This window comes from Lissotriton vulgaris, chromosome 10 (genome assembly GCF_964263255.1).
Source record: "Lissotriton vulgaris chromosome 10, aLisVul1.2, whole genome shotgun sequence".
Taxonomy (NCBI): Eukaryota; Metazoa; Chordata; class Amphibia; order Caudata; family Salamandridae; genus Lissotriton; species Lissotriton vulgaris.
Window position 1 is genome coordinate 1,156,505,814 of NC_141698.1, and position 576,716 is coordinate 1,157,082,529.

At 49.1% G+C, this 576,716-nt stretch overlaps 1 protein-coding gene across 1 annotated transcript; it reads right to left on the reverse strand.

Moving 5' to 3' along the window:
• Positions 1 to 50,824: 50,824 nt before the first annotated feature.
• LOC147689506 (fatty acyl-CoA hydrolase precursor, medium chain-like) lies at positions 50,825 to 383,386 on the reverse strand. The gene is made up of 13 exons (XM_086942263.1): positions 383,272 to 383,386; positions 374,558 to 374,762; positions 356,214 to 356,352; positions 314,659 to 314,792; positions 277,212 to 277,365; positions 176,926 to 177,030; positions 146,056 to 146,160; positions 123,541 to 123,681; positions 121,745 to 121,825; positions 64,878 to 65,025; positions 60,311 to 60,460; positions 55,920 to 55,992; positions 50,825 to 51,059 (listed from the first exon to the last, which is right to left on the reverse strand). Exons 1-13 carry the CDS (start codon positions 383,345 to 383,347, stop codon positions 50,882 to 50,884), a joined length of 1,689 nt encoding a protein of 562 aa, XP_086798389.1. The 5' UTR covers positions 383,348 to 383,386; the 3' UTR covers positions 50,825 to 50,881.
• Between the last annotated feature and the right edge of the window lie 193,330 nt (positions 383,387 to 576,716).

Consider the following 576,716-nt stretch of genomic DNA (forward strand, 5'->3'; position numbering starts at 1 on the left):
GAGGGACCGAGAGGACAGTGGGCGGGGGGGGGGGCAGAGGGTAAGAAAGGACGGGGGGCCAAGGAGGGTCAAGGGGGGTCAGAGGGTCAGAGAGGACAGGGGGCGGGGGGGGCAAGGGTAAGAGAGGACAGTGGGCCAGGGGGCGGCAGAGTGTCAGAGCGGACCGGGGGCCAAGGGGGGCCAAAGGGACCGAGAGGACAGGGGGCCAAGGGGGGCATCTATGTAATTCCAGTTGAATCCCATGTTAAATGTGAAGGACAACTAACATGGGTTCAATTGGAATTCCGTGAAGCATATTATCAAGCCTATTGTCGCCGTTTTAGCTGCAGTTTTCTGCCGCTAAAAGGGCGATAATTGTATTGCCTGTCTTGATAATATGCCCCTCAGTACCGGCACTTTTCCTAAAACGAAGAGAGTACCGGTGCTCACGGGGCCTGACCTCAGCCCAGGCAGCGCTTCCGTCCTCCGTGCACTGACACCTCTGTAGCGCCTTTAACAAGCGCTGCGCGGAACTATTCATGGGAGCTCTGGTCACCAGGAACCAGCGGGAGCTGCTTTGAAAGTTTGGAAGTCATCAGAGGGGGGGGGGGGGTCTGCAGAGTGGTCATCGGATCCATTGTCCTTTCACAGTGGGGCTGGAGGGGGCTGTACCATCAATGGGGGGGGCGGCGGGACGCACTGTCAGGGTTGAATATTCAGTGGACAGAACAAAAGAGCGGTTACTAACGCTTTCACCATCGGCACGCGCCTGAATTGCCTGCTGCTGCTTTCGGTGCTTTTCTGTTGTTGAAAATGTTACTTATCACTAACCAGCAGCGTTTCATTTAAAAGTGGGTTTATGGCTGTGGGAGTAATGTCCACTGAGTGTTGTCGAACAGTGGCCAGCCGGCTCCTGTCCCCAGGGCAGGCCAGCCGGCTCCTGTCCCCAGGGGACAGGAGCCGGCTGGCCTGCCCATCGGGGCCTCGGACCCCTCCCGGGTACAGACCTCACTGGCCTGCCAGTCTCGGCCTCGGACCCCTCCCGGTACAGACCTCACTGGCCTGCCCGTCTCGGCCTCGGACCCCTCCCGGTACAGACCTCACTGGCCTGCCCGTCGGGGCCTCGGACCCCTCCCGGGTACAGACCTCACTGGCCTGCCAGTCTCGGCCTCGGACCCCTCCTGGGTACAGACCTCACTGGCCTGCCCGTCGGGGCCTCGGACCCCTCCCGGTACAGACCTCACTGGCCTGCCCGTCGGGGCCTCGGACCCCTCCCGGGTACAGACCTCACTGGCCTGCCCGGGTACAGACCTCGCTGGCCTGCCCGTCTCGGCCTCGGACCCATTCCGGTACAGACCTCACTGGCCTGCCCGTCGGGGCCTCGGACCCTTCCCGGGTACAGACCTCTCTGGCCTGCCCGTCGGGGCATCGGACCCCTCCCGGGTACAGACCTCTCTGGCGTGCCCGTCAGGGCCTCGGACCCCTCCCGGGTACAGACCTCACTGGCCTGCCCGGGTACAGACCTCGCTGGCCTGCCCGTCGGGGCCTCGGACCCCTCCCGGGTACAGACCTCTCTGGCGTGCCAGTCGGGGCCTCGGACCCCTCCCGGGTACAGACCTCACTGGCCTGCCCGTCTCGGCCTCGGACCCCTCCAGTGTACAGACCTCGTTGGCCTGCCCGTCTCGGCCTCGGACCCCTCCCGGGTACAGACCTCACTGGCCTGCCTGTCGGGGCCTCGGACCCCTCCAGGGTACAGACCTCACTGGCCTGCCGTCTCGGCCTCGGACCCCTCCAGGGTACAGACCTCTCTGGCGTGCCCGTCGGGGCCTCGGACCCCTCCAGGGTACAGACCTCACTGGCCTGCCCGTCTCGGCCTCGGACCCCTCCAGTGTACAGACCTCGCTGGCCTGCCCGTCTCGGCCTCGGACCCCTCCCGGGTAGAGACCTCACTACCCTGCCCGTCAGGGCCTCGGACCCCTCCCGGATACAGACCTCTCTGGCGTGCCCGTCAGGGCCTTGGACCCCTTCAGGGTACAGACCTCACTAACCTGCCCATCGGGGCCTCGGACCCCTCCCGGGTACAGACCTCACTGGCCTGCCCGGGTACAGACCTCGCTGGCCTGCCCGTCTCGGCCTCGGACCCCTCCCGGTACAGACCTCACTGGCCTGCCCGTCGGGGCCTCGGACCCCTCCCGGGTACAGACCTCTCTGGCCTGCCCGTTCGGCCTCGGACCCCTCCCGGGTACAGACCTCACTGGCCTGCCGTCTCGGCCTCGGACCCCTCCAGGGTACAGACCTCTCTGGCGGGCCTGTCGCGGCCTCGGACCCCTCCAGGGTACAGACCTCACTGGCCTGCCCGTCGGGGCCTCGGACCCCTCCCGGGTACAGGCCTCTCTGGCGTGCCCGTCGGGGCCTCGGACCCCTCCAGGGTACAGACCTCACTGGCCTTCCCGTCTCGGCCTCGGACCCCTCCAGTGTACAGACCTCGCTGGCCTGCCCATCTCGGCCTCGGACCCCTCCCGGGTACAGACCTCTCTGGCGTGCCCGCCAGGGCCTCGGACCCCTCCAGGGTACAGACCTCACTGGCCTGCCCGTCGGGGCCTCGGACCCCTCCCGGGTACAGACCTCACTGGCCTGCCCGGGTACAGACCTCGCTGGCCTGCCCGTCTCGGCCTCGGACCCCTCCCGGGTACAGACCTCACTGGCCTGCCCGTCGGGGCCTCGGACCCCTCCCGGTACAGACCTCACTGGGCTGCCCGTCGGGGCCTCTGACCCCTCCCGGGTACAGACCTCTCTGGCCTGCCCTTTGGGGCCTCGGACCCCTCCCGGGTACAGACCTCACTGGCCTGCCCGTTCGGCCTCGGACCCCTCCCGGGTACAGACTTCACTGGCCTGCCGTCTCGGCCTCGGACCCCTCCAGGGTACAGACCTCTCTGGCGTGCCTGTCGAGGCCACGGACCCCTCCAGGGTACAGACCTCACTGACCTGCCCGTCAGGGCCTCAGACCCCTCCCGGGTACAGACATCTCTGGCGTGCCCGTCGGGGCCTCAGACCCCTCCAGGGTACAGACCTCACTGGCCTGCCCGTCTCGGCCTCGGACCCCTCCAGTGTACAGACCTCGCTGGCCTGCCCGTCTCGGCCTCGGACCCCTCCCGGGTACAGACCTCTCTGGCGTGCCCGTCAGGGCCTCGGACCCCTCCAGGGTACAGACCTCACTGGCCTGCCCGTCCGGGCCTCGGACGCCTCCCGGGTACAGACCTCACTGGCCTGCCCGGGTACAGACCTTGCTGGCCTGCCCGTCTCGGCCTCGGACCCGTCCCGAGTACAGACCTCACTGGCCTGCCCGTCGGGGCCTCGGACCCCTCCCGGTACAGACCTCACTGGCCTGCCCGTCTCGGCCTCGGACCCCTACCGGGTACAGACCTCACTGGCCTGCCCGTCTCGGCCTCGGACCACTCCAGGGTACAGACCTCACTGGCTTGCCCGTCTCGGCCTCGGACCCCTCCCGGGTACAGACCTCTCTGGCCTGCCCGTCTCGGCCTTGGACCCCTCCCGGGTACAGACCTCACTGGCCTGCCTGTCGGGGCCTCGGCCCCCTCCCGGGTACAGACCTCACTGGCCTCCCCGTCTCGGCCTCGGACCCCTCCAGTGTACAGACCTTGCTGGCCTGCCCGTCTCGGCCTCGGACCCCTCCCGGGTACAGACCTCTCTGGCGTGCCAGTCGGGGCCTCGGACCCCTCCCGGTACAGACCTCACTGGCCTGCCCGTCTCGGCCTCGGACCCCTCCCGGTACAGACCTCACTGGCCTGCCAGTCGGGGCCTCGGACCCCTCCCGGGTACAGACCTCTCTGGCCTGCCCGTCGGAGCCTCAGACCCCTCCAGGGTACAGACCTCACTGGCCTGCCCGTCAGGGCCTCGGACCCCTCCCGGGTACAGACCTCTCTAGCGTGCCCGTCGGGGCCTCGGACCCCTCCCGGGTACATACCTCACTGGCCTGCCCGTCTCGGCCTCGGACCCCTCCAGTGTACAGACCTCGCTGGCCTGCCCGGGTACAGACCTCTCTGGCGTGCCCGGGTACAGACCTCTCTGGGGTGCCCGTCGGGTCCTCGGACCCCTCCCGGGTAGAGACCTCACTGGCCTGCCCAGGTACAGACCTCGCTGGCCTGTACGTCAGGGCCTCGGACCCCTCCCGGGTACAGACCTCTCTGGCGTGCCCGTCGGGGCCTCAGACCCCTCCCGGGTACAGACCTCACTGGCCTGCCCGTCTCGGCCTCGGACCCCTCCATTGTACAGACCTCGCTGGCCTGCCCGTCTCGGCCTCGGACCCCTCCCGGGTACAGACCTCCCTGGCCTGCCCGTCGGGGCCTCGGACTCCTCCAGGGTACAGACCTCACTGGCCTGCCGTCTCGGCCTCGGACCCCTCCAGGGTACAGACCTCTCTGGGTTGCCCGTCGGGGCCTCGGACCCCTCCAGTGTACAGACCTCACTGGCCTGCCGTCTCGGCCTCGGACCCCTCCCGGGTACAGACCTCACTAGCCTGCCCGTCGGGGCCTCGGACCCCTCCCGGGTACAGACCTGTCTGGCGTGCCCGTCAGGGCCTCGGACCCCTCCAGGGTACAGACCTCACTGGCCTGCCCGTCGGGGCCTCGGACCCCTCCTGGGTACAGACCTCACTGGCCTGCCCGGGTACAGACCTCGCTGGCCTGCCTGTCTCGGCCTCGGACCCCTCCCGGTACAGACCTCACTGGCCTGCCCGTCGGGGCCTCGGACCCCTCCCGGGTACAGACCTCTCTGGCCTGCCCGTCGGGGCATCGGACCCCTCCCGGGTACAGACCTCTCTGGCGTGCCCGTCAGGGCCTCGGACCCCTCCAGGGTACAGACCTCACTGGCCTGCCCGTCGGGGCCTCAGACCCCTCCCGGGTACAGACCTCACTGGCCTGCCTGGGTACAGACCTCGCTGGCCTGCCCATCGGGGCCTCGGACCCCTCCCGGGTACAGACCTCTCTGGCGTGCCCGTCGGGGCCTCGGACCCCTCCCCGGTACAGACCTCACTGGCCTGCCCGCCTCGGCCTCGGACCCCTCCAGTGTACGGACCTCGCTGGCCTGCCCGTCTCGGCCTCGGACCCCTCCCGGGTACAGACCTCACTGGCCTGCCTGTCGGGGCCTCGGACCCCTCCAGGGTACAGACCTCACTGGCCTGCCGTCTCGGCCTCGGACCCCTCCAGGGTACAGACCTCTCTGGCGTGCCCGTCGGGGCCTCGGACCCCTCCCGGGTAGAGACCTCACTGGTCTGCCCAGGTACAGACCTCGCTGGCCCGTACGTCAGGGCCTCGGACCCCTCCCGGGTACAGACCTCTCTGGCGTGCCCGTCGGGGCCTCAGACCCCTCCCGGGTACAGACCTCACTGGCCTGCCCGTCTCGGCCTCGGACCCCTCCATTGTAAAGACCTCGCTGGCCTGCCCGTCTCGGCCTCGGACCCCTCCCGGGTACAGACCTCCCTGGCCTGCCCGTCGGGGCCTCGGACTCCTCCAGGGTACAGACCTCACTGGCCTGCCGTCTCGGCCTCGGACCCCTCCAGGGTACAGACCACTCTGGGTTGCCCGTCGGGGCCTCGGACCCCTCCAGGGTACAGACCTCACTGGCCTGCCGTCTCGGCCTCGGACCCCTCCCGGGTACAGACCTCACTAGCCTGCCCGTTGGGGCCTCGGACCCCTCCCGGGTACAGACCTGTCTGGCGTGCCCGTCAGGGCCTCGGACCCCTCCAGGGTACAGACCTCACTGGCCTGCCCGTCGGGGCCTCAGACCCCTCCTGGGTACAGACCTCACTGGCCTGCCCGGGTACAGACCTCGCTGGCCTGCCCATCTCGGCCTCGGACCCCTCCCGGTACAGACCTCACTGGCCTGCCCGTCGGGGCCTCGGACCCCTCCCGGGTACAGACCTCTCTGGCCTGCCCGTCGGGGCATCGGACCCCTCCCGGGTACAGACCTCTCTGGCGTGCCCGTCAGGGCCTCGGACCCCTCCAGGGTACAGACCTCACTGGCCTGCCCGTCTGGGCCTCAGACCCCTCCCGGGTACAGACCTCACTGGCCTGCCTGGGTACAGACCTCGCTGGCCTGCCCGTCGGGGCCTCGGACCCCTCCCGGGTACAGACCTCTCTGGCGTGCCCGTCGGGGCCTCGGACCCCTCCCCGGTACCGACCTCACTGGCCTGCCCGCCTCGGCATCGGACCCCTCCAGTGTACAGACCTCGCTGGCCTGCCCGTCTCGGCCTCGGACCCCTCCCGGGTACAGACCTCACTGGCCTGCCTGTCGGGGCCTCGGACCCCTCCAGGGTACAGACCTCACTGGCCTGCAGTCTCGGCCTCGGACCCCTCCAGGGTACAGACCTCTCTGGCGTGCCCGTCGGGGCCTCGGACCCCTCCAGGGTACTGACCTCACTGGCCTGCCCGTCTCGGCCTCGGACCCCTCCAGTGTACAGACCTCGCTGGCCTGCCCGTCTCGGCCTCGGACCCCTCCCGGGTACAGACCTCACTAGCCTGCCCGTCAGGGTCTCAGACCCCTCCCGGGTACAGATCTCTCTGGCGTGTCCGTCAGGGCCTCGGACCCCTCCAGGGTACAGACCCCACTGGCCTGCCCATTGGGGCCTCGGACCCCTCCCGGGTACAGACCTCACTGGCCTGCCCGGGTACAGACCTCGCTGGCCTGCCCGTCTCGGCCTCGGACCCCTCCCGGTACAGACCTCACTGGCCTGCCCGTTGGGGCCTCGGACCCCTCCCGGGTACAGACCTCTCTGGCCTGCCCTTTGGGGCATCGGACCCCTCCCGGGTACAGACCTCACTGGCCTGCCTGTTCGGCCTCGGACCCCTCCCGGGTACAGGCCTCACTGGCCTGCCGTCTCGGCCTCGGACCCCTCCAGGGTACAGACCTCTCTGGCGGGCCTGTCGCGGCCTCGGACCCCTCCAGGGTACAGACCTCACTGGCCTGCCCGTCGGGGCCTCGGACCCCTCCCGGGTACAGACCTCTCTGGCGTGCCCGTCGGGGCCTCGGACCCCTCCAGGGTACAGACCTCACTGGCCTGCCCGTCTCGGCCTCGGACCCCTCCAGTGTACAGACCTCGCTGGCCTGCCCATCTCGGCCTCGGACCCCTCCCGGGTACAGACCTCTCTGGCGTGCCCGTCAGGGCCTCGGACCCCTCCAGGGTACAGACCTCACTGGCCTGCCCGTCGGGGCCTCGGACCCCTCCTGGGTCCAGACCTCACTGGCCTGCCCGGGTACAGACCTCGCTGGCCTGCCCGTCTCGGCCTTGGACCCCTCCCGGGTACAGACCTCACTGGCCTGCCCGTCGGGGCCTCCGACCCCTCCCGGGTACAGACCTCACTGGCCTGCCCGTTCGGCCTCGGACCCCTCCCGGGTACAGACTTCACTGGCCTGCCGTCTCGGCCTCGGACCCCTCCAGGGTACAGACCTCTCTGGCGTGCCTGTCGGGGCCACGGACCCCTCCAGGGTACAGACCTCACTGGCCTGCCCGTCGGGGCCTCAGACCCCTCCCGGGTACAGACCTCTCTGGCGTGCCCGTCGGGACCTCAGACCCCTCCAGGGTACAGACCTCACTGGCCTGCCCATCTCGGCCTCGGACCCCTCCAGTGTACAGACGTCGCTGGCCTGCCTGTCTCGGCCTCGGACCCCTCCCGGGTACAGACCTCTCTGGCGTGCCCGTCAGCGCCTCGGACCCCTCCAGGGTACAGACCTCACTGGCCTGCCCGTCGGGGCCTCGGACCCCTCCCGGGTACAGACCTCACTGGCCTGCCCGGGTACAGACCTCGCTGGCCTGCCCGTCTCGGCCTCGGACCCGTCCCGGGTACAGACCTCACTGGCCTGCCCGTTGGGGCCTCGGACCCCTCCGGGTACAGACCTCACTGGCCTGCCCGTCGGGGCCTCGGACCCCTACCGGGTACAGACCTCACTGGCCTGCCCGTCTCGGCCTCGGACCACTCCAGGGTACAGACCTCACTGGCCTGCCCGTCTCGGCCTCGGACCCCTCCCGGGTACAGACCTCACTGGCCTGCCCGTCTCGGCCTCGGACCCCTCCCGGGTACAGACCTCACTGGCCTGCCTGTCGGGGCCTCGGCCCCCTCCCGGGTACAGACCTCACTGGCCTGCCCGTCTCGGCCTCGGACCCCTCCAGTGTACAGACCTCACTGGCCTGCCCGTCGGGGCCTCGGATCCCTCCCGGGTACAGATCTCACTGGCCTGCCCAGGGTGTATGATCCAGCGGTGGGCACCGTTCTTCAGCTCTTAAGTGCTTCACTGGCCACCATTACAACCTGATCTATATTTCCACAGCTTCTCTTCATTCTAAAACTCTATTGCGTTGTGACATGTATTCTTTCTGTAAAGTATAATAATGCCTCCTAGGAGTAACAGCAACTCCTTCCACAATGAGAACACTCACGTAGAGGTACGGCGAGGCACAGCTTTTGAAATTATGAAACGTTGGGGCATATTTACAAGGGCTTTAACGAAACTTTTTTGGCTTAAAAAGCCAAAAAAGCAGAGATAAAACTATCACTCTATTTACAAGAGGGTGCTAGCATGCACAATCGCATGTTAGCACCCTTTTTCCCAACGCCTCCCTTTGCATCTCCAATGAGATGCAAAGTGGGCGTCACTGGACATACTTCGGATGGACAACCTTGCAAATATCGCTGATGTTCACATCGCAATATTAACAAGGCTGCCCCAGCATTTTAGCAGACGTTTGTTAACGTCTGCTAAAATGCAGGCTTACCTATCCCCAACATTGAGGTGGATTATGTTGATACAACCCTGTGCGTCGTATCAGCAAGGTTATCGCCCTTTTGCGAACATGGCTGGAAAACCAGCGATGTTCCCTGCGAAAGGCAATGACCTCACTATCTCTGGAATTTTTAACGCCCTGGAGTAACGCATTGTTAATAACACGCTACCAGAGTGATACATTCCAGAGATATCCTGCGATAATATAATTATCGCTGGCCGTTGATAATATGCCCTGTGTTTCTTTATATCGGATAAGTGCCACGTGTTTGTGTACGTGGTTTAGAAAACAAGTAGATGCCGGAGGAAGGCTCTGAACTCTGGCTGCGGTTTCAGGGTGAGTCGCAGGAATGAACGCAGCTCGCTCGGAAGAACGCACTCTCCGGATACCCTGCAATTTTACTAACTTTTTTTAAAAACAAATGTTCATGAAATGCTGGATTTCACTGTTGCACAAATAAAACACACACTCCACAAATAGACACGCACCGTAGGCAAACACAGTAGTGACGCACACAACACAGTAACGGATACATGCACACAAACCATAATGCACAGACACGGATGAGTACATACTGCACAGATGTACATGCACCAAAGACTCATGCCCAAGCACGCACACGCAAACACTTGCGAAAACCACAAGCACGGACACACAGCACACACCTTCCATCAGTAGACACACACACACAACATGCACGCGTACAATTAAACATATACCAAACGCATACGAACTCACAAAAGAAACTACGGTGCATCCACTGGTCACCTTACAGTATCTTGCTGCGCCTTTCTTCACAGCATAACATATGATGAAGTCACATTTCCTTTATGGTTATCTTGATAAATAACTACCACCTATAGTGTGTGCTGCACAAACTGAGCAAAAGACACACAATTGATGGACGGAAGGCAGAACAAATCAAAACATTTCTGTTTTTGTTGCATAAAGCCTTGTGTTACCTGCAGGTCAAAAGTTAAGATCCTTGTAATATAGCTCAGTGAGTTATGACCCTGCAGCAACGACCTGCCTGCAAACAAGAAGGCACATATTTAGAACCTCGCTGTTATTTCCTCAATCTTTTCTTATTTTAGGGATGCTTGTGAGAAGTTGGCCTGATATGTGATGTTTCCAATTCTGGAACCACCTTGTATCAGTCCAAACAATCCCTTATGGTGTCTGGTTTTAAGTCAACCTTGTTAGACAAGCTATCCTAGAAGGCTTAACTTAAGAGGTCGTGTTAAGCGAGCTGTTTTACCAATCACAATCCTGTAATATCAAATGAAAGGACACCCCACAAGTATATATTATAAAAATATATGTGTTTATTTCTAAATTAATCCCCAGTACTCTTTATGAGCAAAGGGGCACAAGCGTTAAATCAAAAGCACGGTATAACATACAAAGTTGCACAGTTATGGATGAGGGCGGGTGGCCACTCAAACCATATATTAAAAAAGTGGTATTAGGGATACCAATCGAACAGTGGTTAGGCCTAGGGCCTAGGGAATCGCTGGGAGCAGTCGGGACTAGCAATGCTGAAGTCGGGAAAAGCCCGCGGGATTCGGGTGCAGCACGTAAAGTGCGGCTTGCACCAATGCAATGTCAATGGTGCGTAAAAGTTACACAAAGTAAGTTTAAAGATACTTCCGCTGAACCTAGAGGAACAAAACTTAAGACACAGACCCTAGAGATGTGTACCAGTGTGAGAACACCGGCGTTGCAATGTTACCTCACCTACAGGAAGCGGGTGCACAGGGTCGAAGTGGCGTCAGGTTTTGACACGCAGGCTCTTGGTGCTTGGAGCTGAAGATGCTGCAGGTGATGGGAAGCAGAAGTGTCCGGTGTGATCCAAGGGCGGATCGAAGTCGAGATGTATCTGAAAGCAGAGGGGACAGAGTCTGGGTCACTCAGCAGTGACCAGGGTGGAACCAGGACGGAACCAGGCAATGTCGGGCGCAATCAGATGGTTGTCGAGGAGCTTCTCTCCGCTGTCACGTGGGCTCTGGGGTATTTGCGATGTCCAGGAGCAGGTCACGATCTGTCCCACGCAGGCTCTCGCCGTCAGTGCTGTCGGCTTCAAGATTGGAGCAAACAGCACTTGGCAAAAGCAATCCACGCGGAACCGGGATTTCGCTTCTCACTCAGACCAGGAGGGTCAGAGCAAGGGCTCCTTTTCACAGGAGCTGGTGAAAATCTGGAACAACCAGAAAAGCAAGTTGGTTTAAGCTTTTTGTTGGCACAGGGGCCACAAGCCAGCTGGCAAGTGACTGGGCCAACGCGTCAAGCCAACACAAGCAGAAGGGCCCCACGCAGCACTCGTAGAGTGTGGAGGGGGTAGCTTCGGTGCAAGAGCAGCTCAGGGTTGGGGCTTCTCAAATCCAGTGTACCGCTTCGAGGGTCACTCGTGGGCTGCACGGTCAGCGTCTTGTGGCCTATTCAAGATGGCGTGCCCCATGCTTCTGGTCGCCTCCACTGGTCTCAGCTCTGCAGGGACTGTGGATCAGGCTGGGGGAAGGCAGGCAAGCTTGATCTTGTTGATCTCTGTCGCTCGAGTTCCGGCAGGAACTGCAACAAAGCAAGGGTGGAGGGCTGGTTGGTGCCTGTTTGCACAGGGTGGTCACTCCTTGGCCGCAAGGGAGATTCTTCAGTCTTCTACGTTGAGTAGGATGTCGAAGGGTCCAGAGTTTCGTTTCTTATGTTTCTTCAGGATAATCTGAGTTGCATTGGCAACTCTTATTCGAATCTGGTGGGCTGGATTACCTGCTAGGTCCCCTCCTATGGGTGGGACCCAGGAAGGGGGTGGTTACACCCCTTTCCTTTGATCCAGGCCGCGCTGGGACTGGGGCTGGTGTGCCCCAGAACCGGTTTGGCCGGATTATGCAAGGGGCAGACTTGTGCTCCCCAGGCAGTGTCTGGTTTCTTTGAAACCTCCCTGCTACAATCCACTATCTCCTGTCTGGGGTGGTGTAACACCACCCTGCGACAGGAAACCCTTTGTCCAGGCCACGATCTGCTGAGTTTCGGTCAGCAGCAGGAGGCCAGACCCGTGTCTGTGGCAGAGGCATCCATTTTGTGGATCTGAGGCTCTTTTAAAATCAACTGCGTTTCAGCAAAGTAACATGTCTTCTCCCTCTAGAGGGGTGGAATGCTACCCCCGTCGCCAGAACTGGCAAGGGGGTAGTATTCCAATTCGTATGACACCTTACACGACATGTTTTGATAAAGCCAAACCAAAGTTGCTATATAACCGCGAGGATTATAAGGCACTTAATAGTATATGGTATGGCATTATCCCGGATCAGCTTAGGGAATTGTTCCCGACAGCTGCAAACAGGCTCAGCTCATGCCAGAGCTCCATCTCACATTAAACCACGCACTCTGCCTCCAGGATTGATAAGGCCTTCCATAGGAGTGACTCACAGGTTTATATGTGTCCAGATAGGTTTAGATATAGGCATACTATATCTAAGCAAGGGGTGATTACACCACCTTGCCCCAGCTGAGTGATCAGCCAGTTGTGTCAATTTTGGATAGCCAGCCAGGGGTGGCAAAAGATATGCTGCAGCCCCTGGTAGGCCTTGGGTGGCACCTATGCCCTGGGCACCTATAGTGCACTATACAGGGGCTGATAAGGTGACCCAAGCCAATTTAGTTATGCACCTAGGGTACATGGAATCCATTTTACAGAGAGAGCAGATAGCCTGGGGCCCTGATTAGCAGGAAACCAGGCCAACTAAGTCGAAAACCAGCTAAACACAGGCAAAAAATCTGGGGTAACCATAGTCAGGTAGCCACCTTCCTACAATGCTAAAAAAACGCTTCTATTGGTAGTAATAAACACTAATCAATAAGTGCCATATATATAGTTATTAGTGAGATAACTAATGGACAGATACACAACAATGAATGCAGATTTTGTGCATACAACCTTGGCAAAGTCAAAAAGCCAGCCCCGCCCCATGTCCCACCTTAACACCTCCCTAAACTCCGCCCACTGCTCCTTTTGGTGAATACCTGCACTTATTTTTTCCATTTAAAGCACTGGGCAGAGGGTCCGACCTGTGCCCTGCCCCAACCCTCAGATATGGCCCCAACTCTCAGATAGGGCCACACTGCACCCTCCCATGAGGGCAGAGGGTCAGAGAGGACAGGGGGCCAAGGGTGGGGGGGGGGCAGAGTGTCCAAGAGGACAGGGGGCCAAGGGTGGGAGGGCAGTGTCCGAGAGGGCAGTGGGCCAAGGGTGGGGGGCAAAATGGTCCGAGAGGACAGGGGGGCAGAGTGTCTGAGAGGACAGGGGGCAGAGGGTCCAAGGGGGGGCAGAGTGTCTGACCTGGGCCCAGCCCCAACTCTCAGGGATGGCCACACTGCACCCTCCCTTGAGGGCAGAGGGTCCTGGAGAACAGGGGGCAGGGGGGGGGGGGGGAAGAGGGTAAGAGAAGACAGGGGACCAGGGGGGCAGAAGGTCAGAGAGGACAGGGGGCAAAGGGGCGCCAGGGGGGCAGAGGGTCAGAGAGGACAGGGAGCCAAGGGGGGCCATGGGGGCAGAGGGTCCTAGAGGACATGGGGCAGGGGGGGCAGAGGGTAAGAGGGGACAGTGGGCCAGGGGGGCAGAAGGTCCGAGAGGACAGGGGGCAAGGGGGGCAGAGGGCCTCACCTGGACCCAGCCCCCACCCTCAGAGACGGGCCCCACCCGCAGAGATGACCCCCTGCACCCTCAACGGGAAGACAGAGGGACCGACACAGAGAGACCCCACTCACTCAGAGGGTAATGGACGAAGGGGGCCCTGCGTGTGCCCAGCTCTCCACCCACAGAGATGGCCGCACTGCACCCTCATCGCAAGGACAGAAGGTCCAACCAGTGCCCAGAGAGCTACCTCTTCAGAGCCCTCATCCACCTCACCAGAGCCTTCTCCTACCTCCTAGAGCCCTCTCCTACCTCCTAGAGCCCTCTCATACCTCACCAGAGCCCTCTCCTACCTCCCCAGAGCCCTCTCCTACCTCACCAGTGCCCTTTCTTACCTCACCAGAGCCCTCTCCTACCTCACCAGAGCCCTCTCCCACCTCCTAGAGCCCTCTCCTACCTCACCAGAGCCCTCTCCTACCTCCTAGAGCCCTCTCCTATCTCACCAGAGCCCTCTCCTACCTCACCAGAGCCCTCTCCTACCCCCTAGAGAGCTCTCCTACCTCCTAGAGAGCTCTCCTACCTCCCAGAGCCCTCTCATACCTCCTAGAGCCCTCTCATACCTCCTAGAGCCCTCTTCTAACTCACCAGAGCCCTCTCCTACCCCCTAGAGAGCTCTCCTACCTCCTAGAGAGCTCTCCTACCTCCCAGAGCCCTCTCATACCTCCCAGAGCCCTCTCATACCTCCTAGAGCCCTCTCATACCTCCTAGAGCCCTCTTCTAACTCACCAGAGCCCTCTCCTACCTCCTAGAGAGCTCTCCTACCTCCTAGAGCCCTCCCCTATCTCACCAGATCCCTCTCCTACCTCCTAGAGCCCTCTCCTACCTCACCAGAGCCCTCTCCTACCTCCCCAGAGCCCTCTCCTACCTCCTAGAGCCCTCTCCTACCTCCTAGAGCCCTCTCCTACCTCACCAGAGCCCTCTCCTACCTCCCCAGAGCCCTCCCCTACCTCCTCAGAGCCCTCTCCTACCTCCCCAGAGCCCTCTCCTACCTCCTGGAGCCCTCTCCTACCTTTTAGAGTCCTCTCCTACCTCACCAGAGCCCTCCCATACCTCCTCAGAGCCCTCTCCTACCTCACCAGAGCCCTCTACTACCTCACCAGAGCCCTCTCCTACCTCCTCTGAGCCCTCTCCTACCTCACCAGAGCCCTCTCCTACCTCCCCAGAGCCCTCTCCTACCTCCTAGAGCCCTCTCCTACCTTTTAGAGTCCTCTCCTACCTCCCCATAGCCCTCTCCTACCTCCCCGGAGCCCTCATCCACCTCACCATAGCCCTCTCCTACCTCACCAGAGCTCTCTCCTACCTCACCAGAGCCCTCTCCTACCTCCCCGGAGCCTCTCCTACCTTTTAGAGCCCTCTCCTACCTCAACAGAGCCCTCTCCTACCTCACCAGAGTCCTCTCCTACCTCACCAGAGCCCTCTCATACCTCCCCAGAGCCCTCTCCTACCTCCCAGAGCCCTCTCCTGCCTCCTAGAGCCCTCTCCTACCTTTTAGAGTCCTCTCCTACCTCACCAGAGCGCCCTCTCTTACCTCATCAGAGCCCTCTCCTACCTGACCAGAGCCCTCTCTTACCTCACCAGAGCCCTCTCCTACCTCACCAGAGCCCTCTCCTACCTCACCAGAGCCCTCTCCTACCTCTTCGGAGCCCTCTCCTACCTCACCAGAGCCCTCTCCTACCTCACTAGAGCCCTCCCCTACCTCCTAGAGCCCTCTCCTACCTCCCAGAACCCTCTCCTACCTCACCAGAGCCCTCAGCCACCTCACCAGAGCCCTCTCCTACCTCACCAGAGCCCTCATCCACCTCACCAGAGCCCTCTCCTACCTCCTAGAGCCCTCTCCTACCTCACCAGAGCCCTCATCCACCTCACCAGATCCCTCTCCTACCTCCCCAGAGCCCTCATCCACCTCACCAGAGCCCTCTCCTACCTCCTCAGAGCCCTCATCCACCTCGCCAGATCCTTCTCCTACCTCCTCAGAGTCCTCTCCTAACTCACCAGAGCCCTCTCCTACCTCACCAGAGCCCTCTCCTACTTCACCAGAGCCCTCTCCTACCTCACCAGAGCCCTCTTCTACCTCACCAGAGCCCTCTCCTACCTCACCAGAGCCCTCTCCTACCTCACTAGAGCCCTCTCCTACCTCTTCGGAGCCCTCTCCTACCTCCCCGGAGCCCTCTTTTCCCTCCTAGAGCCCTCTCCTACCTCCTAGAGCCCTCTCCAACCTCACCAGAGCCATCTCCTACCTCCTAGAGCCCTCTCCTACCCCCTAGAGCCCTCTCCTACCTCCCGTAACCCTCTCCTACCTCACCAGAGCCCTCAGCCACCTCACCAGAGCCCTCTCCTACCTCACCAGAGCCCTCATCCACCTCACCAGAGCCCTCTCCTACCTCCTAGAGCCCTCTCCTACCTCACCAGAGCCCTCATCCACCTCACCAGATCCCTCTCCTACCTCCCCAGAGCCCTCATCCACCTCACCAGATCCCTCTCCTACCTCCCCGGAGCCCTCTTTTCCCTCCTAGAGCCCTCTCCTACCTCCTAGTGCCCTCTCCAACCTCACCAGAGCCATCTCCTACCTCCTAGAGCCCTCTCCTACCCCCTAGAGCCCTCTCCTACTTCCCAGAACCCTCTCCTACCTCACCAGAGCCCTCATCCACCTCACCAGAGCCCTCTCCTACCTCCTAGAGCCCTCTCCTACCTCACCAGAGCCCTCATCCACCTCACCAGATCCCTCTCCTACCTCTCCTACCTCCCCAGAGCCCTCATCCACCTCACCAGATCCCTCTCCTACCTCCTCAGAGCCCTCTCCTAACTCACCAGAGCCCTCCCCTACCTCACCAGAACCCTCATCTACCTCATCAGAAACCTCTTCCACCTCACTAGAGCCCTTGTCTACCTCCCCAGAGCCTTCATCTACCTCACCAGAAACCTCTTCCACCTCACTAGAGCCCTCGTCTACCTCAACAGAGCCATCTCCTACCTCACCAGAGCCCTCTTCCACCTCACTAGATCCCTCTTCCACCTCACCAGGCCCTCATCTACCTTTCTAGAGCCCTCTTCCACCTCACTAGATCCCTCTTCCACCTCATCAGGCCCTCATCTACCTTTCTAGAACCCTCTTCTTCCTCCTTGGGGTCACACAGCGCTCCATTGAAGACCTACGCAAGAGCTGGACTGACGTGCGCTCAAGGGAAAAATAGAAGGTGGGAAGGAGGCTTGCGGATGCCAAGAAGACCGGTGAGGACCATCAACACAGCCTGCATCCATCCTCCTTGAGGACTTGGTGGAGTCAACCCTACAGCCCAAATCCATCAGTGGTGTAGCAGCCACAGCCAACACCAGCCAAAGTAGGATGCCTGCTAAAATCCACCTGCCCCTTGACTCACTAAAAACCCCACTTAGAAAAAACAAAATCAAAAAAGTTAAATTCCCACTCCAGTCCACATTTTGTTTACCACCCAGCAATGTATCATGGGAGATGCATAAGATAGGAAAATAATGTATCTAAGGAACATAGCCGCAGTTGAGACCTGCAAGTAAATAAGCAATTAAAACACACCAGTTTGGTATACCAATACAAGTACATTTCATTTTCTTATGACATAAAGCAGGACGCACAATAAGCAGTTTTGTTATATTTACAGACGAACCTGCGCCACTGGGTGGAGACACACCAAGAGATGTGCCAGAGGAGACCCATGAACAGGCAGGGGAAGAAGACACAGGTACCACCAACACCTGCACCAATGCCAAATTGCAGAGGCGGGCAACTCTACAAGAGAACTATTTAAAATCATTCAGACCTTCACTAATCCTGTAGTGTGTGAGAGCTCAGATACTTTCACTCAAGCTCTATGTAATGAAATATCTCAGTTCTTCGAGGATAAAATAGAAGGGATATATAAGAAAATTAGTGCAGTCTCAGGTCCCTTGGATACTGAGGCCCCTGAAATCTCCCCTATGGTGACCTCTGGGAAAACCCTTCATGTAATCCCAGAAATAACCATTAAAGATCTGACTGCACTTATCAACCAAATGAGGACCGGCTCTCCTACTGATCTGATACCCGCCAAACTAATCTCCCCTCTGAACGAGATATTAGGACCCTCTATTCAGAAATTGCTGAACCTCTCCTTTGCCGAGGGACAACTCCCACAATCCTGGAAGGAAGCGGTAGTGAACCCTATATGCAAAAATTCCACCCTGCCCTGGTCAGAACTCTCTAACCTCCGCCCAATTTCTCTCCTCCCTTTCATCAGCAAACTGGCAGAGAAACATGTTAACACCATCCTCTACAGCTTTATTGAGGCGACAGAGGGCCTGGACCAATCTCAATCTGGGTTCAGGCCCAACCACAGCACTGAATCGGCCCTCCTTTCTGTGACAGATAAGATCAAAATGTCGCAGGATAGAGGTGGCTCCATGATTCTGGTGCTGTTGGACCTGTCCACAGCCTTTGATACTGTGTCCCATAACATCCTTCTCAGCCGTTTGCAGGGAGTAGGAATTGGAGGCTTAGCGTTATCATGGTTGGAGAGCTTCCTCTCCGGGAGATCACAATCTATCAGCTTGGGCCCCTTTCGTTCCATCTCAAGGGTGCTCACGAAAGGGGTGCCACAGGGCTCATGCCTTAGCCCTACACTGTTCAATGTATATGTGGCCCCCCTTGCTGAAATTGTGCGGAAATATGGGTTCATACCGGTTTCCTACGCTGATGACACCCAGTGTAGGAGAGTAGGGTCTGCAATCCTATGATCACCCAGACTTTTTGCTTTTGTTTCACTGGTTTACGACTTTCTCGGGCTGTGGGCCTGCCAATCAGACCCACAGCCTAGCTGTTCTCTCACTAAATTGATGTGTGTACCTTAGGTGCACTACCCAATTGGAACTGGGCCACCCTGTCAGACCCTGTAACTCAGGGCATCGGTGTACCCAGGGCCTACTAGGCTGAAGCATGTATTATGCCACCCCTGGATGGCCATCTAAATCTGACACAACTGGCTGCACAACAGCTGGGGCAACGTGGCGTACTCGCTCGTTGCTTTAGGTATAGTATTCCTATATCTAACCTTAAAATGGACACCCAAGTTCCTATCAGTCACTCCTATGGCAGGCCTTGACAATCCTGAAGGCAGAGTGCGTGGAACCGTGTGAATTGGGCTCTGGCACGAGCTGAGCACGGTTGCAGCTTGCGGAACCAAGACCCAATGGCTGTTCCATGATAACGCGTACCATATCGGTAACTTCGGTATAGCGTTATCAAGACATGTCGAGTAAGGTGTCATACGAATCGGGATGCTGCCCCCTCACCAATTCTGGCGACGAGGTTAGCATTCCGCCCTTCTAGAGGGACACGACATGTACGTAACTGTGAACCCCGGTTAAAGTTAACTGAAGCCTCAGCTCCACAAAATGGACGCTGCCACCACTGACACAAGTCTGACCTCCTGCTGCTGGGAGTCCTTCCAGCGAGGAGAGCTTGGACAAAGGGTTTCCTGTCCGGGGCGGTGTTCGCACCATCCCAGACAGGGTTTTGTGTATCCTGGGTAGGCAGGGCTTTACAGGAAGGTGACTGCGGAGTGGCACCCCGGTGCTCACAACGCATCTGCCAGCTAGAACCAGTTCCAGGGGCGCGCAGCCCCTGACCTGGGGAAAGTCCGGCAGAAAAGCGGGGCGTAACTACCCCCCTTCCTGGTCCCACCCCTAGGGCAGGACCTAGTCACGTACCCACCCCTTTCTTTAGGATAAAGGCCGGAGCGGGGACCCTTCCAAATTAGATCATCTTTGAATCAAGAACTACTTTCTACGAAAGGACATTCGAGACTCTTCTCAAGATGTCTCCCTTGTGGCTAAGGAGTAGTCACCCTGCATCCGCAGGCACCATCTAAGAACTCTGCGGTTTGCTGCAAGTCCTTCCTCAGGAATCCGACGACCCAGCTCGACGAGAACCGGCTTCCCCTGCACGCTTTCTTAATCAGCACGACCACCGAAGGTATCCTCTGGTGAGTGCTCTCGGGTCCGAGAAGCCCCGACCCTGAGCAGCTCCAGCACCGAAGTGCAGCCTCCCAGCATCTCCACGATCTGCGTGGGGCCCTTCTGCTTCGCTGTTCAGCCCGTTGTCCGATCACTAGCCGCTGGCTTGTGACCCTTTGACGACGAACGACAACCAACGTTGCTCTTCTGGTTGCTCCAGACTAGCCTTTTGCTCCTTTTTACGAGAGGAGCACCCCGGACCCTCCTGGTCCACTCAAGACGCCATTTTAGGCCCACCACGTGGCCCTGAAATCTGCCAAGGCTTGTTGCCCCAATCCTGGGCCCAGCGACGCCGACAGTATCAACCTTCGTGGGACAGCTCGCACCTCCATCCTGGTCGCCGACAACGCCTCCTGGTCCATGAGACTGCAGAGCCTAGCGTCGCCCACTCACCTAGTCGAGGTGACGTCCATCCGGTGCCCTCCTGGTACACTCTGACTACTGGCTAGTAGTACGAACTTGGTCCCCTCTGCTTTCAGGTATCATCGATCTCTGATCCAGGCTTGGATCCCTACGAACTATTCTTCACTGGTCGCCGGCCAGCAACTCCTTCCTTCCGGCTCCTGGCTCGTCAGCGAAGACCCCCGACGCCTGTAAGACTTGTGCAGCCGCAGCCCTTGTGGCTAGGTAACTCCTGCATTTCGGTGCCCGCATAGCCTCCTTACTTAAGGGTCCCGAGTCCCTCGCTTCCGACTTGCCTTATCGGGTCCGCCCGAGACCACTAAACTTTCCGTGCCCTCGGGCACTTGTATTGATTGTGCACTTGAAGTATTTTCCTAAGAGTTTTGTTCTGTGCTTAGTACCCTGTCCTCATAAAGAGTCCAGGGCTGTTGTGATTCTAATAAATACACTGTTTATTTTCATAACACTTGTGTGCTGTCCTTTCACTTGGTGTTCAAGGGGTATGTGATGCTATAACAGCTGGCTTAACATGCCCTCTAGAGTTTAGCCCGAAGACTGCTCGTATCCACGCTACTAGGATAGCTGGTCTAAGGTTGACTTACAACCAATCACCATAAGGGTCGTTTGGACCGATGCATAGTGGTCGCTAGAATAGTGAACACTGCATATCGGGCCAACTTCTCACATTGGTGAGCAGCGGTTGGGATTTTGAGCTTGCTGTTGTTTTACCACGCGTATCCTAAGAATATCTTGTGAAAGATCGCATAAGTACTCCAGGTACATATAACTTAGCTTAGAATACTCTGAGTTCTACTGAACCAGCTGTTGTAGCTCCTCAAGGCTTAGCACACCTTGGCTACAACTCTTAGCAAGGGATCAGTAGGTAAACATATAGTGTAGGTAGGTGCATCACTTACACCACACTAGAAGCAGGATGTCCGACAAAGGAGGAAACTCTGAGTCTCCCCTTGTGTCAGTCGACCTTCCACAGGTCACGTCCAGATATGCTGCACTTAGCTTCCAAGAGATGCTACAGCTCTGTACATCTCGGAAGTTAAAACAGGGTTCAAACCCTACAACTCCATTTCTGATTGGTCTCTTGGAGACTTATGATGCTAGGAGGGCGGGTAACACCGACCCTTCTCATCCAGAAGAGAGTATGCCTCCCCTCGAGGGAACCTGAGGTGACCCTGACCTTATCCATCTCTCCGCAGAAGGTGAAGAGGAGGACGAGGAGCCAGAGACATCTGGGGACGAGGCAGACAAAGGTCCAGAAGTAGTTAGTCAGCTAACTAAGGCCAACTTAAGCCGGCACGAGAATGGTACTAGGAGACCCCTGGGGCCCCTCTCAGGCCAGCTTAACATTGGGAGTGGACGAGTTAGGTCTCTATCGAGAGGCTGTAACAGATCCATTCAAACCAATGGCTCTCGAGGCTCTGCTCGAAGAGGGATGACATCCCCTCAGAGGAGAGTGTACCAAGCGAAGGAGCGGGAAGTCAATCTGCGGATCGAAAGGGAAGAACTTGCCCTAGCCAAAGAAAGACTCGCCTTTGCTCGAGACCAAGAATAGAGTGGGACAATTCCCACTGGAGGCAGCATTCCCCCACGGGAACACAGGAGTTTAGACACTAAGACCTGAATAAGATAGTGCCCCCCTTTAAGCAAGGGGACGACATCCACAAATGGATTACTGCTTTGGAGCGGGCCTGCACTGTCCAGTGCGTCTCCCAGAGTCAGTGGGCAGCTATCTTGTGGCTCTCCTTTGAGGGTAAAGGTAGAGACAAGCTCCTCACTACTAGAGACGAGGATGCTAACAATTACCAGATCCTGAAGAACACACTGATTGATGGGTTCGGCCTAACCACTGAGCAGTACAGGTTGCTGTTCAGGGATACCCAGAAAACTCAGTCTCAGGACTGGTCTGATTTTGTTGATTGTGCCACTAAGGCTTTGGAGGGCTGGTTGCTGGGCAGTAAGGTTACTGATTACACAGGATTGTATAATTTGATCATGCGAGAACAGATTTTAAACAATTGTCAGAACCAGTTGTTGCATCAGCACCTTGTCGACTCGGATCTGACCTCTCCCCAAGAATTGGGAAAGAAGGCAGACAGATGGGTCAGAACAAGGGTTAAGCAAAACCAGGGCCAGAACCAGGGTGGTCAGAAGAAAGCAGACCAGAAGGGTAAAGATTCGAAAGGGGAACAAAATGACCAGAAGTCTTCGACAGGTCCCCAACAACCCAAAGAGGGGGGGGGTCAGGCTTCCCAGAAAAAGAAGAATCAAGAAGGCCAATCAAAAAGGTGGTGCCAATACTGTAAAAGTAAAACTCACTGGTTTAGTGAGTGCACCAAGAAAGGAGGGCAGACTCCTGCTACTGCAGCCCCTAAGGCACCTGTGCCCCCTAGTACAGCCAGCAGTAGTAGTGCGCCTCCCAAGGGACTAGTTGGGTTAACCTTGGGTTCTGAGGGGTGTGACAACTTAGTTGGTACGCTCACTCAGGCTGTCCTTGTCTGTACAGGGGATGTGGATATATCCCCTGACGTCAGCCCCAATACTTTGGGCAAATACCGATAGACGCCTTTAATTAATGGAAGAATGGCTCAGGCCTATAGGGACACTGGTGCCAGCGTCACCATTGTGACGCCTAACTTTGTGGACCCTGGACAGATCATGCCAGGTACAGATTTCCTGGTGACCAATGCCAGCAACGTCACTACCAGTCATAGTATGGTGATTGTTGCTTTCTCCTGGGGAGGGGTAAATGGCCAGAAAAAGGTTGTTGTTAGTTCAGACCTCCCAGTGGATTGGTTGTTGGGCAATGATTTGGAGTCATCACAATGGTCAGAAGTGGAGCACCGGACTCACATGGAGATGTTAGGCTTGCCAGCACATGTGCTTGCTGTGACTAGGTCACAGGTCAGACGATGCCCCACTGAACAGGTGCTGGATCCTGGAACAACGGACCACACACCTCCCAAGAAGAAGAGCAGTCGGGTTAAGGCAGCGCCTTCCCCCTTGCCCCAGGTCGAGGATCAAGTCTCAGAGGAGGCTGACCTCCAGGAATTGTGGGAAACTGAACCTAAAGAACTCGAACTTGATCAAGTTGAGTTTCTGGGCTCAGGGGACCCACACGAGAAGACCTGGGGAAGGACCAGTTAGACTGCCCTTCCCTTGAACCCCTCAGACAGCAGGCTGCTGCTGAGGCTGCTGGGAACGCCACAGGTACCCACAAGGTATACTGGGAAGATGGACTCCTGTATACTGAGGCAAGAGACCCCAAGCCTGGCATGACCAGGAGGCTGGTTATCCCCTTGTCTCAGCGTGGTTTCCTCCTTACCTTGGCCCACGAGATTCCCTTAGCAGGACACTTAGGCCAGACGAAGACGTGGGACAGGCTTGTCTCGCACTTTCACTGGCCTCACATGAACGAAGATACCAAGGAGTTTTGTCGCTCCTGTGTCACTTGCCAAGCCAGTGGTAAGTCAGGTGGCACGACAAAGGCCCCCCTTATACCAATGCCTGTGGTGGGGGTGCCCTTTGAACGTGTGGGGATTGACATTGTCGGTCCAATGGAACCCCCAACAGCATCAGGGCACAAGTTTATACTGGTGGTAGTGGATCATGCCACCAGGTATCCTGAAGCTATTCCCCTTAGGACCACTACAGCCCCTGTGCTGGCAAGAGCCCTAGTGGGAGTATTCTCCAGAGTGGGCTTCCCTAAGGAGGTTGTCTCTGACAGAGGTGCAAACTTCATGTCGAGCTACTTAACTGCTATGTGGAAGGAATGTGGTGTCAACTACAAGTTCACTACACCCGATCATCCACAATGCAATGGGCTTGTTGAGCGGTTCAACAGGACCCTGAAAGGGATGATTCATGGACTACCTGAAAAGCTCCGGCGTAGATGGGACGTCCTGATTCCCTGCCTTTTGTTCGCTTATAGAGAAGTCCCACAGAAGGGGGTTGGCTACAGCCCTTTTGAACTTTTGTACGGGCATCCTGTAAGAGGACCCCTGTGTTTGGTGAAGGAAGGATGGGAGAGACCTCTCAAAAAGTCTGCAACCAGCATAGTGGACTATGTCCTGGGTCTCCGCTCGCGGATGGCTGAGTACATGGAAAAGGCGTCTGAAAACCTTAAGGCCAGCCAAGAACTCCAAAAAGCTTGGCATGACCAAAAGGCTGTCTTGACTGTTTACCAGCCCGGGCAGAAGGTGTGGGTGTTGGAGCTGGTGGCCCCAGCAACACTCAAGGACAAATGGTCCGGGCCCTACACCATCCTGGAGAAAAAGGGAGAGGTCACCTACCTGGTAGACCTTGGAACTCCCCGGAGCCCCCACAGGGTGCTCCATGTCAACAGGCTCAAAGCATATGTCGACAGGAAGGACATGAGATTGCTCATGGCCATAGATGAGGGACAGGAGGAGGAGAGTGACCCTCTCCCAGACCTGCTCGCTCAGAATCCTGACGATGGATCGGTAGACGGTGTTGTCTTTTGTGGCAGCCTCTCCAAACATCAACAGGAGGATTGTAAACAGGTTCTTCAATCCTTCCGGCATATGTTCTCTCTAACACCCAGTCAGACCAATTGGTGTACCCATGAGGTTGACACTGGTGACAGCTTGCCCGTCAAGAGTAAAATTTACAGGCAGCCCGATCACGTTAGAGACTGCATCAAAACTGAAGTGCAGAAAATGTTGGAGCTGGGAGTCATTGAACCCTCGGATAGCCCCTGGGCTAGTCCCGTATTTCTAGTGCCGAAACCTCACACCCCGGCCGGTAAGAAAGAGATGAGGTTCTGCGTAGACTACAGGGGTCTCAATGCAGTCACTAAGACTGATGCCCACCCAATACCAAGGGCAGACAAGCTTATCGATAGATTGGCTTCGGCCAACTACTTAAGTACGTTTGACCTGACAGCTGGGTATTGGCAAATCAGGTTAGCTGAGGACGCCAAGCCTAAGACAGCATTTTCTACCCCTGGTGGGCATTATCAGTTCGTGGTGATGCCCTTTGGTTTGAAAAATGCACCTGCCACCTTCCAACGGTTGGTGAATCACGTTCTCACTGGGCTGGACGACTTCTGTGCGGCGTATCTTGACGATATTGCTGTCTTTAGCTCCACCTGGGAGGATCACCTGGTCCACCTGCGGAAAGTGTTAGAGGCTCTGCAAGCAGCAGGTCTCACTATCAAGGCTACCAAGTGCCAGATAGGGCAGACACAGGTTGTATACTTGGGCCACCTTGTCGGTGGAGGCCAAGTTCAACCACTGGAGAGCAAAATACAGTCAATCAGGGACTGGGCTCCTCCAACCACCCAGACTCATGTTCGAGCTTTCTTGGGCCTGACTGGTTACTACCGGAAGTTCGTCAGAAATTACGGATCGATTGTGACTCCGCTTAATGAACTGACGAGTAAGAAAATGCCAAAAAAGGTTCAGTGGACAGCGAGCTGTCAAAAAGCATTCGATGACCTAAAACAGGCCATGTGCACGGCGCCTATCCTCAAGAGTCCAGACTACTCCAAACCATTCATTGTCCATACAGATGCTTCTGAGTTGGGTGTGGGAGCTGTTCTATCTCAAATGACATCACTGATGACATCACTGATGACATCTCATTTGACATTACTGATCACATCACTGATGATATCATTCATGTGATAATACGATGAACCTCTTCAGACTCTAATATAACCTTAGATACAATCAGTGTAAACAGACACTCACAGACTGTCACTCATCCATGGAGTTACTCACACACCTAGTCAGTCATGCAAATAATAAATCACACCTCCATTTCCTCAACTATACAGTTATACAAACTTTACTTATTCAAACATATACTAACACATATTTACTCTCTTATACAATCCCTGATACAAGTTCACAATGATCCATACAGCCACTCACACATTCACTGGCTCTTATGCACAGTTATTTATATATGTCAACTCTCACATGTACTGTGTTTTACATATGTACTTACTTTGACATGTAGCACTGAGATATCCATTCACTCACCAATACACTCATGCACACAGTCAACCGCCCATACAGCTGTTTCCACATGCACTTTTGAAACCATACATCTAGTGAATCAACTGCTCACACATCTATGCACAGAGTCATACACCTCCCAGCCACCCACACACACACACACACTCAGTCTCCCATACAAATACTTGGGCAACCAATCAATTACCCATATAGTTACTCATATAGCTACTTATCAACACATGCAACAGTTTACAGAACAACAGACATAATGATGCACAAATTAAGACAGTTTAGTCACTAACCCATGCACTCAGTGAGACACATTTAATCACTCACTCATACAGTCAGTCATGCACCTACTAAATCCTTCATCCAGACACTTATACATCCACTCATTCTTCAATATGTAAGACATATTTTAACTTTACAGAAACATACAGTCACTGGATGTTGTCATCAGTGATGTCATCAGTGATGTCATTTGAGATGTCATCAGTGATGTCATCAGTGATGTCACTGACCATGTCATGAATGATGTAATATGTGACATCATCAGCAGTGGATTGCGGGTGCGCGATATATAGTTAGTGCAACTAACTATATATGGAATTTCAATGGTTTTGTGTGAGTAAAATAAGGTTTTGTAAATGCGAATTCCTAACTATATATGGTCTATAACCTATGGTTTTTTCAGTGAATTTTCAAGGTTTTGTAAATGCTAATTCCTAACTATATATGGTCTATAACCTATGGTTTTTTCAGTGAATTTTCAAGGTTTTGTAAATGCTAATTCCTAACTATATATGGTCTATAGCCTATGGTTTTTTCAGTAAATATATATATATACATACATATATAAACATATATCATCTGTATATCTATATAAATACAAACATAAATGCATGCATACATATACTTATATGCATACAGATGCATGTTATTTACATGAAAGTTGAAAAAACACTAATAACAGCAAAGCTAAAAAGCCACCTCATTACAAACAGAATGGCTTTAACTTACACGAGGGCGAGATCTATTGCATTTTCAATGCTTGTTTACTTTGGTTCCATCAAGAAGGCATTCAGATGTGTCACACATTTGCCATAAATTCTGAATGTTAGCACTCTAGTTGCACATTAGATCACTGTAGTAAAGCTACTGCTCACCAGGGACGTCTGCTGCTGGTATTCAAAGTGCATGTTTCAGTCTGCATGTCAGAATTTTTTTAATGAAATAGAAGAGGATTTGAGAAGTCACTCAAAATGATCCCTAATTTTTCTTTCTGAAGCACTAATCATACTTTCTATGGCAAAATTAACCCCCTCATGTTGTTCCTTTTTAAATTGAGTGTTTTCAGACTTACCACTTCATTCCAATCAAGATGGCTTCTGGTGTGCCATACTTTTATCATAAGTAAGACTGTTAGCGCTCTAGTTGTTCTTTAGAACACTCTGGGACATTCTGTCATTGGGCTATACTTGGGGTACATCTGGGTGATATTTGGGCTACATTTAGGCTCTTTTGTCTCTGGTGGCCATCTTGGGAGACTGTATGTCAGAATTTTTTTATGAAATTGAAGAGGGTTTGAGAAGTCACTCAAAATGTGCCCTAATTTTTCTTTCTGCGGCACTAATCATAATTCATATGGCAAAATATACCCCCTCATTTTGTTCCTTTTTAAATTAAATGTTTTAAGAGTTACCACTTTATTCCAATCAAGATGGCTTCAGGTGTGCCATACCTTTGTAATAAGTAGGACTGTTAGCGCTCTAGTTGTTCTTTAGAACACTCTGGGACATTTTGTCATTGGGCTATACTTGGGCTACATCTGGGTGATATTTGGGCTACATTTGGGCTCTTTTGTCTCTGGTGGCCATTTTGGGAGACTGCATGTCAGAATTTTTTAATGAAATAGAAGAGGATTTGAAAAGTCACTCAAAATGTGCCCTAATTTTTCTTTCTGCAGCACTAATAATACCTTCTATTGCATAATATACCCCCTCATTTTGTTCCTTTTTAAATTAAATGTTTTAAGAGTTACCACTTTATTCCCATCACGATGGCTCCAGGTGTGCTATACCTTTGTAATAAGTAGGACTGTTAGCGCTCTAGTTGTTCTTTAGAACACTCTGGGACATTCTGTCATTGGGCTATACTTGGGCTACATCTGGGTGATATTTGGGCTACATTTGGGCTCTTTTGTCTCTGGTGGCCATTTTGGGAGACTGCATGTCAGAATGTTTTAATGAAATAGAAAAGGATTTGAGAAGGCACTCAAAATGTGCCCTCATTTTTCATTCTGCAGCACTAATCATACTTTCTATGGCAAAATATACCCCCTCATGTTGTTTCTTTTTAAATTAAATGTTTTAAGAGTTACCACTTTATTCCAATCAAGATGGCTTCAGGTGTGCCATACCTTTGTAATAAGTAGGACTGTTAGCGCTCTATTTGTTCTTTAGAACACTCTGGGACATTCTGGCATTGGGCTATACTTGGGCTACATCTGGGTGATATTTGGGCTACATTTGGGCTTTTTTGTCTCTGGTGGCCATTTTGGGAGACTGCATGTCAGAATGTTTTAATGAAATAGAAAAGGATTTGAGAAGTCACTCAAAATGTGCCCTAATTTTTCATTCTGCAGCACTAATCATACTTTCTATGGCAAAATATATCCCCTCATGTTGTTTCTTTTTAAATTAAATGTTTTAAGAGTTACCACTTTATTCCAATCAAGATGGCTTCAGGTGTGCCATACCTTTTTAATAAGTAGGACTGTTAGCGCTCTAGTTGTTCTTTAGAACACTCTAGGAGGCTGCAGTAGAACACAAAGGAATCAACTGACAGTCTCTGTCCTTGTTGGATGTACATGTTTTACTGAGAATGTCAGACTTCATTTTCACATGACTGAGAAAGATAATGTGAATTTACAGAAAATATGCTTTCAGTTTAGCTTATAGATCCCCTTCCAAACCACTGTGGGAAAATCATGAGATATTAGTTTTCTTTCAAACAATATTCATGATATCACAGCAGAAGGTTTTTTCACATGGTAAAATCACCTTAGAACCCACCACAATTCCTAAAACGAGTATGGTACCATCAACAAATGATTTATAATCTAACTAAAGTCCTAAAACCCTCTATTAACTACAATGCTTTTTAATGAGGTGCTATCATGTATATTGGTCCCAAGATGGCTGCCAACACTTCTTGGATGAAGTGCTGACAGCCAATCAGATCAGATGTGTGGTTAGGCTCCGCCCAGATATATATCTTTTTTTGAACCTAAATTACTCAAAATCCACTGGAGCACATATATTGAGACCTAGCAAAGGCACATCGGGCTAACAGTCCCTACAATTTTGCCAAGTTTCGTGCAAATCCATTCAGCCGTTCGAGCTAAAAGTGAGGCCAACCGCCCTATGGAAATTAACATGGGAAAAATGCGTTTTGGAACCCCCATTTTTTCTCGGCCCCCCCTTGATGAAACCCCCCCAAATTGTCAGGGGCTGCTCAGAAACAAAATGTTCCATTTTCCTGAAAATTTCAGCCAATTCCGTCCACAAACGCCAAAGTTATTAGACATAGAATTTTCAAAAATCCCATAGAGAAAAAATCCTAACTATATATACCCCTATTCCCCTTAGGACCACTACAGCCCCTGTGCTGGCAAGAGCCCTAGTGGGAGTATTCTCCAGAGTGGGCTTCCCTAAGGAGGTTGTCTCTGACAGAGGTGCAAACTTCATGTCGAGCTACTTAACTGCTATGTGGAAGGAATGTGGTGTCAACTACAAGTTCACTACACCCGATCATCCACAATGCAATGGGCTTGTTGAGCGGTTCAACAGGACCCTGAAAGGGATGATTCATGGACTACCTGAAAAGCTCCGGCGTAGATGGGACGTCCTGATTCCCTGCCTTTTGTTCGCTTATAGAGAAGTCCCACAGAAGGGGGTTGGCTACAGCCCTTTTGAACTTTTGTACGGGCATCCTGTAAGAGGACCCCTGTGTTTGGTGAAGGAAGGATGGGAGAGACCTCTCAAAAAGTCTGCAACCAGCATAGTGGACTATGTCCTGGGTCTCCGCTCGCGGATGGCTGAGTACATGGAAAAGGCGTCTGAAAACCTTAAGGCCAGCCAAGAACTCCAAAAAGCTTGGCATGACCAAAAGGCTGTCTTGACTGTTTACCAGCCCGGGCAGAAGGTGTGGGTGTTGGAGCTGGTGGCCCCAGCAACACTCAAGGACAAATGGTCCGGGCCCTACACCATCCTGGAGAAAAAGGGAGAGGTCACCTACCTGGTAGACCTTGGAACTCCCCGGAGCCCCCACAGGGTGCTCCATGTCAACAGGCTCAAAGCATATGTCGACAGGAAGGACATGAGATTGCTCATGGCCATAGATGAGGGACAGGAGGAGGAGAGTGACCCTCTCCCAGACCTGCTCGCTCAGAATCCTGACGATGGATCGGTAGACGGTGTTGTCTTTTGTGGCAGCCTCTCCAAACATCAACAGGAGGATTGTAAACAGGTTCTTCAATCCTTCCGGCATATGTTCTCTCTAACACCCAGTCAGACCAATTGGTGTACCCATGAGGTTGACACTGGTGACAGCTTGCCCGTCAAGAGTAAAATTTACAGGCAGCCCGATCACGTTAGAGACTGCATCAAAACTGAAGTGCAGAAAATGTTGGAGCTGGGAGTCATTGAACCCTCGGATAGCCCCTGGGCTAGTCCCGTATTTCTAGTGCCGAAACCTCACACCCCGGCCGGTAAGAAAGAGATGAGGTTCTGCGTAGACTACAGGGGTCTCAATGCAGTCACTAAGACTGATGCCCACCCAATACCAAGGGCAGACAAGCTTATCGATAGATTGGCTTCGGCCAACTACTTAAGTACGTTTGACCTGACAGCTGGGTATTGGCAAATCAGGTTAGCTGAGGACGCCAAGCCTAAGACAGCATTTTCTACCCCTGGTGGGCATTATCAGTTCGTGGTGATGCCCTTTGGTTTGAAAAATGCACCTGCCACCTTCCAACGGTTGGTGAATCACGTTCTCACTGGGCTGGACGACTTCTGTGCGGCGTATCTTGACGATATTGCTGTCTTTAGCTCCACCTGGGAGGATCACCTGGTCCACCTGCGGAAAGTGTTAGAGGCTCTGCAAGCAGCAGGTCTCACTATCAAGGCTACCAAGTGCCAGATAGGGCAGACACAGGTTGTATACTTGGGCCACCTTGTCGGTGGAGGCCAAGTTCAACCACTGGAGAGCAAAATACAGTCAATCAGGGACTGGGCTCCTCCAACCACCCAGACTCATGTTCGAGCTTTCTTGGGCCTGACTGGTTACTACCGGAAGTTCGTCAGAAATTACGGATCGATTGTGACTCCGCTTAATGAACTGACGAGTAAGAAAATGCCAAAAAAGGTTCAGTGGACAGCGAGCTGTCAAAAAGCATTCGATGACCTAAAACAGGCCATGTGCACGGCGCCTATCCTCAAGAGTCCAGACTACTCCAAACCATTCATTGTCCAAACAGATGCTTCTGAGTTGGGTGTGGGAGCTGTTCTATCTCAAATGACATCACTGATGACATCACTGATGACATCTCATTTGACATTACTGATCACATCACTGATGATATCATTCATGTGATAATACGATGAACCTCTTCAGACTCTAATATAACCTTAGATACAATCAGTGTAAACAGACACTCACAGACTGTCACTCATCCATGGAGTTACTCACACACCTAGTCAGTCATGCAAATAATAAATCACACCTCCATTTCCTCAACTATACAGTTATACAAACTTTACTTATTCAAACATATACTAACACATATTTACTCTCTTATACAATCCCTGATACAAGTTCACAATGATCCATACAGCCACTCACACATTCACTGGCTCTTATGCACAGTTATTTATATATGTCAACTCTCACATGTACTGTGTTTTACATATGTACTTACTTTGACATGTAGCACTGAGATATCCATTCACTCACCAATACACTCATGCACACAGTCAACCGCCCATACAGCTGTTTCCACATGCACTTTTGAAACCATACATCTAGTGAATCAACTGCTCACACATCTATGCACAGAGTCATACACCTCCCAGCCACCCACACACACACACACACTCAGTCTCCCATACAAATACTTGGGCAACCAATCAATTACCCATATAGTTACTCATATAGCTACTTATCAACACATGCAACAGTTTACAGAACAACAGACATAATGATGCACAAATTAAGACAGTTTAGTCACTAACCCATGCACTCAGTGAGACACATTTAATCACTCACTCATACAGTCAGTCATGCACCTACTAAATCCTTCATCCAGACACTTATACATCCACTCATTCTTCAATATGTAAGACATATTTTAACTTTACAGAAACATACAGTCACTGGATGTTGTCATCAGTGATGTCATCAGTGATGTCATTTGAGATGTCATCAGTGATGTCATCAGTGATGTCACTGACCATGTCATGAATGATGTAATATGTGACATCATCAGCAGTGGATTGCGGGTGCGCGATATATAGTTAGTGCAACTAACTATATATGGAATTTCAATGGTTTTGTGTGAGTAAAATAAGGTTTTGTAAATGCGAATTCCTAACTATATATGGTCTATAACCTATGGTTTTTTCAGTGAATTTTCAAGGTTTTGTAAATGCTAATTCCTAACTATATATGGTCTATAACCTATGGTTTTTTCAGTGAATTTTCAAGGTTTTGTAAATGCTAATTCCTAACTATATATGGTCTATAGCCTATGGTTTTTTCAGTAAAAATATAAAGTGCGCTACTAGCGGTGAGGGTCTCAAGAAGCTGGGGGGGTGCAGCTCCGGATCAGTCGAAGAGCCAGGTCTTGATCTTGAGGCTCTTCCTGAAGGTGTGCAGGGTAGCGGAGCATCTTATGTTGACTGGGAGCTCGTTCCAGGTCTTTGCTGCAACGTAGGAGAAGGCTCTTCCGCTTTCTCTGGTTCGGCGGATGCGTGGGGTCTCTGCCAATGCCAGGTCGGCAAAGCGGAGGTTCCTTTTGGGTACATGGAAGGAGACATTTTTGTTGAGGTATTTGGGTCCGGTGTTGTGGAGGGATTTGTAGGCATGGGTGAGTAGCTTGAAGGTTACTCTCTTCTCGATGGGGAGCCAGTGGAGGTCTCGTAGTTGCTGAGTCATGTGCTCATGTCGTGGGGTTCCGAGGACGTGTCTGCATAAGGTGTTCTGGATGGTTTGTAGCTTGTGAAGCAGTGTTTTGTTGATTCCGGCATAGAGGGCGTTGCCGTTGTCTGGTCTGCTGGTCCTGAGTGTGTGCGAGACCGCCTTTCTGCATTCGGGGATCCACTTGAAGGTCATGCGAAGGATGCAGATGGAGTTGAAGCAGGTGGAGGTGATGGCGTTAATCTGGCGAGTCATGGTGAGGGAGGAGTTTAGAATGATGCTGAGGTTCTGTGCGTGGTCTGTCGGGGTGGGTGGGTTTCCGATGGCAGGGGGCCACCAGGAGCTGTCCCACGCAGAGGGGGAGGGTCTGAAGACATGGTCTTCTGTCTTCTCCAAGTTCAGTTTTAGGCGGCTGTCGCTCATCCAGGCTGTGACGTCTTTCATTCCTTCTTGAAAGCTGAGTCTGGTGTCTTCGGGGTTCTTCGTGAGGCAGAGGATGAGATGGGTATCATTGGTGTAAGATACTATGCTGAGCCCATGCTTTCTGACGATGGTGGCGAGGGAAGCCATGTAGATGTTGAAGAGTGTAGGGCTGAGCGAGGATCCTTGGGGTGCTCTGCAGTTGATCTCTGTAGGTTCGGAGAGGAAGGGAGGGAGTCTGATCCTTTGGGTTCTGACAGAGAAAAAGCAGAGGATCCAGTTGAGGGCGATTCCTCGTATACCGGAGTCGTGGAGTCTGGCTGCGAGAGTGCAGTGTCAGACGGTGTCGAAGGCTGCGGAGAGGTCTGGTGGGATGAGGGCTGCAGTGTGGCCCTGGTCAAGTAGCATGCGGATGTCGTCGGTGGCGGCGAGGAGGGCGGTCTCGGTGCTGTGGTTGCAGCGAAATCCGGATTGGCAGGAGTCGAGAATGGAGTTTTCTTCGATGAAGGTGGGCAGCTGGGCGGTAATGAATCTCTTGGTGACTTTGGAAGGAGAAAGATGGATGTTAGAATTTGGGGTCTCTAGTAGGCAGAGGTAGGTACCTTTGTCCAAATAGGGACCCTTGTTTCTAGTCAGGGTAAGGGGCTACACTTCTAATATAACCCCTGTTCACCCCCTTGGTAGCTTGGGATGAGCAGACAGAATATGAGATGTTATTTTGCATGCCATTTCTTCGCATGCTATATCTACGCGGTTATTACTTAGCAATAACTGTTACTACGCAATTTTTCACTTCGCATACCATTATATTGAAAGTGTTAAACTATGTGAAGTATAAACTTGCCTAGTAATAATAATGGTATGCAGAATAACGTCATAGTTTTAATATTTTTTTAAAAAACATAACACTATAGAAAATACACTACTCTACACATCTAAAACACTAAAACACTATCATAACACTAAAACACTACACTACCCTACACTACTGAAACACCACTACACTACCCTAAATCACTGCCCCTGCACTAACATACACATTTCCCTACTCCGCTCCCTACACTAATTTACTACGCACCACAACCCCCGACACTCCACTAAACACTAAAACAGTAAACTACACTACACTAACACTACAACACTACCCTAAACCCTAAAACAATACCCCCAGCAAGACCTTGCCACTTTCCCCAGTCATGTCCCTACTCCCAAATACTACCCTGCACAACCCCGACACTACCCTAAACCCTAATACCCTACACTAACCCCACAACACTACCCTAAACCCTAAAACCCAACACTACACTAACCCCACAACACTACCCTAAACCTCTACACCCAGCACGACCCTGCCCCTAGCCCCAGTCCAGTCCCTACTCCCAAACACTACCCTGCACAACCCCTGACACTACCCTTTACCCTAAAACACTCCCCTACACTACACTAACCCCACAACACTATCTTAAACCCTAAAACACTACCCCCAGCACAACACTAGCCCCAGTCCTGTCCCTACTCCTAAACACTACCCTGCCCAACACCCGACACCACTCTACACTACACTAACACAAGTAACCAACCATTAAAGACCCTACACAGCCCCTGCATGACCCTACACAGCCCGTACACGACCTTACACAGCCCCACTTTCCTCTTTCCACGCGTGGTCCCAATCTTCTCCCCCTTTCGGCTTCCTCCGTCGTGAGCAGGCAGGATATAAAGCTGATAGGGGCGGGTTGGAGGGCAGGCACAGAAAGTGGCACCAGGAAAAGCAGCCGCAGACCCCTAAGATCCAAAACTTGAGCAAATGGCCACCGTGATGACCTCCAAGAGCGGGGTCCACCCCCTACGCATGCGGCGTTACTACGCATGCAATGTAACAGCACGCATACTAAAGGCAATGCGTTGTTACATCGCATGTGCTTGAGAAGTAACTGCATGCATACAAACAGACGCGCACTAAGGGCTGTTCACCGAGCAGACAGGCTTATCTCAGAGACAGTGTGTAAAGCAATTGGGAACACATACAGTAATGCAGTGAAAACACTACAAATGGACACCACACCAATTTAGAAAAATAAGTAATCTTTACTGGACTTAACACAAGACCAAACGACAAAATCCACAATACTGTACTAAAAAAAGACTTTAAAATGGTAGAAAATAGCTTAGTTCAATGTAGGTGGTAAATTCGATATTTTACTCCCAAAGTACCTTAGATGCATCAGGCACTAAAACAAAAGGGTTGCAGGGAAGTTGATGCGCCCTTCCTTGCACTCAGGGGAGTGGATGCGTCGGTTCCTTACTGCTGAGCAGGGGAGCTGTTGCGTTGCTTCCTTACTGTGCGGGGAGTTAATGCGTCGTTTCTTACTGTGGCCCGGGGACGATGCAACAAGATGGCGCCTCGATGCGATGCAACAATCCGGTGTGATGCGACAAAATGGCGCCTTTGATGTTATGCAACAATGTTGGATGCGATGTATGCACCCCTGATGGCCGTGCGGTGAACTCGGTAACTTCTGAGCCGTGACAGGCTCTGCAACATGCTTCTCCGGTGATGCGATGGCGACCTCTGCGGCAACGACACGCTTCTCCGGTGATGCGACCCACTTTGTCGAGGATGCAACAGCAAACAGCCGCGGCGGCGGCACGCTTCTTTGGGGATGCAACGGCAACTGCTGCAGTGGCAAAATGCTTCTCCTAGTTGCGTCGTGCTTCCAGCTCCCAGCGACAGGCAGTTTTCTCAGAGGGTCCAAACAACAGTAGGCGCCTCTCTGCAGGTAAAATCCCCAGCAAGGGAATTCAGGGGAGCTGGTGGTGAAGCCTTGTATCCCTGAGACTTCAGGCAGGAGGCAAGCAATCTTCAAGCCCTTGGAGATTCTTCCTCAAGATTATAAGATTATGAAAAGTTCTCAAAAGTCCTTCTCCCACTTTCCAAGGCAAAGAAAGTAACCTCTGCAGGCCAACCCCAGAAATATCAAAACAGTCTCCTCCTTCAGCTTCCTTGGTTCTTCTCCTTGCCAAAGGTTTGCCTTGATTCCCAGAAGTGATCCAAAGTTCTGGGGTCTGGGCCCCAATATTTATACTAGAAAACCCTTTGTTCTCTGAAGGCAGAGGGTGCCTGTGCCCAGCCAAAGCCATTTCTGTGCAGCTTCCTGGCAGGAGGTGGAGACAGCATTGTTGAAGGCAGACCTGGCCCAGGTAGCCGAAAGGGAATCTCCGCCCCCTACTCTCTATTCTATGAGGGCTCAGGGCAGTGAAAGGGAATCTCCGCCCCCTACTCTCTATTCAACGCAGGTCCTATTCAGCCCAGCCCTGACCCATCAGACTGCTGAAGCCAAGGCATTCTCCAGCCCCCATCACTCACAAACCAGACATGGAATACAGAAACCTAGCAGAGGCATGCTGGATGGTTAGGCAAGAAAACACCTACTTTCTAAAAGTGTTATTTTCAAACACAGAATGTAAAAACCACCTTCACTAAAAGATGTTTTTTAACATTCAGAGTTCATGCATACTAAACTCAAAATTCTTACTTGTTCCCTGACTCAGTTAGGATGATAAGGTATTGATCCGGGGCCAGAACTGGGAGCCGAAGTAGGCTGCCACTGACTCACTGGCTGCCCGTTGAAGTTCCAATGAGAAACTTCGAAAGTACCTTTGGACCTTAATGGAAATAGATTAATACATCATTTTCCCACACTACCTTGAAAATAAATCCATTTTCTATGGTCATTTCACTTAGAGACACCCACTGTCTCACCACACCTTTCACCCTGGTCCTGAAGAAAGCCCACACAACCTACATAGGCATAACAGGGGCTAAAACATGTTGACCATTTTTTAAGGACTATTACAGTGCGGGAGACCCATAAACAAACCACAGAACGCACTACATCAAATGTTTTTTAACTAATATCTCGAATCCAGATCCATTAAACCAATTACTGGCTGTACAAGTATTTTTAAACCATTCAAGACCCCTATATCACTGATCACTACTGCACTGACCAGGGGCATACCTCCAGGTGGAGGCAGCACGACCACTAACCCCATGATGATGCTGTCACGTGATTAAGAGGGCGGAGAATCAAGATATACCAACATATTCCATCTTTTACACGTGAATGAGGGTTTTTTATTGGGACACAGAACACTATGAATTTCTAACCCGGGTTATGCAGGGTGTTAGAATTGGGGTTCTCTGGTTGGTGCAAGTATTCTCTTGTGACAAGCAGGGACCCTCTCCTCTAAGTCAGGGCGATGGATGACCCCTTAGAATTACCCTTGCTCACCCTCTAGGTGCGTGGCTTGAGCAGCCAAGGCTAACCTCCAGAGTACATGTAGTTAAACATTTGCCATATCACACGTAATGAATACCAACCCACCACACAATGACACCAGACTGTATTTTGTGTAAAAATATATCTCTTTATATATATAACTTCTCAAGCAGGCTTTATCAACACAGTCTTTAGAAAATGGTTCCAGTTACTTTTTGTATGCCAGGGTTCGTATTTGTCTTTGTTTAGTACTTGGAAGGGGTTAAAGGTTCTCTAGAATAGCTTCCGAGTACTGCAGGTAGTGTCACGGTTCAGAAAGTGTTAACCAGGTTATCAAAAGTGGGTCTTCCATGCCGTAGACAAGGTCCCAGGGTTATGGCGCTGTGAGCAAAGGTTTTTAGCGCGTCATAGCACTCTTGTACGTCTCTTGTACGCCTCGTACCAGAGATCCCAGCCGGGCCTCGCCAAACCTCACGCGCCCCGCGTAGCAAGCGTACGGCACGTTCCGAGGCAGCAAGGAGGACGGGGCGTACAGGGGCTGTACGACTCGTACAGGGAGGGAGAGACCAGTCGGACGAGTCTCCCCTGTACAGTGCGCACAACAGGGCAAAGTGAATACCGGGGGTGCGCGCCTCACGGACACCGCAGTCCGGAGCGCGTCGCACAGGCTAACTCTGGGCACAGTACCTTCTAGTTTCTTGAGAGGGGGGTCTGGGGCGGACAGTGCCGGGGTCGACTCAAGGTCCCACGTCGCGGTGTCTTCCTCTGCTGATGCGAGCTACGGCTCGGCTCGGGATGGCGGCTTTGCGGTGCGGGCCGGGTCTTTCCGGCGAGGTGCTCCGGTGCTGAAAAGAGGGGGCGGGGCCCTGGGGAGCAGTGCGAGGGGGCGAACAAAGCCTCTCTGAGTACAGCGCCTACTCCTCCTTTCCACACGCCGCGGCTGTTGACAAACGGCGGCGGCTGCAGACTTCAGGGCAGCTTTTACCTCGGAGCAGACGGGCACACGGCAAGGTCCGTTCTTGCGGTGCAGTCCGCAGTTAGTCAGGCGACAGTCACGGTGCTGGGGCCAGCGAGGCTGGTCTTTGCGATGTCAGCTGGGGCCTGCCAGGTAGCAGATGCGTTGCTCGACAGGACGGGGGTGCCCAGGGCCTTTCAGAGGGCAGAGCAATTTCTTCACGGTGCGCTCAGCTTTTCCTTGGTAGGGCTGCAGGGAAGGGGCCACACTCACAGCTGCTTCTCTTTCCAGGGGGGGTGATAGCGCCCACTGTTCCTGGGGCGCAGTTCAGGGGGCAAGTTCACCAGCAAGCCCTTGGAGATTGTCAAAAGCACAAGTAGATTCAAAAAGTCTCTCCGTCTTTTTCTTCCTCTCTCCTTCTTGCAGCAAGGCACCCACCACAGGCCAGTCTCTCAGGCTAGAGACAGTAGTCCTCCATGCAGCTTCCCAGGTCCTTCTCTTCAGGCAGAGTTTCTTCTTGGCACAAACAGGATCTGATTTTTTAGGAGCAGGGCTCCTACTTTTATACCAAGTTTCTTTTGTTCTTTCAGGCCAGGGGGGCCTTTGCATAGCTCACTTCAGCTCTGAAGCACTTTATTTTGCCAAAACAGGTTTCTGCTTTCAGTGTGTGGGGCAGGGCAGAAGACGCTCCGCAGGAGGTGGAGCCAGCATTGTGAGGCCAAGTACAGTCAGGAGCACCTTGTTGACAAGTCTTCCCTCTTCCTGGTCCAGGTGTCGGCCAGAGTCATCAGTCGCTCCCCAGGGGGCGGAGCCAGCATTGTGGTGGCAGAGCACAGCCCTATTCAGAGTCAAGGGGCACTCCCTCCACCCATCCTGGTGTAATCCCTCTATTCACCACCTGTCATCCCCAGCCCTGTCACTCACAGAACCCAGACAGCAGATACACATGAGAGCAGAGGCGGGCTGAAATGGTTAGGAAAGCAAATGCTAACTTTCTAAAAGTAGCATTTGCAAACACAGGATATTAAAATACACTTTACTAAAAGAAGTATTTTATTATTCTGAGTTCAGGCATACTAAACTTGACTTTCTACCATGTTCCCTGAGCCTGCTGGGATTATAGAGTGTAATAATTCCAGCAGCCCATTCTGGCCTATGAGAACAGGTAGCCTTACAATAGTGAAAAACGAAATTGGCTGTAAGTCACTATTAGGACATGCCACACACATCAGGGCTTGTCCTACCTTAAGCTTACAATGCACCCTTCCCTTGGGCCTACCATAGGGGTGACTAATATGAAGTAAAGGGAAGGTTTGGAGGCTGGCAAGTGTGTGCACTTGCCCAGCCAGCATGACAGTACCAGACTGCACGCAGGTTCTGCAGTGGCAGACCCTAGACACATTTTAAAAGACTGCTTCTGTGGGTGGCACAACCAGCGCTGCAGGCCCACTAGCAGTATTTGTATTTACAAGCCCTGGCACTCCTGGTGCACTTTACTGGGGACTGACAGGTACACTTTATATTGGGAGCACTTGCACTGCGGCACGGATTGGCCGTGGCGCAGTGCCCTGAGCAGCTAACACCAGCAAAACATCTGAGGCACATCAGCAAAAAGTAGAAGGGAGACTCACGCCCAGGTGCCAGATCTAACACAGGGCAAGTGATCCATTCCCCACTTGATAATTTGATTTTCATGTCCTAGCCAAAACAAAAGGTATACAAGTCCCCTGCACTCCCGGCTCCCTAATTCAGTAAAATGTTTAAACTGGAAACGTAGCACTTTGAAATGTGTTCTACCGCTGGTCTGTCGAAAGCAGCTGATAACTAAAGCAGACAAAGACAGAAACGCCTTGTTAAAAATTAATATAGACAATTCATATAAAGGGGCATATTATCAAGAACAGCGTTAACATTATAGCAGCTTCAGTGGCAGAAAACTGCCGCTAAAGCGGCGATAATGGGCTTGATATTATGCCCTTGTGAATTACCATAGAAGTCCATGTTCTGGAGTGAACCTGGGCTTCTATGGAATTCACATGGGTATATTATCAAGCCCATTATCGCCCTTTTAGCAGCAGTTTTTTTCCGCTAAAGCAGCAGTACTTTTAACCCCGTTCTTGATAATATGCCCCAAAGTTCTTCTTAAGAATAATGTCTGGCCCTTTGCAAAATGTTAAACGTGAACAGACGGCTGGTGTTTTGCTCGTCGGAAGAATCCTACTGACAATAAAATAAATGGAGGAGCCATGAGCAGGACAAGACTTGCACCCCGACTTTACAGCAGCCCCTCACTCTGCCAAACTCTGAACGAGGTCCTTAGTCAGTTTATATTTCTGATAATCTGCTTGGAAGCGGCAGGAAGTGACAGGCAGGATGCAACAGGCAGGAAGTGACAGGCAGGATGCAACAGGCATGATGTGACAGGCAGGAAGTTACAGGCAGCATGCAACAGGCAGAAATTGACAGGCAGGAAGTTACAGGCAGGATGTGACAGGCAGGACGTGACAGGAAGGATACGACAGGCAGGAAGTGACGGGCAATAAGTGACAGGCAGGAAGTGACAGGCAGGATGCAACAGGCAGGAAGTGACAGGCAGGATGCAACAGGCAGGAAGTCACAGGCAGAAAGTTACAGGCAGGATGTGACAGGCAGGACGTGACAGGAAGGATACGGCAGGCAGGAAGTGACGGGCAATAAGTGACAGGCAAGATGCGACAGGTAGGAAGTGACAAAAGCAGATTCATGCATTTTTAAAATAAGAACTCACACTAAAATATTTGTAGAGTGATCAAATCCACCATTTGGCCACTATTTTTTCAAACTACTTTGTAGAGACAATCAGTCACATTCACTCCTGGGAAGCACTGGTTTGTGGAGCACTTCAACATTATTATCCTGAGTAAAGGGGCCTGTTTGGTGCCATTATAAATACACACAATGGGTCAAATGGTGCATGTAAATGGATTTTCATGGTTTAAATAACACAGAACTCCTTATGTGAAAGGAAGGCACATGGGCAGGCAGGTTCTTGCCTACCTCAGTGTAACTTCATTGACGCCGTTATTTAGACCCAGACAGATTCAGAGCTCAGAGGCGACCACACAGCAATGCTCGCCTTGGTTCGGCTGTTAGCTGCAGACTGTGGGAGGAAACAGAACTGGAGACACTGGGGCAGAGTTACAAGTCCCCTACGCCACCAGTACGTCACTTTTCGTGACGTCCTAGTGGCGCATTTACTGCTTCATATTTACAAGGACAGGAATAGCCAACCTGCGTGGCTTTTACTGTACTTTTAAATATGGCCCCTTTGCACGCAGCACTTTGCGTATAAGGGGCGTTCCATGGGTATTGCTGTGGGTGTTACGAAGCAGAATGGTATGCATTTCCTAGTGAACACTAACGGTTGACGTGTTGTTAGTGTGTAGTGGGTGACACACTAAGAGCAGGAGGAAATGCCCTCCTTTCGGACAGGAGACCCTCACACAGCCCCCCACTCTGGGGTGTCTTGCTTCATCATCGGGTCTGCTCCTTATTGGGTCGGCCCTGCAATACCCGATCGATGCCCTTAACGGGCCTTTTGCCGGAGATCTTTATTTCCTTTAAACGTAAGATGGCGTGCATGTGAGGGCCCTAGTGAGTGTAGATGTAGTGAGTGTAGAAGTGAGATTAAAACAGAAGGAAGTGGTCCACCAAAAACTACTCTAATGATCGTGGCCACTCTCCTGATTAAAAACGTGAAAAAGTTGCCCACCCCTGTTATAAGGTCACGGGACTGTGCGCATTAGGGGTCAACATGTTTCTTGCCAATTACTTTAATTAGAAGGCAATTCTTCAGGACCAAATTAAGATCAATGCACACTTTTTGGTAGTGGTACACAATTTAACTAATAAAGTGACCACCCATACAGCACCCTAAAAAGTGGTACCTGCAGATCTATGACATCAACCTGTGGAAAAATATACGCGTAGAAGTATATCAGGACATTGTATGAACCTATTATACTTATTATAGTGTTGTAATTAAAAGTGTGATTAAAAAGGCATGCATCATACACAGTGGTAGTGACCGTGCACAAAGCGATCTGGAGTAGCAAGAGAGAACTAAAAATTATTCTTATTTTTTTAAAATCTTTTTATTTTTTCAAAGTACAAACAAGACATCAAGGAGGGCCATCACAAAACACACTGTCAGACTGTACACCTTGAGAGAGAAACACGACGGTATTCCGAGAAGATAACAACGCTCCCGAATCCTATTCCAACCCTTTCTCCACTATGTCCCACTCCCTCACTCAGTGCCGCATAGCTCCAGCCCCCCAATCTGTGCTCCATGTGTTGCCTCCCTCAAAGTCTATTAACTCCCACTCCCCCCCCACCCCTGCCGCCGGTGCCATCATGTGACTAGAGAGTGTGAGCAATGTACTATCCTAACGTATGTTCGATACACTATCCATCCCATCTGTTATACTACGAGTCGCTGTGATCCCCCGGAAGTCGAGGACCCACCCCCACGCTCGTCACCCTAGGGTTAGAGGAAGCCGCCTGCGCCTGCGCCTGCGCCTGCGCTTGCTCCCCCTCCACCGAGGAACCCGACTCCGACTCCACATCCGCATCAAGCTGCCTAAGTTCTATCACCAGTGCCTCCCATGCCGCGCCGCCTCCAGCGCCCTATCGCCATGGGACCTTTGGGCTTGTTGCAGGCGAACCGAGCTCTCTATGCCCGCCCACACGAGGAACGCTGCTTTCCACCTAACATAGCTAGGGCCGATCACCGCTTTCCAGTGTGATGTAATTTCCCTTTTAGCCAGGATGAGACCCAAGTCCATAAACATGCTTGTTATTTTAGTCTTATTGGAGTGCGGGAACCAGTGCAGCAGGCATGCACCTTATCCATATCGACCTGTCGCGCAGTCACTCTGCAGAGGGCCGAGGCTACTTCCTCCCAATACGTCCCCAACTGGGGGAAATCCCACAGCATATGGCTCAGATCAGCACGCTGCAACCGGCATCGCGGGCAGACCGCTGTATCCACCCGGAAGTACTGGTTAATTTTAGCTGGCGTGAGGTATGCTGGAACCTAGTATTTCTTGTGCCCTTCCATGCTCTCTTAAGTATCTGCGACCAGGTCGCGTCCGGGATAGTCCTGCTCAAGTCTGCCTCCCAGCGCCCTCGCAGTTTTTGTAACGGGTTACGCTCCTCTCCAAGCATGTGTTTGTATAGGCAGGTGACTGACTTGTACGTACCCGCCGCCATCACGACGTACTGACATGCCCTGCTTAATGGTGGTTCCGAGAGGCCAGCGCCCGAGTGCCTCTGTATGGCTGTAAGCAATGCCGCATGCAGCAGAAAATGGCCGCGTGGGAGACCAAAGGTCTCCTGCAGCATGCCATACGGTAAAAGAGCACCATCCGCATACAAGTCGCCCACAATCTGTAGCCCCAGTTCCTCCCATTCTGCCAGACCCGAACAATCGCCACCGTGAGGCAGTGTCGTGCACATTCCCAGTGGTATTTCGGGTGCGTATGGGCGCTGTTCCCCAATCCTAGAGTGTAAACGTTGCCAACAATACCTCAGGGTGCCCTCAACTAACGACAAATCTGCGGTCCTTAGTCTTTGCTGTAGGTTCACAAAGGATAGAACATGTCGTTGTACCTCTGGAACCGTTCCCCTCTCCGGCCCTCAGAACTCCAGCGCCACCGCCTGAGTGAGAACCTGGAGTTGTGCAGCCAGATAGTATAATTCAAAATCAGGGGCGGAGAGACCCCCCTCAGTTCTAGGTCTCATTAATGTATCTAGTGCTACTCTGCGTCGGCCCGCACCCCAAATGAAGCTGCTCACTGCAGATCGCAGCTGCCGGAAGAATGCAGCTGGTATACGTACGGTCAGGGTCTGGAAATAGTACTACAGACGAGGAAGCGCCGTCTTCTTGAAGAGCGCGACTCGGCCCGCCACCGACAGCGGCAGCGTCCCCCAAAATCGCATGCTACTCCTCAAGCCCCTCATCGCTCGCTCAATATTACCCTCCACAAGATCTTCCTGAGCATGATATATCTGCGTCCCTAGGTAGTGAAGGCATCTCGGCTCCCACATCAGCCCAGGGGGTAAAAGCGGCTGAGCGCACGCGCTCGACACTGGGAACACACAAGTCTTTGTCCCGTTAACCCGTAGGCCTGAGATGTTCCCAAAGCGGTCTAGTAGATCACGCGCCCCCTCCAGTGCCTCTCCCGCGTCTGCCAAGAACATGAGGAGGTCGTCCGCATAAAGCGAAATGTAATGCACCTGACCCCGGAGCTGCAAACCCCTGTACGCCTCCCCTCTCCGAGCGCGAGCCGCCAATGGTTCAATCGCTAGGGCAAACAGCAGCAGGGACAGAGGACAGCCCTGCCTAGTGCCCCTCCTCACCGGGTAGGATGAAGAAACCGCCCTACCCACACAAACCCTAGCAGTCGCCGACGAATATAAAATTTCAGTCCACCGAACATATCCGGCGCCAAGCCCAAACAACGACAAAACTGAATAAAGATAGGGCCATTCAAGGCTATCAAACGCCTCAGCAATGTCCACTGATAGGACCAGTTCCTGCCCTTCTCCACCAAGGCCGCCATCTAACAGTCCCAGCAACCGACGGACGCTACCGGCGGTGTTACGCGTCTGTATACATCCAGCTTGATCCGAATGTATCAGTCGTGTCATAAAGGGGAGAAACCTAGCAGCCAGCACTCGGCTCAATATCTTATAATCGGTCGTGAGCATGGACAGGGGTCTATAAGCATCCGGGTCAATCGGTGGATTTCCTGGCTTAAGGAGTGGAACAATGATGGCTTCCCTAGTAGAAGCCGATAGTATCCCCGTCCGTCCAGCCTCTTGGTACATCACCAACAATCTGGGAGCAAAGAGGTCAATATATTGCAAGTAGAATTCAATAGGCAAGCCATCGCTACCCGGTGTTTTATTACGTGCCAACTGCTTGATAGCACAACGAATCTCAGCCAGTGTGATATCCTGACCTATCGCCTCTGCCTCGTCACCCTCAAGGACGGGTAGCTCCAATCCCTCTAAAAACACTTGAGCGTCACCCTCACCAGCCCGCAAGTGGCTCGTATAGAGATCCGCATAGAAGGATCGAAAATGGTCTTTGATGCGATGTTGCTCATACTCCAGCCGTCCCGTTACGGAAGTTAGCGCCAAAATGGGCTGCATCTCGGAATGGGGTCTGCTAACCAGGCTAGCAACGTGCCTACCTTGTCCCGTTCCGCATGCGCACAAGTCAAGTAACCTTTGTGATCGAAGCACTGCAAGCGCTCCACCCCGGCAGCCACCTCCTCCTTCCGAGACAGTACCAACGCTTGTGTCCTCGAGCCCTCCGAGTGGGACCGCTCAGCATCTCGTAAAGCATGTTCACTCGCGTCCACCTCTTGTAGCAGTAGCTTCCTAACTCCCACCCATTTGGCAATACATAACCCACGGACCACCACCTTGAAAGCGTCCCATTCAAGGGCCGCAGTCGTAGCAGTGCCCGCGTTCTTCTCAAAATAGTGTTTTACCCCATCCCTCAACTCCGTTCGAAAGACCTAGTCCTCCATCATCTCGGGTCGCAACCTCCAGTTCGGGATCGCATGGCGTGCCACCATCCAACAGAAGGACGCTAATAGCGGATTGTGATCTGATATGGTAAGTGTCAAATATTCACTGCTAGCCACCAGTGGCGACAAGGTGGAGCTACACAAGATGGTGTCCAGCTGGACGTGAAGGTCGTGTACCGACGAATAATAGGAATAATCCTTATCACCTGGGTGTTGCACTCTCCAAATATCGAGGAGCCCCGAATTGTCTTGCCAGCGAGCTCGAACCCCTGCCAGTTTATTAATCGGTGCCGTGGGTAACGGTGGGTGGGACCTATCCATGGATACGTCAACTACTGAGTTAAAGTTTCCCCCCAGCAAAACTGGAGTTGTGAAATAATCTGCAAGGACAGAAGACAGAGCCCCGAAGAAGGACGCCTGGTCTACATTAGGAGCATAAATACTACAGAGGGTCACCTCACGCCCATAAAGGCGGCCACGAACCGCAACATAGCGGCCCTCAGGGTCCACCAGTTGGTCCAGCATCTGGAAAGGAACCTCAGCTCTGATCCAAATCAGGACCCCTCGCGCAAACGCTGAATAAGTGGTATAATATAATTGGCCGCGCCAGCCCCTCCGACCTAGTCAGGTGCGTCTCTTGCAAAAGAGCTATCTGCGCGCCCCTGCGAACCAAATAAGAGTGTACTCTATATCTACGTTGCATGGACTGCAATCCCCTAACATTCCAGGTTATACATTTGACATCACGGGACAGCCCAATTCCAACGATACAATAGTCATCCACAGCAGCCCTTCCCTTCTGGCCGTCGGGCGGCAACATCCTCATATGTGTACTCAACACTCAACAGCAGTATTTCGTCAGATACCCTCACCGGCAGGCAAGTCCCCGTAAATGAACCAAACCCATCTCCCAACTCCCTCATCCCTCTCAACACATCACCCACCCCCCCCCAACAACAGGCACTAACATAGTGAATCCCATCCAAACTACCCCAACGACCTGCCCCATACAAATTAAGGCAAATTAACTAGTACCATCCGGTGGGGGTTGGATAGAGCCTAATGGACGACCTGCTGTAAAATCTATAACACGATCAGTGCTCGCCCCACAATCCCCTCTGATACCATTCCTCCCAGGTCCTCCCCAGGGCCCCCACACCCAATACCATCACCCCAGTCCTAGACACTCTGTGTCAGACTCCCGACACCCCTCCTCTACTAGCAGTCCAGTGGCATCCCCACACAGAAAATAAAAGTCTCAACACAGTGTCCTAACCCACTCCAGGCTCCCGTTCTTCCACCACATCACTACCACCCCCATCCACTGAACAAACATTGCCGCTCTCCATTACAGGGCAAAGGCCCCAGTCCCACAGCCAGCACAGAGTCTACTCATCCAGCAGTCCATCCGCCGTCCCAGGAGTGACTGTTGGTAGTTGCTGACCACACTACAAAGAAGACTCTGCCTCTGACTGGCCCTTATCACTTCCAAGATCCGAAGCCTCCGGCGTAGTCCTCAGCAGTTCACCAGAGATCGCCGACACCGCGTCTAAGGCTCCTTTGTGCTCTATAGCCGTTTGAGAGACCGATGGTTTCCGCAGGCCCCGCCTGCGGCGCCGCAGGCTCTGTGACCTGCCAGGCTGAGCGTCAGCAGTCAGCTCCTGCGCCTCCACCCCCGGCCATCCTTTCCCGCTCTGTATGACTCCAGCCAATCCCACGCATCCTACGGCGTGTCATGAAAGTGGGTCTTTCCATCAAGTGCAATGTGCAACCTGGCCGGGAAGAACAGAGAGTATTGAGCCCCCTCAGCCTGTAATTCCTTCTTCACAGCTTCAAAGGACATGCGACATCGCTGCGTGTCAAACAAATAGTCTGAAAATATAGTAACACTACTGTTTTCCACCTGATAAGGGCCGTCACTACGGGCCCTCCAGAGAAGCAGGTCGCGATCGCGAAAGTGCAGCAGCCACTACCGACCGTGGCGGGCGACCCTGCAACGGTGGTTTCGCCGGTACTCGGTGTCCCCGCTCCAAAGTGTAGAAAGTCGATTGCCCTTCGGGGGCCACAACAGCTTGCGGCCAAGTTTCTAAGAAGCTCACCATATCTGATCCCTCAATTTTCTCCGGTAGGCCCACCACGCGGATGTTGTTGCGTCTGTTCCTGCCTTCCGCATCCTCGGCCCTCCGTTCAAGCACCGTAATCCTATCCAGGACACTCGCCATTAATGCTGTTAGTGTGGTCTGTGCTGGGCCTAATTCTTGAAGTGTGGATTCAGTCTGCTTCACCCGGTCCACTAGTTTTGAGTGGTCTTCCCGCAGCAGGCCCAGTCCTGTGGTAACCTGCGCAATGTCCTGCTGAAGAGCAACTCGAGTGTCCGTTATGGCAGCCAATATTTTATCCAATATTTTATCCAATATTTTATCCAACTGGAGCTGTATTCCAGGTTCTTGTGGGATTCCCTGTTCACCTCTATTCTCCTGGGGTGGGGACTCAGCCCCCGATGGCTGAGGGTCTTCCTCCTTTCGACCACGAGGCTTGCCCATTGTTGCGGCCGTGAAATTCCTGCAACCCTGTACTGCAGTGCCATCTGCACTCCCCGCTCAAGTTGGCAGCGTCGCGCTCCCCTCTTCTCTCAGTGATTTCAAAGGGTTCCGCTCACCAATATCTCACTGTTCAAGGTAGCCCCCTGATCCAATGAGCCATCCAGACAGCGCCATTCGCGTTCGCGCCGCTTTCCCAAGCAGGAGGGCCAGTCTACTCGACTCTTCTTTGCTCGAGGCCAGAGCCACCCTGATACACCATGGGCTTGTGGGCGGGGGGGGGGCAGGCCAAGGTATCCCTCATGTCACCGCGCTGATGCGCTCCTTCTGCGATGCTCAGTCCAACCTGCAGCCCTAGTTCAGCTTCCGTAGGGACTCCCTGTCGACGTTCACACGCCCAGCGCCATTCCGCAAAGCCACCTCATAGCGTGCGAGGTCCAGCACCGAGTCGCAAGGCCACCTCTCACAGCCTTCCTTCACCCCTCAGTGTAGAGGAGGACTTTACCAGTCCATTCACCGCTGTCAGGTTGGCGCAGGTCCAGCACCGTATGCCGCCGCCTCCATCCGCCCACACTCTGGTCCCTGAGTGCTTCCTTCAGTGGGCACTGCCCCAGCTCTCGACGCTCAGTTGCGGGTGAGGGGGGAGGTTCCCCCCGCGAAGGAGATGCCCCGCTCCTCTACAAGCTCCCGTCCGCCGCCGGGTCACCAGAGGTATTGCCCCCCTCAGGGACCAGTCACCACAAGCGTGCTTCCAGTATAGGCGAGGGGGGAGCCGCTGATCAAAGGCAGGCTGGGCGCGCCTCGCTCTCAAGGCTGGCAGCATCCTGAGGTCTCCGATGCCTCAGCAGGCCAGACCACCGGCGCAGTCCGTCACGCGCCCTGCAGCCTCAGCTCCGCTGTCCCCGCTCACCTCCGCTCGGGGCTTAACGCCTCCCAGTCACTCCGCCGCTGTCCCGGTCTTCATTCTCGGGGTCCGTGCCCCACGCCACAGAGCCTTTTCAGCTGCAGCACGCCTCGGTCCTCAGCGCCAGCTCCAGCCCGAAAAGACGGCAGAGAGCGGCGCCATCTTGGGTCACTCGGCAGCCAGTCCCCTCTCTTCTTCCCAGGGCGAGGGCGACCGATCCACGCCTAGATTCGGGCGATTCTCAACGCCCCTCACCTCTTGACCGCCCGCCACTCCATAGATCACATCTAGGGGCCCGGGAGGTGCCGAAAACAGGATAAGCTCAGGGGATCGGGCGCGGTGCTCCGTGCTCACGCAGCCTGTACCATCGGCTCTTAAGCCACGCCCTCCAGAAAATTAAAAATGATGGTGACAAAGGAGCAACTAGTGCAGAGTACGAATGCTCCTAATGTCAAGAGAACTCACCCTGTATGGGTCAGGGAGGTGTTAGATCGGTGGCCGGCAGGTGTTCCCACGTAACACCCATGGTCCAAGACACATTTCCAGATTTATGAGGAATAATGCGTCTGAATGCTATGCCTTCCTAGTGGTGGCAAAGGGAGGTGCAACAAGGAGAAATGTTTTTATTTCCCCCTGATTTTTCCTCTTTCAATGCGTGCTGCATTCTACAGCATGCATTGAAAGAGGAAAATGCAAGTAGTGATTGTTTTTGTGCAGGAAGGTGCCCCTTCCTGAACAAAAACAATCTCCCCACGACGCAGGCATCCTTGCACCATGGTGCAAGGGTGCCTGCGCCGGCGCATAGCAGCTGTTTGTGCGCGAGCGCAGGGGAGAGCACCGAGAAGCGACATATCATTGTAAACATGTTGCATTCCTGAGCTTTGGAAGTGAATCAGTACGGCGCAGCCAAAGGGCTTGCGGAATGCACTGAGTCACTTTCTTATAAGTTTTCCCCACTGTGTCTATGCGACTCTTTACTCTCAGTTGTGCTCAATGGTCACACGATGAATAAGTGACTTTTGTAATCATACAAACTTAGTAACAACTCAGAAAAGATGCTTCATTTAATTTTAATGGGAGATTCTGAACATGATTTTCTCACACCTTCGCATTAAGCGCCTTTGCGCTGTTTCTGGGCTTCTGCCTTCATTTTTGGGAGGGTCTGTGTCCAGAAGTCCACCCTGCGCTCCTTCAGCTTTGTGCCCACCTCGGACTCCAGGTCTAGCACCAGGTATCTCTCATCGCCATCATAGAGCGGCCACTCGTGGAGACCATCGCCATTGGGGCTCCTGGAATGAAAGAGAGGTTCCTGCTGTTACTGAGGTGAAAACCCCCCCAAAGAACAACCCCCAAAGAACAACTGAAAGGAAAGAGAGGTGCCTGCTGTCACTGAGGTGAAACAACCCCCAAAGAGCTCCAGGAAGGAAATAGAGGTGCCTGCTGTCACTGAGGTGAAACAACCCCCAAAGAACAACCCCCAAAGAGCAACCCCCAAAGAGCTCCGGGAAGGAAAGAGAGGTGCCTGCTGTCACTGAGGTGAAACGACCTCTATCGAACAACCCCCAAAGAGTAACTGGAAGGTAAGAGAGGTGCCTGCTGTCACTGAGGTGAAACAACCCCCAAAGAGCTCCGGGAAGGAAAGAGAGGTTCCTGCTGTTACTGAGGTGAAAACCCCCCCAAAGAACAACCCCCAAAGTACAACTGGAAGGAAAGAGAGGTGCCTGCTGTCACTGAGGTGAAACAACCCCCAAAGAACAACCCCCAAAGAGCAACCCCCAAAGAGCTCCGGGAAGGAAAGAGAGGTGCCTGCTGTCACTGAGGTGAAACAACCTCCATCGAACAACCCCCAAAGAGTAACTGGAAGGGAAGAGAGGTGCCTGCTGTCACTGAGGTGAAACAACCCCCAAAGAGCTCCGGGAAGGAAAGAGAGGTTCCTGCTGTTACTGAGGTGAAAACCCCCCCAAAGAACAACCCCCAAAGTACAACTGGAAGGAAAGAGAGGTGCCTGCTGTCACTGAGGTGAAACAACCCCCAAAGAACAACCCCCAAAGAGCAACCCCAAAGAGCTCTGGGAAGGAAAGAGAAGTGCCTGCTGTCACTGAGGTGAAACAACCCCCAACGAACAACCCCCAAAGAGTAACTGGAAGGGAAGAGATCTCTGACCGACCCCTGCCCTCACCACGTCTTCAACAAGGCGGGCGCTGTCATCGCGCCCCACCTGCGGGACATCATCAACACCTCCTTCGACACCGCTATCTTCCCGGAGAGCTGGAAGCACGCCGAACTCAGCGCCCTACTAAAGAAGCCATCAGCCGACTCCACGGACCTCAAGAACTACCGCCCCATCTCGCTGCTCCCGTTTCCTGCAAAAGTCATCGAGAAGACATTCAACAAGCAGCTGGCTGCCTTCCTCGAGACAAACGGATCCCTCGACCCCTCGCAGTCTGGCTTCCGGGCAAACCACAGCACCGAGACCGCCATGATCGCTGCCACCGATGACATCCGTGCCCTGCTCGACAACGGAGAAACAGCGGCCCTCATCCTCCTAGACCTCTCTGCGGCCTTCGACACTGTCTGCCACTGTACCCTAGTACAGCGCCTCAGCAACGTCGGAGTCCAGGAGAAGGCACTGGAGTGGATCATCTCCTTCCTCGCGGGGAGAACACAGAGAGTCCGCCTCCCTCCGTTCAGATCGGAAGCCACCGAAGTCATCTGCGGCGTCCCTCAAGGCTCCTCGCTCAGTCCAACCCTCTTCAACGTCTACATGGGCCCCCTCGCAGACATCGCACGCCAGCACAACCTCAACATCATCTCCTACGCCGACGACACCCAGCTGATCCTCTCCCTCACCAACGACCCCGCCACCACCAGAGACAACCTACACGAAGGGATGAAAGAGGTAGCCGAATGGATGAAGAGCAGCCGCCTGAAACTGAACTCGGACAAGACGTAAGTCCTCATCCTGGGATCCACACCCTCCGCCTGGGACGACTCCTGGTGGCCCCCCGCCCTGGGCAGCGCACCCCAACCTACAGACCACGCACGCAACCTGGGCTTCATCCTGGACTCCTCCCTCTCCATGACCAGACAAGTCAACGCTGTCTCCTCGTCGTGCTTCAACATCCTGCGCATGCTACGTAAGATCTTCCGGTGGATCCCCACCGAGACCAGGAAGACGGTCACCCAGGACCTCGTCACCAGCCGTCTGGACTACAGCAACTCCCTCTACGCCGGAACCACCGCCAAGCTCCAGAAGAGACTTCAGCGGATCCAGAACGCCTCAGCACGTCTCATCCTGGACATCCCCCGGCGCAGCCACATCTCCGGACACCTGAGAGACCTGCAGTGGCTCCCGGTCAACAAGAGAATCACCTTCCGACTCCTCACCCACGCACACAAAGCCCTACACAACCAAGGCCCGGGATACCTCAACAGCCGCCTCAACTTCTACGCTCCCAAACGCCAGCTTCGATCGACCGGCCACGCCCTCGCCACCGTCCCCCGCATCCGAAGAGCCACCACAGGAGGACGGTCCTTCTCCTACCTCGCCGCCAAGACATGGAACTCCCTCCCGATCCACCTCCGCCGGACCCAGGACCACCTCGCCTTCAGGAAGCAATTCAAGACCTGGCTGTTCGAGCAGTAGCGGACCCCCCCTCCCTGGCGCCTTGAGACCCTTTGGGTGTGTAGTGCGCTATATAAATGCTGTGATTGATTGATTGATTGATTGATTGATTGAAGAGAGGTGCCTGCTGTCTCTGAGGTGAAACAACCCCCAAAGAGCAAGTTGAAGGGAAGAGAGGTGCCTGCTGTCTCTGAGGTAAAAACAACCCCCAATGAACAACCCCCAAAGAGCTCCGGGAAGGAAAGAGAGGTGCCTGCTGCCACTGAGGTGAAACAACCCCCAACGAACAACCCCCAAAGAGCTCCTGGAAGGAAAGAAAGGTGCTTGCTGTCACTGAGGTGAAAAAAACCCCAAAGGGCTCCTGGGAGGGAAGAGAGGTGCCTGCTGTCACTGAGGGGAAACAACCCCCAAAGGGCTCCTGGGAGGGAAGAGAGGTGCCTGCTGTCACTGAGGGGAAACAACCCCCAAAGAGCTCCTGGAAGGAAAGAGAGGTGCCTGCTGTCACTGAGGGGAAACAACCCCCAAGGAGCTCCTGGAAGGAAAGAGACGTGCCTGCTGTCACTGAGGTAAAACAACCCCCAAAGAACAACCCCCAAAGAGCAACTGGAAGGGAAGAGAGGTGTCTGCTGTCACTGAGGTGTAAAAACCCCCAAAGAGCTCCTGGAAGGGAAGAGAGGTGCCTGCTATCACAGATGTGTAAAAACCCCCAAAGAGCTCCTGGAAGTAAAGAGAGGTGCCTGCTGTCACTGAGGGGTAACAACCCCGAAAGAGCTCCTGGAAGGGAAGAGAGGTGCCTGCTATCACAGATGTGTAAAAACCACCAAAGAGCTCCTGGAAGGAAAGAGAGGTGCCTGCTGTCACTGAGGGGTAACAACCCCCAAAGAGCTCCTGGGAGGAAAGAGAGGTGCCTGCTGTCACTGAGGGGTAACAACCCCCAAAGAGCTCCTGGGAGGGAAGAGAGGTGCCTGCTGCCACTGAGGTGAAACAACCCCCAAAGAGCCCCTGGAAGGAAAGAGAGGTGCCTGCTGTCACTGAGGTGTGACAACCCCCAAAGAGCTCCCGGAAGGTAAGAGAGGTGCCTGCTGTCACTGAGGTGTGACAACCCCCAAAGAGCTCCTGGAAGGAAAGAGAGGTGCCTGCTGTCACTGAGGTGTGACTACCCCCAAAGAGCTCCAGGAAGGTAAGAGAGGTGCCTGCTGTCACTGAGGTGTGACAACCCCCAAAGAGCTCCAGGAAGGTAAGAGAGGTGCCTGCTGTCACTGAGGTGAAACAACCCCCAAAGAGCTCCTGGAAGGAAAGAGAGGTGCCTGCTATCACTGAGGTGTAACAATCCCCAAAGAGCTCCTGGAAGGAAATAGAGCTGCCTGCTGTCACTGAGGTGTGACAACCCCAAAAGAGCTCCTGGAAGGAAAGAGAGGTGCCTGCTGTCACTGAGGTGAAACAATCCCCAAAGAACAACCCCCAGAGAGCTTTTGGAAAAAAAGAGAGGTGTCTGCTGTCACTGAGGTGAAACAACCCCCAAAGAACAACACCCAAAGAGCTTCTGGAAGGAAAGAGAGGTGCCTGCTGTCACTGAGGTAAAACAACCCCCAAAGAGCTCCTGGAAGGAAAGAGAGGTGCCTGCTATCACTGAGGTGTAACAATCCCCAAAGAGCTCCTGGAAGGAAATAGAGCTGCCTGCTGTCACTAAGGTGTGACAACCCCCAAAGAGCTCCTGGAAGGAAAGAGCTGCCTGCTGTCACTGAGGTATAACAAACCCAAAGAACAACCCCCAGAGAGCTTTTGGAAAAAAAGAGAGGTGTCTGCTGTCACTGAGGTGAAACAACCCCCAAAGAACAACCCCCAAAGAGCTTCTGGAAGGGAAGAGAGGTGCCTGCTGTCACTGAGGTAAAACAACCAACAAAGAACAACCCCCAAAGAGCTTCTGGAAGGAAAGAGAGGTGCCTGCTGTCACTGAGGTAAAACAACCAACAAAGAACAACCCCCAAAGAGCTCCTGGAAGGAAAGAGAGGTGCCTGCTGTCACTGAGGTGAAACAACCAACAAAGAACAACCCCCAGAGAGCTCTTGGAAGGAAAGAGAGGTGCCTGCTGTCACTGAGGTGAAACAACCAACAACGAACAGCGACCAAAGAGCTCCTGGAAGGAAAGAGAGGTGCCTGCTGTCACTGAGGTGAAACAACCAACAAAGAACAACCCCCAGAGAGCTCTTGGAAGGAAAGAGAGGTGCCTGCTGTCACTGAGGTGAAACAACCTCCAAAGAGCTCCTGGTAGGAAAGAGAGGTGCCTGCTGTCACTGAGGTAAAACAACCAACAAAGAACAACCCCCAAAGAGCTTCTGGAAGGAAAGAGAGGTGCTTGCTGTCACTGAGGCGAAACAACTAACAAAGAACAGCGACCAAAGAGCTCCTGGAAGGAAAGAGATGTGCCTGCTGTCACTGAGGTGAAACAACCCCCAAAGTGCCCAGAGACCCAAAGAGAGGGTTGATTTATGGGTGTCCCTCGTTTACTGTGGTTAACCCTTACCCGCTGCGGGCGAAGTTCGCCCACTGCCTCATCATGGTCTTGCTAAGAGTTTCCTCCTCTTCTGTGAAATTAACTAAAAGAAGACACAATAATGAAAATGTTAATTGTCTCACAGATTCCGAGTGTTTGTTCTTTTTATGGAATGGCTGTCAAGCTTTGTGTCAGTTTGTAGTTTTAGGACAGAGGTGGGAGGTGGACATCATGTGTGCATCCCTGTTTCAGAGGACTGAGAGCTGCCCTAAGCCAGGGGTTAATTTGAGAGTGCAGGGCCCTTGTCCCGAGACGTCACCTTGCACCGCCCATTGCCCCTGACAGTGCCGCCAATGACAGAACCAGCACGACTAACCATCCCCCTCCCACAAGTGTGACGATTCAAACTTTTAATATACATTACAAATGGCATACCTTCAGTCTAAGCTGCTCTTATAGCTTTGGGTGGCAAGTGTGTTATTTTGAATGTATATTGAATTTTTAAACACCTGTGGTTGTGATCATCATCAAGTTAGGCACATAGCACCATCATGTGGCAGGATTTCAAAAGCGCTGGTGTTGACAAGAAAATGCAGGTGCCGAGCTATTGAAACCGCCTGCTCAAATTAAGCACTGCCTCAGTCCCCCCTGAGTATATCTGAGTCTGAGCAGACAGGAGCGGGTATTCTTGGATAAAGGCATCTGCCTCACCATCAGGGACTCTTCAGGCCAAAGATGTCTCTTCATCCCATCAGTAATGTAATATTAACTCTCAACACAACAGACACTCACAGAAAACAGCATAGGAATACAACATGGGACAATACATAACTTGTATAATCCAGGGAGAGGTGTTTAGTCCAGGGGACTTGAATATTTGATTGTGTGAAATATATGGCACCCTCGGACAGAATGATATGAGCTCAGATGGCAATTCAGACCATCACGAGAAACCTACATGATGCCAGCGGCACTGCCCCTCTCACCTCCTGAGGTCACACCATCCTGCATCTGGCCCAGAGAGGGTCAGAAGCCTGTCCCTGCAGTTACCAGAGAACAGTTCCCACAGGAGTGCCCCCCCCCCCACCCCCGAGAGGTTTCTTTACTTTTTTCGTGTCACAAGCCCTCTCAAAGGCTGTGAACCATTTGGTGATGTCATCACCTTCCTCAAATTTAGGGACAATCCCTTTGGGGATTTTAGGACCATAAGACCGCTCTTTATCCTTATTATTGGTATTACTGCCACCATTGATGGGTGCTAACCCCATCTCCTTCCTTTCTTTCTCTAGAGCCAAGGGTCTGGACTCTAGTTCTAATCTCCTGGCCAGCTTTGCTAAAATGCTGTCCTCTTCACTGGGGAGTTCTCCAATGTTTTCTCTGGGACCTCGTCCACCTGTGTGGTCTCTAGGTCCCCAGAGATTGATTCTTGGAGTTAAGGGTATGGAGTCCCTTTCCTCCCTAGGGATTGTTGGAGGGGGGCATTATCCCCCACATCCTCCTCCTTTTCCCCTTCTGACTGGTCATCACCCTGTTCAGAGGGGTGGCCTTTTGCATACTCAGCCAGGAGCTCATGGAGCCCTTGTTTGGTTGAATGCTGGCCCATTTGGATATTTTTAAAGGCTACAAAAGGACCTCAATTCCTTGAAAGTCAAGTGTACGTAAGGTGTGAGGTTGAGCTCCTCAACCGGGTCCTGCATGTTGTTACCTTCACTAGTAGCTGGGTTCTTGTGAGACATTCTAACCAGACAGTTCTAACCCTCTGCCCTGACTACAGTGACTTGTATTTCTCTAATATTCTAAGGGGACCTAAGCAAGGCCCTGACAAGACTGTTAGTATTTTGGAAAAACCAATTTAGGAAAATCAGAATTCTAAATACAATTTATGAGCTCTGTCGTGTGACCAGATGGTAACCAAGTAGTCCAACAAATGCAAGTTTGTATCCCACCGCTAATCCACCAATGTACGAACGTGGCTCTGTATATACTGCACCAAAGTAAGGTTCAGTGTGCACAGAGTACACAGTCCCCAGAGGTTTGGCAGAGGTTAGTGTTAGATATGACCTTACTCTCTGAAGTGGTCGCTTGGTCGAGCAGTAAGGCTGTACCAGAGGACAGTGTAACGCATTTGTTGTACACACTCAGTCAGCACAAGGTTTCACACACTCAAGAACTGAACTCTAGGCCAATTGTTTTGTATATAAAAATATATTGTTGTTTTATTTTAGAACCAACAAGTAGGTATAAAAATACTCTCTCAGATGGAGTTACTACAGATGAATACTTTTAATTAGCAATAGAATTTTTAATGCAATAGATACAGTTGTTGCAATATGCAACACAATCTTAACACAATAATAACATTGAGCTCAAGGGGAATTTAAAGTAAATGCAATATCAATTACTTTGCGTATGTTTTTCTTACTCAGGGCTGGATCCTGGATTCAGCCCTGGTGCATCTCCTGTAAACAGTGGAAAGAAATCGTTTTTGTTAAACAGGCGATTTTTAAGGAATATTTGTAAGTTTCAAATTATCGACACTTAGAAGAATTTCTGGCAAAAACCTGGCAATGTTATCCTATGGAGGAAAATCAAGTTATCAGAAAATCAAAGTTGTATTACTTTTTAGGGTCAGTGCTGGGCACAAAGATCCAGCACTGGGATCTCTCCTGGTAACATGTGAGTAATTTTCTTTTAGTTTATCAGATGATTTTTAGGCAATATTTCAAACTTTCAAAACTCGACACTTTGAAGAATTTCCAAGTGAAAACCAGTCAATGTGACCCTAGGCAGAAAATGCAAGTTATCGAATTTCGAGTAAGTATTTGACTGGCTGAGTTAAGGTTCTGGGGTAAGACTCTGAGGTCTCCCAGGGTCAGGTAGGTACTGTAGTTACACCCTCAGCGGCACAGAGGCAGCCGGGTGCAGAGTGAGTAGGCCCAATGTTAGCCCATGGAGGGCAGGGGGCCTTTGGTTGGTGGCTGCTAGCAGGCAGGCCCCGCGGCTGTGGGAGCTGAGCTCCTGCTCACTTACACAGGGCAAGTGGGGAAGTAGAATAGAACAGATGCTGCACTTCCAGTGGCTCTCAGACGGCTGGTGCAGGGTGCTTTTGGACCATGGGGCGCCCAATGTATTTCAACGGGAAAGCTACAAGAAGAAGAAAGGCTGCAAGCTCGGGGACGAAGAATCTTCAGGTGCGACCACCACTTCGAGGGGTAAGTTGGGATCTTGGAGGATAGGTAGGCACCCCAGAGGAGGGCACAGGGGGCCACAGGGCGCCGGGTGCAGGGGTGGCTTTTGGTGTCGGGAAATCTTACCTTCAGCTGGTCGCAGTTGGAGGCGTCCCTGGTTGTGAGGCTGCAGGCGTCATCAGGAGCATTGAGGAGGGTTCTTGGATGCTGGATTCATGGTCACAGTCACCGGGAGGACCTCCTTGTGGTCTTTATTCACTCAGGCACGGGCCGGGCTCAGCGGGTGCAGAGTGTGCTGGATTCGCGGTTCAAGATTTCACTGCGCCTATTCAAGGACGCCACTACGTCAAAACCCTATGCCTGCTTGGAGCAGGCATAAGGAGTCACGCAGTGTATTAGGAATAGGCCTCCCATACATTGCTGGAGTTGCGTCGTGCTTGCGACACAACTCCAGCAATGCGTGACTTTTCCACCAACAGATGCGTCAACATTTCTGACACAAATGTCAATCCTTGCGCCATGGTGGCACCAGGGTTTCGCACGCAGGTGCAGGAAACCTGACGCATCTACACAGATGATGTAGCCGTATGGCTAAAACGGTCGACTTCGAAGCTGGGGAACCGGGCTTGAGTCTCAGCAGGAACGCTCAACATCCTGTAATTCTGGTCAAACCACGTAATCTCCCCGCGCCTAACAAAACAAAGAACAATGCAGCACACATTAAAACAGCAAAAATGAGAAGAAATGAAGCATTTCCCCTAGTTGTGCCAGGGTAAGACCCGGTTTCCCTGGTCTTAATTCTGGCGCTGCCTTCTATTTACGCCTCCCTTGTAAATAGAGGCAGTGTCAGACTCAATGGGGGTTGCGGTGGAACGCCCACGCAACACCCGTTGCCCACCATTTTCTCGCTAACCATAGCGTGAAAGGGGGTCTTATATACAAGGCGGTGTTAGGCCACATTAACTGGATTAACACTGCCTTGTAAATAAGAGGAAGCCTCTATCGCCACCACAACTTCACTAAAAGTGACGTTCCCGTGGCGATAGCAGCTTATAAATATGCCCGATGTGTGGCCATTCCGCTCATGTTATGATCTCTTCAAAGAGAATGCAATGCCAGTGCCGCGACACCCATGATTTTGGTGAAATGATCCCATACCTCAGTCACCAATATGTTTCTGGCTGTGTGATCCTAATGTCAGAATGCCTGTGATAGAGCACTTTACATCCTTACTCTGAATAGGGGAAGGGCCATCCAGGAAGGCGGTGCCAAAGACAAAGAAAACGTCATCCGCATGATCAGCCTTCACGTAGGACGGTCTGGAGCCTTGAAGAAAGCTGGACGGGTGCCGAAATTCATACAGGTACGTTGGGATGTTCGCATCTGTGGGGAGAAAGGCCGTCAGCACGTCATATCTTCCAAATAAATACTACATATTTATTATTTTATTGTGAAATATGTTTTTAAATTTTTTAATTCAGAATGTATTAATGTAACTTTTTTTGCTATTAAATATAATTAAATTAAGTGTAATTAATTCTATACATCACTTTTATTCATTTTTAATGCAGAATACAAAGATTATTATAAGGGAGAATTTATTTTTTGATTTAAATTTCAGAAAATATTTTTTAACTAATATACTTACATTAATTGAATATGTAATTCAAAATTAAGTTAATAGTGATGTAGCATTTTTTGGTTTGTTCTTTAATTAGATAAAAATAAAAATATTTAGCAATTTATTTGAGTTAAATAAACGTATTAACTTTTCCTATACTTTATCATAGGGAGCCCCCCACCGTTGGGCAGAGAGCCCTGAACCGTGTATACGCTGCTGCTCTTGACCATGGGGTGCTGTGATATGTTAGTCTGTGGCTTGGCTAGGTCATGTGACAGGGTGTTGGGGTGTTTATGCGAGTGAGTGCTATAATAGTTCATGGTCTATTGTGTTACTATTGTGTTAACCTATAACAGGGTATGTTCTGGTAGGGTGTCTTATGTGGTGTTGGTCATTATGCTATGGTGTGTTGCTTACAGTTGTGTCACGCTATGCTATGTTATATCTGGAAGTGCGATATGGTGCGGCATGCTGGGCTATCCTGGTATGGCAGCATGTTTTATGTTCTCATGATGTGGTATGCTTAGTTATGGTGTGTTATGTTGTCTTGCCGAATGCTGTGTAGTTTTAAGTCAGTGTGTGTTATGTTGTATCATACAGTGATAGGCTGTAAGATTTCATGATATTTGTGCTATGTTGTGCTATACTGTGCTGTGTTATGGTGTGCTACGTTTTTTTCTGCTTTGCTGGTTTAGTTTATGGTGTGTTATGTGTGTATGTGCATGTCATGCCATTTTTAAGTTAGGGTGTGTTATGTTCTATCATACAGTGCTAGGCTGTCATATTTTATGCTTAATGATATGTGGTGTCATGCTGTGCTTTGTTGTGCTGTGCTGTGTTATGTTATGGTGTGATGCCTTGTGCTGTGCTGCGATAGGGTATGATATGTTGAATCAGGCTTGCTTTCCTGTGTCATGTTAGAGTGCATTGTGTCAGGCAAGCAGCTCCCCACACACATCTGCTCATGCCTGCAGCCTGACATAAAGACTGCCTGATGTGCACTGACCTGAACCTATAGGAACCCTTATGGGACAATCAAAATGTCTTAACGGACAGCCCATCATGAGACAGCCAAACATGACTGCCACAAGAAAGCCAGTGGCTGCAAAAGGCTGACCCATACCCACCCTATATACTTATTCTTATTGGATGTTGCTGCTGACATGAAGTCACACAGTGCCCTGAAGCTGTCTCCAGGCAGACCTTACAAGACCCAGCATTTGAGTTCCTGACAGCCAGAACAACTGAAGCTCGCCTCTCTCTCCTCGTGCATGGACCACTTTGAAGATCACTGCCTCAGTTCCTGGCACAAACAATGCTTCGAAGCTCACCTTTTCACTCCCTGACTCTCGGAACAAGTGAGCTCACCTCTTTGGTTTCTGGCTCATGGGGCATTCGAAGCTTACATTTTCAGCCTCTGGTGCGCACAACAATTTGAAGCTCGCCTCTTCAGCCCCTGATGAGTACAAAACCTTAAAGCTCCCTTCCTCAGCCTCTGATTCATACAACACTTTGAAGCTCACCTCTTCAGCCCCTGATGATTACAACTCTTTGAAGCACACCTCTTTAGCCCCTGGTGCATACAACACTTTGAAGCTCACCTCTTCAGCCCCTGATGCACACAACACTTTGAAGCACACCTCTTCAGCGCCTGGTGCATACAACACTTTGAAGCTCACCTCTTCCGCCCTTGGTTTCTTACAGCACTTTGAAGCTCACCTCTTCAGCCCCTGGTGCCTACAACACTTTGAAGCACACCTATTCAGCCCCTGGTGCATACAACACTTTGAAGCTCACCTCTTCTGCCCCTGATGATTACAACACTTTGAAGCACACCTCTTTAGCCCCTGATGATTACAACACTTTGAAGCTCACCTCTTTAGCCCCTGATGATTACAACACTTTGAAGCACACCTCTTCAGTGCCTGGTGCACACAACACTTTGAAGCTCACCTCTTTAGCCCCTGATGATTACAACACTTTGAAGCACACCTCTTTAGCCCCTGTTGCACACAACACTTTGAAGCACACCTCTTCAGCGCCTGGTGCCTACAACACTTTGAAGCTCACCTCTTTAGCCCCTGATGCACACAACTCTTTGAAGCACACCTCTTCAGCCCCTGATGATTACAACACTTTGACGTTTACCTCTTTAGCCCCTGGTGCCTACAACACTTTGAAGCACACCTCTTCAGCGCCTGATGATTACAACACTTTGAAGCACACCTCTTCAGTGCCTGGTGCACACAACACTTTGAAGCTCACCTCTTTAGCCCCTGATGATTACAACACTTTGAAGCACACCTCTTTAGCCCCTGGTGCATACAACACTTTGAAGCTCAGCTCTTCAGCCCCTGATGCACACAACACTTTGAAGCACACCTCTTCAGCGCCTGGTGCACACAACACTTTGAAGCTCACCTCTTCCGCCCTTGGTTTCTTACAGCACTTTGAAGCTCACCTCTTCAGCCCCTGGTGCCTACAACACTTTGAAGCACACCTATTCAGCCCCTGGTGCATACAACACTTTGAAGCTCACCTCTTCAGCGCCTGGTGCCTACAACACTTTGAAGCTCACCTCTTTAGCCCCTGTTGCACACAACACTTTGAAGCACACCTCTTCAGCGCCTGGTGCCTACAACACTTTGAAGCTCACCTCTTTAGCCCCTGATGCACACAACTCTTTGAAGCACACCTCTTCAGCCCCTGATGATTACAACACTTTGACGTTTACCTCTTTAGCCCCTGATGCACACAACACTTTGAAGCACACCTCTTCAGCGCCTGGTGCACACAACACTTTGAAGCTCACCTCTTCCGCCCTTGGTTTCTTACAGCACTTTGAAGCTCACCTCTTCAGCCCCTGGTGCCTACAACACTTTGAAGCACACCTATTCAGCCCCTGGTGCATACAACACTTTGACGTTTACCTCTTCAGCGCCTGGTGCATACAACACTTTGAAGCTCACCTCTTTAGCCCCTGTTGCACACAACACTTTCAAGCACACCTCTTCAGCGCCTGGTGCCTACAACACTTTGAAGCTCACCTCTTTAGCCCCTGATGCACACAACTCTTTGAAGCACACCTCTTCAGCCCCTGATGATTACAACACTTTGACGTTTACCTCTTTAGCCCCTGATGATTACAACACTTTGAAGCACACCTCTTCAGCGCCTGGTGCATACAACACTTTGAAGCTCACCTCTTTAGCCCCTGGTGCATACAACACTTTGAAGCTCAGCTCTTCAGCCCCTGATGCACACAACACTTTGAAGCACACCTCTTCAGCGCCTGGTGCACACAACACTTTGAAGCTCACCTCTTCCGCCCTTGGTTTCTTACAGCACTTTGAAGCTCACCTCTTCAACCCCTGGTGCCTACAACACTTTGAAGCACACCTATTCAGCCCCTGGTGCATACAACACTTTGAAGCTCACCTCTTCTGCCCCTGATGATTACAACACTTTGACCTTTACCTCTTTAGCCCCTGATGATTCAACACTTTGAAGCTCACCTCTTTAGCCCCTGGTGCACACAACACTTTGAAGCACACCTCTTCAGTGCCTGGTGCACACAACACTTTGAAGCACACCTCTTCAGCCCCTGGTGCACACAACACCTTGAAGCTCACCTCTTTAGCGCCTGATGCACACAACACTTTGAAGCACACCTCTTCAGTGCCTGGTGCACACAACACTTTGAAGCACACCTCTTCAGCCCCTGGTGCACACAACACCTTGAAGCTCACCTCTTTAGCCCCTGATGCACACAACACTTTGAAGCACACCTCTTCAGTGCCTGGTGCACACAACACTTTGAAGCACACCTCTTCAGCCCCTGGTGCACACAACACCTTGAAGCTCACCTCTTTAGCCCCTGATGCACACAACACTTTGAAGCACACCTCTTCAGCCCCTGGTGCACACAACACCTTGAAGCTCACCTCTTTAGCCCCTGATGCACACAACACTTTGAAGCACACCTCTTCAGCCCCTGATGATTACAACACTTTGACGTTTACCTCTTCAGCCCCTGGTGCCTACAACACTTTGAAGCTCACCTCTTTAGCCCCTGGTGCGTAGAAACATTTAAAGTTCCACTTTTGTTTGTTTTGTGGCTCATAGAACATATTGAGAGTATTACCGATGCTCCCGGTTCTCTGAACGCTCAAGACTCACCTCGGTTGTACCTTGCTCTTTCCACAGTAGGAACAACAAACATGAAATCCCCAACCATCTGCAGGAAGCTGTCCCTGCGTTCTGAAGAGTTCCTCGCATCGTCCAGATACTCCTTTTTGAGCAGGTGGAATAAGCCAGGTCCAGCTCCCTGATGGAGAAGCAAAGGATGCATCAAAGAACCGAAGCCATATCAGCTGCGCTAATTCACTGCCAGATAAACTCCCTTTCGGCAGCCTTTCTGGTTCCTGATCCGTTGGCCACGGAAAATTCACTCATGCTTTATAGATAGGATTGGAGCCCACTCTTCTCAGGAGAGCTCATTCATGTTATTGGTGGAGACGGCTAATAGGACTTCAAGGGGCATATTTACAAGCCCCTATCGTCACCTCAAGGTTGCTTTCAGTGACGTTGTGGTGGCGATAGAGGCTTTGCCTTACATTACAAGGCGGCGTTAAGCCACTTAATATGGCTTGACGCCCCCTTCCGAAGAAGGCACCCTTTCACTCTTTACCTAGTGTGAAAGGGGAGGGCAGTGGGTGTTGTGGTGGGCGTTCAACCACAACAACCATTGACTTTGACGCTGCCCCCTAATTACAAGGGTGCCATAAATAGGAGGCAGTGCCAAGCTTAAGACCATGAAAAACCTGGTCTTAGCATGGCACAACGAGGAGAAATGCTCCATTTATCCTCAAATCAAATCAAAGTCTCTTTATTCGATTCAAAGAATCATTAAAGCATTTCATAAAATCTTTAAAAACATTTCACTGAAAATCCCATCAGGTACAAACATTAGGTACATGTTCACTAAGGAATAAGGTGCAACATATTGTACAAATTTAGATATCCATTTAATCATAGTACTAAAAGGCATTGGTCAGCTTAAAATATTGTAAGTATAAAGTGAAAATGCATACTCAGTTAATCCATGCCGACAATAAAATAAAACATTAAGTATCAATGAAATACATTTTGCTAGTTTGCCTTTATGAGAACTAAACTGGGCCAAGCAATTCATAATATATATATATGAAGTCAAATAATCAGGCATGAATCTAATATATTTACATTAAAAATCCTGCCTTCTCTTTTTCCTTATATTTCTAGAAGCCCAAAAAAATCTACAAACGCCGAATACAAAGAGTTGTGAGCTATCTGATCTTAGTAATCTCAGCATCTCTATGAAATTCCTGATGGTCAAACTTCCACATAGCGGCTTCATCCATTTTCTTCTGGGCATTGCATATGCAGTGCAAAAAAATAAAACGCGCAATGTCTTCGTTTGCACCTGATGGACATAAGGTACACTTAGGGTCCCTTGCCTTAGTCTGCCACATGGGCCCTTCAGCTGGAAAGGCCTCTACCTGGAGTATCTCACATCCTCATTTCAGATAGAGAGTCTTTGATAGTTGAGGTTCAATTTCGTCCAAACATGGCGCGAAGCTCGTGGTCATTTTAAAAGACAAAAATTGTGCAGTGAGTCTCCCTGATGCACAGCTTAAACTGACTTTGTGCAAGATAAAATTCCAATAAATGTGCTTGATCTCGCTCTTTGATTATGGCGTCAGCAGGCTGGGGATGACCCAAAACATACTCAGATCTAAGTCAAGGAGCCATTTTTGGATGAGGTGACATGAACATCCCTTCCAGGAGCTCACTCAAGTTCTGCCTATATGTTTCTAATTCTGCAGTAGTCCAAATTCTAACCCAACAAGACAGCGATATCCATGCGGCTAAATGTTCCAGTCTTTTTATACCAATATCGTAGGTTAGCGGGATCACTAGCGTACATGGGGGTAGGGACGTGAACATTCTCAGAATGTACGCCAGGGTCATTTTAGTTTTATTCAGCGGCCAACCTTCTGAACCTTGACTTGCATGGAAGAGACGCAGCTTGCACTGATCATCTGTAATCCTCTCTTTCTTGCCCTTTGACCCTCGCTGCTTCGTTTATCCTAATTGCGGAGCATTTATTACATTGTGGTGCTCACCACTGTATAGTTATAGTGAAGACTAGTTACCAAAGGAAATTGATTATTTGTTTTGCTAATAACTTTGGTGATGTTTGACCAAACTCTATGAAACTTTCCCCCAAAAAAGTTCAACCACCTCAGCTTGAGTGATCCTTCAAGTGGGAGCTGAGACAAAAGAGGGGTCCCAAAACACAACTTTCCCATGCAATTTCCAAAGAGATTTTTGAACAGCGCTACAGTCAAAATAGATGAAAGGAATTACACCAAATGTGGGACAAAGCTAGACCTGTTCCTAGAAAGAGTGTTTTTGTGGTTTGGTGTAAATCCGTTCAATAGTTTTTGAGAAACTAAAGTCATTGAGACGAAATTCAAATATTCAAGCCTGCTGATTGGCTGAGGGGTCTTTTTCAGAGTGAGCGCTCTGATAGGCTGTCCTCAATATGAAATTAAATGTTAGGGTGTCCATTCCAGGACTTAGGACTTGGTGCCGGTAGGAAGCTGGCTTAGTAGTATAGGGTGCACACTTATTTAAGTGATGCAACCCGCACTGATACCCTTGTGGTGATTTTAGTAGTCTTAGACAGCCATATAAACTCTGTGAGTGGTAGATGTGGAGAGTAGACTTCAGGCTTAGCCCAGAAGGAGTGAAAAACAGCGTGCTTTACCAGAACTAATCATGTACTGTAGGTTAAACAACAAAGAATAGGTATATGTATTATACACACTTATTAACACATTGGCATATCTCCTACCCGAAGATATCAACACAATACATACAATATATCAAATGTTAACAGGTAAGTAAGCACAAATACACAGTGGTCTCCAGGGGAGACAAAACCATATACAAAGGAAGTAGAATGCGAACTGCGACCAAAGTCGGGACTTGGGCCAGAAGACTTCGAAGAGTTAGGGACACAAGGAACCACCCATGGTAGGCATACAGGAACCTCACGGAGGCCGTATGCAGAGCGGAAACACAGCAGAGTACTCAATGCAAGTCAATAGGAAAGCTGAGATTGCAGTTTTCAAGAAGAAGGGCCTTTCCCAGTGGACCCTGAAGAAACCCTGTGGAAGACAGAAGGTTGGAGAGTCACCAAACCTGTGGGTACCCCACAAACCAGGACACCTACACCAGGGAAGCCGGGTGCATAGGTGCAAAGTGAGATCGGAAACAGCCGTAGACCACAATGGAGGACTTCAGGAAAGATGCAGTTGGCAAAGAAGGTAGAAGAGTCCGGTGGAATCCATGGGTGGTTTCTTGAAGAGGAGAACCTGCAAGAAGAGGGGACAGAGTCCACACCACTCAAAGGTGACCAAGAGGCAGGGAAGACCAGTGACCACCGATGACGGAAGATGCAGGAGTGATGACGGTGACCTTGTGGCTGCAGCAGGCAACGCTGTGGAAGACCGGGAGCCATTCACGAGCTGTACCACATCGAAAGACGAGAACCATGAGGTCAGTGTCCGGCAGGAGCACCAACAAGCCTTGGCAGCAACAACAGACATGGTAAATGAAAAAGGTGCAATATTGGGACCAGCAAAAATCCTAGGGAGTCACCAATTGCAGGAGAGCCAGAGCAGGCCCCGATCAAGCAGAGGAGCCGACTGAAGCAAAAAAAGACCCTCAAGAGGACCCACAGGCGAAAGGCACAGGAGTTACAAGAGGACCTCGAGCAGTTCACCAATGATGCAGGCCCACTGTGCAGAGGATGCGGTGAGGATGACAATCTTGGCGGAAAGAGATGCTGGAGCTTCTTGTAGCCCGGAAATCTCTGGAGAACAGAGACAACAAGCCTTGACAATGGCAAGTCGGTGCCGTGCACAGGGATTCTATTCCTGTGGTTCTGACGAGGGATGCTGTCCTCAAACTTGCTGAGAGGACAGGTCAAATCCTGAGGGAGTTGCAGAACTGACACCTGTGTTGCTGAGCCTTTTGGAGTCTGTTGGAGCTAAGTCCAAGGTGCCCAGGCAGTCGAAGTTTAAGTGGTTTCAGGTCTGAATCCTGTTTGCTGATGAATCTGAAAAGCCACCTACAGGAAAGACCTTCAGTACTCTAGGTAAAGGACTGGAACATTTACAGGTTCCCTCCCAGAGGAGGAGCTGGACAGAGGGGAGAATACTCCCATGTCCTTTGTCCAGTTTTGCACCAGAGCGGGAGCCAAGGGCTCCCTCAACTGGCCCAAACTGGAGTATGCAAAGCAGGCTGGGGGTGCTGGAAAGTGCCCCCATGTTACATGTTAAATGTTAAATGTTACAGGATTTCTAAAGCGCATGGCTGCCCGTGAGCGTCCCAGGGCTGAATAAGTACAGGCGGAGTCGTAAGGGGAGGCTCACGGGAACAGCCAGGTTTTCAGAGATTTTCGGAAGGCCAGAAGATTAGGCTGTGCACGAATGTCAGGAGGGATGGAGTTCCATAGTTTGGAAGCGTTGTAGGAGAAACGCCGGCCTCCTGATCGCGCTCTCTTGATCTTGGGTGGCAGAGTTAGATGGGCGTTAGAAGATCGAAGGGGTCGGGAGGTGGTGTAAGGAGTCACCAGGTCTCTGAAGATGGGAGGGGCTTTCCCGTTGAGGATTTTGTGCGTTAGATAGAGCGCCTTAAATTGCACTCTTTCCACCACGGGCAGCCAGTGAAGCGCTTTTATGGCTGGCTTGGTCGAGCACCGGCTCTTGGTGTTGGCCAGGTTCCGTGCGGCCGCGTTCTGCACCACCTGAAGTTTGGTAGTAACTTTCCGCGGGGCACCCAGAAACAGTGCGTTGCCATAATCCAGACATGACAGGATGAGGCCTTGGATGAGGAGTTTTCTTGATGGAAAAGGGAGCAGTGGTAGAATTTTCCGGGCGGATCGCAGAAGCCCATAGCAGACCCCGGCCGTTTTCCTAGCTTGGGTGTGCATGGTGAGATTTTGGTCTAGCCATAGTCCGAGGCTTTTGATCTCGGTTTTAGGGGTTGGGGGCTTGCCCATGCATGGGGGCCATTGAGATTCTGGACGGAAATGAGCCTGATTCCCCATTACCAGTATCTCCGTCTTGTCGCTGTTGAGCTTCAAGTGAGAACTGTCCATCCAGCTGACTATGTCTCTCAGACAGGAATAAAGATTGGTGGTAGGGTTTTCCTGCTGAGAGAGGGCGACAACCAGCTGGGTGTCGTCAGCATACATTAGGAGTTGAATCCCATGGGGGGTGACTATTTTTTCCAGCGGGGAGATATATACGTTGAAGAGCGTGGGGCTCAAGGAGGAGCCCTGTGGGACTCCGCAACGTAAAGAGGTCTTTTTGGATGTGTAGCTACCCTCGATCACCTGGAATGAACGGTCATGGAGAAAGGATTTCATCCAGGTCAGGGCAACATCTGTAATCCCAAGATCACTAAGTCGCTGGACCAGGATTTGGTGGTTGACCGTGTCGAAGGCCGCGCTCAGATCGAGGAGGATCACTGCCACTGATCCTCCTGCATCCATGATCTTCCTGGCCCCCTCGACCACCGTCACCATTGCTGTTTCCGTGCCCTGGCCGGGGCGAAAACCTGTCTGTGATGGTTTGAGTAGTTCATTCGATTTGAGGCAGTGTGATAGCTGGGCATTTATAAATTTTTCTGTCATTTTACTGATGCAGGGGAGGAGCGATATAGGCCTGAAGTTGGCTAAGTTGAGGGGGTCTAGATTAGGTTTTTTTAGTAAGGCTCTAACCTTCGCCTTTTTCCAACTGGGGGGCACCACTCCGTATGATAGAGAGGCATTAATCAAGTGTACCATAAGTGCGAGGATGGTGGATGTTACCTGCTTTAGGATTTTAACTGGGGCAGGGTCAGAAGGTGAGCCACTTTTAGGAGATTGGAAAATAGGGGCCAAGGTTTCCTTGCTTATGGGAGTGAAAGTCTCAAGTCTCGTGTTGAGGTTCTGGGCCTGTATTAGGGAGGTAAGTGGTGGGTCCAAAGGGATTTGCGGGAGTTGCTGCAGGATATTTTGGATTTTTTGATCGAAGTACGTGGCCAACTTATCACAGTGGTTGTCTGCGAGGACAGACGGGCAAGTGGGCTCTGGGGTTTTCAAGAGTAGTTTTACAATACGGAAGGTCTCCCTCGACGTGCACGATGCAGCATTAATTTTCTCTTGAAAAAAGGATGTTTGGGCATTTTTCAAGGCTTTTTTATAATTGAGGATGGCCAGCCTGTATTCCTTCTTGCTATTAGGGTCGAAGTCTTTCCGCCAAGTTCTTTCAGCCCTTTTGCATAGCTTCTTCAGAAGGCGGGTTTCCTGGGTGAACCATGGGGAGGAGGTTTTTTTGCGGGATGTCCGATATGGTTTGTTAGGGAGGATGGTATTGAGGGAGTTTTCGATCCAAAATGAGAACTCCGCGTCCGCTGTTACGGGGTTGGTGGCATGACTGGGCTTGGAGAGGTCCAGGATCTGTTCCCATTTTTTGGGGTCTAATTTTGCCCAAGGACGAGCCGGTCTACCGGGAGGTTGTATGGGAGGAGCGTTGGTCGGAATCTCCCAACTGAAGGAGATGAGCATGTGGTCTGACCAGGTCAGATGGATCGGGGCGTTGGTTTTCAGGGTATCGATGTTACAAAAAATGGGGTCAAGTAAGTGCCCATGACTGTGCGTGGGTTGGTCGTTCTGAAGATGGAGATGATGGGTGGCAAGGTCTAAGAGCAGCTCTGATGCGGTGTTGTCCTCCCTATTATCGAAGTGGATATTAAGATCCCCTAGGATTAGTAGGCTAGACAAGGTGCTTGTCATGGCTGTGGAGAATTCCACGAGGGAGCTGCAGAATTGACCCAAGGCTCCTGGAGGGCGATAGATGAGGGCTCCTGAAAGTGATTTACAGGGGGACAGTTGAATGCTAAAATGTAAATTTTTACAGTTCAGTAAAGGGCTGTCCTGGAATCTGCATGGGAGTTGTTCCTGGTGGATAATCGCAATCCCTCCTCTCTTTCCCTTCGCTCGATCCAAGTGTTGTATGAGGTAACCCTGCGGTAGCGCCTGAACCACATCGTAGTCTGAGTCTGGGGTGAGCCATGTCTCAGTGAGAAATAGGATCTGAAGTTGCTCTTCTTCTAGAAGCATAAGGATTTCATGACTATGTTTGGGCAGGGATCTGCAATTTAACAGGGCCATCTTAATGATGGTCCGGGGTGCTTGATTTTTCATCACTGGGGTGAGTTTGAATGAGCAGTGCGGGCAGTGGGTAAAAGAGCTCTCACCGTTAAAAGTAGTCGTGCAGGGAGGCTGGAGGGGCTGATCCAGTTGAAGCAGGGAGTCTCTGGAGTATGATATCGTAGGTTGGGTGGAAGAATCCAGGGTGACTGGCCCTAGGCCCGTCCTGGCGCGGACGGGCGCAGACGGGCTTGCCTTAGGCGCGCCTTTGGCGCGCTGACGGCGCGCCCGCTGCGCTCGTCCGCTGCCCTTCCTCCAAAGGCACATATTTAGCGTTGAAGGAGGGGTTAAAGGGGGGGTGTGGCCTCAAAGGGGGCGTGGCCTCGGTGCACGCCGGCAATGGCGTCAGCAAGTGGTTGTTGTTCGGGTCCGCGACAGCACTAAGATCCGCTTCGCGTAGACCGGGAATTGTTTTCAATGCCAGGAATGTTGCCAAGGTAAGAAAGGTTTTAAAAATACAAATGAAACAGAAGTGACACTCAAATTTTAAAAAAGACGTGTGACGCTCCCGGCTTCCGCCTCAGGAGTACTGATTCTGCTGAAGCGCTCGTTCTCTGCGCTTTTTAAGCTGGGCGGGTGGGCGTGGCCTCAAAGGGGGCGTGGCCTCGGTGCACGCCGGCAATGGCGTCAACAAGTGGTTGTTGTTCGGGTCCGCGACAGCGTTAAGATCCGCTGCGCGGGGACCAGGAATTGTTTTCAATGCCAGGAATGTTGCCAAGGTAAGAAAGGTTGCACAGCCCAGCCCTGACATTCTGGACATTGGGCCTATGAGCCCCTGTGAGGCCAAGTTGGCCGGGGGTCAGTTATGTGATTTTTTGGCGCAAATGTGATTACTTGCCTAATGTGTTTCATGCATAATATGCAATGCTTTTTGCCTAAACCTGTGTGTTTTTATGCTTAGGAGGTTGTTTCACCTAGTATAGTTATGCTAGTGAGTTCCTGGTGCCCTGCGTGATATATGCCTAAGTACATAGCCAGGCTCTCGCAACTACATTCATGTATGTTCCAACAAGGTACAATGACCAAAGTCTAAAGGAAGCGCAGAAGCAGGTTCTTTGATGTAGGTCCTCTTGTCACAGCAAGATGTTTATTTTCTCCAGACTTGAAATAATACAAACGCCGACACGTGTTTCGTCGTGTGCGGTTGAGTCACACGACTCATCAGGGCTTCCACTCCGATACCAATATGTGGATGGAGTAAGTCTGGACCTCTGAAAGCTCTGTGTCGAGCAATGGGTTTACTAGGAGATTATGCAACAGTAGATGCTGTGTGGCATAATATTCGGTTGCAGTATAAGGATAATAGTTGTCTTATCCTATTGGTAATTTTCTATGTGGAAATAGCACTATGTCTGCTATTTGTTTTGTGGTAAAACGGAAAGCCGGGAGGGGATTCTTAATGGCGCCAAAACAAGGAAGGAAACGGGTGCGTGTCCTCCGCAGTGGTTAGCCACTGCAGGCAATCCCTCCTCTGTAGTTTCCCGGCGGTCGTCTCTCGTGTACGGACCAATATATGCCTAAGGTAGTTAGGATTGCGTAGTGTGTACCTACCTTTTACCAGTGGTTACTGGTTGTGTTCTACATTTGCTATTTGGTGCTACAATGATTTTATGTTCTAAATGTTATTCCTACAAAGTGCTAGTTCTACCAAGTGCTTATTCCTGACAGTGGTCCAGGTGGTCCTGTCCTGTGTATATAATCCCCTGTAAATTCCGCCCGTGCCAGTGGCGCAGTGTAAATGGTGTGTTTATTATCTAATGTGTTTGGTATAATACAAAGGCTATTTTTATATATAACCTTGTGTGGAGTGTCCTTTGTGGTGGGCCTTGGGTGTTGTTGCTAGGTGCACGCGCAAACGCTTTACAAATTGCCTCCGGGATCAGCCTTACTGCTCGTGTCACGTTGCCAATGGGGTGAGCAGGCGTTATCTTTGGAGTGTTACTTCCTTGCCCTAACTAGAGTGGTGGTTTCTGCCTGGCTCTGGCACAAGCCTTAGCCAACCAGAAATCCCATTTCTTTCAATGGGAGACCCCTGGAGTACCTATGTCAAGGGTAACTTAGTCCCATATAATTGCGACTTGGCAGGGTACACCAGTAGCCAATTGGGATGGTGCCAAGGTACTTAACACAGTCCAAGTTAGGGAGAGAGCTCAGTGACTGGGGTCCTGATTAGCAGGATCCCAGTCAGAATAGTCATAAAACAGAGTAACATCAGCAAAAAGTGGGGGTAACCATGAAAGCAGATCCTACACAACCCCCCTCCCCAAACAAAGGAGACGGGACTAACCTTGTCCAGTTGAGTCTTCAGCGGCCTATTTACACGCACCTTCTGCCACTGGTGCATCAATTTTTGTGACACACTGCGGCGCAATCTCCTGACCCATATTTACAAGGACATGTAAAGCCACCCTGCGGGGCTTTTCCAGACCTTGTAAGTATGGCCCCTTCTCATGCAGCACTTTGCGTGAAAGGGCATGACATGGTATTGCTGTGGGTATTCACATGCAACACCTATGTATTCTGCTGCATTTCCAGATTTACGAGAATTCCTAAACCTGGAAATGCGTCAGAATGCTATGCTACTCCAGGGGTGGCATAGGGAAGCACAACGAGGAGCCATGTTTACATTCCTCCTCGTTTCTTCCTCTTTTTAGGGGTGCTGAATTCTGCAACACACATAGGAAGAGGAAATCACCTTATTTTGTATTGTTTTTGTGCAGGAAGATCTGCTTGCAACACAGGCGCCCTTGCACCAGGGACCCCAGGGTGCCTGTGTGGTGCTTGCACCCTTGCACCATGGACCCCAGGGTGCCTGTGTGGTGCTTGCACCCTTGCACCAGGGACCCCAGGGTGCCTGTGTGGTGCTTGCACCCTTGCACCATGGACCCCAGGGTGCCTGTGTGGTGCTTGCACCCTTGCACCATGGACCCCAGGGTGCCTGTGTGGTGCTTGCACCCTTGCACCATGGACCCCAGGGTGCCTGTGTGGTGCTTGCACCCTTGCACCATGGACCCCAGGGTGCCTGTGTGGTGCTTGCACCCTTGCACCATGGACCCCAGGGTGCCTGTGTGGTGCTTGCACCCTTGCACCATGGACCCCAGGGTGCCTGTGTGGTGCTTGCACCCTTGCACCATGGACCCCAGGGTGCCTGTGTGGTGCTTGCACCCTTGCACCATGGACCCCAGGGTGCCTGTGTGGTGCTTGCACCCTTGCACCATGGACCCCAGGGTGCCTGTGTGGTGCTTGGCAGCCGATTCTGTGCCAGACGGTACACAGTCAAAATATCGAGTTGTAAATATCGACCTACCAAAATATTGTGTTTGAAATTTCGAAGGTGTAGAATATCGATGTCAAGAATATCGTTGGACAGAATATCGACCCTAAGGTAAGTAATATCGAAATTCTTCATATCGATGTAAGTAATATCGAACTTAGTAATATCGATAGCATATATATCGATGTCAATAATTTCGATGACACTAATATTGATATTTGTATATTTTTTTTATTATTATGTATGTGTTATATGTTTTACTTAAGTATTTAAAATAAATATTATTATATGTGTATTAATTTAATATATTAAAAAATTTATTTATAAGCAAATTATATGTTTTAGTACCGGAGCGGGTTGCGGGTTTATAGGGGAATAGGGTGGGAAGTAATTTAATTATGTTTAATTAATTATTAATTAGTAGTTATTATAAAGTAATTTTAAATAATTGGTAAATAAATTTAATTACTTGGTAATTTATTTTAATTCATTGATTAATTGATATATATGTTCTGTAGCGGGTTGTGGGTTTATAGGGGAATAGGGTGGGAAGTAATTTAATTATGTTTAATTAATTATTAATTAGTAGGAATTATACATTATTTGTAATTATTTGGTAATTATTTTTAAATAATTGGTAATTAATTTTAATTAATTGGTAATTCATTTTAATTAATTTGTAAATATTTTAAATTAATTAATAAATAGATAAATGTGTTCTGTTGCGGGTAGTGGGTTTATAGGGGAATATGGTGGGAAGTAATTTAAATGTAATTAAGTAATAATGTTTTTAAAGTAATTGTTTTGTTAATAATATAATTGATAATAAATTATTAGTTGGTAATAAAATATAAAATGGTATTTTTAAATATTTATTTTTGGTTAAATGTATTTTGATAATCATGTTTTTAATAATTATGTATAGGTATTGTGTATGGTTTATATTTATTTAATAGTTTATATTTTTATTACTAAAAAAAGCTTTTATTTAGAAGTATGTTATTTTAACCCCTACACTATCCAGCACTTTCCATACTGTTGCAGTCTCTAGAGTTGGATTAGTAATTGTTACCCCTACGTTATCCAACACTTTCCCTACTGTTGCACTCTCTAGAGTGGGAATAGTAATTTTTACCCCTACGCTATCCAACGCTTTCCCGGCTGTTGCACTCTGTGTAGTGGGAATAGTAATTTTTACTCCTACGCTATCCAACGCTTTCCCTACTGTTGCACTCTCTGGAGTGGGAATAGTAATTTTAACCCTTACGCTATCCAACGCTTTCCCTACTGTTGCACTCTCTGGAGTGGGAATAGTAATTTTTACTCCTACGCTATCCAACGCTTTCCCTACTGTTGCACTCTCTGGAGTGGGAATAGTAGTTTTTACCCCTACGCTATCCAACGCTTTCCCTACTGTTGCACTCTGTGGAGTTGGAATAGTAATTTTTACCCCTATGTTTTCCAATGCTTTCCCTACTGTTGCACTCTGTGGAGTCGGAATAGTAATTTTTACCCCTACGCTATCCAACGCTTTCCCTACTGTTGCACTCTCTGGAGTGGGAATAGTAATTTTTACTCCTACGCTATCCAACGCTTTCTCTACTGTTGCACTCTCTGGAGTGGGAATAGTAATTTTAACTCCTACGCTATCCAACGCTTTCCCTACTGTTGCACTCTCTGGAGTCAGAATAGTAATTTTTATTCCAACGCTATCCAACACTTTCCCTACTGTTGCACTCTCTGGAGTGGGAATAGTAATTTTTATTCCAACGCTATCCAACACTTTCCCTACTGTTGCACTCTCTGGAGTGGGAATAGTAATTTTTACCCCTACGCTATCCAACGCTTGCCCTATTGTTGCACTCTCTGGAGTGGGAATAGTAATTTTTACCCTCCCGTTATCCAACGCTTTCCCTACTGTTGCACTCTCTGGAGTGGGAATAGTAATTATTACCCTTACGCTATCCAACGTTTTAAATAATTAATGTTAAAATATTATAAGTATATTTAATTATTTATATTTTTTACATTTTATGTTATTGTTTTATATTTGTAAATGAATTATTAAATTAGAATATATTTTAATAATTTATAAAATAGTAAAATAATTATTACTACTTATTGTTCAGTACATATATATTATATATTTACTGTATATATTTAATTAAAGTATTATTATTATATATGTATTATTTATTAATTTTCAACATTATTAGATACTTTTAACTATGTACATTTTATTTATTAGTGTTATTTACTTTATTTTACATTTATATTTAAAAAAAACAATATTTTTAACATCGATATTTTTAACATCTATATTTTTTTTTCGATATTTTTGTACTTACCATGCTGTAGATAGGATGTCGATATTCTTGTCCTCGATATTTTCGACTCGATATTCCTGTAGATCGATATTTTGTAGGTCGATATTTTGTCAGTGATCCGTGCCAGACTAGGGGAACGTACAGTGATGCATTATATTGTTGCAAATATGATGTATCCCTGCATTTTAAAAGTGCCGCAGTGTGGCACAGCCAAAGGGCTTGCAGTGCTGTGTTGTGTCTCTTTCTTGTAAATAAGCCCCCATTTTCTAAGTGGAAATCTTTGGAGAGTCCATCTGCATTGGCATGGTTACTCCCAGGTCTATGTTCCACTGTATAGTCATTCCCCTGTAGGGAAATGGACCACCACAAAAGTTTGGGATTTTCACTCTTGATCAGTTTAACCCATAAGAGGGGCTTATGGTCTGTCTGAACAGTGAAGTGAGTGCCAAACAAGTATGGCCTCAACTACTTCAAAGCCCAAACCACAGCAAAGGCCTCCCTCTCAATGGCTGACCAATGTTTCTCTCTAGGGGTCAGCCTTCTGCTTATAAAAGCTACTGCTTTGTCCTGGCCCTCTGCACTGAGATATGATAGCACAGCTCCGGCCCTATCTAAGAAGCATCTGTCTGGACAAATAAGGTTTTGGAGTAATCAGGACTCTGCAAGATGGCAGCAGAGCACATGGCCAACTTCAGGTCATCAAATGCCTTTTGACAGCTGACTGTCCACTGAACTTTCTTAGGCATTCTCTTGGAAGTTAAGTCATTCAGGGGTGTCACTATGGATCCATACCCCTTGACAAACCTCCTGTAGTACCCAGTCAGGCCCACGAAAGCCCTGACCTCAGTCTGGGTAGTAGGAACAACCCAGTCCATTATGGTCTGGATTTTGCTCTCCAGTGTTTGAACTTGGTCTACATCTACAAGGTGACAAAAGTATGCAAGTTTACTCTGCCCTATCTGGAACTTTGTGGCCTTGATAGTGAGGCCTTGCTTTTGCAGGGCCCCCTGAACATTTCTGAGGTCGAAAAAAGTGATCCTCCCAGGTAGAGCTAAAGATAGCAATATCATCTAGATAAGCTGCACTATAGGCTTCCGGACCCGTGAGAACCGTCCTTATTCACCAACCTCTGAAACGTGGCAGGTACATTCTTCAAGCCAAAAGGCATACCAATTAATTGATAATGCCCACTAGGGGTTGAACATGCTGTATTTAGCTCAGAGAGTCTGACTTGCCAGTAGCCAGTGCTCAGAAACTTGGCTGAGGCCAATGTATCTATAAGCTCATCTGCTCTTGGGATTGGATGGGCATCAGTCCTATTGACCGCATTGAGGCCTCTGTCATCTACAAAAAACCTAATTTCTCTCTTACCATCTTGGATGCGAGGTTTTGGCACAAGGACCACTGGGCTAGCCCAAGAGCTATTTGAAGGCTCATTGACTGCCAACTTTAGAACCTTTTGGACCTCAGTCCTGATGCAATCTCTGACATGGTCAGCAGACTGTCCGTAAATGTTACTCTTCACAGGCAGAGTGTCGCCTGAGTCCACTTCATGGGTACACCTGGTGGGTTGACTAGGAGCCATTGAAAACAAATGGATTTACTGATAGAGGACATTCCTGCAATCAGCTTGATGCTGGTCAATAAAGCTGCCTGCCAAGGCGGCACCAGCAACTGACCCATCAACAGGATTCTTAGAGAGGAGATCAGGGAGAGGGCCACTCTTTTCCTCCATGTGCAAGCTCATATCAGCTCTGTCAATAAAAGGTTTTAGGTGGTTGACATGAAGTACATGTGGGGACTTCTGAAGTACCTAGGCCAGCCAAATAGGTGACCGCACATTTCTTCTCAAGGATGGTGTGGAGGCCATTCATTTGTCCTGGAGAGCTCCTGGGGCCACAGGCTCCAACACCCACACTTTATATCCTGGCTGGTAAACAATCAGTACAGCCTTTTGGTAATACCAAGCTTTCTGATGCTCTTGGCTGGCCTAAAGGTTTTTGTTGGCCTGCTTTGTGTACTCAGCCATACGCGAACGTAGGCCAAGGGCACAGTCCACAATATCTTGTTTAGGGAGTTTGAGACGCTACTCCCATCCCTCCTTTGGATGCCCAAACAGAAGTTCAAATGGGCTGTAGCCATCCCCCTTCTGAGGAATAGCTCTGTAGGCAAAGAGAAGGCAGGATAGTAAGACATCCCATTTTCGCGGAGCTTTTCTGGGAGTCCCATGATCATACCCTTGAGGATCTTGTTGAACCTTTCAATATGCTCATTGCACTGTGGATGGTAGGGTGTGGTAAACTTGTAGTTTACTCTACACTCTTTCCACATGGCAGTGATGTAACTAGACATAACGTTTATACCTCTGTCTGTCAAGACCTCCTTAGGAACCCCTACTCTGGAAAAGTCTCCTAGAAGGGCCATAGCCACTACAAGAGCTGCAGTGGCCATAAGGGGAATAGCCTCTGGATACCTATTGGCATGGTCCACCGCCACTAGGAGATAAATGTGTTCAGATGCTGCTGGAGGGTTTAAGAGACCAACAATGTCTATACCTACTGTCTCAAAGGGAACCCCAGGATGTGGCAGGTTACACAGGAGCAACAAAACTCCTTGGTGTCTTCAGACATGTGAGGCCAGTGAAAGTGAGGGACAAGCCTGTCCCAAGACTTGCTTTGCCCTAAGTGTCATGCAAAAGGAATATCATGTGCTAGAGAGTGAAAAAAAACCCTGAACATCTGATGTATTACCAACCTCCAGGTGGCACCTGGCTTAGGATCTCTACACTCAGAGAATAGAAGCCCATCTTCCCTATAGATTCTGTGGGACCCACTGACATTCCCTGCTTCTTCAACAGGAGCTTGCTGTTGGAGCTGTTCAAGAGAGGGGCAGAATTGCGGCTCCAAAGTCATGTCTGCCCTGGAAGGGTCCCTTGCCCCCAAGAACTCTGCTTTTTAAGCCCAAGTTCCTCTGAGACAGTTCCTTCACAGGGGCTAGGATCAACCCCCTCAGGAGACCGATCTTTACTAGGAGTCTTGGAGGATTATAATTCCTCGCGCTTCCTGCTCCATCTCTTAGGGGCTAGCTGGTACATTCTTTCAGGATCCAGTGCTCCATCAGTGCTTAGCTGTTTGGCCTGATCCCTGGTGACAGCAATGCACTGGGATAGAGTCCCATCATGTGTCCTGAACTCCACTTCAGACCAGGCTAAAGTTTCTAAATCATTGCCGAACAGACAATCTACAGGTAGGTCTGGAGAAACCACAACTCTTTTTGTGCCAGTTACCCCTCCCCAGCTGAGATTCACAACTGCCAAGGGATAATGAGTTCTGACATTTCTGGCGTTGGTCACTTGGTAAAACCGACGAAGTATTATTTGTAAGGGGATACAAGTTTCTCTGTCACCATTGTGACACTGGTCCCTGTTTCCCTGTAAGTCATAGCTTCTTCACCATTGATCAAAGGTTGTTGTCTGCATTTGCCCAAGTTAGTGGAAAGTACAAATAAAGTGGCAGGATCCATGCCACTGTCATTGACAAGTAAAGCCTGAGTGGGTGTCCTGACTAGGCCAGAACCCACTTCAGAACCCAAGGTTAACCTAACAAATCCCTTGGGGGCTGTACTACCACGTGTACTGGTGCTAGGGGGTTAGTTGTCTTAGGAGCAGAGGTAGTTGCTTCCTTGGTGTTGGTTTCGGGACAGATAGTGTCCCTTGGCTTAAGGCCTTTCTCCGTACACAGCTATCATCAAGGTTTCTTTCCAGAGGAAGTGGAGGATTGGGACCTGACCCCACAGGAAGGTTTTTAAGGAACTTGTTTAGACTTTATTGTCTTCACCCTTCTCCCCGCCCTTCTCTTGGGCTTTAGAAGAATCTGGCTTCTTCTGGTCACAACCACCACCATAAACTTTTTGCTTAACTCTGGTGTGGACCCATTTGTCTGCCTTCTTTCTCAACTCTCGGGGAGAGGTCAGATCAGAGTCCACCAGGTACTGGCGTAGCTGCTGATTTTGACAATTATCAAGGATGTGCTCCCTCATCAACAAATTGTACAATCCCTCATAGTCATGCACATTACTTCCATGAAGCCAGCCTTCCAGAGCCTTAATAGCATTGGCTATAAAATCAACCCAGTCTTGGGTGTGTGCCTTCTGTGTGTCCCTAAACCTAAACCTGCATTGCTCAGTGGTTAAACCAAACATCCATGAGGGCACTTTTCAAGACTGAGTAATTATCTGCATCCTCTCTCTAAAAGTGATGAGGGTGTCTCTACCTTTGTTAGCAAAGGAGAGTGAGAGGATAGCTGCCCACTGCCCCCGAGGGACCCTCTGACTTTACAGGCCCTCCCCAAAGCAGTGATCCATTTATGGATGCCATCCCCCTCCTGGTAAGGAGGGACTATTCTTCCCAGGTTCCTAGTATCAAAGGACGATTCCCTGCCTCTAGGTACACTATTGCTGCCACCATGGGGCTCTAGTCTCAAATTATGCCTATCTCTCTGAACTTCTAAGGTCAACTGCTCGTGCTCGAGCTTAGCTCTCTCAAGTTTGAGCAGGGGGTGCTCCCTCTTTAAGTAGTCCTCCCTTGTGCTAGAGATGGAGGTCACTATGGAATTGTTAGAAGCATTGGAATTGACAGAGGAGGAGGATCTCGACCACCCCTGGGCTCTTTTCACCCTCCCAGGAGGAATAAAGGGGGACCTACCGCAATGGAGACCCTCTGTACCATCACTACTATTCCCTGGGGGATCAGAGTTCACCAGTGTGGAGTCATCCGACTCGTCCTGGTCATGCTCAGAATTAAGATCACTAGATGGAACCCCTCCTGACCTCTCTCCTGGAGCATCTGCACCCACTTTGTCCTGTCCTTCTGACCTATCAGGATCCTGCAAAAGCAACTCCAAGAGCTGCTTAGTGTTAGGGTTGCTGCCTATCTTTCATTTTCTAGAGGCACACAGGGTCCTTAGTTCCTGAAACTTAAGACCACTGAATCTAGAGTATTGGGAACCATTGGAATCCACCACTAAAGACTATGCATGAACACATTTTCCCATAGACACAGAATGGGGAAAACCCTTTGATGCATCTGGCCCATAGTGAGTAGGTGTAGTGTGGTGTTGTACCTACATACCCTAGGGAAAACTAAACTTCAAAAGATTGGAGAAAGGGTAGTGCTAGGCCCATACCAACCAATTTAAAAGTTTACTAGAACTTACTGTTACAAAAATATGTTATATGTGCCGAATGCCAGTGATGGTTTTTGCTTTAATCCACACCTAGATTAGCCGGTAAAACATTGCAGGAATCAATCCCAGCCGCTGCACACCAGTGTGGGAGGCCGGCTTAGTATATGGCGCACACTTATTTACGTGAATCACCCTGCACTACTCTGGACAACCCTTATGGTGATTTAAGAGGTCTTAGACAACCATAGAAAGCTCTCTAAGTGGTAGCCGTGGAGAGCAGCCTCCAGACTAAGACCAGAAGGAGTGTTAAGCAGCTTGTTTTACCAGAACTAATCATTTAGTGTAGTTATAAAAATAAAGCTATTTATTATACACTCTCACTAACACATTTGTATATATCGTACCTGAAGATATCAACACAATACATACAAATATCTCAAATGTACACGGGTAAGTAATCACAACTACACAGTGATCTCCAGGTGGAGACCAAACCATATACTAAAGAAGTTGAATGCAAACTGTGACCAAAGTCGGGACATGGACCCGCAGACTCAGAAGAGAGACACAAGGAGCCACCTTTGATAAGTACCCAGGAACCCCATGGAGGCCGTGTGCAGAGTGGAACCATAGCCGAGTACTCAATGCAAGTCAATGGGAAAGCTGCGGATGCAGTTTCAAGAAGAAGGACCAATCCTAGTGGACCCTGAAGAGACCCTGTGAAAGAAAGAAGGTTGGAGAGTCACCCTACCCATGGATAACCTAGGAACCAGGACACCTACACCAGGGAAGGCAGGTGCCAACCTGTGAAGTGACGTCAGAAACTGCTGTAGACCACAATGGAGGACTTCAGGAAAGATGCCGCTGGCAAAGAAGGTGAAGAGTCCGGTGGAATCCAAGGGTGGATTCTTGAAGAGGAGAACCTGCAAGAAGAGGGGACAGAGTCCACACCACTCAGAGGGGACCAAGACTACACCACTCAGAGGGGACCGAGACTACACCACTCAGAGGGAACCAAGAGGCACGGAAGACCAGTGACCACCGATGAATGAAGATGCAGGAGTGATGACGGTGACCTTGCGGCTGCAGCTGTGAGAACCAGATGACGCTGTGGAAGACCAGGAGCCGTTCACAAGCTGTCCCACATTGAAAGTCGAGAAACAGGGGGTCAGTGTCTGGCGGGAGCACCAACAAACCTTGGCAGCAGCAACTGACGTGGTCAGCGACAAGAGTGCAATGTTGGGACCAGTAAGATCCTAGGGACTCGCCATTTGCAGGAGAGTCAGAGAAGGCCCCAAGCAAGCAGGGGAGCCCACTGAAGCCAAAGAAGACCCTCAAGAGTCCCCACAGGCCGACGCCACAGAAATCGCAAGAGGGGACAGGTCAGGCCTTGAGAAAGTTGCAGAACAACAATCTGTGTTGCTGAGCCTTTCGGAGTCCGTAGGACGTCAGGAGCAGAAGACCCTTCAGCTTCGTTGCGGTGCCGGCAGATGCAGGGGAGTGACTCCTTCACTCCAAGGGAGATTCCTTCAGATGTCCTTGATGTTCACAGGCCTGGAGAGGAACCTGGATGAAGTACAGGCACAGACGAAGAAGAAGACTTGTAGAACAGCGAGACCAGGAGAAGCAGGAGTCTTCCATGGTGAAGTCTCAGTTCCAGGCGAAGTCCAAGGTGCCCAGACGGTTGAACTTTAAGTGGTTTTGGGTTTAAATATTCTCCCATGGTGAATCTAAAGAGCCACCAACAGGTAAGCCCTCAAGTACCCCGAAGGAAAGGGTTGGAAGGATTCAGGGTTCCCTCCCAGAGGAGGAGCTGGACAGTGGGGAGGATACTCCCATGTCCTTTGTCTAGTTTTGCACCAGTTTGGGAGCCAAAGTCTCCCTGAAAGGGCCCAAATCTGAGTATGCACGAAGGGCACCAAATGTGCCCCTCAAAGCAGGCTGGTGGTGCTGGCAAGAGCCCCCACCCCGGCACAATACTCTAAGTCCTGTCTGCGAGGTGGTCGCACCTCCCTGTGACAGGAAACCTAATGCTCTTCCTTCCCCTGCTCAAGCTCAGCTCAGCAGGAATGCAGAATCGTGTCTGTGGTCTGTGGCAGCGCTAGCGTGCTGGCAGACCCTGGAAGGCTGTTACCAGGAGCACGGGGAGCTTCCCGGAGGAACCCCCAATGCATGGAATGAAGGAAAAGGCATTTCTAGGGCGCATGGCTACCCGGAGGCATCCCAGCAACATCGGTAACGGTGATTCCAACATGTTTGATACCAAACATGCCCAGGTTCGGCACATCCATTATATAGTTATCCATCGCGTAATGAGGTGTGGCCAATATAAGTAGAACCAGCATTGGCACAGCCAATAGGTCTCGCCTTTGGGGCCTCATCTGTATTTAGCCGGGCAGCACGTTATCCTGGCTGCTCCAACATCTCCTGTTCTTTACCATGGGAGTTGAGGCATTAATAGGCACATTATAGCGCTGCATTGAGAAGTATTTATTGAAAGTGTTATTTCTGTAAACCTGGCAGTCTGAACTTGTGATTTATTGATTGAATGATGCTTGTGATTTTTGTATCGTTATTTTTGGAACACCTTCCTCAAAGTTTATAAATTGATCCAGTGAATACTGCAGGTTAAAGCATCAACTTGAAGCCAGACAGTTGGTGGGGGGGGGGGCTGGTTCTACTTGTGATAATGCATGACACATTGTTTTAAGAGAAGAAAGGCACTACCCAGTCCTGATAAATAAACATGAAAACCTGGCAGTAGCAGGATACACATTATAAGAATAATTCACTGTGACCCTCTGATGTCTAAAGCACACTCTCCTACGACTCAACGCAGAATCCTCGAGAGAGGCCTGCCGCTCCTGTATCAATCCATCTAAAGAAAGAGGAACCCTTCACACTGGGTGGGTTACAGTAGCGGGGGGTTCCCCTGGTCCGTCATGCGGCATCGCTTTCTGAGCAATTTCTCAAGAAGCATTTTGTGTAACTCCAGTAAATGATCAAGTTTGAGACTGGCCATCAAACTGCACAAATATTCAGCCCTACACAATGCCCTGTACGTGGAACCCATTTCAAGGTGTTTCAATGGCTTATAAGGGTAGTATATAAATACAATAATAAAACGCCACGTTCCAAGTGGCACAGGCTATTTTGGTCTGTGTAGTTGCAAAGGTGCAGGAAGTCAGCCCATGGTGTGAAAGAGGCCAGCCCCTTCCCTGCCTTTTCTTTTTTGTTATTTTATATACAGCAAGCTCAAACCGGAGGTCTGTGAGCGCTTTACCGGGAGACCAGGTATATTACGCAAGGCCCCATTCCTTTTCAGGCTCGTGAGATTAAGAGATTTGCCCAGAATCACAGGATGTTGAACCGAAGCCAAGCCTCAAACCCGGCTTCAAAGGATGCAGCTCTGATGACGCCCTCGCTCCAAAGCTGCACCCGAGAGATTGTGCATTGTTACCGATAGAAGGAGCATTGTGTATAATCTAAAATATACAAGTCTTTCTTATGTAAAGCTCCCATTGCAAAAGCGGTGCCTGGACTGTGCCCTCAAACTTTGGTGAGTGGGTAGAGGCTGTGAGAGAGACTTTGGCAGCAGAGGGCTGTAAGTAAGCATGCATAGTGCATATATATTTATTTAAAAGAAAAGGTGTTGGATTGCGCCAGACAAAACAAGCATTGGAAATGCAATCGGTCTCGCATTTGTTAGAGTTGGAGCTATTGGCATTGTAAATGGCAATGCTTTTGGTGTGTTATGGAGTGTATGTATGTGGTGTGTTGTGGAAGTATGTAGGTTGGATTGGATTAGTTAGTTGTTCAATTGAGTGGCGTGGAATTGTGTGGTGTGGAGTGGATTTGTGAATTGGAGTTATGTTGCATGATGTGCTGTGGAATTATGTGGATAGTAATTATGTGGTATTGAGTGAACTGGAATGATGTGGAGTGGGATTGTGTTGTTTTGGTGTGTAATTATGTGGAATAGTATTTTGTGTTGTGGAGTGGTATGTAGTGGAGGTTAATGATGTTGTTTGCTGTTGAGGGCTGCCTTCCATAGCACACAAAAGCAGACACTTGGTAGATGGTGGGAGTGAAGGGTGGGACTTCAATCTTTATTCACAAGAGTGAGGAGGTCTTTTAGGTGAGCTCAGCCTTTTGTTTCTTTTCCTGATCACTATCTGGGTCACTGTTGGCATCCAAGTGTGGTCAGTTCACACCTCTCTGGGCCTCTGTTATGGGAACTCCAGGCTGGAGACTGTCCTGCTGAGAGGGTCACTCTGTCGCTCTGCGCAGAGGCCGAGTCTGCAGAACAGCCTGGGGGGCAACTGAAAATAGAACAAAGCGGCACTAAAGACCACACCGCTGGTAAAGCCCCATCCTTTTCGTCATAAACATGAGCCCTTGTAATGCTCCTGTGGGGCCTCGGTATGGCTTGAAAGCAAGAACTCTTTTGCAACGCAACCTCGCCTATTTGCTGTTTACAGATGAACCAACACTGAGGTGCGGGCGCCTGCTGCTGTGCGGTTCACCTTCAAAAACGAGAAGCAGGAGGGAACAGCCAAGACTTTCTCAACAAATGAATGTCACTTAAAAGTCCATGGGCCATATTATCAAGAAAGGGCGATACATTATCGCCGCTTTTAAAGCGGCGATAATGGGCTTGATAATAGGCCCTTGTGAATTCCCATAGAAGCCCAGGTTAATACCAGATCTGGGCTTCTATGGGAATTCACAAAGGAAAGCCCATCTGCGCCCATCCATGACCCGACTGCGACCAGCACTAGGAACCCTGGATCTCTGCACCACCAACGCTATGACCCAGCGGCACTCCACGCTCTCAACCCAGGCCGCAACAACAACTGCAAGCCTGCATCACCAGCCGACACCCAGGGACCCTTCAGCTGTCACCGCTGCCGGCACACCTAGTGGAGAAGTATGGCTCACAGGTTAGAAGCGGCAGACCCTGAAGCAGAGGTCGGCCCGGGACCAGGGTTCAATTCCCGACGCGGCAGGGTCTTGGGTCAATGTCCGCGGACTCGATAATTCTCCCCTAGGTGCCTACGCTAACCATGGGTCCCACTCTGCAACTCTGGGCAATAGCTTGCTTAATCTCCACAACGGCCCCAGCAATGCCGGGGATGCCTGGCTTCACCTTGGGTGCCCTCTCAGAGGGAAAGCCAGGACCGGTTCCCCAGCGGTATACAGCGCCAGGACGCCACGTAACGGGGTAACAGTGCGCTTTACAAGTATGCATACATTACATTACATTACCTGCAGCACCAACAAGACCACGGACCCAGCGCAACCCACCCGCAAGATCACAACCGAACCCAAGACCCTGCAGTGCATCCTCCTCAATGTCCGATCCTTCCACAAACACGCCACCGGAGTATGGGACCTCCTTGACAGCACCATCCCGGACATAGCATTCGTTACCAAAACCTGGACCAACACCACCTCGAGACCAGACATCGCCATCGCCATTCCCCAAGAATACAAGATCTCCAGGAAGGACCGCCCCACCCACCCGGGTGGGGGAATCGCCATTGTCCACAAATCCATCCTCCCCCTGAGCACACTCCCCGACAAGCCCACAGACCTGATGGGACACCTTCACTTCAAGATACAGGCCAGCTCTACCTCCACGCTCCGAGGAACCCTCATCTACCGACCCCCTGTACCCCACGGACCCTTCGCTAACTCCATAATGGACATCATCTCACTGCAGGCCATCGCGTCCACCAACTACACCCTACTGGGAGACCTCAACTTTCACCTCGACAACCAACTGGACCCCAGCACCTCATTCCTCATGGACAACCTCCACAACATTGGACTCTGCCAAATCGTGACAGAACCCACGCACTCAGCAGAACACACCCTCGACCCCCTCTTCACAACAGGAAACTCCTTCACCTTCAGCCACACCACCGAACTCCCATGGACTGACCATCGATTAGTCCACTTCACCTTCAGAACACCCACCATCCACAGACACCAGCACCTGCTCGCACGAAGAAACTGGACCAGAATCACCGATGACCAGCTAACCTCATCACTCAGCAACTCCACCCCAATCATTGCATAAAATGACGACCCCAACACCGAAGCCCGAACCCTGCACAGATGAATCGCCGACAGCACCAACACCATAGCCCCCTCAAGAAAAACAACAACATCCATGCCAAGAAAGCTAGATGGTTCACCACAGAATTTCGTGAGTCCAGACGCACTTGCAACCACCTCAAAAAGGCCTGGAGGAACACCACATCTACAGAAGCCCATAACAACTTCAGAGCCGCCACCAACGCCCACCACCAACTCATCAGAAAAATTAGGAAAAAAGAGAGTGAAGACAGAATCTCCACTCATGCACACAACAGCAAAGAACTATTCAACATCATCAAGGAGTTCGCCAACCCACCAGCGAGTCCACCGACATCCCTCCCTCACAAGACCTCGGCGACAAACTAAGCATCTTTTTCCACTACAAAATCAAGAGCATCTACGACAACTTCAACGAAGACAACCAGCACACTGAACCCTCACCAACCACCGACACTCTGAAGCCAGCGATCATCTGGACAGCCCTTACCAACGAAGACACACTGAAGACAATGAAGTCAATCCACTCAGGGGCCCCCACGGACCCCTGCCCCCACCACATCTTCAACAGAGCCGCCAACACCATCGCACCCATGCTCCGCCAAACCATCAACCGCTCCCTGGCAACCGCCTCGTTCCCCGATGACTGGAAACACGCCGAGGTCAACCCCCTCCTAAAGAAACCCTCAGCGTACCCCACCGACCTCAAAAACTACAGACCCATCTTCCTGCTTCCGTTCCCAGCGAAAGTCATTGAGAAAGCCATCAACAGCCAACTCACCACGTTTATCAAAGAGCAAAACATTCTCGACTCCTCCCAATCCGGCTTCAGAAAAAAACACAGTACGGAAACCGCCCTCCTCGCCTCAACAGACGACATCCGTACCTTACTGGACAAAGGAGAAACAGCAGCCCTCATCCTCCTTGACCTCTCAGCGGTGTTTGACGTAGTCTCCCACCGCACCCTAATACGCAGACTTCACGACGCAGGGATCCAAGACAAGGCCCTCGACTTCAATTCAATTCAATTAATTTATATAGCGCGCTACATACCCAGAGGGTCTCAAGGCGCTTGGAGAAGTGTGGGGAATTACTTGTCGAATATCCACGTTTTAAGTTGCTTTCTGAATGCTAGGTGGTTCTGAGTGAGGCGAATGTGGATGGGGAGTGAGTTCCAGGTCTTAGCCGCCAGGTAGGAGAAGGATCTTCCTCCCATGGTGGTTTTGTTGATGCGAGGTACAGCAGCAAGGGCTTGGTTGGAGGAGCGTAGCTGGCGGGGGGGGGGGTGTAGAATGAAAGTCGTGTGTTGAGGTATTCGGGTCCAAGTTCGTAAAGTGCTTTGTGTGTGTGGGTTAGGAGGCGGAATGTTATCCTCTTATTGACGGGGAGCCAGTGGAGGTTTTTCAGGTGACCAGAGATGTGGTCGTTACGCGGGATGTCTAGTATGAGTCTGGCTGATGCGTTCTGGATGCGTTGGAGTTTTTTCTGAAGTTTTGCGGTGGTACCGGCGTATAGGGTGTCTCCGTAGTCCAGGCGGCTTGTAATCAGTGCGTGGGTGACCGTTTTTCTAGTTTCGGTAGGGATCCAGGGAAAAGTTTTTTTGAGCATGCGAAGAATGTTGAAGCACGATGATGAAACGGCGTTGACTTGTCTGGTCATCGAGAGTGAGTAGTCCAGGATGACCCCCAGGTTCCATGCTTGGTCTGTCGGGGTGGGTGCTTTTCCAAGGGACTCTGGCCACCAAGAGTCGTCCCAGGCAGAGGGGGAGGTACCTAAGATAAGGACTTCTGTTTTGTCGGAATTCAGTTTCAGACGGCAGTGCTTCATCGACTAGGTGCTAGGTTGTCGGCGCTGTTGGTTAGCCATTGAGTGAGGTTAATGGCTGCTTGGTTGGGGTTCGAAGAGTGGGCAGGGGGGTTTTGAAGAAGCGATGAGGAGATCTGGTCGATGGTGATTTTGTTCCAGTTTCTTCGCAGAGTAGGTTGAGGATGGTTGTGGGTTGTGGTCTTTTTGTAGATAAAGTGAACGCAGCTGTGGTCCGTCCAGTGAAGAGCTGTGGTGTGACTGAAGGAGATATGTTTGCTGGAGGTGAAGATAGGGTCGAGTGTGTGACCTGCGTAGTGAGTGGGGGTATTGACAAGTTGTTTGAGTCCGAGGTTGGCGAGATTGTCCAGAAGGGTGGTGGTGTTGCAGTCGTTGTTTTTTTCCAGGTGAAAATTGAGGTCTCCCAATAGAATGTAGTCCTCGTAGGGGAGGGCGTGTGGGGTGATAAAGTCAGTGATGTCTTCACTGAATTGTGCACGGGGTCCTGGTGGCCTGTAGAGGAGGGTGCCTCTGAGTGTGGTCTTGGGGTCGGTGTGGATCTGGAAGTGAAGGTGTTCGGCGCTAGCGAGGTTGACGTCTGAGCTGGTTGAGATGCGGATGGAGTTCTTATGGACGATAGCGATGCCTCCTCCTGTTTGCTTGGTGCGGTCTTTTCGGATGATCTTGTAGCCTTCCGGGATGGCAATGGTGATGTCTGGGGCTGAGGAGGCGTTCATCCATGTTTCAGTCAGGAAGGCGACGTCCGTAGAGATGGTGTCTAGTAGATTCCAGAGGTCGATGGCGTGTCTGTGGACCGAGCGGGTGTTGAGTAGGATGCATTTTAGGTGGTTGGTGTCAGGTCTCTGTTTGGTGTTAGTGGATGAGGAGTTGGTCTTGGTGCCGTCAAACTTGCAGGAGTTGCATGTGAAGGGTCCATGGGTGTGTCCAGGGGCGGCTTGGGCGCAGGTGGGAAGTCGACCGGGGTTAAGGGCTAAGAGGATGGAGGCGGTGTACTCAACATTGTTTCATACGCAGACGACACCCAACTCATCCTCTCCCTATCCAACAAACCCAACACCGGCAAACACAACATTCGAGAATGCATGGAAGCTGTTGCTAAATGGATAAAAAACAGCTGCCTACAACTAAACACCAACAAAACAGAAGTACTCATCATGGGCCCAAACCCAGATGCCTGTAATGACATCTGGTGGTCCCCGCCCTCGGAAGCCCGCCCACCCACACGGACCATGCACGCAACCTGGGAATCATCCTGGACTCAGAGCTCAAAATGGACCGCCAGATCAACTCTGCCTCGTTCCACTGCTTCCACACCCTCTACCTCTTACGTAACACCTTCAAATGGATCCCCCTTTAACACAGAAAGACAGTCACTCACGCCCTGGTCTCCAGCAGGCTCGACTACGGCAACGCACCCTATGCCGAAATAAACAAAAACCTCACCGCAAGCTACAGAACATCCAAAACGCTGCTGCAAGACTGGCACTCAACCAGCAAAGACACTGCCACATCTCCCAGCACTTTCACACACTACACTGGCTCCCCATCGAAGCTAGAGTCACCTTCAATATGCTAACTCACGCTCAAAAGGCCCTCCACGACACCGGACCAGCATACCTGAACAGCCGACTCAAATACCACGCACACCAAAGGACCCTACGATCAGCCCAGCTCTCTTTACACTGTGGTACCCCGCACCAGAAAGACCAGATCGGGAGGCCGCTCCTTCTCCTTCCGCGCGGCCAGAGCCTGGAATGCCCTTCCGCTCCACCTCAGACAGACAACATCGCTCCCCATCTTCACAAGAAACCTCAAAACCTGGCTCTTCGACAGACCCCCTCCTTGATGGAATGGAACAAGCGACCGCCCCCGCACCCCAGCTCCTCAAGCCCCCTATGGGTGAGTAGTCGCGCTTCACAAACACCTGATTGATTGATTGATAGTTTGTGCATTTTGACAGAGGTTTTGAAATCAGTGACATCTTGCATCCAAATTCATATCCTACTACCTGTTCTAAAAAAACATTCTTGCTACTAGTTGCGCAGTTTCAAAGCGCTGTGGGCGCTTCTAATTATTATTTATAGCCATGTTTATGCCGGGAATCCTTGCTCCGCTTGATGTAAATAATTAATTTACTCTCTTAATTTCTATGCAGGTAAGTACTTAATCAATAATAACTCAATCGAAATGAAGGAAAACAGAGTCCGTGGTGTAAGAGTTTCTAAGGGTTTTATTCCTCATAAAGGAATCAGGATATCATGTTCTGACCACCACACAGGATGTCAGAAGGGATAGATGAGCGCGCCGTCGTTTATTGACAATACATAGCTTATATACTTGATTTACATCATAATGTTCAATGTAAGAGGCGTAACAGCTGAGAGAAGACAAGATAACAGTATACACGTGGTGCTAGTACATCATCAAGAGGCGTAAACTAGGCGTGTGTGCTAGAAACGTCACTGATAGGTGACGCAAGTGGGTGGCACCAAGGGGTGGTGCTAACAGAATGTTGCAATGTCAGCGGAAATCGGAAGCTTGGATGCGCGCGCAGCTGCATGACGTGTGATAGACGGGGTGCAGGGGACTTGACATTTACACTGGCGGAAAGAGACAGAAGTCTGGCATGTCAGATCAACTTGTGCTTCTATCATATCCGATATCTGATGTTTAGGAACTAAGCTATCTGGGCAGAAAGGTCTCTAGAGCAGAAGCTATTCTATACTTGCTGTGAGTGCGTGTATAAGCGCCTGAGTGTCTGTATGAGAAGCGTGGGGGCATGGGGCCTTCCATGGAAGCATGGCAACAGAGGCTATGAATTACTTGCATAAAGACAGGTCGGCCCTTTAGCCCTGTAGCTGAGGAAGGATGTTTACTGAAGCTAGCAGGCCGGAATGTATCTTCGGGGAGGAAAACAGATAACTCGAAGGTTATAGTCAATCTTGGCAGGCAGCAGGCTGAGCTGAGCACGGAGGGCCGCGCTAGAAGTAAGTCAGAGTTCACGGGTACGGGGGCTGCTTGGGCAGAGGCCCTCGCAGTCAGAAGCCAGAAAAGAGGCTCGGTGGCAGAGATTCAGGGCCTACTTTCAGCCAGGCTGAAAAACGTAGGAGTACACTTCAAAAAGACGTTGGCATAGCATACTTAGGAACGGACCATCAAATCCATTCATGGTGGGTCTGAAAGAGGACAAGTTAACGTTGGACGCAAATGTATTTGCGTCTTCATAGCTGGTACAGGAGGGAAGTTACATGCACTTTTAACTCGTACATGGAGTCGGTGGGGTACTCGCTAGGGAACACAACATGACCATAAAATTTATATTACCTCATTCCCTCCTTGTTCCCTACGGACCCTTCATGATATATCGATCCTCATAAATCGATCAGTTTGTTCTTGTAACATTATATGTTCGTCTTTCTTTCTTTGACTGTTTGAGAGGCAACTGGAATGCTCAATGCAGGATGTGGCACACAGTCCACATATCGCTGGCCCACACTGCAGGCACAGGCAACAACTGAATACTATAACAAGGCCAATGCCTAGGAACGATAAGATCTTCCATCCCCAAGCTGTCAACGTAGTCCAGAACCAACCGGACCAAGTCCAGGTGCCTGGATTCTGATGTATCTGATTTGCAATTTTATGTAAACGGGTGATAGCTTGATAGACAGATGGTGCGTTTTGTGGAATGAAAACACAGCAACTTGACCCGATGACCTTACAAGCTCCACCTCTATCTGCCAAGATGACGTCAATCACAAGACGATTTTGAAGGACAACAGTCCGTATAGCAGACTGCTCCTCTGTTAAGTTACCTAGAGCGGAGGCAGTTTCGTTCACTACTGCTTCGAGTGTTCTCGTTAATCTGCGTATTAATTTACTGTTTTGGACAGGTCCTAGGAAGAAAAAGAATCCTTTATTGAAATCAGTGTACTGTTCCCATGCCGTTTCTGTGTAGTCGACAAGGGGAATATCTCTTTTGGGTCTATTCGGTGCTAGATTCGTATTTCTATGGTAATCAGGAGGAGCTAGGAAAACAGGTGGCAGAAGGAAGGCAATGTAACAGGTACCATCCCAATCTGGAGGCAAACGTATGTATGCGGTATGACCACAAACAAAGTAGGAATGACTGATAGCTTTAAAGGACGATTTACCATGGTCACTGAACTCGACCACAGTAGTGCATTTACTATGACCTACGTGTACTGAACCTTTCTTGCTAACACATAATTCACCTGTGACTGGTAGTACTAACATATGGGGCAGAACTGGAGCAGTTTCAGATTCAACAGTGAGGATCATAAGGCTAATTGTGTAATTACCTAATCCATATACTTCATTTTCTAGATCAGTTCCTATTCGAGTGGGAAGTCCTTCTTGATCAGGATAACAGACGTTGAGCAGGACTAAGTTCAAGTTTCCCCAAACCCAGCCCCCATCGAAAACAGCAATATCAGGATCTAAAGAATTAATTATTTTAAACCATGCTCCACAGGAGCCATTGTGAGTGAATGGGTACGGAAAGAGAGGCAGAGCTCCCTTGTAATTCTGGTAGGGAGGGAGTCGGCCACATATCCAACAGTCTGTAGCATTATTTGTCTGATGGGAATGGTGTAACATACTAATGAATGTATTGTTGCGCAGCGCAAGTCTGTAAGAGAGTTCATGTGCAGGAAGTTCACTAAAAGTGTGTTCAGCAGAGACATTGTAAGCAGATTGTTCACGCCTGAAAATAGGCCAGTACATAGGAAGCAGAATGCTGGCAATAATAATTAGAATACTCAGAATAAACATGATTATTAGTGTCACTATGCAGTGACTACGAAGTGATTTGCAATATGTTCTTCTCTTTTCCTCTCTCTCTCCAACTCGATCTAGGGGATACATGTCAGAAACTATTTAACCGATTCACCTAAGGGAGGACTTAAACAATTAAACTGTCTGACTTGCTAGATCGAAGCTTCATTCGGTAAAGTTCTTGAGGAGTCTTTTCTCTTTTAGGCACAGTAACGTCTTGTGCTTCAACGCAGTCTTTGGTGGGGGTGGACGAGTCAGAGTCCTGTTTCAGTCCGTTTTTTAGTTCATTGCATAGTTTGATGTGACTCGTGTGGACCCACCCCTTTCTCCCCTCGATTTTCACGGCGGTCCTAGTGGTAAGCAGAACGGTCTTTGGAGACTTCCAGCGGGGCTCCAGCGGACTTTTCCGGTCGAAATTCCGGACGACTACCAGGTCACCTGGGCGGACCTCATGCGCCTTTACATCGGTGTTGTCAGGGAAGGCTGCGGCAACCTGTGAACGACATGATTGGAGTGCAGACATCAAGGAGGCAAGGTAATCTGTCAACATGTTACAATCAATATCAGTGATCTTTTTCGGAACGGGCGTCCCCCACATATTCGGCGGTCTGCCAAAGACCACTTCGTACGGGGATAGCCCTGATCTCGAGTGGGCGACCATCCTCATGTAGAATAGTGCCACGGGCAGGGCGACTATCCAGTCGACCCCTTTTTCCTGACAGATCTTGGCAAGACGGATTTTTAGTGTCTGATTATGCCTTTCTACAAGGCCAGCTGCTTCGGGATGTCGGACACAGTGGAACCTCCACTGATATCCTAGCAAGAGGGAAACTTGTCTCATCAGCTCGGACGAGAACGGCTGTCCGTTGTCTGAATACACGACACGGGGCAAACCGTACCGTGGGAAGAATTCACGAACCAACTGTCTGGCAGTGGTCGGAGCAGTGTAGTCTGGGACTGGGTATGCTTCGGTCCAGCGGGACAGAGCACAAACAATTACAAGGACATACTTAAATCCTCTACAGCTATTCATCTGGATATAATCCATCTGGAGGACTTCAAAAGGGTGATCGGGAGGATGAAATCCACCTTGCTCAACAGGGACGCTTTTACCTGGATTGAACTGACAACAGATCATGCAAGTACGCACTTTCTGTTTTGCTGCTGCTCGTAAGTGTTTGTTGTACCAGAGATTCTGTAAACTGTCTAACATGGCTTTCTCTCCAAGATGGGCAGGACTATGTGCTGTATTTATCATGACTTGAACCATTGAGTCGGGGAGAAACCATATAGATTTTCCCTTCGTCACCCAACCTTGATCTGTCTGAATCCCTCCTAGTTCAGTCCATTTCTTTATCTCCTCTGGAGTAGCATGTGTCTGGATATCAATTACATCTAGGGCGGGATCTCTAACTGCCATACACTGGGTCTGGACTATTGTCTTTGTCACATCAGTAGTCTGGGTGTAAGTCAATGCTGTATGTTTTGCTGTCTGGTCTGCCAGGTCGTTACCCTGGGAAACAGAATCTGTGACTTTAGTATGTGCCTTACACTTCATGACTGATATGCCCGAGGGCAAATGTATTGCTTCTAACAGTGCTTGAATAAGGGGGCCATGTTGTATCTTGGCCCCATGGGAAGTCAGAAAACCTCGTTCTTGCCAGAGGACTCCGAAGTCGTGTACAACTCCGAAGGCATAGCGGGAATCTGTGTATATGTTAACATTTCTGTTCTTGGCTAGGATACAAGCTCGAGTCAGAGCGATGAGCTCTGCTGCTTGAGCAGACAGGGTGTCAATACGATGTGTTTCTTTAATTTCAGTTTCAGTGGTCACGGCGTACGCGGCCACTAATTCTCCTGTACTTGTTCTCATGCATGAACCGTCCACATAAAGTGTCAGGTCTGGATTTGTCAATGGGACATCTGTTAAGTCTCGTCTAGGCTTAGTTACTGCATTAATTATTTCTATACAATCATGCGGAGCTGGATCTGTCATAACTGTAGGTAACAGTGTTGCTGGGTTCAGGATGCTGCAACGTCTGATTTCTATGTGTGGCTGGAATAGTGTTAATTCATAACCTGTCAGTCGTGCTATAGTTAAGTGTTGAGTCTGGGTTCTGTTTAACAAAACCTCTACAGAATGTGGTACTTGAACTGTTAACTGATGACCTAAAACAATTGAATCACTTTGTCTTATTGCTAACGCTGTTGCTGCTACTGACTTTAAGCACGCAGGGAGTGCTTGAGCTACTGAATCCAATGTACTAGAAAAATAAGCACAAGGCTTATGTGAACCTGCTTGGTCTTGAGTGAGGACAGACAACGCTGTGCCATCACGTTCTGTAACAAAAAGTGTAAACGGTTTGCTGTAACATGGTGTCGCTAAAACTGGTGCTTGGCATAAAACTTTCTTTAATTCTTCAAAAGCTTGTGTGTGTTCCTGAGTCCAAGGGAGGACAGTCGAAGTCGCTGCCTCCTGTGTCGTTAACTGGATGAGTGGTTTAGCTAGAAATGCATACTGGGGAATCCATTGTCTGCAGTACGAGGTGAGGCCTATGAAGGCCCGCACTTCCTTTTGTGTCTTGGGTTGCGGCATGTTCACAATTAACTGAATGCGATCGGGAGTGAGCTGTCTCCCCACTTTGGACAGCAAGTGACCCAAGTACACAACTTGCTGAACACAGAATTGTAGCTTCGAAGGAGACACCTTGTGTCCCTTGTCGGCCAGGAAATGTAAAACTGTCAGTGATGCTTTTTCACATTCGGGCTCACTTCGTGCGGTGATCAGCAGATCATCGACGTATTGTAGTAAAGCGGTGTTAACTGGCATTTGAATACAATCTAGTTGTCTTTTCAGTGCTTGACTATAGATGCTGGGGCTTTCTGTGAATCCTTGAGGTGCGCGCGAAAATTTGAAACTGCGTCCATTTAAACAGAATCCGAAGAGATATTGGCTCTCTGGATCAATAGGCACGCTGAAGAAGGCGTTCTTGAGATCAATTACAGTAAAGAACGTTGCTTCTGAATCAATAGCAGTCAAGAGAGATGATATATCGGGGACCACAGGATACTGTGGGATAATGCATTTATTCAATTCTCGAAGATCAATCACCAGCCGATATACTGGCGGTGCATTGGGATCAGTACGTTTAAGAATCGGAATGATGGGTGAGTTACAGATATTGGAGTCGGTCTCGACGACCACTCCTTGGGCAATGAGCTCTTCAATGATTTTCAGTAAAGCCGCTGCAGCATCGGGTGGTAACTTGTATTGTCTGATTCTGGGTAATACAACACCTGCCTTGAGGGTAACGCGGTATGGTGTAATGTGCATACATCCTACATCAGTTGGGCCTTTTGCCCACAAGTAATCAGGTACATTTTTCAATCTGACGTCAAACTCACGAAGGACGTAATGACCCTTGAAATCCCGCAGAAAGAGTCTAACTCCCTCCGGGGAGCAGCATATTATAGCCCCTAGAGCCTTCAGTGTTTTAATTCCTAACAGATTTTCCGGACATGATTTTGTTAGTAACAGGTCTGTAACGCGTGATAATGGACCCACAGCCAGGGGAACTGGTTCTGATACTTCATTTACAATAGGTTGTCCTGAAAAACCAAGGGAAACATTTTGTGAGCCTGAGAGGGGTGCCCCTGGAACTTCGTCATGACTTATTGTAGTGCGACTTGCCCCTGTGTCAATTAAAAACTTTCTATCTTTCCCCAATACTTGACTGTGTACATAAGGACCTTCTTGATCTACAGGAATCTCGATAAGAGGCAAGCCACCTTCCCTCTCTAGGCTGTTTCATGTATATCGGGAATATTCGGGGTAAGCAGACTGGGCATACTGGTACATCTGTTGTGAGACTTGCTGAGTTGCAGCAAGGGGCTGTGGCTGTGGTACTGCTACGGTCTGTGCTGTCTGTGCGGATGCATGCATGGGCTGTGTATTCTGTGTAGACTGATGCTGGTTATGGTCTTGTCTAGGCGGATGCGGTCTCTCTTTAGTTTTACCTGTCGCTATGTTATGTTTCAGAACTGCACATTCGTGTACGTAGTGACCTGGCTGCTTGCAATAATTGCATGTCCCTTTAACAGGAGCTGCAGCGTGACTTGTCTGGGTCGTACCTTTCCTGTGACTGTCGGATGGGACCGTCTGGGCTACTAACATTTTCATTTTCGTGTCTTTCATGCGCTTCTGTTCCTGATCTTGTTCTTCCCTAATTCTATTCTGGTGATATTGTAACATTTGTAACATCTGGGATGGCGTATTTGCTTGCCATGTACTCTCGACTTTATACACTCTATTTTTAACTAACGGTAGGGAATTCTCGACTAACTTTGATACAAAAAGATGTGGGTACGACTCGCTACTTGGCTGGAGGCCACTATTGATAATAAAACATTTCTCGAATCTTGAATAAAAGTCGCTAGTATCTTCATCATGTTTCTGTTTACAGGACGAGATTGCATCCCAATCCTCCTTTCTAGTTGTCAATAATCTGGGCAGGACCTGTACTATTAAACCTGGTAATGCTTTAGTTTTGTCCCCAAGGCCTAACCCTGGAACCCGTTTCTTTTCTTCATCCTCTATTTCTGCCCAGGCAATCTTTGCGTCTCCCACCTCCCAGTCCTTTTCCTTTAATTTCTCGAATATACCCGTAGGCAATAATACTTTCAACATTTTCATGATATCATCATATGTGTAGTCCCCCATCAGTAACATGTCTTTGAGCTCTCTATGAAAACCTGCAGGGTCTTTATCATGGCACGGTACTAATTTCTTCATTTCTAACAGTTCTAATTTAGTTAGAGGCGTGTGTACATACACGCGTTTCAAAATTTTATCCTCACCCATAACAGGGTGCACTTCTCGCAAGGGGTTCTGACTTTCAATACCACCCCCGCACTGCATATGGTACATTTTCCTTTCTGGAGGTGGGGCGGGAACATATTCAGGACTTACAAAGGTGTCATATCTGCGTCGTTGTTCTAGAATTATTTGAACTAATTTAGTGCTTAGGCCTCTCCATCTATCCATCAGTAGTGCTTCTAGTGTCTCATGTAAGGGACCTGGATCGGAATAATGTTTTCTGTACTTAATGAGAAGGTGCTGAATCATATATATACCTGCTAATTTCTGTTCGTCGGGGGAGAGGTTCAGAAATGTCTGTGCTACGGTGTCATCATTATATATGTCTGCATTTTCGGCCCATGATACCGCTGATCGGGCTAATTCTTGTTCATCCATAGAATTGAGTACATGGTACCCAACTCGATCTCGAAGCCGTTTATCAGTTTCCTGGAACTGATGTTCAGCAGAATTCGGATTCGTTAAGGCAGAGAAGAAAACTCTCTTGCTTTCTGGACGGATACCCTTCCTAAGATAAGTTCCCTTACCTACATATGCTATAGTGCTTGTAGTCGGTTCTAGTTCTTCAGATTCTTCTTCCTCCTCGGAGGGAGCCTTTTCTTTCTCTTTCTCGTGTACTGCTATCACTGCTTTCTTAATCTTTTTATACATGGCCTCTATGCAATTTTGTCTGTCATGTTTTCCATCGGCTATATTTTGACCCCACTTGTTCAATGCATCCAATTCACTCTGCTCTGTTCCGGGCCTGTCTCGTTCTCTTATTAGACAATTTATGAAAAATCGTAGTATCAGTGCTTGCATGGTAACTTTCTGTTTCTCCAGGGCATCCTTAATACTGTCGGGGTCCTTTCCCGTTTGAACGAACTCATATATTCTATCTAGGTGCTCCTTCATTCCTGCATAACATAACAAACTATCAGTAGCAGATCTTAACCGTAAAGACGCTAATATCATTAAGTCGTCCTGTCCAGGTTCTGGATCATATCTACAAACTGACATATTTTCTTTTAGTGCATCAAGACGGGATAAGTTAGAAGAACGGGGGGATCTGTGCGTAAAAGGACTCTGCATACCTCTGAGATTTAATCTGTGAGTCGGTGGCGGGGTCTGGAGACCCGCGGTCGCACCTCCTGAAGCGGAAACTTGGGCATTATCTCTGTGTGTAGTCAGTATCTGAATTTGTCTTTTAGTAGGATCTGATTGAAGTGGTTTCGGCAGATCAGTTTTAGGTGAGGGAAGTGGCGGAGCTGGCGGAGCGGGACTAGTCTTTTTCGGTGTCGGCTGAGAGTGATCTTGGGGGGCAGTACCACCCCCGGCCCTGTCAGTAGGCAGGGCACGAACAGGCAGATTGGTGTAAGCTGGCGCTACATCTTCGAGATATGAATTTAGGAATATGTCTTTAGTAGTCTTATGCATTACTTTAGTTGGAACTAATGGTGACGGCAAATTTTTCGGTATTTCTGAAATGGCGTCAGGGGTACCATCGGCCAAAAGATACATGTTGTTCACTTTGCCATTTAGGATACGATCTATTTGTTCTACTTTTACTCGAATTCCCTCAGTAACTAATTCGTTTTCTTGGGCCTTTTCTGATTCTTTAAGCCTGTCTTCTCTACGGAGTGCTCTATCAGCACGCTTACGTGATTCCTTACGCCAAAATTCTATGGCGTCTTTCTGAGATTGTCTAGCTTTCTTTTTCCGTAATATTTCTTCTACCTTTATGATGCACTCGGCATCCCATGTTCCGTTAACTGGCCATCGGTATCTTTCCTCTAGGTGCTTGGTATAATCTGTCCATAACTCTAGATACAAGATGGCGTCTATGCCATGCTTATTATACATGAAATTACCTGGAGTGTCCCTAGGGGGGATTGGAATCTCTTCCTCTAACATCCCTTTCCTAGTTCCTATCTGCTTTAATTTGTTAAAAAACGGCATTGTGCCTACTTGATACTGAAATGCTTGATCCTTAATACTTAATTTCGCCTGTAACTATTTAAACAAAAAAACACAATAATACACAAGAACAATCACATTCATACCACGACATTAATCACATGAAACATTTAAAGACATAGCTAACTTCCCCCTACTCTGAATGTACCGCTCAACGATACAGATACACTGCTGTAACAGTGCAGAAATTCGGAATACTTTATATACTGCTAAACAGTACAGATACACTGCCTAAAAACAGTGCAGACCGGACTTGCGTACCCAAACCCGTCTAGATACGACCCAGCAATGGTACTCACCGGGAAGCACGGAAAACAGAAGGCCTCGGAAAACTCGACTGGACTCGACTCGGAACTTCGGAAAACTTCGGAAAACTTCGGAAAACTTCGGAAAACTTCGGAAAACTGGTGGGCCTCTTCACACCTCGGACCTTGCTTCCTTCGGCTGGGCTCTGGTCGGGATCCTCCGCACTCCTCACCGCCTCGTCTGGGCACTGATCGCAGTCTTCGTCACCTCCGTGTGTCAGAGGGGGATGCAGGAAATCCTGCCAGTACACGTGTTGTCCGTCTAACTGATGGCAGGGGACACGGACTGCAACGCACCTTCCGGCGCGTGAGGTGGGGGAGGGGTCCCTGTTCGGGCGCCAAAATGATGTAAATAATTAATTTACTCTCTTAATTTCTATGCAGGTAAGTACTTAATCAATAATAACTCAATCGAAATGAAGGAAAACAGAGTCCGTGGTGTAAGAGTTTCTAAGGGTTTTATTCCTCATAAAGGAATCAGGATATCATGTTCTGACCACCACACAGGATGTCAGAAGGGATAGATGAGCGCGCCGTCGTTTATTGACAATACATAGCTTATATACTTGATTTACATCATAATGTTCAATGTAAGAGGCGTAACAGCTGAGAGAAGACAAGATAACAGTATACACGTGGTGCTAGTACATCATCAAGAGGCGTAAACTAGGCGTGTGTGCTAGAAACGTCACTGATAGGTGACGCAAGTGGGTGGCACCAAGGGGTGGTGCTAACAGAATGTTGCAATGTCAGCGGAAATCGGAAGCTTGGATGCGCGCGCAGCTGCATGACGTGTGATAGACGGGGTGCAGGGGACTTGACATTTACACTGGCGGAAAGAGACAGAAGTCTGGCATGTCAGATCAACTTGTGCTTCTATCATATCCGATATCTGATGTTTAGGAACTAAGCTATCTGGGCAGAAAGGTCTCTAGAGCAGAAGCTATTCTATACTTGCTGTGAGTGCGTGTATAAGCGCCTGAGTGTCTGTATGAGAAGCGTGGGGGCATGGGGCCTTCCATGGAAGCATGGCAACAGAGGCTATGAATTACTTGCATAAAGACAGGTCGGCCCTTTAGCCCTGTAGCTGAGGAAGGATGTTTACTGAAGCTAGCAGGCCGGAATGTATCTTCGGGGAGGAAAACAGATAACTCGAAGGTTATAGTCAATCTTGGCAGGCAGCAGGCTGAGCTGAGCACGGAGGGCCGCGCTAGAAGTAAGTCAGAGTTCACGGGTACGGGGGCTGCTTGGGCAGAGGCCCTCGCAGTCAGAAGCCAGAAAAGAGGCTCGGTGGCAGAGATTCAGGGCCTACTTTCAGCCAGGCTGAAAAACGTAGGAGTACACTTCAAAAAGACGTTGGCATAGCATACTTAGGAACGGACCATCAAATCCATTCATGGTGGGTCTGAAAGAGGACAAGTTAACGTTGGACGCAAATGTATTTGCGTCTTCATAGCTGGTACAGGAGGGAAGTTACATGCACTTTTAACTCGTACATGGAGTCGGTGGGGTACTCGCTAGGGAACACAACATGACCATAAAATTTATATTACCTCACGCTGCTTGGGCATGTTCTGTGATTCCATACATCACTTCCCTTATCTGCCTGCAGGCATTGAAACTGGAGCGCCTGAAGTTTCTAGACTCTTCTGATCGCTGGGAGGAGGAATGCTGCCCTGCTGTCAGCCCAGAATGTTGGCATTCCTCTTTTATGGGTGCCAATTTGGGGGGCTCCAGAAGCGGCCGCGTAATGACACACGTAACCTGGTGGGAGGGGTGAGGGACGGGAGCACCAGGCAGATGGAGGAGTGGGAGGGGTTGCAATGCCGCCGGTTACCTACGGCGCTGGTTCTGGAGCTGAATTAATCGGGACACATTCATTTGGCAGGTATGGGGTCGGCCATAGTGCCTGATGTGGGAGGTATGGGGTCGGCCATAGTACCTGATGTGGGAGTTATGGTTTTGCATGGCTGTTGTTCAAGTTAAAGATTGTGCAGCTAAACATAACTGCTAAATTTCAACGATTATTATGTTTCATTTTGTAACCACATGGTCACTTTACAAGAATGTCCTGACCAATGCTGACCATAGCTAAATTTATGTAAATAAAAATGTAACTGTTGGTCTGTTCAAAATCTCAAATCTCCGATAGTGCTTCACTAATTGCTTTGAAATTTTGACACAATGTTGCATTCGAATACGCAAGTGTTTTTATATACACAATGTTGGATTCCAATATGCGTGTCGAATACGCGTGTGTTTTTAATCGAAAGCACAAACAGACACATAAAAATGTCAATGTGCATTTGATAAAAATCTTAAATCTACGAACGTTCTTCACTGATTGATTTGAAATGTTGACACAACGTCGAATTCAAATAAGCGCATGTTTATCTATATACAATGTTGGATTCGGATACCCTCGTGTCAAATATGCGTGTGTTTTTAATCTAAAGGACGAACAGACCCTATTAATTGGGTTGCTGCGCAACAAATAAAACGGACGCATACAGACAATAGTCTACATATATTAGGATAGTTGGTGTCAGGAGGGCAGACCGGGAAGTGGGTGGAGGGAGGGGGAGGAGTTGTTTCACTTGGCAACATTAAGAAAGGACGCATAGAGACAATAGTCTACATATATTAGGATGGACAGTTGGTGTCAGAAAGTCAGACCGGAAAGTGGGTGGAGGGAGGGGGAGGAGTTGGTTCACTTTGCAACGTTAGCGTGTGTTCATATATATACACAACCTTGGTTTCGAAAAAGGGCGTGTCCAATACGCGTGTGTTTCTAATTGAATGGCCGAACAGACCCTATCGTGGTTGCTGCGCAAAAAAAACAAGGGACGCATACAGACAATAGTCTACATAAATTAGGATGTACAGTTGTTATCAGGATGGCAGACTAGGAAGTGGGTGGAGAGAGGGGGGAAGAGTATGTTCAGTTTGCAACATTAAGAAAGGATGCATAGAGACAATAGTCTAAATAGATTAGGATGGACAGTTGGTGTCAGGATGGCAGACCGGGAAGTGGGTGGAGGGAGGGGGAAGGAGTTGCTTCACTTTGCAATATTAGCGCTTCAGACCGGGAAGTGGATCGAGGGAGGGGGGAGGAGTTGGTTCACTAGACAACATTAAGAAAGGACGCATAGAGACAATAGTCTACATATATTAGGATGGACAGTTGGTTTCAGGATGGCAGACCAGGAAGTGGTTGGAGGGAAGGGGGAAGAGTTGGTTCACTTTGCAACCCGAACAGACCCTATTGATTTGGTTGCTACGCAACAAATACAAGGGTCGCATATAGACAATAGTCTACATATATTAGGATGGAAAAAAACATGCTGTATACCCACAAGCATTGTGAAATTAAACATATTAGAAACGTGCACTTACTCTTTTCTTTCTCTTCTATTTAACCAGACTGAGCCAGAGCAACGCATGGCCGGGTACAGCTAGTATATATATATATATATATGTATTTCCAACTGGTGGTTGCAAGTAGGTGGTTATAATTAGGACCTAGTTTCTTTAGGAAAAGTGTTTTTACATAGCTATATCTTTTGTTGCCGTTCGACAATCTTCACAAAATTTTCCCCCAAAAAGTGCTCTAGTGATGATGAAAAATGGGGTTGAAAAAAGGGTGTATTTGCAATGTAAATTCCCAAAGGAACCTGAAAACACGACTACAGCTCAAGCCAATGAACGGAACTACACTAAATTTGGCAGAAAAGTAGATGTTCTTTCGCAGATTGGGATTTTTTGTTATTTGATGCAAATCCGTTCAGTAGTTCTTGTGAAAATTAGGTTGTAAGTTCTAGTGATATCTCTGGTCGCGTACATTTCACAGGGATTTTGCAATTAATCATGAATGTGCGCACCAACAGGAATGCTCTGATTAACTGGAAGCAACCTGAACAGGAAGTTGCAGCCGCCATTTTATTGACCTGGAAAGGTTCACAGGACTGAGCATTTCTGTGAAATCTAACATAAGGGGTCAGATTGGAGGAACTCTGACCCCATGAATGAGAAATGGGGGTGGTAGTGACACAAATTATGTGTTCAACATATATTTTTTTAATCCCACAAAATATTCACGATTAAAAGGCGACCGTCAGTTCAGCCCCATATGTACCGTCAAGGGGTAGTCGGGACTATTGTGTCGAGATTGCGAATTTTGGTGAAAATATAAAAACAAAAACTATGGGGCATATATTACCAAGCAATAGCGATAATTATCGCTATTGCTTGGTTAGAGACAAAAATTTACCGCTGAGCTGCGGCGATTTTTATCACAGATAAACCTTGGTATTACCAAGGTTTATCGCAAATGCGATAAAAATCGGCCGTAATGCATGAATATCGCTGAAAAATCCACGATATTCATGCATTACCGAGCTAATGCTCTTAGCCATGTTATCCACCTCCCATTGGATAACATGGCTAAGAACTGCTCAGGGCAGTTGTTAGCTTTTGGAGATATTCACGCTTAGCGCAAATATCTCCAAAAGTTGGTATTATGAGATAGCGATGTTAGCGACTGTTTCCAGTCGCTAACATCTTGGCACGCCCACTTTGCATGTCATTAGTGATAAATTTCACTGACATGCAAAGTGGGGCTCAAGATGATCGCTATCTCCTATTAGCTGTCGGTAACTGGTGAAGCGACAGGTAGGTAATAGGGAGATCATTTTATCTCCGCTTTCTTGGCTTTTAAAGCCAAAAAAGCGGAGATAAACCCTCTTGATAATATGCCCCTATATCTATATACACACACTCGCTGGTCACTGACTCATGTACCTACTCACATATCCACTCAGACACTCATACACCCACTCACATACCCATTCAGAGGCTCATGTACCCACTCAGAGGTGCACTCAGAGACTCATGCACCCACTCATTTGCATACTTAAAGACTTACACACCAAGTCACATACCCACTCAGATACTCACACACTGACTCACAGACCCACTGAGAGACGTATGCTTCCACTCACACACCCACTGATAGATTGATGCACCCACTCACAGACCCAGAGTCATGCACCCATTTACAGAAACAGCCACTAATTTACTCATACACGCACCGACCCATACAAAAACTCACACACCCACTATTTCATGTATACAGTCTCTCATATACCCAGTCACTCTTCTATACTCCACTTGCACACCCACTCACTCACCCATGCAGACATTCTCAGCGAGTTACCTTGGTACATATGTTTAATACTCAGTAACTTTTATAAAACACTCATAATCACTGGATGATGTCATCAGTAATGTCATTTGAGATGTCATCAAGGATGTCACTGACAGTGTCATGAGTGGTTATAGTTAGGTCAGCTAACTAGAACTGCTGAATTTCTCTGGTTTTGTACGAGTGAAATGTCCAACTTACTATAACGTCCCTGAAACCTGTGGTTTTTTTCAGTGAATTTCTAAGGTTTTAAAAAAGATAATTTCTAACTATGCCTACAGAGGTAGGACATGTGCAGAAAGAGGAAGAAACGTTCAGAAAGAAGCAAGAGATAGGTAGAAAGAAACAACAGAGGAGCAGAAAGAGGCCTTGTTACTAAGTCCTCCTGTGGCCCCAACTTTTTGCTGACGGGTACTGGTGGTAACTGATTCTAACTAACTAGACCCAGAGCCAGTGCTATACTAAAAGGCACTTAGAATACAGTGAAAACACCTACATACACTGGAGAACACTATGCATTGGGGTACCCCTGGGATTGGCATGACCTCCTCTGCAAGGCCCTAGTACATACTAGGGCAGGGGGATTAAAACTACCTCTAAGTCAGAGGTGCAGAAAGATGCTTCTTTAAGTACTAGTCACGGTTGCAGAGTGGTGGAGAAAGGGTGCTGCACTGCCGACCAGCACTCAAGAATTAGGCTGCATAGGACTTACAGGAGGTACCATGTGTACATGAAATAGTGAGTGTCTGATGACATCTCAAATAACATCCCCGGGTCTCCCTAGGTAGGAAGGCTGGCGGTATCATTTGATGTCTGTGTGACTATAACCAGCCAACCCCCCCCCCACAATTTTCATGGGGCGAGACAGAAGTTGGTCTCTAATTTTTTACCTTTCACAGAAGGCTGAAAGGTTGTCGTACCGTACTCGTTGATTTCTTTTCTCCTCGGGGGATATACTATTCATTCGTTTATTGTAGTATAGTATTAGCCATAAGCAAAGGCGGTCAAAGATGATCCTCTCCCTGACCAACGACCCCGCCGCCGCCAGAGCCAACCTGCACGAAGGGATGAAAGAGGTAGCCGAGTGGATGACGACGAGCCGCCTGAAACTGAACTCAGACAAGACGGAGGTCCTCATCCTGGGCTCCTCGCCCTCCGCCTGGGACGACTCCTGGTGGCCCCCCGCCCTGGGCACCGCACCCAAACCGACGAACCACACACGCAACCTGGGCTTCATCCTGGACTCCTCCCTCTCCATGACCAGGCAACTCAACGCCGTCTCCTCGTCGTGCTTCAACATCCTGCGCATGCTTCGGAAGATCTTCTGGTGGATCCCCACGGAGACCAGGAAGACCGTCACCCAGGCCCTCGTCACCAGCCGACTGGACTACGGCAACGCCCTCTAAGCCGGAACCACCGCCAAGCTCCAGAAGAGACTCCAGCGGATCCAGAACGCCTCAGCCAGACTCATCCTCGACATCTCACGGAACAGCCACATCTCCGGACACCTGAGAGACCTGCACTGGCTCCCCGTCAACAAAAGAATCACCTTCCGTCTCCTCACCCACGCACACAAAGCCCTTCACGATCAAGGCCCGAGCTACCTTAACAACCGAATCAACTTCTACGCTCCCAAACGGTACCTCCGATCTGCCTGCCACGCCCTCGCCGCCGTCCCACGCATCCGTAGAGCCACAACAGGAGGAAGGTCCTTCACCTACCGGGCCGCCAAGACCTGGAACTCCCTCCCGGCCGACCTGCGCCTGACCCAAGACCACCTCTCCTTCAGGAAGAAGCTCAAGACCTGGCTGTTCGAGCAGTAACGGCACCCCCCCCCCCCCCCCCCTAAGCGCCTTGAGACCCTACGGGTAGGTAGTGCGCTCTATAAATGTCTTTGATTGATTGATTGAAGATGATGATTACTAAAAAGAGAAATAAATGTTGGAAATTCTATTGTGAAGTTGGTAACATTTGATTTCATTGATTACATTAATACCTGAACCCTAGGGTCTTGGACTGAGCACCTTGCAGGAGTGGACATATTTTATACATCCCATTTCTTAGATTTCACCCGGAGAGGAGCAGGTCAGGTCTCAAGGTAGCACACAACTTGAATATGCAGCTTAATTTATTAAAACAGAGTGCCAGGTGTGCGGCTATTACTACTTTATAGAAGCTCAGATTGGCTGCCATCATTACGATTTGTTTTGTGCTGGCAGCCAATACAGGACTCAGACGCTTGGTCCTCTGTTCTGCAATTATTACATATGTTGTATGAGTGGTTATGTTAGGGATACCCTGTCCCCCAGCCCTTGTCTCTGTCGGTGTCCCAGAGGCAAAAAAAGGCCCCGGGCATCCCATCCCCTGGGGCCTGGTAGTTTCATTTAGCTGGGGAACCTCATCACTCCCCTCCCCGAGCCGATCGCAGCCTTGGGGACCCCATATTCCGGGCTACTCTACATTAATTAAGGAAGGGGTTCCCGCGGTCTCTATTAAATCTGAGATACCATCGTCCCATGAATAAACAAGACCAGAACCGAAGGAAGGTCCTTCTTCTACCTCCCTACCAGGACATGGAACCCCCGACCGTTCCACCTCAGGCAACCCCTGCGCTGACCCAATTCAGGAAGGACCGCAAGACCTGACTCTTCGACTGAACATCCACGCTCAGATGGATCAGCAGCTCCTCCCCCTCAGCTCCTTGAGACCCACCCAGGTGAGTAGCACAGGTGAGTAGCCGCATTATGCATACTCCTGATGGATTGATATTGGGCCGCGTGTCCCCCCTCTTTAAAACTCCAAGGGTTGGGGTCCCAGAGGCCTCTGTGGCTTGGGGGGAGTAGGGCTGTGTGCCTCCCTCCTCTTTCCATGCATCTTTGGCTCTGGGAGGGGGGCTGCGCACTCCCCTCCCTTTGATAAAGAAACAAGGAGATGGAGGGAGCTCAGGCAGGGGACTGCACCAATGGGTCATATGCAGGGCATGACCCTGCAGCCTATCCCACGCCGCACATGGCTGAAGGCACTGTGCGAAGCTCAGTTGGCTGTCTTAAGGGAGATTGGCTGCAGTCCCTGACCAATAGGGGCAGTGTGTAGCAGGGTCAGTCCTATAGAGGGGGTTGGCTGCAGGGCCTGACCTGCGCCCATGACCTGTGGCCGATGGGTGTCTGCAGCGTGGAGTTGGCTGCTTGTGGCGAGTTGGCCACAGTCAAGGTCAAAAGAACTTTATTCGAATGTTCATAGTAACATCCATAAAAGCACATTTCAATTACATTTAGTACATATATAACTAAAGATCACATGAAGTAAAGTAAAAATATACAGGCAGAATACGCAATTAAAAAACATCTACATATAAATAGTGGGACTAATATAAAAGAAAGACTCTCGACAAAAGCACAAATTATCCCTCCATGCTTTTCCTGAATTTGATTGCAAGTTTTAAAAAATTACATACAAACAAAGTGCAGTCACTACTTAGTAGTTGGAGATAATAAAGTGCTGGTCGTATTTGTGCAAAATTCAGCTGTTTGAGTATAGGTTTTAGGTATAATTTCCTAGGTACCAAATAAAAAGGGCAGATGAATAAAAAGTGTGCCAAATCTTGCGGAGAATTATCGTCGCAGCCGCAAGATGGCAACACTTGGCCTCGATGGGCCCCCCTCGGTACTGCCAATAAAAGGTGAAATAAGTCTCAGTTGGCTGTCTTAAGGGAGATTGGCTGCAGTCCCTGACCAATAGGGGCAGTGTGTAGCAGGGTCAGTCCTATAGAGAGGGTTGGCTACAGGGCCTGACCTGCGCCCATGACCTGTGGCCGATGGGTGTGTGCAGCGTGGAGTTGGCTGCTTGTGGGGAGTTGGCCACAGGGCATGGCCGCTGGCCAGGTCTTGTGGACAACTCTGCGGCACACATAGCCAAAGACCATGCCTGGTGAAGGGCTGGCTACTAGTGTGGGGGGGGATTGACTTTATGCATGGTGATAAAATATTCGTTTATGTAAAAAAAAACTAGAAATCCACTAAAAACATTTCAATGACATCGTAACATTTTAAAGTAAAAAACACTGAAATTCACCAGTTATATTTTTTTCTAGAAACTATGGGCCAGATGTACGACCCTTTTTTGCGGCCGCAAACAGGAGATCCTCCCATTTGGGGACGCAATAAAGGGTAATGGCAGGTGCAAATGCTATTTTGCGAGTCACTGACTCGCCAAATAGCATTTGTGACCTTGGCTATTAGGAAGGGGCGTCCCTTTCAAATAGTGAGCCACCATGCCATGAACTATTGTTTTGTGGCCGCAAAACACTCGCAGTTTACCACCTACTTCAAGTAGGTGGTAAATCTCTCGCAAACGGGGAACCCTTCCCCTTTGTGAGTATGAGAGAAAATATTTTTTAAGAGCAAGCAGTGGTCCCAGGGACCACTGCCTTCCTTAAAAAAATGAAACTGAAAAGTTTCCTTTTTCTTCTTAAAATGCATCCTGTTTTCCTTCATGCACACAGACATGGTGATCTGCTGTGCCCAGCAGGCCACCATCCCTGTGAGTGCTGGCCATTCCCAACGAGGTTGCAAATTGCGACTGCCTCTTGAATATTAACGAGGCATGCCATTTGCGACCCCATTGGGAATCCAATGGGAATCGCAAACAGTGTCTGAGACACCGTCGTAAAATTCACATTTGCGAGTTGAAATTTGCGAGTATTAATCTGATGCAATTTGCAACTCTCAAATGTGAATGTTTGGACATCTGGCCCTATTACTCTATAGCTCGTGCCCTCTCCATGCACAGCCAATTAAATCATACATTACATCACTCATGAAATGATTGATAATATCACTGCAACATGCGCAATGACATCGGTGAAAACTGTGCATGGCAGGCACGCGAGTACATGTATGTGTTCTGACCTACGGGTACACGTGGAGGCCTGTAACAGTCTTGCTATGGCTGCTGCATTCGTGGGTCATGTTTTGTTAGTTTATTTGTTGATCACAGAACTGCACAATGTCTTGGTACAGTAGAGACAGAACTCAAAAAGACTCAAATAAAGGAATCAATAGGGAGAGTGTTGGAAATAAACCTTCTCAGTACATGTCCCATAAAGGAAGCGAGGGGCAGTGTGTTCCAGACACAAAAGGTGAGGGGGTGGCGGGTGAAAAACAATGGATTGGAATGCTTCCAATTGTGAATGCCAGTGGTTTAGGTTATTTCAAGCATCCCTCCCGTCAACCTTTGTGTGTTTGATGTAACAGCCTCAGTGGCCAAGGGCAGCCTAGATATGGGTCCCTCGCCCACTGTGCCACTGGACCCCAGCTATACCTCCCTCATGAGGCCTAACCCGGCTGGCACCGGTCTTCGGTTGCTCTGGCCGCTTCTGAGGGAGCCTCGTCTGGTATTTTGGGATGGACTGTCCGCACGAGGGGAAAGGTCGGTCCTGATTTGCATAAGGCGTCCTTTGTCTGCAGTGGCATGGTGGGTGGAAAACGATGGGTTGGAATGCTACGTAGAGCAATAACCAGTGATTGGACTGGTTGCAAGCCGTCCTCCCACCACCTTCTGTGGGTTTGAACACAGGACACCCTGACAGTGGCACAGGCAGGCCTGAGAGCAAGTCCATTAAATCACCTTCCAAACAGCCTTGATCACCGAAGGAGCCTGCTATGAAGATGGACATCTCAAAAGGTATCCTGTCTTTATCTTCATGAGCATCATTCTGTGCTAGAAATGGTACCAAGACACAAAGAATCGCAATCACACCCCTATGCTTCCTTGTTCATCCACCAACTGTACAAACACGATGCGGCCACACCTGCTTCAGGGCTGAAGGGGCCACACCCGCTGTTTGTGAGGCCACCGCTGGCTCCCTGCACCTGTCTGTTTGAGCTCTTGTCTGAGTGTGTTGTCATGCACTTGTCATGTTATGGGCACCCTTAGCTTGACAGGAAGGGACCACCTTTACATACAACTCTCTCACTGAAGCCCCTTGGCGGGGGGTGCCACAGTGGCGAGTCCTTGGAAAACTAGCAGGTAAGAGTGTGGTAAGTGTGCGTGGGCACACCCATCTGACTTAGGGCCATATTATCAAGAAAAGGCGATACATTATCGCCGCTGTTATCGGCAGGAAACTGTGGGTAAAGCGGCGATAATGGGCTTGCTAATATGCCCTTGTGAATTACCATAGAAGCCCATGTTAACACCAGAACCTGGGCTTCTATGGAAATTCCCAAGGGCATATTATCAAGCACATTATTGCCGCTTTAGCTGCAGTTTCCTGCCGATAAAAGCGGAGATAATGTATCGCCCTTTCTTGATAATATGGGCCTAAGATATCACAGATGTGTGTAGATCTGGGACAGCCTGCTCTCTGCAGAGTGTCCTGCTGCTAAAGTGTGTTGCAGAAAGGTACAGGTTGGATAGAGCCCCCAGCCTTAGGAGTTTGTTGGTATTTCTACCTGGACTACCCCATGGGATGAAGAAGGAAGACCCTTGTTGACATGAGCTTGACCTTCTAGCACTAGGCACAGATATGTCAACCACCCTCTCAGATCCAAGGCTCTACACTTATTTCAATCCGGCTCTCAAAGCAGAGGTGGCCATTTATAAACTGGACCAACACGTATAGGGTTTTCACCAAGTGATTAATATAAATAAATCAGAGATACTAAACCTCAATTCCGAAAGCAGACTCAAGACCTGCACCTTGGTTATATGGGCTTCAAAACATATCACCCACTTAGGGGTCAAATTAACAGCGCTCATACCAGATGTCTATGAAAGTAGGGTTCTCCCCTTTTTAGCAGATGTCAGGGGAGACCTACAGAAGTAGATGAAACTATTGGATAGAGAGAAACAATCAGCTCACAATGAATATTTTATCATGACTTCTGCATATGCACAAGCGCTCGTATCGGGGCAGGGGGACGGGGACGAGGAGACAAATAGAAAAAGAATAAAACAAAACTTAACGTCTGCCCTGCTGCCCTCCAGTATTACGACGGGCTCTTGTGCTCCTCTTCACTGCAGGCGGGCACAGTCTCCTAGCCTACCCTGCAGCCAATCCTGGAGCTGCTTTCATGAAAGAGCAGCTTCAGGATTGGCCTGAGCACCGAGGATTTGCGCTCCAGGACAGACCTGGAGTCAGTGCTTGCGCTCTCCCCAGCTCAGCGATGCAGCTGGGTTGGAGAGACTTCAGTGCCCAAGTGGTTCAGCCGGCCTGGGACAGCCAGCCAAACCCGCATGTCCAGTGAAGGCAGTGTCCAGCACCCCCCACCCAGTCTGTCACCGCCCCGCCCCACACCCAAGCCTGAGCACAGCAAAAAATAAAACAATAATAACATGGATTTTAAACCAGCTTTATTATCGGTTTATTTTTTACATTTTTTAAAGTGCTGCGGGGGGGCTGACACTCTTCCGTCCTGATGGAGGAGTCGCCACTGTCTCGATGTTCCAGACCCGTCCATTGATATATTAAATCCCTCTCTGGCCACCTGAAAGGTCTCTCCCTGAAATGCGTCTCTAGCGGGGGAAGCCAAGCGTGGCCTACAGAGTCCCATGCACACCAAGGGCCCTATTTATGAGAGCCCGGCGTCACTTTTGCACTAAGTAATGTGGCACTTGCGAGATGCAGATCTCTCATAAAGATTTATGATGCCACGCAAAGCCGACCAACGTGGCTTCGTGTGCCCTCATAGATATGGAGCAAGGGAGCGCAGCACAGATCGCTGCATTGCCTTGCTCTGTGTGAAAGAGGCGCTACATGGGCGTTGCGGTGGGGGTTTGCACGCAACACCAAGGGAATTTGACACTACCCTAGTGCCCCTTCCTGCTCAAAACAAAATCCCCCCAGCAACAGAGGCCCCCTTGCACCATGTTGCAATCCGCGCTAGGATGGCAAAACAGCCCCTGCGACCAAAATCCCATAAAGAAGCCCCCGAGGGGGAAGGAAGGACCAGCCTTTTCAGACATCTACTGCTACCATGATGCTTACAGCGCTGCATCCGAGCAGTCGGGACACACAGAGTCCAAGGAGGCCGGGGTCCGTATGGATAGGACCGGCGGTACGGGATCCAAGAGGATGAGTCCTCCTATGAGTGCTTCTTTCACAGCCTGGGATCCCCCTCTCCACACAGACCCACGTGTCAACCCCCTTCACACACGGACTCGCAATGGGATCTTTTGAGGTATGGAACAGGGAGCCCGGAGACCACAGATGTGTGTGGGAAGTGAAGGTAAAGCATTCACTGAAGGTAAAAGAGATTTCAAACTTGGTAAAGCGGAAAGAGTATGATACGCACAGCGGCCCCATCGGCCAAGGCACCCGTTAATGACAGAAGCGGCTACCAGAGGCTTAACCCCAGTAGAACACTTTCAATCAATCAATCAATCTGAACATTTGTAAAGGGCACTACACATTTGTGAGGGTCTCAAGGCGCTGGGGGTGAGGGGTGCTGCTAGTGCTCGATTAGCCAGGTCTTGAGTAGCCTCCTGAAGGTTAGTAGGTCTTCAGTCTGCCGTAGGAGGATGGGGAGGGTGTTCCAGGTCTTGGCGGCGAGGTGGGAGAAAGATATGCGGCCGGTGGTTGCTCTTCAGATGCGGGGGACGGTGGAGAGGGCAAGGTCGGCGGAGCTGGCGGTTCAGGGTGTAGAAGGTGAGTCGTCTGTTGAGGTATGCAGGTCCGGTTTTTGAGAGTGCCTTGTGAGCATGGGTGAGGAGCTTGAAGGTGATTCTCTTGTTAACTGGAAGCCAGTGCAGGTCTCTGGGTGGGGTGTGATGTGGCGGTGGTGAGGGATGTCGAGGATCAGGCGTGCCGAGGCGTTCTGTATGCGTTGAAGTCGTTTCAGAAGTTAGGCTGAGGCTCCTGCATAGAGGGCGTTTCCGTAGTCCAGCTTGTTGCTGACGAGGATCTGGGTGACCGTTCTTGTTCCGGTGGGAATCCACCTGTAGATTTTGCGGAGCATGCGGAGGGTGTTGAAGCAGGATGAGATGGGGTTGACGTGCTTGGTCATGCAGAGTGATGAGTCGAGGATGAATCCCAGGTTGCATGCATGTTCTGTGGGTGTCGGTGCTTCTCCCAGTACAGTCGGCCACCAGGGGTCGTTCAGGCTGAGGGGGTGGAGCCGAGGATGAGGACCTCCATCTTGTCCAAGTTCACCTTCAGACGGCTGTTCTTCATCCACTCGGCGATGGACTTCATTCCTTCGTAGAGGTTGGTTTTGGTGGTCCTTGGTGAGAGAGAGGATCAGCTGGGTGTCGTCAGCGTAAGAGATGATGTTGAGGTTGTGCAGTCAGGTGACATGGGCGAGTGGTGCCATGTGGATGTTGAAGAGTGTTGGACTGAGGGATTATTCTTGGGGTACGCCACAGATGATCTCGGAGGCTGCAGACTGGAAAGGGAGAGACGGAAGCTCTGGGTTCTGCCAGAGATGAAGGAGGTGGTCGGTTCCAGAACCTTGTCTCGGATCACTGCGTTGTGGAGTCGTGTGCTTAGGGTCAAAGAAGGCTGATAGGTCCAGGAGGATGAGGGCTGAGGTTTTGCTGTTGTCCAGCAGGGCCCAGATGTCATCGGTGGCGGCGATGAGGGTGGTTTCAGTACTGTGGTTGCTGCGGAAACTGGACTGGGGTGGGTCCAGGATGTTGTTCTCTTCGAGGTAGCAGGTCAGTTGTCCATTGTCGGTATTCTTGATGACCTTCGCTGGGAATAGGAGCAGGGCGATGGGACGGAACTTCTTGAGGTCCTTTGGATCTCGGCCTGCTTTTAGCTTTCCGGGAAGGCTGCTGTCTCGAAGGAGTTGTTGGTGGCCTTGCGGAGGTGGGGTGCGATGGTATCGCTAGCATTGTTGAAGATGTGGTGTGGGCATGGGTCTGACAGAGAGCCGGAGTGGATGGTGTTCATGATTTTGATAGTGTCATCGTCATTTATGTTGGTCCAGGTGAGCAGGAGATCGATCCGGGTGGTGACAGTGGGGTCTGAGGTGTCAGTGGCTGTCAGGGCGGCCCGGTTGCTGAAGCTGTCGTGGATGTCTGCGATCTTGCGATGGAAGAAGGTGGTGAGGGAGTCGCACAGGGCTTGCGACAGCGGGATGTCGTTGGTGTTGGAGCTAGGGTTGGAGAGTTCCTTCACGGTGTTGAAGAGCTCTTTGCTGTTGTGCGCTTGTTGTCGAGGCGGTTCTTGAAGGAGGCCCTTTTGGTGGATCTGGTGAGGTGATGGTGTCTGCGGATGGCGTTCTTGTGTGCTGCGTAGCTGTCCGGTGTCTGTTCGCGGTGCCATTTCTTCTCTAGTTTTCGACAGGTTTGCTTGGAGGCCCGGAGGTCCGCGATGAACCAGCTGGCTTTCTTGTTAGTGTGTCTGTTGGAGGGTTTCTTGATCGGGGTGAGAGTGTTGGCGCAGTTGTCGATACATCGCCTGAGGTTGCGGGCGGTGGTGTTGGAGTCGTGGGGTTGGCGGGTGGGCTTCCGGCGAGGGTGGTGTTTAGTGGTGTTTGCTCCAGCAGCCGTGATGCATCTGTAGGGTGCGGTGGTGCGTGGTGGGTTTCCGGAAGGTGAAGTGGATGCAGCGATGGTCGGTCAAGTGGAGTTTGGTGGTGTGGTTGAAGGAGACGTGGGTGCTTCCGGTGAAGATGGGGTCAAGTGAGTTGCGGGCTGAGTGGGTGGGTGTTGTGACAAGCTGTCTGAGTCCGAGGTTGGGGAGATTGTCAATCAGGGTGGTAGAGTTGGTGTCGTTGTTGTTCTCGAGGTGGAAGTTCAGGTCTCCGAGGAGGATGTAGTCTGTGGAGACAAGGGCGTGCGTGCTGACGAAGTCGGCGATGGAGTCGCTGAACTGAGGCTGGGGTCCGGAGGGTCTGTAGACGAGAGTTCCTCTGAGGGTAGTGTTAGGGTCAGTCTGGATCTGGAAGTGCAGGTGGTCGGCGGTGTTAAGGGTGTCGTCGTGCTGGTTGAGACCCTGAGGGTCTTTGCAGACTAACAACTGGCACAAGGAGGTCACAAGGAGGTCATGTCCACACTGTGTTGAATACATATCAATAAAACCTCGCAAGACTCACCCTGATATGGAGAAGGGGAGAAGGGGAGGTCACTTGTCAAATAAGCCCGCTCAGAGCGCCAATTAATACAGCACAGGGAGAGCTTTAAAGAAATATTCTTATAGTATCCTGGGCAGGAGCACCCATGACAAGCTACGCTATGAGTGGTCTATGCACCCTCCCAAACTGTGGACATTTATCGCTGTCAGCCCTTCATGCTGGAGGACGAGGGATCTACCACATGCATGGTGGCACTGCCCCAGCAGGAGGACCCTTGGGAACAAAACATTTTCTACCTCTATTTGGGATAAGGACGCAAGACCTGGAGTATCAATCAAGAGGTGACAAATGGACAGCCTGCACTGCTTGGAAACCACAGAAAGGGCTATTGTGGCCCCTGGGAGAAAAACGATGCCCCAGATACCATTCAATAGCACTCCTGCCGGCAGCAGATCCGGTGATGGAAATAGTGACACTAAACTAGAAATGGCCAGAGACTTCACAGCCCTCTGGGAACCCCCGATGGACCCTCCCTTAGAAGGGGACTCCCTAAAGCCTACCTGCCACGACTGAGGCCCTGCAGCTGCTGCGAACTAGAAGTCCCATGTCACTGTTGGTGCTGAGAAAGAGAGGCTGCATGTCTATTCGGGCTGGACTGTTCCCATGAGGCACAGCGTCAAGGCTGATTTGCATATGGCCATGTCTGAACTGGGGTGGTGTGGAGTGTAAAAAAACTATGGATTTAGGCGCAGATCTCGGTAAATGTATGACATTGTTCTGCATTCTGTCCATCAATTGTTGTTTTTGCATTTGTCACCCCGAGTGGGCTGGGTATGCTCAGACGTGAGTCCCAGGCTCTCCACACCACTGGAGTCAAGCTATCCTGGCTGAAGACGGCTGCTCTTTGAAAAGAAGGGGACCCCTATCTATAAAAGAAGGATACACTTGCTATACATAGGGAAACTAAACTATTTGGTAAAGGTCTATAGTCAAGTGACAACATAAATATAATGAGCTACAAATAATATAATAACCAACATATAGTAATAGATGAACTCACCACTCACAAGATGATAGATGTTCTATTTGTATAAGTTTATTTTATCCTAAGAATTAATGTTTTCATTTTTTTGATTTTTTTGGAATATATTCATTTTAAACAGATATATATTTTACATCAAATTCTTAATAATGTATAAATATTAAAATCCATTGAAAGACAAACATAACAAAACACGTGATAATGCAATATGGCGAGATAGGTCACAACGCGCGTTTCGGCTGGCTAGCCTTCTTCAGGTGGCCATATATTGCACTAATTACAGTTGCAGGAAAAACTAAACGTCCTTTATGGGCTTGATTGTAAGATAGATATCTTAGGGGATATGATTCCGTCCACACGATAAGAAATGACTGATTAACGTTATATAATCCTTTGAAGGTATTTCTTCTTCATGTATAGAATTGATACTGATGCGTTTTTCGCTTGAAACGACGACTACAAGAATCAAATTACTGCATGAGACTTCTGACCCTCGGAAGCAAGCCTTATGAGCCTATCAGGCATTTATCCACAGAAGGATCCAAACGCTCTGGATACCTTTGCTGCATAGCTGGCCCTGCTCTCTATGACCCTTTTTTTGAAAAGCCAACCAAGCGAATAAGCTATAAAACAGAACCTATATAAAGTCTGTTATTCAGTATCAATTCTATACATGAAGAAGGATCAAAGGATTATATAACGTTAATCAGTCATTTATTATCGTGTGGACGGAATCATATCCCCTAAGATATCCATCTTACAATCAAGCCCATAAAGGACGTTTAGTTTTTCCTGCAACTGTAATTAGTGCAATATATGGCCACCTGAAGAAGGCTAGCCAGCCGAAACGCGCGTTGTGACCTATCTCGCCATATTGCATTATCACGTGTTTTGTTATGTTTGTCTTTCAATGGATTTTAATATTTATACATTATTAAGAATTTGATGTAAAATATATATCTGTTTAAAATGAATATATTCCAAAAAAATCAAAAAAATCAGAAAAATGAAAACATTAATTCTTAGGATAAAATAAACTTATACAAATAGAACATCTATCATCTTGTGAGTGGTGAGTTCATCTATTACTATATGTTGGTTATTATATTATTTGTAGCTCACTATATTTATGTTGTCACTTGACTATAGACCTTTACCAAATAGTGAAGACGGCTGCTCTCCACACCACTGGAGTCAAGCTATCCTGGCTGAAGATGGCTGATAGCCAGAAACCGGGCCTAGGATGCTTGATTCCAGTCCAGGAAAGACATGGCTTGGCAGTTCGGGCTGGACTGTTCCCATGAGGCACAGGGTCAAGGCTGATTTGCATATGGCCATGTCTGAACTGGGGTGGTGTGCCGTGCAAAAAAACAATGGATTTAGGCCCAGATCTCTGTACTGGGGTGAATGTTTGACATTGTTCTGCATTCGGTCCATCAACTGTTGTTTTTGCATTTGTCTATTAGTGGGAGCATTGGCTATCCTGGACTCGGCTTAAAGAATTGCTGGACCCCAAACTACGACCTGGATGTTCATGATGTAATTTCCTTATCCCTCATTAAAATGCATCTCGTTGTTTCCCTGATGGGTGGGACTCAGTTGGCAGGTTTGGCGTTTTTCAATGCTTATACCAAGAGACGCTGATGTTTCTCGGCATGCCACTATTGTTTATAAAAACAGCAAAGCAACTCACGGTGAAATGAATGCTTGATGGCTTAATGGTGTACGTGGTCTATAAAAACTACTATGAAAGGGACACAAACTTTGAGAACATAGAATTCGTAGACCATTGCAGGGATATTGATCTCCAAAGGATGGAAGCGCTTACCAGCAATCCACCGAATGCCTCCATTACCACGTCCACGTTTTCCTTATCCAACCCATTCTGTAAATCTGTCAGATTCATTGACTGCAGGATAAAAAGATGCACACAGTCAAATCTAGTATTGGTTCAGAAGGAAGCAATCTCAGCTTTCCTTGCAATTAAACTTTTGGATCTCAGGAAATGAAACATGCAAATCATACATTGTGGGAGTTGGATCTCATGAGATGAAACATGCAATGCATACCGTGTGGAGGGATGGATCTCATGAGATGAAACATGCAATGCATACCGTGTGGGGGTTTGATCTCATGAAATGAAACATGCAATGCATACCATGTAGAGGGTTGGATCTCATGAGCTGAAACATGCAATGCATACCGTGTATGGATTTAGAACTTAAGAGCTGAAACATACAATGCATACCGTGTGGAGGGATGGATCTCATGAGATGAAACATGCAATGCATACTTTGTGGGGCCTTGAATCTCCGGATATGAACATGCAATGCATACCATGTAGAGGGATGAATCTTTTTATGAGATGAAACATGCAATGCATACATTATGGAGGCTTTGATCTCATGAGCTGAAACATACAATGCATACCGTGTGGAGGGATGGTTCTCATGAGATGAAACATGCAATGCATACTTTGTGGGGGGTTAAATCTCCGGATATGAAACATGCAATGCATACCATGTAGAGGGTTGGATCTCATGAGCTGAAACATGCAATGCATACCTTGTAGGGATTTAGAACTTACAAGATGAAACATGCAATGCATACTGTGTGGGGACTTGGATCTCATGAGCTGAAACATGCAATGCATACCGTGTGGAGGGATGGATCTCATGAGCTGAAACATGCAATGCATACCGTGTCGGGATTTTGACCTCATGAGATGAAACATGCAATGCCTACCATGTGGAGGATTGGATCTCAGGAGATGAAACATGCAATGCATACCGTGTAGGGATTTAGAACTTACGAGCTGAAACATACAATGCATACCGTGTGGAGGGATGGATCTCATGAGATGAAACATGCAATGCATACTTTGTGGGGCCTTGAATCTCCGGATATGAACATGCAATGCATACCATGTAGAGGGATGAATCTTTTTATGAGATGAAACATGCAATGCATACATAATGGAGGCTTTGATCTCATGAGCTGAAACATACAATGCATACCGTGTGGAGGGATGGATCTCATGAGATGAAACATGCAATGCATACTTTGTGGGGGGTTGAATCTCTGAATATGAAACATGCAATGCATACCGTGTGGGGGTTTGATCTCATGAAATGAAACATGCAATGCATACCATGTAGAGATTTAGAACTTACGAGATGAAACATGCAATGCATACTGTGTGGGGACTTGGACCTCATGAGATAAAACATGCAATGCACACCGTGTACAGATTTGAAACTTATGAGCTGAAACATGCAATGCATACCATGTGGAGGGTTGGATCTCATGAGCTGAAACATGCAATGCATACCGTGTGGAGGGATGGATCTCATGAGCTGAAACATGCAATGCATACCGTGTGGAGGGATGGATTTCATGAGCTGAAACATGCAATGCATACCGTGTCGGGATTTGGACCTCATGAGATGAAACATGCAATGCCTACCATGTGGAGGATTGGATCTCAGGAGATGAAACATGCAATGCAAACCGTGTGAAGAAGGAAGGAAACTCATGAGCCGGACCCTGGAAGCCTTCGCAAGGATGGGGGGTATAGTAATAGATTCTATTGCTTATTGCAGACAAGGCACGAGAAGGTCTTACTCTCGGTAGAATCCACCCAAACTCATTGTTGTTGCATCCAAGCAGATGTGGGAGCGGATTGATTTTCTTCGCTTTCAGGAGCTCCTCAGGGCTCCCTTTAAGGAAGTAGCCATCTACAACTGGTGGAACAAATGTTATCCTCTGTGGGGAGAGAGAACCAGGTGTCAGTATTTCTGAGCATTGTACCCAATGCAACACATCATCTCCTCGGTCATCAATTCTGGGACTGAGGTAAAGTCACAGGAAAAGGCTCACCCATGCAAAGCCCCTGCTCACGGACGGCTCTGATGTCGCCACCGTCTAGGAGTGAGGCTCTACATGAAGTTCCTGCAGGCCTTGGACCCCAGTCATGTGGCCCAAACCAAGCAAGTTACACAACTGTGCTTCAGCACGTGGAAGCGCTTCACCAACCAGAGACTCCTGGAATGCTCTACGGATAGGTGATCAGCACTATAGGTTGGGGGGTGGAGACCCTAGAGGCAGAAATCCACTGAGTGTCAACAAGAGGTTTGACAGTTTGGACAGCAGTGGGCTGACGTGTAGAGCTGGGACAGACTGAGGGAACATATCTAGGGGTTGATGCAAGGGATGACCCAAGGGTTTTAAAGCATTTTTGCAAAGCCATGTGAGCGATGCCGGCCACACTGATTTATCACTGGTGTGAAAGCAAAAGAGTATCCATTATTCTCCCCAGTATGGTAGGAAAGTTGGACTACATTTACCTTGTTAGGGGCTCTGCCATTGGTCAGTCATATATGCTTTACAAGGAGGACACCTGTAACTGGTCACCACTGCTTCACTTTCAGAACCTCTGTAGCTGGTTCCATAAAGTAATCATCAGGCTTCAGTTGCTAGTTATATATTTCATCATCAAGACCTCAGTCATTGCTTCTGCATTTCAATATTAGGACGTCAGCTATTGGTTAAAATGTTTTATCATCAGGGCCTCTAGTGACCCCCGCCATTGGCTAATCATTTCACTGTCAGGATGTCAGTCTGCATTTCTATTGGCTCGACTGTCGACACTCTGCCGTTGGCTACACATGTTTAATTCATAGGCACCCACACATTGGTTACAAATGGCATTGTTAGAGCCTCAGCCATTGGTTACTCATGTTTCATTCTTAGGAACCCACATATTGGTTACAAATGGCACTCTTAGAGCCTCAGCCATTGGTTACTCATGTTTCATTCTTAGGAACCCACACATTGGTTACAAATGGCACTGTTAGAGCCTAAGCCATTGGTTACTCATGTTTCATTCTTAGGAACCCATACATTGGTTACAAATGGCACTGTTAGAGCCTCAGCCATTGGTTACTCGAGTTTCATTCTTAGGAACTGTTAGGACACGGATTTAGTGTCATAGAGACTAGCCCTGATATGCTAAAATAGCTTCTCCTCTCTTTCATTGGTATCTGTAATTTGGAGATACTCCCTTGTGTCCTTTGGTTATCTTTTCCAAGTAGTCATTGTGCGACGCCCCTGGGACGCTTTAATACCCGCCTCCACCACTGCGTCTTTGCTTGGTTTACTGATCCCGTGGAAAAGTCCACGCCTCTATTCCTGATTTCCTCGCCCACTGTCCTGATACGTTTCCTGTTCCTGTGTTTTGGCGTGTGTTTGAAGCGCTGCCGAGTCCGAAACCTTTACTACGGACTTATCCCTTATTCGTACCGCGTTCTCAATTTGGTACGTGCTCTCAGAAAGTCTCATTCTTGCTTACTTTGGAGCAACGCGCAGCCTTTTCGGCTTTTTTGCTTGACATTACCGCTGGGCGGTCTCATCCTTTTTCTTTTTCGCTGTATGTTGAGAGCCATTGGTTGTTGCCTTTTTTTGCCCTGAGGAGTGCGTGTTTGTTCTGCTTGAACCATGAAGCCGGACAACACATCTCCGCGGTTCCGCTATTTCCCCCTTAGCCGGACTGAACTCTCCTTGCCCCTTTATGCCCTGAGGAGTGCGTGTCTGTTCCGCTTGAACCCCCTAGGCCGGACAACACGTCTTCTCCATTTCGTTCTCTTGGTCTCTCAGCCAGACAGTCCTCTGTGCTTTGATTACTTTTGGGGTCACTAGATCCTTCCCTGTAGCCTGCCATTCTATAAGGCTCTTTGTTATTTTTTAATTGTTTCCCTTTGTCTTCATGCCCACGATTCATTTTCCACCCTTCTCCTTTGGAGTGAACTCGTTCTTGCTGTTATCATCCCTGGCCTTCACTTATGAATGTTAACCCCTAAGCGTTGGGGGTGCTGCAGGAGGAAGTTCAATATTGGAGGCCTGCATGAGGATTGCTGAGGTGAGTGAGACTCTATTTTGACTATCAGTGTGCTAAGTCTCTATAGTGAAAGTATTACATGTATGGTACATTTTTCCCTACATTACAAGACCCTCCTGACCTGTTCATTCCAGAAAACATCTTTGCTACATCATTGAACTCTGGGACCTACTCGACACTGCGTCACCGGACATCGCCTTCCTTACAGAAACATGGATGAACACATCATCAGCACCCGACATCGCCATAGCCATACCGGACGCTTACAAGATCATCCGAAAAGACCGCACCGTCCAAACAGGAGGAGGCATAGCCATCATCCATAGGAACACCATCAAAATCACGACCAGCTCCGACGACAATCTTGCAACCGCCGAACATCTCCACTTCCAGATCCACACCGACCCTAGGACCACACTTAGAGGCACCCTCATCTACAGGCCTCCAGGAACCCGCACTCAATTCAGCGATGACATCACTGACTCCGTCAGCCCACATGCCCTCCCCTCCGAGAACTACATTCTATTAGGAGACCACAACTTCCACCTTGAAAACAAACACAACAGCAACACCAACTCCCTTCTGGACAACCTGGCCAATCTCGGACTCAAACAACTTGTGGACACCCCCACCCATGTAGCCGGGCACACGCTTGACCCTACCTTCACCACCAGCAAGCACATTTCCTTTGACTGCACCACAGCTCTCCATTGGACGGACCACAGCTGTGTTCACTTCAGCTACAAAACCACCTTGACCCACAACCGCCCACAACCTATTCCTCGAAGAAACTGGAACAAAATCACCTCCGACCAACTCCTCACATCACTCAACCAAAACCCTCCCACCCTCTCATTGGACCCAAACCAAGCGGCCACCAACCTCAAGCAATGGATCACCCACAGTGCTGATGAATTAGCACCCCTGAAAAAGCACCAGATCAATTCAGGCAGCAAAAAGGCCCCCTGGTTCAATGATGACCTTAAAAAATCCAAGAAGCTATGCCGCACCCTAGAGAAAACATGGAGAAAAAACCCAACCACCGACAACATGGCCACCCTCAAGGAGGCCACCCGCAAACACCACCAACTGATTCGATCCACCAAGAAATCAGCTTTCAAGGATCGTCTCGACAACAACGCCCACAACAGCAAGGAACTTTTCAACATCGTCAAAGAATTCACCAACCCCGCTGCAGCATCTAACGACATCACTCCCTCCCAAGACCTCTGCGATGCGTTATCCTCCTTCTTCTACAACAAAATTGCCGACATTCACAACAGCTTCGAGAACACTCCCTGTGAACAACCCTCCCCACCCCCCTCAGATCCTACACCGCCAACTAACAACCTCAGCGCCTGGAACCCAATCACCACCGAAGACACCATTCGCCTAATGAACTCAATCCACTCTGGCTCGCCAACCGACCCCTGCCCCCACCACATCTTCAACAAAGCTGACTCCATCATCGCACCCCATCTCCGTGATATCATCAACTGCTCATTCAACTCTGCCATCTTCCCAGAAAGCTGGAAACACGCCGAACTCAGCGCCCTCTTGAAGAAACCCACAGCAGACCCCTCTGAACTTAAAAACTACCGATCCATATCCCTCCTCCCCTTCCCCGCCAAAGTCATTGAGAAAGCCGTCAACAGCCAGCTCGCCGCCTTCCTTGAATCCAAAAACTCCCTCGACCCCACACAGTCCGGCTTCTGAGCCAAACACAGCACCGAAACCGCCCTCATCGCAGCTACAGACGACATCCGAACGCTACTGGACAACGGAGAAACAGTGGCCCTCATCCTTCTCGACCTCTCCGCCGCCTTCGACACAGTCTGCCACAGCACCCTTATACAACCCCTCAGCAACATCGGCATACAAGGAAAAGCCTTGGACTGGATCATCTCATTCCTCGGTGGGAGAACTCAAAGAGTCCGACTTCCCCCATTCAACTCAGAGGCCACTGAAGTCATCTGTGGTGTACCACAAGGATCATCACTCAGTCCCACCCTGTTCAACGTTTACATGAGTCCACTCGCCTCCATCGCACGTCAACACAACCTTAACATCATCTCTTACGCCGACGACACCCAGTTAATCCTTTCCCTCACCAAAGACCCTAACACCGCCAAAACCAATCTTCACGAAGGCATGAAAGAAGTAGCCGAATGGATGAAACATAGCCGCCTAACACTCAACTCAGACAAAATGGAGGTGCTCATCCTAGGATCCTCCCCCTCTGCCTGGGACGACTCTTGGTGGCCTTCCACTCTGGGCACAGCACCCACACCCACAAACCACGCACGCAACCTGGGCTTCATCCTAGACTCCTCTCTCTCGATGTCCAGACAAGTCAACGCAGTCTCATCCTCCTGCTTCAACGTACTTCGTATTCTCAAAAAGATCTTCCGCTGGATCCCCCTCTAAACAAGAAAGACTGTCAACCACGCACTGGTCACGAGTCGACTGGATTATGGCAACACACTATACACCGGAATCACAGCAAAATTACAGAAAAAACTCCAACGCATCCAAAACGCATCAGCAAGACTCATATTGGACATCCCTCGCCAAGATCACATCACCGGACACCTAAAAGACCTTCACTGGCTTCCCGTCAACAAGAGAATTACATTCCGTCTTCTCACCCACGCACACAAGGCACTCTACAAACTAGGACCCGAATGCCTCAACACTCGACTGTCCTTCTACACACCCACCCGCCAACTTAGATCGTCCAATCAAGCCCTCGCCGCAGTCCCGCGCATCCGAAAATCCACCATGGGTGGCAGATCCTTCTCCTTCCTGGCGGCCAAGACCTGGAACTCACTCCCCACTCACCTCCGCCTTAAAGAACTTAAAACCTGGCTATTCGACAAAAATTTAACCCCCCTTCCCCAAGCGCCTTGAGACCCTCTGGGTGAGTAGTGCGCTATATAAATCCCTGAACTTGAACTTGAACTTTTCTTTGATTTTCCCCACACGTTTGGGGAATAATTACTTGTGAGCACTTCTTAGTGTTGGTTCTCCAAGTGCTATTTTCTAGAAGGGTGTGGATTATTCATCTTCGCTCCAGAGGAACCTTATGATCCATGACAGGAACCCACACATTTGTTACAAATGGCACTGTTAGAGCCTCAGCCATTGGTTACTCATGTTTCATTGTTATAACCTTACACTTAAAATACACAGATTTCATCTTCAGTGCGGCCAATAGGACACCGCGGAAGACTGATTCGGTCCCAATCCAAACCACCCAATTTCTCTCATATTCAGTTTGCTTCAAATTCTGCTGGAGGTCCAGGTGTAGAGGTCTGTGATAGTTGCAGCTGCTGCAAGCGTACGTGAACCGCAGTGCATGGTCAGAGCACTTCCTGCTACTCGCTGGGCTGGCTGCTGCTGCCGCAAATGTCTGTGAACCGCAGTGCATGGTCAGAGCGCTTCCTGCAACTCACTGTGCTGGCTGCAGCAGCTGCAAGTGTCCATGAACAGCAGTGCATGGTCAGAGCACTTCCTGCTACTCGCTGCGCTGGCTGCTGCTGCCGCAAATGTCTGCGTACCGCAGTGCATGGTCAGAGCGCTTCCTGCTACTCGCTGCGCTGGCTGCTGCTGCCGCAAATGTCTGTGAACCGCAGTGCATGGTCAGAGCGCTTCCTGCTACTCGCTGCGCTGGCTGCTGCTGCCGCAAATGTCTGTGAACCGCAGTGCATGGTCAGAGCGCTTCCTGCAACTCACTGTGCTGGCTGCAGCAGCTGCAAGTGTCCATGAACCGCAGTGCATGGTCAGAGCACTTCCTGCTACTCGCTGCGCTGGCTGCTGCTGCCGCAAATGTCTGCGTACCGCAGTGCATGGTCAGAGCGCTTCCTGCTACTCGCTGCGCTGGCTGCTGCTGCCGCAAATGTCTGTGAACCGCAGTGCATGGTCAGAGCGCTTCCTGCTACTCGCTGCGCTGGCTGCTGCTGCCGCAAATGTCTGTGAACCGCAGTGCATGGTCAGTGCGCTTCCTGCAACTCACTGTGCTGGCTGCAGCAGCTGCAAGTGTCCATGAACCGCAGTGCATGGTCAGAGCACTTCCTGCTACTCGCTGCGCTGGCTGCTGCTGCCGCAAATGTCTGAGTACCGCAGTGCATGGTCAGAGCGCTTCCTGCTACTCGCTGCGCTGGCTGCTGCTGCCGCAAATGTCTGTGAACCACAGTGCATGGTCAGAGCGCTTCCTGCTACTCGCTGCGCTGGCTGCTGCTGCCGCAAATGTCTGTGAACCGCAGTGCATGGTCAGAGCGCTTCCTGCAACTCACTGTGCTGGCTGCTGCTGCCGCAAATGTCTGCGTACCGCAGTGCATGGTCAGAGCACTTCCTGCTACTCGCTGGGCTGGCTGCAGCAGCTGCAAGTGTCTGCGTACCGCAGTGCATGGTCAGAGCGCTTCCTGCTACTCGCTGTGCTGGCTGCTGCTGCCGCAAATGTCTGTGAACCGCAGTGCATGGTCAGAGCGCTTCCTGCAACTCACTGTGCTGGCTGCAGCAGCTGCAATTGTCCGTGAACCGCAGTGCATGGTCAGAGCACTTCCAGCTACTCGCTGGGCTGGCTGCAGCTGCTGCAAGTGTCTGCGTACCGCAGTGCATGGTCAGGGAGCTTCCTGCAACTCGCTGCGCTGGCTGCTGCACCGCAAATGTCTGTGAACAGCAGTGCATATCTCACCGCCTCCTACTACTCTGTGTGCTGGCAGCTGCAAGTGTACGTGAACCGCAGTGCATGGTCAAGGAGATTCCTGCTACTCGCTGCGCTGGCTGCTGATGCAAGTGTCTTGTTAGACCTGGCACCTTGGCGTGAGTCTCCCTTCCACCTTTTGCTGATGTGCCTCATGTGTTTTGCTGGTGTTAGCTTCTCAGAGCACTGTGCCACTGCCAATCAGTGCCACAGTGCAATTGCTCCCTATGAAAAGTGTATATGTAATTGATTTCCATGAATGGCTCATTTGGTTTACTGTCAGTCCCCCTTAAAGTGCACCAGGAGTGCCAGGGCTTGTAAATACAAATGCTGCTAGTGGGCCTGCAGCGCTGGTTGCGCCACCCACAGAAGCGGCCTAGTAAAATGTGTCTAGGTCTGCCATTGCAAAACCTGCGTGCAGTCTGGTACTGTCATGCTGACTGCGCACGTGCACCCACTTGCCAGTCCCTAAACCTTCCCTTAACTTCATATTAGGCGCCCCTATGCTAGGCCCAAGGGCAGGGTGCATTGTAAGCATAAGGTAGGACAAGCCCTGATGTGTGTGGCATGTCCTAATGGTGAATTACAGCCATTTTCGTTTTTCACTATTGTAAGGCTACCTGTTCTCATAGGCCAGAATGGGCTAATGGAATTATTACACTCTATAATCCCAGCAAGCTCAGGGAACATGGTAGAAGGTCAAGTTTAGTATGCCTGAACTCAGAATAATAAAATACTTCTTTTAGTAAAGTTTATTTTAATATCCTGTGTTTGCAAATTTAGAATGTTAGCATTTGCTTGCCTGACCATTTCAGCCCGCCTCTGCTAGGATGTGTATCTGCTCTCTGGTTTGTGTGAGTGACAGGGCTGGGGAATTCCAGGAGACAGGCTGGGCTGCCAGGTGGTGAATAGAGGGATTGCCCCCAGGATAGGTGGGAGGATTGCCCCTTGACTCTGAATAGGGCTGTGCTCTGCCACCACAATGCTGGCTCCACTTCCTGCAGAGCGTCTGATGTCTCTTCCCTGCACCCTGAAAGAAGAAGGCAGCTTCCTGTCAAAAAAGTGCTCCAAAACTGGGTTGAACCAGGCTCAGGCCCCCTGGCCTGCAAAGACAAAAGAAACTGTGCATAAAAGTAGGAGCCCTGCTCCTAAACATCAGATCCTGTTTGTGCCAAGAAGAAACTCTGCCCGAAGAGAAGGACCTTGGAAAGCTGCTTGGAGGACTACTGTCTCTAGCCTGAGAGACTGGCCTGTGGTGGGTGCCTTGCTGCAAGAAGGAGAGGAGAAAAGACTGAGAAAGACTTTATTTATTTCAACTTGTGCAATCTCTGAAGCAGAGCTCCAAGGGCTTGCGTGGGAGCCTGCCGGCTGAACTGCGCCCCAGGAACATTGGACGCTGCCCCCCTCCTGAAGGAAAAGCTGTGGACTGTGCTGTCTGACCCTGCTTTGCTGCCCGAGGAAAGCTGAGTGTGCTGTGCCCCGTCATCGTGCTCTCTGAAGAGCCTGTGCAACCTCCTGTCCGGCCAAGCACTGTGACTTTTGCCCGCCGAACCACAGCTCGCAAAGTAAAGGTCAGCTCCGCCTGACCCGAGCGACGTGAACTGTGGCCCTTCGAGCCGTAGCTCGCAACGCAAAGCCAAGGACCCGTCCGGTCCAAGCACCACGACCCTGTGGCCCCCGAGCCGTAGCTCGCAACGTAAAGACTGACTTCTTGCCAAGGTTCGCTCTCCCCGTGTGGCCCTGCTGATCATGCCCCGCTGCTGTGATTGAGCAGCTGCGGCGCGTAGTGCAGCTGGTGACCGTCCCGTACTTGGGATCGCACCGCACCCTGCCTCACCGTCCACCACTTCCCCCCTTCAGAACCGGAGCGGACTCTGCATCAGCGAGCCTGAGCCCCACAACACATCGCTGCCCAACGTACCGGAGCTACTGCCGAGCCCTAGCGCCACAACAAGGAAGGCACCGTGACGTAGGACGCCTGGCCCCGACATCGTCCGCCCGGAAACTCTCAAAGGTACTGTGACGCCTTGTGCTGTATGCCGCGCCCCGGACTGCAGTGTCCGCGAGGCGCGTACAAGTTAGTAATCCCTTTTCCATCGAAGCGATGTACGCGTCACACGGGAGTACAATGACTCGTACCCCAGTGTGAAACGGCAGCGCTGTACATCTCGCACCAGAAACAACGACACAGGGTCGTGACTCCTAACCAGTAAGGCTGAGCCCAAGATTACTAAACAACAAAACAACTGCCAATACCAGAAACCACTTGATTATTATAGAAATAACCTATATGAAAAAAACATACAGGTCCGTTTTTTGATTTGCGTCACCAGTTTATTTTTTTATTTGAACACTAGTGGGAAAAAATCTTTTTTTGTTTTCATGAATAAACAACCTAAAAACAGTGTATATACAAAAGACAAATGTACTAGAATATTTACAAATGAATCATGATATACAATACAATTTACAAAGATTCCAACACATTCAAACTTGCACACTGGCCAAACCATTCATCCATCTACACTCATCCAACACAACAGTGTAAATCCTAAAGGTCTAATGTCAAAAAGAAAATATGTATATTGATTTCTTTATATGTACATATATACAGTTTCACATTCCAACATATTAACCTAGATGTAATATATACACTTGGACCCTTTTTGAATGGACCTATTTAAAGATATTATTTCACTTTTTGACAAAAAGAACCAGACAACCGTTCGACGCGTTTCGAACTCTCCAATTCGGAGTTCTCCTCAGAACCAACAATCTACAATGACAAACAAACATTTATTAGGACTATTACACTCAAGAATCCATTCTCAGTAAAACAGTTGCAGCTCCCATGACTGCCTCTCACCATACCTTAATGCAGTGAATAAAGCACTCCAATTGTAGATGGCATACAGACGATAGACAGCTGTAAGTAGGAAGACATAACATACATTTATGTACCACACTGCCTCAAGGTGCCATTCCATATGTTCAGACTAGGGTCTTTACAGGGAAGTCAAAACGGGCTTACCTTGGTCAAGAAATCTTATAACATTGTCTGTGGGGAGAAGAAATATATATGAAGCTTTTGTCCTTACTCCCTCCATAAAAACAAAGTGTATTTACCTCGCCAGGACGCTCACCGTTTGTTAAGAGTGTTCAATATCACTCGTTCTTCGACGTTCGTCAGAATTAATCACCGAGCCTTAAAAAAAACGAATAGGGGATTGCGAATTACTAGTATTGCCGGCAGGTTGAAAATGCTTTTACTTATAAACAACAGCGTGTTCGCTTACCGATAGTGGCCGTTCCCGCATCTGAAATGAGCTTGCTTTTTATGCGGAAGCCTGGTTGAACAACCAATGCTGTTATTGGACCCGCTCGCGGTCACGTGATCGCATGCTCCGTGATGTTTGAAAAGAGGTTTAAAGCAATACCGTAAATAAATTGGAGGAGTCAACTAAAACTTTATCGATCATGTACCAGTAGTCACAGGCACTCTCCAACAGTCCGCAGTAATCTTTTGTGAATGAAACTTCACGTGATCGCAAGATCCAGGAGACTAAGGGCGGCATTTAATTATTTATATTTACAGGATTTCTGGCTAAATGCCAATACGGGACCCAAAGATCTTAGAAGCAAAGGGTTTCTGATAGTAATCTGCCATTATCACACATTAGTCAAAAGCAGAAATACTGCCTGACCATTGCGCAATTCTATATACGGACAGGCCAGCTAACTTTATCATCTTCAAATTGTGAACCTGTTGCCACATGATTAAGTCTGGTATGCGTCCAATATTAACCAGTACTGAAACCTGCATGCTACAGCTTCAACTCAAAAAGTGGCACCTAACTACTGGCGTCAAAATCTATAGAAGTGCAAAGGTTTTATATATCCACCCTCATGATTTCCGAGATTTCGTTGAGTCCCGTAGTTGCAGTGTTAAATTTCATGATTAACATTGCTTCATGTTGGTTCAATCTTTCTTCTGTATTGCCTCCACGAGTGTCACTCTCAATTTTCGATATTATGGTCCACCTCAGGTCTTCCTCCTTATGTTGGTGAGTAATCCAGTGATGCACCAAAGGTGCATTAGGTGTCTCCTTTCTGAGTCTGGATTTGTGTTGCGTGATCCGATGCCGGATCTCCTGGGTCGTTTTCCCTATATACAATTTAGGGCAAGGACACATGACCCCATAGACCACGTTTTTGGTGAGGCAATTGGTGAATGTATTGTGCTTCCAGTATATACCATTGAACGTAAACACTGATCCTTCCTCGGTTTGTGAACAACATAAGCAGTTCCCACATTTATGATGCCCCTGAATTGGAGGAAGCCCCAACATCCCTCTAAGTGATGCTTTTTCTGCTTGGGGCAAAGATGCCCTGACGATATGTTGTCCAATGCTTTTTTCTTTTTTAAAAGCGAAAAGTGGGATTTCATTAAGCTCACTATTTAGATCCTTCACCAAATGCCAGTTTTGGGTCAATAGATTTGCATGGGGACTGAAAGTTGTAACACAGACAATTCTTTTCTGTTCTGAATGTATCCTCTTCTGGAGCAAGGTCTTCCGTGGGATCCACCACACACGTTTTAACGTACGCTTTAGCAGTATTTTTGGGTAACCTCTGGTTGATAATTTCTGTACAAGTTCAGTTGCATGATGGAAGTATTCCTCCCTATTGGAACAATTTCTCCTAATGCGTAGAAACTGCCCAAACGGGAGGTTATCTTTCAGGCTTCTGGGATGGTGGCTAGTATAGTGTAAAGCCTTATTCCGATCTGTGGATTTCCTGAATAATGTTGTTCCCAATGTGCCTTCAGATGCATATACTTTTATGTCCAGAAATGTAATGGTCTTATTAGATGAACAGTGACTGAATTTTATATCCTCTGTCCTGTTATTGATCCAGATCATGAATTCCTCCAGTTTATCTTGCGCACCTGACCAGATGATAAAAACATCATCGATGAATCGAAGGTATTTTGTGATATGCTCAGAATATGGATTGTCATTGTAGATGAATTTCTTTTCGTACAGGCCCATGAAGAATATCGCTAATTCTGGCGCAAAAGGGCAGCCCATGGCCACCCCATTGGTCTGAAAATAAAAATCCTTGTCAAACAGAAAATAGTTTCTCTGTAAAGCAAATTTGGCAAGCTGTATAGTAAAGGAAGTGGGAACTTGTGTTGGTTGCTCTCTTTAATCAAGGAAATAGGTAAGGGTCTCCAAAGCTTGGTCTTGGGGTATTTGAGTATATATACAGAAGTTACATCCATTGTCACCAAAAGCTGTGTTGATTCCTCAAATGGGACTGATGTTATCTGGTTTAGAAAATCTGTAGTGTCCCTAAGATGTGCCGGGACATTTGCCACCAATGGTTTCAGAAAGAAATCAATGTATTTTGAGACTGGCTCAAACAGGGATGCACACCCCGATATTATTGGGCGGCCTGGTGGGTTTGCTTTGTAGTCCTTTGTCCTGACTAGAGGAGAGGGTCCCTGCTTGTCACAAGTGTATACCTGTGATAACCAGAGACCCCCAATTCTAACATTGGTGGCAGCGAAAGGATCACGAATTTGCATTTGTAGTACATATACAGTGATTGTTAACCATTGCACAGTGATTACAGTCCAGTAACTTAGCCACAAACTGTTTTTAATTTTTGCTGTGCTGGAAGAGATCCCTTGTGTTTGAAGTAATGCCTGGCTCAAACAGCATAGAAAAAGCAGCATCTGAAACCTCTGAAGTGGTAGAGGTAGAATGGGATGAGTCAAAACTGGACAGTTACAAGAAATCTGAATTGAAGGGCTTCTGCAGGAAGTTCAAAGTTCCACATGTGGGATGCAGAACCAAGCCGGATCTCTACAAGGCGCTGAAAGCCTGGCTTGAATCAAGGAATGCTCCTGAGTATCTTGTGATAGCTGAACCAGCAGAGAGGGTCCATAGCTTTGGCAGAGGCCTGTCACCAGAGGAGCTGGCAGATAGACAGACAACCCGAGATCATGAAATGAAGTTGGCAGAGCTGAAATTAAATGACCAATTGGAGCTAGAGAGCAAGAAGATGGCTCTAGAAGAAAGAAAAATTCAAATGGAGCATGAGATGAAAATGAGGGAGCTGGAGCTGAAAGCCAAAAAATTGGACAACCCTCCCTCTGGTGGCAGCACAACGCCGGTGCAGGTAGAGTCAAGGGTGTGCATGCCAAAGAATGTAGTAAAAGATTATTTTAAGAATGATGACATAGGGCAGGGGTTTAAGGCCTATGAGGTAGCCATGTCCTCCCACCGGGTCCCTGAGAGAGATTGGGGAGCGGGGCTGTGGGGGCGGTTCCTTAGCGAGGGGCGGGACACACTCTTAGATTTGCACTCTGAAATCCATAACTCATCCCCACATGAAGGAAGCTTTGATGGCCAGGTATGGGTTAACTCCTGAATTGTATAGGCAGAGGTTCAGGGGGTGTACAAAGATTCCTGGGGGTACCTATGTGGAGTATGTAACCTTTTTCTGCAGAGCACTGGATGGTTGGGTGAAGAGTAGCAAAGTGAATGATTTCCAAGGTCTCTTTGATTTAATTGCATGGGAGGACTTGTCCAGTAATTGATTTCCTGAGCTACGCCAGCACCTGATTGATAGCAAGCTGACTAACCCTAGGAAGCTTGCTGAGGAGGCGGACCGCTGGCTCAGCACCAGGGTCCACAAGGGTCCAATGGGAGACTCCGCTAAGGGTGCCCAGGGTCCCCAGCAGAAGAGTGGGGGGACAAGGGTAAACAGAAGGGGTTCCAGAAAATGCACCAAAGTAATCCCCAAGGAAACCAAGGGAAAGGTTCTCAGCCTCCCCCACCCCCAAAGCAGACCGGGGCCCCGACAGGTAACCCTGTTCCAAAGGGGCCCCCAAAATGTTACAAGTGTGGTGAAATGGGTCATTTTGCCAGTGATCCCAAGTGTCGCCAGAATGTGAAACCAGCACCCACTGATTCTCCGCCCCGGCAGATGGCTAGTTTAGCCTTTGGGGAGGAGGTAGAAGTCCAAGGTGGGTGAGACCCCGTTCAGATGACCCTAGTCTCACTAGGAGACAGTGAGATGGTCCCTGAGAACTACTTGCCCTCCAACACTAAGAAATATGGGCAAGTATTGACCGTCAATTGGAAGAAGGTAAAGGCTCTTAGAGACACAGGCGCCAGTATAACTGCAGTCCGGCAGCACCTTGTGTCTTAAGAGCAGGTTGTACCCCATGCCTATTGCTGTGTTGTCAATGCTGACAACACAGAGAGTTGTTGTCCAATGGCTCAGGTTCCCTTTGAGTGGGGGGTCTCTGGTACTCTGCAGGTTGCTGTGAGAACTTCCATGCCTGTAGACTGTTTGCTAGGGAATGACTTGGAGAGCTCCCCTTGGGAAAAGGTGGAGAAGGCAACTCACCTGCGGATGGTGGGTCTGCCTGACTGGGCGTGCGTGACCACCCGGTCGATGGCAGCCAGTAGGCGTGCTCAAGAGATCCTGGGGCCTGAGGGAGAGACCCAGGAACCGGCCTTAGAGGGAGGGCGCAGGGGGCACGGGAAACCGGCCCCTGAAGTTCCCACGGCCCAGGAGGAAGCAGACCTTGAGGGGGATGCCCTGGAGCCTACCGGGGAATAGATAGCCGAACTGGGGGACCTGCCTGAGCTGACCCATTGGCAGCAGGAAGGAGGCCCCTCCAGGGAGGAATTCTCCAGGGAGCAGAGAGAATGCCCCTCTCTTGTGGGTATGCGGCAGCAGGCTGCAGACCAGGCCAATAGTGATCAGTCCGGTACACATTCCATTTACTGGAAGAATGACATCCTGTATTCAGAGCCTAAGGTTGCTGAACCTGGGTCAGCCCGTGCGCTGGTGGTACCCCGGAAGTTCAGAGCCTTCCTACTGGGGCTGGCTCACGATGTGCCCTTAGCAGGACATTTGGGGCAGGACAAGACCTTTCAAAGGCTTGCCGCCCACTTTTATTGGCCCCAAATGCGTAGGAGCTCAGATGCTCATTGTAGGTCCTGCCAGACTTGCCAGGCAATTGGGAAGAGTGGGAGGAAGCAGAAGGCTCCTCTCCAGCCCTTCCCTGTCATCAGTACCCCATTCCAGCGAGTGGGAATTGGCATTGTGGGGCCACTGGACCCCAGGACAGTCATGGGCAACAGGTTCATCCTGGTCCTGGTGGATCATGCCACCCGGTACCCTGAAGCCATCCCTCTGAGGATAGTGATGGCCCCCGTGGTGGGACGGGCACTGATGGGAATTTTCTCCAGAGTGGGATTCCCTCTAGAGGTGGTGTCTGACAGGGGCACCAATTTCATATCTAAATATATGAAATCCCTTTGGCAAGAGTGTGGTGTAACCTATAAGTTCACCACGCCTTACCACCCCCAAGGAAATGGGTAGGTTGAGAGATTCAACCAAACCCTAAAAGGCATGATTATGGGTCTTGAGGAACCCATGAGGCGTAAGTGGGACATCCTCTTACCAAGCCTTCTCTTTGCATACCGTGAGGTGCCACAGAAATCTCTAGGGTTCAGCCCCTTTGAGCTTCTGTATGGCCACCCAGTCAGAAGACCTCTAAGTCTGGTCAAGGAAGGCTGGGAGCAATCTCCCAGGAAACCTCCCCAGAATGTATACAGTTACATGCTGGCCTTCAGGAACCAGACTAGTCATTTCAGAGCACTTGCTGAGGCAAATCTGGAAGCCAGCCAGGAAGAGATGAAGCAGTGGTATGACCAGAATGCCACTCTGGTTGAGCTTCAGCCTGGTCAGAAGGTGTGGGTCTTAGCCCCAGTGGAGCCTTGTGCACTTCAGGACAAGTGGAAAGGCCTCTTTGCGATTGTGGAGTGCAAGAGTCCTGTCTCCCAGGAACCCCTTGAGGGTCCTGCATGTCAATCACCTGAAGCCCCACTTGGAGAGGTCAGAAGGGGCCATGCTCTTGGCACAGATGATGGGGTGGAGGAGGAGTCTGAGCCTCTTCCTGACCTCTTGGTAGCCTCAGAGCGAGATGGGTCAGTGGATGGAGTTAACCTCTCACCCACCCTGACCCCAGAGCAACAAGATGACTGCCGCCAACTACTGGGGCAGATTCCTGATCTGTTCTCCCTGGTTCCTGGTGTCACAGATTGTTGCGTCCATGATGTGGACACAGGAGACAGCTTGCCCTTAAAGCACAAAGCTTACAGAGTGACAGACTGACAGGGTCAGAGCCTGCATCATGGAGGAGGTCTCTAAGATGCTTGCTCTTGGGGTGGTTGAGTCCTCCAGCAGTCCTTGGGCCAGCCCAGTGGTCTTGGTCCCAAAGACTGCAGCGCCAGGAGCCATACCTGAAGTCCGGTTCTGTGTGGACTACAGAGGACTCAAATCAGTCACCAAGACGGACGCGCACCCCATCCCCAGAGCTGATGAGCTCATAGATCGGTTAGGGGCTGCCCGGTACCTCAGCACGTTTGATTTGACGTCTGGGTACTGGCAGATCGCCTTGACCGATGGGGCCAAAGAGAGGTCAGCATTCTCCACACCAGATGGGCATTTCCAGTTCCGGGTTATGCCCTTTGGGATGAAGAATGCCCCTGCCACTTTCCAGAGGTTGGTCAACCAGATGTTGGCTGGGCTGGTTGAGTTCAGCACCGCCTACCTGGATGACATTGCAGTGTTCAGTGGTACCTGGAAAGAACACCTGCGCCACCTATGGGAAGTGTTGTTGGCACTGCGCAAGGCAGGCCTCACGATCAAGGCAAGCAAGTGTCAGATCGGGCAGGGTTCCGTGGTCTACTTGGGACACCAAGTGGGGAGCGGCCAGGTGGCTCCTCTCCAACCCAAGATTGAAACCATCCTGGCTTGGGAACCCCCAGACAGTGGTGAGGGCCTGTTTAGGACTCACAGGGTACTACAGGAGGTTTTTCAAGGGGTATGGCAGCATCGTTGCCCCCTTGACAGAGCTGACTTCTAAGAAGCAGCCCTGGAAAGTGATCTGGACAGACACCTGTCAGAAAGCTTTTGACACCCTGAAGACTGCCATGTGCACGGCGCCCGTGCTCCAGGCTCCTGACTTCTCCAAAGAATTCCTAGTGCAGACGCTTCAGAGCATGGTGTAGGGGCTGTTCTCTCACAGATGACTGAGGAGGGCTTGGACCAACCTGTAGCCTTCATCAGTAGGAGGTTACTTCCACGGGAATGTAGGTGGAGTGCAATTGAGCGAGAAGCATTTGCTATGGTCTGGGCATTGAAGAAGCTAAGATCCTACTTGTTTGGGTATCACTTCCGGGTTCAGACAGACCATAGGTCCCTCAGATGGTTGATGCAAATGAAGGGTGAGAACCAAAAACTGCTGCGGTGGTCCATCTCCCTACAGGGTATGGACTTCAGGGTGGAGCATCGTCCCGGCACAGATCCCGCCAATGCTGACGGTCTGTCCAGATTTTTCCGCTTTAGTGATGAGGAACTCCCTGGGGTAGGGTAGTTCTCCCCACATTTCAGCTGGAGGGGACACGTGTTAGACCTGGCACCTTGGCGTGAGTCTCCCTTCCACTTTTTTCTGATGTGCCTCATGTGTTTTGCTGGTGTTAGCTGCTCAGAGCACTGTGCCACTGCCAATCAGTGCCACAGTGCAAGTGCTCCCTATGAAAAGTGTATACCTTGATTGGTTTCCATGATTGGCTTATTTGGTTTACTGTCAGTCCCCAGTAAAGTGCACCAGGAGTGCCATGGCTTGTAAATCCAAATTCTGCTAGTGGGCCTGCAGCGCGGGTTGTGCCATCCACAGAAGCGGCCTAGTAAAATGTGTCTAGGGTCTGCCATTGCAGAACCTGCGTGCAGTCTGGTACTGTCATGCTGACTGCGCAAGTACACCTACTTGCCAGTCCCTAAACCTTTCCTTAACTTCATATTAGGCGCCCCTATGGTAGGCCCAAGGGCAGGGTGCATTGTAAGCATAAGGTAGGACAAGCCCAGATGTGTGTGCCATGTCCTAATGGTGAATTACAGCCATTTTCGTTTTTCACTATTGTAAGGCTACCTGTTTTCATAGGCCAGAATGGGCTGCTGGAATTATTACACTCTATAATCCCAGCAAGCTCAGGGAACATGGTAGAAGGTCAAGTTTAGTATGCCTGAACTCAGAATAATAAAATACTTCTTTTAGTAAAGTTTATTTTAATATCCTGTGTTTGCAAATTTAGAATGTTAGCATTTGCTTGCCTGACCATTTCAGCCCACCTCTGCTAGGATGTGTATCTGCTCTCTGGTTTGCGTGAGTGACAGGGCTGGGGAATTCCAGGAGACAGGCTGGGCTGCCAGGTGGTGAATAGAGGGATTGCCCCCAGGATGGGTGGGAGGAGTGCCCCTGGACTCTGAATAGGGCTGTGCTCTGCCACCACAATGCTGGCTCCACTTCCAGCAGAACGTCTGATGTCTCTGCCCTGCACCCTGAAAGAAGAAGGAAGCTTCCTATCAACAAAGTGCTCCAAAACTGGGTTGAACCAGGCTCAGGCCCCCTGGCCTGCAAAGACAAAATAAACTGTGTATAAAAGTAGGAGCCCTGCTCCTAAACATCAGATCCTGTTTGTGCCAAGAAGAAACTCTGCCCGAAGAGAAGGGCTTGGGAAAGCTGCATGGAGGACTACTGTCTCTAGCCTGAGAGACTGGCCTGTGGTGGGTGCCTTGCAGCAAGAAGGAGAGAGGAAGAAAAGACTGAGAAAGACTTTATTTATTTCAACTTGTGCAATCTTTGAAGCAGATCTCCAAGGGCTTGCGTGTGAGCCTGCCGGCTGAACTGCGCCCCAGGAACATTGGGCGCTACCCCCCCTCCTGAAGGAAAAGCTGTGGACTGTGCTGTCTGACCCTGCTTCGCTGCCCGAGGAAAGCTGAGTGTGCTTTGCCCCATCATCGCGCTCTCTGAAGAGCCTGTGCAACCTCCTGTCCGGCCAAGCACTGTGACTTTTGCCCGCCGAACCACAGCTCGCAAAGTAAAGGTCAGCCCCGCCTGAGCCGAGCGTTGTGAACTGTGGCCCTTCGAGCTGTAGCTCGCAACGCACAGCCAAGGACACGTCCCGTCCGAGCACCGCGACCCTGTGGCCCCCGAGCCGTAGCTCACAACGTAAAGACTGACTTCTTGCCAAGGTTCGCTCTCCCCGTGTGGCACTGCTGATCGTGCCCCGCTGCTGTGATTGAGCAGCTGCGGCGCGTAGTGTGGCTGGTGACCGTCCCGTACTTGGGATCGCACCGCACCCTGCCTCACCGTCCGCCACTTCCCTTCTTCAGAACCGGAGCGGACTCTGCATCAGCGAGCCTGCGCCCCAAAACACATCGCTGCCCAACGTACCGGAGCTACTGCCGAGCCCTAGCGCCACAACAAGGAAGGCACCGTGACGTAGGACGCCTGGCCCCGGCATTGTCCGCCCGGAAACTCTCAAAGGTACTGTGACGCCTTGTGCTGTATGCCGCGCCCCAGACTGCAGTGTCCGCGAGGCGCGTACAAGTTAGTAAACCCTTTTTCATCGAAGCGCTGTACGCGTCACACAGGAGTACAACGACTCATACCCCAGTGTGAAACGGCAGCGCTGTACGTCTCGCACCAAGCATCGCGCCTCTGTAGCGAGTGTCCGCGAGGCGCGTGAGACTCGATGAGGCTTCCTTATTCGACCCACATGAAGCACACAGGAGGGCTGCGACACGCACAACCTTTACAAAGAGACATTTCTAAAGAACTGAAAGCTGCATATAGTATTGTGGAACCTCGTTTAAAGCTACTGGAACCGTCTGTGAACCTCAGTGCATGGTCAGACCACTTCCTCCTTTTGGTTGTGCGAGCTGCAGCTGCTGCAAGTGTCTGTGAACCGCAGTGCATGTCTCACCGCCTCCTGCTACTCGCTGTGCTGGCTGCAGTTGCTGCAAGTGTCTGTGGGCCGCATTGCATGTCTAGCCGCCTCCTGCTACTCGCTGTGCTGGCTGCAGCTGCTGCAAGTGTCTGTGGGCTGCAGTGCATGTCTCGCCGCCTCCTGCTACTCGCTGCGCTGGCTGCAGCTGCTGCAAGTGTCTGTGGGCTGCAGTGCATGTCTCGCCGCCTCCTGCTACTCGCTGTGCTGGCTGCAGCTGCTGCAAGTGTCTGTGAACTGCAGTACATGTCTCGCCGCCTCCTGCTACTCGCTGGGCTGGCTGCTGCAAGTGTCTGTGAACTGCAGTACATGTCTCGCCGCCTCCTTCTACTCGCTGGGCTGGCTGTTGCAAGTGTCTGTGAACTGCAGTACATGTCTTGCCGCCTCCTGCTACTCGCTGCGCTGGCTGCAGCTGCTGCAGGTGTCTGTGAACTGCAGTACATGTCTCGCCGCCTCCTGCTTCTCGCTGGGCTGGCTGCTGCAAGTGTCTGTGAACTGCAGTACATGTCTCGCCGCCTCCTGCTACTCGCTGCGCTGGCGGCTTTCAGATGTAGTTTCATTTTGTTTCTTAAGGAACCGGAATGAACCATGTGTCTCCACAGTCAGCCTATGAATGTAACCTTCAAAGACTCACTGCTGAGATCTGCACCCACAAGCCTTTTCAATGCTGCCAAGCAGCCCAGGGCATGTATGCCACCTGCAGGCAGCGGTTGGTGTTTCAGCCAATAGCACTTGACATCAGTCCTAGCATGAGTAGTTCTCTCAGCGGGACGGACAAACTGACTGAAGTGACTCTTATGCCTGTCAGACGGGCAGGCTTAACATTAATGCGGCGCCTTTCGCTACTACTCACTTCAGTAGAGTAAATAGGGTGAAGCGTTGCATCTTGGGGGCTTGGCGTGTTGGTATTCAGTACACAAGGGTGAAGCGTTGCATCATGGGTGCTTGGCGTGTTTATATTAGGTAAACATGGGTGAAGTGTTTCATCATGGGGGCTTGATGTGTTCTTATTAAGTACACAAGGGTGAAGCGTTGCATCATGTATACTTGGCATGTTCATATTAAGTACACATGGGTGAAGCGTTGCATCATGGGTGCTTGGCGTGTTCTTATTAAGTACACAAGGGTGAAGCTTTGCATCTTGGGTGCTTGGCGTGTTGTTATTCATTACACAAGGGTGAAGCTTTGCATCATGGGTGCTTGGCGTGTTAGTATTAAGTACACAAGGGTGAAGCTTTGCATCATGGGTGCTTGGCGTGTTGTTATTAATTACACACGGGTGAAGCGTTGCATCATGGGTGCTTGGCGTGTTTTTATTAGGTAAACATGGGTGAAGTGTTTCATCATGGGGGCTTGATGTGTTGTTATTAAGTACATATGGGTGCTCGTTGCATCATGGGTGCTTGGCGTGTTCATATTAAGTACACATGGGTGAAACGTTGCATCATGGGTGCTTGGCGTGTTCTTATTAAGTACACGAGGGTGAAGCGTTGCATCATGGGTGCTTGGAGTGTTGTTATTAAGTACATATGGGTGCACGTTGCATCATGTGTGCTTGGCATGTTCATATTAAGTACACAAGGGTGAAGCATTGCATCATGCGTGCTTGGCATGTTCATATTAAGTACAGAGAAGTGGAGGAGAAGTGTGGCTTACTGGTTAGAGCAGACAGACCCTGAAGCAGAGGTCAGACCCGGGACCAGGGTTCAATTCCCGACGCGGCAGGGTCTTGAGCTCAAATGTCCACGGACTCGATAATTCTCGCTTCGGTGCCTGACCTAATCATGGGTTCACACTCTGCAACTCTGGGCATTAAGCTTGCTTAATCTCCACAACGGACCCCCGTGGCGGGATGCCTGGCTCTCACCTTGGGGATGCCCTGTAGGGGCTATCTCACAGGGAAAAGCCAGGACGGGTTCCCAAGGCAAGCGCTTAGAGACCCCTGGGTGATAAGCGCTATATAAATCCAATATACAATACAATACAATACAATACAATACAAGGGTGAAGCGTTGCATCATGGGTGCTTGGCATGTTCATATTAAGTACACAAGCGTTGCATCATGGGTGCTTGACATCTTCTTATTAAGTACGTAGCCAATAAATATTTAGAAGACAGAATGATCCCAGTCTCCTTTCTCACTGACATGTCTAACATCTTTCTGCAGTTTTTCTCTCCTCGAGGCTTTAACTTGACTATGGTTTTGTTTCTGACTCACATCCACAACTCCCAGCACTTTCCAAAGTTTCCAAATCCTCCAATAAAACTTGTAATTTGGCAAGAGGTTCTGACAGATTCAAGCAGCAACAAAGGTTCACACTGCCAGTCAGATTCCCCAAATCTCTCTCAGATGCATGTGAACACTGGCTGATCCATTTTTCAAATACTTGCCCAGGCTGAGCCATCGGTTACACCTCTTTCACTGCCAGGATCTCTGATCCAGCTCAAACAACAATGCACAGCACAATACAACACAACACAATACAAAACAACACAACACAGCACAATACAACACAACACAATACAAAACAACACAACACAGCAAAATACAACACAGCACAATACAAAACAACAAAACACAGCAAAATACAACACAACACAATACAAAACAACACAACACAGCACAGGACAATACAACACAACATAGCACAACACATACCTCTCGTGTCTGAAGGTCCAGAAAATGCGCCTCAGGTTTCTCCCTTAAACACGCCACGATGGAGGCAGAGTCTGTGCCGTAACAGCCAGATTTATTTGCAATCATCTGTTGACATGCGACAAAAGGAGAACAAATGTAAATTCTGAGGATGTTTAATCTACCCAAAACACCTCTCCTGGGCAGAGCGTTGACAACGCTCACAATTTACATGACCACCACTTTCTAGGGTTACGCGTGACATTGTTGAGCATCTGCCAAATGGCACAACTAGCCCCCCACTGTCTGTGTAACTCAGCAGCTTGCAGGAAGACCGTCTATTTATATAAAATGCTGTCCGTTACCCCTAGACTACATCCAATCAGAGCACATCCCTTTGCAGCCCCAAACCTCATCCAATCAGAGCACATCCCTCTGCAGCTCGAAGCCTACATCCAATCAGAGCACATCCCTCTGCAGCCCCAAACCTCATCCAATCAGGGCACATCCCTCGGCAGCTCGAAGCCTACATCCAATCAGAGCACATCCCTCTGCAGCCCCAGACCTCATCCAATCAGAGCACATCCCTCTGCAGCCCCAAACCTCATCCAATCAGAGCACATCCCTCTGCAGCTCGAAGCCTACATCCAATCAGAGCACATCCCTTTGCAGTTCCAAGCCTGCATCCAATCAGAGCACATCCCTTTGCAGTTCCAAGCCTACATCCAATCAGATCACATTCCTCTGCAGACCCAAGCCTGCATCCAAAGAGCACATCCCTCTGCAGCCCCAAGCCTCATCCAATGAGAGCACATCCCTCTGCAGCCCCAAGCCTCATCCAATCAGAGCACATCCGCCTGCAGCCGAAGCCTACATCCAATCTGAGCACATCCCTCTGCAGGCCCAAGCCTCATCCAATCAGAGCACATCCGTCTGCAGCCGAAGCCTACATCCAATGAGAGCACATCCCTCTTGCAACCCCAAACCTCATTCAATCAGAGCACATACCTCTGCAGCTCGAAGCCTACATCCAATCAGAGCACATCCCTTTGCAGTTCCAAGCCTACACCCAATCAGAGCACATTCCTCTGCAGACCCAAGCCTCATCCAATCAGAGCACATCCCTGTGCAGCTCGAAGCCTACATCCAATCAGAGCACATCCCTCTGCAGCCCCAAGCCTCATCCAATCAGAGCACATCCCTTTGCAGTTCCAATCCTACATCCAATCAGATCACATTCCTCTGCAGACCCAAGCCTGCATCCAAAGAGCACATCCCTCTGCAGCCCCAAGCCTCATCCAATGAGAGCACATCCCTCTGCAGCCCCAAGCCTCATCCAATCAGAGCACATCCGTCTGCAGCCGAAGCCTACATCCAATGAGAGCACATCCCTCTGCAAGCCCAAACCTCATTCAATCAGAGCACATACCTCTGCAGCTCGAAGCCTACATCCAATCAGAGCACATCCCTTTGCAGTTCCAAGCCTACACCCAATCAGAGCACATTCCTCTGCAGACCCAAGCCTCATCCAATCAAAGCACATCCCTGTGCAGCTCGAAGCCTACATCCAATCAGAGCACATCCCTCTGCAGCCCCAAGCATCATCCAATCAGAGCACATCCCTGTGCAGCTCGAAGCCTACATCCAATCAGAGCACATCCCTCTGCAGCCCCAAGCCTCATCCAATCAGAGCACATCCCTCTGCAGCCCCAAGCCTACATCCAATCAGAGCACATCCCTGTGCAGCTCGAAGCCTACATCCAATCAGAGCACATCCCTCTGCAGCCCCAAGCCTCATCCAATCAGAGCACATCCCTGTGCAGCTCGAAGCCTACATCCAATCAGAGCACATCCCTCTGCAGCCCCAAGCCTCATCCAATCAGAGCACATCCCTCTGCAGCCCCAAGCCTACATCCAATCAGAGCACATCCCTCTGCAGCCCCAAGCCTCATCCAATCAGAGCACATCCCTCTGCAGCCCCAAGCCTCATCCAATCAGAGCACATCCCTGTGCAGCTCGAAGCCTACATCCAATCAGAGCACATCCCTCTGCAGCCCCAAGCCTCATCCAATCAGAGCACATCCCTCTGCAGCCCCAAGCCTCATCCAATCGGAGCACATCCCTCTGCAGCCCCAAGCCTACATTCAATCAGAGCAGATCCCTCTGCAGGTCCAAGCCTCATCCAATCAGAGCACATCCCTGTGCCGCTCGAAGCCTACATCCAATCAGGGCACATCCCCCTGCAGCCCCAAGCCTCATCCAATCAGAGCACATCCCTCTGCAGCCCCAAGCCTACATTCAATCAGAGCACATCCCTGTGCAGCTCGAAGCCTACATCCAATCAGAGCACATCCCTCTGCAGCCCCAAGCCTCATCCAATCAGAGCACATCCCTGTGCAGCTCGAAGCATACATCCAATCAGAGCACATCCCTCTGCAGCCCCAAGCCTCATCCAATCAGAGCACATCCCTCTGCAGCCCCAAGCCTACATCCAATCAGAGCACATCCCTGTGCAGCTCGAAGCCTACATCCAATCAGAGCACATCCCTCTGCAGCCCCAAGCCTCATCCAATCAGAGCACATCCCTCTGCAGCCCCAAGCCTCATCCAATCAGAGCACATCCCTGTGCAGCTCGAACCCTACATCCAATCAGAGCACATCCCTCTGCAGCCCCAAGCCTCATCCAATCAGAGCACATCCCTCTGCAGCCCCAAGCCTACATCCAATCAGAGCACATCCCTGTGCAGCTCGAAGCATACATTCAATCAGAGCAGATCCCTCTGCAGGTCCAAGCCTCATCCAATCAGAGCACATCCCTGTGCCGCTCGAAGCCTACATCCAATCAGAGCAGATCCCTCTGCAGGCCCAAGCCTCATCCAAGTGTCAGCAACCATTCTTGCCCTTGAGCTCGAGTTACCACCACTCATGATCCCACCCTCCCAAGCAGCCTTGGCTTTCTCCAAACCCTGAGTGTAGGAAGCTGGCTCCCGATATAGTATCCCGAAAGAGGTATGCTGTGAAGAGTCCATGTATCCCTTACAAGTGGACCGGAGGTTGCTTTAACAATCCCAAGGTGCTCTTTTTGGGGTACTGTGGTGGGGCAGCCTTAGGCGTATCACAGGGGAGTGTTAGACATTTGTTGCACACACTCAAGAGGGAGGTCCACACCCATTTAGAAATTATTTCTTTAGAGGCAATTGTATTTAGTTTATGCAGCAAGCACCATCCAAACATTTCAATTGATAGTAGCTGGGAGGCTCTCCCTTGAACGCTGTTGCTGTTGGACAACTTCGCACCACTTTGTTTCTAGGGCTGACTTACCGGGTGAAGCCTGGGCCAAGGGTGGGCCCGTCTGAGCCAGTCCGAGACTGATCGAGGCTGGGCTGGGCCACCCCCCTGAAAAATCGTGCTACGTGAGTTGCCAGGTTGAATGACTGGACATTGGAAATATTTGTTGAATTTGGGAGAGTGTTTGGGGGTTTCAAAGAGTGAAGTTTTGGGATTATAGTATTTGAAGTATTGGAGGGAGCCTGTCTGCTCCACCCAATTGAACCAGCCATTATACAAGTATGGGGGAGAGCACCCCTCCACCCATAAGGTCAAATACTAAACAGAGGGCCTCAGAGCGAACCCCCATTGTGAAACCCACAGCTATCGATAAAATGTTACGCCAGGTAATTGGGGCTGTTTCCGGCGAGATTGAGCGTACCGAGAGACGTCTCTCACGAACACCAACGATCCCAAGAATACACCAACCTTGGAAACAGCAGTTCAAGATTCTTCCCAAATAGTAAATCTCTCAATTACTCCTGACTTAATGTTTGTCCAAGAAAATGTAATTCCCGAAAATTTAAGCAAAACTGACTTGGGGGTTGGGGGGGGCAAATAGGAAAGGCGGCCAGCGGAAACAAAAAGCTCAGAAGGGGGGAAGCAAGCAAAGCAAACACCGAGGGTAGCACCACAACAACAGACAGACGGCCATGGGGCTGGTGTAAAGAGTACAGAGCCAATGGAGCCTCCGTTATGAGCGTCAAATGTGGCTAAAGAGCTCAAATTCCACTTTGAAATGCTTATAAAATCTGAGCTAGAAGCTGTAACGAGTCATATAGAGAAGCTGACCACCTTGGTAGACACCCAGGGGAGCAAAATAGACACAGTTCGGAATATTTTTGAAACTAACACATTTTTGGATCAAACCTCCATTCATCAACGCAAACATGTGGTCCCATCTATCTCTACTGTCCTACCCACACCAAACCCACCAATTGGGCCTATCCCCCCCACTTAACAAGCTGTAGATCCAGTTGTTTTCCAACATGGGGCAACACAAGCTGGGGATATCGCCCATGGCTCTAGGAACTCGTTAACAACCTTAGGCCCTCTAGTGGAACAAAATCTATCTAGCAATCATAAAGGACATAATGGGAATACTCGCCAATCTAACTCAAGGGCAACAAACCCGTCCCCGCCATGTATCGACCCACCTCCAGCTTCCACTCCTTATGTTGTTATTTTAGCTGGAATGCCAGAGTTGGAATCAGGTAGCGGGGAGTCTTATCCTGAGTTGAAAAACAAAATTATCTTCTGGCTAAACAAATATAGACCTCTTCCACCCTTAATACAGAGGGAAATCTTATTCGCTCGGAGGGTTAGTTGGTTGGGATAGAGGCGGAAAGAAATTCCGGGGGATTGCGTTTTGATTAATTTCAAGGACACCAGGGTGGTCCAGTAAATCTCAAATGGGGATTGACCAGGGAGAACAGTGGTATCCAGACACTCCCTTTAGGGTACTTCTGCCCACCCGGTCCCTTGTTAGAAAAGATGGGAAGCGTATATAGAAAGTGGGAAAGGAGAGCCCAGACCGTACATTTGCTAAACATGGGTCGGGAACCCTAGATCTAGTCGATTGACTGGATCCTATAGTTAAACAAATAGAAGGTACGCCTATTCAGCCAGTCGAGTATCAACACTGTGAAAGATCTGAGTCTGTGGGTCACCCTCTTAGAAAAACTCGTGAGGTCATAGTGGCACCCGGCAGATCTGGTGCCCCTATTAACACACTAGGGGAGTCCCATGCGTTGGGAGGGGATCACCCGTCAAGTGTCTCATCAGGAGGTGGGACCCCTGCATATACAGATTGGCACTGCAAAACACCCGTAGAACACTAAGGGGCAGATTTACAAGCCCTTTGCGCCTCTTTTACGCTGCCATTGCGTCACGCAGCGGCCGCGCAAAAGATGCGCCATGGTGCGGGTATTTACAACATGAAGCATCTCCCAGATGCGTCACGTTGTAAAGCCCTGTGCCATAAGGAGGCGTTCCTGTGCAGAGGGGGAGGGGTGAGGGGGGGGGGGGGGGTGCGTTCCTCCCAAAAGTGGCTGAGTGAAATCTACAAGATTTCACTCAGTCACTTTTGGGCCCATGCTGCGTCAAAACCCTGCGCCTGCTTGAAGCAGGCGTAAGGATTGACGCATCATTGTGGAGATAGGGCCCCCAGAGCATTGCTGGAGCTGCGTCGTGCTTGCGACGTAACACCAACAATGCGCCGCTTTTACGCCACAGATGCGTGACGCATCTGTGCCATTTTTGCCCCATGGTCCGCTGCATTGTAAATGCGGCACATCCAGGGTGGCGGAGCTGCGGCGCACAATTACTGGCGCATCCCTGCCAATATGCAGGGATGCGCCAGTAATTGTAAATCTGCCCCTAAGATTTTATCCTGGAACATAGCAGGTCTCATCTCTAAAATGGACCTCCCTGATTGGGGGGAATATATTGACACACATGAGCTGTGTCTTTTTCAGGAAACATGGCCTACTTTACCACTGTATAAAGTAGGATATATTGCATACACTATTCCAGCCCTCCAGGGTCCTAGGGGGAGACCCTCAGGGGTCTCTGTATTTGGGTTGCTGCTGTACATTTGAGTTATACTATCAAGTTGATAGATACTGATTCCCTGGACATTTTGTGTATCCTCCTCTCCTTTGATGACACACTTAAGTTGGCTGTCATTAATATTTATTCTCGTCCAGTGAGGGTGAGGAAAACCTCACAGACCCTAGACTGTTTGGCTTCCTTCCTCTCAACTCTACCCGAGTCTGTACATGTAATCATTGGAGAGGATTTCAATTGTCATTTTGAACCTCTTCATGGCATAAGTACCACCATTACCAGTGAGGAAGATTCTGTCTGGGCTATTCCGGAATGTAATATCTACCCCTCGTTCTCCAAATGAACTCTCTCACTCTCACCCATTCCCTTAGGGCATGCAATGGGCGATTTCCTGCTGACAGTCCTGGAAACCCTACTTCTAATAAATTGGGACAGGCTTCTACAATTGACTGCATCTTGGTAGATGTCGAGATCTGCTTTAGAATTAAGGACTTTATGGTCCAATCTAGATGTGAGAGTGACCTCAATCCTGTGGTGTTACAGATAGCCTATTCCCAACTTAATGATGGACGGGGTCCGCCTTCTCAATCTGTCCCAGACTTAATTGCAATAGAAGGAGGTAGAAGAGTGCGCTGGGAAACCTTTGTTGCATCCACTGAAAAAATGGTCTCCCGGTATACACAAACCATTCCCTTGTTAGAGACTGCTTCGGGTGCGTCTGACAACAATCAAGGCGATTCATTTTTGTTGTTGCTAAGTAGGAATCATCAGAATATGTTCATAAAGCTGGTGGAGTTTTTTTTATAATAGTGAAAACAACAACCACTCTGACCCTAAACCTAAAGATCCCTGGTACACTAAAGCGTGTAGGTAAGCCAAACACGCATTGTTACTCTTGATTAAGAAGAAGGTCATCACATCTATTAAAGTAACCCGGCTACACTATAAAAATACCCTGGCTGAAGCTCAAGCAGCCTGGGAGACTGAAGAATGGGGAGAAATCAAGAAAGCTTTAGATACCAGAGACATGAGAGGGGTTTGGGCCCAGTCAAGACTGGTAACTCCGAAGGCAGCTCCGCTATTGACCAAACCTGGGGGAAGAAGCTTGGAGATCCCATTTTAAAGTTTCATATTCAAGGCCTCTAGATGAAGTTGTAGCATATAGGGCAACAGATATGGATGAAATCGCTTTAAATAAGGGTTCACCAGCCTGCACACTGGCAGAAGTTACTCTGGCGTTGGGCAAATTTCTACCTAACAAGGCACCAGGGCTGGATAGAATACCTGGTGACCTGTTTATAAATGAACAAGTAGTGTGGGCACCCAATTTTCAGACTTTATTTAATGCCATCCTTCAAGGTATGGCGCTTCCTCTAACCTGGGCTGGTGTGGTAATTATTCCAATTTAAAAAAAAGACTCACCGCATGACCCGACAAATTATTGGCCAATAAGCCTTATTGATGTTACCCAAAAGATATTTGCCCATGTCCTCTTGGGTCGATTGCAATCATGGATGGACGAGATGAATGTTTTAACTCCCTTACAAGCAGGATTTAGGTTCAAAACCTCGACCATCTATCAGATTTTTAGATTGCAATTGATCCACTGGAAAACTGTAATTTATGAGGGTGGTAGCCTTTATCTAGCCTTTATGGATCTTTAGTCCGCATTTGATATGGTGCAGCGCGATCAGCTATGGGGTTTATTTTACGATACAGGAGCCCCAGTCTACCTCTGTCAGCTGCTGAAGCGCCTACACGAAGGCACCTATCCGAGGGTAAGATATTGCAAGAAAGGAGAACTGACAGCTCCCTTCCCTGTGGAGAAAGGGGTGAGGCAGGGATGCGTTCTAGCGGCAACCCTCTTTTCCCTTTTTCTAAATGGTTTAATTGAAACGCTCCTGTCAGTGAAGGACATAGGCTCACCAAGGTTAGCGAACCGCAAAATACCAGCATTAATGTTTGCGGATGACACGCTGCTCCTGTCTAAATCACCAATGGGTATGCAGCGTGTACTGGAAGAGTTCAGCGCTTTTTGTAAGAAGAGGAATCTGGAGATCAATATCCAGAAAACCAAATATATGGTCTTTCATGTCAACACTACCAATTGCCGCACCCCCAAATGGAGGGTGGGCCCCTAGAGAGAGTGTTTACTTTTGATTATTTGGGTATTACACTTAACAATAAGATGGACTGGGGGACCCAAATAAAGAAGGCCAACTTAAAATTAACACAGTCAATAGGTGGCATCTTGAAAGTTCACAAAAACTGTACTCAAAAAGTGGTTGGCCCTCCAGCAGAAATCTATAAAACCCAAGCTAGGGGAGCTTCACTATACGGAGCTGAACTCCTGCGATATTGTCCATCTAACATTTTATCTCTTACAGAGAATACTTTTATTAGGCAGTTGTTGGGTCTTCCAAAAAGTACTCCCTTAACTCCACTTAGGATGGATCTGGGTATTGGACCCATCGCCGGTTTAATGGCCTCTTGTCCTCTTCTATTCTGGCGTCGCTTGTGGAACCGCCTGAGCTAGTTATCTATAGGGAGGAACGGAGGGATGTTAGGTCCATATTGAGAGGAGGAAACCTACCCTGGCTGTCATATATTAGGAGCACATGCCATTCATTGGGGAGGGCAAACATGTGGCTAAGGCCAGAAGAGGCCTGCCCCTTTATCCCCAAAAAGTCCCTATCCCTAGTTTTTAAAGAACACAAACTCGCCCTATTGACCCAGAGTATGAATTCATGTTGCCTGACATCTAGGTTTCTGGATGTCAAGCAGCAATACAAATTGGAATTGGCCCTGGACAGTATCCAACAAATCATGGCAAAGAAATTGTTTTTACAAATTAGGCACGGGAGGCATTCACAAACAAATGGAGGGGACCAACTAAATTAGATTGTCCTGGGGGCACTTTTTCAGAAGAAACAGAACTCAATGTTATGCTTTTCTGTCCTGCCTATAAAAGGTCTAGATTTAAGTGGGTCCTCAAACTTTGTAGAAATCTGGCTCTTAGAAACTATATCGAGGTTTTTAGGCTACTAAAATATGAGACACATCCACTATTTGTAGTCGCTACCTCAAAATTTTTGTTTGTTATGTGGTGCATACGGAGAGGCATCATAAAGGAGAAAGAGATGGGCAATAACTTGACTGTGTTCTCCTACTAGAAATGTTGCTGTACTATATTTGCATATATTGTCACCTGGAGATACGCCTTGAAACGTTTTTCATGGATGAGTAACTTTAATGTCTTACCTTTAAAAAATGTTTTTAATTTGCACTGTTTTAAATGTTTTTAATTGTATAATGTAGACCATCCTGGGTATACCTGATACATGTGGTCCCCAATTTTAGGGGGTCGGGCAGTAGGTGTGATAGCCTACTACACAATAAATATGTAGCATATTTTTCACATCTATCTATTGATATTTTGTATAATTATCTCTTGCCCCTATCTGTTGTCTGTAATAATTAATTGTATTTATGAAATGTCAAATTCATCTGTGCTTTTTTGGCTGTATAGCTGAAATAAAGTTTTTTGACTGACTGACTGATAGTAGCTGAGCGTTCAGAGCGACAGCAATACACAATACGACCACTGCAGGGGCCAGTCCTTTCATGATGATAGTCCATAGTAACACCACCACTTCCCCCAAACTTTATCATAGATGATACGACCCCTGCAGGGGCGAGTCCTTTCATGGTGATAGTCCATAGTAAGACCACCACTTCCCCTAAACTTTATCATGCATGATACGACCCCTGCAGGGGTCAGTCCTTTCATGATGTTAGTTCATAGTAAGACCACCATTTCCCCCACACTTTATCATTTTTTCGAGGACATGCACATACCTCATAGATCGAGTCTTCTTGCTGCACACACAAATAAACTCCATTTTATCACAGTTGGAGGTTGCCGCCACAGACGGGCAACGTCTATTTTGGCTACCAGGGAGGCCACCCCTATAAAGGTCCTTTCAGTGGGTGGACCCTCCTATCTCCTCCACAAGCCCCAGCAAAGCAGTTTGGGCGCCCAGATCAATCGTGCGTCCCATACCCGTTGAGATTTCCCAGCCCACCCTATCCCAAAAGGATCGTAAACATGGCAGTGCCAAGCCACATGGAAAAAGTCAGCAGTGGGGAGTGCGCAGCGTGCGCAGGAACCCAGGGCAGTAGAGAACATCAACTACATGTGCCATGGGGATAGATAGGCCACATGCAGGTAATTCACCTGGACAGTACATAGGCGTGAGTTAATTCTCCTGGATGGTCCAGGTGAATTAACCCACAACTATGTACGGTCCAGGTGAATTAACGCACACCTATGTACGGTCCAGGTGAATTAACCCACAACTATGTACGGTCCAGGTGAATTAACCCACACCTATGTACGGTCCAGGTGAATTAACCCACACCTATGTACGGTCCAGGTGAATTAACCCACACCTATGTACGGTCCAGGTGAATTAACCCACACCTATGTACGGTCCAGGTGAATTAACCCACACCTATGTACGGTCCAGGTGAATTAACCGACACCTATGTACGGTCCAGGTGAATTAACCCACACCTATGTACGGTCTAGGTGAATTAACCCACACCTATGTACGGTCCAGGTGAATTAACCCACACCTATGTACGGTCCAGGTGAATTAACCCACACCTATGTACGGTCCAGGTGAATTAACCCACACCTATGTACGGTCCAGGTGAATTAACTCACACCTATGTACGGTCCAGGTGAATTAACCCACACCTATGTACGGTCCAGGTGAATTAACCCACACCTATGTACGGTCTAGGTGAATTAACCCACACCTATGTACGGTCCAGGTGAATTAACCCACACCTATGTACGGTCCAGGTAAATTAACCCACACCTATGTACAGTCCAGGGGAATTAACCCACACCTATGTACGGTCCAGGTGAATTAACTCACACCTATGTACGGTCCAGGTTCAGGTGAATTAACCCACACCTATGTATGGTCCAGGTGAATTAACCCACACCTATGTACGGTCCAGGTGAATTAACCCACACCTATGTACGGTCCAGGTGAATTAACCCACACCTATGTACGGTCTAGGTGAATTAACCCACACCTATGTACATTCCAGGTGAATTAACCCACACCTATGTACGGTCCAGGTGAATTAACCCACACCTATGTACGGTCCAGGTGAATTAACCCACACCTATGTACGGTCCAGGTGAATTAACCCACACCTATGTACAGTCCAGGGGAATTAACCCACACCTATGTACGGTCCAGGTGAATTAACTCACACCTATGTACGGTCCAGGTCCAGGTGAATTAACCCACACCTATGTATGGTCCAGGTGAAATAACCAACACCTATGTACGGTCCAGGTGAATTAATCCACACCTATGTACGGTCCAGGTGAATTAACCCACACCTATGTACGGTCCAGGTGAATTAACCCACACCTATGTACGGTCCAGGGGAATTAACCTACACCTAGGTACGGTCCAGGTGAATTAACTCACACCTATGTATGGTCCAGGTGAATTAACCCACACCTATGTACGGTCCAGGTGAAGTAACCCACACCTATGTATGGTCCAGGTGAATTAACCCACACCTATGTATGGTCCAGGTGAATTAACCCACACCTATGTACGGTCTAGGTGAATTAACTCACACCAACGTACAGTCCAGGGGAATTAACTGTCACCTACGTACAGTCCAGGTGAATTAACTGTCCCGAACGTACGGTCCAGGTGAATTAACTCACACCTACGAACGGTCAGGTGAATTAACTCACACTTGTGTAGAGTCCTGGGGAATTAACTCCCACCAAGTACAGTCCAGGTGAATTAACTCACACCTACGTACAGTCTAGGTGAATTAACCCACACCTATGTACGGTCCAGGTGAATTAACCCACACCTATGTACGGTCCAGGAAAATTAACCCACACCTATGTACGGTCCAGGTGAATTAACCCACACCTATGTACGGTCCAGGTGAATTAACCCACACCTATGTACGGTCCAGGTGAATCAATCCACACCTATGTACGGTCCAGTCGAATTAACCCACACCTATGTACGGTCCATGTGAATTAACCCACACCTATGTACGGTCCAGGTGAATTACCTCACACCTATGTACGGTCCAGGTGAATTAACCCACACCTATGTACGGTCCAGGTGAATTAACTCACACCTATGTACGGTCCAGGTGAATTAACCCACACCTATGTACGGTCCAGGTGAATTAACCCACACCTATGTACGGTCCAGGTGAATTAGCCCACACCTATGTACGGTCCAGGTGAATTAGCCCACACCTATGTACGGTCCAGGTGAATTAACCCACTCCTACATACAGTCCAGGGTAATTAACTCCCACCTACGTGCTGTCAAGGGGAATTAACTGTCACCTACTTACAGTCCAGGTGAATTAACTCACACCTACATACAGTCTAGGTGAATTAACTGTCACCTACGTACAGTCCAGGGGAATTAACCCACACCTATGTACGGTCCAGGTGAATTAACTCACACCTATGTACGGTCCATGTCCAGGTGAATTAACCCACACCTATGTATGGTCCAGGTGAATTAACCCACACCTATGTACGGTCCAGGTGAATTAATCCACACCTATGTACGGTCCAGGTGAATTAACCCACACCTATGTACGGTCCAGGTGAATTAACTCACACCTATGTACGGTCCAGGTGAATTAACCCACACCTATGTACGGTCCAGGTGAATTAACCCACACCTATGTACGGTCCAGGTGAAGTAACCCACACCTATGTATGGTCCAGGTGAATTAACCCACACCTATGTACGGTCTAGGTGAATTAACTCACACCAACGTACAGTCCAGGGGAATTAACTGTCACCTACGTACAGTCCAGGTGAATTAACTGTCCCGAACGTACGGTCCAGGTGAATTAACTCACACCTACGAACGGTCAGGTGAATTAACTCACACTTGTGTACAGTCCTGGGGAATTAACTCCCACCAAGTATAGTCCAGGTGAATTAACTCACATCTACGTACAGTCTAGGTGAATTAACCCACACCTATGTACGGTCCAGGTGAAATAACCAACACCTATGTACGGTCCAGGTGAATTAATCCACACCTATGTACGGTCCAGGTGAATTAACCCACACCTATGTACGGTCCAGGTGAATTAACCCACACCTATGTACGGTCCAGGGGAATTATCCCACACCTATGTACGGTCCAGGTGAATTAACTCACACCTATGTACGGTCCAGGTGAATTAACCCACACCTATGTACGGTCCAGGTGAAGTAACCCACACCTATGTATGGTCCAGGTGAATTAACCCACACCTATGTATGGTCCAGGTGAATTAACCCACACCTATGTACGGTCTAGGTGAATTAACTCACACCAACGTACAGTCCAGGGGAATTAACTCACGCCTACGTACAGTCCAGGTGAATTAACTCACACCTATGTACAGTCCAGGTGAATTAACTCCCACCTACGTACAGTCCAGGGGAATTAACTCACACTTAAGTACTGTCCAGTTGAATTAAGTCACACCTATGTACGGTCTAGGTGAATTAACTCAAACCAACGTACAGTCCAGGGGATTTAACTGTCACCTACGTACAGTCCAGGTGAATTAACTGTCACCTACATACGGTCCAGGTGAATTACCTCACACCTTCGTACAGTCTAGGTTAATAACTGTCACCTACGTACTGTCCAGGTGAATTAACTCACACCTACGTATGGTCCAGGTGAATTAACTCACACCTACAAATAGTCAGGTGAATTGACTGTCACCTACATATGGTCCAAGTGAATTAACTCGCACCTATGTACGGTCCAGGTGAATTAACCCACACCTATGTACGGTCCAGGTTAATTAACTCCCACCTACGTACTCTCCAGGTGAATTAACTCACACCTATGTACAGTCCAAGTGAATGTAAACACACCAACATACAGTCCAGGGGAATTAACTGTCACCTACATACAGTCCAGGTGAATTAACCCAAACCTATGTACAGTCCAGGTGAATTAACCCACACCTATGTACAGTCCAGGTGAATTAACCCAAATGTATGTATGGTCCAGGTGAATTAACTCCCACCTACGTACAGTCCAGGGGAATTAACTCACACCTATGTACAGACCAGGTGAATTAACCCACACCTAGGTACAGTGCAGGTGAATTAACCCACACCTAGGTACAGTCCAGGTGAATTAACTCCCACCTACATACAGTCCAAGGTAATTAACTCCCACATACGTACTGTCCAGGGGAATTAACTGTCACCTACGTACAGTCCAGGTGAATTAACTCACACCTACATACAGTCTAGGTGAATTAACTGTCACCTACGTATGGTCCAGGTGCATTAACTCACACCTATGTACGGTCCAGGTGAATTAACTCCCACCTACGTACAATCCAGGGGCATTAACTCACACCTACGTACCGTCCAGTTGAATTAAATCACACCTATGTACGGTCTAGGTGAATTAACTCAAACCAACGTACAGTCCATGGGAATTAACTGTCACCTATGTACAGTCCAGGTGAATTAACTGTCACCTACATACGGTCCAGGTGAATTAACTCACACCTACATACAGTCCAGGTGAAATACCTCACACCTACGTACAGTCTAGGTTAATTAACTGTCCCCCACATACCGTCCAGGTGAATTAACTCACACCAACGTATGGTCCAGGTGAATTAACTCACACCTACTTACAGTCTAGGTTAATTAACTGTCACCTACGTATGGTCCAGGTGAATTAACTCACACCTACGTACTGTCCAGGTGAATTAACTCACACCTACGTATGGTCCGGGTGAATGAACTCCCACCTACGAACGGTCAGGTGAATTAACTGTCACCTACATATGGTCCAAGTGAATTAACTCACACCTATGTACGGTCCAGGTTAATTAACCCACACCTATGTACGGTCCAGGTTAATTAACTCCCACCTACGTACAGTCCAGGTGAATTAACCCAAACCTATGTACGATCCAGGTGATTTAACTCCCACCCATGTACAGTCCAGGGGAATTAACTCACACCTACGTACAGTCCAGGTGAATTAACCCACACCTATGTACGGTAGAGGTGAATTAACTCCCACCTACGTACAGTCCAGGGGAATTAACTCCAACCTATGTACTGTCCTGGTGAATTAACTCACACCTAGTACAGTCCAGGTGAATGAACACACACCAACATACAGTCCAGGGGAATTAACTGTCACCTAAGTACATTCCAGGTGAATTAACTCACACCTACGTACAGTCTAGGTGAATTAACTGTCACCTACGTATGGTCCAGGTGAACTAACTCACACCTATGTACAGTCTAGGTGAATTAACTCCCAGCTACGTACAGTCCAGGGGAATTAACTCACACCTATGTACGGTCCAGGTGAATTAACCCACACCTATGTACGGTCCAGGTGAATTAACTCCCAGCTACGTACAGTCCAGGGGAATTAACTCACACCTATGTACTGTCCAGTTGAATTAACTCACACCTATGTACAGTCTAGGTGAATTAACTCACACCAGCGTACAGTCCAGGGGAATCATCGTCACCTACGTACAGTCCAGGTGAATTAACTCACACCTACGTACAGTCTAGGTTTATTAACTGTCACCTACGCACTGTCCAGGTGAATTAACTCACACCTACGTATGGTCCAGGTGAATTAACTCACACCTACGAACGGTCAGGTGAATGAACTGTCACCTAAGTATGGTCCAGGTGAATTAACTCACAACTACGTACGGTCAGGTGATTTAACTGTCACCTACATATGGTCCAAGTGAATTAACTCACACCTATGTACGGTCCAGGTGAATTAACCCACACCTATGTACGGTCCAGGTGAATTAACTCACACCTACGTACAGTCCAGGGGAATTAACTCACACCTACGTACAGTCCAGGTGAATTAACCCACACCAATGTACAGTCCAGGTGAATTAACTCCCACCTACGTACAGTCCAGGGGAATTAACTCCCACCTACGTACTGTCCAGGGGAATGAACACACACCAACATACAGTCCAGGGGAATTAACTGTCACCTACGTACAGTCTAGGTGAATTAACTGCCACCTACGTATGGTGCAGGTGAATTAACTCACACCTATGTACGGTCCAGGTGAATTAACTTCCACCTACGTACAATCCAGGGGCATTAACTCACACCTAAGTACTGTCCAGTTGAATTAAGTCACACCTATGTACGGTCTAGGTGAATTAACTCAAACCAACATACAGTCCAGGGGAATTAACTGTCACCTACGTACAGTCCAGGTGAATTAACTGTCACCTACATACGGTCCAGGTGAATGACCTCACACCTACGTACAGTCTAGGTTAATTAACTGTCACCTACGTACTGTCCAGGTGAATTAACTCACACCTACTTATGGTCCAGGTGAATTAACTCACACCTACAAATAGTCAGGTGAATTGACTGTCACCCATATATGGTCCAAGTGAATTAACTCGCACCTATGTACGGTCAAGGTGAATTAACCCACACCTATGTACAGTCCAGGTGAATTAACTCCCACCTACGTACAGTTCAGGGGAAAAAACTCCCACCTACGTACTCTCCAGGTGAATTAACTCACACCTATGTACAGTCCAGGTGAATTAACCCAAACCTATGTATGGTCCAGGTGAATTAACTCCCACCTACGTACAGTCCAGGGGAATTAACTCACACCTAGGTACAGTCCAGGTGAATTAACCCACACCTATGTACAGTCCAGGTGAATTAACCCAAACCTATGTATGGTCCAGGTGAATTAACTCCCACCTACGTACAGTCCAGGGGAATTAACCCACACCTACGTACAGTCCAGGGGAATTAACTCACACCTACGTACAGTCCAGGTGAATTAACCCACACCTATGTACAGTCCAGGTGAATTAACCCAAACCTATGTATGGTCCAGGTGAATTAACTCCCACCTACGTACAGTCCAGGGGAATTAACTCACACCTACGTACAGTCCAGGGGAATTAACTCACACCTACGTACAGTCCAGGTGAATTAACCCACGCCTATGTACGGTCCAGGTGAATTAACTCCCACCTACATACAGTCCAGGGTAATTAACTCCCACCTACGTACTGTCCAGGTGAATTAACTCACACCTATGTACAGTCCAGGTGAATGAACACACACCAACATACAGGGGAATTACTGTCACCTACATACAGTCCAGGTGAATTAACCCAAACCTATGTATGGTCCAGGTGAATTAACTGTCACCTACGTACGGTCCAGGTGAATATAACTCACACCTACGTACAGTCCAGGTGAATTAACTCACACCTACGTACTGTCCAGGTGAATTAACTCACACATACATACAGTCCAGGTGAATTAACCCACACCTATGAACGGTCACATAGGTGTGAGTTAATTCACCTGGACAGTACGTAGGTGTGAGTTAATTCCCCTGGACTGTACGTAGGTGGGAGTTAATTCACCTGGACCGTACATAGGTGTGGGTTAATTCACCTGAACTGTACATAGGTGTGAGTTAATTCACCTGGACCATATGTAGTTGACAGTTAATTTACCTCACCATTCGTAGGTGTGAGTTAATTCACCTGGACCGTGTGTAGGTATGAGTTAATTCACCTGGACCGTATGTAGGTGTGAGTTAATTCATCTGGACTGTACGAAGGTGACAGTAAATTCACCTGGACTGTACGTAGGAGAAAATTAATTCCCCTGGACTGTACATTGGTGTGAGTTAATTCACCTGGACCGTACATAGGTGTGAGTTAATTCACCTGGACAGTACATGGGTTTGGGTTAATTCACCTGGACTGTACATAGGTGGGAGTTAATTCACCTGGACCGTACATAGGTGTGGGTTAATTCACCTGGACCGTACATAGGTGTGGGTTAATTCACCTAGACCGTACATAGGTGTGGGTTAATTCACCTGGTCTGTACGTAGATGTGAGTTAATTCACCTGGACCATACGTAGGTGACAGTTAATTCACCTGACCGAATGTAGGTGTGAGTTAATTCACCTGGAATATACGTAGGTGTGAATTAATTCACCTGGACAGTACGTAGGTGTGAGTTAATTCACCTGGACCATATGTAGGTGACAGTTAATTCACCTGGACTGTACGTAGGTGACAGTTAATTCACCTGGACAGTACATAGGTGTGAGTTATTTCACCTTGACTGTAAGTAGGTCTGAGTTAATTCACCTGGACCATACGTAGGTGACAGTCAATTCACCTGACCGTTCGTAGGTGTGAGTTAATTCACCTGGTCCATACGTAGATGTGAGTTAATTCACCTGGACAGTACGTAGGTGTTAGTTAATTCACCTGGACCATACATAGGTGACAGTCAATTCACCTTACCGCTCGTAGGTGTGAGTTAATTCACCTGGTCCATACGTAGGTGTGAGTTAATTTACCTGCACCGTACGTAGGTGTGAGTTAATTCAAAGAACTTCTAATTGATTAACTACTTTTTTTGAGATTTACTTTTTATAGTTTGAAAGGATGTTTTTACATAGTAGTACTTTCATGATGGAGAAACACCATTTGCTGCATGCATTTTCGATGGTCCCCATTCGGTCGTGCGGGGTGAACAGCCATGACAACGCGGGGATTACCCCTCACTGCCATTACAACGAAAGTTGTTACAACGACTTTCGCTGGAGGGCGCTGTTGGATAGGGAATAGTTTAATTTTCTATCCAACACCTTCCCTACTGTCAACGTGGGCTGGAGTTGGAATAGAAAATTAAACTATTCCACTATCCAGCTTTCTCCAGCGAAAGTCGTTGTAACGACTTTCGTTGTAATCCCCGCGTTGTAATGGCACGCGTGGTAATACCAAGCGTTGTCATGACATAAATCCGTTGTGCGGTGTTAGGGGGACTAGGGTCAAATTTCCACCGGCAGATTCGGTTTAGTGCCTTGGTGAGTCAGAGTGCAGAGGTGCTGGACGAGTTGGTAGGCTTGCGTGCTACACAATAGAAAAGGAGGAGGGGCACTTAAAATAGGCTGTAAAGCTGAACTTAGGGCAAAGTCTAGGAGCTCCCAATGTGGGCTTGGTTTGTGAGGCTCCTGGGAGCAAGAAGGAGTGGTCGATTTCCCTCAGCCTGGGTCAGGCGGCTTAGGTGTGGAGTGTTTTTGACTGGCTGACTCTTGTGCGTCAAGGCGCTCACAGTTCTCGTTTGGGACCTGTAGAGAGGTTCAAAACAGGACAGCTGAGCAACTCTATGAGCTGGCCTCTGTGGTGCTGATGTCCCTGGGTAGCTGTCGGTCTTTGTGCTGTTGGAGTCTGGATTGGACTACAAACAAGCTTTGGTAGCAGCAAAGGTTCTGGTATCCCAAGTATTGGTTGAAGGAGACTTGGAGGAGTTCCAGGGTCTCCAAACTTGGTAGGGAGATGGAGCTGACGTCTTTGAGTAAGCTGACCTTCTCCTTGGTGGCAACTGCTTTGGTGGATCCAGTGGTCAGCAGCTACTTGGAACCGGATGTTGCTGTCGGTGCCTGCAGGCTGCAGGGGAACGGCTGATCCACCCCAAGGGAGATGCTGGCTAGTTCTGTGAAGTACTGGCAAGCCTGAGGCTTTAGAAGGATGCACAGGTACAGAATTAATTGGATCTTTGCAACTCTTGAATCTGGAACAGGTAGGCACAGTTTGCCACCAAATGTCCACAACAGTCTTCTGTTATCGCGTTGATAGGCTGCTTACTCTTGGGGTCATTACACCCCCTATATGATCATTTCCTGTTTACATAACCCTGTTCCAGTGTTCCTAATTATGCCATCACTGAGATAGCAGAATTTTCCTAGAGTGGGGCAATCAGGCAGCTCACCTTAGAGGTGTGCCTGACCTGGCTGTGCTCCACGCCTCCTTGCATAACTAATTTCCTGCCTGTCCTGATGCCAAATATGCCTCAGGGCAGGGAGTGGGAGCTGCCAAGTCTGAGGGATGCCAGGGTAGCATATCAAAGGCGGCAGCTGCTTTGAAGCCTCTGGCCTTGGCATGTTGATTTACTAGCCATGCTGTTTGGAGGAAGTGTAAACCCCTCCTGCCAGTGCCACAGCAGGCATTGCTTCTGGCCTCTGAGAGTGGGGTTCCCACCCCCCGGGGGGTTAGAAGCACATCTGTGGTGGCCGGCTGGACGGTGCCAGCTAGCCAGCATACTAGAATACTAGTATATTTCAGGGGCACCTCTAAGGTATCCTTTGGGTGTATTTGTTAACAAATCCGTCACTGGAATCAGTGTGACTTTATTAATATGAGATCTTTGGTTCCAAACATCTGTGGTTTCAGTGAAGCCATCATGGAGCTGGGGAACCCGTAATCACCAATGCCTAGTAGATTCACTTAAAATGGCTTCTCTGTTCACATGCAATGTCTAGGAATTGACTTAGACAGCACAGGGGCATATCTGCTCACGCAGTTATGCCCACACATATAATGCACCCTCCTTAGGACTGTAAGGCCTGCTGTAGGGATGACTTACATGCATTGCATGCAATTTCTGCAGGTATGGCACACACAGGAGGTGTGCCATGTTATGTTTTCACTTTTGTCTGCACCATGTTAAGCACCAACATCTTGCATCTCCCCAGAGCAGGCGTAACTAGGAGAAATGTTTACATTTCTCCTTGTTTTTTCCTCTTCCCACGTGTGCTGCATCCTGCAACACGCATCGAATGAAGAAAACGCCCCTCATGAAAGGCGCAATAAGATGGCTTTTCTCCAAGCTCAGGATTCCCCACTTGAAGGGCGGCCACCTGATTCCTAAAGAAACCCCTTGTCCATGCGGTGAGCATGTCCTAGAGGATGGTGGAGACGGATATGACTGTTCTAGAGCAGCAGCAGCAACACCCGCCTCATGGCGGCGACCGGACGCTGCACAAAGTTACAAAACTGAAGGGCAAGGACCTTGAGTCACCCAAATATCAGAAGTACAGAAGAAACATCACTGGCCATTGACATCACAGCAAGGGACCTCACACGACCTTTGACCCCAGTTACATACAGGGATTAGTGCCACATGAACATTGACCCTGATGATTGATGTCACAGGAAGTAACACATTGTATGTCAAAAAGACAGTGGCCCTCATTGACAAGAGGCCTGCGCCGCCGCAGTGAGTCTTTTCATGTTGATCCGGCGGCGCAGGCCTCTCAATCATCTCTGCGAGGTGCCGTGAGGCCACCTTCCGTGGCTTCCAAGGCCTCTCAATCATCTCTGAGAGGTGCCCTGAGGCCACCTTCCGTGGCTTCCAGGGCCTCTCAATCATCTCTGCGAGGTGCCGTGAGGCCACCCTGCGTGGCTTCCAAGGCCTCTCAATCATCTTTGCGAGGTGCCGTGAGGCCGCCCTGCGTGGCTTCCAAGGCCTCTCAATCATCTCTGCGAGGTGCCGTGAGGCCGCCCTCCGTGGCTTCCAAGGCCTCTCAATCATCTCTGCGAGGTGCCGTGAGGCCGCCTTCCGTGGCTTCCAAGGCCTCTCAATCATCTCTGAGAGGTGCCCTGAGGCCACCTTCCGTGGCTTCCAGGGCCTCTCAATCATCTCTGCGAGGTGCCGTGAGGCCACCCTGCGTGGCTTCCAAGGCCTCTCAATCATCTTTGCGAGGTGCCGTGAGGCCGCCCTGCGTGGCTTCCAAGGCCTCTCAATCATCTCTGCGAGGTGCCGTGAGGCCGCCCTCCGTGGCTTCCAAGGCCTCTCAATCATCTTTGCGAGGTGCCGTGAGGCCGCCCTGCGTGGCTTCTAAGCCCTCGTGGATATGGAGTAAGGGAAGGCGGTGCAAAGCGCTGCGTTGCCGTACTCTGACTCGAGGAGGTATCCCATGGGCGTTGGGGTGGTATTCCTACTCAACATCCATGGATGTCTACATTACCCGACATTTGCAGCATTACATAAACATGTGGCAGGGAGAAAATCCTGCGCCTCCCCAGAGCAGGTGTAATGAGGAGAAATGTTTACATCGCCCCTTGTTTTTTCATGTTTCTACATGTGCTGCATTCTTGCCTCTTGTGATTGTTTTTGTTGAGGAAGATGCCCCTTCCTGCCAATGACACAGACACCCTTACACCATGGTTACAGAGGGCCTGCATTGGTGCTCGGCTGCAAAGTGTGCGCCAGCGCCGGGTGGAAAGACGAGAATGCGCCATATCTTCTAAATATCTCCTGTCCTCCCTAATTGGCAAAGGGCAGTGCTGCAGAATAACTTGCGGCACTGCCCCCACCAATGCTTAGCAAATGAGACCCTGAGAATGAATCAATACAATAAGAAACATATTCAATGTGTGGAAGATTCACCCAAATACTAACAAGCGTGGCTTGAACCAAGCTATAGTCACATGCTCCGGCTCAACAAATGCCCAGGTACAACCCCAGATACCAGTCAAGGCCCTCTAGCGCCTCCCCTGGCGCTGCCCCACCTTTCCGGCCTCCTGTGGTCAAGCAGCAGCCACTGGAGAGGCAGAGGACCTCTGGTGCTGAGTCCAAGGACTGGACAGTGGAGGGTCAGGAGTCAGAGGTCAGAGGTCAAGGGCAGAATGTGCCATCACAACAAGACTTCTCTGGTGCCACCTGTCAGGTGTGGACAGTGGAGGGTCAGGAGTCAGAGCTCAAGGGCAGAGGATGCCATCACAACAAGACTTCTCTGGTGCCACCTGTCAGGTGTGGACAGTGAAGGGTCAGGTGTCAGAGGTCAAGGGCAGAGGATGCCATCACAAGAAGACTTCTCTGGTGCCACCTGTCAGGTGTGGACAGTGGAGGGTCAGGAGTCCGCGTCATGGGCAGAGGATGACATCACAACAAGACTTCTCTGTTGCCACCTGTCAGGTGTGGACAGTGGAGGGTCAGGAGTCAGAGGTCAAGGGCTGAGGATGCCATCACAACAAGACTTATCTGGTGCCACCTGTCAGGTGTGGACAGTAGAGGGTCAGGCGTCAGTGCTCCAAGGCAGAGTGTGCCATCCCAAGAAGTCTTCTCTGGTGCCACCTGTCAGGTGTGGACAGAGGGAGGGTCAGGAGTCAGAGGTCAAGGGAAAAGTATGCCATCACAAAAAGACTTCTCTGGTGCCACCTGTCAGGTTTGGACAGTGGAGGGTCAGGTGTCAGTGCTCCAGGGCAGAGTGTGCCATCACAACAAGACTTCTCTGGTGCCACCTGTCAGGTGTGGACAGTGGAGGGTCAGGAGTCAGAGGTCAAGGGCTGAGGATGCCATCACAACAAGACTTCTCTGGTGCCACCTGTCAGGTGTGGACAGAGGAGGGTCAGGCGTCAGTGCTCCAGGGCAGAGTGTGCCATCACAACAAGACTTCTCTGGTGCCACCTGTCAGGTGTGGACAGTGGAGGGTCAGGAGTCAGAGGTCAAGGGCAGAGTGTGCCATCACAACAAGACTTCTCTGGTGCCACCTGTCAGGTGTGGACAGTGGAGGGTCGGGCGTCAGTGCTCCAGGGCAGAGTGTGCCATCACAACAAGACGTATCTGGTGCCACCTGTCAGGTGTGGACAGTGGAGGGTCAGGAGTCAGAGGTCAAGGGCTGAGGATGCCATCACAACAAGACTTATCTGGTGCCACCTGTCAGGTGTGGACAGTGGAGGGTCAGGCGTCAGTGCTCCAAGGCAGAGTGTGCCATCCCAAGAAGTCTTCTCTGGTGCCACCTGTCAGGTGTGGACAGAGGGAGGGTCAGGAGTCAGAGGTCAAGGGCAGAGTGTGCCATCACAAAAAGACTTCTCTGGTGCCACCTGTCAGGTTTGGACAGTGGAGGGTCAGGTGTCAGTGCTCCAGGGCAGAGTGTGCCATCACAACAAGACTTCTCTGGTGCCACCTGTCATGTGTGGACAGTGGAGGGTCGGGCGTCAGTGCTCCAGGGCAGAGTGTGCTATCACAACAAGACTTCTCTGGTGCCACCTGTCAGGTGTGGACAGTGGAGGGTCAGGAGTCAGAGGTCAAGGGCTGAGGATGCCATCACAACAAGACTTCTCTGGTGCCACCTGTCAGGTGTGGACAGAGGAGGGTCAGGCGTCAGTGCTCCAAGGCAGAGTGTGCCATCACAACAAGACTTCTCTGGTGCCACCTGTCAGGTGTGGACAGAGGAGGGTCAGGCGTCAGTGCTCCAGGGCAGAGTGTGCCATCACAACAAGACTTCTCTGGTGCCACCTGTCAGGTGTGGACAGTGGAGGGTCAGGCGTCAGTGCTCCATGGCAGAGTTTGCCATCACAACAAGACTTCTCTGGTGCCACCTGTCAGGTGTGGACAGTGAAGGGTCAGGCGTCAGTGCTCCATGGCAGAGTTTGCCATCACAACAAGACTTCTCTGGTGCCACCTGTCAGGTGTGGACAGTGGAGGGTCAGGAGTCAGAGGTCAAGGGCTGAGGATGCCATCACAACAAGACTTCTCTGGTGCCACCTGTCAGGTGTGGACAGTGGAGGGTCGGGCGTCAGTGCTCCAGGGCAGAGTGTGCCATCACAACAAGACTTCTCTGGTGCCACCTGGCAGGTGTGGACAGAGGAGGGTCAGGCGTCAGTGCTCCAGGGCAGAGTGTGCCATCACAACAAGACTTCTCTGGTGCCACCTGTCAGGTGTGGACAGAGGAGGGTCAGGCGTCAGTGCTCCAGGGCAGAGTGTGCCCTCACAAGAAGACTTCTCTGGTGCCACCTGTCAGGTGTGGACAGAGGGAGGGTCAGGAGTCAGAGGTCAAGGGCAGAGTGTGCCATCACAACAAGACTTCTCTGGTGCCACCTGTCAGGTGTGGACAGTGTAGGGTCAGGCGTCAGTGCTCCAGGGCAGAGTGTGCCATCACAACAAGACTTCTCTGGTGCCACCTGTCAGATGTGGACAGTGGAGGGTCAGGAGTCAGAGGTCCAGGGCAGAGTGTGCCATCACAACAAGACTTCTCTGGTGCCCCCTGTCAGGTGTGGACAGTGGAGGGTCAGGCGTCATTGCTCCAAGGCAGAGTGTGCTATCACAACAAGACTTCTCTGGTGCCACCTGTCAGGTGTGGACAGTGGAGGGTCAGGAGTCAGAGGTCAAGGGCTGAGGATGCCATCACAACAAGACTTCTCTGGTGCCACCTGTCAGGTATGGACAGTGGAGGGTCAGGCGCCAGTGCTCCAAGGCAGAGTGTGCCATCACAACAAGACTTCTCTGGTGCCACCTGTCAGGTGTGGACAGTGGAGGGTCAGGCGTCAGTGCTCCATGGCAGAGTGTGCCATCACAACAAGACTTCTCTGGTGCCACCAGTCAGGTGTGGACAGTGGAGGGTCAGGAGTCAGAGGTCCAGGGCAGAGTGTGCCATCACAACAAGACTTCTCTGTTGCCACCTGTCCGGTGTGGACAGTGGAGGGTCAGGAGTCAGAGGTCCAGGGCAGAGGATGCCATGTCAAGTCAAGTCAGAGAATTTATATAGCGCACTACATACCCAGAGGGTCCCAAGGCGCTTAGAAAGGGGAGGAGGATTACTTGTCAAATATCCACGTTTTAAGTTGCTTTCTGAATGCTAGGTGGTTCTGGGTAAGGCGAAGGTAAGCGGGGAGTGAGTTCCATGTTTTAGCAGCCAGGTATGAGAAGGATCTGCCTCCCATGGTGGTCTTGTTGATGCGAGGTACAGTGGCGAGGGCTTGGCTGGAAGAACGTAGTTGGCGGGAGGGGGTGTAGAAGGACAGTCATGAGTTGAGGCATTCTGGTCCGATGTCGTAGAGTGATTTGTGTGCGTGGGTTAGCAGTCGGAAAGTGATCCTCTTATTGACGGGTAGCCAGTGGAGGTCTTTAAGGTGACCGGAGATGTGTTCGTTGCGTGGGATGTCTAATATGATCCTGGCTGAGGCGTTTTAAATTCGTTGGAGTTTCTTCTGGAGTTTAGCGGTAGTGCCTGCGTAGAGGGTGTTTCCGTAGTCCAGTCGGCTCGTGACCAGAGCATGGGTGACTGTTTTCCTTGTTTCGGTGGGGATCCAGCGAAATGTTTTTCTAAGCATGCGAAGAATGTTGAAGCAGGAAGAGGATACGGCGCTGACTTGTCTATTCATTGAGAGTGAAGAATCCAGGATGATGCCTAAGTTTCGTGCGTGGTCTGTCGGGATGGGTGCTTTTCCGAGGGCTTCCGGCCACCAGGAGTCGTCCCATGCAGAGGGGGATGTACCTAAGATGAGGACTTCTGTTTTGTCTGAGTTCAGTTTCAGACGGCTTTGTTTCATCCATTCGGCAACTTCTTTCATTCCTTCGTGTAGGTTAGTTTTGGCGGTGCTGGGGTCATTGGTGAGAGAAAGGATAAGTTGAGTGTCATCCGCGTAAGAGATGATGTTGAGGTTGTGTTGGCGGGCGATGGTCGCGAGGGGGCTCATGTATACGTTGAAGAGGGTGGGGCTGAGTGAGGATCCTTGTGGTACGCCACAGATGACTTCAGTGGCCTCGGACTTGAATGGTGGGAGGCGGACTTTCTGAGTTCTTCCGGTGAGGAACGAGGTGATCCATTCAAGTGCTTTTCCTTGGATTCCGATGTTATTGAGGCGTTGTAAAAGGGTGCTGTGGCAGACTGTGTCAAATGCTGCAGAGAGGTCGAGGAGGATGAGGGCGACTGTGTCTCCATTGTCCAGTAGAGTTCGAATTTCGTCTGTTGCTGCGATGAGGGCAGTCTCAGTGCTGTGTTTTGCTCGGAAGCCAGATTGTGAGGAGTCGAGGGATTTGTTGGCTTCGAGGAAGGCGGCGAGCTGGTTGTTGACAGCTTTCTCGATGACTTTGGCCGGGAATGGGAGGAGCGAGATGGGGCGGTAATTTTTGAGTTCGGTGGGGTCCGCTGTGGGTTTCTTCAGAAGGGCGGTGAGTTCAGCGTGTTTCCAGTCTTCCGGGAAGGTGGCGGAGTTGAGGGAGCTGTTGATGACGTCTCGGAGGTGCGGTGCTATGACGGAGTCTGCTTTGTTGAAGATGTGGTGAGGACATGGGTCTGTGGGGGATCCTGAGTGGATGGAATTCATCAGGCGGATTGTGTCCTCAGTGGAGATTGGGTTCCAGTCGTTAAGGGTGTTCACGGGGGAGAATGTTCAGCAGAAGGTAGGGTGGGTTGGTTTCCGGGTTGGTTGTCGAAGCTGTTGTGGATGTCTGCAATCTTGTTATGGAAGAATGAGGCTAGGGAGTCGCAGAGGGCTTGAGAGGGGGTGATGTCGTTGGAGTTGGCCGAGGGATTGGAAAATTCCTTGACGATGTTGAAAAGTTCCTTGCTGTTGTGGGCGTTGTTGTCAAGTCGATCCTTGAATGCTGTTTTCTTGGCCTTTCGGATTAGTTGGTGGTGAGTGCGGGTGGCGTTTTTGAAGGCGTCCTTGGTGCTAGTAGTTGGGTCTTTTTTCCAGGCCTTTTCGAGGGAGCGGCAGAGTTTCTTGGACTTCTTGAGATCATCGTTAAACCATGAGGCCTTTTTGCTGGCAGGTTTGTTTTGACGTTTCTTCAGTGGTGCCAAGGTGTCGGCGGTGTTGGATAACCATAGGGTGAGGTTGGCGGCGGCTTCGTTTGCGTTAGAAGAGTGGGCTGGGGTGTTTAGAAGGAGCGATGCGGAGATCTGGTCCGTGGTGATTTTGTTCCAGTTTCTTTGCAGAGTTGGTTGGAGGTGGTTGGTGGGTTTTGGTTTGTTGTAGGTGAAGTGAACGCAGCTGTGGTCAGTCCAGAGGAGCTCCGAAGTGTGGCTGAAGGAGACATGATTGCTGGAGGTGAAGATGGGGTCGAGTGTGTGACCTGCGATGTGGGTGGGGGACGTGACCAGTTGTTTAAGTCCGAGGTTGGCGAGATTGTCCAAGAGGGTGGTGGTGTTGCGGTCGTTGATCTTTTCAAGGTGAAAATTGAGGTCTCCCAGAAGGATGTAGTCTTTGGAGGGGAGCGCGTGAGGAGTGATGAATTCCGTGATGTCTTCACTGAATTTTGCGCGGGGTCCTGGTGGTCTGTAGAGGAGGGTGCCTCTGAGTGTGGTCTTGGGGTCGATGTGGATCTGGAAGTGAAGGTGTTCAGAGTTGGTGAGATTGGCGTCAGAGCTGGTTGAGATGCGGATTGACTTCTTATGGACGATAGCGATTCCTCCTCCTGTGTGGTCGGTGCGGTCTTACGAATGATCTTATAATCTTCAGGGATGGCAATGGTGATGTCTGGGGCGGAGGAAGCGTTCATCCAAGTTTCTGTTAGGAAGGCGACGTCCGGAGAGATGGTGTCTAGTAGATTCCATAGGTCAATGGCGTGTCTGTGGACTGATCGGGTGTTGAGAAGGATGCATTGTAGGTGGTTGGGGTCAGGAGTCTGTGTTGTGGTCGTAGCGGAGATGTTGTCGGTGCCGATGAATTTGCAGGAGTAGCAGGAGAAAGGTCCATGGGTGTGTCCGGGAGCGGCTTGGACGCAGTTTGGGGCGCGACCGGGGTTAAGGGCTAGGAGGGTGGCGACATCGTAGGTAATGCGGGAGGGCTGGGCAGTGCGAGGGGCAGGGGGTCTGGCGCTGGGCGCGGTCCAGGCGCGGACGGGCGTAGACGGGCTTACCTTTGGCGCACCTTCGGCGCGGATTGGGCGCGGTCGCTGCGCGTGAATGCTGCGCGCGGGAAGAACTGTCATAAATGGATGGTGGGGGGGGGAGGGGCGAGGGCGTCTCAGCTGGGAGGCGGGGTGGGCACACGAGGACAACAACAACAACAGTCAAAATGGAGGCGGAGGGGGGAGCACAGCGGAGCGCTACGGTCACACGCGCTAAACAATTACCAAACAGGGTAAAACCATGTTAAACAAGCAAAGAGGCAGGCAGCAGGCAAATGTAGCCGGCAGAGGCACAGGCAAAGCAGCGCTACGGTACCAGAACCAGCGGGGGATGCTGGGAGCGACCACTCGGCTTCTCTGGTGCCTCCTGTCAGGTGTGGACAGTGGAGGGTCAGGAGTCAGACGTCCAGGGCAGAGTGTGCCATCACAACAAGACTTCTCTGGTGCCACCTGTCAGGTGTGGACAGTGGAGGGTCAGGAGTCAGAGGTCCAGGGCAGAGGATGCCATCACAACAAGACTTCTCTGGTGCCACCTGTCAGGTGTGGACAGTGGAGGGTCAGGAGTCAGAGGCCCAGGGCAGAGTGTGCCATCACAACAAGACTTCTCTGGTGCCACCTGTCAGGTGTAGACAGTGGAGGGTCAGGAGTCAGAGGTCCAGGGCAGAGGATGCCATCACAACAAGACTTCTCTGGTGCCACCTGTCAGGTGTGGACGGTGGAGGGTCAGGAGTCAGAGGTCAAGGGCAGAGGATGCCATCACAACAAGACTTCTCTGGTGCCACCTGTCAGGTGTGGACAGAGGGAGGGTCAGACGACAGTGCTCCAGAGAGGAGGATGCCACCACAAGACTTCTCTCCCGCTGGAATGGCTGTGCAACTTCCAGGTGACATCCAAGGGAAAGCTAATGTTCCCACCCATTGTCCTTCCTCTGTTCCATGACCAGCGCCTAGGAGGCAGCTGAGGCGCTAGAGAGAAAGAGGGAAACCAACAGAGAGCAGCCATCAGAGTCCCAGAAGGTCAGGGTGGGTGCTCTGTCACCCAGTTATACGCTGCCTTAAACTGGACTAGGGAGATCCCTGATGGAGGGTGATTTAAAGGTTGTGAGGATGCGCTCCAGGCCGGGGTCTTCTCATGGCCTCCTTGAGAAACTCAGCAAGTGCATGACGATTTATTGTTGAATAACTGTGAAACCTGCGGGCATATTATCAAGCCCCTTATCGCCGCGTTATCAGAACTTTGCTGCCGATAACGCGGCAATATTTGCATCGCCCTATTATCAAGGCAGCGTTAAGGCAATTAACGTGGCTTAAAGCCACGTCAATTGACTTAGCGCTGCCTTGATAATAGGGCCCCTTTCACGATAGTCTCATCGTGAAAGGGGGCGTGCAGTGGGTGTTGCAGTGGGCGTTCCATCGCTACACCCATTCACTTCAAAGCTGCCACCTATTATCAAGAGAGGCGATAATAGGTGGCCGCGCCGAATTTAAGAACAGGAAATCCCTGTTCTTAAGGTGGCGAAACGAGGAGAAATGCTTCATGTCTCCTCGTTTTTGCTTTTTCCATGTCTGCTGCCTTGTGCACCACACATGAAAAAAGCAAAACGCCAAGGTTTCTTTAGGTACAGGAAGGTGTCCCTATATAAACAAACCTCTTTTTAAAATGCCAATTTGTAATTTACATGTATGCTGCATGAAGCAGCACACATGTATGTTACAAAATGGCCTTTAAGGTTTGTTTATGTGCAGAAAGGAACACCTTCCTGAACATAAACAAACCTCCCTGCTCACAGGCACCCTTGCACTCTGGTGCAAGGGTGCCTGCGCTGGCGATCAGTTGTAAACATACCGCCATCACAGGGGGAAACGCTAGACTGCGCTAAAATGGTAATATGATGCAGCCTGGCGCTTCCGAAGTGGCGAAGAGAGGCGTTAAGCCAAGATGGCAAACGCCTCTCTTCGCCACTTTGTTGATAATATGCCCCCTGGTATTTTTGGTAATGACTGTTTTTGTACAATCCACCTGAAGTGACGCCAGCTTTGGACTCACACTTAAGATTAGACCTGGGGTCACGGAGGGGGCTCGTGTAGGGCTGAGGTTGAGGTGTGCCCTATGGCGAGGCTCGGGCGGTGTTTATGAGTCAGGAGGAGGCAGGCTCAGCTTCAGGGAAAGATCTGCTGTTTGGCTTGACTTCCAGGTTAGGCATCGAGTAAGGACTGCGTCAATGCTGGGATTAGGTCTGGAGTGAGTCTAGGGCTTATGGAGGTGAAGCAGGAGCAGAAATGGAAGAAAGACACCCCAAGGTGCTCTACTGTCGCCTCACGCTGAGTGTGGTATCAGTGGTCGCTGCATCTATTCTTCCACAGCAGGTTCTGCTCTCACACATCCCCACCCCACTCTTCCTGCACTTTCCAATATCTCTGTACTCACTCCTGCATCTGAACAGCAAGTACTTACCTGGGAGATGCTACGGATAATGTTCTTGTCGCCAATAACCGTGGTCAGGACGCCGCTCTGGGAGATGGCCCTGTGGAACAAGCCCTTGGACAGCGGAGACAGGAGCTGCGAACAACATGAAACCATGAGCATTAACAGGAGTATTATTACTACTAGTTGTAGTAGTGGTAGACATTGTAGGGGCAATAGTACTATTGTTTTGAGGGCAACTATTGACATTTCTGAAGACATGTTGACTACAAGGCAAAGCAGTAACTATACCTTGTCTACATCACAAACCAATGTACTTTGTAAAGGTTTGGGGTTCTGCACAACCTCAGAGACAGTCGACCTGGCTGATCTGCTTGGGGTGAAAGTCACAGTAAACAGCTCATGCTGGGTGGTGCTAGTGGTCTATCGCCCTCCCAACGCAACCCCAATTTTCCAGGACTTATTCGCCCCCATCATATCAGACCTTTGTACTCGCTACTCGAAAATCTTAGTCACAGGAGACTTCAACTTGCACTGGGATAAACCCCATTGGGACGCTCCTATGCGCCACTTGGACGCCTTGATGTCAGCGCTAAACTTTAAACAAATCGTGAAGGTCCCCACGCACACCAAAGGTCATACCCTTGACCTGGTATGGACTACAGACCCCTCCCTAACGCTGAAAGAAGTTGCCCCATGTATCTGGTCTGATCACCATCTAATATCCTGTGAGCTACATATTAAGGGCCAAATAATCAAACCAACATTGGAGGCTAGGAAAACCCGCAAATGGGCAGAGGTCGATTTGAGGACCCTGACTGAGGTATTCCTGCCCAGAGACTGCCCCCGAACTTAGATCATAGCCTAGACCAGTAATACGCGGATTTAACGCGTTCCCTGACACTAGCTATTGTTAGACGGACCGGGAGGGTCGGCCGAGGATAAGGGGAGAGGTCTCCGGGGAGAGCCGTCTCCAGCGATCGTACAGACACGTAACTTCCCCCCCACAGACGTACACCACACCAGGGTAAGGTTCAACGATACTTTATGAGCAATTCTTCAAGTACGGTAAAATGATACAAGGAGGTCTGGACTCAGGGGTCCCCTCGATTCTGGTCTCTGGATTGGGAAAAGGGTAGCGGGACAGTCTTGTTACCAACAGATGAAATAGCTCTCAATCCTCGAGCTTCGGCGTTCTAGATGGACGGGCCGCGGCGGAGCCAGCAGGTCCCGAGATGGATGAAGGAAGCGACGGTCCGCGGCGGAGCCAGCAGGTCCCGATGAAGATGGTAGTTACAAACGGTCCGCGGCCACGCCAGCAGGTCCCGACGACGATGAAGGTTTACGAAGGTTGCGGCAGCGCCAGCAGGCAGGACGATAGTTCCCAAGGCAGGGCTACGGCAGCGCCAGTAGTCCGTCAAGGATGAGTTCTTCTCTGCGTCTCTCGACTCCAGGATACAACTGCCTTCCTGCTCTGGAGCTGCCTCAGTTATAGGGCTGGTGCTCTTTGATGTCCGGACCCTCGCACTTGGAGGTCGGGAGGTCCGGGATGAGGGAGTCCAGACACCCAGCAGGGGGGTGGAGCCAGCGCCCGGGGAGGCTGGGGGCGAGAGGTACCTGGCGGGGGAGAGCCATCGACACCTCGTTCTCCCATTGACCTGCCAAGTAGTCCGCTCACCTCCTGGGTGGATGGTGGTGCCGGGATGTCTGAGGCCTGGCCATGCCCAGGGTTAGGGTCGAACGGAGGCCACGCGGCCTCGTGGTGCAGTGTCCAAGATGGCGCCTGGGTCGGGCGCGCGGGCCGGTGGTGGATCGGGCCCAAGGGGTCGAGATGTTCAGAGGCAGGGGTCCCGGAGGGGACGGGAAACGTGAAGTGGGGGTGTGGAACACTTGGGGGACCGGGCTCGGGCCTGGTCGGGCAGAGGGGGAGCGGGCCCTTCATGTGGCCTGTCCAACATGCGTCCCCCCCAGCTGAAGGCGGGGAGAGTCACCCATCCTCTTGGGGACTCTCCTCGTCGAGGCGGAAAAAGCGTGACAGGCCATCCGCGTTGGCGTGGTCTTGCCCAGGTCGGTGTTCCACAGTGAAGTCCATCCCCTGTAGGGAGATGGACCAACGTAGTAGTTTTGGGTTCTCCCCCCGCATGTGCATCAGCCACTGCAGGGGTCGATGGTCGGTCTGAACCCGAAAGTGTGTGCCAAAGAGATAGGGCCGGAGCTTTTTGAGGGCCCATACCACGGCGAAGGCCTCCCTCTCGATGGTGCTCCAGCGTTGTTCTCGAGGCAGGAGTCGCCTGCTGATGAAGGCCACTGGCTGATCAAGGCCTTCGGGGTTCAATTGAGACAGGACCGCCCCAATGCCGTGGTCGGAGGCATCCGTCTGGACGACAAATTCCCGGCTGTAGTCGGGGGCCTGGAGCACGGGGGCGGAGCACATGGCGGCCTTCAGTTGTTCGAAGGCTGTTTGACAATCTGGGGTCCAGTTGACCTTCTTTGGTTGATTTTTGGACGTGAGTTCTGTGAGGGGCCCCACTATGCTACCATAGTCCTTCACGAACCGTCGGTAATAGCCCGTGAGTCCCAGAAAGGCGCGCACCTCGGTCTGGGTGATGGGGGGCTGCCAGGACTGGATGGCGGCGATCTTAAGCTGCAGAGGGGCCACCAGGCCGCTTCCCACCTGGTGTCCGAGGTAGGTCACGGACCCCTGACCAATCTGGCATTTGCTGGCCTTGATCGTGAGGCCAGCTCGCTGAAGGGCCTGTAGCACCTCTCGAAGGTGATGGAGGTGGTCGGACCAGTGGTGGCTGTATACAGCGATGTCGTCTAGGTAGGCGGCACTGAATCCTTCGAGTCCGGCCAAGACCTGGTTAACGAGTCGCTGAAATGTTGCTGGGGCATTCTTCATGCCGAAGGGCATGACCTTGAAATGATAATGGCCGTCAGGAGTGGAAAATGCAGATCGTTCTTGGGCCCGGGGTGTGAGGCCGATCTGCCAGTAACCCGCCGTCAGGTCGAAAATGCTGAGGAAGCGGGCAGCCCCCATGCGGTCGATTAGTTCATCTGCCCGGGGGATGGGATGTGCATCTGTTCTGGTGACCGCATTCAGGCCCCGGTAGTCGACGCAGAACCGGAGTTCCGGTGTGGTGCCGGGGGTGGCTGCTTTGGGGACCAGTACCACTGGGCTGGCCCAGGGGCTGTCTGAGGGCTCAATGACCCCGAGCGTGAGCATCTTGGTCACCTCTTCCTGGATGCAGGCCCGTACCCGATCTGGTACGCGGTAGGCCCGGTGGCGGATAGGGGGGCTGTCCCCCGTGTCCACGTCGTGCACACACCAGGAGGTGACACCTGGGGTGAGGGAGAACAGGCTGGCGAACTGCAGTAGAAGGTCTCGACATTCTTGGCGTTGTTCCAGGGTGAGGGCCTCCGAGAGTCGGACCCCGTCCACGGAGCCGTCTTTCTCCCGAGTCCGTAGGAGGTCAGGGAGAGGTTCAGAGTCTTCTTCGGCTCCATTGTCTGTGGCCATCAGGAGGCTGAGTTCTGACCGCACGAAATGGGGTTTCAGTCTATTAGCGTGGAGGACCCGGAGGGGGTTCCGTGAAGATTCCATGTCGATGAGATAGGTGACAGGGCCCTTGCGCTCGACTACTTTGAAGGGCCCCGTCCACTTGTCTTGCAGGGCGCATGGTTCGGTGGGGGACATCACCCATACTTGTTGGCCGGGTTCAAATTCGATGGAGGAGGCATTTTGGTCATACCACTTTTTCATGTCTTCTTGACTGGCCTCCAAGTTTGCTTTTGCCATTTCCCTGAATCGTCGAGTCTGGTTGCGGAGGGTTAGGAGGTATTTGAAGACATCTGGGGGGTTCTTTAGAGGGGGCATTTCCCAGCCTTCCTTGATTAGGCTGAGCGGCCCTCGCACTGGATGTCCATACAAGAGTTCGAACGGGCTGAAGCCGAGGGATTTCTGGGGGACTTCACGGTAGGCAAAGAGAAGGCACGGTAGTAGCACATCCCACTGGCGACGGAGGGGTTCTTCCAACCCCCCGATCATCCCTTTGAGCGTGCGGTTGAACCGCTCAACGAGTCCATTTCCTTGAGGGTGATAGGGGGTCGTGAATCGGTAGGTGACCCCACACTGTTGCCAGAGGGACTTCATGTATTTTGAAATAAAGTTCGTGCCTCGGTCACTGACGACTTCTCGGGGGAAACCCACACAGGAGAAGATCCCCATCAGGGCCCGGCCGACTACCGGGGCTGTCACAGTTCGCAGGGGAACAGCCTCAGGATAGCGGGTGGCGTGGTCCACCAGTACCAGGATGAACCGATGTCCTTGTGCTGTACGGGGGTCGAGGGGCCCCACAATGTCTATCCCCACCCTCTCGAACGGGGTGGTGACCACTGGAAATGGTTGCAGGGGGGCTTTCAGTTTGCGGCCGCTCTTCCCACTGGCTTGGCACGTGGGGCAAGATCGGCAATGCTGGAGTACGTCATTCCTCATTTTCGGCCAGAAGAAGTGGGTCACCAGGCGGCTGTAGGTTTTATCTTGGCCCAGGTGGCCAGCCAGGGGGACATCGTGGGCCAGGTTCAGCAAGAAGTCTCTAAAACAGAGGGGCACCACTAGCACTCGACTGGCCCCTAACTCCGCGATTTTTTGTTCACTGTATAGCAAATCATTGTCCCAATAGACCCAATGTGTTCCGGAAGTATCCCCTGCGCTCTGAGCGAGGGCTTGTTGGCGGAGTCCCTCGAGGGAGGGACAGGTCTTCTGTTCTTGGCGAAACTGCTCTTGGGTGGGTCCCCCCTCTTGATGCCACTGATCCAGTCCGGAAAGGTCCGGAGGTTGAGCGAGTCCCTCGGGAGCTGGTTCTGGGGGGACGGCACGGTCGGTGTCTTCTACTGGAGCGACCGGGGGAGGAGGGGCCGGCCATTCAGGTTCTTCGGGTTGGGGATTGGCACGGGCGGCCATGGACCGGGTGGTGACGCACGCCCAGTCCGGGATGCCCAACATCCCCAGGTGTTCTCTTCGCTCTACGGCGGCCCACGGAGAGCTTTCAAGGTCATTCCCCAGGAGACAGTCTACAGGGGCGTCATCTCGGACCGTCACCTTCAGCATGCCGGAGACTCCTCCCCACTCGAAGGGGACGCAGGCCATCCGACACAGACTCTCCGAATTATCGGCTGAACGGACAGGGCAGAGAATGTTTGGTAGGATCTGTTCTGGGGTCACCAGGTGACAGCGGACGGCTGTTACACTGGCCCCGGTGTCACGTAGGGCTTCGGCCCGGCGTCCATTGATGCTCACCCATTGGCTGTACTTCCGGGTGTTAGCGGGTAGGGGGACCCGCGGGACCATGTCTCTCCCCCCTAAGCATGCTAGAGCCATGGCGGCTGGCTCCCATGCTTGGTGGTCTTGCTAATATTCTTCCTGCTCCTCGGAGATCTGCTCTTCCCCCAAGGCAGCGGCAGCCACCTGGCGAGGTCTCGGGCTCTGGTTCTGTGGACAATTTGGGTCGTTGGCGTAGTGGCCGACTCGCTGGCATCGGTGGCACGTGACATTGGCTCTGTATCCCGGTCGTGCCGGGGCGCTGCCCCGGTTGGCCGGGGGGGTGGGGCAGGTAGTGGGGGTGGGCGGAGCGTTGTCTCTTCCTCGTCCTTGGCCCCCTCATCCTCCTCGGGGACGGTGCTGACCGTGGTGGTTTCGGTTCTGTTCATAGAACCCATTTCGGCCTACTCTGGTGATTTCCCACCGGTCAGCTTCGGCTGCGAGCTGCCGTGGATCAGTCAATTTGCTGTCGAGGAGGTGCTGCCGGAGCTCGATGAAGCAATTGTTTGATAGATGCTCCCACACCATGAGATTGAAGAGCTGTTCGTAAGTGGTGACATTGCTCCCCTTGATCCAACCCTCAAAGGCTCGGCTGAAATAGTTCACGTAGTCCACCCAAGTTGTACCCGGGATGCGGGTGCAGTCTCGGAACCTCTGACGGTACATCTCGGGTGTGAGTCCATAGCGGGTGAGGAGGGCAGCTTTCATGTGGTCATAGGAGGTCATCTGATGGTCCGGGAGCTGTAGCAGGGCATCGCGGCCCTCATTGAGGAATCTCCCCCATAGACCGGCTCCCCAGTCGCTTCGATCGATCCGGTGGGCGGTCATAGCGATTTCGTAGGCCTTGAACCATTGCTGGATGTCGTCCTCTCGGAAGTATTCTCGAACGACATCCTTGGGGATGTGTACCTTTTTATCTGTGGCTCCTGGGGTGCGGGGTTGCTCGGGCACCCCTAATTCTTTGTTCTGCTTGCGTAAGTCTATCTCAGCTAATTTGCGCTCGTGTTCATATGCCAGTCTTTTTTCCTCGAGCTCTCTTTGTCTCTGTTTTTCCTCTCTTTCTTCTCGGAGCCGCAGATGTTCTAAGCTCAGTTTCTGTTCGGCCAACTTGAGTTCACCATCCATTTTGAGCCGGGCCATTTCTAGTTCATGTAGTCGTGTTCTTTCTCGTTCCTGGATCTCGTCTTGCGAGAGACCCGTTCTTCGCTCCTCGGGAGCCGTGGTGTCTTTTTCTGCTGCTGCGACATTTTGGTCCGGGGGTCTGACGGCCCCGGTTTCTGCCCAGGACTCCAGGGCATGCTTGAAATCGTCTTTGGTGCTTAGACCGGTGGTAGCGATACCTAGTTCGATGCAGAATTGTTTTAATTCCCGATGGCTGTATTCTTCCAATTTCTCCATCTGAAATTTCTCGGTGGATCCGCTTTCTTTGGTTGTCATCGTGATTTCGTCGTGGGGTGAGCTACTCTCTGTACGATTATGCGGTGATTCGGATCGCGCCGCTGGCCACCAATGTTAGACGGACCGGGAGGGTCGGCCGAGGATAAGGGGAGAGGTCTCCGGGGAGAGCCGTCTCCAGCGATCGTACAGACACGTAACTTCCCCCCCACAGACGTACACCACACCAGGGTAAGGTTCAACGATACTTTATGAGCAATTCTTCAAGTACGGTAAAATGATACAAGGAGGTCTGGACTCAGGGGTCCCCTCGATTCTGGTCTCTGGATTGGGAAAAGGGTAGCGGGACAGTCTTGTTACCAACAGATGAAATAGCTCTCAATCCTCGAGCTTCGGCGTTCTAGATGGACGGGCCGCGGCGGAGCCAGCATGTCCCGAGATGGATGAAGGAAGCGACGGTCCGCGGCGGAGCCAGCAGGTCCCGATGAAGATGGTAGTTACAAACGGTCCGCGGCCACGCCAGCAGGTCCCGACGACGATGAAGGTTTACGAAGGTTGCGGCAGCGCCAGCAGGCAGGACGATAGTTCCCAAGGCAGGGCTACGGCAGCGCCAGTAGTCCGTCAAGGATGAGTTCTTCTCTGCGTCTCTCGACTCCAGGATACAACTGCCTTCCTGCTCTGGAGCTGCCTCAGTTATAGGGCTGGTGCCCTTTGATGTCCGGACCCTCGCACTTGGAGGTCGGGAGGTCCGGGATGAGGGAGTCCAGACACCCAACAGGGGGGTGGAGCCAGCGCCCGGGGAGGCTGGGGGCGAGAGGTACCTGGCGGGGGAGAGCCATCGACACCTCGTTCTCCCATTGACCTGCCAAGTAGTCCGCTCACCTCCTGGGTGGATGGTGGTGCCGGGATGTCTGAGGCCTGGCCATGCCCAGGGTTAGGGTCGAACGGAGGCCACGCGGCCTCGTGGTGCAGTGTCCAAGATGGCGCCTGGGTCGGGCGCGCGGGCCGGCGGTGGATTGGGCCCAAGGGGTCGAGATGTTCAGAGGCAGGGGTCCCGGAGGGGACGGGAAACGTGAAGTGGTGGTGTGGAACACTTGGGGGACCGGGCTCGGGCCTGGTCGGGCAGAGGGGGAGCGGGCCCTTCATGTGGCCTGTCCAACAGCTATTGATCAGATAGCGCCAATAAAAATGAAGGCGCTAAAAGGCCCGGGTAAGGATGCCCCATGGTTCACGCCAGCACTGAGGGACCATAAAAAGAAACTTAGAGCCCTAGAAAGAGGCTGGAGGAAAACTAAACAGGACTCAGCCAGGAACCTCTACCGTGCCTCCTTGAACGCATACAAAAAACATATCATCCTTGCCAAATCCGAGTACTACGAATCCCGTCTAAGTAAGGCAGTCAACGTGCAGAAAGAGACTTTTAAGATCCTGTCGGAGTTGACCAAAAAACCAGACAGCGTTCAGTCTCCCATAAACTGCAATTCCTTTCAGGAATACTTCTTGGAGAAAGTAAGAACCATCATCCAGGATATAAAAAATGGGCCGCTTAATGGAATGGCTACACCTATAATCCCCCGAAATCAAACTGACTGTGCCATCACACTGTTTCCAGAGATTGACATCTTGAGCCTGCAGCAGTTGATGGCCAGAATCAAATCTGGATCCCCAGCGGACCCTCGTCCACCTAAAGTTTTTCAGGCAGCCCGTCCCCTATTGGAGGAGCAAGTCATCCACCTCCTAAATAGATCCCTGGAATCAGGACAACTACCAGCAGCATTTAAGGAAGCGCGTGTAAGACCGCTGTTAAAAAAACCTGGTGCAGACCCCGCAATACAAAAAAATTACAGGCCGATCTCTCAGCTACCATTCCTCTCTAAAGTACTGGAGCAACATGTACTAAAAGCTTTGTCCATGTACTTGGAGTCCCATTCCCTGCTTCACGAACGACAAGCAGGGTTCCGAGCACACCACAGCACCGAGTTGGTGATGCTCTCGGTGCTGGATGAATTGAGAGGCTTGGCTGACGGTAAAAAACCGAGCGCCCTGATCTTATTAGACCTTTCAGCGGCGTTCGATACCGTCAGCCATGCGCTGCTACTGGAAAGGCTGAGTGACTTTGGCATCAAAGGCCGGGCTTTCGAGTGGTTGCAGTCCTTTCTGTCAGGAAGGACACAAAGAATACAACTCAGGGAAGAAATCTCCGCAGTGGGAGAAATAGAATGTGGGGTACCTCAGGGCTCGGCCCTATCCCCACTGCTGTTTAACCTATACCTGCAGCCTCTGATTGCCTCCCTGGTGAGTATGGGCTGCACAGTATATAACTACGCAGACGACACGCAGCTGCTGCTGAGTGTTGACAATACAAACACCGCCCAACTCCACACTCAGAATATCTTGAGACACACGGTCCAGTGGATGACAGGAAACCTCCTAAAAATTAATCCAGACAAGACTGAGGTTCTGGTTATTTCATCTGCCACCTCACCATGGTGTGACCTCTATTGGCCCGCAGAGTTAGGTCCAGCCCCAAAACCCAGTTTGAACGTGAAGAGCCTGGGGATTAAATTGGATTGTGACCTCTCTATGGTCAGCCAAATCTCCTCAGTTGTGGGCAGCTGCACTAATATTATCCAACAGCTACGGAAATTAGTGCCTATCATTTCCCAATCTATGCTACGTTCCATCGTCGCAGCTACTGTGATCTCACGCATAGATTATGGAAATGCCCTCTACCTTGGCCTACCAAAAACCTTGATAAATAGGCTACAGGTGGTTATGAACGATGCTGCCCGTCTCATCTTCAGACAGCCAAGACACACTAAAGCATCCCCCCTGCTACAAAGCCTCCATTGGCTCCCTATTAAGGAGCGAGTGGAATTTAAAAGCTTGTGCATCGCCCATAAAGCCATCTACGGCATGGCACCCGCTTACATCAAAGATCGCCTGGCAATGTATAGCCCAAAGAGAGCTCTTAGGTCCTCAGACTCTCAGCTATTAGTCTGCCCTCGGTACAAACTCGCCACCACGGGCGGAAGAGCCTTTTCGGTGCTGGTTCCGCATTTATGGAACACACTGCCTGAGCCACTACGAAAGGAAGGAAACCTCCTACGTTTCAGAAAGGGGCTGAAAACGCTGTTGTTCAGGAGAGCCCTGTGAGCCACCTAGGCTAGTGGATGCCCTCTTACTGTTAAAGTTGTTGTTTACCATTGATTCCCGAGCGCTTAGAGGCCTGTAGGTGATTGAGCGCGTTACAAATTAAAAATAACAATAACAATAACAATAACAACCTCTTTTCTTGATTGTGTGCAACTGCATGTAGACATTTGTAGATGTACACATCGTTTGAAACAAATATATATATATATTTGAGGAAAAATCCAAGTATGACGTACCCTCCTTGTTCTCCTCACTGAAATGCAGTCAGACTATTGCAGACATTGAAGATTTAATGACCTAATTTTTAATCCCTTTTTTTCATTTCCTTTTTTTGGGTCCCTATACCTGCTACCCACACTCTAATTCATCTCTGGACACTGCAAATCGAAACCAGAGGAGCCTCTGGATGAGGCAGGCACCCAGCACGTCTTATGGTATTCAATGATAACTGCCACAACTACAATGTAGGGGCGGAGGAAAGATATATACCGCTTATTCCACTAAAACATTGTGTTTTTGAGAATACCATAAATCTATCCAAAAGTTGAGATTCGTTACAAGTGTCCATTTCACTTTTGATAACCTTCATACTTACCCAGGAGAAGCAAGTGGACACTTATTCCTCCTCCCTACTTTGATTTCTCATTGAATATTTAATGACACTGCTGTCTTTGCAGTATGTGCACTCACCTGCCATGTTGGAGCTTATGGCAGAGCTAGACAGAGACCCTTGAAACTATATTCACACTAGGGACAATTTAAGCAGGAAAGAAAGCCCTGCACTGAACATGTCATCAAAAGTCCCAAACATTGGAATTAAAGAAGCAGACAAAGGCGGAAACATAGGGGTCTATTAGAATGGCGGGCGGCCTGGAGTCCGCCCACCACCCTAGCGGTGCTGGGACCGGCTGGCAGTGGTGCGGCGGTCCATCACCGCCAATAAGGATGCCACCGCCAACCTGGCGATCGCATTCTGCATATATGGCATTGTGGCAGGTGGGCGGGGCTGTCAGCAGCACCCGCCGCAATGCAATATATGCATGTTGTGCATTGGCATGCACAACGTAACAGACACTGCGCAGTCCCTGCCACCTTGTGTATGCCAATGTTGGGGGGTACCATGGGTACACCCCAAGTGTAGCCCCCCACCCCGCTGGGGGTCCTCAACGGGCCCCCAAAGGAAACACTGCATTCCTTTCTGTGGCGGAGTCTCTGCCATGGAAAGGCATTACACCTCTACCATCGTAATATGGATGGTGGTGCCTACAAGGCACCGCCACCATGCTGCAGGCCTTTTCCGCAGGGTAGGCAATCGTGATGATTGCCTACCGGCAGAAAAGCGGCGTACGGCCTTTCCGTCCGCCGCGCTAACCTTGCTATGCTAATGTGGCGGGAGAGTTAATGGCCGTCCGGCGGGGTGTTTTGGCAGGCGGATCGCCACTGCTGGTAGGGCAGTGGTGATCCTAATAGACCCCATAGTTAGGGACCAGCACGTTTTTGAATTAGGCTTGCACAAAGGAATAGGATTGCACTGTGCGCGACTCCTAGTTGTCCGTACGTCACTTGACCCCACATCCCTATGCATGGTATAGAAGGTGAGTCTCCTCATATGAGAAGTGAGATTTTCTTGGAATTCGCTATTGGCTGTCTTCCTATCTTTCTACTTAGATGAGGGATTTAACCCATGGTACATTTTCATGCCATTAAGGTGAATTTAAGTTCCTATATCTTATAAAAAATTCTTTATTTTTTCAGGACACATTTCCTTTCTTCCCCACATCTTCTCCAATCTTACATACCAGAATTATGGGATGATATTGTATGTTACTCGATAGGATAAGGACTATACATTTGTTCCAAAAGGTGAGCATAGAATAGGTCCAAGGCCCTAGCAGATCTTTCTTTCCTTGCATTCTGACTGTAGCTAAACTCAATATTCCTATCATAATCTAAACAATTTATTGGAAAGGTCCATTTGTAATGAGTCTTTAGTTGTCAGGGTTCAGCGGGTCCAAGTTTGTCAGACACACCTCAAGTTTATGCGTATATTGCATCTCGTGCAGCACGGATGAGGTTCAAATCTTCTTTTCCTTGCTGTCCTTACAATCTTGGACTTCAAGCATTGGTTTCACACCTATGGGTATTTCTTGATGGATTGCGGGACTTCCTTCTTCTTCTCTCCCTTCTTATCAAATTCCTTATAGTTTGTTCCTGCCTTTTTGATGCAGATGTGTGCACACATATAGACAGCTTCGGATTGCCTGTTATTGTAGTATACAAAGTTTGCCGCCCAGAAGAAGTCACATGAGCTCCACCTTCTGATGTGTCTTTGTCACATGAGCTCCACCTTCTGATGTGTCTTTGTCACATGAGCTCCACCTTCTGATGTCTCTTTGTCACATGAGCTCCACCTTCTGATGTGTCTTTGTCACATGAGCTCCACCTTCTGATGTGTCTTTGTCACATGAGCTCCACCTTCTGATGTGTCTTTGTCACATGAGCTCCACCTTCTGATGTCTCTTTGTCACATGAGCTCCACCTTCTGATGTGTCTTTGTCACATGAGCTCCACCTTCTGATGTGTCTTTGTCACATGAGCTCCACCTTCTGATGTGTCTTTGTCACATGAGCTCCACCTTCTGATGTGTCTTTGTCACATGAGCTCCACCTTCTGATGTGTCTTTGTCACATGAGCTCCACCTTCTGATGTGTCTTTGTCACATGAGCTCCACCTTCTGATGTCTCTTTGTCACATGAGCTCCACCATCTGATGTCTCTTTGTCACATGAGCTCCACCTTCTGATGTCTCTTTGTCACATGAGCTCCACCTTCTGATGTCTCTTTGTCACATGAGCTCCACCTTCTGATGTGTCTTTGTCACATGAGCTCCACCTTCTGATGTGTCTTTGTCACATGAGCTCCACCTTCTGATGTCTCTTTGTCACATGAGCTCCACCTTCTGATGTGTCTTTGTCACATGAGCTCCACCTTCTGATGTGTCTTTGTCACATGAGCTCCACCTTCTGATGTCTCTTTGTCACATGAGCTCCACCTTCTGATGTGTCTTTGTCACATGAGCTCCACCTTCTGATGTGTCTTTGTCACATGAGCTCCACCTTCTGATGTGTCTTTGTCACATGAGCTCCACCTTCTGATGTGTCTTTGTCACATGAGCTCCACCTTCTGATGTGTCTTTGTCACATGAGCTCCACCTTCTGATGTCTCTTTGTCACATGAGCTCCACCTTCTGATGTGTCTTTGTCACATGAGCTCCACCTTCTGATGTGTCTTTGTCACATGAGCTCCACCTTCTGATGTCTCTTTGTCACATGAGCTCCACCATCTGATGTCTCTTTGTCACATGAGCTCCACCTTCTGATGTCTCTTTGTCACATGAGCTCCACCTTCTGATGTCTCTTTGTCACATGAGCTCCACCTTCTGATGTGTCTTTGTCACATGAGCTCCACCTTCTGATGTGTCTTTGTCACATGAGCTCCACCTTCTGATGTCTCTTTGTCACATGAGCTCCACCTTCTGATGTGTCTTTGTCACATGAGCTCCACCTTCTGATGTCTTTTTGTCACATGAGCTCCACCTTCTGATGTCTCTTTGTCACATGAGCTCCACCTTCTGATGTCTCTTTGTCACATGAGCTCCACCTTCTGATGTCTCTTTGTCACATGAGCTCCACCTTCTGATGTCTCTTTGTCACATGAGCTCCACCTTCTGATGTCTCTTTGTCACATGAGCTCCACCTTCTGATGTCTCTTTGTCACATGAGCTCCACCTTCTGATGTCTCTTTGTCACATGAGCTCCACCTTCTGATGTCTCTTTGTCACATGAGCTCCACCTTCTGATGTCTCTTTGTCACATGAGCTCCACCTTCTGATGTCTCTTTGTCACATGAGCTCCACCTTCTGATGTCTCTTTGTCACATGAGCTCCACCTTCTGATGTCTCTTTGTCACATGAGCTCCACCTTCTGATGTCTCTTTGTCACATGAGCTCCACCTTCTGATGTCTCTTTGTCACATGAGCTCCACCTTCTGATGTCTCTTTGTCACATGAGCTCCACCTTCTGATGTCTCTTTGTCACATGAGCTCCACCTTCTGATGTCTCTTTGTCACATGAGCTCCACCTTCTGATGTGTCTTTGTCACATGAGCTCCACCTTCTGATGTGTCTTTGTCACATGAGCTCCACCTTCTGATGTCTCTTTGTCACATGAGCTCCACCTTCTGATGTCTCTTTGTCACATGAGCTGCACCTTCTGATGTCTCTTTGTCACATGAGCTCCACCTTCTGATGTCTCTTTGTCACATGAGCTCCACCTTCTGATGTCTCTTTGTCACATGAGCTCCACCTTCTGATGTCTCTTTGTCACATGAGCTCCACCTTCTGATGTCTCTTTGTCACATGAGCTCCACCTTCTGATGTCTCTTTGTCACATGAGCTCCACCTTCTGATGTCTCTTTGTCACATGAGCTCCACCTTCTGATGTCTCTTTGTCACATGAGCTCCACCTTCTGATGTGTCTTTGTCACATGAGCTCCACCTTCTGATGTGTCTTTGTCACATGAGCTCCACCTTCTGATGTCTCTTTGTCACATGAGCTCCACCTTCTGATGTCTCTTTGTCACATGAGCTCCACCTTCTGATGTCTCTTTGTCACATGAGCTCCACCTTCTGATGTGTCTTTGTCACATGAGCTCCACCTTCTGATGTCTCTTTGTCACATGAGCTCCACCTTCTGATGTCTCTTTGTCACATGAGCTCCACCTTCTGATGTCTCTTTGTCACATGAGCTCCACCTTCTGATGTCTCTTTGTCACATGAGCTCCACCTTCTGATGTGTCTTTGTCACATGAGCTCCACCTTCTGATGTCTCTTTGTCACATGAGCTCCACCTTCTGATGTCTCTTTGTCACATGAGCTCCACCTTCTGATGTCTCTTTGTCACATGAGCTCCACCTTCTGATGTCTCTTTGTCACATGAGCTCCACCTTCTGATGTCTCTTTGTCACATGAGCTCCACCTTCTGATGTCTCTTTGTCACATGAGCTCCACCTTCTGATGTCTCTTTGTCACATGAGCTCCACCTTCTGATGTCTCTTTGTCACATGAGCTCCACCTTCTGATGTCTCTTTGTCACATGAGCTCCACCTTCTGATGTCTCTTTGTCACATGAGCTCCACCTTCTGATGTCTCTTTGTCACATGAGCTCCACCTTCTGATGTCTCTTTGTCACATGAGCTCCACCTTCTGATGTCTCTTTGTCACATGAGCTCCACCTTCTGATGTGTCTTTGTCACATGAGCTCCACCTTCTGATGTCTCTTTGTCACATGAGCTCCACCTTCTGATGTCTCTTTGTCACATGAGCTCCACCTTCTGATGTCTCTTTGTCACATGAGCTCCACCTTCTGATGTCTCTTTGTCACATGAGCTCCACCTTCTGATGTCTCTTTGTCACATGAGCTCCACCTTCTGATGTCTCTTTGTAACATGAAGACTTCTCACAATAAACAGAGCCGCGATTGAACTTCTCTTGACCGTGACTAATTGGAGTGAAGTTTATACATTTACGGCCAGATGTAGGTGGGCAAATACCGGTCGGTAACAGTGAAATTTGTTCAATTTCACAGTTACCGACCAGTATTTAGCCATGTGGGATGTAGGGAAGGTATCGGTAATAAGGAATCCGTAAATACCGATTCCTTATTGACCTTGCATTTAAAGAATCGGTAATGCCGATTCCTTAAATGCAATGTAGGTAGCACTTAAAACAGTGCACCTCAGCCTTAAGGAAACGCTATTTACCACCAACTTCAAGTTGGTGGTAAGTAGCGATTTCCTTTCAAAAAGCACTTTTTTGCATTATGAAATGTGCCATGTGTGCGCCACATGTGCACACATGCACATTTCTGGGGTGCCAGGGTGTCCTTTGGACACCCTGGCACCCTTGGAATACCTCCCAGTATTACCTATCCAGTAATACCGAATCAGTAATACGGAATGTCTTCACATTCATTCCTATGGGCCTCCAAGCCCATAGGAATGAATGGGTAGGTATTTGTTATTACCGAATCTCAATTACAGATTCGGTAATAATGAATATTAAGAATTCGGTATTTTATACCGAATTCTTACCTACATCTGAAATACCGATTTCTAAATACCGAATCAGTAAAATTCGGTATTTAGGAATCGATATTTCCCTATTACCTACATCGGGCACTATATTACACTCACGAGTGCTGTGATCTACTTTGTATTCAGGTTATGAGTGGTGGCCTACAAATCCATCACCGTTCTGCACAACACAGGTAGTAGAGTGTCTGATATCCACTAGCACCACATTGATTCATTTTACTAATTGCATTCTAAAATACCCACCTGAATTTGTTGCACAATAGGAAGTGCGATCTTGTAAACCGTGACTACCATTTCTGCATTCTTAAAATCTGTTCGTAGTAAGTTCATGTGCACCTATGAAGAAAAATGCTCACAACCATATATCACCTACAGGTGGTCACCAGTAGGTAGTTATAGTTAGGACTTCATTTCCATAGGAAAGGCGTTTTTTGACGTTCCTCGATCTTTGATGACGGTTGACAAATATTCACAAATATTTTTTTTTAAAGTGCCACAGTAAGACTTGTTGTGCATGGGAAGTTTAGGGTAATCTGTGTAGAGGGGGCTGAGAAAAAGAGGCTAAAAAAAAAGTGTGTTTACTATTTTAATTCCTATAGAACGCATAGTCGAACCTGCAGCCGAACCGCTGGACGGAATTGCACCAAATTTGGCAGAATGGTAGATGTTACACAGATTGTGTTTTTTGTTATTTGGTGTAAATCTGTTAAGTAATTTTTGAGAAATTTCGGAAGAAAAAGTAGTGATAACTGACAGTGAAGCCTTCACAAACAAGCATTGAAAATGCAACAGGTCTTGCCTTTGGTTAAGTTAAAGCCATTTGCTTTGATAATGGTATTGTATAGCACAGCAAATGGCTTTAACTTAATAAAAGGCGAGACCTATTGCATTTTTAATGCATGTTTTTTGTTATGGCATTCAAACAATCAAATATGTCCCGGTGCCATCTACCCTATAGAAATACTGGCCCACGTCCTATGCTTCTGACAATAAAAGCAGGAATCCTACACCCGGTCTAAACTTCACATCTGAAAGGCGAAGCAACACAGGGTTAAAGAGTGCCTTGAAAGCGAGCACCGAAAATGCACAGCACAACACCATGAAAAACATGAGACAATTCAAAACAAAGAGAGTTTCGAGTAACTTTTGATTCGAAATTGCTGCAACAAAAGAAACAGCAAAGGGTTCGTGACACCAGATTGACGAGGGTTTATTCCACCAGCACCATTCATGCAATATAAAACCTACGCCCAGGTGCTGAAGGGAGAATGCTAAATCCCTTTGTTGAGCACAGCAAAAAATATTACAGATGTAGAAATGGATCCAATGAAACACCACCACACGGGACAATCAGACGAACATGAATGAGTGTAACACATCAGCACAAAAATCTAAAACAGCAACATGAACACAAAGGGGGGACCCAGGGAGAGCCGTGCGCGAGCCGGTCTCTCTCTGGGTAGGTTCGCGCGGACGGAGTGGCCACAGGTGAGGTTAATTAGGGAGAGAGACAGAGTCTATATATAGGGCCAGGGCAGGGTTTAGAGAGGGCTTTTCGGCGGGAGGCGGACAGCGAAGTTTGTTTTGAGGAGGTTGGGTGGGCTCGCCTAGTCCTTTCGGGAAGTGGGCCGGAAGGACCCCCCCCTTGCGGCTGGAGCTTCTGGTGTTGCTGGTTGGGCGCGCGCGTCCTTGCAGGACGGCGGCTGGAGGCGTGGCTTAGGCGGTCTCTGCCTGCCTGTCTACGCCGTCGACTCGACGGACGGCGCTGCTGCCATGCCCCATAAGCCGGTAAGTTGGGGGGTCGGGTGCAAGTTGGTTGGTGATGCCCCCACGTCAGTTCTGCCTCCCCCCCCCTCTGGGGTGGGGGGGCCGCTGGGGGGCGTCTGATGTGAGGCGGGGGCGGTCCTTTGGGCGGCTGCTCTGTTGGGGGGGGAGCGAGCGAGCCCTGTCGTTGTGAGCAGCTTTCACTTAACTGTTTCCCATCTCCCAATGCCCCTGCGTCACGGTATGTCATGGTTCTGGCCGGGTTTTTTGCTCAGGCCATTCAGTGTCATTTCAGGACTTTTGTTGTGTCTCCTTTCCACCCTTGGTTTTTGGTAATTGTCTGTGGGAGGGCCCTTTCGTATGGAGAACTTCTCCATGTCTATTGGACGTGTCTTCACAGTGTGTTCGTGTGGTTTGAGAGACTGCCATTTATTACAGTAATGCCCCCCTTTTGCCTGTGTTTGGTGCTCTTTTGTACTGTGCACTCGTCTTTGTTCTCTTGTGACATACTGTTTGCTGCCTCTTATCTTTGTTTGCTTTAGATACTGGCTCAGGTGCCACCATTGACTACGTACGTTGGTTCTTGTGTTTGAGTGTCTTCCATTTAATGCGGTATTCTACTGCTACTTGTACTTTGTACGCTTTTGGGAACCTGCACACGTCATTTTTCTTCCTGTTATGCACTGTTTGCTACTTCTTGTATTTTGTTTGCCCACGATTGACACTTTCGCCTCATGTACTTGACCTTTTTGTTTTTGTGATTTGTTCTTGTCATGTTCTCATTTTTCAGCTGTTCCTAAGGTAAAGCGCTCTGACACCTTCGGGTAAGGTCCGCGCTCTATAACCACGCATAAATAAATAAATGTAATCTCTGTTTCCCCAGCTGGCTTGGTTGTGGGGCATGGGGGGGGGGGGGCGGGGGGGGGGGGTTGCCGCTTCAGGGTGAGCCTCTTCCGTTGGGAGGGGTGGTAGGGGCTGCCTTTTTACCGCCTGCGGTGACGTTGTCAGTTTCTTTGTGAAGACATTGCGGACTGTGCATGAGGCGGTTTGGCCTGGGGAGGTGGCTCAGGAGGGGGATCTGGAGCCGATTTCTCTTCTGGGGTGTGAGGCGCAGTGCGCAATGACGATTTTATGGCATTTTTTCGGACATTGCTGCAGTTGCCTACAGGTAAGGCGGGTTGGTGGTAGGTGTGGAACTAGGGGGAGAGTCTCCCCGTTCAGCGCATTCTATCTATTGATTGGGGATGGGGCTGTTGGTGAGCAAGTTGCTCTTACGATGCTACCGGTGCGGCAAGCTGATGTGCATGCTGAGTCTGGAGGGGACGCCACCGCCGTTCAGGATGGACGGACAGGGGATGCTACTACACCTATGGTTCATGACGAAGGGGACAAGAACATGTACTAAAAATTACACTATACAGGAATTGGTTCAGTCTGGGGGGGCACAGGAGGGGGATCTGGAGCGGATTTCTCTTCTGGGGTGTGAGGCGCAGTGCGCAATGCCGATATTTTTATGGCACTTTCACGATGGTGGGAGTGATGGAAACTGGCCCAGTGGCAGAGGTTTATGCTGGGCATGCAGTTGAACTGCTTATGGATGTTTATGATGATGATCTGGAGGAGGGTGCATTACGAGATGTGGAAGTTCCACTTGTGACAGTCATGACTCGGAGGGGAGTTTTGGGGCATTCTGGTTCACTTAGTCTTTTGCAGGAGTCTCGTGCGGACCACGCAAAGGCACGTGTTTCATCGTTTTCTCTTCGTCCAGCAAGCTGTGACAAGGGGACCCTGTGGTGTTTCGACGGAATTTGGTTGACAAGGGGAGGGTCTCCCAGTTACGTGTACTTGTTGGGATTGGGGATGAGCATGTTGGGGAGCAAGTTGCTATTAAACCGCTGCCTGTGCTGCACGCTGTTGTGAATGATAAGTCTCGAGGGGACGATGCTGCCATTTCACATGGGCGGACAGGGGACTCTGATCACCGCAAGGCCCAGGAGGAAGAGGATACGCTCAACCGTATGCAATGGCCTTATTCAGGTATTGGTATGCCACTGGTTTCTCACTTGTCAGGCAAAACAAAAATCCAGGATTTGGTATAATGCTGTTGTTGATGTGTCACCTGACATACAGTAGGTATAAACATGTGTTCACAATGTGGGGGCAGGCCCCCTTTCACATACTGCTTCCTGGGACAGATTTTTGGATTTCAATGGGGGGTGGGGACAAGGGGGCAGAGGCCTGTTCTTTCGGTTGTCCCAAAGTGCTCTTACTCCTTTAAAGGTCCCGGTCTTGGAACAGTGGTTGCAGGATTCTCTGGGCTTTGATGCAGCAGTGCGCTTGTTATGGGGCTTCACGGTGGGTTTCACGATTGGTTACAGGGGACGCGGAAGGGTAGGGGTCGGATGACTTGCAGTCCGCAAACTAGAGTCCCCAGGTTGTGGGGAATAACTTGGAAGTTGACCTTGCTGGGATTTGGCATCTTCTGGGTGGGGCGCTGGTGCGCTGCAAGCTGGCCTGTTCACTGCAGCATCAGGGTCGCAGTGTTGCATTTTTAGAGTTGTTCCATTTGCTGGTGGCCCTGTACATCTGAGGCGCGGAATTCCAGAACAGGACTGGGTTCCTTCAGGTTGATAATTTGGCATTTGTGGAATTGGTTCCCGGGCGAAGAGCAAGGGATTTGTGTGTGCTGCAGCTGTTGTGTGCTTTCCGTTGTGGTGCCTGCAGCTGAATATTGTTTTCAAAGCACGACATATTCCAGGGACCTTTAATTACACTTGGTGGACAGAGGTTTTTCGCACACCACTATCCCTGGGTACATGGCCGGGATTTCTTTTTATGGGCAGCTCAGGTGGGGGAGGGATCCGGTGGGGGGCGGGGGGGGGGTTTGGTTGAACAGGGTTTTGAAAGGTTTGGGTAGACTACAGGCTGGTTCTAAGCGGCTGCGGCAGCCTGTCCTTTTGCCTTACTTCGGCAAATGTTGTCCTAGTTGCCTTCTTGCTGTTCTGATGATTTTGAGTGCGTTATGTTTCGGTTCTGTTTTGTATGGTTATTTTTGGGGCGTTTCGGGCTTCCGAACTCTTGGGTTTGCGTACCGGGTCGGGCATGTCCAGTACGGAGGTATTTGTGGAGGGGTATGGATTGCACCTTTGGCTACGAGTCTGAGACGGATCAGTTGGGTGGGGTACGCGGATTTTCCTGGGGTGGAGTGGTTTGGTTTCTTGTTGCCCGGTTTAGGAATGGGAGGTTTTTCTGGATTCCTCTGTTTTAGGCCGGGAGTTCATTTTGCGTGAGGATGCCAGCCCAATTTTTTGTTGCCCAGTTGTGGACCGTTTATCAGGAAGGTACTTTTGGGGTTGGGGTTGACACCTTTACACTTTAGCACTCATTCTTTTAGGATTGGGGTGGTTCTGAGGCTGCAAGTTTGGGGTGGGATTAGTCTGAGATACGCAGAATTGGGAGATGGAGGACGAGATGCTTCGAGAAATTTGTCAGACGGTAGTGCACCTTCTTTTGTTGATATGTGTTTTTCTCCTAGGTCCTTTGCGCAGGATGGTCACAGTTAAACGGAGGGTTTGGTTTGTTGGTCACTCCTTCTTGCAATGGGCCGCAATCCCTGCAGAATGCCATAATTGGTGGGAGGTCTCTTGGTCTCAGCAGTTCACGCATGAAGTGTATTGGCATGGTAATTGGGGACTGTGTTGGGGGAATTGTTTCATTTTTGTCTCCGCTCTGTGAGGGTGGGGGGGGGGGGGTCTGCCAGTCTTGCTAGAATTTCAACTGGGTGAAAATGATCTGGTTTTCTCTATCTGGTCTGTCTTTGTTAAGAATGATGCAGATGGATCCGGACGTCGTCACGGCGCCTGGGCGAGCACCATGGTGACCTGGACGGCATTTGTGCCACGTCTACGCTGGAATGGAGCTCTACATCGCACAGCTATGGGCAGAGCGAGGACACTGAACCACTCTATGCAACTGTTTTGTACTGGCATGATATTTTCATTTTGGCTCATCCTCACTTACAGGTTTCCGAGCGTCACTTGTTTCATGAGGATGGGGTTCACCTTTCACAGATGGGTCAGTCCTTCTATCTTTTGGAATTGCGGATTTGATCGCAAAAGTTCTGGATGTGCAGTTGTGGTGTTCTCGGGGCGTTGTTTACTTTACTATTTTGGTGGGGCAGGAAAACTCTAAAGGTTTTCCTGGGTGGCGGTTTTTAGTGGGGGGTGGGCAGCCTGGAGCGGGTTGGTCCATCCTCAAAGGGCAGGTAAAGGACAGGAGGGGATAGTACAGGATTCAGTTGCCTGGGTTTGTTAGGTTTTATTTGGTGGGGGGTTAACTTCTTTTCAGGGTTGCTCAGTGAGCTGAAGGATTTGAGTATTAATAAATAAATAATCGAAATATGTTGAGAGATGTTTTGCTTACACCTGTCCTAATAAAGTGGCCTTTGTTGCTTACCAAGAAGTTGTGGACAATAAGTTCTTGCGCGAATCAGGATTACCAATGAATTGAAATTTGAAGTACAGGCACCACACAAAACATAACACTGGAAAGACAAGCAAGTGGTACCCATGCATAAGGAGCTCATCAACTAATTAATAATATGGCGGGAAGCACTTCTACATCTCAACAGTGGTCCCCACATCAGATGCATGCTAGTTTCACTGCTGCACCCGGGTGATGTGCTGCGCTTCGGATCTTATCAGAACGATGTCTGAGCTTCAACGTGTCCCTCGGCAGCGGCATTCAATGCAGCAGGCGTCAATGTTTGTCCTCACGGGATCGAATCCAGTTTAAACACTAGAGGAGAGTGGCACTTAAGTCACTTCTGTTGACTCCATTTAAAATGCAAGTTCTGCTGCAGCACCGGTGAAGACATACAGACCCCGGGCCCCACTAGGACCCCGCGGGTGTGCAGTGGGCACTGCAATTACTGAGCACACCCCCTCAGGGACAATAGGCCACTCTTGATGTGACATTGTTTGCTGTTTCAGTGATCTGCTGGAATAGGAGTGGATTTTTGAAAATGTATCTCCTTATTTGTTACACCCTGACATCAGCCAGTGACATCAGCCAATGACATCAGCCAGTGACATCAGCCAATGACATCAGCCAGTGACCTCAGCCAGTGGAGAGCGCTCCTGCTGTATTAGATTCAGGCGCGCAACACCCATTGGGCTCACCGGGATTCAGCCCTCCCCCCCCGTCGCCTCCTCTGCCCGGGCTAAGATGACACGCACTGAAATGGTGCAAGAAGGCTGCGCATCCGATCCGAGAATGTGATTGTTTTAATGCTTTCTGAGAGGCCCAGCAGCCCGAGCCAGATAGCCAGCCTCTGAACAGTTTCAGCGAGTGAACCCCCTCCCCTGACCTCTTGTGTTTCCTTTAGAGTGGCGCAGAGGTGAAATCCTTGCCTGAAGGCAGGGATTTCACCTAAGCACTTGATGGGTTGTGAGCATGGGGTGTGAAGATGTGCACAGCAGGGGGAAGGCATGGCCAGTTAAGGTGATGCTTTTCCTTTGTAAAGGAATTTCTGCTGGCATCTTAGCACAGGGTGTGCTGTCTGTGCACTTGTATGGATGTGTATTCCATACAAGTGCACAAACCGCAAACCCTGGGCTATGGCGCCAGCAGTGTAGGAGAGTAGGGTCTGCAATCCTATGATCACCCAGATTTTTTTGCTTTTGTTTCACTGGTTTACGACTTTCTCTGGCTGTGGGCCTGCCAATCAGACCCACAGCCTGGCTGTTCTCTTTCTAAATTACCTCATGTACCCTAGGTGCATCTACCAATTGGTACTGGGCCACCTTATCAGACCCTGTAACTCAGGGCATAGGTGTACCCAGGGCTGCCAGGGGCTGCAGCACGTATTGTGCCACCCCTGGCTGGCCTCCTAAATTTGACACAACTGGCTGCATGACAGCTGGGGCAAAGTCGTGTAATCACCCTTTGCTGTAGGTGTAGTATACCTATACCTAACCCTAAAATGGACACACAGATTCCTATCAGTCACTCCTATGGCAGGCCTTGACAATCCTGAAGGCAGAGTGCTTGGAATCGTGTGAGATGGTGCTCTGGCATGAGCTGAGCCTGTCTGCAGCTTGCGGAATCAAGTCCTAATAGCTGTTCCATGATATCGCATACCATATACTCTTAAGTGCATTATAATCCTCGCGGTTAAATGCTATCTTTGGTATTGCTTTATCAAAACATGTCGAGTAAGGTGTCATACGAATTGGAATACTAACCCCTCGCCAATTCTGGCGACGGGGTTAGCATTCCACCCTTCTAGAGGGACACGACATGTATGTAACTGTGAACCCCGGTTAAAGTTAACTGAAGCCTCAGCTCCACAAAATGGATGCTGCCACCACAGACACGAGTCTGACCCCCTGCAGCTGGGAGTCCTTCCAGCGAGGGGAGCCTGGACAAAGGGTTTCCTGTCAGGGGCGGTGCTAGCACCGTCCCAGACATGGTTTTGTGTATCCTGGGTAGGCAGGGCTTTACAGGAAGGTGACTGCTGAGTGGCACCCCGGTGCTCACTACGCATAGGCCGGTCTGAACCAGTTCCAGGGGCACACCAGCCCCTGGCCTGGGGAAGTCCGGCATGGCTGAGGGGTGTAACCACCCCCCACCTAGTCCCACCCATAGGCAGGACCTAGTCACCGGGTCAGCCCCCTTTTTTAGTATAAAGATGGGAGCGGGCCCCCTGTTAAAATTAGATCATCTTTGGAATCAAGATACCACTTTCTTCGAAAGGACTTCACGATTTCTTCTTCAAGATTCTCCCTTGTGGCTAAGGAGTAGTCACCCTGCATCCGCAGGCACCATCCTAAAGAACACTGCGGTCTGCTGCAAGTCCTTCATCACGAATCCGACGACCCAGCTCGACGAGACCCGGCTTCCCTGGCCCCTCTGACCTCTACTCACCTCTACAGCCCAGCTGAGAACCGTGAGTGCGACGAGACCTCAAGGGACCGACGATCGCCAAGACTGCACGACATCTTTACTGCAAGCCCACCGTGTCCTCCACTGGTGAGTGCTTTGGGGTCCGAGAAGCCCCGACCCTGCGCAGCTCCAGCACCCAAGATCAGCCCCCCTGCATCTCCACGATCTGCGTGGGGCCCTTCTGCTGTTTGCTGTGCACCGCGTTGTTTGGCTACTAGCCGGCTGGCTTGTGGCCCTCTGAACGACGCCCAACGACTTCACGACTGCTGGTCTGGTTGCTCCAGGCTGGCCTTTGCTTCCTTCTTCAAGAGAGGCACCCCGGACCCTCCTGGTCCACTCCAGACGCCATTTTAGGTCCACCGCGTGGGCTTGAATTTGCCAAGGCTTTGTTGCCCAATCCTGGGTCCAGCGACGCCGACAGCTTCTATCTTCGTGGGACAGCTCGATCCTCCATCCTGGTCGCCGACAACGCCTCCTGGTCCGTGAGATCTTCGAGTCAAGCGTCACCCACTCACCTAGTCGAGGTGGCTACCATCCGGTGCCCTCCTGGTGCCCACTGACTACTGGCTAGTAGTCTCGAACTTGGTCCCCTCTGCTTTCAGGTGTCATCTATCTTCAAGATCCAGGCTTGGATCCGACTGAACTTTCTTCACTGGTCACCGGCCAGCATCTTTTCTTCCGGCTCCTGGTCCGTCTACGAGGATTCCCGACGTCTTTTCAGACCTATGCAGCTGCAGCCCCTGGGCTAGGTAACTTCGGCATTTCGGTGCCCCAGCATAGCCTCACTATCCAAGGGTCAGAATCTACTTTCGTTTTCTCCCTACCAGGTCGGGTTCGCCCGAGAACACTAACTTTCTAATTCCTAGCTACCATAGACTTTTGTCCCGCATCTCGCGTGAGAGTGCACACACTGCACCCGAGTCCCCTAGGCCTCCTAGACATAATCTAACGATTCCCTAGTCAAGTCCTAGCGATTCCAAAAGCTATTAGTACTGTACTTACCTGCTAGGAATTTCGCATTCCACTTTCAGAGTATATGGTTTTCCGTGCCCCTCGGGCATTTGTATATACTGTGCTAACTTAAGTATTTTTGTAAGAGTTTTGGTTTGTGCTTAGTACCCTGTCCTCATAAAGAGTACAGGGCTGTTGTGATCTTTAAATAAATAACTGTTTATTTTCATAACACTTGTGTGGTGTCCTTTCACTTGGTATTCAAGGGGTATATGTGTGGTAAACAGCGGGCTTAACGCGCCCTCTCGAGTCTTTAGCCTTAGACTGCTCGTATCCACGCTACTAGGATAGCTGGTCTATAAGGTTGACTTACAACCAATCATCAATAAGGGTTGCTGGACTGATACATAGTGTTCACTAGAATAGTGAGCACTGCATATCAGGCCACCTTCTCACATTGGTGAGCAGCGGTTGGGATTTGAGCTTGCTGTTGTTTTACCACACGTATCCTAAGAATATCTTGTTGAAAGATCACATAAGTACTGTTAGGTACACATAACTAAAGCTTAGAATACTCTGAGTTCTACTGAACCAGCTGTTGTAGCTCCTCAAGGCTTAGCACACCTTGGCTGCAACTCTTAGCAAGGGATCAGTAGGTAAACACATAGTGTAGGTAGGTGCATCACTTACACCACACTAGAAACAGTATGTCGGACAAAGGAGGAAACACTGAGGTTCCCCTTGTGTCAGTTGACCCTCCACAGGTCATCCCTTCAAGATATACTGCGCTTAGCTTCCATGAGTTACGACAAGTGTGTACCTCTAGGAAGATTAAGCAGGGGTCTAACCCCACAACTGCCTTTCTGATTGGTCTCTTAGAGACTCATGATGCAAGGAGGGCTGGTAACCCAGACCCTTCTAATTCAGATGGCAACATGCCCTCCTTACAGGGTCCCTTTGATGCCCAGGACCATCCTCTTCAGGAAGCAGATGATGCTGATGATGAGGATGATGATTTGGTATCAGGGGATGAGGCAGAAAAGGAACAGGTAGAAGTCAGCAGACTAACCAGGTCCAACTTAAGCAGACATGAGATGGGCACTAGGGGACCCTTGGGGCCACTCTCAGGTCAGCTTAACATTGGGAATGGACGAGATAGATCTCTATCAAGAGGCTCTATCAGATCCCTTCATACCAATGGCTCTCAACGTTCCTCTCAAAGGGGAATGACATCTCCCCAGAGGAGAATGTATGAAGCTAAGGAAAAGGCAGCCAATCTGAGGATTGAAAGGGAAGAACTTGCCCTGGCCAAAGAGAGGCTTGCCTTTGCTAGAGAGCAACAATTGAGTGGGACAGTCCCCACTGGTGGCAGCATTGTACCTAGCAATAGGGAAAGGAGTTTTGATACAAAACACCTTGGTAAGATAGTGCCCCCCTTTAAACAAGGGGATGACATCCACAAATGGATTACTGCTTTGGAGAGGGCCTGCACTGTGCAAGGTGTTCCCCCAAGTCAGTGGGCAGCTATCTTGTGGCTCTCCTTTGAGGGTAAAGGAAGAGACAAGCTCCTCACCACAAGGGTGGAGGATGCTAATGATTACCAAGTCTTGAAAAATGCACTGGTTGATGGGTTTGGCCTAACCACTGAGCAGTACAGGGTGCTGTTCAGGGATACCCAGAAAACTCAGTCTCAAGATTGGGCTGACTTTGTAGATTGTGCCACTAAGGCTTTTGAGGGCTGGTTGCTGGGCAGTAAGGTTACTGATTATAAAGGATTGTACAATTTGATGATGAGAGAGCAAATTTTAAACAATTGTCAGAACCAGTTGTTGCATCAGCATCTTGTTGACTCAGATCTGACCTCTCCCCAAGAATTGGGAAAGAAGGCAGACAGATGGGTTAGAACAAGAGTTAAACAGAACCAGGGCCAGAATCAAGGTGGTCAGAAGAAAGCAGACCAGAAGGGTAAGGATTCGAAAGGGGAACAAAATGACCAGAAGTCTTCGACAGGTCCCCAACAACCCAAAGAGGGTGGGGGTCAGGCTCCCCAAAAGAAGAAAGAAGGCCAATCTAAAAGGTGGTGCCAATACTGCAAAAGTAAAACTCACTGGTTTAGTGAGTGCACCAAGAAAGGAGGAGGGCAGACTCCTGCCACTGCAGCCCCTAAGGCACCTGTGCCCCCTAGTACAGCCAGCAGTGGTAGTGCACCTCCCAAGGGTTTAGTAGGGTTAACCCTGGGTTCTGAGGGGAGTGACAACTTAGTTGGCACCCTCACTCAGGCTGTCCTTGTCAGTACAGGGGATATGGATATGTCCCCTGACATAAGTCCCAATACTTTGGGCAAATACAGACAGACACCTTTTATTAATGGAAAAATGGCTCAGGCCTATAGGGACACTTGTGCCAGTGTCACAATGGTGACACCTAGCTTTGTGGACCCTGGACAGATCATGCCAGGTACAGAATTCCTGGTGACCAATGCAAGCAATGTCACTACCAATCATAGTATGGCAATTGTAGCTTTCTCCTGGGGAGGGGTAACTGGCCAAAAGAAGGTTGTAGTTAGTTCAGACCTCCCAGTGGATTGTTTGTTGGGCAATGATTTGGAGTCATCACAATGGTCAGAAGTGGAGCAGAGGACTCATCTGGAAATGTTAGGTTTGCCAGCACATGTGTTTGCTGTGACTAGGTCACAGGCCAGAAGATGCCCCACTGAACAGGTGCTGGATCCTGGAACAATGGACCAGACACCTTCCAAGAAAAAGAGCAGTAGGGTTAAGGCTGTGCCTTCCCCCTTGCCCCAGGTTGTGGATCAAGTCTCAGAGGAGGCTGACCTGCAGGAATTGAGGGAAACTGAGCCTAGAGAGTTTGAACTTGATCAAGTTGAATTCTTGGGTTCAGGGGGACCCTCAAGGGAAGACCTGGGGAAGGACCAGTTAGGCTGCCCTTCTCTTGAACCCCTCAGACAGCAGGCTGCTGCTGAGGCTGCTGGGAACGCCACAGGTACCCACAAGGTATACTGGGAAGATGGACTCCTGTACACTGAGTCAAGAGACCCCAAGCCTGGCATGACCAGGAGGCTGGTTGTACCCTTGTCTCAGAGAGGTTTCCTACTTACCTTGGCCCATGAGATTCCCTTAGCAGGACACTTAGGCCAGACAAAGACTTGGGACAGGCTTGTCTCACACTTTCACTGGCCTCACATGAATGAGGATACCAAGGAGTTTTGTCGCTCCTGTGTCACTTGCCAAGCCAGTGGTAAGTCAGGTGGCACAACAAAGGCCCCCCTTATACCAATGCCTGTGGTGGGGGTGCCCTTTGAAAGAGTGGGGATTGACATTGTTGGTCCAATGGAACCCCAGACAGCATCAGGGCACAAGTTTATACTGGTGGTAGTGGATCATGCCACCAGGTATCCTGAAGCTATTCCACTTAGGACCACCACAGCCCCTGTGGTGGCAAGGGCCCTAGTTGGAGTGTTCTCCAGAGTGGGCTTCCCTAAGGAGGTTGTCTCTGACAGAGGTGCAAACTTCATGTCAAGCTATTTAACTGCTATGTGGAAGGAGTGTGGTGTCAATTACAAATTCACTACACCCTATCACCCACAATGCAATGGGCTTGTTGAAAGGTTCAACAGGACCCTAAAAGGGATGATTCATGGACTACCTGAAACACTCAGGCGTAGATGGGATGTCCTGATGCCCTGCCTTCTGTTTGCTTACAGAGAGGTCCCACAAAAGGGGGTTGGCTACAGCCCTTTTGAACTTTTGTATGGGCATCCTGTGAGAGGCCCCTTGTGTTTGGTGAAGGAAGGATGGGAGAGACCTCTCAAAAAGCCTGCAACCAACATAATGGACTATGTACTTGGTCTCCGCTCCAGGATGGCTGAGTATATGGAGAAGGCATCAGAAAACCTTAAGGCCAGTCAAGAACTTCAAAAAGCTTGGCATGACCAAAAGGCTGTCCTGACTGTTTATCAGCCTGGACAGAAGGTGTGGGTGCTGGAGCCAGTGGCCCCAGCAGCACTCAAAGACAAATGGTCTGGGCCCCACACAATCCTTGAGCAAAAGGGAGAGGTCACCTACCTGGTGGACCTTGGAACTCCCAGGAGTCCCCATAGGGTACTCCATGTCAACAGGCTCAAAGCATATGTCGACAGGAAGGACATGAGCTTGCTCATGGCCATAGATGAGGGACAGGAGGAAGAGAGTGACCCTCTCCCAGACCTGCTCACTCAGAATCCTGATGATGGGTCAGTAGATGGTGTTGTCTTTTGTGGCAGCCTCTCTGAACATCAGCAGAAAGACTGTAAACAGGTTCTTCAGTCTTTCAGACGTATGTTCTCTCTGACACCCAGTCAGACCAATTGGTGCACCCATGAGGTTGACACTGGTGACAGCCTGCCAGTCAAGAGTAAAATCTACAGGCAGCCTGATCATGTTAGAGACTGCATAAAAACTGAAGTGCAGAAAATGTTGGAATTGGGAGTCATTGAACCCTCAGATAGCCCTTGGGCTAGTCCAGTAGTTCTAGTGCCAAAGCCTCACACCCAAGATGGTAAGAGAGAGATGAGGTTTTGCGTAGACTACAGGGGTCTCAATGCAGTCACTAAGACTGATGCCCATCCAATACCAAGGGCAGATGAACTTATAGATAGATTGGCTTCTGCCAACTACTTAAGTACATTTGACTTAACAGCTGGGTATTGGCAAATCAGGTTAGCTGAGGATGCCAAGCCCAAAACAGCATTTTCAACCCCTGGTGGGCATTATCAATTTGTGGTAATGCCCTTTGGTCTGAAAAATGCACCTGCCACCTTCCAAAGGTTGGTGAATCAAGTCCTTACTGGGCTGGATGACTTCTGTGCAGCATATCTAGATGATATTGCTGTCTTTAGCTCCACCTGGGAGGATCACCTGGTCCACCTGAGGAAAGTGTTAGAGGCTCTGCAAGCAGCAGGCCTCACTATCAAGGCCACCAAGTGCCAGATAGGGCAGACACAGGTTGTATACCTGGGCCACCTTGTAGGTGGAGGCCAGGTTCAGCCACTGGAGAGCAAAATACAGTCAATCAGGGACTGGGCTCCTCCAACCACCCAGACTCAGGTTCGAGCTTTCTTGGGCCTGACTGGATACTACAGAAAATTTGTCAGGAACTATGGTTCCATTGTGACACCATTAAATGAACTGACAAGTAAAAAAATGCCAAAAAAGGTTCAGTGGACAGCAGGCTGTCAAAAAGCATTCGATGACCTAAAGCAGGCCATGTGCACAGCACCTATCCTTAAGAGTCCAGACTACTCCAAACCATTCATTGTCCAAACAGATGCTTCTGAGTTGGGTGTGGGAGCTGTTCTTTCTCAACTGAATTTTGATGGTCAGGATCAGCCCATTGCTTTTATAAGCAGAAGGCTGACCCCCAGAGAGAAGAATTGGTCAGCTATTGAGAGGGAGGCCTTTGCTGTGGTTTGGGCCCTGAAGAAGCTGAGGCCATACTTGTTTGGCACTCACTTCAAGATTCAGACCGACCATAAGCCCCTCTTGTGGCTAAATCAGATGAAGGGTGAAAACCCCAAACTGCTTAGGTGGTCCATTTCCCTACAGGGGATGGACTTTACAGTGGAACATAGACCTGGTACTGATCATGGCAATGCCGATGGGCTCTCCAGATATTTCCACTTAGAACAAGAAGACTCACCTGGTCAAGGTTAGCTTATTGTCCCAAAGTTTGGGGGGGGGTCATGTAGGAGAGTAGGGTCTGCAATCCTATGATCACCCAGATTTTTTTGCTTTTGTTTCACTGGTTTACGACTTTCTCTGGCTGTGGGCCTGCCAATCAGACCCACAGCCTGGCTGTTCTCTTTCTAAATTACCTCATGTACCCTAGGTGCATCTACCAATTGGTACTGGGCCACCTTATCAGACCCTGTAACTCAGGGCATAGGTGTACCCAGGGCTGCCAGGGGCTGCAGCACGTATTGTGCCACCCCTGGCTGGCCTCCTAAATTTGACACAACTGGCTGCATGACAGCTGGGGCAAAGTCGTGTAATCACCCTTTGCTGTAGGTGTAGTATACCTATACCTAACCCTAAAATGGACACACAGATTCCTATCAGTCACTCCTATGGCAGGCCTTGACAATCCTGAAGGCAGAGTGCTTGGAATCGTGTGAGATGGTGCTCTGGCATGAGCTGAGCCTGTCTGCAGCTTGCGGAATCAAGTCCTAATAGCTGTTCCATGATATCGCATACCATATACTCTTAAGTGCATTATAATCCTCGCGGTTAAATGCTATCTTTGGTATTGCTTTATCAAAACATGTCGAGTAAGGTGTCATACGAATTGGAATACTAACCCCTCGCCAATTCTGGCGACGGGGTTAGCATTCCACCCTTCTAGAGGGACACGACATGTATGTAACTGTGAACCCCGGTTAAAGTTAACTGAAGCCTCAGCTCCACAAAATGGATGCTGCCACCACAGACACGAGTCTGACCCCCTGCAGCTGGGAGTCCTTCCAGCGAGGGGAGCCTGGACAAAGGGTTTCCTGTCAGGGGCGGTGCTAGCACCGTCCCAGACATGGTTTTGTGTATCCTGGGTAGGCAGGGCTTTACAGGAAGGTGACTGCTGAGTGGCACCCCGGTGCTCACTACGCATAGGCCGGTCTGAACCAGTTCCAGGGGCACACCAGCCCCTGGCCTGGGGAAGTCCGGCATGGCTGAGGGGTGTAACCACCCCCCACCTAGTCCCACCCATAGGCAGGACCTAGTCACCGGGTCAGCCCCCTTTTTTAGTATAAAGATGGGAGCGGGCCCCCTGTTAAAATTAGATCATCTTTGGAATCAAGATACCACTTTCTTCGAAAGGACTTCACGATTTCTTCTTCAAGATTCTCCCTTGTGGCTAAGGAGTAGTCACCCTGCATCCGCAGGCACCATCCTAAAGAACACTGCGGTCTGCTGCAAGTCCTTCATCACGAATCCGACGACCCAGCTCGACGAGACCCGGCTTCCCTGGCCCCTCTGACCTCTACTCACCTCTACAGCCCAGCTGAGAACCGTGAGTGCGACGAGACCTCAAGGGACCGACGATCGCCAAGACTGCACGACATCTTTACTGCAAGCCCACCGTGTCCTCCACTGGTGAGTGCTTTGGGGTCCGAGAAGCCCCGACCCTGCGCAGCTCCAGCACCCAAGATCAGCCCCCCTGCATCTCCACGATCTGCGTGGGGCCCTTCTGCTGTTTGCTGTGCACCGCGTTGTTTGGCTACTAGCCGGCTGGCTTGTGGCCCTCTGAACGACGCCCAACGACTTCACGACTGCTGGTCTGGTTGCTCCAGGCTGGCCTTTGCTTCCTTCTTCAAGAGAGGCACCCCGGACCCTCCTGGTCCACTCCAGACGCCATTTTAGGTCCACCGCGTGGGCTTGAATTTGCCAAGGCTTTGTTGCCCAATCCTGGGTCCAGCGACGCCGACAGCTTCTATCTTCGTGGGACAGCTCGATCCTCCATCCTGGTCGCCGACAACGCCTCCTGGTCCGTGAGATCTTCGAGTCAAGCGTCACCCACTCACCTAGTCGAGGTGGCTACCATCCGGTGCCCTCCTGGTGCCCACTGACTACTGGCTAGTAGTCTCGAACTTGGTCCCCTCTGCTTTCAGGTGTCATCTATCTTCAAGATCCAGGCTTGGATCCGACTGAACTTTCTTCACTGGTCACCGGCCAGCATCTTTTCTTCCGGCTCCTGGTCCGTCTACGAGGATTCCCGACGTCTTTTCAGACCTATGCAGCTGCAGCCCCTGGGCTAGGTAACTTCGGCATTTCGGTGCCCCAGCATAGCCTCACTATCCAAGGGTCAGAATCTACTTTCGTTTTCTCCCTACCAGGTCGGGTTCGCCCGAGAACACTAACTTTCTAATTCCTAGCTACCATAGACTTTTGTCCCGCATCTCGCGTGAGAGTGCACACACTGCACCCGAGTCCCCTAGGCCTCCTAGACATAATCTAACGATTCCCTAGTCAAGTCCTAGCGATTCCAAAAGCTATTAGTACTGTACTTACCTGCTAGGAATTTCGCATTCCACTTTCAGAGTATATGGTTTTCCGTGCCCCTCGGGCATTTGTATATACTGTGCTAACTTAAGTATTTTTGTAAGAGTTTTGGTTTGTGCTTAGTACCCTGTCCTCATAAAGAGTACAGGGCTGTTGTGATCTTTAAATAAATAACTGTTTATTTTCATAACACTTGTGTGGTGTCCTTTCACTTGGTATTCAAGGGGTATATGTGTGGTAAACAGCGGGCTTAACGCGCCCTCTCGAGTCTTTAGCCTTAGACTGCTCGTATCCACGCTACTAGGATAGCTGGTCTATAAGGTTGACTTACAACCAATCATCAATAAGGGTTGCTGGACTGATACATAGTGTTCACTAGAATAGTGAGCACTGCATATCAGGCCACCTTCTCACAAGCAGGAATTAATTTACAAAGGAAAAGCTTCACCTGCACTGGCCATCCCTTTCCCCCTGCTGTCTGTGCATTTGACCCCCATTGATCTACACAGTGAGACCTTCGGGAGGGGCTGGATGCCAGGACACAGTGCTGCTGATCAGCCAGACTCCACAGTATAGTATCAGAAGAGCAGGCAGCAGTTTGTTGTGTAAGTTCCAGTAACTTTAATGCATTTTTCAGCACAGCATTACCTACTGCCTGCATATCAAGGTTACTGTGAATGTTGTTCTTGACTTACATACATAGAAACGTCAAAGAGGACAGTCCCCTCCAAATATGCAAATGTAGTGTAAGTTTGTAGTGTTCATTTTTTTTGGGGTGCTAGTGGGTAATTTTAGAGTACAGGGTGGGTGTGGGTTTTAGGGTGCCAGTGAGTAATTTTATGGTTCAGGGTGGGTTACGGATTGGGGTGCCAGGGGGTAATTTTAGTGTTCTGAGCGGGTATGGGTTTTGGGATTCCAGGGGGCAATTTTAGGGTTCAGGGTAGGTATGGGTTTTGGGGTGCCAGGGGACATTTTAGGGTTCAGCGTGGGTATGTGTTTTGGTGTGCCAGGGGTAATTTTAGGGTTCAGGGCAGGTGTGGGTTTTGGGGTGTCAGGGGGCAATTTTAGGGTCCAGGGTGGGTATGGGTGATGGGGTGCCAGGGGGCAATTTTAGGGTTCAGGGTGGGTATGGGTGATGGGGTGCCAGGGGCCAATTTTAGGGTTCAGGGTGGGTATGGGTTATGGGGTGCCGGGGGAATTTATGGTTCAGCATGGGTATGGGTTTTGGGGTGCCAGGGGTAATTTTAGGGTTTAGGGCAGGTGTGGGTTTTCAGATGTCAGGGGGCTATTTTAGGGTTCAGGGTGGGTATGGGGTGCCAGGGGACATTTTAGGGTTCAGCATGGGTATGTGTTTTGGTGTGCCAGGGGTAATTTTAGGTTTCAGGGCAGGTGTGGGTTTTGGGGTGTCAGGGGGCAATTTTAGGGTTCAGGGTGGGTATGGGTTATGGGGTGCCAGCGGGGACTTTATGGTTCAGGGTGGGTATGGGTTATGGGGTGCCGGGAGGGAATTTATGGTTCAGCATGGGTATGGGGTTTGGGGTGCCAGGGGTAATTTTAAGGTACAGGGTAGGTGTGGGTTTTGGGGTGCCATGGGATTAATTTTAGGGTTCAGCGTGGGTATGTGTTTTATAGTGCCAGGGGTAATTTTAGGGTTTAGGGTAGGTGTGGGTTTGGGATGTCAGGGGGCTATATTAGGGTTCATGGTGGGTATGGGTTATGGGGTGCCAGATGGGAATTTATGGTTCAGCATGGGTATGGCTATGGGTTTTGGGGTGCCTGGGGTAATTTTAAGGTTCAGGGTGGGTTTGGGTTTTGGGAGGCAAGGGGGAATTTATCGTTCAGCATGGGTATGGTTTCTGGGGTGCCAGGGGTAATTTAAGGTTCAGGGCGGGTATGGGTTTTGGGGCTCCAGGGGGTTGATTTTAGGGTTCAGGGGGGTATTGGGTTTTGGGGTGCCAGGGGGTAATTTTAGGGTGTGGGGTGGGTATGGGCTTTGGGGTGCCAGGGAGGGATAATTTTAGGGATAGGATGGGTATGGGTTTTGGTGTGCCAGGGGTAATTTTAAGATTCAGGGTGAGTATGGGTTTTGGGGGGCAATGCATCAAGCTAACAAAAATGTGTGCTTTAATTGTTGTCCAGTTTCAAATGCAGAATTCACCACATTTTTTTCTCAGCTTGACCTGAGCATTAACCGATCCTGATTATCTGCCATTTTAGCTCCGCCCCATTGATTTACATTAGCCACGCCCCTTCATCTGCCATGTTAGCCCCCCCCGAAATTAAGATCTAGTTGCGCCCCTGATTAGATTCACTGAGCTCCTATCTTTGTCCCGCGGAGACACGTCATCGTGAGCGCCTGGAAACGCGCTGGGCTCCGTCGGCGACGCGCTGCAGGGGTCCATCCAATGACGCATTCACAAATTCACCAGCGCCCCCGGAACGGTGGCTGCAGAGTTGTAGAGATCCGGTGTAAATCTTTTTCATAGGGGCGAGAGATTAAGTAAGATTTGACGTTTATTAAAATTCTAAAGTCTAAAAACAGCCCCCAGGTTCGTTATTTTATGTGTCTTTATTTCTTTTATTGTTCGTAAAGAGCACCGACGTCAAGTGGTTTCCTTGTGCTAAACCCCCAGCAGAGACCAAGTCAGCGAACTATCACCCAGCATGCTGGGCCGCAATGGAAGGGGCTCAAGAGTCAGGGGGGGGGGGGGGGTGTTCTCAGGGTGAGGCTGGTACACATGGACGGTGGAGAGGCAGGAGGCGCGAGCTCTGTCCTGGACTCACTCCCCTCCACCCAGGATTCATTACAGAGGCACCGACGCAAATGACCCTGTTCATGTACCACCGCCCGTATTGTCCCATGCTGTGTATAGTGCAGGGCAATGGACGGATGCCAGAATCTCCCTTTCCCAGTTCTGCGCGCGCAGCGGCTTTGTCGGGAGGGGCTCGAGTATAAAATGAGCTCCGCCCTTGACCTTCTGCTCACGATCCTGGTCGTGTTGATGTTCCGAGTGCAGGTGGGCGTTTGGGGAACACCACATTCAGTGAACACAAAGCCAAGATCGGCCCAATCTCTAATGGTACGAACTTTCAGAGTTTCGTAAAAAGTCACATTTGCAGTTAGTTTTTGGAACCTTTTGAATCATCCGTGTATATATGTTGCGAGGCTTGTCCTGCATTATTGCAGATGTTAATATGAGAAGCACTGAAAAGACCATTTGATTTCTTTGGACAGCGCTATGATGGGCCAAACGCAGGTAGGTCACAGAGTTTGCAGGATGGCAGGAGGAACGAAAAAAGGCCTCACCCAGTTTGCCACGCCTGCCCACGACAATGGAGGTTCAGTTGAATCATACAAAGGTATTAAAAAAAGGCTCAGATACTCAGCACATTGGAGCGGGGTAGGCGCAAATTTGCGTGCACAAATTCAATTTCATGAGTTTATTTCTGTCACTTTGAGAAGAGCCAAAAACTGGGGGAGAAACCATGGGGGGGGGGGAGAAGGCGACGAGGAAAGGGTTAAAAGAGCAACAGGCAGGGGAGGGAGGTGCAGGCGGAGGGGTGGATGGTGCAAGCAGAGAAGGAGATGATGCAGGCTGAGAGGGAGACAGTGCAGCCAGAGGGAGAGATGGTGCAGGCAGGGGATGAGATGGTGCAGGCAGGGGATGAGATGGTGCAGGCATGGGATGAGATGGTGCAGGCATGGGGTGAGACGGTGCAGGCAGAGGGGAGACGGAGCAGGCAGAGGGCAGATGTTGCAGGCAAAGGGGAGATGGTACAGGCAGAGGGGAGATGGTGCAGGCAGAGGGGAGATGGTGCAGACAGAGGGAGAGATGGTGCAGGCAGAGTGGAAATGGTGCAGGCAGAGTGGAAATGGTGCAGGCAGAGAAGAGATGGTACAGGCATGGGATGAGATGGTGCAGGCAGGGGGTGAGACGGTGCAGGCAGAGGGGAGACGGAGCAGGCAGAGGGCAGATGTTGCAGGCAGAGGGGAGATGGTGCAGGCAGAGGGGAGATGGTGCAGACAGAGGGAGAGATGGTGCAGGCAGAGTGGAAATGGTGCAGGCAGAGTGGAAATGGTGCAGGCAGAGAAGAGATGGTACAGGCATGGGATGAGATGGTGCAGGCAGGGGGTGAGACGGTGCAGGCAGAGGGGAGACGGAGCAGGCAGAGGGGAGATGGTGTGGACAGAGGGAGAGATGGTGCAGACAGAGGGAGAGATGGTGCAGGCAGGGGATGAGATGGTGCAGGCATGGGATGAGATGGTGCAGGCATGGGATGAGATGGTGCAGGCAGGGGGTGAGACGGTGCAGGCAGAGGGAGAGATGGTGCAGGCGGAGGGAGAGATGGTGCAGGCGGAGGGAGAGATGGTGCGGACAGAGGGAGAGATGGGAGCCATCCTATTCAACAGATCTCCCTGCCTTGCATTTGTCCTGCTCACACCTGTCATGATGTCACTTCCTGTTGTGATGTCACTTCCTGTCGTGATGTCACTTCCTGTGACCACGCCTAACTTGGAGAGTCCCCCCACTTCTTTTTTTAGGACTTGTGCCCTGAACATAAGGCTTGACCTTACCGATTATAATCAAGCGTCGCACGTCACCCGATGCTGCAGGTGAAATTAAAAAAGGGTCACAAGAGGTTACGTAAAGATACAAAAAATACATGAGAATCCAGCCAAAGCCCGGAGGAACCCACGAAGTAGGGAGCCCTGGCGCGGCCCTGGGTTTGCCTGTTAGCTCAGGAAAACCACAGACCAGTTCTGCGGGGAGCCCTCTTTGTCTGGTTTCTTCAGTGTCAAGAAGACCTGGTAGAGGTCTACGAAGGACAGATGTGGCACGGCAAGCTGACTTAACACTTTTTAAAATGACAACACAATGAATACCATTTAAATCCCCTCTGAAGACTTCGTTAGAACTGTAAATAACGGTAGAAAATCTCCACAAACACGCAGAAATTCCACGAACGCGCGGAATTGCTTGTTGGCAATGCTTTTTTCCTGTTCGCAATTGCTATTTGCGTGCTCGGGGGAAAATATCTCGCAAATGTAAATGTAAATGTATTGCGATTTATATAGCGCACGTATCACCCGAAGGCATCAAGGCGCTTGCCTTGGGAACCCGTCCTGGTATTCCCCTGTGAGATACCCCAGCAGGGTATCCACAAGGTGAAAGCCAGGCATCCCGCCGCGAGGGGCCGTTGTGGAGATTAAGCAAGCTATTGCCCAGAGTCGCAGAGTGTGAACCCGTGAGTCGAGAAGGCACCGGAACGAGAATGATCAAGTCCGTGGAATTTCTGAGCCCAAGACCCGCCGAGGCGGGGAATTGAACCCTGGTCCAGGACCAATCTCAGCTTCCGGGTCTGCCGCCTCTAACCCCTGAGCCACACTTCTCCACACGCATTTTGAGAACACGAACAAGCAAAATTTCACAAAGTCGCGGAAATCATAATCTTGGGCAATTTCACATTCTCTGCGGAACGCAAAATCACCCAAATTCCGCAAATTCCGCGAGCGGAACGGAATTTACCGCCCCGGCCTACAAGCATTAGGCCCTTCGAGCAGCTCCTCCTCGGGGTCCTGCCTTTACTCCAACCCTACCTGCACCAATCTCCTGCATTACTTTATTCATCGTCTTCTGCATTATATACTCATCTTCCTGCTTGTCCTTATTATAACTTGAAGGTAACTGTAGAAATCTCTCTCTAGATAGGACCTATGATGTCATTCCTATGTTTCCTATGACAACAGAATGTTGATGTTTGAATGCCTGCTGTACTGTTGCTGCCTGCCAGTATCCTGGGAGCTGTGGAGGCTAACGGCCACTAAACGAATGGTCTACTGAACAGTTGGTGTCAACCTGATTACTACAATTTGGCGACGGGGACTGACCGTTAGTGCCTCCACCCACGTGTGCAGTTCGACTTGATGATACGCCGATGCTAGATCGATTTTCGAAAAGAACTTAGCACCAGCAAACTTAGATAAAATATCATCAATATGAAGGAGAGGGTGAGAATCAACCCAGATTTCTCTATTTACGTCAATGCAGTATTCCGAATCATCTTTGACAACAACTACTAAGTCAGTTAAAGAACTAACAACTTCACCAACAGCCTCATTAGAATTGTCTTCTTCATCATACACAGTACTCACATTCCCCTTGAAATTGCAAACTTTTGCAAAATGTCCCTGTTTGCCAAATTTGCGACCGGATGCAGCCCTAGCTGGACAGATCCTTGAATTGGGGAGTTGAGCAGCAAAACCACATTTTCTGCACACATTCTTTGAAAACCACCCCTTTTCTCATTTTTGTTAAAAACATACTTAGTGTTTTTTGACTCATTTAATGGTTTGTTCAGTGAAAGTTGCCCTTTGTCAGTTTTATCTCCACTAACTTTTATGGCACCAACAATATTTTTCTCAGGTTTCAATTCCTTTGACGCTTTTTGTGACAATTCAATACTTTTAACAATGGAAATTGTCTCCTGTAATGTAGGAGTTTTAAGAGTAATTTCTGTTGCACCTTTTTGTCATTAGTGTGAACAACAATTTGATCATGAATAAGTTGTGAAGTGAAATGTTCGAACTCACATTCTGATGCAAGAAGGCGAAGAGCTGCAACATAGGAAAGAATGCTCTCATCTTTAACTTGTTCTCTTGTGAAAAATGTATGTCTAGCCACAACCAAACTACTCTCTACATCAAACTGTTTTTGTAACATTTTGACAGCGTGTTGAAATTCATCTAATTCCTCTTAACCTTCGACTACATCTAGAGGGGGAAGATGTTCTAAAACAGCTTGTCGCTCAAAGCCTAAATTGTGCTTCAAAATAAAATGTTTCCTCTGTGCACTAAATATGCTACCCCCCATTGCACCAGACCATACTCCAAGAATTGCCAGGCTCAGTTCTAAATTGCTGCACTACAGTTTCAATGTTTCACACATTTCGGGCGGGAAGAATACAAGGGCTGATTTTCTCTCAAGGTTTCCTCTTCCCATCTCAAAACACGATTGTGAGAATAATATTGATGAGGAGTGTTTAATTGCTGCTGTTGATGTGTGTTCTTTGGGGTGTTTTACTGAGGATGAATGGTTTAGTGCCTTAAAATCTGATCCTGTTCTCAAAGATATAAAAGAATACATTTTTTTACGTTGGCCCAAAGAGAAACATCTTGATTGTCGTTTTCATCCTTTTCCCAAAATTGCTGATGAGCTCACTTTGGAGTAGGGTGAGATGATCATGAGAGGTGAGAAGTTTGTTCCTCCTGAGTCACTGAGAAGTTGCATCCTTGATTTTGGATATCAGGGACATCTTGGACAAACTAATACTAAAAAAAGAATTCATGAATATTATTGGTGGCCCTCTATGGATCGTCAGATCAATGATGTGGTAGACGGTGTTTAACATGCTGCTCAAGTGACAAGGTTGTAAAAATAGTTTCACCTCCTCTCCAAGAAGTCATGGCTCCTGATGGTCCCTGGTTGAAACTGGCTGTTGACTTTGTGGGGCCATTCAATATACTCCCAAGAAAGTATAAATTTGCCTTAGTTGTGGCTGATTATTTTAGTAAATGGTGGGAGGTACATTTTATGTCTGACCCTAATTCACAGGAAGTCATAAAGTGTTTTCAATGTTTGTTTGCAAGAGAGGGTTTCCCAAAAGAAATCGTCTCTGATAATGGGGTACAATTTACCTCTAGAGAAATGTCTGATTTTTAAAGCCAGTCTGGTATTATTCACAAGAGTGTGGCTTTCTATCATCCACAAGCTAATGGTTTCATTGAACGGATCAACCGCATTCTTGTGGAATGTATTCAATGGGCTGTTTCTTCGAGAATTGAGATAAAAGAAGCAGTACAAAGTATGCTTTGGGCACACCGCCCGACTCCAAGTACGATTACTGGTTCAAGTCCTTTTAAACTCCTTAGGGGCAGAGAGGCTTCTTTTCATTTGTGTCCTTCTTGGATGAAGAAATTGGGTTCACTTACTAAGAGGGGAATGTCAGATGACATAGTTTTTTCTCCTAGGCAATTGATTTCATGCCATTTGAAAGATTTCAAGTCTAAAATCTCTGTGGGTGAATGGATCAAGATCAAGTACCCTCACAATGTACCTAAAGGATTATCGAAGTTTAGTCCACCTGTTCGAGTTGATGCTGTCGCACGAGGTGCTATAAGAGTCAATGGGAAAAACTGGTGAAATCTCTCAAGAGTTTATAAATTGCCTGAGAGGGTTGTGTCCCAATTAGGTCTTGTTTAATACGCTCCACCACGTAGAAGTGGTAGGATTCATGTTACACCATCTCGAATGGATTTATAATATGCATTTCATAGTAATTCTCTACTCCTATTTCTGTATATTTTTGTATTCTTTTGTTCTTCTTTCTTTTTTTTTCTTTTTTTGGGAAAGGAGAGAGATGTTGTAGTAATCTCTCGCTAGATAGGACCTATGATGTCATTCCTATGTTTCCTATGACAACAGAATGTTGATGTTTGAATGCTTGCTGTACTGTTACTGCCTGCCAGTATCCTGGGAGCTGTGGAGGCTAACGGCCAATAAACTAATGGTCTACTGAACAGTTGGTGTCAGCCTGATTACCACAGTAACCAAGAGGCTACTGTGCAAGAGGCTGAGGTTCCGTGACAATTTGAACCCGTGTTTTCAATATTGTCGGAAATACATAATATTGGTATCAGCGAACCGCAAATGATCCATTTAGTATATCCTGGTGTTTTCGCTACGCTACGAGCAAGAGTACTCCTGTTACAAACACATTTCAGATCTACCCATGGTATCCATCTTAGATCATGGCAGCCATTTTGTGTTTCTTGCCCTCACATACGCAATAACCTCTGATCACTTCATTTCAATTAAGGACACGTAGCCTTAGCCGGAGATTCACCTCTTTCGTGACACGTGCACCTTAGACCAGAACACGCTGTAGCTGCATGACTCGACAAAGGCTGCCTCCTCTGCCCGAGGCCAGTCCTGCTAAACTGGTCTTCGCGTCCATTGTCCTGATCACGATTAGGCGGTCGAAGCCGGTAGCCTTGCCCATTTACAACCCACAAACATCTCTTATCCCACTTTTCTATCTTCCACACCTGGCTCCGTTCCTTTCTTTCTGAATCTTTATTAGGGGGAGGTGACGAAATTTACGATGAGGCGGTCCGGCTCTTGAATGCAATATTGACAAGGGATTGTGATGAACTAGTGGGAACCCCTCTTCGTAAATGTTTGGAATCAGATATTATCGACGGTTCCTGTATAACGCCAAATATTTATTGTTTAGGACACAAAGGTTTTGGGAATGTATTACATGTAAAGAATTTGCCTCCAGCTTAAAATTCAGTATATAAGGAGCAACCCTCTTTGTACAAATCGAACAGGCTCCTAGATACTGCCCATGCGTAGTTTCTGTGACTTCTGTGTCCCTGCAGTAATAAACCTTTGGTCTTTGACGCCACCATCGAGAAGCCCGTGTTTCTGTTTATTTGTGCACCAAGGCAGGTGGAACTCCGGGGTCTTCGGGTGTTGTTCCCTGACACCTCTGGACGGAACCAAAAAGTCCAGAACTCCAATTGGCGCCCAACGTGGGGCGACGTCATTCGGTACCGGTCCAAAAGCCTGAAGAGTTCGAGAAGCTTCGTGTGAAGATTCCTGAGGGAGGCGCCCCACTTCATCGATCCCGGCATATCGCAAAAGTGGCCCGAAGTTCTCTTCCACGAGGGTTCCCGTTCAGGACGGCTGCAGTGGGACGTTGCCTTGACCGTCGCCCTGTCTTGGACCCGAGGTGCAGTCCTTAGTACAGCGACACGTGACGGGTTTCTCCTTGGTGACGTCTTCAGTGCCTCAGTTAAGTATTTAGTGGTTGCTAGCTGGTTACTTCGTGAGGGTTGTTAAAATCCTTTGTGGTTCTTGGTTTGGTTTGGTTTCGTAAGATTATCACTGGTTGTTCTGGTTACGATAATCTATTTGGTTTAGTTTGGGTATCGATACATCAGTTCGCTTTTGGTAGGCCTAAGTTCTTGGTTCAGGTGCACATATCTGTTTCTTGTTTTGTTTGTTTTGTGTTCCGGACTGAAAAATGGTAAGTCGGAGAAATTGTATGTTGTCTTGTTTTGGTTGCAACAGTGATTCGCGATTGGAGGACTCATGTCTGGTTCCTCCGATTGGGACTCCCTTATATGATTTGTACTGTAAGCATGGTGTGGGTCCTATATCTTATAATGAGGTGTGGGTCCGATACACTGAGAAGGATGGTGTCCTTAGTTGGCCACTACATGGTAGTTTTGAACCCGAAATCCTCGATAATTTAGAAGCGAAATTGTTTAGGAAGAAAGCCCGGCCGGCAATGTTTGATTCTTTCCGTTACTGGCGAAAAGAATCCAAACAGAGAGAAATTAAAAGATTGAAGAAAGAACAGAAAGAGCAAGAAGAGTTGACTTTAGAGCAGGCGGCTAAACAGCTGCAAGTCAACGAGTGTGAGAAAGCCGTAGAAGTGGCCATTAGAGAGCATAATTTGGCGATTGACAAGTGTTATCCTGCCTTGCCATCGAAAACAGCTAAGATACTGGAGGACCCCGAAAACGATCCTCTGTTGTCTTATTTGTTACAATCACCTCCACCGTATGCACAAGGTGCTACGGCTCCACCTGTACCGAACGTCCAATTGCTGGACAACCTGGTATTCCTGCTCCTGCCCCTCAGAATCAAGTTCCTGTACCACCTGTGGTCAATGTGAATGTTCCTACGGCACCTCCTCTTCCTGGGGTGCCGACTTCTCTACCTATACCTATATCGCTCACACCTACTGTTCCGTTATCTATTCCTACTTCTACTGTGTTCTCTGCGTCTGCTAGTATGTTGACTCCACTTTCTGTTCGTCGAAGAATCACTGATTCTGTTTCTAACATTCTATCTCCCTTCTATAAAACCTTAATTAAGACTCCTACTTCTGACTCTGTACAAAGACGTAGTCAGCTTCCGAGTACTGAGGAACGGGGGATTTTAGATTCCACGGCTCTCAGATGGATTTCGAAGAGTAGGAGATATAGTACGAGAGATGTACTAGATACATTTATGCCGTGGAATGAACCAACGCAACGATATGTTTTTGATGAGATGTGCTCTCTTTTACGTGATGAGTTAGAAGAAGACGATGTTGAATCGAATTTAGAAGACTTAGTTAAGGTTCAGAAAGAGTTTGCTGCAGGAATGATAGTAGGTCAAAATATAAAAGAAGCAATGGAACTGATTTTAAGTTATAGGAATGATCCATCACTTCGTTCACCAAGAGATTTAGAGAAAGGTAGTATGAAGCAGACTCGCCAATATCCAATGAGGGAGGTTCCACCAATTTGGCGCGAAGCTGTGGAAGCTGATGCACCGAATGGTATTGTAGCCGCTCCGGCCCAGTTCCAGAGAGTGTGGATACACATTCCGTGGAAGCGAGCCGAAGTGTTAGCAGTGAAGCAGGCCTTACCAGATCCGTGTAAGAATCCTGCCGGATACTATAAAGAATTAACGCAGACAGTTGAGGCTTGTATAATGAACTTAGCGGACATCGACATGTTATTTGGGAATGTAGTTCCGCAACCAATTTGGGCTAAAATTCGTAAAGAGAATCATCCAGTTGCCCTAGGTGGTGATTGGGCAGCTATCATTGCAGCGGATGGTCAGCAAATAGGTGGTGCCAAACCTGAACCTCTAATTGCTAATCTTATGATGCCCGCATTGCGCGTTAATTGGGACAAGTTGTCCGCATGCAGGCAGAAGAAAGACGAAAGTGTCTCCGACTTTTTCACGAGGTTCGAAGAGACTTTTGTAGATCATAGTGGTCAGGATATGAGCACAGAAGGAGGACAGAGACTGTTTGTCGATAAATTCGTACATAATTTGTTACCTGAGTTATGCAATAAATTAAAGGATTCCGAAAGTGCGTGGGCTGTCTCTACAACTGCGCAAATACTTGCAACTGCACAGTATTATGAAAATAGGGATAAAGAGGAGAAAGAGAAATCAGACAAGAAAACGAAAGATTTAAAGACTAAAGTTCTTTTGCAGCAGGCGTATCCGCCTCGCATGAATCAGACTAATACGCAACAAGGGTCATATCAAAGGACAGATTATAGTTCGCCGAGACCTCAATATCAGTGGAACCAGTGTGCGTACTGTAAGAAAGAGGGTCACTACAAAAATGAGTGTCCAATATTAGCGCAAAATAATGCAGCAGCAGCTCAGAGAGGTCGTGGTGGTTTTGTGCAGAATTCTAGAGGTCGAGGACGAGGTGCTATGCCCCCACAGACGAATGATCGCCCTTCCAATCACTTTGATCAGCGAAATGGACAGTCGTCCCAGCAAAATAGATCTCAACAATATCTTGTTGAAGACTATTGTGAAGTGGATGAGGGATTTCAACAAAATGGGTACTAGGACAGCCATGGACAGAGAGAGGGAGTAGTATCAGTTCCAGTGGATCAGAGTGGGCCTTATGTCGCAGTAGCAACATCAGGTGTAGTCGAACCGTTTCTGTTGGATACTGGTGCGGCAAAAAGTTCTATCATTCATGCGAAACTCCCTGGCTCACCTTTGTCCGGCTTAACAAATGTTTCTGTAGGTTTTTCAGGCGCCCCTGTTTACAACCCCATATCTGGTCCTTTGTCTATTTCTGTTGGACCGTGTCAATTGAAAGCACCCCTGATTTTGACGACAGGTTGTAATGAAAATCTGCTTGGTTTAGACTTGTTGAAACGACTATATGCGACATTGTACTGTTCTCCGGAAGGAGTACAGCTTACATTAGGTAAAAGAATCACCTCTCCGATGTACTTGTCAATGGATGCACTCCCGCCAGAGCTGCGTTCACTCCCTGATACTCTTTGGGCGACTAATGATGTAGGCCTTTTGGAAATACCACCATATGTAGTCACTTTAAAAGCAAATGTCAAATTTCCACGAATTCCTCAATATAAAATTTCTAGTGAAGGTGAGCGTGCACTTTTACTGATTGTACAAGATTTGATTAAGAAAGGTGTGGTTGAAGAAACTAGAGGTAATGTCTGTAACAGTCCTGTATTACCGATTTTGAAACGAACTGATCCTACAAAACCTCCAGTATATAGGTTTGTCATTGACCTCAGAGAAGTCAATAAGATTGTGGTCCCGCAGTTTCCTGTGGTTCCAGACATCACTGCCTTGTTAACATTGATTCCTGCTACAGCAACATGGTTTTCAGTCATTGACTTGAAAAATGCCTTTTTCAGCATTCCGATAGCCGAGGAAAGCAGAGATATTTTCGGCTTCTGTCTAGGAGGTCGAAGTTTCAGATTTAAACGCACTCCACAAGGCTATTGTGAGAGCCCATCTATTTACAGTCAAGCATTAAAAAGTCAGTTAGATTCTTTTGTGCTTCCTCAAGGTTCGGCCCTAGTGCAGTATGTAGATGATCTTCTAGTGGCTGCCGATGACAAGGAAACTTGCAAAGCAGCTACGATTTCGTTATTGCATCATTTGTCCAACTTGAATCACAAGGTGTCACCTTCGAAAATGCAATACTGTTGCCAAGAAGTGACCTACCTAGGTCATCTCTTGTCAAAGGAGGGAAGAAAGTTGACCCCAGAGAGAATAAAAGCAATTACACAGATGAGTGTTCCTCGCACACAGAGAGAAGTACGTGCCTTTTTAGGTATTACCTCTTACTGTAGACAGTGGATCCCAAATTTTTCTCTTTTAGCAAAACCGTTGGTAGCTTTGACTGGGAAAAATGTTCCGAGTCCGGTGCCATGGTCTGATGAATGTCAGGAGAGTTTTTCTGAGTTACGAAAAGCATTGTGTTCAGCTCCTGTATTGGGTACACCTGATTACAGTAAGCCATTCACGCTCTACGTTCAGGAGAGAGAAGGTTGCGCGTTGAGTGTTCTGACACAGAAGTTTGGTGATAAACAACGCCCTTGTGCGTATTTTTCATCAACATTGGATCCGGTAGCTAGAGCGTTACCTAGTTGTTTGAGAGCTACAGCGGCAGCTGCGGCTTCCATTCGACAATCTGCTGGGTTGGTGATGAACAACATGCTGGTGGTTATGGTTCCTCATGCAGTGGATACACTCATGAACCGAACCAAGACGCAACACCTTACCAGTGCGAGATTATCTGGCTACGAGCTGACACTACTAGCGAGTCATATTCAGATCAAAAGATGCAATGTATTGAATCCAGCAACGCTGTTGCCGACTAATCAAGAGTCGAGTGATTCCGAGCCCCATGATTGCTGTTTTAGAACCGAGGAAGAGACAAAAGGAAGAATTGATTTAAAAGACACTCCATTGTCAGATCCAGATGGTACGCTGTATGTGGACGGGTCATGTTTTAAATTGGAGAATGGTGATGTGACTGCTGCTTACGCAGTAACGACTTTGAGAACGATTGTGGAAACTGCAAGAGTGAGTCAGAATTCTGCCCAAGCTGCAGAATTAATAGCTCTAACAAGAGCGTGTGTTTTAGCTAAGGGAAAGAGAGTGAATGTGTTCACAGATAGTCAGTACGCATTTGGCGTGGCCCATAGTTTTGGCCGTTTGTGGAAAGAAAGAGGTTTCATTACGTCCCATGGGACTAAGATTCAACATGGTCAGCTAGTTAATGACCTGTTGGAATCTCTAACCTTGCCGACTGAAGTTGCGATTGTGAAGTGTAGTGCTCATAAAGCAATCACGGATGATGTTGGTTGTGGGAATGCTTTTGCTGATGAAACTGCTAAACAGACAGCTAGAAATATGATGAGTAGAATGTATGTTACTACGTCTGCAAGATGGATTTCCGAGTCTGGAATGTGTGAGGATACAGTGGAAAGTGTGAAAGAGATTCAGAAAGAGGCAACTGAGGAGGAAAAACGTGCATGGAAAGAAAGTACGGGCAAGTTGGATTCGAGTGGGTGTTGGATTGATTTGTCAGAACAACAGCGTTGGATGTTGCCTGATGCGTATGTACTTGCAGTGGTGACAATGGCGCATGGAGTAGCGCATATAAGTTCTAAAGGAATTTGTAAGATGTTAGCTCCGGTCTGGAAGAATGATGGGATCAGTAAATGTGCAGAGAGAGTGGTGAAAAACTGTATGGTATGCCTGATGCATAATCCTGGCAAGGGAACCCCAACTCCTGCTGGTCACTTCGCTCCTCCTTCCTGCCCTTTTGAAGTGATTCAGCTAGATTTCATACACATGGATCGCTGTAATAATCTAGAATACGTCCTGGTGGTAGTCTGTGCTTTTTCCAGATGGATCGAAGCATATCCACTAAAGGACAATACTGCCCTATCAACTGCCAAAATTCTTCTCAAAGAATATTTCCCTAGATATGGAATGCCACGGATTGTATGGTCAGATAACGGAAGTGAGTTTATAGGGAAAGTTATGCAGAGTGTGTGTGCCGGTCTGGGCATCAAACAGAAGTTCCACAGTGCAAACCACCCCCAGTCTGCTGGTTTAGTTCAGGGTTACAATGGCACCCTCAAATTAAAACTAGCTAAAATACAGGCATCCACGGGTTTATCCTGGCCAGACGCACTCCCCTTGGCTTTATTATCAACGAGAGCAACTGTACATTCTAGAGTGGGGCTTAGCCCCTATGAAATTGTTTTTGGTCGTCCGGCAAATATTTGGGGTGTGCCTAGGCCAAAGGAGTTTTGTTCTCTAGAATATCCTATGTTGATTGATTACCTTTACGACTTGACTGCTAAATTGAGTCTTATTCACCAACAGGTTTTCGATGCTTTGCCAAAGCCTCCGGAGAGTCCAGGGCATCAGCTGAAACCCGGCGACCACGTTGTGGTCAGAAACTTTGCGAGGACAAAGAACCTTCAACTGAAGTTTGTTGGCCCCTTCCAGGTACTGCTTGCGACGAGAACCGCTGTTCGTGTAGCTGGTCGCAAGCACTGGATTCATGCATCTCATGTCAAACGTGTACCTTTGCCACTTCCTTACGACGACTGGGTGAAGAAGGGAATTGGTGCCTCCGAATTTGAACACACGCCAAAGTTCATCCCTTTCAGCGATGCCGAATTGATTACCGACACTCCAAACTCTGACTCTCCACCTGAAAAGACTCCTCTGAACTCTGAACATTTGTCCTCTGCATCAGAAAAAACTCTGTCATCTGCGAACCTGAACACTGCAACAGCTACTAAGGATACGTTATTTGCCGATCAAACGGTTCCTGCAAAACAAAGATACAACCTACGATCTCGTAATATGGACAAATAAAGCAGGCAACTGCCCATTGTGATATTTTGAAATTTTGAACTTTTGCCTTCAGCCAGGAAGTTTGCTATTGTTTTATTGTTTTTAAAAATTGCCTTGCCGTCTGGGTAGCCGTAGGGTCGTGGCTGTGTGCCTAGTTGAATCTGCGGGGGTCAGACACAAGGTCGATCTTTCTGTTGGTTCTGGGAACTCCCAGGGCTGATAGAGGCATTTTCATCTACGTACACATCATCAGTGGTCGCGAGCGGATTGTAGAAGATGGAGCTTCCTGCGCTGCAACGAGAAAATGTGATTTATGTTCGCAGAAACAGACTTTACAAAATACTTCATAGTAAATGTTTCTTGATGCAATGTGCTATTACATTTTTAATTGTTTTGATAACGTTGGTGGGTGGAATCGTCTTTGGTATAAGTTTGATTTTTGTACCAGTAACTACTGTACCTCCCCTTGATCCTGCTACTTCTACTATTTCTTCTATACACTCTTTTCACTCGTTTCCCGAACATGAGCAAGCTCGACGCTCAGAATTCATCAACAACACTTTTGTACAGCTCTTGCACCAACACCAACTGGTAGTTAACATTACAGACTGCTGGGTGTGTGGCTTGATACCCCACACTATGGATAAAGGCATTCCCTACCTGGTTTTGCCTTTTAGCTACAATGGATCATTTCAGGCCCTTCAAACAATCTTTGCTTATGCCCTTGAAACCTATCCTCCGCGTCCACCACGTTCCACTAAATATAACTCTGCCAACAAAGCTTTAGTCCAGGGAATTATTGACATGATCAAGGACGTCAATAATACTCCATCTTACCCTAGAGACGAATTGCGAGTATATTTGAGTTGGAACTCTTCAGAGTATCGCCTTAGTTTGGGAGAAAGCAAGCGTAAAAGCTCAACTCCAATCTGGGTCGTACCTCACCGAGGTCAGGTCTGTTTGCAAGGTAATGGGAGAAACCCGAGAGCTCAGCTAGGGAGGAGTGAGTGCGTAGAGACTTACGTGTTTCCGGCTAACTCTTCCCCTGCTTTTCTTACTGCTAGGGGTACTTACTTCATCTGTCTAGACAGAGCGTATACATGGTTGCCTGCCGACTTTTCAGGATCATGCTATATTGCTCGATTATTGCCTCCAACATACACTGCATCATCTGACTACCACAAGACCAGAGTAGCAAGAGGTGTCTTCAGCAAGGAAGATACCGCTGGTCAGGAAGCTGGAGACTTCTTCAAAGGTTTCCTTCCGTTCTGGGGGCCTATGGCCAATAGTAGAAACATACGTCAGCTAACACGGGTAGTTGAATCTACTATTACCGAAACTGCTGGTGCCCTTAGCAATTTGACAGCTGAGCTTCAGGCGGATAGACTCATGACGTTGCAGAACCGTATGGTTCTAGACGTAATACTTGCAGATCGAGGTGGGGTATGCAGAATGATCCAATCGAGCTGCTGTGTCTTTATTCCTAATAATGCTCCAACAGTCTACGAGGCGATCTCGAAGTTACACAAGATTTCCGACTCTATACACGTAGACTAGGGAAACTGGTCCTTCATGGAGTGGTTTTGGACTCTGATATCAGCGTGGGGATGGAAGGTTCTGATGGTCATTGGTGTCATCTTAGTATTCCTATTCTCATGCTGCCTGATTATCCAGTGTGGTCCTGCTTTGTGTAGTCTCTGTGCTGCAACTTGTTTTAGAAAACCACCTGCGTTTGGAGAAAAGGCACGAGAGAGGATGATTATACAACAACATGTCACTGACCTGATGAGCATAGAACTAGACTCTGATATAGACTGAGTAATTGCCTATGTAAGGGCAAAAGGAGGGTCTGAGGTTCCGTGACAATTTGAACCCGTGTTTTCAATATTGTCGGAAATACATAATATTGGTATCAGCGAACCGCAAATGATCCATTTAGTATATCCTGGGGTTTTCGCTACGCTACGAGCAAGAGTACTCCTGTTACAAACACATTTCAGATCTACCCATGGCATCCATCTTAGATCATGGCAGCCATTTTGTGTTTCTTGCCCTCACATACGCAATAACCTCTGATCACTTCATTTCAATTAAGGACACGTAGCCTTAGCCGGAGATTCACCTCTTTCGTGACACGTGCACCTTAGACCAGAACACGCTGTAGCTGCATGACTCGACAAAGGCTGCCTCCTCTGCCCGAGGCCAGTCCTGCTAAACTGGTCTTCGCGTCCATTGTCCTGATCACGATTAGGCGGCCGAAGCCGGTAGCCTTGCCCATTTACAACCCACAAACATCTCTTATCCCACTTTTCTATCTTCCACACCTGGCTCCGTTCCTTTCTTTCTGAATCTTTATTAGGGGGAGGTGACGAAATTTACGATGAGGCGGTCCGGCTCTTGAATGCAATATTGACAAGGGATTGTGATGAACTAGTGGGAACCCCTCTTCGTAAATGTTTGGCATCAGATATTATCGACAGTTCCTGTATAACGCCAAATATTTATTGTTTAGGACACAAAGGTTTTGGGAATGTATTACATGTAAAGAATTTGCCTCCAGCTTAAAATTCAGTATATAAGGAGCAACCCTCTTTGTACAAATCGAACAGGCTCCTAGATACTGCCCATGCGTAGTTTCTGTGACTTCTGTGTCCCTGCAGTAATAAACCTTTGGTCTTTGACGCCACCATCGAGAAGCCCGTGTTTCTGTTTATTTGTGCACCAAGGCAGGTGGAACTCCGGGGTCTTCGGGTGTTGTTCCCTGACACCTCTGGACGGAACCAAAAAGTCCAGAACTCCAAGGCGACAACAGAGCATCTTCTGAAGAAGCCCTTATTACCTGATAGGTGTTTTCGTTTTGTGTACTGAGAGCAATACAATTTGAAACCAATATGAACTAATAGATCAGAGTAAGTAACAACGTAGTGGATTGGTTGCTCGCCGAAGAGTTTTGGGGCAAATTACGAGTGTAAGGTATGAATTCTAGCAGGGCAGCCTCAGACTCTTATCCTTCTGTGCTGATAAACGACGTATGGTGGTGAAACGTATCTTTTTGCAGCTCAACAGCATTCTGACTCTCGGACAATTGCAGCCTGCAGAGGCGCAACTAGAGTCAAATTTCGGGGGGGGGGGGTAAGAAACATTTTCGGGGGTGGAGGGGTCTGATTCTTCAACCAAAAGTCAGAGTGGAGCTGCGGGGACTCTAAGCAGGGGGGGGCATCAAAGCCTCATGAATGTAAAGCCCGGGATCATTTGCCGCCCCCCTCTCCTCAATATAAACATACATGCGGGGGCTGTAAAGGTGTTTAACCCTCCTGCTTAAGAGTAGAGGCACTGCTACCCAGGGTGGGGGGGGCGCACTAAGGGGGCTGGAGGAGCACCTCCCTCGCCGGGACGCGGATGTTTGGGAGTGTCTTTGTGGCCCCCCGATCGCGGCCCCGGCCTCCGTACCTGATTCCCCGGGGGCCTTCATGGCTCGACTCCTGGCTTTTCAATGTTTTATTGTCGCCTCTCTCTGAAGGACTGCTGAAATCTTAATATCTGCAAATGTTAAGTGGGCTTTTTCCAAGTCGGGGGGAAGGGGGGGAGTGGGGGGGTGTTGAGCTGAGGTTCCGCGGCAACGGACGATTGGAGAGGGTGGAAGAAGGGGAAATCGTGGACATGCTCCTGCACTTTCACAGGGTTAATGCCTAGAGCTGAAATGCTTCCGCTGCAGTGGGAGGCAAGGAGTCTTCTCTGCTGAAACCGAAAGCAAATGAACAGACAGTGCACTGCGCAGAGGAGACCCCTCTCACTGCAGCTGAAGCATTTCAGCTTGCGGCATTAACCCCGTCCTAGGAGGCAGGGCCGGACTGGCCATAGCAGGCAACGGGCAATCCCCCGGTGCGCCGCACGGGTGGGGGCCAGTTTTGTTACAGGGGCGTTTTTGCAGCATAGCTGCAAAATCGGCCCTGTACCAAAATCGGCCGAAAACCGGCCCCGGAAAAAACTTGGCGGCCCTCCAACCCCCCCAGTGGGGTGGGGGGGCCGGCCGAGCACTTTGCCACGGCCGATTGTGGTTCCCAGTCCGGCCCTGCTGGGAGGATTAGCTTTTGCCAGAACGGAGACAAAGTTTCTTTTACAATTAAACAGGCAGTAAATAATGTATTAGCATCCTAAACTGTATAAGCACTGGCAATTATATAGTACTTTTTTGCTTATGTGAGGGCTGAAGTGCTTTATGAGATACTCCTAGTCTTTTGTCTTCAGAGGTACCTTTGGGGCAGCAGCACTTGGGGGCCTTATTTATGAAAGCCTTGCGTCGCCGGTGCGTCACTTTTAAAATGAGGCCCTGGGTCTGCACAGAGAAGCTAAATTACACCATTTCAAGCCGGTATGTAAATATTTGGGGAATGTTTAACTTTCTATGAAATATTCCTGGACTGGAGTTCAACTATCGCATGAGCCTCACACGCAATTGTGAGGAATGTTGCGCTTGGGCTGCATTAGAAGAGCGCAGCAGCCACGCTGGAAAGTTACTAGTTTCTGTTATAATTATACAGCCAGGCGGCAACATCCACAGGGCTAAAAGGTCTTCAAGTTGCCAAAAGAAAAATGCCAGCCATGTGTTGCAGAAACAGCCTGCAAATTGCTTGTCTTGGCACTAAGGCCCAGATGTAGGTCGCCAAATACCGGTCGGTAACGGCCGATTTTGGCCGTTACTGACCGGTATTTGGGATTTGACATGTAGGTGGCCTTATATTTACAGAATCGGTATATTTACCGAATCGGTAAATCCAGATGTAGGTGGCACTTCAAACAGTGCCACAGGCCATTACCGATTTGTTATTTACCATGTAATACTATTGCATGGTAAATAACGAATTCCTGTGTACATGCACATCTGTGCATGTACACCTGTGCCATGTAGCACACATACATGCCCTAAGGGCATGTATGTGTGTCACTTGGCACACAAGGCAAAATCAGGGGTGCAACAGGGTGTCAAAGTGACACCCTGTTCCCCTTGACAATTCGGTATTTTTACTGAATCGGTATTTACCGATTCGGTAAATGACATTGATTCCTATGGGCCTCAAGGCCCATAGGAATCTATGGCAATTACCTAATCGGTAAATACCGATTCGGTAATTACCGAATCCTACAGAATGGGTAAAAAATACAGAATTTTTAACTACATCTCATTAACCGAATCTAGAATACCGAATAGGTAAAATTCGGTATTCTAGAGTCGGTAAATGAGAATTACCTACATCTAGCCGTAAATGTGGTTTATAAATAAAGAAGTATGTATTCATTTGTAATGTGACTTTTCTGTCTTTGTTCCTTTTAATTATCTGTCATCGATCTTTCAGGCAGCCCTAGAACACAATTTAAAGTGCTTTCTATGTATGTTTGCTGTTAGAAGTATACACAGATAAGTGCTGAAAATACAGCTTTAGGTGACTGCTTATTTTTGTCCTGCCTGGGACATCAAAATAATGAGCTGGCAACCCTAATCATGAAACTGGTAGTTTGTTGCAGGATCAGCACGTTATTTATTTCCTCCACCCTCGATCCCTGGTTAATGCCATACTAGCAATAGTTTAACTTATATGTAAAACCCTACGCCGCCATCGATAACATACTGACAAACTTCAAGTGTCTGGGAATGCACCCTACATTCAGACAACTCGCTCCTCATTCTTGCCCTTCACTTTCACACTCACTCTGAACTCACAGCAATCACAATCCACACACACTGATCACCATGCACTCACACCATTCACCCACTTACCCTGCACTCTGAGTGATCGCCATGCACTCACAGTGATCACTCAGCACTCACAATGCACTTGCACTGTTCACCCTGTACCTCACCCTGCAGTCACACGAGCACACTACTCACCCTGCACTCATGTGGCACTTAACTCACCTTTCCCCCCTCCCTGTTTACTGTGCAATCTTTCTCCCATAAGCCATCACTCGCCATGCATTCTTTTGTCCCACTCTACACTTACACCTGCACCCTAATTCATAGGGTCGCCTCACTCGCCCTGCAGTCACTCCTCTTCCCCCTTCTGAGCTGATAACATTACATCTCAAAAAGAATAACTATTTGCCACCATGAAGCTTTAAGCAGAGCCACTGGAAATATTCAGCAGAAGAGACCACATTATGTGTCAGATTTGACTAAATTATACAGCAAGAAAAGGTAAATTATGAGACGCAATGCGCCACATTTTGTGGTTAGCATTACTTCATTATTTTGTCATTTTAACTCAAGGTAACGCTGACAGAGGAAGTATTTCCCCTCATTAGTTCCAGTTTAACACCCAAATACAGCAGGAAGCGGCTAGAAGATTTCCAGTCAATCTTTGCAAAGGGCCTTCCCCTGCTCCGGAACAATTTGTCACGCTTCAAGTAACTTTTGTTCCGCCTGAGCTAAAATCACTTTTATTTTTTTTAATCTGCAGATTATGTAGCAAATGCAATAAACTGATAATTATGTGAAAAATGCTGCTGCTCCTGAAACTCATAAGTTCAGTGGCCCTGGTGTAAGTGACTCAATCATTTCATGGCTGGTAAGAAGGCTGGTTTCTTTAACTACCTACACTACCACCACGCCCTTCCCGAATAATAGCTGTGTGAGGACTCATAGTGTCACCTTTCAGGCAAAGGCTTCTCAAAGTCAGTATTAACCATCCAGGGGCAGTTTTTTGTGAAAGCTGTGTCCATGGGGTGGCAGGTAGAAGTTTAACATGTGTTTTCTGAACACCAGGACTCACTCCTAGCTTGCACTCCTTTGTATTTTCCTTAAATAATTACTCCATAGTTTTTTTGTTTGATTGTTTGCAAAATTTATTTTCATTTTCAAACTTTGTTAGTTAGCGAGTTTCTTTTCTCATATGACATTTCATTCTCTGTATCATATTATTTGCCAAATTTATGTATTAAACCCAATGCATTTCAAGCGATAACGCCCTTCGTCTGGGGATTTTCTTATCTGAAAACACGAATATATCCTCGTGAGTACACATGTAACATAAATTTACAACCATTAACAATGCACATTATCCATGATGATTCAATGTCTGTCGTGTTTTGAAAAACATAAATGCACCGTGAATTTGTGGGGATACTGGTGAACGTGACAGTGTTGCTATGTTACCTTACAGCCCGGTTTAAACAGAAGTGTCAGCATATCGGTACTGACCTTAAAATAGTTGTGGGTTGTGTTCCAAGCTGTGGAATCAAACAAAAGAAAGTATAATGGTAACCCGGTCGTTGTAATCAGTGTCTGGTTCTACTGATTAAACATATCAAAGGAGCCGTGTCCTTACCCGACGTTGAAGCTTGTTTCCTCTCCTCGCTAACTCGGCGTGCGTCACTCTCTACGCGCTGTTTCCCTAACTCTATGATATGTTCTGTGTCACGTGGTGTCGACAATGGGCCGGATCAAAACAGAGTGCGTCATTCCACACCATAAACATTTCAGACGTGGCAGGTAGAAGCCCAGCAGGGTTGCATTCAGACGCAGAGGCCTAATCCTCTCGAACCCTGGGGCCTCACAGCAATGGTCCAGGAGACTGAAAAAAAGGAGCGAGATTCATCGATGTTGTCAAAGAGAAGGCCCGGAATAGGAGCGGTGTGAGGACTCATAGTGTCAAAGAGAAGGCCCGGAATAGGAGCTGTGTGAGGACTCATAGTGTCAAAGACAAGGCCCGGAATAGGAGCTGTGTGAGGACTCATAGTGTCAAAGAGAAGGCCCGGAATAGGAGCTGTATGAGGACTCATAGTGTCAAAGAGAAGGCCCGGAATAGGAGCTGCGTGAGGACTCATAGTGTCCCCTTCTTTGGGGCGCGAGATTCATAGATATTGTCAAAGAGAAGGCTCAGAACAGGAGCTGTGCGAGGACTCATAGTGCCCCCTTCTTTGGGGCGCGAGATTCATCGCTATTGTCAAAGAGAAGGCCCGGAATAGGAGCTGTGTGAGGACTCATAGTGTCCCCTTCTTTGGGGCGCGAGATTCATAGATATTGTCAAAGAGAAGGCTCGGAACAGGAGCTGTGCGAGGACTCATAGTGTCCCCTTCTTTGGGGCGCGAGATTCATAGATATTGTCAAAGAGAAGGCCCGGAATAGGAGCTGCGTGAGGACTCATAGTGTCAAAGAGAAGGCCCGGAATAGGAGCTGCGTGAGGACTCATAGTGTCAAGGAGAAGGCCCGGAATAGGAGCTGTGTGAGGACTCATAGTGTCCCCTTCTTTGGGGCGCGAGATTCATCGATATTGTCAAAGAGAAGGCCCGGAATAGGAGCTGTAGAGGACTCATAGTGTCCCCTTCTTTGGGGAGCGAGATTCATCGATATTGTCAAAGAGAAGGCCGGAATAGGAGCGGTGTGAGGACTCATAGTGTCAAAGAGAAGGCCCGGAATAGGAGCTGTGTGAGGACTCATAGTGTCCCCTTCTTTGGGGAGCGAGATTCATAGATATTGTCAAAGAGAAGGCCCGGAATAGGAGCTGTGTGAGGACTCATAGTGTCCCCTTCTTTGGGGCGCGAGATTCATAGATATTGTCAAAGAGAAGGCCCGGAATAGGAGCTGCGTGAGGACTCATAGTGTCCCCTTCTTTGGGGCACGAGATTCATAGATATTGTCAAAGAGAAGGCCCGGAATAGGAGCTGTGTGAGGACTCATAGTGTCCCCTTCTTAGGGGCGCGAGATTCATCGATATTGTCAAAGAGAAGGCCCGGAATAGGAGCTGTGTGAGGACTCATAGTGTCCCCTGCTTTAGGGCGCGAGATTCATTGATATTGTCAAAGAGAAGGCCTGGAATAGGAGCTGTGTGAGGACTCATAGTGTCCCCTTCTTTGGGGCACGAGATTCATCGATATTGTCAAAGAGAAGGCCCGGAATAGGAGCTGCATGAGGACTCATAGTGTCCCCTTCTTTGGGGCGCGAGATTCATAGATATTGTCAAAGAGAAGGCCCGGAATAGGAGCTGTGTGAGGACTCATAGTGTCCCCTTCTTAGGGGCGCGAGATTCATCGATATTGTCAAAGAGAAGGCCCGGAATAGGAGCTGTGTGAGGACTCATAGTGTCCCCTGCTTAGGGGCGCGAGATTCATCGATATTGTCAAAGAGAAGGCCCGGAATAGGAGCTGTGTGAGGACTCATAGTGTCAAAGAGAAGGCCCGGAATAGGAGCTGTATGAGGACTCATAGTGTCAAAGAGAAGGCCCAGAATAGGAGCTGTGTGAGGACTCATAGTGTCAAAGAGAAGGCCCGGAATAGGAGCTGTGTGAGGACTCATGGTGTCCCCTTCTTTGGGGCGCGAGATTCATCGATATTGTCAAAGAGAAGGCCCGGAATAGGAGCTGTAGAGGACTCATAGTGTCCCCTTCTTTGGGGAGCGAGATTCATCGATATTGTCAAAGAGAAGGCCCGGAATAGGAGCGGTGTGAGGACTCATAGTGTCAAAGAGAAGGCCCGGAATAGGAGCTGTGTGAGGACTCATAGTGTCAAAGAGAAGGCCCAGAATAGGAGCTGTGTGAGGACTCATAGTGTCAAAGAGAAGGCCCGGAATAGGAGCTGTATGAGGACTCATAGTGTCAAAGAGAAGGCCCGGAATAGGAGCTGTGTGAGGACTCATAGTGTCAAAGAGAAGGCCCGGAATAGGAGCTGCGTGAGGACTCATAGTGTCCCCTGCTTAGGGGCGCGAGATTCATCGATATTGTCAAAGAGAAGGCCCGGAATAGGAGCGGTGTGAGGACTCATAGTGTCAAAGAGAAGGCCCGGAATAGGAGCTGTGTGAGGACTCATAGTGTCAAAGAGAAGGCCCAGAATAGGAGCTGTGTGAGGACTCATAGTGTCAAAGAGAAGGCCCGGAATAGGAGCTGTATGAGGACTCATAGTGTCAAAGAGAAGGCCCGGAATAGGAGCTGCGTGAGGACTCATAGTGTCAAGGAGAAGGCCCGGAATAGGAGCTGTGTGAGGACTCCTAGTGTCCCCTTCTTTGGGGCGCGAGATTCATCGATATTGTCAAAGAGAAGGCCCGGAATAGGAGCTGTGTGAGGACTCATAGTGTCAAAGAGAAGGCCCGGAATAGGAGCTGTATGTGGACTCATAGTGTCAAAGTGAAGGCCCAGAATAGGAGCTGTGTGAGGACTCATAGTGTCAAAGAGAAGGCCCGGAATAGGAGCTGTGTGAGGACTCATAGTGTCAAAGAGAAGGCCCGGAATAGGAGCTGTGTGAGGACTCATAGTGTCCCCTTCTTTGGGGAGCGAGATTCATAGATATTGTCAAAGAGAAGGCCCGGAATAGGAGCTGTGTGAGGACTCATAGTGTCCCCTTCTTTGGGGCGCGAGATTCATAGATATTGTCAAAGAGAAGGCCCGGAATAGGAGCTGCGTGAGGACTCATAGTGTCCCCTTCTTTGGGGCACGAGATTCATAGATATTGTCAAAGAGAAGGCCCTGAATAGGAGCTGTGTGAGGACTCATAGTGTCCCCTTCTTAGGGGCGCGAGATTCATCGATATTGTCAAAGAGAAGGCCCGGAATAGGAGCTGTGTGAGGACTCATAGTGTCCCCTGCTTTGGGGCGCGAGATTCATCGATATTGTCAAAGAGAAGGCCTGGAATAGGAGCTGTGTGAGGACTCATAGTGTCCCCTTCTTTGGGGCACGAGATTCATCAATATTGTCAAAGAGAAGGCCCGGAATAGGAGCTGCGTGAGGACTCATAGTGTCCCCTTCTTTGGGGCGCGAGATTCATAGATATTGTCAAAGAGAAGGCCCGGAATAGGAGCTGTGTGAGGACTCATAGTGTCCCCTTCTTAGGGGCGCGAGATTCATCGATATTGTCAAAGAGAAGGCCCCGAATAGGAGCTGTGTGAGGACTCATAGTGTCCCCTGCTTAGGGGCGCGAGATTCATCGATATTGTCAAAGAGAAGGCCCGGAATAGGAGCTGTGTGAGGACTCATAGTGTCAAAGAGAAGGCCCGGAATATGAGCTGTATGAGGACTCATAGTGTCAAAGAGAAGGCCCAGAATAGGAGCTGTGTGAGGACTCATAGTGTCAAAGAGAAGGCCCGGAATAGGAGCTGTATGAGGACTCATAGTGTCAAAGAGAACGCCCGGAATAGGAGCTGTGTGAGGACTCATAGTGTCAAAGAGAAGGCCCGGAATAGGAGCTGCGTGAGGACTCATAGTGTCAAGGAGAAGGCCCGGAATAGGAGCTGTGTGAGGACTCCTAGTGTCCCCTTCTTTGGGGCTCGAGATTCATCGATATTGTCAAAGAGAAGGCCCGGAATAGGAGCTGTAGAGGACTCATAGTGTCCCCTTCTTTGGGGAGCGAGATTCATCGATATTGTCAAAGAGAAGGCCCGGAATAGGAGCGGTGTGAGGACTCATAGTGTCAAAGAGAAGGCCCGGAATAGGAGCTGTGTGAGGACTCATAGTGTCCCCTTCTTTGGGGAGCGAGATTCATAGATATTGTCAAAGAGAAGGCCCGGAATAGGAGCTGTGTGAGGACTCATAGTGTCCCCTTCTTTGGGGCGCGAGATTCATAGATATTGTCAAAGAGAAGGCCCGGAATAGGAGCTGCGTGAGGACTCATAGTGTCCCCTTCTTTGGGGCACGAGATTCATAGATATTGTCAAAGAGAAGGCCCGGAATAGGAGCTGTGTGAGGACTCATAGTGTCCCCTTCTTCGGGGCGCGAGATTCATCGATATTGTCAAAGAGAAGGCCCGGAATAGGAGCTGTGTGAGGACTCATAGTGTCCCCTGTTTTGGGGCGCGAGATTCATCGATATTGTCAAAGAGAAGGCCTGGAATAGGAGCTGTGTGAGGTCTCATAGTGTCCCCTTCTTTGGGGCACGAGATTCATCGATATTGTCAAAGAGAAGGCCCGGAATAGGAGCTGCGTGAGGACTCATAGTGTCCCCTTCTTTGGGGCGCGAGATTCATAGATATTGTCAAAGATAAGGCCCGGAATAGGAGCTGTGTGAGGACTCATAGTGTCCCCTTCTTAGGGGCGCGAGATTCATCTATATTGTCAAAGAGAAGGCCCCGAATAGGAGCTGTGTGAGGACTCATAGTGTCCCCTGCTTAGGGGCGCGAGATTCATCGATATTATCAAAGAGAAGGCCCGGAATAGGAGCTGTGTGAGGACTCATAGTGTCAAAGAGAAGGCCCGGAATAGGAGCTGTATGAGGACTCATGGTGTCCCCTTCTTTGGGGCGCGAGATTCATTGATATTGTCAAAGAGAAGGCCCGGAATAGGAGCTGTAGAGGACTCATAGTGTCCCCTTCTTTGGGGAGCGAGATTCATCGATATTATCAAAGAGAAGGCCCGGAATAGGAGCTGTGTGAGGACTCATAGTGTCAAAGAGAAGGCCCGGAATAGGAGCTGTGTGAGGACTCATGGTGTCCCCTTCTTTGGGGCGCGAGATTCATTGATATTGTCAAAGAGAAGGCCCGGAATAGGAGCTGTAGAGGACTCATAGTGTCCCCTTCTTTGGGGAGCGAGATTCATCGATATTGTCAAAGAGAAGGCCCGGAATAGGAGCGGTGTGAGGACTCATAGTGTCAAAGAGAAGGCCCGGAATAGGAGCTGTGTGAGGACTCATAGTGTCAAAGAGAAGGCCCAGAATAGGAGCTGTGTGAGGACTCATAGTGTCAAAGAGAAGGCCCGGAATAGGAGCTGTATGAGGACTCATAGTGTCAAAGAGAAGGCCCGGAATAGGAGCTGTGTGAGGACTCATAGTGTCCCCTGCTTAGGGGCGCGAGATTCATCGATATTGTCAAAGAGAAGGCCCGGAATAGGAGCTGTGTGAGGACTCATAGTGTCAAAGAGAAGGTCCGGAATAGGAGCTGTATGAGGACTCATAGTGTCAAAGAGAAGGCCCGGAATAGGAGCTGCGTGAGGACTCATAGTGTCAAGGAAAAGGCCCGGAATAGGAGCTGTGTGAGGACTCATAGTGTCCCCTTCTTTGGGGTGCGAGATTCATTGATATTGTCAAAGAGAAGGCCCGGAATAGGAGCTGTAGAGGACTCATAGTGTCCCCTTCTTTGGGGAGCGAGATTCATCGATATTGTCAAAGAGAAGGCCCGGAATAGGAGCGGTGTGAGGACTCATAGTGTCAAAGAGAAGGCCCGGAATAGGAGCTGTGTGAGGACTCATAGTGTCCCCTTCTTTGGGGAGCGAGATTCATAGATATTGTCAAAGAGAAGGCCCGGAATAGGAGCTGTGTGAGGACTCATAGTGTCCCCTTCTTTGGGGCGCGAGATTCATAGATATTGTCAAAGAGAAGGCCCGGAATAGGAGCTGCGTGAGGACTCATAGTGTCCCCTTCTTTGGGGCACGAGATTCATAGATATTGTCAAAGAGAAGGCCCTGAATAGGAGCTGTGTGAGGACTCATAGTGTCCCCTTCTTAGGGGCGCGAGATTCATCGATATTGTCAAAGAGAAGGCCCGGAATAGGAGCTGTGTGAGGACTCATAGTGTCCCCTGCTTTGGGGCGCGAGATTCATCGATATTGTCAAAGAGAAGGCCTGGAATAGGAGCTGTGTGAGGACTCATAGTGTCCCGTTCTTTGGGGCACGAGATTCATCAATATTGTCAAAGAGAAGGCCCGGAGTAGGAGCTGCGTGAGGACTCATAGTGTCCCCTTCTTTGGGGCGCGAGATTCATAGATATTGTCAAAGAGAAGGCCCGGAATAGGAGCTGTGTGAGGACTCATAGTGTCCCCTTCTTAGGGGCGCGAGATTCATCGATATTGTCAAAGAGAAGGCCCCGAATAGGAGCTGTGTGAGGACTCATAGTGTCCCCTGCTTAGCTGCGCGAGATTCATCGATATTGTCAAAGAGAAGGCCCGGAATAGGAGCTGTGTGAGGACTCATAGTGTCAAAGAGAAGGCCCAGATTAGGAGCTGTGTGAGGACTCATAGTGTCAAAGAGAAGGCCCGGAATAGGAGCTGTGTGAGGACTCATAGTGTCCCCTTCTTTGGGGCGCGAGATTCATCGATATTGTCAAAGAGAAGGCCCGGAATAGGAGCTGTAGAGGACTTATAGTGTCCCCTTCTTTGGGGAGCGAGATTCATCGATATTGTCAAAGAGAAGGCCCGGAATAGGAGCGGTGTGAGGACTCATAGTGTCAAAGAGAAGGCCCGGAATAGGAGCTGTGTGAGGACTCATAGTGTCAAAGAGAAGGCCCGGAATAGGAGCTGTATGAGGACTCATAGTGTCAAAGAGAAGGCCCGGAATAGGAGCTGTGTGAGGACTCATAGTGTCAAAGAGAAGGCCCGGAATAGGAGCTGCGTGAGGACTCATAGTGTCCCCTGCTTTGGGGCCCGAGATTCATCGATATTGTCAAAGAGAAGGCCCGGAATAGGAGCTGTGTGAGGACTCATAGTGTCCCCTTCTTTGGGGCGCGAGATTCATCCATATTGTCAAAGAGAAGGCCCGGAATAGGAGCTGTAGAGGACTCATAGTGTTCCCTTCTTTGGGGAGCGAGATTCATCGATATTGTCAAAGAGAATGCCCGGAATAGGAGCGGTGTGAGGACTCATAGTGTCAAAGAGAAGGCCCGGAATAGGAGCGGTGTGAGGACTCATAGTGTCAAAGAGAAGGCCCGGAATAGGAGCTGTGTGAGGACTCATAGTGTCAAAGAGAAGGCCCGGAATAGGAGCTGTGTGAGGACTCATAGTGTCAAAGAGAAGGCCCGGAATAGGAGCTGTGTGAGGACTCACAGTGTCAAAGAGAAGGCCCGGAATAAGAGCTGTGTGAGGACTCATAGTGTGAAAGAGAAGGCCCAGAATAGGAGCTGTGTGAGGACTCATAGTGTCAAAGACAAGGCCCGGAATAGGAGCTGCGTGAGGACTCATAGTGTCCCCTGCTTTGGGGAGCGAGATTCATCGATATTGTCAAAGAGAAGGCCCAGAATAGGAGCGGTGTGAGGACTCATAGTGTCAAAGAGAAGGCCCGGAATAGGAGCTGTGTGAGGACTCATAGTGTCAAAGAGAAGGCCCAGAATAGGAGCTGTGTGAGGACTCATAGTGTCAAAGAGAAGGCCCGGAATAGGAGCTGTATGAGGACTCATAGTGTCAAAGAGAAGGCCCGGAATAGGAGCTGTGTGAGGACTCATAGTGTCCCCTTCTTTGGGGCGCGAGATTCATAGATATTGTCAAAGAGAAGGCTCGGAACAGGAGCTGTGCGAGGACTCATAGTGTCCCCTTCTTTGGGGCGCGAGATTCATAGATATTGTCAAAGAGAAGGCCCGGAATAGGAGCTGCGTGAGGACTCATTGTGTCAAAGAGAAGGCCCGGAATAGGAGCTGCGTGAGGACTCATAGTGTCAAGGAGAAGGCCCGGAATAGGAGCTGTGTGAGGACTCATAGTGTCCCCTTCTTTGGGGCGCGAAATTCATCGATATTGTCAAAGAGAAGGCCCGGAATAGGAGCTGTAGAGGACTCATAGTGTCCCCTTCTTTGGGGAGCGAGATTCATCGATATTGTCAAAGAGAAGGCCGGAATAGGAGCGGTGTGAGGACTCATAGTGTCAAAGAGAAGGCCCGGAATAGGAGCTGTGTGAGGACTCATAGTGTCCCCTTCTTTGGGGAGCGAGATTCATAGATATTGTCAAAGAGAAGGCCCGGAATAGGAGCTGTGTGAGGACTCATAGTGTCCCCTTCTTTGGGGCGCGAGATTCATAGATATTGTCAAAGAGAAGGCCCGGAATAGGAGCTGCGTGAGGACTCATAGTGTCCCCTTCTTTGGGGCACGAGATTCATAGATATTGTCAAAGAGAAGGCCCGGAATAGGAGCTGTGTGAGGACTCATAGTATCCCCTTCTTAGGGGCGCGAGATTCATCGATATTGTCAAAGAGAAGGCCCGGAATAGGAGCTGTGTGAGGACTCATAGTGTCCCCTGCTTTAGGGCGCGAGATTCATTGATATTGTCAAAGAGAAGGCCTGGAATAGGAGCTGTGTGAGGACTCATAGTGTCCCCTTCTTTGGGGCACGAGATTCATCGATATTGTCAAAGAGAAGGCCCGGAATAGGAGCTGCATGAGGACTCATAGTGTCCCCTGCTTAGGGGCGCGAGATTCATCAATATTGTCAAAGAAAAGGCCCGGAATAGCAGCTGTGTGAGGACTCATAGTGTCAAAGAGAAGGCCCGGAATAGGAGCTGTATGAGGACTCATAGTGTCAAAGAGAAGGCCCAGAATAGGAGCTGTGTGAGGACTCATAGTGTCAAAGAGAAGGCCCGGAATAGGAGCTGTGTGAGGACTCATGGTGTCCCCTTCTTTGGGGCGCGAGATTCATCGATATTGTCAAAGAGAAGGCCCGGAATAGGAGCTGTAGAGGACTCATAGTGTCCCCTTCTTTGGGGAGCGAGATTCATCGATATTGTCAAAGAGAAGGCCCGGAATAGGAGCGGTGTGAGGACTCATAGTGTCAAAGAGAAGGCCCGGAATAGGAGCTGTGTGAGGACTCATAGTGTCAAAGAGAAGGCCCAGAATAGGAGCTGTGTGAGGACTCATAGTGTCAAAGAGAAGGCCCGGAATAGGAGCTGTATGAGGACTCATAGTGTCAAAGAGAAGGCCCGGAATAGGAGCTGTGTGAGGACTCATAGTGTCAAAGAGAAGGCCCGGAATAGGAGCTGCGTGAGGACTCATAGTGTCCCCTGCTTAGGGGCGCGAGATTCATCGATATTGTCAAAGAGAAGGCCCGGAATAGGAGCGGTGTGAGGACTCATAGTGTCAAAGAGAAGGCCCGGAATAGGAGCTGTGTGAGGACTCATAGTGTCAAAGAGAAGGCCCAGAATAGGAGCTGTGTGAGGACTCATAGTGTCAAAGAGAAGGCCCGGAATAGGAGCTGTATGAGGACTCATAGTGTCAAAGAGAAGGCCCGGAATAGGAGCTGCGTGAGGACTCATAGTGTCAAGGAGAAGGCCCGGAATAGGAGCTGTGTGAGGACTCCTAGTGTCCCCTTCTTTGGGGCGCGAGATTCATCGATATTGTCAAAGAGAAGGCCCGGAATAGGAGCTGTGTGAGGACTCATAGTGTCAAAGAGAAGGCCCGGAATAGGAGCTGTATGAGGACTCATAGTGTCAAAGTGAAGGCCCAGAATAGGAGCTGTGTGAGGACTCATAGTGTCAAAGAGAAGGCCCGGAATAGGAGCTGTGTGAGGACTCATAGTGTCAAAGAGAAGGCCCGGAATAGGAGCTGTGTGAGGACTCATAGTGTCCCCTTCTTTGGGGAGCGAGATTCATAGATATTGTCAAAGAGAAGGCCCGGAATAGGAGCTGTGTGAGGACTCATAGTGTCCCCTTCTTTGGGGCGCGAGATTCATAGATATTGTCAAAGAGAAGGCCCGGAATAGGAGCTGCGTGAGGACTCATAGTGTCCCCTTCTTTGGGGCACGAGATTCATAGATATTGTCAAAGAGAAGGCCCTGAATAGGAGCTGTGTGAGGACTCATAGTGTCCCCTTCTTAGGGGCGCGAGATTCATCGATATTGTCAAAGAGAAGGCCCGGAATAGGAGCTGTGTGAGGACTCATAGTGTCCCCTGCTTTGGGGCGCGAGATTCATCGATATTGTCAAAGAGAAGGCCTGGAATAGGAGCTGTGTGAGGACTCATAGTGTCCCCTTCTTTGGGGCACGAGATTCATCAATATTGTCAAAGAGAAGGCCCGGAATAGGAGCTGCGTGAGGACTCATAGTGTCCCCTTCTTTGGGGCGCGAGATTCATAGATATTGTCAAAGAGAAGGCCCGGAATAGGAGCTGTGTGAGGACTCATAGTGTCCCCTTCTTAGGGGCGCGAGATTCATCGATATTGTCAAAGAGAAGGCCCCGAATAGGAGCTGTGTGAGGACTCATAGTGTCCCCTGCTTAGGGGCGCGAGATTCATCGATATTGTCAAAGAGAAGGCCCGGAATAGGAGCTGTGTGAGGACTCATAGTGTCAAAGAGAAGGCCCGGAATATGAGCTGTATGAGGACTCATAGTGTCAAAGAGAAGGCCCAGAATAGGAGCTGTGTGAGGACTCATAGTGTCAAAGAGAAGGCCCGGAATAGGAGCTGTATGAGGACTCATAGTGTCAAAGAGAACGCCCGGAATAGGAGCTGTGTGAGGACTCATAGTGTCAAAGAGAAGGCCCGGAATAGGAGCTGCGTGAGGACTCATAGTGTCAAGGAGAAGGCCCGGAATAGGAGCTGCGTGAGGACTCCTAGTGTCCCCTTCTTTGGGGCTCGAGATTCATCGATATTGTCAAAGAGAAGGCCCGGAATAGGAGCTGTGTGAGGACTCATAGTGTCCCCTTCTTTGGGGAGCGAGATTCATAGATATTGTCAAAGAGAAGGCCCGGAATAGGAGCTGTGTGAGGACTCATAGTGTCCCCTTCTTTGGGGCGCGAGATTCATAGATATTGTCAAAGAGAAGGCCCGGAATAGGAGCTGCGTGAGGACTCATAGTGTCCCCTTCTTTGGGGCACGAGATTCATAGATATTGTCAAAGAGAAGGCCCGGAATAGGAGCTGTGTGAGGACTCATAGTGTCCCCTTCTTCGGGGCGCGAGATTCATCGATATTGTCAAAGAGAAGGCCCGGAATAGGAGCTGTGTGAGGACTCATAGTGTCCCCTGTTTTGGGGCGCGAGATTCATCGATATTGTCAAAGAGAAGGCCTGGAATAGGAGCTGTGTGAGGTCTCATAGTGTCCCCTTCTTTGGGGCACGAGATTCATCGATATTGTCAAAGAGAAGGCCCGGAATAGGAGCTGTGTGAGGACTCATAGTGTCCCCTGTTTTGGGGCGCGAGATTCATCGATATTGTCAAAGAGAAGGCCTGGAATAGTAGCTGTGTGAGGTCTCATAGTGTCCCCTTCTTTGGGGCACGAGATTCATCGATATTGTCAAAGAGAAGGCCCGGAATAGGAGCTGCGTGAGGACTCATAGTGTCCCCTTCTTTGGGGAGCGAGATTCATCGATATTGTCAAAGAGAAGGCCCGGAATAGGAGCGGTGTGAGGACTCATAGTGTCAAAGAGAAGGCCCGGAATAGGAGCTGTGTGAGGACTCATAGTGTCCCCTTCTTTGGGGAGCGAGATTCATAGATATTGTCAAAGAGAAGGCCCGGAATAGGAGCTGTGTGAGGACTCATAGTGTCCCCTTCTTTGGGGCGCGAGATTCATAGATATTGTCAAAGAGAAGGCCCGGAATAGGAGCTGCGTGAGGACTCATAGTGTCCCCTTCTTTGGGGCACGAGATTCATAGATATTGTCAAAGAGAAGGCCCGGAATAGGAGCTGTGTGAGGACTCATAGTGTCCCCTTCTTCGGGGCGCGAGATTCATCGATATTGTCAAAGAGAAGGCCCGGAATAGGAGCTGTGTGAGGACTCATAGTGTCCCCTGTTTTGGGGCGCGAGATTCATCGATATTGTCAAAGAGAAGGCCTGGAATAGGAGCTGTGTGAGGTCTCATAGTGTCCCCTTCTTTGGGGCACGAGATTCATCGATATTGTCAAAGAGAAGGCCCGGAATAGGAGCTGCGTGAGGACTCATAGTGTCCCCTTCTTTGGGGCGCGAGATTCATAGATATTGTCAAAGATAAGGCCCGGAATAGGAGCTGTGTGAGGACTCATAGTGTCCCCTTCTTAGGGGCGCGAGATTCATCTATATTGTCAAAGAGAAGGCCCCGAATAGGAGCTGTGTGAGGACTCATAGTGTCCCCTGCTTAGGGGCGCGAGATTCATCGATATTATCAAAGAGAAGGCCCGGAATAGGAGCTGTGTGAGGACTCATAGTGTCAAAGAGAAGGCCCGGAATAGGAGCTGTATGAGGACTCATGGTGTCCCCTTCTTTGGGGCGCGAGATTCATTGATATTGTCAAAGAGAAGGCCCGGAATAGGAGCTGTAGAGGACTCATAGTGTCCCCTTCTTTGGGGAGCGAGATTCATCGATATTATCAAAGAGAAGGCCCGGAATAGGAGCTGTGTGAGGACTCATAGTGTCAAAGAGAAGGCCCGGAATAGGAGCTGTGTGAGGACTCATGGTGTCCCCTTCTTTGGGGCGCGAGATTCATTGATATTGTCAAAGAGAAGGCCCGGAATAGGAGCTGTAGAGGACTCATAGTGTCCCCTTCTTTGGGGAGCGAGATTCATCGATATTGTCAAAGAGAAGGCCCGGAATAGGAGCGGTGTGAGGACTCATAGTGTCAAAGAGAAGGCCCGGAATAGGAGCTGTGTGAGGACTCATAGTGTCAAAGAGAAGGCCCAGAATAGGAGCTGTGTGAGGACTCATAGTGTCAAAGAGAAGGCCTGGAATAGGAGCTGTATGAGGACTCATAGTGTCAAAGAGAAGGCCCGGAATAGGAGCTGTGTGAGGACTCATAGTGTCCCCTGCTTAGGGGCGCGAGATTCATCGATATTGTCAAAGAGAAGGCCCGGAATAGGAGCTGTGTGAGGACTCATAGTGTCAAAGAGAAGGTCCGGAATAGGAGCTGTATGAGGACTCATAGTGTCAAAGAGAAGGCCCGGAATAGGAGCTGCGTGAGGACTCATAGTGTCAAGGAAAAGGCCCGGAATAGGAGCTGTGTGAGGACTCATAGTGTCAAAGAGAAGGCCCGGAATAGGAGCTGTATGAGGACTCATGGTGTCCCCTTCTTTGGGGCGCGAGATTCATTGATATTGTCAAAGAGAAGGCCCGGAATAGGAGCTGTAGAGGACTCATAGTGTCCCCTTCTTTGGGGTGCGAGATTCATCGATATTGTCAAAGAGAAGGCCCGGAATAGGAGCTGTAGAGGACTCATAGTGTCCCCTTCTTTGGGGAGCGAGATTCATCGATATTGTCAAAGAGAAGGCCCGGAATAGGAGCGGTGTGAGGACTCATAGTGTCAAAGAGAAGGCCCGGAATAGGAGCTGTGTGAGGACTCATAGTGTCCCCTTCTTTGGGGAGCGAGATTCATAGATATTGTCAAAGAGAAGGCCCGGAATAGGAGCTGTGTGAGGACTCATAGTGTCCCCTTCTTTGGGGCGCGAGATTCATAGATATTGTCAAAGAGAAGGCCCGGAATAGGAGCTGCGTGAGGACTCATAGTGTCCCCTTCTTTGGGGCACGAGATTCATAGATATTGTCAAAGAGAAGGCCCTGAATAGGAGCTGTGTGAGGACTCATAGTGTCCCCTTCTTAGGGGCGCGAGATTCATCGATATTGTCAAAGAGAAGGCCCGGAATAGGAGCTGTGTGAGGACTCATAGTGTCCCCTGCTTTGGGGCGCGAGATTCATCGATATTGTCAAAGAGAAGGCCTGGAATAGGAGCTGTGTGAGGACTCATAGTGTCCCCTTCTTTGGGGCATGAGATTCATCAATATTGTCAAAGAGAAGGCCCGGAGTAGGAGCTGCGTGAGGACTCATAGTGTCCCCTTCTTTGGGGCGCGAGATTCATAGATATTGTCAAAGAGAAGGCCCGGAATAGGAGCTGTGTGAGGACTCATAGTGTCCCCTTCTTAGGGGCGCGAGATTCATCGATATTGTCAAAGAGAAGGCCCCGAATAGGAGCTGTGTGAGGACTCATAGTGTCCCCTGCTTAGCTGCGCGAGATTCATCGATATTGTCAAAGAGAAGGCCCGGAATAGGAGCTGTGTGAGGACTCATAGTGTCAAAGAGAAGGCCCAGATTAGGAGCTGTGTGAGGACTCATAGTGTCAAAGAGAAGGCCCGGAATAGGAGCTGTGTGAGGACTCATAGTGTCCCCTTCTTTGGGGCGCGAGATTCATCGATATTGTCAAAGAGAAGGCCCGGAATAGGAGCTGTAGAGGACTTATAGTGTCCCCTTCTTTGGGGAGCGAGATTCATCGATATTGTCAAAGAGAAGGCCCGGAATAGGAGCGGTGTGAGGACTCATAGTGTCAAAGAGAAGGCCCGGAATAGGAGCTGTGTGAGGACTCATAGTGTCAAAGAGAAGGCCCGGAATAGGAGCTGTATGAGGACTCATAGTGTCAAAGAGAAGGCCCGGAATAGGAGCTGTGTGAGGACTCATAGTGTCAAAGAGAAGGCCCGGAATAGGAGCTGCGTGAGGACTCATAGTGTCCCCTGCTTTGGGGCCCGAGATTCATCGATATTGTCAAAGAGAAGGCCCGGAATAGGAGCTGTGTGAGGACTCATAGTGTCCCCTTCTTTGGGGCGCGAGATTCATCCATATTGTCAAAGAGAAGGCCCGGAATAGGAGCTGTAGAGGACTCATAGTGTTCCCTTCTTTGGGGAGCGAGATTCATCGATATTGTCAAAGAGAATGCCCGGAATAGGAGCGGTGTGAGGACTCATAGTGTCAAAGAGAAGGCCCGGAATAGGAGCGGTGTGAGGACTCATAGTGTCAAAGAGAAGGCCCGGAATAGGAGCTGTGTGAGGACTCATAGTGTCAAAGAGAAGGCCCGGAATAGGAGCTGTGTGAGGACTCATAGTGTCAAAGAGAAGGCCCGGAATAGGAGCTGTGTGAGGACTCACAGTGTCAAAGAGAAGGCCCGGAATAAGAGCTGTGTGAGGACTCATAGTGTGAAAGAGAAGGCCCAGAATAGGAGCTGTGTGAGGACTCATAGTGTCAAAGACAAGGCCCGGAATAGGAGCTGCGTGAGGACTCATAGTGTCCCCTGCTTTGGGGAGCGAGATTCATCGATATTGTCAAAGAGAAGGCCCAGAATAGGAGCGGTGTGAGGACTCATAGTGTCAAAGAGAAGGCCCGGAATAGGAGCTGTGTGAGGACTCATAGTGTCAAAGAGAAGGCCCAGAATAGGAGCTGTGTGAGGACTCATAGTGTCAAAGAGAAGGCCCGGAATAGGAGCTGTATGAGGACTCATAGTGTCAAAGAGAAGGCCCGGAATAGGAGCTGTGTGAGGACTCATAGTGTCAAATAGGAGCTGCGTGAGGACTCATAGTGTCCCCTGCTTTGGGGCGCGAGATTCATCGATATTGTCAAAGAGAAGGCCCGGAATAGGAGCTGTGTGAGGACTCATAGTGTCCCCTTCTTTGGGGCGCGAGATTCATCCATATTGTCAAAGAGAAGGCCCGGAATAGGAGCTGTAGAGGACTCATAGTGTTCCCTTCTTTGGGGAGCGAGATTCATCGATATTGTCAAAGAGAATGCCCGGAATAGGAGCGGTGTGAGGACTCATAGTGTCAAAGAGAAGGCCCGGAATAGGAGCGGTGTGAGGACTCATAGTGTCAAAGAGAAGGCCCGGAATAGGAGCTGTGTGAGGACTCATAGTGTCAAAGAGAAGGCCCGGAATAGGAGCTGTGTGAGGACTCATAGTGTCAAAGAGAAGGCCCGGAATAGGAGCTGTGTGAGGACTCATAGTGTCAAAGAGAAGGCCCAGAATAGGAGCTGTGTGAGGACTCATAGTGTCAAAGACAAGGCCCGGAATAGGAGCTGCGTGAGGACTCATAGTGTCCCCTGCTTTGGGGAGCGAGATTCATCGATATTGTCAAAGAGAAGGCCCAGAATTGGAGCGGTGTGAGGACTCATAGTGTCAAAGAGAAGGCCCGGAATAGGAGCTGTGTGAGGACTCATAGTGTCAAAGAGAAGGCCCAGAATAGGAGCTGTGTGAGGACTCATAGTGTCAAAGAGAAGGCCCGGAATAGGAGCTGTATGAGGACTCATAGTGTCAAAGAGAAGGCCCGGAATAGGAGCTGTGTGAGGACTCATAGTGTCAAATAGGAGCTGCGTGAGGACTCATAGTGTCCCCTGCTTTGGGGCGCGAGATTCATCGATATTGTCAAAGAGAAGGCCCGGAATAGGAGCTGTGTGAGGACTTATAGTGTCCCCTTCTTTGGGGCGCGAGATTCATCGGTATTGTCAAAGAGAAGGCCCGGAATAGGAGCTGTAGAGGACTGATAGTGTCCCCTTCTTTGGGGAGCGAGATTCATCGATATTGTCAAAGAGAAGGCCCGGAATAGGAGCGGTGTGAGGACTCATAGTGTCAAAGAGCAGGCCCGGAATAGGAGCTGCGTGAGGACTCAAAGTATCAAGGAGAAGGCCCGGAATAGGAGCTGTGTGAGGACTCATAGTGCCAAAGAGAAGGCCCGGAATAGGAGATGTGTGAGGACTCATGGTGTCCCCTTCTTTGGGGCGCGAGATTCATCGATATTGTCAAAGAGAAGGCCCGGAATAGGAGCTGTAGAGGACTCATAGTGTCCCCTTCTTTGGGGAGCAAGATTCATCGATATTGTCAAAGAGAAGGCCCGGAGTAGGAGCTGTAGAGGACTCATAGTGTCCCCTTCTTTGGGGCGCGAGATTCATCGATATTGTCAAAGAGAAGGCCCGGAATAGGAGCTGTAGAGGACTCATAGTGTCCCCTTCTTTGGGGAGCGAGATTCATCGATATTGTCAAAGAGAAGGCCCGGAATAGGAGCTGTGTGAGGACTCATAGTGTCAAAGAGAAGGCCCGGAATAGGAGCTGTGTGAGGACTCATAGTGTCAAAGAGAAGGCCCAGAATAGGAGCTGTGTGAGGACTCATAGTGTCAAAGAGAAGGCCCGGAATAGGAGCTGTGTGAGGACTCATAGTGTCAAAGAGAAGGCTCGGAATAGGAGCTCTGTAAGGACTCATAGTGTCAAATAGAAGGCCCGGAATAGGTGCTGTGTGAGGACTCATAGTGTCAAAGAGAAGGCCCAGAATAGGAGCTGTGTGAGGACTCATAGTGTCAAAGAGAAGGCCCGGAATAGGAGCTGCGTGAGGACTCATAGTGTCCCCTGCTTTGGGGAGCGAGATTCATCGATATTGTCAAAGAGAAGGCCCGAAATAGGAGCGGTGTGAGGACTCATAGTGTCAAAGAGAAGGCCCGGAATAGGAGCTGTATGAGGACTCATAGTGTCCCCTTCTTTGGGGAGCAAGATTCATCGATATTGTCAAAGAGAAGGCCCGGAGTAGGAGCTGTAGAGGACTCATAGTGTCCCCTTCTTTGGGGCGCGAGATTCATCGATATTGTCAAAGAGAAGGCCCGGAATAGGAGCTGTAGAGGACTCATAGTGTCCCCTTCTTTGGGGAGCGAGATTCATCGATATTGTCAAAGAGAAGGCCCGGAATAGGAGCTGTGTGAGGACTCATAGTGTCAAAGAGAAGGCCCGGAATAGGAGCTGTGTGAGGACTCATAGTGTCAAAGAGAAGGCCCAGAATAGGAGCTGTGTGAGGACTCATAGTGTCAAAGAGAAGGCTCGGAATAGGAGCTGTGTGAGGACTCATAGTGTCAAAGAGAAGGCTCGGAATAGGAGCTCTGTAAGGACTCATAGTGTCAAATAGAAGGCCCGGAATAGGTGCTGTGTGAGGACTCATAGTGTCAAAGAGAAGGCCCGGAATAGGAGCTGCGTGAGGACTCATAGTGTCCCCTGCTTTGGGGAGCGAGATTCATCGATATTGTCAAAGAGAAGGCCCGAAATAGGAGCGGTGTGAGGACTCATAGTGTCAAAGAGAAGGCCCGGAATAGGAGCTGTATGAGGACTCATAGTGTCAAAGAGAAGGCCCGGAATAGGAGCTGTGTGAGGACTCATAGTGTCAAAGAGAAGGCCAGGAATAGGAGCTGCGTGAGGACTCATAGTGTCCCCTGCTTTGGGGCGCGAGATTCATCGATATTGTCAAAGAGAAGGCCCGGAATAGGAGCTGTGTGAGGACTCATAGTGTCCCCTTCTTTGGGTCGCAAGATTCATCGATATTGTCAAAGAGAAGGCCCGGAATAGGAGCTGTAGAGGACTCATAGTGTCCCCTTCTTTGGGGAGCGAGATTCATCGATATGAGCTGTGTGAGGACTCATAGTGTCAAAGAGAAGGCCCGGAATAGGAGCTGTGTGAGGACTCATAGTGTCAAAGAGAAGGCCCAGAATAGGAGCTGTGTGAGGACTCATAGTGTCAAAGAGAAGGCCCGGAATAGGAGCTGTGTGAGGACTCATAGTGTCAAAGAGAAGGCCCAGAATAGGAGCTGTGTGAGGACTCATAGTGTCCCCTGCTTTGGGGCGCGAGATTCATCGATGTTGTCAAAGAGAAGGCCCGGAATAGAAGCTGTGTGAGGACTCATAGTGTCCCCTTCTTTGGGGCGCGAGATTCATCGATATTGTCAAAGAGAAGGCCCGGAATAGGAGCGGTGTGAGGACTCATAGTGTCCCCTTCTTTGGGTATCTCTCTGAAGAAGATCTCTCTGGACATTTGTAAACATAATAGGTGATTTCTTTTTTTTGCTGGTGCTGCTGCCAAGTGTGTAAGTGGCCCTTGCTGGTTATCATAAAGGATTTGGGGGGCCACTGCATCACGGTTATGACTGTCTACCTTTAAAAAAAAGGGGCATCGGAGGTTATTGTCCTTTCAAGCATTAGAACAGAGGTGATGATCCATCATGGTGGGGTAGCGGTAAACGATGCAGGGGAGATAGCCTGCTACTCAGGACTGCAGATATCATTAGTGCAGCAGGTATAGTTGCATTGGGGTCAACAAGTGTGAGGGGCTCACAACACCCCAATTATGGGGAGCAGTTTGTTTGGAATAAAATCTGTCTTTGCTTGATGCATTTGCTGTTTTATAAGTCTCATATTTGGTGCAGTTCATAAGCTATAGAACAAGTATTCCTGATGTCATCTCATAAGCCCCGCTCCCTGCACGCAGCCATGTCCCTCCCGCTCCCCGAATCCTTGGCATAAAGTTTTGGAGGGGGGCCCGACCTCAAAACATTTTGCTTAGGGGGAGCTCAGAGTAAAAAAGTTTGAAGACCTCTGCTCTAGTCTATCCCACGCCGGTCTGTTGTGCAACATGCACAAAAGACATTAGCAAAGCTAACAGCTCTAGCATAGGCGAAACCTATTGGATTTGCCAATGCTAGTTTTATTTGGGTGCCGCTCGCTTAGAGGTTTCCTGTTCTGCAAGTATCGCCCTTCGCTACAGGAGTAGCTTTCAAGACTCTCTATTGCCCTTGAATCCAGAGTGAGGAAAGGACCAACTCCCTGGCCGCAGAGGAGGTGAGAGGCGCGGCCCCCGGGACTGCGAGGACCAGCATTCACCATCAACAGCTGGGTCCTTTTCCCATGTGAGCCGCGCCCCCTCCCAGTGCCAGGCCTCCTCTCTTCTAAATCGAATGTAAGCAAGCCCAGTAACGCGCACCGCGGGACATGCGCGGGTCGTAGCCTGGGGCGAAGCCTGGGCCAAGGGTGGGCCCGTCCTAGCCCGGAGAAGACTGGGCTGGGCCCAGTCCCCTAACATCTGCTATCAGGTAATTCCCAACCAAAAACTTAACACTCTGTTTGGGGAGGGATCGTATAGCACTCATCCCTTATCACCAGGAGCAAACCGTTATTAATCACTCACTTGGCTAAACCTCATACAATGTCTACAAGAGGCTCTAGAAGCAAAACACTGAAAAATATGACGACTTCCGCTGGCCCCATAGACCAATTCATCACCAAGGTGAACCAAACTATAGATCAAACTGTAATGTTGATCGGCAGACGTGTCTCTTACAAACTAGAGCAAGCAAGACGCTCATCAATGGGACTGCTGGCACAGGCACGAACACCAAATGTACAATCACATAATGTCACAACGCTGGAATTACACGCCGACATTCACGTAATTCCAAATACAGTTGACCTTTCGGTATCTTTACAATTGTTTGATTCACAATTGTCCCAGGGCCTTGAGCAAACCCCGACATTTTTGCAAGTCCCCAGTTACCTCAAAATGACCCCACACAGAGCGAAACTAGAGGGATAAGGGAAGGAGCAATCCCGAAACATCCAACACTCAAAGAAACTCATTCAGGAAACCACGCAAAAATAGACGCAGTGACTTCTGAATCTAATTCACATCCCAACCTTCGTGATTCAAGTAAAGACCAGAGTTCGAATAACATCAAAACTACAGCAGTTACAGAACTTAACAGTAACATCAATACTGACGTACTTACAATTGAAGATCATAATGACGGAGTTAATTCCAACCAAACCCACCAAAAAAAATCAGCGCTACCGCGAAACAGAAATCTGAACAACGATAAGTTACAATCTTCCCTAATAAAAGAAATAGCGGAAATAGTTCAATATCAGCTACAACCCATCCAAAAAAGCCTAGAGCTGATAGAAAAACAAGTAGCGATACTAATTGCTTCCTCAAAAAAACCTACAAATCCAAGACTTCAAGACCTATCAATTTCGGCTGGGCCTAAAGCTTTAGTTGGAAACGCAAAGTCTGCTAACAATTCAAAACAACTAGTCAATAACACGATGATAACAAATACCCCAAACGTAAAAACAGGACATTCAGAAAAAAACTAAAAAAATCCAACTCCTTTAATTAAAACTAAGCCCTCTGAAGAACCCCCTAAAACAGCATCAGGAGCGCAAAACCAACCACCAGCAAGTGCTCCATCAGCAAAAGTTCCCCCAACAAACGCTTCACCCAGACCATCCGCACCTACAGCTTCACAGCCCGACCAGACACAAAGGCACAATAACAAACCAGAACGACCCAAAAAAAGATGGACCAAATCAGCAAACCTCCCCCCGGAGGCAGCTCCCTTTGTAGTCATTCTAACAGGGGTCCCAGAACTAAGCAACGACACAGACGAACCAACCTGGTCTTTGCTAAACAAAACCCGGTACTGGCTGAATATTAACAGACCTAATCACCCCAATAACATCACCAGAATCACCACGGTCAGAAGGGTTTCATGGATAGGTCACCAACCAAAAACCATCCCGGGTGACTGTATAATAGTCAACCTTGAAAATCCCCGTGCTGCCGATTATATATGCTCCTGGGACTCACTGGAAGGTAGTGGTGGAATAAACGCTAAACGCTTATCTTTCTTTTACCCCCGACAAGGTCATCGTGCCGAGGACCCTAACTGGCCGTCAAACTGGTCTTGGAATCAGCATGACCACGGGCAGAGAAGTTGGAACCAGGGCGACTGGGGTTTCGGAAACAACCAAAGGAGCAGATTCCAGGGAGAATGGGGGTACGACCAAAAAGACCGGGATGACTGGAACATCTACGGCAGGAGGGCTCAGCAACCACCACAGAGGGAACCATGGGCCGGAATACCAGCTTTCAACAGCTATAGTTGTTTAGAGATGGTCGACTGACCATCACTACAGATCTATGATAAGATTCCCCTGCCGAAAAACAGAGTACCACCAAACAACTTAGCTAGCCTCCCCTTAAACAATGTATCCAATAAAGATCACCTTGTGTCAAAAACCAGGATAAACAAATCAACTGCAATGTTAACAAGCATTAGAAATGCAATAGGTCTCGCAGCATTAGAGTTAGTGCTTTTAGAATTGTTTATGGGTTTTTTTGTAAATCTTTAGCATGAGGTTGAGGGTGAGTGAGGGTGAGTGAGGGTGAGGGGTTGAGGGTGAGTGAGGGTGAGGCTGAGGTGTTGAGGGTGAGGGTGAGTGAGGGTGAGTGAGGGGTTGAGGGTGAGGGGTTGAGGGTGAGTGAGGGTGAGTGAGGGTGAGTGAGGGTGAGTGAGGGTGAGTGAGGGTGAGTGAGGGTGAGGGGGTGAGGGGTTGAGGGTGAGTGAGGGTGAGGTTTGAGGGGGAGTGTTCGAGGTTGAGGGTGAGGGGGTGAGGGGTTGAGGGTGAGTGAGGGTGAGGTGTTGAGGGTGAGTGAGGGTGAGTTTTTGAGGGTGGGTGAGGGTGAGGCTGAGGGGTTGAGGGTGAGTGAGGGTGATTGAGGGGTTGGGGTTGAGGGTGAGTGAGGGTGAGTGAGGGTGAGTGAGGGTGAGTGAGGGTGAGTGAGGGTGAGTGAGTGAGGGTGAGTGAGTGAGGGTGAGTGAGTGAGGGTGAGTGAGTGAGGGTGAGTGAGGGTGAGTGAGGGTGAGTGAGTGAGGGTGAGTGAGGGTGAGTGAGGGTGAGTGAGGGTGAGTGAGGGTGAGTGAGGGTGAGTGAGGGTGAGTGAGTGAGGGTGAGTGAGTGAGGGTGAGTGAGTGAGGGTGAGTGAGTGAGGGTGAGTGAGTGAGGGTGAGTGAGTGAGGGTGAGTGAGTGAGGGTGAGTGAGTGAGGGTGAGTGAGTGAGGGTGAGTGAGGGTGAGTGAGGGTGAGTGAGTGAGTGAGGGTGAGTGAGGGTGAGTGAGGGTGAGTGAGGGTGAGTGAGGGTGAGTGAGGGTGAGTGAGGGTGAGTGAGGGTGAGTGAGTGAGGGTGAGGGGGTGAGGGGTTGGGGGTGGGTGAGGGTGAGGGGTTGAGGGTGAGTGAGGGTGAGGTGTGCAGTTGTTTTCAGCACTTTAACAGACACCGCATCAAAAAAGGGTAGACTTTTAACAGAGAGGCTAACTGGTACCAAATTTACCTCATTTTGATGTAAACGATACGTAGATAAAACCAAGCATTCCTGTTCAAATGATTCCAAATAGTTGCCCTCCGACGCAGAAGCATGTAAGGCAGTAGATGAATGACAGGTGGGATGAACCAGAGGAGGACTCTTGAGCTGGGGTGGGGGAGAGGGTGGAACATGGGACAATGACTGTCAGAGGCTAAGCCTGAAATCTAGAGAGGAGTTGGGAAAACGTGTTTTGTGAACAAAGTGCATGGATTAGCATTTATGGCCAGAAGTAGTGATCACATAATGCTCCACTTGAACGAAAGGCTGCCCTGGTAATCGGCAGCAGCTATGGCCTATAATACACTGGCAACTCTACCTTTAAGAGCACAAGATACAAAGCATTCGCTAAGCTAATAGGTCTAACCTTGGAGACCAATTGGCTTTGTCAATGGATTTTAGCCAGGCTGAACGGCACCATGAAATGTGCAGCATGGCTAAATAAAAAAAAATACCTTGATGTGACCAGTTGCATCATTTAGTTGCTGTGCCCGCACACTTGCATGCCTACAAAATGACGCAGATAGTTTCAGGTTTTTTTTTCCGTTGTTCTTTTTATTACTGATCCGAGCTGGATCAACAAGTTAAAAGAAAATACGTATGCAAGTGTTTTGTGATTTTTTGAAGTGCAGGTGGCGGGAGCTGGTGTGGCAACACAGAGTGCAGGTGAGGGGAAGCAATGGGGGGTGGGCAAGAGAAGCAACAAGTGACAACAAAGGAGGGCAAGGTGGGGAAGCAACATGAAGGGCCGGGTGACAAACACAGAAAGCCGTGGTGGGAAAGAGAAGCAGGGGGCAAGTAAGCAATGTGGAGTAGATGGGGGAGAAGCACACGAGCAAAAGCTCAACGGGGAGGACACAAGAGTGTGTGCAAAAACATGGAGGCGGGGCAGGGAGAAGCACACAGGTAACAGATAACTACAAAGACTGCAGAGGGATAGAGGTACATGACGGAGACAGGTGGAAAACACGTACACTCTCATGGAGTGCTCAACCAAAAAGAAAAAAATAGTGCTTGAAAAGCAATTGGGGTGGGGGCAAAAAATCCAATCAAAAGAGATGGTAAAGAGACTTGGCTTCATGAGAGGGACAAAGACACAAATGACAAGCTGGGACACAAAGACGCTGAAAAACGAGGGTGACAGGAATGCCAACAAGTGGTAACCAACGGGCAGGCTTCAATCCGATATGTATTTTCATAGCAAACCAACAATAAGTCTTTTGCAACCAGAAAGCTACGATGTCTGGCAGGCACGACCAAAAACCGGAATATGATTGGAAAAAAAATAAAATAAATAAGTCTGTAACAAATGCAATACCGGTTGCTCATTTGCAACGGGCCATGGGGAAACTGGTCGGGTTTCGACATTCAAGGTGCTTAGGAAAAGAGCAGCCAGGGAACATAGAACCATCTCAATTCTTTCGCGCTCACAAACAGGCAGAGAAACACACGCAGAACCGGAGCTTGGCCCGTCTCAGCATTTATCACACAACTGCAGCAAACGGTATCAACTTCTTGTCATAGACGGAATAACAGAGAGTTACCAGAAGCCAGAAGGTACACATGATTGGTGGAAATGTTGGAGCCCGTTTCGGCCGCCGTCCTCGGATGGAGTACTGCGAGCTAGTGGGATCTCCGTCTGTCCTTCTCCAAATAGACACGGAAGCGGAGAAGGACACAGAGAGAAGGCAGGTGGTGACGGAGAAAAGCGCCAGGGTGGACAAGAGGAATGGAACGAGATGGGGCACACGGAAGAGGAGAGGGAGAAGATTAGCGGGAAAAAGAAAGGGGCAGAGTATTAAACACTGAAAGTAGCAAGAGAAAGAGGAAGGAAGGGCAAAGAAAACAAGTAGTGAGGGGGCGGAGCTGGGGGAGGGTGCGAGAGAGTAGGCAAGGCTAGCGGCAGGCAGGGGAGGAGAGGAGGAGGGGGGAGGTGGGGGAGGGCGGGTTTGGAATGACGAGCTCGCGAGGCGGTGTTGGCGGGGAGGGGGCGGAGCGGGGGAGAGGGTGTGTGTGAAACGAGACGGAGGGGAGAGAGGGGAGGGGGAGGAGAAAGAGAAATGCGACACGGCGGGAGGGGGCGGAGCGGGGGAGAGGGTGTGTGTGTGTTGTTAGGAGACGGACGTGCACGCGCACGCGCTTTTAAGGTCAATGCGCATGCGCATAAGCTCAATGCGCATGCGCATTGACCTTAAAAGTCACGGGCACTGCAAGGAATCGCCACGATTCCTTGCAAGTTAGAAAAGAGTCGATGAGCCCCTATAGTCTCGCTTGCTCGATGCGCATGCGCATCGACAGGCGAGACCTAAAAACTCAAATCAAGGTAAACATGACACAAGACTCACAACGTCCTTTCAAGGCTCTTATGAGACCCCCAAGAATGTCACAAACAGCCCAAAAGGTGCAGGCAAATGCCCTAAATATGACATCTGAACCACAACCAATCCAACTTGAAGAAATCATTGTTCAGAATACGCCATCCATTGCAACTCTAGAAAATCTCGATACGAGGGTGTTATTCTGGAACGTTGCGGGACTAGCGACCAAACACGCAGAAAAAAGTTTCCTTGAACTGATTGAATCGAACGATGTAATTTGTCTCCAGGAGACATGGCTTGATAACCCAATCCATCTACTGGGTTACAAAACATTCTTCTCCCAAGCAATAAGATCAAATTCAGGGAGAAGCAAAGGAGGCCTAACAGTATATATTTCCAACCTCCGGCCTTGTCAAGAATCAACTCCCGCAATACTTCATCAGAACTTTCAGATCATCAACCTCCAAGGAACCAATCAAGAGGTCTATACCATCATAAATTTTTATAACAATATGAACATGACGGAGCTGACTAAGACCCTAAACGAAATTTTGAATCAGACCAATGATCTCAAAATAAAGTACGCTAAGGTCTCCCATACAATAATCTGGGGTGGAGACTTTAATCTTCACCTATGCAACAAAAGTAATACCTCCATCTGTGGGATCTCAGACGAACAAGGAAACTGTCTAACTCATTTTTCCCACACCATCGAAAGTAACAACATGCAGGCCATTATGTCCAAACTGGACATAGGGTTTGCCAATCTGTTAAAAAACCCATAACCCAATTTACTCCTACTTTTCACGGAAGAGGACTTGAAACTTTAATTGATTATATATTAATATCTACTAACAAAGCCACACGTATTAAGACTTTTGAGGTGCTTAAAAACGCACTCAGCGATCATTTCCCACTAAGACTGACTTATCAAGAACCAACCCACCGAAAGAAAAAAGATAAGGCCTATTTTGGAATCCTCAACCAGGAAGTACTAACACTGGATAGATTAAACGGTTACACCCTCAAATGGAGCAATATAGATCAGGAAGCCATCAATACAAGAATAATTAAAACATGTAAAAATCAAATAGACAAGTGCCTAGATCCTTCGACATCTTCAATAGAGATCATGACTAACTACGAAGAGATCGTGAATAATATAAGAAATGAACTAACCAAGCCACATAAACATAACAAGACAATAAGAAAGGGATGGTTTGACACAGAATGCACTAAAGCTTACTCCGACTTAAAAAGGGCCTTAACAAAAAAAGAAAGAAACAGACAAGAGGTAATTAACTTAAGAAAAATTTACACGCTAGCAATCAGGAAAAGAAAAAAGGACCTAAAAGCAAACCTCTGGATCCAACTACTAAAAAGCAGCACCTTAAAAGACAGCACAGCTTTCTGGGAGATAGTTAAAAATCCCTTTCTAACAGAAAACAATGACGACCCTTCCCTGGACGTAGTCGTAAACGCACAGGACTGGGTGCAACATTTCTCAGGAGTATTCGGTGAGGTAAAATCTGCAGACTCAACCTCCCAGGATTCCCTTTTGCCAGTGAAGTATCCAATAGCTATTCACTTTACACTCAGTGAAACGATAAAAGCTATAAAGACGGCCAAAACAGGTAAAGCACCAGGACCTGACTCGGTCCCAATGGACCTCTACAAACTTTCACCTGACCGCTGGTCCCCTCTCCTTACCAAAGTATTAAACGCGGCAAAGGACACTAACCTCCCCGACTCCTGGTCCACCTCGATACCCCCATCTTTAAGAAGGGCAACAGGGAAAGCCCCTCCTGTTATCACCCAATCTCCCTCCTGGACTCGATCGGAAAAATGGCAGGGTGCATACTTCTTGATCGTCTCCAGGAGTGGTCGAAAGAACATGGCGTACTCTCAGACCTGCAATATGGATTTAGGGCAGGAATGAGTACAGTGGATCAAGTTCTAAATTTAACATTACTGGCCGGAAAATACGTAAATGCAAAAAGATCTTGCCTACATATGGTTTACGTCAACCTCACAGCAGCGTTCGATTGTGTGCAACACTCTAAACTCTGGACAATAATGCTGCAAATGGGGATTGAACCACCAATAGTCGACTTTCTCCGTGAACTACACACAGGAGCCACAGGAAAGGTTAGATTTGGGACAGGCGGACAATTGACAGACAGTTTTCCCATACAGAAGGGGGTCAGACAAGGGTGCGTTCTGGCCCCTTTCCTATTCACGCTCTATACCAACGGCCTTGAGAGTGCAATGTTAAAGGAAGTAAAAGATCTCCCAGAAGCCGGTCGTCGGCAGATTCCTGCACTACTATATGCCGACGACGCAGTAATTCTCGCCCAAACTCCAGTCCAACTTCAACGGGCCCTAAATAACTATTGCTCCTTCATGACCAGTTTGAACTTGAAAATTAATATTAAGAAAACATATGTGATGCACGCGGGTACCAAGGGGAAAAAAATAAAGAATATATACGTGGACAACCTACCCCTTGAAAGAACAAATACGTACCCCTATCTAGGCATCACTATGGACGAGGCATTCAACTGGAAGGAAGCAGTCAACTCCCGAAAACTGTCCCTCATAAGAACAATTGGTGCATTAAAGGCCTTTTCCCTTCGTCTCGGAAAAAGACCCCCGACCGAGATGATCAAGATATATAATGCCAAATGCATAAGTACAGCCACCTTCGGAGCAGGCGTTTGGGGAACGACAAACGTTGAACAACTACAAAAAGTTGAAAACTCTTTTCTTAGATTCCTACTGGCTGTCCCAAGAAGTACAACTACATACGGATGTCACCTCGAATTCGGGGTGGACTTCATTTCTGACATCATCAAAATCCAACCGATCATGTTGTGGCGCAGAATATGGGCAACGGACGAGTGCCAGCTCACAAAATCAAGAATTCAGGACTGTCTGAAATTAGACAACATGAGAAAGATAAAATGGTTGGCCTACGTGAAATCTTTTTTTACAGACATTGGCTTCCCGAGGTTCTTTGAAGACCCCTTGTCAGTAACACACATATCAAAAAAAGAACTTAAAACAATCTGTATGTCGCATCTATCTAAACTTCGGATGCTTAGTGAGATAGGGAAGCCATCAGTTCAGCATTGTCTACTAATCCAGCTGGTCCCCACCATCCAACCGTACTTGCAGTATGATTTAACACAATATGAAAAATTCCTTCTTACCCGTTTTAGGTTTAATTTATATCACTACTTGGTTCTGTTTCCTAAACAAAATGACTGGTCACATAATATCTCAGTATGCCCTTGTGATTCTATGTCTCCACAGTCTACAATTCATGTTTTGTTTTTCTGCAAATTTTATACACCATTACGCAGACGGTGGATAATACCAGTACTAAAAGTTCTAAAAAATTCGCAGATGTCGCCCTGCCTACCTGGCACTACAATTTTTGGAAAATAACCTGATGACAAAATCAGTTGTACAGTATCTCAAATTATGTATTAGGCATCGAATGAACTTATGAATTCTGATGGAGAATCCTTTTTTGATATTCAATATAAGATGGTTTTCTAAAAATATGTTTTTAATGTACCGTTCGATACAAAATGAATGTGAATTTTAATATTTACTGTGTTTTTTATGTACTTTTATGGCTTTCAAAAAATGGAAACCGAATAAAGATGATTTGATTTGATTTGAGTGCCACTGCAGCTAATCAAACGCCAACAGAAATTCATCATGGCTTTAAGGAGCATCTCTTATTGCCCTGAAAGTTTACATGGTGCAGTTTTATTTCTACGTGCAAAGGAATAAGCAAACAAGAAAAGTTGTTACAGATGCATAGCATACACCTAGCCCCTCTAAGAGCTGTGCTGAACATGTCCGCTCGACTGGTATCTGGAGTAAAAAGATTTGAACACATCACTCCAGCTCTCCACTCTCTCAAATGGCTTTCCATGGAAGGGAGGTGTATTTACAAGCTGGCCTGCATCACACACAAAACCCTTCGCTCTCCGCCCCCCAACTACCTGAACAACAAACTTGTAAGAGCAGGTCAATGTAGAACACTGAGAAGCTCCAACTCTCTCCTTCTCTTTCCGCCGAAAATGAAAAAGAAAACCACCCAATACCGATCGTTTTCTGGCAACGCTCCCAGGATATGGAACACTCTCCCTGGAGTCCTCAGATACAACCCCTCCTTCTCCTGTTTCAAAAGGGACCTGAAACTCCGTCTCCTAAACAAATACTATCAGGACCAACGTCAACTTACCTACACTCCAATATCCCAGTTGACTCCCATTCCAGGATAGTTGGTGAACGGACGATGCTAATCACGTTTTTCTTTTTATTGTTCTCTCCCTCTCCATTGCACTGTTATTTATTTTTCATGCTGTATTCTGTATCCTTGGTTTGCCTACTCACTGGCAGCCTTCTATGTAATGTAATGTCCTTTTGTTTTTCACAGTGTGTATGTAAAGCGCTCAGATACCGACGGGTCAAGCTAGCGATATATAAAACTTAAAAAAAATAATAATAATAATAAATGATTGGTAAGTTATTAATGAGAACGTGAAAACCGGTGTTACCATCTCTTAAATGCCAATCTTTGCCTGGAATGCAAATAAATGTTACTCAATTTGAACTGCAGTATAGTTCGCCGAGTGCCCGAAGAGATCGTGTTTAGCACTCATTACAGGGCAAAGAACAGTGTGGGCACAGCAAGTGCTGAGTGAGCTTGTAACACCGAAACCCTGCTGCTGAGGAATGCGTGAGGTGTGACCGTCTGCAGCCAAAGGGGAGGGGGGAAGGGAGTGAAACCGGAGCAGCCACTACAGGAGTGCACTAACGCCCACCGTGCAGCCCTTTCAAGGAGCACAAGAGCCCATGATTTCACATAACTAACTGATCTACACTCCATTTCAACCAATGTTTTGTGTAGTTTTATATAGTTGGGGGATGCACAGTTTTAAGTGATTTTTCCAAAACCAGAGGACGCCAGACTCTACCCTGGTTAGCCAGTTCCAAAGTCGGTGGGGGGATGGGAGGATATGTTCCTTCATGGTTAAAATGTTTTTTTGCAGTTCTATATAGTGCGAACTCGACCCGAAGGTATCGGAGTGCCTTTACACGAGCACCAGTTACATTACGGGGAGATTAAGTAATTTGCACAGAAACACAGGATGTTGAGCTGTTGCCGAGACTCGAACCCCATTCCCCAGTTTCAAAGTCGGAAGCTCCGGTTACGCCACATCCTTAGTTTACATGTATTTATATTGTGCCCGTACACCGCACACCAGTGCTAGACTGGGCCATGTGCAATTAATTAATGGTGAAAATTACTGCGTTGTTTCTACGAGGCATTTGGTTATCACTTTGGGGAATCGCACAAAGGAGCATGCTGTTTAGAACCATTTTATAAAAGGGAAGGGAGGGCTTAGCTGGCACACAACGGCAGCAGCATGGAGAGCGCCCCAACACGATGGTTCGGTAGGCTGCTGAGGAGCACGCTTTATTTATTTATTTATTATCAGCGCTCTCCTCAGGGGTTACAGCAGCATCCTAGGCATGTGTGGGCGTGACTCTCCTCCCCGAGACGCACCGGGCTGCTTCCCAGATAACAGGCCCTCGGCCCGTATGATCGCACCGCAGCCAGCGCGCCCTCCGGAAACACCAGTATCCCGGGAGCAGGAGCTGGGTCTCAACTGTGAGAAGTTGGCCCGATATGCAGCGTTCGCTATTCTAGCGACCGCTATGTATCGTTCCAACGACCCTTATGGTGTTTGGTTGTAAGTCAACCTATAGACCAGCTATCCTAGTAGCGTGGATACGAGCAGTCTAAGGCTAAAGACTCGAGAGGGCGCGTTAAGCCAGCTGTTTACCACACATGTACCCCTTGAACACCCAGTGAAAGGACACCACACAAGTGTTATGAAAATAAACAAGATATTTATTAAGATTCACAACAGCCCTGGACTCTTTATGAGGACAGGGTACTAAGCACAAACCAAATCTCTTGGGGAAATACTTCAAGTGCACAATTAAAACAAGTGTCCGAGGACACGGAAAGTTTAAGGTCTCGGGCGGACCCGATAAGGCAAGTCGGAAGCGAGGGACTCGGGACCCTAGAGTAAAGAGGCTATGCAGGCACCGAAATGCCGAGTTACCTAGCCACGAGGGCTGCGGCTGCACAAGTCTTACAGGCGTCGGGGTCTTCGCTGACGAGCCAGGAGCCGGAAGAAAAGGAGTTGCTGGCCGGCGACCAGTGATGAATAGTTCGTAGAGATCCAAGCCTGGATCAGAGATCGTTGATACCTGAAAGCAGAGGGGACCAGGTTCGTACTACTAGCCAGTAGTCAGGGGGTACCAGGATGGCACCGGTTGGCCGTCACCTCGACCAGGTGAGTGGGCGACGCTAGGCTCTGCAGTCTCACGGACCAGGAGGCGTTGTCGGCGACCACGGCGGAGGTGCGAGCTGTCCCACGAAGGATGATGCTGTCGGCGTCGCTGGGCCCAGGATGGGGCAACAAGCCTTGGCAGATCTCAGGGCCACGTGGTGGGCCTAAGATGGCGTCTTGAGTGGACCAGGAGGGTCCGGGGTGCTTCTCGCAGAGATGGAAGCAAGGGCCAGTCTGGAGCAACCAGACCAGCAGTGTTGATTGTCGGATGTCGTCACAGAAGGGCACAAGCCAGCGGCTAGTGACCAGACAACGGGCTGAGCAGCGAGCAGAAGGGCCCCACGCAGATCGTGGAGATGCTGGGAGACTGCACTTCGGTGCTAGAGCGGCTCAGGGTCGGGGCTTCTCGGACCCCAGAGCACTCACCAGGGAATCGCTTCGATGGTCGTGCTGGTTTAAGAGCGTGCAGGTTCTGATGATGGCCAGTCCCTCGAGGTCTCGTCGCACCCACAGTTCACAGCTGAGCTGATGACGGGGGTTGAGGTCAGAGGTGCCAGGGAAGCCGGTTCTCGTCGAGCTGGGCCGTCGGATCCTTGAGGAAGGACTTGCAGCAAACCGCAGAGTTCTTAGATGGTGCCCGCTGATGCAGGGTGACTACTCCTTAGTCACAAGGGAGAAATCTTGAGAAGAGTCTTGAGTGTCCTTTCATAGAAAGTAGTTCTTGATTCAAAGATGATCTAATTTGGAAGGGTCCCCGCTCCGGCCTTTATCCTAAAGAAAGGGGTGGGTACATGACTAGGTCCTGCCCTAAGGGTGGGACCAGGAAGGGGGGTAGTTACACCCCTCTCCCCTGCCGGACTTTCCCCAGGCCAGGGCTGGGGCCCCTGGAACTGGTTCTGACCGGCAGATGCGTAGTGAGCACCGGGGTGCTACTCCGCAGTCACCTTCTCGCAAAAGCCCTACCTACCCAGAATACACAAACCCTGTCTGGGACGGTGCGAACACCGCCCTCGACAGGAAACCCTTTGTCCAAGCTCTCCCCGCTGGAAGGACTCCCAGCAGCAGGAGGTCAGACTCGTGTCTGTGGTGGCAGCATCCATTTTGTGGAGCTGAGGCTTTAGTTAACTTTAACCGGGGTTCACAGTTACGTACATGTCGTGTCCCTCTAGAAGGGCGGAATGCTAACCTCGTCGCCAGGGTTGGTGAGAGGGCAGCATCCCGATTCGTATGACACCATACTCGACATGCCTTGATAACGCGACACCGAAGTTACCGATGGGGTACGCGTTATCATGGAACAGCCATTGGGTCTTGGTTCCGCAAGCTGCAACCGGGCTCGGCTGGGGCCAGAGCCTAGTTCACACGAGCCCATGCACTCTGCCTTCAGGATTGTCAAGGCCTGCCATAGGAGTGACTGATAGGAACTCGAGTGTCCATTGTATGGTTAGATATAGGGCTACTATATCTAAAGCAAAGCGTGATTACACGACTTCGCCCCAGCTGTCATGCAGCCAGTTGTGTCAAATTTAGGCGGCCAGCCAGGGGTGGCATAATACATGCTGCAGCTCCTGGCGGCCCTGGGTACACCTATGCCCTGAGTTACAGGGTCTGATAAGGTGGCCCAGTACCAATTGGTAAATGCACCTAGGGTACATGTCGTAATTTAGAAAGGGAACAGCCAGGCTGTGGGTCTGATTAGCAGGCCCACAGCCCGAGAAAGTCGTAAACCAGTGAAACAAAAGCAAAAAATCTGGGTGATCATAGGATTGCAGACCCTACTCTCCTACATGACCCCCCCCCAAACGTCGGAACAATAAGCTAACCTTGACCAGGTGAGTCTTCTTGTTCTAAGTGGAAATATCTGGAGAGCCCATCAGCATTGCCATGAACAGTACCAGGTCTATGTTCCACTGTAAAGTCCATCCCCTGTAGGGAAATGGACCACCTTAGCAGTTTGGGGTTTTCACCCTTCATCTGATTCAGCCACAAGAGGGGCTTATGGTCGGTCTGAATCTTGAAGTGAGTGCCAAACAAGTATGGCCTCAGCTTCTTCAGGGCCCAAACCACAGCAAAGGCCTCCCTCTCAATAGCTGACCAATTCTTCTCTCTAGGGGTCAGCCTTCTGCTTATAAAAGCAATGGGCTGGTCTTGACCATCAAAATTCAGTTGAGAAAGAACAGCTCCCACACCCAACTCAGAAGCATCTGTTTGGACAATGAATGGTTTGGAGTAGTCCGGACTCTTGAGGATAGGCGCCGTGCACATGGCCTGCTTTAGGTCATCGAATGCTTTTTGACAGCTCGCTGTCCACTGAACCTTTTTTGGCATTTTCTTGCTTGTCAGTTCGTTTAATGGTGTCACGATGGAACCATAGTTCCTGACAAACTTCCGGTAGTATCCAGTCAGGCCCAAGAAAGCTCGAACCTGAGTCTGGGTGGTTGGAGGAGCCCAGTCCCTGATTGACTGTATCTTGCTCTCCAGTGGCTGAACCTGGCCTCCACCTACAAGGTGGCCCAGGTATACAACCTGTGTCTGCCCTATCTGGCACTTGGTGGCCTTGATAGTGAGGCCTGCTGCTTGCAGAGCCTCTAACGCTTTCCGCAGGTGGACCAGGTGATCCTCCCAGGTGGAGCTAAAGACAGCAATATCGTCAAGATACGCCGCACAGAAGTCATCCAGCCCAGTAAGGACTTGATTCACCAACCTTTGGAAGGTGGCAGGTGCATTTTTCAGACCAAAGGGCATCACCACGAACTGATAATGCCCACCAGGGGTTGAAAATGCGGTTTTAGGCTTGGCGTCCTCAGCTAACCTGATTTGCCAATACCCAGCTGTCAGGTCAAACGTACTTAAGTAGTTGGCCGAAGCCAATCTATCGATAAGCTCGTCTGCCCTTGGTATTGGGTGGGCGTCAGTCTTAGTGACTGCATTGAGACCCCTGTAGTCTACGCAAAACCTCATCTCTCTCTTACCACCCGGGGTGTGAGGTTTCGGCACTAGAACTACGGGACTAGCCCAAGGGCTATCCGAGGGTTCAATGACTCCCAGCTCCAACATTTTCTGCACTTCACTCTTGATGCAGTCTCTAACGTGATCAGGCTGCCGGTAGATTTTACTCTTAACGGGCAAGCTGTCGCCAGTGTCAACCTCATGGGTGCACCAATCGGTCTGGCTGGGTGTTAGAGAAAACATATGTCTGAAAGACTGAAGAACCTGTTTACAGTCTCTCTGTTGATGTTCGGAGAGGCTGCCACAAAAGACAACACCATCTACCGATCCATCGTCAGGATTCTGAGTGAGCAGGTCGGGGAGAGGGTCACTCTCCTCCTCCTGTCCCTCATCTAGGGCCATGAGCAAACTCATGTCCTTCCTGTCGACATATGCCTTGAGCCTGTTGACATGAAGCACCCTGTGGGGGCTCCGGGGAGTTCCCAGGTCGACCAGGTAGGTGACCTCTCCCTTTTTCTCCAGGATGGTGTAGGGCCCGGACCATTTGTCCTTGAGTGCTGCTGGGGCCACTGGCTCCAACACCCACACCTTCTGTCCGGGCTGGTAAACAGTCAAGACAGCCTTTTGGTCATGCCAAGCTTTCTGGAGTTCTTGGCTGGCCTTAAGGTTTTCAGATGCCTTCTCCATGTATTCGGCCATCCGCGAGCGGAGGCCAAGCACATAGTCCACTATGTTGGCTGCAGGCTTTTTGAGAGGTCTCTCCCATCCTTCCTTCACCAAACACAGGGGTCCTCTTACAGGATGCCCGTACAAAAGTTCAAAAGGGCTGTAGCCAACCCCCTTCTGTGGGACTTCTCTGTAGGCGAACAAGAGGCAGGGGATCAGGACGTCCCATCTACGCCGAAGCTTTTCAGGTAGTCCATGAATCATCCCTTTAAGGGTCCTGTTGAATCTCTCAACAAGCCCATTGCATTGTGGATGATAGGGTGTAGTGAACTTGTAGTTGACACCACATTCCTTCCACATAGCAGTTAAGTAGCTCGACATAAAGTTTGCACCTCTGTCGGAGACGACCTCCTTAGGGAAGCCCACTCTGGAGAATACTCCAACTAGGGCTCTTGCCACAACAGGTGCTGTAGTGGTCCTAAGGGGAATAGCTTCAGGATACCTGGTGGCATGATCCACTACCACCAGTATAAACTTGTGCCCTGATGCTGTCGGTGGTTCCATGGGACCGACGATGTCGATCCCCACCCGTTCAAAGGGCACCCCCACCACAGGCATTGGTATAAGGGGGGCCTTTGTCGTGCCACCTGACTTACCACTGGCTTGGCAAGTGACACAGGAGCGGCAAAACTCCTTGGTATCTTCGTTCATATGAGGCCAGTGAAAGTGTGAGACAAGCCTGTCCCACGTTTTCGTCTGGCCTAAGTGACCTGCTAAGGGAATCTCGTGGGCCAAGGTAAGTAGGAAACCACGCTGAGACAAGGGTACAACCAGCCTCCTGGTCATGCCAGGCTTGGGGTCTCTTGACTCAGTGTACAGGAGTCCATCTTCCCAGTATACCTTGTGGGTACCTGTGGCGTTCCCAGCAGCCTCAGCAGCAGCCTGCTGTCTGAGGGGTTCAAGAGAAGGGCAGTCTAACTGATCCTTCCCCAGGTCTTCCCTTGAGGGTCCCCCTGAACCCAAGAATTCAACTTGATCAAGTTCGAACTCTCTCGGCTCAGTTTCCCTCAATTCCTGTAGGTCAGCCTCCTCTGAGACTTGATCCACGACCTGGGGCAAGGGGGAAGGCGCAGCCTTAACCCTACTGCTCTTTTTCTTGGGAGGTGTCTGGTCCGTTGTTCCAGGATCCAGCACCTGTTCAGTGGGGCATTTCCTGACCTGTGACCTGGTCACAGCAAACACATGTGCTGGCAAGCCTAACATTTCCAGGTGAGTCCTCTGCTCCACTTCTGACCATTGTGATGACTCCAAATCATTGCCCAACAAACAATCCACTGGGAGGTCTGGACTAACTACAACCTTCTTTTGGCCAGTTACCCCTCCCCAGGAGAAAGCTACAATTGCCATACTGTGATTGGTAGTGACATTGCTTGCGTTGGTCACCAGGAATTCTGTACCTGGCATGATCTGTCCAGGGTCCACAAAGTTAGGCGTCACCATGGTGACGCTGGCACAAGTGTCCCTATAGGCCTGAGCCATCTTTCCATTTATGAAAGGCGTCTGTCTGTATTTGCCCAACGTATTGGGACTTATGTCAGGGGACACGTCCGCGTCCCCTGTACTGACAAGGACAGCCTGAGTGAGTGTGCCAACTAAGTTGTCACGCCCCTCAGAACCCAGGGTTAACCCTACTAAACCCTTGGGAGGCGCACTACCACTGCTGACTGTACTAGGGGGCACAGGTGCCTTAGGGGCTGCAGTGGCAGGAGTCTGCCCTCCTCCTTTCTTGGTGCACTCACTAAACCAGTGAGATTTACTTTTACAGTACTGGCACCATCTTTTGGATTGGCCTTTTTTCTTCTTTTGGGGAGCCTGACCCCCACCCTCTTTGGGTTGTTGGGGACCTGTCGAAGACTTCTGGTCATTTTGTTCCCCCTTAGAATCTTTACCCTTCTGGTCTGCTTTCTTCTGACCACCTTGATTCTGGCCCTGGTTCTGTTTAACTCTCGTACGAACCCATCTGTCTGCCTTCTTTCCCAATTCTTGGGGAGAGGTCAGATCCGAGTCGACAAGATGCTGATGCAACAACTGGTTCTGACAATTGTTTAAAATTTGTTCTCTCATCATCAAATTATACAATCCTTTGTAATCAGTAACCTTACTGCCCAGCAACCAACCCTCAAAAGCCTTAGTGGCACAATCGACAAAGTCAGACCAATCTTGAGACTGCGTTTTCTGGGTATCCCTGAACAGCACCCTGTACTGCTCAGTGGTTAGGCCGAACCCTTCAACGAGTGTATTTTTCAAGACTTGGTAATCGTTCGCATCCTCCACCCTTGTGGTGAGGAGCTTGTCTCTTCCTTTACCTTCAAAGGAGAGCCACAAGATAGCTGCCCACTGACTCTGGGGAACACCTTGCACAGTGCAGGCCCTCTCCAAAGCAGTAATCCATTTGTGGATGTCGTCCCCTTGTTTAAAGGGGGCACTATCTTACCAAGGTGTTTCGTATCGAAACTCTTTTCCCTATTGCTAGGTACATTGCTGCCACCAGTGGGGACTACCCCACTTAACTGTTGCTCTCTCGCAAAGGCAAGCCTTTCTTTGGCCAGGGCAAGTTCTTCCCTTTCGATCCTCAGATTAGCTGCCCTTTCCTTAGCTTCGTACACTCTCCGCTGAGGAGACGTCATCCCTCTCTGAGAAGAGTTGCGAGAGCCATTGGTTTGAAGGGATCTGCCAGAGTCTCTTGACAGAGATCGGGCTCGTCCATTCCCAATGTTAAGCTGACCTGATAGTGGCCCCAGGGGTCCCCCAGTATCATGTTTGCTTAAGTTGGACCTGCTTAGTCTGACGACTTCTACCTGTCCCTTATCTACCTCATCCCCAGAGGGATCCTCATCCTCCTCCTCATTCTCATTCTCGGTTGAGAGGAGGATTAGGTCAGGGTCACCTCTGGTTCCCTCGAGGGGAGGCATGTCTCCTTCTGGATTAGAATGGCTAAGAAGCTTCTCAGCCTTTCTGGCATCATAAGTCTCGAGGAGACCAATCAGAAAGGAGGTGGTGGGATTAGCCCCTTGCTTAATCTTCCTAGAGGTACATACTTGTCGTAACTCATGGAAGTTAAGCGCAGTATATCTTGAAGAGATGACCTGTGGAGGGTCAACCGACACAAGGGGCGACTCAGAGTTTCCTCCTTTGTCCGACATACTGCTTCTAGTGTGGTGTAAGTGATGCACCTACCTACACTATGTGTTTACCTACTGTTCCCTTGCTAAGAGTTGCAGCCAAGGTGTGCTAGGCCTTGAGGAGCTGCAACAGCTGGTTCAGTAGAACTCAGAGTATTCTAAGCTTTAGTTATATGTACTAACAGTACTTATGCGATCTTTCAACAAGATATTCTTAGGATACGTGTGGTAAAACAACAGCAAGCTCAAATCCCAACCGCTGCTCACCAATGTGAGAAGTTGGCCCGATATGCAACGTTCGCTATTCTAGCGACCGCTATGTATCGTTCCAACGACCCTTATGGTGTTTGGTTGTAAGTCAACCTATAGACCAGCTATCCTAGTAGCGTGGATACGAGCAGTCTAAGGCTAAAGACTCGAGAGGGCGCGTTAAGCCAGCTGTTTACCACACATGTACCCCTTGAACACCCAGTGAAAGGACACCACACAAGTGTTATGAAAATAAACAGGATATTTATTAAGATTCACAACAGCCCTGGACTCTTTATGAGGACAGGGTACTAAGCACAAACCAAATCTCTTGGGAAAATACTTCAAGTGCACAATTAAAACAAGTGTCCGAGGACACGGAAAGTTTAAGGTCTCGGGCGGACCCGATAAGGCAAGTCGGAAGCGAGGGACTCGGGACCCTAGAGTAAAGAGGCTATGCAGGCACCGAAATGCCGAGTTACCTAGCCACGAGGGCTGCGGCTGCACAAGTCTTACAGGCGTCGGGGTCTTCGCTGACGAGCCAGGAGCCGGAAGAAAAGGAGTTGCTGGCCGGCGACCAGTGATGAATAGTTCGTAGAGATCCAAGCCTGGATCAGAGATCGTTGATACCTGAAAGCAGAGGGGACCAAGTTCGTACTACTAGCCAGTAGTCAGGGGGTACCAGGATGGCACCGGTTGGCCGTCACCTCGACCAGGTGAGTGGGCGACGCTAGGCTCTGCAGTCTCACGGACCAGGAGGCGTTGTCGGCGACCACGGCGGAGGTGCGAGCTGTCCCACGAAGGATGATGCTGTCGGCGTCGCTGGGCCCAGGATGGGGCAACAAGCCTTGGCAGATCTCAGGGCCACGTGGTGGGCCTAAGATGGCGTCTTGAGTGGACCAGGAGGGTCCGGGGTGCTTCTCGCAGAGATGGAAGCAAGGGCCAGTCTGGAGCAACCAGACCAGCAGTGTTGATTGTCGGATGTCGTCACAGAAGGGCACAAGCCAGCGGCTAGTGACCAGACAACGGGCTGAGCAGCGAGCAGAAGGGCCCCACGCAGATCGTGGAGATGCTGGGAGACTGCACTTCGGTGCTAGAGCGGCACAGGGTCGGGGCTTCTCGGACCCTAGAGCACTCACCAGGGAATCGCTTCGATGGTCGTGCTGGTTTAAGAGCGTGCAGGTTCTGATGATGGCCGGTCCCTCGAGGTCTCGTCGCACCCACAGTTCACAGCTGAGCTGATGACGGGGGTTGAGGTCAGAGGCGCCAGGGAAGCCGGTTCTCGTCGAGCTGGGCCGTCGGATCCTTGAGGAAGGACTTGCAGCAAACCGCAGAGTTCTTAGATGGTGCCCGCTGATGCAGGGTGACTACTCCTTAGTCACAAGGGAGAAATCTTGAGAAGAGTCTTGAGTGTCCTTTCATAGAAAGTAGTTCTTGATTCAAAGATGATCTAATTTGGAAGGGTCCCCGCTCCGGCCTTTATCCTAAAGAAAGGGGTGGGTACATGACTAGGTCCTGCCCTAAGGGTGGGACCAGGAAGGGGGGTAGTTACACCCCTCTCCCCTGCCGGACTTTCCCCAGGCCAGGGCTGGGGCCCCTGGAACTGGTTCTGACCGGCAGATGCGTAGTGAGCACCGGGGTGCTACTCCGCAGTCACCTTCTCGCAAAAGCCCTACCTACCCAGAATACACAAACCCTGTCTGGGACGGTGCGAACACCGCCCTCGACAGGAAACCCTTTGTCCAAGCTCTCCCCGCTGGAAGGACTCCCAGCAGCAGGAGGTCAGACTCGTGTCTGTGGTGGCAGCATCCATTTTGTGGAGCTGAGGCTTTAGTTAACTTTAACCGGGGTTCACAGTTACGTACATGTCGTGTCCCTCTAGAAGGGCGGAATGCTAACCTCGTCGCCAGGGTTGGTGAGAGGGCAGCATCCCGATTCGTATGACACCATACTCGACATGCCTTGATAACGCGACACCGAAGTTACCGATGGGGTACGCGTTATCATGGAACAGCCATTGGGTCTTGGTTCCGCAAGCTGCAACCGGGCTCGGCTCGGGCCAGAGCCTAGTTCACACGAGCCCATGCACTCTGCCTTCAGGATTGTCAAGGCCTGCCATAGGAGTGACTGATAGGAACTCGAGTGTCCATTGTATGGTTAGATATAGGGCTACTATATCTAAAGCAAAGCGTGATTACACGACTTCGCCCCAGCTGTCATGCAGCCAGTTGTGTCAAATTTAGGCGGCCAGCCAGGGGTGGCATAATACATGCTGCAGCTCCTGGCGGCCCTGGGTACACCTATGCCCTGAGTTACAGGGTCTGATAAGGTGGCCCAGTACCAATTGGTAAATGCACCTAGGGTACATGTCGTAATTTAGAAAGAGAACAGCCAGGCTGTGGGTCTGATTAGCAGGCCCACAGCCCGAGAAAGTCGTAAACCAGTGAAACAAAAGCAAAAAATCTGGGTGATCATAGGATTGCAGACCCTACTCTCCTACATCAACCACCAGCATGAAAGCAACAACCAAGCCAGATAGATCTCTGTAAAAAACACAGCATCGTGCCCTTACCTCCACGTTGAAATTCTGCTCCTCGGCACACACAGCCCATACAATCCACAGCAATGCTTGCAAGGAAAGCAGCCACATATGCGCGAAATCCAAAGGTCTCCTGCTTCTGACTGTTGGGCGAGAGGTGGGAGGCTGTGGGGGCTGGGGGAGAGGGGACGGGATGAGGAGAGCGTGGAAGAGGCAAAGAAGGGGAGGGAGAGATCGCGCCGGAGCTTGTCTTTATGAGACCATGTGTTTGAAACACATGGCCTCATAAAGATAAAGATCCTTTTGCAACAGGAGGAAGTCAAGTGAGCCAGTCCAAGTGGGACGGCTCAAAGAGAGAAAACTTTTTGAAAGAAAGTGCTTTTTCCCAATGGCTGGCCACCGTTTAGCCTAAACGGTGACGCCGGCCAATGGGAAAGAGGGGCGGGGCTTGAAGCCCGCTAGTGAATCTCCCTCAATCTCACTAGATCTCACCAGCGAGACTGCGCAGCCATCGCAGGCTTCGACCTAAAAAAGACACACTCGTGCAAGGAAATGCACAGCTGTGATTCAACCAGGAAGTGCTGGCAGCATTCTTCAGACTTGGCTTTACTGAGTGCCACAGAGAAGTGAAAATATATAAAAGGGGCAGGGTAGGACTACCCTGACCCCCAAGCCACGGTCTTGGAGTTTCTCTGGGATCCCACCACACAATAAAGCTTTTTTAGTTTTACCATGAGGTCACAACAAATTTTCAAATTTGCGGGAGTGACGAAAATTAAGTGAGGTATTGCCTAGTGTGTGATGTTGCAAAGGTGAGCTGGGGGGCGACTCGGGATGTAAGCGTGAGCCCAAACTGTGTGCCTTATGCTTTGAAGTCATGTGCCATGGCCGCTGCGCTATATTTGTGGAAGTAGTGTCAGCATGCGTTTATGCCTACTAGGATGAACTACTGACCCGTACTGTTGTGAAAGTCGTGGGTACAGAAAATATGTGAGGTATTGTCTAGAGTCTCATGGAACTAGGAAGTGTTGGCTGCCATTTTGTGATTCCGTTGAAGCAAGTAGGAGGAAAAAAGGGTGAAAAAAGGTAGGAAAGAGGAGGGTAGGAGCTCTGTAACCTCTGTGGGGTGTTTAGGTGTGCTATACCGGGGGTGCGAAGCGAACTACTCATATCTACTGGTCTCAAAGTGCTGGCTACGGTAATTAAGTGAGGTATTGTGTAGAGTTTGATGCTGCTCCACACAGCTACAGCTCACAGCCAATCGGTGATCTGCTGCACAGAGCCACAACTCACAGCCAATCAGTGACCTGCTTCACAGACCTACAGCCCTCAGCCAATCATTGGCCTGCTGCACAGACCTACAGCTCACAGCCAATCAGTGATTGGCTCCACAGACCTACAGCTCACAGCCAATCAGGGACCTCCTGCACAGAGCTACAGCTCAAAGCTGATCAGTGACCTGCTGCAGGGACCTACAGCTCACAGCCAATCAGTGACCTGCTGCACATACCTACAGCTCACAGCCAATCAGTGACCTGCTGCAGAGACCTACAGCTCACAGCCAATCAGGGACCTCCTGCACAGAGCTACAGCTCAAAGCTGATCAGTGACCTGCTGCAGAGACCTACAGCTCAAAGCCAATCAGTGACCTGCTGCACATACCTACAGCTCACAGCCAATCAGTAAATGGCTCCACAGACCTCCATCTCACATTCAATCAGTGACTGGCTTAGTACTCACGTGGGCGGAAGTGCTCATTCCTCCGGCTGATTCTCCAAATATGGTGACACTGTTGGGGTCTCCCCCAAAGTCTTTGATGTTCTCTTTCACCCACTCCATGCATCTGACTTGATCCAAGAAGCCAAAGTTTCCAGGGGCTTCCTCATCGGCAGTGCTAAAAGTGGAAGAGATAGGATCCCTGGTCAGCAATATGAAGAGTAATTGTCATTGACTGGCAGAACTTGAATATCAAGCCCGTCTGATGTACACTCACATGACCTACAACAAGCCTGTCTGAGGTAGACTAGCATGACCTACAACAACAAGCCATGATGAAGCTACGCAAATGCGAAAAACTGCCATAGCTATGAAGATCAGTACCTGCATACGTTTGGGTCGATTACAGTTTGCTACCCCCAATATTATTTCGTCTGTTGAGATGCTAATACTTGCTTTGAATACTTCTGATAAAAGGCCAGATATTTCTGTTATCACATTGGGAAGTGCATTGCAGGATGCGAGCATATGGAGGATGTCAGCCGCAAACAATGTACAACGCGGGCAAGTGGTTCCTTTTCCGGCCTCCCATTTGGCAATTTTATAAGGGATATAATACAAGGAAAGAACGTTTTGTAAAATTGGGCTTGCAGTTTAATAGACATTAAACATGTCCGAGATCATTCATACGCGTATGGGGGGTTGATGGCTGTACTCCAAGTTCAGCCTGCCAAACTGCTGATTGTTTGTCCATATCATCTGGAAATACTATATTCAGTGCTTCATATATTTCCCCAATTTTAGGAGTAGGGGTCCTACAACGATTTTCTATAGTATGACTGGCTTGAAACTTTAAATGCCCCCCCCCCCTTTCTTTGATAAAAAAAAAACTCTGATCTGCAGGAACTTAAAAAAAAGTCCCTGTGCTTTATATTGTACTCGATACGTAGGTCCTCAAAGCTCTTAAGCCCGTCCGGTGTATAAAAACAGCCCAGCCGTCGTATCCCAACCTCAACCCACCTGGCCATACATCAATCAATCAATCAATCAATCACGACATTTGTAAAGCGCGCTACTCACCCGGGAGGGTCTCAAGGCGCTGGGGGAGGGGTAAGTTACTGCTCGAACAGCCAGGTCTTGAGCTGCTTCCTGAAGGAGAGATGGTCTTGGGTTCGCCGAAGGTGGGTGGGGAGGGAGTTCCAAGTCTTGGCTGCCAGGTAGGAGAAGGATCTTCCTCCGGTGGTGGCTCTGCGGATGCGTGATACGGTGGCGAGGGCGTGGCTGGTCGATCGTAGCTGGCGGGTGGGCGTGTAGAGTGTAGACTGGTGTTAAGAAGACCCAGGAGAGCCAGCTCGAACATGGCGCTGGATGCGCTTCATTGGCTGCCCGTGAAGAAGCGTGTGTTGTTTAAGTGCCTCCTTTTCTGTCACCGCATCGTCTGGGACAGGTCACCGACTTACCTGAAGGATCTAGTCAGCCGATATGAACCAACCAGGACCCTCCGTTCAGAGGGCACCGGTCTATTGACAGTCCCCAGGATTAGGAAAGCTAGAATGGGTGGACGCTCCTTTGCGCTCCAAGCAGCTCAACAATGGAACAAACTTCCCCCTGCTCTGAGACTAGAGAGCAGTGAAACGTGGTTTAGGGCTTTGCTTAAAACTCACCTATACACTGCTTAGATCTTGGGCTTTTTGTCTGTTGTTCCTAGGACAGCTCCAGCGCGGGGACACGCCGTGATGGCGTTATTGAGCGCTCTACAAGCTCTATATTATTAGAAGGTCATGCGGTCGTTGAGGTACTTGGGGCCCAGGTCGTGGAGAGCCTTGTGTGCATGGGTGAGGAGTCTGAACGTGATTCTCTTGCTGACGGGGAGCCAGTGCAGGTCTTTCAGGTGTCCGGTGATATGGCTGTGTCGAGGGATGTCCAGGATGATTCGTGCGGAGGCGTTCTGGATGCGTTGGAGTCTTTTTTGAAGTTTGGCTGTGGTTCCGGCGTAGAGGGTGTTCCCGTAGTCCAGTCGGCTGGTGACGAGTGCCTGGGTGACGGTCTTCCTGGTTTTGGTGGGGATCCATCTGAAGATCTTGCGGAGCATACGCAGGGTGTTGAAGCATGAAGATGAGACGGCGTTGACTTGTCTGGTCATCGACAGGGAGGAGTCCAGGATGAAGCCCAGGTTGCGTGCGTGGTCCGTTGGTTTGGGAGCGGTGCCCAGGGCCGGGGGCCACCAGGAGTCATTCCAGGTGGAGGGTGATGATCCCAGGATGAGGACTTCCATCTTGTCTGAGTTCAGTTTGAGGAGGCTGTTCCTCATCCAGTCGGCAACGTCTTTCATCCCTTCGTGTAGGTTGGCTCTGGCGGTGGTGGGGTCGTTGGTGAGGGAGAGGATCAGCTGGGTGTCGTCGGCGTAGGAGAAGATGTTGAGGTTGTGTTGGCGTGCAATGGCTGCGAGGGGGCTCATGTAGACGTTGAAGAGGGTTGGACTGAGTGAAGATCCTTGTGGTATGCCGCAGATGACTTTGTGGCCTCGGATCTGAAGGGGGGGAGGCGGACTCTCTGGGTTCCTCCGGCGAGGAACGAGATGATCCACTCCAGTGCTTTCTCTCGGATTCCGATGTTGCTGAGGCGCTTCACTAGGGTGCGGTGGCAGACAGTGTCGAACGCCGCAGAGAGGTCCAGGTGGATGCGGGCCGCTGTTTCCCTGTTGTCGATCAGGGTTCTGATGTCGTCAGTGGCTGCGATTAGGGCGGTCTCGGTGCTGTGGTTGGCCTGAAACCCGGACTGCGAGGGGTCGAGGGAACCGTTTGTCTCGAGGAAGGCGGCAAGCTGACTGTTGACGGTCTTCTCGATGACTTTGGCCGGAAAAGGAAGGAGCGAGATGGGGCGGTAGTTCTTGAGGTCGGTGGGGTCCGCCGTTGGTTTCTTCAGGAGGGCGGTCAGCTCGGCGTGCTTCCAGCTCTCCAGGAAGGTGGTGGTGTGGAAGGAGGAGTTGATGATGTCCCGGAGATGGGGTGCGATGATGGCGTCTGCTTTGTTGAAGACGTGGTGTGGGCAGGGGTCGGTTGGAGATCCGGAGTGGATGGAGTTCATCGTGCGGGTGGTGTCTTCGGTGCTGATCGGGGTCCAGTTGCAGAGGGTGGTGGTGGCGGGCGTTGGTTCGGTAGTAGGGTGCGTTGTCTGTGCGTCGAAGCTGTTGTGTATGTCGGCAATCTTGCGGTGGAAGAACGAGGCGAGTGAGTTGCAGAGGTCTTGCGAGGGAGTGATGTCATTGTATCCGGCACTGGGGTTGGAGAACTCTTTGACGATGCTGAAGAGTTCCTTGCTGTCGTGGGCGTTGTTGTCTAGTCGTTCTTTGAGTGCCGACTTCTTGGTGGCGCGGATCAGCTGATGGTGTTTTCGGGTGGCGTGCTTGAGGGCGGTCCTGTTGTTTGTAGTCTGGTCATGCCGCCAGACTTTCTCGAGGGTGCGACAGTTTTTCTTGGATTCCTTGAGTTCGTCGGTGAACCAGGGGGTTTTCTTGCTGCCGGGTCTGCTGGGAGGGTTCTTTAGTCGTGCGAGGTCATCGGCACAGGCGGTCAGCCACTTGGTGAGGTTGCTGGCTGCTTCGTTGGGGTCCGTTGTGCTGGTGGGAGTGTTCTGACTGAGGGAGGCGGTGAGCTGCTCGGCGGTGATCTTGCTCCAGCTCCGGCGGGGGGCCTGGTGCAGGTGGTGGTGGGTCGTAGTTCTTCTGAAGCTGAAGTGGACGCAGCTGTGGTCGGTCCAGTGGAGTCCGGTGGCGTGGCTAAGGAGATTTGCTTGCTGGATGAGAAGACGGGGTCAAGCGTGTGGCCGGCGTAGTGGGTGGGGGTGTTCACCAGTTGCTTGAGTCCGAGGTTGGCGAGGTTGTCCAGCAGGGCGGTGGTGTTTCTGTCGTTGTTGTTCTCCAGGTGGAAGTTGAGGTCCCCTAGGAGGATGTAGTCAGCGGAGGGGAGGGCGTACTGGCTGATGAAGTCTGCGAGCCAGCTGGAAAATCTCTGGAAGGTTGTTATTGAAACTCAAGGGGGTATAACAGGAGTAGCGACCCAACCCCAGTAACTTCCTTAAATTACTCCACACTTTGTATATACTAGATATGGTCTGAAATTTAACTTTCTTGAAGTAGCTGTTATTGATATGTTGCCATAAACATCCCTCACATCCCTCCCCCAGGATAATTTCTTGTGGTGTGGGGATAAAATGGTCATTAGATTCTTTCGAAATAAGTGTCACATAATACTTCAAAACAGTTGCCCAGTAGTAAAGTTGAAAGTTGAGCATTGCTAGTCCCCTCTTTCCTTTGGTAACATAATCCATCTAAGAGCCCTACGGGGTCTCTTAAATCCCCAAATAAATCTTGAAAACATTGACTCGATAGTTTTGAATAGCTGGGGAGAGAACTCCAGACATATTGCCCAAAAAAATATTAAATTCTGGGCAAAAAAAGCATTTTAACTACATTACATCTGCCACCAATGGTCAGATGCAAATTATTCAATCGAACCTACTCTTTTTTCGTTCGACAGATCAATGGGTCCATAGTAATACTAACGATATTTTCAATTTTTGCACTTATGTTAACTCCAAAGTGCACTGCATGATCTGTGACTCTACTGTCCCTCATCCTGATTTTATAATTGAGGAAAATCTGGATTTTACCGGGGTTGAGTTTATACCCCGAGACAATTGCAAACCGTTGTGCCTCCTCCTCTATCACATTTATAGCTCTATTAGGATCACTAGTGACCTGTGCGATGTCATCAGCAAATGCTAGGGTTTTTGTGTCGTAGTTATGTACATGAATAGATGGAATTAATCTGTGTCTTTCAAGCCTACGGATGAATGGGTCGATATAAATTGTGAATGAAAGAGGTGAGCAGGGGCACCCCAGTCTTGTCCCCCTGGTAATAGTAAATCTTTCAGATAGGATCCCATTAATCACAACGCTGGCACCTGGATTGATATATAGCCTGTGGGTGGCCTTTATAAATTCCTCGGTGATTCCACAATGGGACATAGCTGCCCACAGAAATTTCCAGGAGACGCGATCGAACGCTTTCTCTGCATCAAGCAGAATAAGCTCCATAGGGTCTCCTGTCGTCTCCGAATAATCAAATAGGGAAATCACTCTTTGGACATGGTCTATTGTTGACCTCCGTAGGATGAACCCGTGCTGTTGAACTGAAACAATTTTATATACAATGGGTGCCTGTCGAGCGGCCAAAAGTTTAGAATACGTTTTGGAATCCCCGTTGATTAGTGTTATAGGGCGGTAGGATCCCATTTGCAGGGCATCTTTATTTTTTTTTCAGAAAGACCACGATCTTAGCGGCCGACCATGAGGCAGGTGGATTGCCCCCTGAAATATAGAGCTAAACAATTCTGACATAATTGCTTTTAGTTGATCTGCAAACTTCAGATAAAACTCAGTTGGGATCCCATCCATACCTGCTGCTTTCCCCGTAGCCAACATATTCATAGAGAGCAGTATTTCATCCCAGAGGAGAAGATTGTCTAGACTATCTTGGCCTTCTTTCTCAAAACTATTACCAACAATTGGAGCTAAATATAGTTCAGGATCCCCCTGCCCCCTTTCTGGTTCTTTATACAGCTCTTGATAAAATCTCTGAAATGCAGCTCTTATTTCAGACGATTCTGATCTCAAACCCCTAATCCCTAATTTTCTTCTCTAGATTAACTGAAGTCTCCTCTCGGGTGCGAACCGCTAACTGATGGCCAACTTGTTCACTTAGCTCGTATGTTTTCTCTCTATAGATCGTTGCTTTAACTATGGCTTTTTCCGTTAGGATCTCTGATATAAGATTTCTGCTGATGGCTACTCGAGCCAATTTGTTATCCGTTACCGGCCCCTCTTGAGCAACTCTGACCAGATCTTCCTCTGCTCTGCCCAAATTCTGTTGCAGTGCTGCCATGTGTTGTTTCCCCTCTTTATTGGCCCTAACTGAAAACTGGAGCGTTTCTCCTCTTATGCCTGCCTTCAGGGTGTAATATAATCAATCTGAAAAAGTCTGAAGCACACCCTCTAGTTTGCCTTAATTTAGTGTTTGTCGTTTTAGTCAAGTTTAGCGTGCATGCACTCTTTCTGCGCCCCGTTCCTGTGCGCAAAGTTAATATAACATCACTGAATTGTGGCACGCGTGTCCCGTGCCACAGAAGAGTTCCACAGCTGTATGCACTTTTGAGATATGTAATCACTCGTACTCCAGTTGGATGGCTCTTCTCCTCGTCCGAGCCCCGATCCGAGGTATATCAGCAGTGCCAGTAACTCCAGTGATGCCAGCAATACCAACACCCGATGCCAGGGCGCATTTCTCGGATGTACAGGCTCCTTAGAGGTCCGGAGCGGCGCGGAGGTGAGTAGTTGAGGTCTCACTCAGCTGCCATCTTGACTCAAAATACAACAACAAGCTCTTCTGATGTTTACTCACATAACCTACAACAACAAGGCCTTCTGATGCACACTCACATGACCTACAACAACAAGCCTGTCTGATGTTCACTCACATGACCTACAACATGCCCTTCTGATGTACACTCATGTGACCTAAAACAACTAGCCCTGCTGATGTACACTCACATGACCGACAACACGTCTGCCTAATGCACACTCACATGACTTACAACAACAAACCTGTCTGATGTTCACTCACATGACCTCCAACAAGAAGCCCGTCTGATGTTCACTCACATGACCAACAACATGCCCTTCTGATGCACACTCACGTGACCTACAACAACAAGCTTTTCTGCTGTACACTCACATGACCTACAACATGCCCGTCTGATGTCCACTCCCATGACCCACAACAAACAGCCCTTCGGATGTACACTTACGTGACCTACAACAATGAGCCCTTCTGATGTACACTCACATGACCTATCACAACACGTCGGTCTCATGCTTCCACAAGGAACAGGGTCAGTGCTGCTTTGCCTCAGGGGGGCTTCGTCTAGAGCGGCACGGTGGGCAACAAAGGATATGTTGAAGGCTACCCCGAGTGATTACTACTGAGCAGACTATTTGAAAGCATTCATCCCATCATCCTTTGGGTGTTTCATTGGCAGCAGCGTGCCTGGAAACTTGAGACCATTAAGGCAACAGTGGTCCCTTACAAGCATTAATATTTAATCAGTAAATATAGACAAAGTCGTTACTATATTGCAAGTGACATACCCAGCCGGGCAGAGGTCTTGGTATTTACTTTTCAGTCAATGTAAGACATAAATCAGACACAATATACAAGACAGGGCACAAGCCTGCACCCAGTGTATCACACAGAAAAAAGGGGAACAATTAAAAGGAAACATACAAAAGGGCTTATAGGCAAAAGCTTAGCGTTCTGTAAAACTTGTTAATCGCACAGTTTAGATTATGAAACAGACCAATATTGACACCTTCACACTTTTAGAGGGCATATAAGTAATTCCATGTGTATAATGTGCACATAGTTGTCGACGGCGTTTCGATTCGTTCATCACATTGTACGGATCTCATCAGGACATGTAATGTATGCCTAATAGTAAAACAGCCTCATTTGCCTAAGGAGAGGAAGGGAAGGAAAATACCAGTAGGCAAACGTGAAAAGAATTTAGGCAGTAACGCATGTACTCGCATACATAGCGTGAAGTTGGTGGACATGCACTCGGTGGGGGTAGGCTTGGAGTAAGGTTGACTAGTACGGAGTGCTGAGTGTGTGATACCTAAATGCAGGGGCAGAAGAAAGAATCACGGGCAGTGCACGTGCAATTCGTGAATAATACATACGGCGCAAGTGTGGGACAGAACCAAGGTAGGCTTAACAGGGAAATCTCGACTAAGGGGGGATACAGAAGAATGCCCCCCCCCCCCGCAGAACGTGAATAATACATACGGCGCAAGTTTGGGATAGAACCAAGGTGGGCTAAACAAGGAACTCTCGGCTAGAGAGGACAAGGAAAAATTAACCCCCATCAGTTCAGGCAGGTGGACAGTGGGACCCCCGGTAGCTTACATGCGGAGAAAGTATAAAGTCGGGGTATTAATTACATGTGTATTTGGCGCTCACCATTGTGCAAGCCAGCGAGATCGAGGCTTGGTGGTATGCCGGTTCAAGGAGTATTCTGCAATTACAACTACATTAGTTAGGTGCAATTCGGAGTGAAGAGTTGAGTTAAAGTGAGCCAAGTGAACGAGGCAGCTTACGAATAATTAACTGTTGTGACAAGGTGGTGTCAGTCAGATAAAGGAGTGCTTCGGTGAGACCGGAGCATGGAGTGGGAGCTGGAGAGCCTGAAAAAATGGAAAGGGCTATTGCGGGGCACTTGAGTGAGGTTAGAAAAAGACCAGCCCCACTTTCCAAGGTGACCTCTGCCTTTGTTTGTGCGTTCCAAATAGTTGTAAATTCGCACCCCGCCAACAAGTACATCTATGGGTGCGAATTTACAACCTTTTAGGTAAACCGTCACCATATAAATATTTCAGATCCTGATGCAAAAAATGAACAAGTTGACAATAAGAAGCATGGGTGAAATTTGTGAATTCGCGTTCCGCGAACTCGCGGATTTCCCTGCAAAATCGCAAAAAAACTCAGGGAATTCGCGAATTTTCCCCTTGAAATCGCGATTTGCCCTGAAGTACTTTCTACTGGCTATTCCAGTAAGTGCTCCCTCATTGGGTAAATATATAGTGCGTTTACTACACTGCAGCTGCGTAAAGGGCCGGAAGATGTGTCTCCAGTGACCATGTGTGCCTGTAACACAGGCACAGGCAGACATGGTCACTGGAGACACATCTTCTGGCCCTTTACGCAGCTACAGTGTAGTAAAAGCACTATGGGGCAGATTTACAAGCCGCTTGCGCCTTTTTTTGCGCCGCAGTTGCGTCACTTTGTAAACTTTGTAAACGGCACAAAAGATGCGCCATGGTGCTGGATATTAACAACGTGACGCATCTGGTAGATGCGTCACGTTGTAAAGCCCTGCGCCATCAGGAGGTGTTCCGGCGCAAGGGTGGGTGTTCCTGCACAGGAACGCCTCCTAAAAGTGGCTGAGTGAAATCTACAAGATTTCACTCAGTCACTTTTAGGCCAATGCTGCGTCAAAACCCTGCACCTGCTTGAAGCAGGCGCAAGGCTTGACACAGCATTGAGGAGATAGGGCATCCCAGAGCATTGCTGGAGCCGCAGCTCCAGCAATGTGCTGCTTTTACGGCACAGATGCATGACGCATCTGTGCCATTTTTGCCACATTGTGCGACGCATTGTAAATGCGGCGCACCATGGGTGGCGGAGCTGCGGCGCACAATAACTGGCGCATCCCAGGGGATGCGCCAGTTATTGTAAATCTGCCCCTATACATTTAGCCAACGAGGGAGCACTTACTGATTAGACAGTAGAAAGTACTCCAGTTGAGTAGAGGTATTGCACAAAACGGTGGCATCTTCGTGGACAAACACGCAGGGCGGGATTCATTCTGCCCCCTGTTAGACTCGTTTTTTGTGCCCTTCTGCCCTCTGTTAGACTCGTTTTTCCCTTGTTTTTTCTGCCCTTCTGCCCTCTGTTAGACTCGTGTTTCCCTTGTTTTTGTGCCCTTCTGCCCTCTGTTAGACGTGTTTTTGTGCCCTTCTGCCCTCTGTTAGACTCATTTTTCCCTTGTTTATCTGCCATTCTGCCCTCTGTTAGACTCGTTTTTTGTGCCCTTCTGCCCTCTGTTATTCCCTTGTTTTTCTGCCCTTCTGCCCTCTGTTAGACTCGTTTTTTGTGCCCTTCTGCCCTCTGTTAGACTCGTTTTTGTGCCTTTCTGCCCCCTATTAGTCTCGTTTTTTGTGCCCTTCTGCCCTCTATTAGACTCGTTTTTCCCTTGTTTTTCAGCCCTGCTGTCCTCTGTTAGACTGTTTTTTTGTGCCCTTCTGCCCCCTGTTAGACTGCTTTTTGTGCCTTTCTGCCATCTGCATCACCACATCATCACTCAGGGCTACCCCAGCATCACTCAGCACCACCACATTATCACTCAGCACCACCACATTATCACTCAGCACCACCACAGCACCACTCAGCACCACCACAGCATCAATCAGCACCACCACATTATCACTCAGCACCACCACAGCACCACTCAGCACCACCACAGCATCACTCAGCACCACCACAGCACCACTCAGCACCACCACAGCATCACTCAGCACCACAACAGCACCACTCAGCACCACCACAGCACCACTCAGCGCCACCACAGCATCACTCAGCTCCACCACAGCATCACTCAGCGCCACCACATTATCACTCAGCACCACCACAGCACACCTCAGCACCACCACAGCATCACTCAGCACCACCACAGCATCACTCAGCACCACCACAGCACCACTCAGCACCACTCAGCACCACCACAGCATCACTCAGCACCACCACAGCATCACTCAGCAACATCACAGCATCACTCATCACCACCACATTATCACTCAGCACCACCACATTATCACTCAGCACCACCATAGCACCACTCAGCACCACCACGGCATCATTCAGCACCACCACAGCATCACTCAGCAACACCACAGCACCACTCAGCACCACCCCAGCATCACTCAGCACCATCCCAGTATCACTCAGAACCACCACAGCACCACTCAGCATCACCACAGCACCACTCAGCACCACCACAGCACCACTCAGCGCCACTCAAGCATCAATCTGTGCAACCATTCAACAACAACTGGTTCAAATATGTTCTCTCAATGTTTCAAGCTTTATTACAAATGTCACAAAAAGATGTTAATATTTCACTTCTGTTCTTGGATTTTCGTCACAATAAAATACACTGAACATAATCTTCACAAAAGTTATTTACAAAAGTTTAAGCTATTGCCATTATAAATTAAAATCACTTTTATTTAAGTATTAATTATTTTAAAAAACTTAAAAGCCATTGTAATTTGTAATATCAATACATCTAAGTCACGTAAATACAAAACATGTTGCATTACAAATGCTATAGGTGTCACATTTGCAAAAGTTATAACTATTGGCATTGTAAATGACAAAGCTATTAATTTAGCTATTTTCAAAACCAACACATAAATAAAAAAAATTGTCATTTACAAGACCAATAGCTCAAACTTTCCTAATGCGAGACCTATTGCATTGCAAATGCTTGTTTTTATATCTGTCAGTGCTTCCTGTTGAGGTTTAATTTTCGTGACAGGCGCCTGTGAGAAGGTGGCCTGATATGCAGTGCTCACTATTCTAGTGAACACTATGTATCAGTCCAGCAACCCTTATTGATGATTGGTTGTAAGTCAACCTTATAGACCAGCTATCCTAGTAGCGTGGATACGAGCAGTCTAAGGCTAAAGACTCGAGAGGGCGTGTTAAGCCAGCTGTTATACCACACATATACCCCTTGAATACCCAGTGAAAGGACACCACACAAGTGTTATGAAAATAAACAGTGTATTTATTAAAATCACAACAGCCCTGTACTCTTTATGAGGACAGGGTACTAAGCACAACACAAAACTCTTACGAAAATACTTAAGTTAGCACAGTATATACAAATGCCCGAGGGGCACGGAAAACCATATACTCTGAAAGTGGAATGCGAAATTACTAGCAGGTAAGTACAGTACTAATAGGCTTTGGAATCGCTAGATCTTGACTATAGAGTCTTCAGATTACTTCTAGGAGGCCTAGGGGACTCGGGTGCAGAGTGTGCACTCTCACGCGTGATGCGGGACAAAGTCTATGGTAACTAGTAAAGACAAAGTTAGTGTTCTCGGGCGAACCCGACCTGGTAGGAGGAAAACGAAAGTGGATTCTGGCCCTTGGATAGTGAGGCTATGCTGGGGCACCGAAATGCCGAAGTTACCTAGCCCAGGGGCTGCAGCTGCATAGGTCTCAAAAGACGTCGGGAATCCTCGTAGACGGACCAGGAGCCTGGAAGAAAGATGCTGGCAGGCGACCAGTGAAGAGAGTTCGAAGTGATCCAAGCCTGGATCTTGAAGACAGATGACACCTGAAAGCAGAGGGGACCAAGTTCGAGACTACTAGCCAGTAGTCAGTGGGCACCAGGAGGGCACCGGATGGTAGCCACCTCGACTAGGTGAGTGGGTGACGATGTGCTCGCAGATCTCACGGACCAGGAGGCGTTGTCGGCGACCAGGATGGAGGAGCGAGCTGTCCCACGATGGATGAAGCTGTCGGCGTCGCTGGACCCAGGATTGGGCAACAAAGCCTTGGCAAATTCAAGCCCACGCAGTGGACTCAAAATGGCGTCTGGAGTGGACCAGGAGGGTCCGGGGTGCCTCTCTTGAAGAAGGAAGCAAGGGCCAGTCTGGAGCAACCAGACCAGCAGCAGTGATGTCGTCGGGCGTCGTGAAGAAGGCCACAAGCCAGCCGGCTAGTAGCCACACATCGCGGTGAGCAGGCAAAAGCAGAAGGGCCCCACGCAGATCGTGGAGATGCTGGAGGGCTGATCTTCGGTGCTGGAGCTGCTCAGGGTTGGGGCTTCTCGGACCCCAAAGCACTCACCAGTGGAGCACACGGTGGGCTTGTTGCAAAGAAGTCGTGCAGTCTTGGCGATCGTCGGTCCCTCGAGGTCTCGTCGCACTCACAGTTCTCAGCTTGGCTGTAGAGGTGAGTAGAGGTCAGAGGTGCCAGGGAAGCCGGGTCTTGTCGAGCTGGGCAGTCGGATTCCGGAGGAAGGACTTGCAGCGGACCGCAGTGTTCTTAGGATGGTGCCTGCGGATGCAGGGTGACTACTCCTTAGCCACAAGGGAGAATCTTGAAGAAGGAAATCTTGATGTCTTTCGCAGAAAGTCGTGTCTTGATTCCAAAGATGATCTAATTTGAACAGGGGGCCCGCTCCCATCTTTATACTAAAAAAGGGGGCTGACCCGGTGACTAGGTCCTGCCTATGGGTGGGACTAGGAGGGGGGTGGTTACACCCCTCTGCCATGCCGGACTTCCCCCAGGCCAGGGGCTGGTGTGCCCCTGGAACTGGTTCTGACCGGCCTATGCGTAGTGAGCACCGGGGTGCCACTCAGCAGTCACCTTCCTGTAAAGCCCTGCCTACCCAGGATACACAAAACCCTGTCTGGGACGGTGCTAGCACCGCCCTCGACAGGAAACTCTTTGTCCAGGCTCCCCTCGCTGGAAGGACTCCCAGCTGCAGGGGGTCAGACTCGTGTCTGTGGTGGCAGCATCCATTTTGTGGAGCTGAGGCTTCGTTTAACTTTAACCGGGGTTCACAGTTACATACATGTTGTGTCCCTCTAGAAGGGTGGAATGCTAACCCCGTCGCCAGAATTGGCGAGGGGTTAGTATTCCAATTCGTATGACACCTTACTCGACATGTTTTGATAAAGCAATACCAAAGATAGCATTTAACCGCGAGGATTATAATGCACTTAAGAGTATATGGTATGCGATATCATGGAACAGCTATTAGGACTTGATTCCGCAAGCTGCAGATGGGCTCAGCTCATGCCAGAGCACCATCTCACACGATTCCAAGCACTCTGCCTTCAGGATTGTCAAGGCCTGCCATAGGAGTGACTGATAGGAATCTGTGTGTCCATTTTAGGGTTAGATATAGGTATACTATATCTACAGCAAAGGGTGATTACACGACTTTGCCCCAGCCGTCATGCAGCCAGTTGTGTCAAATTTAAGAGGCCAGCCAGGGGTGGCATAATACATGCTTCAGCCCCTGGTAGGCCCTGGGTACACCTATGCCCTGAGTTACAGGGTCTGATAAGGTGGCCCAGTACCAATTGGTAAATGCACCTAGGGTACACGTTGTAATTTAGAGAGAGAACAGCCAGGCTGTGGGTCTGATTGGCAGGCCCACAGCCAGAGAAAGTCGTAAACCAGTGAAACAAAAGCAAAAAATCTGGGTGATCATAGGATTGCAGACCCTACTCTCCTACATGACCCCCCCCTAAACTTTGGGACAATAAGCTAACCTTGACCAGGTGAGTCTTTTTGTTCTAAGTGGAAATATCTGGAGAGTCCATCGGCATTGCCATGATCAGTACCAGGTCTATGTTCCACTGTAAAGTCCATCCCCTGTAGGGAAATGGACCACCTAAGCAGTTTGGGGTTTTCACCCTTCATCTGATTTAGCCACAAGAGGGGCTTATGGTCGGTCTGAATCTTGAAGTGAGTGCCAAACAAGTATGGCCTCAGCTTCTTCAGGGCCCAAACCACAGCAAAGGCCTCCCTCTCAATAGCTGACCAATTCTTCTCTCTGGGGGTCAGCCTTCTGCTTATAAAAGCAATGGGCTGGTCTTGACCATCAAAATTCAGTTGAGATAGAACAGCTCCCACACCCAACTCAGAAGCATCTGTTTGGACAATGAATGGTTTGGAGTAGTCTGGACTCTTGAGGATAGGTGCTGTGCACATGGCCTGCTTTAGGTCATCGAATGCTTTTTGACAGCCTGCTGTCCACTGAACCTTTTTTTGGCATTTTCTTACTTGTCAGTTCATTTAATGGAGTCACAATTGATCCATAGGTCCTGACAAACTTTCTGTAGTAACCAGTCAGGCCCAAGAAAGCTCGAACCTGAGTCTGGGTGGTTGGAGGAGCCCAGTCCCTGATTGACTGTATTTTGCTCTCCAGTGGCTGAACCTGGCCTCCACCTACAAGGTGGCCCAGGTATACAACCTGTGTTTGCCCTATCTGGCACATGGTGGCCTTGATAGTGAGGCCTGCTGCTTGCAGAGCCTCTAACACTTTCCTCAGGTGGACCAGGTTATCCTCCCAGGTGGAGCTAAAGACAGCAATATCATCAAGATATGCTGCACAGAAGTCATCCAGCCCAGTGAGAACATGATTCACCAACCTTTGGAAGGTGGCAGGTGCATTTTTCAGACCAAAGGGCATTACCACAAATTGATAATGCCCACCAGGGGTTGAAAATGCTGTCTTGGGCTTGGCATCCTCAGCTAACCTGATTTGCCAATACCCAGCTGTTAGGTCAAATGTGCTTAAGTAGTTGGCAGAAGCCAATCTATCTATAAGCTCATCTGCCCTTGGTATTGGGTGGGCATCAGTCTTAGTGACTGCATTGAGACCCCTGTAGTCTACGCAGAACCTCATCTCTCTCTTACCATCCTGGGTGTGAGGTTTTGGCACTAGAACTACTGGACTAGCCCAAGGGCTATCTGAGGGTTCAATGACTCCCAGCTCCAACATTTTCTGCACTTCAGTTTTGATGCAGTCTCTAACATGATCAGGCTGCCTGTAGATTTTACTCTTAACTGGCAGGCTGTCACCAGTGTCAACCTCATGGGTGCACCAATTGGTCTGACTGGGTGTCAGAGAGAACATATGTCTGAAAGACTGAAGAACCTGTTTACAGTCTTTCTGTTGATGCTCAGAGAGGCTGCCACAAAAGACAACACCATCTACTGACCCATCATCAGGATTCTGAGTGAGCAGGTCTGGGAGAGGGTCACTCTCTTCCTCCTGTCCCTCATCTATGGCCATGAGCAAGCTCATGTCCTTCCTGTCGACATATGCTTTGAGCCTGTTGACATGGAGTACCCTTTGGGGACTCCTGGGAGTTCCAAGGTCCACCAGGTAGGTGACCTCTCCCTTTTGCTCAAGAATTATGTGGGGCCCAGACCATTTGTCTTTGAGTGCTGCTGGGGCCACTGGCTCCAACACCCACACCTTCTGTCCAGGCTGGTAAACAGTCAGGACAGCCTTTTGGTCATGCCAAGCTTTTTGAAGTTCTTGACTGGCCTTAAGGTTTTCAGATGCCTTCTCCATATACTCAGCCATCCGCGAGCGGAGACCAAGTATATAGTCCACTATGTTGGTTGCAGGCTTTTTGAGAGGTCTCTCCCATCCTTCCTTCACCAAACACAGGGGGCCTCTCACAGGATGCCCATACAAAAGTTCAAAAGGGCTGTAGCCAACCCCCTTTTGTGGGACCTCTCTGTAAGCAAACAGAAGGCAGGGAATCAGGACATCCCATCTACGCCTGAGCTTTTCAGGTAGTCCATGAATCATCCCTTTTAGGGTCCTGTTGAACCTTTCAACAAGCCCATTACATGGTGGATGATAGGGTGTAGTGAACTTGTAGTTGACACCACATTCCTTCCACATAGCAGTTAAGTAGCTTGACATGAAGTTTGAACCTCTGTCAGAGACAACCTCCTTAGGGGAGCCCACTCTGGAGAACACTCCAACTAGGGCCCTTGCCACTACAGGTGCTGTAGTGGTCCTAAGTGGAATAGCTTCAGGATACCTGGTGGCATGATCCACTACCACCAGTATAAACCTGTGCCCTGATGCTGTCTGGGGTTCCATTGGACCAACAATGTCAATCTCCACTCTTTCAAAGGGCACCCCCACCACAGGCATTGGTATAAGGGGGGCCTTTGTTGTGCCACCTGACTTACCACTGGCTTGGCAAGTGACACAGGAGCGACAAAACTCCTTGGTATCCTCATTCATGTGAGGCCAGTGAAAGTGTGAGACAAGCCTGTCCCAAGTCTTTGTCTGGCCTAAGTGACCTGCTAAGGGAATCTCATGGGCCAAGGTATGGAGGAAACCTCTCTGAGTCAAGGGTACAACCAGCCTCCTGGTCATGCCAGGCTTGGGGTCTCTTGCCTCAGTGTACAGGAGTCCATATTCCCAGTATACCTTGTGGGTTCCTGTGGCGTTCCCAGCAGCCTCAGCAGCAGCCTGCTGTCTGAGGGGTTCAAGGGAAGGGCAGTCTAACTGTTCCTTCCCCAGGTCTTCTCTTGAGGGTCCCCCTGAGCCCAGAAATTCAACTTGATCAAGTTCAAACTCTTTAGGCTCAGTTTCCCTCAATTCTTGTAGGTCAGCCTCCTCTGAGACTTGATCCACAACCTGGGGCAAGGGGGAAGGCAATGCCTTTACCCTACTGCTCTTCTTCTTGGAAGGTGGCTGGTCCATTGTTCCAGGATCCAGCACCTGTTCAGTGGGGCATCTTCTGGCCTGTGACCTAGTCACAGCAAACACATGTGCTGGCAAACCTAACATTTCCATGTGAGTCCTCTGCTCCACTTCTGACCATTGTGATGACTCCAAATCATTGCCCAACAAGCAATCCACTGGGAGGTCTGAACTAACTACAACCTTCTTTTGGCCAGTTACCCCTCCCCAGGAGAAAGCTACAATTGCCATACTGTGACTGGTAGTGACATTGCTTGCATTGGTCACCAGGAAATCTGTACCTGGCATGATCTGTCCAGGGTCCACAAAGTTAGGTGTCACCATTGTGACACTGGCACAAGTGTCCCTATAGGCCTGAGCCATTTTTCCATTAATGAAAGGTGTCTGTCTGTATTTGCCCAAAGTATTGGGACTTATGTCAGGGGATATATCCACATCCCCTGTACAGACAAGGACAGCCTGAGTGAGTGTGCCAACTAAGTTGTCATACCCCTCAGAACCCAAGGTTAACCCAACTAAACCCTTGGGAGGTGCACTTCCACTGCTGACTGTACTTGGGGGCACAGGTGCCTTAGGGGCTGCAGTGGCAGGAGTCTGCCCTCCTCCTTTGTTGGTGCACTCACTAAACCAGTGAGTTTTACTTTTGCAGTATTGGCACCACCTTTTAGATTGGCCTTCTTGATTTTTCTTCTTCTGGGGAGCCTGACCCCCACCCTCTTTGGGTTGTTGGGGACCTGTCGAAGACTTCTGGTCATTTTGTTCCCCCTTAGAATCTTTACCCTTCTGGTCTGCTTTCTTCTGACCACCTTGATTCTGGCCCTGGTTCTGCTTAACTCTTGTTCTGACCCATCTGTCTGCCTTCTTTCCCAATTCTTGGGGAGAGGTCAGATCTGAGTCAACAAGATGCTGATGCAACAACTGGTTCTGACAATTGTTTAAAATTTGTTCTCTCATGATCAAATTATACAATCCTGTGTAATCAGTAACCTTACTGCCCAGCAACCAGCCCTCCAAAGCCTTAGTGGCACAATCGACAAAGTCAGACCAATCTTGAGACTGCGTTTTCTGGGTATCCCTGAACAGCAACCTGTATTGTTCAGTTGTTAAACCAAACCCATCAATCAGTGTATTTTTCAAGATTTGGTAATTGTTAGCATCCTCCACTCTAGTAGCGAGGAGCTTATCTCTTCCTTTGCCTTCAAAGGAGAGCCACAAGATAGCTGCCCACTGACTTTGGGGAACACCCTGCACAGTGCAGGCCCTCTCCAAAGCAGTTATCCATTTGTGGATGTCATCCCCTTGTTTAAAGGGGGGCACTATCTTATTCAGGTGCTTTTTATCAAAACTCCTTTCCCTATTGCTAGGTACATTGCTGCCACCAGTGGGGACTACCCCACTTAACTGTTGCTCTCTAGCAAAGGCAAGCCTCTCTTTGGCCAGGGCAAGTTCTTCCCTTTCAATCCTCAGATTAGCTGCCCTTTCTTTAGCTTCATAGACTCTCCTCTGAGGGGAGGTCATCCTCCTCAGAGCAGAGGCCTGAGAGCCATTGGTTTGAATGGATCTGCCAGAGCCTCTTGATAGAGACCTAACTCGTCCACTCCCAATGTTAAGCTGGCCAGAGAGGGGAACCAGGGCTCTCCTAGTACCATTCTCATGCCTGCTTAAGTTGTCCCTAGTTAGCTGACTAACTACTTCTGGACCTTTGTCTGCCTCATCCCCAGATGTCTCCTGATCATCATCCTCCTCACCTGAGAGATGGATGAGATCTGGATCACCCCTGGTTCCCTCTAGGGCTGGCATGTCCCCTTCTGGATGAGAAGAGCTAAGAAGTTTCTCAGCCTTTCTAGCATCATAAGTCTCTAAGAGACCAATCAGAAATGGGATTGTGGGGTTAGACCCCTGTTTTAGCTTCCTGGAGGTACACACTTGTCTCATCTCCTGGAAGCTAAGGGCTGCATATCTAGAAGAGGCCTGTGGAGGGTCCTCAACCACCAGAGGGGTCTCAGTAGACTCTCCGAGGTTAGACATGCTTCTAGTGTGGTGTAAGTGATGCACCTACCTACACTATGTGTTTGCCTACTGATCCCTTGCTAAGAGTTGCAGCCAAGGTGTGCTAAGCCTTGAGGAGCTGCAACAGCTGGTTCAGTAGAACTCAGTGTATTCTAAGCTAAGTTATATGTACCTAAAAGTACTTATGTGATCTTTCAACAAGATATTCTTAGGATACGTGTGGTAAAACAACAGCAAGCTCAAATCCCAACCGCTGCTCACCAATGTGAGAAGGTGGCCTGATATGCAGTGCTCACTATTCTAGTGAACACAATGTATCAGTCCAGCAACCCTTATTGATGATTGGTTGTAAGTCAACCTTATAGACCAGCTATCCTAGTAGCGTGGATACGAGCAGTCTAAGGCTAAAGACTCGAGAGGACGTGTTAAGCCAGCTGTTATACCACACATATACCCCTTGAATACCCAGTGAAAGGACACCACACAAGTGTTATGAAAATAAACAGTGTATTTATTAAAATCACAACAGCCCTGTACTCTTTATGAGGACAGGGTACTAAGCACAACACAAAACTCTTACGAAAATACTTAAGTTAGCACAGTATATACAAATGCCCGAGGGGCACGGAAAACCATATACTCTGAAAGTGAAATGCAAAATTACTAGCAGGTAAGTACAGTACTAATAGGCTTTGGAATCGCTAGATCTTGACTATAGAGTCTTCAGATTACTTCTAGGAGGCCTAGGGGACTCGGGTGCAGAGTGTGCACTCTCACGCGTGATGCGGGACAAAGTCTATGGTAACTAGTAAAGACAAAGTTAGTGTTCTCCAAGTTAGTGTTCTCGGGCGAACCCGACCTGGTAGGAGGAAAACGAAAGTGGATTCTGGCCCTTGGATAGTGAGGCTATGCTGGGGCACCGAAATGCCGAAGTTACCTAGCCCAGGGGCTGCAGCTGCATAGGTCTCAAAAGACGTCGGGAATCCTCGTAGACGGACCAGGAGCCTGGAAGAAAGATGCTGGCAGGCGACCAGTGAAGAGAGTTCGAAGTGATCCAAGCCTGGATCTTGAAGTCAGATGACACCTGAAAGCAGAGGGGACCAAGTTCGAGACTACTAGCCAGTAGTCAGTGGGCACCAGGAGGGCACCGGATGGTAGCCACCTCGACTAGGTGAGTGGGTGACGCTGTGCTCGCAGATCTCACGGACCAGGAGGCGTTGTCGGCGACCAGGATGGAGGAGCGAGCTGTCCCACGATGGATGAAGCCTTCGGCGTCGCTGGACCCAGGATTGGGCAACAAAGCCTTGGCAAATTCAAGCCCACGCGGTGGACTCAAAATGGCGTCTGGAGTGGACCAGGAGGGTCCGGGGTGCATCTCTTGAAGAAGGAAGCAAGGGCCAGTCTGGAGCAACCAGACCAGCAGCAGTGATGTCGTCGGGCGTCGTGAAGAAGGCCACAAGCCAGCCGGCTAGTAGCCACACAGCGCGGTGAGCAGGCAAAAGCAGAAGGGCCCCACGCAGATCGTGGAGATGCTGGAGGGCTGATCTTCGGTGCTGGAGCTGCTCAGGGTTGGGGCTTCTCGGACCCCAAAGCACTCACCAGTGGAGCACACGGTGGGCTTGTTGCAAAGAAGTCGTGCAGTCTTGGCGATCGTCGGTCCCTCGAGGTCTCGTCGCACTCACAGTTCTCAGCTTGGCTGTAGAGGTGAGTAGAGGTCAGAGGTGCCAGGGAAGCCGGGTCTCGTCGAGCTGGGCAGTCGGATTCCGGAGGAAGGACTTGCAGCAGACCGCAGTGTTCTTAGGATGGTGCCTGCGGATGCAGGGTGACTACTCCTTAGCCACAAGGGAGAATCTTGAAGAAGGAAATCTTGATGTCTTTCGCAGAAAGTCGTGTCTTGATTCCAAAGATGATCTAATTTGAACAGGGGGCCCGCTCCCATCTTTATACTAAAAAAAGGGGGCTGACCCTGTGACTAGGTCCTGCCTATGGGTGGGACTAGGAGGGGGGTGGTTACACCCCTCTGCCATGCCGGACTTCCCCCAGGCCAGGGGCTGGTGTGCCCCTGGAACTGGTTCTGACCGGCCTATGCGTAGTGAGCACCGGGGTGCCACTCAGCAGTCACCTTCCTGTAAAGCCCTGCCTACCCAGGATACACAAAACCCTGTCTGGGACGGTGCTCGACAGGAAACCCTTTGTCCAGGCTCCCCTCGCTGGAAGGACTCCCAGCTGCAGGGGGTCAGACTCGTGTCTGTGGTGGCAGCATCCATTTTGTGGAGCTGAGGCTTTGTTTAACTTTAACCAGGGTTCACAGTTACATACATGTCGTGTCCCTCTAGAAGGGTGGAATGCTAACCCCGTCGCCAGAATTGGCGAGGGGTTAGTGTGAGAAGTTGGCCTGATATGTAGTGTTTCCAATTCTGGAACCACTTGGTATCAGTCCAAACAAACCCCAAAGATGTCTGGTTGTAAGTCAACCTTGTTAGACAAGCTATCCTAGTGGTAGCATGGACTAAGCAGCCTTAAAGGCTTAACTTAAGAGGTCGTGTTAAGCGAGCTGTTTTACCACATACAATCCTGTAATCAAATGAAAGGACACCACACAAGTATATATTATAAAAATATATGTATTTATTTCTAAATTACTCCCCAGTACTCTTTATGAGGAAAGGGGCACAAGCGTTAAATCAAAAGCACAGTAAAACATATAAAGTTGCACAATTATGGATGAGGGCGGGTGGCCACTCAGACCATATACTAAAAAAGTGGTATAAGGAACACTTATCGAACAGTGGTTAGGCCTAGGGCCTAGAGATTCGCTGGGAGCAGTCAGGACTAGCAATGATGAAGTCGGGAGTAGCCCACAGGAGACGGGTGCAGCACGGAAAGTGCGGCGCGCACCAATGCAATGTCAATGGTGCGTAAAAGTTAGTTAAAGTGAATTAAAAGATACTTCCGCTGAACCTAGAAACACAAAACTTTAGACACAGACCCTAGAGGTGTGTACCAGTGTGGGAACACCGGCGTTGCAATGTTACCTCACCCACAGGCCGTGGGTGCACAGGGTCGAAGTGGCGTCGGGTTCTGACACGCAGGTTCTTGGTGCTTGAAGCTGTTGCAGCTGCAGGCGATGTGAAGCAGAAGTGTCCGGTGCGATCCAAGGGTGGATCGAAGTAGAAAAGTACCTGAAAGCAGAGGGGACAGAGTCTGGGTCACTCAGCAGTGACCAGGGTGGAACCAGGACGGAACCAGGCAATGTCGGGCGCAATCAGGCGGTTGTCGATAGGCTTCTCTCCGCTGTCACGTGGGCTCTGGGGCATCTGCGACGTCCAGGAGCAGGTCACAATCTGTCCCACGTAGGCTCTCGCCGTCAGCACCGTGGGCTTCAAGATTGTAGCAAACAGCACTTGGCAAAAGCAATCCACGCGGAACCGGGAGATTGCTTATCACTCGAACCAGGAGGGTCAGAGTGGGGGCTCCTTTTCACAGGAGCTGGTGCAGATCTGGAGCAACCAGAAAAGCGAGTCGTATTTCAAGTTTCGTCGGCACAGGGGCCACAAGCCAGCTGGCAAGTGTCCGGGCCAACGCGTCGAGCCCACACAAGCAGAAGGGCCCCACGCAGCACTCGTCAAGTGTGGAGGGGTGAGCTTTGGCGCAAGTGGAGCTCGGGGCTGGGGCTTCTCAAACCCCGGTGCACAGCTTCGAGGATCACTCGTGGGCTGCACGGTCAGCGTCTCGTGGCCTTTTCAAGATGGCGTGCCCCACGCTTCCGGTCGCCTCCACGGGTCTCAGCTCTGCAGGGACTGTGGATCGGGCAGGTAGAAGGCAGGCAAGCTTGATCTCGTCGATCTCTGTCGCTCGAGTTCTGGCGGGAACTGCAACAAAGCAAGGGTCGAGGGCTGGATGGTACCTGTTTGCACAGGGTGGTCACTCCTTGACCACAAGGGAGATTCTTCAGTCTTCTAACGTCGTGTAGAAAGTCGAAGGGTCCAGAATTCGTTTCTTATGTTTCTTCAGGATGATCTGAGTTGCATTGGGACTGCTCCTCCTCTTATTCGAATCTGGGGGGTTGGACATCCTGCTAGGTCCCCTCCTATGGGTGGGACCCAGGAAGGGGGTGGTTACACCCCTCTCCTTTGATCCTGGCCGCGCTGGGACAGGGGCTGGGAGGCCCCAGAACCGGTTTGGCCGGATTATGCAAGGGGCAGCCTTGTGCTCCCCAGGCAGTGTCTGGTTTCTTTGAAACCTCCCTACTCCAATCCACAGAACTGGCGAGGGGGTAGTATTCCAATTCGTATGACACCTTACCCGACATGTTTTGATAAAGCCAAACCAAAGTTGCTATATAACCGCGAGGATTATAAGGCACTTAAGAGTATATGGTATGGCCTTATCCCGGATCAGCTTAGGGAGTTGTTCCCGACAGCTGCAGACAGGCTCAGCTCATGCCAGAGCTCCATCTCACATAAAACCACGCACTCTGCCTCCAGGATTGATGAGGCCTTCCATAGGAGTGGCTTACAGGCTATATATGTGTCCAGATATAGGTTTAGACATAGGTATACTATATCTAAGCAAGGGGTGATTACACCCACTTGCCCCAGCTGAGTGATCAGCCAGTTGTGTCAATTTAAGAACCAGCCAGGGGTGGCAAAAGCTATGCTTCAGCCCCTGGTAGGCCTTGGTGGCACCTATGCCCTGAGCACCTATAGTGCATGGTACAGGGGCTGACAAGGAGTCCATTTCCAATTGTGGTATGTACCTATAGCACATGTATTATAAATTTAGAGAGAGAACAGCAGGCTGGGGGTCTGATTAGCAGGCCCACAGCCTCAGTAAGTCGAAAACCAGTGAAGCAAAAAGCAAAAATTGGGGTGACCATAGGATAGCAGACCCTACTCTCCTACACACCCCCCCCCCCCCCCCCAAACGCAGGGACATTAAACTTAACCTTGACCAGATAAGTCTTCATGTTCTAAGTGGAAGTACCTGGAGAGACCATCTGCATTACCATGGTCAGTCCCTGGGCGGTGCTCCACTGTAAAGTCCATCCCCTGTAGGGAAATGGACCACCTGAGTAGTTTGGGATTTTCACCCTTCATCTGATTTAGCCACAAGAGGGGCTTATGGTCTGTCTGAATTAGGAAGTGAGTACCAAACAAGTATGGCCTCAACTTCTTCAGGGCCCAAACCACAGCAAAGGCCTCCCTCTCAATAGCTGACCAACGTTTCTCCCTGGGGGTCAGCCTTCTGCTAATAAAAGCAATGGGCTGGTCTTGACCATCTTGATTAAGTTGTGAAAGCACAGCTCCCACCCCCAACTCAGAAGCATCTGTCTGTACAATGAACTGTTTGGAGTAGTCAGGACTCTTCAGGATAGGTGCAGAGCACATGGCCTTCTTCAGGTCATCAAATGCCTTTTGACAGCTAACTGTTCACTGAACCTTTTGGGGCATCTTCTTGGATGTCAAGTCATTCAATGGTGTCACAATGGACCCATAGTTCTTTACAAATTTTCTGTAATACCCAGTCAGGCCCAGGAAGGCTCTGACTTGTGTCTGGGTAGTTGGAGGAGCCCAGTCCTGTATGGTCTGGATCTTGCTCTCCAGTGGTTGAACTTGACCCCCACCTACTAGGTGGCCCAAGTACACAACCTTGCTCTGCCCTATCTGGCACTTAGTAGCCTTGATAGTCAGGCCTGCCTTCTGCAGGGCCTCCAGAACCTTCTTCAGGTGGATCAGGTGATCCTCCCAGGTGGAGCTAAAGACAGCAATATCATCTAGATATGCTGCACAAAAGTCATCCAACCCAGCAAGGACTTGATTCACCAACCTTTGGAAGGTGGCAGGTGCATTCTTCAAACCAAAGGGCATTACCACAAACTGATAATGTCCACTAGGGGTAGAGAATGCTGTTTTGGCTTTTGACTCTTCAGCTAGTCTGATTTGCCAGTAGCCAGCTGTCAAATCAAATGTGCTCAGAAACTTGGCAGAAGCCAATTTATCAATGAGCTCATCTGCTCTTGGAATGGGATGAGCATCTGTCCTAGTGACAGCATTGAGACCTCTGTAGTCCACACAAAACCTCATTTCTCTCTTCCCATCTTTGGTATGAGGTTTTGGCACAAGGACCACTGGGCTAGCCCATGGGCTCTCAGATGGCTCAATCACTCCAAGCTCCAACATCTTTTGCACCTCAGCCTTTATACAATCCCTGACATGGTCAGGTTGCCTGTAGATCTTATTCTTCACAGGCAGACTGTCACCAGTGTCCACCTCATGGGTGCACCAGTTAGTCTGACTGGGTGTGAGTGAAAACAAATGTCTGTGGGCCTGCAACACCTGTCTGCAGTCCACCTGTTGCTGCTTAGTGAGGCTGCCTGCCAAGGCTACTCCATCAACTGAACCATCATCAGGGTTCTGGGAAAGCAGGTCTGGGAGAGGGTCACTCTCTTCCTCCTGATCCCCATCTGCGGCCATGAGGAGACTCATGTCCTCCCTGTCAACAAATGCTTTCAAACGGTTTACATGGAGCACCCTGTGGGGGCTCCTAGGGGTACCAAAGTCAACCAAGTAGGTGACTTCTCCCTTCTTTTCAATGATAGGGTAGGGTCCAGTCCATTGGTCCTGGAGAGCTGCTGGCCCCACTGGGTCCAACACCCACACCTTCTGCCCTGGCTGGTACTCAACCAGAACAGCCTTTTGGTCATGCCAAGCTTTCTGTAATTCTTGACTTGCCTCAAGGTTTTTGGATGCTCTCTCCATGTATTCAGCCATCCTGGAGCGGAGACCAAGTACATAGTCCACAATGTCTGGTTTAGGCTTTTTGAGAGGTAACTCCCATCCTTCCTTCACCAAACTCAGTGGACCCCTTACAGGGTGGCCAAACAAAAGTTCAAAAGGGCTGTAGCCAACCCCCTTCTGTGGGACCTCTCTGTAAGCAAAGAGCAAGCAGGGTAAAAGGATGTCCCATTTCCGCCTAAGCTTCTCTGGTAAACCTTTTATCATTCCCTTTAGGGTCTTGTTGAACCTTTCCACAAGCCCATTGCATTGTGGATGGTAGGGTGTGGTAAACTTATAGTTTACTCCACACTCTTTCCACATTGCTTTTAAGTATCCAGACATAAAGTTGGTACCTCTGTCTGAAAGAACCTCCTTTGGAAAGCCCACTCTTGAGAAAACTGCAATGAGGGCTTTTGCCACCACAGGAGCTGTGGTGGTCCTCAGGGGAATTGCCTCTGGATACCTGGTGGCATGATCCACTACCACCAGTATAAATCTGTGCCCAGATGCTGTTGGAGGATCCATGGGACCCACAATGTCTATTCCAACTCTTTCAAAGGGTACCCCCACCACAGGTAGTGGTATCAGGGGGGCCTTTGTTGTGCCACCTGACTTACCACTGGCTTGGCAAGTGACACAGGAGCGACAAAACTCCTTGACATTTTCTGACATGTGAGGCCAGTGAAAGTGTGGAACAAGCCTGTCCCAAGTCTTATTCTGGCCTAAGTGTCCTGCAAGGGGAATATCATGGGCCAAGGTAAGAAGGAAGCCCCTAAACTTCAAAGGTATAACCAACCTCCTGGTTGTGCCGGGCTTGGGGTCTCTAGCCTCTGAATAAAGGAGCCCTTCATCCCAATACACTTTATGGGTGCCTTGAGCATTCCCTGCAGCCTCAGCAGCAGCTTGCTGTCTGAGGGGTTCAAGTGAAGGGCAATCTAATTGGGCCTGCCCCAGGTCTGCCCTTGAGGGCCCCCCTGTCCCCAGAAACTCAACCTGATCAGGTTCAAGCTCCTCTGAGACAGTCTCCTCTTGGACTGCAGAATCAGTTTCCTGTGAAACTTGATCCTCAACCTGGGGCAAGTGGGAAGGCACAGCCTTAACCCTCTTGCTCCTTCTCTTGGGTTGTGGTTGGTCTATTGTTTCAAGATCCACCACTGGTTCAGGAAGGCACTTCTTAGCCTGAGACCTTGTCACTGCAAGGACATGAGCTGAAATCCCTAGCATTTCTGCATGAGTCCTGTACTCCACTTCTGACCAAACTGAGCTTTCAAGATCATTGCCTAACAGACAGTCTACTGGGAGGTCTGCACTCACAACAACTTTCTTTAGGCCATCTACCCCTCCCCAGGAGAAGTTCACAACAGCCACACTATGGGAAGTAGTGGAGTTGCTTGCATTGGTCACTAGGTAACTTTCACCTAGTACAATCTGTCCAGGGTCCACAAAGCCAGGTGTCACCATTGTGACACTGGCACAAGTGTCCCTGTAGGCCTGAGCCAGTTTCTCATTGATTAAGGGAGTCTGCCTATATTTGCCCAGGTTACTGGGGCTTACTGCAGTGGGCAAAGATAAGTCCACATCATATAGGAGAACTGCCTGTGTGGGGATTCTGACTAGGCCAGATTCCACCTCAGTACCCAGGGTCAACCCTACTAAACCCTTTGGCTGTGTACCACCACTGTTAACTGTACTAGGGGGTGCAGGTGCTTTAGGAGCTGCAGTGGTGGGGACTGGATTTTTCTTAGTGCATTCACTGCCCCAGTGTGAAACTGATTTGCAGGTATTACACCAAGGTTTCTTTGGGCCATCATTCTTCTTTTTCTTGTTTCCATTTTGGGAACCCCCCTCCTTATTGCTAGTTTGGGGGCCTGAAGACTTCTGGTCCTTTTCTTTATCTTTCTGATTCCCACCCTTCTGGTCTGTTTTCTTATGGTCACCTTGGTTCTGGTTTTTCTGCTTAATCCTTGTTCTGACCCATTTGTCTGCCTTCTTTCCCAATTCTTGGGGAGAGGTCAAATCAGAGTCAACAAGGTATTGATGCAACAGCTGGTTCTGACAGTTATTAAGGATCTGCTCTCTCATCATGAGATTGTACAATCCTGTATAGTCTGAAACTTTACTTCCCTGCAGCCAACCCTCCAGAGCCTTAGTGGCACAATCTACAAAATCAGTCCAGTCCTGAGTCTGTGCTTTTTGGGTGTCTCTGAACAACAACCTGTATTGCTCAGTGGTTAGGCCAAACCCTTCAATAAGAGCACTCTTCAGAACAGAGTAGTTTTTGGCATCCTCAGGTCTAACAGTGAGGAGCCTGTCCCTCCCTTTCTCAGAAAAGGAGTACCATAAAATTGCTGCCCACTGATCCTCAGGGACCTGCTGTACCATGCAGGCCCTCTCAAGAGCAGTCATCCATTTGTGGATATCATCCCCTTCCTTGTAGGGGGGCACAATTTTTGTCAGGTTTCTATTGTCATAGGCCCTGTCTTTTTCTTTAGGAACTTTGCTGCCACCAGTGGCATCTAAGCCACACAATTATCTTTCTCTTGCTAAAGCAAGTTTAGCTTGAGCCAAGGCTACCTCTTCCCTTTCTATTTGGAGTTGGACAGCCCTCATCCTGGCCCTATGCTCTTTTCTCTGGGAGGAAGTCATCCCTCTTTGAGATTCTCTTGAGGCACTAGAAAGATGAGAGTCCCCTGATGGAGATCTCACCCTCCTGTTGCCTGGGAGAATTTGGTTATGAGATCTGGAGTAGTGCTGGCCCTCTCCATTCTCATGTAGGTCCAAGTTGGCCTGGTTAAGCCTGGCAACCTGTACCTGGTTTCCCCCCTGATCCTGATCTTCAGGCTCTTCTAAATCAGAGTCTTCCTCTTCCTCCTCCACTACTTCATCTTCAGGAAGATCCTCATTCTCAGGGGAGTGTATCCCTTCACCTGTTTCTAAGGGAGCCTGACTCACCTTATCTAAGTCATCCTTTTCTAGGATAGCTATTAGGGAAGGAATGGTAGGGCCTCTGCCCCTTTTTAGCCCCCTGGCTGTGCACAAGGCACTCAGGTCTTTGTGGCTAAGGTTGTCATATCTGGATGTTGTCCCTATAGGATCAACTATTACAGGAGCAGAGCCTGAGGCTCTACCTGTATCAGACATGACTGCTAGTGAGGTGTAAGTGATGCACTTACCTACACTAAGTGGTTTCCTACTGTACCTTGCTAGTGAGTTGTAGTCAGGGTGTGCTAATCCCTTTAATCTACAACTACTAAGTTCAGTAGAACCTAATATGCTAAGCTTTTGATTTATATGTACCTAGAGGTACTTGATGTGATCTTTCAATTTGATAAAGATTGCAATGGTAAAACAAACAGCAAGCTCAAATCCGCACCGCTGCACACCAATGTGAGAAGTTGGCCTGATATGTAGTGTTTCCAATTCTGGAACCACTTGGTATCAGTCCAAACAAACCCCAAAGACGTCTGGTTGTAAGTCAACCTTGTTAGACAAGCTATCCTAGTGGTAGCATGGACTAAGCAGCCTTAAAGGCTTAACTTAAGAGGTCGTGTTAAGCGAGCTGTTTTACCACATACAATCCTGTAATCAAATGAAAGGACACCACACAAGTATATATTATAAAAATATATGTATTTATTTCTAAATTACTCCCCAGTACTCTTTATGAGGAAAGGGGCACAAGCGTTAAATCAAAAGCACAGTAAAACATATAAAGTTGCACAATTATGGATGAGGGCGGGTGGCCACTCAGACCATATACTAAAAAAGTGGTATAAGGAACACTTATCGAACAGTGGTTAGGCCTAGGGCCTAGAGATTCGCTGGGAGCAGTCAGGACTAGCAATGATGAAGTCGGGAGTAGCCCACAGGAGACGGGTGCAGCACGGAAAGTGCGGCGCGCACCAATGCAATGTCAATGGTGCGTAAAAGTTAGTTAAAGTGAATTAAAAGATACTTCCGCTGAACCTAGAAACACAAAACTTTAGACACAGACCCTAGAGGTGTGTACCAGTGTGGGAACACCGGCGTTGCAATGTTACCTCACCCACAGGCCGTGGGTGCACAGGGTCGAAGTGGCGTCGGGTTCTGACACGCAGGTTCTTGGTGCTTGAAGCTGTTGCAGCTGCAGGCGATGTGAAGCAGAAGTGTCCGGTGCGATCCAAGGGTGGATCGAAGTAGAAAAGTACCTGAAAGCAGAGGGGACAGAGTCTGGGTCACTCAGCAGTGACCAGGGTGGAACCAGGACGGAACCAGGCAATGTCGGGTGCAATCAGGCGGTTGTCGATAGGCTTCTCTCCGCTGTCACGTGGGCTCTGGGGCATCTGCGACGTCCAGGAGCAGGTCACGATCTGTCCCACATAGGCTCTCGCCGTCAGCACCGTCGGCTTCAAGATTGTAGCAAACAGCACTTGGCAAAAGCAATCCACGCGGAACCGGGAGATTGCTTATCACTCGAACCAGGAGGGTCAGAGTGGGGGCTCCTTTTCACAGGAGCTGGTGCAGATCTGGAGCAACCAGAAAAGCGAGTCGTATTTCAAGTTTCGTCGGCACAGGGGCCACAAGCCAGCTGGCAAGTGTCCGGGCCAACGCGTCGAGCCCACACAAGCAGAAGGGCCCCACGCAGCACTCGTCGAGTGTGGAGGGGTGAGCTTTGGTGCAAGTGGAGCTCGGGCTGGGGCTTCTCAAACCCCGGTGCACAGCTTCGAGGATCACTCGTGGGCTGCACGGTCAGCGTCTCGTGGCCTTTTCAAGATGGCGTGCCCCACGCTTCCGGTCGCCTCCACGGGTCTCAGCTCTGCAGGGACTGTGGATCGGGCAGGTAGAAGGCAGGCAAGCTTGATCTCGTCGATCTCTGTCGCTCGAGTTCCGGCGGGAACTGCAACAAAGCAAGGGTCGAGGGCTGGATGGTACCTGTTTGCACAGGGTGGTCACTCCTTGACCACAAGGGAGATTCTTCAGTCTTCTAACGTCGTGTAGAAAGTCGAAGGGTCCAGAATTCGTTTCTTATGTTTCTTCAGGATGATCTGAGTTGCATTGGGACTGCTCCCCCTCTTATTCGAATCTGGGGGGTTGGACATCCTGCTAGGTCCCCTCCTATGGGTGGGACCAGGAAGGGGGTGGTTACACCCCTCTCCTTTGATCCTGGCCGCGCTGGGACAGGGGCTGGGAGGCCCCAGAACCGATTTGGCCGGATTATGCAAGGGGCAGCCTTGTGCTCCCCAGGCAGTGTCTGGTTTCTTTGAAACCTCCCTACTCCAATCCACTATCTCCTGTCTGGGGTGGTTTGACACCGCCCTGTGACAGGAAACTCTTTGTCCAGGCCTCCTCTGCCGAGTTTCGGTCAGCAGCAGGAGGCCAGACCCGTGTCTGTGGCAGGGGCATCCATTTTGTGGATCTGAGGCTCATTTTAAATCAACCGCGTTTCAGTAAAGTAACATGTCTTCTCCCTCTAGAAGGGTGGAATGCTACCCCCGTCGCCAGAACTGGCGAGGGGGTAGTATTCCAATTCGTATGACACCTTACACGACATGTTTTGATAAAGCCAAACCAAAGTTGCTATATAACCGCGAGGATTATAAGGCGCTTAAGAGTATATGGTATGGCCTTATCCCGGATCAGCTTAGGGAGTTGTTCCCGACAGCTGCAGACAGGCTCAGCTCATGCCAGAGCTCCATCTCACATAAAACCACGCACTCTGCCTCCAGGATTGATGAGGCCTTCCATAGGAGTGGCTTACAGGCTATATATGTGTCCAGATATAGGTTTAGACATAGGTATACTATATCTAAGCAAGGGGTGATTACACCCACTTGCCCCAGCTGAGTGATCAGCCAGTTGTGTCAATTTAAGAACCAGCCAGGGGTGGCAAAAGCTATGCTTCAGCCCCTGGTAGGCCTTGGTGGCACCTATGCCCTGAGCACCTATAGTGCATGGTACAGGGGCTGACAAGGAGTCCATTTCCAATTGTGGTATGTACCTATAGCACATGTATTATAAATTTAGAGAGAGAACAGCAGGCTGGGGGTCTGATTAGCAGGCCCACAGCCTCAGTAAGTCGAAAACCAGTGAAGCAAAAAGCAAAAATTGGGGTGACCATAGGATAGCAGACCCTACTCTCCTACAGTTAGTATTCCAATTCGTATGACACCTTACTCGACATGTTTTGATAAAGCAATACCAAAGATAGCATTTAACCGCGAGGATTATAATGCACTTAAGAGTATATGGTATGCGATATCATGGAACAGCTATTAGGACTTGGTTCCGCAAGCTGCAGACGGGCTCAGCTCATGCCAGAGCACCATCTCACACGATTCCAAGCACTCTGCCTTCAGGATTGTCAAGGCCTGCCATAGGAGTGACTGATAGGAATCTGTGTGTCCATTTTAGGGTTAGATATAGGTATACTATATCTACAGCAAAGGGTGATTACACGACTTTGCCCCAGCCGTCATGCAGCCAGTTGTGTCAAATTTAAGAGGCCAGCCAGGGGTGGCAAAATACATGCTTCAGCCCCTGGTAGGCCCTGGGTACACCTATGCCCTGAGTTACAGGGTCTGATAAGGTGGCCCAGTACCAATTGGTAAATGCACCTAGGGTACACGTTGTAATTTAGAGAGAGAACAGCCAGGCTGTGGGTCTGATTGGCAGGCCCACAGCCCGAGAAAGTCGTAAACCAGTGAAACAAAAGCAAAAAATCTGGGTGATCATAGGATTGCAGACCCTACTCTCCTACAGCGCCTCATTGCCTACTTGTAACTATTCTCTGACCCTGCTTCAAGGGTTGCAAGCAGGCAACGAGGCGCCAGGAAGCACTTACAGGGTTACAGCAGCAGGTGCCCAAGTTAAAGTTAATTTCTTTGTAACCCTTTTGTAAAAGGTTTCAAAAAATTAGCCTCAACTTTTGCACCTGCTGCTGTAACCCTGTAAGTGCTTGGCTGAAAATTCGTCCCGCTGATTCGCGGATTTTACCGCAATTTCGCAAGATTCACAGATCGCAAAATCGCGGAAAATCCGCAAATTCCACGAGCGGGACGAATTTTCAGCCCATGGTTAAGTTAAAAATTCTTAGTAAAATGAGAATGATGAGAAAAAAAGCACAGACATAGCAGACCAACTCAGGTCTCTCAGCCCAAACACCACACCAAGAATGCATTGTGTCACACCCCAAACACTCCGCTAAAGCTACCCCCCTCCCCACCCCACCCCACCCCACCCCAAACACTCCACGAAGCTAAGCCCCTGCCCTTCCCCCCACACACTCTGCTGAAGCCACGCCCCTCCCCACCCCAAACACTCCACTGAAGCCACTCCCCTACCCGCCCCAAAAACTCCACTGAAGCCACGCCCCTCCCCCCCCAAACACTCTGCCCTGTCCACCCCAAACACTCCACTGAAGCTACGGCCCCTGCCTCCCCACCCCAAACACTCTACTGAAGTCCACCCCTGCCCAACCCAAACACTCTGCTGAAGCCACGCCCCTGCCCACCCTAAACACTCTGCTTAAGCCACGCCCCTGCCCTCCCCACCCCAAACACTCTGCTGAAGCCACGCCCCTGTCCTTCCCACCCCAAACACTCGGCTGAAGCCACGCCCCTGCCCTCCCCATCCCAAACACTCCACTGAAGCCACGCCCCTGCCCTCCCCACCTCAAACACTCAGCTGAAGCTACGGCCCCTGCCCTTCCCAAACACTCTGCTGAAGCCACGCCCCTGCCCTTCCGAAACACTCTGCTGAAGCCACGCCCCTGCCCTTCCCACCCCAAACACTCTGCTGAAGCCACGCCCCTGCCCTTCCCACCCCAAACACTCTGCTGAAGTCTGCCCCTCACCAACCCAAACACTCTGCTGAAGCCACGCCCCTGCCCACCCTAAACACTCTGCTTAAGCCACGCCCCTGCCCTCCCCACCCCAAACACTCTGCTGAAGCCACGCCCCTGCCCTTCCCAAACACTCTGCTGAAGCCACGCCCCTGCCCTTCCCACCCCAAACACTCTGCTGAAGTCTGCCCCTCACCAACCCAAACACTCTGCTGAAGCCACGCCCCTGCCCACCCTAAACACTCTGCTTAAGCCACGCCCCTGCCCTCCCCACCCCAAACACTCTGCTGAAGCCACGTCCCTGCCCTTCCCACCCCAAACACTCGGCTGAAGCCACGCCCCTGCCCTCCCCACCCCAAATACTCCACTGAAGCCACACCCCTGCCCTCCCCACCTCAAACACTCAGCTAAAGCCACGCCCCTGCCCTTCCCAAACAATCTGCTGAAGCCACGCCCCTTCCCACCCCAAACACTCTGCTGAAGCCACGCCCCTGCCCTCCCCACCCCAAACACTCTGCTGAAGCCACGCCCCTGCCCTTCCCACCCCAAACACTCGGCTGAAGCCACGCCCCTGCCCTCCCCACCCCAAATACTCCACTGAAGCCACACCCCTGCCCTCCCCACCTCAAACACTCAGCTAAAGCCACGCCCCTGCCCTTCCCAAACACTCTGCTGAAGCCACGCCCCTTCCCACCCCAAACACTCCACTGAAGCCACACCCCTGCCCTCCCCACCTCAAACACTCAGCTGAAGCCACGCCCCTGCCCTTCCCAAACACTCTGCTGAAGCCACGCCCCTTCCCACCCCAAACACTCTGCTGAAGCCACGCCCCTGCCCTCCCCACCTCAAACACTCTGCTGAAGCCACGCCCCTGCCCTTCTCACCCCAAACCACTCTGTTGAAGCCATACCCCTGCCCTCCCCACCCCAAACACTCCACTGAAGCCACGCCCCTGCCCTTCTCACCCCAAACCACTCTGTTGAAGCCATACCCCTGCCCTCCCCACCCCAAACACTCCACTGAAGCCACGCCCCTCCCCCCCCAAACACTCTGCCCTGTCCACCCCAAACACTCCACTGAAGCTACGGCCCCTGCCTCCCCACCCCAAACACTCTACTGAAGTCCACCCCTGCCCAACCCAAACACTCTGCTGAAGCCACGCCCCTTCCCACCCCAAACACTCTGCTGAAGCCACACCCCTGCCCTCCCCACCCCAAACACTCTGCTGAAGCCACGCCCCTGCCCTTCTCACCCCAAACACTCTGCTGAAGCCATACCCCTGCCCTCCCCACCCCAAACACTCTGCTGAAGCCACGCCCCTGCCCTCCCCACCTCAAACACTCAGCTGAAGCCACGCCCCTGCCCTTCTCACCCCAAACCACTCTGTTGAAGCCATACCCCTGCCCTCCCCACCCCAAACACTCCACTGAAGCCACACCCCTGCCCTCCCCACCCCAAACACTCTGCTGAAGCCACGCCCCTGCCCTTCCCAAACACTCTGCTGAAGCCACGCCCCTGCCCTCCCCACCCCAAACACTCTGCTGAAGCCACGCCCCTGCCCTTCTCACCCCAAACCACTCTGTTGAAGCCATACCCCTGCCCTCCCCACCCCAAACACTCTGCTGAAGCCATACCCCTGCCCTCCCCACCTCAAACACTCAGCTGAAGCCACGCCCCTGCCCTTCCCAAACACTCTGCTGAAGCCACGCCCCTTCCCACCCCAAACACTCTGCTGAAGCCACGCGCCTGCCCTCCCCACCTTGGTCGGGTCGTTCTCTCTGCGAACTCTTGACTATGGTCCCTGGAGCCCCTGCTATGGGGTCACTTATTTTAAATGTATTTTCACTGCACGCCCTCTTCTTCGTCTCTGCTACAAGAAGCCTTGACGGTAGCGTTGCCAAATCCTTGCATGGGGGCGTGGCTCCAGTTTGCCAGTCCTCATCTATTACAAATCATGTTATCAAGTGACTGATGGTCCCCAGAGGAGGACACACTAGTAAATGATTAGGTCGAGCCAAGCCAGAGCCAAGCCATGGATCTGGCTGGACTCCAAGAGTCCATGCTTTAATCATCTAAACCCTAAATCTGATCTAGATCCGAATTACAGATAAAGCAACATTATCTTTTTTAAAATCAAACATAAGAGATACTTATGTATCGATTATCCTGAACTCAAGTATTTAAAACGCACTCATATATTATAATAAAAAAAGGAGGCTCTGTGAAATGAAATATTAGCCTAGCATCACACAATTTGGACAAGTAGGGAAGTTGGAATTAGGCATGAGCGGGAAATCCGTTACGACTGCGGATTTTGCGGATTTTTTGGGAAATCCGCAATTTGTGAATTTTGCGGATTTCCCGCAAAATCCGCAAAAAAAAATCCGCGGACGTAACGGGTTCAAAAGTTGAACCCCCACTCATGTAACTATTTGACAATGGCGCCAGCAAGCTGCCAGTGCCGTTGTAAAATAGTTACAAAGTTAGCTTGCACAGGAACCACTAGATAAAACGAAGCAGGTGCTGCTTTATTTTATCTAAGTGCTTCCTGTGCAAGCTAACTTTGTAACTATTTTACAACGGCGCTGGCAGCTTGCTGGCGCCATTGTAAAATAGATGCATGAGTAGGCTGGGCACAGGTCTGCTTTCTTTCTTCCCAAATCTACTGTGGAAAATCAGCTGTGATGCTGGATAGAGACCTTTGCATCCTTGACTTTCACGAGCTCAATACCCGTGCTGTTCCTGTGACCAGGAGCTTCTTTCTCTTCATCTGCTGAACTGATCTTTCTCTGACCTTTTATACACACAAGAGACACATGAGCTCGCACAGAAGACCCCCCCCACCACAAAATCCGCAAATCCGCGGATTCGCAAAATCCGCGGATTTTGTGAATCCGCAAATACGCAAATCCGCGGATTGCGAATCCGCAAAATCCGCCCATGCCTAGTTGGAATCATTACAGATTTTCTGGTTTCACGTTTTGAAATTCTGCCATCTGGGCATTGATTGCACATAGGGTGCTGTTTTGCTGTTTGCACCACAGCGCACCTTTCAACAGGTGGGCCGTGCACAAACGGGAAGAGTCCACTCTATTACAGAAAATTACTGACCTCAGGCCAGTCACCAACTAATGCTGTGCTGGGGGCAGGGCCTTCACGTGAGAAACAGAGCGGCTGCTTCAAAGCTGTATCGCGTTTCACAGTGTAGTCGGAAACCCGCCTGAACTTTAAGGAGGAATTAGAGATCCCCTTGTAGGCAGGTGCAGAGCGTGACTGTACCCACCTGCAGGGATATCTCTGCAGGGTCCATGGAACCCCCTTTCAACCGGCCAGAGAGCTGCCCACATTGGGCGCACTGACAGTGTATTTGTGACGCATTTTCAGGACACCTCCTGACAGCTTCTTTGCCTTTGCTCACACGTCCACAATACAGTGCAGTCGCAGAGACAAAGAGGCCACGCCCCCACGCATGGGAGGGAATGTGCTCTTGAGATAGCGCCGGTGCAGATGTGTGCCAGCACCATCAGTATTACAGAAGGGACCGCACAAGCATCTACAACCCCTCTGTAATACCAAAGTTCCCGGGGGGCTCCCAAAGCGGGTGCATATGCCCATTGCGCCCCCTTGGGACCTTTCTGTAATACGGCCCCCGGTGGGTATCTGCCTCGTTTCTCGCTCGACCCTTTACATCAAAGGTCGCTGTTTTATATTTCATTCTTGGCTCCTTCATTTACTTGGGGGTGTCACACCCCAAACACCCCTGATGAGATGTCCCTCAATATTAGGTACTTCATGCTCAGCTATTTACTGCTGAATTCTGAACATCCGACACACAGCTCCATATAATGATGCATGATGTCACTTCTGAGCACATGTTACTTTCTTAATATATCTGGAAACATGGCAAGTAACAGCTCACCTGTAGAAGCCCAGAGCTCCCAACCGGTACTGGAGGGCAACCAGAACCACATCTTCATAGGCTGCTAATGCTGACCCATCAAACGGAGAAGCTGATCCTATTGTAAAGCCTCCGCCATGGATCCAGAGCATCACCTGTGAGGTGGAGGAGAAAGTATAGGGTGAGAGATTTACAGGTGCCGCAGACTCACATCACCCCTTGACTCCAGACACACTCAGAAAGTACAGAGTGAGAGTATTTACAGGTGCCGCAGACTCACATCACCCCTTGACTCCACAAACACTTGGAGAAAGTAGAGTGAGTGTTAGACAGGCCTCGTAGCAGGACCGATCCCCCCCCGCATGGCGGGGCCTGGACCCCAGCTCCTCCTGTGTCCTAGATGAGAACTATCCCGGCAACCCACCGGGACAACCCACGACCCGTAACCAACGGAACCCCAGCTCATGAACACCTCGGTATCGGCTGGCCCGGGCCCCCTTTCAGCAACACGGCCCCCGGCCCAGCCGCCATTTTGGACACTACACAAAAAGGCCGCGTGGCCTCGGATCGACCCCAACCCCGGGCCTGGCCAGGCCCCGACATCAAGGCACCTTCATCCACCCTGGGGGTGAAGAAACCACTTGGCAGGTCAATGGGAGAAGGGGTGTCGATGGCTCTCCTCCGCCAGGTGTCGATCGCCCCCAGCCTCCCCGGGCGCTGCCTCCACCCCCCTGCTGGGTGTCTGGACTCCCTCATCCCGGACCTCCCGGCCTCCAAGTGCGAGGGGCCGGACATCAAAGGACGCCAGACCTATAACTGGGGCAGCTCCAGAGCAGGAAGGCAGTTGTATCCTGGAGTCGAGAAACTCATCCTTGGAGACCTGCTGGCGCTGGCGCGGCCCTCGTCATCGTGAACCATCTTCGGAGCCTGCTGGCGCTGCCGCGGCCCTCGTCATCGTGAACCATCTTCGTAGCCTGCTGGCGCTGCCGCGGCCCTCGTCATCGTGAACCATCTTCGTAGCCTGCTGGCGCTGCCGCGGCCCTTGTCATCGTGAACCATCTTCGTAGCCTGCTGGCGCTGCCGCGGCCCTCGTCATCGTGGACCATCTTCGTAGCCTGCTGGCGCGGCCCTCGTCATTGTGAACCATCTTCGTAGCCAGCTGGCGCTGCCGCGGCCCTCGTCATCGGGAATCATCTTCGAAGCCTGCTGGCGCTGCCACGGCCCACCCTTGCTAACCCTCCAGCTCGAGGATTGTGAGCCCCATCTCTCGCCGTACTGTACCGGACCGGTACTCAGACTGTCCCGCTACCCTTGCTCCTCAAAGAGACTAGAATTGACGGGATCCTCGTATCCTGGTCCTACTGTATCGCTTATCACCTTGCCTCAAGATATATATATAAAAGTGTGCCGAACTCATCGCTGTATGGTGTCCATCTGTGGGGAGGGGAAGTTACCTGTCTGTACGATTACTGGAGTGGGCCCTCACCGGAGGCCTCTCCCCCTGTACTCGGCCGACCCTCCGGGTCTCCGTCTAACATTGGTGGCCAGCGGCGCGATCCGAACCGACGCATAATCGTACAGAGAGTAACTCACCCCACAACACACAGCTACCATGACGACAAAGGAGAGTGGAACAACGGAAAAATTCCTGATGGAGAAACTAGAAGAATACAGCCACAAGGAACTGAAACAATTCTGTATAGAACTGGGCATTGCTACCACAGGACTGAGCACGAAAGATGACCTCAAACACGCCTTGGAGTCTTGGGCGGAGACAGAAACGCCCGTACCCCAAAACCAAAACCTCCGAAACAAGCACCGCTCCTACAGAGGAAAGAAGACCGGCCCTCTCGTCCGAGGAGGCCCGAGAATGGGAGAAGAGCCGGCTCCACGAATTAGAGCTGGCTCGACTTCGCTTAGATGGGGAACTCAAATTGGCGGAACAAAAAATATCCCTCGAACACATGCGGCTCCGAGAGGAGCGAGAAGAGAAAAAGAGTCAGAGAGAGCTGGAAGAGAAAAGACTAGCCTACGAGCATGAGAGCAACTTGAAGGAACTGGAAATTCGGAAACAAAACAAAGACCTCGGAGTCTCCGGACACCAGAGCCCCCCTGCCCCTACGGACCCCAAGGTCCACATCCCCAAGGATGTCGTCAGAGAATATTACCGGAACGATGATATCCAGCAATGGTTCAAAGCCTATGAAGTTGCAATGACCTCCCACCGGATCCCACGGAGCGACTGGGAAGCCGGGTTATGGGGGAGGTTTGTCAACGAAGGGTGAGACGCCCTGCTGCAACTCCCTGACCATCAGATGACGTCTACGACCACATGACGGCCGCCCTCCTTGCTCGATACGGGCTCACGCCGGAGATGTATCGCCAGAGGTTCCGCGACTGCAAACGGATCCCGGGTACAACTTGGGTGGAGTACGTGAACTTCTTTAGCCGAGCCTTCAAGGGGTGGATCAAGGGCAGCCAGGTGACCACGTACGAGCAGCTATTCGACCTTATTGTATGGGAGCACCTCTCCAATAACTGCTTCATCGAGCTCAGGTAGCACCTCCTTGACAGTAAACTGACTGAACCCCGAAAACTCGCCATCTAAGCAGACCGATGGGAGAGCACACGAGTTCCGCGAAGCTGGCCCAGCGACCAGAACAGGGCCTCCCAAGGGCCCCATCGCCCCCGGGGGGGCGGAGGAGGCCAGGGTCGGGGCCGAGACTCCGTCCCGATAACCACCACCAGCAACAACCCGCCCCGACGCGACCAGGGTTCCGTGCCAACGTTACCTGCCACCGATGCCAACGACCCGGCCACTACGCCAATGATCTCAACTGTCCGAAAAACCAGAGTCCCATGCCCCGCCAGGTTGCTGCCGCCGCCCTGGGAGAAGAACAGGCCCAAGAAGACACCGAAGAGTACGAACCAGACCAGCCCGAGTGGGAACCCGCCGCCATGTCCCTGGTCTGTCTAGTGGAAAGGGACCTGGTTCCGCGGGCGCCCCTTCCCGCCAACACGCAGAAGTACAGCCAGTGGGTCACCATTAATGGACGCCGGGCTGAAGCCCTCCGTGACACCGGGGCCAGTGTGACCGCAGTCCGCTGCCATCTGGTGACCCCGGACCAGATATTACCAAATGTACTTTGCCCAGTACGGTCGGCCGACAACTCCGAAAGCCTGTGTCGGATGGCCTGCGCCCCCTTCGAGTGGGGGGGTATCCGGCATGTTAAAAGTGACTGTCCGCGACGATGCCCCAGTAGACTGCCTCCTGGGGAATGACCTCGAAAGTTCCCCCTGGTCAGCCGTTGAGCGAAGAGAGCACCTGGGGATGCTGGGCCTCCCTGAAGGGGTCTGCGTAACGACCCGGTCATGGCCGCCCGCGCCATCCCCAGCCCCGAAGAACCAGAATGGCCAGAACCCCCTCTGCCAATCGTCACCGAAGGAGCAGCCCCGGAGCTCGGTTCCCCGGAGTCCAGCGAAGAAGGACTTGATCGGCTCCGGGACCTTCCAGAACTGGCCCAGTGGCGTCAGGAGGGTGGCCCTACTCAGGAACAATTCCGACAGGAGCAGAGAACATGTCCCTCCCTCGAGGGACTCTGACAGCAAGCCCTCACCCAAAGCGCAGGAGACACCTCGGGGGCCCACTGGGTTTATTGGGACAATGACCTGCTCTACAGTGAGCAAAAGATTGCTGAGTTGGGGGCCAGCCGGGTGCTGGTGGTCCCCCTCCGCTTCAGGGACTTCCTCTTGAACCTTGCACACGATGTGCCTCTTGCCGGACACCTGGGGCAAGACAAAACATACAGCCGCCTGGTGACCCACTTCTACTGGCCGAAGATGCGAAATGATGTGGCCAACCACTGCCGGGCCTGCCCAACCTGCCAGGCCAGCGGGAAGAGCGGCCGAAAACTCAAAGCACCCCTGCAGCCCTTTCCCATCGTCACCACCCCGTTTGAACGGGTGGGAATAGACATTGTGGGGCCCCTGGAGCCCCGAACAGCCCAAGGACACCGGTTCATCCTGGTCCTGGTGGACCACGCCACCCGCTACCCTGAGGCCATTCCTCTTCGGACCGTGACGGCGCCCGTGGTGGGCTGAGCCCTGATGGGGATCTTCTCAGGGGTGGGCTTCCCCTGGGAAGTCGTCAGTGACAGGGGCACGAACTTTATCTCTAAATACATGAAGTCCCTATGGCAACAGTGAGGGGTCACCTACAAATTCTCGACCCCCTATCACCCGCAAGGAAATTGGCTGGTGCAGCGGTTTAACCGCACCCTCAAGGGGATGATCATGGGTCTGGAGGAACCCCTACGTCGCCAATGGGACGTGCTGCTCCCGTGCCTCCTGTTCGCTTACAGGGAGGTCCCCCAGAAATCCATGGGCTTCAGTCCATTCGAACTACTGTATGGACACCCCGTCCGGGGCCCCCTCAGCCTGGTCAAAGAAGGGTGGGAGGTGGCCCCTCAGAAGACTCCCCCGGATGTGTATAAGTACCTCTTGACTCTCCGTAACCAGACCCGGCGGTTCAGGGAACTCGCCAAAGCCAACCTCGAAGCCAGCCAAGAGGACATGAAGCGCTGGTATGATCAGCATGCCTCCTCCATCGAGTTCGAGCCAGGACAACAGGTCTGGGTGATGTCCCCGGTTGAACCTTGCACCCTACAGGACAAGTGGATGGGGCCCTTCAAAGTAGTAGAGCGCAAGGGTCCAGTCACCTACCTGATCGACATGGAGTCACCCCGGAACCCCCTACGGGTCCTCCACGCCAATAGACTCAAACCCCACTTTTTCGCTCGGAACTTAGCCTCCTGATGGCTACCGACAGTGGGGCTGAAGAAGACTCTGAGCCCCTCCCTGACCTGCTGAAAACACTCGAAAAGGACGGCTCCGTGGAAGGGGTCAGACTCTCCGATGCCTTGTCCCCAGAGCAACGTCAAGACTGTCGAGACCTTCTGCTCCAATTTGCCGACCTGTTTTCCCTCATCCCCGGGGTCACCCCCTGGTGCCTTCACGACGTAGATACCGGGGATAGCCCCCCTATCCGACACAGGGCGTATCGAGTACCGGATCGAGTACGCGCCTGCATCCAGACAGAAGTCTCCAAAATGCTGGCTCTGGGAGTGATCGAGCCATCCGACAGCCCCTGGGCCAGCCCAGTCGTGCTGGTCCCCAAAGCTGCCGCCCCGGGCGTTGCCCCCGAGCTCAGGTTCTGCGTGGACTATCGGGGCCTGAACGCTGTTACCAGGACCGACGCTCATCCCATCCCCCGGGCAGATGAGCTGATTGACCGCATGGGGGCCGCCCGCTACCTGAGCATCTTTGACTTAACAGCGGGCTACTGGCAGATCGGCCTCACCCCCGGTGCCCAGGAGCGATCCGCCTTCTCTACCCCGGATGGCCACTACCACTTCAAGGTGATGCCATTCGGCATGAAAAACGCCCCCGCCACCTTCCAGAGACTCGTGAACCAGGTACTGGCGGGCCTCGAGGAATTCAGCGCCGCCTATCTGGACGATATTGCTGTGTACAGTCGCCACTGGGCAGAACACCTCCGCCACCTCCAAGAGGTCCTGCACGCCCTCCAGCAGGCCGGTCTTACCATCAAAGCCAGCAAGAGCCAGATTGGCCAAGGGTCTGTAACCTACCTGGGACACCAAGTGGGAAGCGGCCTGGTGGCCCCCCTCCAGCTCAAGATCGCTGCCATCCAGGCCTGGGAACCTCCGGTCACCCAAACAGAGGTCCGAGCCTTCTTGGGGCTCACCGGGTACTACCGGCATTTTGTAAAAGACTATGGCAGCATTGTGGGGCCCCTCACGGAACTCACATCCAAGAAGAACCCCAAAACCGTCAGCTGGACTCCTGAATGCCAGGCGGCCTTTGAGAAATTGAAGACCGCCATGTGCACCGCCCCCGTGCTCCAGGCCCCCGACTACAGCCGGGAGTTCATAGTACAGACAGACGCCTCAGATCATGGCGTGGGGGCTGTCCTCTCCCAACTCAACCCTGAGGGAGTTGACCAACCAGTGGCCTTCATCAGCCGACGCCTGCTGGCCCGAGAGCAACGCTGGGGCACCATCGAATGGGAGGCCTTCGCCGTGGTGTGGGCCCTCAAGAAGCTCCGGCCCTATCTCTTCGGTACCCACGTCCGGGTGCAAACAGATCACCGACCCCTGCAATGGCTAATGCAGATGCGGGGAGAGAACCCAAAGTTGTTGCGCTGGTCCATCTCCCTGCAGGGGATGGACTTCACTGTGGAGCATCGTCCAGGCCAAGACCACGCCAACGCAGACGGCCTGTCACGCTTCTTCCGCCTCGGCGAGGAGAGTACCCAAGAGGATGGATGACTCTCCCTGCCTTCAGCTGGGGGGGACGCATGTTGGACAGGCCTCGTAGCAGGACCGATCCCCCCCCGCATGGCGGGGCCCGGACCCCAGCTCCTCCTGTGTCCTAGACGAGAACTATCCCGGCAACCCACAGGGACAACCCACGACCCGTCACCAACGGAACCCCAGCTCATGAACACCCTGGTATCGGCTGGCCCGGGCCCCCTTTCAGCACCACGGCCCCCGGCCCAGCCGCCATTTTGGACACTACACAACAAGGCCGCGTGGCCTCGGATCGACCCCAACCCCGGGCCTGGCCAGGCCCCGACATCGAGGCACCACCATCCACCCAGGGGGTGAAGAGACCACTTGGCAGGTCAATGGGAGAAGGGGTGTCGATGGCTCTCCTCCGCCAGGTGTCGATCGCCCCCAGCCTCCCCGGGCGCTGGCTCCACCCCCCTGCTGGGTGTCTGGACTCCCTCATCCCGGACCTCCCGGCCTCCAAGTGCGAGGGGCCGGAGGGCCGGACATCAAAGGACGCCAGACCTATAACTGGGGCAGCTCCAGAGCAGGAAGGCAGTTGTATCCTTGAGTCGAGAGACACCGAGACGAACTCATCCTTGGAGGCCTGCTGCCGCTGCCGCGGCCCTCGTCATCGTGAACCATCTTCGGACCCTGCTGGCGCTGCCGCGGCCCTCGTCATCGTGAACCATCTTCGTAGCCTGCGGGCGCTGCCGCGGCCCTCGTCATCGTGAACCATCTTCGGAGCCTGCTGGCGCTGCCGCGGCCCTCGTCATCGTGAACCATCTTCATAGCCTGCTGGCGCTGCCGCGGCCCTCGTCATCGTGAACCATCTTCGTAGCCTGCTGGCGCTGCCGCGGCCCTCGTCATCGTGGACCATCTTCGTAGCCTGCTGGCGCTGCCGCGGCCCTCGTCATCGTGAACCATCTTCGTAGCCTGCTGGCGCTGCCGCGGCCCTCGTCATCGGGAATCATCTTCGAAGCCTACTGGCGCTGCCACGGCCCACCCTTGCTAACCCTCCAGCTCGAGGATTGTGAGCCCCATCTCTCGCCGTACTGTACCGGACCGGTACTCAGACTGTCACGCTACCCTTGCTCCCCAAAGAGACTAGAATTGACGGGATCCTCGTATCCTGGTCCTACTGTATCGCTTATCACCTTGCCTCAAGATATATATATAAAAGTGTGTCGAACTCATCTCTGTGTGGTGTCCATCTGTGGGGAGGGGGGAGTTACCTGTCTGTACGATTACTGGAGTGGGCCCTCACCGGAGTCCTCTCCCCCTGTACTCGGCTGACCCTCCGGGTCTCCGTCTAACAGTGAGAGTATATACAGGAGCAGCAGGACCCACATCACCCCTTGACTCCAGACAGACTTGGAGAAAGTACAGAGTGAGAGTATTTACAGGTGCTGCGGGACCCGCATCACCCTTTGACTCCAGACACACTTGGAGAAAGTACAGACCACGAGTATTTACAGGTGCTGCGGGACCCACATCACCCTTTGACTCCACACACACTTGGAGAAAGTACAGAGTGAGAGTATTTACAGGTGCCACGGGAACCACATCACCCCTTGACTCCAGACACACTTGGAGAAAGTACAGACTAGGAGTATTTACAGGTGCCGTGGGACCCACATCACCCCTTGACTTCACACACACTTGGAGAAAGTACAGAGTGAGAGTATTTACAGGTGCCGCCGGACCCACATCACCCCTTGACTCCAGACACACTTTAGAAAGTACAGAGTGAGTGTATTTACAGGTGCCGCGGGACCCAAATCACCCCTTGACTCCAGACACACTTGGAGAAAGTACAGAGTGAGAGTATTTACAGGTGCCGCTGGACCCACATCACCCCTTGAATCCAGACAGACTTGGAGACAGTACAGAGTGAGAGTATTTACAGGTGCCGTGGGACCCACATCACCCCTTGACTTCACACATACTTGGAGAAAGTACAGAGTGAGAGTATTTACAGGTGCTGCGGGACCCACATCACCCCTTGACTCCAGACACACTTGGAGAAAGTACAGAGTGAGAGTATTTACAGGTGCCACGGGACCCACATCACCCCTTGACTCCAGACACACTTGGAGAAAGTACAGAGTGAGAGTATTTACAGGTGCCGCTGGACCCACATCACCCCTTGAATCCAGACACACTTGGAGACAGTACAGAGTGAGAGTATTTACAGGTGCCGTGGGACCCACATCACCCCTTGACTTCACACATACTTGGAGAAAGTACAGAGTGAGAGTATTTACAGGTGCCACGGGACCCACATCACCCCTTGACTCCAGGCACACTTGGAGAAAGTACAGACTAGGAGTATTTACAGGTGCCGCGGGACCCACATCACCCCTTGGCTTCACACACACTTGGAGAAAGTACAGAGTCAGAGTATTTACAGGTGCCGCGGGACCCACATCACCCCTTGACTCCAGACACACTCAGAAAGTACAGAGTGAGAGTATTTACAGGTGCCTCAGGACACACATCACCCTTGACTCCAGACACACTCAGAAAGTACAGAGTGAGTGTATATACAGGTCCCGCAGACTCACATCACCCCTTGACTCCACAAACACTTGGAGAAAGTACAGAGTGAGAGTATATACAGAAGCCGCGGGACCCACATCACCCCTTGACTCCAGACAGACTTGGAGAAAGTACAGAGTGAGAGTATTTACAGGTGCCGCGGGACCCGCATCACCCTTTGACTCCACAAACACTTGGAGAAAGTACTGGGGGGCATATTACCAAGGGGGGCAATCGGCAATTATCACCGGTTTAGCGGCCGTTTTCGGTCGCTAAGTGGCGATAATTCTATTGCTATATTAGCAAGCTGTCGCTAACTGATGTTAGCGACAGCTTTTAGGCGATAGCGAGCGGTTTGGAGCCCGCTTTGCATGCCAGCGATATTTATCGCTAATGACATGCAAAGTGGGCGTACCCAACCTGTTAGCGACTGAAAGCAGTCGCTAATGTCGCTATCGCCTATTAGCAAGGCGGGCGTAGCGATGGAAATATTCCCGCTATCGCCAAAAACTAACGCCTGCTCAGACCAGTTCTTAGCAATGTTATCCAATGGGAGGTGGATAACATGGCTAAGAGCATTTCATCGCAAATGCGTGAATATCGCTGTCTTCTCAGCGATATTCACGCTATCGCCGGAAAAATTATCGCTTTGGAGATAAACGTTGATAATAGCACGTTATCGCAGCGATAATTTCCGGCGATGCTTAGCGATAAAAAAATGGTTGCTAAGCCTAGTTAGCGATAAATATCGCTACTCGTTGGTAATATGCCCCAGAGTGAGAGTATTTACAAGTGCCTCAGGACTCACATCACCCCTTGACTCCACAAACACTTGGAGAAAGTACAGAGTGAGAGTATTTACAGGTGCCACTGGACCCACATCACCCCTTGACTCCAGACACACTTGGAGAAAGTACAGACCACGAGTATTTACAGGTGCTGCGGGACCCACATCACCCCTTGACTCCACACACACTTGGAGAGAGTACAGACTAGGAGTATTTACAGGTGCCGTGGGACCCACATCACCCCTTGACTTCACACACACTTGGAGAAAGTACAGAGTGAGAGTACTTACAGGTGCCGCGGGACCCACATCACCCCTTGACTCCAGACACACTTTGAGAAAGTACAGAATTAGAGTATTTACAGGTGCCGCAGGACCCACATCACCCCTTGACTGCAGACACACTTGGAGAAAGTACAGAGTGAGAGTATTTACAGGTGCCGCTGGACCCACATCACCCCTTGAATCCAGACAGACTTGGAGACAGTACAGAGTGAGAGTATTTACAGGTGCCGTGGGACCCACATAACCCCTTGACTTCACACACACTTGGAGAAAGTACAGAGTGAGAGTATTTACAGGTGCCATGGGACCCACATCACCCCTTGACTCCAGACACACTTGGAGAAAGTACAGACTAGGAGTATTTACAGGTGCCGCGGGACCCACATCACCCCTTGACTTCACACACACTTGGAGAAAGTACAGAGTGGGAGTATTTACAGGTGCCGTGGGACCCACATCACCCCTTGACTTCACACACACTTGGAAAAGTACAGAGTGAGAGTATTTACAGGTGCCGCGGGACCCACATCACCCCTAGACTCCAGACACACTTGGAGAAAGTACAGAGTGAGAGTATTTACAGGTGCCGCTGGACCCACATCACCCCTTGACTCCAGACACACTTGGAGAAAGTACAGAGTGAGAGTATTTACAGGTGCCGCTGGACCCATATCACCCCTTGTACTACAGACACACTTTGAGAAAGTACAGAGTGAGAGTATTTACAGGTGCCACGGGACCCACATCACCCCTTTACTCCAGACACACTCAGAAATTACAGAGTGAGAGTATTTACAGGTGCTGCGGGACCCACATCACCCCTTGACTCCAGACACACTTGGAGAAAGTACAGAGTGAGAGTATTTACAGGTGCCACGGGACCCACATCACCCCTTGACTCCAGACACACTTGGAGAAAGTACAGAGTGAGAGTATTTACAGTTGCAGTGGGACCCACATCACCCCTTGAGCCCAGACACACTTGGGGAAAGTACAGAGTGAGAGTATTTACAGTTGCAGTGGGACCCACATCACCCCTTGACTTCACACACACTTGGAGAAATTACAGAGTGAGAGTATTTACAGTTGCAGTGGGACCCACATCACCCCTTGAGCCCAGACACACTTGGAGAAAGTACAGAGTGAGAGTATTTACAGGTGCCGCTGGACCCACATCACCCCTTGAGCCCAGACACACTTGAAGAAAGTACATACCATGAGTATTTAAAGGTGCCGCTGGAACCAACATCACCACTTGACTCCAGACACACTTGGGGAAAGTACAGAGTGAGAGTATTTACAGGTGCCGCGGGACCCACATCACCCCTTGACTCTAGACACACTAGGAGAAAGTACAGACCACGAGTATTTACAGGTGCTGCGGGACCCACATCACACCTTCACTCCACACTTGGAGAAAGTACAGAGTGAGAGTATTTAAAGGTACTGCGGGACCCACATCACCTCTTGACTTCAGACACACTTGGAGAAAGTACAGACGACGAGTATTTACAGGTGCTGCTTGACCCAGATCACCCCTTGACTCCAGACACACTTGAAGAAAGTACAGAGTGAGAGTTTTTACAGGTGCCACAGACCCACATCCCCCCTTGAGCCCATACACTTGGAGAAAGTACAGACCACGTGTATTTACAGGTGCCGCAGGACCCACATCACCCCTTGACTTCAGATACACTTGGAGAAAGTACAGAACATGAGTATTTACAGGTGCAGCGGTACCGACATCACTCCTTGACTCCAGACACACTTGCAGAAAGTACAGAGTGAGAGTATTTAAATGTAAAATTGATACTTGTATAGCGCACTACTCACCCGCAAGGGTCTCAAGGCGCTTGTACGAATATCGCTGTGGAACCCGTCCTGGCTTTCCCTGTGAGGCGTCCACTCCTGGGCACCCCCAGAGTGGAGGCCAGGCATCCTTAGCGTTGTGGGGGCCGTTGTGGAGATTAAGCAAGCTATTGCCCAGAGTTGCAGAGTGGGACTCTATGATGAGAATAGGCACCGAGGCGAGAATTATCAGGTCCGTGGAATTTTGAGCTCAAGACCAGCCGAGGCTGGGAATTGAATCCTGGTCCCAGGATAGACCTCTGCATCAGGGTCTGCCGCTCTAACCATTGAGCCACACTTCTCCACCTACCCATTTACAGGTGCTGCGGGACCCACATCACCCCTTGAGTCCAGACACACTTGGAGAAAGTACAGAGTGAGAGTATTTACAGGTGACACAGACCCACATCACCCCTTGAGCCCAGACACACTTGGAGAAAGTACAGACCATGAGTATTTACAGGTGCCGCGGTACCAACATCACCCCTTGACTCTAGACACCCTTGGAGAAAGTACAGAGTGAGAGTATTTACAGGTGCCGCAGACCCACATCACCCCTTGACTCCAGACACACTTGAAGAAAGTAAAGAGTACGATACTTTACAGGTGCCGCAGACCCACATCACCCCTTGAGTCCAGACACACTTGGAGAAAGTACAGACCACGAGTATTTACAGGTGTCGCTGGACCCACATCACCCCTTCACTCCAGACACACTCAGAAATTACAGAGTGAGAGTATTTACAGGTGCCACAGACCCACATCACCCCTTGAGCCCAGACATACTTGGAGAAAGTACAGACCATCAGTATTTACAGGTGCCGAGGTACCAACATCACCCCTTGACTCTAGACACCCTCAGAGAAAGTACAGAGTGAGAGTATTTACAGGTGCTGCGGGACCCACATCACACCTTCACTCCACACTTGGAGAAAGTACAGAGTGAGAGTATTTAAAGGTACTGCGGGACCCACATCACCTCTTGACTTCAGACACACTTGGAGAAAGTACAGACGACGAGTATTTACAGGTGCTGCTTGACCCAGATCACCCCTTGACTCCAGACACACTTGAAGAAAGTACAGAGTGAGAGTTTTTACAGGTGCCACAGACCCACATCCCCCCTTGAGCCCAGACACACTTGGATAAAGTACAGACCACGAGTATTTACAGGTGCTGCTGGAACCTCATCACGCTTTGACTACAGACACACTCAGAAATTACAGAGTGAGAGTATTTACAGGTGCCACAGACCCACATCACCCCTTGAGCCCATACACTTGGAGAAAGTACAGACCACGTGTATTTACAGGTGCCGCAGGACCCACATCACCCCTTGACTTCAGATACACTTGGAGAAAGTACAGAACATGAGTAGTTACAGGTGCAGCGGTACCGACATCACTCCTTGACTCCAGACACACTTGCAGAAAGTACAGAGTGAGAGTATTTAAATGTAAAATTGATACTTGTATAGCGCACTACTCACCCGCAAGGGTCTCAAGGCGCTTGTACGAATATCGCTGTGGAACCTGTCCTGGCTTTCCCTGTGAGGCGTCCACTCCTGGGCACCCCCAGGGTGGAGGCCAGGCATCCTTAGCGTTGTGGGGGCCGTTGTGGAGATTAAGCAAGCTATTGCCCAGAGTTGCAGAGTGGGACTCTATGATGAGAATAGGCACCGAGGCGAGAATTATCAGGTCCGTGGAATTTTGAGCTCAAGACCAGCCGAGGCTGGGAATTGAATCCTGGTCCCAGGATAGACCTCTGCATCAGGGTCTGCCGCTCTAACCATTGAGCCACACTTCTCCACCTACCCATTTACAGGTGCTGCGGGACCCACATCACCCCTTGAGTCCAGACACACTTGGAGAAAGTACAGAGTGAGAGTATTTACAGGTGACACAGACCCACATCACCCCTTGAGCCCAGACACACTTGGAGAAAGTACAGACCATGAGTATTTACAGGTGCCGCGGTACCAACATCACCCCTTGACTCTAGACACCCTTGGAGAAAGTACAGAGTGAGAGTATTTACAGGTGCCGCAGACCCACATCACCCCTTGACTCCAGACACACTTGAAGAAAGTACAGAGTACGATACTTTACAGGTGCCGCAGACCCACATCACCCCTTGAGTCCAGACACACTTGGAGAAAGTACAGACCACGAGTATTTACAGGTGTCGCTGGACCCACATCACCCCTTCACTCCAGACACACTCAGAAATTACAGAGTGAGAGTATTTACAGGTGCCACAGACCCACATCACCCCTTGAGCCCAGACATACTTGGAGAAAGTACAGACCATCAGTATTTACAGGTGCCGAGGTACCAACATCACCCCTTGACTCTAGACACCCTCGGAGAAAGTACAGAGTGAGAGTATTTACAGGTGCCGCTGGACCCACATCACCCCTTGACTCTAGACACACACACTTGGAGAAAGTACAGAGTGAGAGAATTTACAGGTGCCGCTGGACCCACATCACCCCTTATCTCCAGAAACACTTGGAGAAAGTACAGAGTGAGAGTATATACAGGAGCCGCGGGACCCCCATTACCCCTTGACTCCAGACACACTTGGAGAAAGTACAGAGTGAGAGTATTTACAGGTGCCGCAGACCCACATCACCCCTTGACTCCAGACACACTTGGAGAAAGTACAGACCATGAGTATTTACAGGTGCCGCGGGACCCACATCACCCCTTGACTTCAGATACACTTGAAGAAAGTACAGACCATGAGTATTTACAGGTGCCGCGGGACCCACATCACTCCTTGACTCCAGATACACTTGCAGAAAGTACAGAGTGAGAGTATTTAAATGTAAAATTGATACTTGTATAGCGCACTACTCACCCGCAAGGGTCTCAAGGCGCTTGTACGAATACCGCTGTGGAACCCGTCCTGGCTTTCCCTGTGAGGCGTCCACTCCTGGGCACCCCCAGGGTGAAGGCCAGGCATCCTTAGCGTTGTGGGGGCCGTTGTGGAGATTAAACAAGCTATTGCCCAGAGTTGCAGAGTGGGACTCTATGATTAGAATAGGCACCGAGGCGAGAATTATCAAGTCCGTGGAATTTTGAGCTCAAGACCAGCCGAGGCTGGGAATTGAATCCTGGTCCCAGGATAGACCTCTGCATCAGGGTCTGCCGCTCTAACCATTGAGCCACACTTCTCCACCTACCCATTTACAGGTGCTGCGGGACCCACATCACCCCTTGAGTCCAGACACACTTGGAGAAAGTACAGAGTGAGAGTATTTACAGGTGACACAGACCCACATCACCCCTTGAGCCCAGACACACTTGGAGAAAGTACAGACCATGAGTATTTACAGGTGCCGCGGTACCAACATCACCCCTTGACTCTAGACACCCTTGGAGAAAGTACAGAGTGAGAGTATTTACAGATGCCGCAGACCCACAGCACCCCTTGACTCCAGACACACTTGAAGAAAGTACAGAGTACGATACTTTACAGGTGCCGCAGACCCACATCACCCCTTGAGTCCAGACACACTTGGAGAAAGTACAGACCACGAGTATTTTCAGGTGTCGCTGGACCCACATCACCCCTTTACTCCAGACACACTCAGAAATTACAGAGTGAGAGTATTTACAGGTGCCACAGACCCACATCACCCCTTGAGCCCAGACATACTTGGAGAAAGTACAGACCATCAGTATTTACAGGTGCCGAGGTACCAACATCACCCCTTGACTCTAGACACCCTCGGAGAAAGTACAGAGTGAGAGTATTTACAGGTGCCGCTGGACCCACATCACCCCTTGACTCCAGACACACACACTTGGAGAAAGTACAGAGTGAGAGAATTTACAGGTGCCGCTGGACCCACATCACCCCTTATCTCCAGAAACACTTGGAGAAAGTACAGAGTGAGAGTATATACAGGAGCCGCGGGACCCCCATTACCCCTTGACTCCAGACACACTTGGAGAAAGTACAGAGTGAGAGTATTTACAGGTGCCGCAGACCCACATCACCCCTTGACTCCAGACACACTTGGAGAAAGTACAGACCATGAGTATTTACAGGTGCCGCGGGACCCACATCACCCCTTGACTTCAGATACACTTGAAGAAAGTACAGACCATGAGTATTTACAGGTGCCGCGGGACCCACATCACTCCTTGACTCCAGACACACTTGCAGAAAGTACAGAATGAGAGTATTTAAATGTAAAATTTATACTTGTATAGCGCACTACTCACCCGCAAGGGTCTCAAGGCGCTTGTACGAATACCGCTGTGGAACCCGTCCTGGCTTTCCCTGTGAGGCGTCCACTCCTGGGCACCCCCAGGGTGAAGGCCAGGCATCCTTAGCGTTGTGGGTGCCGTTGTGGAGATTAAGCAAGCTACTGCCCAGAGTTGCAGAGTGGGACTCTATGATTAGAATAGGCACCGAGGCGAGAATTATCAGGTCCGTGGAATTTTGAGCTCAAGACCAGCCGAGGCTGGGAATTGAATCCTGGTCCCAGGATAGACCTCTGCATCAGGGTCTGCCTCTCTAACCATTGAGCCACACTTCTCCACCTACCCATTTACAGGTGCTGCGGGACCCACATCACCCCTTGAGTCCAGACACACTTGGAGAAAGTACAGAGTGAGAGTATTTACAGGTGCCACAGACCCACATCACCCCTTGAGCCCAGACACACTTGGAGAAAGTACAGACCATGAGTATTTACAGGTGCCGCTGTACAAACATCACCCCTTGACTCTAGACACCCTTGGAGAAAGTACAGAGTGAGAGTATTTACAGGTCCCGCAGACCCACATCACCCCTTGACTCCAGACACACTTGAAGAAAGTACAGAGTACGATACTTTACAGGTGCCGCAGACCTACATCACCCCTTGAGTCCAGACACACTTGGAGAAAGTACAGACCACGAGTATTTACAGGTGCCGCTGGACCCACATCACCCCTTTACTCCAGACACACTGAGAAATTACAGAGTGAGAGTATTTACAGATGCCACAGACCCACATCACCCCTTGAGCCCAGACACACTTGGAGAAAGTACAGACCATCAGTATTTACAGGTGCCGAGGTACCAACATCACCCGTTGACTCTAGACACCCTCGGAGAAAGAGTGAGAGTATCTGCAGGTGCCACTGGACCCATATCACCCCTTGACTCTAGACACCCTCTGAGAAAGTACAGAGTGAGAGTATTTACAGGTGCCGTGGGACCAACATCACCCCTTGACTCTAGACACCCTCGGAGAAAGTACAGAGTGAGAGTATTTACAGGTGCCGCTGGACCCACATCACCCCTTGACTCCAGACACACACACTTGGGGAAAGTACAGAGTGAGAGAATTTACAGGTGCCGCTGAACCCACATCACCCCTTATCTCCGGAAACACTTGGAGAAAGTACAGAGTGAGAGTATATACAGGAGCCGCCGGACCCCCATTACCCCTTGACTCCAGACACACTTGGAGAAAGTACAGAGTGAGAGTATTTACAGGTGCCGCGGGACCCCCATTACCCCTTGACTCCAGAAACACTTGGAGAAAGTACATAGTGAGAGTATTTACAGGTGCCGCAGACCCACATCACCCCTTGAATCCAGACAGACTTGGAGTTAGTACAGAGTGAGAGTATTTACAGGTGCCGCAGACCCACATCACCCCTTAACTCCAGACACACTTGGAGAAAGTACAGACCATGAGTATTTACAGGTGTCACTGGACCCACATCACCCCTTAACTCCTGACACACTTGGAGAAAGTACAGACCATGAGTATTTACAGGTTCAGCGGGACCCACATCACCCCTTGTCTCCAGACACATTTGGAGAAAGTACAGAGTGAGAGTATTTACAGGTGCCACTGGACCCACATGACCCCTGGAGTCCAGACACACTAGGAGAAAGTACAGACCATGAGTATCTGGGCCCCTCTTTTATGCAACTTATTTAACAACTTGAACGACAGCACAATTCCCGACTCCTGGTCGAGCAGTGTCATCGTCCCTATATTTAAGAAAGGTGACAGGTCTGATCCCGCCTGTTACCGTCCGATCTCACTGATCGATAATACGCTAAAAGTCCTGGGAAGAGTAATCTTTAGACGGATAAGGGATTGGGCTGAAGATAACAACGTTCTCCACTGCAGTCAACTGGGATTCAGAAGTAAAGTGGGCACTGTTGAACAATGCTTAAATTTAAATTTGATTATGGCTAAATATATCATTGTCAAAAAATCCCCTCTTTATTTAGGTTTTATGGATTTGAGTTCTGCGTTTGATTTTGTTAACCGTTCTAGGTTGTGGTCACTTTTGCTCGATTATGGTTTAGACGACTCACTGGTGTATTTTCTTTCTTACTTACATAGGGATTTAAAAGCGCGAGTACGAATTAATAATGATGGTGATTTATCTGACGACATCCCTATTAGCAGAGGAGTTAGACAGGGCTGCGTACTCGCCCCACTGCTCTTCATTTTATATATTAATAGGTTAAGTAGTACTCTGAGTGAGATCACTAAGGATGTCCCTATAATAAACGGTTCCCCCATTACTACCCTACTTTATGCGGATGACGCTGTATTAATGGGGCGCACACCGAATGCTTTACGCATTTTAATTTCTGGGTTTGTTACCTTCATGTCCGACCTCGGTCTAAATACTAATTTTAAAAAATCTTTTATAATGAATTGCGGACCAAAGAAGTATAACATCACATCTATTAAATCCGGTAACAACACTCTAAAATGCACCAGCACTTTCCCTTACCTAGGGTTGTTATTCTCTGACTCAGGCTCATGGCACCAACATGTTGCTCTCGCGAGTAACAAAATAGGCTAGTCAATTAATTCGATCTTATCCCTTCGTCAACCAAAATTGGCCGATGTTGTTACCCCCCTTCTCACCATCTATCGTACCCAATGCCGACCAACTGGGACTTATGGAGCTGAAGTATGGGGTTATTGTAACAGCTCGGCCCTCCAGGTGGAGGAAAATAGATTTTGTAGGAGGGTGCTGGGGGGAGTTCCTTGTGCTCCCACTTTGATTTGTCACAATGAACTAAGGCTGCCATATATTGTCGATTTTATCAAGTCGAGGCCTGCCCTCTTTTGGATTAAAATATGGCTAAATCCAGCAGCAACACTAACGCGCAGTATTATATCTGACTGCTTGTCTAGTGATAGATCTCATCATATACCTTGGCTAAATGCAGTCAAAAAGAGCTTGCAGTATGTGGGACAAGGATCTTTATTTTTGCTCCCCTGACTCTATTGTACCCGCTCACAAGAATAGTATTAAACGGGCATTTATGGACCTATATACTGAGGAAAGGATGAGATCAGAATCTATTAAACAGTGGTCAGTAGATACTTGCGCACTATTGATTTAGGTGTTGATAATTCAAATAACTCTATAAGATACTTGACAATGCCTATAGGTAGATGGAATCGGAGTCTCCTATTCAGGTTCCGGGAGGGAAGCATAGTCTATTTGCTTAGCTTTCCTATTGGCTACAATAAAAAATTAGAAGAGCTGGATTGCCCCTGTTCTCAAGGTGGAAAACAAAATTTATTACACTATTTCTTCTTTTGTGGCCATTATAAATTGTACACCTGTCAATATTAAAGACCAATCCTACGTAAATATAATTTACGAGACTCCATTCTCGCTCTGCAATTTTTACAAATGTTGCATTCTGATGATGTTGTTTATTCTGTTGGTTGTTTTATAAAGGCCTGTGTGAAATCGAGGGCAAGTATGGAACATGGCTAATGGACAGTAGTACTATGCTATCCTGTGCATTTGTGTACTTTACCACTGTACCAGTTACTAAATAGTGATTCCATTGTACATGCGTTCTGTTTGAACCAATCCCTGTAGGAGAATACAACTATATTTGGTAACTAAGGACATCAACGGACTAATGCTCCCTCAGTATTATGTATTATGCATTTTGCACTTTATATATTATGCACTTTAGGCTATACATGCTGCTTAACCTAATTGGACTATTTGTTTTTAACTTTTTAAATGCGTGTTTTTAAAACGTTTTTAAATGTATTTTCATTCTGTATGTACTTTTATGGATGTACTAAATCCGAATAAAGATCATTTGAATTGAATTGAATTGAGTATTTACAGGTGCCGCTGGACCTACATCACCCCTTGACTCTGTTGTGTGTCGATTTAGATACCGTATATGGATTTCCTGATTCATGCCCTTATATAGGTATAATTCCCATTGCACTTATTTAGGCATAGAAATCCAGCCCTTATTTAGACATTGCTCATGCTAACCAAATACAGGCATGGTCAACTACATCCGATCCTCTTTGTCACAACGAGTTCTTGGAAAACCAGACTCTTAAGCTTTAAGACTTCCCCTTGCCTGGATATTGATTTCTCCAAGAACTCATTTATTATGTATGAATACCTATTCCTTAGGGGTTCATTTAAGACCTTCCTATTGCTCGACTTGTAAGTCAATGCTGGCATTCCTAAACACCTTCAAGGTATAAATATACCTTCACTTGCTATGGCAAGGCACAGTGCAGTTCAGCCACCTACTTGCACGACGCGGCTTGCCACGGTAAGTCCCGAAAGAAGTGAAGTCCCCAACTGATGCACTGACCAGACGCTGTCATCCTCCTCGCCGAGAATCCAGCTCCAGTGTTGCTGCTCTGCTGACAAGATCGCTCTCAGAGCAAAACAAAGGCTTTACTATACAACTATTGGAGAAGCCAAGGGACACTAATATGCCACTCGTATTGAGCGTGCCAACAACAACTCGAAGGAGATCTTCTCCATTGTTCAAAATGTCCTGGCTCCTAGTGCTCAGGTGGATGCCTCTCCCTTCTCAGAGACCTGGTGCAATTCCCGAGCGGCCTTCTTCAAGGATAAAATATCTAGTATCCAAGTGTCGCTTTCCATCTCCCCTGGGCTCCAGGGGGTGGTGTCTTTCCACCTATCAGTAGGGTTGAGCCACTTTCTACTTTCTCAAATTTTGGGCTAGTTGACTCTGCTAGCTCCCTCAAAATTCTGATGGTCCTTAAGTCCGGCTCACCCAACGATCCCTGTGCCGCTAGGCTTCTCTCCGACCTGGCTGACACCATTAATACAGAGGTGAACCTCCTGATTAGTAAATCACTCTGTACTGTCTCTGTGCCCTCGGCCTGGAAACATGCCCTGATCCTACCGCTGCTTAAGAAGCCATCTTTGGACCGTTCTGCGCCTGAGAACTATCACCCTATTTCGCTGCTACCAGGTTTGGCGAAAGTTTGCGAGAAGGCTGTCACTTTCCAACTTATAAGTTCATCGAGGTGTCAAAGTTGAGTTTCCGTGCTGTGCACAGCATGGAATCTGCCTTGTTGGAGGTTGCAGAGGCAATTCAGGAGTGTCTGGATGCCGGCGGGAGAGCAGCGCTGGTTATGCTGGATCTCTCGGCAGCTTTCAACACTGTCCCTCATGCCATGCTCCTCAATCGCCTCTCGGCTACAGGCATTGTCGGCAAGGCATGGCACTGGATTAGCTCCTTTCTTGAGGGCCAGCAGCAGCAAGTTTGGCTCCCTCCGAATGCCTGTTCGGCCCTGCCAGTGCCTATGGGAGTGCCACAGGGTTCATCACTTAGCCCCCTTCTTTTCAACATCTATGTGACCCCACTGGTTTATCTGGCGAAGTCACTGGGGGCTAAGGTTATGGCGGGGTCGCCTGGTTTTAAAAATTGCAGGTGGTGCAGAACTCGGCGGCCAGACTCCTTTTGGGTCTCTCTCCCAGAGACAGAGCTCGTTCACATTTGCGCGTACTGCACTGGCTGCCGGTTGATTCTCGCCTGAAATTCAAAATGCTGACTATTGCTCATCGGGCCCTGTATGGTACCTGCCCCTTATACCTACAAAGGAGATTTGCCTTCTATGTGCCTGGGTGTCTGCTTCGGTCCTCTGCCAAATGGTTGATGCAGACCCCGAAGTTTAAGCGCCAGCGACTTGGCGGCAACTCTTTTGTGCGTAGGGCTGGCCTGGCCTGGAAAATGCTGCCTTTAGCCTAGCAGACCACTCAAGACCCATTGACTTTTAAAAAGAAACTCAAGACTCTGCTGTTTTAATTCAGACAATCGGACATTCTTCCCCCCAGGAACTAGCGCCGGGACACTTTGAGTAGCTGTGTGCTTTAGAAGTTCAAAATAACATAACATAACATAACATATAGTGCATATTATTCTAATGTGCAGAGCCTATCAGGGATATAAGAACTACACTACATGGCGCTCAACAGTTTGGTAAGGCACTGATTTAACACTAAATACTGAAGTAAATCAGTCCTGCTTTTCTCAGAGACCCTCTACTCATAATACTCCATAAGACGTCTGGAGTGGGATGGGATAATATCCGCCATAGCTGTGTAGGGCGAAAACTCCTATGTATTAGCTTTTTGGTTTGTTTAACGTTGAAGGATACCGTGTTCCAAAATATTGTGCACCTTATTTTGTTGTACTTGCTCTGCAGTTTTCATTAAACAATGTCAGAAAACGGCAATAACACAGAAATCGGTGGAGCTGCAGGAGACAACGCCGTACCAGCTTTTAACTTAACAGGTTTTACTGAAACCGATGAGAATGCTATAATCCTCTCTCCAAATTTAAGGAGAGCCATCACTCTAAAACTTATAAAACATGGCCTAACATCAAGAGGTGATAGAGCAGTTTTTGTGATAGAGTCACATGAATATCACCAGACAGAGGTATTCTATTCATGTATTGTATTCCCAGAATCAAATCCAGTAACACACGCGTTTCACTTCTACAAAGAAGATGATCCACCAGAGGAATATATTCCCTTCGAGGATATTGAAATTCCACTCACATACCAGGAGCATGAGCTCTGGTTTAAAGGCACCCTAAAACATTACAATCACATTACCAGGCTCGGTCCACTAGGTAGACCAGGAGCAACTTTGCCGGTTACACTCCTCATCCAGAAATTGAGGACCTGACAGATGTAGAATTACTTGCTCAACTCAAAGAGTTAATTAAAATCTACAGACAATTGGTCCAATATGTCATGCAGACTCTCACGGTCCAACCTCTAAAAGTTATTCCACAACAAACCTCTCACAAAGAGAATACACTAAATATCCCACCACAGATTTAAACGCAGTCATGGGTAAATTACCCGCAAGGAGTGAACAAATTCCATTCTGGATAGCTAAAAAAATTACTCAAATCGAAGCGGTATTTCCCAATACCAGTCCCTATGACAAACATCAAATTCTAACTATCTGTTTACCGATGAGCATAACACCACATCTGGAAGACTGCACCACTTGGGGCACAGTCTTCGCTGCTATGTACACTAAAACACATGGTGTTCCGTCTATGGTGGTAATACCCGACGTCCGGAAACAGATTCAAAACGAATACGGGGCAGAGCCTGCTCTGAATTTAGGTATGAAATTACTGAAAATTTTTAACCAGGTCTCAACAATAATATTATCTAATATTAAAGGAGAAGCAGGATTGGTGGCAATCCGCCAGAAATTAAGGGAATTTGATGTAACAGAACAACCACAAGAGCTAGCCAGAATAATTGAAAAATCCTACGAAGAATTAGGCAGAGACAGTTTGGGTGGGAAACTAGTTAAACCCCAGCTGTCTGAAAGTCCTGAAAAAGGCCTTTACTAAAAACACTCCAACTTCTTCTAAAAAGAAGTGGGAAAATAACAAACAGCATCCAAAAGAGAAAGATTTTCAATCCAGAGGTAAGTCTCCTCAAAAGGAGCCTTCTGAAAGGAGGTATAACCTCAGGAACAGGGATAATTTGGGAAAACCTGACAGGTATCAAGATACTAATACACGTTCCTCTCGTACCTTTCAGATATCGTCACAGACATCCGAAAGAAGAGGCGGTCAGATCAAAAAGAACGTGTGACGTCCAAAGACGATCAACACATTCAGAAGAGCAAACCAAAACCTCAATACACCAAAAAGAAGGTAGCAGGTCTAAAATCAGACATGCTGAGGATCTTGAGTACACAACTCAAAAACGGAGAATGGGCTCAGACAATGTCGGACAGCGCAGCAGAAGTATCAATAGCTCGCCAGAACCTGAAGGAACTTCAGGTTGCCGGTGGACTTGAATGAAGACATTGAAGTTGAAACTGCAGATACCAGGGTTAGTTCTCCACATAGGTTATATGAAATAAAACTCCGGATGGAGGGAGACATACCAAGAAAAGTGAAAGCACTCTTTTGGCAGCGGCTTTCTAAGGGTTATGATATACTTCTAGCAGAACGGGACTGGCCACCAGAATTTGTCAGAGTGCCCTCATGGCGAAGACATCATTATGCCTGCTTTCTCCAACCATAGCCCAGTACATTTAAAATATACATATGCCAGGAAATGGGCAGTGGCCCAAGCTCCTGCATTATACAAAAAACATGTAGGATTGGAAGAGGACTCACCTCACCACAAAATCCAGTTGAAAAATCAACCAACTGCACAAAGGCAGTATCCAATAAAACAAGAAGCTAAAAAACAGGTCAGGGAGATCTTAGATCAACTTGAATACCAAGGGGTGATTGAAACATGCACCTCATCAATGAACAATCCTTTCTTTCCTGTCTCCACACCAGACAATACATGTTGTCTAGTTTTGGATTACAGACACTTAAACTCTTGTTGTAAAACATTTGCAGTGCAAAATGCACACAGTACAGCATTAATGAATAACCTTGTGCGTAGAAAATATAAAACCACATTAGACATATCAAATGATTTCTTTTGTCAAAACATTGCACCTGAAAGTAGGTATTTGACCGCTATCTCAATAATGGTGACACAGCGCCAATTGTGTCCTCTCCCTCAAGGATTCAAGAATAGTCTTGGGTTATTCTCAGCCAGGGTAACAGAGTTACTACAAACTTATGATGATGAAGCATTGTCAAATGTCGATGATATCTATCTGACAGGCGATGACCTGAACAGGCACTTGAACAGGGTGAACACTATTATACTGGGCTTCGCCTCTGAGGGTTATAAATTCAATTTAAAAAAATCAAGAATTGCCCATCTCAACGTCCTTTTTCTAGGATATGAACTATCAAGTGAAGGCAAAAGCCTGGCAGCCAACTTTTTAGAAAAGTGTGTGCTGCTCCAACCTCCAAAAACGCTGAAAAACTTACAGTTGATTCTAGGTTTCCTGAATTTTGGAAGAACTTACATTCTAATCTGCTCAGAAAGGGTTAAACCTCTCTACAAATGAATAAAACCTGATTTAAAAACACTAAATTTGGTTAAAGAACACACAGAAATTTTGCGTTCACTACAAACAGACATGTAAGCAACAAAACATTTGCAAACACCCGTAAACGTATGCAACTTAGGGCCATATGTATGAACCCATTTTCCCATAGACACAGAATGGCTAAAGCCCATTGTTCATCTGGCCTTTAGTGATCCGAACCATTCCGGGTCAATGCGGATTCACCTACTTAACTTTTAACGAAGGTGAAAAAGTACCAATTGCATACAAATCACATTTGTATACACAAGCAGAAATGAAATTCACTTCGACAGAAACAATTCTGACAGCAGTTCAAACCGCTGTAGCAAAAGTAAGAGCCGTAGCACAGGGAAACGCATAATGGTCGTAACTCCTGTACCAGCCTTAGAGGCAGTAACTAAAGCGAGCATTCCTAATGCTAAAGCTTTACATCCAAGATGGATACAATGGGTTAATTTTCTTGCTGCAACTGATGTTGAATACGTTTTTGATCCTTATTTGAAAACACAAGCATTCCTGCAATATGAACACGAATGTCCTCTGCCAACTGAAATTCTACCTCTAGAAGAGTATGAATGTATAATTTATACTGACGGATCAGCACAACCCGCTACAGAGGGTAAGCAAGCTTATAGTGCGGCATGCACGATCGTTAAAGGTCGTATGTGCAATGGAGAATTCAGACCTACGGTCACAAAAAAGGAATCTCTAGGAAATTTTATAGCTCAGCGAGCTGAACTACAAGCATTCAAAATGGCACTTGAAAATACGGATCGCGAATTTCCCACACTCATAGTGTGCGATTCCTTTTATTGTGTTCAATCTTACAATGAATATTTACAGAATTGGCTTCAAAAATTTTTCAAAGATGCAAAAGGTGTCACAATCAAGCACAAAACGCTTTGGGAACAAGTAGTTCAGTTGCAAAACGGACTACAAAACACTCACGTGATACATATGCTGAGTCATCAATGTGATGGCTTTCACGTTGTAGGGAATTCATTAGCTGACGAATCCTCCGAGGGTGCTGTGAAAACGGCTTCCCTAGCTGCAATCACTCGTTCAAAATCAAAAATAGACAGTGAAATAATTCTGGCTGTCAATGTTTCAAGCAAAGGCAGCGGTGCAGTGTTACCTAAAAAGTTTCCACTCAAATACTCGTATATAACTGATGTGAACAATATTCAGTTTGCTCGAATTCCTGGAGTAGGGGATAGGGTAATTCCAAACATGGAACATAGATTGGGACTAATCCTCGCAGCACATGAAGGGCTCACCTTTGCTCATGCAGGTGTTTCCGCCACAGTGTCGTTATCAAAACAACAATACTGGTGGCCTGGCATTAGGACACAGACCCGGAACTATGTTTTGGATTGAGAAATATGTCAAAAGATGAAAGTCTTTACTGTGAAACGTCCTGCACAGACACCCCTGTTAATCTCAGATAAACCACTAGCGTGTGTTTACCTAGACCACTGTGGTCCCTTACAAAGGTATGGTAACTACAAATATATCATGGTCACAGTGGTCTTGTGTTCTAGGTTGCTTTGGATGTAGCCTCAGCGCTCGGCTGACGCTCGAACTGTTATATAATATTTGCGAGTCTTTATCGGCACATATGCAATAGGCACACTACATTCTCTCGTTTAGCTCTTGTGCTTACAAAGAAGCCATGGTCAGTTTGGGCGTTGAATTGCGGTACTCTTCTATACTCCATCCTGAGGGAAATTCTGTTGTCGAAAGAAAAAACGGGGACATAAAGCAGTCTATAATAGCTAGGGTATTCGATTCGGATGATGGGTGGGCCCAACATCTTTATGGGGTCCAACGTAGTCTTAACAATTCGTCAAGAATATCTCTAGGGGGTGTCACTCCATTTGAGGTCTTATTTGGGACAAGAATGTTGGTTCCGGATCTTGATTGTAATGGAACAGTGGTGGAAAATAAGAAATTTGATATAAAAGATCGTTTGGCTGTTTTACAGGACTTAAATGAACTAAGATCGAAACAAAGCAACGTGTTCCTGAAGCCAACCACCACTGGGGAAACACCAACCGTCCCAGCAAGGCCTGCTTGGATCCAAAAGCTTGGTGAACTAGTCAGAGAAAATATTGCGGAAAGGAAGGAATTTGGCCTTCGTACGGACAACCAGTACCTGTCCAAGCAATCCACGAATCAAGAACAGTACTACTGCCGCCCCTTGCTGGTAAAAAGGAGAAACAATTTGTGTCCATCGACCTGATCAAACCACACTATGTGGCCGATACTAAGCAGTAGGCCAAGTGGACTCTGACAATGTAGCAGACGCACTCCTCTAGCTACAATCCAAGAGGTTCAAAAGGAATTACTCATCATCTTTGAAGATTCTACAGTGAGAAAAGAAGGACTAAGCAACAAAGCTATAGAACTCGCTCCTCTTGAGATCCATTTGGCACCTCCCCAGGCCTCTGAGTTGGACTGTAATCTGGACCGAGAATACTCCGACCTAACGAGATGTATGACTCGAGCGATCGATCAGATAGCGCCAGTGAGAACACAGCAAATAAAGGGATCAGGGAAAGCTCCCTGGTTTACACCACTCTTAAGGGAAACCAAAACAAAGCTAAGGAGACTAGAAAGGTTATGGAGGAAATCCAAGCAGGACGTAGATAGGAATATCTATAAGGCCTCCCTCCACCAATACAAAAAACTTATGATCCAAGCTAAAGCGGACTACTTTGAGTTGCGCCTAAGCAAAGCCACTAACATCCAGAAAGAAACCTTTAAAGTATTGGCCGAGCTGAGTAAAAAGCCGGACAATGCTAAGACCCCTTTTGACTGCAACACCTTCCAGACCTACTTTCTGGAGAAGGTGAAGATCATTGTCCAAGAGATGGAGAGTGTGGCGGCAACAGGGCCTGCGACTAGCCTAACATCTAAAAATGCGAATGACTGCTCCTTTGATGTGTTTCCAGAGATGGATGCACTAATTCTGGAACAACTGATGGGCAAAATTAAATCTGGCTCCCCAGCTGATCCGTGTCCACCTGAAATCTTTCGCATCGCACGTCCCTTATTAGAGGAGTATATCATCTCTCTCCTCAATAGATCGCTAGGCATGGGATATCTGCCGAATGAACTTAAGGAGGCGCGGGTAAGACCTCTATTAAAAAAGCTGGGGTCGGATCCTGCTGTGTTAAAAAATTACAGACCCATCTCCCAGCTTCCCTTTCTCTCAAAAATCCTTGAGCAGCACGTTCTTCAGTCCCTGTCCTGCTATCTGGAATCTCACCACCTACTCCATGATAGACAGGCAGGGTTTCGAGCCCACCACAGCACCGAGTTAGTGATGCTCTCGGTGCTGGATGATCTAAGAGGTCGAGCTGACTGTAAGAATGCGAGCGCCCTGATATTATTAGACCTATCAGCGGCGTTCGACACTGTCAGCCATGCTTTGCTCTTGGATAGATTGAAGAACTTTGGGATTAAGGGCTTGGCTTTTCAGTGGTTGGAATCCTTCCTTATAGGAAGGACCCAAAAGATACAACTGGGGGATGAAACATCAGAGGTGGGGATCTTGGAGTGTGGGGTACCACAGGGGTCTGCCCTGTCCCCGCTTCTATTTAACCTTTACCTGCAACCACTGATTGCTTCGTTAGCTGCGATGAACTGTAAAGTTTTTAACTACGCTGATGACACGCAGCTACTGCTAAGTATAAACGACACCACGGAGGCACAACTCCAATCCCAGAACATCCTGAGGTTCACGGTGCAATGGATGACGGATAACCTTTTAAAAGTCAATCCCGACAAAACTGAGATCTTGGTTATCCCATCCACTTCTTCACCTTGGAGTGACCTTTACTGGCCTATGGAGTTGGGCCCTGCCCCAAAACCAAGCCTGGCTGTGAAAAGTTTAGGGATTAAACTGGATGCCGACCTGTCAATGGCTGCTCAGATCGCATCGGTGATAGGCAGCTGTATTAATATCATTCGGCAACTGCGGAAGCTATCCCCTATCCTTTCAGAGCCCATGATGCGATCAATAGTGGCTGCCACCATCATTTCCAGAATCGATTACGGAAACGCTCTCTATCTTGGCTTACCGAAAACCCTTACCAACAGGCTCCAGGTCTTGATGAATGATGCTGCCCGCTTGATCTTTAGACTTCCTAGGAGGTCTAGAGCCACTCCCCTACTACAAAGCCTACATTGGCTTCCAATTAAAGAGAGAGTGGAATTTAAGAGTTTGTGTACAGCTCATAAAGCAATTTACGGTAAGGCCCCAGCCTATATCAAGGAGCGCCTGCAGCTGTACTGTCCGACGAGATCACTTCGGTCCTCGGACTCGCAGCTGCTGACCTGCTCTCGCTATAGGCTGGCGACGAAGGGAGGGAGAGCTTTTTCAGTACTGGTTCCCCAGTTGTGGAACAGTCTGCCTGGAGGGTTGCGCGAGGAAGGAAACCTCCTAAGATTCCGAAAGAGCTTAAAAACGCTATTGTTTAGGAGAAGCCTGAGCATAGCATAACCGGAATGCTGCTCTTTGCTCTGACTTCGTTATGTTGTTGTCCTGTACCATCTTTTCCTGGCGCTTAGAGGCCTGCAGGTGATTAGGCGCGGTATAAAATTAAAATAACAATAACAATAACAACAATAACAAATAACAGTTCGTCCCGATACACCTTTCAACACCGAAGTAACAAGTGATCAAGTGGTTCCAGTGATTTCAACAAAGCCTAATGCAATTCCAACCATTGCTAAACTGGTTCTGGCTGGTTCATTAACTTTGATACGTTTTCTGAGGATCCCAGCGAACCTAAAAAACAACGCCAGCAAAAAGAACTTTCAAAGAACAAGCAACAGACTTTTTTCATCTCCTGAAAAGACTTATCTGGTTTCACCATGGATTGAACTATGGATTGTTTTGGGAATATTCTTCTTTCTACTTTGGTTAGCTCTGGTAATCACTCTGGGTATGCTGATAAATGGAACATATATTCAAATGGACACAGCAAGTAAAAAAATGAACGTACTTCTCGAGCCACACAAATCATCCCATTGTGAACAAAGAGACTTGTCAGCAGTGAACATCACAGCTGTTCCTCTGCCGGATGGTATAGTTTGGGACAGAACTGAATATGACATTTTTGGCCCGTCGGAGCTTTTGAAGATTCTACATTTATTCAAGATTTCATTAAGTGACTTTATTACCTCTAGTACCTTATCTGATGATTGGGACTTCAAGACTGTTAATAATATGATGTCTGATCTAGAAATGTCTGCAGTATTCCTAAATCATTAACATTTAGAGGGTTCATCAGACAATGATCAAATATACTGTTATAACCATTATGGTTGTCATTTCTTGCACAAAGCTGCAATGCCTAGAAATGTATTCATGTTTAACCAATGGGAACACTGTCCTACACCTCCAAAGGGTAGCTCAAAACGTTTGAAATGTAGTTTCCATATTTTCAGGGTTCAATTTATCAAATGCTGAATCATTTTACTTTAAAAATGAGAACAAAACAGGATCGAAAAATATGTTATCAAATACGAAACAGATTTATTCTGCAGCCTTTATTGCACAACAGGGTTTCGACTTTTGGAAAGACAACATTGAGACAAAAACTGTCTGGGGTACAAACGTTTGGCAAGTACAGGGGGTAGAAGCTTTGTTTAGAGACTGTATCATCCCTGAGCAAATTATGTTTTTGAATGACACTGTCCAACAAACGTCTTGCATTGAGTTAGCCAAGATCAAAGACATGAATACACCGACCGTACCTATTCCTGCGAGTAATAGCACTACACAGGCGGGAGGTTGACGTACATAATATTCTGCATCACAACAGATCAGATCCAGATTGGAACAAATGGTTCCTCTGGCCCATAGACACAAACAAATGTCAAGATCGATTCCTGAACAAAACACAGGGTTTCACTATCAATAGGCCGGACCCAAGATATGTTCAAAGACAGCATCCTGGGGTAGTTACAACATACAGTGTAGGTAAACTATGCCTTGATTGGCTACAGAAATCTACACTTGATGATGTAAAACAACACTTATCGTTACTTAAAGACTGCGCTGACCTTAGGGACTTCTTGCTAGGACCAAGAAAAGCGTGTCAAAAATGTTTCATATGTGCCGGTATATATGCTGCATATGACGAATTATGGAAGATTACCCAAGCAGAGACTGCAGAACGAATACAAGAAATTTATCATATTCATTTAGAGAAATCTCTCTCTGTAGTAGACAATGGGTTAAGGACTCTGTCATCCAGGATATATTCATTGGACAGCATTGTGTCTTCTGCCATAGACATCATGGAACAAGACTTGGTCATGTTGCAACATGGTCAGTCTCAACTACGTTCTATCATGCTATTAGGCTGGACGCTAAAAAACTTGCAGTCAGACTATGTGACTGGCGTTTGGGGGGGCGTGGCCACAGCAGCGATCGGAATGGCTACCTTTCCGTGAAGCTCCTCCACGCGGGCTCCTGACGGCAGCGGCCGAGATGTAAGCCGGCATTCCAGCTCCCCACATCCGTACGGATTCGAACACTGATGTCGCCCTGCCCATCTGGGTGACTTTGGGGATCGCGGGGACGGCCTGAGAAGAGTGTACGGCGGAGGAGAATCGGGGCCTTCGGACCTCGGCGCCATCTTCTCTTTCTGCGCCGGATTGCTGGTGAGTGCCGCGCGGGGCCTGGTCGCTGGACCTTTGCCCCCTCAGTTGTCTGCTGCGGTGTTTCTCGCGTGCCGCCCGTCCGTCTCGGGCTCCCGGGTGGGGGCTGCCGGTCCCCGATACGGTCACGGCCTTTTGGCCTGCGGGGGTGCCGGGACCGGGGCCTCGATTTTCGGGCCTGGGCCGGATGCTAGGAGCCGGGCGGGGACGTTCGCGGTAAGGCAGCGGGGGTGTGCATGCTCGGAGGCCGGGCGACCGAGGGGCGCAGCTGTGCGATTTTTCGGCAGCCCGCCTTGTAAACACTCGTGGTACAATCGGACCCCTCCATTCCTCCTGCTCAGACGGGAGAGGGCCGCTCCCCACCATATTCTGAGGGTGCATTCAACACGTTGAGCCGTGCACCGGACCCTGGGACTGCGGTGACTGCCCCGGCCCTCATCATTCTAGGCCGGCACTGCCCGATCGCTGCACCTCTACTGTTGGTGGACTACGCTGGCGCTTCCTGGCGCTTGATTCTGCTCGGCCGCTCTCCCATTTTGCCGAACCACCCGCACCGCCATGCCCGGCACTACTTCGCCACACGGGCGACCGTGAGGATGGGGAAGAGAGATCCCAACCAGAGGAAGCTCAGCTTCGACAAGACTCCCATTCTCTCCGCGGACCCTCCGCCTGGTTCGGCGGCGAGGGCTTCCAGCGCCACGGACTTGGGAGATGCGGCGGCCATGGTCGCCACCATGATGGGTGAAATGCGCGCAGGCTTTAAGGCGCTCGACACCCTCTTCGACAGCCTGGAACAGAAACTGGCAGACATGGGCACAAAGGTGCAGGCCCATGACAGAAGACTTGATGTGGCTGAATCGCGAATATCAGACATTGAGGATGGTGCTTCGAAATCGCTTAAGAGACTGGAACGGGTTGAAAAAATATTGAAAGACGTGGCCATTAAAAATGAAGATTTGGAAGCGCGCAGTAGGCGCAATAACATTTGTATCCTTGGCGTGGCAGAAACAACAGCCACGGGTCGATTCGACGTGTTTGTCGAAACTTTATTGATCGAACTATTTGGCAGAGACACGTTTACAACTGGCTTTGTGGTTGAGCGCGCACACAGGTCTCTGGGGCCTAAACCCAAACCTGGCCAACTACCAAGACCCATTATCGCCAGGATCATGAACTTCCGTGACCGTGACGCCGTGCTGCACGCCGCACGAGAGACTGGAGAAATACAGTGGCAGGGCACCAAGCTGTCCTTCTTTCCAGACTTTACATTAATGGTGCCGGAGGCGCGTCGCAAATATAACGGTGTCAAGTCTGCCCTCCGGAACTTAGGCCTGGAATACGGAATGCTGTACCCAGCTAGGCTGAAGGTGGATGTGAATGGTCGATGCCGCATTTTTGATTCTCCAGCGGACACCCAAGAGTTTGGCCACACCTACAAAAAACAGGGATCGGTGGCAGCTGCTGGCTCTCCGCCCCACTCTCCACCTCGAAACGACACACAGTTCAGTGCCGACCTTTTTGCCGAAACCGACCAGGGCTGACTGTTTTACACCGACTCTATTTGCACCCTCGTTGAAAACACTGTAGTCTAGATGTGGTTTTACCAATGTTCATTGACTAGGTCTCCGGTTCGGTGGCCGCCTGTTCGGTTGCCCGTCTGGAGTGGCGTTGCCACCCCCAATGGCGCGGGCCATGTTGTTGCTATTTCCTGGGGTTATTTCATGGCTTTATTTGCAGTTTTATTGTTTCTTTGAATCGTTATTGCATTTGTTATTTTGCACTATTGTTCAGCGATTGTCCAGGGATTGCCTCTCGTGGGGTTCTGGGAGGCTGGGAGGCGGGTGGGGGATGGGATTTGTTTTATATTACTGGTCATGTGGATTAACACCTAGCTGCGAGTATCGTTTGAGCATTCGGTCACATGCACAAATGCTACAGACTATATTGACAAGGGAGATATGGCCAGGATAGGTCTACAGTCTGGTCCTTCCAAACTGACCTTGATGTCTTGGAATGTCCGGGGCCTGAATACCACAAGAAAGCGCAAACAGGTGCTGGCTTATGCGGCGCGACATGGGGTGGACGTCCTCTTTCTGCAAGAAACTCATTTGGCGCAGCGGGACGTGGAATCGGTGGCTAGAGGATGGGGGTCGCACAGAGAATTTTCCTGCTATAGTAGGTTTGCTAGAGGCTCAGCGGTTCTTGTACACAAACGAGTCCCGTTTGTAATGACTGGCAGCAGGGTGGATGGAGAGGGCGGATTTTCACTTGTTATGGGAGTACTGTTCGGGTACAGGATTGCACTGGTGGGTGTGTACGGTCCGAATGTGGATAACCCTGTTTTTTTTCAGGATCTACAGGTAACACTGCTTCACTCTGACATTGACCTGTTAGTTCTGGGAGGGGATTTTAACATATTGATGAACCCCGACAGGGACAGCACTTCCCCCTCTCCTGACTGCAAGCCAAAATCACGTGCTGTGTTGGCGGAAATTTGTTCCCACTTCTCCCTAGTGGACATTGAGGCTAGATTGCACCACAACACCCCAGCCTACACGCATCACTCAGGCTTCCACAACACCAGCAGCTCTCGAATTGATTATTGGCTCCTGACCCCGGGTGTCGCGGGTTGGGTTGTAGGCCTTTCCACGCTGCCTCGCACTCTTTCAGATCACTCTCCCATTGTTTTGACCCTAGAGATTCCCAGATTGGGAGGTTACGAATGACAGTGGCGATTCCCTGGCAGGGCTCTACTAGACCCGACTTTTAAAGAAGACATACGCACTGCTATCGATGACTACTTTGACATTAACACCGGCTCTGACACCTCCTGGTCCACGCTATGGGAAGGCTTCAAGGCCACATTAGGTGGGGTTTGCATCACTAAGAGCGTGGGTTCCTTGCAAGAGATTCGCTCCACCCTGGCTCGAATTGAGGCGGATATCCTTACCTCTGAGAAGGAGATTCTTGAGAATCCTTCAGCAGATCGTGAGGCTAAACGCCTAGAATTGCTTTTGGAGTTTCGGGACACAGCGGACAAAGAGGTGAAGTTCATGGGCAAATACTACACAGCGCGACAATACGGTGAGGGAGATAGGCCAGGCAAACTGTTAGTGCAAATGCTTCGCCCACCACGCCAAGCTGCTTACATTACGGAGATACTTGATGCTCAGGGAACTCAACAACACTCCACCCCCGAGATATCCAACACTTTCCTGTCATATTACAAGACCCTCTACACCTCCACACTCACAGGGGAGCACTGCCACCCGGGTTCTTATTTGAATGAAATCGCCATGGTGTACCTGGAAAAAGCATGCAGGAGTTTTTGGCCATGCCCATTACTCCGGATTTTATTGATGAGGCGATTGATTCTTTGTGTAGCTCTTCTGCTGCCGGCCTTGATGGCTACACTGCTGACTTCTACAAAGAGTACAAAGAAGAACTTGTGCCTAAACTGGTAGAGGTGCACGCAGAGGCATTGGAGACGGGCATTCTTCCGACCACACTCAGGGAAGCGGTCATTGTTTTACTTCCCAAGCAGGTCCGCAACCCTTCGTTATGCAGCTCATACAGACCCCTGTCCCTCTTAAACCTCGACTACAAAATTCTGGCCAAAGTCCTGGCAATTCGATTGGCGCTCCTACTGGAAACTATAATTTCGCCAGCACAGTCGGGATTTGTACCACACCGCTCCACTTCTCTGAACCTTCGGACACTATTTTCGGTCCTGCACAGAATAGAACACTCCACACCAGCTGCAGCGGTGTTCTTGGACGCGGAGAAAGCGTTCGACACCCCGGAGTGGCCCTTTTTTCTGTCTATTATGAGGAGAATGGGGATGCCTGCTATGTTTGTGGCTACGGTCAAGTTGCTGTACTCAGCTCCCACCGCCCGTATACGGCTAAATGGCACTATCACTGAAAATGTCCCATTGTCGCGTGGCACCCGGCAGGGCTGTCCCCTATTCACGCTACTGTTCATTATTGCGATGGACCCCCTGGTGCGACATTTCCAGGAGAAACATCTACACCGTGGTCTCCAGTTTCGCACCGGCCCCCTGCTGATCTTGTTATATGCCGATGACACAGTTCTATATGTTCGCGTTCCCCAATCCAACCTTGAGTCACTGCTGCCGGAGCTTTCCCGTTTTAGTGACTACTCCGGTCTAAAAATAAATTGGCATAAGTCAGTAATTTTCCCGCTCACCCCCTCCACCGTACAGTGGGCCTGCTCGTTCCCTTTGGAATAGTGCACGGATTCCGTGAAATATTTGGGAATACATGTTCACCGTGACACGGTTTCCATTGTCCGACTGAATTACGGTCGCGCCCTAGATTTTTTAGAGGACAATACGGAGCGCTGGATTCGCCCCCGCTATCTATGGCCGGGCGGATTGCCATCATTAAAATGATTGTTCTCCCAAGATTTTTGTATCTGTTTAACAATCTACCAATTCCCCTCACAAAGGTCCTTTTACCCAACTCCGCTCCTCCCTTCTGCGCTTGATATGGGGAGGTAGGAACCCACACGTGTCCTGGTGAACACTCACACTCCCTTACGAGCGAGGTGGCTTTGGAGTGCCAGATTTCTTTTTGTATTATTTGGAGGCGCAGTGCACTTACGCGTACCCTTGGTTTCACCCTGATGCCAGGATACCACATCTGCGACCAGAGGCTGACTTGGCGCTCCCTGTGGCCCTCTCCTCCGTCCTTCCTAAAGGTCTTCCCCGGGACCCACAGGACATACAGCCTTTGTCCACTACTTGCTGGGCCTGGGACAGACTTCGAAGCCTGCATTGCCATTGCCCAATCCCCACTGGCTCCCCATCACAGGTGACTCAGTGGTACATTGCACCCTCTCCAAATTCCAACTACACACTGTAGGTGACCTTTTCCCAGACGGGCATGCATTTTCTCTCACTGAAGATCCCCGCTTCACTGCCAGGACCTACATGGACTCGTTCACACTGACTCGACTTCGTTCGATGCTTAGAGCTGAGTTCCCCACATTCCCGCTTCCTCCTGATGACTCCGCCGCGCTCACATTCATAATACAACACCAGACTGGGGCGCATGTCGTGTCTAAGCTATACAAGCTGTGTCTGTCCTTAATTCCTCGCTCGACTCTAAGGTGCGCGCTGACTGGGAGGGCGACCTGGGCATTCCAATCACGGACGACCAGTGGGCGGCATGCTGTGCCACCACTAGGGATGTATCCATTAATGCCAGACACAAACTTATACATTTTAAATTCCTCAGGAGGGCATACCACACTCCAGCACTCGCTCACAGAATTGACCCGAGCAGACCGCACACTTGCCCTAAATGCCACGGCCCGCAGGCCGACTTTTCCCATCTTTCCTGGACTTGTCCGAAACTACACACTTACTGGCTGCGGGTGCATCGGGTTTTGGGGGGGATGCTTGAAATGGTTTTACAACCTACCCCTGAAATTGCGCTACTTGGCTATGTCGCTGAATTCCCGCGCCCGCTACGGAAATTGGCATCCATTGGCTTCCTTTTAGCTAAGCGTGAAGTGGCGCTGCTCTGGTGTGCTAAGCGTGCTCCCACTGTTCGCACTTGGCTTCGTAGCATGGCATTCTGCAATATGAACAGCGTTGAATATTCTGAGACGGTTCCAACTGCCTCTAGGCCGCTAGATATCTGGGGACCATACCGGAAATACATTGCGAAAATAGCCCAGGAGACGCAATCCCAATCTGTCGATTCCTTTGACCCTGCGGGGGTGGGATAAGCAGTGTCGCTACAACGCTGGACAAATTCTTCTGGCTCTGTTTGGTACTGTGGCATGCCTGACTGACATCACTGGGCCATGTGGCTGTTAGCATTGGTTATTTTATGTGTGCCCTCCGTGGCCGCACTGTGTGTTGCCTTTCTCACCATGAGATACTGACCTCTATGTGCCAATTGATAAGTGATGATTCTGGGACTGACAGACATGATGCTCCATTTGATATATGCCTTGCTAGGTTCGGGTCAAGATTTTGTGCTGACTAGTCTCCTCGATATTGCTCGCAACTTTACTGTCCTCCATCATTATGTATACCTATATGACCGTTTTTTCTTTATTTCCATTATGGTTTATCTTATACTTTCTCGTTTTCTGAAAAAGCAAAAATGTATCATCGTTATGTGTACATCAGACAGGTTGCAATCCCACTATGCTGTACCACAATATCGGCTTTATTATCGAGCGCTTTTCATTTATGTAATGAATACCTCAATGATGTACTGATTGGTTTGCTATTCTGTTTATTAAACAGATTTACAAAAAAAAAATGTGACTGGCGTTTAATCAACACTACGTCACTGTTTTCAGAATTCAATCTCACTGATAAACAGATCAAACTGGCACAAAGGGGAGCAGACTATAAGGTGCTGAGCATAGAAAAACTTGAAAAATTACCATTCACAGTGGCAGGAAAACCAGCTACTGAGTGGATCATACATGGTAAACTCACTCTGCCTGTTACAATTTTCCATTTTCAGTATTGCCTAAAACACATACCGGCAGGCAAATATGAAAGGTTGGGTAAAGAATACATCAAGACATACTGGAATTTACCATACATACACAGATGTTGGAGTGGGGGGCATGAAGTGTTTCTTAACGGTTCTAACTGTGAAAACACAATAAGCGGTTCTCTCCTTTGTCAGGGTTTTAATTTACACGGGGCCGGCGATGGTTCCACTACAAACTTATTCTGTCACCTGCAGGGCTTACCAGCTGCAGTGATTAATCCAATTTTTGGACTACTTGCTAATGGGAGTTACCTAATGTTGAATGATCACAGCTGCTGTGGCATGTTGCCAGCTATTCCATATCTAGTGACTGTTTCATCCAGGGTCAATTGCTGTATGTAAGTATTGTTTCCACAAACCACGACAGTCAGGGAGTCCCCTTTATGGCCTTCACTGAACATCTCTTGTATACGAATTGATACTCTAAGCAGAATGAAAGCTATTATTTTTCAAAAAACAGTGCCACTGACCTCGGCCAAAGAAACCTATGATCTACAAGTCGCATGGACTTCTGCCGAGATACATGCCCTTTTGAATACAAACTGCCCTATACATTTTTCAGAAATGTTGGAACGTATCTTAAACATGTCTGATACGAGTGGTATTGTACATCTATTTAAGAACGTATGCTCTGGACTGTTAGCACCTTTTCAAGCAGTCCTCGGAATACTTTCCAACTTCGTGCACTCTGTGTTTGGTGGACTGCCACTACTTTTTGGACTTGTTGCAGGGATCCTATTTTTGCTCCTACTGCTACGATATGGCAAGCCATATCACCAATGCCACTCCAAGCACCATAGAGAGAGCTCTATTGGAGATGAAGTGTTGTGAGCGCATCGTTCAAATTCTAGGGTTACCTCGTCTACGAGAATTAAATACCACATGGTTTCTGTCATTCAGACCAATCTGACAAGATTGTATCTTACCTGATCTACGATGCCTGCTTTGCGGTGAAGAATGATTGCGAGACACCTGTCTAACACTCCCATCAGCCATGCCAACGGATATCGATACTCTGCTGGTCCCGGTAATGGCCCATGCTCTGTGTTGTCCCCAGTGGCTACTAATCCTGGTGACGGCATTCATTGAGATCTCACAGACGCAAAATGCTACTGCTGAGGTACGAGAGGAAACAACAGGTGCGCAGGTGACATCCGATACGAACATTGCTGATGTGACCAATGCTGAAGGCGATCCTTCTCATCTATGTGCAGTTAGTATTCTAAACGAGGTAATCGAACTTTCACCTACAATGGTAGATGCCTTTTTGTCTACACACATAGAAGATTTCATGTCTTCTCCAAGCTCTAACACTGACTTTTGATTTTGGCACACAGTGTACTGAGAGACTATGAATTTGACCTTCATTTTTTCAAAACAAGGTTCTAACTTTGGAACTTTTTCCTATGATTAATTTCTTTTTCCAAATTTGTATCTTTCATTTTTTTGCACAAGTAATCTGCTTATAGTAGAACTATTCATAGAGAATAAGAATTCTTTGAATACTTCCAGAGACAATATATGACCTTGTCCACAAACAAACAGTTTTATGTATTCTGACATGAAATGGTTTCGGCCCTTTTTTCTTCTGTATTTACGAGCCATTTAATGAATGTATATTTTAATAATTCAATCAGTTTGCATTTAAATGTCAACATATGCTTAGAATGAAACATTGCTTTAATATGTACAGCACTGATGCATCTTTTATGCTTACAACCAGTTCTAATGCATTTTACAATGTATTTTGGACATGTTTTTAGCACTTCGTGTGTAGATATATTTAACATGTTTAGGATTTAGTAATGTCGTTCATACGAAAGTGGAGTGGTTGTTGCGTGTCAATTTAGATACTGTATATAGATTTCCAGATTCATGCCCTTATATAGGTATAATTCACTTTGCCCTTATTTAGGCATAGAAATCCAGCCCTTACTTAAGCATTGTTCATGCTAACCAAATACAGGCATGGTCAACTACATCTGATCCTCTTCGTCACAACAGGTTTTTGGAAAACCACACTCTTAAGCCTTTAAGAATACCCCTTGCCTGGATATTGATTTCTCCACAAACTCATTTATTATGCATGAACATCTATTACTTAGGGGTTCATTCATCACGTTCTTATGCCAGACTTGTATGTCAATACTGGCGTTCCTAAACACCTTCAAGGTATAAATATACCTTCACTTGCTATGGCAAGGCACGTTGCGGTTCGGCTACCTACTTGCAGGACGCAGCTCGCCACAGCAAGTCCCGAACAAAGTCAAGTCCTCAACTGAAGCACTGACCAGACGCAGTCATCCTCTTCGCCAAGAATCCTGCTCCAATGTTTCTGACTCCCCTTGCGGGGTGTTAGAGATCGAGTCCCGGAAAAGGGATACCAACCTCTCTCATTCTAAGGTATGGAGTTGATTAGAACCTAGAAAAACTTTTGGCAAATCTTGACACAACTAAACTAAACTATACCTGAAACAGCACCTACTTCTTCCCTCGTTCTACACTTAGGTTAGGTACATTGGGGTAGGATTATTTTAGAAGCACCAGATGAGTATTTTAGCCTGTGTGATTGATGTATGTATTTTTATATATGTCAAAATCTACAGACCATGCTATTGCAGTATTATTTTATCTTACTGCTAACGCCGTACATGTTATACTTTGCATTCTGCCTTACGATTGTAGCAGTTCATGTCTCTTGCATGAGAAAGAAGACTGTTCAATAAACCCTTTTTATTGAAACACCTGTCTCTCTATTTCTGTGGAACTCTGTAGAAACGAAGCATGCACGATTGACTAAGTGAAACTGTAATCTATTGTTTCCACGACTCTGAAGATATTGTTCCGCCTCTAAGGGAAATAAAGTTGTCATGGTCATGCGGTTGTCAGAAACGAATCCCTTCTTGTTCATTCGAGAAGTTTCTAGTGACCTCTGAGTTAGCTGGCACACACAAGTAATTAAGTTTAATGTACTTGATAGAGACATAATAACCTCAGTCCTAAGTCAAATCTATAGTGTATATTATTCCAATGTGCAGAGCCTATCAGGGAAATAGGAACTACACTACAACTCCAGACTCACTTGGAGAAAGTACAGAGTGAGAGTATTTACAGGAGCCGAGGGACCCACATCACCCCTTGACCCCAGACACACTTGAGAAAGTACAGACCACGAGTATTTACAGGTGTCGTAGACTCTCATCACCCCTTGACCCCAGACACCCTTGGAGCAGAGGTAAGGCTAAGGACGCTTTACTCCAGGTTCACTCACCGGCAGCTTTGAGGTCCTGCTGGCATGAGAGGGGGTGTAGACATTGAGGTACAGGCAGTCTTCAGAAACCGGTGCTGCTGGAATCTTGGTTTTAAATAAATCTTCAATTATCTTATCTTCTCTCCTCGTCTGTGGGCACCTACAGAAAGAACACATGGACACATCATCCCGGCAGCACTGTGTCAGTCACGGCTGGAGGGCGACCTTTGAACTCTGGCCCTTTACTCTGATAGGGGGTTTCTCTCTACTGTTTGAATTAGGAGGACTTTTTATTACTTAATTTGTCCTTTTCCAGAGCAATAAAGACTTTGCATACACAAGAACACCTCCGGTTGTTTTAGCTGATTACATTTCGAAACGTTCTATTACAAACCTCTTCAGACCCCGAGGCCGATACTCGGCAGGAAATCCCATGCTGGAGGTAATCCCGTAATCACAATAAGCCATATGTATGACCGTTTTTTGCGGTCGCTCGCCGGAAAACGCCCCGTTTGCGACTGCAAAATAGGTCTGCCCTATGTCCAAACCCTATTTTGCGACTCGGTAACCTATTACCGACTCACAAAAAATTGTTTGATACTCGATGTTAGGAAGGGGCGTACCAAGGGAGTCCCTTCCTAATAGCGAGTTGCACCTCAATGTACAATTGTTTTGCGACCGCACTTGCAGTTTACCACCTACTTCAACTAGGTGGTAAGCCACTCGCAAACAGGAAAGGGTCCCCATGGGACCCCTTCCCCTTTTTGACTGGTAGCACAAATATTTTTTAAGAGCAGGCAGTGGTCCCAGGGGCCACTGCCTACTCTTAAAAAATGAAACAGAAGTGTTTCATGTTTCTTTTTTTAAGTGCATCTCGTTTTCCTTTAAGAAAAACGGGCTGTTTTTTTTTTTAATTGCTTTATTTAAAACGCAGTCCCAGAGATGGTAAATGTAAATAAATGTAAATGTGGGATACTTGCAAAGCGCACTGTTACTCTACCCGAGTGTCCTGGCGCTGTAGACCTCTGGGGAACCCGTCCTGGTTTTCCCTGTGAGATGGTCCCTTTCTGGGTATCTCCAGGGTGAAACCAGGCATCCCCGGCGCCTGTGGGGGGCCGTTGTAGAGATGAGGCAAGCTTAATGCCCAGAGTTACCGAGTGTGTTCCCTGGTTAGAGAAGGCACTGAGGCGAGAATTATCGAGTCCGTTGACCCCTGGTCCACGACCCTGCCGCATCAGGAATTGAACCCTGGCCCCGGGCCGTTCTCTGCTTACAGGTCTGCCGCCTCTAACCAGTGAGCCACACCTCTCCACTATGGTAGTCTGCTGACCCCAGCGGGCCACCATCCCTGGGAGTGCTGGCCAATCCCAATGGGTTGCAAATTGCACCTGCCTCATGAATATTAATGAGGCAGGTCATATGTGACCCTATTAGGAATCGCAAAAAGTGCCTGAGACACTGTTGTACATTCCATTTTGCGAGTCGCGAATTGGAAGGTTGGTAGATCTTGCCCATATATTTAGGGATCCAGGACAGCACCCACAAGATCCCCAAGGAAGGAAGGACTGCATAGAGTGAGTTCCCCCCAAGGGATCAGACTCAACCAGGCCTGTTGACTGGGGGCTCCTTCAACCACTGCATCGCTAGTGAGATTTAGCTTCGAAGAGGATCATGGCTGTCACCTCAGCATTGGTCTCTGGGATCATTGACCCCCCCAGCACTGAAGGGGCCTGAGAGGGGGATCATTGACCCCCCAGCACTGAAGGGGCCTGAGAGGGGGATCATTGACCCCCCAGCACTGAAGGGGCCTGAGAGGGGGATCATTGACCCCCCCAGCACTGAAGGGGCCTGAGAGGGGGATCATTGACCCCCCCAGCACTGAAGGGGCCTGGGAGGGGGATCATTGGCCCCCCAGCACTGACGGGGCCTGAGAGGGGGATCATTGACCCCCCCCAGCACTCAAGGGGCCTGAGAGAGGGATCATTGACCCCCCCAGCTCTGAAGGGGCCTGAGAGGGGGATCATTGACCCCCCCAGCAATGAAGGGGCCTGAGGTGTGAGATCATTGACCCCCCCCAGCACTGAAGGGGCCTGAGAGGGGGATCATTGGCCCCCCCAGCACTGAAGGGGCCTGAGAGGGGGATCATTGACCCCCCCAACACTGAAGGGGCCTGAGAGGGGGATCATTGACCCCCCCAGCACTGAAGGGGCCTGAGGTGTGAGATCATTGACCCCCCCAGCACTGAAGGGGCCTGAGAGGGGGATCATTGACCCCCCAGCACTGAAGGGGCCTGAGAGGGGGATCATTGATTCCCCCCAGCACTGAAGGGGCCTGAGAGGGGGATCATTGACCCCCCCAGCACTGAAGGGGCCTGAGGTGTGAGATCATTGACCCCCCCAGCACTGAAGGGGCCTGAGATGTGAGATAATTGACCCCCCCTCACTGAAGGGGCCTGAGGTGTGAGATCATTGACCCCCCTCACTGAAGGGGCCTGAGAGGGGGATCATTGACCCCCCCTCACTGAAGGGGCCTGAGGTGTGAGATCATTGACCCCCCAGCACTGAAGGGGCCTGAGAGGGGAATCATTGACCCCCCCCCAGCACTGAAGGGGCCTGAGATGTGAGATCATTGACCCCCCCAGCACTGAAGGGGCCTGAGGTGTGAGATCATTGACGCCCCCTCACTGAAGGGGCCTGAGGTGTGAGATCATTGACCCCCCCTCACTGAAGGGGCCTGAGGTGTGAGATCATTGACCCCCCTCACTGAAGGGGCCTGAGGTGTGAGATCATTGACCCCCCCCAGCACTGAAGGGGCCTGAGGTGTGAGAACATTGACCCCGCCCTCACTGAAGGGGCCTGAGAGGGGGATCATTGACCCCCCCCAGCACTGAAGGGGCCTGAGATGTGAGATCATTGACCCCTCCCAGCACTGAAGGGGCCTGAGATGGGGATCATTGACCCCCCCCCAGCACTGACGGGGCCTGAGAGGGGGATCATTGACCCCCCCCCAGCACTGACGGGGCCTGAGAGGGGATCATTGACCCCCCCAGCACTGAAGGGGCCTGAGATGGGGATCATTGACCCCCCCAGCACTGAAGGGGCCTGAGAGGGGGATCATTGACCCCCCCCCAGCACTGACGGGGCCTGAGAGGGGGATCATTGACCCCCCCAGCACTGAAGGGGCCTGAGAGGGGGATCATTGACCCCCCCAGCACTGAAGGGGCCTGAGAGGGGGATCATTGACCCCCCTCACTGAAGGGGCCTGAGAGGGGGATCATTGACCCCCCCAGCACTGAAGGGGCCTGAGAGGGGGATCATTGACCCCCCTCACTGAAGGGGCCTGAGAGGGGGATCATTGACCCCCCCAGCACTGAAGGGGCCTGAGAGGGGGATCATTGACCCCCCAGCACTGAAGGGGCCTGAGGTGTGAGATCATTGACCCCCCCAGCACTGAAGGGGCCTGAGAGGGGGATCATTGACCCCCCAGCACTGAAGGGGCCTGAGGTGTGAGATCATTGACCCCCCCAGCACTGAAGGGGCCTGAGAGGGGGATCATTGACCCCCCTCACTGAAGGGGCCTGAGAGGGGGATCATTGACCCCCCCAGCACTGAAGGGGCCTGAGAGGGGGATCATTGACCCCCCAGCACTGAAGGGGCCTGAGGTGTGAGATCATTGACCCCCCCAGCACTGAAGGGGCCTGAGAGGGGGATCATTGACCCCCCCAGCCCTGAAGGGGCCTGAGAGAGGGATCATTGACCCCCCAGCACTGAAGGGGCCTGAGAGGGGGATCATTGACCCCCCCAGCACTGAAGGGGCCTGAGAGGGGGATCATTGACCCCTCTCACTGAAGGGGCCTGAGAGGGGAATCATTGACCCCCCAGCACTGAAGGGGGCTGAGAGGGGGATCATTGACCCCCCCAGCACTGAAGGGGCCTGAGAGGGGGATCATTGACCCCCCCAGCACTGAAGGGCCCTGAGATGTGAGATCATTGACCCCCCTCACTGAAGGGGCCTGAGAGGGGGATCATTGACCCCCCCCAGCACTGACGGGGCCTGAGAGAGGGATCATTGACCCCCCTCACTGAAGGGGCCTGAGAGGGGGATCATTGACCCCCCCAGCACTGAAGGGGCCTGAGAGGGGGATAATTGACCCCGCAGCACTGAAGGGGCCTGAGAGGGGGATCATTGACCCCCCCAGCACTGAAGGGGCCTGAGAGGGGGAACATTGACCCCCCAGCACTGAAGGGGCCTGAGATGTGAGATCATTGACCCCCCTCACTGAAGGGGCCTGAGAGGGGGATAATTGACCCCCCAGCACTGAAGGGGCCTGAGAGGGGGATCATTGACCCCCCCAGCACTGAAGGGGCCTGAGAGGGGGATAATTGACCCCCCCAGCACTGAAGGGGCCTGAGAGGGGGATAATTGACCCCCCAGCACTGAAGGGGCCTGAGAGGGGGATCATTGACCCCCCCAGCACTGAAGGGGCCTGAGGTGTGAGATCATTGACCCCCCAGCACTGAAGGGGCCTGAGAGGGGGATCATTGCCCCCCCAGCACTGAAGGGGCCTGAGAGGGGGATCATTGACCCCCCCAGCACTGAAGGGGCCTGAGGTGTGAGATCATTGACCCCCCTCACTGAAGGGGCCTGAGATGTGAGATCATTGACCCCCCTCACTGAAGGGGCCTGAGAGGGGGATCATTGACCCCCCCAGCACTGAAGGGGCCTGAGAGGGGGATAATTGACCCCCCAGCACTGAAGGGGCCTGAGAGGGGGATCATTGACCCCCCAGCACTGAAGGGGCCTGAGAGGGGGATAATTGACCCCCCCCAGCACTGAAGGGGCCTGAGAGGGGGATAATTGACCCCCCAGCACTGAAGGGGCCTGAGAGGGGGATCATTGACCTCCCCAGCACTGAAGGGGCCTGAGGTGTGAGATCATTGACCCCCCCAGCACTGAAGGGGCCGGAGAGGGGGATCATTGCCCCCCCCCCAGCACTGAAGGGGCCTGAGAGGGGGGAAAGAGGACCTGGTGTAGGTTTGAGTCTAGAACATAAACTCATCCTCCAACAGCCTTGAACTCCTGGTCAGTTCCACGCCAAACACAAAATCTGCTTCTGGGAATGAACATCCACCACACGCTTGACTGACCGCTGTCAAGTAAAGTGGCGGACAGTACATTTGAGTCAAGAATGGCATGTACCATCAGCGAGAACTCCACATGTCCAGCCAAGAAGGCGGGATCTATAGTCCACATCGTCTGTCTCGCTCTAAAATGGATTGACACCTCTAACGGTGACGCATCGATATCACCACAGACCAGACGGAGCTTCAGGAATGTCCCTCCTCATTGAGGTGGCCCGGTGAGCCCTGCTGCTGCCTCCAACCCACTCCTCCCAGCCGGGAGAACCGAGGGGTCAATCCAGTGATGCCTCTTGGGAGTGGCCATATGTGTCCTCAAGAAGAAGAAATCCATGCATTTATTATAGCTTCTCTGTGGCGGATTAAAGTAACTGGGGCCGATTCACAGAGCTAATCTGAGACAAAATACTAAATGTACTACTTTTGGAATTCACAGAAGGCATTTAGTAGTCTTAAGTTAGGATTTTGTCTTAAGTTAGGATGTTGTCTTAAGACAAACTTTAGTTTAAATTACTACTAAATGCCTTCTGTGACTACCAAAAATATTAAGTTTAGGATTTTGTCTCAGATTAGTTTTGTGAATCGGCCCCCTTGTCAGTTAGGGTTCTTCATTAGTGGCCCCTACGTGGTTTCAGGCCAATGCTTGTTGAGATTGTAGTCTGGGGGAGTTTGTAGGGATAGGTTTCTAAAAGGAAAAGTTGTTATGAAAGGAGGTGTGAGCTACAGTACAGAATTGCAAGAAGAGAGTAGGGAAGGCGGGCATGAGATGGGGTGAGCGAAACTTGCATGATTATGTGAAGCGTCTTCACGCTGAATGATTGAATCCTGTGAGATTACACAGAGTTAAACAAGAAGAGTAATTCTGCATTTAGCTACATTTCTTGGCGCAGAAATATCCTCTCGTATCCATGTTAGAAACGAGAGAGCATTTGTAACTAAGAAACAGTGCTAAATGTAACAGAATTTGAATAGCGAGCACGAGCAGCTGCTCGCGCTTGCTAAATGTGCCCTTGAAGTAGGAATTTCCCCCAGTTGCCAACAGGCATTTAGCGCTATTTGCTTGGCGCAGAAAACATCTTGAGTCAAAAATGGAAGCAAGGATGTAGTTTGCGATAAGAAAGATTGCCAAATACAGCAGGGCACAAATAGCGAGCAGATTCTTACACTCGCTAAATGTACTCTTCAAGTAGGATATTTCCCCCCAAGCGAACGTAATTGAGGAATTATCAGTAATTCTGCATCAAAAAATAACATGGAATTACCAAAATTCTTATTACTCCTGTGTGAGTGAAATTCCGCCCAGGAGTAGCATGAGACTGAAATGAGGCTAAAGACGTGCAGGATGGAAGGTAAGGAGGGGGCCAATCAATACTCAGAAATAGAAGATGTGCATGATGGATGGTAAGGAGGGAACTAAACTAATACAATGACACGTGCAGGATATAAGCTGAGGAGAGGATCATTCTATACTCAGAAATAGAAGAGGTGCAGGACGAAAGGTAAGGAGGGGACCAATCAAATGACATGTGCAGGATGAAAGGTAAGGAGGGGACCAATCAAATGACATGTACAGGATGGAAGGTAAGGAGGAGATCAATCGAATCACGTGCATGATGGAAGGTAAGCAGAGGACCAATCGAATGACATGTGCAGGATGAAAGGTAAGGAGGGACCAATCTATACTCAGAAATAGAAGACGTGCAGGATGGAAGGTAAGGAGGGGACCAATCGAATGACATGTGCAGGATGGAAGGTAAGGAGGAGATCAATCGAATCACGTGCATGATGGAAGGTAAGCAGAGGACCAATCAAATGACATGTGCAGGATGAAAGGTAAGGAGGGGACCAATCAAATGACATGTACAGGATGGAAGGTAAGGAGGAGATCAATCGAATCACGTGCATGATGGAAGGTAAGCAGAGGACCAATCGAATGACATGTGCAGGATGGAAGGTAAGGAGGGATCAATTGAATGACATGTGCAGGATGGAAGGTAAGGAGGGGATCAATCTATACTCAGAAATAGAAGACGTGCAGGATGGAAGGTAAAGAGGGGATCAATCGAATGACATGTGCAGGATGGAAGGTAAGGAGGGGATCAATCGAATGACATGTGCAGGATGGAAGGTAAGGAGGGGATCAATCGAATGACATGTGCAGGATGGAAGGTAAGGAGGGGATCAATCGAATGACATGTGCAGGATGGAAGGTAAGGAGGGGATCAATCGAATGCCATGTGCAGGATGGAAGGTAAGGAGGGGATCAATCGAATGACATGTGCAGGATGGAAGGTAAGGAGGGACCAATCTATACTCAGAAATAGAAGACGTGCAGGATGGAAGGTAAGGAGGGGACCAATCGAATGACATGTGCAGGATGGAAGGTAAGGAGGGACCAATCTATACTCAGAAATAGAAGACGTGCAGGATGGAAGGTAAGGAGGGGACAAATCGAATGAAATGTGCAGGATGGAAGGTAAGGGGGACCAATCTATACTCAGAAATAGAAGACGTGCAGGATGGAAGGTAAAGAGGGGATCAATCGAATGACATGTGCAGGATGGAAGGTAAGGAGGGGATCAATCGAATGCCATGTGCAGGATGGAAGGTAAGGAGGGGATCAATCGAATGACATGTGCAGGATGGAAGGTAAGGTGGGGACGATTCTATACTGAGAATAGAAGACATGCAGGATTGAAGGTAAAGAGGGGACCAATCGAATGACATGTGCAGGATGGAAGGTAAGGGGGGATCAATCGAATGACATGTGCAGGATGGAAGGTAAGGGGGATCAATCAAATGACATGTGCAGGATGGAAGGTAAGGGGGGATCAATCGAATGACATGTGCAGAATGGAAGGTAAGGAGGGGACCAATCAATACTCAGATATAGAAAACGTGCAGGACGGAAGGTATGGAGGGGACCAATCTATACTCAGAACAGAATAGAAGACGTGCAGGATGGAAGGTAAGGAGGGGATCAATCTAATGACATGTGCAGAATGGAAGGATAAGGAGGGGATCAATCGAATGACATGTGCAGGATGGAAGGTAAGGAGAGAACCAATCGAATGACATGTGCAGGATGGAAAGTAAGGAGGGGACCAATCGAATGACATGTGCATGATGGAAGGTAAGGAGAGGACCAGTCTAATGATATGTGCAGGACGCAAGGTACGGAGGGGACCAATCTATACTCAGAAAAGGAAGACATGCAGGACGGAAGGAAAATAGGGGATCAATCTATTCTCAGAAATAGAAGACGTGCAGGACGGAAGGTAAGGAGGGGACCAATCTATACTCAGAATAGAAGACGTGCAGGTTGGAAAGTAAGGAGGGGGTCAATCTAATGACACCTACAGGATTGAAGGTATGGAGGAAATCAATCTATACTCAGAAATAGAAGACGTGCAGGAGGGAAGGTAAGGAGGGGAACAATCTATACTCAGAACAGAATAGAAGACGTGCAGGATGGAAGGTAAGGAGGGGATCAATCTAATGACATGTGCAGGATGGAAGGATAAGGAGGGGATCAATCGAATGACATGTGCAGGATGGAAGGTAAGGAGAGAACCAATCGAATGACATGTGCAGGATTGAAAGTAAGGAGGGGACCAATCGAATGACATGTGCATGATGGAAGGTAAGGAGAGGACCAGTCTAATGATATGTGCAGGACGCAAGGTACGGAGGGGACCAATCTATACTCAGAAAAGGAAGACATGCAGGACGGAAGGAAAATAGGGGATCAATCTATTCTCAGAAATAGAAGACGTGCAGGACGGAAGGTAAGGAGGGGACCAATCTATACTCAGAATAGAAGACGTGCAGGTTGGAAAGTAAGGAGGGGATCAATCTAATGACACCTACAGGATTGAAGGTATGGAGGAAATCAATCTATACTCAGAAATAGAAGACATGCAGGAGGGAAGGTAAGGAGGGGAACAATCTATACTCAGAAATAGAAGACATGTGCAGGATGGAAGGTAGGGAGGGGATCAATCGAATGACACGTGCAGGATGAAAGGTAAGGAGGGGATCAATCTATACTCAGAAACAGAAGACGTGCAGGACGGAAGGTAAGGAGGGGAAGAATCTATACTCAGAAATAGAAGACGTGTGCAGGATTAAAGGTAAGGAGGGGATCAATCTAATGACATGTGCAGGAGGGTAGGTACGGAGGGGATCAATCTATACTCAGGAATAGAAGACGTGCAGGACGGAAGGTAAAGAGAGGACCAATCTATTCTCAGAAATAGTAAGACGTGCATCGACATTGTAGGGCCTTTGGATCCCCAGACTGCTTCAGACAACAGGTTCATCCTGTTCTGGTGGATCATGCCACTAGGTACCCAGAGGACCTCAACTGCACCTGCAGTGGGAAATGCACTGATGGAGATGTTTACCCAGGAGGTTTCTCCAAGAAAGTTGTGTCTGACAGGGGCACACGCTTCAAGTCTGCATTCATGCAGTCAGTGTAAAAGGAGTGCTGAGTAACCTACAAGTTCTCCACTCCTTACCACCCACAAACAAATGGGCTTGTTGAGAGGTTCAATAAAATCCCAAAAGGCATGCTCAAAGGCCTTCCTGAGGCCCTGAGGAAAATGTGAGATATCCTATTACCATGCCTGCTGTTTGTCTACAGGAAGGTACCACAGAAGGAAGTGGACTTCAGCCCTTTCGATCTTCTGTATGGGCACCCTGTTAGAGGACCTCCGAATTTAATCAAAGAAGGGTCGGAGCAAGCTCCCAGGTAGATTCCCCATGATGTAGTGAGCTACATGCTGGCCTTCAGGAGCCAAATGGCTAGGTTATTGAAGCAAGCTGCCAGTAAATTAGGAGCCAGCCAGGATTTCATGAAAGAGTGGTATGACACAAATGCTACCACTGTGAATTAACAGGCTGGTCAAAAGGTGAGGGTGATGAAGCCAGTGGAGTCCAAGGCCATCTAGGATCAATATATTAGGTTCTTTGAGGTGACTGAAAAAAAATGTGAGGCCATATACCTGGTGGACCTCAAGACCCCTAGGTGACTCCACAGGGTGCTGCATGTAAATCACCTCAAACTCACTTTGAGAGGTCTGAGCTCACTATGCTGTTGGTGACAGATGGCGAAGAGGAAGAGGAGAGTGAACCTCTATGCGCCCTCTTTGCCTCAACGGAGATATATGTGTCTGTAGAAGGAGTAATACTTTCCCCCAGTCTGACTCCAGAGCAGCAGAGGGACTGCCACCATGATTTAGGGACATTGCTCCTCTCTGTTCTCTCTTATCCCTGGGACTACCCACCTGTGTACCCATGATGTAGACACAGAGGGAAACCTCCTTGTTAAGCATAAGTCTTACAGGTTGTCAGATAAAGTGAGGTCCAGCATTAAGTAAGAAGTTTCCATAATGCTGGAGTTGAAGGTGATAGAACCCTCCAGTCGAGGGGTTCTGGTACCAAAAGCTGCCCCACAGGGCACCACACCTGAACCGAGGTTCTGTGTGGATTATAAAGGACTAAACTCTGTGACAAAGACAGATGTTCATTCGGTTCCCCGGGCTGATGAGCTGTTTGACAGGTTAGGGGCTGCCCAGCTCTTAAGTACCTTTGATCTTACATCAGGGTACTGGCAGATCACCCTAACAGGGGAGCAAAGGAGAGGTCAGACTTCTCCAATCCAGAGGGCCACTATCAGTTTAGAGTAATGCAGTTTCAAGAATGACCCTGCCACCTTCCAGAGCTTGTTGAGCCAGGTCCTTGCTGGTATGTAGGTCTTCTGTGCTGCCCATCTGGATGACATAGCTGTCTTCAATAGCAGCTGGAAGACCACCTTTTTCACCTCCAGTAAGTGCTTCAGGCTCTGCAACAGGCAGGCCTGACAATTAAGGCAAGTACGTGCCAGATAGGGTGCAGTCTGTGCTGTACTTGGAACACCTGGTGGGCAGGGTTAAGGTGCAGCCCCTCCAGGCCAAGATAGAGAATGTCAGACCTGGGAACCCCCCGAAACCCAGACTGAGGGCACAGCATTCTTGTGATTCACCGAGTACTATAGGAGGTTTGTCAATGGGATATGGCACTATTCGTGCCCCCTTGACTGAGCTGATTTCAAAGAAGCAGCCCCAGAATGTGATTTAGACAGAGGCATGCCAAAAGCCTTTGACTCCCTCAAGCAGGCCATGTGCACAGCCCTGTGCTCAAGGCCCCCGACTTTTCCAATGAGTTTATTGTTCAGACAGATGCCTCACAACATGGCATAGTGGCATTACTATCTCAACTTAATGAAGAGGGCCCAGACCAACATGTAGCCTTTATCTACAGGAGGTAACTCCCCAGGGAAAAAAGTTGGAATGCTATAGAGATAGAAGCTTTTCCTGTGGTCTGGGCCCGAAAGAAGTTGAGGCCATACATGTTTGGCACTCATTTCCTGATTCAGACTGATGTAAGGCCCTCAGGCGGCTCATGCAAATGAGGGGTGAGTATCCAAAACTGTTGCGGTGGCCCATTTCCCTAAAGGATATGTACTTCAGGGTGGAACACAGACCAGGGTTAGTCCATGCCATTGCTGATGGTCTATCCAGGTTTTTCCGCCTTATTGATGGGAACTCCCTAGAGGTTGGATAGATCTCCCCACTTTCAGCTGGGGGACACGTGTTAGACCTGTCAGCCTTAGGATGGTCTTCCCTTCAACGTTTTGCCTTCTTACCTCCTCTTTTTGCTAAGTGGTTTTGTCGGCCTTAATACTGCACACTTTGCCACTGCTGGCCAGTGCTATACGGCATGTGCTTCTCCACTAAACATGGTGATATTGAGATTTAGTTTACAATAAGTCCCTGCAAAGTGGTATACCATATACCCAGGCCTGTAAATTAAATTCTACTAGTGGGCCTGCAGCACTGCTTGCCCCACCCAAAGAAGTAACCTTTGAAATCTGTCCCAGGCCTGCCATTGTAGTACCTGTGTGAGCAGTTTACTGCCACTTAGACCTAGCATTTAAAAGTACTTGCCAAGCCTTAAACTTCCCTTGTATTACATATATGTCTCCCCAAATGTAGGTCCTGGGTAGCCCTCAGGGCAGGGTGCTGAGTCAGTAAAAGGTAAGACAAGCACTTGTGTGTTTCATATGTCCTAGTAGTAACAAATATCCACATTTGTTTTTAACTACTGTGGTATGCCCGCCTACAGTGTTCGACGGCTCCAACTGGTGCAGAACCAGGCCGGTCGACTAGTCTATAAGTTGGCCAAGTCACATCATGTCACCCCGCTCTTGAAATCCCTGCATTTGCTCCCTATTCGCGAACGCTCATTGTTCAAGATGGGTTGCATTACCTTTCAGGCTTACTCAGGATCCGCCCCGGCCTTTATCACCTCCGAGATAAAGTCCTATACCCCGGCCAGAGAATTACGTTCATCTTCCCAACACCTGCTGGCTGTCCCCCGGTTTCGTCGAAAGAAATTCTCCACCATCGCCCCTACTTTTTGGAATTCACTTCCGTTTCAACTTAGGTCCTCCACGCAATAACCTCTGTTCCGAAAAGCATTAAAAACTTTTCTCTTCTCACAAGCCTTCCCCCAATGAGTCCCTTCCTGTCTCCTGGCCCCTTTTTCTGCTAATTGAGGCTTAGTGAACCTCAGCGCCATGAAACCGTCAGGTGTATGTGCGCTTTAGAAGTGATTTAAACTTACTGTGAGGCGTACTCCTCTCATAAGCTAGCATTGGGAATTTCTTAACACCCTTTTAAGCAGTAATTCCTGATCAGAAAGAAGTAGCAGTATCATGTTTCATTTCTTTGGAATGGTAGTGATAATGCCTTTTTCTGGTAATGTTGAACTTAGTAATACTGTTTTAGAAAGTGGACATTTCTGTGATCCTACTTCTCCTTGTGCCTTGCAGCCTGTCTCCAATACACGTCTGGGGTGGGTGACAGCTACACTTTGTGCATTCCCTTCAGACAGCCACAAACAGAGGAAGTCTAGGTGTGGTCGAATACCCATCTACATACATCTACATACTGATGGCCCTTCCTGAGAAAGAAGGGATGAAGGGGCTGACACTTACACTTCAATAGGTAGTGGCCAGACCCCACACAAAGGACTGATAGTAATTACCCTCCACAGATAGTCTGACAGACAGGACTGTTGTGCACTTGAAAACACCTTTTGAACTCACCCCCACTTCAAAGGCACTTTTGGGTATAAGTACTGGGTCTCTGACCCCCTCAAATCACACACTTCTGGATCTAAAACTGCACTTTGACAGAAGTACTGTTGTGCTGCTCATTGCTGGACTGCTGAACTGGACGCCTCTATTCTCCTATGTTGCCCTGCTGCCTGCTGCTCTCTGACTCTGCTGAAGGAGAGCTGGACTCTACATTTTCTTCCAAGTGTGCTCCAAGGGCTTGTTGTCTTACCTACTGTTGCTTGAGACTCAGGGATATCAAAGTCTCTACCCCTGCTCCTAAGCCTGGTGCACTGGAAGGGGATAGAACAATGTTGCTCTTTCACACGCTGAGCGTACACTCTTCCTTGGAGTCTTCGAGGATGTGCAACGTGATCACTTAAGGTAGGCATTATTTTCTTTTCCAATAATTATTTTTGCACCCGCATGAGTCACAGTGTCACGTTGTTAGAGTCTTTATAAATTGCATGACCGAGTTAAACTGTTGATGCGTGCAACGTTTAATTCCACCACCGGTCATACACCACATTTATGCATCCTCCGTTAGATTGATTCACAGACACGGGCAACATTTTTCTTTGTTCTTTGTGTGCACTGTCGTTTTTCCGTTCATGAGTAAATTGATTTGGTCACTGGACCCCATGTTTTGGCACAGCCACTATTTTCGGCATCAACTTGTATGACTTCTCGTTTTTAACACTCTCTGCATGAAATCCCTTATTACCAGTTCGGATGATGAGACCTACTTACACAGTCTATGGAGAATTCACAGTTTTTCTTATCTCTTTAACTTACATTTTTGGTTTGCTGAGTAAAGCCTCCTGTTTCATTTTGTTGTAGTTCCATAATTGTAACCCATGGTGAAGGGTCAGCCGCGACCCGAAAAGCTTTGGGTTGTATACCTATGAATGAATATATGTCATCAACATATGAATTTCAAATATGAACATTGACATATTGATGTTATTGGAGTGATTAAACTTACACTTCTGGAGAAGGAAGTTTGCCATTAATTATTAAATTCAAGAGGATTGATCCACCCACGTTAAGAAACCTTGGAGTTTCAGATTAAGTGCGCCAGTCAGCTTGCAGGGATCATCCTTCCCAGCACATTGTGTCACTGGAAGTGGACCCAGATACTTGCAATATGGACTTCAACGCATCACTTATCTGCAGGTAGCAGAACCAGTGCATCCACCTGGTTGCAGGAGTAGAATTGGCGCTTAGAGCCCGATGCATCGAATTGTGCATCGCCATTGCAGCAGCTTGGGGTATTGAACACATTCCTCAACCTGCAAGGAGAACCCCGGTGCCTCTTTCTCAGAACCAACGCATCTCGGCCTGGCATCTTGTCCTCAGAACCAACGCATCACCAGCACTGGGTGGAAAAGAGTCAATGCATCCTCGACCTGCAGGCTCAACATCACCCCTTCTCCTGAGGCATCTGGTTGTTGCGTCCAGGAATTGTAGCTTGTTCACCATGGAGTGCGTGGATCCTGCCGCTGGCCTGCACTCCATCACAGTCTAAAGCGGCTCTCTCCTGATTGCCACCTTTCATTTGATAAATCTTTAAACAGATGGATTGGACTGTGAGTATACTTTAGAATGGTATGAAAAGCTGCTCTCACCACAGATGAGAACAGGTTTTAAATAAGATCTTTAGTGATTGGAAGTTTTGTTTTGAAATAAAATCTTTATGAAATATAAACAAGAGGCTTTTGCATGTTATTGGCATGTGCTAATAATTGACTGCTGTTAGCACAATTATAAGATTTATGATTACTACATGCATTGATTATAAGGTTCTTTTAATATATACACTTAAACTCATGATATTATCCTTGTGTTTTGAGAAATGTAGGGGTATATTCACAAGGGGATTGGGTCACTGAAGTGTCAATTTTTAAACTCTCTGGTGGCACAAGACCCTTCTCCATATTTAGAAGGCGGGATCATGCCACTTTGTGTGGCTTAACGCCACCTTGTAAATGTTGTACCCTTTGATGCAGTTTTCTGCAGCAAAGAGGCGTGCCGTGTGTGTTGCTGTGGGTGGACCTACGCAACACCCATTGGTTTTTGACACTGCCCCAGACTTACAAGAAATGGTAAATTTGAGGCTGGGACAGAAACTAATGCCATTGAAAAGTAGGAAAAAGTTTTATTTCCCCTAGTTTTTTGTGCTTTCTATGTGTGTTGCATTTTGCAGCGCACATAGAAGGAGAAAATCACCTTTAATAATTGTTTATGTGCAGGAAGGTGTTCCTTCCTGCACATAAACAATCATCCCTGAAATGCTGACACCCTTGCACTATAGCGCAATGGCGCCTGCGTTGGCGCTAGGCAGCTTTTTTAGCTCCGGCGCAGAGGAAAACAAGGGAGCATGCTGTGTTCTTGTGAATACAGGGCATCCCTGCATGTTTTAAATGACACAGGGTGGTGCTGCTCAATTCCTTGCAGCGACGCGCTGCATCATATCTTTGTAAATATGCTCCTCAAATGTGATTCTCAAGATTCAAAAGAGGGAGGGAGAAGGTAAAGTTTCACTCAACTTTCCTTAAATGAACATGTAAAATCAAAAGGAGTGGAAGAGCTGTGTTGAGACGGGGTGGAGGGACACCCACATTCTTATGAGACCCTCAACAGTGTTGTTCCGCTTTGGTGTACTTGGACACTGATCGTTACATCATTGGGTCTTATCCTCCACCGGAAGGGATTGTTTCTTGAATCTGAGACCATATGGATCCACCATGTGAGCAAAATAAGTTTTAAAATGCCCACTAGCGTTAGAAAGGACACATTTTATTAAAAAGATCAAAGGTAGTGGTATGATTAAAAAATGCAAGATGGTTAGCCAGATGCAGGCGGGAGAGGACGTGCCGTGGAGGGCACACTGAAGGACTAAGCTTCTCTTCTCTAATGAAAGGAATAGTAATAAAGCTCTGCTGCCAAGACCTATGAAGACCTTCTCAAAACAGAAACTACAGACTGCACAAGAAGACGAGAAGAAAAAAAACTTCAAAAGTATGAGGGAAAGTGTCCCATTTGATTTAATTTGACTTCATAAAGGTATCCTATAAAACAACGTTTCTGTCCTGAAGAAAGCCCTCGATCCATAGGGCGCAAAGTTGATTGAAACACGTTGACCTGGTTCTTCCAGAGATAGATGTGAAAGGCGCCTAATACCTCTCTTGTCACATCTCCCATTTCCTTTTTGTGAAATCTCTTGATAATAAAATGTTACGCTCTGAATCTTTTCTCACCCTAGTGCAAATTCCAACCAGTATGTGTGTGTACTTCAGGAATAGTTAGTTGTGAAGTAATATTTGCCTTTTCTGTCTTTCTCTGCCAGGGTGTATATTGTCTCTACATAGTCTGTTAATGTGAGTGTTGTAATGTGCAGGGCCCACGGCTGGTGATGCGAATGTGTGTGTCAAGTATGAAAGGTGTGTGAATGGCCTGTAATGAGGTTGGTACCTTGACGTAGCTTTACAGCTCACGAGCTATGAGTCGTTGGTTCAGGTTTTTAACCTTTTAATTAATAACAGTGTATTTCCTTTTTGTCAAATCTATTGGTAACAAAACACATTTTTTGAAACTTTCCCTCACCCTTGTGCCAAATCCAACCAGTATGAGCGTGCATTGGAAGAACAGATGGATAGGCAGCAACATTTGCCTTGTATGAATTTCTCTGCCATAGTGTAGTTTGTCTCTAGGGTAAATCTACCAACACTAGATATTTTTGCAAACTAAAAACAATGAGGAGAACTGGGTGGTGTGCCTCTCATGGATCCCTACAGCTTTTCTTACCCACAATGCAATGCAAACTACAAAATGTGACTATAGTCACACATTTTCCTTGCATTATCGTGCCACAATCTTCTGGAATCCGAAAAAACAAATGTTCTTACCACCCCAGGTCTCAAGATAAAATGGTACTTCACTTGTGTGGTTGGCCCATATACTTACGGCATGGAAGGGCCCAAAGTGTATTGTGGAGGCATCAAAATTATCCATCACAAAATGAACTGGTTTTTCAAGGGGGACCCCTGGGTTTTTGGCCCCAGGCTTGGCAGCCATATAGGGAAACCTACCAAACCCATACATTTCTGAAACCTAAACACCCAGGGGAGTCCAGGGAGCCTGGCGTGCATGGACCCCTAACGTTTTCCTACTCAGAATCTCTTCATTTTTCATGAGTAGGCAGTCGTCTGTGGGACCACTGCCTGCTCTAAAAACGTTCCATTCACAAAGGGGAAGGGGTCCCTTTGTGAATGGGTTACCACCAACTTGAAGTTGGTGGTAAAATGTGAATGTTTTGCGACCGCATTCAGGGTCACAAAACATTCATATATACCATCATGGTTCAGTATTCGGAAGGGACGCTCTAAACACACCCCTTCCGAACACCAAATTTCAAACCCATTTTGTGATTCGGTAGCAGGTCGCCAAATTGCAAAATAAGGTTTAACCCCTCCCATGCTCGTGACGGAGCCGTTCCGTCACGAGCCTCGGGTGGGCTGTGCTGGTGATGGAACGGTTCCGTCACAGCCCCTGCACCGCACCTGCACGGCGCAAATTCCGCGCCTGCACGGCGCGAATTCTGCGCCTTCGCTAACGTTCTCTAGCGTGGGCGGGGCCATGACGGAACCGTTCCGTCACAAGCACAGCTCACCCGCGTGCCGTGACGGAGCGGTTCCGTCACGAGCACGGGACCGCCGCGCGGCCCCCCACCCCCTTAGCACTGCAGCGGAATAGCCACAGCAGTGAAGGGGTTAATTCATGTGAAAAGCATTGTTTGCTTCCACAAATCGGCTGAATCTGAGAATTGGTCCATTTGCAAACGCAAAAATGCTTGATACATGTGGCCCAAGGTGCATAATTGAGTCTTGTCAGTAAAATCAACACAAAGACTTGTACTCACTGTGTATCCCACTGCAACTTACATCAAAGGTAACTTAGACGTAAATAAAAGAAGCCCATTTATGCAAAAGATTACTAAATGCTGGTGCCATGTTACTGCTTGAATGTGTTTGAGGTGCAGACCCCAGAGAAGAGATGGCTCTTACATTGGCGGGTTGGATGTTGCGTTCCTTACACCGGTCCATGGCTCAGGTGGTTCTGGTCGAGCAAAGCGCCTGGATCCCACAGGCGGTTTGGCGAATGGGACCCCCAAAAAGCCGCTGACGGTTCTGTTTGTTCCCTTCACGGTGAGCCGCAGCCCCTCCAGCCAGCCATGCTTGATGTGCACCCGAGGATTGGGTGTAGAGCTTCCTATGGAAGTGTGGAGACCAAGAAACAGGGACAGTCAGTGCCTGCTTTTTGTGAAATAAGCTACATAAAAAGCAACATCTAATGCAACAAAAGTAGTTGTTGTAGTACCCAACAATCAGGGAGATGAAGCCATAAGCATGAGTAATGGTCTGTAATTCAGGATGCGTCATCATACTCAGTGAAATATGTATTTAATCCAATGAGAAGCCGGCATCGGTCTGATTGCCTTCTCTCCAGCTACTTGGGGTCTACTTTAGGGTTTGGCAGACAGGGTACTCCTTCACACATGAATCTCCCGCCCACCTCACTGGCGACCCTGCCGCTCAGTGTAGAGTCAAGAGAGGCGCCATGTTTCCCACGCGGAGTGTACGCTGGCTCCACCGGCTGAAACTGTAGACCACTGGTCCGGTGGACACTGGCCATCGAGCACAGTACCTCAGACATGTTTAGGACTCATATCCAGATATACCTTTTTACCTGCTTGGGAAAGCCTGACGGTGCCAAGGAGGAAACCCAAGAAATGATCCCCACGTGCTGGGAGAAAACTCCAAGCGTGTCAGCAACAGTTTGTTTTTTAATTGTTCTCTTTTTTTCCAATATGAAACTCTAAAGTGGGTGTTTGGTTTAGAAAAAAACTGTGCTGAGCGGGTGTATTAAACATGGCGCCCAGCCAGCGACGGCCGTTGCAGGACAGCGTGGGTGGGTGGTAGAGCGGGGCCGGGCTGGAGGTGGCAGAGTGGACAGATGACGGAATAGGATAAATAAAATAAATACATAAATAAATCCAATTCCATGGTCTGTCGCCTTCCCCCCCTCACCCGGCCCCATCGCGCTAAGCTCCACTGGCCGCAACTGGCGGCCACACAGCATCATGTCAGTCCCTTCAGCAGAGACTCTGAAGGACAACGGTCTCTGCCTGACGGACATCTCATGGGCCTGATTTATACCTCAGTGGACGGGTTACGACGTCACAGCAGTGACGGCGGTCCCGTCCGCTGAGATATAAATACCACGATATCCTCGGGATTTATATTTCGTCGGACGGAGTGTCCGTCACCGTTGTGACCGAGTGACCTGTCCGCCGAGATCTCAACCAGGCCCCATAGGGTGGTCAGTCGTCCAGCCTCACATGCCCGGGCCTGACCCATCAACAGAGAGGTGACCATACTCTAAAGGTCTCTTGGCCTCTCTGGATGATGGTAGCTCCCAACAACCGCACTGCTGCACTCCACAACTGCCCTCTGTTTTATTACCATTCCCTTCATGAAAAGTAAACAACTCCTGGAAGTGCAGTTGCAATCAGGGCTCGTTTGAGTGAACCTTGCAGACAGCAGATTCAAACGCGTTTCACTTCTAAAGACAGAATACGTGTCCTAGCACAGTAAAATATGACTGCCCTCAAACCCCACCAGCTGAAAAGAATAATTACAAATAGACTTTTTATAGTACAAACAACCAAACAGTATAGGCTATTATTTAAATTACTGTTCTATTAAACATTCTAATGTATACAATTACTCCATGTCATGCTAACTGCACCAGAATAAACATGTAAAATACATGTAATATCGCTCTACAGTGGATAAGCGTGAATTAGGTGTTAATAACACAAGTTATTAAAAGTGATGATGAAATGAGTGTGTGAAGAGAGTTATAAATGTAACATTTTAAATCCCTCAGGATATTGAGGTACAAAAGTTCAGTGTGCGCATGCATAAACGACTCTGGGGTGATAGTCTCCAGGCTCAAATAAGTGGGAAATTGAAAATGAAGTATTTGAGTGGAATTATAATGCCTTTTTCATTTACAACAAACATTATTAGGTCAAACGTGAGCCAGGGTGAAAGCGTTGCTCTGCAAAGAGCTGTGGTAGTTCAGTACGGGAGAGAAGCCCCGCCCACTCCCCACTCCTATTTTTCATTGGCCTGTGTCATTGTCCTTTGTAAATGCTGCCTTCTGATTCATTATGAGGCTTGTTAGTCCCCCCCTAGAACAGCCATGTCGTCATTTGTATCATCCCATGGCTACTGGCCCCTTTACTTGATTCTTACACAGGGCATGTAATATATCTTTCATGCACAAGTAGCATCATGCAGCTTTGTCTGTGCCTTCTCCGCTCCGGTTTCCCCCTTAACTCCTTCTCGCCCGCCTGCCCTCCCGTTGTACGTGATGCCAAGTTGCCAACAATTTGTAATGCAATAGGTCTTACGTAAATTAGAGACTGATTGCATTGCAAATGCTTGTTTTTAGTTTACTAACAATTGACCTCTTTCCATTGGGAATGGCCTGGCTGATATGGAAAATATTCTTGGGTTTCCCTGTCCGCACACATGAGGTGCATTGCTTTTCTCATAATTACTTCCTGGGTTAAATAACACATTTCATGTTAAATTAATCGTTCGAACACATGTTCCAAAGCACTGTCATTTCTTTCATTTAATGTGATTCCTGTGATTTACGTGCACTTCCGGTCCAGCATGCTCGAATGAAAGAATCTTGCAGATAGGTCACTCTCCTATATCTAGAATCCGAAACCAAGTGCTGATACGCCATCCGTGGGATTTATGCGAAACTCCAACTTAATTAGCCCTGCTTGTGTTGACGCAGCAGCAGGAAGTGACGTGATGCGAATCGTCAGTCGCTGGATGGATAGCTCACTTTGACAAGCCGCCATGTTATCGATCCCTCGTGCACTCTCTGCTGCTCCTAGACGTGCTGTGTGTGTTTCTTTTCTCTCAACAGCTCAGTAAAAGTTTAAATTGCATTTGAATTAAACATGGAATCATCAAAATGCAAAGAAGTGGAAGTGACATCATGCACCCTTTGACCCATAATGACATCACAGTGCTAGTCTTTTATCCCGCCTGCCTCTTAGGTCTAAGAACCCTTCTAGTTGCTGGGATGATGGGGAGAGGGCAAGAGTGGAAAACAATGTAAATAACGCGGGGTCTACAAGCTCTGCTTACCTCCTGCTCTTTCTGCTGCTTTTATGAGCCGGAGTCCAAGGGAAGTAAGGGCGCAACACAATGACCATGGCACCCTCTGAACGAAACCCATAACCCTACCTGAAGTGAATCTAGAGATGCAGGCAAAGTGAAGGACAGGACTTCACGATATCAACCTGCAATCGAGCGGTCACAGCAATCTTGAAGACACCGACATGACCAAAAAGCTGCCCAGTCTGCCAGAACCCTCAGATGAGAACATGCCTTAATAAAATGCAGCTCTGCAACTGCAAACACCACCACTCTCAATGTTACTGCATAGCAGAGATGCTGACCTTCTTGCTCTCACCAAGGCTTGATTCAATCCAGATACCAACCATTTATCGCCACTCCTGAAAGGCCCCAGGATTCGCCATATAGGCAGCTGAGTTAATTCAGGGAACAGAGTCACCCTCTTCTTCTAAAAAGAGGCCTTCAGTGGCGGTGGCATCAAGATGGACTGTTTCTATTCCTTTCAATGCCTGACCACCAACATTCCCTCCGACAAGAATACGAAGACCAGAGTCAACACCAACTCCCACCACCCAGACGAGGGTTGTACTGATGATCCCAGTACATTTGGTGCTAACTGACTCCTCTTCCTTCATGACAGCCCATTGATTGGCTGCTTCAAAGTACAGCCACAGAAGAGCAAGGCCTGGATCACCAGCAGACTGGGAGCCTTCTTGAGGGACAGCCACCTTGTCCAATACTCCAAGCGTCAATCAAGGACGTCATCATTGTCGAGCAAGAGATTGACCAAGCTGCAGACTCTCCGTCAGCAGACTGGCTTGGTCCTTTATAAAGTCTTTTTTCTTATTCACGAAACCTTCTTCTCCGCAGGTCACACCACCCTGAGGAACCCGTGTGAACCATTAGAAACTTCAACAATCTTGATCGTTCAGATTTCATGGACACGGCTGCCCCTGAGACACTGACACAGGTTTGATTATTCACAATATTAATCATGGGCTCAGCAGACCCCTCCTCTCACTCAATAAATGTATAAAATGATAAACACCCCACAGAAAATCTTACAAAGTAAGAAGGCAAAGGCAAGCACAGAGAGCAATGGATTGGAAACAAAGGACCGCCCATCAGAAGAAGACACCCGTCCGCAACTCAAGCCCCGAGATGCGCTCTCAAACGCTTCTGAGTTCCCCTTGGCAGACACTCCTTAAAAGTGAATAAATCATGAGATTGAGCACCCTAAGAAGGTGTTCAGCTTCCCTAAAGAATAGTCCTTCACTTCCACATACGAACTAGGGGACATATTAGCAAGAACCTCGGTAAAATTGTCGCCGTTTTAGCGGCAGGAAACTGCCGCTAAAACGGCGATAATGGGCTTGATAATTTGTGTTATAGAATTCCAATAGAAGCCAAGGTTAGATGTGCAGGACATCTGACCTGGGTTTCTATGGGAATTCTGTGGCACATATTATCAAGCCCATTATCGCGGCTTTAGCTGCAGTTGCATGCGCTAAAACGGCGATCATTATAAGGAGGTTCTTGCTAATATGCCCCTTGATATTTACAGAGGCTGCAAACGAGCCACATTTCCAGCAAAATCACTGATCTGGGCGACCGACTGACCCTGCTCCTGAGACTGAACACCATCCACCAGCATTCACCCCAAGGACAGGAGTCTCGGCCAAATGCAGCCGCCTTGCTCTCACTGGAACCAAACCCCTCGTTAGACTCTGTTGATCTCATCCCTTCATCCTCTGTAGGAAAATAGAGATGCCTTCCCACCTCTCTGGCTTAATCACATAAGAGTTTCGCTCCAGAGTGGCCCTGAAATCACTTTCTCAAAATCTGCTAATGACAACCTACAATTTAAAAGGTTGATGTGGACCATGCTAGAGTTCGTACCTAGCACTGTTCTCCGTGACCTGGCAAAAGTACTCAATAACTGTGCGACCATTCAACGCAGCCAGCACTTCAACAACAAGAAACTTTAGGTTGTTATCAGTTTTGTTAGGTCGAGCCTTGGCACCGCATGTGCTGCTCTGTGAGCCATGCTGTATTGAGTTAGGAATTTGAAGCTCCGCCCACTCTCTGCACATATTTTTCATTGGCTTGTGTCCTTGTGCTTCATAAATACTGGCTTCTGATTCAATAATCGCCTTGTTAGTCCCTCCTTACTGCTGCCTTGTCTTCATTTGAAATCTCCCTTGGGAACTGGCCTTTTTACTTCCGTTGAGACACAGTGGGGCATATTTTCAAGGACTGGCAATAGCATTATCTCCACTTTAGCATCCATTTTCGGGCGAAAATCTGTGATAATTTTATTGCATTATTAACAAGGACACGCTGGCGCGTGTTTCCTTGATTTCTGTCCCGTTTTTGACACGACTCGCAATGCATCGATAATGAGATGCAAAGTAGGTGTGGCTGTAAAAACAACACAGGAAATATCGCTAAGGCAGCTTCGCGATATTAGCAACGAGGCGTAGCGATAATCATAATTGCGCTATCTCTGCCTTAACGCAGGAAATTAGCGTCTGCTGAATTCCTGACTAAGGCATACCTAACATGGGAGGTGGATTATAGGGTTAAGGCCACAGGGCCTTATCACCAAGCTTATCACTGTTTTAAAAGGGACATCGCTGTTTTTTCAGCGATGTTTGGCCATTTTCCCGATATCGCTGGAATATTTATCGCCATAGCACTAAGCGTAGATAATACAGTGCTAGCTTGGCGATAAATTCCAGCAATAGCCAGCGATAATAAAAAGCGCACTAAACGCGCTCCGCGATAATTATCGCTAGGGCTTGATAATATGCTCCACTATGTTTTATTTGGTATCCAAGCACTATTTTTTAATGGCATTCACCCTGCTGCAGACACATCATGCTTTCCTTACATTCTGCGCGCCGCGCGTTCCAAGCGGGCGAGACAGTTACCCATTGTTTGCATAGGTGATTTCACTGAATGAGAGCACAGCAGGGGTCGCGTGTGATCGCTTCAGGGTCTCACCACTTACTTGTGCTCAGAAGTCTGTGTGCTTGTTGTGTGAGGAGCAGTCCAGTCATGTCAGAAAACAAGCATTTGCAATGCAAGGTCTCACATTTTTGCAAGTTTGAGCTATTGGCACTGTAAATGTCATTGCCTTTTATTTACATAGATAAAAGGCATTGTCATTTATAATGCTAATAGCTTAAACTCTTACAAATGAAAGACCTATTGCATTGCAAATGCTTGTTTGTATAATAGTATAAAAGTCATAATTACTCTTGTAATAAGATTTTTCGGTGATTTGTTTTCATTTTGTAAAGATATATGTTGGCCAGCTGCTGAACCAGAAACCTCAGTGCAAAGCCTTCCACCGTACGCAGCGGGGCACTGGCATATAACTTGGACACGCGCAGTGGGTCTGGGCGCAGAGGTTTCGCCGGGCCGAAGCTAGGAAGTGCTCTGCTTGGCTACTGGCCCTGAGCCAGGGCTCCGGACCCCCTTTCCAGCCACACTCCGGACCTCACTTATGAGTTTTTGTCGTTGGGCAGCACTGCAGGCGTTCCTGCTGTGCTGCCGGCATTCCTGCTGCGCTGCCGGCATTCCAGCTGCGCTGCCGGCATTCCAGCTGCGCTGGCGGCATTCCTGATGCGCTGCCGGCATTCCAGCTGTGCTGGCGGCATTCCTGCTGTGCTGCCGGCATTCCAGCTGCGCTGCAGGCGTTCCTGCTGCGCTGCCGGCGTTCCTGCTGCGCTGCCGGCGTTCCTGCTGCGCTGCCGGCGTTCCTGCTGCGCTGCCGGCATTTCAGCTGCGCTGCCGGCATTCCTGCTGCGCTGCTGGTATTCCTGCTGCGCTGCAGGCGTTCCTGCTGTGCTGCCGGCATTCCATCTGCGCTTCAGGCATTCCTGCTGCGCTGCCGGCATTCCTGCTGCGCTGCTCTACGGAAGGAAACCTTCCTGCACAAAAACATTAACACCAGGCTTGATATGTGTGCAGCAAGGAGAAAGAAGGGATTCATTTATGTGTGCGGCAATGCAGAAAAGTAGAAAGGCAGGAATGTGCCGTATCTACCACATATTATCTGCATAAAAACAATCACAAGAGGCTTTTCCCTCTTTCTCTGTGTGCTACAGGATGCAGAACTCACAGAAAAAGGAAAAACGAGGAGAAATAAAGATATTTAGAAAGACTGATTGTGAGAAGTGACCTTCTCAGCATCCTCGACTCTGGCAACGCAGCGCAGCGCTCCGCGGAGCTCCAGAGCCTCAGCGCGCTCAGGCCTTAGCATCCAAGCTGGCTCTGGATTGGTCAAGGAGACCTTCTGCTTCCGGTGCCATGAGAGACCGCACTGGCAGAGAAGATCCTTCCAATCCCTGGGCGTAGCTTTCGAGGCGCTCTAGGGAAAGGTCCAAATAAGGAAGCAATGTGCGGATTGGCCTTTTCTTGCCACATAGTTTGGAGCTCCCCTGCCGCATAAATCCAATGCCCCTGATTTTTTGTAAGATCCGATGGAATTAGACTGTAAACCGACGGCTGGGGGTGCAGGAGACGGTGGGTGCCCGGCAGCTGGCATCCTTTGGTTGCCAGAGTCCAGGGGCGCCAACGGACCCTGGCAGCTGGTCGGGTTTAGGCTCAGGCTGCGGCGTTCTCTCTTCAGTGAGATGCAGAAAGAGCTCCTTGCTTCTGCCCCTGGGGTGGGATAGCTCAGCGGGCCAAGCACTTGCTGCTGACATCTCAGGGGAGAGTGTGCTGAGGCACGTGGCCTATCACAGCTGTTGGTAAAATGCTGACCACTGAGGAGCCATTATCTGTCTGTAGCGCTACGGGGCCGGCGTTGGCATGAGACCTATTGCTCTGGTTTAGCGTCACAAAATCGACACTGACCAGCGCAATGTCTTTTTTTGCTGTTTTCTTTCTAGCACAAACTTGTTTTGCCCTGGAAAGCACCCTGTAAGTAGCACAAAGCAGTGCTTTGCGTTACTTTGCACCAAGGGTTGTGCCACGGGTGGTACATTGGTCTTCCCCCGCTACCACCCAGGCCTTTTAACGCGAAACCATATTGTCAAAGATTGCAAACAAGGTTTTGCTCCAAAACGTAACGCCCCTTCAAAGGAGACGCTAACAGGAGAAATGCTTTCATTTCTACTTGCTTTTCCAACTTTCCATGTGTACTGCACATATGCAAAGTGGGAAACGCTTTGCATTGTGCCTAGCATAGTGTTTTGGAAAGGAAGGGTACCCCTCCTGTACAAAACATATGCTACACTCATGCACACACCCTAGTCCTGGGGCACCAAGGTGTGTGTCTGGCGCACGGCAGCTGAAATCAGAGCAGGTGCAAGGAACATGTGAGGAGAGAGATACATCTCTGAAGATATGGCGCTCTCCTGCTTCCTTCCTGTCGGCAACGCAGCCCAACCTCACAGGGGGCTGCGCTGCGTTGCGTGATTTTTTGAAAATCTCCCCCGGAGTAATGGAGCCTACATTCCCTTTTAGATTCAGAACACCTTTCTACCTCCGCCACTCTTCTCCCACTCACCTGCTCCACACAGGGTCTGACAGAGTCTCACCTTGGGGGTCAGAGGTCACCAGACAGAGGGTTCCCAGGAGGGTGAGGTGCAGGAGGGTCTCCTTGCAGGAAGCCATGTCTCTCCTATCGCTGCAGCGGGGAGATGGGTGCTGAGGGCTGGCACCAGAGGTATTTATAGCTCTGCATGGGGTTGAACCGGTCTGGGCACCCTCCCGGGAACACCCTGCTTTGACTCCAGTGCTCGCTGGCACCATTGGCACTGATGCCTGCTCTAATAATCAGTGGCAGAGGGAATGCACACTGGTGGGTGACCCGGCCAGGGGGGACAGGCCCTGTACACCTCCCTACGGTGGTGACTCCACTGACTGTGGCTGGGTGGGGGGGCCTGAACTGGCTGCGCCATCCTGCCATGAAGAGGGTGGTGACCGCAATAGTGTGGCTGTGGGGAGGGTGTCCAGTCCTGACCACCAGGAATCACTGTATACATCAGTGAGGACGAGGGACATTTAGCACGCTGCCTCGTGTAAGCATTGAGACACTAGTGTGTGGCACAAAGGTGAGCACCAGGTGGACACAAGTGCATGGTAAACAAGTAAACTCCATGAGAACACCAGGCCGTAGCACACGTGTGAGCACCATGGGGGGACACTAGTGTGTGGCATACAAGTAAGCACCATCTGACACTAGTGCATGGCACACAAGTGAGCACCATGAGGGCACTAGTGCATGGCACACAGGTGAGCATCATGGGGACACTAGTGCATGGCACACAGGTGAGCACCATGGAGACACTAGTGCATGGCAGACAGGTGAGCACCGTGGAGACACTAGTGCATGGCACACAGGTGAGCACCATGAGGACACTAGCGCATGGCACACAGGTGAGCACCATGAGGACTGTAGTGCATGGCAGAGAGGTGAGCATCATGGGGACACTAGTGCATTGCACACAGGTGAGAACCATGGAGACACTAGTGCATGGCACACAGGTGAGCACCATGAGGACACTAGTGCATTGCACACAGGTGAGCACTATGGAGACACGAGTGCATGGCACACAGGTGAGCACCATGAGGACACTAGTGCTTTGCACACATGTGAGCACCATGGAGACACTAGTGCATGGCACACAGGTGAGCACCATGAGGACACTAGTGCATTGCACACAGGTGAGCACCATGGGGACGCTAGTGCTTTGCACACAGGTGAGCACCATGGAGACACTAGTGCATGGCACACAGGTGAGCACCATGAGGACACTAGTGCTTTGCACACAGGTGAGCACCATGGAGACACTAGTGCTTTGCACACAGGTGAGCACCATGGAGACACTAGTGCATGGCACACAGGTGAGCACCATGAGGACACTAGTGCTTTGCACACATGTGAGCACCATGGAGACACTAGTGCATGGCACACATGTGAGCACCATGAGGACACTAGTGCTTTGCACACATGTGAGCACCATGGGGACACTAGTGCATGGCAGACAGGTGAGCACCATGAGGACACTAGTGCTTTGCACACAGGTGAGCACCATGGAGACACTAGTGCATGGCACACAGGTGAGCACCATAGTGCATGGCACACAGGTGAGCACCATGAGGACTGTAGTGCATGGCAGAGAGGTGAGCATCATGGGGACACTAGTGCATTGCATACAGGTGAGCACCATTGAGACACTAGTGCATGGTAGACAGGTGAGCACCATGAGGACACTAGTGCTTTGCACACAGGTGAGCACCATGGAGACACTAGTGCATGGCACACAGGTGAGCACCATGGAGACACTAGTGCATGGCAGAGAGGTGAGCACCATGAGGACACTAGTGCATGGCACACAGGTGAGCACCATGAGGACACTAGTGCATTGCACACAGGTGAGCACTATGGAGACACGAGTGCATGGCACACAGGTGAGCACCATGAGGACACTAGTGCTTTGCACACATGTGAGCACCATGGAGACACTAGTGCATGGCACACAGGTGAGCACCATGAGGACACTAGTGCATTGCACACAGGTGAGCACCATGGGGACGCTAGTGCTTTGCACACAGGTGAGCACCATGGAGACACTAGTGCATGGCACACAGGTGAGCACCATGAGGACACTAGTGCTTTGCACACAGGTGAGCACCATGGAGACACTAGTGCTTTGCACACAGGTGAGCACCATGGAGACACTAGTGCATGGCACACAGGTGAGCACCATGAGGACACTAGTGCTTTGCACACATGTGAGCACCATGGAGACACTAGTGCATGGCACACATGTGAGCACCATGGAGACACTAGTGCATGGCACACAGGTGAGCACCATGAGGACACTAGTGCATTGCAGAGAGGTGAGCATCATGGGGACACTAGTGCATTGCATACAGGTGAGCACCATTGAGACACTAGTGCATGGTAGACAGGTGAGCACCATGAGGACACTAGTGCTTTGCACACAGGTGAGCACCATGGAGACACTAGTGCATGGCACACAGGTGAGCACCATGGAGACACTAGTGCATGGCAGAGAGGTGAGCACCATGAGGACACTAGTGCATGGCACACAGGTGAGCACCATGAGGACACTAGTGCATTGCACACAGGTGAGCACTATGGAGACACGAGTGCATGGCACACAGGTGAGCACCATGAGGACACTAGTGCTTTGCACACATGTGAGCACCATGGAGACACTAGTGCATGGCACACAGGTGAGCACCATGAGGACACTAGTGCATTGCACACAGGTGAGCACCATGGGGACGCTAGTGCTTTGCACACAGGTGAGCACCATGGAGACACTAGTGCATGGCACACAGGTGAGCACCATGAGGACACTAGTGCTTTGCACACAGGTGAGCACCATGGAGACACTAGTGCTTTGCACACAGGTGAGCACCATGGAGACACTAGTGCATGGCACACAGGTGAGCACCATGAGGACACTAGTGCTTTGCACACATGTGAGCACCATGGAGACACTAGTGCATGGCACACAGGTGAGCACCATGGAGACACTAGTGCATGGCAGAGAGGTGAGAACCATGGAGACACTAGTGCATGGCACACAGGTGAGCACCATGAGGACACTAGTGCATTGCACACAGGTGAGCACTATGGAGACACGAGTGCATGGCACACAGGTGAGCACCATGAGGACACTAGTGCTTTGCACACATGTGAGCACCATGGAGACACTAGTGCATGGCACACAGGTGAGCACCATGAGGACACTAGTGCATTGCACACAGGTGAGCACCATGGGGACGCTAGTGCTTTGCACACAGGTGAGCACCATGGAGACACTAGTGCATGGCACACAGGTGAGCACCATGAGGACACTAGTGCTTTGCACACAGGTGAGCACCATGGAGACACTAGTGCTTTGCACACAGGTGAGCACCATGGAGACACTAGTGCATGGCACACAGGTGAGCACCATGAGGACACTAGTGCTTTGCACACATGTGAGCACCATGGAGACACTAGTGCATGGCACACATGTGAGCACCATGAGGACACTAGTGCTTTGCACACATGTGAGCACCATGGGGACACTAGTGCATGGCAGACAGGTGAGCACCATGAGGACACTAGTGCTTTGCACACAGGTGAGCACCATGGAGACACTAGTGCATGGCACACAGGTGAGCACCATAGTGCATGGCACACAGGTGAGCACCATGAGGACTGTAGTGCATGGCAGAGAGGTGAGCATCATGGGGACACTAGTGCATTGCATACAGGTGAGCACCATTGAGACACTAGTGCATGGTAGACAGGTGAGCACCATGAGGACACTAGTGCTTTGCACACAGGTGAGCACCATGGAGACACTAGTGCATGGCACACAGGTGAGCACCATGGAGACACTAGTGCATGGCAGAGAGGTGAGCACCATGAGGACACTAGTGCTTTGCACACAGGGGAGCACCATGGGGACACTAGTGCATGGCACACAGGTGAGCACCATGAGGACACTAGTGCTTTGCACACAGGTGAGCACCATGGAGACACTAATGCACTGCACACAGGTGAGCACCATGGAGAAACTAGTGCATGGCAGACAGGTGAGCACCATGGGGACATTAGTGCACAGGACACAGTTGGCCACCATGGGGACACTAGTGTGTGACACACAGTCGAGCACCATGACGCGACTAGTAATGTCCACTCTTGTATGGCATGCAAGTGACCCTGCTGTGGGGCACGCAGGTGAGCCCGATAGGTTTGACACCCATGGATAGAGGAAGGTTGTTCAGCATTTTGGGTGCAAGGTAGGAGAAGGCTAGGGGCCCTGTTCTGCTTTTACGAATGCATGGTGTATGTGCAAGAGAGACAGAGGAAGAGCGCAGGTGTCTGGTGGGAAAAGCGCATGTGTCAGGTGGGCTACTGGAAGTGGAGGCATCAGTTAAGGTAGGCTGGTCCAATGTTGAGCAGTGCCTTGCATGCATGTGTGAAGAGAATAAAGTGTCAGTGTTTGTGTAATAGCACCCGGTAGAGATCTCTGATGTGAGGTGTAATGTGGATGCTCAGTGGGAGATCCAGGACGAGTGTAACAGCAGCGTTCTGGACGGTCTGAAGATGGTGGAGGGGGTGGTTGGTCATCGCAGTAGTCTAGTCTACTGGCGGCCAGGGCTTGATTGAAGGCACGTCTGGTGCTCTTGGAGGCGATGCTGAGCTTATCATCTAAGACCACTCCCAGGTGTCATGTGTGGTCAGTGGGTAACGGTGTTGGACCGAGCTCTGATGGTCACCAGGTGGGGCTCGTGTTGCCGAAGAGCATCACTTCTCTCTTGTCTGAGTTGAGTTTCAGGCAGTTGGTTCTCATCCATTCTCCTAAGTTGATTGTGCATTCGGTATAATGTTTGCAGGGTGAGCGTTTGCTCGCAGGAACGCCATGTCGAAGTGATGCAGTGAAATCTATGAGATGTGACTGTGCTACTGCTACGGCGTCAGTGTGTCAAATCCTTACGCCTGCTCGAGGCAGGCGCAAGGGGTGACGCAGTGCCTTTCTCAAGGGGCTTACCCCATGTGAAGTGACACATTGCGGGCATAGCGTCTGTTTTCAGACACACTCCAGCAATGCACCAATTTTGCGCCTATGGATACATCGGGAAGACTGACGTATCTGTAAATCCTTGCGATATGGAGCCCCGTACATTAAATATGGCTCATCCATGGTGTTGCAAGGAGGGCGCTTTGAAAAGTGTTGCATCACTGTTTCCCGCAGCGATGCGACACTTTTCATAAATGAGGCCCTTGGCGTGTAATCTTTTGATGAGGCTAAAGTGTGACGCGGCGTTGAATGCTGCAGAGAGCTCCAGCCTTATGAGGGCAGCGGTTTCACCTTGGTCTATAAGGGTGCAGATCTCATCGGCGCCAACGATGAGTGCTGTCTCCATACTGTGGTTCCTACGAAAGCCGGATAGGGAGTGGTCGCAAAGATTGTGGAGTTCCAGGCGGTTAGTGAGTTGCTGGTTAATTGGTTGATTGTTCATCATGAAGCCAGATTAGATGTACACCATCAACACATGAGTCAATTTGAGTTGTGGCTGGAGTCATTTTAGAAGTGCTCAGCTCAGCTCAGTATAAATTCTATGAGCGTATTCAAAATGTCCTCATTAGTGCTAGCCAGGCCTTCGTGTGGTCGGTGTTTGAGGTTATGGTACTCCCCCGTCTCGCTCTGTAATCTCTCTCCGCTGGTTATGCTCCCTCTTAACAGAAATACCACAAGCTGTCAGCCTGGCACCTGGCACCTGGAAACCCTGCAGACTCCTGTGTGGAGTGCCCCAGGGTTCACCGCTCAACCCGACCATCTTCAAGGCATGCATGATTCCTCTGACCAACATCATTCACGCGCACGACATCAACTCACAATGCATGCTCTCCCTCTCAGATAAGACCCTCAAGACAAGAAACACGTTCACCCCCTGCAGGACTCACGTCAGTACCTGGAGGAAGCCCACTCTCAAGCTCATGAGACCAACTCACCGAGGGGCGAAAGCAGGTGAGTGGCGGATCTCTTGCCCTCACTCTTGCCCATCACCCACGCCAGGAACCCCAGAATCATCATCAACGCCAAAACGGGTCATGATGGCACAGGTGACTCAACACCGTCACTGTCCCGCTTCGGCACCCCGTCGATGCGGAGGGAGATCGATACTGGTTCCAAAGCAACAGAAGACAAACGGAGACTCATGCCCACGCCACCTGCACGCGTCCCAGCAAGGTGGACTACGGGAACAGCCTCTATGCCAGGACCACCAAGCAACTCACTTGAAGACTACAAGCCATCCAGAGGGTGGCGGCCCGACCCATGGCCAACCTCCCATCCAGAGCTCCCGTCACGGCCCAGCACAGGGAGCGGACCACGGACAGACAGACGTGCCCGACCCATGGCCAACCTCCCACACAGAGCTCCCGTCGCGGCCCAGCACAGGGAGCGGAGGACGGACGGACAGACGGACGTGCCCTACCCATCGCCAACCTCCCACACAGAGCTCCCGTCGCGGCCCAGCACAGGGAGCGGAGGACGGACAGACAGGCGTGCCCTACCCATCGCCAACCTCCCATCCAGAGCTACCGTCGCGGCCCAGCACAGGGAGCGGACCACGGACAGACGGCCCAGCACAGGGAGCGGACCACGGACAGACAGGCGTGCCCTACCCATCGCCAACCTCCCATACAGAGCTCAAGTCATGGCCCAGCACAGGGAGCGGACCGCGGACAGACAGACGTGCGGGACTCGGAGAGGATCATGGGAACCTGCTTTATGGACTCACACAAACTCCAATTACCATTGACATTGCGACCGAGACTAACGTCAATAAAAGTACACAGGACGCTTTTTAGATCAAACATAAAAAACACTGCAGTAGCTCGACAGTGTTTTCGCTGGGACGCTTAAAGAACTTATACAAGTGAAGAAAGCTCTCAGAAGCCCAGGAGGGCGAAGCGCGCATTGGCTGCTGTTGATTCAGGAAATAAAAAGTGATTTGGGTGTTACTTCTGCTGCGGATCACTCACTGTGGACTCTGTGCGCTGAATAAGCAGGCATGGATTTTGATCTATGAACGTGGATGTCTTTGTAGATAGTGCGATGCATCATGGTGTAGAGTCACTTTTCTTTGCTGTGCTCTGGCGCCTTTGTTGAAATATTGTATCTGGTCTACGATTGTGGGTCCAGTAGTTTAATACTCAAAGTGGGTGAGTATTTGGCACATTGGAAGCACGCAACACAAAATGAAAGTCATTTGTGGTTGTTTGTACTATTGACACATATTTGTAGATGTGCAGATCAAGACAGCTTCCATGTTTCCACGCTTCCATGCTTCCACGTTTCCATGTTTCCACGCTTCCATGCTTCCATGTTTCCATGTTTCCACGCTTCTACGCTTCCACGCTTCCATGCTTCCATGTTTCCACGCTTCTACGCTTCCACGCTTCCACGCTTCTACGCTTCCACACTTCCATGTTTCCACGCTTCCATGCTTCCATGTTTCCACTCTTCTACGCTTCCACGCTTCCATGTTTCCACGCTTCCATGCTTCCATGTTTCCACGCTTCCACGCTTCCACGCTTCCATGCTTCCATGTTTCCACGCTTCCACGCTTCCACGCTTCTACGCTTCCACGCTTCCATGTTTCCACGCTTCCATGCTTCCATGTTTCCACGCTTCCACGCTTCCACGCTTCCACGCTTCCATGCTTCCATGTTTCCACGCTTCCACGCTTCCACGCTTCTACGCTTCCACGCTTCTACGCTTCCACGCTTCCATGTTTCCACGCTTCCACGCATCCACGCTTCCATGTTTCCACGCTTCTACGCTTCCACGCTTCTACGCTTCCACGCTTCTACGCTTCCATGTTTCCACGCTTCCATGCTTCCATGTTTCCACGCTTCCACGCTTCCACACTTCTACGCTTCCACGCTTCTACGCTTCCACGCTTCCATGTTTCCACGCTTCCATGTTTCCACGCTTCTACGCTTCCACGCTTCTATGCTTCCACGCTTCTACGCTTCCACGCTTCCATGTTTCCACGCTGCCACGCTTTCATGCTTCCACGCTTCCATGCTTCCACGTTTTCCACCCTTCCACGCTTCCACGCTTCCATGTTTCCACGCTTCCACGCTTCTATGCTTCCACGCTTCTATGCTTCCACGCTTCCATGTTTCCACGCTGCCATGCTTTCATGCTTCCACGCTTCTACGCTTCCACGCTTCTACGCTTCCACGCTTCCATGTTTCCATGCTTCCATGCTTCTACGCTTCCACGCTTCCACGCTTCCACGCTTCCATGTTTCCACACTTCCATGTTTCCACGCTTCCATGCTGCCATGCGTTCATGCCTCCACGCTTCCATGCTGCCATGCTTCCACGCTTCCACGCTTCTACGCTTCCACGCTTCCACGCTTCCACGCTTCCACGCTTCCACGCTTCTACGCTTCCATGTTTCCACGCTTCCATGCTTTCACGCTTCCACGCTTCTACGCTTCCATGCTTTCACGCTTCCACGCTTCCACGCTTCCACGCTTCCATGCTTCTACGCTTCCATGTTTCCACGCTTCCATGCTGCCATGTTTCCACGCTTCCATGTTTCCACGCTTCCACGCTTCCACGCTTCCACGCTTCCACGCTTCCACGCTTCCACGCTTCTACGCTTCCATGTTTCCACGCTTCCATGCTTCCATGCTTCCACGCTTTCACGCGTCCATGCTTCCATGCTGCCATGCTTCCATGGTTCCATGCTTCCACGATTCCATGCTTCCATGCTTCCACACTTCCATGCTTCTGTGCCTCCATGCTTCCATGCTTCTGTGCCTCCATGCTTCCATGCTTCCGCGCTTCCATGCTTCTGTGCCTCCATGCTTCCACGCTTCCATGCTTCTGTGCCTCCATGCTTCCATGCTTCCACGCTTCCATGCTTCTGTGCTTCCATGCTTCCACGCTTCCATGCTTCGGTGCCTCCATGCTTCCATGCTTCCGCTCTTCCATGCTTCTGTGCCTCCATGCTTCAATGCTTCCTGTGATGTTGGGCTGCGCTCTGACAGCACCTGTAGGTTTGCGATGATGACATTACAAGTTTTTATTATTAAACATAGCTCCCTCGTCCATCTATGCCCCCCTCCCCCACCCCGCCATGCGACGCCTTCACCACCTCACAAGCTCTGAAGTCCAAGCTGTGGCTGCCATGTGTCTACATTCAGGACCTGTGGAGCCCCCCCCCCCCCACACTCCCCTCCCTGGACCTCTGGAGCCCCCAAGGACCGCTGGAGGGCCCCAGGACCTTTGTACTCCCCCCCCCCTTGACCTCTGGAGGGCCCCCCTGGACCTCTGGAGACCCCCCTGGACCTCTGGACCTCTGGAGGGCCCCCCTGGACCTCTGGAGACCCCCCTGGACCTCTGGACCTCTGGAGGGCCCTCCTGGACCTCTGGAGGGCCCCCCTGGACCTCTGGAGACCCCCCTGGACCCCTGGACCTCTGGAGGGCCCCCCTCTTTCATAAAAGCCAGAGGTGAGGGCGGGGCTCATTCGAGGCGCTCTATTAGGCAGAGATGCGTCCCGATGAGCGCAGAGTCCCTCGGATGAGGCAGACTGGGTTCGGCCTCAGTATCGGGAGGAGGGGGGGGGGGGGGTCTGAAGGCCAAGATACCCAGAGGGGCATCTTCATCTGACGGGGCTCACCCCAGCACACCCCGGTGCAGGGCGGGGGGGGGGGGGGGGGGGGGGGGGGGACGCCACTCAGCCCTCCCGGCGCAGCCTTGTCCTGGATCCACTCGTTTGCTTTGGAGCGGATCCCAGTCCTCTGTCCCCGGGTCACCTCCAGGTCCGGGTGTCTTCTTCCCGCCCCCGTCCGTGCCAGGCACAAGGACAGACAGACAGACAGGTCCCACCGGATCCTGAAGTGGAGACAGTCTCCTGTCTGCAGTGCTGGCATGGATACACCCTCACATGCAAGAGACAGCCAGGATCAGAGAGACATCCCCCTCACATGCAAGAGACGGCCAGGATCAGAGAGACATCCCCCTCACATGCAAGAGACAGCTAGGACCCCAAGATACACCCCCCTCACATGCAAGAGACAGCCAGGATCTCAAGAGACACCCCCCTGACATGCAAGAGACGGCTAGGATCCTGAGAGACACCCCCTCACATGCAAGAGACAGCCAGGATCAGAGAGACATCCCCCTCACATGCAAGAGACAGCCAGGATCTCAAGAGACACCCCCCTCACATCAAGAGATGGCCAGGATCCCATGAGACATCCAACTCACATGCAAAAGACGGCTAGGATCCTGAGAGACATCCCCCTCACCTCACATGCAAGAGACAGCCAGGATCTCAAGAGACACCCCCCTCACATGCAAGAGATGGCCAGGATCACCTAAGACATCCAACTCACATGCAAAAGACGGCTAGGATCCTGAGAGACATCCCCCTCACATGCAAGAGACAGCCAGTATCTCAAGAGACACCCCCCTCACATGCAAGAGATGGCCAGGATCCCATGAGACATCCAACTCACATGCAAAAGAAAGCCAGGACCCCAAGAGACACCCCCTCACATGCAAGAGACGGCTAGGATCCTGAGAGACATCCCCTCACATGCAAGAGACAGCTAGGACCCCAAGAGACATCCCTCTCACATGCAAGAGACGGCCAGGATCCAGAGAGCCACCCCCTCACATGTAAGGGACGGCCAGGATCCCGAGAGACACCCCCTCACATGCAAAAGACAGCTAGGACCCCAAGACACACCCCCTAACATGCAAGAGACGGCTAGGATCCTGAGAGACATCCCCCTCACATGCAAGAGACAGCTAGGATCCCAAGAGACATCCTCCTCACATGTAAGGGACGGCCAGGATCCAGAGAGACACCCCCTCACATGCAAGAGACAGCCAGGATCAGAGAGACATCCCTTCGCATGCAAGAGACGGCCAGGATCAGAGAGACACCTCCTCACATGCAAGAGAAGGCAAGGATCAGAGAGACATCCCCCTCAAATGCAAAAGACGCACAGGATCCAGAGAGACATCCCCCTCACATGCAAGAGCCGGCCAGGACCGCAAAAGACATCCCCCTCACATGCAAGAGATGGCCAGGATCCCATGAGACATCCTCCTCACATGCAAGAGATGGCCAGGATCCCATGAGACATCCTCCTCACATACAAGAGACAGCTAGAACCCCAATAGACATCCCCTTCACATACAAAAGACGGCTAGGTTCCAGAGAGACACCCCCTCATATGCAAGAGACAGCTAGGACCCCAAGAGACATCTCCCTCACATGCAAGAGACCGCCAGGATCCCGCGAGACATCCCCCTCACATGCAAGAGACAGCTAGAACCCCAATAGACATCCCCTTCACATGCAAGAGACGGCCAGGATCCCATGAGACATCCCCCTGACATTCAAGATACAGCCAGGATCCCATGAGACATCCCCCTCACATGCAAAAGACAGCCAGGATCCTGAGAGACACCCCCTCACATGCAAGAGACAGCTAGGACCCCAAGAGACATCCTCCTCACATGCAAGAGACGGCCAGTGAGGTTCCGTGACGATTTGAACCCGTGTTTTCAATATTGTCGGAAATACATAATATTAGTATCAGCGAACCGCAAATGATCCATTTAGCATATCCTGTTGTTTTCGCTACGATACGAGCAAGAGCACTCCTGTTATGAACACATTTCTGATCTACCCACGGCATCCATCTTAGATCATGTCCGCCATTTTGTGTTTCTTGCCCTCACATATGCAATAACCTCTGTTCACTACATTTCGATTAAGGACACGTAGCCTTAGCCGGAGATTCACCTCTTTCATGACACGTGCACCTTAAAACCAGATCACACTGTAGCTACATGACTCGACAAAGGCTGCCTCCTCTGCCTGAGGCCAGCCCACCTGAACTGGTTCTCGTATCCATTGTCCCGATCATGATTAGGCGACCGAAGCCGGTAGCCTTGCCCATTTACAACCCACAAACATCTCTTATCCCGCTTTTCTATCTTCTGCACCTGGCTCTGCTCCTTTCCTTCTGGGCCTTTATTAGGGGGAGGTTACGAAATTTACGATGAGGCGGTCCGGCTCTTGAATGCAATATTGACAAGGGATTGTGATGGACTAGTGGGAACCCCTCTTCGTGATGTTTGACATCAGATATTATCGACAGTTCCTGTGTAACGCCAAATATTTATTGTTTGAGACACAAAGGTTTGGGAATGTACTAACATGTGAAATATTTGCCTGGAGCACAATTTTTAGTATATAAGGAGCAACCCTCAATGTACAAATCGAACAGGCTCCTGGTTACTGCCTATGCGTAGTTTCTGTGACTTCTGTGTCCCTGCAGTAATAAACCTTTGGTCTTTGACGCCACCATCGAGAAGCCCGTGTTTCTGTTCATTTGCGCACCAAGGCAGGTGGAACTCCGGGGTCTTTGGGTGTTGTTCCCTGACACCTCTGGACGGAACCAAAAAGTCCAGAACTCCAATTGGCGCCCAACGTGGGGCGACGTCATTCGGTACCGGTCCAAAAGCCTGAAGAGTTCGAGAAGCTTCATGTGAAGATTTCCGAGGGAGGCGCCCCACTTCATCGATCCCGGCATATCGCAAAAGTGGCCCGAAGTTCTCTTCCACGGGGGTTCCCGTTCAGGACGGCTGCAGTGGGCCTTGACCGTCGCCCTGTCTTGGACCCGAGGTGCAGCCCTTAGTACAGCGAAACGTGACGGGTTTCTCCTTGGTGACGTCTTCGGTTCCTCAGTTAAGTATTTAGTGATAGCTAGCTGGTTACTTTGTGAGGATTGTTAAAATCCTTGATCGGTTCTTGGTTTGGTTTGGTTTCGTAAGATTATCACTAGTTGTTCTGATTACGATAATCTATTTGGTTCAGTTTGGGTATCGATACATTAGTTTGGTTTTGGTAGGCCTAAGTTCTTGGTTCAGGTGCACATATTTGTTCCGTGTTTTGTTTGTTTTGTGTTCCAGACTGAAAATGGTAAGTCGGAAAATGTTGTCTTGTTTTGGTTGCAACCGTGACTCACGATTGGAGGATTCCTGTCTGGTTCCTCCGATTGGGACTCCCCTTTATGACTTATATTGTAAACATGGTGTGGGTCCTATATCCTATAACGAGGTGTGGGTCCGATACACCAAGAAGGATGGTGTCCTTAGTTGGCCACTGCATGGTAGTTTTGAGCCCGAGATTCTTGATAATTTAGAAACGAAATTGTTTAGTAAGAAAGCCCGGCCGGCAATGTTTGATTCTTTCCGTTATTGGCGAAAGGAATCCAAACAGAGAGAAATGAAGAAATTTAAGAAAGAACAGAAAGAGAAAGAAGAGCTAACTCTAGAGCAAGCAACTAAACAGTTGCGGGATAATGAGTGCGAGAAGGCTATAGATGTAGCGATTAGAGAGCATAATTTAGCGATTGACAAGTGCTACCCTGCCTTGCCATCGAAAACGGCTAAGACACTAGAGGATCCCGAAAATGATCCCCTGTTGTCTTATTTGTTACGGTCACCTCCACCGTATGCACAAGGGGCTACGGCTCCACTTGTACCGAATGGTCAATTGCCGGTTGCTGGACAACCTGGTGTTCTTGTTCCTCAGAATCAAGTTCCTGTACCTCCTGTGGTTAATGTGAATATTCCTACGGCTCCTCCTCTTCCTGGGTTGCCGACTTCTATACCTGTATCTGTCTCGCTTACGCCCACTACTTCACAAACTATTTTTCTCGATACTCCTACTGCCTCGCTATCTGTTCCTACTTCTACTGTGTTCTCTACGTCTGCGAGTGTGCTAACTCCACTTTCTGTACGTCGAAAAATCACTGATTCTGTTGCTAATATACTGTCTCCTTTATATAAGACTTTAATTAAGACTCCTACTTCTGACTCTGTCCAGAGACGTAGTCAGCATCCAAGTACTGAGGAACGGGGAATTTTAGATTCCACGGCTCTCAGATGGATTACGAAAGGTAGAAGATATAGTACGAGAGATGTACTAGATACGTTTATGCAGTGGAAGGAACCGACGCAACGGTACGTCTTTGATGAGATGTGCTCGTTGTTACGTGAGGAAATAGAGGAAGATGATGTTGAATCAGACTTGGAAGATTTAATGAAAATTCAAAAAGAGTTTGCTGCAGGAATGATAGTGGGCGATAATATAAAAGAAGCGATGGAACTTATTTTAAGTTTTAGGAATGATCCATCTCTTCGTTCGCCGAGAGATTTAGAGAAAGGTAAAATGAAGCTAAGTCGCCAATATCCTATGAGGGAGGTTCCTCCAATCTGGCGCGAAGCAATACAACGTGATGATAATGCGGGTATTGCAGCTGCTCCAGCACAGTTCCAACGAGTGTGGATACACATTCCATGGAAGCGAGCTGAAGTGTTAGCGGTGAAACAGGCCTTGCCAGATCCGCGTAAAAATCCTGCTGGATATTACAAGGAATTAACATAGACAGTTGAGGCTTGTATAATGAACTTAGCGGACATCGACATGTTATTTGGAAATGTAGTTCCACAACCAGTGTGGGCTAAAATCCGTAGGGAGGATCATCAAGTAGCCTTGGGTGGTGATTGGGCAGCTATCACTGCAGCGGATGGTCAGCAAACGGGTGGTGCAAAACCCGAACCCCTAATTGCTAATCTTCCAGGTAGAATAATTGACTTAATGAAGACTCTGATGCCTGCGTTGCGTGTTAATTGGGACAAATTATCCGCATGCAAGCAAAAGAAAGATGAAAGTGTTTCCGACTTCTTCACGAGGTTCGAAGAGACTTTTGTAGATCATAGTGGTCAGGATATGAGCACAGAAGGAGGACAGAGACTGTTTGTCGATAAATTTGTGCATAATTTGTTACCTGAATTATGTAATAAATTAAAGGATTCAGAGAGTGCGTGGGCTGTTTCTACAACTGCGCAAATACTTGCGACTGCACAGTACTACGAAAATAGGGATAAAGAAGAAAAAGAGAAATCAGAAAAGAAAACGAAAGATTTAAAGACTAAAGTTCTTTTACAGCAGGCGTATCCGCCTCGCACGAATCAGACTAATATGCAACAGAATTCGTATCAGAGGACAGATTATAGTTCAACCAGGCCTCAATATCAGTGGAACCAGTGTGCGTACTGTAAGAAAGAGGGTCACTACAAAAATGAATGTCCGATCTTAGCACAAAATAATGCTGCAGCAGCTCAGAGAGGTCGTGGTGGTTTTGTGCAGAATTCTAGAGGTCGAGGGCGAGGTGCTATGCCTCCGCAGACGAATGATCGTCCTTCCAATCACTTTGATCAACGAAACGGACAGTCAGCTCAACAGAATAGATCTCAGCAATATCTTGTTGAAGACTATTGTGAAGCGGATGAGGGATTTCAGCAAAATGGGTACTAGGACAGCCATGGACAAAGAGAGGGAGTAGTATCAGTTCCAGTGGATCAGAGTGGGCCTTATGTCGCAGTAGCAACATCAGGTGTAGTCGAACCGTTTCTGTTGGATACTGGTGCCGCAAAAAGTTCTATCATTCATGCGAAACTCCCTGGCGCACCTTTGTCTGGCTCAACAAATGTTTCCGTAGGTTTTTCAGGCGCCCCTGTTTACAACCCGATATCTGGTCCTTTGACTATTTCTGTTGGACCGTGTCAATTGAAAGCACCCCTGATTTTGACGACAGGTTGTAATGAAAATCTGCTTGGTTTAGACTTGTTTAAACGACTATATGCGACATTGTACTGTTCTCCAGAAGGGGTACAGCTTACATTGGGCAAAAGAATCACCTCTCCGATGTACTTGTCAATGGATGCACTCCCACCAGAGCTGCGTTCACTCCCTGATTCTCTTTGGGCGACTGGTCCTAATGATGTAGGCCTTTTAGAAATACCACCGTATGTAGTAACTTTGAAAGCAGATGTGAAATTTCCAAGAATTCCTCAATATAAAATATCTAGTGAAGGAGAACGTGCACTTTTATTGATTGTGCAAGATTTGATTGAGAAAGGTGTGGTTGAAGAAACACGAGGAAATGTTTGTAATAGTCCTGTATTGCCGATTCTGAAATGAACTGATCCTACGAAACCTCCAGTGTACAGGTTTGTCATAGACCTTAGAGAAGTTAATAAGATTGTGGTTCCGCAATTTCCTGTGGTTCCAGACATTACTGCCTTGTTAACATTGATTCCTGCTACAGCCACATGGTTCTCAGTCATCGACTTAAAGAATGCCTTTTTCAGCATTCCGATAGCCGAGGAAAGCAGAGATATTTTCGGCTTCTGTCTAGGAGGTCGAAGTTTCAGATTTAAACGCGCTCCACAGGGCTACTGTGAGAGCCCATCTATTTATAGTCAAGCATTAAAAAGCCAGTTAGATTCTTTTGTCCTTCCTCCAAGTTCTGCCCTGGTACAGTACGTAGACGATCTTCTAGTGGCTGCCGATGACAAGGAAACTTGCAAAGCAGCTATAGTTTCGTTACTTCATCACTTGTCCAATTTGAATCACAAGGTATCACCTTCCAAAATGCAATATTGCTGCCAAGAAGTGATCTACCTAGGTCATCTCTTGTCAAAGGAGGGAAGGAAGTTGACCCCAGAGAGAATAAAAACAATTACGCAAATGAGTGTTCCACGCACACAGAGAGAAGTACGTGCCTTTCTAGGTATTACCTCTTACTGTAGGCAGTGGATCCCAAATTTTTCTCTTTTAGCGAAACCATTGGTAGCTTTGACTGGGAAAAATGTTCCGAGTCCGGTGCCATGGTCTGATGAATGTCAAGAGAGTTTTACTGAATTACGAAAAGCATTGTGTTCAGCTCCTGTATTGGGTACACCTGACTACAGTAAGCCATTCACGCTCTACGTTCACGAGAGAGAAGGTTGCGCGTTGAGTGTTCTGACACAGAAATTTGGTGATAAACAACGCCCTTGTGCGTATTTTTCATCAACATTAGATCCGGTAGCTAGAGCGTTACCTAGTTGTTTGAGGGCTACAGCGGCAGCTGCGGCTTCCATTCGACAATCTGCTGGTCTGGTAATGAACAACATGCTAGTGGTCATGGTTCCTCATGCAGTGGACACACTCATGAATCGAACAAAGACACAACACCTTACTAGTGCGAGACTATCTGGTTACGAGCTGACATTACTAGCGAGTCATATTCAGATTAAAAGATGTAATGTATTGAATCCAGCAACGTTGTTGCCGGCTAATCAAGAGTCGAGTGATTCCGAACCACATGATTGCTGTTTCAAAACGGAGGAAGAGACAAAAGGACGCATTGATTTGAGGGATACTCCATTATCAGATCCGGATGGCACGCTGTATGTGGACGGGTCATGTTTTAAATTGGAAAATGGTGATGTGACTGCTGCTTACGCAGTAACGACTTTGAAGACGATTGTGGAGACTGCAAGAGTGAGTCAGAATTCTGCCCAGGCTGCAGAATTAATAGCTCTAACGAGAGCATGTGTCTTAGCTAAGGGAAAGAGGGTGAATGTGTTTACAGATAGTCAGTACGCATTTGGCGTGGCCCATAGTTTTGGCCGTTTGTGGAGAGAAAGAGGTTTCATTACGTCCCATGGGACTAAGATTCAACATGGTCAGCTAGTTAACGACTTGTTGGAATCTCTAACCTTGCCGACTGAAGTTGCGATTGTTAAGTGCAGTGCTCATAAAGCAATCACGGATGATGTTGGTCGTGGGAATGCTTTTGCTGACGAAATTGCTAAACAGACAGCTAGAGACACGATGAGCAGAATGTATGTTGCAACGTCTGCAAGATGGATCGCTGAGTCTGGAATGTGTGAGGATACAATGGAAAGTGTGAAAGAGATTCAGAAAGAAGCAACTGAGGAAGAGAAACGTGTATGGAGAGAAAGTACGGGCAAGTTAGACTCGAATGGATGTTGGATTGATTCGACAGAGCAGCAGCGTTGGATGTTGCCGGATGCGTATGTGCTTGCAGTGGTGACAATGGCGCATGGAGTAGCACATATAAGTTCTAAAGGTATCTGTAAGATGTTGGCTCCAGTCTGGAAAAATGAGGGAATCAGTAAGTGTGCAGAAAGAGTAGTGAAAAATTGTATGGTATGCCTGATGCATAATCCTGGCAAGGGAACTCCAACTCCTGCTGGTCATTTCGCTCCTCCTTCCTGCCCTTTCGAAGTGATACAGTTAGACTTCATTCACATGGACCGCTGTAATAATTTGAAATATGTCCTAGTGGTGGTTTGTGCTTTTTCCAGGTGGATAGAAGCATACCCACTGAAGGACAATACTGCCTTATCAACTGCCAAAATTCTTCTCAAAGAATATTTCCCTAGATTTGGAATGCCACGGATTGTATGGTCAGATAACGGAAGTGAGTTTATAGGGAAAGTTATGCAGAGTGTATGTGCAGGCCTAGGTTTGAAACAGAAATTTCACAGTGCGAACCATCCCCAGTCAGCTGGTTTATTGGAGGGTTACAATGGCACCCTCAAACTGAAGATAGCTAAAATACAAGCATCCACGGGTTTAGCCTGGCCAGACGCACTTCCTTTGGCTTTGTTATCAACGAGGGCAACTGTACATTCTAGAGTAGGGCTTAGTCCATATGAAATTGTTTTTGGCCGCCCAGCAAATATCTGGGGTGTGCCAAGGCCTAAGGAATTTAACTCTCTAGAATACCCTATGTTGATAGACTACCTTTACGACTTGACTGCTAAATTGAGTCTTATTCATCAACAGGTTTTCGATGCTTTGCCAAAACCTCCGGAGAGTCCAGGGCATCAGCTGAAACCGGGAGATCTGGTTGTCATCAAGAACTTCGCGAGGACGAAGAACCTTCAACCGAGATTTGTGGGGCCCTTCCAGATCTTACTGGCAACGAGGACAGCAGTTCGTGTAGCTGGCCGTAAACACTGGGTACACGCATCACATGTAAAGCGTGTACCCCTGCCACTCCCTTACGACGACTGGGTAAAGAAGGGAATTGGTGCCTCCGAATCTGAAAGCACACCGAAGTTTATCCCTTTCAGCGATGCCGAATTGATTACTGACACTCCAAAATCTGACTCTCCTCCTGAAAAGACTCTTTTGAACACTGAACATTTGTCTCCAGCATCAGAAGAAACTTTGCTATCTGCGAACTTGAACACTACAACAGCTGCTAGTGATACACTATTTTCCGATCAGACAGTTCCAGCAAAACAGAGATATAACTTGAGAAAACGAAACACGGACAAATAAAGCAGGCAACTGCATATTGTGATTTTGATATATTGAACATTTGCCTTCAGCCAGGAAGTTTGCTATTGTTTATTGTTTTTAATTTGCCTTGCCGTCTGGGTAGCCGTAGGGTCGTGGCTGTGTGCCTAGTTTGAATCTGCAGGGGTCTGACACAAGGTCGATCTTTCTGTTGGTTCTGGGAACTCCCAGGGCTGATAGAGGCATTTTCATCTACGTACACATCATCAGTGGTCGCGAGCGGATTGTAGAAGATGGAGCTTCCTGCGCTGCAACAAGAAAATGTGATTTATGTTCGCAGAAACAGACTTTATAGAATTCTTCGTAGCAAATGCTTTTTGATGCAATGTGTCATTACATTTTTGATTATTTTAGCAACGTTGGTGGGTGGAATCGTCTTTAGTATAAATCTGATTTTTGTGCCAGTTACTACAGTACCTCCCCTTGATCCTGCTACTTCTACTGTTTCTTCTATACACTCTTTTCACCCGTTTCCTGAACATGAGCAAGCCCGACGCTCAGAGTTCATTAACAACACTTTTGTACAGCTCTTGCACCAACACCAACTAGTGGTTAACACTACAGACTGCTGGGTGTGTGGCTTGATACCCCACACTATGGATAAAGGTATTCCCTATCTGGTTTTGCCTTTCAGCTATAATGGATCATTTCAGGCCCTTCAAACGATCTTTGCTTATGCCCTTGAGACCTATCCTCCACGTCCACCACGTTCCACTAGATATAACTCTGCCAACAAAGCTTTAGTCCAGGGAATTATTGACATGATCAAGGATGTCAATAATACTCCATCATACCCTAGAGACGAACTGCGAGTGTATTTAAGTTGGAATACTTCAGAGTATCGCCTTAGTCTAGGAGAAAGCAAGCGTAAAAGCTCAACTCCAATCTGGGTCGTACCACACCGAGGTCAGGTCTGTTTGCAAGGTAATGGGAGAAATCCGAAAGCTCAGCTAGGGAGGAGTGAGTGCGTTGAGACTTATGTGTTTCCGGCTAACTCTTCCCCTGCCTTCCTTACTGCTAGGGGTACCTACTTCATCTGTCGAGACCGAGCATATACATGGTTGCCTGCTGACTTTTCAGGTTCATGTTATATTGCTCGATTGTTGCCTCCAACATACACTGCTTCATCTGATTACCACAGAACCAGAATAGCGAGAGGTGTCTTCAGCAAGGAAGATACTGCTGGTCAGGAAGCTGGAGACTTCTTCAAAGGTTTCCTTCCGTTCTGGGGGCCTATGGCCAATAGTAGAAACATACGTCAGCTAACACGGGTAGTTGAATCTACTATTACTGAAACTGCTGGTGCCCTTAGTAATTTGACAGCTGAGCTTCAGGCGGATAGACTCATGACGTTGCAGAACCGTATGGTTCTAGATGTTATACTTGCAGATCGAGGTGGGGTATGCAGAATGATCCAATCGAGCTGCTGTGTCTTTATTCCTAATAATGCTCCAACGGTCTATGAGGCGATCTCTAAGCTACACAAGATTTCCGACTCTATACATGTAGACAAGGGAAACTGGTCCTTTATGGAGTGGTTTTGGACTCTGATCTCAGCATGGGGGTGGAAGGTTCTAATGGTCATTGGTGTCATTTTAGTATTCCTATTCTCATGCTGCCTGATTATCCAGTGTGGTCCAGCTTTGTGTAGTCTTTGTGCTGCAACCTGTTTTAGGAAACCACCTGCAGTTGGAGAAAAGGCACGAGAAAGGATGATGATACAACAGCACGTCACTGACCTGATGAGTATAGAACTAGACTCTGATATAGACTGAGTAATTGCCTATGTAAGGGCAAAAGGAGGGTCTGAGGTTCCGTGACGATTTGAACCCGTGTTTTCAATATTGTCGGAAATACATAATATTAGTATCAGCGAACCGCAAATGATCCATTTAGCATATCCTGTTGTTTTCGCTACGATACGAGCAAGAGCACTCCTGTTATGAACACATTTCTGATCTACCCACGGCATCCATCTTAGATCATGTCCGCCATTTTGTGTTTCTTGCCCTCACATATGCAATAACCTCTGTTCACTACATTTCGATTAAGGACACGTAGCCTTAGCCGGAGATTCACCTCTTTCATGACACGTGCACCTTAAAACCAGATCACACTGTAGCTACATGACTCGACAAAGGCTGCCTCCTCTGCCTGAGGCCAGCCCACCTGAACTGGTTCTCGTATCCATTGTCCCGATCATGATTAGGCGACCGAAGCCGGTAGCCTTGCCCATTTACAACCCACAAACATCTCTTATCCCGCTTTTCTATCTTCTGCACCTGGCTCTGCTCCTTTCCTTCTGGGCCTTTATTAGGGGGAGGTAACGAAATTTACGATGAGGCGGTCCGGCTCTTGAATGCAATATTGACAAGGGATTGTGATGGACTAGTGGGAACCCCTCTTCGTGATGTTTGACATCAGATATTATCGACAGTTCCTGTGTAACGCCAAATATTTATTGTTTGAGACACAAAGGTTTGGGAATGTACTAACATGTGAAATATTTGCCTGGAGCACAATTTTTAGTATATAAGGAGCAACCCTCAATGTACAAATCGAACAGGCTCCTGGTTACTGCCTATGCGTAGTTTCTGTGACTTCTGTGTCCCTGCAGTAATAAACCTTTGGTCTTTGACGCCACCATCGAGAAGCCCGTGTTTCTGTTCATTTGCGCACCAAGGCAGGTGGAACTCCGGGGTCTTTGGGTGTTGTTCCCTGACACCTCTGGACGGAACCAAAAAGTCCAGAACTCCACCAGGACCCCAATAGTCATCCCCCTCACATGCAAGAGACAGCTAGGACCCCAAGAGACATCCCCCCACAGGCAAGAGACGCCCAGGATCCAGATAGACATCCTACTCACATGCAAGAGACGGCCAGGTCCTCAAGAGACATCCCCATCACATGCAAGAGAGACCCAGGATCCAGAGAGACATCCCCCTCACATGCTAGAGATGGCCAGGATCCTGAAAACACCCCTTCACATGCAAGAGACAGCTAGGACCCCAAGAGACATCCCCCTCACATGCAAGAGATGGCCAGGACCCCAAGAGTCATCCCTCTCAAATGCAAGAGACAGCTAGGACCCCAAGAGACATCCCCCTCACATGCAAGAGACGCCCAGGATCCAGAGAAACATCCTACTCACATGCAAGAGATGGCCAGGACCTCGAAAGACATCCCCTTCACATGCAAGAGACAGCTAGGATCCAGAGAGACACCCCCATCACATGCAAGAGATGACCAGGATCCAGAGAGAAATCCCCCTCACATGCAAGAGACGGCCAGGATCCAGAGAGACACCCCCTCACATGCAAGAGACGGCAGGACCAAGAGAAACATCCCCCTCACATGTAAGAGACGCCAGGACCGCAAGAGACATCCCCCTCACATGCAAGAGATGGCCAGGATTCAGAGAGACATCCCCTTCACATGCAAGAGATGGCCAGGATCAGAGAGACACCCCCTCACATGCCAGAGACGGACAGGATCCCATGAGACATCCTCCTCACATGCAAGAGATGGCTAGGTTCCAGAGAGACACCCCCTCACATGCAATAGAGAGCTAGGACCCCAAGAGACATCCTCCTCACATGCAAGAGACTGCCAGGATCCCGCGAGACATCCCCCTCACATGCAAGAGACAGCTCACAGGGTACGAATTGACTCTGTTTGCTCCCCATATAACAATTAAGGGATGTGCCACTCTGAATCCTGCTATGTTACTACCCCTCCCTTCGGATGAACCGAATAATGATGTTCATGATTGTATATTTTGGACTGAGGAAGAGACGAAGGGACGGGTTGACCTGACAGGCAATCCTCTTTCTGACCCACAAGGGGAGTTGTATGTCAATGGCTCTTGCTTCAAACTACCAGATGCACGACAACTGCTGCATATGCGATAACTACTCTTCACACTGTAGTTGATACTTCTCGGGTACTCTATCGAACAGCACAGGCAGCTGAGTTAGTGGCATTGCTTCGGGCCTGTGAGTTAAGTGAAGGATTGAGAGTAAACATTTATACTGACAGCCAGTACGCCTTTGGCGTGGCTTATAGTTTCGGCCGACTGTGGGCCGAGAGAGGTTTTCTCACTTCCCATGGTCAGCGAATACAACACGGCCTCTTCGTTTTGCGATTACTGACAGCATTGACGTTACCAGTGATGGTGGCTGTAGTTAAATGTAGTGCACACAAGGCAGTGGTTGATGCAGTACGTGAAGGTAATGCCTTTACGGATCAAGTAGCTAAGGAAACTGCAAAATCCAAATTGACCTCAATGTTTGTGACTAGCTCTGCTAGGTGGGTGGCGGAAACAGAGATGTTTGATAACACTATGGAGAGTGTCCGAGAAATGCAGAAAGAAGCTACCCCTATTAAACTGGCTCACTGGAAAAAGAGTCTGGGGAAACTAGACACAGATGGTTGTTGGATTGATTTGACAGAAAAACAGCGTTGGTTGTTGCCTAATGCATTAGTGAATGCGGTGGTGACAATGGCACATGGTTCAGCTCATATTGGGGCAAAAGGTATTTGTGCATTATTAGATCCTGTATGGTACAATCCCAATATTCCAAAAACCGCTGCTCATTTGGTGCAATATTGCATGGTTTGCTTACGACATAATCCTGGAGGCAGGGAGCCTGTTCTGAGTGGAGACTGCACCACCATATTTGCCTTTTGAGGTGCTCCAAATGGATTATATCCAGCTGGAGCATGTAAATAATTTGAAGTATGTCCTGGTCGTGGTGTGTGCTTTCAGCAAATGGGTGGAAGCCTACCCGACCAAAGAAAATAATGCTTTGGCAACGGCAAAGGCTTTGGTGAAGGAATACTTCCCACGCTATGGATTACCTCGCGTGATCTGGAGTGATAACGGGGGATACTTTAATGCAGATCTTATAAGTCACATTTGTAATGGGCTACAGATAAAACAGAAATTCCATGTGGCTCGACACCCCCAGTCCGCTGGGTTGGTCGAGAAGTATAATGGAATACTAAAGCTCAAATTGGCAAAATTTCAAGACAGTACAGGATTGAGGTGGCCAGATGCTCTGCCACTGGCATTGATGTCAATACGGGTTACCCCACACTCTCGTTCTGATTTGTCCCCGTATGAAGTCATTTTTGGGCGTCCCGAGACCCAGAACATTTTGTGATATAGAGTATCCTATGTTGACAGACTATCTGTATGCTTTGACTAAAGATCTATGTTCCATTCATCAACAGGTCTCAGCAGTCTTGCAGCCCCTCCCAGAGGGTCCCGGACATCGCTTGGAGCCAGGATAGTGGATTCTGATCCGTAACTATCAGTGAAAATCCAGCTTGGATCCCCGTTGGTCTAAACCCTTTCAAGTCCTGTTGGCTACGCGGACGACGGTAAAGGTGAACGGTAAGCGACACTGGATCCATGTGTCACACCTGAAGAAACTACCCCTCCCGCTTCCATATGATCAGCAAATCCAGAAAGGGGTCCTGACCCAGGAAAGGGAGCGAGTTCCTCCTTTTGTCCCTTTTTCTGATGCCCAGGTAAATGAAGAAAAGCAAGGAGAAGGTGTCCCGGGCTCGGAAGGGGCTCTGTCATCAGCACAAGTGATTGCCCCAGATTCTTTTGCCCCTACAGTTGAACGAGAGGCTCGCAGTATCCCTGTTTCACCGGATTCATCATCCTCTGTTTTGTTCTCTGATCACGAAGTGCCTGGCCATGCTCGATACAACCTGTGGCCCAGAAAACATCACGGTACCCCAGGTGAATATGGTAGGAGATAGGGAGAGACTTGAGTGATAGGGTACAGACCTGTCCCTCGAATGTCTGTTAGATGCGCTTCTGGGGTACTGGACTGAACGCGCTTAGAGCCTTGAACATTTGCTTGCTCTGTTCAGAAAAAAAGACTGAGGGCCATATTATCAAGCAAGGGTGATACATTATCGCCGCTTTTATCGGCAGGAAACTGTGGAGATAATGGGCTTGATAATATGCCCTTGTGAATTCCCATAGAAGCCCAGGTTAACACTAGAACCTGAGCTTCTATGGGAATTCACAAGGGCGTATTATCAAGCCCATTATCGCCGCTAAAAGCGGCGATAATGTATCGCCCTTGCTTGATAATATGGCCCTGAATTTCTTGTTTAAAGAGCCCCGGGTTGTGTTTTCTTCAAGGGTTGTGTGAGAACATAGAAGCTTGCTTTGGTATTATTGTGATGAACCATAGGAGCCTGCCTATAGGCTCAAAACGGACACAGGAAAGAAACACCCTCTGGCAGGTTGGACTGCATCGCCCTAGTTTATGTTTGGACTTTTAGTTAGTATGTATCCCTTTGCTCGTTTTGTTCCTGAAGAGGAACGTCCTTTTTTACCACACTATTTCCCTACATATATGCCTGTCTTTTCCAGTTAGACCCAACGTGTTAAAATTGCATTTATAGTGGTAATAGCAAAATTACTAATCACATTAATGGAAGTGTTCATATATTTAGCATTTCGTCACCCTATGCATAGTGTTTTAGGAACAACTGCCCCACCTGCGGAACATCTGTTTTATACTTTAGCCGCATATAAGGAAAGACATCGTCAGACTTATATGAAAAATGTTTTTGTTGAAATGCTTCATCAAGCACACAGTGCCACGAATACGACAAATTGTTGGGTTTGTGGTCTTTTACCATCTGTTATGCACAAGCATGACTTATTCATATCCCTACCCCTATCTTATCTGGGAAGTTGCGAGGCTTGGTTTAAATTACTTTCTATGATGTATATGCATTATACTGTGGATACTCAAAGGTTTTCGGAAAAAGATCATAAAATGATTTTAGCATATATTGAAGTTCATCAAGGATTCGACCCCGATGGGAATAATGGAGAGGGAACCTTAGATCCAAATGAATGTATGAATATGTATACAATGCATGAGAATGTCACTTGGTTGAAGAACGAGATTTTGGATTTTGAGGAGTTTAATTTCACTCAATATTTTCGACATTTTCAAGACCGTAATGTTACTGAAGATAGTGCCTTTACTAAATAGTACTTCTGCATTCTGTGTTCAGGGAGTAGGGTACATATCAGTAGGAGAGAGCCGATGTAATTATACTTATCAGTTACGCACATTTAGCAGCCCTTCATTATTAACCCCTACAAATGTATACTTCGTCTGTGGAGAAAATGCCTATACTTGGCTCCCACGAGGTTGGGCTGGACGTTGCTACTTGTCCTTCCTGTACCCCCCAGTCTATATTGCCACTTCAGATTATTACAAGGATCACCGCTTAGATAAACGAAGTTTGCTTTTTAGGAGAAATAAAAGAATGATAGATACTACCGATATAGATCAGACAGATACTCCAATGCAGTATTTCACTGACATTATAAAAGGAGTGTTTCCCATCTGGGGGCCTATCATCACCAGCAAAGAAGTATGACAATTGTCCAGAGTAGTTGAACAGGTAATTAACACTACTGCAGGAATATTGACTAATATAACAGTAGAGCTACAGGCGACCAGATTAGTTTTGTTTAAAAATCGTATGGTTTTAGACGTTATCTTGACAGATCGAGGAGGAGCATGCTGTGTGATCGGCAGTTCCTGCTGTGTTTATATCCCTGACTCCGCCCCCTCCGTTCATTTGGCTATCCAGAAGCTACATCGTTTGGCTTCTGAAATATATGTAGATACAGGTACTTGGTCCCTCTCTGGTTGGTTCTGGGGTTTGTTGTCTACTTGGGGATGGAAAATTCTGATAGTGCTGCCATGTATAGCCAGTATCATATTCACATGTTGCCTTTGTGTACAATGTGGACCTGCATGTTGCTCTTATTGTGCAACTAAACTCACCTTCTCTGTGGCCGGTCCATCCCCAGCAGCAGCAAAAGCCCAGTTAGTTCAGCAGGTGCTCAAGGATTTAATGCAGATTGATGAAGGAATATTTGAAGATTGAGCTGTTTTAGTTAGCTACATCATGCTAAAATGGCCGTTCTGAGGGATAAAAATTAGATTTCCCATACATACGGAGTATCGGACTTATATCATGTTAGCATGATGTATCTATGTACCCTCTTTTTCTTCATATACACATATCATAACTGTATATGCTTCAGCTGGGAGGAAAAGGTTTATTTGCTCCTTGCATATCTATTACTAACAGAGTAGGCCGAGAATCATACAGACGCCATTTTCTTCCTATGCTCGGACATGAGCTATGATCACGTGTTACTTTCTGGCAGTTGTCAAGCCCCAGTTCCTCTGAGATACTGAGAGCAGCTGAATGTAGACTGTTTTCTCCACTGTCCTGGGACTCAAGGTCGCATCTGGCTTTGGGTGCGATAAGCGCATTCCTGGAGGCGTCATGCCTACACTCCCGGGCACCAAGACGAAAGGGAGTCACCCCTCCTGACCTTCCCAGTAATAAATAGTTAAGCTTTGAGCTAATCATGTGTGCCATATATGGTCCTTTCTTGGAGCTCAAGGGCCAACTGGTGTTTTTCCTTTTACAGTGATTATGTGTGTAAGGTAAAAGTATATAACCTCATGTTTGAATGTGAGCCAACAGTCTTCTCTGCGCACCATATGGGTGAGGGTTGGAGAGGCTCCTCTGTAGAGTATTTTGCTTAATAAACGATTGAACTTTCTTCACTGCCAACTGACTGATTATTTGGTAATGGTATTGGGGCTATTGGTAGGTATAGCCCTTTATGGTATTTTTGCAGTCATTCAAGGAAGGAGGATGTCCAGTCCAGGGCCTTGTCTTGGATCTCTGCGTCGTGGAGTCGTGTGCGTCGTGTGTGATGGGAGACGGTATCGAAGGCGGCGGAGAGGTCCAGGAGGGCCATCGTCTCGCCGTTGTCCAGTAGTTTCAAGATGTCGTCTATGGCAGCGATGAGGGTGGTCTCGGTGCTATGTTTGCTTCGGAACCCTGACTGGGAGGGGTCCAGGATGCTGTTGTCTTTGAGGTAGCGGGTGAGTTGGATGTTGACTATCTTCTCAATGACCTTAGCTGGGAACGGAAGCAGGGAGATGGGCAGGAAGTTTTTGAGTTTGCTCGGGTCCGTCTTGGGTTTCTTCAGTAGGGCTTTGATCTTGGCGTGTTTCCAGCTTTCAGGGAAGGTCGCGGTCTTGAAGGAGAGGTTGATGATGTTGCGTAGGTGGGGTGTGATGGAGCTGCCAGCTTTGTTGAAGATGTGGTGTGGGAAAGGGTCAGACGGTGAGCCTGAGTGGATTGTGCCCATGGTCTTGATTGTGTCTTCGATTCTCACGTTGGCCCACAATGTCAGGGGGTCGTCGTCGGTGGGGTGAGGTTGTTCCGGTGTGTTAGGGCCTTTTAGAGACATCTAGGGGTTGAAGCTATTGTTGATGTCGGCGATCTTGCGGTAGAAGAAGGAGGCGAGGGAGTCGCACAGGGCTTGTGATGGTGGGATGTCGTTGGCATTGGAGCTGGGGTTGGAGAGTTCCTTCACGACGTTGAAGAGCTCCTTGCTGTTGTGTGCGTTGTTGTCGAGGAGGTCTTTGAAGGAGGTTCTCTTAGTGGTCCTGATGAGGTGGTGGTGGTTGCTGATGGAGTCTTTGTGAGCTGTGCGGCGACTTCTCGCTGAGCACTAGTGCCATGCACTAGTGTCCCCATGATGCTCACCTGTGTGTAACGCACTAGTGTCCCCATGATGCTCACCTCTCTGCCATGCACTATTGTCCCCATGGTGCTCACCTGTCTGCCATGCACGAGTGTCCCCATGGTGCTCACCTGTCTGCCACGCACTAGTATCTCCATGGTGCTCACCTCTCTGCCACGCACTAGTGTCCCCATGGTGCTCACCTGCATGCCACGCACTAGTGTCCCCATGGTGCTCACCTGTCTCCCACGCAGTAGTGTCCCCATGGTGCTCACCTGTGTGCCATGCACTAGTGTCCCCATGGTGCTCACCTGTCTGCCACGCAGTATTGTCCCCATGGTGCTCACCTGTGTGCCACGCACTAGTGTCCCCATGGTGCTAACCTGTTTGCTAGGCACTATTGTCCCCATGGCGCTAACCTGTGTGCTATGCATTAGTGTCTCGATGGTGCTCACCTGTCTACCATGCAGTATTGTCCCCATGGTGCTCACCTGTGTGCCACGCACTAGTGTCCCCATGGTGCTAACCTGTTTGCCACACACTATTGTCCCCATGTTGCTCACCTGTGTGCCACGCACTAGTGTCCCCATGATGCTCACCTGTCTGCCACACACTAGTGTCCCTATGGTGCTCACCTGTCTGCCACGCACTAGTATCCCCACGGTGCTCACCTGTGCGCTATGCAGTAGTGTTTCCATGGTGCTCACCTGTCTGCCACCCACTATTGTCCCCATGGTGTTCACCTGTGTGCCACGCACTAGTGTCCCCATGGTGCTCACCTGTCTGCCATGCACTAGTGTCCCCATGGTGCTCACTGCGAGAAGTTAGCCTGGCATATGATGTGCACTAGCTCTAGTGGGCACCTTGCACCAGTCTAATCGACCCTTATTGATGGTGGTTGTAAAGTCAACCTTATAGAAAGTTATCCTAGTGGTAGCATGAACCAGCAGTCATTAGACCAAGACTTCAGTAGGCGAGTTAAGCAAGTTGTTTTACCAATTATAATCCCTTGAGAACCAAATGAAAGGACACCACACAAGGTATATATCAAATATATATGTATTTAATCTAAACACAACCCCTTTGCACTCTTTATGAGGTCAGAGGTAAAAATACAATACAAGTCACACAATTAATACAAGATAAGTTGCACAGTATACGTTATGCCCTAGGGGCCTCACGAACCATATACTAAAATAGGGGTATAAGAACCACAAGAGAATTAGAAAGCAGGCCTGGGGCTGTGAAATCGCTGGGGCTACTCTAAACAACCAAAGGTTAGGAAGTAGGAGGCCCACGGGAGACGCGTGCAGTGTCTAAACACAGCCGTTGGTTACCATTGACTTTCTATGGGAAACGTAAAAGTTACAAATATACAATTTAAGGACACTTCCGTACGGACTAGGATGGAACCCTTTTAAACTAGGACACTTAAAGAGTCAAGACCCACGGGAGCACCGGAGTACTCGTGTTACGTCACCCAGGGAAGCCGGGTGAATAGGTGTCTTTTCGTGTCGGGTTTCGTCGTTGTTTTCTATGGAGAGCTGCAAAGAAGTGCTACAGGGGACCAGAGGAAAAGTGTCCGGGTGGATCCAAGGGAGGATCGAAGATCTGAAGAACCTGAAAGCAGAAGGGACAGAGTCTGGGTCACTATCCAGTGACCAGGAAGGATCCAGGCGTTGTCGGGTGATATCAGGTGAAGAAGTGAAGTTTGTCTCTTTAGCTATGAGGACCAGGAGGTGTGGACGACAACCAGGAGTGGGATTCAAGCTGTCCCACAAAGGATCTAGTTGACTGCGGTGTTGTTATCTGGACTGGACCCAACAAGCTGTGGTAAAAGTAACCCATGCAGGATGTCGAGAATGGTTTCTGTACAGACCAGCAAGGTCTGTGGTGCTTTTCCTTTGCAGGGAAGCTGGAGCAAGCCTGGAGCAACCAGGAAAGTGATTTAGTTTCAAAATGGAGTCTTCAGGGGGCTCACTACTAACAGGCAAGGAACCAGGGAGACGCATCGAGCTCAAATGCAAAAGCGGGACACACGGGACACTCACGGAGTGTGGGGGCCTGGGCTTAAGTGCAAATGGTGCTCGGGGATCGGGCTTCTTGGACCCCAAGGCACAACTTACTGAGGCTTCAGAAAAAGAGTGCAGGTAGCAAAATACAGGATGTCCAAGAGTTCCGGTCCCACGTCTCTCGTGTCCGCCACGTGTCTCAGATTTGCTGTGAATGTGGGTCGGGGGTCAGAGAAGTCTGGAAGTCCATGTCCTGTGTCACAGATTCGTCAGGATCCAATGGGAGCCTTGAAAATGCTGACCAGCAAGGTTGCTGTTGGTGCCTGTTTGCACAGGGTGGTCACTCCTTGACCACAAGGGAGATATCTTCCGTCTTCCAGTCAGAATGGAACGTCGAAGGTCCAGGATATGTCTTTCAAAGATTTGTCCAGGGTAATCTGAAGTCCTAGGGACACAGCTCCTATACTTATACTAAGGATTGGGGCTGGACTACCTGTCAAGGTCCCTCCTATGGGTGGACCTGGGAAGGGGGTGGTTACACCCCTTTCCCTTTGTCCAGTTTCGCACCAGAGCTGGGGCTGAGCGCCCCAGCAACCGGTTTGAACTGGGCTGTGCATGGAGCACCTTGTGTGCCCCAGGCAGTGCCTGGAAAGCATTCACTGAATACAACCCACCCTGCCCCAATACACTAAAGCCTGTCTGAACAGGAAACCTATTGTCCAGGCCTCCCCTGCCGGAGTTTCGTCCAGCAGCAGGAGGTCAGACTTGTGTCTGTGGCTGCAGCATCCATTTTGTGATGCTGAGGATCTGTTTAACTTTAACAGGGTTTACCAGTAACTACATTTCTTCTACCTTTAGAAGGGTGGAATGCTACCCCCAGCGCCAGGACTGGTGGGGGGGGGGGGGGGGGGTGGGTTGTATTCCAAAGTGTTTGACGCCATATACGACATGTTTTGATAAAGCCAAACCAAAGTTAGCATTAACCGCGAGGCTTTCTTTCTTGCTGCAAAAACCCTACCTGAGGACGCACATCTCGCCACACGCAGCCTCTGCCCCTGGGTGCAGGAACGCTGTAGGTCTCGCCGCCATCACCAACTCACGGCGGCTGGAGACTACAGCTCCCAGCGGGCTTTGCGTGCACTTCCGGTTCCCGCAGCCAGCGCGCCCGGAGGCGCTACAAAGGCGGGCCAGCCCCTCGGTGGAGCGGGAGGCTTTCTTTCTTGCTGCAAAAACCCTACCTGAGGACGCACATCTCGCCACACGCAGCCTCTGCCCCTGGGTGCAGGAACGCTGTAGGTCTCGCCGCCATCACCAACTCACGGCGGCTGGAGACTACAGCTCCCAGCGGGCTTTGCGTGCACTTCCGGTTCCCGCAGCCAGCGCGCCCGGAGGCGCTACAAAGGCGGGCCAACCCCTCCGCGTTGCGGGACGCGCGCGGGCGGCGCCGGGCTGAGCCCGGGCAGAGGGCGGGCCGTCTGTGGCCGTCAGGGGCTGTTAAGGCTGGGCTGGGCCACGTCCCTTATCCTTACGCTCCAGCAGCAGTGAGTGCATAAGTCCGGTGTAGGAGAGTATGGTCTGCTATCCTATGGTCACCCCAATTTTTGCTTTTTCTTCACTGGTTTTCGACTTACTGAGGCTGTGGGCCTGCTAATCAGACCCCCAGCCTGCTGTTCTCTCTCTAAATTTATAATACATGTGCTATAGGTACATACCACAATTGGAAATGGACTCCTTGTCAGCCCCTGTACCATGCACTATAGGTGCTCAGGGCATAGGTGCCAACAAGGCCTACCAGGGGCTGAAGCATAGCTTTTGCCACCCCTGGCTGGTTCTTAAATTGACACAACTGGCTGATCACTCAGCTGGGGCAAGTGGGTGTAATCACCCCTTGCTTAGATATAGTATACCTATATCTAAACCTATATCTGGACACATATATAGCCTGTAAGCCACTCCTATGGAAGGCCTCATCAATCCTGGAGGCAGAGTGCGTGGTTTTATGTGAGATGGAGCTCTGGCATGAGCTGAGCCTGTCTGCAGCTGTCGAGAACAACTCCCTAAGCTGATCCGGGATAATGCCAAACCATATACTCTTAAGCGCCTTATAATCCTCGCGGTTATATAGCAACTTTGGTTTGGCTTTATCAAAACATGTCGTGTAAGGTGTCATACGAATTGGAATACTACCCCCTCGCCAGTTCTGGCGACGGGGGTAGCATTCCACCCTTCTAGAGAGAGAAGACATGTTACTTTACTGAAACGCGGTTGATTTAAAATGAGCCTCAGATCCACAAAATGGATGCCTCTGCCACAGACACAGGTCTGGCCTCCTGCTGCTGACCGAAACTCAGCATATGGTGGCCTGGACAAAGAGTTTCCTGTCGCAGGGCGGTGTCAAACCACCCCAGACAGGACATAGTGGATTGTAGTAGGGAGGTTTCAAAGAAACCAGACACTGCCTGGGGAGCACAAGGCTGCCCCTTGCATAATCCGGCCAAACCGGTTCTGGGGCCTCCCAGCCCCTGTCCCAGCGCGGCCAGGATCAAAGGAGAGGGGTGTAACCACCCCCTTCCTGGGTCCCACCCATAGGAGGGGACCTAGCAGGATGTCCAACCCCCAGATTCGAATAAGAGGGGGAGCAGTGCCAATGCAACTCAGATCATCCTGAAGAAACATAAGAAACGAATTCTGGACCCTTCGACTTTCTACTCAACGCAGAAGACTGAAGAATCTCCCTTGTGGTCAAGGAGTGACCACCCTGTGCAAACAGGCACCATCCAGCCCTCGACCCTTGCTTTGTTGCAGTTCCCGCCGGAACTCGAGCGACAGAGATCGACGAGATCAAGCTTGCCTGCCTTCTACCTGCCCGATTCACAGTCCCTGCAGAGCTGAGACCAGTGGAGCCGACCAGAAGCGTGGGGCACGCCATCTTGAAAAGGCCACGAGACGCTGACCGTGCAGCCCACGAGTGATCCTCGAAGCTGTGCACCGGGGTTTGAGAAGCCCCCACCCCGAGCTACACTTGCATCCAAGCTCACCCCTCCACACTCGACGAGTGCTGCGTGGGGCCCTTCTGCTTGTTTTGGCTCGACGCGTTGGCCCGGTCACTTGCCAGCTGGCTTGTGGCCCCTGTGCCGACGAAACTTGAAATACGACTTGCTTTTCTGGTTGCTCCAGAACTGCACCAGCTCCTGTGAAAAGGAGCCCCCACTCTGACCCTCCTGGTTCGAGTGATAAGCAATCTCCCGGTTCCGCGTGGATTGCTTTTGCCAAGTGCTGGTTGCTGCAATCTTGAAGCCGACGGTGCTGACGGCGAGAGCCTACGTGGGACAGATCGTGACCCGCTCCTGGACGTCGCAGATGCCCCAGAGCCCACGTGACAGCGGAGAGAAGCCTATCGACAACCACCTGATTGCGCCCGACATTGCCTGGTTCCGTCCTGGTTCCACCCTGGTCACTGCTGAGTGACCCAGACTCTGTCCCCTCTGCTTTCAGGTACTTTTCTACTTCGATCCACCCTTGGATCGCACCGGACACTTCTGCTTCACATCGCCTGCAGCTGCAACAGCTCCAAGCACCAAGAGCCTGCGTGTCAAGACCCGACGCCACTTCGACCCTGTGCACCCACGGCCTGTGGGTGAGGTAACATTGCAACGCCGGTGTTCCCACACTGGTACACACCTCTAGGGTCTGTGACTAAAGTTTTGTTCCTCTAGGTTCAGCGGAAGTATCTTTTAATTCACTTTATCTAACTTTTACGCACCATTGACATTGCATTGGTGCGCGCCGCACTTTCCGTGCTGCACCCGTCTCCTGTGGGCTACTCCCGACTTCAGCATTGCTAGTCCTGACTGCTCCCAGCGAATCTCTAGGCCCTAGGCCTAACCACTGTTCGATAAGTGTTACTTATACCACTTTTTTAGTATATGGTCTGAGTGGCCACCCGCCCTCATCCATAATTGTGCAACTTTATATGTTTTACTGTGCTTTTGATTTAACGCTTGTGCCCCTTTCCTCATAAAGAGTACTGGGGAGTAATTTAGAAATAAATACATATATTTTTATAATATATACTTGTGTGGTGTCCTTTCATTTGATTACAGGATTGTATGTGGTAAAACAGCTCTCTTAACACGACCTCTTAAGTTAGGCCTTTAAGGCTGCTTAGTCCATGCTACCACTAGGATAGCTTGTCTAACAAGGTTGACTTACAACCAGACATCTTTGGGGTTTGTTTGGACTGATACCCAGTGGTTCCAGAATTGGAAACACTACATATCAGGCCAACTTCTCACATTGGTGTGCAGCGGTGCGGATTTGAGCTTGCTGTTTGTTTTACCATTGCAATCTTTATCAAATTGAAAGATCACATCAAGTACCTTAGGTACATATAAATCAAAAGCTTAGCATATTAAGTTCTACTGAACTTAGTAGTTGTAGATTAAAGGGAGTAGCACACCCTGACTACAACTCACTAGCAAGGTACAGTAGGAAAACACTTAGTGTAGGTAAGTGCATCACTTACACCTCACTAGCAGTCATGTCTGATACAGGTAGAGCCTCAGGCTCTGCTCCTGTAATAGTTGATCCTATAGGGACAACATCCAGATATGACAACCTTAGCCACAAAGACCTGAGTGCCTTGTGCACAGCCAGGGGGCTAAAAAAGGGCAGAGGCCCTACCATTCCTTCCCTAATAGCTATCCTGGAAAAGGATGACTTAGATAAGGTGAGTCAGGCTCCCTTAGAATCAGGTGAAGGGATACACTCCCCTGAGAATGAGAATGAGAATCTTCCAGAAGATGAAGAAGAGGAGGAGGAAGAGGAAGAGGAAGGCTCTGATTTAGAAGAGCCTGAAGATCAGGATCAGAGGGGAAACCAGGTACAGGTTGCCAGGCTTAACCAGGCCAACCTGGACCTACATGAGAATGGAGAGGGCCAGCACCACTCCAGGTCTCATAACCAAATTCTCCCAGGTAACAGGAGGTTGATATCTCAATCAAGGGACTCTCATCTTTCTAGTGCCTCAAGAGAATCTCAAAGAGGGATGACTCCCTCCCAGAGGAAAGAGCATAGGGCCAGAATGAGGGCTGTCCAACTCCGGATAGAGAGGGAGGAGGTAGCTCTGGCTCAAGCTAAACTTACCTTGGCTCAAGCTAAACTTACCTTGGCAAGGGAACAGAAATTAAGTGGCTTAGATGACACTGGTGGCAGCAAAGTTCCTAAAGAAAAAGACAGGGCCTATGACAATAGAAACCTGACAAAAATTGTGCCCCCCTACAAGGAAGGGGATGATATCCGCAAATGGATGACTGCTCTTGAGAGGGCCTGCATGGTACAGCAGGTCCCTGAGGATCAGTGGGCAGCAATTTTATGGTACTCCTTTTCTGAGAAAGGGAGGGACAGGCTCCTCACTGTTAGACCTGAGGATGCCAAAAACTACTCTGTTCTGAAGAGTGCTCTTATTGAAGGGTTTGGCCTAACCACTGAGCAATACAGGTTGTTGTTCAGAGACACCCAAAAAGCACAGACTCAGGACTGGACTGGTTTTGTAGATTGTGCCACTAAGGCTCTGGAGGGTTGGCTGCAGGGAAGTAAAGTTTCAGACTATACAGGATTGTACAATCTTATGATGAGAGAGCAGATCCTTAATAACTGTCAGAACCAGCTGTTGCATCAATACCTTGTTGACTCTGATCTGACCTCTCCCCAAGAATTGGGAAAGAAGGCAGACAAATGGGTCAGAACAAGGATTAAGCAGAAAAACCAGAACCAAGGTGACCAGAAGAAAACAGACCAGAAGGGTGGGAATCAGAAAGATAAAGAAAAGGACCAGAAGTCTTCAGGCCCCCAAACTAGCAATAAGGAGGGGGGTTCCCAAAATGGAAGCAAGAAAAAGAAGAATGATGGCCCAAAGAAACCTTGGTGTAATACCTGCAAATCAGTTTCACACTGGGGCAGTGAATGCACTAAGAAAAATCCAGTCCCCACCACTGCAGCTCCTAAAGCACCTGCAACCCCTAGTACAGTTAACAGTGGTGGTACACAGCCAAAGGGTTTAGTAGGGTTGACCCTGGGTACTGAGGTGGAATCTGGCCTAGTCAGAATCCCCACACAGGCAGTTCTCCTATATGATGTGGACTTATCTTTGACCACTGCAGTAAGCCCCAGTAACCTGGGCAAATATAGGCAGACTCCCTTAATCAATGAGAAACTGGCTCAGGCCTACAGGGACACTTGTGCCAGTGTCACAATGGTGACACCTGACTTTGTGGACCCTGGACAGATTGTACTAGGTGAAAATTACCTAGTGACCAATGCAAGCAACTCCACTACTTCCCATAGTGTGGCTGTTGTGAACTTCTCCTGGGGAGGGGTAGATGGCCTAAAGAAAGTTGTTGTGAGTGCAGACCTCCCAGTAGACTGTCTGTTAGGCAATGATCTTGAAAGCTCAGTTTGGTCAGAAGTGGAGTACAGGACTCATGCAGAAATGCTAGGGATTTCAGCTCATGTCCTTGCAGTGACAAGGTCTCAGGCTAAGAAGTGCCTTCCTGAACCAGTGGTGGATCTTGAAACAATAGACCAACCACAACCCAAGAGAAGGAGCAAGAGGGTTAAGGCTGTGCCTTCCCACTTGCCCCAGGTTGAGGATCAAGTTTCACAGGAAACTGATTCTGCAGTCCAAGAGGAGACTGTCTCAGAGGAGCTTGAACCTGACCAGGTTGAGTTTCTGTGGACAGGGGGCCCCTCAAGGGCAGACCTGGGGCAGGCCCAATTAGATTGCCCTTCACTTGAACCCCTCAGACAGCAAGCTGCTGCTGAGGCTGCAGGGAATGCTCAAGGTACCCATAAAGTGTATTGGGATGAAGGACTCCTTTATTCAGAGGCTAGAGACCCCAAGCCTGGCACAACCAGGAGGTTGGTCATACCTTTGAAGTTTAGGGGCTTCCTTCTTACCTTGGCCCATGATATTCCCCTTGCAGGACACCTAGGCCAGAATAAGACTTGGGACAGGCTTGTTCCACACTTTCACTGGCCTCACATGTCAGAAAATGTCAAGGAGTTTTGTCGCTCCTGTGTCACTTGCCAAGCCAGTGGTAAGTCACGTGGCACAACAAAGGCCCCCCTGATACCACTACCTGTGGTGGGGGTACCCTTTGAAAGAGTTGGAATAGACATTGTGGGTCCCATGGATCCTCCAACAGCATCTGGGCACAGATTTATACTGGTGGTAGTGGATCATGCCACCAGGTACCCAGAGGCAATTCCCCTGAGGACCACCACAGCTCCTGTGGTGGCAAAAGCCCTCATTGCAGTTTTCTCAAGAGTGGGCTTTCCAATGGAGGTTCTTTCAGACAGAGGTACCAACTTTATGTCTGGATACTTGAAAGCAATGTGGAAAGAGTGTGGAGTAAACTATAAGTTTACCACACCCTACCATCCACAGTGCAATGGGCTTGTTGAAAGGTTCAACAAGACCCTAAAGGGAATGATAAAAGGTTTACCAGAGAAGCTTAGGCGGAAATGGGACATCCTTTTACCCTGCTTGCTCTTTGCTTACAGAGAGGTCCCACAGAAGGGGGTTGGCTACAGCCCTTTTGAACTTTTGTTTGGCCACCCTGTAAGAGGTCCATTGAGTTTGGTGAAGGAAGGATGGGAGTTACCTCTCAAAAAGCCTAAACTAGACATTGTGGACTATGTACTTGGTCTCCGCTCCAGGATGGCTGAATACATGTAGAGAGCATCCAAAAACCTTGAGGCAAGTCAAGAATTACAGAAAGCTTGGCATGACCAAAAGGCTGTCCTGGTTGAGTACCAGCCAGGGCAGAAGGTGTGGGTGTTGGACCCAGTGGGGCCAGCAGCTCTCCAGGACCAATGGACTGGACCCTACCCTATCATTGAAAAGAAGGGAGAAGTCACCTACTTGGTTGACTTTGGTACCCCTAGGAGCCCCCACAGGGTGCTCCATGTAAACCGTTTGAAAGCATTTGTTGACAGGGAGGACATGAGTCTCCTCATGGCCACAGATGGGGAACAGGAGGAAGAGAGTGACCCTCTCCCAGACCTGCTTTCCCAGAACCCTGATGATGGTTCAGTTGATGGAGTAGCCTTGGCAGGCAGCCTCACTGAGCAGCAACAGGTGGACTGCAGACAGGTGTTGCAGGCCCACAGACATTTGTTTTCACTCACACCCAGCCAGACTAACTGGTGCACCCATGAGGTGGACACTGGTGACAATCTGCCTGTGAAGAATAAGATCTACAGGCAACCTGACCATGTCAGGGATTGTATAAAGGCTGAGGTGCAAAAGATGTTGGAGCTTGGAGTGATTGAGCCATCAGAGAGCCCATGGGCTAGCCCAGTGGTCCTTGTGCCAAAACCTCATACCAAAGATGGGAAGAGAGAAATGAGGTTTTGTGTGGACTACAGAGGTCTCAATGCTGTCACTAGGACAGATGCTCATCCCATTCCAAGAGCAGATGAGCTCATTGATAAATTGGCTTCTGCCAAGTTTCTGAGCACATTTGATTTGACAGCTGGCTACTGGCAAATCAGACTAGCTGAAGAGTCAAAAGCCAAAACAGCATTCTCTACCCCTAGTGGACATTATCAATTTGTGGTAATGCCCTTTGGTTTGAAGAATTCACCTGCCACCTTCCAAAGGTTGGTGAATCAAGTCCTTGCTGGGTTGGATGACTTTTGTGCAGCATATCTAGATGATATTGCTGTCTTTAGCTCCACCTGGGAGGATCACCTGATCCACCTGAAGAAGGTTCTGGAGGCCCTGCAAAAGGCAGGCCTGACTATCAAGGCTACTAAGTGCCAGATAGGGCAGAGCAAGGTTGTGTACTTGGGCCACCTAGTAGGTGGGGGTCAAGTTCAACCACTGGAGAGCAAGATCCAGACCATACAGGACTGGGCTCCTCCAACTACCCAGACACAAGTCAGAGCCTTCTTGGGCCTGACTGGGTATTACAGAAAATTTGTAAAGAACTATGGGTCCATTGTGACACCATTGAATGACTTGACATCCAAGAAGATGCCCAAAAAGGTTCAGTGGACAGTTAGCTGTCAAAAGGCATTTGATGACCTGAAGAAGGCCATGTGCTCTGCACCTATCCTGAAGAGTCCTGACTACTCCAAACAGTTCATTGTACAGACAGATGCTTCTGAGTTGGGGGTGGGAGCTGTGCTTTCACAACTTAATCAAGATGGTCAAGACCAGCCCATTGCTTTTATTAGCAGAAGGCTGACCCCCAGGGAGAAACGTTGGTCAGCTATTGAGAGGGAGGCCTTTGCTGTGGTTTGGGCCCTTAAGAAGTTGAGGCCATACTTGTTTGGTACTCACTTCCTAATTCAGACAGACCATAAGCCCCTCTTGTGGCTAAATCAGATGAAGGGTGAAAATCCCAAACTGCTCAGGTGGTCCATTTCCCTACAGGGGATGGACTTTACAGTGGAGCACCGCCCAGGGACTGACCATGGTAATGCAGATGGTCTCTCCAGGGAATTCCACTTAGAACATGAAGACTCAACCGGTCAAGGTTAGTTTAATGTCCCTGCGATTGGGGGATAGTAGGGTCTGCTTCCTATTGTCACCCCCACTTATTGCTGTGATACTCTGGTTTTTCGACTTTAGTGTGGCTGTGGGCCTGCTAATCAGACCCCCAGCCTGCTGTTCTCTCTCTAAATTTATAATACATGTGCTATAGGTACATACCACAATTGGAAATGGACTCCTTGTCAGCCCCTGTACCATGCACTATAGGTGCTCAGGGCATAGGTGCCACCAAGGCCTACCAGGGGCTGAAGCATAGCTTTTGCCACCCCTGGCTGGTTCTTAAATTGACACAACTGGCTGATCACTCAGCTGGGGCAAGTGGGTGTAATCACCCCTTGCTTAGATATAGTATACCTATATCTAAACCTATATCTGGACACATATATAGCCTGTAAGCCACTCCTATGGAAGGCCTCATCAATCCTGGAGGCAGAGTGCGTGGTTTTATGTGAGATGGAGCTCTGGCATGAGCTGAGCCTGTCTGCAGCTGTCGGGAACAACTCCCTAAGCTGATCCGGGATAATGCCAAACCATATACTCTTAAGCGCCTTATAATCCTCGCGGTTATATAGCAACTTTGGTTTGGCTTTATCAAAACATGTCGTGTAAGGTGTCATACGAATTGGAATACTACCCCCTCGCCAGTTCTGGTGACGGGGGTAGCATTCCACCCTTCTAGAGGGAGAAGACATGTTACTTTACTGAAACGCGGTTGATTTAAAATGAGCCTCAGATCCACAAAATGGATGCCTCTGCCACAGACACGGGTCTGGCCTCCTGCTGCTGACCGAAACTCAGCATATGGTGGCCTGGACAAAGAGTTTCCTGTCGCAGGGCGGTGTCAAACCACCCCAGACAGGACATAGTGGATTGTAGTAGGGAGGTTTCAAAGAAACCAGACACTGCCTGGGGAGCACAAGGCTGCCCCTTGCATAATCCGGCCAAACTGGTTCTGGGGCCTCCCAGCCCCTGTCCCAGCGCGGCCAGGATCAAAGGAGAGGGGTGTAACCACCCCCTTCCTGGGTCCCACCCATAGGAGGGGACCTAGCAGGATGTCCAACCCCCCAGATTCGAATAAGAGGGGGAGCAGTGCCAATGCAACTCAGATCATCCTGAAGAAACATAAGAAACGAATTCTGGACCCTTCGACTTTCTACTCAACGCAGAAGACTGAAGAATCTCCCTTGTGGTCAATGAGTGACCACCCTGTGCAAACAGGCACCATCCAGCCCTCGACCCTTGCTTTGTTGCAGTTCCCGCCGGAACTCGAGCGACAGAGATCGACGAGATCAAGCTTGCCTGCCTTCTACCTGCCCGATCCACAGTCCCTGCAGAGCTGAGACCAGTGGAGGCGACCGGAAGCGCGGGGCACGCCATCTTGAAAAGGCCACGAGACGCTGACCGTGCAGCCCACGAGTGATCCTCGAAGCTGTGCACCGGGGTTTGAGAAGCCCCCACCCCGAGCTACACTTGCATCCAAGCTCACTTCTCCACACTCGACGAGTGCTGCGTGGGGCCCTTCTGCTTGTTTTGGCTCGACGCGTTGGCCCGGTCACTTGCCAGCTGGCTTGTGGCCCCTGTGCCGACGAAACTTGAAATACGACTTGCTTTTCTGGTTGCTCCAGAACTGCACCAGCTCCTGTGAAAAGGAGCCCCCACTCTGACCCTCCTGGTTCGAGTGATAAGCAATCTCCCGGTTCCGCGTGGATTGCTTTTGCCAAGTGCTGGTTGCTGCAATCTTGAAGCCGACGGTGCTGACGGCGAGAGCCTACGTGGGACAGATCGTGACCCGCTCCTGGACGTCGCAGATGCCCCAGAGCCCACGTGACAGCGGAGAGAAGCCTATTGACAACCACCTGATTGCGCCCGACATTGCCTGGTTCCGTCCTGGTTCCACCCTGGTCACTGCTGAGTGACCCAGACTCTGTGCCCTCTGCTTTCAGGTACTTTTCTACTTCGATCCACCCTTGGATCGCACCGGACACTTCTGCTTCACATCGCCTGCAGCTGCAACAGCTCAAAGCACCAAGAGCCTGCGTGTCAAGACCCGACGCCACTTCGACCCTGTGCACCCACGGCCTGTGGGTGAGGTAACATTGCAACGCCGGTGTTCCCACACTGGTACACACCTCTAGGGTCTGTGACTAAAGTTTTGTTCCTCTAGGTTCAGCGGAAGTATCTTTTAATTCACTTTATCTAACTTTTACGCACCATTGACATTGCATTGGTGCGCGCCGCACTTTCCGTGCTGCACCCGTCTCCTGTGGGCTACTCCCGACTTCAGCATTGCTAGTCCTGACTGCTCCCAGCGAATCTCTAGGCCCTAGGCCTAACCACTGTTCGATAAGTGTTACTTATACCACTTTTTTAGTATATGGTCTGAGTGGCCACCCGCCCTCATCCATAATTGTGCAACTTTATATGTTTTACTGTGCTTTTGATTTAACGCTTGTGCCCCTTTCCTCATAAAGAGTACTGGGGAGTAATTTAGAAATAAATACATATATTTTTATAATATATACTTGTGTGGTGTCCTTTCATTTGATTACAGGATTGTATGTGGTAAAACAGCTCGCTTAACACGACCTCTTAAGTTAAGCCTTTAAGGCTGCTTAGTCCATGCTACCACTAGGATAGCTTGTCTAACAAGGTTGACTTACAACCAGACATCTTTGGGGTTTGTTTGGACTGATACCCAGTGGTTCCAGAATTGGAAACACTACATATCAGGCCAACTTCTCACATCCGGTGTGACTTCCAGTCCAGCTCCACACCATCATGTCTACCCGCTCTGGAAAGCTTCTTAGGAGTGAAGGCGAAAAGGGGAACAACGCCGCGAGCCCCGTAATAGGAACTATGGACCGTTTCATCACAAGGGTGGCGGCGGTGATTGAAAAGGAGATTGCTATGTCTGAAAGGCGTCTATCCGAGGTTTACCTCCCCTCAAGACGCTTATCCTTGGGGGTTGCTGCCCAGTCGCTTACTCCGGCCAGTGTCCGGGTTCACTCTGTCACTCCACGTAGTGTCCCTGGTGTTTCTACAGATCCCTCCCATTTGGCTGGTATAGAGCAAACTATAGATAGGCTGGAAAATCTGGCCTCACTCATTCCTATAGTTACTGTGGATGATGATGATGGTGATCTTACTAAATTGCCTTCTCCATTATCACCTAATATCCCAAATGATGTTACCAGTGAACCCCTGTCTCTAAAACCGCTTACCCCCTCCTTGGTTATACCGGAAGGGGAGTTAGATAGGGTTTCCCTTAACATTGAAACTCTTGAAACCAGGCAGGAGAATAGACCCCTAACTAAAAACCCAAGAAAACGGAAAAAGGGTAGGCTAGTGAGACAGGCCGCTCTCTATCAAAGAGTAAGGAAGCCCTCTGGTTCTGGTTTGAAAAACACAAGGGGTAAGTCCATAGTGAATGAAGATGACATAGTAGGGGATGTGCTGATCTCTCCCAAGGGGCTACACCCAGAAGCTAACACTGCCAAGGTCTCTAAGATAACTGACTCAGTAACAGTTGAAAATATCTTTGATAAGGTACAGAGTCTCCTGAAACCACTACTAACACAGGTCAAGGGACTAGGGGAGAGGATAGACAAGTTAGAGCAATCAACCCTTGACGGGTTCCACTCACTCAAAACCACATTCAAGCAAATTATTAGAGTGAGTGAAAACAAGGAAATGGGTACAAAGGGGAAAGAACCACCACCCCAGAGAGACCCTAAACCCATAATAAGTCCAAATAAAGTTGTTTCTAACAGCCCACCAACCTTAGCTGTAACATCTCCTCCCTGCCTCAAAGGAGGGCCAAAACACAAGGGGCCACCAACACACTTAGAGTCTGACAAAAATAAGCCTAAGTCTCTTCCACAAAAACCGACACAGTTAGCAAGTGGCAGAAGGGAAGATTCCCAAAACTCAGGCACACGTAATAAACCCAATGGGCCAGCGATAGGGAAAGGCCCTAGAGCTGTATCCCAACCTACAGCCCCACCTACCATCCTATCGGTCCCTAGTAAACCAGCACGAAGGATTCCTCCAGTAAACCTTCCACCAGACTGTCAGCCCTTTGTTGCTGTTATGGTCAACGTGCCCCCTTTAGAGGAAGGCCAGTTGGAAAACCATCAGTCACTTAAGAATAAGTGTATCCACTGGCTGAAGGCAAATAAGCCAATCCCGCTGGGTGTGGATGGTATCATTCTAAGTGTCCATAGAGTAGGGTGGGTAGGACAGGGGAAAAAAACCCAGGAGGGGGATTGTATAATTATAAATTTTCAAGACCCTAGAGTAGTGCCCTCGATTTGTACCCCTATTAAAAGCATGGGGACTCCGGGGGTTAAAGTGGTTGATCTTTCTTACTTTTACCCCAGGCAAATTGTCAGCCCAACTAGAGGAAGTTTAGGTTCCCCTGTCTTCAGCCAAAACTGGGTCGGGGCTACGGGGGGTGAAAGGGAGAACCTAATGTGGGCACCAGGACCTTGCTGACTGGAAACCGCGAGTATAGTAGAGCCAGCAGGAGTACCACCCTCCGAAACAATTCTTGCAAGTGGGTTAGTGGACTCTCTAGATATCCCCCAAGATCCTTGCTCCCCTCAGATACCAGTGAGGAGGACCATAGACAGGGGCATTCTTGCGCCCAGCAACTCTCCACCTGTGACGGACCTAGCCTTCAAGGTTTTCAGCTGGAATGTCGCAGGGATTGCAAGAAAACTGACCCTACCGGAATTTAATGCGTGGGTTGACGAGCACTCCTTGTGTCTATTCCAAGAGACATGGAGCTTGGTGCCGGTTCATAGGGTGGGATTTTCCTCCTATTTCTCCCCTGCGCAAACCTCGGAAACAGGGAGGGGGCGACCTTCGGGTGGCCTTCTCATTTGGGTCGCAGCTTCTTTAGACTGCAGAGTAGTGGAGTTCCCTACAGGTTGCCCGGACATACAAAACATCACCCTAATAGACCAAAGGGGAAGAACTGTCTTAAATGTTTATAATGTCTATGCTCGGGGAACCAGGGGTGGGAGAAAGTCTCCTGTAATATCTCTCCTCGAGACTTTGCTAACCAACTCCCCATATAAGAAGCGTACCTTGGTTGCGGGTGACATGAACTGTACGTTCGAGCCCTTGGGCTCGGACGTGTCCCTCGATCAAGACGAGGAGGACATGAGGTTGGGGATCCCGGTCCTGGAAATCCCACCGATTAGAAGGTGGACAGAAGTGGCGCTCCAGATATATTCCTTGAGCCTCGAACTTAACCTAAGGGCAGCTAATGGGAGGACACCCTCGGATAGGGGGGGTGCCCATACTTTTAATAGACCAGGGCACACCTCCAGGTTAGATTATTTTCTAATAGATGTAAACCTATGGTCTTACGTAAGGGACATGCAGGTGGTCCCCACGACTGAAAGTGACCACAATTCACTCTCGCTAAGCATGGACCAGTGGTGGTGCCCTTCAAGGAAGGTCAACATTAACCCGGTAGCCGCACGCCCGGATGAGTCTGAAGTCTCCCTTTGCGGCAGACGTATAAAATGGGCGAAATTGGCTCTCTCCGAGGCAAAGGTAGGGGAAATTCAATCCCTTTTAAATCATGCGGTAATAACCCTTACAACATCTCTAGAAGGGGCAGGCTGTGTCAGTGGGCTATTTGTTTCCTTGGTAGAAGCATTAACTAAAGTGTTTACCGCACACCCTTACAAGCCAGGCAACAAAGAATCTAAAAAAACAGCTGTTGGTTGGTACTCCCAAACTTGTAGGGTCCACAAGGCAAAGCTAGTAGAGGCAGTTAAGCGTAAAGCCCGAAGTGAGATACAGGAAGCAAGGAAGGCTTACAATAAGTCCATCCAAGTTGCTAGGAGGGAGTGGGAAGACAAATTTTGGGAAGACCTGCTCCAGGCCAGCAAAAGTAGGGATTCAAGGGCCTTTTGGAATCTCATAGGCACACGGAACAAACCCGATGCATCCATGAGACCCTGCAATATCCCCCCCCAAAATTGGGTTGAACATTTCGGGACCTTATACCTCCCTCCAGATGGGGAATTGAATGTTGGGATAAACCCTAATCTAGTGATCGAACCTCACGCCTATGATCTCTTCACTCCCTTAGAGATTGAGGGGGTTATAGGGTGGGTAGCGCCCCGTAAGGCGGCGGGCCCAGACGGCCTTCCGGGGGACCTCATGAGGGCATTCCCAGTGGAATGGGGAAGGGTCATTGCCACTCTCCTAAATGCCATCATGATAGGAGGGGCAGTGCCAGAATCCTGGAAAGGGGCGGTTGTGGTCCCGATTTACAAAAAAGGGTGTAGGGAAACCCCGGGGAACTACCGCCCTATAAGTCTGATAGACTCCACCCAAAAGATAGCTGGTAAAGCTATCCTCGGCAGGATTCTCCATTGGGTGGAGGAGAACAAAATCCTATCAGACTTTCAGGCAGGCTTTCGGGCGGGAATGGGGACAATAGAGCAGGTGTTTAGGTTGTTACTATTGGGGTGGAAAGTGGTGGAACTAGGCAGGGGCAGTCTTTACTTGGCCTTTATTGACCTGAAGACTGCCTTTGACCTAGTCCCCCGGGAAGAGCTATGGAGGGTGCTCTATGAGCTGGGATTACCCCCTTACATCTTGTCCCTCCTAATTAGCCTCCACGCCCATACCTTTGCACAGGTCCGTTGGGGTAAAAACGGAGAGCTCACTGAGAAAATACCGGTGTCTAGGGGCGTAAGACAGGGCTGCGTCTTGGCGCCCACCCTATTTTCATTATATGTGAATGGGGTGGTAAAAGATCTGCAACAAAAACCAGCAGACGCCCCCTGCCTTGGAGGAGTCCGCATCCCCACCTTGCTTTTTGCGGACGACACGCTTCTGATCTCGAAGACCCCCCAAGGCCTGCAGAAATTGTTAACGCGTTTCCAGGACTTTTGTGCTGCAAAAGGTTTAACAATAAACGTGGCCAAAACAAAATACTTAGTCCTAAACCCACCTAGGAAACTGGGCCGCCCACCTACACTTAACTCTGTTCCCCTAGAGAAAGTGGCCGAATTCGACTACCTCGGTATTCGGATTATGGATAGGATGTCTTGGGCAAACCACATTGATAAAATGGTCCTCAACCACAGGAGAGTAGGAGGAGCTCTCATGAGGGAGTTCCGGGCCTCACCCAGGAGATATCTTACCCCAGTACTCGACATCTACAAGGCCAAAGTAGTGACATCAGCCTTGTATGGGGCCGAATTGTGGGGCCACTGCCGTTTGGATGCCCTGGCGACGGCGGAGAGCAAGTTGCTGAAATCCCATATCTCTATTCCACTGAGCACTCCATCTGTACCAGTGCTGTTGGATACGGGCTGCAAAAACATTAAAGATCAAGCCCAGCTCCGCCCGCTCCTACTTTGGACACGAATTTGGAGGGGCGAAGAGCTAAAATCCTATGCTGACGGCCTGGGGGAAATAATGAGTATGGGGGGATGGGCTAAGATAAGGTGGTTAAGGGAAACAAAAAGTCTTCTGGAAAAGATTGGACTAGGGGACTGTTGGTAAACACGCTCTGCCCCTCCAAAAGACACTGTCAAGGCGCTTTTCTGGAAATGGACTGCGGAGCGTCTAACTGCTAATTCGAACCACTGCAAGTCCACTGTTGCCTTCTTACAAATCAAGGATATTGTGGCTTTTGAACCCTACCTAGATTTGATAACCCTCCCCTTTGACCAAGCCCTCTATTTTAAATTTAGAGTTGGATCCCTCCCGCTAGGTGCTGTGGTATCAAAATGGACATCAGCGGCCCGTACTTCCCCTAATTGTGCATGTTGCCCGAGCAGGGTTGAGTCCATCGCACATGTTCTATTTGAGTGCCCGGATTATGCAAGGCCAAGGTCCTTCTGGTTGAAATCTCTTTGCCGGAATTTGGGCACACGTAGCCACCTGGAAGCCCTGCGTATTCTAACTACGGACACTTCCCCCTCTATTGTGTGTGGATTAGCAACATTTTTAAAACAGTTTTGGCTTATTCGTTGTAAGAGATTGTCAGTAGCGGTTTAATTCTTTTTTAGCTAAATTATCTTTGGGCACTTTAAGTCCTTTTATCCTTTTTAACGAGTTCTTATACTGACTTCTTATAGCTATGTTTTTTTCTATGGTGTGCATTGTTATGATTGTATTTTAAATGTGCTTATAAGATATCTCTGCATATCGAATAAAAGCTTATGACTGACTGACTATAATGCACTTAAGAGTATATGGTATGGCTATATCATGGAACAGCTATAAGGAGATGGTTCCGAAAGCTGCAGAGGGGCTCAGCTCATGCTAGGGCACCCTCTCACATAAAACCAACCACTCTGCCTCCAGGATTGTCGAGGCCTACCATAGGAGTGGCTTATCGGTGTAAATGTGTCAATATATATACATAGCTATAGGTATACTATATCTACGTAAGGGGTGATTACACCAACTTACCCAGGCTGTGTGAACAGACCTGTGGTGTCAGTTTGGGAGGCAAACCAGGGGTGGTACAATACATGCTGCAGCCCCTGGTAGGCCTAAGGTGCACCTATGCCCTGGGTACCTATGATACACTATACAGGGGCTCACAAGGGTGACCCGGTAACCGATCTGGTATGTACCTAAAGTACATGGTATCAACTTAGAGAGAGAACAGCTGGGCTGTGGGTCTGATTGGCATGCCCACTGTGAGAAGTTGTATTGTATTGTATGTTGGATTTATATAGTGCTTATCACCCAGGGGTCTCTAAGCGCTTGCCTTGGGAACCTGTCCTGGCTTTTCCCTGTGAGAAAGCCCCTACAGGGCATCCCCAAGGTGAAAGCCAGGCATCCCGCCGCGGGGGGCCGTTGTGGAGATTAAGCAAGCTTAATGCCCAGAGTTGCAGAGTGTGAACCCATGATTAGGTCAGGCACCGAAGCGAGAATTATCGAGTCCATGGACATTTGAGCTCAAGACCCTGCCGCGTCGGGAATTGAACCCTGGTCCCGGGTCTGACCTCTGCTTCAGGGTCTGCCTGCTCTAACCAGTGAGCCACACGTTGGCCTGATATATAATGTTCACTATTCTAGTGAGCACTTTGTATCAGTCCAAATAACCCTTATTGATGATTGGTTGTAAGTCAACCTTATAGACCAGCTATCCTAGTAGCATGGATACGAGCAGTCTTTGGGCTAAACTCTAGAGGGCGTGTTAAGCCAGCTGTTATACCATCACATATACCCCTTGAACACCAAGTGAAAGGACACTACACAAGTGTTATGAAAATAAACAGTGGATATATGATGTTACAACGCGGACTTTTACTCCGCATACCGTTACAACGCGGTTTTTACAACGCGGATACTGTAACAACGCATGTATTTACAACGCATTTTTTTACAACGCAGGTACCTTTACAACGCAGACCATTACAACGTAAGTATTGGTAAGTATATGTTAATATTAATAATATAATAGTAACTTAAGTTTAAAAATATAATTTAATGTAATTTTAAATAATTTAATTTCCGTTAATTATTTTAAATTTAAATTAATATTACTTTATTTTTACCATGTACCCCTGTACCCCAGAAAGTGAAAACTGACCCTAAACCCCAAAAATAAATTAAAGTAATTTTATGAAATATAATTTAAATTAATTATTGAAAATTAAAATAAATATAACTTTATTTTTACCCTGTACCCCTGTACCCTAAAAAACTCAAAACTGACCCTCAACCCCAAAAATAATGCAATGTAATTTAATTTAATTTATTTACTATTAAATAATTTAATTTAAAATTAAATTTAATTTATTTTTACCCTGTACCCCAAAAACTAAAAACTGACCCTGAACCCTAAAAATACCCCTTTCCCCAAAAACTAAAAACTGACCCTGAACCCTAAAAATACCCCTTTCCCCAAAAACTGAAAACTGACCCTGAACCCTAAAAATACCCCTTTCCCCAAAAACTGAAAACTGACCCTGAACCCTAAAAATACCCCTTTACCCAAAAACTGAAAACTGACCCTGAACCCTAAAAATACCCCTTTACCCAAAAACTAAAAACTGACCCTGAACCCTAAAAATACCCCTTTACCCAAAAACTGAAAACTGACCCTGAACCCTAAAAATACCCCTTTCCCCAAAAACTGAAAACTGACCCTGAACCCTAAAAATACCCCTTTACCCAAAAACTGAAAACTGACCCTGAACCCTAAAAATACCCCTTTACCCAAAAACTGAAAACTGACCCTGAACCCTAAAAATACCCCTTTACCCAAAAACTGAAAACTGACCCTGAACCCTAAAAATACCCCTATACCCAAAAACTGAAAACTGACCCTGAACCCTAAAAATACCCCTATACCCAAAAACTGAAAACTGACCCTGAACCCTAAAAATACCCCTTTACCCAAAAACTGAAAACTGACCCTGAACCCTAAAAATACCCCTTTACCCAAAAACTGAAAACTGACCCTGAACCCTAAAAATACCCCTTTACCCAAAAACTGAAAACTGACCCTGAACCCTAAAAATACCCCTTTACCCAAAAACCCAAAACTGACCCTAACCCCTAAAAATACCCCTTTACCCTAAAACCCAAAACTGACCCAAACCCCTAAAAATACCCAACATATAACATTTAAAAATAATTATATACTTACCAATACTTACGTTGTAATGGTATGCGTTGTAAAGGTACCTGCGTTGTAAAAAAATGCGTTGTAAAAACATGAGTTGTAACAGTACCTGCGTTGTAATGGATGCGTTGTAACGGTAGTGCGTTGTAAAAAATGCGTTGTAACAGGTGCACACCATAAACAGTGTATTTATTTAGATCACAACAGCCCTGTACTCTTTATGAGGACAGGGTACTAAGCACACAACAAAACTCTTACGAAAATACTTTAAGTTGCACAATTTGCACAAATGCCCGAGGGGCACGAAAAACCATATACTATGAAAGTGGAATGCGAAATTACTATCAGGTAAGTACTTGACTAATAGGCTTTGGAATCGCTAGGACTACGTTACTGAACCTTCAAATTACTAGTAGGAGGCCTAGGGGACTCGGGTGCAGAGTGTGCACTCTCACGCGGGATGCGGGACAAAGTCTATGGAGGCTAGTAAAAGCAAAGTTAGTTTTCTCGGGCGAACCCGACTAGGTAGGTCGAAAACGAAAGTGGATCTGGACCCTTGGATAGTGAGGCTATGCTGGGGCACCGAAATGCCGAAGTTACCTAGCCCAGGGGCTGCAGCTGCATAGGTCTGAAAAGACGACGGGAATCCTCGTTGACGAACCAGGAGCCTGAAGAAAGAAGTTGCTGGCAGGCGACCAGTGAAGATTGTTCGAGTGATCCAGGCCTGGATCGAAGATGGATGACACCTGAAAGCAGAGGGGACCAAGTTCTTAATCACTAGCCAGTGATTGTGTGGGCACCAGGATGGCACCAGGCGAAGTCACCTTGACCAGGTGAGTGGGCGACGCTGGGCTCTGCAGTCTCACGGACCAGGAGGCGTTGTCGGCGACCAGGATGGAGGTGCGAGCTGTCCCACGATGGTTGATGCTGTCAACGTCGCTGGACCCAGGATTGGGGCAACAAGTCTTGGCAAATTCAAGCCCACGCGGTGGACCTAAAATGGCGTCTGGAGTGGACCAGGAGGGTCCGGGGTGCTCCTCTTTTGGAACGGAGCAAGGGCCAGTCTGGAGCAACCAGACCAGCAGTGTTGTCGTCGTTGATCGTCGTCGGGAAGGCCACAAGCCAGCGGGCTAGTAGTCAGACAACGCGGTGAGCAGCCAAAAAGCAGAAGGGACCCACGCAGATCGTGGAGATGCTGGGGGGCTGGACTTCGGTGCTGGAGCTTCTCAGGGTCGGGGCTTCTCGGACCCCAAAGCACTCACCAGAGGATCCCTCGGCGGTCGTGCTGGATAAAAGTCATGCAGTTCTGATGATGGCCGGTCCCTCGAGGTCTCGTCGCACCTACGGTTCTCAGCTTAGCTGTAGAGGTAGGTAGAGGTCAGAGGTGCCAGGGAAGCTGGGTCTCGTCAAGCTGGTCAGTCGGATTCCTGAGGAAGGGCGTGCAGCAAACCGCAGAGTTCTTAGATGGTGCCTGCGGATGCAGGGTGACTACTCCTTAGTCACAAGGGAGAAATCTTGAGAAGAAGTCGAGAGTTCCTTTCGTAGAAAGTAGTTTCTTGATTCAAAGATGATCTAATTTGGAAGGTTCCCCGCTACTGCCTTTATCCTAAAGAAAGGGGTGGGTACGCGACTAGGTCCTGCCCTAGGGGTGGGACCAGGAAGGGGGGTGGTTACACCCCTCTCCCATGCCGGACTTTCCCCAGGCCAGGGGCTGGTGTGCCCCTGGAACTGGTTCTAGCCGGCAGATGCGTAGTGAGCACCGGGGTGCCACTTGCAGTCACCTTCCTGTAAAGCCCTGCCTACCCAGGATACACAAAACCCTGTCTGGGATGGTGCTAGCACTGCCCTTGACAGGAAACCCTTTGTCCAAGCTCTCCTCGCTGGAAGGACTCCCAGCATCAGGAGGTCAGACTCGTGTCTGTGGTGGCAGCATCCATTTTGTGGAGTTGAGGCTTGAGTTAACTTTAACCGGGGTTCACAGTTACATACATGTCGTGTCCCTCTAGAAGTGTGGAATGCTAACCCCGTCGCCAGAATTGGCGAGGGGTTAGTATTCCAATTCGTATGACACCTTACTCGACATGCTTTGATAAAGCAATACCAAAGATAGCATTTAACCGCGAGGATTATAATGCACTTAAGAGTATATGGTATGCGTTATCATGGAACAGCTATTAGGACTTGGTTCTGCAAGCTGCAAATGGGCTCAGCTCATGCCAGAGCACCATCTCACACGATTCCAAGCACTCTGCCTTCAGGATTGTCAAGGCCTGCCATAGGAGTGACTGATAGGAATCTGTGTGTCCATTTCTAGGGTTAGATATAGGTATACTATATCTAAAGCAAAAGGTGATTACACCACCTTGCCCCAGCTGTCGTGCAGCCAGTTGTGTCAGATTTAGATGGCCATCCAGGGGTGGCATAATACATGCTTCAGCCCCTGGTAGGCCCTAGGTACACCTATGCCCTGAGTTACAGGGTCTGATAAGGTGGCCCAGTACCAATTGGATAATGCACCTAAGGTACACATGTCAATTTAGTGAGAGAACAGCTAGGCTGTGGGTCTGATTGGCAGGCCCACAGCCAGAGAAAGTCGTAAACCAGTGAAACAAAAGCAAAAAATCTGGGTGATCATAGGATTGCAGACCCTACTCTCCTACACCCACAGCCACACTAAAGTCGAAAAACCAGACAATCACAGCAAAAAGTGGGGGTAACCATAGGCAGCAGACCCTACTCTCCTACACAACCACTTCAAACGCAGGGACATTAAACTAACCTTGACCAATTGAGTCTTCATGTTCTAAGTGGAAATATCTGAAGAGTCCATCTGCATTGGCATGGTTACTCCCAGGTCTATGTTCCTCTGTAAAGTCCATCCCCTGTAGGGGAATGGTCCACCTGAGCCATAAGAGGGGCTTATGGTCTATCTGAACCTTGAAGTGAGTGCCAAACAAGTATGGCCTCCCTCTCAATTACTGACCAACGTTTCTCTCTAGGGGTCAGCCTTCTGCTTATAAAAGCTACTGGCTGGTCTTGACCATATTTATTCAGTTGTGAAAGCACAGCACCTACCCCCAACTCAGAAGCATCTGTTTGAACAATGAATTCTTTGGAGTAGTCTGGACTTTGCAGAAATGGTGCAGTGCGGGGGCGTGGCTAGCAGCCGATGATGGCGGCGGCAACCTAGAGAGGCTCCCGTAGCAAGGCGGCGTCCCGCAACAATCCGCATGCCTATCCGTTCACTGATCACTCCAGAAAGGGTGTCCTGGGTGCGGTGACCGAACGGCGCACACAAGAAAAATTTGGGAGCGCTCAGACCTCAGCAACGGGACGAATCTTCATTCGCGCCCCTCACGGACGAAAGGCCTGGTGGCACGAGGCGAGCACCGGTGTCGAGTGGAACCCTGGGCCGGGCGGAAGTCAACCCTCCCCGGCACGATCAACCGGAAGTAGCCGCTGACGATAGCACTCGACACCACCGGCTGGCATTCCTTCCCAGCGACGACTTCACCCTTCACACGGCATATCCAGTGGCGCTACGCCGTAGTGCCCCCTTTGCTGCACTCGGCATACACCGTGGAACCTGCGAAGCAGCGGTCGCCATCTTGCCTGACCTTGCCGAGGCCGCAACAGCCCCCCGGCCGCCGGCAGCACCTTGCCATCGTCAGCGACTCCTGGCCTGTACCCAGACTGAACCTTCTGTGTAGCCCCCCCCCCAAGCGGCCGGCCACGGGCGATTGGCCCGCTCCAGCATAAACGGTGTCTCGCCGCAGAGGGAAAATGGCAGGGAAGGGGACACGACAAACCGCCGCCCAGGCGAAGCTCGGAAAATTTGCTTATGATAACCAGACCTCCACTCAACCTGAGCAGCGGAAATCACTGGGAAAGGGCGCGGACAACGACGGGACAAAAAAGGCCACGCTGGACGATGTACTGTGCGCACTGGAACAGGTTCAGGCCACGGTGGGTTCGACTGCAGCCGAGGTTACCCTTATTAGAGCCGACCTTCAGAAAATGAGTGAAAGGGTGAAGCAGGTGGAGGTGGTGACTAAATCGTTGATAGAGGACGTCTCCGACCTACAAGTGGCCATAGAGAGACTGCAGGCGGACAATAAACTTCTTAAAAGCAAACTGGACGACCATGAAGGGCGCTCCAGACGCAACAACGTCCGTATCTTAGGAGTTCCGGAGTCGGAAACAAAGGGAGTCATGGATCTGTATGTTGAGGAACTTATAAAGACAAAACTGGCCCGAAGGGTCTCTCCAATTTCTTCACAGTGGAGCGGGCCCACCGGGTCCCTGGCGGGACACCTACGCCGGGGGCCGCCCCGCGCCCCATCCTGGCAAGACTCTTTAATTTTAGAGACCGCGATGCAGTCCTCCAGGCAGCCAGAGTGGCACCGCCCATCCAAATCCAAAATTCACGGATATCCTTCTTCCCGGACTACACGGCGGAGGTCACCCGCAGGAGGAGGACCTTCTTCCAGGTAAAAAGAGCGCTCCGCGAACAAGAACTGCCATACTCCATGTTGTTTCCGGCCTGATTGAGAGTGGTGGCCGACAAGAAGGTCTGGTTCTTTGACTCGGCTGAGTCCGCAAGAGAATGGCTGGATGGATGGCGCACGGTGGACCGCACTTCCAGTCGTCGACGCAACAGGACAGAAGAGGAGGGCCAGCCGGGCTCACAATCGTCGACCAGGGGCAGCGCAAATGGATCGCCGTCGCGGGACCAAGTTGGAGCCGCTGGAGGCGAATGAAACCACCGTGAGGGACTGAATGTGTGACCTGGACTTTACTCCCACTACGATTGCTCATTAAGTCGTTCTTGGACGCTGGCCCGGACAACCCGAGGACAGCAGAGGGATCGCCTGCTTTGGGGGACACTCTCCCCCGACGCGCAAGTACTCTGTTTTTGGCATGGGATAAGCGCTCTGCTAAGTTGGGGTGGCGGGCAGTTTTGAGTCCGTTTGGCAGGGAGGCAGGGTGGAGGGGGTTGGGGGGGGGTTTGTTCGTTTTTACGGGACATTCACAGAATCGATCTCAAACTGTACAATGTGCTATGATGGTTATTGATATGTTGCTGGGGCGGTGGAGTCTATGCCGATGGTTTATGCTTCTGATTTTTACTGATGGCGGATGAACCGCTTAACGCAATAAGAGTGGAGGAGACGCAGATGGGCGGCTCCGCCCTCCGACTCCTTGCCTGGAACGTGCGCGGCCTAGGTGATAAAGTGAAACGCGGCCTCGTTCTGTCCGAGGTGAAACATCAAAAACCTGACCTAATACTCCTCCAGGAGACCCACCTAATGGGTAGCGCTACCAAGGCCCTGGACAGAAGGGGGTATAAAATGTTGGCCCACTCTCAATTCTCCACTGGGTCCCGGGGTACAGGCATCCTAATCAGAAAATCTTCCAACTTCATCTCCCTCAGCACTAGGACTGATACACAGGGCTGTTTTGCGGCAGTGGCAGGACAATGGGACGGGCGCCCCTTAACAATAGTCTCAGTTTACATCCCACCTTCATTACACTCAGTGATGTTGCCAGCCCTGGGCGACTTCTTGCTGTCCCTCCCTGAGGGAGACATGCTTCTAGGCGGGGACTTCAATGCAACTGCAGACCCACAGCTCGACAAGTTCCCAGCAACTGCCCTCCCGGGGGGCCCCTCCAGGTTTCAGCGCTTCACAGAGGCACTGGGGCTGGTGGACGTTTGGCGCCATGTTCACCCTGCACTGCGACAGTACACATTCCACTCCACCGTCCACAATAGTCTATCCCGCATTGATTACTTCCTGGCGTTGGGGGACGGGTTGCAGCGCGTAGAGGAGGTGCTCATACACCCTAGGGGCATCTCAGACCACTCACCACTGACTCTCACCATCACCTCACGGACACGAGCACGCCGCCGCGTTTTCCCCGTACACGCCTCTTATCTTAAAGTCCCCAAGGTCAGGAAGGCCCTGCAGACCGCCACGACACATTATTTCATAGAAAACGAACCGACCGCAGCCTCGGCTGAGGTCCTCTGGGAGGCCTATAAGACAGTCTTGAGGGGGCAAGCTATCAGCTCTATAACGTCACACAGAAGGGAGCAGGCAGCTGAACACGCGGCCCATGAGCTCCGGCTGCGCGAGGCCACCACTGCCCACGAAGCCGACCCCACGGATGACACAGCACACGCACTCGCGCTTGCTCAGCGCCTATATACAGACCACGCACGGCTCATCACACAAGGACACATCTCAGACACACAGAATCGAGTATACGATGTTGGAGACAAAGCGGGAAAGATGCTGGCCTGGCTCGATAAGAGAGGGGGTATCTCCGAAGGGATCCAGCAGGTCGAGGACGAGGAGGGTAGGACTCAGACGGACCCGGATCGCGTGGTAGAGGCACTGGCTGCCCATTTTGAAAAAGTATACACCCCGGAACGGGACATCACCGCGATTGCAGCCCAAAGCGCACTATACGACATAAACATCCCGACACTGCTACCGGAGGCCGTGGCGGAGCTGGAGGCACCATTTACCGCTGACGAACTGAAGATAGCCATTGGGGCATTCCGTACGGGCAAAGCGCTGGGGCCAAACGGCATCCCAGTCGAATGGTTCCAAGCACGTTCAGACGTTCTCAGCCCGTACCTGCTCAAAATGTATGAAGAATGTCGTGGTAAGGGGCTGCTCCCATTAGACCAACCGACGGCCACGATTGTGGCTATTCCTAAGCCTGGTAAGCCCCCCGAGTACTGCTCCTCATACCGCCCTATATCTTTGCTTAACGCGGAAAGTAAAATTCTAGCAAAGCTCCTAGCAAATCGTCTCATGCCCCATCTGTCCGATCTTATTCACCCGGACCAGTCAGGGTTCATGCCCCACAGGAACACCTCGCTCAATCTCAGACGGGTGCACGGGGTGATAGCGAGGGCGGATGACATAGGCGAACCCGCGGCTATATTGGCGCTTGATGCGAAGATGGCCTTTGACATGGTGGAGTGGGCCTATCTCTTTGAGGTCCTTCAGTATATGGGATTTGGACCCATCTTCATCTCCTGGATCAAATTGCTGTACACTGCTCCGGTGGCACACGTGGTAGCAAACGGCCACATTTCACGCTCCTTCCCGCTCAAGAGTGGCACCCGACAAGGATGCCCTCTCTCCCCCCTTCTTTTTGCACTCTCACTGGAGCCTCTGGCTATCCGCATCAGGACCACCCCTTTACTTAAAGGGATTAAATGGAGGGAGGGCTGGGAGGACCGCATATCGCTTTATGCGGACGATATGCTGGTGTACCTGACAGACCCAGATCAGGGCATACCGGCCCTCTTGCGCCTCTGTAATGGCCACGGCGAGATGTCAGGCTACACTATTAACTGGGATAAATCAGAGTTGTACGCCCTGACCGGTGGTCACCCAACGCTTGGTCCGGACTGCCTTCTGCGGTTGGCCGGCTCCTCAATCAAGTACCTAGGTATCCACGTCACGGGTGACCCGGCAGAACACGAAAAGCTGAACCTCTTGCCACCGCTTGACCGCCTCAAACAAGATGCAAGCTTTTGGGCGGGGTTGCCGTTGACGATGTTAGGGAAAGCGGCCCTGTTTAAGATGAAATCCCTGCCCCGTTTCCTATATATCCTAGACAATACCCCATTCGCTGTACCAAAAACATACTTCAGGAGAGTGGCGGCAGTGGTCGCTGGTCTGCTATGGGGCAACCGCCCGGCACGTATAGCACACGCCAAGCTCTGTAGGAGCTGGTACGAGGGCGGCATCGCACTCCCCAACCCCAGCGCAGGAAACAACGACATCACCCCTTCGCAAGACCTCTGCAACTCCCTGGCTTCATACTTCCACAACAAGATCGCGGACATACATAACAGCTTCAACAACCAACCAACGCACACCATGACCAAACAACCACCCCCCACCACCACCCTCCACGCCTGGACCCCGATCAGCACCGAAGACACCATCCGCACGATGAACTCCATCCACTCCGGATCACCGACCGACCCCTGCCCTCACCACGTCTTCAACAAGGCCGACGCTGTCATCGCACCCCACCTGCGAGACATCATCAACACATCCTTCGACACCACCATCTTCCCTGAGAGCTGGAAACACGCCAAACTCAGCGCTCTACTCAAGAAACCAACAGCGGACCCCACCGACCTCAAGAACTACCGCCCCATCTCACTCCTCCCGTTTCCAGCCAAAGTCATCGAGAAGACCGTCAACAAGCAGATGGCCGCCTTCCTCGAGATGAACGGATCCCTCGACCCCTCACAGTCCGGCTTCCGAGCCAATCACAGCACCGAAACCGTCCTCATCGCCGCCACCGATGACATCCGAGCCCTGATGGACAATGGAGAAACAGCGGCCCTCATCCTCCTAGACCTCTCCGCGGCATTCGACACGGTCTGCCACCGCACCCTAGTACGGCGCCTCAGCAACATCGGAATCCAGGACAAGGCGCTGGAATGGATCATCTCCTTCCTCGACGGAAGAACACAGAGAGTCCGCCTACCACCGTACAAGTCAGAGGCCTCCGAAGTCATCTGTGGCGTCCCTCAAGGATCATCTCTGAGCCCCACCCTCTTCAACGTCTACATGAGCCCCCTCGCGGCCATCGTACGCATAACACAACCTCAGCATAATCTCCTACGCCGACGACACCCAGCTGATCCTCTCCCTGACCAACGACCCCTCCGCCGCCAGAGCCAACCTGCACGAAGGGATGAAAGAGGTAGCCGAGTGGATGACGACCAGCCGCCTGAAACTGAACTCGGACAAGACGGAGGTCCTCATCCTGGGCCCCTCACCCTCCGCCTGGGACGACTCCTGGTGGCCTCCCGCCCTGGGCACCGCACCCAAACCGACAGACCATGCACGCAACCTGGGCTTCATCCTGGACTCCTCCCTCTCCATGACCAGGCAAGTCAACAACGTCTCCTCGGCCTGCTTCAACATCCTGCGCATGCTACGGAAGATCTTCTGGTGGATCCCCACCGAGACCAGGAAGATCGTCACCCAGGCCCTCGTCACCAGCCGACTGGACTACGGCAACACCCTCTACGCCGGGACCACCGCCAAGCTCCAGAAGAGACTCCAGCGGATCCAGAACGCCTCAGCCAGACTCATCCTCGACATCCCACGAACCAGTCACATCTCCGGACATCTGAGAGACCTTCACTGGCTCCCCGTCAACAAAAGAATCACCTTCCGCCTCCTCACCCACGCACACAAAGCCCTACACGACCAAGGCCCGAGCTACCTCAACAGCCGAGTCAACTTCTACGCTCCCAAACGCCACCTCCGTTCAGCCAACCACGCCCTCGCCGCCGTCCCCCGCATCCGAAGAGCGACTACAGGAGGAAGGTCCTTCTCCTACCTGGCTGCCAAGACCTGGAACTCCCTCCCGACCGACCTGCGCCTGACCCAAAACCACCTCTCCTTCAGGAAGAAGCTGAAGACCTGGCTGTTCGAGCAGTAGCGGCACCCCCCCCCGCGCCTTGAGACCCTACGGGTATGTAGCGCGCTTTACAAGTGTCATTGATTGATTGATTGACCTGTATCTCTACTACTGGGCGGCACAGCTCAGACCTATCAACTAGTGGCTACATGCATCGCAATCGGACCCAGCGTTCCAGGCAGATAGGGCTCAACTGGGCACCAATAACCTGCTGGCACCGCTTTATGACCGACGGAAACTCAGATCGCTGAGGGGCCCTACAAGGCTCACAGTGGCCACCTGGCACGCAGCCACAGCTGCGCTAGGGTGGAAAGACACGCTCACTAAGCTCACTCCACTCTGGGACACACGAGCCCTAGGCAATCTTCGGATCAGTAAGGGGTTCTCCCGTTGGGACGATATCGGCATCTCTACGGTGGGGGACATGTGGGAGCGTGGGGGAGTTATCACCTTTGCCCGTTTGAAGGAGATCTATGACCTAGGACCACATGAAACCTACCGGTATGTCCAAATCAAAAACAAATTAGGACGGATCTTCATGGTCATTTTTTACTCCAGCATTTAAGATCAGGTACAATCCCCGCAGGACTTCAAATTCGCAACATCCCGGTCGTGTTTACTGACGACCCTGAATACAAAAAAGGATTCAGTGGGGTTGAAACAAAGTGCAGTAGGGACCTGATGGTCCTTACTATAGAGACCGCACACAGAATTTCAGTTAAAGAACTCGCTGAAATTGAAAAACTAGAAAAAGAAATTCAAGACAATCAACTCATAGCTGACTCAAAAGGACTCCTTGAGAAGGTTGAAAAGGAGATCGGCGAATTTAAGGACTTCACGGTTGCCCAAAAAAACAATAAGTTTGAGCTGGACAAGAAAAATTTCTCGTTGGAATCCGTATACCCTTACCTGAGAAAAGACTTTTACTCTAACTCTGAATCACGACGGTTCCTCCAGGATAACCAGGGCCGCTCTCGACGTGCCTTCGTTTCATTCTCGGATACATCCTCGTCTGGAAGTGATTCTAATACCGCTAATAGATCCTATCAAAATAGGCAAGGCAACCAGCAAGACCAGGGACAACGTCAACAACAAAATCAGGCACCTTTTTTAGGACAAGGCCCACAGAAACCGAGAGGTCGGTCCCGTCCCGTCCAACCATGGGAAATGAGGACGCGATCCCGGTTCTACAAGAGTTAAACCTTCCATCCATCTTTAACTTATCTGACAGGATTTTAAGTGAAGCTGAAACATCCATCTTGACGAAGGGCCTTGGATTTGTGCCGTCGAGACTTACAGACTTCACTAAGATGAAGTTAGAAACTTTGGAATTTTGTCGGAAGTTAAGATTAAAGACGTTCTTCTCTGATATATGCGAGGAAAATCAAACAGAAGTGACGGGATTAAGGAAGAAATCCACCTTTTGCCCAGCCGGCTCAAAAATTCCTAAAGAGATACTCACGTTTGAACGCACAGTCCTTTCAGGAATATCAGCACTCGAAAAGAAGCGGAATTTTGTTAAATTCAATCTCGCCAAAGCAGAGAAAGAAGCTTTGGCCACCCTGAAAAATGACAGAAACATAGTAGTCAAACAGGCAGACAAGGGGGGAGCTGTAGTGATATGGGACATCAATAAATATAAAGCAGAAGCACTTCGACAATTGGAGGACAATTCATGCTACAGACGTATCACAAGGAATCCTACACTCGAAATTCAGAGTGAACTATTTTCAGTCATTCAGAAAGGATTTGATCTAGGATTCATTGGACCGAAGGAATTCAATTTTTTACAGAACAAAAATCCACGAACTCCGGTCTTTTATTTATTACCCAAGATCCACAAAGATGAATTAAATCCACCAGGACGACCCATAGTTTCTGGGTGTGAGTCCTTACTAGAACCAGTAGCCAAGTATATCGAATTCTTTCTGAAACCATTCATTGAAGAAATTCCAGCACATCTTCAAGACACCACGGCTTTCCTCCAAAGAATTAGTACAGTTCCCTTTGAACAAGATTCTCAGCTCTTAGTGACGCTAGACGTCGTATCCTTGTACACGCAGATTCCCCAAGATCAGGCCCTTGAGACACTAGCATGGTTCTTGGAGACACGTGTCAGACCCTGCCAAGTACCCTCTGATTTCATTGTACAGCTGGCATCCTTCGCATTGAGAAAGAATTTTTTCACTTTTGATTCCGACTACTTCCTTCAAGTGAAGGGAGTAGCCATGGGATGTCCCTTTGCCCCGGAACTAGCAATTATGTTTATGGGCCTGTATGAGAAGAAATTTATTTACAACGACAATCCCTACAGTCATCAGATCTCGCATTATATGCGGTACATAGATGACATCTTTTTCATCTGGACTGGGACTACAGAAACCCTTGGTGAGTTTGTTGTATGGCTCAATGGGCGCTCAAGCGACATTAAATTTAATTGCACATCGTCCAGCCAATCTATCACATTTTTGGACGTGAAAGTTGTCCCTGCCAATGGAAACCTGGCAACAACTTTATTTAGAAAAACAACCGATAGGAACAAGGCCTTGCTGTTCACCAGCAATCACCCTCGGAGTTTAAGAGAGAATTTACCCTTTGGACAATTCCTGAGGATCCGCAGGAATTGTTCAGACAAAGAAGAATATTTCCACCATGCAAACTCACTCATGGAGAGGCTTCTCCAGAGAGGATACCCGAGAAAACTCCTTAAGCAATCTCTTAAGCGAGCTTGGTGGACGCCCCGCGAAACACTAATGGTTAAGAAAGCCAGGATTGAGCAAAATCGAATGGTTTGTGTATCAACCTTTTGCCCTGCTGCCAATCAACTTAAAAGGCTGATAAACCTCAACTGGCATCTAGTACAAAACCTACATGAGGACATGAGAAATTCACCATTATTTGCATTCAAGAAGGAGAAGAGCGTGGCGAACCACATTGTAAGGGCAGCCTTACCTAGTAAACAAACACCAACTCTAACAAGCCTTTTTGGCTTCCCCCAGACAAAAGGACACCACAAATGTGGCACTTGCATTTGTTGTCACGACACCATGGAAGAAACAGTATTCTCCTTTAACAACATCCACTGGAAGCATGAATCATTTACCAACTGCAAAACCAGGAATGTAGTTTACGCGATTGTCTGCCCCTGCCCCAAACTATATATCGGGAAAACATCCCAGGAGGTCAGACAACGTATCACGCAGCATAAATCGAGAATTCGTAGACAAGTGGAGAATGCGCCATTGGTACACCACTGGTTGATGAACAAGCATGATAAAGAGGACCTCAAATGGACCGTCCTGTCCAAAATCGAAAAAGATCCCAGAGGGGGGAACTTAGAATTAAGATTAAACCAAAGAGAGGCACTTTTGATCATGAAGTATGATACAGCAGTCAGTGGATTAAACGAAATTTCTGAAATCTACAAAACTGTTCTATGATTCAGCCCACAGGACTTCATCTCCCAGAATTCTCCTTATTGATACCGAACTACAACTCCCTTCATCCAAACTACAACTCCCTTCATGCTTTGGGAGGCATCCTCCACCTTCAGTCAATTGACAACACGGCTTCAGTAACCTGCAAGCAGTGACTGTATGAGGAGCGAGGACGTTCGAAATACTGTTTTGAGAGTTCAAATTGGTTTTCAGGTAAGCGGACACTGGCACGCTTCAGCGCGATCGCCACACGTCGCTCTCCCCCGCCTGCCCGATTCCAAACGTTTACCGTTACATTTTCATCCCCAGAGGCGCCGGATCCAGAAATTGCGGACCGAGCGCCATCCAACAAACATTGGTGAGCGCACACGCGCTGCAAGGTGAGCACACGCTACCCCCTCTGTCCCTCTAAGCCCCGCTCTAGTGTAGACACAGGCAGTACGTTGTGAGCCGGCATGACTGAATGCATTTATCCTTTTCTCACAGCACCTCTTCGCTCCCCTTTGATGGGAATACATCGGCTTTCTACATTATGTGAGGAGCTTTGACCCACGTATTAAGGTAGGCTGAGTGCAGGGGGACATTGGTTGAGATGGTGACCTCCCAGGTTCAGTATAGTGACTGTTGCTTTCCTCTTCCCCTTTTAGTAACACTGTGGTCCTGATGAGAACCTGTTAAGGATAGGGTTCGAAACGCGTCGACCTGACCCAGTCCCATATCATCATTGTTGTTATGATTGTGCCATTCAAGTGATGGATTATTGTTCCTTCTAAAAAACTGAAAAAAAAGTTTCATTTTTGTTTGAAATTTACAACTGTTACTATTCTTGCATTATTACAAACGGTATTATGATGATGGGACCTGTATGAATGTTTTTTGTATGTCTGGATGGCCAAGAATGTGTTGAATGCCAGTTTGAGTGAATTTTGTACATACCAAAGTGTGTTTTTCTCTTGTGTATATGTAAATGTATAGTATTTTCTTACACATTTTTTTGTATTCTCATGCCAAAAAACAAGCAAAAGACTAAAAAGCAAAATAGTCTGCAAAAAATTAAAAGAAACGTCGCAATTTCAAAAGCCATTGTTCATGTTTATTGTTCATGTACAATTATCAAAGAATTGTTTCCAAAAAAACTGCTCAGCATAGGCAGGTGTGTTGTTTTTCAAGTTATTATTGGCTCAGCCTTGCTGAGTTTTGAGTCAAACCCTTACTGTTTTTCACTCTCTACTACTGGGCGGCACAGCTCAGACCTATCAACTAGTGGCTACATGCATCGCAATCGGACCCAGCGTTCCAGGCAGATAGGGCTCAACTGGGCACCAATAACCTGCTGGCACCGCTTTATGACCGACGGAAACTCAGATCGCTGAGGGGCCCTACAAGGCTCACAGTGGCCACCTGGCACGCAGCCACAGCTGCGCTAGGGTGGAAAGACACGCTCACTAAGCTCACTCCACTCTGGGACACACGAGCCCTAGGCAATCTTCGGATCAGTAAGGGGTTCTCCCGTTGGGACGATATCGGCATCTCTACGGTGGGGGACATGTGGGAGCGTGGGGGAGTTATCACCTTTGCCCGTTTGAAGGAGATCTATGACCTAGGACCACATGAAACCTACCGGTATGTCCAAATCCGTCATGCATTACTGGCAGCTATCCCGGCGGGATCGACTCTCCCCGAGTCCTCCCCGCTAGAAGATCGCCTCCTGACGGACTATATGATAGAAAAGGCCACCTCCCTCACTTACCGAAAACTCCTCAACAATTCCCCAGACCCTCTAGTGTCTCTTAAGGAGAAATGGGAGCAGGAAGTGGGCGAGCTAGATGAACATGAATGGAAGGAGGCACTGGCTTCCCCCAAGGAAGCGGGCATATCGGCCAGAATGAGGCTCATCCAACTTAAAGTTCTACATAGGACATATTACACCAGGACTCTGCTTCACCACATACAACGGTCCCCTGACCCCTTCTGCTTGCGAGGCTGCGGGGAGGAGGGCACACTCTTTCACACATTCTGGGATTGTTCAGTTATTCACACCTATTGGCGTCAGGTCATGCGCACAGTGTCACAGGCGCTGGGGGTCTCGGTGTTGCCGGAGCCGCGACGATGCCTCCTCAACGTGTGGGAGCCAACTGACTTGTCCCGGCATGGCCGCCTCTGGGTAACATTGGGGATGATGGTGGCTAAGCGAGACATCGCGCAGCGCTGGGGGGTGGCGGAACCCCCGACGGCCTCACAGTGGTGCATAAATATGGACAGGGCCATGATTGCAGAAAGGGCGGTTTACTGGAACACGGCCTGTCCGGCCAAATGGAACAAGGTGTGGTCCCCATGGAACGCCTACCGGGGCGACATCTGCGATCCACTACCTGAGGATGACCCGTTAGACTCGGATGAGGAAGACGGGTTGGAATGAGGAGGGCTGATTAGTGTGGTGGGTACTTCAGGGGGGGATAGGGGGGTGGAGATGGTTCGCTCACACCCTAACTTGCCTTGTGGGCGTGCATGAGGCTGGTTTCGACTCAGGAATAAACTCATGTCTAACTGTCAATAAGCATACTCATTGATCGTACTGTGATTTCCCGGAGTTTTGAATGTTCTTTCTTTAGGTAAAAAACAGAAAATGAAAACCTCATTCACCAAGCATGGACCATTCGTATTTAACCTTCACCACTCGCTTACCGATCTTTACCTTCATGACTTTGGCAATTACCAGCACAATTGTATTGTAAAGAACGTTTTCCTTTGACACCTTGAATAGCGGCCGGCCCAGTCGGGTTGTAGGCGACAAGCTGTGTAGAACTGTGAAGGAATAATAAAGGTTTTAAAAAAAAAAAGAAAAAAAAGAAATGGTGCAGTGCACATGGCCTGCAGGTCATCAAATGCCTTTTGACAGCTGACTGTCCACTGAACGTTCTTTGGCATTTTCTTAGAAGTTAAGTCATTAAGGGGTGTCACTATTGAACCATACCCCTTGACAAATTTCCTGTAATACCCAGTCAGGCCCAAGAAAGCTCTGACCTGAGTCTGGGTGGTTGGAGCAGTCCAGTCCATTATGGTCTGGGTCTTGCTCTGCAATGGTTGAACCTGACCTCCACCTACAAGGTGGCCCAAGTACACAACCTGACTCTGCCCTATCTGGCACTTGGTAGCCTTGATAGTTAGGCCTGACTTTTGCAGGGCTTCCAAAACATTCTTCAGGTGGATCAGGTGATCTTCCCAAGTGGAGCTAAAGACAGCAATATCACCTAGATAAGCTTCACAGTAGTCATCCAGACCTAAGAGGACTTAGTTCACCAACCTTTGGAATGTGGCAGGTGCATTTTTCAGACCAAAAGGCATTACCACAAACTGATAATGTCCACCAGGGGTTGAAATGCTGTCTTTGGGTTTGCAGAATCAGCTAGTCTAATCTGCCAGTAGCCAGCTGTCCGGTCAAATGTACTCAAGAACTTGGCAGATGCCAATCTGTCAATGAGTTCATCTGCCCTGGGTATTGGATGGGCATCTGTCCTAGTGACAGCATTGAGACCTCTGCAATCCGCGCAAAACCTCATCTCTCTCTTACCATCTTGGGTGTGAGGTTTAGGCACCAGGACTACTGGACTGGCCCAAGGGCTCTCTGAGGGCTCAATGACTCCCAATCCCAACATATTTTGGACCTCTGTCCTGATACAGTCCCTGGCATGATCAGGTTGCCTGTATATCTTACTTTTAACAGGCAGACTGTCCCCAGTGTCCACTTCATGAGTGCACCAGGTAGTCTGACTTGGAGACAGTGAAAACATATGTCTGTAGCCCTGCAGAACTTGTCTGCAGTGCTTCTGCTGTTGGTCAGTGAGGGCTGCCTGCCAAGGCTACACCATCCACTGAACCATCATCAGGGTTCTGAGAGAGCAGGTCTGGGAGAGGGTCACTCTCTTCCTCCTGTCTTTCATCAGTAGCCATGAGCAAGCCCATGCCTGCCCTGTCAACATATGGTTTCAGTCTGTTGGCATGAAGCACCCTGTGGGGGCTCCTGGGAGTTCCAAGGTCAACCAAATAGGTGACTTCTCCCTTCTGTTCAACAATAGTGTGGGGTCCACTCCACTTGTCTTAGAGAGCTGCTGGGGCCACAGGCTCCAACACCCGCACTCTCTGTACTGGCTGGTAAACAGTCACCACAGCCTTTTGGTCATGCCAGGCCTTTTGCAATTCCTGATTTGCCTCAAGGTTTTTGGATGCCTTTTTCATGTACTCAGCCATCCGGGAGCGGAGACCAAGTACATAGTCCACAATGTCTTATTTGGGAGGTTTGAGAGGTAACTCCCATCCCTCCTTCACCAGACAAAGGGGTCCCCTTACAGGATGTCCAAACAAAAGTTCAAAAAGGCTGTAACCACCCCCTTCTGTGGGACTTCTCTATAAGCAAACAAATGGCAGGGGAGCAGGATGTCCCATCTCTGCCTGAGCTTTTTAGGGAGACCCTTAATCATGCCCTTTAAAGTCTTGTTGAATCTCTCAACTAGACCATTGCACTGTGGGTGATAGGGTGTGGTGAACTTGTAGTTCACGCCACACTCCTTCCACATTGCAGTCAGGTATCCAGACATGAAGTTTGCACCTCTGTCTGAGACAACCTCCTTAGGGAAACCCACTCTTGAGAAAACTCCCAGGAGGGCTCTTGCCACAACAGGTGCTGTTGTGGTCCTTAGGGGAATAGCTTCTGGGTATCTGGTGGCATGATCCACTACCACCAGAATAAATCTGTGCCCAGAGGCTGTTTGGGGATCCATTGGTCCAACAATGTCAATCCCTCCACGTTCAAATGGAACCCCCACCACAGGTAGTTGTATAAGGGGGTCCTTTGTGGTACCACCTGATTTGCCACGGGCTTGGCAGGTGACACAGGAGCGGCAAAACTCCTTGGTATCTTCAGACATATGAGGCCAGTGAAAGTGAGGGACAAGCCTGTCCCAAGTCTTGTTCTGGCCAAGATGTCCTGCAAGGGGAATATCATGGGCTAGTGTTAAAAGGAATCCCCTGAATGCCAAACGTATGACCAACCTCCTGGAAGCTCCAGGCTTGGGGTCTCTAGCCTCTGAATACAGGAGCCTTTCATCCCAGTAAACCTTATGGGTGTCGGATGCCCGACAAGACTCAACTTTGCTTGTGAAGCTATTCCGCAGAGACGACAAGGGCCACCGCCCTGTACCCACCTGACCCGTGTGGAGAGTGACACCAGCAGGGATGAGATGGGACCAGGGATTGGAGCCAAGAATAAATGAAGAGGTCTTGGTGTAGGTAGGGTAGGGTAGTGTCGTGGAGTAAGGTAGGACCCTGGAGAGACAGGAGAAACAAGAAAGCCTCAATTAGTACAGACCTCTATTCCCACTGCAGAGCAGACCACCAAACACATGTAATATGGAGCTTCTTATTCCACTGTACTCACCAGGACATATGCGTGCTCTGGAACCAATGAAAGGACCACAACAAGCGCCCATGCGCTGTGGAAACAACCAAGGGAAAGCGCTCCTGCGCTATGTTGAACAGTCAAAAAACACCACGCTCCTGCGGTATGTTACAACCAAAGAATGACCACCAAGAACCAAGTGCTCCTGCGCTATGTTGAACAGTCAAAAAACACCACGCTCCTGCGGTATGTTACAACCAAAGAATGACAACTAAGAACCAAGCGCTCCTGCGCTATGATGAACAGTCAAACAAACAGCGCTCCTGCGCAAGTCATAATTGCAAAACCCAAAACAGAAATGAAGCACTCCTGTGCAATATGGCCAGTTATGGAAACGTACTAGACAGGCTCTCCAAGGCTGCCGTGTACGGTCAGGAACAGCTCTCCTGTGTGGAGACCACAAGCAGCCAAAGGAAACACAGCGCTCCTGCGCGGTTCGAACAAAAGTCAAAGCAAATTGCAAGCGTTTATACCACAAGGATGGTTTCTAGGTAATCAGCGCTCCTGCGCGGTTCGTGCACAAAAGGTAAAGATCAAAGCAGCACTTCTGGTAGGTGGAGTACGAAGGCAGGCAAGCAGCCCGCAGCGTCTCAGGACTTCAAACGGGTTCCGGAAAGGAATCCGAAGCACTGAGCAGGCGGGAAAAGCAGTGTTTAAGCGTTTCCCCAGGAAGTGCTACTTTCCATGAAAAACTAGACCGGGTTTCAACTTCCGCCCGGAAGTGAGTATCTCGATGTTTGCATGTGTTTGGTGGCCGCTAGAGACGGTGAATGCCGCAACGTGACTGTACCCCCCCCCCCCCCAAAGACAGAACCCCCCCCCCGGAGTCAGAAGGAGGAAGCAGGGCGAGGGCTAAGAGGGTGACTTAGATGGAAAGCACGGACCAAATCAGGAGCATGGCGTACATGGGACAATGGCTCCCAGGAGCGCTCATTGGGACCGTACCCCTTCCAGTCCACCAGGCAGTAGAGCTTCCCTCTGGTACGCCGTGACCCCAAGATGGCCCTGACCTCGTCCTCCACATGGTCCTCCACCACCACAGGGGAAGGAGGAGATGAAACGGTGCACCCGGTGTGGACTTCACGTAGACGGGGGACATGGAAGACCGGGTGTATCTTCATGTGAGCAGGGAGAGACAGTCTCATAGCCACTGGGTTGACCACCTTGTCGATGATGAAAGGACCCACAAAACAAGGCAACAGTTTCTTGGGGCCATGCACATTGAGGTGCCATATGGAAAGCCATACGCTGTCGCCCTTGCGATACTCGAGTTCTTGCTGTCTATGAGCGTCGGCGTGCGCCTTATAGGTGTCCTTCACTTTGGCTAGTTCAAACCGGGCTTGTTGCCACAGGCCACACAGGGTGTCGTGATAAGCCCGCACCGTTGGTAACGGGCTGTTCAATGGTTTCTCCCAAACAGAGGTGCGGGGGTGTCATCCCTAGAGGCAAAATAAAGGAGACATGCCGATGGCCGAATGCCTGCTGTTGTTGTAAGCGTATTCCGCCATCCACAACATGTCCGACCACTCCTTCTCTACCACAAGCAACAAGCAACGGAGGTACTGCTCCATGGTGTGGTTTGTTCTTTCTGTTTGACCGTCCGTCTGGGGGTGGTACGCGGAGGAGAGGTGCACGTACATCTTCATGATCCTGCAGACTTCCTTCCAGAAGCCGGACACGAACTGTGACCCCCTGTCCGTTATCACCACAGAGGGGATGCCGTGGAGGCGTACTACATTGTTTATGAAGATCAGGGCTAGGTCGACTGCCGTGGGTATTTTCATCAAAGGCACAAAATGGTCCATCTTGGAAAGATGGTCTACCACTGTGAGAACCGTGGTATGGCCGGTCTTGGTGAGAGGGAGTTCGACCACGAAGTCCATGGAAATGGTATCCCACGGATAGGGTGGTACCGGAATGGGACGTAGAAGGCCTGACCTGTTCTTTCCCTGTAGGCAAATGGCACAGCTGGATACGTGGTTCTTCGTGTCAACCTCCATAGCCGGCCACCAGAACTGTCTCTGTACCAGGTCGAGAGTCTTGTGGTAACCAGGATGGCCCGAGAGGACATGATCGTGACACATACGCATCGCATGCTGCTGACAAGGCACCCAGGCAGGTACAGCCTGTCTCCTTTGTACATGAAACCATTTTCACGGGTCACATCCTGGTGTCCTTCCGCTAAGACGGCAGACTTGGTCAGGTTCGTATCCTTTTGTACTTGTGTCATGAACTCCGAGGATGCTACGATGCCCTGGAAGTGTTGTTCCGGAATGATGGGAACAGGTTTGGTGCTTTCGGTAGCATCATTGGTTTCCTCCAGTCGTGAAAGGGCATCTGCCTTGGCGTTTCTTTTCCGGGCCGGAGTGTGATCGTGAAATTGTATTTGTTAAAGAACAGGGTCCGTCTGAGCTGTCGGGCTGTGAGAGCTAGTGCTGAGCGGAGGAACTGGAGGTTCCTGTGATCCGTGTAGATGGTGATGGTATGTTTGGTGTCCTTTAAGTAGTGGCGCCATTCTTTGAACGCCGTTTTGATAGCCAGGAGCTCTCGATCCGAGACAGTGTAGTTGCGTTCAGCGGGTTGGAGCTTCTTGGAATAAAAGGCCACTGGGTGTAGCTGTCCTATGTTGGCATTTCTTTGAGACAACACGCCCCCTAATGCGTCTTTTGAGGCGTCTGCCTCGACTATGAAGGGCTGTTCGGTGTCAGGATGCACCACACAGGGGCTGTGGTGAACCGCCTCTTTAATTCCTGGAAGGCATCATCTGCTTTATGGTCCCAACAAAAACGTACCCCTTTGCGCAGCAGGCGGGTGATAGAGGCCACCATCTCGGGGAATCCCGTGATGAACCGGCGGTAGTAGTTGGAAAACCCCAGGAACCTCTGGACCCCTTTTACGGACTCCGGAGTGGCCTCTACTTTCTTGTTATCCATTTGGATGCCAGCCGGAATGATGATATGCCCCAGGAACTCAACTGCGTTAACGTGAAAGACACTCTTCTCCAGCTTTACGTATAATCAATGCTTTCCCAGCTGTTGGAGGACAGCACGCACGTGCTGAACGTGTTCGGTGAGTGTCTGCGAAAAAATCAAGATATCATCGATGTAGACTATACAGAAGACATCGATGTAGTCCCTTAACACCTCATCGATGAAGTACTGGAATGCTGCAGGAGCATTGCAGAGTCCAAAAGGCATGACCTGGTACTCGAACAGGCCGAATTTAGTCCGAAAGGCCGTCTTCCATTCGTCACCCTTCCGGACTCTGACTAGGTGGTAGGCTCCCCGTAGGTCCAGTTTGGTGTATATGGAGGCGTTCTTGACCTGATCCAGGAGGTTGGAGATGAGTGGTAGAGGGTACCGGTTTGTCACCTTGATGGCGTTCATCGCTCTGAAGTCGATACAAGTCCTCAGATCACCTTCCTTCCTTCGACACGAAGAAAAGGAGAGAGGAAACCGGGGACTTGAAATGTCGGATGAACCCGTTGTCAAGGTACTCATCCAAATAGGAACGTAGATAAATGTTCTCCTTCTCCGTGAGGGAATATATTCTACTACAAGGTGACGTGGAGCCGGGTATCAAGTCAATCCTGCAGTCGAAGGACCGATGTGGGGGCAAGGTGTTGGCTCCTTTCTTATCAAACACATCCGCCAGGTTCTGATAGACCTCGGGTACTTCTGCTTGGGTAACCATCCCTATGCCACGGGCAACGAGTGCGCATGTATGGTACGTATACCCGGTAGACCGTCCTTGGTGTAACAGTTCCTGCAGCAGTGTTCTGAATCCAGGTTTATAATCCTAGACACCCAGTCGATTCGGGGATTGTGGTGTACCAACCATGGCAGGCCCAAAATGACCCTGAACTGCGGTGCGTCGATTACGATTACATCAAAGCTGCCGGATTCAGCATGGTGGTTCGAGAAGATCATGGTCATGTCCTCGGTTTGATGTCTAATAAGGCCGGAAGTCAGGTCCGTTCCATCCACTGCCTTGACCGTTTCTGGTTGTGCCTTAGGCACCGTGCTCATGCCCAGGGTTTGTGAGTAGACTGCCTCAATGAAGTTGCCGGTTGCACCTTGGGTGGTCAAGGGCCCTCTGATGCCACCTATTTGCATAGGTTCTGGATTGTCACCTAGAGGTGTCGTTTCTTCCTTGCTTAGGAAGCGGTTGTCGCTGTTTTTCCCTTTTTCGGTTCTCCGTTCCTGCAAATGGAAGTTCATTTTAACAACCAGTTCTACGAAGGGGCCTATTTCGTCAGGCGGATTGGGTAGCTGTGATATGAGATCCTTAAGATCATCGCGCAGTCCTCAGTAGAACACCGATACCTTCTTGGACTCGGGCCAATGGGCCTCGATGACTAGTCTGCTGAACATGGTAATGTAGTGCAACAAGTTGTTGTTTCTTTGCTTTAGATTGAGCAACTCGTTGTCTGCGGCTTGCACAAATGTGTGACGGGCGAACATCCGTCGCATGGCTTCCTTAAACATTGGCAGGACGTTAAGCATGGGGTCGTCGTTTTCAACCAGCGAGATGGACCACTGAGCGGCGTCGCCACCCATGTATGACACTATGAAAGCGACCTTGGATGCATCATCGGGAAAAGTTGACGATCTGGCCATGAAGTGCAGCTGGCACTGATGCATGAAGACGCCGTATTTGGTACTGTTGCCGTAGAAGCGTTCGGGTGAAGCCAGTTGCACCGGGTGGGGTGTGACTACTTGTATGGCCATATCCTGATTGGTTGCGGTGGAGGACCCCCCAAAGGTGAACGTAGGCTGTCTTAACAACCCCTCTTGTCTGACTCTAGGGCTAGGAGTGGTTCCCCAAGGACTGGTGATGCCGGCCGCCAACTGACCCTGTATAGCAGTCATGTCATGGCGTAAACTGAGGTTCTCTGCTTGCATGGCAGCCAGTAAGGCAGCAATGTCTTGCAAGGTTACCTTCGGGTCACCCATGTCGTCTGGGCGGAATGTTTTATGTGGGCTTCATATTCTGTCGGATGCCCCACAAGACTCACCTTTGCTTGTGAAGCTATTCCGCAGAGACGACAAGGGCCACCGCCCCTGTACCCACCTGACCCGTGTGGAGAGTGACACCAGCAGGGATGAGATGGGACCAGGGATAGGAGCCAAGAATAAATGAAGAGGTCTTGGTGTAGGTAGGGTAGGGTAGTGTCGTGGAGTAAGGTAGGACCCTGGAGAGACAGGAGAAACAAGAAAGCCCCAATTAGAACGGACCTTTATTCCCACTGCAGAGCAGACCACCAATCCCATGTAATGTGGAGCTTCTTATTCCACTGTACTCACCAGGACATATGCGTGCTCTGGAACCAATGAAAGGACCACGACAAGCCCCTATGCGCTGTGAAACAACCAAGAGAAAGCGCTCCTGCGCTATATTGAACAGTCAAAAACAAACCACGCTCCTGCGGTATGTTACAACCAAAGAATGACCACCAAGAACCAAGCGCTCCTGCGCTATGATTAACAGTCAAACAAACAGCGCTCCTGCGCAAGTCATAATTGCGAAACCCAAAACAGAAATGAAGCACTCCTGTGCAATATGGCCAGTTATGGAAACGTACTAGGCAGGCTCTCCAAGGCTGCAGGGTAATTTCAGGAACAGCTCTCCTGCGTGGAGACCACAAGCAGCCAAAGGAAACACAGCGCTCTTGCGTGGTTCGAACAAAAGTCAAAGCAAATTGCAAGCATTTATACCACAAGGATGGTTTCTAGGTAATCAGCGCTCCTGCGCGGTTCGCGCACAAAAGGTAAAGATCAAAGCAGCACTTCTGGTAGGCGGAGTGCGAAGGCAGGCAAGCAGCCCGCAGCGCCTCGGGACTTCAAACGGGTTCTGGAAAGGAAGCCGAAGCACTGAGCCGACGGGAAACGCAGTGTTTAAGCGTTTCCCCCGGAAGTGCTACTTTCCATGAAGAACTAGACCGGGTTTCAACTTCCGCCCGGAAGTGAGTGTCCCGATGTTTGCATGCGTTTGGTGGCCGGTAGAGACGGCGAATGCCGCAACGTGACAATGGGTCCCACAAGCCTTCCCTGCAGCCTCAGCAGCAGCTTGCTGTCTGAGGGGTTCAAGAGAAGGCCAGTCCAACTGCTCCTGCCTCAGATCTGCCCTGGAGGGTCCCCCTGTCCTAAGAAACTCAACCTGATCAGGCTCAAGTACTTCTAGGACAGTTACTCACAAATCCTGCCGACCCTGAGGGACTACAGCCCCCACAATCCCTCCAGACCCCGCCCACTGACAGTGTCAGCCGCGCCCGGAGGCGCACAAAAAGACCTGAGCTCTGCCAAGGAGCGGGAGAGACTCACAAATCCTGACGACCCTGAGGGATCCGACTGCCTTGCCTCCAGGCCTGTTGTCCCAGCAAAGAGATTGTCGGGGAAAGCTGTAATTGGGCACCTGGTCCCCCCGCCACCGCATACAAACCGCGGCCGCCGAGCGGGGGGGTACTACAGCCCCCACAATCCCTCCAGGCCCTGCCCACTGACGGTGTCAGCCGCGCCCGGAGGCACTCAAAAAGAACTGAGCTCCTCCCGCGTCGCGGGAGCGCCGGGCTAAGCCCGGGCAAAGGGCGGGCCTTCTGTGGCCCTCAGAGGCCTGAGGAGACTGGGCTGGGCAACCCCTCTTGGTTCCACCGCGCCCCCTGGATTCTTAACAAGATGACTCTTTATTAATATTTGTGCCTGATTAAGAGTGTCATTGGATATCTGATATACTTCTTCTAGATATAACTATATGTGCTACCTGTTCAATTTATGTAAATTGCACTCCCCCTGTCCAGGATAAATCTCTATCATCAGTCAGACGTAGTATCGTCATAATGAATAAAAGCAAGACTACTCCAATGTCGACTAGGTCCACCTTTAGGCAGAAGGCCCAAGTTACCACCCCCCTCCCAAGCCTTACCGCGATTGACAGAATGCTCCAAAAAACTATAGGAGTTGTGTCAACGCGAAAGAAAATACGGAGAGGCGCTTCTCACTGCCCCCAAGTATGTGTCTTTCCACGCAGAAAGCCCAGGATGTACATACAATAGCCAACTCATCCACACATACAGCATATTCTCAAAACTCCATCCTCATGGAATCATTTGCGGGTTTCCTGGATATAGAGAACAGACAGTTAGTCCTTCCTAGTACTACTCCTCCGCCTGACTTTGTCACCCGGGAAAACAGGCTATCCATGACACCTAACATCCAGTCATCCGCAGAAACCTCCACACATACTGATGCCTCCGTGGTAGTAATAGCGACAGCCTCTCGAACCCCTAATAGAATAACTTCCCCTAATACTTGCATTTGAGGGACTGGGAATGTAGGCATCTCTACAACCAGGAGGAGGGTGAGGGTGACACAGAAACCTAGGGCGAAACTGAAATACGATAAACATAAATTCAGGCATAGTCAGAGGGCCATTAATCATACATCAAAAAACCCCACATCACCACATCAAAGCCAGTTGCTATTCATAGACAATAGTATAGGCCTCCAAACTGTTAATACTGACAGCGAGTTGTTCAACAGTGCATGCAACAACGACATCTATCTAGATACTATTATGGGAAAAATTGAGCACCTGATGAAGTCCCTCATGCTCCCTCTGACACAAAGAGTTAAAACGATGACCGAGAAAGTCAATAAGATGGAAGAAGTTCTCTTGCAGAACAACGAAATGCTGTTGAAGTACGCAAAAAACCTCCCAAACTCAGGCTACCCATAAAAATATAACTAAGCCATTGTGCCCTGCTGCTAACAAGAAAACCCTAGTTGCTACATCAGGCCCAAGCAAACCGCCCAAACCCTCACAGCCACCGAAAACAACAGTTAAGGGACACATGGAGCCACCCAATGTCTCACCAGCGACACCAGGTATGAGCCCAGATGTGACAACTACCCCAAGTGCGCAACCAAGTAACACCGGACCAGACATCACAGAAGGGGGGGTGAGAGCGAGTGGGCAGCAGAGGTTCTAAATAACTATATCAGTAACAGCCGACAGGATCACCCCATTAGCTCAGTCCCAGTCACTAAATTCTCACGTATTGACCCGCCACCGGAATCCTATCCCTACACCGTGATCATGATAGGAGTCCCAACTTTAGGCATAGGGAAATCTGAGGGCAATTTGGAGTTAAAAAATTAAGTTAGTCATTGGCTAACCAGACATAGACCTATTCCTCAAGCCCTAAATGGTCAAATCCTACAGGTCAGAAGAATAAATTGGGTGGGACACAGGAAAAAGGACTATTAGGGTGAATGCATCGTTATAAACTTCTAAGATCGACGGGTGGTTAACTACATTAGCGGTTGGAGGGACGGAAATCTAGAAAGCAGAATACAAACTGTAGATCTCAGCTACTTTTATCATCCACCCTCCATGTCTCTAGGGAACACAAACCGACAATATCCACACAGAACTAGGTACATCACCCCACATGATAAACACCAAATGTCACACGGAAGTATGTACCCCAATTACATCTCTGGACAAGGGCACCTTGATTACTTTGACACCCAGTACAGGGTACCCACCTTTAATCGGTTTGCTGCCTTCTATCAGCAGGAAGGCCTTGAGGGAGTGGATTGACTTCATGAAATAGCTCTTACACCAGTAATAGATACTCTCTGACACCCCCGACATAGCGTAGACAACAGGGGGATGACACAGGAAGTTGAGATACTTTACCCTGACACAGGGGTTACCACCAATCATCAGCCGAAGGACACACCCAGGGAAACAACTGTCACCGAGGGACACCTGTTGTCAACTAACGGCCTGCCGTCATATAGCGAGCCAGATAACACTGGTCACCCACAAATCCATGAACACACTCAAATTCTCATAAGCAAATGGAATCGCAATATGGATCTAAGATCAGCGGTAGCGGATAGTCTAGAGCCAAGTCCTGCTAATTCCAACAGCAAAGCCTCAATGGGTGAAGTTCCTGCCCCAGAGGTATCAACAGTAGTGAGGCATAATGTAATTTCATGGAACATTGCTGGTTTAGCTAGCAAAATCAACGATCCATCTTGGGTGTCTTTTATAAAATCCTATCCAATAATTTGCCTACAAGAAACATGGCTGGTAGGAAACAACGCATTTATAGAAGGATACAAAAGCTTCTTTGTGTCAGCCGAGCCGTCCAGGAGTGGTAGAGCTAAAGGGGGTCTTGTTGTGTATACTAATTTAGCACTAACATGCTCTGTTAAAAGATTTCCCTTTAGTAATAATGATATCCAGACACTGACGATCAAAAAGGGGAAAGAAGCATTAGCACTGATTAATTTTTATAATGCTGTTAACCTCAAAGGGGGTTGCAAGATTGTGGATCTAGATCGTTTCCTAAGGGATAACATGGAGAGTCTCCCACCTCAGGTTGTCATCGTAGGAGACTTAAACGTACACCCCTGTGGGAACCCAGCAATTACTCCAATAGGCCTAATGGGTTGCAATAGACTCGAAGGCGTTCACTTCGATCATACCCCTCGCGGAAATTTGCCGAATGCCTTTATGGATGATTTTGATTTATTTACTGCCATGTCCCAGGTGGATGATCACACCTTTTTTGAAATCCCCACCTTTAAAGGCAGCGTGGGGGGTTCCTACATTGACCACATACTTCACTCTAGCAACCTTAGTTCCTGTATATCTGGCTTTAAAATTTTAGAGAACTCACTGAGTGACCACAATCCTGTTTGCATTTATTTAGGAGGGACGCTCCTCAATGTACAAGAAGAAAGGTCAGACAGTGGGGTTTTAAAATGTACAGACAATAATAGACCTTTAAAGTGGGAAAGGGTGAACTCTGCCCAACTTTATGGACATGTAACATTGAGTTATCCACTTGCGTATCTCCCACACCATCAGCACAGGAAATGTTATTAGCCTTTAACGGTATAGTTACTAAAGTCGGGGGAATGTTAACAGTACCCTCTACAGACCGGATCCGTAATGTGCCAAAGTGGTTTGATCATGCCTGCTCTAAGGCAAGCCGTGGCCTAAAGTTAGCCCTTAAGGCCAGACCAAGGGACCCGGTAAACATCAGGGCTGCTCGGCTCGCCTATAAAAGGGCTTTGGTTAAACGCAAAGCAGAAGCAAAAGCGTCCACTTGGGAAAACCTGTTAGACCCAGAAATACTTGGTAATCGTACTACATTTTGGGGTATTATAAACAAACCTCTGTTTGTTTCCCCAGGTGATTCCCCCTTAGGCATCAACATACCAGAAGATGATTGGGTCTCTCATTTTAGTCGTATTTTTAATAGCGATATACCACAACCTATATATGACAAAGGTGTCCCAGGGATTAACCCCCTGTGCTTCACCTTTTGTGAGGTGGAGATGGGCATCATGGGCCTAACCAGCAGGAAAGCACCCGGGCCCGATGGTCTGCCCCCGGACCTTTTTAAATCAAGGACATCACTTTGGGCTCCCATTCTCTCTGCTGTATTTAATGCAGCCGTTGACCATGGATGCCCAAAGTCCTGGGGGTTGTCCACAATAGTCCCTGTCTTTAACAAAGGGGACCGTAATAGCACATCCTGCTATAGGCCAATATCCTTAATTGAATCGGTCGTAAAAGTAGTAGGCGGTGTAATCCTGAATAGGCTAACAACCTGGGCTGATGAAAATAACATAATCTCTCCAATTCAATATGGTTTTAGACCAGGCCACTCCACCATCTCCCAGTATTTCAACCTATACATGGTGTTAGGAAAATATACAATGGCACGTCAGGGCACAGTCCATATGGCTTTTATGGACCTTTCTTCAGCCTTCGACTGTGTCAATAGGGCCAAATTATGGGAGGCTATGAGAAACATGGGGGTGGAGCAGACCCTGGTCAATTTCTTGGCGGATCTACACCAGGACACTCTAGCTAACGTGTGATACATCCAGGACCTGAAGGTGACCAGGGGACTCGGAGTGCACCGGGGCGTAAGACAGGGCTGTATCCTGGCCCTGTTTCTTTTTAATCTATATATCAATAATCTGGAAAATACCCTCTTAAAAACATGTGCCGACTATCCCTTTGTTGGACGTAAAGGGTTACCTGTTTTACTTTATGCGGACGATGCCGTTTTGCTGGCAAGGACCGCAAAAGGGCTCCAACTGCTGCTTAACACCTTCTTTACATTTATGAAATCCCGGGATCTCTCCATTAATAACTCAAAATCCTTTGTCATGAATGTAGGTATAGCACATAAGAAGGAGTTTTCATTTCATGTAAATGGGGAGAAGATTCCCACGACTAAAACCTTTTCATATCTGGGGGTCCTGTTTGATAACCAACTGAAATGGGGCCCCGCTGTACAGAAGAAAAAAGAGGAGATAACACGGGCAAACGCGGCAATTTTAAATTTTGCGAGGAAAATGGGGAAACGGCCAATTGCCGCACTGTTAAAAGTATATCAGGCCAAGAGCCTGGCTATAGGCTGCTACGGAAGTGAGTTATGGGGGCACACGAATGTTAAGGACTTGGTGGTAGCCGAAAATTATTTCTTGAAACAGCTCCTGGGGGTCCCGAGAGGAACTGCTAATTTCATAGTGCATAAGGAGCTAGGTTCCCCTTATTTAGGTGACACCATTGCATTTCGGCCTTTAACATTCTGGCTGAAATGCTGGCTAAATAAGGATCTTCCGCTAAACCACCAGCTCCTGAGAGAAGCACTGACATGGGATAATATGTTAAAAATCCCGTGGCTAAAATATCTGAAAATATGTTTCACTGCATTGGGGCGTCCCGAACTCTTCTCAAATCCCGACTCCATTACCGTAACTGACGTAGTGTCTGTGAAGAACACTTTTTCTCTTTCACAGCTTTTACAGCGGGAGGAGGTGGATTTAAAGAAAAGCAGCAATAGAAATTATGTTGTTATACAAACCACACTAAGCATGGAACGGATCTATGACAGAATTTCGACAGACAGAATTTCGACCTACACAAATATCGGCGTAATTATATCGATAGCAAAAATATCGACGCCCGATGTACAACATGGTAAGTACCAAAATATCGAAAAAATAATATCGATGTTAAAAATATCGTTGTTAAATATATCGATTTTTTTAAAATTTAAAATAACATAATAAAAACTGTAAATAATACTTATTAATTACTTAAACATATTTAAATATATGTAATAATGGTTAAAAAAATAATAATACATATTTAATAAAAAAATAAAATGATAAATCATATATAATATATAATTACTTAACAATAATTACTATTCCCACTCCAGTGGGTGCAACAGTAGGGAAAACTGACCCTGAACCCTAAAAATACCCCTTTACCCAAAAACCTAAAACTGACCCTGAACCCTAAAAATACCCCTTTACCCATAAACTGAAAACTGACCCTGAACCCTAAAAATACCCCTTTACCAAAGAACTGAAAACTGACCCTGAACCCTAAAAATACCCCTTTACCAAAGGACTGAAAACTGACCCTGAACCCAAAAAATACCCCTTTACCCAAAAACTGAAAACTGACCCTGAACCCTAAAAATACCCCTTTACCCAAAAACTGAAAACTGACCCTGAACCCTAAAAATACCCCTTTACCCAAAAACTGAAAACTGACCCTGAACTCTAAAACTACCCCTTTACCCAAAAACTGAAAACTGACCCTGAACCCTAAAAATACCCCTTTACCAAAGAACTGAAAACTGACCCTGAACCCTAAAAATACCCCTTTACCCAAAAACTGATAACTGACCCTGAACCCTAAAAATACCCCTTCACCCAAAAACTGAAAACTGACCCAGAACCCTAAAAATACCCCTTTACCCAAAAACTGAAAACTGACCCTGAACCCTAAAAATACCCCTTTACCCAAAAACTGAAAACTGACCCTGAACTCTAAAAATACCCCTTTACCCAAAAACTGAAAACTGACCCTGAACCCTAAAAATACCCCTTTACCCAAAAACTGAAAACTGACCCTGAACCCTAAAAATACCCCTTTACCCAAAATTAATTAATATTACAAATAAATTACTTCCCACCCTATTCCCCTATAAACCCACAACCCACTCCAGTAGTAAAACATATAATTTAGTTAAAAATATACATACATTATCAATTAATTAATCAATTAATCAATTAAAATAATTAATTGCCAATTAATATTTAATTGCAAAATAAATTAATCATTGAAAAATAATTATTTAATTACAAATAAATTACTTCCCACCCTATTCCCCTTTAAACCCACAACCCGCTCTGGTAGCAAAACATATTATTTACTTTTATATATTTTTAAATTATAAAAACATATTAAACACATATTATAACAATTAATTTAAATACTTAACTAATATTTCTAACACATATTAGTAAATCGAAATTACTTACATCGATATATATGCTATCGATATAAGTAATTTCGATATTACTTACCTTAGGGTCGATATTCTGGCCATCGATATTCTGGACATCGATATTCTGTCCCATCGATATTAGCAACTCGATATAAGTGTAGGTCGAAATAAAAAAATAGATATTTTGACTGTTTACCGCATGGAACCTTACTTGTCCAGGCCAATGTCGAGCTTTGACTGTTTCTTGTTAACTAGATTCCGGCTGGACCTCTTTCACTTATTGCTAGCTGTTCCAAGAGGCAGCCACCAAGGCCAAGTGTTACCTACCTGCGGCTGCGACTGTGTGTCTCCGCAGGACTTGGTGCACTTTTTATTTCTTTGCCCATTTTATGATATTCCCCGGAGGGTTTACCTTAAGCCTCTTCTTTAAAGACTGAATTTTACCCAGATTAAACCTGCACTCTGTCATCTACAGCTGCTAAATAATGAATGTACTTTATTTGTAATCAGTTTTTTAAAATTAGCCCTAAAATTTAGAATCAGTATGGAGGTATAATGCCTGATATTGTTGTATATATTCACCTACAGATCAATTGTGTTTTACTCCTGAGGACAATGTGGTTTTTAATCAATTTGTTTTTATGATGTCTATTTAATTGTGCTTTTATGGTTGTTTTTTGCAAGTAACCAAATAAAGATCTAATGGTGATGATGAAGTTCTTCTAGGACAGTTCCTTCCTGGGTCTCACAATCAGCTTCCTGGGAACGCTGATCCTCTTCCTGAGGAAAGGGGGAAGGCACTGCCTTAACCCTACTGCTTCTCCTCCTGGTAGGCAACGGGTCCATTGTTCCAGAATCCAGTGCCTGTTCAGTGTTGCAATTTCTGACCTGTGACCTAGTCGCAGCAAGGGCATGTGCTGAGATTCTCAACATTTCTGCATGGGTCCTATACTCCACCTCAGACCAGGCTGAAGTCTCCAGGTCATTGCCAAGCAAACATTCTACAGGGAGGTCTGAGCTAACCACAACCTTCTTGAGGCCAGTTACCCCTTCCCAGGAGAAATTAACAACTGCCGTACTGTGAGCGGTAGTGACATTGCTAGCATTGGTCACTAAGTAATTTTCACCTAGTATGATCTGTCCAGGGTTCACAAAGCCAGGCGTCACCATTGTGACACTAGCACATGTGTCCCTGTAGGCCTGAGCAACTTTGTCATTAATTAAAGGAGTCTGTCTGTACTTGCCCAAGTTATTGAGACTCACAGTAGAGGACAGAGTTGTGTCCCCATCACAGATCAAAACAGCTTGAGTTGGTATTCTGATTAGGCCAGAATCAATCTCAGTTCCCAGCGTTAACCCTACTACACCCTTCTGTTGAGAACCACCACTTGGAGCTGAACTGGGGGGAACAATTGCCTTAGGGGCAATGGTGGTTGGAGCTGCCTCCTTCTTGGTGGAATCACTGGTCCAGTGAGTATTTACTTTGCAAAACTTGCACCATGGTTTCTTTGGGCCTTCTTTCTTCTTAGATTGTTGGGAACCCCCAACATTAGAAGCTTTTTGGGTACCTTGAGAAGACTTCTGATCTTTTGCTTTCTCCCCGCCCTTTTGGTCTTTCTTCTTCTGATCACCACCTTGGTTCTGTACCTTCTGCTTCACCCTGGTTCTAACCCATTTGTCTGCCTTCTTACCCAATTCTTGGGGAGAGGTCAGATCAGAGTCAACCAAGTGCTAATGCAATAAATGGTTTTGACAGTTGTTAAGATTTATTCTCTCATAATAATCCTGTATAGTCACTTACTTTACTGCCCAGTAACCAGCCTTCCAGAGCCTTAGTAGCACAATCTACAAAATCAGTCCAGTCCTGAGACTGTGTGTTTTGGGTATCTCTGACCAGCAACCTGTACTGCTCAGTGGTTAGGCCAAACCCATCTATCAGAGCACTCTTGAGGACATTGTAGTTGTCAGCATCCTCTTCTCTAACAGTGAGGAGCTTGTCTCTTTCTTTGTCTGCAAATGAGAGCTACAAGGTTGCTGCCCACTGACTTTGGGGTACCTGCTGTACTTTGCAAGCCATCTCCAAAGCAGTTATCCACTTGTGGATGTCATCCCCAATCTGATAGGGAGGGACAATCTTGTTCAGGTTTCTTTGTTTATGAGACCTTTCCCTACCACCAGGGTTGTTGCTGCCACCAGTGGGCTCTAGCCCACACAATTTCTTCTCTCTTTCAAGAGCTAGGGTCTCTTTTGCAAAGGCAACTTCTTGCTTCTTGATCCTCAGCGTGACCTCTTTCATTCTAACTTTATGCTCTCTTCTCTTAGGGGACTGAGGGGAAGTCATTCTCCTTTGAGCAGAGGAATCGGACCCTACTGATTAGTCAGAATGCTCAGAACCACTGGAAAGTGATCTGGGCCTTCTGTTCCCATCATTAGGCCTACGTGGAAGGTTAGAGGGAGGCCCACCTTGGCCTTCTCCACCTCCAGATAGTCCATAAACCTCATCCTGGTGAGCATCCACTTCATCATCAGAGACCACTGGGTCCTCCCCAAGAGGATTCTCTTTTGTTGAGGGATGGCACCCCTCTCTACTACCTTGGCTACCTGGGTCTGATGCATTCTCTTCATCATGAGCCACTAAGATATCTACCAGGTGGTTAAAGGTTGGACTCTGTCCTTGTCTTAACTTTCTGACCACACACAAGTTTCTCAGTTCCTGAAAAGAGAATGTGTCATACTTAGAAGGCAACCTTGGGTTGTCTTCTGGCAGAGGTCCACTAGGCCCTGATTCCAAGTACATGTCTAGTGTGGTGTGGTGTGTGCACCTACCTACACTATTTGTTTCCTACTAGAACCTCTCTAGGAGTTGTAGTCAGGGTGTGCTAAGCCCTTACCACCTACAACTGCTAAGTTCAGTTGAACTTATGCATATAAGACTTGATTTATATGTACCTACAGGTACCTTGATATGATCTTTCAGATGATAACTCGAGATTATTTGGTAAAACAATTGCAAGCTCTTATCCCACCACTGCCACCAAAGTGAGAAGTTAGCCTGGCATATGATGTCCAATAGTTCTAGTGGGCACCTTGCACCAGTGTAAACCACCCTTATTGATGGTGGTGTAAAGTCAACCTTATAGAAAGCTATCCTAGTGGTAGCATGAACCAGCAGTCATCAGGCCAAGACTTCAGTAGGCGAGTTAAGCATGTTGTTTTGTCATAAATTGACAGCAATGGGTTAGCATTTAGCTGAAGCCACTTTGTATTTAGAAGTTATCTTATCCGCTTTGTGAAAGCCATTTTGTATTTCTGGCAGCCATTTTGTTTGCCATGTGCTCGCCATGTGCTCTGTCCTCCCTCAGTGGTAACTGCTCTTGAAATCTGCCTAGAGACAAACTATATTCAGCATCTGTTAGGAGTACTTCTAATGTTAATGTTAGGAGTACTTCTAAAGCGCTGACATTCATCCTAAAAGGATATCATGGCGCTAAGATTGAACAGTGTACAGTGAACTAACACAGGCTCCTGGAAAATTTAGTCTGCCTTAGGGAACAGTATGGTTTAAAGTTTTTTTCTAAAAGTAAGGTAACCATCAGTGACTCTTAAATCTGTTGGTAAATTATTCCACAGGTTTGCCGCCAAATGTGAAAAGGCACGACCACCCGTCCTGACTTTCTTTATTCGGGTGGTGACAGCTCTTGCAGTGAATTGGGAACGGAGATTTCTGTTCGGTACATAGAAATTAATCCTATTTTTTAGGATAGTCGGGCCAGTGTTATGCAGCACTTTATAGGTAATACACAACATTTTGAAAGAAGCTCTTTCCCTCATTGGGAGCCAATGTAGGGCTTTCAGACAACTCTTAGCAGAGTCGTACTTTTTTTTATTACAAACGGCTTTTGGTGCCGCGTTCTGGACAAGCTGTAACTTTGAAAATAAATAGTCAGCCATGCCAAGAAATAGGGAATTCCCGTAGTCGAGTCTACTCATTAGTAGTGACTGGACTAAGATCTTTCTACATTCCACGGGAATCCAGGGAAACACTCGTCTTAGCATTTTTAGTAACGCAAAGCTTTTACCACAAATTGTTGTTACATGGTTTTTCATTGACAATGCATTGTCAATATGGACTCCCAGATTTCTAGCAGTTTGGGTTGGTTTAGGAGGTGTACCGAGAGTATTGGGCCACCAGGTGTCATCCCAAAGCTGTTGGGATCCACCAAACAAAAGGATCTCCGATTTATCGGCATTTAATTTCAAACAGTGGCTGTGCATCCAGTTCGATATTTCAGTGAGGCAGCTAAGCAGTCTGTTTTTGGAATCCTCTTCACCATTCAAGGCAACCATTAGTTGCGTATCATCTGCGTGTGAGCAGATGCTGATGCCCCACTTCTTCCCTATGGTGGCTAATGATGATACGTAAACATTGAATAATGTTGGGCTTAATGATGCTCTCTGTGGTACTCCGTACTTGATCTTTCGAGGTGTGGAAGTAAAATTGCCTAGTCGGACAGATTGTGATCTGTCAGACAGAAAGGAATTCAATCAGGTCAAAGCTTTTCCCTGTACTCCTTTTGCGGCTAACATTCGTATTAAAAGATTATGGGATGAGGTATCAAATGCCGCTGATAAGTCTAATAGTATCAGGGCGACTGTTTTACCCTCATCAGCAAGGCTTCTGAAGCCAGGAGTGTTGTCTCGGTGCTGTTATTAGTCCTGAAACCTGTCTGTGAGGCATCCAGTAAGTTATTAATTTCCAAAAAGTTGGACAGCTGTTAATTCACCAGTTTCTCCAGCACTTTTGAAAGATATGGCAACTGTGAGATGGGCCGATAATTAGCAGGATTGTTTATATCGGCACCAGCTTTTTTAAGTAGGGGAGTAACTAATGCAGTTTTCCAGATGGCTGGGAATTCCGCTCGGTCGAGTGATTGGTTTAATACTTGTGTCACTATTGGACTGATTAAGGGAGTTAATTGTAAGAAGATATGATGTGGAAATGGGTCCAGTGGGGATCCTGATTTAATTTCCAACATCACATTGCTTACTTCCTTCTCTGAAAAAGGGCCAAAGAAAGGGCAGCTGACCGGCGAGATGGAAACTGCGTCTAAATGATGCTCAGCTTGTTCCTGATTATTATTGGAGAAGGATGTATAGATTTTATCTATTTTTTCACAGAAGAAATTGCTGATTTTATTGCATCCCTCTTGTGAAGGTGTCAGGCATGATGTAAGACTAGGGGGGTTGCAGAGTTCTCTGACAATTTTAAAGAGTTCTTTGGAGGAAAGCTTGTTTTCTAATATTTGCCGTGAAAAATAGTCTTTTTTTGCTTTTCTTATAGCTGCATTATAGGCTTTCAGTTCCCTTTTGTAAATTAATCTGTCATCCACAGTTTTGCTTAGCCTCCATTTATGTTCCAGAGTAGTGCATTTTCTTTTAAGGATCTTAAGATCTGGACCATATCATTTCTCAGACACCGTTCGTCTAGAGTTATGTTTAGTAACTTTTATTGAACAATTTTCAAGTTCATCCCCAGTACTTTTATGCAGATGGTATAATTCCTACTCAGTAGAGCAGTGGTTCCCAAACTTTGGACTCCTGAGGACCCCCACTGAATCACTACTGGAAGCCGGGGACCCCCAAGCAATTTGTACAATTTTAATTTCAAAAAATTAAAACAGTACTTCGCAAAAAATACACAAACAAGTACACACCAAACAAATACGTGCATCAATAAAGCTTTTATTATTTTATATTGAAAAATATGCAAAAATCAAAACATTTTAATGGGAAGGGTGGTGCTGCATCTCGGCTACTAACTTTTCAATGTTTGGTTTTATTTCAGAAAGTTGAATCCTTAGGTCAGATTCAACATTTTGCAAGCGATTTCTGCACTTATTTTTAAGGTACATAAGATTTGAGAAAGCCTTCTCACATAAATATGTGGTGGGGAAAGGAAGTAAAACCTTAAGTGCCTTGTACGATAATTCAGGGTAATCTGTACGTACATGCAGCCAAAAATTTGTCAGACTCATAGCCTTTACCTTGAATTGAAGTTTAAGTGCACTATCTGTAGAGATTTCAATCAAACCGTTTTCTTCAGATGTGGTCAGCCCCATTACATTGTCAATATCTACATTAAAAGGATCTTTAATCCAGTTTTTGCTTTCATCTGGAAGTGGAAAGTACTGGCGAAAACTACACCGCATATCTTGGATATGCTGAATAAACATTTCTAACACTTTGTTCGATAATTCATCATCAGTAGATTCCAAGAATGTCTTCAGGTTCTGAAAAGAATCAACATTTCTTTGTGATAAGCGACGAGCCCATACTTCTAATTTTTTTATCATTGCCTCAATCTTGTCTTCGACATAAAAAATTGTGATACCTACTCCTTGCATACTCAAATTGAGTGCATTTAAATGGGTGAAGATGTCTGCCATATATGCCAGCATAGCTAGCCAAGTATAGTCATGTAAGCGCTCATGAAGTGGAAATGGAGATTCCAGTTCAGTGAAGAAAACTCTGATTTCATCTCTTAATTCAAAAAGCCGAGACAAAACTCTACCACGAGACAGCCATCGGACATCCGTATGCATTAAAAGCTGATGATGATCACTATCCATGGACTGACAAAGCTGTTCAAAAAGCCTTGAATTTAGAGACCTAGCTTTGATAAAATTTACAATTTTAACTGACTCATTCAAGACCTTTTTTAATTCCTCTGGTATCTTCTTAGTGGCTAATGATTCTCGATGAATGCAACAATGATGCCATACAACTGAAGGGTTAATTTCCCTTATTCGTGCTACAAGTCCAGTTAGTCTCCCAGACATGGCACGTGCCCCATCTGTGCTGATTCCTATGCATTTGGACCACTGAATTCCATTTGATGTCAGAAAATCATCGAAACTGTTGAAGACCTCTTCAGCAGTGGTATGTATCAAATAGCGACAGAACAGTAAATCTTCAATAATGTTCCCCTCAAAATCATATCTAACGTAGCACAGGAGATGAGATTTATTTGCTATGTCCGTAGTTTCATCTACTTGCAGGCTATAATGCAGACTCTTACAAATTCTTTCGATCAACTGTTCCTTTATGTTGTCTGAAATGTTGTCAATTCGCTTTTTTACAGTGTTGTTAGATAATGGCACCAAATGTAAATCTTATGCTGCTTTTTCTCCAACCATTGCTGTCACCATGGCTTTAGCAGCAGGTACTATTAGTTCTTCAGCAATTGTATGAGGTTTTCCAGCTTTTGCTATGAGCATGGACACTTCATATGAAGCTTTCAGAGCATTTTCATTAACAGATCCTGTTGCAGTTTTCCTAATTATCTTTCTACTTTTTAGGAGCTCTTGCTCTTTATTCTTGAAGAATTCTATGGATTTAGTTGCATGTTCTTTATGCTTAGTTTCCAAGTGTCTTCGCAATTTAGAGGGTTTCATGGCCTCATTTGACAACATTTCATAACATAGCTACGCATTGTGGTTGCAGTTCATGTTCTGAACCTGAACATGTGAAACCCATTAGTAAATATTCACCATCGTACCTCCGGCACTTCCTTTTCTTTTCACTTAAATCACTTTGTTTTGACCATGATGGCCCATCATTGATTTCTTCAGTGGCTTTCCGCTTAAGGTTAAGCCAGCGATCCATCTTCCTTATGTTTGGGATACAAATGACAAGTCTATTTCACAGCAGGTAATGGAATCAATTTCTTTCCAAGCTTTTTGGTGAGGCACGTAGTAGACCTTCACTACTTTACCTACTACAGGTTGCCCTCCTCCGATATTTCCGAACTACATATGCTTTGACGTTTAGAGATGAAGCAGCACCTGTAAGAAGATTTTAACACTGTATCAGCACTTGTTGAAAAGACAGAGGACACTAGCAAATCATATGCATGGATATGAGAATCTTATGTACACTGATTCAAGATAATTCCACTTGCTCAGTTTAATTAAACATAGCTCATTCATTTGGCCTCCATTGTGGAAGCAGTCCATTGTTGATTGTTGTTAATATTTGAAAATATGATCAGGGTTTGAGTTGAGCGAGAACACTTCAGGAATTCATTTTGTGCAAGAGATGTCAGTATGGTATCCGCACAGGAGGCATATTGTTTCAGGAAGATCATGGAGCAATGTTATTCCAATTACCATAAACACCTGTTAGGCCTAATCTTTAGTCACAGACAGTAGAACAATATTTTACCACCAATGGGTGAGCAGTGCATTTAAGGCATATTTTAGAGAGGCCTCACATGGCACCTGACAAGACCCTCTCCTGTTAAGGTGCCCACTGCCTCCATCCCCTGCCAACAACAAACCACAGAGGCTATTAAGTGGTCCTGCTAAGGGAGCATATTGCACAACCGTTCAGGCATAGACAAATAGGATTTTTACACAGGAGCAACTCGTAGCGCCCCGAAGACCCTAGCAACTGGGTCCTCCATGTTCAGACCTGTGAACCTTCATAATTTTTTTTTTTTTTAAGAGTTCTATATAGCGCAAACTAGACCCGAGGATATCAGGTATCAGAGAACTTTACATGACCACCAGTTTCGTTACAGAAGGACACATTCATTTTTGTTAGGCGCAGGGAGACAAAGTGATTTGCCCAGAATCACAGGATGTTGAGCGTCCCTGCTGAGACTCATACCCGGTTCACCAGCTTCGAGGTTGACCTCGCATAACAAGACGGCCCTGTTCAAAGTCAGAAGGGGAGTAAGTCTTTGTTAGTGTGCAAACAAATCCCCAAACATAAATATATTACTTTGTCAACCTGGTGATCAGTGATATGTAATTGATTCTTTTGTCGAAGCAAAACACTTTTTGAATTCCAGCTCAGTCTCCCCCTGTAGGGTCAGTGGTACAGTCCTCTCTTCCGTGAGTCTATCAGATGAGTATTTCCATTACAGTCCTCTTTAAATTTAGAAGCAGGGGCGAGGTGGGGCTGAAAGAACAAGCATTGGCATAGTCAATAGGTCTCGCCTTTGGGACCTTATAAGTGTTTAGCCAGAGATTTTGATTTTGACTTTGCCTATGTCTTTAAGCTGTGTTGTACAGAAGTCTGCAGCATGCTGGAAAGTTATAATAAAGAAGTGGTAGAAGCAAACTCCACCCAGGCTTAATTGTGGGTTAGGCACAGGGCCCGGCTGGCCAAAGGCTGTGCACATTGGGATGGGAACACTTTCAGAAGTTGAGTTTACTTGTTAGTATAGTTTGACAGGGGGAATTTGTTATTCTAAAACGAAGTACTCTTTTAATTAATTTTTTTTATTGAATTGAGAAGAGAAGATCTAAAAGTGCAACAACTACAATCCAATGATAACTATAATAAAATAATAAACGACCGCTTGTGAACCCAAAAATAAATGGAGACGCACAAGGTTAACAGAGGCGAGAGAGCGCTTACTGACAAATGAAAGACAGTGGTACAAATATGGGAAATTTCAAACTACACATTTGGCTAGATAGGCGAGATTATAGTAGGCAGTTTAAAATCTCTACCAAACTGCGGATTACGTCCAGTTCATGTGAGGCAGTCGTGTGAGTCAGGCGCATGCACATCAAACACCATCAGCCTCGGTATCAGACTTCGAAGGAATCTGCTCCCAAGCCGCTCCCCCACCCCCCCGCCACAGCAATTCCGACAATGTTTACAGTAACCTTGCTCCTCAAATGCTGTTGCTGTGTTGCCATCTCTCTAGGTACACTCAGCTTGAAAACACTCGACTTGCTAGCTGCAATGATGTCTGCCCTGCCACCATTTACTTTGGATCCTCACCGCCTCACCCACCCTCACACAACCTCACTCACCATCACTCACCCTCACCCACCCTCACACCTTCACCCCCTCACCCCCTCAACCCCTCACCCTCTCACCCTCACACACCCTCTCACCCTCACACACCCTCAAACCCCCTCACCTCACGCCACACACTGCGGCACGCCACACACTGCTGCATGCCCCCCCCCGTCGTGTGTGGCAGCCCAGGATGAGACAGACCCCGGGCACACACAGAGCCGCACCCGAACGTTTAACAGGTCTTTAAAAGACCATTTGAATGTTAATTAGGCCTTGCTGTTTCACCCCTTGTTGGAGGCCCTGCAGCTCAACTCTGCCTACTGATCAAAAGTTCAGCCCCCCTGACATTTTTTCCTAGCCCCCCCCCCCGAAATTTGGCTCTAGTTGCGCCTCTGCCTCACACTGATGCATGCCTCACACTGCTGCCCGCCTCACACTGCTGCTCGCCTCACACTGCTGCTCGCCTCACACTGCTGCCCGCCTCACACTGCTGCATACTGCTGCACACTGCACACTACCGCACGACTCACTGTTGCACGCCACACACTGCTGCACGCCTCAAACTGCTGCACGCCTCACAACACCACCACATCACTCTAGAACACCACCACTTCACTCTGGGACAGCACCACATCACTCTGGGACAGCACCACATCACTCTGGGACAGCACCACATCAATCTGGGACTGCACCACATCACTCTGGGACAGCACCACATCACTCTGGGACAGCACCACATCACTCTGGGACAGCACCACATCACTCTGGGACAGCACCACATCACTCTGGGACAGCACCACATCACTCTGGGACAGCACCACATCACTCTGGGACAGCACCACATCACTCTGGGACACCACCATATCACTCTGGGACACCACCACATCACTCTGGGACACCACCACATCACTCTGGGAAACCACCACATCACTCTGGGACACCACCACATCACTCTGGGACACCACCACATCACTCTGGGACAGCACCACATCACTCTGGGACAGCACCACATCACTCTGGGACACCACCACATCACTCTGGGACACCACCACATCACTCTGGGACACCACCACATCACTCAGCTCAACCACATCAGCACTCCGCACCACAAAAGCATCACTCAGCACAACAACAGAACTGTCCTTGCTTGCTACCAACAAGCATTGCCATAGCCAATAGGACTCGCATTAGGAAAGTGTAAGCTATTGGCTTTGTAAATAACAATGCTATTAATTTATATTTTTTCAAAGCCAACACATATTTAAAAAAATTGTCATTTACAATACAAAAAGCTCACACTTTCCTAATGCGAGACCTATTGCATTGCAAATGCTTGTTTAAAAATACAAGCTTGCCTTTGTCTCCACTCATGGTGTATGGCAGGTACCACTAGTCAGAGTGTCCACTGCTGTGTTAGCACGCTGGATTGTCCAATTCATGATATCTCTCTTTTATTTAACATCCAGCAGATGCATACTGTGCGGGCATCTTGGTCCAAGCACTGCACTTCTGTAATGGGCTCACAGCCCATAATTAATGTTAGAAGGGTTATGCATGTAACAAAGGGCACAACCTATGTTAGGGGATTTGTGGTGCGGGGGGCAACAGGAAGAAGTTGAGAGACTAAAGCAAACCTTTCTGCTACAGTGGAAATGCTATTTCAAAGTGGTAGGTGATCATCGAAATGAAAACTGTGGTAATATTCACACAATCCTACTATTTTCAAAGTTGTAAGTCAGCAAAAACAAATCGCAACAGTGCCCTGTGTTAAAACGTTTCCTTCATAAACTTCAATGGTGGGGGCTAGCATGTAATGTTGGTGAGCCAGAGGCTGTGGTCAAAGCAACAGGCTTAAGTATTGCGCCTTCTGATAAGATGGAAAAACCACTGCAAAGAACTCGAGTGGAACACTTTTTTTGTAAAGGTCAACTGGAAAATAAAGACTAGTCTCTATGTAACTGCTCCACCTCCTAGCAAACATCACTGGCAAGTAATTCCACAGGTGAAGTATTTTCAGACAAGATGGGCTCTGGTCAGTGATTTTTGTTTAGTATGTTAGCTACTTGTATAATGTGTTGTGGTGCCTGAAGACCGCAATAAAAAGCAAAAAGCGGTTTATTTAAAAAAAACCTTGAGACTGAAAGTATACCCAAAACTCTGTTGTCCACCGGACAGAGCAACAGTGCATATAGGATAGCCATTCTTGAGCATTAGAAAGTACGTGACAGTGTGGATACATTATTGTACACATGTAAATATAAAATACTGGGGCGAGCCAAAGAGGCCTGATGGGCACGTTTTGCAGGTTGTTGATACTGCTGCAACAATAAAAAAGAAAGCTCTCCTTGCACTAGGGGGCGGCAAAACCACGGACATTAATCTTCATTTATTTATGACTGGTTGCCTGGAATTCTTTTATTTTCTCACATGGTCTTTAATCCGGGAATTCCAGCTCGTTCTGAAGCTACACTTATGTTTGTTTTCAGTGAAGGGAAAAGATTAAAACCCATAAATCATTTTAACTAAAGGGCAGTTGTGACAAGCGCACTTATTTCCAAATATAATCCACTCATCTGGTATGCTGTAGTCCTGAGTAAATGCTTGACAGATTTTAGACTGCTTTCTTAAATGCAATTACAAAACAAAACAAACAACAAATCTACACACAAACACGCACACACAATTAAATACTTACATGCAGTTCCAAAAGAAGAGCCCTTCTGCCCGTTCGACATGCTCCAGCGCTCTTCAAACTCGCCACGCAGCTGCTTTCAGGGCAAATGGGGACAGATAGCAAAATGCCCACGGCCTGGTCTCAAACAGAACAGGAACCACACGCACTGCTGTGCGAGCTCGAGGTCGGGTGGTGGGCAGATTGATTAACACAATATAAGGGCAATCACCCTTCAGCTTGTACCTTTAGCTGAAGGATGATTGGCCCGATTTCATCGCAGTCATGCCGCCCCTGGCGCCAAGGACATTCACACCTCTCCTGTGTGGGGAGCCTGAGGGGCAGATTGTATGGCAGTGTTGGCGCCCGGGCGCCAAGTATATTCACACCTCCTTATGTGCTGCGAGGGCTCGTGATTGTTTAGTTTTTATTCCGACGTTAGGCACTCAAGTCCTGCGGACCCCCTGGGAATGTGTCACGGACCCCTGGGGGTCCGCGGACCACAGTTTGGGAAACGCTGCAGTAGAGGATCCCAGGTCAGTGTTAAAATGAAAGTGCTGTTGGAATTTCTCCAGTGAGAATTTTTTCCAGTTTCTAGCTGTGACTGAGGTCTGTATCGTTGGTCTCATATTTTTTATGGGTAGGCTGATGTTGAATTCAATCCTATAGCGGTCGGTCCATGTTAGAGGCACAATCTTGTTAATGATTGTGGTTTCAATGTTCGTAAAAATCAAGTCCAGCCTATGCCCCGCTCTATGTGTATCCTGGTTGACTTTTTGTGTTAATTGCAGGATTTCCATGTTGTCTGCAATATGCTTAGTGAGTGTATTAGTATGCGACTCAAAATGTACATTGAAGTCTCCTAATACTAAAATGTTTTTATGTTTTAGGCAAGTCGGGAGAATTTGGGAAAGAGGCTGAGTACTAAATTCTACTGTGCTCCCAGGAGGGTTATAGATAATTGCACCTCCCAGCAACAAGTGGGTGTCTAAGAAGACTGAAAAAATCATGACTTCATGTTTACTTTCTTGTGTAGGAACTTCTTGGATACAGGTGAACATATCTTTAAATAGCAAGGCCACCCCTCCACCCTTCTTTTTTGATCTATTAAGATTTAGGATTTTATACCCTATAGGGAGTTCTGCTGCAATATCTGGAGTGCTATGGGTGTCAAGCCAAGTCTCCGTAAGGAACATGAGGTCAGGTTTCATTTGGTATAAGGTGTCCCACATTTCAATAGAGTGCTTAGGGAGAGATATTGTGTTTAGATAAATGCGGGAGATTTCGAGGTTAGGGGGGTTTCTCTGTATTGAACAGTCTGTGGGCTTGCTATCCCATCTGCATATCCGACAGCCAAAGGGGCCCATTATGTTAGCGGCTCCACTTGCACATCGAAGGTGACTGTGTGGGGATTTGGTATCAAGTAACATAAGGTTGTCCCTGGAATAAGTCAGTCTTAATATATCTGACCTGTCGCTGGTAGGTGAATAAGGGTTTGTAGCCCCTAGTCCTGGGCAGGCGCGGATGGGCGCAGACGGGCTTGCCTTTGGCGCGCCTTTGGCGCGCCGTCGGCACGCCCGCTGCACTCGTCCGCTGTGCTTCCTAGTTCGGGAGTCCATTTTATGCTGTCGATGGCGGGAGGGGCCGAGCACTAGTCTGCTTGCCCTAATCCTCACCCAAGATGGCGGGTCCTAGTCCGATCCGGTCTCCAGGCAGCACCTAATCGGCTGCAGAGGGGTAGTCTGATGAAGCAGAAGGGGCGAAGTAAAGCGCTACTGCGAGTCAGCGCTTGAGGGAACCAAAGTATTGTGCAAGTTTAAAACTGTAGGTTTGAAAAATTTAAAATGACGTGGATGTCACCATAAATTGGCGCAAAGTATATGGCTAAGAATAACAGAAATTAGTTGCTAAGACACACACACCAGGTCCCGGCTTTCCGCCTCAAGACCACACTCATACACAATGTCAATCTCCCACTTCGTACATGGCCAGAAGGGCCTAGCTAGTAAAATGCACCTGCTTCTCTAGTACAACTGTCAGGCTATTTTTGCTGCTGTATGGAGAAGTAACTCTCCTCCCACTTTGTTGAGCAAGTAGATCTTGTATGTCCATCTTAGTCAGTTTGTATGCTTACAGGAGCCAGGACTGCCCCTTGCATTTATGCTGAGTATGTAGCCCTAAGCATATATAAAGCCCAAGCTTTCTGTACTCCTCAGACTGCCTCATTCAGTTGCTAAGGCTTCTGTGTGACGTAGTCTCACCTCATTTGAGGTTAATAAATATGATCTTTTATATTACAGCTTCTGTGCCAATTTTTTCTTTTTTGGTTTAAAAGGACTAAGTATCAGTGAGACCCCTGAGAAGGATATTGATTACTTCAGAATGGCGCTCCAACGTGGACCTCATCAGAGTAGTGGCTATCTGAGGAGTGATCTTGTCAGGAGACAGAAATCTACTGAGGAGGACAGGACAGGACTCTACTAAGAAGGTACTCTGTGCACTGAGATTCTGGGGATTCTGTCTCTGCAGCCCAGTGTATTTCTGATATTCCTGATTTTGATCCTCCACATGATGTCAATCCTGACTGAGAACCTTTTTGGCGTGAGTATTTTAAAACGACCATTAGGTCATTCAGAACTTGGCATTTAGAATTTGGACAACCATTTGTTTGGTAAGACCCGTTTTACGGCACTTGTTGTAAGTTTGAAGCCTTGGATTGGTAAGGTAGTTTACAAATGCTTACTGTGGCATTTGTGTATGGAATTGGCCAAATATTGAACTCGTGCTATGAATATGTAAATATATGTGTTGCAATATATATAGGCAGGTAATGAGAAGATTTTTCTCTACTTCTAAGAATGTTTGAACGGCTCAACATACAAAGAGTACTTTAAGAGCTACTTTGATTATAATACTCCATATTTTGCACTATTTTTGGCATGCTTGTTTCAAGCACACATCGAAGAATGTGTTGCTTTTTGGAGGTACCATAGTGAGATGTGAATTAAATTAGCCGGCTCCCTTGAGGGAATATCTAAATAGGTTTAGTATAAAAACATATTTCTTCCTTGGTGATTCTGTATCCCCATGTAATTCAAATATGTACAAAAATACATACAAGGATCCTTTTTCTGCGCAATTTTATGAATGGAGATATGCAGAACGATTTTTTTTGGTGTTCTGCTAGACAAAGCTAGTGAATTGAGTGTATTTTGGCTTCTTGGAAATAAAACAGTCTGTTGGGCTGTTTTTGCAGTCTTTTGGAATACTATTGAGAAGCGCTTCTTGTAAATATGACTTACAACTAGTATTTACAAATGGTTTGGTTTAAGTACAGTCTGTGGGCTGTCCTTTGTTTCTGTCTTAAGTGTTGATCTGTGGGTTAAATGTGTGTTTAAATGTCTATGTGGTTTGTGGTTTTCCCATTAGTGCAACTTCTGTAAGTAAATAGCGATAGCGCTATTTATGAAATAATGGCTATTAAGCGCACTGTATTATGTGTCCTGAGTGTTTGACCCCTTCTGTATATGTATAAAATGAGCTCAATGCGTGTGTTTGTGGTTGTTCTTGTTGTCTTCAGTCTGTTATGCAAAATGTCATTTAATTAATATATATATATATTTTTTGTCCTCATTTGCCTTAGCCCATAAGTGTGGAAAACCCCAGCCACCATTTCTTGCCTGCATGGGCATATGCCCCTGGACCCTTAGGCTCCTCCCAATTGCTGCAAGACAAATGCATCTTAGTGGCAGAAGAACTTACCAACATTTTGAGGGCTAGCTGGATGACTCCATAGAGATGTTTTACCACCTATTAGATCGCAGTATTTCCCAAAGGGAACTCAAACCCGAAGTTCCGTGGAGCAATAAGGCATAAACATAGGACCCGGGAAAAAAAAAACGGAAATCCTAACTCCACTGTACCAACAGTTCCCAGAAGGCTACTTTTTGTTTGCTACATGATCTGGTCATGTCCACCCTGGAGACTTGACAAAGGGACGTCAGCCAACCAGCATGTGTTGGGGCAGCTGAATCGACCCAAAACATACAGATTTGTCTCCTTGCCAAAAGGATAGCGTAAAAGAGGAGAGATCTTGCATGACCAGGGATTTTGTCATCAATGCCAAAAATAATTAATGGGAGGGTAATATTCAACGAGATTTTAAGGATAGAATCCAGGGAGATTTTCACTTCCTCGCAGAAGCTCGCTATAGCTGGACAGTCTATAAACATATGAGTGTCAGATGCCTCTGGCAGGCTGCATTTATTGCATTTTTTTTCTATCTGGTACTTCGATAACTTTAGAGCAGACAAATAAGCCCGATGCAACGTGAAGAGATGATTTCGCCTCAGCCAAGCTGGTTTCACTGTTTTATACAGGAGATTAAACAAGTCAATCCACAGCTGCTCACGTTGAATCTCAATCTCTCCACCCCATAGCTCATCCGAAAGTTTAAAATCCCCATCTATCTCCTCCAGAAGCATCCAATACCAAGTTGAAATCTCATTGCCGCCCCGTGGTTTTGTCACCAGCTGAAGTTCAAAGTTACTGGTTTTACCCAGGGGGCCCCCCTTCCTACATTGTGCTTGGGCCCAGCTATTCAACTGCATATATTAAAACCTAGAAAGGCTCAGCCCAACTTTCTCCAACAAATCATCCCAAGTTAGCATAGAACTCCCTGACAACAAGTCTCCCCAGATCACTATCCCGGCATCCCTTAGGGGTTTCGCCAAACTATCCTTAAGACATGGTGGAGTGCCTGGTGAGTCCTACATAGGTGCCTGATTTCAAAAGTAGCGTATCCCTATTTTTTTCAAATTATTGACCAACTCTTGGCCAAGGATTGTAGGCATTTTAATTTCACCTTCTTAAAGAATTTTTGGTCCCCAAACTTGAAGAGAAAGCCGTCCGCTGGTAAATCGGCACCCTCTAGCATAGCCCGGAACATTACCCCTCGAGATGAGTCTATAGGTGTTTTTGGGAGCATTCTAGAGAATGAGAGTTGGAAGGTCCATGTGTAGTACTGCAGGTCAGGTAAAGCCAGCCCTCCCTTCTCCCTTCTTCGCCTCAACTTCTCCCATGCCACTCTTGTAGCCTTGTAATTCCATATAACTGAGTTTATCTCACGCTGATATTTGTCCAACAATTTAGTGTCAAATGACAAGGGGATGGAGTTAAAAAGAAATGTGTATTTCGGGAGGATGGACATTTTTATTAAGTTTTTCCTCCCCAGGATGGATAAGGGGAGCTGAGCCCAGGACTTTAGTTGTTTTTGGCATTCCTTTGAAACCCGATCTAGATTGAATTCTGCTATTTTCCCCACCTCCTGAATAATTCTAACCCCAAGATATCTCATGGAGGTTGTCACAGCAAGATGTGAAGTGGTGGTGTTCCAGGCCATGATGTCAGTTTTATTGGCATTTACTTCATACCCCGAGATTTTACCAAACTTCTCTGCTTTTTTTATGACCGTGGGAAATGCAAGGTCGGGGTCAGATGTCATAATAAGAATATCGTCTGCGTAAAGCGCTACCCGCCTTTCCCACCCACCAAATCTGAACGACGAAATGTTATTCGCCTCTCTTAGGGCTTGAACAAAAGGCTCGATATAAAGATTAAATAGGAGGGGGGAAAGCGGGCAACCCTGCCTTGTGCCTCTTGTTATGTTAAAGGCCCCTGTCAAAGAGTTATTAACAAGTAGTCTTACCGTTGGTGCTTTGTATAGGAGAGCTGTCGCTCGACGGAACCTCTCCCCTAAATTGAATTTATCCATAACCACCACAAAATAGGACCAATTAATCCTGTCGAAAGCTTTAGGTGCATCCAACGTAAAGGTAGCCAAAGGAAGAGAGAAAGTAGATACTATGTCAATAGCGCCCACTAGGTCATGAGTCAAATCTGCAAGTTGGCGCCACTTTATAAAACCTTTCTGATCTTCGTGTATGATAGAGCCAATGACACCCCCCAATCTGTTTGACAGAATGGCAGAAAAAAATGTATAATCTGTATTAAGGAGTGATATCGGGGAGTAAGACCCACACTCTGTCGATCTTTCCAGGGTTTGGGTATCACTACTATTGTTGCATCACTCCATGACTTTGGGGGGTCCCTACCCTCCATCAGAATGCTGTTAAAGATGGTTACTAAGAATGGAGGAATGACTCCACAGAGGACGCGATAAAGCTCCCCTGGTAAACCATCAGGAACCGCAGCCTTCCCCGCTTTAAGTGATTGATGGCACTACTACCCTCAACCTCGGAAATCTCTGACTCCAATTGCCTACTATGATCCGGTGAGAGTTTGGGCAGGGACACTGTATTGAGCCAGGCCTTTGTCCCTTCGTAGTCTTCCCTAATATCTTCCTTGTATATCTTATGAAAGAAATCCTGAAATGCCTCCCCAATACCTGAATTAGAAACCCTGGAGGCAGCTTCACCCTCTACCTTTATCTCTCTGATGTACTTGCGTGCTTGGTCAGTTTTAGTCTTCCACTCTCTCCAAAAATCAGCAACCCCCAACTGAGCCATTATTGTCCCCAAAACTTGTCTAGATTTCGAGAGACAAAAGCTCTTGAGTTAGGCGATTTGTCAAGCTTGGGGTTTAGTATGACATTAAAATCCCCTACCTAAATTACGGGTTCTTGCAAGACTAGTACATGGCGATAAATGATTTCCAAAAATGTAGGTTCATCTTGGTTCGGGCCATAATATCCAACCAGAGAATGCATCGTATCTCCCATCAGGACCCTCAAAAGGAGCCATCTCCCACTGTGGTCTTCCTTAACTTCCACAATTTGGGCCTTTACTTGTTTTTTAAAAATAAATAAGACGCTTCTGATGTTAGCTGATTGGTCCGTACAGGCGTAGGTGTCTACCCATTTCTGTTTCTTTAGCATTGATGTCGTCTCAGCTTTGAGGAGATGTGTTTCCTGAATGTCAATGACCTGCGCTGGGGAGTCTCTCAAATATTGAAGTATTTTTTCCCTTCTACTCCTCACTCGCAGGCCATTGACATTCCAGGATAAGTATTGAATCAACAACATCTTGCTTCCTTACCCCCCTCGCATAGTTCCATTCTTTTCTGAGCAGAGAACCTAGGGACCTGGTAATAACCCCAATGTGGCTTGGGGAAAAAATTAGCACAACCTGTATTGGCACTGCCATTTGAGGACATTTTTTATTTTCACCCCCACCACCCTGCGTGACACCCCCTCCCCCCACCCCCTGGAAAACCCATCCCTCCTTATACTGGACTGATGTATGGCCAGTTTTACGCCCTCTGACCACCCCCTCTCCTCTTCCCCCAAACCGTGGCTTTGTCAGTGCAGGCAAGTCATGTATGCCTATACTTATAAATCAATTAAAGTGTCTAACTTTTCTTCGCCCCCCCTTTTTCAGGAAAATGGCACATTTTGTTCCCGAGCAGCCCCTGAAAATTCGGGGGGGTTTCGTCAAGGGGGGCCGAGAAAAAAGGGAGGTCCCAAAACGCGTTTTTCCCATTCATTCCATAGGGCGTTTGGCCTCACTTTTAGCTCGAACGGCTGATAGGATTTGCACGAAAGTTGGCAAAATTGTAGGGACTGTTAGCCCGATGTGCCTTTGCTGGGTCTCAATATATGTGCTCCAGTGGATTTTGAGAAATTAACGTTTTAAAAAACAGATATATCTGTGACAGCGTCCCGGGTAGCGATCCGGTTCGCGTACTTTTCGCGTTACGGAACTTTGCGAAGCGAACCTGATTGGCTCTCCGGTGTCTGTCAACATTCTAAACAGTCCGGAACGGCCGCCATCTTGTCTCTCGGTAGGATCGAGAGACAAGAGGAGGAGAAAAACGAAGGGGGAATTTAATGAAAGGGGGCAAGGTAGACCCCTCTTGACCCCCTAGGAATGATGTTGGAGTTATTAAAGGGTCCCGTGGGGCAAATAAAAAAAATGTGATTTTTCGCGGTAGAAGCGCTTTCCGGTTCGCGAACCGGTAGCGAAACAGGAATTCGCCATCTTGTGTTTCGTTTTAATTAAATTACAAGATGGAGGAAAAATAATGTGAGAAATGGGTATAAGGGGGTACGGGAGACGTATCCTCACCCCCTATAATAACTTTGGCGTTTGTGGACGGAATCGGCTGAAATTTTCAGGAAAATGTCACATTTTGTTTCTGAGCGTATCCTGACCCCCTATGTTTTCTGAGGGTGGCTGAGGATGCTCATATATGTTGATACATGTCTTCCAGCGGCTGCGCGTGAGCGGATTTTTATTTTTTTGCTGCGTGACGTCTGTTAACGTTCGATTCGAAGGAAATCAGGAAGTGTTGACCGCCATTTTGTCACTGCGAGTAAATATATTGTTAAAAATAATTGTTATAAATTAATCCGTATTGATAAACATTGTCTGCGCCATCTTGCCTTTTTTCCAATGCCACACTTTTGTCGTGCACGGCAGCCATTTTAGATGCCTTGACCAGACCCACTCTCTGCACGCCGCCGATCCTCAGCATGGCTCCCCACCCTCGCAAGCATCTCCCCCACGCACTGGTCACCCCGCTCTCTCTCTCATGCATGGTCCATAAACCTCCCCCCTTCTGCGCTGCTATTCCCTGAGAATCACACTCTGTGCCCGACCGACACCTCCCTTTCACCCTATTCACTACCGTACCCTCTGACACTCCTCTTCCTCTGTGTCTGATTGTCCAGGCCAGTCCCAGGCTATCACTTAGCCCTGCGGATGTAGTCTATGGCCCCAACTGTAAAGAATCACCCCTCTTCAAAGGAGTTACAGTAGATCAAGGCCCCCACCCCATGAGATCCGTCACACCACACGCGTTCCTACTATCTGATAACGATCCTGTATTGTGATTGGGGAGGGGATTCTCACTGTGAGGGTGTGTGGGATCGAGCCTAAAGCAGAAGATTCCAGGGATGCCTTTTTGTACATTAAAGTCTTCACAATTATGTGTCACATTAAAAATATATAGCACTCCAACAAAGTAGTAGGATTATAACACTTTAATAACTTATAAATATATACAACGCTCCAACAAAGTAAACACGTTAAAAAAAAACATTTTAAACAAAGCAACAATGGGCTGCTGTGAGGTGGCGTCAGTAGCGGTCCTTTGTGCGAATAGGCCGAAGGCAGCACAACGCGCCGAGTTTCGGATGGCACCCAGGTGATGTCCAGTAAGTTGTCGCACTGGTCTTGGCATCCTACAATGCTGTGCCGAAAAACGGCGTGGGGCGCCCCGGGGTGGGGGGGAGGGGGGGATGGGGGGGGAGGCGGAATGAACGGGCCTCCCCCGCCTCCCCAGCTGGAGGCTCCTCTGCTGCAGTGGGGCGCCCCATTACCGCTTCAGTCGCCATTCAGCTGTTTACCGCCCGCTTTTGCTGCACTGTGCCTCATCCGCCATTCAGCTGAGTTGCGCCCGCTCTTGCGGCTACAGCGTCTCGCCCACCATCCAGTTGATTTGCGCCCGCTCTTGCGGCTAGAGCGTCTCGCCCACCATCCAGTTGAATTGCGCCCACTCTTGCGGTGCAGCGATAGGCGGCTGCCACAGGACTCTTAAAATGGCGGCCGGCTCTTCGGATTTGGGCCTGGTCCACTAAAATGGCCCTGGGACACATTTGAACTCGGACATTTGCCTGCTAGGGCTTGGGCCCCATTCTCGAAAGCGTCCCCTCAGCCTTGAAGATTCTACAAAAGTCATCGGGCCCCCGACTCCCGCAGGCTTCCGGTGGGGAGCGGCTGCAATGATTGCTTGCGGAATGGCCACGACGGAGCCACGAGATGGTGGTGCTCTCATGCTGACGCCAGCTTCAGTCTGAAACATCCAGAAACACTGTAGACTACCAATTCGATGACTTCCGGTGGAGCCCCAACGTGACCCGGTAGGGAAGAACTTGCCCTCCCCTCTTTTGACTGATGGTTCTTGTTGCCTGTCCCCTCTGTTGTTATCTAACGGAACCTTTTTTTGGATTGCCGAGTGAGAAAAAAAAAGGTGGGGCTTTCATCATTTGGGAAAAAAAAATGTTTCAATCCAATGAAAAGTGTTATTTTTAGGTCATATGATCAAGCCTTCCATCATTAGGAAACCAAAAGTAAAATGAACCAATGAAAAGTTTTATAAACAAGTCACATGACCTGTTATGCGGATTTGGGCTATAAAAAGCCTACAAAATCCGTTGGCCTGTGAGGCGGCATCAGTAGCGGACCGATGTGCGAATAGGCCGAAGGCAGCACAACGCGCCGAGATCCAGATGGCACCGAGGTGGTGTCCAGCAAGCTGCACTGGTGTGGCCATCCTACAATGCTGCGCCGAAAGTCGGCGTGGGGTGCCCGGGGGGGGAGGGGGGGCGGTGCAAACTGGCCTCTCCCGCCTCCCCAGGTGGAGGCACCTCATGTGCAGTGCGGCGCCTCTTACCGTTTTCACTCGCCGTCTAGTTGAGTTGCGCCCGCACTTGCTGCTACAGTAGGCCGAAGGTAGCACAACGCGCCGAGATCCGGATGGCACCGAGGTGGTGTCCAGCAAGTTTCACTTGTGTGGCCATCCTACAATGCTGCGCCAAAAGACGGCGTGGGGTGCCCGGGGGGCGCAAACGGGCCTCTCCCACCTCCCCAGGTAGAGGCACCTCATCTGCAGTGGGGCGCCTCTTAGCGTTTCACTCGCCGTCCAGCTGAGTTGCGGTCACTCTTGCTGCTACAGTACGCCGAAGGCAGCACAACGCGCCGAGATCCGGATGGCACCGAGGTGGTGTCCAGCAAGTTTCACTGGTGTGGCCATCCTACAATGCTGCGCCGAAAGACGGCGTGGGGTGCCCGGGGGGGGGGGAAGCGGCGCAAACGGGCGTCTCCCTCCTCCCCAGGTGGAGGCACCTCATCTGCAGTCGGGCGCCTCTTAGCGTTTCACTCGCCTTCCAGCTAAGTTCCGCCCGCTCTTGCGGCACAGTGCCTCACCCCCCATCCAGCTGAGTTCCGCCCGCTCTTGCGGTACAGTGCCTCACCCGCCATCCAACTGAATTGCGCCCGCTCTTGCGGCTACAGCATCTCGCCCACCATCCAGCTGAATTGCGTCCACTCTTGCGGTGCAGCGATAGGCGGCTGCAACAGGACTCTCAAAATGGCGGCCGGCTCTTTGGATTTGGGCCTGGTCCACTAAAATGGCCCTGGGACACCTTGGAACTCGGACGCTTGCCTGCTAGGGCATGGGCCCCATTCACGAAAGCGTCCCCTCTTTTGACTGATGGTTCTTGTTGCCTATCTCTTCTGTTGTCATTTAACGGAACCTTTTTGGACTGCCGAAAGGGGTTCTGGTCCGACCGCTGGTTGGTGGAGACATTTTGACTATATCCTGGACCTGCCCGGCCTCGCCCAAAATGGCGCCGGTATAAATGGGACTCGTAACTCCTTGTTGTGTACTGGTTGCCTAACCTTGATATCACGAGATACGTATGCAGTTTTGAAGCACATGGCGGGCGGGGACGAGTACTGATTGAACATTTGGACATCCCTATTGATATTAAGTTCTGATGTGTTATTGATTACTGTACTATTGAAAGTTCGAATTAACGTCACCTATGGTACTTGCCCGCAAATGTATATCTAGATAATTTTATTGTAACTGGCCCTGTCGTACTTTAATTATAAAATGTACGTCCACCGATTCCGCAACTGTTAGACACCTTAGTTCTTGCAACCTAATGGCCCGCCCGTTACGTTCTTCTACAGTGTAAATGTTCCCTCAACATATACGATTCCAGTTTGCTCCGTGGCCGGCCCACGTGGTTATAGGCCCGTATTTGTATACTGCCATTTTCACAATAAAGGTTTTTAAAGCAAAACATGGTAGTAGTACCTAGATTGGTAAAGTTTTGAATAATAGCCACTGTTTTCGAATCAGTAAAAGGCAAGTGAAATAAAGCAGCCCGATTACATGACGGTTAAAAGGTATAATACGCAGGAACGCAGTAAAGATAAATGGGCAAGGGCTGTTGTGTTTTCTACTCCTGCAACATAAAGTGATCGATAAGAATCCGATATTCATGCCTATTAGCGACTAAGACAGCAGGCCGAGCCTCTTTTGTTCAACGGCTCCCTCATGGGACGAAGAAACGCCCTTTTTCTCGAAATAGGAATATTGTACTTGCAGGACAGTTGTAAATTTTCCGGGAAAATACATTAGCCTGGAACATTGTTAGTGGTAAACTGTAAATGCATCTGGGTCCTTTGCTTTACAAGTCAGAGTGAGAAAAAAAAAGGTGGGGCTTTCATCATTTGGGAAAAAAAATGTTCGAAAGCAATGAAAAGTGTTATTTTTAGGTCATATGACCAAGCCTTCCATCATTAGAATAACAAAAGTAAAATGAACCAATGAAAAGTTTTATTAGCAAGTCACATGACCTGTTATGCTTACGTTACGCGCTGCGCGCCGCGCTCTGGATCGCTTCCGGGAAGCTGCGCCTCGCGCACCGGAGCACTTCCGGGTGCGCTGACCCGGCGCGTCATATGACGCATTACGTCATATGACGCATTACGCGACAACGCAGGTCCAGAATGTAGTCAAAATGTCTCCACCAACCAGCGGTCGGAACACAACCCCTTTCAGCAGTCCAAAAAGTTCTGTTAAATGACAACAGAAGGGACAGGCTATAAGAACCATCAGTCAAAGAGGGGAGGGCAAGTTCTTCTCTACCGGGTCACGTTGGGGCTCCACCGGAACTGATCGAATTGGTAGTCTACAGTGTTTCTGGATGTTTCAGACTGAAGCTGGCGTCAGCATGAGAGCACCACCATCTCGTGGCTCCGTCGTGGCCATTCCGCGAGCAGTCATGGCAGCCGCTCCCCACCGGAAGCCTGCGGGAGTCGGGGGTCCCGGTGACTGTTGTAGAATCTTCAAGGCTGAGGGGACTCTTTGGGAATGGGGCCCATGCCTTAGCAGTCAAGCGTCCGAGTTCCACGGTTGCCCAGAGCCATCTTTGCAGGCCAGGCCCAAGTCTGTGGAGCCGACCGCCATTTCGTGAGCTCCGTAGCAGCCGCCTGTCGCTGTACCGCAAGATTGGGTGCAATTCCGTTGGATGGCGGGTGAGAAGTTGTAATAGCAAGAGCAGGCGCAATTCAGCTGGCCGAGCAAGGCACTGTGTCGCAAGAGCGGGCGCAAGTCAGCTGGTCGAGTGAAGCGCTGGGGTGTAGCTGAGAAAACCTCCACCTGGGGAGGTGGGGGAGGCTCCTTCGCGCCGCCTCTCCCTTCTAGTGCACCCCACGCCGTTTCCTGGCGCAGGTATATGTGATGGTCGGACCAGGGCACCGCAGGACGTGTCTTCAGGTCAAGGTGTGGAGCAGGCGCAATTATCTCGGGGGCCTCCGTCAAGCGGTTCAGGGAGGCACCGCATCACATTGTTTTCCAATGCAGTCAGGTCCACAAACAGCCCCCACTTACTTTGAGAATAGTGAAGCGGCAGCAGGTGCAAATAAGCTTCAGACAGTGTTACAAGCGCTGCTCGGAATCCTCAACTATGGCACCCAACATCCACGACTTATGCCATTTGTGCCAGGCAGTGACATCGAAGCATCTCAGGGACCAAGCAACATATCATATCCAGAGTCCTTCCCACAGCCTCTGCTTCCTTCTTACCTAGTTATTGTTCTTTCACTCCCACTCCAGGCTTTTAGTCTGTGGATGGAAAATCATGAACCTACACTCACCTATGAAAATCTTACTATTGATGGTTGATTTTGAGCCCCAAATACAAAGGCTTGTTTGGATCGATGTTGCAGCAGGCTGCCATGTAAATAGTTATTTAATAAACCATTTTACCCTGTTACTTTGCTGGTGTGTTGTATATATTTATAATATTTGCATAGGGTTTGTCGTTATTTTGGGTGGGGTGGGCGGCGGAGCCGAGCTGTCTTGCAGCCATCATGGTGTCGAGCTCAGTTCCTCTCACTAGTTTCGTATTTCTCAAAAGGGGTTGTTCATAATGTTTCTATTTCAGGGAGGTCAAAAAGAGATCCCATTAGTGGCCTACTGATTTTGCTTGATTCCTTTTGTTTTTTTAACGATTTTTCACTATCTGCAAAGACTAAACAGAGTATTGCGACTCTGTGCTTGTTTGTAAATAGAGAATGAACAAAAGAGAACCAATTCTAAAACAGTAAATGCTAGGATAACAATCAATCAAATGGAGAGGGAAGCAGGCACGACGGGTTACAACGGGGGCAAAGGCCTGTGTTACCTACCCTTCACTATCTGCAAAGAGAGAATACTCCTAAAAGAAAAGAGGAGGGGGGGGCAGTGTTCAAAGCACATCAGCCTTGCATAAACACGAAAAGGTTTTTACCTACCACGTACTTGACATTTTAAAGCTTTTGATATTTGCTATTAAAAAACCATTGAAATTCACTGAAAAAAACATAGGTTATAGACCATATATAGTTAGGAATTAGCATTTACATAACCTTGAAAATTCACTGAAAAAACCATGGGTTATAGACCATATATAGTTAGGGATTAGCATTTACAAAACCTTATTTTACTCGCTCAAAACCATTGAAATTCGCATATATAGTTAGTTGCACTAACTATATATCACGCACCCGCAATCTACTGCTGATGATGTCACATATTACATCATTCATGACATGGTCAGTGACATCACTGATGACATCACTGATGACATCTCAAATGACATCACTGATGACATCACTAAAGACATCTCAAATGACATCACTGATGACATCTCATTTGACATTACTGATTGTATCTAAGGTTATATTAGAGTCTGAAGAGGTTCATCGTATTATCACATGAATGATGTCATCAGTGATGTGATAAGTAATGTCAAATGAGATGTCATCAGTGATGTCATTTGAGATGTCTTCAGTGATGTCATCAGTGATGTCATTTGAGATGTCATTTCAGCTTCCTGCCCCCCCCCGCCCCCCGAGAAAAGTCCTTCATGGACTCCAACATTTCATCAGCCTCAAAGGGGGTTCTGAGGTTATGCATCTTATTGTTGAACATATCTCGTAAAAAAGCAGGGAATCTCATTTGTCCCGTGGCCCCCAATGCCTTAAATTTCTCGATCCTCTGGCCTAATTCCCATTGCCTATCTAGTGTAGTCTTAGAGAGGTCCGAACGGATCTCAAACTGGAAGTCCGAGTCCAAGGCTTTCAGTGCTTTAGCTTTCAGGGCCCAATTTAGGATTTTATCTTTGATTGAGTAAGTAAGAAAGTTGACAAGTATCTTTCTTGGCTTTACCCTCTCAAGGTTCAAACGAAAGGGTCCCTATGAATTCTTTGTATATCTTTCTCCAAGGAGGCCGTGGACTCCTCTAGGTTTAGGGTGCCCTTTAATAGAGCCACCACAAAAGTCTTGATGTCTCTCCCTTCTTTCCCTTCTGGGATCTTCAAGAGCCGGAGGTTATTCCTCCTAGAATAATTTTCTAGGGACTCCACTCTCTCGCGAACTGCATCCCCTTCCCTTCGTAGTGTTTGAATTTTTAACTCAGCTGATCCCAAGCTTGCCTTGATTTCGTCTACGGTCCCTTCCAATACCTCCGTTCTATCATACAGCTGATCCACCTTCTTCTCAAGGACATCGCATGCGGCCCTTATCTCGGATTGATTTTCTGCCGAGACCAAGAACCCATTTCTGATCTCCTCCCTCATTGATGTAAGAAGGGACTCTATGGGAAGTCCTACATGGCTATCCCCCCCTGTCGTTGCAGAGCCCGCAGAAGCAGATGCGGCAGGGACCTGTACAGGACGCTCAGAAGTTAGCACTAGGGTTTGTGTGAGAGTCCCCCCCTGTTGCTCAATTCCCTCCTCCAGTTGTGCCTTGTTGGCCGACATAGGAGAAGAACTAACCTGCAGAACAACCACCTGGCCTCCATTGGTGCTTGAACCTGGCAAATCTACGGGTGAATCCAACATTGCGCCTGTATCCAGCTGGCACAGGGGGTACTGCTGTGAATGTTCAGAACCTGCGGCAGCACCTTTAAAAATGAACGTAGAGATGGAGTAATACGTGTAGCACTGTTCTCCCTGTGCCTTTTCATTGCCCCTACTTTTAATGCTCTGTTAGGGACTTTCGCTGCTACTTCCACACTCCTCTCTTTCCCTTGAGTTAATTGTGCTTCTTAATCCACTCTGGATCCCCCTCCGGGTCAACCTCCACCTCTGCACTAGCTGTAGAATTGCAAATAGGCTGCCGGCTGCTTTTACTTTCCCCCGCTTAGTTTTCTTAGTCATATGCTGTGAGAAGTTGGCCTGGTATATAATGCTCACTAATTCTAGTGATCACTTTGTACCATGCCAAGCAACCCTTATGATGATTGGTTGTAAGTCAACCTTATAGACCAGTTATCCTAGTGGTAACGTGGACAAAGCAGTCTTAGGCTAAACTCTGAAAGGCATGCAAAGCCAGCTGTATTACCATACACAACGCCCTTGAATACCAAATGAAAGGACACCACACAGATATATATTGAAAATATATATTGATTTATTAACTAAAAGTAGCCCCTGGACTCTTTATGAGCACAGAAGCACAAGCGTTAAACACAAGACAGTTTAAAATACACAAAAGTTGCACAATATGGCTGAGCCCTAGGGGCCACCTAAACCATATACTAAGAAAGAGGTATAAGAGATACCAATCGGAAAAGAAACAGGCCTAGGGCCTTGGGAATCGCTGGAGCTATTCGAGACTAGCAGTGACTAAGTCGGGAAAGGCCCGCGGGACTCGGGTGCAGTGTTTAAAGTGCACGCACTCACCAATGCAAAGTCTATGGTGCGTAAAAAGTACAAAGTTAGTTAGTTCAGAACCTTCCGAGTGACCTAGAAAGCTGAAACTTGAGACACAGGCCCTAGAGGTGTGTACCAGTGTAGGAACACTGGGGGAGCTGAGTTACCTCACCCACAGGAAGCGGGTGCACAGGGTTGAAGTAGTGTCGGGTTTCGTCACGCTGGTCGATGGTGCTTGGAGCTGAAGATGCTGCAGGCGGCTCGAGGTGAAGAGTTCCGGTGGATCCAAGGGTGGATCTGAAGATGTGAAGACCTGAAAGCAGAGGGGACAATGTTCAAAGTCACTAGCCAGTAACTACCATGGAACCAGATTGGAACCAGGCGATGTTGGGTGCAAACAGGCATTGAGGAGTAGCTTCTCTCTGCAGCCACGTGGACACCGGGGCTCGAGGACGTCCAGGAGTCGGTCACGAGCTGTCCCACGCAGGCTTCTCGCTGTTGGTGGTGTCGGCAACTTGATTGTAGCAAACAGGCTTTGGCTAATGCAAGCCATGCAGGAATAAAAAAAGGCTTGTTACTCGGACCAGCAAGGTCTGAGCAGGGGCTCCTTTTTACAGGAGCTAGGGCAAGTCTGGAGCAACCAGACCCGCAGTGTAGTTTGTAGTTGTAGTCGCCAAGATGGCCGCTGACCACGTGGCTAGTGGCCGGGATGGCGCGTCGAGTGGCACAATGCAAAAGGGTCCCACGCAGATCGTGGAGATGCTGGGGGGCTGATCTTCGGTGCAAGGGCTGCTCGGGGGTGGGGGTTCTCAGTCCCTAAAGCACAACGTCGAGGATGCCTCTGGTGCTGTCAGCTCTTCGTGGGTCTTCCAAGAAGTCCGGTCCCACGTCTCTCGTTGCCTCCACGGGTCCCTTCTTTGCAGGGACTGTGGATCTAGCTGTGAGAAGTCTGGGAGTCTGGGTCTTGTCAGGCTCTGGGCTCGGGCTCCGGCGGGAGGCGGCGGCAAAGCAGATGTCGATTTGCTGGTTGGTACCTGTGTTCACAGGGTGGCCACTCCTAGGCCACAAGGGAGATTCTCTTCAGTCTTCTGTGCAGCAGAATGTCGAAGTCCAGTCTTCTTCTTTGTTTAAAGTTGATTTCAGGATGATCTGCTGTGCAATGGCACTGCTCCCACTCTTATTCCCAATCTGAGGGGTGGATCACCTACTAGGTCCCTCCTCTGGGAGGAACCAGGAAGGGGGGCGGTTACACCCCCTTTCCTCTGTCAAGCTCCTCGCCAGGCCTGGGTCTGGAAAGTCCCAGGACCGGTTTGGACTGGCTTATGCACGGGGACACCTTGTGTGCCCCGGGCATGTCTCAATCTATTCAGCCCTGTCCTACCCTATACACAAAACCCTGCCTGGGGTGGTGCTCGCACCTCCCAAGGCAGGAAACCCTTTGTCCAAGCCTCCCTCACTGGAAGGACTCCCAGCAGCAGGAGGTCAGACTTGTGTCTGTGGTGGCAGCATCCATTTTGTGATGCTGAGGCTCTGGTTAACTTTAACCGGGGTTAAGGCTACACACATGTCGTGTCCCTCTAGAAGGGTGGAATGCTATCCCCGTCAACAGAACTGTCGAGGGGATAGTATTCCAATTCGTATGACACCTTACTCGACATGTTTTGATAAAGACAAACCAAAGTTAGCAAATAACCGCGAGGATTATAATGCACTTAAGAGTATATGGTATGGCAATATCCCGTAACAGCTTAGGGAGTGGTTCCCGACAGCTGCAGACGGGCTCAGCTCATGCTAGAGCACCATCTCACATATTTCCAAGCACTCTGCCTCCAGGATTGATGAGGCCTTCCATAGGAGTGGCTGATAGGAACATATGTGTCCAGTTTAAGGGTAGATATAGGGATACTATATCTAAGTAAGAGGTGATTACACCAACTTACCCCAGCTGAGCGATCAGCCAGTTGTGTCAAATATGGAGGCCAGGCCAGGGGTGGCACAATACATGCTGCAGCCCCTGGTAGGCCTTGGATGCAGCTATGCCCTGGGTACCTAGGGTACTCTGTTACAGGGGCAAATAAGGTGAACCAGTATCCAATTCGTAATGCACCTAAAGTGCATTGGCAGCAATTTAGAGAGAGAACAGCAGGCTGTGGGTCTGATTAGCAGGCCCACAGCCACATGAAGTCATAAACCAGTGAAGCAAAAAGCAAAAATTTGGGGTGACCATAGGATAGCAGACCCTACTCTCCTACACAACCCCCCCCCCCCCAAAACGCAGGGACATTAGACTAACCTTGACCAGTTGTGTCTTCATGTTCTAAGTGGAAGTACCTGGAGAGACCATCTGTGTTGCCATGGTCAGTCCCTGGGCGGTGCTCCCTGTAAAGTCCATCCCCTGTAGGGAAATGGACCACCTAAGTAGTTTGGGGTTTTCACCCTTCATCTGATTAAGCCTTAAGAGGGGCTTATGGTCGGTCTGAATCTTGAAGTGAATGCCAAATAAGTATGGTCTCAACTTCTTCAGGGCCCACACCACAGCAAAGGCCTCCCTCTCAATAGCTGACCAACGTTTCTCCCTGGGGGTCAGCCTTCTGCTAATAAAAGCAATGGGCTGGTCCTGGCCATCTACGTTAAGCTGTGAAAGCACTGCTCCCACTCCCAACTCAGAAGCATCTGTTTGGACAATGAACTCTCTTGAGTAGTCAGGACTCTTCAGGATAGGTGCAGAGCACATGGCCTTCTTCAGGTCATCAAATGCCTTTTGACAGATTTCTGTCCACTGAACCTTTTTGGGCATCTTCTTAGATGTCAGATCATTAAGAGGAGTCACAATGGACCCATAGTTCTTAAAAAACTTCCTGTAGTACCCAGTCAGGCCCAAGAAAGCTCTGACCTGAGTCTGGGTGGTTGGAGGGGACCAGTCCTTTATGGTCTGGATCTTACTCTCCAGTGGTTGAACTTGGCCTCCCCCTACAAGGTGGCCCAGGTATACAACCTTGCTCTGCCCTATCTGGCACTTTGTTGCCTTGATAGTGAGGTCTGCCTTTTGCAGAGCCTCAAGCACTTCCTTCAGGTGGACCAGGTGATCCTCCCAGGTGGAGCTAAAGACAGCAATATCATCCAGATATGCTGCGTAAAAGTCATCCAACCCAGTAAGGACTTGATTCACCAACCTTTGGAAGGTGTCAGGTGCCTTTTTCAAACCAAAGGGCATCACCACACATTGATAATGCCCACTAGGGGTAGAAAATGCTGTCTTGGCTTTAGACTCCTCAGCTAACCTGATTTGCCAGTAGCCAGCTGTCAAGTCAAATGTGCTCAAATATTTGGCAGAAGCCAACTTGTCAATGAGCTCATCTGCCCGTGGAATAGGGTGTGCATCTGTCCTGGTGACAACAGCATCGAGTCCTCTGTAATCCACACAGAACCTCATCTCTCTCTTGCCATCTTTGGTGTGAGGTTTGGGGACCAGAACCACTGGGCTAGCCCAGGGGCTCTCTGAAGGCTCAATGACACCTAATTCCAGCATCTTTTGCACCTCAGTCTTTATACAGTTCCTGACATGATCAGGTTGCCTGTAAATCTTGCTCTTTACAGGAAGACTGTCACCAGTGTCCACCACATGGGTACACCAGTTAGTCTGACTGGGTGTCAATGAGAACATATGCCTGTATGCCTGTAGAACTTGTCTACAGTCATTTTGCTGGTGTTCAGTGAGGCTGCCATCTAAGGCCACACCATCAACTGAGCCATCCTCAGGGTTCAGAGTGAGCAGGTCTGGGAGAGGGTCACTCTCTTCCTCCTGTCCCTCATCTGTAGCCATGAGCAAGCCCATGTCTGCCCTGCTGACATATGCCTTTAGTTTGTTGACATGGAGCACCCTGTGGGGGCTCCTGGGAGTTCCTAGGTCCACCAAGTAGGTAACCTCTACCTTCTTCTCCAGAATTGTATGGGGTCCAGACCATTTGTCTTGGAGTGCTGCTGGGGCCACTGGCTCTAACACCCATACCTTCTGTCCAGGCTGAAACTCAACCAGGACAGCCTTTTGGTCATGCCAAGCTTTCTGTAATTCTTGGCTAGCCTCAAGGTTTTTGGATGCCTTTTCCATGTACTCTGCCATCCTGGAGCGGAGACCAAGTACATTGTCCACTATGTCTTGCTTAGGCTTTTTGAGAGGTAACTCCCATCCTTCCTTCACCAGACACAGGGGTCCTCTTACAGGGTGCCCAAACAACGATTCAAAGGGGCTGAAGCCAACCCCCTTTTGAGGGACCTCTCTGTAAGCAAACAAAAGGCAGGGTAGAAGGATGTCCCATCTTCGCCTGAGCTTTTCAGGTAATCCTTTGATCATACCCTTTAGGGTCTTGTTAAACCTTTCAACAAGCCCATTACATTGTGGATGATAAGGAGTGGTGAACTTGTAGTTGACACCACATTCCTTCCACATAGCTGTCAAATATCCTGACATGAAGTTGGCACCTCTGTCAGATATTACCTCCTTAGGAAACCCCACTCTGGAGAAAACTCCAAGTAAGGCCTTGGCCACAACAGGAGCTGTTGTGGTCCTAAGTGGAATTGCCTCTGGGTACCTGGTGGCATGGTCCACCACCACCAGTATGAATCTGTGCCCAGATGCTGTAGGGGGATCCATTGGACCTACAATATCAATCCCCACTCTTTCAAAGGGAACCCCCACCACAGGTAATGGTATCAGGGGGGCCTTGTGCTTTACCACTGGCTTGGCAGGTTTCACAGGAGCGACAAAACTCCTTGGTGTCTTCAGACATGTAAGGCCAGTGAAAGTGAGGGACAAGCCTGTCCCAGGTCTTATTCTGGCCTAAGTGTCCTGCTAAAGGAATATCATGGGCCAAGGTGAGAAGGAAACCCCTAAATTGCAGAGGTATAACCAACCTCCTGGTTGCACCAGGCTTGGGGTCTCTACCCTCTGTGTAAATGAGTCCTTCATGCCAATAAACTTTATGGGCATCTTGAGCATTCCCAGCAGCCTCAGCAGCAGCCTGCTGTCTGAGGGGTTCAAGAGAAGGACAGGTTAACTGAGCCTGCCCCAAGTCTGCCCTAGAAGGTCCCCCTGTCCCCAGAAACTCAACCTGATCAGGTTCAAGTTCTTCAGAGACAGTTCCTTCAGGGGTCTCAAGACCAGCTTCCTGTGAAGCTTGATCCTCACTTGCAGGCAGTTGGGAAGGCACAGCCTTAACCCTCCTGTTCTTCTTCTTGGAAGGTGCTTGGTCCATTGTTCCAGGATCCAAGACCTGAGGTTCAGAGAGGCACTTTTTGGCCTGTGACCTGGTCACAGCAAGGACATGTGATGATATCCCTAACATTTCTGCATGAGTCCTGTACTCAACTTCTGACCATAGAGAGTTCTCCAGGTCATTGCCCAACAAACATTCAACTGGGAGATCAGCACTAACCACAACTCTTTTTAGGCCAGTTACCCCTCCCCAGGAAAAGTTAACAAGTGCCACACTATGTGTAGTAGTGACATTGCTGGCATTGGTCACCAGGTAATTATCACCTGGCATGTACTGTCCAGGGTCCACAAAGTTAGGTGTCACCATAGTGACACTGGCACATGTGTCCCTGTAAGCTTGAGCCATTTTGTTATTAATCAAAGGCGTCTGTCTGTATTTGCCCAGGTTACTGGGACTGATGTCAGGGGTCAAATCTATGTCCCCTTCACAAATCAGAACAGCCTGTGTAAGGGTTCTGACTAGGTCAGAATCTCCTTCAGTTCCCAAGGTGATACCCACTACCCCCTTGGTTTGTGGACCAGCACTGCTAGCTGTACTAGTGGGTGCAGTTGCCTTAGGGGCTGCAGTGCTGGGGGCTCCACCCTTTTTACACTCACCTGTCCAATGAGAGGTGTTTTTACAAGTTTTACACCAGGGTTTCTTCTGACCTTCTTTCTTCTTTTTCTTGGAAGTTTGGGACCCACCCTCTGTTCAGTTTGGGGCCCTGTTGAAGACTTCTGGTCTTTAGCTTTCTGCTCCCCACCCTTCTGGTCTGTTTTCTTCTGGTCACCACCCTGGTTCTGGTTCTGGATCTTTTGCTTAACTCTGGTTCTAACCCATTTATCTGCCCTCTTTCCCAATTCTTGGGGAGAGGTCAAATCTGAGTCACCAAATGTTGATGCAACTGCTGGTTCTGACAATTATTTAAAATGTGTTCTCTCATCAGCAAATTGTACAATCATTCATAGTCTGTAACCTTGCTTCCCAGCAACCATCCCTCCAGAGCCTTAGTGGCACACTCAACAAATTCAAACCAGTCCCGAGTCTGTGTCTTCTGGGTCTCTCTGAACATCAACCTGTACTGTTCAGTGGTTAAGCCTAACCCATCAACCAGAGCACTCTTCAGGACCAGGTAGTTTCTAGAATCCCCATCACAAACTGTGAGGAGTCTGTCTCGGCCTCTACCTTCAAAGGAGAGCCACAAGATTGCTGCCCACTGCTCCTGAGGGATCTGCTGTACTCTGCAGGCTCTCTCCATTGCAGTTATCCATTTGTGGATATCATCCCCAGCTTTGTAGGGGGGCACAATCTTACTCGGGTTTCTGTTATCAAAAGACCTGTCTTTATCCTTGTGGATATTGCTGCCACCAGTGGGTTCTATTACCCCACTCTCTCTAGGCTGTCTTGCTGTAGCAAGTTTCTCTTGGGCCAGGCCAACCTCTAACTCTTGTCTCTGGATCCTCAATTCAGCCTCTCTCATTTTGGCCTCATGTTCCCTTCTCTGAGGGCTAGTCATCTCCCTTCTGGAGTGACCATGAGAGCCTCTAGAAGCATAGGAGTGGTCAGAGTCACCTGAGTGAGTCCTTCTCCTCCTAGGCTTCTGGTTAAGTCCACCTGGGGGTCTGAATGGGTTGTTCCCAGATTCAGTCCCAAATAGGCTTAAGTTAGCCTGGTTCAGTCTACTGACCAGTACCTGACTATTTCTGTCATCATCTGACTCACTGCTCCCCCTTTCTGTCTCTTCTTCCTCTTCCTCCTCCTCATCTACCTGAGGAGCTCCAGTGATGGGGGCTTCCTCATCTACCAGGATTATAGGGACAGGGGCTTCTGCAGTGTCATCCTCAGAAGGAGAGCCTCCTTCAGCATTCCCTGTGGGGTCTGCCTTAGAGGTCTTTAGAGCCTCAGACTGATCCAAGATCTCTCTAAGGTGGTCTGTGGTAGGGGAAGGCCCTGTCCTCAGACCCCTTAAGACACAAAGCTGTCTTAATTCCTTAAAGGAAAGAATAGCAAATTTGTATGGTGCCCTTGGAGGGTCACTCTCAACAGGGATGTTCCCAGTGGAACCCTCTGCTCCAGACATTGCTCTAGTGTGGGTGGATGTGTTGCAATCTACCTACACTGGTGTTTACCTACTAAACCTATCTAGTAGTTGTAGTCAGGGTGTGCTACTCCCTTTCCTCTACAACAACTAAGTTCAGTAGAACTTAAGTATACTAGTCTTGTTTTATATGTACCTAGCAGTTACCTGTATGATCTTTCAAATGATAATCCCAAAGATTGTAATGGTAAAACAACAGCAAGCTCAGATCCCAATCCGCTGCTCACCAATGTGAAAAGTTGGCCTGGTATATAATGCTCACTAATTCTAGTGATCACTTTGTACCATGCCAAGCAACCCTTATGATGATTGGTTGTAATTCAACCTTGTAGACCAGTTATCCTAGTGGTAACGTGGACAAAGCAATCTTAGGCTAAACTCTGAAAGGCATGTGAAGCCAGCTGTATTACCATACACAACCCCCTTGAATGCCAAATGAAAGGACACCACACAGATATATATTGAAAATATATATTGATTTATTAACTAAAAGTATCCCCTGGACTCTTTATGAGCACAGAAGCACAAGCGTTAAACACAAGACAGTTTAAAATACACAAAAGCTGCACAATATGGATGAGCCCTAGGGGCCACCTAAACCATATACTAAGAAAGTGGTATAAGAGATACCAATCAGAAAGGAAACAGGCCTAGGGCCTTGGGAATCGCTGGAGCTATTCGAGACTAGCAGTGACTAAGTTGGGAAAGGCCCACGGGACTCGGGTGCAGTGTTTAAATTGCACGCACTCACCAATGCAAAGTCTATAATGCGTAAAAAGTACAAAGTTAGTTAGTTCGGAACCTTCCGAGTGACCTAGAAAGCTGAAACTTGAGACACAGGCCCTAGAGGTGTGTACCAGTGTAGAAACACCGGCGGAGCTGAGTTACCTCACCCACAGGAAGCGGGTGCACAGGGTTGAAGTAGTGTGGGGTTTCGTCACGCTGGTCGATGGTGCTTGGAGCTGAAGATGCTGCAGGCGGCTCGAGGTGAAGAGTTCTGGTGGATCCAAGGGTGGATCTGAAAATGTGAAGACCTGAAAGCAGAGGGGACAATGTTCAAAGTCACTAGCCAGTGACTACCGTGGAACCAGATTGGAACCAGGCGATGTCGGGTGCAAACAGGCGTTGAGGTGTAGCTTCTCTCTGCAGCCACATGGACACCGGGGGTTGAGGACGTCCAGGAGTCGGTCACAAGCTGTCCCACGCAGGCTTCTCGCTGTTGGCGGTGTCTGCAACTTGATTGTAGCAAACAGGCCTTGGCTAATGCAAGCCACACAGGAATCATAAAAGGCTTGTTACTCCGACCAGCAAGGTCTGAGCAGGGGCTCCTTTTTACAGGAGCTAGGGCAAGTCTGGAGTAACCAGACCCACGGTGTAGTTTGTAGCTGTAGTCGCCAAGATGGCCACTGACCACGTGGCTAGTGGCCGGGATGGCGCGTAGAGTGGCACAATGCAAAAGGGTCGTGTATCAAGAGGGAGGGAGAGGGCCAGATAGCTAGCCGGTATCCCCGTATTATATATAATTTAATCAAAAAGAGGCTAGCTGAGGTGGGGGGGAAGGAGGTTGTTTAAAAAATATTCTAGTTTAAAGGTATTCGTGACTCAGTTTTGTTTTGTCAGACGGTTGTGGCACCTGGTAGGTGTGCTCATGAAGCCCTCACCCACCAACCTAGTTAGTGGCATGCTTCATCATCGGGCCCACCCAGTGACACCTAATGTGTCCCGGGTGTGCTACGACGCCTGGTGACAGCGGAGTAGGTATATCACTGTGTGTGTGGTGAAGAATGTTTTGAATGTGAGTATAAAACGGCTTGGCGGGGGTCCCAGTACCCGAAGGTAGGACAGACTTTAATACCTGGGCCTCCGTCAGCGGTTAAAAATAAGGCAGGTTGACGTTAGAGGCGAGTTACGACCTCCCACGTCCTTGGTACGTCAGCATGTTTCAGCCAGTGCCTTATGAATATGCTGGCTTTCTTCAGGACGATTAAAAAGTGTGTGTAATTAAAACTAGTGGACGTGTGATACAGACTATGTGTCTACACGCCCTAAAGTGTAGCTATGTGTGAGAGGGGGGGATTCCCTTCTCAAGACCACCTGTACAGATAACAAGTAGGACAAAGACAAAACATACAGGGAAAGAAAGAGACACTTGGAGGATATGCATGAGAACTCATGACAGCCGACTTAATAGCGAGGGAGTGCGGGCTATAAGCGGCTAAGGTGTAATGGTATTGGTGGTACCATTATTGTGAGAATCACACTAGAACATCGTAGGTGGGGTGGTTAAAACAGCGGTATTCACAGTAGTAGTGAAAATGGTGAGAATGTGAGAAAGCGTAAGTGGGTTTCTCACGCTAGTTTTAAGGATTAATTCTTCAAGGTTATTGAAGAGGCAAAGTAGTAGATCCTATATGGGAGAAAAAGGGTATGTCCACTGAGATTTAGGAGACCTGTAGGGAGAAAAATGACAACGCTTACCTATGGTAGGGATGGTTGTTCGATCATACTCACAGGATTACTGACCAGTGCTTGCTGTGGACCTGCAGTGCCTTCTTCGCAGAACCGGTGAGTAATGGCCGGTGCTACTGGGTTTTATACTGTGGTTGGTTGATTGAAGGCGTGTACCTGTATAGTGATAGAGATAGTAGATAGACTTGGACTGCCGAGTCATGATGCTACTCAGGTGAGTCAAGAGAGCTATGCGCATGCTCAGAGTATGCTCGCCGGGCTCGGCAGTAGCAACGCATGCGCAGGTAGTGGTGGAGTTATGCATGTGCGTAATGACAGCCATACGTGAGTCTGTCAGGCTAGGTTACTGAATAGGTACACTAAACGGTCACTTATTGTGTAGTAAGTGCACACTAGGAGTTCCATCAAATAGGGGCAATGTTTCAAGGTTATGGGACCGTGGATATTTCATGGGGGGCCATTTCCCATCACTCAAAACTAATGGATTATTGCTCAAGGGTTTGAAATGACAGGCTGATGAGGTTGCCTCGTGGTTATACAGTAGACAGGGCATTGCATGGGATGGCATCATTCAAGCCGTCATTGGCAGTGGAAAGGGGATATATCCATCGCTGTTCCTTGTTGAGAAGTTTTTTGTCGTTGTTGATGGGGCTTTCAGGGATTTGTTCAATGACTGTCCAGCTGAAGTCATTGGGAGTGTGGCAGTGAGTAATGAAATGGTTGGTCAGTCTGCTGATGTTTTTCTTGCACCGTATCGTGCTTCGGTGTTCAGTTATTCTGGTTCTGACTTTTCGTGTTGTCATTCCCACATACTGCAGGCCACACGTGCACGTGAGCATGTATATCACGTTGCGTGAGTTACAATTGGTGTGGTTCCGTTGGGTCCAGGTTTTGTGTGGTTCCAGATTGAGAGTTTTGGTATGGGTAGTGAGATGACACACACTGCAGTCGTTGCACGGTTAGTGTCCTGTGACTTTCGGCAGGCCCCAAGCATTCAGGATCATATTGTCTTGAGGTCTGGGTGGTGGTCTTGGTCGGGTGCATACCAGTTGGTCTTTCAGATTATTGTTCCTTTTATATGCAAACCTGGGAGCATCCCAGTTTCTCTGCCCGGAATTGATTATTCTCCAGTGTTTTTTGATGATCTTAGTTACCTCGTTGGATGCTGTGTTATAAGTGGTGACGCAAGTTATAGGTTGTTCCTCGTCCTCCTTTTGGATGGTTTCAAGGAGTGCGTCACGGTTTTGATTTCTGGCTCTCTTGTTTGTCTTCCGAATGATGGCCTTGGGGTAACCACGGTTTTCCAATTTGGTTGCTAAATCTGCCGATTGTGATTTGTAATCACTGATGTTGGTGCAGTTTCTCCGAATGTGGAGAAACTGTCCGAATGGCAAGTTTTCTCTGAGTGGTCGGGGATGAAAACTTGTGTAGAGGAGCAATGAGTTCCTTGCAGTCGGTTTGTAGTAGGTAGTGGTAATGAGAGTCCCATCTTTGGCAGTGATCGCCAGGTCTAGGAAGGGTAGTTGTTGGTTGTTAGCTGTGCAAGTGAACTTCAAGTATTGGTCTCTGGTGTTGAGCCAGATCATGAAATTGTTTGATGAAGTTTTCATCCCCGACCACTCAGAGAAAACTTGCCATTCGGACAGTTTCTCCGCATTCGGAGAAACTGCACCAACATCAGTGATTACAAATCACAATCGGCAGATTTAGCAACCAAATTGGAAAACCGTGGTTACCCCAAGGCCATCATTCGGAAGACAAACAAGAGAGCCAGAAATCAAAACCGTGACGCACTCCTTGAAACCATCCAAAAGGAGGACGAGGAACAACCTATAACTTGCGTCACCACTTATAACACAGCATCCAACGAGGTAACTAAGATCATCAAAAAACACTGGAGAACAATCAATTCCGGGCAGAGAAACTGGGATGCTCCCAGGTTTGCATATAAAAGGAACAATAATCTGAAAGACCAACTGGTATGCACCCGACCAAGACCACCACCCAGACCTCAAGACAATATGATCCTGAATGCTTGGGGCCTGCCGAAAGTCACAGGACACTAACCGTGCAACGACTGCAGTGTGTGTCATCTCACTACCCATACCAAAACTCTCAATCTGGAACCACACAAAACCTGGACCCAACGGAACCACACCAATTGTAACTCACGCAACGTGATATACATGCTCACGTGCACGTGTGGCCTGCGGTATGTGGGAATGACAACACAAAAAGTCAGAACCAGAATAACTGAACACCGAAGCACGATACGGTGCAAGAAAAACATCAGCAGACTGACCAACCATTTCATTACTCACTGCCACACTCCCAATGACTTCAGCTGGACAGTCATTGAACAAATCCCTGAAAGCCCCATCAACAACGACAAAAAACTTCTCAACAAGGAACAGCGATGGATATATCGCCTTTCCACTGCCAATGACGGCTTGAATGATGCCATCCCATGGAATGCCCTGTCTACTGTATAACCACGAGGCAACCTCATCAGCCTGTCATTTCAAACCCTTGAGCAATAATCCATTAGTTTTGAGTGATGGGAAATGGCCCCCCATGAAATATCCACGGTCCCATAACCTTGAAACATTGCCCCTATTTGATGGAACTCCTAGTGTGCACTTACTACACAATAAGTGACCGTTTAGTGTACCTATTCAGTAACCTAGCCTGACAGACTCACGTATGCCTGTCATTACGCGCATGCATAACTCCACCACTACCTGTGCATGCGTTGCTACTGCCGAGCCCGGCAAGCATACTCTGAGCATGCGCATAGCTCTCTTGACTCACCTGAGTAGCATCATGACTCGGCAGTCCAAGTCTATCTACTATCTCTATCACTATACAGGTACACGCCTTCAATCAACCAACCACAGTATAAAACCCAGTAGCACCGGCCATTACTCACCGGTTCTGCGAAGAAGGCACTGCAGGTCCACAGCAAGCACTGGTCAGTAATCCTGTGAGTATGATCGAACAACCATCTCTACCATAGGTAAGCGTTGTCATTTTTCTCCCTACAGGTCTCCTAAATCTCAGTGGACATACCCTTTTTCTCCCATATAGGATCTACTACTTTGCCTCCTCAATAACCTTGAAGAATTAATCCTTAAAACTAGCGTGAGAAACCCACTTACGCTTTCTCACCTTCTCACCATTTTCACTACTACTGTGAATACCGCTGTTTTAACCACCCCACCTACGATGTTCTAGTGCGATTCTCACAATAATGGTACCACCAATACCATTACACCTTAGCCGCTTATAGCCCGCACTCCCTCGCTATTAAGTCGGCTGTCATGAGTTCTCATGCATATCCTCCAAGTGACTCTTTCTTTCCCTGTATGTTTTGTCTTTGTCCTACTTGTTATCTGTACAGGTGGTCTTGAGAAGGGAATCCCCCCCTCTCACACATAGCTACACTTTAGGGCGTGTAGACACATAGTCTGTATCACACGTCCACTAGTTTTAATTACACACGCTTTTTAATCGTCCTGAAGAAAGCCAGCATATCCATAAGGCACTGGCTGAAACATGTTGACGTACCAAGGACGTGGGAGGCCGTAACTCGCCTCTAACGTCCACCTGCCTTATTTTTAACCGCTGACGGAGGCCCAGGTATTAAAGTCTGTCCTACCTTCGGGTACTGGGACCCCCGCCAAGCCGTTTTAAACTCACATTCAAAACATTCTTCACCGCACACACAGTGATATACCTGCTCCGCTGTCACCAGGCGTCGTAGCACACCCGGGACACATTAGGTGTCACTGGGTGGGCCCGATGATGAAGCATGCCACTAACTAGGTTGGTGGGTGAGGGCTTCATGAGCACACCTACCAGGTGCCACAACCGTCTGACAAAACAAAACTGAGTCACGAATACATTTAAAATAGAATATTGTTTAAACAACCCCCTTCCCCCCTACCTCAGCTAGCCTCTTTTTGATTAAATTATATATAATACGGAGATACGGGCTAGCTATCTGGTCCTCTCTCTCCCTCTTGATACACGACTATACAGGCAGCGCACAGCTGCGAGAGAATACCCCAGCCATGGAGGAAAACCATGGCTTAACCTTCACTGAGAGTGACGCGGCAGACTTTTTCTCTGACCCGTCGTTCCAAGTGGATTTTAACATTTCCAGCACTATCGCACAGACCACTGATTGGGAGACCCTCACAGAGAAAAAGCGAAACAGAATACGTACCATCCTTCATGGGACCATCCTGGCCCAATATCTCAGAACTAATACGGCCCCCAGGGGCCTCCTTGTGAGCAACGCACCCAGGATCTTCCTCGATGACCCCACGTTCAGGAAGGACTGGGCCCAGATTGCTTGGCGCTGTACCAGGGACTGGATGCTGCTCATACTCAAAACAGATAAACGCCTTTCGGATGCCATAACGGTCGAAATTCAAGCCACTGAGAGCCATTTCAAAGCCACTATCACCTCATACAAAAAGAAGCGAGATGACCAAAACAGAGAGATTAATGAATACAAGGACTACCTGACCCAGACCAAAATCAAAAAATTTGAAAAAGACTTAAAGAAGTTCAGTTATGCAAAGGTGTACCCGTACTCAGAAGAACACTATACACCACCAACCAAAGACAGTAACATGTCTAACTCTTCAGGAGATGACAGCTCCATTTCAAGTGACTCCAGCAATGGATCACAGAAGCGAGGAGGAGGCGGAAGAGGACGAAGAGGACAGCGTTGGCCTAATACTTGGCAAAGAGGACAACAAAACCAATTTTACGGATTCCCACCCAACTTCGGCCATATGCAGCACCCGTACTACGGCTTCCCCACCATGTTCCCTCCAGGACCAATGCCTCTGTTTGCGGGTAACCAGGGCCCCAACATGCCTTTTTTAGGACGGGGCAGGAGAGCGCGGGGCCGCAGAAGACCAACCCAACACAACACACAGGTTCACTGGGCCGAAGAAGAGAACCCAGTCAGCGCGAACACGTGCCAAAAGGCAAAAGAAGCAACACCGGGACCGAGCAAATAACGAATACCGCCGCTCAGCCTTCACTGGTCTTCAACCTATCCAGTACACCATTATCTCAACAAGAACAATCAGTCCTGGAAAAAGGACTGTTATTTGTGCCCACCACAAGATTGGACAAATTCAAACTCCATACCGAACTGGCACAATTTTTCAGAAAATTAAAACTGAAGTCGTTCTTTGAGAGATCCACCCCCGAGAATGACCAACCTCAGGACAACCCAAATATCACGGGCTTAAGGACCAAGTCAACCTTTGTCCCACCCCCCTCCACTGTCCCTGCCGAAATCACCGCGTTTGAACAGGCAGTATACCACGACATCGAGAGTCTCCAACCGACCAACCACTGCAACAACTTGTCTTGGAATGATAGACAAACGGTCCAACGCCTACAACATAACCCCACCGTGATCATCAAACCAGCAGACAAGGGGGGAGGCATCGTACTTCTTGACAAAATGGATTACGATACCGAATGCCGAAGACTTCTCAGTGACAACAGGAACTACCGCAGGCTGGATCATGACCCTACAGACCAATTACGCGTCACCATCCACGCACTCGTTAAGAGGGCAGCAGATGCGGAGCACATTTCCAAGCAAGAAGCTGAATACCTTTGCCCTGAACATACCAGGACACCGTACTTTTACACTGTACCAAAAGTACACAAAGGCACCATCCCACCACCTGGCAGACCCATTGTATCCGGCATAAACTCCCTACTAGAGCCACTGTCTCGGTATTGCGATTTCTTTCTGAATCCCTTGGTGCAAAAAACGGCCACATATATAAAGGACACCAAACACCTATTACAGGTCATAAACAACATGGATTTTGACCCAAACACCCAGTTACTGGTAGGGTTAGACGTGGAAAGCCTGTATAACAATCTCCCACAAGATGCCACCCTGAAGGTTCTCCATGACATCCTGGAAGAATCGCCCTGGCCCTACCACACCCCGAGAAGTTTCATTCTAGCGTGTGCCACGCTGGCCCTCAAAGAAAACTATTTTGAGTACGAGGGCACCTTCTACCTCCAAACAAACGGAACTTCGATGGGCAGTGTTTTCGCCCCTAGTGTGGCGGGACTATACGTACACCACTTTGAAAGCACCCACATCTCCACAGAAACCAACCCGTTCAGCCATCATATCCTGAAGTGGCACAGGTATATTGATGACATTCTGGTTATTTGGCAAGGCTCTCTCAGTGACTTGAACAATTTCATGACCTGGCTCAACACCAGAGACCAATACTTGAAGTTCACTTGCACAGCTAACAACCAACAACTACCCTTCCTAGACCTGGCGATCACTGCCAAAGATGGGACCCTCATTACCACTACCTACTACAAACCGACTGCAAGGAACTCATTGCTCCTCTACACAAGTTTTCATCCCCGACCACTCAGAGAAAACTTGCCATTCGGACAGTTTCTCCGCATTCAGAGAAACTGCACCAACATCAGTGATTACAAATCACAATCGGCAGATTTAGCAACCAAATTGGAAAACCGTGGTTACCCCAAGGCCATCATTCGGAAGACAAAAAAGAGAGCCAGAAATCAAAACCGTGACGCACTCCTTGAAACCATCCAAAAGGAGGACGAGGAACAACCTATAACTTGCGTCACCACTTATAACACAGCATCCAACGAGGTAACTAAGATCATCAAAAAACACTGGAGAATAATCAATTCCGGGCAGAGAAACTGGGATGCTCCCAGGTTTGCATATAAAAGGAACAAAAATCTGGAAGACCAACTGGTAAGCACCCGACCAAGACCACCACCCAGACCTCAAGACAATACGATCCTGAATGCTTGGGGCCTGCCGAAAGTCACAGGACACTAACCGTGCAACGACTGCAGTGTGTGTCATCTCACTACCCATACCAAAACTCTCAATCTGGAACCACACAAAACCGGGACCCAACGGAACCACACCAATTGCAACTCACGCAACATGATATACATGCTCACGTGCACGTGTGGCCTGCTGTATGTGGGAATGACAACACGAAAAATCAGAACCAGAATAACTGAACACCGAAGCACGATACGGTGCAAGAAAAACATCAGCAGACTGACCAACCATTTCATTACTCACTGCCATACTCCCAATGACTTCAACTGTACAGTCATTGAACAAATCCCTGAAAGCCCCATCAACAACGACAAAAAACTTCTCAACAAGGAACAGCGATGGATATATCGCCTTTCCACTGCCAATGACGGCTTGAATGATTGTAGGAAGGTGGCTACCTGACTATGGTTACCCCAGATTTTTTTGCCTTGTGTTTAGCTGGTTTTCGACTTAGTTGGCCTGGTTCCCTGCTAATCAGGGCCCCAGGCTATCTGCTCTCTCTGTAAAATGGATTCCATGTACCCTAGGTGCATAACTAGATTGGCTTGGGTCACCTTATCAGCCCCTGTACAGAGCACTATAGGTACCCAGGGCATAGGTGCATCCAAGGCCTACCAGGGGCTGCAGCATATCTTTTGCCACCCCTGGCTGGCTATCTAAAATTGACACAACTGGCTGATCACTCAGCTGGGGCAAGGTGGTGTAATCACCCCTTGCTTAGATATAGTATGCCTATATCTAAACCTATCTGGACACATATAAACCTGTGAGCCACTCCTATGGCAGGCCTTAACAACCCTGAAGGCAGAGTGCGTGGTTTAATGTGAGATGGTGCTCTAGCATGAGCTGAGCCTGTCTGCAGCTGTTGGGACCAATTCCCTTAGCTGTTCCGGGATAATGCCAAACCATATACTATTAAGTGCATTATAATCCTCGCGGTTATATGTCAACTTTGGTTTGGCTTTATCAAAACATGTAGTGTAAGGTGTCATACGATTTGGAATACTACCCCCTCACCAGTCCTGGCGACGGGGGTAGCATTCCACCCCTCTAGAGGGGACGACATGTTACTTTTGCTAAAACGCGGTTGATTTTTAAAAGAGCCTCAGATCCACAAAATGGATGCTTCTGCCACAGACACATGTCTGACCTCCTGCTGCTGACCGAAACTCAGCAGAGGAGGCCTGGACAAAGGCTTTCCTGTCACAGGGAGGTGTCACACCACCCCAGACAGGAGATAGTGGATTGTAGCAGGGAGGTTTGAATGAAACCAGACATTGCCTGGGGAGCACAAGGCTTCCCCTTGCATAATCCGGTCAAACCGGTTCTGGGGCAGCCCAGCCCCAGCTCCAGTGAGACCTGGACAAAGGAAAGGGGGTGTTACCACCCCCCTTCCTGGTCCCACCCATAGGGGAGGGACCTAGCAGGAGATCCACCCCTCAGATTGGAATAAGAGTGGGAGCAGTGCCAATGCAACTCAGATCATCCTGAAATCACCTTTAAACTAAGAAGACGACTGGACTTCGACATTCTGATGATAGAAGACTGAAGAGCATCTCCCTTGTGGCCTAGGAGGGGCCACCCTGTGAACACAGGCACCATCCAGCACCTCGACGTCTGCTTTGCCGCCGCCTCCCGCCGGAGCCCGAGTGCAGAGCCTGACAAGACCCAGCTTCCCAGACTTCTCCTAGCCCGATCCACAGTCCCTGCAAAGAAGGAACCCGTGGAGGCACCGAGAGACGTGGGAGCAGACATCTTGGAAGACCCCTGAGACGCTGACTGCGCAGCACCCGAGGCACCCTCGACTCTGTGCTTCGGGGTTTTAGAAGCTCTACAATCGAGCAGCATTTGCACCAAAGATCAGCCCTCCAGCATCTCCACGATCTGCGTGGGGCCCTTTTGCTTTGTGCCACTTGACTCGCCATCCCGGCCGCTTGTCACGTGGTCAGCGGCCATCTTGGCGACGAAACCTACAATTCACACTGTGGGTCTGGTTGCTTCAGACCTGCCCTCGCTCCTGTAGAAAGGAGTACCCGCTCTGACCTTGCTGGTCCGAGTAATAAGCCTTTTTCACTTTCCCTGTGGCTTGCATTAGACAAGGCTCGTTTGCTTCAATCGAGTTGCCGACACCGCCATCAGCTAGAACTTTTGAGGTACAGCTCGTGTTCGACTCCTGGACTTCCTTGGCCTCTTCATGTCCACGTGGCTGCAGAGAGAAGCAACATCTCATCACCTGTTTGCACCCGACTTTGCCTGGTTCCAATCTGGTTCCACGGTGGTCACTGGTCAGTGACTTTGAACATTGTCCCCTCTGCTTTCAGGTCTTCACCACTTCAGATCCACCCTTGGATCCACCAGACACTTCTCCTTCACATCGCCTGCAGCATCTTCAGCTTCAAGCGCCAAGAACCTGCGTGTCAAAACCCGACGCCACTTCGACCCTGTGCACCCGCTTCCTGTGGGTGAGGTAACATTGCAACGCCGGTGTCCCTACACTGGTACACACCTCTAGGGTCTGTGTCTTAAGTTTTGTTCCTCTAGGTTCAGCGGAAGTGTCCTTAAACTAACTTTGTCTAACTTTTACGCACCATTGACTTTACATTGGTGCAAGCCGCACTTTACGTGCTGCACCCGAATCCCGCGGGCTTTTCCCGACTTCAGCATTGCTAGTCCAGACTGCTCCCAGCGATTCCCTAGGCCCTAGGCCTAACCACTGTTCGATTGGTATCTCTTATACCACTTTTTTAATATATGGTTTGAGTGGCCACCCGCCCTCATCCATAATTGTGCAACTTTGTATGTTATACTGTGCTTTTGATTTAACGCTTGTGCCCCTTTGCTCATAAAGAGTACTGGGGATTAATTTAGAAATAAACACATATATTTTTATAATATATACTTGTGTGGTGTCCTTTCATTTGATTACAGGATTGTATGTGGTAAAACAGCTCGCTTAACACGACCTCTTAAGTTAAGCCTTTAAGGCTGCTTAGTCCATGCTACCACTAGGATAGCTTGTCTAACAAGGTTGACTTACAACCAGACACCTTTAGGGTTTGTTTGGACTGATACCAAGTGGTTCCAGAATTGGAAACACTACATATCAGGCCAACTTCTCACATTGGTGCGCAGCGGTGCGGATTTGAGCTTGCTGTTGTTTTACCATTGCAATCTTTTATCAAATTGAAAGATCACATCAAGTACCTTAGGTACATATAAATCAAAAGCTTAGCATATTAAGTTCTACTGAACTTAGTAGTTGTAGATTAAAGGGATTAGCACACCCTGACTACAACTCACTAGCAAGGTACAGTAGGAACACACTTAGTGTAGGTAAGTGCACCACTTACACCTCACTAGCAGCCATGTCTGACACAGGAAGAGCTTCAGGCTCTGCCCCTGTGATAGTTGACCCTACCAAGGCAACTTCCAGATATGACAACCTTAGCCACAAAGACTTGGGTGCCTTGTGCACTGCAAGAGGGCTAAAGAAGGGCAGAGGCCCTACCATTCCTTCCCTGATAGCCATCCTGAAGAAGGATGACTTAGATAAGGTGAGTCAGGCTCTCTTAGTGTCAGAAGATGGAGTGAACCCCCCTGAGACTGAGACCACCCCAGAGGTGGAGGAGGAAGAAGAGGAGGAAGATGGCTCAGAAGTAGATGAGCCTACTCAGAGTCAGAGGAATACCGAGGTCCCAGTGGGGAGGCTTAGCCAAGCCAACTTGGACCTACATGGGAATGGAGAGGGCCAGCACCTCCCCAGATCCCATAATCTAATTCTCCCGGGCAACAGAAGGGTGAGATCCCCTTCACAGGTTTCTCATGTTTCTAGTGTCTCAAGAGAATCTCAAAGGGGAATGACTTCCCCCCCAGAGAAAAGAGCATAGGGCCAGAATGAGGGCTGTCCAACTCCAGATAGAGAGGGAAGAGGTAGCCTTGGCCCAAGCTAAACTTGCTTTAGCAAGGGAACAGAAAATGTGTGGCTTAGATGCCACTGGTGGCAGCAATATTCCTAAAGAGAAACCCAGGTCCTATGATAGTAGAAACCTGACAAAGATTGTGCCCCCCTACAAGGAAGGGGATGACATCCACGAATGGATGACTGCTCTGGAGAGAGCCTGCATGGTACAGCAGGTTCCTGAGGAACAGTGGGCGGCAATCTTATGGTACTCCTTTTCAGAGAAAGGGAGAGATAGGCTCCTCACTGTAAGACATGAGGATGCCAGCAATTACAAAGTCCTGAAGAGTGTTCTAATAGATGGGTTTGGCTTAACCACTGAACAGTACAGGTTAAAGTTCAGAGACACCCAGAAGACACAGACTCAGGACTGGACTGATTTTGTTGATTGTGCAACTAAGGCTCTGGAGGGTTGGCTAAATGGCAGCAAAGTACATGACTTCACAGGATTGTATAATTTGATTATGAGGGAGCAGATCCTAAGTAATTGTCAGAACCAGCTCTTACACCAGCACCTGGTGGACTCAGATTTGACCTCTCCCCAAGAATTGGGAAAGAGGGCAGATAAATGGGTCAGAACCAGGATTAGGCCTAAGAATCAGGACAGTAACCAGAAGAAGGAGTCTACCAAGCCTCAAGATAAGGGTGGGGATAAAAGTAAAGAAAAGACTTCCCCAGGGCCCCAAAACTCCAAGAATGGGGGTGGGTCCCAAGACACTTCATCAACTGAGAAAAAGCCTTATTGTCATGCCTGTAAACAGGTTGGGCATTACAAAACAGACAGCTGTTGTCCCAAGAATGGCAATAAAGAAAACATACCTCCAAAGCCAGCTCCAACACCTCCTGTTACTGTCAGCAGTAATCCCCCAGGAAGTGGGAGCACGCCCAGGAATCTGGGTGGGTTTACATTTGGAGCCCAGGTGGACCCTGGCCTATCCAGGTCCCCATCACCCAATGATCTTGTTTATGAGACTGGCATGAGGTTTTCCAACTTCTCTGATTGCCCAAATACCTTGAGCAAATATAGACAAGAACCCATCATAAATGGTTTGAAAGTTGAAGCCTTTAGAGACACAGGGGCTAGCATCACCGTGGTGGCTGACTGTATAGTCCCCTCTAAGCAACTTTTACCTGGTGCCACATACCAGGTAACAAACATTGATGGAATCCAAACAAATCATCCCATGGCAGTAGTAAGTCTCAGCTGGGGAGGTGTCATTGGCCCAAAGAGAGTGGCAGTGTCACCAAACTTGCCTGTAGACTGTCTACTGGGTAATGATTTAGAAATCTTAGCCTGGGCTGAGGTTGAACAGGAAATCCATTCTAGAATTGTAAACTCCAACGGAAAGGTTAGTGGGGCTGTACTGGCTATAGCCCCAACCCAAGATGTCCTTCCTGAAAAGGTTGGTAGGGCTGAGCAACTCTCTGCCCCATCTTTAACAGAAGCTCTTCCTAAACAGAATAGCAAAGCTGTTATGATAACAGCAGAACCCCAAACTGAGTCTCCTCCTGAAAAGGTTGGTGGGGCTGTGATGGCCACAGCCCAAACTCAAACAGATACGGTTGTTGTGAAGCCTGAAATGATGGATCACTCCACCCAAACTGAGAGCATGGAAGAGGAAGAGAAATCTTCCCCTCACCAGACATTAGGACAGGATCAGCCTCCTCAGGGAACTGATCTCACCCCTGATGAAGGAACTGCCCCAGGGGTTGTTGGGCCTGGCCTGACAGAGCCTCTGATGGCAGTGGACCCTTCTCAGGTGGGACCCAGTCTGGAGCAGGTAACCTGCCCCTCTCTACCTTGCCTTAGTCAGCCCAGGGCTGCAGAGGACAAGAAGGACAGTGAGACCCAGAGGGCCCCCTGTCAAATAAAGCACCCCCATCAACAGATAAGGGGCACCAAAACTAGTAGCCCTAGTGAGGTGAAAACTTTAAAAACTCCTGAGGGAGCCCCCTTAAAAGTAGTTAGGGATCTCCCACAGATGGATTCTGTTGGGCACAGCCAAACCTGGGACCCAAAGGGCCCAAACCTGAACTGTCCCTCCAGCAAGCCAAACAGAGGGACCCAGCCTCCAGCTTTAGGTAGCCAGAGGTTGACCCTGAGAGCACAGTGCAACTCAGTTGAAGAGAAAAGGGCACACATGGTGGAAGATAATTGGAGGAAGCTGAGTCCTATATTAGTGGAGCCTCACTTCAAAACTCCATATCCAAACCAGCCTTCTAACTTGCAAAGACACACCCAAGGTAGTGATTCCATATGGTGGAGACCCTCTGATACCCCAAGGGTGAGGGACTGCTTAGTGGACCATGAGACAGGGGGTACCCATGCTAGTGCAGGTACATCCTTATATGGCCACTCAGGCAATATAGGCTTACCTGGCCAAGGATAGCCTTATCTCCTTTCGTTTGGGGGGGGGGGGGTTGTGTAGGAAGGTGGCTACCTGACTATGGTTACCCCAGATTTTTTTGCCTTGTGTTTAGCTGGTTTTCGAATTAGTTGGCCTGGTTCCCTGCTAATCAGGGCCCCAGGCTATCTGCTCTCTCTGTAAAATGGATTCCATGTACCCTAGGTGCATCTCCAATTAGATACTGGGTCACCTTATCAGCCCCTGTACAGAGCACTATAGGTGCCCAGGGCATAGGCGCATCCAAGGCCTACCAAGGGCTGCAGCATATCTTTTGCCACCCTTGGCTGGCTATCTAAAATTGACACAACTGGCTGATCACTCAGCTGGGGCAAAGTGGTGTAATCACCCCTTGCTTAGATATAGTATGCCTATATCTAAACCTATCTGGACACATATAAACATGTGAGCCACTCCTATGGCAGGCCTTAACAATCCTGAAGGCAGAGTGCGTGGTTTAATGTGAAATGGTGCTCTAGCATGAGCTGAGCCTGTCTGCAGCTGTCGGGACCAATTCCCTTAGCTGTTCCGGGATAATGCCAAACCATATACTATTAAGTGCATTATAATCCTCGCGGTTATATGTCAACTTTGGTTTGGCTTTATCAAAACATGTCGTGTAAGGTGTCATACGATTTGGAATACTACCCCCTCGCCAGTCCTGGCGACGGGGGTTGCATTACACCCCTCTAGAGGGGACGACATGTGACTTTTGCTAAAACGCGGTTGATTTTTAAAAGAGCCTCAGATCCACAAAATGGATGCTTCTGCCACAGACACATGTCTGACCTCCTGCTGCCGACCGAAACTCAGCAGAGGAGGCCTGGACAAAGGGTTTCCTGTCGCAGGGAGGTGTCACACCACCCCAGACAGGAGATAGTGGATTGTAGCAGGGAGGTTTGAATGAAACCAGACAGTGCCTGGGGAGCACAAGGCTTCCCCTTGCATAATCCGGTCAAACCGGTTCTGGGGCAGCCCAGCCCCAGCTCCAGTGAGACCTGGACAAAGGAAAGGGGGTGTAACCACCCCCCTTCCTGGTCCCACCCATAGGGGAGGGACCTAGCAGGAGATCCACCCCTCAGATTGGAATAAGAGTGGGAGCAGTGCCAATGCAACTCAGATCATCCTGAAATCAACTTTAAACTAAGAAGACGACTGGACTTTGACATTCTGATGATAGAAGACTGAAGAGCATCTCCCTTGTGGCCTCGGAGGGGCCACCCTGTGAACACAGGCACCATCCAGCACCTCAACGTCTGCTTTGCCGCCGCCTCCCGCCGGAGCCCGAGTGCAAAGCCTGACAAGACCCAGACTCCCAGACTTCTCCTAGCCCGATCCACAGTCCCTGCAAAGAAGGGACCCGTGGAGGCACCAAGAGACATGGGAGAAGACATCTTGGAAGACCCCCGAGACGCTGACTGCGCAGCACCCGAGGCACCCTCGACTCTGTGCTTTGAGGTTTCAGAAGCCTCACAATCGAACAGCAATTGCACCAAAGATCAGCCCTCCAGCGTCTCCACGATCTGCGTGGGGCCCTTTTGCTTTGTGCCCTTTGACTCGCCACCCCGGCCGCTTGTCACGTGGTCAGCGGCCATCTTGGCGACAAAACCTACAATTTACACTATGGGTCTGGTTGCTCCGGACTTGCCCTCGCTCCTGTAGAAAGGAGTACCCGCTCTGACCTTGCTGTTCCGAGTAATAAGCCTTTTTCATTTTCCCTGTGGCTTGCATTAGCCAAGGCTTGTTTGCTTCAATCGAGTTGCCAACACCGCCATCAGCTAGAGCTTTTAAGGGACAGCTCGTGATTGACTCCTGGACGTCTTTGACCTCTTCATTTCTACGTGGCTGCAGAGAGAAGCAACACCTCATCACCTGTTTGCACCCGACTTTGCCTGGTTCCAATCTGGTTCCACGGTGGTCACTGGTCAGTGACTTTGAACATTGTCCCCTCTGCTTTCAGGTCTTCACCACTTCAGATCCACCCTTGGATCCACCGGACACTTCTCCTTCACATCGCCTGCAGCACCTTCAGCTTCAAGCGCCAAGAACCTGCGTGTCAAAACCCGACGCCACTTCGACCCTGTGCACCCACTTCCTGTGGGTGAGGTAACATTGCAACGCCGGTGTCCCTACACTGGTACACACCTCTAGGGTCTGTGTCTTAAGTTTTGTTCTTCTAGGTTCAGCGGAAGTGCCCTTAAACTAACTTTGTGTAACTTTTACGCACCATTGACTTTACATTGGTGCAAGCCGCACTTTACGTGCTGCACCCGAATCCCGCGGGCTTTTCCCGACTTCAGCATTGCTAGTCCAGACTGCTCCCAGCGATTCCCTAGGCCCTAGGCCTAACCACTGTTCGATTGGTATCTCTTATACCACTTTTTTTAGTATATGGTTTGAGTGGCCACCGGCCCTCATCCAAAATTGTGCAACTTTGTATGTTATACTGTGCTTTTGATTTAACGCTTGTGCCCCTTTCCTCATAAAGAGTACTGGGGATTAATTTAGAAATAAAGACATATATTTTTATAATATATACTTGTGTTGTGTCCTTTCATTTGATTACAGGATTGTATGTGGTAAAACAGCTCGTTTAACACGACCTCTTAAGTTAAGCCTTTAAGGCTGCTTAGTCCATGCTACCCCTAGGATAGCTTGTCTAACAAGGTTGACTTACAACCAGACACCTTTGGGGTTTGTTTGGACTGATACAAGGTGGTTCCAGAATTGGAAACACTACATATCAGGCCAACTTCTCACAATGATGCCATCCCATGCAATGCCCTGTCTACTGTATAACCACGAGGCAACCTCATCAGCCTGTCATTTCAAACCCTTGAGCAATAATCCATTAGTTTTGAGTGATGGGAAATGGCCCCCCATGAAATATCCACGGTCCCATAACCTTGAAACATTGCCCCTATTTGATGGAACTCCTAGTGTGCACTTACTACACAATAAGTGACCGTTTAGTGTACCTATTCAGTAACCTAGCCTGACAGACTCACGTATGGCTGTCATTACGCGCATGCATAACTCCACCACTACCTGCGCATGCGTTGCTACTGCCGAGCCCGGCGAGCATACTCTGAGCATGCGCATAGCTCTCTTGACTCACCTGAGTAGCATCATGACTCGGCAGTCCAAGTCTATCTACTATCTCTATCACTATACAGGTACACGCCTTCAATCAACCAACCACAGTATAAAACCCAGTAGCACCGGCCATTACTCACCGGTTCTGCGAAGAAGGCACTACAGGTCCACAGCAAGCACTGGTCAGTAATCCTGTGAGTATGATCGAACAACCATCCCTACCATAGGTAAGCGTTGTAATTTTTCTCCCTACAGGTCTCCTAAATCTCAGTGGACATACCCTTTTTCTCCCATATAGGATCTACTACTTTGCCTCTTCAATAACCTTGAAGAATTAATCCTTAAAACTAGCGTAAGAAACCCACTTACGCTTTCTCACCTTCTCACCATTTTCACTACTACTGTGAATACCGCTGTTTTAACCACCCCACCTACGATGTTCTAGTGCGATTCTCACAATAATGGTACCACCAATACCATTACACCTTAGCCGCTTATAGCCCGCACTCCCTCGGTATTAAGTCGGCTGTCATGAGTTCTCATGCATATCCTCCAAGTGACTCTTTCTTTCCCTGTATGTTTTGTCTTTGTCCTACTTGTTATCTGTACAGGTGGTCTTGAGATGGGAATCCCCCCCTCTCACACATAGATACACTTTAGGGCGTGTAGACACATAGTCTGTATCACACGTCCACTAGTTTTAATTACACACACTTTTTAATCGTCCTGAAGAAAGCCAGCATATCCATAAGGCACTGGCTGAAACATGTTGACGTACCAAGGACGTGGGAGGTCGTAACTCGCCTCTAACGTCCACCTGCCTTATTTTTAACCGCTGACGGAGGCCCAGGTATTAAAGTCTGTCCTACCTTCGGGTACTGGGACCCCCGCCAAGCCGTTTTAAACTCACATTCAAAACATTCTTCACCGCACACACAGTGATATACCTGCTCCGCTGTCACCAGGCGTCGTAGCACACCCGGGACACGTTAGGTGTCACTGGGTGGGCCCGATGATGAAGCATGCCACTAACTAGGTTGGTGGGTGAGGGCTTCATGAGCACACCTACCAGGTGCCACAACCGTCTGACAAAACAAAACTGAGTCACGAATACCTTTAAACTAGAATATTGTTTAAACAACACCCTTCCCCCCCACCTCAGCTAGCCTCTTTTTGATTAAATCATTACAATGTAAAAGGGCCCCACGCAGATCGTGGAGATGCTGGGGGGCTGATCTTCGGTGCAAGGGCTGCTCGGTGGGGGGGGTTCTCAGTCCCCAAAGCACAATGTCGAGGATGCCTCTGGTGCTGCGCTGTCAGCTCTTCAGGGGTTTTCCAAGAAGTCCGGTCCCATGTCTCTCGGTGCCTCCACGGGTATCTTCTTTGCAGGGACTGTGGATCGGGCTGTGAGAAGTCTGGGAGTCTGGGTCTTGTCAGGCTCTGGGCTCGGGCTCCGGCGGGAGACAGCGGCAAAGCAGACGTTGATTCGCTTGTTGGTACCTGTGTTCACAAGGTGGCCACTCCTAGGCCACTAGGGAGATTCTCTTCAGTCTTCTGTGCAGCAGAATGTCGAAGTCCAGTCTTCTTCTTTGTTTAAAGTTGATTTCAGGATGATCTGCTGTGCAATGGCACTGCTCCCACTCTTATTCCCAATCTGAGGGGTGGATCACCTACTAGGTCCCTCCTCTGGGAGGAACCAGGAAAGGGGGCGGTTACACCCCCTTTCCTCTGTCCAGCTCCTCGCAAGGCCTGGGTCGGGAAAGTCCCAGGACCGGTTTGGACTCGCTTATGCACGGGGACACCTTGTGTGCCCCGGGCATGTCTCAATCTATTCAGCCCTGTCCTACCCAATACACAAAACCCTGTCTGGGGTGGTGCTCGCACCTCCCAAGGCAGGAAACCCTTTGTCCAAGCCTCCCTCGCTGGAAGGACTCCCAGCAGCAGGAGGTCAGACTTGTGTCTGTGGTGGCAGCATCCATTTTGTGATGCTGAGGCTCTGGTTAACTTTAACCGGGGTTAAGGCTACACACATGTTGTGTCCCTCTAGAGGGGTGGAATGCTATCCCCGTCGACAGAACTGTCGAGGGGATAGTATTCCAATTCGTATGACACCTTACTCGACATGTTTTGATAAAGCCAAACCAAAGTTAGCAAATAACCGCAAGGATTATAATGCACTTAAGAGTATATGGTATGGCAATATCCCGGAACAGTTTAGGGAGTGGTTCCCGACAGCTGCAGACAGGCTCAGCTCATGCTAGAGCACCATCTCACATATTTCCAAGCACTCTGCCTCCAGGATTGATGAGGCATTCCATAGGAGTGGCTGATAGGAACATATGTGTCCAGTTTAAGGGTAGATATAGGGATACTATATCTAAGTAAGAGGTGATTACACCAACTTACCCCAGCTGAGCGATCAGCCAGTTGTGTCAAATATGGAGGCCAGGCCAGGGGTGGCACAATTCATGCTGCAGCCCCTGGTAGGCCTTGGATGCACCTATGCCCTGGGTACCTAGGGTACTCTGGTACAGGGGCCAATAAGTTGAAGCAGTATCCAATTCGTAATGCACCTAAAGTGCATTGGCAGCAATTTAGAGAGAGAACAGCAGGCTGTGGGTCTGATTAGCAGGCCCACAGCCAAATTAAGTCATAAACAAGTGAAGCAAAAAGCATAAATTTGGGGTGACCATAGGATAGCAGACTCTACTCTCCTACATATGCTTCCTCCCTTGCTTCCTGCTCTCAACCTGGGAATCGCACTCATAGGCACCCCCCTGCTGATCAGAAATCGCTGCTCTCTCGTTTTCAGCACCCCCACTCTCACCGCATTTGTTGACTGACTTTCTCTCTGGTCCACTTGTTCCCAAAACACCGCCTTCAACCGCCGACGGAGCCGACAAGACCTCAGTGGGCACCGAAGAAAATAGTGAGCAGGGAGCTCCAACTGCCCTGCCACCGCTTGTGCTGCTTGTGCTGCCACTGCAAACAACGCCCCGGATGAGGCCGCGGGCCGCCACTCTGCGGCCGCGCCTCAACTCCACGGCTGCTAGCTTCCAACGTGGCAGGTGGGAGAGAAGACAATGCTGTCCAACGTCGCCGACGCACATTCGTGCGAGGGTAGGAAAGACGCTGTTTTACACTTTCGTTTTTTTTATGTTTATACTTGACTTCGACACTGTCCGACACCGAGCCTTCATTGGCTTCTCTACATAGGGGTGAAGGGGAAGGAGCTCCTACGAGGACAATCGCTGCCCCCCAACTCTCGGGCGCCATGTTTTCCCCAACTCCCTATGCTCCATGTCATTTAATTAATATTAAATAAAAATTAAATAAACATCCAGAAATGAACCATATGATATGCTAAAATAGCTATATGTTACTATTTAATTTATAGAGTAAGCAATTATGCACATGTACAAACTGCTAAATGCTTAAAGTAATAAAATTAGAATTCACATTCAATTGGAATAAAAAGGCCTCAAAAACGAAATTGTGTGTTTTGAAATAAATAAACAATTATAAAGCATTTTCCTTGGATACATTGTATTAAATATTAACAGGCAAACACATCATCTGAATAAATTGGATTTTGCTGAACTGCACACACATTTTAAAACAAGAAATGTCTCAGTGTTAAATAGACTGCCACCGTGCTCACGTTTCAAGACTGAGAAAAGCTTTTACTGCCGCAAATCAAACAGCTGTGTCGTTTTTGTAGGCCACGAATAGACAGGAATGTTCACTCAGCCAGGACTTCATCAGTTAAACACGGGTGAAACTCTGCATTTCAGATTGCTGTTTAAAAAAAGGTTACAAAAATCAGGTTCATTATTTTGTATGACAGGAAAACATTTCAAGTGAGGATTTCCTTTCTTAAAGTTTTTTTATAAGCATATTCGTGGTTCAGTTGCTAAATAATAATTGTCCTTTAAAAAAAAAAATTGGAGCAAAAATTTGTCATGTTTCAAGTTAGGCTTCTGTGCTTAGGCTTATGAATGAATGCATCTAAAGATGATAGGCAAGGGATGCAGCTTGCTTTTCCTATGTGGAATTATCAAAATGATTGGTTTTATTAAATTTTTTTTTATTAATTATGAAAAATTATTTTTTTTAAAGTGTTTTTAAATTCGTTTTTTAATATTTATAAAGCTTAATACTCATACTGTGTCCTCCTAGCATTCAAATTAAATTTAAGTTGTGTTGTACCGCATAATGAGGACATTTGCATGTGGAACATCACTCTGCGCAGGCGTAAAAAAACCTCATTTTTATAAAGGTATAAATGATTATTTTCAATTTCTAACTCCTGGGCTATGTAATGAACATTCTGATAATAAATATTATGCAAACAAATTATAGGATATTCATTTTTAAGTGCCCCAAATATCAAAGTCGAAATTGGGTAAAAAGCACTATTTAAACAGCATTTTTTTCATTTAGAGTAGCTTTTAAAGTGCCCTAGGCTTCAGTAAATGCATACATTTATGTATAAAACAAATAGCTGACCTTTATTTTGCTGCAAGAGCATATTGCACACTGCTTATAATTGTAAACTGTATAAAAAACCAGCAGAAGTTATTCTTTTAACTACAAACAGGGGGATAAGTGCTTTCCAGCTTTCTGTCTCTAGATTGACTTTGAATAGGAAAAGCTGCATTCGCACACAGAATAGGACAGCTGGGAAGAGTTAAATGTCAGTTCTATATTTAGAAGCCTGGTAGGGCCCCCACAGTAAAGTTCTGCTTTGACATTCTGACATCTGACATTTTTTGAAAGACAAGATGGTAGCACATGGAGGAGTTGTGCTTATTCTTTTGGGCGAAGCAAGTTTTATGCACTTATGTGATAGAAAATGATATAATGGTATATGTGAACTTTTATTAACAGATACGCTTTGCCATATTTATACAGCGCTAATGCTTAAAAGCTGAGGCAATGAAATCTGTACATTTGCTAAAAGGATTTTTAGCCCTCTCAAAAGTGCTATGTACCTCCTATAACTTTGTTTATGCCTAGTTGCTACATATAGGGGTTGATAGTGTTGACAGAAGTAAAACCTGTTTCAGGTTTTCCTACTGTCAAACTGGAGGAAGGAGGCTATCTCCCCTACAAATTAAGGCTAGGTAATATGTATGTTGCTCTCTCCTTTTCTCAATTCTTTTTTAGCCTGTCTAAACTGTCTGTGAAATAGCAATGAGACATTTAATTGGCTATTCAGTAATACTGTTTTAAACATTGTTAGCATTAATAAAATGAATAAATATATAGATTTTATTACTGCCCATCCTGTTTGATGAAATTATGATAAGATCAGTAGTTTAGACTGTTGTTCACTTATTTTGATCTTTAAGGGGAATTAAATGTGGGTAGTTTTGTTCTACAACTCTTAGGTGATAACACCATTATTGTAGTTTTGCAAGGGCATTGCTAGTTTTTATTAGCTAGTCTGTGTAAATAAACTGACAGTCATTATTAGAGCTGATGTTGCATAGTCTGGATCACGCAAAGTAGAACGTAGGGAAGATGCCCATGTGATCCTTTGCAAAAATGTTTTTAAGAAAATGTTGTTTTATAGATAAGAGCCCCTGTGAAATTAGCAGTTTTAGGTTTTCCTGCTGCTCCTATGACATGAGAGCATGGTCCTAAGCGTCCAATCTAGGTGCTTTTTATTAGGAAGAATTATTTTAGAAGTGTCTGCAGTCCTGTTCAAGTAATGTAAAATTTATGAGCAAAAGTGTAGACATTTCCTTTTTTCTTAAGAGTTTTCAGCAGATAGACTTCCCATGTAGCTATCTACCCTTAAATGGCAGAGGATAATGCTCTCACATTGAAGTTAGTGAGGATAATGAAGAGTACCCAATTCAAGAGACTAGAAGTACTGCCTTTGCCTTTTAGAGTGACAGTGCATTCTAGACAAGAGTTGTCCCATGGCTTCTGGCCACTCCTTTGAAGATTGCAGGCCATCTGCCTGCAGTCCCATTGTTAAATACAATGAAGTGTTTCTGTACTATATTGAAGGAAACTAACAGCTGTGTCAGGTTTTTATATCACCAGGTTCTGCAGGATCTTCCAGAATAAAAGGAAGAGTCATAATAACCTACTAAACCATGATTAAGATGATTCCTAATTCCCATCAGTTACAGCTACAGATGAAGGGCAGACGTCTTGGACCTACAGTCCCAGCACCCAGAAAGTAGCAAGGCTGGACAGCGATCGCCAGTGCGCCATGGCATCTCCAAAGCATCGTGCTTGCTCCATCAGATGGCGTTGGACGTCAGACAAGAAGGAGGTGCTGGTTCCCTGTTTGCCACAGAACCAGAGTTTCAGTGCAAAAGAGCAAAAGAGGAGGATCCCTGTTGTTGATGGCAGGGTTGGTTTGAGGCTTCAGTTTTCTACCTGTCATGTGCTGATAACCTCTGACAGCGCGCAGTCCCTTAAGACCCTTGGCCTGGGTTTTGGCCACCCCCCTTTTCTTTACTCCAATGGAAGGGCAGTGCACCGGGGGATCCAAGATTGGCAAAAGGCACTACACTGTGGTACCCATGTTGAAAGGAAAAATAAAATGAAAGAGCAGCCCGAGCGTCCTCTGACACTGAAATACGAGTTGGAGCCTGAGAATGTAGCTGAACATGAAACTTTATTGCTTTTTCTGTTAAAGCAGGACCCGGGTCTGCACGAGATGATCTGTGCCCACGACCAACGAAGAGCACAATCGCTGTAGTGCCTGCCGCAGAGGAGAGACACTGGTGCACTGCATTGAGACATTGAGACTTTCGAGGGAGCTGTGATTGTTTGCCAGGAGGGCACTGTGAGAAGTTGGCCTGATATATAGTGCTCACTATTCTAGTGATCACTGTGTATCATACCAAACGACCCTTATTGATGATTGGTTGTAAGTCAACCTTATAGACCAGCTATCCTAGTAGCATGGACAAGAGCAGTCTAAGGCTAAACTCCAGAGGGCGTGTTAAGTTAGCTGTTTTACCATCACATATACCCCTTGAACACCAAGTGAAAGGACACCACACAAGTTGTTATGAAAATAAAAGTATATTTATTAATAACAAGTCTACCCTGAACTCTTTATGAGTCAGGGAGCTAAGCACAATACAAAACTCTTACGAAAAAACTTCAAGTTGCACAATTTACACAAATGCCCGAGGGGCACGAAAAACCATATACTCTAAAAGTGGAATGCGAAATACTAGCAGGTAAGTAACTTGATCCAGAGGCTTCAGGACCGCTAGGACTACTCTACTGAACTCTAAGGTTAGGAGCAGGAGGCCTAGGGAGATCGGGTGCAGAGTGTGCACTCTCACTCGGGATGCGGGACAAAGTCTATGGAGGCTAGTATTTCTAAAGTTACTGTTTCCGGACGAATCCGACTAGATAGACTTAAAACGAAAAAGGATCTGGACACTTGGATAGTGAACCTGCGTTGGAGCACCGAAATGCTCGGGTTACCTAGCCCAAGGGCTGCGGCTGCATAGGGTTCAAAAGACGTCGGGAATCCTCATTGTAGTCTATGGAGCCTGAAAGAAGAAGTTGCTGGCAGGCGACCAGTTAAGATGTTCGGTGTGATCCAAGGCTGGATCAGTGATGGAGACGACCTGAAAGCAGAGGGGACTCAGTTCCTAATCACTAGCCAGCGATTGTGTGGGCCCCAGGATGGCACCGGATGAGGTCACCGCGATCAGGTGAGTGGGCGACGCTGGACTCTGCAGTCACACGGGCCAGGAGGCGTTGTCGGCGACCAGGTGGAGGTGCGAGCTGCCCCGCGATGGTGTCGGCTGTCGGCGATGCTGGAACCAGGATTGGAGCAACAAGCCTTGGCAAAGGCAAGCCCACGCGGTGGAGTCAAGATGGCGTCTGGAGTGGACCAGGAGGGTCCGGGGTGCTCCTCTTTTGGAAGGGAGCAAGGGCCAGTCTGGAGCAACCAGACCAGCGACGAAATCGTCGTGGTACGTCGTCAGGAGGGCCACTAGCCAACGGGCAAGTGACTTGACAACGCGGTAAGCAGCAAAGAGCAGAAGGGCCCCACGCAGATCTCGTGGATGCTGGGGGGCTGGACTTCGGTGCTGGAGCTGCTCTGGGTTGGGGCTTCTCAAACCCCAGTGCACTCACTCGAGGATCCCTCGGCGGTCGTGCTGGTTAAGCGTCGTGCAGGTTTTGAAGATGGATGGTCCCTCAGGTCTCGTCACACCCACGAATCTCAGCTGGGCTGATGATGCAGGTAGAGGTCAGAGATGCCAGGGAATCCAGGTGTCGTCGAGCTGGTCAGTCTTGATCCGGAGGATGGACGTGCAGCAAACCGCGATGCTTAGGTGGTGCCTGCGGGTGCAGGGTGGCTACTCCTTAGCCACAAGGGAGAGTCTTCAGAGAAAGTCAAGAGTTCCTTTCGTGGAAAGTAGTTCAAGATTCAAGATTATCTCTTTTGGGAAGGGGGCCGGCTCCTACCTTTATCCTAAGAAAAGGGGCTGGCACGCGACTAGGTCCTGCCCATGGGTGGGACCAGGAGGGGGGTGGTTACACCCCTCTCCTTTGTCCGGTCTCTCCCCAGCTCAGGGGCTGGGGTGCCCCTGGAACTGGTTTCAGCCGGCATATGCACAGTGAGCACCGGGGTGCCACTTGCAGTCACCTTCCTCTCAGCCCTGCCTACCTGGGATACACAAAACCCTGTCTGGGATGGTGCTAGCACCGCCCCTGACAGGAAACCCTTTGTCCGAGCTCTTCTCGCTGGAAGGACTCCCAGCAGCATGAGGTCAGACTTGTGTCTGTGGTGGCAGCATCCATTTTGTGATGCTGAGGCTCGAGTTAACTTTAACTGGGGTTCACAGTTACATCCATGTTGTGTCCCTCTAGAAGGGTGGAATGCTAACCCCGTCACCAGAATTGGCGAGGGGTTAGTATTCCAATTTTTATGACACCTTACTCGACATGTTTTGATAATGCGATACCAAAGTTAGCAAATAACCGCGAGGATTATAATGCGCTTAAGAGTATATGGTACGCGTTATCATGGAACAGCTATTAGGACTTGGTTCCGCAAGCTGAAAACGGGCTCAGCTCATGCCAGAGCACCATCTCACATAATTCCAAGCACTCTGCCTTCAGGATTGATAAGGCCTGCCATAGGAGTGACTGATAGGAATATATGTGTCCATTTTTAGGGTTAGATATAGGAATACTATATCTAAAGCAAAGGGTGATTACACCACCGTGCCCCAGCTGTCATGCAGCCAGTTGTGTCAGATTTGGATGGCCAGCCAGGGGTGGCATAATATATGCTGCAGCCCCTGGTAGGCCCTGGGTGCACCTATGCCCTGGGTACGTAAGGTATACTGTACAGGGACTGATAAGGTGACTCAGTATCCAATTAGATATGCACCTAAGGTACTTGGAATCCATTTTACAGAGAGAGCAGTAGGCCTGGGGCCCTGAATAGCAGGGTCCCGGGTCAACTAAGTCGGAAAACCAGCAAAACAGCAGGCAAAAAGTTGGGGGCAACCATAGTCAGATATCCACCTTCCTACAGGCACTCCAACAGATACTGAGAAGCATTATTTTCATGGAAGGCCTGAATCAAGAGGCCCAACGTGGAAGAAGACAACGGAAGCAGATTTGATGGACGATAGAAGCCTACCAAAGAGGCTTAGAACGGACTTTGGCATAGTTGCACATGTGATTCCAGTGCAATTGTATAAAGTGGGTGTTGGATATGTTCCCATTTGGCTGAATTGCCATGGAAGAGGAATAGCCTGGGGCCTGTGGAATTGCTGGGGCTACTCTAACCTTTTCCATGCTCATGACGAGCTGAGCTCGTCATGAGCCATGGTGCTCCGGTGCTCATGACGAGCTCAGCTCGTCATGGCCCGTGGAACGCTCAGGTGCGGGGAGAATTCCCCCTCTGTGCTGAACGTTCCACGGAGCCAATGCACCTGTGACGAGCTGAGCTCGTCATGAGCACAGGAGCACTGTAGCTCATGACGAGCTCAGCTTGTCATGAGCATGCGGGCGCTGTGCGCGCCCCCTCCCCCCAAGCACAGCGGGGGAGTAACCCCCACAGCGAAGGGGCTAAGCAAACAGAGGTTAGGAAGTAGAAGGCCCACGGGAGACGTGTGCAGTGTCTAAACACAGCCGCGGGTTACCATTGACTTTCTATGGGAAACATAAAAGTTACACATATACAATTTAAGGACACTTTCGGATGGACTAGGATGGAACCCTTTTAAAGTAGGACACTTCGAGAGTCGAGACCCACGGGAGCACCGGAGTACTCGTGTTACCTCACCCAGGGAAGCCGGGTGCATAGGTGTCTTTTCGTGTCTGGGTTCGTCGTCATTTTCTATGGAGAGCTGCAAAGAAGTGCTGCAGGCGACCAGAGGAAAAGTGTCCGGGTGGATCCAAGGGTGGATCAAAGATCTGAAAACCTGAAAGCAGTAGGGACAGAGTCTGGGTCACTAGCCAGTGACCAGGAAGGAACCAGGCGATGTTGGGTGATTTCAGGTGAAGAAGTAAAGTTTGTCTATTCAGCTACGAGGACCAGGAGGCGTTGACGATGACCAAGAGCTGGATTCAAACTGCCCCACAAAGGGTATAGTTGACTGCGGTGTCGATATCCGGACTCGAACCAACAAGCCTTGGCAAACACAACCCATGCAGATGTCAAGAATGGCTTCGGTGCAGACCAGCAAGGCCTTTGCAGGGAAGCTGGAGCAAGCCTGGAGCAACAGGAAAATGAGTTAGTTTTAAAATGGAGTTTTCAGGGGGCTCAGCCAATGGGCAAGGAACCAGGAAGATCCATCAAGCTCAAATGCAAAAGCTGGGTCCACTGGATACTCGCAGAGTGTGGGGGCCTGGGCCTCAGTACAAATAGTGCTCTGAGGTGAGGCTTCTCAGATCCCAAGGCACAACTTACTGAGGCTTCAGAAAAGGAGTGCAGGTAGCAAAATGCAGGATGTCTAGGAGTTCCGGTCCCACGTCTCTCGTGTCCGGCACGTGTCTCAGCTTTGCTGTGGATGTGGGTCAGGGTCGGAGAAGTCTGAAAGTCCATGTCCTGTGTCGCAGATTCTTCAGGATCTGACGGGAGCCTTGAAAATGCAGACCAGCAAAGTTGCTGTTGGTACCTGTTTGAACAGGGTGGTCACTCCTTGACCACAAGGGAGATATCTTCCATCTTCCAGTCAGAATGGAACATCAAAGGTCCAGGATATGTCTTTCAAAGATTCGTCCAGGGTAATCTAAAGTCCTAGGGACACAGCTCCTATACTTATACTAAGGATTGGGGCTGGACTACCTGGCAAGGTCCCTCCTATGGGTGGACCTGAGAAGGGGGTGGTTACAACCCTTTCCCTTTGTCCAGTTTCATGCCAGAGCTGGGGCTGAGCGCCCCAGCAACCGGTTTGAACTTGGCTATGCATGGAGCACCTTGTGTGCCTCAGGCAGTGTGGAAAGAATTCACTGAATGCAGCCCTCCCTGCCCCAATACACTACAAGCTTGTCTGGGGAGGGTTTACCAGTAACTACATTTCTTCTCCCTCTAGAAGGGTGGAATGCTACCCCCGCCACCAAGACTGGAGGTGGGGGGTAGTATTTCAAAGTGTTTGACACCTTAGACGATATGTTTTGATAAAGCCAAACCAAAGTTAGCATTAACCGCGAGGATTATAATGCACTTAAGAGTATATGGTATGGCTATATCATAGAACAGCTATAAGGAGATGGTTTCAAAAGCTGCAGAGGGGCTCAGCTCATGCTAGGGAACCCCCTCACATAAAACCAAGCACTCTGCCTCCAGGATTGTCGAGGTCTACCATAGGAGTGGCTAATAGGTGTATATGTGTCTATACATATATATAGACATAGGTATACTATATCTAAGTAATGGGTGATTACACCACCTTACCCAGGCTGTGTGAACAGACCTGTGGTGTCAGTTTGGAATGCAAACCAGGGGTGGCACAATACATGCTGCAGCCCCTGGTAGGCCTAATAGGCCTGGACCTGGGTACATATGGTACACTACACAGGGGCTCACAAGGGTGACCCAGTAACCAATCTGGTATGTACCTAAAGTACATGGTATCAATTTAGAGAGAGAACAGCTGGGCTGTGGGTCTGATTGGCATGCCCAAAGCCACACTAAAGTAAAAAAAAACAGAGAATCACAGCAAAAAGTGGGGGTAACCATAGGAAGCAGACCCTACTCTCCTACACTCACCTGTCCACCATGCACTATTGTCCCCATGGTGCTCTTCTGTGTGTCATGCACTAGTGTCCCCATGGTGCTCACCTGTCTGACATGTACTAGTGTCCCCATGGTGCTCGCCTGTCTGCCACGCACTAGTGTCCCCATGGTGCTCACCTGTCTGCCACACACTAGTGTCCCCCTGTTGCTCAACTGTGTGCCACACACTACTGTCCTCATGGTGCTCACCTCTGTGCCACACACTAGTCTCCTCATGGTGCCCACCTCTGTGCCTTGCACTTAGATTCTTGTGGTGCTCACTTGTGTGTCAGACACTAGTGTCCCCATGTTGCTCACCTCTCTGCCACACACTAGTGTCCCCATGGTGCTCAGCTGTGTGCCACGCACTAGTGTCCCCATGGTGCTTACCTCTGTGCCACGCACTAGTGTCCCCATGGTGCTCACCTCTCTGCCATGCACTAGTGCCCCCATGGTGCTCACCTCTCTGCCATGCACTAGTGTCCCCATGGTGCTCACCTCTTTGCCATGCACTAGTGTCCCCATGGTGCTCACCTTTCTGCCATGCATTAGTGTCCCCATAGTGCTCTCCTCTCTGCCACACACTAGTGTCTCCATGGTGCTCACCTGTGTGCCATGCACTAGTTTCCCCATTTTGGAGGAAGGTGAACCCTCCCTGCACAAAAACAATGCTGGCAGGTGTCTTCCTCTTTCTATATGAGCCGCCAAATCTAGTACACAAGGAAAGAGGAAAAACAAGGAGAAATAAAGTTATCTCTCTTCCTTGCACCTTCCCTGGGGAGGCGTAAGCTTTGGTAATCCCCAGGTTTACATGATTTTGTAAATTTGGGGAAGCATCAGAATCTAGTGGTGTTGCATGGAACACCCACCGCAATGCCCATGGAAGGGCTCCATAGTGCAGACTAGGGCAACGCACCGATTTACTCTGCCTTGCCCTACTCCATATCTTTGAGGCCATTAAAAGCCATACAATGTGGTTTTCCGTGATCTCATAAATATGATTTATTTAGTTTGCGCCACTAGAGCTTCATAAAAAGTGATGCTCCGGCAGCACCAGGGGCTCATAAATAGGCCTCAGAATCTTCTTTCCCAACCAAGGTCATTAGTGACTCAGAACCCGTGCCCCATGTGTGTGGGGGAGTCAGGGACACACAGCTTGCTCACAGTCCCGTAAGTAAACTGAGACTACATTATGTAACTCCTGGTGTACAAGGCTGATAAACATATCTGGATGCCGGCTGCCTCCAAGTACAGAAGGATCCATCAGGGAACAACTATCGCAATATTGAGATAAGGGAGTAATCTGCAACATAATCTTGTGTAAGCGTTACATGAAAGTGTTACTTTAATCAGGACTGACCAGAAATAAACTACAATCATAAGGAATGAGGGTTGAGTGCTGGGGGGTCACTTAGACTGCTGCAGGACAGTAGTTTGGTCACCTTCAGTCATGATGGTGTCTGTGTAGACCCTATATTCATCACTCTCTTCCTTCCCCATGACGCTCATTCTTGAAATGAGCATCACAAGCTCAGGCGTGCCGTCCAGACGCCTCAGGAAGTGCCCGTCCCCTCAGGTTGAACGTGAAGTTTGGCAGGACACAGCACTGCATATGTTAGGTACAGGTTCAGTCAGCATTCCTTGACCTACAGAAAGGACTGTCCAGCCTCCTGAACTGAAAAGATAAAATCAGTGCAAAAGGCGGCAGCAGCCACCTCATGTTGGTTGAGGTCTGTGTGCCTCAACATGTTTAGTGTCACACTCTGCTCTTGATCATTCAGTAGTGAGCTCCAGTAGGTGGAAGGAATAGGTCCCAATGTGCCCTCCCAAACACAAAGCAAGCCAAGAAAGCTTTGTGCCCCATCAGTGTGGCCGGGAGAGTCCCTACAAATATTTCCATCTTCCAGTCCACAGCTGCCTCTGGGACCCCCATGATCCAAATGTTATTTCCCCTTGAGGGTCCTTTCAAGTCTTCAGCCCAAGCCCTAATAGTTCCAAAGCTTCTCCATTTCTTGCAACTTCATGCCAGGGTTGCTTTATCATCTTCCATATCTGAGACGTCTTTCAGAGTGAACACATGTTATCCATCCAATCTCCATGACTTCACAAGAGCCGGCATGACGTCAGAGCCATCCTACAAATAGTCTAGAGACAGTCCACACGTCCTCTTCTTTGCTGCTCGGGCAGAACATACTTGCACTATCTTGATTTGATGTCTTTGCTTTTTCCTTGGCAAAAGTTACATTTCCCTTTGTCTTCTAATACTTATCTTGGAGCTTAATCTTAAGACTGTTTGCTGACCTTTTCGGAGCTTTGGCACTACACTTGATTTAGCTTTTACTTTTTTTTTTAGTTTCCTGGAAGTGAGCCTGGTTATGCCCTATTGTGCATTGACTTCTCATTTTACGCATCTGTTAGAATTTGGGGTCTCTAGTTGGCAGAGTTTGGCAACTTTATCCAAATAGGAACCATTGCTTAAAGTCAGGGTAAGGGGGATAAACACTTTGGATAACCCCTGCTCACTCTCTTGGCAGCTGGGCACGAGCAAACAGGCTCATCCCAAAGGCAATGTGTAAAGTATTTGTACTCAAACACACAGTAATACAGTCATGACCCCACAAATGTACATATGCACAGTTGGTGAGCTCGCAGAGTCACCCTAGATGGTTATCAGTGCTGCAATAACAGGATTACAGGCGCTGGCAGTGACGGAGACAGTGCGAGTGCTTTTATCGGGAAGGCCGATAACTGTAGGCGCTGACCAGGTGTCAGAGCTTCTGTGCAGGCCGGGTGGTGCTTCGTGCACTTCATGAGCAGTGCCCTTGCCTCCGTACAGGTCGCAGCATCACAGCTCCATTGCTGACAGTGTCAGACACAGGTTTAGGTGCTTCTTTCACGTTGTTTCCAGCTCCCAACAGCAGGAACAACCTCCAGATGTCCAAAACTGGAATAGGCACCTCCTGGCAGGTCAGAACTCTCAGCAATTGAGTTCAGAGGAGCTGGGGGTGAAGTCTTTGTATCCCTGAGACTTCAGAACAGGAGGGCAGCACACAGAGGCCCTTGGAGATTCTTCTTTAAGCAGGTTCACAACAAAGTTCCAGTATTTGTCCTTTCCTTGGCAGAAGCAGCAACTGCAGGCCAACCCCACACAGCCAAGGGGCAGTACCCCCTCACAGGTCTCCAAGCTCTTCTCCTTGGCAAAGGTTCCTCTTGAGTCGAGAAGTCATCTAATGTTCTGGGGTTTACGGTCCACTCCCTATACCTTAATTTGTCTTTGTTCTTCTTTGTGCAAGGGTCTCTGAGCCTAGTCCAAACCAGTGCTGTCCTCACTGTTACAGGGTGACCACGGGGAAGGGAGACAGCATGGTGCAGGGGAGGCCCTATTAAGGTGCAAGGAAAACTCCTCCCACTACTCTGAATGCAGCCAAGCCCCATTCAGCCAAGCACTGAGTCATCCAGGTAGGGCCAGGCACACCGCAACCCCCGCCCCTCAGTGGCTCTATGTAGTGAATGCACATCCCCAGCCCTGTCAATCCACAAACAGATAGAGGACTAACCCTGGGTGGAGTGGCACTACACAGAGGTCCACGGAGCTGGGGACCAACTCCGTGGAAATTTCGCTCTGCTCCGCCACCCGCCTCCACCCCCCATAGGAAGAATTATATTAAATATACCTTAAAAGTAAAAAAACATAAACACTTACCTTGGCTGCGGCGTACCCGGGCTGCCGTCATCCTCTTCCTCAGTTACACGAAGATCTGCGCATGCGCGCGCGCCCTCGCATGTGTATTTCTTACAAAGGAATGCGCATGCGCGGGCATGCGCAGATCATCATGAAACCGAGGAAAAGGAGGACGGCAGCCCGGGGACGCTGCAGTCAAGGTAAGTGTTTATTTTTTTACCTTTAATGCATATTTAATGTAATTCTTCCTAGGGGGGTGGAGGGGGGGGGGGGGCTGGTCAACTCTGCTCAGCCGTGGAGTGTGCCGAGTTGTGGCTACTCCGCGTTCTCTATGGAACGTGAAGTAGGCACAACTCCACAAACTCCGCGGGCGGAGCGGAGCTCTCCTCCCACGGTTATAGAGGCCACAGAATGGTTAAAACAGATCTTACCTACTTTCTAAAAGTGGCATTTTCGGACACATAATTTAAAAACAATATTTACTAAAAGATGTGTTAATAAATTAAATAAGTTCATGGACCGTAAGCTTTATTTATCCATCTTGTCCCAATGGGAAGTTATACATGTAAGATGTTATAAGATGGTATAAGTATCTCCCATGTTATCCTATGGGGCAGATAGCCATTCAATAGTGAAAAAAACGAAATACACTGTATGTCACTATCAGGACATGTCACACACACCAGTACACATCCTACCTTTTACATACACAGCGCCCTGCCCATAGGGTACCGTGGGCCTACCATATGGGTGCCTTACATGGAAGAAAAGGGAGTGTTAGGGCCTGGCAAGTGGGTGCACTTGCCAGGTCGACTTGACAGCTTTAAACTGTGTATCTATCACACAACGGGCCCTCGGCTCCAGGGTGCAAGTCTGATAAGTATGCGGACTACATAAACCATACACCAAAAAGGGGGCGGAGGAGAGCAATATCCCTTTTTAAGGACGGTTCCTCTCACACACCAGAGGTGTCATGCTTCATCATAAGAGGTGGGGTGAGCCTAGTCCAAACCAGTGCTGTCCTCACTGGTGCAGTGTGACCACGGGAAGTGGGGACAGCATGGTGCAGGGGAGGCCCTATTCAGGTGCAAGGAAAACTGCATTGGAATAATATATCCTATAGATATGACGTAGGACTGGAGTCTTCTAGGTCTCTATCGAATATACTAAACTTAATAGTAAGTGCCAGCTAGCTCAGAGGTCACTAGAAACTTTCTCGAATACACAAGAAGGGATTTGTTTCTGACGACCGCATAAACATGACAACTTTGTTTCCCTAGGACTGGAATAACTATCTTCAGAGTCGTAGAAACAATAGATAACTATTTTACTCAGTCCATCGTGCATGCTTCGTTTCTACGGAGGGTGCACAGAAATAGAGAGACAGGTGTTTCAATAAAAGGTTTATTGAACTCTCTTCTTTCTCATGCAAGAGAGGTGAACTGTTACAATCGTTAGGCAGAATGCAAAGTATAATGCGTACAGCGTAAACAGTAATATGAAATAATAATACTGTAGGAGCATTGTATGGTTTCTAAGCCATGTAAAAATACCTACATAAATAACACAGGCTAAAATACTCAACTGGTGCTTCTAAAATATGCCTACCCCAATATTCCTAACCTAGGTCTAGTACGATGGAAGAAGTAAGTATGGTCTTTCAGCATAGGTTTAGTTTTGCGAAGAATTTGCCAATGGTGTCTCTAGGTTCTTATCAGCTCCACACCTTAGAATGAAGGAAGTCTGGTATCTCTGTCTCGGGACTCGATTTCCCAACACTCCGCGAAGGGAGTCAGAAACACTGGAGCTGGATCTCTCGGCAGAGGAGGGCAGCTTCCTGATCAGTGCATCAGCTTGGAGAGTCGGCTTCCTTCGGCACTTGCTGTAGCGAGCTGCGTCGGGCAAGAAGGTTGTCGAACTGCACCGAACCACCGTAGTTTGCTATAGCAAGTGAAGGTATTCTTATACCTTGAAGGTGTTTAGGAATGCCATGTTTGACTTAGAGTCGGGCATATGAATGTCATGAATGAACCCCTAGGGAATAGTTGTTCATTGTAAAGTAACTGAGTTTTTTGAGAAATCAATATTCAAGCAAGAGGAAGTCCCTAACGGCTTAAGCTGGTCTTTCCAAGAAATCGTTGTGATGTTTGGTGAACGGATGGAAGTAGCCATGCCTGTATTTGGGTAGCATGGGCTATGCCTAAATAAGGGCTTTATTACTATGCCTATATAAGGGCAACGCAAATTGTACCTATATAAGGGCATGAATCTGGAAAATTCATTCGGAATCTAAAACCTCGTCAGAGCCGGTCGCTCCACCCGCCGCGTGGCTCCTCCTGAGTACACCGGTTCCCCCTGCTGCTGACACCTGTTCGCCGCTGCCTCTTGGGCTCAGGTGCCCCTTGGTTGTGTTTCATTGCTTTTTTGTTTACTGTTTAATCGTTGTGCCCCTGTATTTGCCCGATTGTTCTGTGCCTCTCTGCCGCCTGTTTCCCGCTGTTTTCCCCCGCTCCCTGCCGCTGCTCCCCCATGGCCCAGCCCCCTTTCTTTGTTCTGTACCCTCGACCTCCTATTCGCCACCCCGCTCCCGCCTCCCAGCTGCTCCTCTCTACCTCCTCCCTCCCACTCTCCATTTATGGCAGAGTCCGCACGTATGCGCAGCGGTCGCGCCGATGGTGCACCAAAGGTGCGCCAAAGGCAAGCCCGTCTACGGCCGTCCGCGCCTGGACCGCGCCCAGCGCCAGAACCCCTGGTCCCCGACGATGCCAACACACCCAACAAACTTATGAGGCCGCCACCCTCCACGCACTCAACACCGGCCGAAAAATCACCTGCTACCAAGCAACCCCGAGGCGCACCCACGGACCCTTCACCTGCCAAGCCTGCCAATTCACCTGCCTACGGACCTGCACCGCACCCACCAAGCCAAGCACCAGCAACAATCACCTTAAGTGCATCCAGCTCAATACCCGCTCCGTCCACAGGCATGCCGTGAAACTCTGGAACCTCCTCGACACAACATCACCAGACGTCGCCTTCCTCACGGAAACCTGGATGAACGCCTCCACAGCCCCCGACATCTCCATCGCCACCCCGGACGGCTACAAGATCATCCGGAGGGACCGCGGTAACCAAACCGGAGGAGGCATCGCCATCGTCCACAGAAACACCATCCGCATCACGACCAACTCCGACGACAACCTCACCGCCGCCGAAAACCTTCACTTCCAGATCTACAAAGACCCCAAGACCACCCTCAGACGCACCCTCATCTACAGACCCCCAGGACCAGGCACGCAATTCAGCGAAGCCATCGCAGACTTCGTCAGCCCACACTCCATCACCTCCACAGACTACATCCTCCTAGGGGACCTCAACTTCCACCTGGAGAACAACAAGGACTGCAACACCGCCACCCTGCTGGATAACCTCGCCAACCTGGGACTCAAGCAACTGGTGAACATCCCCACCCACTCCGCCGGCCACACGCTTGACCCGTCTACTCCTCCGGCAAGCACATCTTATTCAGCCACTCAACTGGACTACACTGGACAGACCACAGCTGCGTCCACTTCAACTTCAGGAGAACCACGACCCACCATCACCCGCAACAGGTTCCCCACAGAAGCTGGAGCAAGATCACCTCCGACCAGCTCGCCTCCTCCCTCAGCCGGAACCCGACCACCAACACGACGGACCCCGATGAAGCAGCCCGCAACCTCACACAGTGGCCCACCAACTGCGCCGACGAACTCGCACCACTGAAGAACCCTCCCAACAGACCCAGCAGCAGGAAAGCCTCTTGGTTTACCAATGACCTCAAAAACTCCAAGAAAACCTGCCGCACCCTCGAGAAAGCCTGGCGCCACGACCAGACAGCAGAACACATGACCGCCCTCAAGAACGCCACCCGCAAACACCACCAGCTGATCCGCACCATCAAGAAGACAGCATTCAAAGAACGACTGGACAACAACACCCACAACAGCAAGGAGCTCTTCAGCATCGTTAAAGAGCTCTCCAACCCCAGCGCCTGCAACACCGACATCACTCCCTCGCAAGACCTCTGCGACTCTCTCGCCTCGTTCTTCTACCGCAAGATCGCCGACATACACAACACCTTCGGCGCACAAACCACGCACCCAGCCACTGAACCAACACCACACACCACCACCCTCCGCACCTGGACCCTGGTCAGCACTGAAGACACCACCCGCCTGATGAACACCATCCACTCTGGCGCCCCCACCGACCCCTGCCCACTCCACATCTTCAACAAGGCCGACGCCATCATCGCACCCAAACTTCCGAACGTCATCAACAGCTCCTTCGCATCCGCCACCTTCCCGGAGAGCTGGAAACATGCCGAGCTGATTGCCCTCCCGAAGAAGCCCACCGCAGACCCCACGGACCTCAAGAACTTCCACCCCATCTCGCTCCTCCCGTTTCCAGCCAAAGTTATCGAGAAGACCATCAACAGACAACTCTACGCCTACTCGAAACCAACAGATCCCTCGACCCCTCACAGTCCGGCTTCCGAGCAAACCACAGCACTGAGACCGCCCTCATCGCAGCCACCGACGACATCAGGTCCCTGCTCGACAACGGGGAAACAGCCACCCTCATCCTCCTAGACCTCTCAGCAGCCTTCGACACCGTATGCCACCCCACCCTGATACTACGCCTCAGCAACACCGGAATCCAAGGAACGGCCCTAGAGTGGATCATCTCGTTTCTCGACGGAAGAACTCAGAGAGTCCGCCTCCCCCTGTTCCGCTCCGCGGCCACAGAAGTCATCTGCGGCGTCCCGCAAGGATCCTCTCTCAGCCCCACCCTCTCCAACGTCTACATGAGCCCCCTCGCAGCCATCGCACGCCAACACAACCTCAACATCATCTCCTACACCAACGACACCCAGCTGATCCTCCCCCTCACCAACGGCCCCGCCACCGCCAAAGCCAACCTCCAGGAAGGAATAAAAGACGTCGCCGAATGGATGAAGATCAGCCGTCTGAAACTGAACTCAGACAAGACGGAAGTCCTCATTCTCAGACCATCTCCCGCTGCCTGGGACGACTCCTGGTGGCCCCCTGCCCTATGCATCGTACCCAAACCAACGGACCACGCACGCAACCTGGGCTTCATCCTGGACTCCTCCCTCGCGATGACCAAGCAAGTGAACGCCGTCTCATCATCCTGCTTCAACACCCTGTGCATGCTCCGTAAGATCTTCCGCTGGCTCCCTACCAAAACCAGGAAGACGGTCATCCAGGCCCTCGTCATCAGCCGTCTGGACTATGGGAACACCCTCTATGCTGGAACCACAGCCAAACTCCAGAAAAGGCTCCAGCGCATCCAGAACGCCTCAGCAAGACTCATCCTGGACATCTCTCGCCCCAGCCACATCTCTCCCCACCTGAAAGACCTGCACTGGCTCCCCGTCAACAAGAGGATCACGTTCAGACTCCTCACCCACGCATACAAGGCTCTCCACGACATGGGCTCGCAGTACCTCAACAGCGGCCTCACATTCTACACACCCACCCGCCAGCTCCGATCTGCCAGCCTCTCCCTCGCCTCCGTCCCACGTTTTTGAAAATCCACCATCCGAGGAAGGTCCTTCTCCTACCTGGCAGCCAAGACATGGAACTCCCTCCGCACTCACCTACTGCTGACCATGGACCATCTCTCCTTCAGGAAGCAACTCAAGACCTGGCTGTTTGAGCAGTAGCGACCCCCCCCCCAGTGCCTTGAGAACCTTACGGGTGAGTAGCGCGCGTTATAAATTCCGCTGATTGATTGATTGATTGATTGATTGAAAACGCCATACAATACCCACTCCACTTTCTTATGTATGACATTACTAAGTTCTAAACACGTTAAACATATCTAAACATGATGTGTTAAAACCCACCCAAAACATACAAAAAATGCAACGGTACTGGTTGTACGCAAAAGCGCATTGGTGCTGTACGCATTTAAAGCAATGGTTCATTCTAAGCATATAATTGACATTTGTAAATACTGTCAGAACGAATCACGAAAATACATTCATGAAATGGCTTGTTAAATACAGAATAAAAAAGGTGCAGAAACCATTTCATGACAGATTACATAAAACTGTTTGCGTATATGGACGAGGTCATATATTGTCTCTGGAAGTTTTTCAAAAAATTCTCATTCTCTATGAATAATTCTACTTTAAGCAGATTACTTTGTGCCAAGAAATGGGTAAAAATACAAATTTGAAGAAAAAAAATTAATCATAAGAAAAAGAGTCCCAAAGTTAGAACTTTGTTTTGAAAAATGAAGGCCGAATTCAAAAGTCTCTCAGAACACTATGTGCCAAATCAAAAGACAGTGTTATTGTTTGGAGAAAACATCAAATCTTCTAAGTCTGTAAACAAAAGTCGTCTACCATTGTAGGTGAAAGTTGGATTACCTAGTTTAGAAGATTAACCGCACATAGATGTGAAGCATCGCCGTCAGCATTGGTCGCATTAGCAATGTTCTAATCAGAAGGTACCTGAGCTCCTGTTTCATCTCGTATCTCACCGTCAGCATTTTGCGTCTGTGAGATCTCAATGAATGCTGTCATCAGAATTGGTAGCCGCTGGGGACAACACAGTGCATGGGCCGCTACTGGTTCAAGCAAAGTATCAACATTCGTTCGCATGACTGATGGGAGTGTGTGACATGTGTCTAACACGCATTCTTCTCCGCATAGCAAGTAGCATAGAACAGAAAAGATGCAATCTTGCCAAATTGGTCTGAATGACAGAAACCATGTAGTATTTAATTCTCTTAGACCAGGTAGTCCCAAAATTCGGACGATGCGCTCACGACACTTCATCGCCAGTAGAGTTGTCTCCATGGAGAACTGGTAGTCGCCGGTGAATTGGCTTGCCATATCGCAGCAATAGGAGCAAAAATAGTATCCCTGCAGTGAGTCCCAAAATGAGAGGCAGTCCGCCAAACACTGAGTGCACGAAGTTTTGAAATATTCCTAGGACTACTTCAAAAGGTGCTAACAGTCCAGAAAATACTGTCTTAAATAAATGTACAATACCGCTCGTATCTGACATATTTAAGATATGACTTAACATTTCTGAGAAATGTACAGGGCAGTTTGTAGTTAAGAGGGCACGTATCTCAGCAGAAGTCCTTGCAACTTGTAGATCATAGGTTTCTTTGGCCGAGGTCAGTGGCACCGTTTTTTGCAAAAGAATGGCTTTTATTCTGCTTAAAGTATCAATTTGTATAGAAGAGATGTTCAGTGAAGGCCATAAAGGCGACTCCCGGTCTGTCTTCGTTTTAGGAAACAATACTTGCATACAGCAAGTGACCCTGGCTGACACAGTTACTAGATAGGGTAAACCTGGCAACATGCCACAGCAGCTGTGATCATTCAACACTGCATATGTTAGGTACAGGTTCAGTCAGCATTCCTTGACCTACAGAAAGGACTGTCCAGCCTCCTGAACTGAAAAGATAAAATCAGTGCAAAAGGCGGCAGCAGCCACCTCATGTTGGTTGAGGTCTGTGTGCCTCAACATGCTTAGTGTCACACTCTGCTCTTGATCATTCAGTAGTGAGCTCCAGTAGGTGGAAGGAATAGGTCCCAATGTGCCCTCCCAAACACAAAGCAAGCCAAGAAAGCTTTGTGCCCCATCAGTGTGGCCGGGAGATTCCCTACAAATATTTCCATCTTCCAGTCCACAGCTGCCTCTGGGACCCCCATGATCCAAATGTTATTTCCCCTTGAGGGTCCTTTCAAGTCTTCAGCCCGAGCCCTAATAGTTCCAAAGCTTCTCCATTTCTTGCAACTTTATGCCAGGGTTGCTTTATCATCTTCCATATCTGAGACGTCTTTCAGAGTGAACACATGTTATCCATCCAATCTCCATGACTTCACAAGAGCCGGCATGACGTCAGAGCCATCCTACAAATAGTCTAGAGACAGTCCACACGTCCTCTTCTTTGCTGCTCGGGCAGAACATACTTGCACTATCTTGATTTGATGTCTTTGCTTTTTCCTTGGCAAAAGTTACATTTCCCTTTGTCTTCTAATACTTATCTTGGAGCTTAATCTTAAGACTGTTTGCTGACCTTTTCGGAGCTTTGGCACTACACTTGATTTAGCTTTTACTTTTTTTTTTTGTTTCCTGGAAGTGAGCCTGGTTATGCCCTATTGTGCATTGACTTCTCATTTTACGCATCTGTTAGAATTTGGGGTCTCTAGTTGGCAGAGTTGGGCAACTTTATCCAAATAGGAACCATTGCTTAAAGTCAGGGTAAGGGGGATAAACACTTTGGATAACCCCTGCTCACTCTCTTGGCAGCTGGGCACGACCAAAAAGGCTCATCCCAAAGGCAATGTGTAAAGTATTTGTGCTCAAACACACAGTAATACAGTCATGACCCCACAAATGTACATATGCACAGTTGGTGAGCTCACAGAGTCACCCTAGATGGTTATCAGTGCTGCAATAACAGGATTACAGGCGCTGGCAGTGACGGAGACAGTGCGAGTGCTTTTATCGGGAAGGCCGATAACTGTAGGCGTTGACCAGGTGTCAGAGCTTCTGTGCAGGCCGGGTGGTGCTTCGTGCACTTCATGAGCAGTGCCCTTGCCTCCGTACAGGTCGCAGCATCACAGCTCCATTGCTGACAGTGTCAGACACAGGTTTAGGTGCTTCTTTCACGTTGTTTCCAGATCCCAACAGCAGGAACAACCTCCAGATGTCCAAAACTGGAATAGGCACCTCCTGGCAGGTCAGAACTCTCAGCAATTGAGTTCAGAGGAGCTGGGGTGAAGTCTTTGTATCCCTGAGACTTCAGAACAGGAGGGCAGCACACAGAGGCCCTTGGAGATTCTTCTTTAAGCAGGTTCACAACAAAGTTCCAGTATTTGTCCTTTCCTTGGCAGAAGCAGCAACTGCAGGCCAACCCCACACAGCCAAGGGGCAGTACCCCCTCACAGGTCTCCAAGCTCTTCTCCTTGGCAAAGGTTCCTCTTGAGTCGAGAAGTCATCTAATGTTCTGGGGTTTACGGTCCACTACCTATACCATAATTTGTCTTTGTTCTTCTTTGTGCAAGGGTCTCTGAGCCTAGTCCAAACCAGTGCTGTCCTCACTGGTACAGTGTGACCACGGCGAGTGGAGACAGCATGGTGCAGGGGAGGCCCTATTCAGGTGCAAGGAAAACTCCTCCCACTACTCTGAATGCAGCCAAGCCCCATTCAGCCAAGCACTGAGTCATCCAGGTAGGGCCAGGCACACCGCAACCCCCGCCCCTCAGTGGCTCTATGTAGTGAATGCACATCCCCAGCCCTGTCAATCCACAAACAGATAGAGGACTAACCCTGGGTGGAGTGGCACTACACAGAGGTCCACGGAGCTGGGGACCAACTCCGTGGAAATTTCGCTTTGCTCCGCCACCCGCCTCCACCCCCCATAGGAAGAATTACATTAAATATACCTTAAAAGTAAAAAAACATAAACACTTACCTTGGCTGCGGCGTACCCGGGCTGCCGTCATTCTCTTCCTCAGTTACACGAAGATCTGCGCATGCGCGCACGCCCTCGCATGTGTATTTCTTACAAAGGAATGCGCATGCGCGGGCATGCGCAGATCATCATGAAACCGAGGAAAAGGAGGACGGCAGCCCGGGGACGCTGCAGTCAAGGTAAGTGTTTATTTTTTTACCTTTAATGCATATTTAATGTAATTCTTCCTGGGGGGGTGGAGGGGAGGGGGGGCTGGTCAACTCTGCTCAGCCATGGAGTGTGCCGAGTTGTGGCTACTCCGCGTTCTCTATGGAACGTGAAGTAGGCACAACTCCACAAACTCCGCGGGCGGAGCGGAGCTCTCCTCCCACGGTTATAGAGGCCACAGAATGGTTAAACCAGATCTTACCTACTTTCTAAAAGTGGCATTTTCGGACACATAATTTAAAAACAATATTTACTAAAAGATGTGTTAATAAATTAAATAATTTCAGGGACCGTAAGCTTTATTTATCCATCTTGTCCCAATGGGAAGTTATACATGTAAGATGTTATAAGATGGTATAAGTATCTCCCATGTTATCCTATGGGGCAGATAGCCATTCAATAGTGAAAAAAACGAAATACACTGTATGTCACTATCAGGACATGTCACACACACCAGTACACATCCTACCTTTTACATACACAGCGCCCTGCCCATAGGGGTACCGTGGGCCTACCATATGGGTGCCTTACATGGAAGAAAAGGGAGTGTTAGGGCCTGGCAAGTGGGTGCACTTGCCAGGTCGACTTGACAGCTTTAAACTGTGTGTCTATCACACAACGGGCCCTCGGCTGCAGGGTGCAAGTCTGATAAGTATGTGGACTACATAAACCATACACCAAAAAGGGGGCGGAGGAGAGCAATATCCCTTTTTAAGGACGGTTCCTCTCACACACCAGAGGTGTCTTGCTTCATCATAAGAGGTGGGGTGGGCCTAGTCCAAACCAGTGCTGTCCTCACTGGTGCAGTGTGACCACGGGAAATGGGGACAGCATGGAGCAGGGGACGCCCTATTCAGGTGCAAGGAAAACTGCATTGGAATAATATATCCTATAGATATGACGTAGGACTGGAGTCTTCTAGGTCTCTATCGAATATACTAAACTTAATAGTAAGTGCCAGCTAGCTCAGAGGTCACTAGAAACTTTCTCGAATACACAAGAAGGGATTTGTTTCTGACGACCGCATAAACATGACAACTTTGTTTCCCTAGGACTGGAATAACTATCTTCAGAGTCGTAGAAACAATAGATAACTATTTTACTCAGACCATCGTGCATGCTTCGTTTCTACAGAGGGTGCACAGAAATAGAGAGACAGGTGTTTCAATAAAAGGTTTATTGAACTCTCTTCTTTCTCATGCAAGAGAGGTGAACTGTTACAATCGTTAGGCAGAATGCAAAGTATAATGCGTACAGCGTAAACAGTAATATGAAATAATAATACTGTAGGAGCATTGTATGGTTTCTAAGCCATGTAAAAATACCTACATAAATAACACAGGCTAAAATACTCAACTGGTGCTTCTAAAATATGCCTACCCCAATATTCCTAACCTAGGTCTAGTACGATGGAAGAAGTAAGTATGGTCTTTCAGCATAGGTTTAGTTTTGAGAAGAATTTGCCAATGGTTTCTCTAGGTTCTTATCAGCTCCACACCTTAGAATGAAGGAAGTCTGGTATCTCTGTCTCGGGACTCGATTTCCCAACACTCTGCGAGGGGAGTCAGAAACACTGGAGCTGGATCTCTCGGCAGAGGAGGGCAGCTTCCTGATCAGTGCATCAGCTTGGAGAGTCGGCTTCCCTCGGCACTTGCTGTAGCGAGCTGCGTCGGGCAAGAAGGTCGTCGAACTGCACCGAACCACCGTAGTTTGCTATAGCAAGTGAAGGTATTCTTATACCTTGAAGGTGTTTAGGAATGCCATGTTTGACTTAGAGTCGGGCATATGAATGTCATGAATGAACCCCTAGGGAATAGTTGTTCATTGTAAAGTAACTGAGTTTTTTGAGAAATCAATATTCAAGCAAGAGGAAGTCCCTAACGGCTTAAGCTGGTCTTTCCAAGAAATCGTTGTGATGTTTGGTGAACGGATGGAAGTAGCCATGCCTGTATTTGGGTAGCATGGGCTATGCCTAAATAAGGGCTTTATTACTATGCCTATATAAGGGCAACGCAAATTGTACCTATATAAGGGCATGAATCTGGAAAATTCATTCGGAATCTAAAACCTCGTCAGAGCCGGTCGCTCCACCCGCCGCGTGGCTCCTCCTGAGTACACCGGTTCCCCCTGCTGCTGACACCTGTTCGCCGCTGCCCCTTGGGCTCAGGTGCCCCTTGGTTGTGTTTCATTGCTTTTTTGTTTACTGTTTAACCGTAGTGCCCCTGTATTTGCCCGATTGTTCTGTGCCTCTCTGCCGCCTGTTTCCCGCTGTTTTCCCCCGCTCCCTGCCGCTGCTCCCCCATGGCCCAGCCCCCTTTCTTTGTTCTGTACCCTCGACCTCCTATTCGCCACCCCACTCCCGCCTCCCAGCTGCTCCTCCCTACCTCCTCCCTCCCACTCTCCATTTATGGCAGAGTCCGCACGTATGCGCAGCGGTCGCGCCGATGGTGCACCAAAGGTGCGCCAAAGGCAAGCCCGTCTACGGCCGTCCGTGCCTGGACCGCGCCCAGCGCCAGAACCCCTGGTCCCCGACGATGCCAACACACCCAACAAACTTATGAGGCCGCCACCCTCCACGCACTCAACACCGGCCGAAAAATCACCTGCTACCAAGCAACCTCGAGGCGCACCCACGGACCCTTCACCTGCCAAGCCTGCCAATTCACCTGCCTACGGACCTGCACTGCACCCACCAAGCCAAGCACCAGCAACAATCACCTTAAGTGCATCCAGCTCAATACCCGCTCCGTCCACAGGCATGCCGTGGAACTCTGGAACCTCCTCGACACAACATCACCAGACGTCGCCTTCCTCACGGAAACCTGGATGAACGCCTCCACAGCCCCCGACATCTCCATCGCCACCCCGGACAGCTACAAGATCATCCGGAGGGACCGCGTTAACCAAACCGGAGGAGGCATCGCCATCGTCCACAGAAACACCATCCGCATCACGACCAACTCCGACGACAACCTCACCGCCGCCGAAAACCTTCACTTCCAGATCTACAAAGACCCCAAGACCACCCTCAGACGCACCCTCATCTACAGACCCCCAGGACCAGGCACGCAATTCAGCGAAGCCATCGCAGACTTCGTCAGCCCACACTCCATCACCTCCACAGACTACATCCTCCTAGGGGACCTCAACTTCCACCTGGAGAACAACAAGGTCTGCAACACCGCCACCCTGCTGGACAACCTCGCCAACCTGGGACTCAAGCAACTGGTGAACATCCCCACCCACTCCGCCGGCCACACGCTTGACCCCATCTACTCCTCCGGCAAGCACATCTCATTCAGCCACTCAACTGGACTACACTGGACAGACCACAGCTGCGTCCACTTCAACTTCAGGAGAACCACGACCCACCATCACCCGCAACAGGTTCCCCACAGAAGCTGGAGCAAGATCACCTCCGACCAGCTCGCCTCCTCCCTCAGCCGGAACCCGACCACCAACACGACGGACCCCGACGAAGCAGCCCGCAACCTCACACAGTGGCTCACCAACTGCGCCGACGAACTCGCACCACTGAAGAACCCTCCCAACAGACCCGGCAGCAGGAAAGCCTCTTGGTTTACCAATGACCTTAAAAACTCCAAGAAAACCTGCCGCACCCTCGAGAAAGCCTGGCGCCACGACCAGACAGCAGAACACATGACCGCCCTCAAGAACGCCACCCGCAAACACCACCAGCTGATCCGCACCATCAAGAAGACAGCATTCAAAGAACGACTGGACAACAACACCCACAACAGCAAGGAGCTCTTCAGCATCGTTAAAGAGCTCTCCAACCCCAGCGCCTCCAACACCGACATCACTCCCTCGCAAGACCTCTGCGACTCTCTCGCCTCGTTCTTCTACCGCAAGATCGCCGACATACACAACACCTTCGGCGCACAAACCACGCACCCAGCCACCGAACCAACACCACACACCACCACCCTCCGCACCTGGACCCTGGTCAGCACCGAAGACACCACCCGCCTGATGAACACCATCCACTCTGGCGCCCCCACCGACCCCTGCCCACTCCACATCTTCAACAAGGCCGACGCCATCATCGCACCCAAACTTCCGAACGTCATCTACAGCTCCTTCGCATCCGCCACCTTCCCGGAGAGCTGGAAACATGCCGAGCTGATTGCCCTCCCGAAGAAGCCCACCGCAGACCCCACGGACCTCAAGAACTTCCACCCCATCTCGCTCCTCCCGTTTCCAGCCAAAGTCATCGAGAAGACCATCAACAGACAACTCTACGCCTACTCAAAACCAACAGATCCCTCGACCCCTCACAGTCCGGCTTCCGAGCAAACCACAGCACTGAGACCGCCCTCATCGCAGCCACCGACGACATCAGGTCCCTGCTCGACAACGGGGAAACAGCCACCCTCATCCTCCTAGACCTCTCAGCAGCCTTCGACACCGTATGCCACCCCACCCTGATACTACTCCTCAGCAACACCGGAATCCAAGGAGCGGCCCTAGAGTGGATCATCTTGTTCCTCGACGGAAGAACTCAGAGAGTCCGCCTCCCCCTGTTCCGCTCCGCGGCCACAGAAGTCATCTGCGGCGTCCCGCAAGGATCCTCTCTCAGCCCCACCCTCTCCAATGTCTACATGAGCCCCCTCGCAGCCATCGCATGCCAACACAACCTCAACATCATCTCCTACACCAACGACACCCAGCTGATCCTCCCCCTCACCAACGGCCCGCCACCGCCAAAGCCAACCTCCAGGAAGGAATAAAAGACGTCGCAGAATGGATGAAGATCAGCCGTCTGAAACTGAACTCAGACAAGACGGAAGTCCTCATTCTCAGACCATCTCCCGCTGCCTGGGACGACTCCTGGTGGCCCCCTGCCCTAAGCATCGCACCCAAACCAACGGACCACGCACGCAACCTGGGCTTCATCCTGGACTCCTCCCTTGCGATGACCAAGCAAGTGAACGCCGTCTCATCATACTGCTTCAACACCCTGTGCATGCTCCGTAAGATCTTCCGCTGGCTCCCTACCAAAACCAGGAAGACGGTCATCCAGGCCCTCGTCATCAGCCGTCTGGACTATGGGAACACCCTCTAGGCTGGAACCACAGCCAAACTCCAGAAAAGGCTCCAGCGCATCCAGAACGCCTCAGCAAGACTCATCCTGGACATCTCTCGCCCCAGCCACATCTCTCCCCACCTGAAAGACCTGCACTGGCTCCCCGTCAACAAGAGGATCACGTTCAGACTCCTCACCCACGCATACAAGGCTCTCCACGACATGGGCTCGCAGTACCTCAACAGCGGCCTCACATTCTACACACCCACCCGCCAGCTCCGATCTGCCAGCCTCTCCCTCGCCTCCGTCCCACGTTTTCGAAAATCCACCATCCGAGGAAGGTCCTTCTCCTACCTGGCAGCCAAGACATGGAACTCCCTCCGCACTCACCTACTGCTGACCATGGACCATCTCTCCTTCAGGAAGCAACTCAAGACCTGGCTGTTTGAGCAGTAGCGACCCCCCCCCCCAGTACCTTGAGAACCTTACGGGTGAGTAGAGCGCGTTATAAATTCCGCTGATTGATTGATTGATTGATTGAAAACGCCATACAATACCCACTCCACTTTCTTATGTATGACATTACTAAGTTCTAAACACGTTAAACATATCTAAACATGATGTGTTAAAACCCACCCAAAACACATAAAAATGCAACGGTACTGGTTGCACGCAAAAGCGCATTGGTGCTGTACGCATTTAAAGCAATGGTTCATTCTAAGCATATAATTGACATTTGTAAATACTGTCAGAACGAATCACGAAAATACATTCATGAAATGGCTTGTTAAATACAGAATAAAAAAGGTGCAGAAACCATTTCATGACAGATTACATAAAACTGTTTGCGTATATGGACGAGGTCATATATTGTCTCTGGAAGTTTTTCAAAAAATTCTCATTCTCTATGAATAGTTCTACTTTAAGCAGATTACTTTGTGCCAAGAAATGGGTAAAAATACAAATTTGGAGAAAAAAAATTAATCATAGGAAAAAGAGTCCCAAAGTTAGAACTTTGTTTTGAAAAATGAAGGCCGAATTCAAAAGTCTCTCAGAACACTATGTGCCAAATCAAAAGACAGTGTTATTGTTTGGAGAAAACATCAAATCTTCTAAGTCTGTAAAAAAAAGTCGTCTACCATTGTAGGTGAAAGTTGGATTACCTAGTTTAGAAGATTAACCGCACATAGATGTGAAGCATCGCCGTCAGCATTGGTCGCATTAGCAATGTTCTAATCAGAAGGTACCTGTGCTCCTGTTTCATCTCGTATCTCACCGTCAGCATTTTGCGTCTGTGAGATCTCAATGAATGCTGTCATCAGAATTGGTAGCCGCTGGGGACAACACAGTGCATGGGCCGCTACTGGTTCAAGCAAAGTATCAACATTCGTTTGCATGACTGATGGGAGTAAGTGACATGTGTCTAACACGCATTCTTCTCCGCATAGCAAGTTGCATAGAACAGAAAAGATGCAATCTTGCCAAATTGGTCTGAATGACAGAAACCATGTAGTATTTAATTCTCTTAGACCAGGTAGTCCCAAAATTTGGACGATGCGCTCACGACACTTCTGAGGAAAATAAATTTTATATGGCCAAGAATGTCCCCTATCGTGTACCCCAACGTTTAATGTATGTGCATGACATCCATGCATTTTCCCTCTATGGCCGAAATGATGATGCCTCAGTGTTTACATTTGCGTCCAACGTTAACATGTCAGTTACCAGGCCCACCATGAAAGAAAGGATAATTCTGCTTTTAAGCCTATATTGCCAATGTCTTTACATGGTGCATGTTTAAAATATCGAGAAGCACCCATTTTGAGGCTCCGCAGGGCCAGGAGACGAATCCAGGCCTCAAGCCTCCTGAAACACTCTGAAAGCTGCAGCCCCGCCTGCATCCCTGACTTTTCCCTTATTTCCTGCTCAGCCGAGAGGTGCCTGGCGCAGCCTGGCCTGGCCTGCGAAGACAGTGTTATGCCTACAGTTATCTGTTCTGCTCCACAGAAACACATTCCTGCCTAATGAAAAGGATAAACATATCCTGCCTGCAGAAGATAGAGTCCAGTCTTTCTGTCTCCATGCAAGTGATTTACTGAACCAGTTTCCATAGAAGATCCATAGCCCCACGCAATACATAAAGAAATATATGCATACACCAGCCTTTAGTGATGAGCTGCCTTTGCCCTGATGGCCTTTAAATCAAGCAACATGTACTCCAAACATAAGATACCAGATAATGCCAAAGGTACAGGTTGCTCTGACATCCCAGACTCTCCTCCTAGTGCTAGAAGTCAGCCCCCGCAGCTTCCCCTAGTCACACGTCAATTACACGTCATGACCAAGTTGCACACAAGTAGGGCAAAGTTCCAGCTGGCCATGCAACCCCCTCCATGTATCCACCCACTTATGACACCTCCATGACATCTCAAGTGTACGCCCACATGCTCTTATCTCTTTCTCCTGCTCCGCCTGGAGTCCTCCTCTTTTCTCTATGTACGAGAATAATGTATAAATAAAGGACTCTGTGAATAAACGTTAGAAGACCCTTCCTGAACCTTAGTGGTGATGGAACAGATTCTCCACTAACCCGGGTTATTGTAAATAAAGCCCCTTTGAATCAGGACACCACGGACTCTGCCTCTCATTTAATGCATGAGCTTTCCTTTAAGTATAGAAATTATGAAAGGGTAATATTTATTTACCACAGTAATTTGGCACCCGAACAGGGACTGGTCCCTTTCCCCACTCGCCGGTGATGTTGGTCCAGCTTTTGCCCCCCTTCTACAGCCGTGACGGACTTCAGAGTGCACGCCGCGGGACTTCCCGCTTACTCCCTCAGGCCCACGAGGAGGACGGACTGCGACCAGGCATCCACACGAGGCGGTGAGGAATGCGGATCATCCCAACCAGAGCCCAAGCCGTGAGAGAGCAAGGTCTGAGGTTTCCAGAGGCCCACCTGTTCCAAGGCGCATGCGCAGTATCAAGTTTCCGAGGCCTTCAAGTTCAAGTTCAAGTCTTGCTTCCCGGTGAGTACCGTTGCTGGGGACGCATCTAGACGGGTGCATTAATTTGTGTCCGGTCAAGACGGGTCTGGGTACACAGATCCGGTCTGTACTGTTTTAGCAGTGCATCTGTACTGTTTAGCAGTGCATCCAGTAATTATTCTAGTATAGTCTTTCAAGGTTTCCAGTATTGTGTTGTACTATGTACTAGATAGTATCTGTTCAAAATGTTTTAATGTGTTTAATGTCGTGGTATGAATGATTGTTTGACATCTATTACTGTGTTTACTGTGTTCATGTTTACTTTCAAGCAAGAGTCACATAGGAGAACAGAGAAAGAAATTCATTAAGCAGAGAGAACTAGACAAGGTCAAGGCAGAACAGGCTGATAGAGAAAGAAATGCTGTTGTTACTGGTCCTCTCAGAAGAACTAGCTAAAGTGACCCCCTCAGAAATACCCCTTAGGTCGCGAACGCCACTACCTGTACCCTTTAGAGTATGTAGAAAGAAGCAATTCCCCACTGTATATACGATCTAGAACCAGGAAAGGGCTCAATGCTCGTGATTTCACTAAGACTAGGAAGATTTGTGGAGTTTCTTGTACATAGCTCCTTGTAAATATGGCTTGTGAGGAGCATATTAATCATTTAGACTTGTTGTGTTCCTTGTGCATTGCGCCTTGTAAATGTGCCTTGTTAATAGCGTGTCATTTTTGGACTTGTTGATTTTCTTGTAAATATGGCTTGTGAATAGCGCCATGTGGATATGGCTTGTACAGAGCATGATATTGTTGCGTTAGTCAGGAGAGAGCTGGATCTCTTTCAACTGCTTGGAGAAAATGTTTTGAAGATGTGCGTACGTGTTATGTGAAAACGTGGAGAGATGAGTTCTTGACTTTCCCATGTATCTGCAGTCATTGGGGAAAGATTGTGTTTGAGCCGCCTAAGGGTTAATTTCTTGGATTGAGAAGGCAGTATTTATTTCAACATGCTGTTTAACATGCATGGTTATGTGAGCTGACACTAAAAGTCAGTGATTGTTTAAATGTATGATGGTTTGATTTCACTTTTTCATTGGTTACTGGTTCTGCCTATGTGCTTTGACAGCATGGTCACATCTTGCATGGAGAACAGAAAGCAGTGTTCATTTAACTTTCTATTTGAAATGCGTCCACGAATGTCTGTGGGTTTGCCTTGGAACACATGATTTAATGTGTTTTTCCGGAGGTCGGAATGTTATAAATCAACCAGTCGGATTGTGATAAGGGTTTCCAGCTGTGGATGGCACACAAGCCAGTGTTTTAGAATTAGTGTGTTCGGTTGTGGAGAAGAATTTATAAAACAGACCCATCATAGAATGTGCTTTTAATTAGTGAAATGCAACTGTGTGCTTTTATAGAAAATAATATTATAGAAGATATATATGGATATTTTCCTACTGCAAGCTGAACTTTTTCAAAATGTAAATGTTTCTGACATGCAGCAGACCAGTGTGTGACAGTTATCACACTCACTTAGTTAGTAAAAATGGCTGTTTGAAAATTAATGAACAAGGCCCTTTTAATAGGTAGAATAGAAAGGCTTGCACACTAAAATTAGACTTCTTTGTTATACAATACAAACCTTTTTAAACATGCTGTCTGATATATGTCCACCAGCTTTTGAAAATAGGATTTATTATGTCTGATCCAGAGGTCAGTTAGACTGTAATGCTCACACAGGAGGTTTCAGATTAGAGAAATATTAAACCCAACAGTCCATGATAATTCGTTTTTTCAGAATCAAATTGCCCCCTTTTTGTGTGATAATCTGCATACTAAATAAATGCCCATGTTTCAAATGTCTTGCCTTCTAGCTGCATTAGTTAGACAAAGGTGTTTTTTTTAGAAAGCGGAACTTTTAAGTAGCAGTACATTATAACAGAATTATTTTAAAAATGCCAGCATGTGTCCAAGTTACAAAAAAAAAATATATCCTTATTAATTACTGATTTAGGATGCTTTACATCACGTTTTAAATTTCCTTCAGTTAGTTTGAGAATAGTGGTCTGGCCTGGGAACAGATTTTGTTTTGAGTTACAAAGAATGTGTTTTCCGACCTTGAGTAGCAAAGCGGGTTTTTCCCTCTTGAAGCGCCGAAGCAGTGCCTGTCTTGTTATCATTGGCCAACATCCAATTTCGTTCCGCGCACGAAATGTTTATGTAAAGGGAGGGCTGCACTCCTCCAACTGGCTCAGGCTCCCTTCGCATGAAGATAAAGGGATCCTTGCACATGCAGAATGTATTGGCAGACGCTTGGCCCTTGGAGTAATATAGATACAGAAGGCCTAAGTCAGCTTCCCTGACTGGAGATTAGAGATGCTTAGACAGAATAATTGGCAGGGAGTGTTGCTCTTGCAATGAGATCAGCATTTGGCAGTGATTCAAAATTACATCGCACTGTAGCTTATTATGCTTGGATCAGATTCAAGCTCTGAGCACGAACATCTTTCTGGAGGTGGGGGCTGCTTCTCAGAGGAGTGAGGCAGTACACGCAGTCAGACTACACGGTCTACAAATCTTTCTCATGAAACAGCCTACAGAGGGTAGATGGCTTGTCCCTTATTGAGGTTCCTGTAGATTAAAGGGGTCCCTATGTACAAGGTCGTGTACTAGGACAGGACAGTAAGTTTCTGATTGACACAGGGGCGAGCAGAACTACCATCAGCCATGACGAGGTTCCAGGGGTACCTCTCTCAGGCTCACAAAATATTTCCTTGGGATTTTCAGGAAAGCCTATTGTTAATGAAGTGTCAAAGCCAGTTTCCCTTGGAGTTGGTCCACTGTCACGTACCACAGACTTGGTACTTACCAAATCATGTCCAGAAAACTTGCTAGGTATAAAGACATTAAAGGAACTAGGAGCAGTCATTTGTTGTTCTCCAGAAGGAGTGCGACTGTTCTTATGTGATTTTAAGGGACATTATGTTCTGAAAGATTTTGACCCCAGACTCCAGAATGTACCACAGCACCTATGGGCACAAGGTCCGACTGACGTAGGTTACATGAACATAACACCACACCGTGTCACTTTCAAAGCAGGAGTGGTACTCCCACGTATACGACAATACAAGATACCACCTGATGCCATAGTGGCCTTATTAAAGATTGTTGACAAACTCATTGCACATGGGGGGTGGTAGAGACTGACTCAAATGTATGTAACTCACCTGTCCTTCCTATCCTTAAACGATCAGACCCACCACCACCAGTTTACAGACTAGTAGTTGAACAAATGTGTAGTACCACAATACCCAGTGGTCCCAGACATTTCTTCATTACTGACTGCTATTGATTCTGAAGCATCATTCTTTACAGTAACTGACCTGAAAAATGCCTTTTCAGTGTTCCAATTCATCCAGGTAGCCAGTATCTCTTCTGATTCAGTTTAAGTGGACGTAGCTTTAAATTTTTTAAAGGTTTTACAGAGTGTCCCTTTCAAAGTGCACAGCAAGTGGTGTGTGCCTTGTACACTTGCTGTCCAAGAGGGGTAGACAGCTGACACAAGAACGTATTCAGGTAATTGCCAATATTTCACAGCCCAAGACACAAGGCCTTCATTGGCCTCACTAGTATGCCTATCTAGCCAAAACACTCGTACAATTGACAACACAGGAGGCAGCGTCTTCGACTGTCCTCCTTTGGACACAAGAACATATTTGGCATTTAAAGAATTAAAAAGAGCCTTATGTCAAGCGCCAGTTTTAGCGACTCCTAGTTACAGCAAACCTTTTATGCTTTTTGTCACTGAACAGGAAGGGACAGCATTATCTGTCCTTACACAAGATCAAGCTGAAAAACACAAGCCTTGTGCTTATTTTTCTAGTACACTAGATCCAGTGGCCCAGGCTCTGCCTGTGTGCCTGAAAACAGTTGTAGCGACAGCACTAGCTATTAGACAAAGTGGCCAGACTCCATAGTGTTAGGACACCCTCTGACAGTCCAGGTACCACATGCAGTGGAAGTTCTCTTTAACAGAACACAGACACAACACTTGACTGTAGCTAGACTGACAGGATATGAACTGACATTATTTCAGCCACACATAGAGATCAGACGATGTAACATTCTTAACCCTGCTACACTTTTGCCCTCAAGTACAGTAGATACTGCACCACATGACTGTGTGGAAGTAATAAATACAGTAATGAAACCAAGACAAGACTTGACAGATGTGGCACTTCCAGATCCTGACCTGACACTTTATGTTGATGGTTCATGCATGAGAACAAGCACAGGAGAGTTAGTGGCCGCATATGCCGTGACCACTGATGCTGAAGTCATAGAGACCCAAAGAATAGATACACTGTCAGCACAAGCAGCAGAGCTCATCGCTCTGACACAAGCCTGCATAAGAGCCAAGAACTGGAAAGTGAACATTTATACAGACTCCATGACTTTGAAGTTCTCTGGAGGGAGAGAGGTTACTTGACCTCTCATGGGGCCAAAATTCAGCACGGTCCACTTATTCAAGCCCTGTTAGAAGCAATACATTTGCCTCTGCCATAGCTATCATGAAATGCAAAGCACATACCAAAGTTACAGACACCATCTCCCAGGGTAATGACCTGGCAGATCGAATTCTAAACTAACAGCCCAGACTCAAACAGACATTCCAACTGACACGACAAAGACAGAGGTACCATTACTGACGAATAGCATGACAGTCAGGGATCCTTCCCAAGATGTACTAGACATACAGACACATGCCACTTCAGATGAAATAAAGAAATGGACTGAACAAGGAGGGGTCGAGACTGACCAAGGTTGGATGACTAAAGGCAAAGCTACATGGTTTCGTCCAGATTCCATGGTACAAGTAATCATAAACACACACACATAGTCCAGCACACTTGGGAGAGAAGGCAATGCTAGACAGTTTACAGAATATCTGGTTTAATAAGCATCTGCGTGCAGCAGCGAAACAGAAAGTACGTACCTGTATGATCTGTTGCCAGTTCAATCCAGGTAAAGGCATTCCGGTGGAACAAGGTGGATTCCATCCTCCTGACCACCCTTTTGAGTTCCTTCAGATGGATTATATCCAAATGGACAAATTCGTGTGTGCACTAACTAGATGGACAGAAGCGTGCCCAGTCCCAGATTATACTGCAGCAGGCCTTGTAGAAAACCATAATCAGACACTTAAGACGAGATTAGGGGTATGCCTATGCCTAAAATAAAATATCTGATGTTGACAATAACATGCTGACAGATTACCTGGCTTCCTTGATGTCTGCACTACTCTCTCTTCATTCACAGGTTGCCGCCGCCTTCCCTGACAACACCCAAGTCCAGGAGCCTGCCATAGTCCCTGGAGATGTTATCTATGAGCGGAACATTTGACCGATCGAGCCCCCTTGAGACGCATTGGAAGACACCGAGGATTGTGCTACTCACCACGAGGACTGCTATCAAGGACGTAAAGGATGGCGATTCTATGGACAATTTGGAACTTTAATTTTGACCAAAAATGACAATGACCCCAGTGACTCAAAACCCCTTTTTCTAGAAAAACTCTGCATCAGGAGTATTAATCCAAGTTACGGTCTAGTAAGTCAGACAGTTTAATTGTTTAAGTCCCTCTCGGGTGAATCGGTTAGACAGGTTCCTGACATGTATTAGACCATAGACCCAAATAGCAGTAGACAGAGAGATAAGAGAAAGACGTACTGCAAATCCCTTCGCAGTCGATTTATAATAACTCTGATTATTATGTTCCTTTGATTCCATGTTTTCTTTCCTCCTATTACCTCACATGTACACTTTTCTTTTAACGACACTGCAGAGCACACATTTAGTGATCTGCCACCCCATGAAGCACTGCGCAACAATTCTTTCATTCGTATGTTGCACCATTCTCATCAGACCAGCAATGCAACAGATTGCTGGGTATGTGGCCAACTCCCGCCTTATCAGAAAACGAAGGGAGTTCTGCCCTTCTTCCCTTTTCCGTTCTCCCACAATGGTTCGTGTGGAGCATGGTTTGCTTTAATGACATCACTAGACAGAACATCCGTAGTTTCCCAGAGTGACTGGATACATGGAAACCTGAATAAAGTAATGAATGAAGTATGTTTCCCAGACAAAGACGGGCTCCCTCAAAGGAAGGGGACCGACCTAGATAATGAAGAGTACAAGCAAGGAAATGCTTCCCTCAATTTTATAATACTGAATGTTCAGCCCAAGCAAAATACAGGACCACAATCTATTTCAGTCCTACCAGCAAAAGGTGATTTGTGTGTTAGAAAGAAAGGATCAGTACATATGGGACACAGTGAATGTAATACTGTAGTAGAGTTTAATGACCAAGGAAAGTCCATTTTCAAAGCATCTCGCCACACCTATTATATAGCTTTCCTTCTGCCCCCTATCTTTCTAGCCCCATCCCATTATCATCGAGATTCACGACTAGTACATGTCAGACACAAGAGGGAGATAAATTCCCCTGTTATTGATCAGACTGAGACAGCTTGGGAGCAATATACAGATTTCAACAAAGGATTCTTTTTCTTCATAGGTCCCGTCCAAAACAGTAAACTCATGCGAAGGTTAACAAGAACTCTGGAAGCAGTAGTAAATGAGACTGCATCTGCCCTGGCTAACTTGACCCAGGAGCAGTCTGCCATGAGACTGTCTCTGTCTGCAGTGTGCCACTGCCTGTATTCCCCATCCACGTATCCAGAAGAGACAAGAAGAGCAAATGATGCAGTCTGACCATATACAAGGTCTTATGCATATAGATGTCACTTGAAGGGAACGTAGGGGACAAGGAGGGAATGAGGAAAATAAATTTTATATGGCCAAGAATGTCCCCTATCATGTACCCCAACGTTTAATGTATGTGCATGACATCCATGCATTTTCCCTCTATGGCCGAAATGATGACGCCTCTGTGTTTACATTTGCGTCCAACGTTAACATGTCAGTTACCAGGCCCACCATGAAAGAAAGGATAATTCTGCTTTTAAGCCTATGTTGCCAATGTCTTTACATGGTGCATGTTTAAAATATCGAGAAGCACCTATTTTGAGGCTCCGCAGGGCCAGGAGACGAATCCAGGCCTCAAGCCCCCTGAAACACTGCAGCCCCGCCTGCATCCCTGACTTTTCCCTTATTTCCTGCTCAGCCGAGAGGTGCCCGGCGCAGCCTGGCCTGGCCTGCGAAGACAGTGTTATGCCTACAGTTATCTGTTCTGCTCCACAGAAACACATTCCTGCCTAATGAAAAGGCTAAACATATCCTGCCTGCAGAAGATAGAGTCCAGTCTTTCTGTCTCCATGCAAGTGATTTACTGAACCAGTTTCCATAGAAGATCTATAGCCCCACGCAATACATAAAGAAATATATGCATACACCAGCCTTTAGTGATGAGCTGCCTTTGCCCTGATGGCCTTTAAATCAAGCAACATGTACTCCAAACATAAGATACCAGATAATGCCAAAGGGACAGGTTGCTCTGACATCCCAGACTCTCCTCCTAGTGCTAGAAGTCAGCCCCCGCAGCTTCCCCTAGTCACACGTCAATTACATGTCATGACCAAGTTGCACACAAGTAGGGCAAAGTTCCAGCTGGCCATGCAACCCCCTCCATGTATCCACCCACTTATGACACCTCCATGACATCTCAAGTGTACGCCCACATGCTCTTATCTCTTTCTCCTGCTCCGCCTGGAGTCCTCCTCTTTTCTCTATGTACGAGAATTATGTATAAATAAAGGACTCTGTGAATAAACGTTAGAAGACCCTTCCTGAACCTTAGTGGTGATGGAACAGATTCTCCACTAACCCGGGTTATTGTAAATAAAGCCCCTTTGAATCAGGACACCACGGACTCTGCCTCTCATTTAATGCATGAGCTTTCCTTTAAGTATTATTATTATTATTATTGCATTTATTGAGCGCACAGCTACCCGGAGGTTTCCCGGCGCTTGCCTTGGGAACCCGTCCTGGCTTTTCCCTGTGAGATAGAGCCTACAGGGCATCCCCAAGGTGAAAGCCAGGCATCCCGCCGCAGGGGGGCCGTTGTGGAGATTAAGCAAGCTTAATGCCCAGAGTTGCAGAGTGAGAACCCATGATTAAAGCAGGCACCGAATCGAGAATTATCGAGTCCGTGGACATTTGAGCTCAAGACCCTGCCGCGTCGGGAATTGAACCCTGGTCCCGGGTCTGACCTCAGCTTCCGGGTCTGCCTGCTCTACACCTTGAGCCACACTTCTCCAGAAATTATGAAAAGGTATCGTATAGCCAGGAGGGTTGTCTCCATGGAGAACTGGTAGTCGCCGGTGAATTGGCTTGCCATATCGCAGCAATAGGAGCAAAAATAGTATCCCTGCAGTGAGTCCCAAAATGAGAGGCAGTCCGCCAAACACTGAGTGCACGAAGTTTTGAAATATTCCTAGGACTACTTCAAAAGGTGCTAACAGTCCAGAAAATACTGTCTTAAATAAATGTACAATACCGCTCGTATCTGACATGTTTAAGATATGACTTAACATTTCTGAGAAATGTACAGGGCAGTTTGTAGTTAAGAGGGCATGTATCTCAGCAGAAGTCCTTGCAACTTGTAGATCATAGGTTTCTTTGGCCGAGGTCAGTGGCACCGTTTTTTGCAAAAGAATGGCTTTTATTCTGCTTAAAGTATCAATTTGTATAGAAGAGATGTTCAGTGAAGGCCATAAAGGCGACTCCCGGTCTGTCTTCGTTTTAGGAAACAATACTTGCATACAGCAAGTGACCCTGGCTGACACAGTTACTAGATAGGGTAAACCTGGCAACATGCCACAGCAGCTGTGATCATTCAACATGAGGTAACTTCCATTGGAAAGTTGTCCTAAAATTGGATCAATCACCGCAGCTGGTTAACCTTGCAGGTGGCAGGATAAGTTGGTAGAGGAACCATTGCAGGCCCCTTGTAAATTAATACCCTGACAAAAGAGAGAACTGCTTAGTGAGTTTTCACAATTTTTACCACTAAGAAACACTTCTCTTCCCCCACTCCAACATCTATGTGTGTACGGTAATTTCCAGGATGTCTTGATGTATACTTTATCCAACCGTTCATATGTGCCTGCTGGTATATGTTTTAGGCAATACTGAAAATGGAAAATTGCAACAGGAAGTGTGATTGTTCCATGTATTATCCATTCAGTGGCTGGCTTTTCAGCAACTGTAAATGTCAATATTTCCAGTTTTACAATGCTCAACACCGTATAGTCTGCTCCCCTCTGTGCCAGTTTGATCTGTTTATCAGTGAGATTGAATTCTGAAAACCGTGACATAGTATTGATTATACGCCAAGGCACATAGCCTGAATGAAGGTTTTGCAAAGTCCAGCCTAATAGCATGAAAGAACGTAACTGCGACTGACCATGTTGCAACATGGCTAAACAACAAAAGAAATGTCATTGGTCTATCATTCGGCATGGGCGAAAAATACAGTAAGCTCAGTGTCTACCCGGGATGTGTTCGCAAAAAGGAAGAAATGAATCCCATCAGCCCACCCAATGGCAGAACTTCATCATCTGGGATTACTGAAGAGATGGTCCGGCTAAGGGGCCACACACCTGTTGGTATCGTGTGTTGCTCCAAACCAAAGGAACCACCAGTGATGAATCATACCAAAGAATATGTGTTTTCTGTGGTGTGGGATGGAAATTGCAGTGTTGAAAAAAATATGTGAGAATAATCAAAAGTGCAGTATAAAATTGGCTACCATGATTTAAGGGAAAAGTTTTATTGGGGAGATATCATGGTGTCAACATTAAAAACAGAGTGTTAGACAGTTTAAAATATTAACTGTCATCTAGAAGTTGTAATCGGTCAACATGTTTCAGCCCTCATAGGATATAATAACCTACCTGGCTTTCACCAGGACCAGAACTACACTACTGCAAAAAGCAAAATAAACCAACGTGGAAAACAGAGTTTGAAAAAAAAAAAGATACCATACATCCTACCATATGCAAAATTTCCCATAAGGAGGATGTGTGTTCAAAATAAAGGATTCTTTCCTAAAGGAATACACAAATGCAAAACAAAAGGGTAAATCACAGGCACACAAATGAATTGTGCCACATGTTTCATCGCTTATAATTTATTCATTGTTGTGATAAAATATTGATTCGTAATTGTATTTACTCACCCAAAAACTCTTGGGAGTGTGCCTCACCTCTCCTGGCCACTGCTCAGGGATGGAGGCCCGCTCTAATTCGTGGATAAAAGTAATGGATACCTGATTAGGTCAAACCCCATCAAATTCCCACCAGCATAGCAGCTAATAAACCTTGGCTTATATTCTGAGCATAAAAACAGCAGCACCTCACAAGCCCACCAGGGGACTGTAACCAAAGTTATCTACACTCCAATTCTTTCTTTTGGACTGAAAATATACAGTCATAAGTGCTAAACACCTATAGTGGCAAATATCATAGTTGTTGCATAGATTAAATCCAAAAAGGGGGATGTATAGCACTCGGCTCCCAGAGGTATCCCAGTATATCTATATTGAAGTTTCAATTGAGGTTTCCAAAAGATGTCTGAAGAACAAAGCGCCGCCGTACGAGCTGCCTCACCTGTCCATCGGTACCCCTTGACTGATCCTGAGCCGAGGGGGACGTACCCGACTGGAACAGGAAAGCAGCTCTTAAGTGCGGCGGTAACCAATGAGAGAAAAGCACTCCAGCATGGTATAAACAGGTGTCGGACCTGATAGGAAACAAACCACAGTGTTTCCTGCACGCACAAATGTTCGTAATCAAAAGTGGCGGACCTGTTAGAAAGCCGCGACTAGAATCAGTGTCGGCATGCGCATGCGTGGGGGCATGCGTTTGCATTCAGGAGTAGCGGACCTGATGGAAATCTGCATCAAGACCCAGTGTCGGCATGCGCTCGCATGTGTGGGGGCAACAAGGATCCAGACCGGAGAGGCGTGTAGAATGAGCATCCACAACTCCGTTATCAATGGTAAAATATAATGGATCACGATAAACCTAAGAGCAAGCGCATTCTGCTCTCGAGATAGGAGCAAAGATGAGGACCCGAGAGGCGCCCTTGTTCAAGTGTCATAAGTATTTACGCCACTGTTACAACAACGATTCAATACAGTGACAGAAAGGGTGTCTAAGTCTGCGCATCCAACACTAAAGGTGTAGACTAACAATCTTTTGCGATGCAGGCCTGAACGACCTTGTGTTCTTATAGATTATGGAATGTATGTGACAGGAATAGTTCGGTGTATCATGGGCTTCTCATAATTCTATATCATGACAATGGATCATAAGGAGCCCACAGCGCGTCAGTCTAAATGTAAACAGACCAAAGTATAAAGATTTCATTTATATACTTATATGTATCCAAGTAACGAAAGCACAATTTTGTTTATTTAGTATTGTAAATACGGACCTAGAAGATACCGTATTTCATTGTAAACACAACCAATGCAATGTTTTACCTGAGCGAGCGCGTAATTCAATGTAGTGATAGCACATTCTTGAAAAACCAGACAAGCGTCGATCTAGATATAGATAGACCAACGAATAAGGGCAACATATACGTAGGTCCCTATGTGTGTTAAGCAAAATTCAAGGCAGCACATTTTTGAGAAAAAGGCTTGTGAATAGTGTAGCTAGGGATGCAAGGTATTGACTATCTGGGCATAATTGGTCTACTCTGAAACACAGAATGGTGGACCTCAGCAACCACAGCACTTTTTCACTATTTAGACAGATCAGACAAATGTAAATGAACACATCATATGGTAACCCAAGGGATTTCATCATTTAGGCCTTCTATGTCACATTTCAATTTAAAGCTACCTTGTGACATCACTCACATGTTGAAGCACGAAAGGTTGCATGACCACGTCCTGTTCCATGATGTCTATGGCAGAAGATACTATGCTGGACATAGAATATATCCTGGATGACAGAGTCATTAACCCATTGTCAACCACAGAGAGATTTTTCTCTAAATTAATACTATCAATTTATCATATTCTTTGTGCAGTCTCTGCTTGCGTTACCTTCAATGCTTCATTATAAGCAGCATAGATACCGGCATATATAAAACGTTTATGACGCGGTGTTCTTGGTCTTAGCAATAATTCCCTAAGATCAGCGCCATCTTTAAGTAAAGATAAGTGTTGTTTAACATCCTTAAGTGTAGATCTATGTAGCCAATGAAGGCACCTTTTCCCTACACTGTATGTTGTTACTATTCCAGGTAGCTGTCTCTGAACATATCTTGGATCTGGTCTATTGAATGTTAAACCCAGTGTCTTATTTAGGAATCTATCTTGACAGATGTTTGTGTCTGTGAGCCAGATTAACCATTTTTTCCAATCTGGATCTGTTCTGTTGTGATGCAAAATAGTATGTACGTCGACCTCCCCCTCTGCAGTGTTATCACTAGCAGGTGTAAGTGTAGGTATGGACGGATTGTTCAGGTCCTATATCTTGGCTAACCCAAGACAAGACATCTGTTGGACAATGTCATTCAAAAACATAATTTGCTCAGGGATGAGACAGGCTCTAAACATATCATCTATCCCCTGTACCTGCCAATCTTTTGTGCCCCAGGCAGCTTTCGTGTCAATTTTGTCTTTCCAATAGTCGAAACCTAGTTTTGGCAATTGAGCTTAAAAGGTTGCAGAACAGATTTATTTTGCATTGGTCAGCATACTTTTCAATCCTGTCTTGTTAATATTTTTAAAGTAAAATGATTCTGGATTAGATACATTAAAACCTGAAAAGTATAGAAACTTATTGGCAAAAGTTTTTGAGCTACCCTTTGGTGGTGTAGGACGATGTTCCCATTGATTATACATAAATACATTTCTAGGCATTGTTGATTTGTTCATAATCTGATGAACCCCCCAACCCTCTCAACTCTTTCGCCCCGGTTTCCAAGACCTAGTGGCCACCCTTGGGGTTAACAACTCCTCTATCCTAATACTAGGAGATTTCATCTTCTGGCCCTCCAGTCGAGCAGAATGCTCGACCTCTAAAGGATTCTCGGACACCCTCCGCTCCCTCAATTTTATCTCTCACATTCATTCCCCTACCCACAATTAGGGCCACATCCTGGATCAAATTTGGTCCCTAAATTGCCCTATAGCCTCTTTGTCTATCTCCCCCTGCACCTGGTCCGACCATTTTTTATTGTCCTTTTTCCTACACCTTAGCCCAGTCACTAAGCCTTTTCTCCCCAAAATCTTCTGGGTGCGCTCTTAGAACAAGGCAGATCTGCCCGCTCTTTCCACAACACTCCTTGCATCCAGCCCGGACCTTCACGGCATGTCATCCTCCGTACAAGCCGAATCTATCAACACCTGGCTCCTGTCAGACGCCAACCGCTGGTTTAACGAGGAACTCAAGGCATTGAAACGTACTGCACGCCAGGCCGAGCGGGCCTGGAGACGAACCTACTGCCCTGACCTTAAAAACCAGTACACTATCCTCCTGTCCCAATACAAAAAATCTATTCTGACCACAAAGACTGCCTATTTTTCTTCCAAAATCATAGCCGCCGAAATCAAGCCCAGAGACATTTTCTCTATCATTCACGACCTTGCCTACTCAGACAGAGCCACCCTCAAATCCACCTCTCCTAGGCTTTATGCTACTCTCTCGATTCTTATTTCCTGGACAAAATCTCCAACATTAAAGCCAATATCCCTTCTCTCACCCTTCATTTGTTGACCCTCACTGTCCACCGGTCAGTGCACGCTTTGATTCTTTCCCTCTCCTGACAGAGGAGGACTTTCTGTCTCTTCTCCCTCTGGTTAAATCAGGCTCACCGCTAGACCCCTGCCCTGCATACATCCTGAGACATATCTACTCGGTCTGTACGCAGCCCCCTCTTAAATCCCTAAACAGCTCACTGTCCCAGGGCACGGTTATTCCATCCTTAAAATCGGACATCATTGTCCCTATCCTGAAAAAACCCGGTGCTCACCCCTCCTCTCTCACTAACTTCCGCCCCATCTCACTCCTGCCTTTCCTAGGGAAGGTGCTGGAGCGCCATGTCACCAGAGCGCTCAGCTCCTTTGTGGAGGAAAATGATGTGTTTACTCCCCGTCAGGCCGGTTTTCGCCCCGCTCACTCCACGGAATCCATAGTGTTATCGGTCCTTGACAACCTCAGAGAGGGCATGGACACCAACCCCCAGGCCCTGGTCCTTCTCCACCTCTCCGCCGATTTTGACACGGTTGATCATGCCACCCTACTCTCTCGTGTCGGAGCGGCGGGGGTCGGGGTGTCAGCCTTGGTCTGGCTGGCGTCCTTCCTGAGGGACGGCACCCAAGCTGTTCGCCTGGGCGACTACTCGGCAGACTTCCGGAAGGTGCAATGCGGGGTCCTCCAGGGCTCTTCCCTTTCCCCTCTGTTATTTAATATGTACATTGCCCCCCTTATTTTTGCCCTTCAGCAAATGGAGGTCTACGTATACAACTACGCGGATGATCTCCAGCTTATTTTTTCCTTGTCTTCCTCCCCTGAGTCCATGGCGAACTTCCAATCCATTATGATCTTTATCCGGGACTGGATGAATTACAACCACCTGAAGTTAAACCCAGATAAAACTGAGCTGGTTCTGACAGGTGGTTGCTCCAGTCCCTGGTCCCCCCTCTTTTGGCCCCTTTCCCAAGGTCTCCCCCCCTCTTCCGCCGTGAAAACTCTGGGAATCAAACTTAACAACCAACTCACTATGCACTCCCAGGTTAGCTCTGTGGTTTCTTCCTCCTTTCTCTCACTTCGCACTATCCGCAAAGTTTCCCGTTTCTTTTCTTTTTCCGCCCTGAAACTCATTGTCCTGGCGATGGTAATCTCTCGCCTAGACTGCGGCAACACGTTATACTGTGGCATGCCTGCCTACAGTATGCGACGACTGCAGTTGGTCCAAAACCAGGCTGCCCGCCTGGTTCACAAGCAGGCCAAATTCCCCCATGTCACCCCCCTCCTAAAGTCCTTGCACTGGCTCCCCATCCGTGAAAGAGTTCAGTTCAAGTTAGGATGCATTACCTTTCAGGCCCGAGCTGGCGTAGCCCCTGCCTTCATCACCTCGGAAATCAAAGTCTACGCCCCCGCCAGAGAATTACGTTCATCCACTCAACATTTGCTGACAGTTTCCCGCTTTAGGCGGAAAAAGTGGGGGGGCACGAAATTCTCCACACTCACCCCTGCCTTTTGGAACTCCCTTCCTGCCCACCTTAAATCTTCCACTCTTTATCCTCAGTTCCGTAAGGCGCTCAAAACCTTGCTCTTTTCACAGGCCTTCCCATCATAATTGTTCTATCTCTCCTCCCTGCCCTTCTACCCCCCCTTGAGCTCTGCTTCTGCACAGCGCCATGAAACCGCCAGGTGTACGTACGCTTTATAAATGTTTTAAACTCAAACTCAAACTCAAGTATTCATAATTTGTAAAAACAGCAGACTTGTTTAAGTCTGACATCATATTATTAACAGTCTCGAAGTCCCAATCATCAGAAAAGGTACTAGATGAAACAAAGTCATTCAAGGAAATCTTGAACTGGTGTGGAATCTTCAACAGCTCCGACGGGCCAAAAATGTCATAGTCAGTTCTGTCCCAATCTATACCCCCAGGTGTAGGAACGGCTGTGATTTTCACTGATGACAAGTCTCTTTGTTCAAGATGAGATGATTTATTTATTTGTGTGGTTTAAGGAGTAAGTTGATGTTCTTACTTGCTGTGTCCTTTTTTACATATCTTCTATTTATAAGCATTCCCAAAGTTATTACCAGAGTCAACCAAAGTAGAAGAAAAAGCACACCCAACACAATCCAAAGTTCAATCCATGGTGAAACCAGATAAGTCTTTTCCAGGTGATGAAAAAGGTCTGTTTCTTGTTCTTTGAAAGTTCTTTTAGCTGGCATTGTTTCAGGTTTGCTTGGATCCTCAGAAAATGTATCAAAGTTAATGAAATAGCCAGAGGCAGTTCTGTCAATTGTAGGGATTGCATCAGGATTCCTTGAAATCGCTGGAACCACAGGATCACTTGTTACATTTGTGTAGACAGATGCTACTTCGTTGTAGACAGGTGTTTCTTGACGAACTGTCATTTGGGTTTCAAGAGGTACAAGTTCCATAGCTTTGTTGCTTAGTCCTTCATTTTGCACTGCAGATTCTTCAAAGGTAATGTGTCTCTCACTTTGAACCTCTTGGATAGTAGCTAGATTAGGGCATCTGCTACATTGGCGGAGTCCACTTGGCCTACTGCTTATGATCGGCCACATGATGCGGTTTGACCAGGTTGATTGACATGAATCTGTTCTCCTTTTTACCAGCAAGGGGCGGCAGTAACACTGTTCTTTATCCTTGGATTGCTAGGACAGGTACTGATTGTCTGTAAGAAGGCCCAAATTCGTTCTTGTCTGCGATCTTCTCTCTGACTAGATCCCCATGCTTAGGAATCCATACAGGGCTTGCTGGGATGGTTGGTTTCTCTTCAGTGGTGGTTGGCTTCAGGAACACGTTACTTTGTTTCGTTCTTATTTAATTTAAGTCCTGTAAAACAGCCAAACGGTCTTTGATATCAAAGGGTTTTTGGTCTACCAGTGAAGTCTGACAATTGAGGTCCGATACTAACATAGTGGTTCCAAAAAGGACTTTATATGGAGTGATAACCCCTAGAGAACTTCTTGGCAGATTGTTAAGACTACGTTGGACACTTAAAAGATGTTTGACCCACCCGTCACCCGAGCCTAATACCCTAGCTGTTATTGATTGCTTTATGTCCCGGTTTTTTATCACCACTACCAAATTTCCCTCATGATGGAATGGACTAGAGTACCACAATGCAACGCCCAATTTGGCCATGGCCTCTTTGTAAGCTTCTTTGTAAGCTCGAGAGCTAAATGCAGGACCCGGGTCAGAATGTAGCGTGCAGACTGCGTCTGTGCCGATAAAGACTTGCAAATCTTTTATAACAGTTCGAGCGTCAGCCAAGCGCTGAGGCCACATCCAAATGAATCTTGTCTTAATATTTCTGGGACCGCAATTGTCCATAAGGACGTTTGCATGTAGAAAGTCTAATGCTGTCTAACAACAGTGTCTGTACTGGGCTGGCTATGCTATAGTCAGGTATCTGGTGGCGTTCTGTACTGCGATCTCTATTGCAGTCTATGCAGTCAACGACAAACATATGAATGTGAGCATTCATTCCTGGCCACCGGTACGTCTCTTTAATAGTTATTATTGTTTTTGAGATCCCTTGATGTATCAGACCCTCTCTCAAATGTGCTTCGTGTAAAAAAGCTACTCTATGTTTCCTGTTTGGAATTACTCTATTCCCCCACTACAGGGATTCGAGCAAAAGGAACGGAGTTTGCATCAATTATATATGAGTATTTGAGTGGAAACTTATTAGGTAATGCTGCGCCGCTGCCTTTGCTTGAAGCATTAACAGCTAGCTTCATTTCGCCATCTATTTTTATTTTCAAATGAGTGATTGCAGCTACGGAAGCGGTTTGCACAGCTGCCTTCGCGGATTCATCACTACTTATTCCCAAATCAGTTTTTGCATCTTTGTAACCGTTTTGAAGCCAGTTTTTCAAGTATTCATTGCAAGATTGAACACAATAATACGAATCACTCACTATGAGTGGGGAATTCGCGATCTGTATTTTCAAGTGCCATCTTGAATGCTTGTAGTTCAGCTCGCTGAGCTGTACAATCTCCTAGAGATTGAATTTTAGTGACCATTGGTCGGAATTTTCCATAGTGCCAACGACCTTTAACGATTGCGCATGCCGCACTATAGGCTTGTTTACCCTCCGTAGCGTGTTGGGCTGATCCGTCAGTATAAATTATACTTTCATACTGCTCTAGAGGCAGAATTTCAGTAGGCAGAGGACATTCTTGTTCGTATTGTAGAAATGCTTGTGTCTTCAAATACGGGTCAAAAATGTATTCAACATCTGTTGCAGAAAGATAATTAACTCATTGTATCCATCTTGGATGTAAAGCTATAGCATTTGGAATGCTCACTTTTGTCACTGCCTCTAAGGCAGGTACAGGTGCAACGACCATAAAGCGCTTACCCTGTGCGAGGGCTCTCTCTTTTGCTACTGCAGTTTGAACCGCTGTCAGAATTCTTTCTGTTGAAGTGAATTCATTTCTGTTGTGTGTACAAGTGTGATTTCTAAGCTATTGGTACTTTTTCACCTTCGTTAAAAGTTAAGTACGTGAATCCGCATCATCCTGGAATGATTCGGATCACTAAAGATCACTAAGTTGCATACGTTTACGCGTGTTTGCAAATGTTTCGTTGCTAACATGTCTGTTTGCAATGAATCCAAAATTTCTGTGTCCAATTAACTGTTTTGAAGTCAGGTTTGATTAGTTCGTAGAGAGGATTAACCCTTTCTGTGTAATTTAGAATGTATGTTCTTTCGAAATTCAGGAAACCTAGAATCAACTGTTTTTCAGCGTTTTTGGAGGTTGGAGCAGCGCACATTTCTGTAGAAAGTTTGCTGCCAGGCTTTTGACTTCACTTGAAAGTTCATATCCTAGAAAGAGGATATTTAAATGGGCAATTCTAGATTTTTTTAAATTGAATTTGTACCCTTCTGACGCGAATCCCAACATAATTGTATTCACCCTGTTCAAGTGCCCATCCAAGTCATCATCTGTTAAATAGATGTCATCGACATATGACAATGCTTCGTCATCATAAGTTTTTAGTAACTCTGTTACCCTCGCTGAGAATAACCCAGGACTATTCTTGAATACCTGTGGGAGACGACAGAAGTGACGCTGTGTCCCCATATTTGATAAAGCGGTCAAATACCTACTTTCCGGTGCAATGTTTTGACAGAAGAAACCGTTAGAAATAACTAATGTGGTTTTATATTTTTTACGCACGATGTTATTTATTAATGCTGCACTATGTGCATTTTGTACTGCAAAGTTTTGCAACATAAAAGTAGTCCAAAACTAGATGGTATGTATTGCCTGGTTTTGAGACAGGAAACAAAGTATTGTTCATGGACGAGGTGCATGTTTCAATCACCCCTTGGTATTCAAGTTGATCTAAGATCTCCCTGACCTGTTTTTTAGCTTCTTGCTTAACTCGGTATTGCCTTTGTGCAGTTGGTTGATTTCTAAGTTGGATTATATGGTGAGGAGAGTCCTCATGCCATCCTACATGATTTTTATATAATGCAGGAGCCTGGGCTTTTTCTGAACGTGTTGATCGTCTTTGGACTTCATGCGTTCTTCCTTGTTTTCTGAACGTCCTCTTCTTTCGGATTTCTGTGAAAAGTCTGAAAGGTACGAGAGGAACGTATATCAGTATCTTGATATCTATCAGGCTTTCTCAAATTATCCCTATTCCTGAGGTTGTACCTCCTTTCCGAGGGCTCCTTTTGAGGAGACCTACCTCTGGATTGAGAACGCTTCTCTTTAGACGTTTGTTTACTATTTTTCCACTTCTTTTTAGAAGGCATAGGAGTATTTTTAGTAAAGACCGTTAACTGTGTATTTCTATTAAGTTTTGTATATTATTAAGTAATTGTTCACCCAACATTGATTCAATGTCAGGGTCAGGTCTGTAGTTGGCTAAAGTTAGCCATGTTGCTCCTGGTCTACCTAGTGGACCGAGCCTGGTAATGTGATTTATATGTTTTAAGGTGCCTTTAAAGCAGAGCGCATGCTCTTGGTATGTTAGTGATATTTCAATAGCCTCGAAAGGAATGTATTCCGTTGGTGGTTAATTTTCTTTGTAGAAGTGGAACACATGTGTTACTGGGTTTGCTTCATGGAGGACTATCCATGAAAAGAATACCTCTGTCTGGTGACATTCATGTTCCGCTATCACAAAAACTATCCTACCACTTCTTGATGTTAGGCCGTGTTTTATAAGTTTTATAGTTATGACTTTCCTTAAATTTATAGGAATGATTAAAGTATCCTCATCGGTTTCTTGGAAACCTGTTATGTTAAAAGCTGCCGGATCAGCCGCAGCTCCACCGTTCTCGGTGCAGTTGTCGCTATCCACCATTTTGTTGAGCAAGTTTCAAAGAAACAAAGATAAGGTGCACAATATTTTGGAACACTGTATCCTTCAACGTTGAACAAATCAAAAAGCTAATACATAGCATTTTCCGTCCTGCTTAGCTGTGGCGGATATTATCCTTTTACCCACTCCAGACGTCTATTGGAATATCAATGAAAAAAGGGGTCTCTGAGAAAAGCACGACTGAGTTTCTTTAGTATCTAGCGTTAAATTAGTGCCTTACCAAATGTTAGGCACCATTTAGTGTGGTTCCTATATTGTCAATAAGCTCTGCGCATTGGAATAATATATCCTATAGATATGGCGTAGGACTTAGGTCAGTAGGTCTCTATCGAATATACTAAACTTAATTGTGAGTGCCAGCTAGCTCAGAGGTCACTAGAAACTTTCTGGAATACACAAGAAGGGATTAGTTTCTGACAACCGCATAAACTTGACAACTTTGTTTCCCTAGAGCTGGAAAATACCTTAAGAGTCGTAGAAACAATAGATAACTATTTTACTCAGTCAATTGTGCATGCTTCGTTTCTACGGAGGGTGCACAGAAATAGAGAGACGGGCATTTCAATGAAAGGTTTAATGAACTGTCTTCTTTCTCATGCAAGAGAGGTGAACTGCTACAATCGTTAGGCAGAATTCAAAGTATAATGCGTACAGCGTAAACAGTAATATGAAATAAAACTGTAGGAGCATTGTACGGTTTCTAAGCCATATAAAAATACATACATAAATAACACAGGCTAAAATACTCAACTGGTGCTTCTAAAATACGCCTACCCCAATGTACCTAACCAAGGTCTAGTACGAGGGAAGAAGTAAGTATGGTCTTTCAGCATAGGTTTAGTTTTGATAAGAATTTGCCAAAGGTTTCTCTAGGTTCTAATCAGCTCCATTTCTTAGAATGAAGAAGGTCTGGTATCTCTGTCTCGGGACTCGATTTCCCAACACCCCGCAAGGGGAGTTAGATACACTGGAGCTGGATCTCTCGGCAGAGGAGGGCAGCTTCCTGATCAGTGCGTCAGCTTGGAGAGTTGGCTTCCTTTGGCACTTGATGTAGCGAGCTGCGTCGGGCAAGTAGATAGTCGAGCTGCACCAAACCACCGTACTTTGCTATAGCAAGTGAAGGTAGATTTATACCTTGAAGGTGTTTAGGAATGCCATGTTCGACGTGGAGTCGGGCATATGAACGTCATGAATGAACCCCTAGGGAATAGTTGTTCATTGTAAAGTAACTGAGTTCTTTGAGAAATTAATATTCAAGCAAGGGGAAGTTCCTAACGGCTTAAGCTGGTTTTTCCAAGAAATCGTTGTGACGTTAGGTGAACGGATGGAAGTAGCCATGCCTGTATTTGGGTAGCATGGGCTATGCCTAAATAAGGGCTTGATTTATATGCCTATATAAGGGCCACGCGAATTGTACCCATATAAGGGCATTAATCGGGAAAATTCATTCGTAATTCAAAACGCCATACAGCAGCGCCATAATTGGGTTTGTATAGTACTGTCCAAGTGAGTGAATCTGCCTCATGGGGCACATCATAAAAGTGCTTGGTCAGTCGCGTATTTTGTTT

What these genes read in the sequence shown, in the direction of transcription:
- LOC147689506 (XM_086942263.1), bottom strand. Translation starts at nt 383,347, where the DNA reads ATGGCTTCCTGCAAGGAGACCCTCCTGCACCTCACCCTCCTGGGAACC. An exon ending in GCAGGACCTCAAAGCTGCCG is followed by an intron (nt 314,793 to 356,213) that starts GTGAGTGAACCT and finishes TCCACCTCACAG; the next exon opens with GTGATGCTCTGGATCCATGG. An exon ending in GCGAACTTCGCCCGCAGCGG is followed by an intron (nt 51,060 to 55,919) that starts GTAAGGGTTAAC and finishes CTTTCATTCCAG; the next exon opens with GAGCCCCAATGGCGATGGTC.